This window comes from Drosophila biarmipes, chromosome 3R (genome assembly GCF_025231255.1).
Source record: "Drosophila biarmipes strain raj3 chromosome 3R, RU_DBia_V1.1, whole genome shotgun sequence".
Taxonomy (NCBI): domain Eukaryota; kingdom Metazoa; phylum Arthropoda; class Insecta; order Diptera; family Drosophilidae; genus Drosophila; species Drosophila biarmipes.
The window spans coordinates 8,297,050-8,805,404 of NC_066616.1; the positions used below are offsets into that span (position 1 = coordinate 8,297,050).

At 44.1% G+C, this 508,355-nt stretch overlaps 52 protein-coding genes and 2 long non-coding RNA genes across 84 annotated transcripts; 28 read left to right on the forward strand and 26 right to left on the reverse strand.

Moving 5' to 3' along the window:
• Nucleotides 1–213: 213 nt before the first annotated feature.
• On the reverse strand, nt 214–51,638 carry LOC108031466 (alpha-2 adrenergic receptor). Of its 2 annotated transcripts, XM_044093539.2 has the most exons (4): nt 49,978–51,638; nt 5,581–5,739; nt 2,547–3,152; nt 214–2,459 (listed from the first exon to the last, which is right to left on the reverse strand). In XM_044093539.2, exons 1-4 carry the CDS (start codon nt 50,812–50,814, stop codon nt 2,001–2,003), a joined length of 2,061 nt encoding a protein of 686 aa, XP_043949474.1. In that variant the 5' UTR covers nt 50,815–51,638; the 3' UTR covers nt 214–2,000. The 2 variants fall into 2 exon arrangements, with proteins under 2 accessions (XP_043949474.1, XP_016960394.1); XM_017104905.3 differs by having other exon boundaries at nt 214–3,152.
• A 26,958-nt stretch (nt 51,639–78,596) lies between these two features.
• Nucleotides 78,597–80,539, forward strand: LOC108031150 (BPTI/Kunitz domain-containing protein 5). The gene is made up of 2 exons (XM_017104365.3): nt 78,597–78,997; nt 79,847–80,539. The coding sequence occupies exons 1-2, from the start codon at nt 78,853–78,855 to the stop codon at nt 80,029–80,031; spliced, it is 330 nt and encodes a 109-aa protein (XP_016959854.1). The 5' UTR covers nt 78,597–78,852; the 3' UTR covers nt 80,032–80,539.
• A 23,202-nt stretch (nt 80,540–103,741) lies between these two features.
• On the forward strand, nt 103,742–104,917 carry LOC108031691 (low molecular weight phosphotyrosine protein phosphatase). The gene is made up of 4 exons (XM_017105340.3): nt 103,742–103,908; nt 103,972–104,153; nt 104,211–104,381; nt 104,443–104,917. Exons 1-4 carry the CDS (start codon nt 103,875–103,877, stop codon nt 104,797–104,799), a joined length of 744 nt encoding a protein of 247 aa, XP_016960829.1. The 5' UTR covers nt 103,742–103,874; the 3' UTR covers nt 104,800–104,917.
• Nucleotides 104,918–105,031: 114 nt separating this feature from the next.
• On the forward strand, nt 105,032–106,793 carry LOC108031690 (opsin Rh2). The gene is made up of 4 exons (XM_017105339.2): nt 105,032–105,165; nt 105,429–106,345; nt 106,475–106,508; nt 106,568–106,793. Exons 1-4 carry the CDS (start codon nt 105,067–105,069, stop codon nt 106,661–106,663), a joined length of 1,146 nt encoding a protein of 381 aa, XP_016960828.1. The 5' UTR covers nt 105,032–105,066; the 3' UTR covers nt 106,664–106,793.
• A 679-nt stretch (nt 106,794–107,472) lies between these two features.
• On the reverse strand, nt 107,473–108,029 carry LOC108031165 (uncharacterized). Its single transcript, XM_017104384.3, has one exon. It carries the CDS (start codon nt 108,002–108,004, stop codon nt 107,579–107,581), a length of 426 nt encoding a protein of 141 aa, XP_016959873.1. The 5' UTR covers nt 108,005–108,029; the 3' UTR covers nt 107,473–107,578.
• Nucleotides 108,030–108,161: 132 nt separating this feature from the next.
• LOC108031166 (uncharacterized) lies at nt 108,162–108,885 on the reverse strand. Its single transcript, XM_017104386.3, has 2 exons — nt 108,776–108,885; nt 108,162–108,715 (listed from the first exon to the last, which is right to left on the reverse strand). Exons 1-2 carry the CDS (start codon nt 108,818–108,820, stop codon nt 108,386–108,388), a joined length of 375 nt encoding a protein of 124 aa, XP_016959875.1. The 5' UTR covers nt 108,821–108,885; the 3' UTR covers nt 108,162–108,385.
• A 2,207-nt stretch (nt 108,886–111,092) lies between these two features.
• LOC108031159 (uncharacterized) lies at nt 111,093–111,890 on the reverse strand. The gene is made up of 2 exons (XM_017104375.2): nt 111,746–111,890; nt 111,093–111,664 (listed from the first exon to the last, which is right to left on the reverse strand). The coding sequence occupies exons 1-2, from the start codon at nt 111,797–111,799 to the stop codon at nt 111,203–111,205; spliced, it is 516 nt and encodes a 171-aa protein (XP_016959864.1). The 5' UTR covers nt 111,800–111,890; the 3' UTR covers nt 111,093–111,202.
• An 862-nt stretch (nt 111,891–112,752) lies between these two features.
• Nucleotides 112,753–116,451, forward strand: LOC108031847 (endophilin-A). The gene is made up of 2 exons (XM_017105599.3): nt 112,753–113,184; nt 113,346–116,451. The coding sequence occupies exon 2, from the start codon at nt 113,411–113,413 to the stop codon at nt 114,518–114,520; it is 1,110 nt and encodes a 369-aa protein (XP_016961088.1). The 5' UTR covers nt 112,753–113,184; nt 113,346–113,410; the 3' UTR covers nt 114,521–116,451.
• A 1,078-nt stretch (nt 116,452–117,529) lies between these two features.
• On the reverse strand, nt 117,530–119,266 carry LOC108032201 (N-sulphoglucosamine sulphohydrolase). Its single transcript, XM_017106059.3, has one exon. It carries the CDS (start codon nt 119,162–119,164, stop codon nt 117,590–117,592), a length of 1,575 nt encoding a protein of 524 aa, XP_016961548.1. The 5' UTR covers nt 119,165–119,266; the 3' UTR covers nt 117,530–117,589.
• Nucleotides 119,267–127,514: 8,248 nt separating this feature from the next.
• On the forward strand, nt 127,515–136,271 carry LOC108031477 (uncharacterized). Its single transcript, XM_044091102.2, has 3 exons — nt 127,515–128,336; nt 134,322–135,040; nt 135,127–136,271. Exons 1-3 carry the CDS (start codon nt 127,652–127,654, stop codon nt 135,736–135,738), a joined length of 2,016 nt encoding a protein of 671 aa, XP_043947037.1. The 5' UTR covers nt 127,515–127,651; the 3' UTR covers nt 135,739–136,271.
• LOC127011592 (uncharacterized) lies at nt 133,085–133,683 on the forward strand. The gene is made up of 2 exons (XR_007764701.1): nt 133,085–133,174; nt 133,314–133,683. It is a non-coding gene; the product is annotated as an uncharacterized LOC127011592 (long non-coding RNA).
• Nucleotides 136,272–136,418: 147 nt separating the features above from the next.
• LOC108031478 (mitochondrial pyruvate carrier 1) lies at nt 136,419–138,159 on the reverse strand. The gene is made up of 4 exons (XM_017104949.2): nt 137,905–138,159; nt 137,714–137,831; nt 137,554–137,654; nt 136,419–137,049 (listed from the first exon to the last, which is right to left on the reverse strand). Exons 2-4 carry the CDS (start codon nt 137,773–137,775, stop codon nt 136,889–136,891), a joined length of 324 nt encoding a protein of 107 aa, XP_016960438.1. The 5' UTR covers nt 137,776–137,831; nt 137,905–138,159; the 3' UTR covers nt 136,419–136,888.
• A 1,146-nt stretch (nt 138,160–139,305) lies between these two features.
• LOC108031527 (cubilin) lies at nt 139,306–192,323 on the forward strand. 10 transcript variants are annotated; one of them, XM_017105055.3, is made up of 19 exons: nt 139,306–139,497; nt 141,182–141,427; nt 148,642–148,758; nt 154,589–154,651; nt 159,529–160,230; nt 180,958–181,056; nt 182,148–182,325; nt 182,875–182,901; nt 182,998–183,206; nt 183,288–183,501; nt 183,818–184,035; nt 184,487–184,613; nt 184,683–184,784; nt 185,008–185,436; nt 185,647–186,050; nt 186,373–186,542; nt 186,602–186,779; nt 188,689–188,868; nt 189,623–192,323. In XM_017105055.3, the coding sequence occupies exons 5-19, from the start codon at nt 159,537–159,539 to the stop codon at nt 189,943–189,945; spliced, it is 3,552 nt and encodes a 1,183-aa protein (XP_016960544.1). In that variant the 5' UTR covers nt 139,306–139,497; nt 141,182–141,427; nt 148,642–148,758; nt 154,589–154,651; nt 159,529–159,536; the 3' UTR covers nt 189,946–192,323. The 10 variants fall into 10 exon arrangements, 7 of the variants coding, with proteins under 7 accessions (XP_016960544.1, XP_050745522.1, XP_016960550.1 ...); XM_050889565.1 differs by having other exon boundaries at nt 139,318–139,341; XR_006367690.2 differs by lacking the exon at nt 139,306–139,497 and adding an exon at nt 188,953–188,990 and having other exon boundaries at nt 140,479–141,427; nt 186,602–186,786; nt 189,623–189,755.
• On the forward strand, nt 162,326–182,278 carry LOC108031529 (uncharacterized). The gene is made up of 3 exons (XM_050889567.1): nt 162,326–162,672; nt 170,523–171,955; nt 182,148–182,278. The coding sequence occupies exon 2, from the start codon at nt 170,583–170,585 to the stop codon at nt 170,691–170,693; it is 111 nt and encodes a 36-aa protein (XP_050745524.1). The 5' UTR covers nt 162,326–162,672; nt 170,523–170,582; the 3' UTR covers nt 170,694–171,955; nt 182,148–182,278.
• Nucleotides 192,324–192,446: 123 nt separating the features above from the next.
• LOC108031805 (uncharacterized) lies at nt 192,447–193,058 on the reverse strand. Of its 2 annotated transcripts, none has more exons than XM_017105526.3 (2): nt 192,847–193,058; nt 192,447–192,774 (listed from the first exon to the last, which is right to left on the reverse strand). In XM_017105526.3, the coding sequence occupies exons 1-2, from the start codon at nt 192,974–192,976 to the stop codon at nt 192,581–192,583; spliced, it is 324 nt and encodes a 107-aa protein (XP_016961015.1). In that variant the 5' UTR covers nt 192,977–193,058; the 3' UTR covers nt 192,447–192,580. The 2 variants fall into 2 exon arrangements, with proteins under 2 accessions (XP_016961015.1, XP_016961014.1); XM_017105525.3 differs by having other exon boundaries at nt 192,449–192,789.
• A 114-nt stretch (nt 193,059–193,172) lies between these two features.
• LOC108031802 (WD40 repeat-containing protein SMU1) lies at nt 193,173–195,171 on the reverse strand. Its single transcript, XM_017105522.2, has 5 exons — nt 195,013–195,171; nt 194,878–194,944; nt 194,564–194,822; nt 193,416–194,494; nt 193,173–193,356 (listed from the first exon to the last, which is right to left on the reverse strand). The coding sequence occupies exons 1-5, from the start codon at nt 195,036–195,038 to the stop codon at nt 193,258–193,260; spliced, it is 1,530 nt and encodes a 509-aa protein (XP_016961011.1). The 5' UTR covers nt 195,039–195,171; the 3' UTR covers nt 193,173–193,257.
• Nucleotides 195,172–195,246: 75 nt separating this feature from the next.
• LOC108031803 (deoxynucleoside kinase) lies at nt 195,247–197,056 on the forward strand. Its single transcript, XM_050889566.1, has 5 exons — nt 195,247–195,407; nt 195,772–196,123; nt 196,187–196,457; nt 196,518–196,670; nt 196,733–197,056. Exons 1-4 carry the CDS (start codon nt 195,350–195,352, stop codon nt 196,665–196,667), a joined length of 831 nt encoding a protein of 276 aa, XP_050745523.1. The 5' UTR covers nt 195,247–195,349; the 3' UTR covers nt 196,668–196,670; nt 196,733–197,056.
• A 228-nt stretch (nt 197,057–197,284) lies between these two features.
• Nucleotides 197,285–197,962, reverse strand: LOC108031804 (U1 small nuclear ribonucleoprotein C). The gene has a single exon (XM_017105524.3). It carries the CDS (start codon nt 197,856–197,858, stop codon nt 197,421–197,423), a length of 438 nt encoding a protein of 145 aa, XP_016961013.1. The 5' UTR covers nt 197,859–197,962; the 3' UTR covers nt 197,285–197,420.
• An 810-nt stretch (nt 197,963–198,772) lies between these two features.
• LOC108031435 (serine-rich adhesin for platelets) lies at nt 198,773–238,102 on the forward strand. 2 transcript variants are annotated; one of them, XM_017104847.3, is made up of 6 exons: nt 198,777–199,901; nt 224,111–224,478; nt 227,171–227,502; nt 228,836–229,111; nt 231,442–234,209; nt 236,558–238,102. In XM_017104847.3, the coding sequence occupies exons 1-6, from the start codon at nt 199,274–199,276 to the stop codon at nt 237,676–237,678; spliced, it is 5,493 nt and encodes a 1,830-aa protein (XP_016960336.1). In that variant the 5' UTR covers nt 198,777–199,273; the 3' UTR covers nt 237,679–238,102. The 2 variants fall into 2 exon arrangements, with proteins under 2 accessions (XP_016960337.1, XP_016960336.1); XM_017104848.3 differs by lacking the exon at nt 231,442–234,209 and having other exon boundaries at nt 198,773–199,901; nt 236,558–236,721.
• A 142-nt stretch (nt 238,103–238,244) lies between these two features.
• Nucleotides 238,245–239,599, reverse strand: LOC108031436 (WD repeat-containing protein 91). The gene is made up of 3 exons (XM_017104849.3): nt 239,356–239,599; nt 239,149–239,289; nt 238,245–239,086 (listed from the first exon to the last, which is right to left on the reverse strand). Exons 1-3 carry the CDS (start codon nt 239,597–239,599, stop codon nt 238,497–238,499), a joined length of 975 nt encoding a protein of 324 aa, XP_016960338.1. The 3' UTR covers nt 238,245–238,496.
• A 67-nt stretch (nt 239,600–239,666) lies between these two features.
• On the forward strand, nt 239,667–240,523 carry LOC108031437 (UPF0488 protein CG14286). Its single transcript, XM_017104850.3, has one exon. The coding sequence runs from the start codon at nt 239,818–239,820 to the stop codon at nt 240,436–240,438; it is 621 nt and encodes a 206-aa protein (XP_016960339.1). The 5' UTR covers nt 239,667–239,817; the 3' UTR covers nt 240,439–240,523.
• A 240-nt stretch (nt 240,524–240,763) lies between these two features.
• LOC108031977 (uncharacterized) lies at nt 240,764–241,969 on the forward strand. The gene is made up of 3 exons (XM_017105771.3): nt 240,764–241,016; nt 241,072–241,620; nt 241,678–241,969. Exons 1-3 carry the CDS (start codon nt 240,900–240,902, stop codon nt 241,903–241,905), a joined length of 894 nt encoding a protein of 297 aa, XP_016961260.1. The 5' UTR covers nt 240,764–240,899; the 3' UTR covers nt 241,906–241,969.
• LOC108031976 (glutamyl-tRNA(Gln) amidotransferase subunit A, mitochondrial) lies at nt 241,922–244,853 on the reverse strand. The gene is made up of 4 exons (XM_017105770.3): nt 244,708–244,853; nt 244,407–244,654; nt 244,104–244,346; nt 241,922–242,976 (listed from the first exon to the last, which is right to left on the reverse strand). Exons 1-4 carry the CDS (start codon nt 244,738–244,740, stop codon nt 241,974–241,976), a joined length of 1,527 nt encoding a protein of 508 aa, XP_016961259.1. The 5' UTR covers nt 244,741–244,853; the 3' UTR covers nt 241,922–241,973.
• On the forward strand, nt 243,318–244,033 carry LOC108031978 (NADH dehydrogenase [ubiquinone] 1 beta subcomplex subunit 11, mitochondrial). The gene has a single exon (XM_017105772.3). It carries the CDS (start codon nt 243,432–243,434, stop codon nt 243,882–243,884), a length of 453 nt encoding a protein of 150 aa, XP_016961261.1. The 5' UTR covers nt 243,318–243,431; the 3' UTR covers nt 243,885–244,033.
• Nucleotides 244,854–245,162: 309 nt separating the features above from the next.
• On the forward strand, nt 245,163–246,339 carry LOC108032127 (uncharacterized). The gene is made up of 2 exons (XM_017105959.3): nt 245,163–246,114; nt 246,172–246,339. The coding sequence occupies exons 1-2, from the start codon at nt 245,336–245,338 to the stop codon at nt 246,233–246,235; spliced, it is 843 nt and encodes a 280-aa protein (XP_016961448.1). The 5' UTR covers nt 245,163–245,335; the 3' UTR covers nt 246,236–246,339.
• LOC108032126 (pre-mRNA-splicing factor 18) lies at nt 246,294–247,437 on the reverse strand. Its single transcript, XM_017105958.3, has one exon. It carries the CDS (start codon nt 247,350–247,352, stop codon nt 246,330–246,332), a length of 1,023 nt encoding a protein of 340 aa, XP_016961447.1. The 5' UTR covers nt 247,353–247,437; the 3' UTR covers nt 246,294–246,329.
• A 130-nt stretch (nt 247,438–247,567) lies between these two features.
• LOC108031117 (coiled-coil domain-containing protein 124) lies at nt 247,568–248,645 on the forward strand. Its single transcript, XM_017104328.3, has 2 exons — nt 247,568–248,213; nt 248,279–248,645. Exons 1-2 carry the CDS (start codon nt 247,756–247,758, stop codon nt 248,463–248,465), a joined length of 645 nt encoding a protein of 214 aa, XP_016959817.1. The 5' UTR covers nt 247,568–247,755; the 3' UTR covers nt 248,466–248,645.
• Nucleotides 248,646–249,818: 1,173 nt separating this feature from the next.
• On the forward strand, nt 249,819–261,115 carry LOC108032167 (nuclear receptor coactivator 6). Of its 2 annotated transcripts, XM_044090938.2 has the most exons (4): nt 250,128–250,137; nt 255,552–255,614; nt 256,035–258,575; nt 258,639–261,115. In XM_044090938.2, exons 2-4 carry the CDS (start codon nt 255,558–255,560, stop codon nt 260,727–260,729), a joined length of 4,689 nt encoding a protein of 1,562 aa, XP_043946873.1. In that variant the 5' UTR covers nt 250,128–250,137; nt 255,552–255,557; the 3' UTR covers nt 260,730–261,115. The 2 variants fall into 2 exon arrangements, with proteins under 2 accessions (XP_016961510.1, XP_043946873.1); XM_017106021.3 differs by lacking the exon at nt 255,552–255,614 and having other exon boundaries at nt 249,819–250,137.
• A 216-nt stretch (nt 261,116–261,331) lies between these two features.
• On the reverse strand, nt 261,332–311,486 carry LOC108031440 (uncharacterized). Of its 2 annotated transcripts, none has more exons than XM_017104870.3 (8): nt 310,900–311,486; nt 304,726–305,673; nt 277,407–277,528; nt 266,716–266,914; nt 266,566–266,651; nt 266,217–266,469; nt 264,352–266,156; nt 261,332–263,842 (listed from the first exon to the last, which is right to left on the reverse strand). In XM_017104870.3, the coding sequence occupies exons 2-8, from the start codon at nt 305,134–305,136 to the stop codon at nt 263,011–263,013; spliced, it is 3,708 nt and encodes a 1,235-aa protein (XP_016960359.1). In that variant the 5' UTR covers nt 305,137–305,673; nt 310,900–311,486; the 3' UTR covers nt 261,332–263,010. The 2 variants fall into 2 exon arrangements, with proteins under 2 accessions (XP_016960359.1, XP_016960358.1); XM_017104869.3 differs by having other exon boundaries at nt 266,217–266,472.
• A 962-nt stretch (nt 311,487–312,448) lies between these two features.
• LOC108032220 (39S ribosomal protein L55, mitochondrial) lies at nt 312,449–312,999 on the reverse strand. The gene is made up of 2 exons (XM_017106083.3): nt 312,730–312,999; nt 312,449–312,673 (listed from the first exon to the last, which is right to left on the reverse strand). The coding sequence occupies exons 1-2, from the start codon at nt 312,904–312,906 to the stop codon at nt 312,527–312,529; spliced, it is 324 nt and encodes a 107-aa protein (XP_016961572.1). The 5' UTR covers nt 312,907–312,999; the 3' UTR covers nt 312,449–312,526.
• A 37-nt stretch (nt 313,000–313,036) lies between these two features.
• Nucleotides 313,037–314,139, forward strand: LOC108032219 (ATP synthase subunit d, mitochondrial). Of its 2 annotated transcripts, none has more exons than XM_017106082.2 (2): nt 313,037–313,099; nt 313,480–314,139. In XM_017106082.2, exon 2 carries the CDS (start codon nt 313,492–313,494, stop codon nt 314,026–314,028), a length of 537 nt encoding a protein of 178 aa, XP_016961571.1. In that variant the 5' UTR covers nt 313,037–313,099; nt 313,480–313,491; the 3' UTR covers nt 314,029–314,139. The 2 variants fall into 2 exon arrangements, with proteins under 2 accessions (XP_016961571.1, XP_016961570.1); XM_017106081.2 differs by having other exon boundaries at nt 313,082–313,149.
• Nucleotides 314,140–315,001: 862 nt separating this feature from the next.
• Nucleotides 315,002–353,025, forward strand: LOC108031673 (serine-rich adhesin for platelets). The gene is made up of 8 exons (XM_017105313.3): nt 315,002–315,567; nt 331,965–332,024; nt 344,053–347,318; nt 349,816–350,490; nt 350,925–351,070; nt 351,132–351,269; nt 351,337–352,103; nt 352,171–353,025. Exons 3-8 carry the CDS (start codon nt 344,111–344,113, stop codon nt 352,580–352,582), a joined length of 5,346 nt encoding a protein of 1,781 aa, XP_016960802.1. The 5' UTR covers nt 315,002–315,567; nt 331,965–332,024; nt 344,053–344,110; the 3' UTR covers nt 352,583–353,025.
• Nucleotides 322,746–323,654, reverse strand: LOC127011635 (uncharacterized). Its single transcript, XR_007764790.1, has 2 exons — nt 323,275–323,654; nt 322,746–323,218 (listed from the first exon to the last, which is right to left on the reverse strand). It is a non-coding gene; the product is annotated as an uncharacterized LOC127011635 (long non-coding RNA).
• Nucleotides 335,786–336,370, forward strand: LOC108030956 (uncharacterized). Its single transcript, XM_017104156.1, has one exon. It carries the CDS (start codon nt 335,786–335,788, stop codon nt 336,368–336,370), a length of 585 nt encoding a protein of 194 aa, XP_016959645.1.
• Nucleotides 353,026–353,696: 671 nt separating the features above from the next.
• On the forward strand, nt 353,697–355,852 carry LOC108032009 (probable cytochrome P450 12a5, mitochondrial). The gene is made up of 4 exons (XM_017105809.3): nt 353,697–353,819; nt 353,993–354,483; nt 354,538–354,985; nt 355,043–355,852. The coding sequence occupies exons 1-4, from the start codon at nt 353,748–353,750 to the stop codon at nt 355,640–355,642; spliced, it is 1,611 nt and encodes a 536-aa protein (XP_016961298.1). The 5' UTR covers nt 353,697–353,747; the 3' UTR covers nt 355,643–355,852.
• Nucleotides 355,853–356,268: 416 nt separating this feature from the next.
• LOC108032010 (uncharacterized) lies at nt 356,269–360,750 on the forward strand. The gene is made up of 8 exons (XM_017105810.3): nt 356,269–356,369; nt 356,489–356,979; nt 357,038–357,485; nt 357,547–358,143; nt 358,567–358,725; nt 358,872–359,362; nt 359,423–359,870; nt 359,930–360,750. The coding sequence occupies exons 1-8, from the start codon at nt 356,298–356,300 to the stop codon at nt 360,527–360,529; spliced, it is 3,306 nt and encodes a 1,101-aa protein (XP_016961299.2). The 5' UTR covers nt 356,269–356,297; the 3' UTR covers nt 360,530–360,750.
• Nucleotides 360,751–362,881: 2,131 nt separating this feature from the next.
• Nucleotides 362,882–370,270, reverse strand: LOC108031885 (phosphopantothenate--cysteine ligase). Its single transcript, XM_017105649.3, has 5 exons — nt 369,585–370,270; nt 368,034–368,477; nt 364,217–364,402; nt 363,989–364,126; nt 362,882–363,331 (listed from the first exon to the last, which is right to left on the reverse strand). The coding sequence occupies exons 1-5, from the start codon at nt 369,708–369,710 to the stop codon at nt 363,284–363,286; spliced, it is 942 nt and encodes a 313-aa protein (XP_016961138.1). The 5' UTR covers nt 369,711–370,270; the 3' UTR covers nt 362,882–363,283.
• Nucleotides 370,271–371,021: 751 nt separating this feature from the next.
• LOC108031553 (uncharacterized) lies at nt 371,022–376,082 on the reverse strand. Its single transcript, XM_017105095.3, has 4 exons — nt 375,811–376,082; nt 373,703–373,821; nt 371,607–372,004; nt 371,022–371,541 (listed from the first exon to the last, which is right to left on the reverse strand). Exons 1-4 carry the CDS (start codon nt 375,869–375,871, stop codon nt 371,418–371,420), a joined length of 702 nt encoding a protein of 233 aa, XP_016960584.1. The 5' UTR covers nt 375,872–376,082; the 3' UTR covers nt 371,022–371,417.
• Nucleotides 376,083–376,453: 371 nt separating this feature from the next.
• On the reverse strand, nt 376,454–382,503 carry LOC108031549 (mitochondrial import inner membrane translocase subunit TIM44). 5 transcript variants are annotated; one of them, XR_007764484.1, is made up of 4 exons: nt 382,236–382,503; nt 378,017–378,698; nt 376,664–377,949; nt 376,454–376,602 (listed from the first exon to the last, which is right to left on the reverse strand). XR_007764484.1 is itself a non-coding variant. In XM_017105089.3 (4 exons), exons 1-4 carry the CDS (start codon nt 382,329–382,331, stop codon nt 377,285–377,287), a joined length of 1,380 nt encoding a protein of 459 aa, XP_016960578.1. In that variant the 5' UTR covers nt 382,332–382,503; the 3' UTR covers nt 376,454–377,284. The 5 variants fall into 5 exon arrangements, 4 of the variants coding, with proteins under 4 accessions (XP_016960578.1, XP_016960580.1, XP_050744312.1 ...); XM_017105089.3 differs by having other exon boundaries at nt 376,454–377,949; nt 378,017–378,554; nt 378,618–378,698; XM_017105091.3 differs by lacking the exon at nt 382,236–382,503 and adding an exon at nt 378,810–379,117 and having other exon boundaries at nt 376,454–377,949; nt 378,017–378,554; nt 378,618–378,698.
• Nucleotides 379,392–382,649, forward strand: LOC108031551 (protein nanos). Of its 2 annotated transcripts, XM_017105094.3 has the most exons (4): nt 379,394–379,716; nt 379,786–380,176; nt 381,045–381,499; nt 381,680–382,649. In XM_017105094.3, the coding sequence occupies exons 1-4, from the start codon at nt 379,678–379,680 to the stop codon at nt 381,941–381,943; spliced, it is 1,149 nt and encodes a 382-aa protein (XP_016960583.1). In that variant the 5' UTR covers nt 379,394–379,677; the 3' UTR covers nt 381,944–382,649. The 2 variants fall into 2 exon arrangements, with proteins under 2 accessions (XP_016960582.1, XP_016960583.1); XM_017105093.3 differs by having other exon boundaries at nt 379,392–380,176.
• Nucleotides 382,650–382,711: 62 nt separating this feature from the next.
• LOC108031550 (28S rRNA (cytosine-C(5))-methyltransferase) lies at nt 382,712–384,925 on the reverse strand. The gene is made up of 4 exons (XM_017105092.3): nt 384,759–384,925; nt 384,434–384,683; nt 383,312–383,809; nt 382,712–383,255 (listed from the first exon to the last, which is right to left on the reverse strand). Exons 1-4 carry the CDS (start codon nt 384,879–384,881, stop codon nt 382,825–382,827), a joined length of 1,302 nt encoding a protein of 433 aa, XP_016960581.1. The 5' UTR covers nt 384,882–384,925; the 3' UTR covers nt 382,712–382,824.
• LOC108031554 (uncharacterized) lies at nt 383,845–384,435 on the reverse strand. The gene has a single exon (XM_017105096.3). The coding sequence runs from the start codon at nt 384,386–384,388 to the stop codon at nt 383,990–383,992; it is 399 nt and encodes a 132-aa protein (XP_016960585.1). The 5' UTR covers nt 384,389–384,435; the 3' UTR covers nt 383,845–383,989.
• Nucleotides 384,926–385,950: 1,025 nt separating the features above from the next.
• LOC108032184 (zinc finger protein squeeze) lies at nt 385,951–393,822 on the forward strand. The gene is made up of 3 exons (XM_017106039.3): nt 385,951–386,740; nt 390,668–391,224; nt 391,822–393,822. The coding sequence occupies exons 2-3, from the start codon at nt 390,862–390,864 to the stop codon at nt 393,082–393,084; spliced, it is 1,626 nt and encodes a 541-aa protein (XP_016961528.1). The 5' UTR covers nt 385,951–386,740; nt 390,668–390,861; the 3' UTR covers nt 393,085–393,822.
• A 6,180-nt stretch (nt 393,823–400,002) lies between these two features.
• Nucleotides 400,003–401,168, forward strand: LOC108032087 (uncharacterized). Its single transcript, XM_017105911.3, has one exon. The coding sequence runs from the start codon at nt 400,112–400,114 to the stop codon at nt 400,997–400,999; it is 888 nt and encodes a 295-aa protein (XP_016961400.1). The 5' UTR covers nt 400,003–400,111; the 3' UTR covers nt 401,000–401,168.
• On the reverse strand, nt 401,086–403,621 carry LOC108032086 (BRCA1-associated protein). The gene is made up of 6 exons (XM_017105910.3): nt 403,535–403,621; nt 403,252–403,305; nt 402,795–403,167; nt 402,564–402,734; nt 401,715–402,506; nt 401,086–401,654 (listed from the first exon to the last, which is right to left on the reverse strand). The coding sequence occupies exons 1-6, from the start codon at nt 403,548–403,550 to the stop codon at nt 401,360–401,362; spliced, it is 1,701 nt and encodes a 566-aa protein (XP_016961399.1). The 5' UTR covers nt 403,551–403,621; the 3' UTR covers nt 401,086–401,359.
• Nucleotides 403,622–403,785: 164 nt separating this feature from the next.
• Nucleotides 403,786–421,559, forward strand: LOC108032186 (45 kDa calcium-binding protein). 2 transcript variants are annotated; one of them, XM_017106042.3, is made up of 4 exons: nt 403,786–403,996; nt 413,090–414,286; nt 420,314–420,998; nt 421,237–421,559. In XM_017106042.3, exons 2-4 carry the CDS (start codon nt 413,799–413,801, stop codon nt 421,309–421,311), a joined length of 1,248 nt encoding a protein of 415 aa, XP_016961531.1. In that variant the 5' UTR covers nt 403,786–403,996; nt 413,090–413,798; the 3' UTR covers nt 421,312–421,559. The 2 variants fall into 2 exon arrangements, with proteins under 2 accessions (XP_016961531.1, XP_050744536.1); XM_050888579.1 differs by lacking the exons at nt 403,786–403,996; nt 413,090–414,286 and adding an exon at nt 418,360–418,481.
• A 12,524-nt stretch (nt 421,560–434,083) lies between these two features.
• Nucleotides 434,084–438,198, forward strand: LOC108031655 (cryptochrome-1). Its single transcript, XM_044090838.2, has 5 exons — nt 434,084–434,176; nt 434,282–434,430; nt 435,822–436,165; nt 436,226–437,145; nt 437,854–438,198. Exons 2-5 carry the CDS (start codon nt 434,289–434,291, stop codon nt 438,074–438,076), a joined length of 1,629 nt encoding a protein of 542 aa, XP_043946773.1. The 5' UTR covers nt 434,084–434,176; nt 434,282–434,288; the 3' UTR covers nt 438,077–438,198.
• A 1,854-nt stretch (nt 438,199–440,052) lies between these two features.
• Nucleotides 440,053–450,136, reverse strand: LOC108031657 (phosphatidylinositol transfer protein beta isoform). 3 transcript variants are annotated; one of them, XM_044090842.1, is made up of 9 exons: nt 449,964–450,136; nt 449,485–449,540; nt 442,588–442,618; nt 442,388–442,499; nt 442,177–442,328; nt 441,683–441,763; nt 441,397–441,506; nt 441,154–441,333; nt 440,053–440,745 (listed from the first exon to the last, which is right to left on the reverse strand). In XM_044090842.1, exons 2-9 carry the CDS (start codon nt 449,499–449,501, stop codon nt 440,607–440,609), a joined length of 822 nt encoding a protein of 273 aa, XP_043946777.1. In that variant the 5' UTR covers nt 449,502–449,540; nt 449,964–450,136; the 3' UTR covers nt 440,053–440,606. The 3 variants fall into 3 exon arrangements, with proteins under 3 accessions (XP_043946777.1, XP_043946779.1, XP_016960780.1); XM_044090844.1 differs by lacking the exon at nt 441,683–441,763 and adding an exon at nt 441,977–442,054 and having other exon boundaries at nt 449,964–450,134; XM_017105291.3 differs by lacking the exon at nt 449,964–450,136 and adding an exon at nt 449,762–449,892.
• A 215-nt stretch (nt 450,137–450,351) lies between these two features.
• On the reverse strand, nt 450,352–451,735 carry LOC108031226 (sodium/potassium-transporting ATPase subunit beta-1). The gene has a single exon (XM_017104462.3). It carries the CDS (start codon nt 451,582–451,584, stop codon nt 450,544–450,546), a length of 1,041 nt encoding a protein of 346 aa, XP_016959951.1. The 5' UTR covers nt 451,585–451,735; the 3' UTR covers nt 450,352–450,543.
• Nucleotides 451,736–451,905: 170 nt separating this feature from the next.
• On the reverse strand, nt 451,906–452,985 carry LOC108031257 (sodium/potassium-transporting ATPase subunit beta). Its single transcript, XM_017104496.3, has one exon. It carries the CDS (start codon nt 452,921–452,923, stop codon nt 451,976–451,978), a length of 948 nt encoding a protein of 315 aa, XP_016959985.1. The 5' UTR covers nt 452,924–452,985; the 3' UTR covers nt 451,906–451,975.
• Nucleotides 452,986–453,197: 212 nt separating this feature from the next.
• On the forward strand, nt 453,198–454,629 carry LOC108031498 (uncharacterized). Its single transcript, XM_017105000.3, has 3 exons — nt 453,198–453,418; nt 453,477–454,197; nt 454,253–454,629. The coding sequence occupies exons 1-3, from the start codon at nt 453,273–453,275 to the stop codon at nt 454,499–454,501; spliced, it is 1,116 nt and encodes a 371-aa protein (XP_016960489.1). The 5' UTR covers nt 453,198–453,272; the 3' UTR covers nt 454,502–454,629.
• LOC108031497 (protein unc-79 homolog) lies at nt 454,542–470,459 on the reverse strand. Of its 8 annotated transcripts, none has more exons than XM_050888532.1 (27): nt 470,381–470,459; nt 470,079–470,187; nt 469,896–470,015; nt 469,590–469,751; nt 469,353–469,523; nt 469,008–469,283; nt 468,241–468,939; nt 467,524–468,186; nt 467,199–467,470; nt 467,037–467,138; nt 466,839–466,983; nt 465,990–466,016; nt 465,163–465,242; nt 464,679–464,741; nt 463,155–463,478; nt 462,691–462,839; nt 461,902–462,635; nt 460,639–461,421; nt 459,110–459,377; nt 458,393–459,038; nt 458,250–458,324; nt 456,970–458,190; nt 456,734–456,912; nt 456,523–456,677; nt 455,741–456,459; nt 455,513–455,691; nt 454,542–455,457 (listed from the first exon to the last, which is right to left on the reverse strand). In XM_050888532.1, exons 2-27 carry the CDS (start codon nt 470,131–470,133, stop codon nt 454,638–454,640), a joined length of 9,087 nt encoding a protein of 3,028 aa, XP_050744489.1. In that variant the 5' UTR covers nt 470,134–470,187; nt 470,381–470,459; the 3' UTR covers nt 454,542–454,637. The 8 variants fall into 8 exon arrangements, with proteins under 8 accessions (XP_050744489.1, XP_016960486.1, XP_016960481.1 ...); XM_017104997.3 differs by having other exon boundaries at nt 461,344–461,421; nt 465,990–466,046; XM_017104992.3 differs by having other exon boundaries at nt 465,990–466,046.
• A 1,025-nt stretch (nt 470,460–471,484) lies between these two features.
• LOC108031253 (uncharacterized) lies at nt 471,485–472,550 on the reverse strand. Its single transcript, XM_017104492.3, has 2 exons — nt 472,208–472,550; nt 471,485–472,113 (listed from the first exon to the last, which is right to left on the reverse strand). Exons 1-2 carry the CDS (start codon nt 472,443–472,445, stop codon nt 471,677–471,679), a joined length of 675 nt encoding a protein of 224 aa, XP_016959981.1. The 5' UTR covers nt 472,446–472,550; the 3' UTR covers nt 471,485–471,676.
• Nucleotides 472,551–482,890: 10,340 nt separating this feature from the next.
• Nucleotides 482,891–484,950, forward strand: LOC108031339 (uncharacterized). The gene is made up of 7 exons (XM_017104603.1): nt 482,891–483,265; nt 483,371–483,794; nt 483,864–484,018; nt 484,080–484,188; nt 484,246–484,469; nt 484,527–484,644; nt 484,700–484,950. The coding sequence occupies exons 1-7, from the start codon at nt 482,891–482,893 to the stop codon at nt 484,948–484,950; spliced, it is 1,656 nt and encodes a 551-aa protein (XP_016960092.1).
• Nucleotides 484,951–508,355: the final 23,405 nt, after the last annotated feature.

Sequence of the window (508,355 nt, forward strand, 5' to 3'; positions counted from 1 at the left end):
AACCCTGTTCAAGTTCAAATCTAACCAAGAAAGTGTATTATTTGCCTCTAAAAGCACCCTGGAAACCCTAAATTCAAATAAAGGTAAATACCTATATAATAAACGAAATAAATTGTAACTAACCCACTAATTATTAAGAATTAGCATTACTTAAAGCATTAAATATATAGATAATTAAACAAAATAATTTTAATTTAAAAAGTTAAAAAAAATATTATTTTTTTTATAAGTAACTAACTAGGCAACAGTATCTAAACAACAAAATTATTATTTACATTTGTAAAATCAATACGAAGCAATTTTACAAATTACTTAAATAAATAAATTTTAATTAAAATGTTCAATATCCTGCATTAAAATCGTTTTGAAAATGTTTATAAATTAGATCCGACCTTAAACCCATTTTACTATTAATAAACTGCCACCGAAACCTAGATTTTTTTTAGTGCAGAAGCCAACCATTTGCATTTGCATCTGTCTGTGCCCATTAGGCATTGGTTCCCATACATTTCGTGTATTTTTCTGCTTTTTCGGCTCTCACTTTCTGTGTCGCTGAGTGAAATATCTTTGAGTGAATGAATAAAACTGCGGCTGCCTTGTGGAATCTGTCGCTTTTTCTGTTTCAGCTGTGTGCTCACTTTGTTACACCAAATTGTGCGGCCGTTGTGCTGGATTATAGTTACATTTGTGTGCACATGGAATTATTGATTTGGACCCCTGCCAAGTGCAGCCTCGCAAATGCAGGCGCCCTGGCTCTTAGATTTTCGAATCGAAGTACTGGATAAGCGGTTGCCAAAATATTAAAAACGAATTAAAATAATTTGCCGCCAACATTCGACGGCAACGCTCACTTGTTGACCCCGATTTTGATTGCAGAGAATGCACAACAATTGGTAGAGTCTAGAGTCTTTGGGGCCCTTGGGGATGCAGGGCTACCTGACTCTTGACACATTTGCAGACTGCACTAATGCTCGGCATTGGCAATGCAGCAGCCGCAAATGGAAATTTGCGAAATTACTTCAAGTTGAATGGCCATAGACGTCGCAGGCGGACACAGCCATTCAGGGAGCATAATAGATGTTTGCCCAGCACAAATTCTTGTTTGCACAGCTCATGCATTTCTATGAGCTCGTCGAGTGTGAAAAGTGTGTGGGCTGCGGTGGGTTCGGGTGTTCTGGGGATTCTGGGGGTTCTGCGGGCTCTGGGGCTTCTGGTGCCACCGGGATTGGGGTCTCTGGGTTCAAGGGTGCTCGAGAAACCAAACGAAACGAAACCAAAATGCGTAAATTGAAATTGAGAGATTCCATCAAATTCACAGCCGTTCATTGCTTTTGAAATGAGCTACAATGTTCGTTACTTTTCTTATTCAAACAAAAAAATTCAAAGAAATGTGGGGACGGAGTTAGCGACTAGGAAAGGACAGAGCGGCAAAACTATCGATTGTTCAGACGATTTTCTTTGAAGAAGAAAGTAATGTAGAAACACAGTTGTGTATTTGGTTTTAATTGTTTAAATAGAACGGGTTTAAAAATTGTGTTTAACAGTTTTGTTTTAATATTTTATCGAAGCACGAAAGGCTCTAGAAGACAGAACTTTAGGACCTGAAATATTATCAATTTTATCGATAAAAAACATGACAAGTTATAAAACCCAGAACCTTACGAATGAAAAATATTAATTAATATCGATAAAAAATAGCCCAAGGACTAAAACCTTTTTGATTTTTAGAATATATTTCCAAAAGAAATGTTAAAATAACGATTTCAAGCTAGAACCTCGCAATATATCGATAGCTTTGCAGCTCCGGGAAAGGGTATGGCATGGGATTGGGGGACTGGGACTTGTGGGACTTACGGCATTACCAAAACGAAGCAAATCTAACGCCTGTAGTGCTGATACATGCCATGACCATAGCCCATGGGTGTGCTGCCCATGGCACGTTCGGTTGCCTTCTCGATGCTGGCGTAAACGCACCTGTAACAGCACACATAGGCCAAACATCACTTGAACAGGATGCGCCGGAAGGCGCGTCGGAAGTCCTTGTTGAAGATGGTGTAGATGGCCGGATTGAGGGCCGAGTTCATGTAGCCCAGCCAGAAGGCGACGGCGAAGGCCGACTCCGGGATGTTGCAATGGCTGCTACATGCCGGCACCAGGATGTACAGGAAGAAGAACGGCAGCCAGCAGGCGATGAAGCTGCCCATGATCAGGCCCAGGATTAGGGTGGCCCGCTTCTCCTTTTTCCGCGCAATCCTGCGCTTCTCCTTCTCCGGATCCCGCGGCTTAGGGGTCTTCGGTATGGCCGGCTCCAGTTCCGCCTTCACCACCTGCTGAAGCTGCTGCTGCTGTTGCTGCTGCTGATTCTTGTTGGCCGTCGTCGCCGTGGCATGTTGGTTTTTGGCCGCCGTCTTGGCCTCGTTGCGACGCTGCTGATTACTAGACTTGCGCCCGAAGATCGGCTGGCAAAGGCGAAACTTGAGCGGCTTGACCACGGCACAGCGACTGACCACCCCGGAATCGCTGCTGGATGGATCGAATTCACTCACCATGTCCGTGTCCACGCCCACTGAGAGGGCTCGACACCGTCCGGCGATCGGCGAGACGCGCAGCTCGTTCCCAGGGGTTTGCAAGCCACCACCACCACCACCACCTGTCGTCGCACTGCCATTCCCCCCACTGCCGGCGGACGGAGCTCCGCCGTCCATGGCCACGCTGCCGTTGTTGTTGTTCAGCACATTGATGGAGTTGTTGCTGCCCATGGACGGCGGCACGGGCACGTTGAGACCCACCCGACCGGTGGCTATCGTGCTCACCTGGAGCGTCTCCTTGGGCGTGGTGGGCGATGGTGGTGCTCCGGAGGTGCCCCCATTCCCACTGCTCACCACATTTACCGAATTTGTGCCCGCCCCATTGGGGTTCGAGTAGGCCAGCACCGTTTGGGCGGCCACCGCCTCCAGCTCGCCGGCCTCCGAGGTGGAGATGTCGGAGGCCAGGTCCATGGTCACCGTGGGTATCTGCATCGGCAGGCTGGCGCTGTTCGGTGGTGTCTCGATGGTGGCTATCTGGCGCTGCTGGTGCAGCTGCAGGGCGGACGCCCCGCTGGAGGAGGGCATCGGTATCGTTCCTTTCTTGGCGGTGGTGAAGCTCGTTACCTGCGGCGAGAAAAGTCAGAGGGTGAGCCACCATTAATTTGCTGTAAGGTATAACTATGCCCACAAAAGGGATGTAATGGTATAATTTGTTAAATTAAAAACAAAATTAAATATAAATTGATGACATTATAATTTAATTTCCTTTCCAAAACTTGAGGTTTTGTTTTCTCAAAAAAGATATATTGATTAGATCTTCTAGAAATCATGTAAAAATAATAAATTCAGCGAGTATTTGGTTGGTATTTTTAATGCTATACAAGGCCATTTTTATTTGTCCGGATATTTGAATTTTCTTATCGAAATTTGAAGAATGTTGGAACAAAATATGGCTCATGTCTTATAATTATTCCCTAGGGGTTTCGTCGATAATTTCGATTAAAAATGTCATTGGCGATAAGAAAGTGAGCCTTAAAATATATGTACAAATAATTCGATGTTACCATTTTTGCTTGATTGGCGCTTTAAACATTGTTTCTTTCCAAGTCGATAATTCTTATTGATTTAGAGATCATAAATGCGCTGGCATCCCGGTTTTAATTTGCGAGTGCCGATGCCGCTGGCACGGTTTGCAGTTTGCAGTTCCCAGTTCCCAAAGTGGTTCTGTGTGATTAACAGTCTCACATGCTGGGGCATTGCAAATTAGCTGGCCGATCCGCACAAGAGCAACTGCAGTCGAGAACAGGGACAGATGGGCCAACACTTGCTAGCTACAACAGTTTTCCATTTCGAAAATCCTGTTTAAGCCAACAGGCGGCAGAAACGCGTCCGAGCGCGCGGATTACACAAACGTGGAGCGAGGGCTGTTGCTTTTTCGATGGGCAGTGCTTGCTGGCCGGAGGGGTCGCAGCGGAGGGGCTGTGCACATTCAATGCTCGAAAAGCAGCAACAATTACCCCGGGCAATTAACAGAGACACAGAGCGTCCCAACGAAAACGAAAATAAATAAGGGGGATCCCTGATCGAGAGTGGGAGTACCCATCAATTTCAGGGGAATCAGCCATTGAGAGCTTATAATAAACTTAGAAATAATATTTTCTTCGTATATATCAATTCAAGTATTACAAACCATTCCATCCGGTCATGAAGCATTCATTTATAAAATCATGTAAACCTATAAATTCGGCAATAAATATTTTAAAATTTTAAATTCTTTTAATCGTAGTGATTATAATATTTTGAATTTCTATACACCTATATTTAGCCTATCTCTGTGGTATAAATTGTATTCAGCTGTTTATAAAGTCATGTCTTTTATTGTTTATTTGTAAATGAGATATATTATTGATATATTTTAAGCATGCTGTGTGGTCCCAATTGTTTCACAAAATGAAAGCTTACCCAAGAGATAAAAAGTATTTAAGGTTCAATATTTATGTAAAATTTCAAAAAATAGTCACTATTTTCATTAGGATTTTAAATTCAATTTTGAGAAATGTACAACAACTGATCATACCCCGCAATGTGAGGTACATATATGTAGAAGCACAATGCTCGGAGCAAATCGCGCTGTCAGCATATGTGTGAGAATCGGCCCCTCTGTTTTCCCTGATTTTGGTTTTTCCTCTGCTGCCGCTGCCTTCCCTCTGCTTGTTTTTCCACCGCCATCGGCCCTCCCCGCTTTTCCCGCGTTTGTTAATCGCTCGTTGGGGCCGCTGCTCTTGAATTTGTTTGCACAAAATGGCCGAGAAGTGTCGCTGATATTGCCAGCACTGTCCAGACGGTGGACGGCAGCGTTTTCCACCACACTTTGGGATTGCCCCTTTTTTCTGCAGCCTTTGTCCATGTGCATTGCACATACAGTTAATTGAAAATGCAAATGGCGTTGCATTGGCACTCGTTGCGGCAGGTAAGTGACGATCATTAGAGACTTTTCACTCAATCAGTGGATTTGGGGCGGGGTTTCGATTAAATTTGCAGCGATAATTTTCCAACAAAGGCGGGTGTGTGTGGAGTCGAGTCAGCAAATGCCATTCCATTGAATGGCCCTGCATAATGGCCATTTGCCTTAACGTGGCCAACTGCTGCAGCGGCCAAAATTGCAACGTTGGCAGCTGCAATCGGTGGGCAAGGGGCAACGGGGGTTCCACAAGTTGTTGATGGGAAATTGAAGCGAAGCATGTGTGCTCAATTTGCAGCTTCCCGGGGTAATGCACAATTACTTTTGGGTTAAAGGTGCGCATGGGTGCGAGTATTACACGCTCGCCGCATATGCCACAGTCGGTTAGAAGAATTACACTTGTCCATTGAGTCGTAAAAATTCCCATTTCCCTGCCTGACACATTTTGCGGCCAACCGCATTTGGGGCTCAAAGGTGTGATGCCGAAAACCCCTGATGTGCAATTTGGCGGGGTGAGCCGTCGTCAGAGTTCATTAGGCACACAAACATTGTGCCACGGGTCAGAATTCATAAATAATCAGATTCACTCACCTGTTCGTTGTTCGTTTTGCGGGGATGCTTTTTAATGCCCCTCCTCGCCCGCGCCTTGGCGGCAAAGTAAATTCGTATGTACACAAAGACCATTATGCAGCTGGGTATGTAGAAGGAGCCCAGTGCCGAGTACAGCACGTAGCCGATGTCCTCGCTCAGCTGCAACGGAAAAAGGACGGGGGTTAGGCGTTATCGGTAGTGGCCAAATGGGTTTGCTTCAACCGGTGTCAGTGGGTCCAAAGTCATGTCGAAGGTCCGTTGGGATCTCAGATTCAAGAAGACAGCTTAAGAGTTCCTCAGCTCAGACAAAATCCACTTATTGAATATAAGCAGCAATGTATGATGAAAGAATTTGATTAGGCATTGATTAGGTCAATCGATAGGTATTGATGAGACAAACACAATTCAGTTAAAATGTTGATCCTATCATAATTACTGTAGGCGCTACAGATTTTCTCGGATTGTGGGCGTTAGAGTGGGCGTGGCACCCCGCTGAAACAAACTTGCGCTGCGCCGGAAGCCCAGGAATCTGCATGTGAAGTCTGCCTGTCCTAGCTCTTATAGTTTATCTCAGCGTTCATACGGACAAAATATTTAGAAACATTACAAACTGGTAAGAATGTTTGTTGTTAAACAGCGATAAAGAATGGTTCAAAAACGTTCTCTACCCCAATTGAATGGTATTTTTCGTGATATGCGTTCGTATACTCAACATGAAAGAATTTGATTAGGCATGAGAGCAAATGAGTAAAATGCGTGATCGTTTATAACAAATGCTCATTTGCAAGATTTGTTCTTTCAGTAAACGCCAAACTTTGCTCGGCTAAACAAGTCAATTATTTTCGGTTTCAATGAGTCGGTTTTTGTTCCTGCTGGCGGCGCTCTCCGTCCTAAATCCTATCCTTGGGCGAAGTAGCCGGCAATCAAGATATATCGCAGTGCATATCTGCCAAATGGCTTATAGGGCTTATCCCAACTTACAATACCTGGAAGTATCCGGGTGCAAAAACGATACCTTCCCCTCGAGGTTCAGGTCGTTAACCGGTCTTCTTTCATTGCAATTGGATTATAGTCAGTTTTCTGTGCTGCGGAACGATATATTTTCGACCTTTAAAAATCTGAAGAGCCTTGAGCTGAGTTCAAACTCCATAGGCAATGTAGAAAGAGGTGCCTTTAACAGCCTTACGCAGCTGGAGAAGCTCGGCCTTCGGGGCTGTGGGCTTACTGAACTGCCAGAGAACGTTTTTCTTCCCCTCGCTGAACTGCAGAATCTGGACCTCAGCGGCAATGAAATCACGAGCCTGCCGGATGGCTTATTTTCTGGAAATCAAAATCTTCGAACGCTGCTCCTCAATGACAACAAACTGTCCAATGTAGCCGAAGCCACTTTCAGCTCACTCAAAAGCCTCCAAGTGCTCGACCTAAGTAGCTGCGGACCGTTGGGAAGTCTCACTCTATACGGCGCCCAGACCCTTATCTTGGAGAACAGCGGGGTTACAGAGTTGAACATTACGGGCAGCGTTATCAAACTACTGGCAGCCAACAACAACCTGACTATATTTTCTATCGCCGACCCAAAATCTGTCGTCGAAATGGATTTGCATGGAAACCGCATAGACAGTTTGGAGGGCTTCTCTAAAATGCAAAACCTTCAGCGGCTTAATCTATCAAAAAATATTGTAAAAGTCATGCCAAATCGAACTATGTCTTACGTTTTTGAGCTGAGGAGCCTCAAGTATCTTAACATCAGCCACAATCTATTAACATACTCTGACTGCGAGATCATCTTGTCGCCCAGCCTCACTCATTTGGACATTTCTTACAATAGGATATCAATTTTAAAATCCAGCTGGTTCCTCGGCATGAACAATCTTCAAAGTCTGCACTTGGAGGGAAATCGTTTGTATGTTTACGAACATTTCTGGAAATATCCTCAATCCCTAAAGGAGATTGTGGCTTTCTACATAGGAGACAACTTTCTCACAGGAGTCGAAAACGAACTAAGGGAAAGATGTAAGGAAGCAGGAATCCCTTTTATTGGGAAGACGAATGTCAACAAAGACAATACGACTAAATGCGAGCAAGCTGGGTCTCTCATGATGGACAACACGGTTTCTGAGGCAAGAAGTCAAACCAAAGAATTGGCCCGGGACCACACGGAAGCAGTCACCCTTTCGGCATTGAATACCAGTTATGTGCCGCCGAAAGTCTTAGATTGCAATTGCAATTGCTCCAAGACCCACAAGAATGCACAACTCCCATATTTTGGCGTTAAAACTTTACTTTTTTTGGCGGTGGCTAACACAATAATTTGGTGTGTGCTCTATAAAAGGGGATTGCCCTCCAAAGTCTAAGGAAACGGATCCTTAGTAAATAAAACCTAAGAAGGGGATTTCCCCCTTTATAAGTAATCTATCAAAAGTAAAAGTTATTTCTATGCCTTTTTTAATCTTACAAAAGTTAATTATTTTCCTTACAAGCTTTTACATGAATTTTTCAAAAGTAAAACTATTTCCCGTACTATTTTACAACTTAATAGAAAAATAAAATACTTTTCTTACAAGCTATTAAATGTCCATTCTATACCATTCTTACTGTCTTTTCAAAGACAGATGTTAATGACCCAACACAACTTTCCGAGCTTTCAACATTTTGTGCTGTAGCTCTTCCGCTTTGAAATGTAATCACATTTTTATGCTTAAAAAATTTATAAACAATGAATTCAAATACTTAGAACGACATTTTTAGCAAGGAAATAAACGGAAATAAAATGGTTTGCAAAAAGAGATTGATGCATATTATTATAAAATGAAAAACAGGGTAATTTTTAATTTTTTCCTATTTAAAAAGACAAACTAATGGTATGTAGAATTTTCTTTATTTATATATTATCAAGGTATGATTTTTCAATGTGTTTAGTTGTTATAGTCTTTCAATTACACAATCAACTAAGAGCTAAATGAAAGCTAATACTGAATATCTTGCATTCTTCAGTTATTTCATATGACGTTATATTTTTTCTTTTATTTAAATCGTATCCTTGAACTTGGCTGGTTGTCTTTATGGAGCTAGAAAGTTACCTCAACTATCGCTTGCCAGATTAGAGTTACGACGTAACATCCGCTGCCAGTCTCCTTTTCTTGGCCCTTCTTATCCCTTTAGCTGTTCTTGTTGCTTTCTGCCATATTTTCGGGCTTGATAGAGGGTGGGGTCATTGAGTGCATTAGGCTGATTTACTGAAAAATGAATTCCGTCTTCACTGGCGAAAAATGTTTTTGTCCGATGCTGCCTGGGCTCACCATCGTCAATTCTGCGCCCCGGGCTCATTTTTCCTAGGGCATTTATGTAAAATATGCAAAGTGCATGAAATTTCATAACGATAAATGAGGTAAAAGTATTAGATTACCGCACCGCACAAAAGGGCTTCTTCCACCTGCCAGCGAAAAGTTTTCCGGCACATTTTCTGGTACTTGCAATTGCATTTCTATTAAAGCTGGCGGAATTAAATCGCCTCGTACTTTCTGCTTTTCAACCTCTCTTCACAAAAATTATGCAAATTAAGTGTTTTGATGAAAGGCATTCGAAAAAGTGCACTTGACAGGCGGAGGAGGATGTCGAGGAGGTTCACGTTGGGCCTGAGGTTGAGGTTGAGAAGGGATTGCCCGAGCAGCTTTGCCCTTTTCGGTTGCAGTTCGCGTTGTTCGCCGGCGAGTGGCGTGCATAATGAAAAGCTTTTGTCCCGTTGTTACTGCCCCTGCTTGTGGCCCACCTCAATCCCTATTTAGCGCTCCTGGAAAATGCATAATTTTACACTGGCAAAAAACGAGCGGCGAAAAAGCAGGTTTTGAACCGCTCTTAAGCGCCTATGCCTGCCGCATTTCGACACTTGTAGATGACGCACTTTTCGAAGAAAGACGGATTTATTATTTATAAATGAGGAAATGGGGCAATCACGAACATTCCGACCAGATTTGTGATAACTCCATCACGCATTTTACTCTCTTGCTATTATGCGTAATAAAATTCTTTATGTTGAGTATCATCGATAAGAACGAAGTCGAACTGAGGAATAGGAAGCTGGAGTCCACTGTAAATCTTAAAAATAACACAAGCTTTTCTCACGGTATAATAAACGTAAATTGTTTTTACAAGCATTTTTAATACTTTGTTGTTTAAAATGATTTCATGTTGAGGTTGTTATTTTCCATTTTTCTCAGTGCAGCTACCCTTTCGCTAGGGAGTGGTGACGGAAATCTGTGGCCGATATCAGCTGGCCAACTCGAGCTTGCTCCCAGTAGCCGGCTAAGAAATCGACCAGCAATTTATAAAAAATTCCTTGTGCACTTTATAAACGAGTACATCTGGGAAAGAAGCTCGGGCCATGGACAAACGAAATTTATTTAAGTTTTAAGCTGCTTACACTCACAGACAGTGCGGCATATACAGGAAAATTGAATTGCCGGAAAGGGAGGGGGAGCCAGCTGTAAGTACCAGCACATACAGGCATCGCTGGACTCGTATGCAGAGGCAGCTTAAGTGCAGCCCAGTTTATCATAAGCCGCAGGCGAAGTTGCAGCAGAAACAGGCTGAGCTAAACAAGTTTATCCTGCTGCCAAAGCAGAATATAAATTTGCCGGGATATGCCCCCGCCCACGACCAGAACCTCCCAAAAACCGGGGTTGTGGCAACAAAATAAGCATAAAGTATTAAGCGCCGGGTATAATGTTGCCGAAATATACATCAAGTGGCAGGTTGAGAAGACGAGCAGGAGCAGTCGGCGGAGCAGGAGAACGGCACCAGTGGATCCGTGGGGATGAGTAGAGCCGCCAACAGCTACTTAAGCTGGATGCTTGAATGCTGACGCTGCCGGCTGCCTGACTGGCTGTCTCGGTTTTCAACTTATTGCCTGCCGCAAAGGCAGCACGCAAACTGCACTTGGAACAATATTCATGCTTCATTTCACTAGTTGCTAGTTTTAAGTTATGCACTTTTCAGTTATTGCCAACTTAATTACCCATTTCTCAGATGTACATTTCCTAATACAACAAATTCTTTTCTTAAACTGTTGATTTGCTAACTTTTCATCGATAGCTTATAAAATAGCCAAGACATTTCATTGTTAAGGGGATGCTTTAAAAAAAATTGTAAGAATCTTTTTTCTTTGTTTAGACACCATTGTGTGAGGACTTTTTCTTATCTTAACTAAAAATTATAAAGATTTCTTTAAAGTTAAATATTTTTTACTATATTTTTTATTTTTTATAATAATTCTAGGAACATTTTTAATGTTTAAGTAATAGATTTTATTTGAATGGAATTAATAAAAATCAATTTAATTACTTAAAGCATCTGGTTAGGGACCACTACCACTAATAGTAAGTTCTAAGTGGTGCACCAGCAGTATTTGAATATTTTTAAAAGGTGCACTTATTTTTAAAAGTGCACCAGATGCAGTTGCAGCAAGTAAGTTGCTGCAGCATTATAAATGGTCTCATCATTTACGGTTTACTCTTGATATATTGACAGCATTTGTCAGCGTTTCGCGCGTAACCGAAACGAACTGTAATCGTAGCGCCCAAACTCACTTGAGTTCTGTGTGTTCTGGGCCAAACGAGTTTCGGGGGCATTTAAGCCAAAGTTGGCCAAAAACTTTTCCCGGTAGGCCCGAAAGTTGCGCATACGGGACGTGTGTGCACGTCGCCCAGGAAACACCTGTAGGACGAAAGTTTTGCCAGAACTGTGATAATGATGTTGAGCCGACTGGCAGGGCGAACGATATTTTATTAACGCATTTGAACAAAGCTCTTAAACAGACATTTGTGCGGGCCAAAAACGTGTTGGCCGGGCAGGAAACTAGTGGGCGAACAAATAAATTGTCAACTGTGCGTGACGATAACTTTGCGCAGCGGATTTAATGTAATTGAAAACTTCACTTTGTCGCTGCATTTCCCTTTGGTTCCCCTTTTCCCCCGGCCCGCTTTCCATTTTCCGTTTCCCATTTCCCATTTCCATGCACCTTCAGAGGCTTCCTTCAATCCTTGCAGCCCTCAATCCGTCCGCAAGCTGCATTTGTGCTAATTTGCAGATTTTCAAATTGCAGAGGGCGCCTTTGTTTATTTAAAAGTTTTTCCCACGCGCCCGCCGTAGAACGAGCGTGGAAAAGCAGAAAAGGCAAGGAAAAGCCGGGAAAAACAAGGAGCGTTGCGAAAAAGAAAAATAATTATTCTGCAATTTTTAATTAAATGGCAATGGCAATTGTTGTTGCGCTGCTCCAGCAGCTCTCTGCATTGGGGAACTTAAGCTGACGGAAACAAAAACTCATTATGCGCCACCAAATTCGTTAGTCGGGCAGGAGCCCCAGCCAGAGCAAAAGCAACAGCTAAAAGTGTTGATGATGACAAGTGCCATGGAAAAAAGGACAAGGAAAATCAGCCCTGGAAAAACAGCATGATGGAAGGCTGACGAAGGAGACGGAGTGGAAATTTATTGAAATGTAAACATGGGAAGCAGGCCGAAATGAGCGTAATTAAAAGTATTAAATTCCGCCGGCCACGCGGCGTATGAGCGATGCTTTAAAGGAAAATCCCCTGCAATAGCTGCCAGCAATCGCAAATAAAATAGTATGTAATGCAAGAAAATAAAGAAGAAATTCCGCTGTAAACACAAAAGAATTTCAATCCGCATTGCCCTGCAGAAAGTTTGCGCCCGAGCTCGGGAAAAACAAGAAGTCAGAACAAAAAGTTGAGTCAAGCTCACAGATGCACGAAAAACAAAATTTATGTGTAAGCACAACACTTGGAAAAACAGAACTTAAATTAGCATAAAACTATTGCTTTTAATCCAAATATAAATTGAATTGTAAGTGTTAAGATACATTTTCGTTAAACCTAACTTGGTGCACTATTATTAATTATTTAAAATATTTATTTAAAAAAAATTTAAGTGTAATATGTAACACTTGGAAAACTACAAATTTAACATAAGAATTCATCATTTTATAGATGTTTAAAAATATGAAAATCCGAATGTTACGTAGCATTCCTGGTTCAGTTTTCCAATTTCTCTTCAGCTGTGCACCTTAAAAATGACTCTTAGAATCCTTCTAAACGTACTTTTTTTAATTTAATTAGTACTATAATGTTATAGGGGAATTTACCCTTTGTTTCGCCTTCAAGGACCTTATAAAAAATCCTTTTAATGCGAATAAAAATGTGTACTTGCTGTGCGCATATAAAAAGTGCGTTCCGTTCGAGGACGAGTAGGGCGATGGAATACAAAAAAATGCAGAAAGAGTTGGTAGTGGCTGCTGTCATCATCAGCATTGTTGTCGGTGCTTGTGCAAGTTTTCAACAGCAATAAGCCAGGACAGCGAGGGACTGCAGGACACATTCGGACTCGCCAAGGACGGCAACGCACTGAGACAATCAATAAATCTAAAGTGCAACTACAGGCGGCGGCGGCGACGACGACTACAGTTTTCGATTCGACCAAAAGAAGTGCTCGCTGCCTGGCCCTCGTTTCCGCCCCTTTGACAATGTTGTCAATGCTTGAACGGGGTCACTGTGACCCCTAAAGATCCCCCTCCAGCTCGATTGGACCTCTTGTTTGTCGCTGCTCGCTCAAGCAGCCATTTTGCACAGAGTTTGCATAGCCAATTTGCCTGGCTGCAGTTTTTTTTGCTTTCTTCGCCTTGACTTGAACTCCTCGCCCCGCTTTTCTCCACTTCCACTTCCTCTCGGAGCTTGCATTTCAATTGACTGCATTTTCGCATTGGCACTCGCCCATTGCCAGTGCCATTCTTTATTTCCTATTAGAGTATTCACTCCGAGCTCTTCCAGGCTGTCGTCATCGCCAGCTGACTTCATTTGCCTCTGCCCTGGCGCATTTCCACAACTTAACGCTTGCCCGCACATGTCATAAACGTAAATCAAGTGGCTCCTCCGGACACGAGATGGAGCTGGAGTGCCACTCAATTAGGGGGCTAATGCCGAGATCCGTCCAGTTTAGGCCATCTCCTCGCGCCATTTAGCCCTCGAGAATGGCCAGCATGAGCAAACGACGGTCACTTTTTTAGCAATTAAAAGTTACAGAAAGAGAGCATATGTTGGGATGCAAAGCAATCACTCAAAAAACGCCATGGGAGCCGAATATTTTTTAGCAAAATTACACATATCTTCGCTCTCAAAGTAGGTATCTTATTACTAGGACTTGCGTTTTGGTAAACTTACATATCTCTTTGTTCTCAAAGATTGTTTCGATATTCAATATCCCTCTTAGTTAACGGATATGCTCTTTAATAATAATAAATGGTCTTTTATTTTAGTTGTAAAAAAACTAAAACAGTTATATATAATTAAAAGTCATCTTAAAATTAAATTTAAATTTTTATACATTTTTTTGATTATTTGTATCTATCAATTAATAAATACCAATAAATATTTAAAAATATGCTAATGATGCTCTTCTCATTTTTTTGTTAAACATTTGATGTATTTCCGATTGTAAAAAATATGTATTGAATTTCCTTGCGACAGCTCACAGACGAAGTGCATGTACTTCACACCCGTTGAACAAGGCTTGGTCAATCCGGTATTCATTTCGTTTTAATAAATTAATTCCGCAGGAAGAGCTCTTAGCCTCGAGGCTGTTTTTTAAGCCATGGGTCGTGCCGATTTGTTATTGCCGCTTAATTGCGGCTGACGGCATGCTTCATTAAATTGCAATTTTTCAGAGTCGCCAGTCATCCGCTAAGCCATGCAAATGCATTTGCTGCTGGGGCCCGGCACTAAAAAACAGCCCTGCAAATTTGTGCTGCCGCGGAGTGGAGAAAGAAATGAAAAGAAAAACCTTTTCCGGAATTATGCTGCAGGCTTTTTAATTGTTGTGGCCAGTTTTATGGTTTTATTATTTGATTTCGTCCGCTGGCAGCCTCGGCAGGATTTTCCCCTCCTGGTTATGCGCTGTGTATCCGCTGTGAAACGGCGCTTTTATTATGCGGCCTCATATTTTTAATGGCAACCACTTTATGCTGATTGCCAGCCTGGCCTATCCGTTAGCAGCCGCCAGCTTAATATTATCGTAAAAATAAAACAGCAACAAAACAGCCCCACAACTGTTGCTCTATTGTTGCTGTAGTGGCCCATTGCAGTGGTGCTGGGGATTTGTTGCTGCCTCCGCGAGTCGTCGGCCGCGGAAATTGCTTGTTGACACGCAGGGTGTGTGGGTGGAAAATTCGGGCCGGCGTTTTCCACCCGGTGCCTGACCTAGTCCACGGCAATTTGTATTCTCACTTCGCCGTCTTGGTCATTATTGAGCCGTTTTTCACGCGCACTACTCTTTGAAGAGAGTGTTTTCAATAAATACCGCAATGGAAAATTTGGGGAATATTAAAAAGTTTTCATATTAAAAATCAGCAAAACCCCTGGATCTTGCATAGTACAAACTACATTCATCAGCAACTTCTTTATGATCTATTAAATTTTAAATTTGCTGTGACAATAATATATTTTATATATATATATTTATATTCTTTGGACCTATTTAAAAAGAACTTCTACTATCAACACAATATATTTCATCCGGAATAGATGAACAAAATATAATATTGTAACTTATATTAATAAATAAATTCCATTATCAACACGATATTTTTCGTCCGAATTCGATAAAATATGGATGTAAAAATAAAATATTCTAACTTGTAAAATAATTAAAATTTCATACTGAAATAAATTATAAAATTTTGGTTCCCCTAGGGTATCCAGATATTCATTTACCCCTCTGCTTGCCTAAAGGCTCTCCTTTTTATTTTTAGCCAACGCAAATTGTGATTGATGTTTGGCGCTAGATGACTATAATTATGCAACACGATTTGACTTGCGTTTTATTTGATTACCGGTTGCGGGCCCATTGTGTGGCCAACCTGCCCGCCCCTTTGATAACTTTATTCCCAATTGAATGGGGGATAGTGGCGATAAGCGAACTGTTCCGGACTGCCTATTGATTTTGTGTCACTGGTGTTTCGGTGCTCACGAAAAACAAATGAGTTGTGTAATTAATACGGGCTTTTGTCTTTGGTCTTGCCATAATGGCAGGCACATAAATAGCACAATAAGCCAATGTTTCGGGGCACTTCGGCAGGGGATGCTACGCAAAATAGCAGAAAATTAATTTTCATATGGCTTTGGGGTCCGGGTGTCTCATGTACTGGAATGCCGGTGCGTGTGTGTGCGGGAGCGCCTAAATGTATGCTAATATTATGCCTTTAACCACAATGTCGCATGCATTGTTAATCATCTGCAGTTGCCAGTTGTAACAAATTGTTGCCAAATGGTTGTTTGGGGCTCCGCAAACTTGTACACAAGTGCGACCGAAAGCGGGCAACGGCATCGTTAATTTTAACAGTAAATTAAATAAGAGCCTTTTCGCCCCTGAGCCTTGTTCGAGCCCAGATAGGCCGTTAACCGACCAGAGCCATAAACACTGGCAAAATAAACCCGAGATTTTGCAAACAGCATTCGCAAGAACTCAATTTATGGCGCTTAAATATTAATAAGTTTAAGGTAATGTCCTTTGATCGTATTCTCTTCCGCATGTTGAACTAAATTGGCTTACCAAATTTTAAACCATTTTTCAGTTTCTAATTCTTTTGTATTTTAAAAATGTTAAATGGCTTTGGAGTTTCACTGAATTTTTCTGAAGTGCATTTTAAATGGACGGCGACTATCCCAATGCTTGTTTTTGTGAGTGGCCGCCTGCCAAGCCAATTGGAAATTTTAAATGATATATATTCGTGCGGAAGCCGCTCGCCAGTGGTCCGTGTGTTTTGTTTATGCCGAATTGCTGGCCAAATTTCCAACTTGGCCGGCTAAGCCAGGGCCAAAAATAATTACCGTGTTGTGCCGGCTGAACAAATCTTGTTGGCTGTGCAGGCAACATGCAGCAAACAGCAGCAGCAGCAACAACAATGTTTCACAAATTTTAACGCTTAATGGTTATTGACACACAAACAAACCAACCGGAGGTGGGCGATGCTGGCGGGGGCGGTGCAAGGGTGGGGTGGTGAATGGGTGGTGAGTGGAACAAACAGCATGACACTCGTCGGCAAAAGCCGGACAAATGAACAACCGCTGCTGCAGCCATGGACAAGTTGCCGTTGGGGCTTTGGCCATGCGGTCAAACGCACGAGGGTCGAGCTGATGGCAGGAGGAGGGGTTAATGGAGGGGATTTCTGGGTGGCTTGGGTGGTTGTCTGGGGACGCAGGCAGAGCGATTCGACCGCAGTCCAATAGCCAGGACAGCAACGATAACAACACGACGTTCTACAACTACAAGAACGCCGGGCACTCGACAAGCAAAACAGTTTTCCACATATCACGCAATTTCCATTGCTACGCCTGTTTGTTTCCATTTGCCTACGGCTGTTATTTATGGTTTTAAATACTTAAATACGCATGTGTGCCTGTTTCTGGCATTATTGCATTTTAATATACAGCGAAAGGAACATAAATAGAACTCCCATCTAAGATATTTCTAATTTGGTGTTTAATGAATTCACAATATTATCTTTTCTTTTATTCGTTTGAATTATAAAGATATTAACTATGAAAATAACTTTTTCTCGACTGATAATCAATCAAATCAAAGGTCTTTATCTCGAAAAAAAGTGAAAAAGTTAAAATTCTCAGATTAAGCACATTTATTCTTGGTAAACAACTTTCTTCTCAGTTTTAAAATGATGATCTTAAAAAAACGACCGTCTTGAATACAAGAACTTTTCTTCTCAAACAAGTGGGTAGCAGACTTCTTAATCTTTCTATATTTTCCGATATCAATCGTCTTGTGTGCAATCTTTTTGAAGAGCTATTGCTATTCCCTTGACCGCAGCTGTTGGCAAACTTCAGAGAGCAGCTAACGTAGCGTATACGCAATATACACCTGAAATTAAAATTGAAATGGAGCCTTACGGCGACCTTAGACAATATTGATATTGATTTGGCTCGCCTGGCATGCTCAAGTCAATCAAGTGGAATTAAAAAGTTTCCGTTTCACCAGCACTTTGTAGCACATCAATTTGATTAAGTGGGAGGATTGCAAATTTAAATCCTCCTCGACCAGTGCTCAATGATAATGATTGTTTTCGTCGGTCAGGCATTTAAGACCACTAACAGCATCAGCATTCGTTTTCATTACCCTGCGTGTGTGCGCGTGAGTGCAATTTCATTAATGGCTAATTAATTGCAACTTTATTTCGCGGTCTGTCCACGATGGCAGCCAACCATTTTGTATTGCAGCGGAATGTGCTCGATGCACGCCATCGGCTGCCATCGAATGGAAATGATGAAACGGAAGGGAGTGAGTGCGTGGCAGTCAGGCCGGAAGTCAGGCAGGGCGTACGTTTTGCTTTGCAAAATTCCGGCCATAATGTAATTTTAATTTTTATTAATTTTTAAACGCCGCTCCTTGGCACGAGAGCTGCTTGCGGGCAATTGCATATTCAGTGCACTCAATATTAAGCGATTGCACAAGTCTCTCTGCGTGTTTTAAAATCGTTAAACATGCGCGCACACACACTGCCGGCAAAGACGAACTGAAGCTTCAACTAATTAGAACACTAATTAGCGTTATTAAAATACGGCAATGGCGGTAAAGTAATGGCAAAGACTGTGCCGAAGCCAGCGGCGGGGTCGGGTGATCCCTTTGAAGGGGGTGGTGGGAGGGGTGGAAGTCGTGGCAGCTGCTCCACGGCTGCCTGTCTGACTGCCTTCGCCTTTGCCTTTGCCTGGGAAGCTGGCCATTAAAAGCACATTTAAGATGTTTACAAACGTGTCTCTGAGACGATGCACACAACACCCCCGCGCTCACACGGCTTCTTGTACACTGGGAGGAAAAGCGTACAGCTGTAGCTTGGTATCTATTTATTTTTTTGTTGTTTTATTTTATTAGGGGTTCATTGTATTCCGGGCCATTAAAATATTTTATATATAATAAACTATTAAATAAATAATAAAAATGTTAATGATAAAGCTTTTGAATGTGGGACTTTAATAACAAATGGATTATTTAAAATATTATATAATTGATAATAAAATGATTTAAAATTACATTGTTACCATTAGGTTAAGTTAGGTGAATGTCGCTACAGACATACTCATAAAAGTATTTTTTACAAATATATTGCGATTGAAGATTGCTTTTAAGATTTATGAATTATTTAAGCTTGCTTTTTGTAGTGTTACGACACGCATTCCACGTCGGTTTCTGCACTAGCGAAACTAGAGCGCTGCTGCGGAAGGAGCAACTGCTGCGGGGCGGAAACGGAAGATCCCCGGCAGAGAAGGGGAAGAGGAAGAGAGAACGCTGCGTCTGGGAAAGAATGGGTCTGCGTGAAATTAGAGGCGGTTCAGAATACAGTTTACAACCGACACTACCGCAAAAGCCAGGAACCAAGAGTGGCTGTATAGGAATCCCACGGAACGAATTTGATTGGCCCTAAATGAGGGCGAGAGCGAAGGCGGCCAAATGCGAAAACTTTACTTTAATTGACAGCAAAAAGCAATTTGCCTCATTACAAGCAACACGAGCGTAATTAAATGCTGCCCCGGGGCACAAAGCTGCTCCATTGTGCCGCTGCGGCGGCGTCGACCCCGATGGAATCGACAGACGACACCGACACCGATTTACCCACCAGCTCGAGGACCTACTCCTCCTCCTCCGAATCCGCCCTCTATGTGGCCCTTGGCTCGGCGGGATTACGGGGAAAGCTTTAAATTTCGAAGCGCTTTGACCGACGGCGCACAAAAGGGTCCGGCAGACAGCAGACAACAGACGACAGACGACATGCGATTTAGTTTCTTATTTGACACTTTTCCGCAGAGCTTTTGCTCCGTTTTATTTCGCCATTTCCCTTTTTCCGGATGCTGGAAAGCCGTTTGGGGCAAAGGGGACCTTCGCTTCGGCATCTGTCGACGTCCGCTGCAGTCATGGCAAATGTCATTTAAAGGACAATAATGGCGGTCGTCGTTGTTGCCGTTCGCCCCAGTCAAGCGAAAAGTACCTTTCTTTATATTTTTTCGTTGTGCTCTTGCTTTTGCGCCGCTTGGCGCCGCATTTAAAGTCAAGTTAAAGTTCAAGTTACTGTGAAAATGTGCGTCAGCTGCGGATCCTCGGTATCGATTTACTCGGAATGTGACATAATTATTGCTCTGTTAACACACACTCGTGCGCAGAGCGAAAGCGGAGCACAAGACTCCTTGAGGATGACTCTTTGAGGACGAGGGCGTCCCCGAGGAGCAGGACAAGTGCCGAGTAGATGAGCCCAGGCCTCATCTTCTGCGGCTGGTGGGGCACTCAAAAAAATGCCTCTTTACTTAACTTATCTTATAGGAGAACCTTTTATGGATAAGCAATACCTATTTTTAACGAAGTAACAAACCAGTTGAATTCTTTGTACTCACATTATTATGGCCTGGTTATAAAGATCTTAATAATGGATCTTTCTAACTAATATATGTTATTATAATGTGATGTGATAATATAATAAGATGAGATTACATAGTATAAGAAAATTAGTATGATATCCTGCATATATGTACGATATAATATTAGGTAATAAGTAGGTAAAATAGGAAAACAAAACCTTCAAACCTATAAAAGTTTATACATTTTTTTTTTTTTTTAATTTTCTATAAATTAATTTTTTTGCGGTGTATATAATATTTTTTAGAGTACACTGCTCTACTCTACTTTATGGCAGTCGTGTGCCTCTGACTTGTCCCCACTCGGCCGGCGATTTATGTGTGTGCCGGAGGGCTGGTCAGCAGGAAAGTTTTCATTAATTGTACTCGCATGTCAGCAGAATGGAAGGAGCACCGCCCTCCGGCTTTGGCCGCCTGTCTCATCCATGTAATTTAATCAAGAGATGAAGAAACTTTAAGCCATCTCTGCCTTGTGGCCCAAAAACAGAGCGGGGAGCAGGCCAGAAACTTTTTGCCAGCCATCTGGGGGGCAGGGGGCAGAGTAAATATTGAAATCTACAACCTCTGACCCGCATGACAGACGAACAACAGGGATAACAATGCCCCGCATACAAATTTGTGGGCGTTGCTGAAGAGATTTGTAAACAATATTTTGTGGCATACATTTGGGACAGCCGCTGCCTTATATCGCACACATATATATTGGCTGGCTTCTCTTCCTTTCCGGCTCGTCCTCGACTTGGGCTCGATTTCAGTTCTCGGGGTCGGCTATTTGGTGTTCTTTTTATTGGGCTGCTCTGTCCTGTGGCTGTCTGGGATGCCGTGAAGTATTCCTTACATTGTTGCTCGTTTATTTGGCTTTATTTCATCCACGAACTTTGCCGGCAGGCTGAGCAGAAGGTTTTAGCGGATTTAAGAATTTTTCATGAAGCGTATAATGCGAGAAATGAGCAAACGAGATTAAAAGTTCTTCCCTGGAACCGCTCGTCCCTTTATTAACTGCCAGTTTTTGTGATCTAAGGAAGTCCAAGGTCCTGGACTTGCCACTTCGGCGATGCAATCAAGCGTGAGTATAAATATTTATGGTACGCATTTCTTCGGGTCTAATCAATTTTGCATTAGGCGAAAAAATATAAAAGCGAAAATACAAAACATATTTACAGGCACACACCAAAAGATGAAAATCATGGCAAATGTTTCGGCATAATTTCACAAATACAAAGGCCGGCGAGGAACATGAGACAGAAATGCGATGCTAACACAGAAATTTATTACAACTGTCAAACCAGCAGATACTTTACCATTTCGTTTTTGTATTTTGTACTTCGCCATCGACAGGCGGCGATTGCTCGCTTTTATTTTGTTGGTCGAGGTTCGTGATTGCTTTGCAGTTTTCAGCAATGCCATGTATCCTAGTCCTATGCGTAGTTATGTCTGATCATAAAATCAATATGCGCATACTAAAATTTTATTTCTTTACAATTTGTGTACGAATTTGTGTGTGCGCCGCCGCCCCTTGGTTTACGATTTCCCGAAATGCCTTCTGTTCTTTTTTCCTTTTTTGGTTTTTCCCGCCCGCCAGGACCTTTTGTTTTTTGCCTTTGTTGTTTTGTAGTCCATTTAATTCATGCCATCAAGGACCTCGCTGGCTGGCAGGGTGCACATGCTTTGTCCATTCCGGGGGAAATGGGAAACGTTGTTTTGACATATTTTTCTCGTTTATGTGTCCCTTGATCCGCTGGGTGTTGCTTCACTCTGGTGTTTTTTATTTCCTCCCCCTATGTGGGATATATTTGTGTATTTTTATTTCGACCTGCCTGGCAGGGCCACACGGCGTATGCTTGATAATTGCTTTGGCATTTGGCAACGCCTTTGCCAGGGCAAATGACTGGCGAGTATTTGCCTGGCTGGCTTCCTAATTGTGTTTGTCCAACGCTCCACAAACGAGCCGGCGATGGCTCCATGTAAGCCACTCCATTATGTCATTTGAGGCATTCAATACAAATTGGTAATATCTCATTTATTCCCATTTCGGTCTGGTCTTCTCGCACACTTTCGTCGCCTGCCCACCCACTCGGACCGGGATGGATAGATGATAGGTGGTGGTTGGGATTGGGCTGGGGACGGGCTTCAGCTGTCCGACTGCCTGGCAAGGTGGTTCTGGGACATATATCCTTCGGCACACAAGTGCGTACGTGGGTGCTTCTGCTGACCACGCAGGCAAACAGCCAAAACAAACAAAAACAAACTGCCAACGAAAAAGCAGAGACGGACACTCTCTCACTGTCATTGCGCTGGTGAGTGACCAAATGTCAAATATACAACGGCACACACTTATTTCATTTCCAGATTTATGGTGGAGATCGCAAGTGTCCATCCAGGCATCCCATCTCGACCTCAAACGGGGCACTGAGAAAAATACTTCGAGTGATTATTGGACATTTACCTTGCTCTTAAGTACTATTTATTTTCCTTTTACCACAGAAAAAATGTACAAAAAATAAAAGTAATCAGAAAACAAGTTGGATGAAGCACACTTTTTAAGTATTAATATCCCTAATTAGTCTTAATAGCTGTGGATAGTTAAGTTTAAGTTAAGATTTCTACTACTCAAACAACTAAACACGGTTCTAAAAGTGAAATTGGCGATTTTCTTCATCCGTTTTTAAAATTTTAAGCCTCAGTGTATAAGTGAAGTGTCCTGCTCGTTGAATCCTTGGCTGCCCAATGCACAGTAACAGCAATTTCCGTTGACGCCGAGCCATGGTGTCGTTTCTTCTGCCCTTCGAGTTTCGTTCCCTTCCCCTACAGATGCCCAGATACATAGACATTTTAAAGCATGCTTTTGCCGCTCCAGATGGTCTATATCTCCGGCTTGGGGTTCAGATTCAGTACCATCTCTAGATTCAACCCTAGCTGCAGCTTGACAGCACTTCAGCTGCACTCGCGCAACATGTCAACAGATTGCGGATTGTTGCTGCATTTTCCATTTGATTGCGCGCCACAGTTACCCTTTTGTCGCTCTGTTTTCCCCCCGACAAACAAATCGCAAACGCGGTCGAAAGCAAAGACCACACACAATGTAATATGCTCGCCTGCGGTATGTGAGGCAGGTGCGCCCTTTTAAGGAGGGGCTTCGTTGGCCTTGAATCCACCTCCATCTACAGATTTCGGCAAATATATTTGGATAAATGGAAATTGACTGTATTTGATGGTATTGTGACTTAGTTACCCATGTTCTATTGAAAATAAGTATAACATAAAATTAATTGTGAATAATTAAAAATGGAATATATGATTACATCATGTGGCAAATTTTAAAAATCTAAAAATTGGATTGGTGAGGTTGGGAAACCTTGTATTATATGCGCAACAGCAATCTTAACACATGTTAAATAACTTTAATTTAAATAATCAAATCTTATAAATAAGTTTTGCATTCAATCCGACACTAAACTAAGAAGAATTAGAACTAATAGGAAACACTCATTATTATAATATTTTGGGGGCAGCATTCAAAACCCTCCCAAAAATAATCCCCTTCCACCTCTGTTGCGGTGCGAGATGATGCAATACCCCATCGACATATCCGACTTGGTGCTCCCATCAATTTCGAGTCACAGTCACAGTCTTTGTCCGCATTTGCGGCTTCAATTACTCGCAGGGAACATGGATTCCACGCACGTATTCCCGCTCGCTGTTTATGTCCGTGTAAAGAGTTTAACATGTGCTTGGTTGCTCGTGTCCTGCCACAACCCAAAACGCATATTTCTTCCTTTGCGGCAGCACGTACACAATCCAGTTATAATATATAACTACAAATGGAATTTATCTCTCAATCCCGGCTGCCTGCCCTCTGTCCTCGGTTTTCGTGTCCTGCGGCCCAAATTATTGACATGTTTGCCTGCTGCAAAGTCAAATTTCTGTGGGCGATTTTGTAATTGCTTTTTCGCACTTGTTTCGAGACTGGGTTTTGATCCAGTCACGAAACTTTCGTAATCTTTTTCTGCTAATGTGGGGAATCATGATTCAGACAAATCCCAGTTGGGCAGGGAACACACACATATGATGTCATAAAGTCGGATAATAAAAGCTTAGACTTTCGTAACACATAAATCTTTTTTAATGAGAATTATATCATGATAGTAGTGATTTAGATCTAATGTTCCCATAAAGGTATTTTATAATTTTAATCTGTAAAGACATATTTTGATTATAATGTTATTATTATGGATTTTTAAAGAATAAATAAATGCATCTGGCAAATTGAATATATTTTTTGTAGTAAATTTAATCAAAGGAGTGTCTTTGCTAAAATATAGGCAAAACTAGTCAGGGATCTAGTAGGTAAACACCACGTAAATAAATCCTTTGCATGCTTCTGCATCGTTAGGCGCCATTGGCCCCGCTAAAAGTGTCATAAAATGTGTCCATAAATAAAATCGACTGGCTGGCCAACCGACTGGCGCTCGTCATTAAGCCCGTGCGTGTATCCGGCTTATAACTAAACGGCTTACCAGGAAACGGGGGCCTGGATTAGAGGCTAAGGTGCAGAGAACTTAATTTCCAGGCCAGATGAGCGGCCTAGTCTGATTAAAGTGGTTTCACCGAGCCACGTAAATAAATAACAAAGGGAGGCTAAATATTAAGAGAATGGAGGTTGTGGCTGGGATTTCGCTTAGGCCAAAGTCAAATTGAAACTGGGTTCTGCTCGGTTTTGGTGCGGTGTAGCTGGCACAAACATGGGCCAGCTATAAATTATGATCACAGCTAAACTTTATGCCATGGCCCAAACATCCGTGCACACACACACATGTGGCCGTGGCCGGCTGAATATTTTATGCCAACACCCAGACCACAAGACCGACTCGGCCCCAACTCAAATCTCATGAAGTGAACATAAAACATGCAAATTAAAAGGTCCAAACACGTCGTCGTCCTGCGAGCTGTTTGTTCTAGTTGCAGCCGAAGCACACAGACACGCACAAAGTGAACTAATTTACACAAAAACAATACAATTTGCGAACCCTTGTTCCATATCCCCTTCCGACCCCCCACCTCCTGGCTCCATAACCATTCCAGCGAATCCATTTGGCAGCCCCAAACCCGTTCCGAGTTGGCTCAGCTCACAGCCAAATGGCGCCACCTAGACATTTATAACCCGACTTTTTCCCTGCGATCTCGTCCTTTTCGTCCTGGCCCCCATTTCACGTTCTCTCCCTGTCGCACACATGCGTGCCTGGATGGCCACATTGTAAATCTTACTGTCAGGACATACAGACACTGGGCCACTTCATTTGAAGAGTATCCGCACACTCCGCGAAAATGTAGGGTCATTTATAAAAGTTGTTTATGTATCAGCACAAAAACATTTGCAAAGTTTATATATAAATATGTGATGGTTAGCTTTTAAAATGATTTATAGAGCCGCTTAAAAATAAAATAACTAAAAATATTAAAATGAGAAGAGGATAATGCCTAAGAAGTCTCCAGAATGGGTTAATAGTTGTTTATATTATATATAATCAGTATGGATCGATTTCTTATTTTTAAGATTCGCTACATCATTTAGTATTATTTAAAATCAACAAATGTTGATATATTCTCAAAGAACTATCCCTATTTTCAAGACTAATCTTGACAGGATATTAACTTCTAAGTTTGAAGTAGAATTATGAGTTTAAAGGTAATGCATGTACTGTTTGATTCTCAGTGTAGTTTAATTTTAGTCTAAGGCTTAAATATTCAAAAATTATGCCAAAAAAATTATTTTAATATAAAATATTGTATAAAAAATATTTTTTTAGATTATTTGACGAACTGATATAGATTTACGGGAACTAATATTCTTCAAGGCCTGATGAAAACCCACGGTTTTTACTTATACCTTAATTTTGATGATTCCACTTTTACTAACGATGTATTTCTCTCAGTGCAAGGCTGAGGCCAGGATGAGTACTGCTCACTAACACACTCCCGGGAGTGGCCAAAGCAGCTCTTTGGCATATTTTTCACGCGCACACTTAGGCATCGCAACACTCACACTCTCCGGGACAACCAATGCCAGCAGTTTATGCCAAAAGTCGGTGATGTTAGGCGTTTTGTGTGCTCGGATGCCTTTTATTTCCCCGGCTCTGACTTCGACTTCCACTGCCACTTTGCCTTCTGGCTTGCGCCGTATGTATTAAGTTCTACCATACTAATTTGCCGGATAGTTTTGCATGTGTGCGTGCTCCTGTGGCTCTCTTAATTACATTGCCTTTTTGTGTCCTCTGGCCTCCGATGCTCACAGATAAAGCCGAAGAAGAAGATGTTTAGCCAGCGATGGGTGAAGTAAGAGGTTAAGTGGGAATTATTTTAATCAAATAACGGCAGGCGGAAAAGTTTCGGCTAGGTTAAGCCTACGACTGTGGCCAAAAAAGCCCGCAAAAGCAACAGTTTCCCTCGGGCGGCTGGAAAAATTGCTCATACGCTCCGCTGCCGACATTTGGTTTTGGCCTCAAAAATGGCCAAACTAATTTATTTGATTCATTTGAATGCAGATTGTGTTTTCTGATTACACATATATACAAGCCGAACGAACGAACGAGGGAAGGCACGCACTCACATATTTATAGCCGGTCTTATCTCTGGACCAAAAACATTTGCCAGCTTTAAATGTGTGTTTTGCTTGCTTTTCATTTTGAAGTTTGCCTGTTTTGTCTGCCGGCCTGTGTGCATAAATCTCTGTTATTAGTGAATTTATATTCGCCAGACATTTTCACGCACCCAGAGCAACTTCATTTCGCTGCTGTAATGGCGAGCATCCGAATACATATACATATATGCGGAAAAATTCGGCTGTAGCTGTTTTTGAGGGTGGGATAAAGCCCAACACGCAGAACACTCACGCACACACACACTCTGGCTGCAGGCATCATCAGCGAAAATGTTCACTTCAAAATCCTTTGAGGATGGCTGGCTGGCCCTCAAAATGAAATTAATGACTTAAAAGCTTTTTTGCGGTACCCGTCACTCAAAACACAATCAATGCGCGTAACAGCAGCAATAAAGCCAACAACGCGCTGTTCCCCTCCCCATCCAAAAAAAAAAGAAAATAATGCTGAGCTGTAATTTGCGAGCGCCATTTAAAGTCGTTGCAAAAGTTTTCAACGATCAAAATGTTTTTACCACCTGCCAAAAGGCAGCCAGCCTCCTTAGCCAAGTGTCACGCCAGCCACAATAAAGCAAGAGCTATGGGGGTATTTTCTGAGGTGAGCAATAATTGTTGTTCGTGTGGCAAGTTCATGCAAAGGAATTAAGTAACTGTAAATGCAATAAACGGCCACACCCAGCAGACCCCAAAGACCCCACCCGAACTCCACTGCTGTACACCCCCTGCAAGACCGAAAGGAACCGCCCACCTTTCCGCCGGCAGGTTGAGAGCCGAAGTTTTTATGGGTTGACAGTCAACCACACAGACGCCCAGCAATAAATTGTGAGGCGAACGCTTAACGTGCAACATATTCCAGCGGCAGCAGCAACATCAGCAGCAGTTAACTTCCCCCTAAGAGGTTCCCGGGCTACCCCCTTTTCGAAATAAATGAGCATTTCGCACCGAGGGGTTTTGCGGCGTCATTTTTCTCGCCGCCCTTCTGAAGGGGGCTTGAAAAATACACCTAAATAAAATGCGTTCAAATTGATAGATGTGAAATACATAAAGTCTCAGTTTATAATGTAAAGTGTCTAAAAGTATGCTTTTATAAACAGCATGCGTTGAAAATATTTTGATGCATACTGTTTAACACATTTAAAAGGCATATACTTTGTTAAAAAATGGTTATAGTTTTCCTGTCTGTCAAATAAATATCCTAGGTCTAAACCACTAAAGTCGTTGAATACTTTTCTACACATTTTAGAATTCGTTTTTGTAAGGTAATAGTTAGAGTTCAAGAACTTTTCTTATTTTCAGTGCAGGCCATCAGAAACACCTAGAATAACAATGGCAAATTGTAACGCCATTAGCTGCTGGAAAATTGGCAAACGCAACAAATCGAAGCGGCCCCAAAGGAAGCTGGCGGTGGGCCAAAAGGGGAAGCCCTACTTTTCCGAGGCCTTCTCCTGGGGGTGACATTAAATCAAGTGCAAAATGCCTGCGAAATGTGATGCGATGCGAACCGATGTTCTCGGCCCGGCTGAGTGATAAAGTTTGAGCTGTCAGGGAAAGCGGGAAATGGGGAAATAGGTGGCACGCTGGGGGGTGTTTTGGGATATTTGTCCGGAAATTGCGTGGAACAGCAACACGTAGGACCCCAATTCATTTCGGGTCTCGTGCCCCAAGCCCCCACCACCTTTTCTTTCGGCATGACGTGCATTCTCTGAATAAATCATCTACGCAATCTTCATTTCCCCATACATCACACGAAATAAACCAAAAATCGCTTATGAAGAAAAGAAGAACAACTTTTTTACATGTAGTTCTCTTCTTTTTTCCGCGTTGTATAGCATCGCCTTCACTCAGTCAGATTTTTTCCGTCGCCCCTATGAATGAGGAAGTGCCTTTGCAGGAAAAAAGTTTCGTCGTATTTCGTATAAATTAAATTAAAGACAAATAAAAGTTAACTCACATGGTGCTCCCACCAGGGGCCGCCTTGCCATGAGGTAGCAATTAATTTAATAAATCAACACAAAAGTTTTGCTGCCTGTGCTGTTGTTGATTTTTTCCTGATTCCATTATTCAGAGCTGGCTGTGTCAACTTAGGCGGCCATTAGGCGCAAGCTTAACCCATCAGTGCCGAAGTCGCATGGGTAAAAGTTAAAGAGTTATCGATTTGCCCCGGCTGTCCTATCTACGCCCTTTTATTTTTCTGCTTTGTCTCAGGCTTTTGTTTAAGCGAATTTTTTCGTAAATTCACCCGGCTATCTCCCTTCGGCTGGGAAACATCTCCCGAACTTGGCCCATAGCTCAATTCTTTAAGTTTAATTACAACACTTGCAGATTGGTTGGGGTTGGCTTTAAACACGCAGAAAAATTGTGCAAGGAATGCGGAGAATTTCGTAGCTGAGGGTAAATACTTTGAGTCCCAAGAAAGATACATTTTCATAGAATCGTTATGATCAAGAATTCTCAAATTAAGTACAAGATTTTATTGCATCACTTACTTACAAAACCTTGACTTCGTTTGTTAGGATTATTTCAAGCCTCGTTTCCCCATAAAAAATTGGCTTTGGTTATAATTTTTTGTTAAACGTTTATTTCTCTTGAAATTAATTCACAAGCTTGCTTCCGCTAAAAAATAATTATTTTTATGTTAAAGCCGCATTTCTATAGAAATCTCGGCGACAATTATTATTTCGAGTGAAGGGAGTGAGGCGCTTTCAAATGGTTTTTGCTAGCCAGGGAATTGTGCTAGAAAAAGTCCTGCCACTTTGGCTCATAACAATGTTTGACAAGTGAGGGAATGGCAAGTGGGCGAGACTGTGAGTGGGTGAGTGGGTGAGGCGCATCCAAGGGACATCCCTTCCAGACAAGGAGGGCGTTGTCTGGCGGCGGAGGGTGGACAAGATTTTCAGTTTAATTTGAACAGGACCTGACGACGACGTAGCCTAGTTTCTTTTCCCGTTGTTGGCCCTTCAGCAGCGAGGCAGTGATAACAATGGCCGGCAACAAGGACAAAAAGCGTGCATCCTGCGTATCTGTGTGAGCGGCAAGAATGCGAACTTGCAACTGGCAACTTGCAGCTGCCAAAGTTGCTCCCGGCTAAGCTGGACTCTTTTCATCCAGGCGAATCTGGGGTGATGGCGGTGGCCTGGCAAAAAGGGCCGAGAACTGCTGCCGGCATCTCTTTCTCTGCATCCATCTCTTCATTTTAAGCCCAGGCAGTTGGCCAACATTGATGCGGATCCCGTTGTCCTTGTTGCTGCCTTTTTAATGACGCTAAATGTTTATCAACACACACAGAGATTTCCCCACACAGGCAGGCAGAAGGACAAATGCAATAATCTGCTCAGTTTCCCCTGCTTTCTGCCTGCTGCTCGACTCTTGCAGCGTTTAATTAGCGGAAGCGTTGAGAATTAGGCCAGGCCCGGGCACTCTACCACGCATACGACCCGTGAAACGAGCAAGTTTGTGTACAAACTGATACACTGCTAGTACCAGGAGTAAAAAATGTAGAAATTGAATTTGAAACGAGCTTGTCCTGGGCAAACCAATAAAACAACATGACACGCACTAAATTGGGGGAATGTTGCCAGCTTAAATCCCCTCTCTGACAGTAACCGAAGTTTTTACTTAGTCACAAAACAAAAGAACAACCAATGTTATAGTTGTTTATTCAGTATCGCGTCGTCCGTCTTTATCGCATATTTGTTTTGGGTGTTTGTCTGTGTCGCTTTTATGACGGCGTTTATGAGCGATATATGCGGTTATGACAGCGGCAACAGCAACGGGGGCTTGTTTATCTATGTTGTGGCTGCTGTTGCCACTGCTCCGTTGCACGGAAGCAGCTTCAGGAGCAGGAGCAGGAACAGGAGCAGGAGCAGGAGCAGGAGCAGGACTCTAGGTGAAGCAGCTTGTCCCTGTCAGTTGGCTGGGAGTGGAGCCCCATCCTCCGACCGGGCCAAAAGCCATTTATGGCCGCATGCTGGCCGCATCTCTTTACGGCGCTGTCGTCCTGTCGCCTCGCTGTGATAATGGCCTCCCAAAGCCAACAGCAACGACTACACTTTGGGAAATAGTGCTTAATTAATGAACGTTACTTTCTTGTGGTTCATTAAGAATTCACCAAGCCTTTCAGCCAAGCAATCATAAATTATTAGGTATCTTTTATTTTTCTTTCTTTTAACAGACAGAACCAGATCTATGTTTAAGTTCCAACTAAATCTGTTATTTTTTAAATTATTTATTGACCTATTTAAATATAGCTTTATGACTAATAAGAAGAAACGTATATAAAAATATGAATCCATTCATAAAAAACGTTGGCATCAAGCTTTAAATTTCAATTATTTAACTACCTTTGGAAAACTTTATAACATTAATAATTATAACTATAAAGAGGCAACTTTATTTTAAATGTTAACCAAAAGGTTTTCCTTTTATTGGATTTTTTATAACGAATGGAATGTCATTGCAATTTTAGTTGACCAAATGGGAATAGATTTTGTGATTAAAAATTTGCCTTATTAAATTTAAACTGATTGGTCTAAAAACTAGAAAGAAACTTGAGGTGCAAGAAGCAATAAATATGCTAACTATTTTTTTCACAAATAGATTTTCCTATAAAAGGTAACTCTGAATTTGTATCCCAGTGTAAGAGCCCAGCTCAGTGGCTTAAACTCCATCCTCGCACTTCGCGCCGACACTGTGCCAACTTTGCGTATTTCCACATCGTAATGAATTTGATTGCTCGACTACGTTGGGGGCACAGGCTGGGCCCTTGGCAAAGTGAAATGCTAGTGCGTTGGACAAGGCCATCGGAGTGAACTTTTCACCTGGTCAAGCCTCAAAAGCCTGACACTCATCCGTTCCGGGAAAGATGCCAGAACGCCAGGATGATGATGATGATTACATGGACGTCCCTGCTGCTCATTAACTATGACAAAAACTTTGCCGAGAGCCCAGAAATTCCACTTTGGAGGCATTAAGCTAATGAAATAAATTCCAAATAAAAAATTCCAGCTGAGCGGAAAAAAATTCCAAAGTTTCCGGCGCTGCATAGTTGGGCAGTGGAGTATAAAGTGGAGTCATTGTCGCCGTCTGACATTTGCAAGCTCTCCCCAAAAGCGAAACAATGTGCATCTTTTTTGCGCACTTTTGCGCTGCAGTTCCTGGGAATTCGGGAATTTCGTAGAGGCCCCAGGGCGCCGGTGACAGCTTTAGTTATTTGACGGGTATGCCGGTGAAATATGTCAGTTAATATTGTCAACTGGCCGCGATGGGGGTGTGGCAGGTATATATGCAATGGTATCAGCAGGCCGGCGCCAACGAACCTGCACTCGCGAAGTGCCGGGGAAATTTTAATAAAAGGCAAATATTTGCCAAGGGACGCCGCACAACGCGGAAAGGATTGAGATTGAGATGGCGGCCAACTAAATTGAAAGTAAACAGCAATCTATTTTAATGCGTGGAGCTTGGCAGGCGATGCAATCGCGGGTTTTCCTTGTCAACCGCAGCTGAAATTCCGGGGACCTGCATCTCCTTGGGTTCACAGAGACTTCGGAGAATCTTACCCTGCATGCGGAAGAGGAAAAACCTAGAGGGAGCGGCTGTTCCTTCACCCGAAAATATTTCATAGGAAACTTTTGGGCAAACAAAAGTTAATTAAAACATTTCGCCAACCACTAGGACTCCCGGGGAAATGGAAATCGCAGCCTAAATAATTTCCATACATCTAAAAGCCACCCTTTAGACGCCTAATTGGCGGTTTTCAGAACCTTTTCCACAGCATTTTTGATTAAAGAGAAAGCTTATCAATGGATAGCTGGTAAATGGCAAATTAAAAATTAAAATCGCCAAAATCCACTCATTTTCATGAGCGTTTTGCTGGGATGATGGGAAATCTGGAAAGCCACAGCCAAGAGTAAAAGCCAAAGTAAAAGATGTTCAAGCATCAGCCAAAAGGGAAAACGGAAAAACCATGGAATTTAAATTGAAATCGCAGTCGAAATAAAGTGAAATGAAGCGTTTAAATTGTGAGTGATTGTGTGAGTGCAAAGAGAAAGGCACACACACACACAGGCACACGTCGCGGCGAAAGTAAGTGAAAGTTAATGTAAGCCCGCTTGTTTACTCTGCGGCTTCTGAGGCAATCGCTGAAAATATTCGACGTGCAACTCAGGCGAAAACATGGCCGTAGAGACCGAAGCGCGGGAAATCGGGAAAAGCGCTGTGCCATAAAAGAGAAAGCTAGAGGAAATCCAGAAACGACTACGCCGAGCATTCATCCAGGCGCTTTTCTTACTTTGGGTGTCTGGCAAAAGGGGATTTACTCGCGAAATATGTAAACCGGGGTACATCAGGAAAAGCGGGCTGGCATTTGTTCGCATTTCCCCTTCGGAAAATGCTCGCAGCTGCTGCTGCCGCTGTTGTCATCGCTCAATCGATTCCGCTGAATTTTTACCCAAAACACACACATGGAAATTATATTTCACTCGAGGATTTACTTGTAAACCGGGGATAACTCAGCGCTAAACACAGACAGCCGGCGCACCTGCAACTTAATAATCATTAGAGCCAGGGGGCTCATAGTTAGGCTTGACAATGCTTTTCCCCCGAAATTTGTTTCAATTTTTCTTCACTTGGTATGGCTGGGTTGCACGAGTATATTGCTTACATTGACATCTGGTTAAATTTAACTAAAATTTAATCCATCTAGGCAATTTCAGGATAAACCACTGAAGTATTTTGGTATCATCCTTGAATGTGGATCTTTTTAAAAATAAATTGTTGCACACTTTTAGACACCCGCAACTTAGAAAACCTAAGGACAGAAGGCTGAAATTTGTTTCGATTTTTCCGTGGTATTCCTAAATCTTTCGGAACGAATCCCTTGAACTTCCGTAATAAAAAATAATGCTGCATACTTTTAGACACCCTCCAAAAAAATTCCCAACAAACAAGAAACTTTTTATTGTGTTAAATGAATACGCTATCAATGTAAAAAGTAAAATATGAAATGCTATCTTATATAAGCCAAACGTGTATAAGATACTGTTTCCGAGTAGCGGGGTATATTTTACTCGAAGTTATATCTTTGCTTTCCGAATTTCCAACTGTCCTTGAAACCAAATCTGAGTTGCCCACACTTGCCACGAAAGCTGTGAGTATTTTGTTTGGGGATTTGATTCCAAACAACTCGCAGGAACAACTGTAATAAACTTAGGAACCCACAATGCGAGGAGACATTCAACTCGTGTGCATGTGTGCAAACGTCTGATTTATGCCCTCGCGGTTTTGGCTTCTGTTTAAGCGCCAATTGAGTCTCACGTCCCGGTGACAAATCGATTTCTTATCACCCCAGCGCTACATTATGGCCCGCCAATGTGCGTGTGCGTGTGCCGACGATAAGGTTAAGGTGGGACGGCCCACAGCCACGCCCCCACCCATTCCCAATACCATTTCGCGACGAGTCCCCAGCTCGGCACTGGAGTAAATAAAATTTTAATTTAATTTTTAAGCACTCGCAGCGATTACGCGTAATTCAATCGAAATGAATGGGCGGGGCCAGGAGGAAGCCGGCTGTCATGGGCTGGCCTTTATCAGCGTTGCGCCAGGGAAAGTTGTTGACTTTTATGGCAAATGACTAGCGCAACAGAGAAAGAACCGCCGGCCCCGCGTTCAAACCCCCAGCAAAAAGTTAGCCCCATATTTATTTTCATTTCGCCGGACCGGCAAGTTTGTCCACAGTCCTAAGAGCACTGGGAATAAATACTGGAATAATTGAAAACACCAAAAGTTTGCATAATTTGTCAGAAAATAAAAGACGCAAAATATTTGGATTTGTAGAGAAGTCTAAAAGGCATTTATACAAATTTGAATTATATTTACTATTTACTAAAATGCAATTAATGTCCATTTACTTAAGTTGAAGAGAAGTCATTATATATATTACATATATTTGTATTATTTCGGCTCTTCTTTTATTTATTTATTCTTCTAATCAATTTGATCCCATTTAAGGTAGTCCCTTCCCCATAAAATAAACTTACGCCAAAGTTTTTTGCAATTCTTGAAACCTACCAAAGTCCGGCTTAGCCATCTACCGCTTAGGCCCGCGAGGTTTTAATTAATGTTTAAATTCATATTACATATTTCCCACAGTAGCCATAAATAGTTTTGAAAGTAAAGAAAACAACTGCTGTAGAGTGTTGTTTTTCCCTCAGTGTGTTGTTGTTATTCCATGGGTGTTGCTGCGTCTGCCTAGATGCTAGCATTTTATATTTGTTTTAATTTCCTTGCCATTTCCTTGGCCACATTTGTCAGTCAAATGGCACTGCGACCAGGGGGGCGAGTTGAGTCTGAGCAACAGCATTTTACGTTTTAGTGTTTATTACAGTTTACTGGCGCCCGACGCCGGAAGTTCTGTTACTTGCTACTTCCGCCCAGTTCCCCGTCCGAAATGGATGTGAAAGTATCAACCGGAAACCGGGGCGCTGCCTCCTAGTTGAATTACCCGCCCAACCGTGAGTATAACTTCCATTTCGGCTGACGACTCCTTCTCCTCCTTCCACTTTCTGAGTTATTAAAGCCAAGAAGGCGAGTGCTATGGAGCCATTAAAAATTTTATTGACTTCACATGCTTAACAGCCCAAGAAGGCAATTTATTACTCATCACTTTATTTGGCCGCGCACATATACAATCGTCGGAGTGGAAAGTTTAAAGAAAGGCTTTAAGGACAGCAGCTGCAGCTGATGTGGATGCCAATATATCCTTACGGACTTTGGAATGCCACTCAAAGCTGAGCAGGCTGGGCAGGTGGCCCGGCAAACACGTGACCAGTGGGCTTCGCGTTCCGGACAGGACCTACAATGTCCCTTGTTAATGGCATTTTATCGCCAATTATAAAAGCTGTCATTTCACCATTTTTATCAGTGTGCAAAAAAGTAAAAAAAACGAGTATCGAAGAATGGGGGAAATGTGTTAACAAAGGACCGTACATCCAGACACGGTTTCAGGCGGCAGACCGACGGTCTGAGCTGACGCTTGAAAATGCCAATCATGTCGGGACCGGGTCACAGTCGGGGGGCGGAGGACGGAAGACCGGCGGACGGAGCACCAAGTGGAAGTCCCGCCTCTCCATGGATGACATGTGGATAAGTGGGCGACTGAATGACTGACTCACTGAGTGAACGACTGACTGACAAGCGGGTCCCTTTTAATTCATAAAGTGAACTGCGAGCGCTTAAAGTCGAGACCCAGCTGAAATTCTAGGAAAAAATCGTCACATAAAGCGGAAAAGCAAAGAGAACAACACCGATTTTTGATAGTTTTTCCTATTTTTTGTTTTCTTTTTAATTATATCTACAACAAAAAACTTACATTTCAACAATGTTTTTTTTGTATTTTACGTATTTAGCGCTGATTTTAAATGTTTGATTAGTCAAATTAGCCTATAATCAAACACACAATTAATAGTAAGTATCTTATCTTTTACCTTCTGGATTTGTTTTCTTTTTTAATTTTGAAGGCTTAAAATTGGTTTGATTTTTTTTTAGCACCTCAACACGTTATTGGGTCTATCCCAAAAAGCCCTACCAATATTTGTAATAAAATCTTACGGATTCAGTTTAAGAGCACTACTGCCGCAAGAGCAAAAGTTGCTATTCTTTCTGTGCGTACGTGTAAATAAAAGCTGTTAAAATGCGATAGTGTGCCTATTAGCACAATAGGCCAACGCACACATATGCGCAGTTATCCTGGCCCACTCACACCAACGCACGGCGGGGTCGACCGCATGCAAAGGGCTGGAAAAAAGAACGTATACGCAGGGTGGGTTTCTGCTCACTGGCTGAATGGTTTCCAGGGTAAAGCGGGTTAAAGGGGCCACACACACACACAGAGCACGCAAAGTGTAACCACAAACACGACAACGAAGGCGGCAACAAACTACAATCAACAAATACAACTACGCTACAAGAACAACTTCAACAGCAATGGGATAAAAATACACAAGGACACACACGGGCGGAGGCAGTCAGACAGACAGACAGACAAATGATATGTGTGCTGCTGCCTGCTCCCTGAGCCCCGAGTTCCTCGGAAGACAAGTGCAGAGCATAGGTTGGAGGTGTTGCAAATGGGATTGGTTTGGGCCCGCCAAGGGTGCCGACTTGGCTTCTCCTCAGTCTTATTTATTTGCCTATTCGCAGCCGTGTGCAGCAAGTTTATGATCGGCAACTGCGACTGACGCAGAACATACGTCGGCAATGCGGTCAGAATCACAGTCAGCAGTGCGACATCGGGGATTTCTTGCGCTGTGCGAATGCTTTGCTCTTTTTTCTTAAACCGATAACTATTTCCTTGAATGCAAGCCTTTAAGAATCCTTACACCCTAACTATACTGACTCTTTTTGGCACAGTCATTAGTTCTTCAAAATATCTTTACCTTTCAAATGTTAGGGATAGTATTTATTGGTAAAGGGATGAAAGTACAAGGTTAGTAAGGTAGATCTAGAAATATCAGAAAAGCAGTTAACTTACTATTACTTATGATGCACAGAGAAGAATATAAAAAAGATATGATGATCATGTCTCTAAATCTCTTTTGTATGTTCGCCATCCTGACTTTTGACCTCTTTCACATTTTCTAAGAGTTTTATATATATCTTATACATAGTATATCTTTTACACAGAGCACTTTTAGACCTTATTAAACATCGGATAGTATTTGATTTTATATTTTTAACGTGTGGACAAAAGGTTATGATCCCTTTACATACATTAAAGTAGCCCTGTTAACCCAAGAACCCACCACTTGTTGCCCTGCGGTCAGGACACAAGCATCGCCTGCCGAATGACTTAATATTTGCAATCAAAATGCCATTGATGCGGAGCACTCCATCTCCGGGGCGTGCTCTTTGGTATCGTGGCACTCTCGAATTCATAACAAGGATAACAAATGGCTAAGCTACATGCCTGCCGTCCTGGCCATAATATCAAATCATATTTTAACGTTTATTCCCCCAACAACAAGAGTAGCGGCAGCTTTGTCTTCTCCATCAAATTCCTTGGAGCAGCAACAACGGCCTGGCATTTACTAATTTCATAAAGCCAAACGAAATAAAAATGCCAGCAGAGTGGAGCGGAGAAGAAAATATAATAGAAAAGGGGATGTGACAGTCGGGAAAGGATGTGTCGTGTGTGTGGGATTGGAATTTATCGCGGTCCCAACTTGTGGCCGAAAGGAGAAGAGCTCTGACTTTCGCCCCGAGTTTCGGACACTTTCCAAATGCAGTTTTAAGCCCGACTGGGCAAAGGGGAAATGATCAAAGACTCGCAATGAGTGCGCCATTTCCGGCCGAGGATGAGGCGAGGAAACTGTGGTCGGGCTTGGTGCCAACCATGGCCAGAATAACTCAATAAAACCTTGGCGCCACAAATGAATGCAAGGCGGTGGGGTTGGCTAAGCCAGCTTCTTTTCATGTCTGCCAGGGAGTACTCCTTCTGTGCTTCCTCCGTTTTCCCCGGGAAATATCCCTCTTGACGCAGCCATTCGTCTTCATCGTGCCGGCGTGTTAATGAAAGACAAAGGAATGGCAACGGCAGTGCCTGGGCTCTCTCTCGCTTTTATGGCCGACATTAAAGTGGACTGTAAAATGCGCTTCATTTGTAAAAATGAGCCATCGACATGGGGGCGTATGCGCAACGTGTGCGGCAAAGTGCCCGGAATTATGATGATTGACGATTATACACGCGGGACAGGGGAGGAGCAGCTGCAGGAGCAGATATGGAACGGCAACTGGGGCAGGGCCCTTTCCCCTTTGGCATGCAAAGTTAGATGGATTTTCAGAAAGCTCACGGCTCCAGGCATTTTCGGGGAGGAAACAGCAAATATGCGAGGAATACGAACCAGCCGAACGAGGTGAGCAAGTCAAAGGAAAAGGCTTAACCAGCATGCAAAGCACGCCAATGGAATTTTTTAAGCAGCAAAAAGGGAGGGAATTAATATTTATGACTTGGCCTGTCCTCAAATGTCAATGTGCACATTTTTAATTATGCACAAAAGTCGAAAAAGAAGTGTGACTCCTGGCTGATGCGGGTTTTCCCTCAATTATGCCGTGGCAATTTTCACTTCGTTGCCGCTGTCAAATTTTACACGCCCTGCTTACGACTTGTTGTTTTTAATTTAAAATTTCCCCGATTCCATTCATTTCGCCTGACTTTTGCTTTGTTTCTGCCGCCGTTTCCTTACGCTCCCACCATTTTCCATTTTGTTTTTCATTTACATTAAAAGGCTCCAAATGAGCGTAATTAAAATTGACCCAAGGGAGTAGAGCCCCGGCAATAAAAAGTGCGAGATGAAGCGAGGCAAACTTTGGCATAATTAGGCGGGGCATGCGGCACGGGGCACAGAGACTACATGAATCATCCGGGGGCTTTGGCTGGGATTTATGAATGTCGAAATTAAACCCATATATGCTAAATTGAATCTGGGCCCCCATTGAGTCAATGATACTCGAGCCAAAGTTGCAACTAGGGGGGCGGTGTCTGCAGTGGCGACTGTGCGGCAACAAGGACCTTGCCACCTCCTGGGCGGCCTTGTGCTGCTGCGGCCGCCCCATTTCTCCCCCACAGCTCTTCTGTCTCATTTAATTTTGAACTTTTTTGATTTCTCTGGTGGCCGAGCGGCTCCCCAACGACATGTGCGGCGAGCGAAAAAGTTGATTTCAAAGCTACCCCCACGCAAAGGCAGCAAATTAAACTACAAATTCATTTACGCAATGCAATTTCAGCTGGCAAATTTAATTCAATTCGCACAAGCGAAAGTTTATCTCGCCGCTTGGGGTAATTATGTTCGCATTTAGTGCCAGATTATGGTACACTGAATTAAGAGCGCCACGCAAATTAAAAACTTATTCATGCTTCTGCCGAATAAATGCAATTTCTATAATTTCTTTTGGGCCTTTTCCTGCCCTCTCCGCCCGGTTTTCTTTTTTATTGGTCCGCCCCACTTCACCGTATTTAATAGCACAAAATGGCCCACAGAAATGGGGCCCGACGACATTTTGTGTAATTTATTTGGCCTACGGGCGCATCCGAGTCCTTTCGCTTTCCCGTTTTCCCACTTTTCCGCTCGCCCGTTTCCCGCTTTTCCTTTTGCCACCGACGATGAGGCGCGCAAATACTTTAAGACGATTTTATGTAAATGTTTTTCGTGCTCATGTTTTAAGTGTGCTGGCATCGCCTTCGACAAATGCCGAAAAAAGGCAACCGGCGACCGTCAGAACAAAGGATGCGGCCTGATTTCAACAGCCTCCTCCTTGGGGTACACTGAGGACAGAATTCTGCATTAATATACAAGAGCAGTGCATTAATAATATCATACATATATCCTGTATTTGTTTATTTAATATTCTAGCTGCCAATAAAAATCGCTTTAGTAATACACCATTCTACTGTATATAAATACATTAAGTCTTATATATTTAATATTTTTTATTTATTTTTACAAATAAATTTATATTGAACTTTACTTGAGAGAAATGACATTTGAGATAGCTATATGTTTTAATGTCGTTTATGATTTTTAAATTAGTGCTAGGGGTTGCTAGATAGGCTAGAAGTTATTACACGTTTTAAGGAGGTTCCGAAAATGCTTTCACTATTATTCTTGTAATATCTATATTTATTCTCATATCATTTTTTACACCTTTCTACTCAATGGGAAGTGTATTTGCTCCAGGATAGTCTACCAATTTGAATGCACTCTTTTTTCCCAGTGTCCTTTTTATCCTCGAAGCCTGCTCGGCTCCTTTGGCGTGTCTGTTCATTCGGAATTTTATTCAAAATGGATTATGCCGCCTGCGAGTGAAGAGAAAACAACACGAAAAATAATTCAGCAGCATTTTGGCCGCGCGGCTGTTGTTGGTGTGGTTGCCGGTTTTGTTTTAACGCCACTCGCTGTTGCCGCCGAATTTGTAAGTGTTTATGTTTATGTGACAAAGTGCCAAGGACCCAGGGCCAGGGATTGGGTTCCCGCTCCTGGCCGGCGCTGATAATACTCCACTCGGCGGGCCAAATAAAGGCCAAAACCTTAAAGGCGAGCACTCAAAAGTTGGGTTTAATGAATGGCGAAATTGGTGGTGTTTGATTTCGCTGCGGCCATAAATCCTCATATGGTGTGGTGTCCCATGTGTGCTGACTCAACTGGCAATTATCCCAGCCTGCCAGCCCGCCAGCCCGCCAGCCTTCCAGTTGCTTTCACTTAAGTAAAAGTAAATCAATATGCCCGGCACGGTATAAATTTATACGACAAATAACGCATTAAATTGAATTGCTAAATTTCATTTTATTGTTGGATCGTGCGAGGGGTTTTTCACCGGGATTCCTCGGCGTCGCGGCGACTGCGCCCCCAACTGCATAACTCTTTCGTTTATTAACCATTTCCCGCGATTTCAGCCTGATTCCCACCCGATGCCAGCTCGCTGCCCCCCACACATGGGTGTTATATCGAACCAACAAAGGCGCCAGACTCGGGGCAATGACGATGACGATGGTGACAACGCCAGCTGGCGTGATAAGCCATTCATTACGATTATTACGGAGGAGGTGCCAGAGTAGTCGGCTGGTTCGGGCACAGACAGGCCCACCTACACACACGGTCTTGAACTCTCGGCGACCAAATAAAAAAATACTGCTGATAGGAGTAAAAATTTTCATACTCATTTATTTTTATTTACTGCGCGCAATTTGCACATAAAAGCCAGCCAGGCAGCCAGGCAGCCAAGCAGCAGGCCAAAGTCAGAGCCGAAAACCAAAGTCGGCTCGACATGGCGTGCGAAAAGGGTTTTGCTCGGCAAAATATGGAAAAATTATGCGTAGCCATAAAAGCTGAGCGCGGCTAAACAGAGCGGTGCACGGCGAACGCCGATGTCGATGTCAATGGCATTGTCAATATTTAAGTTTTGACATTGTTGTGACAGCGGATGGCGGAAAGTTTTTGCGTGAAGTTAATTTATGGTGTTCATGTGTGCCAATGCTGTCATAAATGTCAAGCGATTTTTTCGGTTTTCTCCCGCCAGCGCATTATAGGATCGCATCGGAAGGCGATTGGTGTTGGGTCATGCGTGTAAAATTAAGTGCAGCCGGCTTACTCTTTAATTATGGCCAACATGCTGGCATTTGGCCAGCGAAAATCCCGGGCGCCATGCCTTTGCCACCGCCATTTTGCCTCAATTTGAAAAGACCCCGGCAAATATTTCACTTCGTTCTATTTGGCTTTCTTTAATAAAGCGCCGCTCGGCAGTGAAAATCACAGGGCAGAACTAAAGCGGCTGCGGGGCGTATGCGCAATTTGTTTTATTTGTGTTGCAGAGGGGCGGCGGAGGCCCTCGTGGAAGAGGCCAAGACAAATTTATTTCCAACTTTGACTCGGACTTGGTGAGACTCTGTTTTAATTTGCGATTTTCCGCTTGTTTTGCCAATTAGGCGCCATTTGACTTTACGATTGCAGAGCAGTGCCCACAAAAGTCCAAGATCTCCGCCATTCATTCGGCAATAAATTAACTTTGACCCTTTTTAGTTGGACAACGGCACAGGGAAAATAATTGTATATTTAAATATTTTAAAATTCTTAAATTAAGAAAATCTATAGAGTACTAAAATGATCATTTAGTGGTTTTATTTACTCCTGTGGAATGCTATCGACTAATACGGTCTGAAGACGTCTTTATACCTATCTTAATTACACTTTTTATTCGACATTACATTATTATTTTGTCAATTCTACTAAGTATTCGAACTACAAGATGGTAATCTTATTTTTTCCCGTGCAATGCTGTCATCATCCAATCGAGTTTCCGTTTATTCCTCGAGGCCGAAGGGCGGGCAGACAACAACTTTCCAATGGATTTTAATTCAATTAGCATCAGCGGAACGCCAGTCAATTGTAAAAGAGTTTTGCTTTCATCTCCGTCTGTGTCTGTTCGGCCCCATCTGCCATTTTCCAGCTTTTGCGGCCTGTTTTGTTCAATTTATTTTGGCGAGTATAATTTACTTAGGCAGCGGCGGCAGTGGCAACAGCAGATTGGGCCAGGATTCTTGTGGGTAGCTCATAAATACCAAATCTGCTTCAGTGGGCATTGTGGCCATGGCTTTAAGCCTGTTTATGTTGCCTGGCAAGTGAAAGTTAATGCGCGAATTTCTCAGACGCTTTTCGCACGCGCCCGGCAGCCGAAACAAAAGTAATGATATTAAACTCTGGCGAAAGAATTATATTTCATCCGAGATGACATCAGCTCGCACAACTGAGTTGCATGCATATAAATGTGCTTACACACACGCTGTATCTCGGCCAAACTTTTCGGGCGAAAGTACTTGATGCGATAAGAGGGCACACACTTGGTCCCGGCCTTTCGCTCCAGGAGAAATGGAATTCGGGACCGGGACCCGTCGCTGCATTTTATGGAATGCAATAAAAAACTTTTCAGACAGCCTCCCAAAGCATGCAATGCAAATGGCGTAGGGACAAAGCGAGCGGGCGACTTTAAGGCACGTCTGAGGAGCGCTGCAAAATAAATAAATAAACGCCAGCTGACTAAGCCACGAAGCCAAATAATTGACTGAGAACGCTCCATTCCTCGCCGAAAAATAACAGAGAGAAGAATGAAAAAATAATAATAATTCGGACACTAATCCGGGCTTAGAAACTTGGCTTTATTTTAATCAAACCGACGGAGCGAGCTCCACGAAAAGTTCCCCAAGCTGCCAGACACACGCGCTGCCCTACAAAAAACCGGAGGGGAAGTACAAAAAGAAGCCATTGGCGAAGTACGCGACTGCCACGATAAGGGGGATAAGCCCCTGGAGGGGTGTTCGGGGGCTGTGCCAGATACATCCGGTCCAAAAGAAGTTCAGCTTGTGCCGACTTTAAGTTTGTGCCCGAGCATGACAAATGCCAATGAGCGGCTGCGCTGCATATGGCAGTTCTCGAGGCGGGGAGGGAGGTCTGGGTTGGGAAGTGTATGGGGTACACAGAGGGAAATCTGTACGTGGAATGTGTTAATTTATTTTATGAAAACGTAGATACTCTCCCTTTTAAGCCCCTAAGACTTTGCTTCGATTGCTAAATGTCTTGTTGAGGCTCTAGTTAGTTATATTTACATGTCACAGGAAGTTACATTTTTTTTTACATTTATCGTGAGGACAGGTTCCTATTCTCGACCAATCGTACTAAGACATTACCTCTATTTAAGTATTTTCAGTCAATTAAAGCTGACATTGAGAAACTACCATTTTTGGAAACCGCAATTTCGGCGCAATCTTTCGAGGATTTTATTTACACTATGTAATAATATGATTTCTTCAAAACCTTTATTAACTGGTAACAAGTCATTGAGAATCGAAAAAAAATTCCTCCAAGTGGTAAATAATAAAAACATGCGTTATTCTACAACCGTGTTCCATTCCTTTTCAAATGAATAAAGAGGTTAACATTTTAAGCAACGATAATATCTTTATTCAAATAAATCAAAGATGTTTAAATAAAAGTAATATGTATTTATTTAAACCCGATTAACTTTCAAATCAGACAGTCTTTCTCGCCAGGGTATGAAAATTCAAATGAGTTGTTCAACAAATAATAATGCGTAAGGTGATGTAATGGTAACTGCCAGAGGATAATTGAATTTTTTTGCATGTATGGGAAGACCGCAAATGGTATACGTGCAGCACTCACAATAACGAGACACATTCGCACACACAGAGCGGCAGAGGAACAGAGGCACCCGAAAGCAGCCGGAAAGAATTGCTCAGTAATTTAATTTAACCAACGATGGGAGTCTGAGTTTCGAGCTGCGAATGCGAACTGCCGGCCAGGGGAAAGCGAGGGAAAAGCGGCGGGCGCCAGTTAGTGGTGCGTGCGCCATAAGCTAAAATGTCAATATTTGCCTATGCCACGCCAAGGCATATGCCTTGTGGTGGGCACTCGAAGGCACAATGTCCCCCGCAGATCCTTAGTGCTGGGTTCCCCGGTTCCCCAGTGTTTCATTTCATTTTTTCGCATTGCCGCCAGTTGTTTGGCGCTCGCCAACAACATCCTATCTGTAATGTCAGCGGCGATGAGTGCGCGGCGAGCGGAAATTAGCAAACGATTCGAGCAGCCAAAATACAAAAAATAACCAGAAGAAAGCAGTGGAACGAACGAATGTAAACGGGGCGTATGCTTGTTATTCGATTTCGTCCTGATTTTCCCCAGCTGCTCGGCCGCATATATATTTTCTTTAATAATTTCCTGTTATAAACAAATCAAGGATGTAATAACGCAGTTCAATGCGTAAATGTGGCTGACTCCGCTCCCGAAGCTCCTGGCCGCCGCTCCAAAATAAATGCCACTGATTATGATCTTAAAAGCCATTTCAGACCGTAATGGCCGGGAAAAGTGAACTTTTCCAACGATGTGGAGACCGGGTGTGGGCCACATAGTGAGCACACTAACCTACTAGGTACAGAGGGAAAAAAACAGGCAACAGGCAGCGACTGCAAAAATAATCAAACGGAAAAGCATGCATTTTAAATTCATTTCTATTATTTTTTGCCCTAAAGGCTTTACATTCGATTGTGTCCCATGTAATATTCATAAAATCAGCATGCAAACGGAGTATTCTGTACACTGCATTGGTAATCAATTTTAAACTTTCAACAACTCATATGATTGAATTATTAAACAGCAAAACAGAGCTCTTTGATCTGAAGTTAAATCAATAAAAATAAGGAGGGCGATCAAACTATGCGCTATCCATACTACTTACTAGCTAGCAAATACTTTAACTTTTTTCGCAAGTGCAGGGAAAGATACACAAGCATGCCCAAAACCCTGCCAGGGAAAGTATCTCAAGGACTAAGCCCATTAGCTAGCTGCTCTTGAACCTTTCTCGCAGCCAGCCCAGGCATTTCTTTGGCTGCCTTTGCAGGAAAATGCTGCCGAGGAGCAAAAAATAAATAAAGAAAAAATGTAAAATACTTTGGCCAACATAAAGGGCTAGCACACACATGCGCCGCTAGGAGGGGAAATGTAAGTACAGAAACAACAAGCAAGCGGTCTTCAAGCCGAGCAAGTCAAGTGTATGAAATGTAACAAAGACCTAACGAGAATTACAGCCCCGACATGCACATGTACGGCATAATGAGAAAATATCAAAAGTGCGCGGGCTCACGCACACCCGTTGGCTCTGCGGACCTGGACTTGGTCTTAAACTTGGTTTTGGAGCCCCCGGGTCCGGGCCCAATGTCAACTTAAAGTCCCTGCCTGCAGCTCGACGGCCGCCGGCCACGACACTGAGGTTGAGGTTGGTAAAAACGCCATTATTACGGAGGGTTTTTCACTTAATTTCCTTTAAAGTGCCGTGGCAGAAAAAACTGACGCTAATGAGCTACTTAGGCAATGACTTAAGTCGTTATTGTGCTGCCGCATATCATCGCATTACACATTACATTACACACACGCCCGGATGGCCCGTAATTTGAGTTGCGTAAAACCCTAGGTTTTGTCTTAACTACTCAAAACTTTCGATGCGTTTTTGGGGGGGATATGATGCTGTGATACCCTGAAGGCCAAAAGCCGATTGAGCCACACTTTTGATCCTGGCCATTTGTTGCGTGCCATTGTGCGATGGCTGGCCTGGCTCTTTGAATGCTCCGCAAAATGGAATATAATATTCGATTAATATTTCAATAAAGTGTTTGCCCCTTTACGGATTATAATGGGGTCCATTGTGCGACCCTTTGGCACTGGCGCACTGCACAAAGGGCACAATGGCCGGCAGCTTGAGTTCGCTGGGGAAGTGAATAATGTAGTTTCTTGGAATTAGAATTTCCCGGGGTGGCAGCTCAGCCACTCCATTCAATAAGCGGCCTTTTGTATGTTTATTTGTAGATTTGCCGGAGAGCCCAGATTGAGGCACTTGCTGGGTCAAATTGCAGCCATTACGTGGGGGCGAACAAAGCCAGTTGATTTTGGGCCACGCCGCGGGGCCTCGAATCAGGCGGCCAAAAATAACAGGCCACCCACGCATATCAGGACATACCTCATTGGGTTCGGCATTAATCAGGCAGCCGCCCACCGCCAGCGCCAGATGATGTCAATTAAATGCGGGCCGTCAAAATATCTTCCTGCCCGACGGGGAGACGGATGAAAACCCGAAAATAGTTCAATGCTGAGAGCATCTCGAGTGGCAAGAAATCAGCGTCATCGCGCTCTAAAATGCTGTTTTATTAATTAAATCGAGCAGGCAAGTGTCAAATCAGCGCCTCCACCGCACGGTGGCCCCGGGCAACCCCCTTTTGGCACCCCTGCGGCTTGTATTGCGGTTCAATGTGCGCCGATGACGACGACGACGACTACGATGGCGGCGAACAACAATTTTGTACATGTCAACATGGTGTCATAATTAAAATGTTCACCAGGCCATGCCACTCCACCAGCGCCGGGCCTCTGCTCCGCATCCTCCTCCTCGGAATCCCGCTGTTGGGCCGGCAAATTGGAGGTTTTACATGCCAGCCCCGGACAAGGCCATTGCCGACAGTCGTTTCCCCTCCCAAAAATTCGTCGGCAGACATGCTTAATGATTGGACGCACCCGAACCCCCGACTCGTTTACTGCCACTGCACGGGGAAAAATCAATTGCAACGGGTGTTGCACGCTGCTAAAAGTCGAAATTACCAGTTTAAAATATGCCACTCAATTGATATCCAATTGCTAGAGATAGCCACTTCGGAAGACCTCTATCAACAGCTTCTTTTAGCTTAAAATTTTAACTGTCATATAATAATTACTAATAAAAACAGAATAAAAAACAATGTATTAGTTTTTTTTCGCTTAACATTACAAATAAGTATATTATATACCAAAGACATATAGGGCCGTAAAACTGTTCTTATTTAAAATTGTAGTACTAAAACAATGAAATAAATTCAAAAAAATAATAAGAATTTACTATAAAAATTAATAATTTAATTTGAAAGGTTCATAAAGTTTTAAAAATAGTGGTATTATCATCATACATTTTTCAATTAAAATGTATGTTTTGTATTTATTAACCTTATTCTTTTAGGGAATATAAGTTCAGAAAAAATTTGTTTTTTTTTTTAGTAAAGTGACTACCCTTTGGAAAATCCATTTTGAAAATTAGATATTATCTCCCCTGTGTAGTTTGTAGTGAGTTGCCTGATTGGCCTAGCGGCTGGCTCGCTTTCCGTGACATTTGTTGGCTAAAACGCCACCCAGCTAATTTGAGTGCCCGTGGTAATGATTGAGGAGGCAAGAGGGCTAATCGATGCCGTCGGAAAAAATAAAAAAAAACAACTCAAACTCATGTCCGTAAGTACAAAAGTTTTGCCATTATAAATTGTCATTCGGTGTTGTTTAGACTGCTTAAAATGCGCTAAAAACATGTTTGCTCATTCGCCAGGGCCTGGAACTTTATCCGGGCCACTTAGGCTTGATTAATGTGCCAGCATTTGCCGGCGAAACTGGACGCTGGCCATCGTAAATAAAAACGCCGCCTCCCCGAGACCTACCCCCCATTTCTGCCTTTATTGTCTCAAGGTTAATTTGAATGGCAAACTTTACGTAAGCATTCTTCTATATTAGGATACTTTATTTCGTTCTGCCTTCGCTCTCCACTCTATTATTATATTCCGCCACATTTTTTGCTTCTTTCTTTTTATTTACTGTCCAATGAATGTGTGCCTTGGTCATTGGTGGCGGGAAGAGGAAAAAGTACGAAAAAAAAAATTAATCAAAAATTCTGGAGACAGGCGAGATACAGATACGAACGATATGGAGGGGAATGCCCTGGGACATTTGCATTTTCCATTTTGCTCCGCATTTATCACGATTGCAATAAATAATATTGTGGTTTAACCCACCGCTGACCGTGTTATTCAGTGCGTACAGTTTTTCACTGTTTTCTGGCAGACGGTCCGGATTTTAAACGATTTAAACTGTTTGCCACTGCTGAAACTGAGTTCCACTGCGCAAACTGGCCACTTAAAGCTGGAATTCCTCTGGGGAGAACTGGGGAACTGTGTTCCAATAGCTGTCGATGGGGTCAGTCAGTCACTGTGATTGAAAGCTCCACTCGTTGGGGAGTGAGATTGAGTGACTGCATCGATTCGCCTTTGAAGGACGTTTTCAATTTGTGGCAAAATTTAAAGAATTCCCCCGAAAAACAGGGCAGCAAGTGCGGCAGTTTGTGGCAGCTACTGATGTGTGTTTTCTTGCCCTGGCCCCAGGAATTTCTCTTGCGAGTTTTCCAGCTAGTTTGTGACGCTTTCCCCCCCAGCCTTCCCCGTACACATACACGCACTTGTGTTTCGAGGGTTTGCATTCTGAAATTCAAATTCGGCAACTGGCAGACCCGCATGGTAATACGCATATTTCTATGGATTATAGCCTACTTTTCGGGGCTGGCTTGGAGCCTTTTCGACTGTATTAGACAGTCGGGCCTTCGAGCAGGCGGAATTAGAGACACTCGGAATGTATCCACCACTCATATGCATAAATATTCCTGCGTTTATTCTCTGCGTGACCCAAGAACCGAGGGATGGGATGGTAAAATATGGTAGGGGCTTGTGTTGGTCTGGGGAAAACCGCCAAAACGATCTGACAATTGTGCCGGCAACTTGCAAATTTGCATACAAAGAGGCCGCCATTTTGCGCTTTGCATGTTGCTATCCGGGCATTTTGGCCATTCGACGCTTTATTGTTTGCAAATATGAATACTCGGCAGCGATGGCATCTATTGACGTGCAAAAAGTGCCTAAATTGGGCAAGAAAAGTGCCTAAAAATAGCGACGGTGAATTCTCAAGAATATACGAAATAAACCCCATAAACTTATGGCCCATTTGTGAATAGATATTAAAATTAGAGCCTTCAAAATGTAGGAATTGTAAGATACGAAGATGTGTTCTATAAGATTCTTTAATCCAAAGAAACAAGCTTATTTTGAATAGAATAATGGATAGAAAAATTGCCTCAACAACTTGGTAAACAAGTGTTCTTCATGTGTAAATATAACACGGTTCGGAATTAAATAAAACCCCCTATTCAGTCCAGATCAAGCGGAAAATAGCCAATTCGGCAGCACACATAATGCTTTTCAATTCCGAAAAGCCGCTGGTGCTTCCATTGTTCGATTGTCGGTGGGGCAACGTCAATTGCCGTCAATTGGCGTCAATTTCGCATGGGGATGTGGATTGTTGCGGCACTCGGGGCACTTACCTCGCACTTGGGCAGCGGTCCCTCCGGCATCTTGACCTTCCAGCCCAGCAGCGGCGGGATGCAGATGAGGGCGGACATTATCCAGACCGCCGTGATCATGACAGCGGCCCGCGCCGGCGTCCGCGACTTCAGATAGTCGACGGCCTTGGTGATGCTCCAGTAGCGGTCCAGCGAGATGAGGCACAGGTTCATGATCGAGGCGGTGCAGAGGAGCACGTCCATCGCCGAGTGGATGTCGCACCACCAGCTGCCGAAGATCCAGTAGCCCATCAGCTCGTTGGCCAGCGAGAAGGGCATTATGATGAGGCCCAGGAAGAAGTCGGCCACCGCCAGCGAGGCGATGAACCAGTTCTGTATGTTCTTCAGCGACTTCTCCGTGGCGATGGCTATGATCACCAGCATGTTGCCCACCACGATGATGATCATCAGGATGGTCACAATGATGGAGGCGATCACGATGTGGGTGAGCGTGTAGCCGCTGGGATAGCGCCCATCCCAGTGGACTTCTGTCTGGTTCGGGTTGGTCAGGTTGCCCGAAGTCGCCCCCGAACCGCCGCTCTGGTTGTAGTAGCCCGCCGCCAGCTGAAGACTGCTGTTGTAGAAGCTGCCGTTGAGGAAGTATATCGTGTCGTTCACATTGATGTATCCCGATCCCAGCCCGGAACCCGGTCCCGATCCGGATCCGGATCCCGGGGGCAGGGTCAGCTGCCCGTCGACGCTGAGCAGGGGCGGATTGAGGGTGGCATTCTCGGGTTTTCCGGTCGTGAAGACGGCCAGAAACTCATCGGTGCTGATGTTGCCCGTGTTTATGTTGGCATTCAGTCGGCTATAATCCATTGTGTTCTGAATGGGCTTTCGTCTAACTAGCTCTAGAGTCTGATTGGTCCCATGCTGCCCGTGTTTACAATTAAATCTTATTGCGCGCGAAATTCCAATTGCAAACAGATCTAATCCTAATAATTTAACTAATTCCTACAGCATATATAGCATAGCTTGCGAATATTATTTCGATTATTTATACCCGTTTTGCACCGAAACTTGTGTGTGAGCGGCGCGTTCTGTGGCGAAACGCGCGCTTCTTCCTCTATTTATTTGTATTTACTTATACTCTGTTTGGTTTCATTTGGTTTTTTGTGTTGCGGCTTGATCAATTAGAGTCTAGAGTATGTACAGTGGTTCTGCGGCTACACGGACACATGTTAGCTATGACAGAGACGCGAGTAGAAAATGGTGCAGGCTATTTACAGGAGGATGGCATTGTATCTTGGCCGGAACACGATCCCATCGATCCGGCTCACATGGCGTATGCGCTACGGGTCCGCCGCTGGCCGACTCATCAGTCAGACATTCCGCACGCCGGCATTTGGAATCATTAATTGAATAACTTGTGCTCTTCCACTGAAACCGAAAATAAATTGTGCGAATATCTCTTCTCTGTGATGGATGCTGTTTGTTCAGCTTGGTTCTCGATTTTCGATTTGATTTTACGTCTGATTTCTTATGTTTATTTACACACAAAAACGCGCGACCCGCGATTTTGGCCCTCAATCAGGCCTTGGCATATTTCGAGGGAAGAAACTGTTGCCGCTCCGGCTGGATGTGGTTGGATCTGTTGGCTTCTGTCGGCTACTTGGCCAAGTGGCGCGCCCGGAACACGTTCGCACCGCTGGAACTGCACATCCTAACTGAACTGAAACACCGCCGCCTGGGTTGCTACCAAAAAACGGCGTCCACAATTGTCAGTTTGCCGTTCGGGCTCGCTCGTCTGCCGTCGTTTTTCCGCCGAGGGAAATTCTCTCTGGTTTTCCGCCAGTTTTTCTCGCCCTACCATTTTCCGACACTCTTTCGGATGCGAAGTCATCCAAGTTGCGGGCTCATTTGATATGCTCATCTTGAGGGGCCCGCACTTGCAGTGGTCGCCTTTGTTTACCTATTCCATTGGCAAGTGTTGCGGTGCCAACAGATTAAATTTCTGGCAATGTAAACAATATGGCCACGTTGTGCTCGAATAAATAACGCAGCCGGCAAATATGAACAGAAAGCAATTATAAAAGGTTAATATTTATCTTGTGCTTTGTTTAAGGCGGTCAATATCATTATTTCAGTGTTTGACAAAGGAGACACTGCGCTTGGTTAATGAAATGCAGAAAATAAGTTGATTAATTATTATTATTTATCTACTTGATATCCTAGCACTATAAAAAAAACTATATTCTATAAGAAGTAATAAATAATATAATTGATTATAATAACGTTTGAAACTAAATTATAACGAACATTTTCAAAAAATATATATTTTTGTTTTTTGTGGAGAAACGATTAAGATAAGGTAATGGTTAAGGTACATTAATATCCATAACATATTTTTCTACACAATATACAACTCTATATGGAATATTGATCCAATATTCCTTAAAGAACATTTTAAAATTTTATAGCGTATTGTACCGACTCTCAGAAACCCAATAACAGATAAAGATCTAAACGAAAGCATTATCTCAATTGACCTATTCAATTTCGATATCGTATTCCACTTGTTTTCCTCCGCTTGTTGCCACTTGCAAGCACAAGTTCCACAAGTGCATATTCATTTTCATTGGAGAAACTCCGCGCTTTTCCGCTCTCACAGTGCTCTGAAGGGAATTTCTCTCCCCGATTCGGCGTTTCACTTTCCATAACATTCCCCATTGTGTTGCGCTCTGTTGTGCTTTGTTTGCCTTTGTCCCAGTGGCCTAAACCCAAAACCGAAACTTATTTTTGTGGCAGCACTTTTCACGTTTTGCCATTTTCAAGGGGGTGGCAGTGGACCCTTCTCCCTCGTGCATTTGTTTGCCAAGGGTTGCTGCTGGCCAGATTCGCTGGCCATGTTTGCGCGATGCTACCTTTTGTTTACATTTTCGTTTTAACCCACATACGGACCCCCTGTTTTCAAGGCAAATGTTGTCGGCCAGCCCGCCTTTAAACACTCCTCAGGGGAGGGGCAGGGGATGGCCAATAAAAGCGTAATGAAGCCATCCACCTGCGAAAGGTGTGCGGGCACTGAAAAGGAAGGAGGCCCATCAGAACAGCCAACATATCAGACACATTATGCGCGATAGTCACGTCTGCTGGGCACATAATTGAAAAGCGAACTTGAGCGTATCAATCGGGCAAACAGGTTGTTACCTCTCCTGCTTCTGCGGGCCCCATGAAATCAGCTAGAAATTATGATAATGAAAAAGGCGAGCAGTGGATGTTGTTCGCCTTCTTATCCCATACATGGTTAGCTACACAGACCCATCGTCCTGTTCATCAAGTGCAGACGGTGCGTATGAGTTATTTGATTATGTTAAGCATAAGTCCTGGCGCTGCCGCGCATAATTTCAAATTACACGCAGCACACATCAGCGTCTCGGCGCCTCGGCATCAACATAATAAATCCGAAAAGGCCGTCGCCTGACAAACAAGCTTAGGCCAAGTTTTCCACACATATATACGTATGTGTATGCATCCACGCACTTGGCGGAGCGACAAATTCCGGAAACAACAAGCGACAGCGGCAACAACTTGGCAGCGGGCACTCATCTCCAATGCAGGGCGGAAGATTGCTTGTCAGGCTCTGATTATGTTAACTGCCGACGAAGGCGCTGCCGGATTGCCAGCGATGGGCCCAGTCCCGATATGCCTTAGACATGCCCCAAACAGGCCCATAGGTGGTGAAACACGTGATTTCTTAACCTCCATTTTCTCAGAAGCACTTCGAGGGCAGGAATTAGCAAACGGCTATTAAGATAAAAAAGTACTTAAATAACACCTACACTTCCGACTTTTAAGAGGAGAGCTCCTAAACATCGCTCAGACACGATTGCTCGGCAAGGAAATATAAATAATTCTTGGAAATAAGGAAATACCACTTAATGAATGGTTATTTTTTACCCCTATTTATAAATAACAAGTTTTATTAATTTGACATATTTAAAGAATTTTGTAGATTTAGCTGTTCTTATACATAATGTAAACTTAAATATAGGTAGGTTGTTATAGTGTTTAAAAATGTAAAATAAATAGAACTAAGAAATTACATTACAAACTTAAGTAATTTATGAAAGTACTACATATTCTAAAACTTAATTCCAATATTATTATGTAAAAAATATACATTGAGATTTATTTGCATTAAAAACTCAGATTTTAATATCATATTTTAAATTAAGTTTAGAGATTTGAGACCATGCAATTGGATTTCCAAAAATTTGTTTAATATTATAAAAAATATGTAATTTCCAGTATTAATTGAAATAAAAAAAACATCCTTTCCCAAACAAGATCTTTCTATGTTAGTAATCCCCATTTTTTTACTTCCAGCATGCTGTGACTACATATTCGGACTGCATTTCTAGTGGATAGTAGCTCCGACTAGGGCGCAGGATACGAACTCCAAGTGCGCATACATTAGATATTATGCACATATATCAGGGCAGTGGCCCTGCAGTTGCTGTCGCTGCAGTTTCCACGCCGGGCCCTTCACGCATCAGGCTCTCTGCCAGTGGAGCAGAATTCCTAATGGAAGACGACGGGCATCCAGGATCCAGAAACCAGAATCCAGGACCCAACCGAACGGAACTGCATTGAGATTTGTCCCGGCCCTCGCCTCCGGCCATTGTTGTAGCTGCGCTAAATCTACTTTTAATTCGCCGCACGTTTTCCATAATGAAATCGGATTTGTGGGCCGTGGGAAAGTGTGTGGCGAACAGCGAGCGGGTGGCTGGGGGTGGGCTCCATAAATTCAGCACTCAGCAGCACGCTGCGCTTTGTCACGGTCCCAAATGCTGCGACTGCCACTGCAAGCTGCGACTGTGCGGAGAAAGGACCCGAAAACGCGGCATGGGACGGCTAATGCCACATTTTGAGGAATGCTCGAATGCAGCGCACACTAATGGCAGCAAATATATTATGCGCGCTTATCGTTCCCATTAGCCGGCAGAATGTAGCTAAAAGACATTTCGCATGCACGAGAGCCGGCGAAAAAATACAAAATCCCACAGACAGCCAGCCAGGCAGGAAATTGCGCTACTCATACGCACCGTGGCCCCGTCTGCTGCATTATCTTAATTTAAAAGCGCCGCAGAGGAGCGGAGCTGCTCGTTTGACGTGTTTTAGTTTCATTAACTCGGCTGAAAAGCCATTTATCAAGCTGTCAGCGCCAATTATTTATATCCCTCTCGCAGCGCCGCGCAGCTCGCAGCGGAGAAATATTATAGAAATATTATCGCGGCTTGGCGGAAATAAGTGCGTCGGATCAATCCGCATTTGGCGCTAAATGGCATGGCAATCGCTTGCCGTTAAATGCGCAACAAAATTAAATTAATGGCCAACCCTTTGGCTCCGCGCTCTTGCTTATCGCCCCTCGCCCCGCCCAGTCATTTAAAGTTTTAATCTCTTGACGCATTTAGGCGAATGGCCCGAGGCTTCTGGGGCGGCATTAGCCTGGCAATTAACCAGTTTGGGCAACATGTGCCGGCAATGCCAGAGCTCACTCGATCCCCTCCAGAACGGTGTGTGTTGTGTACGCTACGATTGCTCCGACATTCAGGAAACTGGGGCCTACAAGGCTCGCACAGGAAGTGCATAGTTGGCAGCCAAATCGCTTGGCACTGTCCGTAAATCTCCGGCCTCCCTCTTTAAGTCGGGGAAAGTTTCAGGGCCAAGTTGTCATAAAATTTATGCGTCTAATTACTTGCACTTTTTGCGCTGCCAACTCGCCCCACTGCCGTCTTCTTGATGGACCCATCGGCGACGTCATTTATTATTTTTATGTACAGAGCGAACGTTTTATTGACACGACGGGCGATTGGCTGCCGGTCTAAGTCAATAAGGCAGCGACAACTGAAAAGACTTGGCAAAAAACGGGGGCTGTCATTAATCTTTCGTTCTGGCCAAAGTTGTGCAGCTAATTGCGCCATTTTCATGGGTCTAGCCTCCAGTCAGGGTCGTTTTACTTTCGCCCTCCGCCGCTTCCCTTTTTCCCATCGCTGTCTCAATTTTCCCCAGTCCTGTTCCTTCGCAAACGGTATTCATATTTCCATGGCCAGTGACCCAGTGGTCCTGGTCAACTAAGTATTTACAAAAGGTAGCTGGCGACTTTAGTGCCCTGAATGCTCGTCTAAATTTTGTGCCAACCGGTAGGAAATAAACAAAGCGTCCAAAGGGAGGAAAATAAAATACTGCAGGTAAAATAATCGGGATTATTTATGTGGCTCGGCAGAAATTTGCTTACATATTACACTTTTTCAACATTCTTTTAATTAGCTGCGCCGACAACAAAACGAAAAGTTGCAAACAAAGGCGGCGCAGCACAAATGCTGCTGGGCCTGGGCTCGAAACCAGGTAGTACTGGTGGGGAGGGGGTTTTTTTGGTAGGGGGTGGTTCGGGGGCTGGGGCTTTCCCAGTGGGCGCGGTTGGTCGCTTTGTTTCGCAGAACGCACCGCGAGCCATGGAAAAGCTTGGACTTGCAAATAAAGCAGCGGCGAAACGGGAAGCCAACGAGACGAAGCGAAGACGGACTGTTTCGAGAATCCGTTGGCAGGATGGGCCTCCTTTTTCGCCTTCAATGCACTCAAAAAAATGAGACATGCTTTGCAGAAGGTTGTTTAATATTGCTGTATACATAGACTATTCAATAACTGCTTGGCTTTTTATCCATTAATGCTCCAACTATCTATACTTTTTTCCTGAACGCTAAAAGCCTTTATTCTTGTTATGAATCCTTATCCTATATTTACCTATAATAGATTTTAGACTTCTTAAAATATATTTAATCATTAAAAGCTCAACATACTAGTACTGATAAGTCTAATGTAATTACTGATTGTTATGATATTGTATAATGTTTTGTATTTTATTAATGTCCTGAAATTATAGTTGGTTTAAAAAAGGATAGATGGCGGATATATTAAACAATAAATGCTTTTGTTATAAACATTTAATTCTGTTATCAAATAGGCAAAAATTTCCAATAATTTAACTTTCTTCTCAGTGTAACCGGCGCTTCCCCTGGCCCATTCATAGTTCTCTCACTCTGCTTACCAGTCTCGCATTCTGCGCGCTTGTTTTATGTGAAATTTTTGGAAGCTTGCACAAAAATTTGCTACACAAAGTGCCTGTGGCGCCGAAGGAAATACAAAACCCCATGACTTAATTAGAATTTTGTGTTGCTACTAATGCTGCTGACACGGCTAGGCGCAGTTGCCCCCGGTTGCCTTCAATCGCTCAATCCTTCAATGTTCCAAACGCCCTTTGACGCCACGCTGACACATGAAATGCATTTGTATCGGGGTGGAGAGTCCTTTTTGTCGCGCCTCCCGCGGTGCAGAAAGTTTCCCAAATTTCTCCTGATTAGGCTAATTACCTTTGGATGCACGTGTGGATACCTTTAAAAAGGTTCTGAGAAAGAGTGAAGAGTATCTTTATTTAATGGTTTTTATTGTCCAAATATTTTATATACATATATAAAGAAATGCACTCAATGAGATAGGGTGTTATTAGGTATTGGAAATAGCGAGGCCCTGTAGGATTTATCTTCTTTTTAATTAATTTTTAATTATTTATTACATGATGATACCCCAATTACTATGATTCACTTTTAAGGATGACTTCCTCTATATCTCAAATATTTCCCATTGCTTGCCAAAAGTTCGTAATCAATTCCGTGTCGACATATGCTGCCCAAGTGAGCACAAAGAGCTGTCTTTGCATTTTTGTTTGCAGCTTTTTGTTGGGGGAACACAGTCAAACTGAAACTAATTTCGAATCCATTTACATAAACTGACATCTGTGAGAGTTTTGCCTGACCAGCCGGTGGTTGCCGTGGCCGGGAGCAGTTTTTCAAGGCCAACGCCCTGCGCTGTCAAATATTTGCATTCCAGTTTTTTGTAACTCTTGCATAACAAACTCGGGGGCGGAGCCGTGGTGTCGCATGGCAAATGGGAAATGGGCATGCGAGTGCATTGTAAAACATGGGGAATTACAAGCGGCAACATTAAATGCCACATGTTCAGATGTGGCCCTCTTTTGAGGGGCAGGGAGCAGCAGAGTAAGAGCCATCGCTACGACCATTAGACACGGTCATAAACCAGGCCAGAGATTAGTGGGTTGCATCGTCATTGCCGGCAATTGATTTTCAATCAGCGGTGATGCGATGGAGAACCTGCTCTGGGATTGGCATAGGGATTGGGACTGCCTTGATGGTTGGCTGCCGGCACTCAAGCCTCATTTGGCCCAGGTCACTTTAATCAGCTGCAAAAGCTTTCAGCCAGCCATCCGAGTTGGGATCTGCACCAGGCCCGAGGCGAAGTTCCAGCTGAAAGCCAGGGCAAATTGCAATCGTACAAATGTTTGGCCACATTACGGACATTGCAAATTATTTGTTGGGGGCTGCGCACTCACTCGGCGGCCCTTTGTGTGCTGCTGTGGAATAAACGCTACGCAAATTGAATTTTCTAAATAACTGCAGTGTTTGACGAGCTGCAATCGAGATTTCGTTGTATGATGCCGACCAGTTGGCAAATCAAACAAAAATGCAATCAAAGTTGGAAATTAATTGCATTTACTCGGCCAAACTATGCACTTGTGCTGCAATCAATCTAATCTGATTTCTGGCGCAGATCGAAGCGGTTTGTGGCCAATGGCCAGCCGTATCCCATAACGAAACCGGCACATCGTTATCGCCGAGCAGCTTGATCTAATGAACTTCCTGTCGCCGATTAACCTTTTTCTGCCCCTGAACTCGGCGGTCAGGGGTCAGGGGTCAGCAGAGCCGGCGGCCAGCGAAACATTTGATTTGGCCACCGCTTCAGTTTGACTTTCGCTTCGTTTGGCTCTTTGACCGAAAAGGAAAAGTTTTTCTTTCCGCATACATGCGAAACGTGATGGAACTTAATTGGGGCACACGGTTATTTTTGATGCCTTCTGCTCTTTTTTTAGACAGATTTAACGGCGAAGCCAGCGCATCCAGGTGGGCGACTTCAAATGGACTTTTATGAGCCGTGCGGAGCAACGGAATTTGCTGTTTATTGGCCTTCATTATGACTGCGCTGAAAGCCACAAAAGCTGCAGCTGCAGGCGGCAAGCCGCATTTAATTAATGGGGCAAGGGGACCTTCCAGCTCAATGGAACTCTACCGAAATAACTGCCAGCCACAGCCCAGGGAACAGGCCATTATGCAAAAGTGTGTGCGGGAGGCGAAACTTTTGGTCATTTGCCGGTCTACGGAGGCGCAACTATGCACTGAGGAAAACTATAAAAACTTAAATATTTTAAAAATATTAAATAAATATTTATAAATTAATCATAAATATCTTTGACCTAAATGGTTGTCTGAGATTTCCATAATTTTTGTTTAAATGTTATTGTTAAATAACCTTATAAACATAACCCATTCTTTTTAAAAAATTCTTGAAACTCCATAATTTTTCTAATAAGATAAGAGGTGATATGTTAAAGGAGATATCTATACTATTCATGGTTAAACTTTGTAAAAAACATATCATTCTTTTTGTTTAAATGTTATTGTTAAATAACCTTATAAACATAACCCATTCTTTTTAAAAAATTCTTGAAACTCCATAATTTTTCTAATAAGATAAGAGGTGATATGTTAAAGGAGATATCTATACTATTCATGGTTAAACTTTGTAAAAAACATATCATTCTTTATTTTTGTACAATTTTTAACTTTTCTTGAAGCTTAAAAATCAGGATTGATGAACTTCAAAATGTTATGTTAAACTTTTTATTTTCAATAATTTAAATATATTTAAAGTGCCTTGACCGTTCTGTCTTATAATAGCCTCTTATTTCTAGTGCACGGTGCGCCACAAAAAGCCAGCTTGGCCTGCTCTCTGGAGAGTTTAGGTGCTCCAAATTGCTTACAAATTCACTTTATGCCAGAACGCCCCTAAGTACTCCTGCCCTTTTTGGTAGCCGGCATTGTTGCACCTGCTGCGCCAGAGGCAAAAATTCCTAATCTGAAAGTGGCTGCAGAGATCTCCTCTTATTTGATTTAAATTGCATATTTAATTAAATTCGATTTGATTGCATTGAAAACAAGCGAATTATTGCATAGACAACTTAATTAGCGACACTCGAGCTGGGCATCGGATGCGGAATGCGAGTTTGAATTTCAATTAAATCTCAATGAAATCCGCACGGTTGCGTTCGAAAAAGAGGAGCGAACCCAACTCAGGCGCATCTGCACAATCTGACACCTGTCGCAATTTCAGATATCAGATGGTCCAAAGGCCAGGGGACGAGATGGGTCCGGTTCGGGACTAAGTCCAGGCCGGTCCGATAGCATCGCTCGGTGTAATGGACTCCCATGATGGACGATACCAAAATCTGTTTTGCATATCCCAACAATTATTTCAACCTTTTCGCCTTTATTTATGGCCGTTTATAAATACTTGTTTTTAAATCAAGGCAAAGGTCGCAGTATACTGGAAAATTTCGTATTGATTCCCCTTAAAGTAAAGAAAATAAATAACATTTTTGAGTTTTAAGTGAAAGTTTTAAAAAACTTTTCTACAATTTCTACATACATCGTGGAACATTTAGTTTTCCTGTTTAATTAAACCATTGTATTTCATTGTGAATGTTACAGGAACGACTTCCATCCAAATTTAATAATATTCTTTTATTTGTTATCTTTAATTATTTTAAAAATCATAAATAATATATACAAAATATTACAAATTAAAATCACTGATGACGAGAAAACTTCCTTATTATATTTCTTCTAAATCGTCCCATTTCACTTGAATGAGGGAGACACCTATTTTTCAGAGTGTGAGTCTGCTTCCCCATCCACTCCAAATGGTATTGGGCAAATCCATTAAATTCCATTGCGTAAAAGGGCATTTAGATTTGTCAAATGGCTCGCACTGCAGCCGGAAAGGAACGTGCCGGCATATCCGGGCTCCAAGTAATTGAAAAGTGCACTGTCAAAGTGAAAGTGGAGCGGCAGCCTTAAGGTACGCTATCGGCTTAGGAAGCTTTTGCTTTGAAAATCCCATCCCCAAGCCAGACTTCCACAAACACGCACAGTGGCACTCAAAGCGATAACGTAATGTAACGCAATTTGTGCCAATAAATCAAATTGTCCGCCCAGCCCCCAGGACGGGCAAATAGACTCGATCGAGAGTTGAGACGATTTTGGGATGGTGGGGAATGCCATTCGAAGCCGACAACAAATGAAATCAAAGTTGGGCGAGTAGTCAAATCAGTGGGGAATCAGTGTGGCGCAGAGGCATTTGTATTGATGATGATGCCGTGGCACTGCAGATAAACTAAATCAACGAAAATTGGCTTACGAGTCTAAGATTTTGAGTTATTGCCTCCACGGCGCACGCGGCGTATGCGCAACATATCATTTTGTGGGCCACCACACAGGCTCCATTAGCGTAATCTGTAATCCCACTCGGAGGCAGGCCGAATCCCACTCAGGCAGCGATATCCATTAGCATTCAGGTCAATGCAGGCCCCGTCGCCATTAGGGCGGGGCCACGCGCCCACGTACTTGTCATTAATTCGCCAAGCAGTTAAATATTCAACAATCCGCCCCCTTTCTCCATTCTTTTTTTACTCTTGTGCAGCAGGCATTCTGCAAAGGTGACTCTTGATTTGGGCACCCAGGCAAACTTTGTGCCAAGTCATGAAAAATAAGAAACGACTGACATTTTCTGCATTTCTCGTCGGGAATCTGTGACATCTGGGACAGCGCTGGGAACATAATTGACAAGCCCCATTGCAAGCTCATAAAAATTTGCAAAGTTATTTGTCGCTAGCGCGAAATTCGCCACCCCCTTGGCTCGGAAAAACTTTCCACTTTCTTCCGAAAGCAGCCCTAAGCCAGCCCCAAACCAGCCCCAAACCAGTCCCAAACCAGCCCCTTGCCATCCCATCGACATCTCCGCCGTCTTCGAGGCCAAGTCATAGTTCTTGGGCGAAAGTTTCGCCTCTGCGTCAGGGCTTCAGACTTCGGAGATGATGCACATGTGCGTTTTATCTCCCAAACCGCATTCAGGGGCTTATGCTTTTGATAGCTGAAGTTGCCTTCCTGTCTGTTTGCCCAAGAAATAAATGTCACTGGCAGACACACACTTCTGAATATAATGTAAAGGGCACAAAAATGTTAAAGACGTCGTTTCAAGCACTTGAAGCTACATACTTGCATCTGCATTCCCATTATAATTAAAGGATTTCTAAAGTCTCTAAACTAGTGTAACTCAGCTCAACAGCAGGTTAAGTAATTAAAAGTGTGCATATTTAAAATTAAAATAGCAACAGAACTGAAATAAAAATGTTGAAAGACTGAAGGAATTTTAAAGTTCTAGCTTGAGAAGTCTCCGAACCAACTGCATAAGCCAATTATGTTTCCCGACTTCATATTGGCACTTCCAACCCAGATTTCCCGCAGCCAGCCAAGCGAAGGCAAATATCAAAGCCCTTCTGATTCTAATTAGAGAACTCAGAGTCATTCGAACCCTTAGACGATGGCGTTTCGCCCACCATCTTCACACTGTGTTACTGGGGAAATTAACAAAAATTGGGTTAAATCCATACCAGGGCGTTAACATCGCGGAGTCTCGGGCGTATTGGAGTCAAGGCTAAATTAAACGTGAACGTTTTGTTAAGTGCTCTCAGATAAATACACACATGTGTGCCCTGCCCCCTTGGCCAGACTCCCCGTGGCATCCATGACACAGTTATTGGGCGCTATCGAAGCATTTGCAACTGTGATAATTACTAAACCTCGTCGACCCACCCGAGGGGTGGCACATAGAGTGGCTTCGCCTTCGACTACGACCCAATTCCCACTCGCTCGCACTGCAGATTTCCGCCTCTAATGGATTTTTATGCCTCCCCGGCTCGGAGGAGAAGGCGGGGTCGACGTGCCGCCATTTAATCTACACTCAATATGATTTTACCGCACAGCAGGAAGAAGCCAGAGAGGACCGCTAATGCCAACATATTGTATATGTACACTGTCCGAGGGATTGGGCAGAGATGTGTTAGAAAAAGATAAATAAATTCATAGGAACATCTCGGCATAAGCACAAACGTTTTGAGGAGTGTTTGATATACTTGGTATGCGTTTAAAATATAGATCAAATGTTATGCTTTTTGGCAGATACAATATTTTATAGCATGCTTTTCAGCTTACTATTTGGAGATTTGTAATCTATTCATTCTTTGCTTATACATATATTGAAGTTTTATTGGTGTACTGAAAATAGCTGGTATATTTTATGTTTCACTTATATGATTACTATACAACACATTTTTTAACGAAATTTTGTTATGGTGAAATTCTATATTATATAGCATACATTTATGGACCTTCCTTGTAAGACTTCCAGAATAAATTTTCTTTTCCCGTGCACCTCAGCGTGCATGTCCGTATTTATATGCCATAATCAGCATTATATGCCCGTCATGTTGTTCTCTCTTTTTCGCCAGGCCATTGTAGTGCTAATGATGATGAAGTTGTCCTTAAATGCCCGGCCAACTCAGCCAGATCCGGATGCTGCGGTGGCATTTGGCACTTGGAGCTGAGAGCTGAGAGCTGGAAGCTGGGAACTGGATCTGGAGTGGGCGTAGGAATTTGGACCATGGATTCAGGGGCTGGACGTCGCAGCTCGTGGCTCTTGGCACTTGGCATGCTGGTCAGCCGGCGCTTGTACACTTGTAATGAAAAGTAATTTGCGCTATATTCGCTTGATTGTGCGTATTTTGTTTGTGGACTCAATTCACTACGAATTCGGCGGGGGCGGTCTGAGGCGTTCCCAAGTAATAATTGCGTACAAAATTAATGAACGTGCTTTTGCGTGGAAAATTTGATTAAAGTGCTCATTAATTCCAATTGAGGGGCAATTTGCCTGGGCCGAAAGTTGAAGCTCGGCCGTGTGAGGATTCCAGCCGAAAGTCAAGTATTTAGGCATTCATTGGGTTCCTAATTGCGTATTCAGGGCCAAGGGTTTTGGCATTCAATTGAATATCTTCAATTCGGCCAAAACTCGATTATTATTTCACAGCCGCAAGGCAAGGGATATGCCAGTGGCTCCAAAAATTGGCAATGCATTATGCAATTCGATTTGCATGCTTCTGATTGCCTGGCCAAGGCACAAAGACAGAGGCACAGGCTTATAATTGAAATTGATAGCGGCAAAATGAATTCTGTGACATTTATGTTGATAAATTGTGTTTGCGACAGACCTCTGAAACTGAAACGGCAGCAAATAAATGCGAAATTTCAACTGTCCAAGCACAAACAAAATAATGCAACGCAGGCAAATACTCGAGGAAATGTCAAAAAGTGGAGCCGCACACACGAACAACGCCCACAATTGCCATGGCCAATATTTGAGGCTTCTTGTCTCTGGTCTTGTGTGTTCAACAAGCAATATCGCACAATAAATCCAAAACTAAAATACACACCGAGAGCCATTCAGTGGCTTTTGTCGGACAAAAATCAGAAAGCATTTCCCCATTGCCCCACGGCGAGCAACAGTCGGTTTTAGTTTTCTTTCGGGGAGCGTGGGAGGACCACGAATATGGGATGGCCTTCTGTAACCCCCAATCCGGAATCCAAATCCCTGTTCCGAGCAAAAGTCTGGGTCGGGTTGAGTGGGTATTGAGCAGGCCGAGAGGCTCATTATTATGCATGAAGTCAGGCAGGACCGTCTAGCACCTGCAGGACAAAGCACACGGATGTACAGATATATAGGTACTCAGATACACACCCACAACTCGCACACCTGCCAGCGGAACGGAAATTTACGCTGACATGAAAACCTCGCCACCGGCGCTCCACTGTAACGCAACATCCGCCGTCGTCATCGCCAGTCGTTCACCTCACAAGTTTAAGTGGGCTGCGGCAGCCTTTGATTCGGGTTCTGATCCGGTTTCTGCTCCCAGGGCACTGGAAAAAATCGAAGGACTACGGATAAAGTAATGCGAATCTAAAGAATACAAGAGAAAAAGTGTAAGTTAAGCACAAACTGGTGTAGGTTGTATAGTCTTATAGCTGGAGCTTAAGATCATACGAGCATACAGTACACGTCTTAAACATACGCTTTTTGCTATCCCTTTATGTATAATAGTAATAGTAATATTTGATTTCATGAATAATGTTACCAATCAATCTATTTGGGAAGTCAAATGCCTATGAATTCCCTAATAGTCCGACATTTATCAGTAATCATTAAAAAATGATTGTTTTGTTTTAAAAAATAGGCATAACAAATAAAATATTTTAGAGTACAAACAAATTTTAATTACTTTATTTATAACAAATCTATAAAGTAGCCTTGCGACAAAGTTTAGGAGACCAATTTTTTTTTTTTTTACAAAATATATTTTATTTCACCAATACTTGCCTAAGCACTTAGCAAGCATATTTTTCAGTGCACCGGAGATGGGGCAAACTATTTGATATTCAATGCAGCATCCGGAACTTGATGGAATTGACTCTTGTGTCCAAGAGGGAAAAGTCGCGAATGCGTGGCGTTGAATTTGTCCCGGCAGCGTCATTAAATCAAATTGAAACCCTTTTTCGGGCCAGAATAGGACTTGAGACTTTTGATTGCTTTGGTCGGGGGCGGTTTACAAAACTATTAAGGGGTCGTCCCCGCGGCCCCAGAGATGCAAACTAAATGGGAAATCAGTTTTCCTGTAGGCGTGACAGGTATCAATCTTTACAGCCTGGTTAACATTAATCACACTTAAGCCAGGACTACCGGCCTAATGAGGCACACTACTCACACACAGATGGGGTTGTTGCGGTGGCTCAGTTAAATTGGTTTTAACCCACGACATTTGTGATCTTTCTAATTTCAGGTGTTCCCAGTAGGAACTTCCCGAATCACATTCTCCTTCTCTTTAAATTAATTAATAATACATTTGATTTAAATATCAATTTATATATATATATATATATATTTTATAGATTCAGATATATGATTTTGTTCACATTCGGCAAGCGGCATTATACCACATATGTATAATTTTATAATCTAAAGGCAGTATACGTGAGACTCTAGCAATCAAACTTTTAAGATATAAAAGTAGTAAATGGTCAGTTGGGACTTGCCTGACCTTGTACGCTAAACCGCTCTGTTTCCCTTCATAGTTTCCATATTTGCACAATAATTTTGTGGTCCGGAAAATATTTGTTCACACTTCCGGTCTCGAATGTGCGAATTTCTGTTCGTGTGTGCACTGAATGTGGTTGGCCAAATGTGTTTAGAACACCTCTGCTGCCCCATTAGCATATTATGGCTTATTCACGCACGAGTTTTCCCTAATCGAAAGCGCCAACCATTCTGACCTCTTTATCGAGTTGATTAGCGCAAATGTTCTGACAGCGAGTTTATTTAAATGGTTCCTGCAACTGGCCTGGGGTGGAAAGTGGTAATATCCACGGGTCAGGTTTATGGAACGAACCAAGAGTGGGGTGTTTTAATATGTAAATTAAGCATATCACAAATGGTGGATATATTAAGTAGAGGTACTCTGCCTTTATTGAACAACTTGAGTATTATTTTTTAGATTATTCAGAAGGCAAACCTTAGCAGAGCCGTGCATAGACTCTGTACCGACCATGGATTGGCTATACTTCAAATCCCTTCAGATCCAAAGAGGAAAATGAAATGGGAAAAACGCTTACAAAAATATATTTGCAAGCGGACGTTGCTGTGCCAACAATATTAAAATCCCAGCGACACCTAGACATTCTCCACAGCAAGGCTCCCGGCAGGAAACGACCTAAATCCTCTGCCAGATGATGTCCTGTTCCCCGCTGGCCAAACTGGACTGAGAAACCAAAAAAAAAGAAACAAAACCGTTGAATGCATAACAAACTGTGTGGGTAAAGTTTCCGGTGAAATTATTTTAGGTGAGCAGCGGACACTGGCAGCAACTTCAAAGTTACGGACAAAGGGAATAACTTGCATATATTTGATTGTTTTCGCTACACCACCGTAAAGGTATGGAGAGTTTTAGAAAAATAACAAAATATATTTTGCAAATTCGCCGGGGGACTTAAAACTTGAAATTGGACTGGCCATCGAACCAAGTTTTGATTGCCTTTTGATTAGAAAAGGGGGATCGGCGAAGGGATTTACATAACTCAGCGCAATGAAACCCCCAGCTGACTGCGCTAAGTACTCTAATTGAATCGAGCTCAAGCGCCATAATCTCACCGAGAAATCCCCCCAACGAATGCCTTATAAATTCCTAATGCCTTCCGACGAGAAAAAATGAAACAAAAGCATCTTGAGTTTGCTATCGGTTTAGTGGCCTTTGTTGGCCATAAGAAGCAGGAGTTTAGGCGAATGCTGAATCAGAAACGACTCCGGCTACACCTACACAAGCCAAACTTTGTCGTCGGAAAAGCGGAAATTGCTTAGTTCGGTTGTGTTTGCTTTTCCAAATGCAGTGCAGTGCAGTGGAGGACATCGTGACCAAGTGGGAGTTCCGCTGGCGGACCAGGACCGCATCCGAATTCAAGTCCCCATTTAGCGGCGCTCTTCTTCCTATTTATGTGATTGTGAAATGCAAAGCGAATGCCCTGAGATTTGAGCATTGGCAAAGCCAGGGGAAAGCGGTGAAAATCGCGCTCAAGGACGAGAGCTTGGTTCGTGGCCCTCGGGCTAGATAAGCCAGTCAGTCCGACAGACTGCGAGGCCGAAGGACAGACAGACAGCCTGATATGTTCGAGTCATTAAGCGCCTTTTGCCGAGCTCCGCCAGTGCTCAGTGCTCATTAAAGCTAAGCCCAAAGCTAAACAACAAGGCAGAGCCGAGTCCTCGTCGTTTCTTGTATACATATTAATCATACGCACAGTTGCCAGGCGACCGAGTCGAGGGCCAGAAAGTTTTCAGTTGTTTTTTTGCAGCTTTCGGCTCAATCAAGGGGCTGGCAACCCTTTCAGGCCGCGGCCATTCGAGCGCAATTATCAAAAAGTTTTGCCAGGAATATAAACTTTTCAGCCTTTCTCTCCAGCCTCCCTCCATCCGAAGCCCCCGAAAAATCTGAGGGAACGAAAACAAAGCGCATTTTAATGCCCTAGACTTACGGCAAGTTTTGCAGGCCGATTAAGCGATTAATAAGCTTGTCAATTTGCAATTGTTGCCAGTAGTTGGCATCTGAATTATGAACTGGCCGCCGGAGCTGTTTGTGTTTCGCACACACTCTATTGGCAGTCGACTCGAAGACATTTGGCAATTAGGCGCCAAAGTTTTGGGCTCCATGGTAAACACCTGCAGTCGAGGATTGGCAGGCACAGATTGGCCAACTCAGCCGACTGGCTGGCTGGCGAGTGAGCAGGCAACTCTCGAGGGCCTCTTCAACACACTCGCACATCCTGGAGAAGACAGCGGCAGGCAAACGCACACAACTCGGTGGCCCACAAGTATTTGCCCATGTTTCAGTATCCGTTTCTGTGAGGTAGCATTAGAAAAGCCCGTAATAGTTTCCGCTCGGCTATTTTGCGTTCTCAACTCGTAACAACTTCTTCTGCTTACCTGGCTACACATTTTTTATGAGCGCCTGGAGAGCAATTACTAAAGATTCCGCCTTCCGTGCAATAAAAATTTAAGATGCTAACCGGGCAGGCTGCCGCCTCTGGACAGGCCAGAAGACCTGGCCAAAATGCGGCAGACAGCCTGCCAGTCGTAGGACAACGGCAAATTTTTGGCTAAATGCAAATATTACACCTGGGCGTACCAGTTTTTTCCTCCTCCGGTTTTGTTTTCTTCCTGCTCCGGAAGCCAAACACTTCTCCTCCGTACGGCTCTTAAAGAGTAGCTTTAAGCAGCTCTTGTTGGTCACTTTGCTAACCAACAATTTGCTCGAGAGTGTCTTGCGCTTGAACTGGGAGAAAAGAGAGGCTTCCTCTTACCAGAAAAACGTAATTTGTTTTGAAGAAATAAATGTATTACATAACGCTTTGAGTACCATCAAACTATTTAAATTTTGTTCTAAGACCGATACTATCCCAAAAACGAATATTCTTGGCTTCTCATTTACTTTATATACAACTTAAATTCACTTAATGAGTTAACAAAACCACTTTAAATAAGCCACAACTTGTATCCAGCTAAAGGAAAATTTTTACGAATTCTAATCCTAATCATCGCAACACATAATTTCTCCACCTTTTTTTTAAAATCAGTTTAGACTTCTATAAGTACAACCATTAAAATAAAATCCTTTAGGATTTATCACACAATTCATTCAAAACTTGATGTTTATCTTATTGAACTAATTTTTGAAAAGGGTTTTAAGGCAAGAACAATTTTAATACTTAACATGGGTAGTAACAACTAAAAATATCATGTCTTCGACATCACCTAATATTTGTGCTAGCTTTTCAATATTCAACTTAGTAAACCCAAAGTAAATCAAAAATATATTTAAAGTTAGTATCCCAACTATATAACTATAACTATTTTCTAGAAAACAAATCATTAAAACCTCAAAAAAAATCCTTAAAAAAAATCCTCAAAAAAAATCCTTAACCATGGAACCTTTTATACTAAATGTTTCTTCTTTGGGTACTTCTCAATTGATTGTTCTACATCAGGAGAACGTCTGAAAGTAATGAAACCAATTTTTGCAAGTGCAGCTCGATGCTGATAAATGATTGTGTGTCCATGGAGCTTAGTATTTGCATTCGTCGGCCGATGTGCCTGTGAGTGGCTTTTACTAGACCGGCTGCCAATGTCAAGCCAACATGCAAGCCGTAGAGAAAGGAGAAAGAAGCTGGAAAATGGGTACTGGGAGCAGGGATCTAGGAGCCATCGGTAGGTCGTGGCCCTGCCAACGGCCATCGGCAGGGGCTAAAGTAGGAGCAAATCTACATTTTGCCAGCCGCAACAGGGCGCACTTTAACCCACACCCACACTCCCCGAGGAAAATGCCAGGCACACGTAGACGTAGAATAAAGTAACTTTTTTATTGCGTCTTCATCTACATACATACTGGATGCGAGTATAAAAGCCACCGCAGAAAACTTTTTCCCAGAATTGTTATTCAAAGTGGCAGGCCAACCACAAAATCCGAAAAGTAAAAGGCATATCAGGTGAAAGGAGGCGGACTGTTGGGCTGCCTGGGAATGGAAATGGCAACGCACCAAATTGAAATACAAATAATGAGCTGGCAAAACAAAAATCATGCCCGGTCCATCATTGAATCGACGGAGAGGAAATGTAAGCTGGCAGTTTAGAAATATGAAATATTACCCCCAGGCAAAGGCACTTTTCGGGGAATGCCGACGGTGTAGGGTTGGGGCTGAAGAAGGTTATCGACTGCCCTCGGTGATCCATCAAATTTGGCCTGGCCCAAACTGATTTCCATTTAAGAAGCTGCCCGCAAGTTTCCCATTGATGCGCACTTCCTTCGCTCGCCGGAATCCAAAATATGCCATGACTGGGCCATATGCCGCTGATTTTCTTTTTTCTTTGAGAAGAGCGAAACTGACGCCATAAAATTGGCACATAAAAATGGGGAAAAGGTTTCCCATTTTCCCCTTTTTGACTGTTTTGTGCCAGCCAAATGTACTCTAATTAAATTGAATTGCTTTCTGCTTTCTCGCTGTAAACTTTTTAATGCAACATTTGAGTTTAGTTTTACGTGCGCTCCGTTGAAGCTGAAAAGTGTAGACCACGTTTAGGTTTTATGGCCGCCTTTCCCGGGCAAACTTACTCCTCCTGTCGGCCATGCACTTTGTATGCACTTGAGTGGCTGCCCTGTCTGACCCACTTGGTGGCGGCCAAGTTGACCAGACCCCGGCTGAATCCCTGGCTCCTGGAATGGAAAATGAGCTGATTAAACCGAAAGGCTGCTAGACAGCTTGGCCTGATTGGGGTGGGGTAATCAAAGAGGGTCTAAATGTTAAGCAAATACGACCTAAGTCCAATTAAACTTAAATTAATTTGGCCAGCCTTTGGCTGCCCGGCCACGTCTCGCCCGGCCATCAATATTTGCACACATTGATTGAGTTAACACTTCTTGGCCAAGTTGCAAAATTGGCTCGTACTCTTGGCTAGCTGGGATCTTCCGATTTTCTGGCTTTCTGATTTTCTGATTTTCCGCCCTTGGACACAAGCAAAATGGAGTCGTAGGGCTAGGGCTGCAAAATAAACCCCTAATTGCCCGAACTTTTTGGCAAGCGAGATAGGGATGATGGAGCGCTGAAAGGGGACACAGAAAACTTTCACATTAGTAATTAATAAAGCTGTAAGGATGTGATGGGCGAAAAGTTTTTGCCTCTGATAATTTTGATGTAGCACACAGCTCATGTAAATTAAATTACAAGCGAGTGGGGGCTGGCGAAAGGATATCCCAAGGATTGAATGGCGAATGGCGAAATGGAAAATTGAAACGAAGAAAATTATAATGAGTTCTTTCTCTCCAGCGAGCGTCAAGTTTTCGGACTGCCATTCGCTTTTCCGACCTCCCGCCCTCCCCGACGTCGCTGGCCCCACTCTATATGGCCATCAGGATATCTGTCGGTTGAGCTGTCGGCATGATGTTAATTGCATGTACAACCCCGATGCGCTTTTCCTTCTCGAACGAGACGAGGGGTGTCTCGCACGCGGAGGCGATGCGAATTGGTTTCGACATACACACAATTTGCATAATTGAAGTGAGCGAGAAATTGCAGCGCATGTAAAATGAGAATTTTCCCTTTTAAGCGAAAACATCATTTTCATACAGCGAGGGTAAGTGTGAGTGACTATGGAGGTGCTGTGTTAATGCTGTTGTTGTTATCCTCGCACAAAGACATTCAGCCGTTGCATCTGCATCCGCACTCGCACTCGCATTCGCATCCAGCATTCCCATTCAAAGTCCTGAAAATCACAAGGTAGCCGGTGGATGCATGGATACGGATGGCAAGCGTCTGTCACGGATTGCTGGGTAAATTGATTTTCGGCTCGCAGAATTGAGCTGGCATTGCGTTAATAACCAAATTATGCGTAAACAATGTTAACAGGCAGCAGCCTGAGTGAATTCCACACGAGATATCCCGGTTGCGACTGGTCAACGCATCTTAAAGTTGTTTTAATTAATTCTGGGCAACCGCAAGGCAATCAACTTGCGGTCAGGCGATGGAGCTTCCAGCCATCAAATATTGATCGGCAAAACTCCCTCTTCGGCAGCGGCCAGGCGTAAGCAGCTCAATTTCGAGCAGCTAGTCAAATATTTCACACTCCAGGGGTCACTTTAGGGGGAGGAGGGGGTGAAAGGAGTTGGGGGCGGCAGGAAAACCCGGAACAGCGGGGGCGGGCTGGCAAACTGTTGTATTGTTGCCCGGGCTCTGTTGTGTGTATGCTTTTATTGCAGTTTGGCAAACTTTTATCCCATCAAATATTAACAAGTTTTGGATATTTGCATATCTCACATCTAAAAACAGCCGGGAGAGATGCTTCCGGGCTGCGAGCACTGAGGGAAAAACTACTCACTTCTGTTTTAAATTTCGGCATTACACTTGAATTTTAATCATTTAGTATACATTAAAGTAATATAACTTAATTAATTCTCTTAATAAATAACGTAAATAAGTAACTGGTAAAGATAATCCTGACATAATCCTTGCATAAAGTTTCGTCAGTTTAAGATAGAATCTGTGATAATTCAGTCAAAATCTGTAATGTAAGTAAGAATTTAAGTAGGAGTTTTAAAAATGTTTAAAACTTATATTAACCTTTAAAATAATTAATATTTCTTTTTATTTTCTTAAAAAATAAGTTTAAATAAATAAAATAAATCTTAAATTTCAAAATATAAAATTGTATTTTATTTTGAAGAGTTCTTGTAAAAGTGTTGGAACTAGTAAGCAATATAATATTTAAAGGACTATTTGGAATATTATTCAAAGAAATTGGAGACTTCACTTTACTTTTTATTTTTTGCAGACCTCTTTGTTTTCAGCACAATACCCCTACGAGAACCGACCGTAAGACATGCGCATAAGTCCGGAAGTGCTTTTACGGCACTTTAGCGTCAAATTCGATTGAAAGTTTCGCGCCAGGTGCTATGCTGCTGATGGTAAATGGAGACAACTTTCGCATTTTGCGGCCTGCCATTTGTCGAATATAATTTAATAGCGATCGCCGCGCGGCGCGGCGCACGGGTCGTATGCGCAACGTGTCCCTCTGTTTGCGGTTGCAATTGTGCCGCATTCATTGCTTGTTGCCGCGCGACATTAAGTGGCGCATTATGCACACTGGATGGGCGCGGTCATGGTTCTGGCCACATAAATCACTTGCAGGCAAACAAGCGCGCAACTTGGCTGCATTAAATTTGCATAACTTGCACTGTTGCTTCGACCGAGCGGCACTCTGTGCGTTTAAAACTTGTGCAACTTTTATAGCATTCGCTAGTTGGCCAACTTTATGGAAAGCAGCTACCCCCAACAACCATTTCCATTACCACGCTGACAAGCAACAAATGTTTGCGGAAATCTGTGGAAATCTGGGGGAAATCTGGGGAAATGCACTTGCCATTAGCAACAGCCAGGGGGATACGAATTTAATTTGAGTTCTAACTCTCCCCGCCCGGTTTATTGGCAAACTTCAATAAATTACACCACCATTAATCCTGACTGCCAGGCGAAAACGTGACGCGAGTTGCTCACAGGAAGCCAGCGATTCCTTAGCCAAACGACTTCAATTTCCATGTGTGCTGCTTGTTTGTTTGCGTTTTCAATTTAGCCGCCACAAAGCGAGGGAGAAGCGGGGACTTGGAAAGGAAAATGGAATGGAAAACGAAGTCCCCCCAAACGGGTAAACAATTTTCCACACCAAAACGAATTTCGCAAATTGATAATCATCAGCAGCGGAAGTACACATTGGAATTGCTCGAAAGCGAATTTCGGATTTCGTGTCAATGGTCCAAGAGCGGTTGAATAAAGAGATTTCTGCTGCTGTTTCGCAAATGTCACTTAATCGGTCCTCAGTCTCTGGCTAAACTGCATCATCTGCATAATGAAATCCGTCCGCTGATGGTAATGATAAGCAAGTAAAAACAGAGCAGCGGAAAAGCGCATTAAAATTAATTATGCTTTTTCATTCATTTCGCACAAAGCACACACAGAGAAGAAAGCGCAAAACATTAACAGTTTTTTGTAGCGATTTCCCCACATTTTTTACCTAGTTACACTATCTTTTGTTGTGACAGCTGCAGAATGAATATCATAAATATCAAAGCTTTGTGCCGACCATCAAAAAAATAACTGTGGCATAAATTCATTGACAAAATTTGTGGCCAACTGGGAAATTATGGCATCAATTCAGTTATGGAGCCTTCTTCAGCAGGTTAATGAAACGCCGCCGGGCCGTGGAATAGGCGGCAATTAATGGCGAACGTGTCATGGCATTAGCTCTAACTGCCGCCAAAGCCGCACCATGCACGACTTGATCAAGAAATACAGGCGGAAATAACTACTCATTAAGCGCGATGGCCACGTAAACGGCCAACAGTCCATTGGGAGCTGAGAAATGGCGGCAGAGACTGGGCAGCTGGCTGCTGGCTGCTGGCAACTGCAGCTGCAGCAAACTATGGACGCGGAACGGTCGTGTGGTAATAGAAATCATTACAATAAAACTAAATGGGCCCGAAGCAACAGCCAAACGAGGCAATGGCCAAGAAAAGAAAGTCATTTGGCACTTGGCCGCTGCTCCAAAGCCTCCGAATCCGCAGCTCCGGGCTAGGGATGGGGATGAGCTGGCCGAAATGAGCGCAGACAAATGGCAGACACGTAGAAGGCATCACGGGCAGCCCAGTCCAAGAACAGGGCCGAAACCAAGACCAACTCCGAGGCCAAGGCAGACAATCAAAATCCATTTGAGTCGGAAATGAGCGAAATCAACAACGGCGTTGCCTATCCCTGTGCCCGTCCTCTTGCGGATACTCTAATCCCTACACTCGGAGAATAAACTTCCACTAAATTACTTTCAAAAACTCATTTAGCTGTTCCGGAAGAATTCCTTCCTATAATCCTTGAGAAATTTACTAAAACTAAACTGGAGATGCAGCTGCGATTTAAGAAACTTCTTCAAAGCGGCGAATCAACAAATATAATTTTCACTTTAAAACTTTATATATTAAAAGAAAATAAACAAGTGTTATTGTATTAAGTTCCCTACCAATTTTTTTTATTATTTTGTATCTATCTAAAAATCTGTTTGAAAAAAGAAAAGTTTTTTCCTATCTAGGATCCTACAAAATAAAAGTCTTGACATATAAATATACATATACATATAAATATATTCTTTTATCTACTTTTAAAGTAACTTTTATGATTTTATTTAAAAAAAAATTTATTTTTTTTAACTTTATATAAATTTTTTGTGTTGATTTATAAAACTACGTTGTGGAATTATGGTATGAATAATTCGAAAAAGAATTAGTTTTATCAGAATCTTCTGTTTTTTTGAGTGCAGGCGAGGGCAACTGCTGCAGCAGGTCGTGCCATAACTTCACATAAGAGGAAGCATTTTTGTGGCTGGGGCAGAATTATTTTTGGGAAATGTCAAGGCTCCTCGGTGGCTTTAAAATAATTACGGTACACACAGGAGGCGACACACAGGACAAAAGGGGGAGAAAGGGATAGTGGGAAAAGCGAGACAGGATTCTGGGCGAGATTCCGGGTGGAGAAAGGGACAAGATGAACGCTTCATCGCCTCCATTCGACTTGCTCGGCTGGCTCGACTCCGTTCAGCTTCTGAGCGCATTCCTCAGCTTCTTCGGCATGCAAGTGAAATATGTTTTGATATTAAATTATTGTCGGCACGCCCCAGCAGCCACAGCAACAACGCACCCACACCCAGATTATATGAGGCACGTGCAGTTCAGGACGCATAATAATTGCCGGTTGATAGCTCAGCCCGCCCAGTCCGTTAGGAGGGCGAAGGATGCGTATCCTTTCGCATCGCTTTTCCTTTGCCGGAAAAGCCGCAAGGCCACTAGCCATGCTGAATCTGAAGCTTAGCCGGGGCGTACGCTCGCCTCCAACTGAATTCCGAAAAGCAAAACAGGAATTTTTATTGCAAATTGTGAAATTTTAACTAAAAAAACAGAACGCAGCCAGTAAAAACGATGAACATAGTCATAGTCCTTGCCCCATTGTTTGGGAAATGCCTCACAAAATGTTCAATGTCACTGCAAGAAATTGCTACTCATGCCATTGAAATTGATAGCACTGCTCTGCAAAGCACTTCTTTTGCACAATACTTTAAAAGCAGCTTAAAAGAGATTACAGACGAATTAATAAGTGTAGGACTTCGATTATTTTAAAGCCATATCTTAATGCATTTCAGTGAAGGATTTTTATTTTATTTTTAATTCTCTCTAAACTTTCTGTTCTTATTTTATTTTTTTCATAAGCTGCAGCCCAGTGTAGCTTTTCGCTTTTTTTTAATTAAGGCGGAACTTTTTGCGCGGCGGTCAAGAAGTTGTCCAAAGCGCCTTAAAGGTAATAAACAAAACTCCTTCTTTTTGTTTATGAGTCGGTGCACACAGGGTAGTGGCAGAGGAAAAGCCGGAAGCAAATCATTGAAATGTTTCATTTCCTCAATTTGAGGTTGGCCAAAGCGAGGTGGAAAATCTTTTTCTTTTCCTCTTTTTCTGGAAGCAAAAGGAAGGAAAGCGGATTGAGAAAGTAGCGCAAAGCGGGCGATTTGGCAGGAAGTGGGAAACGGATGGCAGGTGCATCAACAAAAGGTAAAATCTATGCAAAGAATATTCTCAATATACGAGGAGCGTCAGCGCTTTTCACTCAATTTCGAACTGCAAATTCACTTCTACCCCCCGAATCCATCTCATTCAATCGAGTCTATCCATTTTTTCTCGGTTGGTTTTGTCCTTCGGCACGTTCAAGTGCAGCCATTAAATATCTTTTGCTTGAGTGCGTCCAAAAATTGTGTGGAAATTAAAGACGACAAATCACAAAATCGCCAAATTGGTCAAAACAAGTGGGAAATCAGAAATTGTGGCCGAAACAACCGGAACGTGGCCAAGAGGATAAAACTGGATGGGACCATTGTTTTTTTTAATTTTTCCCCGCTTCTGCTGTTTTTGGCTGACATCCCGATCCCGATTGATTAGGAAGCCACGCATTTGGGTATTGATTTGCCCTCGCTGATACATCACGTATACGCACTGGTGCCCAAGCTGGAGTGCGCTGCGGGTCTTCATCCGCTCTTCCACTCGACTGCCCCGAATACCTGCTACCGTTTTTAGTTAAGACTTCCGATTTGTGTTTGCAGCACATCCCTTCGGAGTTTCAGTCTTCCGCTCGCCGTAATTTTCATGACTTACCCATCGCTGGGTCGTTAAAAGGGGTTCTATGAACAGGCAAGGATTCCTAAACGAATTTTATAATAGGATTGTTAAATTACAGTACGTTTGAGAAATACATGAATTGAATTTATTTAGAAAACACTTTTCTTCTCAAAAAATAATTTTGAAATAATTAATAAAACACGTAAATTCTGATAAAATACCTCTATATTTTTGTAATTTTTTTAAAAACAAAGATCATTTAGTTCATATAAATTCTGAGAAGAGAATTCAAATAGTAAGGTGATTTATGAATTCTAGAAACATAGTTATCTTAAACGGATCGCAGCTGATTAATGCATCCATTGGCTAGCCCTCCAGTTTTTTTCCATCGTGAATTTTCCCCAAAATTCCTCCTATTTTTCCCCGGGAATAATACCATTGTGAGGCATTCGCGACAGGCGACACCATTTTGCGAATTCTCTTTGATGCGTCAGCCCGTCCAAAATACACACAATTGTTTTCTAATTTTCACCCGGCGAATCCAATACGCTTGACGACCAAGGCGCTGGGGAACTTCTTTTATGCACGCAGCGCATTAAATTGAATTTTAAATGAAGATTGATTTTTGCGCCCGTCACGCAGCAAAGGGCAAGGGGCAAGGCTGGTCAGAAGTCGACAGCCGATGCCAAAGCTACAAGAAACCAAAAATGAATGAAAAAAAGGGAGCCGAATAAGGAGAAAAAACCCAAAACAAATGCTGCCCATTGTAATTAGAGACAATGGCAGAGCCGTCCCTTGTGACTGCAGTGCGCGACCCTTTTCGCCTTTCACCCTGCGAAGCCCCGACCCCGGCGGCCTCTTATCTAAATTAATTCAAATGCCTGAAAGAAACACAAATAATTAAAATTAATTATGTGGAAAATATTCAATAAGTTGGAAATTATGCAAACGAGCGCAAAGTAAACGCCCCAAAGATAAAACTAAGTGCAATTTCGCTCGTTTCGGGAGCATCAAACATTTTGTTGACCAAAAATATCTTCTCCTACTTAGCATTGACGGACACGGTCCGTTGGATGGATGGCGGAACGGACAGAATGGCGGACTGACGGATGGATACGCGTATTGAGCTCGCAGCCAGGCGATTGTCATCCGGCCATCGCCGAAAGATTTTCCGAATTTTCGAACTATCTGGCGAATGCGAATGTGACCGACTGGGCGAATAGTTCGCGTTCGAGTTAGCAACAATTTCCGGCATTTCGTATATAAACTGAATGCGAAAATGCGCCACAGCCAGTGAGTTCGTATCGGTTCGGATCGGTTGGTGGGTCGGCGGCACGTTTTTCCACCCAAAAGTAGCGCAGATTACTTAAAAATACCAAACGCGAAAGAATTGGAACAGCTCTGCTGGCTCGGAGCATTTCTTAGTTTCAGTTTTTCCGATTTTCCCACTTTCCGGCTCTCCGATCCGGCATTCTCCGTTCGCATCTGGCGCGAGTAAAACGAGCAGCTGCTTCACTCCTCATTCGACTATTGTTGGCCGCGCGAAAAACATGAAATTGAAAATCAATCTGACGTTCCTCTGCGCGACACTCGTCGGCCTCCTGTCCATCATCCTCTTGACACAGACCGCGGAAACCGAGGCCTTTGGAGGCGGCAGCTCCGCAAATGGGGCATTGGTGTCATGCAAAGAGCTGAGTAAGTGTCTAAGAATGCCACAGTTCGTTTTCAAGTTCGAGTGAAATAAAAATCGGTCTGAGGGGTGACAGATTATTGATGAAATGCAGTGATATCCAAGTTAATGTGACAGGTTTCATCAAGTACCACCAGTCAGGCTAAGATTCAATACAATTAATGTATCCCGGTTAATGTTGTCTCATATGAACTACATTTTAAAGGCTTTTACTGTACAAAAATTAATTGATTTTATGAATTTACGTATTTGAAATTGAAATATTTTTAACTATTAAATTTAAAGATCAAACAATATTAATTTATTAAAAAGTCAAATCACGAATATTGCTTTTAAATGTGTTCCTTTTTTAGAAATGCTAGAATGTAGAGGTGCGCTGGCTATTAATAGTGATTTATTAACCACTATTCTGATTATTTAGTACAGAAAAAGTTAATTATTTTATCATAGGACACACATATCCCGCATTTCATTATTTTCAAAGTGATAATTAAATTACAAAGTGTATTTGTTATTATTTATTGCAAAGGTAAATAGCAATTACAGCACTCGCCTTTAGAATAAAAGTTCCCAGTACTTGCCAAATTTGGTCCACATGCTCTGCTTTTTTTTCATTTTGGCCGGCCAAAGTCAATTTTGTCTGTGAAATTGTTCTATTTTCCCGCTTATGACTACAACGTGGCCAGGGAATTATGAAATATTCTGTCGTCTGCCACGGGGACCGTATAAACAAACAAACGTAATTGCACTTAATGAGGCCAGGCGCGTTGTCCACCCGAATCGCGGACGTGGACCACTTCCAGGCGGTGATTGACCAATGGATCTGCATTATTTTCATATATTTTCATTTTCAGACAATGTCAACTGCTACGTGGGCCGGAACGAGGGGAACTTCTGCAGCAGCAAGGACAAGACCAAGGCCGAAACCCGCTGGTACTTCGACAAGGGCCACTGCAAGCCCTTCACCTACAAGGGATGCAACGGCAATCGCAATCGATTCTGCTCGAAGGACAGCTGCGAGTCGCGCTGCGCCGATTGATTGCCACCGGCGGACATATCCCTCCTTACCTAGTCGATAAGTTTGTACGCGTACGTTTAGGCTAAGAGCAAATAGAGATCGCACCGCACACTAAACAAAATAATGCGTCATTTAATTACACATTCAATCTCACTTCTATTGACAAATAATAGGTCTTAATGACCTACAAAGTTAATTGATTCGCTGATAGTCACTTTTCATTTTTTCAAGAAATTATACTAGTTTTTATCACTGATCAACGGTTCCAATGTATAACTCATTTAACAGTTTTCTGACCATTTGATTTTTTAGGTTGTGTGTTTAGTTTCAAAATCACTTTTGAGTTATTAAAATAATATATTTTATACTAGTTTGTCTAAATTATTTTTTATTTTCCTTAAAATTTATAAATTCATTAAATCATTAAAAATAAGCACTTTTATTTTTACCATCCCAAACTTATAGTTTTAGAAACTAATGCTTTTACTAAGAGTTAAAATAAATAGCGCATCAAAATAAAAGCAATAAAACCGAATAAATATTGTATTATTTTAATTGGAAAATAAGCTATAAATTATGATTGCTTTGCACATATATCTCAAAAAATGCATTCTTGCATAATGTTTTGTATTACAGCCCCGTTATCTCTCAGTGCAGCCACCTAGCATCCCAAGTGCTTAAGTGTTTTACCTTTGATCAAGCGGATTTTGACTAAATGCCGCCCAAAAATAGACACTCAAATGTTGTAAGCTGTCAGCGGTGGATCGGCACTTTGCTCACTGTCAGAGCTGTATAAAAAGCCAAAAAGTAGGAGGAGGGCTTGGGGAAAAAATGCGCCAAATGTGCTAACTGTCAGTGGCATATCAAATGGCCCCTTGACACGCCGCTGACAGTGTCGCCAAGATTGTGACTGCCACCCAATCCGCGCGGGCTTTTAATGCTCATCGCGATGCTGACGTACTCCGGACTGGACTTTGTCGGGAAAATCACGAAGCCAGCAGATGGTCAGCGCTCCCGCCACATCAAAGAGCCGTCAGTATCGGCCCTTTTTTGCGGCTATCGACTTACGGCTAATTAAAACGATCCACATCTGCACATATGTGTCTACCCATCCGCTCTCTTACCTGTTGGCCAAGCGGGCATCTGGAACGGCTTTAATTGCACTGCCGGCATGTGTCGGTTTTGACAGGCCTTTGTTTGGGCCAGGAGAAAGGTACGGCTGCTAAAATGGCTTGATTGCTGTGCACAAACAAATGCCAATCAAATGCATAATAGCATCGCCTAAGCGAAACGAGATGGGACGCACAACATGACATGCCACTGATGGCAGCACATTAATCTGTTTAAATGACAGCACTCAGGGTATTGGCAAAGAACGAAAGAGGTGGGGAAATTCCGAAAGAAATCGAAGCGAGTCATGTGCTAAAACTTCGCTCCCATGCCGGCAATTTTCGCCAAAAATAACACGGCAACTTCCCTGCTGAAAACCACCTACTAAACGCATAATTTCGACAGAGAATTTCGCAAACGTGCAAAGAAAGCGCACTCTTTTCCCCTCCGCCCGGCCATTTGCATGAAATTAGTTTGCTCTCGGATCTAATTGGAAATTTAAAACGCACGAACAAAGGCCACTTTGGCGCTATAATTGAAAAATGGCAAATCCACTAGGCATTAGCTCTCCGAGCCGAATAATCAGCGTTGCGCCATAAATGATGCATGAGCCGGAAAAAATGAAAATCAACAAAAACCATCCAAAACTCAACGCGGAACTCGTAAAACGTAAGGCCAAAAATCTGGGCAGACATCAAATGCATGTAATTTGATTATTTATCACATTTTTGTACATTTAACGACTCAATTGAGTTTTATGCCACCTAAAACGGCAGAGGCCGCAGGACCATGATTGTAATGAGATGGAAATTCCGGGGTAATTTCGATTCAGTTTGCAGCACTTGTTGTCATCCGTGGGGCAGCCTGAAAAGTTGCAGTTCCATAAAACCCAAAACAGACGCCGCACTTTTTGGTCAATCAAAAAAGTTTCGTTTTCCCTCGCCGGATGGGAAAAAAGCAGGGCAGCAGGGGAACTTTGACAAAGCTCGCAAAAGTATGCTATTCCAAATGTTTTGCTTAGATGGAAAACAGAAATGTAGCTCCTGGTGTTTGTTTGTTCGGATGCCTGTTTTCGTATTGCATAAATGAAAGCATGCCATAAAGCAGGCCAAAGCCAGGAACCAAAGGAATTTATAAAACGCAAAATTTGCTTTTGTCTGGTGCCACAGAATAAAAAGTACCAAGGCACAAAGGAGGGGAAGGTCCACCCATGAGCTACCCAAGGGCTGCCGTTTTTTCCGCAACCCCATGCCGCACCACACCCCTTCGAGTTTGGCGCCCGCTCCCTAATCTGTCTTGCATGTGTTCATATAAATTTTGTGTTTATTCGAGTGCATTTCCACTGCGTCGTACACTCAGCCGCAGTCGGCCACGTTTAGTGGCCATGGCCAGAGCACACACACACTGGCACTACTGGCTGCCAAACAGGCAACACACACAGCGAACACCCAACCGAACTGGATTTCCCCACTGGCTTTGGGGCTTCATTTATGTGAGTTTTCCGGGGAGACCTGGGCGGAGGGAAAAGCGGATCACATAATGCCAGCTGGCCGGGTCAACTCAACTGCTGCAGTTGAGCTTTAACTATTTTTCCGTTTAAATAATTTTGAGGTGCTTCTTTGTGGTTAAGTCTTAGTTATGCTTTCGACCCTTTCTCCCATCTCCCTCCGCTGGGCTGGAATTAAATTCCTTCTCTGGCGAAATGAAAAGGAAGGAAGAAAGTTGCCAATGAAATTTATTGCCATCGACTTTCCACTTTCCATCGACTTACAAAAAGTTTGCTTTCAGCAATGTTTTCCACTGACTTCACCTTCAAAATTCGCGGCAAGTGGAAGCTGTGGCAAAACTTAAACCCTTTGGCCAATTTAATTTCCCCGCTGTGGTTCTTGTTGCTGTTGCTGCCGCTGTTGTTGCCTTTGTGTTTTCCACACAAATTGGTTTCTCATTCTGCTTGATTTCATGCGCAATCTGGAGACGAGCTTCTCCAGGTGGCATTCCGATATACCAACGCAGAACTAAACCCCCTCTAGGTGCAAACTGAGAAAAAAATCAAGGATTTGGTATTTTATATTCTCTATTCCTAACTCTGAACGTGATAGGAAAGTTAGGAATGCAGAAAACCATTTAAAGTTTACCAGTAGTTAGGATATTACCCTTTACTTGGTGATTTTGTAAATATTTGCAATGGCTTCTTAAGCTTGGTAGTAAGTCCTACTGTTGGCTCCCATAAAAAATCTATACATTTTTCGAAATATAAAATGTATCTAAACCTTTTTCTTTCTGTTTAGAATACTTAGAGCAGCTTCTTGGCACCTGCACGGTCTCCAGACCACTTGACTTGCTATCTGCTTTTGGCCGATCAGCCCACTTGCACTTGTTGCCACTCGGGCTTCTTATTTGGTGTGTGGGCGTGGCTGTTATCTAGACCCATTCTGGGATATATACTTTCTTATATATATTTATATATATATGTATGTATGCCGGGCCCCAAGGCGTGCTCTTATTTATTTAGCTGGAATTTCGCGTTCCTATGCTTGCTCACGCAATCGAAGTGTGTGACAAGAGCAAACAAGCTGGCGCAACTGCAGCATTATCCTGCTGCAACGTATCCTGCGGGATTGTCTTTGTTCCTGCTCTGCCCCTGGCAAAGCTGGCAAGGAGTGCCGAGCCAAACAGCTCTCAACTACAATTGGTTGTGGCAGCTAAGCCACTTTTCTACTACATCTTAGCCCCAGAAAATAAGAGTATTTTAAAAGATTATTATGATTAAATCAATGTATAATTTTAGGAAACAATTATTTTTCTAGATTCTTTTTAACTTTAACAATTGTTTGACTGTTTACTTATACTTTTTAAAAAATATAGTTGGTTTTTCATGGCAAACTGGCAAATCTATGCCCGCAAAATGGATCACTAAACTTTAATTGCTGTTCGATTTCTACTAGAGCGACAAAAGTTTTATGAAGAGGTTTCAATGGCACTTACCCAAGCAAAAAAAACCATTGAATAATAGATGTCTGAAAATAAAAATACCAAACCAATAATAAAAAAGGATTCACTGTCAAATTGGTATGTTTTTTCTAAGAAGACGATTAGCTAAACTGCCTTCATGATTTGATTTTACGTATTTTTAAACATTTAATCAAAATTAAACAGGTTTAAAATGCACTAAGGTATACAGATATTTTTAATATGAAGCGCAAAACCCAGTTTAACGAGAAAAGTTTCCAAAAATTGCATTGTGCCCCCTTGTATCCCACATAATTATTCAGCTTGCTGCGATTTTTGCATGCACATGTTCTACGGTGTTGGTTTAATGTCGCCTTTGCTTTCGCAAAAGTAAATTAAAATATTTATACACACCCGCATGGCGAGGCAAAGGAAGAGACTCGCATATTAAATTAAATATGAACCTACTCCAAATAACATCAACATGCTATTTCTATTTAAATTTCGCCTTGGGTCCATTGCTGCACGTAGAAGATAAAAATATATGTATAAGTAAGTACGAAAAAAGGAAGGTGTCGGTATGTTCGGGGGCGGGGCGGTGGCTGGGGATTTGGGGCGTGGCAACAAACATATTGCTGACAGAGTTAAGCAACAGCTCTTCTGGCACCGAATGAATGAGTGAATGGCTGATGATGCGCAAGTGTGTGTGGGGCGTGCGAGTGTGGTAGTGGCTGTCCTGGCTGTGCGTGTGAGTTAGTGTCAAGTCAGGGACATTTAGTAATTCCGCAGGCATATCAAGGACAACGTACTCATAAATACCAAAGGCAAATGCCACAGAGGCAGCAGCAACAACAACTGCATCCTTGTCCCTACAGCACCCTTCTCGTCCCATCTGTTTCTTTTTTCTGGCCCTGTCTTTTTCTCCCTCTCCTGTCTGTCTGTTTGTATTTGTATGTATGGAATTTTTAACTTCATTATCGAACCCGCCTGTCATTTTCCCTTCTTCTTGGCCTCCACCAAACACGGAGAAAAATTGGTCCCCAAATGGTCATTAATTTAATGGGTTTGGGAAATCTAAGGTAATCTGAAATCTGAAACCTGCTAAAGTACTTCGGAAAGTATGCAAGCAAACACTAAAACTAATTATTAATAGGCCAAGAAAGTCTAGGAAATCAAGGAAATCTTTGGTAATCCGAAATCACATTTCAAAGTGCCAGAAAGTGTGCAAGAAAATACATTTGAAGCACTGAAACTTATTTTTAAGAGGACAGGAAAATCTATTGTGATTCAAACCACTGCCTAAGGTGTACAAAATAATAATAACAAATAATCTTTGTTGGTCAAGGAACTTTATTGTAATCTGAAATCACTTTCTTACGCGCCGGAAAGTATGCAAGCAATTACATATGAAACACAAACTTAATTTTATTTGGTCAAGACAATATATTGTGAATTTAAATCTCTGCCTAAGGTGTATTCAAGTATTCAAGTAAATAAAAGGATATGTTGGTTTTGAGCAATATCAAAATTGCTGCACTTACATTAATAATAATTATTAGGTCAAGGAAATCAATGGTAATCTGAAATCTCTTTTAAAAATGCCGAAAAGTATACAATCAAATACAAATAAAACAATGATGGTACATTTTAATCGGTCAAGAAAAGCCATTTTATAATTATATTTTGGTCTTGAAAGGTCATTAACTATAATAGATCAAGGAAATCTATTGTTATGTAAGGCCGAAAAGTATGCAAGCAAATACAAATGAAACACTAAAACCTAATATGTATGACTTATTTTAGGTCTTTTATGTGCATGTTTTGTATTTGTTTCTCCATATGGACCTACCATGGTATTTCTCTCAGTGCATTCATCGTCTCTGGTCGCATTGCTCAACATCTTTCGCAGTGCGAGGCTCAACGGCATGCATACCTAATGCCCAATGATGTGCACACGGGACCCTCGACGAAGACGACAGCCGACGAGCCGCTTCTCCATCATTGTCGCTGCCAGTTGTCAGTCAAGGGAGTCCGGGTGAGTGGATTCGGATGCGGATTGGGACTCCCGGGCTGGGAGACGCCCTGCAAGACATTTAAAAAATCATTAATCTCATTTCTGGCCAAAGGCGGGCGGGAATTGAGTTCGCCACTCGATCTACCACCGGCGATGTCCTTTTCCTAATCCAATTGCTTGAGAATTTTTCACTTTTTGTACCCCATGACCTGGCCCATAAATCCATTCGCTGTCCGCCAATGTTTTGTTATTTATTTGACTCTAGCACGTTTTCCTGCGTGGCACTTTCTTCGCTCCTTCGCCCCTTTTTTTCGGAAGAATCCCGAACCAGGGACCTTTGAAATGATATGCCACGCCCACCGCTCACAACTCTCGAAGTCTTACAGCTGTAGAGCTGTCAGCAGTCGAGCGGCACCGAAAACTGAAGGGGCACGCGATTTATAGCACACCTAGACGAAAGTTTTGCATTGGGAGGAATGTATTTCAAGCACGTTTACTCAATGAGCAAACAAATAGAGGATTGGGACTGGGACTCGGATTGGAAATAGGCGCGTAGCTCGGGGAGTGGGGAATGCGACCGCGAGAATGAGAATCGAATTTATAGCGTCTATTTATTTGTGCGTATGTCAATGCCAACTGGCGGTGGCGCCACCAAGGCCGGCCACGGTGCGTATGAGTGATATTTGTTGTGGCTGCCTGCGCGCGCTAGCGTTTAAAAGTGAAATTTAATTAATTATGTGCCGCTGGCTGGAAAATTGTGTACTAGACTCTGCGCTGCCTGGCTTGGAAATGTTTGTTTGTATGCTCAATGATTTATGGGGCTTTCCCCTGGGAGCCTGAGGTAATGATTCGTTTCGCTATTTTGTCTGTTTGCTCTGCTTTCTGTGTGCTTTCTGTGTGCAATTTTGACGCGACGAGCGACTCAAAAGCGCAACACGAGAATTTATTTGGCTCGCATTTGTCTTCCGCCGACACTCACTCACATGCACGCCCCCACACTCCGTCCACCGCCCTCCCAGCGGCCCTTCCACATGGAACATTATTAATAGTTCTCTGGTGGCGCCTGCAATATCCTGTCAAATTAATTTCAATTTAATTAAATTTTTTCAGTTCGCTCGAAGCCAAAAAAGAGAAGTCGAAAAATAAATGAAAATTTCTGTCAAATAAATGTTAAAAAATTGACTCATTGCAAAGCGTTTAAGAGCGTTCCCTGCATTGGCGGTGGTAAAGTCAGCGCAGAGCAATCACAGCTGCAGAAATATTTACAAACATTTGTTCTGCACCCCTGACGTTCGCAGCTGCGTGTGTGCGGGTTTTGCAAGTTTGCGAATTTCTCACGCCCGGCTCTGAAGCCATTTTTCGCCGAAAACCCATCGCCACTCCCCAAAAAGCGCCCGGAACTTTGGCTTGAGCCATTTGCCACTGGAATAGTTCGGCGCTCCTGCTGCTCCTGCTCCTTGTGATCCCTTTGCTCCTGCTGTTGCTCCGGCGCTTTGGAAAGGCGCTCATTTATCAATATGTCAGCTGTTGTATAACTATTAATGTTGCCAGTACTCCGCCACCCCCGTTTTCCGCAGCAGGCTCGTGCGGAACAGGCCAGGTCAAAATAATAGGTCTGAGCACTCAAAAACATTCCTTATTTGTTTTCAACGACTTTAGGCTATTTAGACTGAACCACAATTCTTGATTACAGAATAAAATATTAACTTTATGTCATTCAATACTCATATTGAAGTGATACAAAATGCAATTGATTCTTTAATAAATAATAATTTACAATATACTTAACTCACAATAATTCATTGACTTTCTGTTATGACTTAAAGCACAAAATGTATGAAAATCGAACTAATGTAAAATAGTTATAATTTGTAATTAGTAGGAATTAGTAATCTAACTTCTGTTTTGATATTAATATAATAGAATAAGTATAAGAGAAATCAAAACTCTAAAATGCCTCCCATAGCTGTTCGTACCCCATTGAGCAGACTTAGCGCGCAACTTAGAAGGCATCAAATGCGTTTGAACTAATTTACAGCGATTTATTTTCATTCCCCGTACCGATGCATCAAGTTGGTTTTTCGAGACATATCTTGAGATTAATGCAGAATGCATTAGCATTAATAAATGATTGCCTTTTGCTTGCCGCCTGCCTGAATGATTGGCTTCTGCAGCCCCTGGGCTTATTAATCATGCAGGCCAAATCAAACGTCAACGCTGCGTATGAGTGACAAGGCATAAAGCACTCTGGTGATTGAAATGCGCATTTGCCGAGATTCATTGAACAAAACACTCGATGCTTAATAAATGCAGCCAGAGTGCAAATAAATGCATTTACCTTTAAACGGATTACCCGCTTAATAGAGCGGTCTCAGCGGCGTCGTCGTCCGATGGAAATTAAAAATGCTTTTTCATAAATGGCTGAAATATGGGGAGTACCCGAGTGTGGGGGAAAAAATGGGGCTTTAGTGCCAGTCAATTCTCTGGCTGCCTGGCATTTCATTTGATTGCAACAAATGGTGCTTCAGGGAGTTCTGTTGGGGGTCGGACCCTCGCATACATATACGAGTATTCGACTACATGGCAGACTCTTTTGTGTACATTTATTTGCGCTACCCCCAAAACGGCATTCTCGCCATCTTATTTGCTTGTCAAACTCATCTGCCGCCCCGGAGGGGAGGGCTTGTCATTCGGCATGTGGGCGCAAAAAAAATAATACAAATTATGGCAAATGGGAGCAGATTTTAATAAAATTCAGCGGCAAAAAAGCAATGAAAAATGGTAGCAGACAGGACAGAAAAATCACGGAACACACACATAAACTCGGAGAAATGTCAACAGTGAATTGTGGAAAAAGCCGAGAGATGAAAGCGCAGCAAAACTTTCCAAAGAAGCAGCTTTTCATCTGCCTCGTAATCCGCGTGATGTCCGATTCAATTTCCACAAATTAATTCACTGGTGAATTTTAAAACATATTTAAACAGTTTTCCGTTGTCTTAATGGGAACGCAAAAAGTAAGCCGCCGATTGACTTTTTATGGGATATTAATTATTAACGAACTGTTTGCTGTTCGGACTTAAATCGCATCGCTGATAAGGAGGCAAACATCTCAACAGGACATAAATTAAATAATAACACGGCACAGAGAGCGCAGAACAGCAAAACACGGGCGAGGCAGAGCAAAACAAGCCGCATTAATTCACGAGGTGGCTGTCAATGGGATTTCCGGTTTGCAACTTCCGCTTTTCACGCTACCCGCCCGACAGCCACATATGTCGTGCGTGAGCAGAGCGCCATTGTAGGGCTATCGCATTCACTATTAATGCAAAAATTGTATTGGTAAAGGCAAATTGAAAATTTAAATGAAAATTCCATTGTCAACATGTCACGGCAAATTAATGCGGCCGCGCAAAATCCGCAGATTTCTGGTCACAACCTTTTGAATTATTTAAAATCAAAAGTCATACCATTTTGACTTCCGTTTGAGCCAATAAATTGGAGTGTATTTTTTTCCCGGCCACTATTTTTTCCCATTAACTTTGCTTAATCAATGATTTATTTGCATTAGTTAACAAGCTTTGGGCAAACACATTGCACGTTAAATAATAAAGGCCCGCTGACAGTTATTAAATTCCCAAACGTAATTAGCTCACGTATTTATTGTGCGATTAATGCGGATTATCCTTTCTAAGAGTATGCAAACTTTCGCATTCAATCCGGCCTGCTTCGTTTTTGTTCTTATAATGACGGATTGCAAGTAACCGGAATTAAAAGCAAATATTTTGCCACCCGAAAAAAACACAAGGCAGCAAAACAAAATGAAAATCGCTGGAAAGTACAAAAAGCCATACACTCAACAAGCTAAAATATTTGCTTAAACGCATATTTACTTGCCAAAAAAGGAAGCCGAGCGAAATTGGTTGGCAAACAGAGGCGGTACAAAAACACCCAGCCACGCCAGCATCATTTGGCGAAATCAATTTTCCTTGCCAGTGCGGCAAGGGAAAAGTATAAAATGCAGCAAACAAATCAAAATTACCAAATACAAATGCGGGGGCGGGGTGGGCGAAAGTGAGTCACACATGTGTGCATGCAGCTGGGGAAAACATGGCGCCATGCGGCGCGGGGCGGAAACTCGAAGTGATTGCTTGATCCCCGGCCAGAGCCGGGGTGAAAATGGGAAATGGAAAATCCCCGATTGGAACTCTGCGGGGAGCGTCTGCGGACTTAGCCCGCTCCCGGGCTGGCGAACATTTTTGAAGAGCTTGTCAGGCATTTCGAGTGCATGTGCAATCGCGGGCACAATTAAATGCGGCCTTAAAACGCATTTTAATTACCCAGATGTGCGCACATCATGCATATGTTTGAGCGCCCGGCCAAGAGCGATTCAATTATAAACGATGCGGCAGCAGCGACTCCTTTGCAGCAGCAGCTGCTGGTGCCTGCAGGCCAGAGGTCAACGCTTGGCTGGCTCCGCACCTGGACCTGGAGTGGCCGCTATTCAGGTGGCCGCCGCTGTGGTCAGCCGACCGCAATGCAAATAATTCACGTTAAGTCCGCACAGTGCATCAAAGGGGTTGAAGCCCTGCCCTCCACCCACCTTGCCCCCGGCTGCTGTCAGTGGGATATCGCGTATACGCCTGCGAAAGGCGACCGCATGTGGTCTCGGTCGTAATTTATGATTATAGGCACCTCAGACCCCGCGGACCCCGCGGACCCCGCAGACCCTGGGTCCAAGCCCACACCGCCGTAATTCCCACTCGAGTGCGGCTGAGTGGTTCTCCCCTCGAACGACGCCTCTGTCACAGCCCAGGAGCCAAAGGGAAGGACACTTTTGGGGGGGCAGTCGTCAACACTTTACGGCTATTAAAGGACTCGGCTTAGCCTGAATTAATGGCGGCGCATTAAAATCACAGATTAATGCCGGGCCTGTGCGATTTGTTTCACCGAACGGGGATCCCCGAGCGATTTCAATAAAATACAACAAAACCCACACAGAAATGGCTCAAGTTTCGACGCCCCCGAAAGAAAAAGTATAAAACTTTCGCCAACCTCATCGATGAGCTGATAAGTGGCAATTGAGACGACACGCGCACGTGTGAGGGTCTGCATCTGTATCTTTATCTGTATATACATCTGTGCCAAGTGCCAAAGTTGAGAAAGTTATTTGCATGTAAATTTGTTGTTAAGATCACAAATGTAATACAAATAGCAGGAAAAAAGCTCAAAGAAAACTTTAGACAAAAGTCAAATGATTAAGTTCCCAAAGAAAGCGAGGGTGACGGGCGGTGCAGATAAGTCTAATAGCCGGGAAAAGGAAGAAGGGCTAAGGAAAGGGCACATGAAAAGAGTTTCATTAGCGATTGCCACGAGGAAAACGCTTCGCACACTCAAAAGTGCTTTGTTTAGCTGCACAGCCACGCCCACACACCAGCACACCCTCACACATCGCGAACGGTAGGCACTGTATTTCCGTTTCCGCTCAACTGGCAAAATTCATTAAGCTCGGCAAAGTGGCCGCCCATCCAGCCACTCCATCACCTCGCGCCACCAGCTCCCCCGGTGGCTCAATCAATGCCGTGTGCTCAATAAACTTTCATTAACTCCATTCGTCACTCAGCCAGTCAGTCAGTCATTCGTTCATTCAGCCGTTCGGCTGCGACCTGTAAGTGTTTTGTAAACATGACTTATACAATTGGCTGCCAATATTTTGCACAAATGCATTGGCCCATGCCGACATATCAATAAACTGAGAGTTTCCCGGCCGGAAATCAAATTGCAACAGCATCGGGAATAGGAAAAGGGCACTGGAGAAAAAAGGTGTCGAGCTTAGAAAGTGAGCATTTTATTATCCAGAAATAATATAAATGTTTAATTTATATAAGTTGCATTACCTATTTAAAAAAAAAGTTTATGAATTTTATTGTTTTATTAGTTATGATGTTATTATATCAGAGTTAAAATCCATTTAAAATATATAAAACATGTAACAAGACCATGTATATCGTATGATTACATTTATTAAGCAGACAATAGTAAATCAACAACCCTCTATAGCTCACATTTATTCTCTCTGCAGCCCCTCAAAGTGAAGAACTCGGGGGCTGCCACCGATAAACTTGCCCCACCAGCCAAAGGCCGGCCAAAAAGTGGCTGTCAGAAGGCAAAAGGCAAATGCAAAAATCCCAATTACAATCCGATTTCGTGGGCTCTGGCCACCGGGCTCAAAACCGAATCAGTCGAAAATTTAATTGAGCATTTAAAGACGCACTGACACGTGCGACAGTCGAATTGCGGCGCCAAGAGGAGTTGCAGGACCCGCTGAAGGACTTGAGTCCAAGCAGCACTAGGGGGGAATGGTGGGGCGTCGGGTTCAATCCCGGTGCCAAACTCGAATTGCTGCTGTCAGCCGGGAATGAGGACGTTGCCGGGCAGAATTTATCCCACAGTTTGTGTTTGTCACTCTATTCCGGCTTGAACTCCGGGATCAGCTGCTGTGTTGCCCCTGGCATTGGTCCCTCAGATGGCTGCGGGACATCTTGTTATCGAAGCTGTCTGCACAAGGACCGGGATCCAGCAGACGAGCACCCAGCACCCGGGAGCCGGGAGCCCTGCATGATTGGCAGTTCAGGTGGAGGCTTTGGCCAGCTACGAGTTACGAATGGCCAAAATGCAACCTTGTTCCGTAACTTGACAATTTTTCTCGTCCACACCTGGCCCCGCTTACCCATCTTACCTTGAGCTGAGGTGTCAGCTCACTGTCACCGGGTATCAGGAAAAAATATTACATCATTTTAAGCAAGACTTTGCTAAATGTTACAGCAATGTTTGTTTGCTTTTGACAAGAATTATTTTACTACTAATAAACATCAATCAATTTTAGAACTTAATTCAATTAAAATAATAAGTAGATAGTCCAGCTGAGAAAATCATAAATTCTTGTTATAGCTGGGTGTAAGCATCAGCATTTATAGAAGTAATTTCATCAATTATGTGAAACAAGCGTAATAAGTAGATTACAATCAAGGGAACTAAGGAGTCAAATTAATGCGCGAAACTTATGTTGCTATTTTCTCATTGTGTTTTACTAATTAACCAAAAGTTACCCTTATGAAAGTTTGTAATTACTATTTCTTTCTAATAAGCCTTGCTTACACCATAGTCAATTTAATAAAATTGAATTCAATATCCCTTAAGACACTTGCTTGACTATTTTATTGATTAAAGACAGTCTTTAATTTAAAAGCCATGGCAACCTGGAAAAATAAGGTCAACCTGCCAATATTTTATGAGTATATAATTCTGTTATGTCAAAAGGGTCTCTGATTTTGATTGAATTGTTAATGATGGTCGTTAGTATTTTTGGCTGTGTATATCCAGGAGTTTCTGCCGAAAAGATCAATGCCAATGGCCAACAATTACAGGCCACTGAGGACAGCTCCACCGCTGATTTGGCTTCAAAGCCGTCACGTCGCCAACTAATTATCAACATAATTAAAAGGTGCCGTGACGGTCCCCGACGGGTCCCCTGACTGATTATTGGCAAAAAGTGTTTAAGTATATTTCATTTCATCCGGTGCAGTATTTTCCTATCTAATTGAATCACGTTCGCGGAGCACTGGTTCGGGGACTTTGTCCAAAATGAGGCAGTCTTCTTATTTTCCCCAGATAGTTCCGCCGGAGAACGAGACACACCCACATCAGCCCTCAATCAACACGCACACTGGGGGCTGGGGAGGAGCGACTTAATCATCATCAAGTCATCATTAGTCACACTCGCAGCGCGTTATCCTCCGGCTTACACATGTGCGGCGGCGGAATGGCGGAGTGAGGACTCAAATGTCATTGCAAAGGCCATTGGCAAGTCCCTTTGATGGCCACGACAATGAAGACATTTGGCCAAGAAGGGCAGACACCACACCGGCCTTGCGGCCTCGATAGTTGCATTAAACTGATAATTGTGCCTAATGCTATTTGTTGATAGTTCCGAGGAGTCTATTCCCGCGGGGAAGAAGGCCTGCCATCTGGATCAGCGATTTCAATTCGAACGTGGTGTATTTGGCTCGACTCATCAGCTGCACTTGGTGATTAGCCAGGGGATACATGTGGGTACCAACTACAAATGTGTGCGGTAACCGGGTGAGTCGCGTGAGCTGGGTGGTTGGGGGGCTGGGTAGCCTACCTGGGTATCTATTTCAGAAGGTTAATTACGCACGTTTGCATATCACGCGCCACATGCTGCCTTCATTGTTTATCTAAACTGTTATTGCCCGTGGCATTGGCAAAAGCGTAGGGGCAGGGGCGAAAGGATAGCCCGGCTTCCCCCTGATAGCATTGCAATTTAATTAAGTCACGCAGCATTTCGATTTGGGCCTTAAATTAAACACGCGCCGGAATGAGATTTCCCTAATGAGGGCCAACATGGTTGGACATTCGATTGGATTCGAAACATTTCGCTGCGAAAAGCTTGGCCATTAAATTGGATCCTTTTTGGGTGGTGCAGATGCAAACAATTGCGGACAGCGCGGTAATTGATTCGCGAAATCTGATCAGATGTATGCTATTTTTGGCGATTTATTGGGCTGCACCATCGATTGTTGAAGAATAAAATTGTTTTGCTTCGCTGGTATGTCGAGAGTGGGACAATAAAATGCATTTTCCACCATTGACTGATAGGAGTTCATTGAGAAAAAATACATTAACTTAATAAGGTTAAATTTTCTTCCATTTCATTTTAAGCTAAAGGGTATTTAGAAATCTCATAAATATTAATTAACTTTTTGTATAATTTCATTTATTTAAGTGACATTTTTGTTCATATATAACTTCTTTTGTTTTGTAAAACTTAAATAAATAATGCCTACTTTAAAAAAAAGGGCAGAACAACTAGAAAACTAGATGAGTTCATTTAAGCATTTTTTAAAATTGTCTCAAAAAATATTTCTTCTGAAAAATGTATGTTAAAACTTTAAGCTAAATTTGATCCAAGAAAATAATTGATTTATATCAAATAAAAAATATTGGAAACACAAAACATATTTCAAAATTTGTTGGTAAACAATCTGTGTTAACAATAATATATAATTTTAACCCGTTAAATGTTTTTCTTCGATATCTTTGACCCTTTGTTACTTTCTCAGTGCATAAAAACCCGTTTCTTTGTTGCCTGGGCCAACAAAGGTAGCAAACGGGAGCAGAAATATGCAAACAAGCGCCAAACTCTGCCTGCCTGGTTGGAGTTGCTGCTGCTGCTCCTTGGGTTGTCCTTTGGGCCAGGACCCCGGCCCGCCTTGTTAGCCTGGTTGTCTGCGACTGAGTGTTGTCGTTGCCACGTTTGTTAGACGAGCCAGGCAAGCGTGAGACATTGCCTCCTTGACTTCGCCACGTGCAGCAAACTCACTCGCTTCCCATTCTGTCTTGGCTCTTTTTGCCCCCGCTCCGCTCCTTTGATGCAATTTGCTTGCACAGACAACTCGTTATTTTATTGTTTGCCTGCATTTGCAGCATAAATTTCCGCTGCACTTCCGCCATTCCGTCACATTTCTATTGACTCTGCGAGGGCAGGTGACTAATTTGCTGCTGCTGTTTTTGTTGATTGCTTATTTGCCATTACCGCGCAAATAACATGTTATTTCACCTGTCTGGCGCAAGTGCCGCACTCGCCTTACCTGAAAAATAAAATATGCCTGCGAAATGCAAATGTGAAAGCAAACACTGGCCTTTGTTCAATTATTGCACTGCTTCTGCCGCCGACTGCATTTCAAACTGCAAAATCCTTTTAGCGCTAAACAGCTCAACACATTAGAGACATTTTATTTTCGTTCTGGATGAGACAGTCGGGAGTGTAGTGTTTTCTTTTTTCCTTTTTTTCTTCTCGTAAATGAAAAGGGCAAGGGGCCAAGCAGCTGAAAGTGTGGCAATTGAAGCGGCTGGTTTGGGTTGGCAGTTTGCTTTTTTTCTCGTGTTGCTCGTGTTGACTGCTTAAGAGCTTAAGTGATATTACACTTGAAGCGCAGCAATTTCATCCGCCGAATGACGCCGAGTGGGCGTTGCGAATACATTTGAGTATGAGATTGAGATTGAGGAGTGGGCGGAAACGGGGGACGAAGGCTAAAAGCTTTTCCCCCAAAAATGAGGAAATTTTGCGAAAAATTCTAAAGTGACACTGCGATAATCGCGTAATCGATGAAGTCTGTCATTATCACGAGCCAGGCGATGGCGTCAAGGCAAGTCAATAACCGAAATTCACAATGGGTGAAAAGTCAGCGAAGCCAATAACAGCAACATCACTCATATGTGAGGCACTTCAGAAGCGCTTCCTTTTAAATTGTTATCGGAAAACATAGGGTTTTACAAAAATAAAGTAAAAGGGACCCTTGTGCACATAGTCTGTTATTGGTAAAACATTCATAAATTTGTAATAGCAATTCATCATCATTCAGTAATAGAAGTTTCATCGAAATGTACCAACTATATTTCCGAGTAAATAATCGATGAAAAATGCTCAACATAAAAAAGTAATGGTCAAAAAATGGAATAACATACCTGGTTGAACTCGTTATAAAAATTTCAATAAATTAACATTCAACCTAAACAACTTTGTTTTTCACCAATTTTCGAAGAAAAATTAACACTTGTGTTTACCGACATCACGTAAACTGTCATCAGTAAAAAAATCAGAAACTTTTAAGGTAAATGTCATTGAAATTGACCAACTTTACTTCTCAAAACTAGTCGTCTCAAGTTCATTAAATATATGTATTTATACAAATTAGTTTTTTCCATTAAATATTATAACGACACGTAACAGCAAATAGGCTGTAATCAACAATTCATCGATGACAGCGTTAGCCTGTCACTAATAATTCGTCGATGGTACAAAAACGTAATGACATACCTTGCTGAACTCGTAATAGTATATCCAAAAAATTGGCAATTACACCTAAAAAATTTTATGATTTATCAATTTTTGGAAAAAAAAAGTTCTAATTTATCGGTGACAGTCATCATTAATTCATAGATGATGCTGATGGGCTTCCATCAATAATTCATCGGTGACAATTGCAAGTCTGTCATCAATAATTTATTGAAGATAGCCGCGGTCAAATGTTCATTCGGAACGCAGCATATGCCTGTGTGTGCAAGAAGCTTTTTGATTTTGCTAGAGCGTGCCGAATATAAAAATATAACTACTTTTTGACTCAAAAGTTTATATCAGACTCTAATAATAGTAACAAGTTTTTGACGCTAGGGCTTGTAAAAAGTTTACCTACGCGCACTATTTGTTTTTCTTACCATAACGAAAATAATAAAATAACATTTGGGAATCAGTTTCAGATAATTTGTTGAAATGTAAAATACAAAAATATAAGGGGCCATCAGTACCACGTTCAGCTGTCCCTAGACAAAGAGCAGCAGTTGGGCTTCCCGCCTTTTAGCCAAAAGTGTTCAAGTTTTGATTCCACAATTGCGAGCGGGAAATGAAGGGTCAGGCGCAGGCAGATTCAATTTGACAGTTGCGAGAATTCAATTTTCTTGTCGTCATGTTGCGGATTAGATTCGTGCTTGTCCTATTAGAGGCGCAAGAGGGTCGGCTCCTCAGTTGGACATTGCTTCGAGGGGAGGGCTGTGAGTTAGGGAAGGGTGTGCAACTTAGCAATGCACACGCACAAATGAGAAAAGTTGCAAGTTCCGAAAAGTGCAGGAAACTTTATCCAACTGCTGCTGATGCGCTGCCCATGGTTTTGCGGCTCTCTCTCCGCAGCCATGGCCAAATAAGAAAGTTTGTGGCCAAGTCATGTGCGTGCGGCATTGAAATTGACGCGCCAACAATAAGAACAATAAAAAAGGAGCAGCAACCGCAGATGCAATCCAGATCGAAAGTTGGTTCAATCTCCAATGCGGCACATCATCGAAATGATTGACAACTCAAGGATGAAAAAAAGAAATGGGTGTCAAAGATGTTCGCAAAACAGGGATGTTGCCGCAATGGAAACCACATTAATTGAGCAATTTCGATGGATCAAAGACTTATCCAGCAGTGCTGCCCATTCAGCTAGCCATTAAACTGGCTTTTTCAATTATAACCCACAGATTAGGTTGACTATTGAATAATAAATCAACAAGGGGTGCACACAAAAAGTGCTTCGAAACTGCTTTTAAATTTAAATTTTAGGTGTCTAAGACTTTGCAGCAGTCATCGTATTTCGTATTTCTGAGCTTGAAAAAAAATTGCAGCATACTTTTAGAAACCCAAAAAAAAGGTTTAAAAAGTATTACAATTTATATGACCCCCAAACACATCGAACATGCAAATAACTACATTAAAATTTCAATAATTAATTTCGATCAGGATTTAGGCTTTATCCAACTCTCAGCTGCAGTTTCCCATCTATTTCTCTTGTTATTCCGGCTTTTAAAAGTTGGATAGTGTTATGCGAAACAATTTTAATTGTTTTTGCCTACCCACTTTGGTCTGTCAGCCAGAAAGCAAGCTTTAAAGTATAGTATGGATTCCGCCCAGGGGCTTAATTTGTCATATGTGCCCCCCGCATTGAATACATTTCATCCACAAAGGCTGGCCGGAGATTTCAGGAGGAAAAAGTAGACGAAATGACAACAGACCCGACCGATGGACCTGGGTGAAAGAGGCTCAGTCGAATGACTAAATGCTTAAATACCTAAAACACCGAACGGAAGCAGGAACAACACGCACCGGCAAACAGAGAATGGAAACAATTTGCTGGCAACGTTTTGGGCTCATTGTGGCAGGCCTACATCTTCATCTTCAGTTGCCGGCAGCTCCATCTCCATTGCCACCTCAAAAAAAAAGGAATAGAATCCTTTTACCCTTTCCATGCCAATTTCTGGCTCTGTTGTTTGCTGTATTTGTTGTGACAGTGGCCCGAATCAAAACCTAAGCAGGTTGATGGATTACAACCAAAAGGCGGTAGCTTCACCTCCTTCATCCATTGTGGGCGTGGCTGGCCGGGAGTCGGGGGTCACAAAGGCAGCTGCACGATTAGGCTTTTGTTTGGCTATATGTCGAATTTCTATGGCCACTCCCAATCCAATCCTAGCCAGCCTTTGTATCTGCGGCCAAAGTGATTTGTGTGCCCTTGGGGTATCGGCAAGTACGTTTAATGAAGTGAAGGGTTAAATTTGCCAGGGACTTCGCTCCGGCACAGAAGAAAATGGCAAGTGGAAGCGGCTTAGGTGCCCACACAAAGACCTTGCCCGGCAAAGGGAATCAAGGCGGAAAATCTCATTCCATTCGGGCTGCTCAATGGGAGGAAGTGTCGGCTTCTTAAAGTGGCTTGTCAAATTTCAAGGAAAAAGTTACGCAGAGGAGAAGTGTGTTATATTAAACTAATTTTTCTATCCTGACATGTTTACTTCTATAAATTAGTAATACATTCTAAATTATTCCAATAATAAAAATCGTATTTTTTCTTATATTTATTACAATATTTAACTATTTTTATACTCGTATTGCCTATATTCTTCATATATTTTTATGTTTTCTAAAAGGAAATCCTTTAAAGTATTATATTCCGCTTTATATAATTAGATCGAAAACTAACTAATATACGCTGAGTAGAAGCCTTAAATTGACTCACACGTGCCAATTTCCCTATGGATGACTTTCAGCGACCTTCACACTCACTATGCCTGCATTTAGGTTGATGGGCAACAAAATCATTTATCATAACCAACGGGAGCGCATACCTCTCAAGTGGCCTGGCCAAAAGCCAGTCCAGCCCGGCAAAATCCATCCCACCCCATCCAACCACCCCTCATATAGCCATAAATCTGCGGACTGGGCAAAAGTTGCGGATATGCGAAACGGCAAACGGCAATGGCAACCATTTGTCTAATTTTAATGGGCATGCTAATAGAGCCATATTGCTGGTCAGACGGACACCTGACCCTGACCCCAGAACCCGGAACCCGGAACCCTGATCCCGCAGAGAACCCAGCTCCTTGGAGAGGCATGGGTTTTCCAGTCGACTTTTAATTTATGTGCGGCCAAAGTTTTTGGCTCATTAAATACCTCAAAACGAGAATGGCAAATGACTTACGAGCTGGCCTGAAGATGAAGATGCCGCTCCAGACGATTGACTTGGCCGGAACGTGCCTTCCCTGCCCCGATCCTGGCGCCATCTCCTGCATCATTTGCTGAATTGCCGCTACGTGCCGCATTATCGGCCACAAAAAATCTCGGCCAGACGACTTTTCAACTGGCTGCTATTGATGAGGTCGAATTTAAGGCCGAGGAAATTGCCAAGACGCTCGGCCATATTTGCCTTTGGCTTTTTAATGAGCCACGGTTTGTTTGGGTTTCCTCCGATCCGCCTATCTCAGGTCCGTTTCCGCTGTCTGCCTGCACCATTTGTTAATGTTTCTCCCCAGACATTTACGTTTCTCAACCCCAACAGCACCAGAAAGCCCAAAAGAAGGCAATACAATATTATTGTTATTTATCTGTTCAAAATGTTCGAGAGATAAGAAATGCCCGATGGGCAAAATACTTATTCAGTACTTTGGTGCCATTTCCATGCAATTTTTCAGAATCTATACAAATTGTAGCAATCAATTACTTTTTAAGTTTTGGAACACAAATGACTTAGATTTTATAAAACAATGTATTCTCAATGCTAATAGGCTTGTTTGTTTTTTAGAATGCTGTGTTATAATGCAGAAAATAACTATATCTGTTCTTAATATATGCAATTAGTACTTCCGTTCTGTACACCATTTCCTACAACAACCCTAATAATAAATGTATTATTAATGCACATAATCTGGTTTTACTATTTTAATACAAATATATTTAAAAGTCCATTATTAGAAAGCTGTGCCTAAACCTAGGAAACAAACAAATTTGTTCTTAAATAATGTACTATATAAATCGAATGATTAAATAATATTAATAATTTAATATCAATAATATACTAAATCTGCGTATGTACATAACACTCATTCTTTGTGTCATACACGTCGTATGGGTAATATTAAGTAACTCTTTTGAGTCAGATTAGTAATTTCATAAACATTAGGTAAGTAATGTGAAATCTTTAAAAACTCCAGCGATTACGAGCACCTGTTTTTGTCAGTGCTTGCTATCTGCAGACGTCAATTCTTTAATCTTTAAATGATAGTGCTTAACCACGCCGCCTGTTTTCAAACAATTTTCCCCTCGCCTAATGAAATCGTTATATTCCAGAGCAGCTCGTTTGAGTGCGGCAACAATAAATATTTATCGTGCCCACATGGACAGATGGAATAAGCTACACAATGCCACGACCCTTTTGGGCAGGCATTTTAAATTAATTTTTACAACTGAACGCACAGCCAAACCCCCCGTAAAGTGGTTGCACTGGCGTTTATTTTGCAACGCGGCAAGACCTCCGGCGCCAAAGGAGCAACTGGGAGCAAATCCTGCTTACATATATTCACACATGCTCACGGCAAATTTAATTTTGAAAAGCAAACCAGGAAGCACACATACGTGTACGCTGAACCTCAATCAGCGGGAAATGGCCGCAGACACAGTGGGCAAGGCTGCACTTTTCCGACCCACTCGGGCTTTCCTACACACCTTCCCCCCAAAAAACACCTGCCACCACCTCTAATTGTATGTGCTTTTGTGGCCAAAACTATGAGGATGCTGTTGATGTTTTTGTCCTGTTGTGTGGCTCCTGTTGCAGCATTTGTTGCTGCTGTTACCCCTTTGTTGCCGCCGATGTTGCACCCACTCGCTGGTCAGTTAATGCAGTTCCTGGCCGGCAACAAAGTTGTGTGTTTTATTAGTTTCTCCTTCGTGCAGCGCCGATTGTTGTGCTGTAAATTGCATTTGTGGTCGACAAAAAGCATCAGGACGCTCAGCTTTATTTGTTGTGCACCTGTTTTGGCTTATTTCCTCCGACCACCTACCTTATTTAAATTGCCATTAGGTGCGGCTCTTGGCCAACTCATCCTTTAATTTGGAGGGGAAATGCCACAGCATTACGGTTGCCATTAGCCAGTGCAGCAAAACACATAAGCGGCAACACTTCCATATGTATGAGCAGATAGTCGCACATTTCCGGCTGCCCGTTGGGTTTTCTTTTCGTTTTCTCCGAGCGATTTTCGTGCTACATTTTTCTGGGATTTTCTCACATTTTTCGTTAGTTTTTTCTTGTTTTTTACCAGCTTTGCTCTAAATATTCAACACTCTCCCCGCCCCCGACCGCTCAGGTTGCTCACTTTGGCTTTACTTTTTGCCTGCTTCTGTTTTTGTCGGGCCGGCAGCTCGGGAGGTTTGTTTTTAATTAAAACAACAATGCAGTGCCAGAGCCACACTTCCGTCCGGCATCTAACCCGCTTTTCGCCGCCCCACATGCACACACTACACATGGGGTGTGATACCACCCACCCCAGCCACATGCTCATATTATTTCCCACTCACCCGGTGACTGACTGACTTGTTGCTGTTTTTCCTGCTGTTTTTCTTGCCGTTTTTCCTGCTGTTCTTCCTGCTGTTGTTGCTGTTGTTGCTGCTGTTGCTGCTGTTGCTGCTGCATGTTGCTGTTGTGTTTTACTTTTGCGCTTACAATTTCATTTGGCCCGCTTGCCCGCCTGCCCCTCCCCGCGACCCTTTGGCCAGTGCCCTTTGTTTTGGCCTTTGCTTGTGTGTTTTGTGTGAAAAGTGATAAGTGAAATATGCTTTTTCAGCTGCATTTTCAATTTAGTCGTTCAATGCAATTCCAATTGGATATTGCCAATGGCCAAGCTACAAGCCAGCTCGCTGAGAAGGGGCAAGGCAAATCGGAATAAAAAATGGAAAAGCGCCGGTATCGTATTGGCCGTCTGAAATGTTTAAAATTGATTCGTTCGGACGGGAACTCGTTTAATTGAGACTGAAATAAAACGAATTCCAGCGGCATTGTGCCACGAGTGCCTAGATGACAGGACATCGGCAGAAGGAGCGATTGCACCAATCATTATTACACGGAAAAAGGAATTAGATTAATCTGCAGGCTTATTGTTTGAAGTATTTAACAGCGCTTTAAACTGAAAATAAGAGGATGAAATTCAAAGTTCTATAGTAAAGGTGGACCAGGATCTTTTTTAATTACCAATTGACTTAATCGATTTTAAATCATCAAAGTGGTACTATAATAAATTAAATATGCTACTGATGCTAACGCTATGAAATACCCCTATATTCTTAAATCCATTACTATGACTTATGAAACCTTAAAGATAATTCTCCCTTCAGTGCATGCTTTCAAGCCATTTAACATATGTGGGTGGCATTGGCTCGGCCCTCATCCAATTCCCCTTACCACCTGCAAGTTCGCTGAACTTGTTAAATAATTTCGAATGCAACTCGCGACAAGACTCTACGTGGCCAACACCTGACAGCCACGCGACACCATCTTGCCACCCCGCCCCCTTTGGCAGAATAATAGGATTGTGGCGTGGCACACAAGCACTGGGCCAGGCGCCATTGTCCTAGCAAAGGACTTCAATCTGAAGGGTGGGTGGGAGATTGGTGGACTGTAAGTGCTGTAAAAAGTGCATTATAATCTTAGGAAACGGTCATTTAGTGCACCTTCAAAGTGGGTTCCCTTGGGTTAAACGGAGCAGGCCAGCAGTCGATAAGTAAACTACGCAGTAAGCTGTGTCATTGTGACCCCGACATGTAGCTGTTGTAAGACTCAGTCAAACATAATATTAGTCTAGGAAAAGAAGGTATGAAAATTATATAAATTATAGTTGAAAGTAGGAAAGATAAAAAGGAAAAATGGCGTATAAGAAGTTGCTGTTTGTGTGCATGGGTGAGAGTTGAAATTGCGTTATCGATTCATTGGCAATTATCTGGGGAAATCTCGAAATTGCAGGCAACTCGTGCAGTTCTCCAATGGCTGAGGTGATTATGCAGAATCTGATGGTGAAAACCAGTCTCTATTGGGAAGTGGATAGTGCTGGTCTAAGGACTTGGAACACTGGGCGCAGGCCACATAAAAGATGTCTGCAAATTCTCCGGGAGCACGGGCTGAGATCCGATCACTTTTGTCGTCAGGTAAGTGAAAACTTTCATAAATATTCTACCTAATCTAACACGTATACTTTGCTTTAGTTCACTGTAAACGATTTTCGTTACTTTGATTACGTTGTGGCCATGGATGAAGCTGTCTACAAAGAGCTAATGCTCTGGGGTAGTGACAACCGTGGAAACGACTGTGAGGTTCTACTTCTTAGTTCGTTTGGCAAGAATGGTCTGCCTGCCTTTATAGACAGCCTGTCTCCTGTAAGTAAACAAAATAATTAATAATTTAAGACTTACATCAACCCGATTCCCACCTTTTAAGACACACAAGCTGAAGAACTTCCGGTCCGCCTATTACCAGATAAAGGAGTGCTGCAAGCAGCTCATCCTCAGCCAAAAGGTGGACATTGTCAAGTACGAGCTGCCCAGCACCGATGAAGACGATCTCTACTATGCCAACAAGGAGCAGCAGACGCCGCAGGACGTCGTTGAACCCATGCCAGAGACGAGCAAGCACAGTGGCATGTTCCTCCTGCCCACGGATGTGAGATCCTCCGGCGGTCTGATGTCTTCGTCGACCGACCCATCCATCTCCAAGACCTCAATGCCCTTGTGCACCCCAAGAACCCAGCGAAAACTGTGCCAGAAATGCGGACAAAAATTTCTAGCAGCGCTTTAAGCCTGATGGGGGACCCAAACTGAGGCGAATTCAAATGCTTTTCAACTTACCCTAATGTTATGTAGCGTATGAAAGTTAAGTGAATCGGTGGGGAAATAAAACTGACTGTTATCTGGCACCTGTCCGCCGTCTATTAGCTTTTGCAACCCTTTTGATGGGCGGCTAATTGGCTTAGGAACCGGCTATAAAGGTCGAAAATTCGGACCCTAACTCAGATCTAGTTCGATGAGAATCCGCTTGGCCGAAAGAGGTTGCGGGTAGCTGAGCATGGAGCGCGGTCATTTGCCGGAGACGCCATTCCACTTGGCCCTTTCGGGGCCCAGGTTCCAGGCCCAGTCGAGCGGCAATGGTTCCGTGCTGGACAATGTGAGTATAAAGGGAAAAGTATTGGTTATACAGTTGTAGTAAGAAATTGGGAAATAATATAGGTTTCCCTAGAAATAATAGCCCATGTGACTTTACAGTTTCTAAACTTGTCTGAGTATGTAAATGTTAAATATTGTTGCATACTTTTAGACATAATTGTATATGATTTGAAATCTTTATTTATTGATTAAAAAAATTGTTTCGAAGTACTTTCTAGCCATAAGAATTCCCTCCCTTATAAACAATAATTTAATTCCTGGCAGGTGCTGCCCGACATGGCGCACCTGGTGAACCCCTATTGGAGCCGCTTCGCCCCCATGGACCCTATGATGAGCAAGATCCTCGGAGTCTTCACCCTGGCCATCCTGATCATTTCGTGCTGCGGCAACGGAGTGGTGGTCTACATCTTCGGAGGAACCAAGTCGCTGCGCACGCCGGCAAATCTGCTCGTTCTCAACCTGGCCTTTTCGGACTTCTGCATGATGGCCTCCCAGTCGCCGGTGATGATAATCAACTTTTACTACGAGACCTGGGTGCTGGGACCTCTGTGGTGCGACATCTACGCGGGATGTGGGTCCCTCTTTGGGTGCGTGTCCATCTGGTCCATGTGCATGATCGCCTTCGATCGGTACAATGTGATCGTCAAGGGTATCAACGGTACGCCCATGACCATCAAGACGTCGATAATGAAGATTCTGTTCATATGGATGATGGCCGTCTTCTGGACCGTAATGCCCTTGGTTGGCTGGAGTGCCTACGTGCCCGAGGGAAATCTGACTGCTTGCAGCATCGACTACATGACGCGGCTGTGGAACCCAAGATCATATCTCATTACATATTCTCTGTTCGTGTACTACACTCCCCTGTTCCTCATCTGCTACTCCTACTGGTTCATCATCGCCGCCGTGGCAGCTCATGAAAAGGCGATGCGGGAACAGGCCAAGAAGATGAATGTGAAATCTCTGCGGAGCTCCGAGGACTGTGACAAGAGTGCCGAGGGAAAGTTGGCCAAGGTGGCTCTCACCACAATTTCCCTGTGGTTCATGGCCTGGACTCCGTACCTGGTCATCTGCTATTTCGGGCTCTTCAAGATCGAGGGTCTAACACCCCTGACGACCATTTGGGGAGCCACCTTCGCCAAGACGAGCGCTGTCTACAATCCCATAGTTTACGGCATAAGGTGAGTGAAAACTGACACAAAATCTGTTACATAAATATATATTTTAATATAAAATGTAGTAGCAGACCATTCAAACCTTCATTAAGCTTAATAAATTTAAAACTAATATACATTTTTTAAATCCCCTAGTCATCCCAAGTACCGTATCGTGCTGAAGGAGAAGGTAAGATCTTAAAATCGACTTAATCTATAATCCCTGACTATTTCATCTTCGTTTTATAGTGTCCTATGTGTGTGTTTGGCAACACTGATGAGCCGAAACCGGATGCACCTGCTTCCGATACGGAAACCACATCAGAGGCAGATTCAAAGGCTTAACAAGAAAAAAGGTTTAGAGACACTCCGCAATTGCCTTAATGAGGCACAAAAATTTAAAAAAAAGTGATATGCAACATCATAAAGTGATACAAAAATGTAAAAAAAATGAATAAAGTTAAGAATAACAGAATTTTTTTTGGGTATAACAACTGAATAGTTCCAGAACCTAAAAACACAAATACGAAAATTGTATTGGCCTTTCCCAACATTTTTCAAAGCACAGAAAAAAAAGGTAGCCCGTAAAGCTATAAATCCTTACATTTTAAATGCTTCTGGAACTAAAGTGATTGCTTTCATTCCAGCTTCAACACTTGAGAAAACATCTCCAACACTTATTTAAAGCTTACCCAGTGCCCTTAACAACAACCTTCAAGAATGCAATTAAAGCAGAGCGAATGATTGAACCTCCGAATGGAAATTCGCATGCATTTCCCACTTACTCCGTGCATTCTCATTAGTCCCCTGCCTTGGGGGTGGCCTTTCCCCGTTTCGAGCTCGTCAAGGAGGGCGCTCCAATGTCGCGGAATCCACGTTGCCAGTCCCAGTCCCCGTCGCAGGGCTCGGAACTCATGGCGTCGCGGGCTGATTCATCTTCATTGACACACATTTCCACGCAGCTAATGTCGCTATTTGCTTTGTGCGGGTTTTGTCTCGCGTCTAATGATTATAATTACGAAACAGCAGCCCCCAGCCATCCAGCCCCACCCCACCCCACACACACATTTGCCTAATGAGCACTAGACCGAACGCAAACCCAAACCCAAGGCAAGCCAACCCTCCCGCCCGAAATGAGATGGGGAACTGCAGTGTCGGGTCTCGAGTTGACTGTCTAATTAAAGTACAACAGAGGGTGGAGGGCACAAAGAAAGCAGACTTGACGCCTGCCAGGGATCGGGCCAAGGCTCTCGTATCATATCACAGCCAGACTTTAAGTCTGCTTGCTCCGCTCGCCTGCTGCCCCTCGCCAATTTTGTTGTGGGCCTGCAGTCTGCCCAGGTGCAGATCGATTACGTGTCGGATGCAGTCCCCAAACCTCTCCTCCTGCTCGCCCTCGTAGAATCTTCTGACGCAGTGCCTCGTCTCGGCGTAGGCACTATCCAATACGCCTTGGGCATCCGACTTTTTCTTGTTCGCCAACTTGCGGTGGTAGTAGCTGTGCACCTGCTTCTCCACGGCCTGCACCTCCTCCCAGGCCCTCTGGATCCTATACTCGTTGGTGAAGTTCATCTGCCTGGCCACCTTGTGGGCCATCTGTTCCCATCGCGGATGCACTGAAGCCCAAATCGCGAGCAAAAGTGTGAGAATAAAAATATGTCTAAAAGTGGTTGACAGCCAACTCATCGTACACTACGTGTGTGGAGTTAAATTTATCAACTTTTATTGAATAATAAATTTGTATATTGTGGTTTGTGCATAAAAAATGTTATCTTACCAAATGCACCTGCTCCAACAACGTTTAAGAAAACGCACCAGTTTCAAATTGAAGTGTCTTTCAAAATATAGTTTTCTTTATGTTTTATTAAAACTATTAGTCCAATGATTTAACATTATTCGTATTATTAAAGCTTATCTTTTCTATAAAAACCCACACAACCTTAAAGAATTATCTCTACAACATTTATGTTCAATTTGCATAAAAATTTGTAATTAACTTGTAAAAACTTTTACAGAAATATTAAAAACATGTTAAAAGGAGATTTTCACTGTTTCGGTATTTCTATATTACCAGAACAGGCCTATGCGAGAAGCCCCTGAAGTAGCTCCATAAATGGCCCAATGCTCGCCGGCCAAACGATCCAGACCGGTGTAGAAGACAGCAAAGACGGCATTAACGCAGGTCTTGTGGGTATTGACATTGAGGGTGGACCTTAGCTCGGTTTCGCAATGGGATAAGGCCATTTTCAAGGTGTCCAATTGTTCTTGGGCATCACTCTGGGCGTCAGCACTAGTTGGCAGTTTTTCTCGGGCAATAACTTGGGCGGTTTTGAACTGTTCATTGGCCCACTCAACCGACTGCATTACGGCCACATTTTGGCCAACCGATTGTCCAGTCTGAGGAGGTATTTGTTATTAAAAACCCTTTAATATTACATCAGTAAAATTTTAAATTACCAGAACAACCAAGACACACAGAGCGATCAGCTTTGCACTCGACATTGTCTGGAAACCTTCAATGTGCGACTGAAGACCGAGTTCCTAAAGTTCTAAAGAGTGTCAGCCTTATCTTCTGCTTGCTGGATATAGATAGAGTTTACAGCCTCCTGTGTCTTTATCTCCCTATCTATCTGGGTGCAGCGCAACACGATAACCTCAACCCCATTATGTTTTATGTTGGTCCATAACCGTATATTTTGTGGTATTATTAGATGAGTTTATCAGCGGAAGTGGCACTCGTACTCGGGCAGATCAAATAGCAGTAGCAAGTGCCATGGGTAAACAGCTAATAAACACCATCCGATTCGTGGATGATTCACTGCCATTCGATTTGGGTCCTTGGTCGAGAGGAGATTTAGTTTTTCACTAATTTTTGCGACCCACAAATGAAACTAACGAACTTTGACACAGGCCAAAGCCGCAGAAATTCTGTTGCCTACTGAGGGGGGCGCACAACTTTTGCATCAAAACAAAAGCCGCAAACCCAAAACAAATTTACATACATGCACTTTCCAAGGGGAGGCCTCCCCGCTTTTTTCCCCAACCAATTTAAGCATTTAGAATATATACATATACCCTTAGTTGGGCAGCCCGAATGCGGCTGGATTTCATTCTGGGCTCGACATTACCATTTTTTGCTGCTGCGTGAATTTCAAATGCCGCAACTTTTGCATTACCAAAACAGAGCTTAGGGGTGGTTCCTCGTTCAGTTTGGGGTTTAGTTGGGGGTTTCAAGCTGGGAGCTGGGAGCTGGGAACCTGGCGATGGGAGGGTTGCACGAGGAGTTCGCGGCCAACACTACACGAAACTTTGCCAAGTTGCGGCGGCTGCTTTGCTTCTGCTGCTCGTTGTTGTAATGACAACGGGCAACTCAAGTTTCAATCTTGAAATATTTCAATTAAGTGGCTCAAACTTTGCACTTCCTTTGCCCCCGGGAGGGCGCTGTGTATGTTGGAAATTTACATTTAATTACATATTTGAATTTGAGTTCAAACCCACCCATCCAGGCTTTGTTCGTGGCTTATCCATCATCCGGGCAGCCGCTTGGCCCCGGGCCACTTGGCCATTTGTGGCCAGTCTTTGGCTCGTTAAGCCAAGCCATTTAATAACCACAGGTCCTGCCTCGGAATTCGGATTCGGATTCAAATGCAAAAGCCATATCAAATCGAATCGATCTGAATCGAATCGAATGGAACCGAAGGGGCAGGATGGCCGGCCATTTGGGCGAGGACATTGGATAATTGGAGCTGCCCTGGCACATAAATCAACATTGCCGCTGCAACTGAGCGCAACTCAAGCGGGCTGAGCTGCCGACCCTCGACGGACGACCAATTGAGAGGCAAATCATGCACTGGAAACAATTTGGCAGCGCCAATTGATAAATGCATAAAAGGGCTGTCATAACCCCAAAGCGCCTCCCTCAGAGGGAAAGGGAAGGGAGGCAGGGGAGCAAAGCATAACAGCTAAAGCAGAGGAAGGCAGTTCAAATATTTGGCCAAAATGCGTCAAGTTCCAGCGATGGTCCAGACCGTCGGTATGTGCCACAGAGATGTCGAACTAGACTGTTGAAACTGACTTCATAAGTGAAAAGATTCATAAATGAATTCCTTTTTTATATTTTTGCCATTACTTCTTGGGCTCTTCGTTAGGGATTTTTATTTTATTTTATTTTCTATAGATATGTAGGTATGCACTGTCCTGATAGTCCTAATATTACAGAATCCCTATTAAAAATCTTTTATTGTTATTAATTTAATTTATCGAATCTTAAAAGTCATGTCTCGTATTAGGGAATTATATTAGAAACTAGTAAGTTATTGTTTAAAAAAGGTGGGTTTGTTTATATTATTTTGTATAAATATGTTTATAGGTTTGCTATCCTAAAATTAATGATCATTATTATAATCAGCATAATTTATAAAGATGCTTTAGATGGTTCTTTTTTACTACTTTTTATTACTTTTTATAAAGATTTAAATCTTTTAATTTATTTTCTAAAATATTTGTATCCGATCTTTGGCCAACACTGATTTGCCTTTCGATGTCGAACCGCCAGAACTAGGATTTTCGTGATGGTGACGTGAGCAGCCAAGTATTTGCGCCCCGAAAAGCGTCAAGAAGGCAACGCCAAAATTTGTAATTCCCGATGGGAAATTTAATAAAGCAGCGGAATGCAAAGCTCGACCGGCCACATCAAAGCATGTCCTAGGTCAGGACTCCTACCCCGGGAACCCCACCTCTCGAGGAAGCCCAGCCCAGCGAAGAACCAAAGGAATTCCTGCATTAAACTTATTTAAATTTTATTGCATCTATGTTGGTCGATTGCTAGCTAGGGGAGATTAAATATTAAGTGGGGCACAGGAGGAGGAGGGCAGGTCTTGGATCCTAGGCAGATCCTGCTCCGGCGGCGGGGCTGGCGGTGGTGGCGGCGGCCAAACGAGCCTGCCACTCGTCATCGATGAGCTTCAGCTGGTTCTTGGCGTTGGTCAGCAGGGGCTTCACACAGCGGATCTGGAGCCAGGGGAATGTGGCGTTGTTGCAGCCACTGATTGACTCCTGGGAGGTGGCCACCACATCCTGGACACGCTCCGCCAGATCGGTGGGGAAGTCGGGCTGGGACAACAGACGCTCGGCCTCGCGTTGCAGGACTATCGACTGGAAGAAGGAGGAGATGGAGGCGCCTCCGAAGGGCACGGAGGGAGCAACGGGAGCAGCAACTCCAGCGGCGGCTCCGGTGCCGGCTCCACCGAAAAGTCCATTCAGGAAGGGATTAAAGGCAGCCGCATAGGGATTGGCCGCGGCAAAGGGATTTCCGGCCAGGGGATTGCCGGCAGGACCTCCGGGACCCTTGGGAGGAAATTATGAAAATTCCGTTAGATAATAATCCACTTAATGGGCCGGTGGGCCACATGGTATCTCTCCCCTCACCTGGGCACTGATGCAGGCAATGCTGGCTGCCAGTAGAACAATTGCGAATTTCATTGTCGTAGTTTTTCTGAGTTATTTTCCCAGTCGTTGTGGTTTCGTCGAGACTAATTGCTCCTATCCCTGCGGTTCGCGGCTTTTATACGCCATTAAAAACACGCCGCGACGATCTTATCTTTTATATCTCAACTATATCTTGGCTACTGCGATTGAACTGATTTACATGTTCATTGTTTGTTCGGCATTTGGCGGTGGTGCTTAGTCCCCTCCTGGGGTTATCTGCACAGATAAGGCCATAACGCCCCGTGTGTGCAGGAATGTCGGAAAGTTGCTACTTCATGCGGTGACGTCACCGGCTTATACAATGCCAAGGGGCTTATCTAGACCTTTCCGCTTGGAAATCTTTAGCACACTTCGGAAATGATAAAATTGATTGTGTTGCCTTTTGGATGTTTTTGCAACAATATTGTTTAAAAATATTTGTTGACCTATTCTGAGTCATCATCTTTTTATACCATTGTTTTTATGATTTATTCTTTCGCTTTCCTATCATTTTTCAATCAGATATATTTAAATTTAAGTATGTTAAGACATTGCGCGCCAAATGTTAAAATTAAATAACATATGTTAGCTTATCAGATTGTGTCCTGACGGAATACCGCTAAACTGCATGTTGCAGAAGCAGTCACATTTTAAATTAAGTCAATAAGGCTCTTCAGATTAATTAAATATTTTATTTTTGTCTTTTTTAGTTATTTAATCACATCATCAATATATCAGTTATCCCAACATGGAACTTATTTAAAAACGAATGACTAATTTGTTTTAGGAAACTTATCTTTTGGCTTTTAAATACCAAAAATAAAGGTGCAAGTATCGGCTGTGTCATCTCTGTTAGGTCTTAACAGTAGCCAAGACACACGCCCCTCCTTTCACGTGACCGTTTGGAAAGAACACTTTCGGTATTTTTGAAGAAGTGAAAGTGGCATAAAGAGTATATTCCCAATCGCCGGACTGCATATTTCACAGCCGATTCCGCGGTCCCACTGGCAGAGCCGTTGAAAATTGTTGTACACAGCCGAGATATTGATTTTTGGCAGCCCAGCCGAGAGGAAAACGCGACCCAGAGCCCCCGCCCCCCTGCGCGCGACTAGTAGTAGTAGTAACGACTCACGGTCCTTCAAACATTACGCAGCCCAAGGTTCTGTGTGTCCGGAAAAAATCGAAGATTGCGAGCCGAAGAGCAAAAGAGGGCAGAACGTGCGGAGCAAGCGAAGCGAGTGAAAGTGCCAGCCAGCAGCAGCATTAGCACTGCGAAAAGTAGAACTCGACTTGCGTTCCGATTAGCAGCCTCACGGAGGGAACGAAAAAGCGGAGAACACCCCCCAAGAGGTAGAGCAAGCACCCCCGCGGAGGAGAAGGAGAACAGCAGTGCAGGCCGCGTAAGTCTTCCAAACGTAAACGTTTTCTAAAAATAGAAGCGACCGTCCACCCAACCGTCCACCCATCCATTCCATTGATGAATTAATATTGACATTGAAATCATCAATTTTCGAAATCAAACGAAATCGAGTCTCGACTAACCCAGCCCGCCCGTTCACAGCAACTGCGTCGAAGCCCCAGTCCAATTTATCGAGAGGAAAAACCAGAAGCAGCCAAACAGCAGCCATGGCTTTCGCCGGACTCAAAAAGCAGATCAACAAGGCCAACCAGTATATGACGGAGAAGATGGGCGGTGCGGAGGGCACCAAACTGGACATGGACTTCATGGAGATGGAGCGCAAGACGGACGTCACCGTGGAGCTCGTGGAGGAGCTGCAGCTGAAGACGAAGGAGTTCCTGCAGCCGAATCCCACGGCCAGGGCCAAAATGGCAGCGGTCAAGGGCATCTCGAAGCTGTCCGGACAGGCCAAGTCCAATACGTATCCGCAACCGGAGGGCCTGCTCGCGGAATGCATGCTGACTTATGGGAAGAAGCTCGGCGAGGACAACAGCGTGTTCGCGCAGGCGCTCGTCGAATTCGGCGAAGCGCTTAAACAGATGGCCGACGTCAAGTATTCGCTGGACGACAACATCAAGCAGAACTTTTTGGAGCCACTGCATCATATGCAGACCAAAGACCTCAAGGAGGTGATGCATCACCGCAAGAAGCTGCAGGGCCGGCGGTTGGACTTCGACTGCAAGCGTCGCCGGCAGGCCAAGGACGATGAGATTCGTGGTGCCGAGGACAAGTTCGGTGAATCGCTACAGCTGGCCCAAGTGGGCATGTTCAACTTGCTCGAGAACGATACAGAGCACGTCTCCCAGCTGGTCACCTTTGCCGAGGCACTATACGACTTTCATTCGCAGTGCGCCGACGTCCTGCGCGGCCTGCAGGAGACTCTGCAGGAGAAGCGCTCCGAGGCGGAGAGCCGGCCACGCAACGAGTTCGTGCCCAAGACGCTGCTCGATCTGAACTTGGACGGCGGTGGCGGCGGCCTCAACGAAGATGGCACGCCGTCTCACATTAGTTCGAGCGCCTCGCCGTTGCCCTCGCCGATGCGCTCGCCCGCCAAGTCGATGGCCGTAACGCCGCAGCGCCAGCAGCAGCCCTGCTGCCAGGCCCTCTACGACTTCGAGCCGGAGAATCCCGGCGAGCTGGCGTTCAAGGAGAACGACATCATTACCCTGTTGAATCGCGTGGACGACAACTGGTACGAGGGCGCGGTGAACGGCCGCACTGGCTACTTCCCGCAGTCCTACGTCCAGGTCCAGGTGCCCCTGCCCAACGGCAACTAAGCTGTTCCTGTTCCTCATCCTGATCTTGATCCTGATCCCGCACTCCCATCCTACCAAACTATCCCATCCTATCAAACTGGCTGAAGACGTACGTAGATCGCGGATTGGAGAACAATAACCTTAATGTTGGTTTCGCCACAAGAGGCGCAAATTGGGCAGCCGAAGATGCAGATGCAGTAGCAGCAGCAGCAGCAGCAAATAATATATATAGTTGAATTAGAAGAGCGGGTTACTACGATTACGGATATTACGATACGGCTTAGCTAGCAGCACAGGGCAGGCTAATTCACGGTGGCCATAATGCAAGCTAACTAAATTTTATGTGCGAAATTGTACCAGTTGGCAACACAATAATTAACAAATTAATTACGAGTTAAATTAATGTACGTATTAACTAACTAAATTTACAAGACGTTACGCGCGCAATGCGACTTCCTTGCGTTTTCACATATTTGATTCTCAAACGTCGGCGTTGTTGTTCGCTGCAATTGCGAACACTTAGTGCTAACTTCACACAATAGCTCACGTATTAGAACAGTTGGCCGGCGGCAAAAGCAAGCAAAACACTTTAGCTAATTAACTAAATTACCCGTACTCTCGAACACCCATGGAAGCGCGTCTTTATTTTGACTTCCCGAGTTTTACTTCCCTACTGCCTACAACTTTTATCCGGTCTCATCGTTGTAATTTGAACCTACCTACCTACGCCAATGCGCTCTCTATGCAAAGTCCCCTTATAGGCTAACGCTACGTATCCACATCATACGCCCACATATATTTATTATATACCCGAAATACCTATACCTACTCTACCTAACGTATATTTGTGCAAAAACAATACTCCCACACTCTATTCTAAAAGGCATACGGAATACCGTTCTTGATGTTCGTTGTTCAATGTAAAGAATACTTCAAATTTTTCAAAGGATGAAACAAGCGAACTTGGTGTCCTACTTTTTGCTCCTTTTTATGTGTGTTGTTTTTTTGTTAATTATATACATAATAACTATATATATATTAAATGAAATCAAATATATGTATAAATATATTTATTAAGCGTATTATCTACATGTATATTTATTATTATGTATTTATTATAAATTATACTGAGCAGCAACGTAAACAATATAAAGAATACTTGAAACGATGATAACAGATAAACAGAACTAGCGGCAAAGTAAATGTAACAGAATCCTCCTAAAGAATACCAACCAGCATAAACTAGTTTAACGATTTCCAGACAAATGTTGATAATAACTCTAAACGTAAGCGAATCCAGTCAAGTCAATCGAAGCATAGCAACACTTACGAACCTACTAACGCGATTACTAACCGCAACTCTAGATCAAATATTTATATATTTAGAGAGGAACCCAAAACAAAGTAATAAAGTTCAGAAACAACCGATAAAATTATTAAAATAGTCTCATGTTGGCATATAACAGAACAAGCTTTGCGCGATAACGAAGGTATATACGTTCAAGCAGATATACACATGATATATTTACGTATAACGCGAAATTGAATTGAAATCCGTGCAACTTGTGTTGATAATAAATTAGTTAAATGCCGAGAAGCAAGAAAAACAATTTAAAGAATTATATTTGAGTGCGGTGAAGCATTCGCCTCGAGGACGGACAGAGCGCCAGTGCGAACATTTCCAGAGGGCCCCATCTGGGACCCCCAGTAGTATCGCCTGGCACTATCTTTCCAAGCACACTGACACACACTTGTCCCACTCCCGAGGGCGGAAATTCAAACAATAATTATTGTAATTATGCATTTGTGTGGGCGATGACTTAATAATATACATTATAAACCGTATACATATAATAACAACTACGCTAAAACTGAAGACCCTAATTTATGCAAACCAAATTAATAAAATTTAATTTTTAATGTGTCTTTCGTTCAAAGTCATAAATGAGAAAGCAACCAGCGTTTACTCTTTGATATTTGCCAGCTGACCTTAAAACGTGCTGCCTGTTGTGTAACACCGACTCGGATGCTGTTCATTTGCTGGGTGGGCTGGTGTGGGGATGGGCTGGGGACTCGCAGGCGGCGCCACCAATAAGCCAGAGCAGCATTGAAATTTTCGATTTTCCACACAGACACACTGGCGGAAAAGAGGGCAGCCTCCCTCATCATCGGCCTCCCAGTGGGCATGACATTGAAACGTGACGCAGCATCCACCCCTGGAGCCCATCCTCCCACCCCGAAGTGGCTGAGGTCATGCTGCCAGGACACGAGTGTTTGTCAGTCTGGGCTGATGCAACCATTCAAGCTGACTGGGCCTGGGGAATTCGCTTTCGTTCTCTTCCGTATCTGGGAACTACGTTTGTGAGCCCTTGAAAGGTGAGAATCAAGAGCGCGGATTTCACATATTTGTTTGTTTATCGCTGCCTAACAGGGAGCCCTTTAAAGATATTGTTATAATTCGCCTTTATAGTGACCTTAAAGTATAGTCTATTGGCGAAATAAGGAAAAACAAGATATGTTTACATTAACTTAGTTTTTTTGTTTTTCGATTCTTTTGAAAAGTTTTCTTTGTTTTTTTTATTAGCAATCAAATGTTTTATTAATAGCTGCGAATTGGTTCGTTTTCCGGTTAGTTCAAGTTTTTATTAAAATTTAAAAGAGGCAGATACATTTTAATTACCCTTAAAACTCAAGTATTATTATTTAACAATGGGTCAGTAGATTCAAATGGTGTTTAATCACGTAAAAAGAAAAAAGAGTTGTCTGCTTCAGAACTAGTATTAATATTTTTAAATAAGTAAAGTGTATATAAATCACTTGGAATAGTTACTAACAACTTTACACTTTTCTAAACCTGCTTTTTTCGTTGTGGTACAACCCAAAAAGTTACGGTGGAAAGAAAAGAAAATGTGCTTTTAACCCCTTGACCTCAAGAGTACAAACACTTGGTTTTCCGCATATCTAACAAATTCACACTTCCCACTTTGCTGATCAGAACTGTCGTCGCTTGCCAAAAGAAAAACAGTGTGCTATCAGCACTTTGAGGTGTTTTTATTAGGGGTGCGATAAGACAACAATACTTGTTTGGACCTAGGAAATGACCAAATACTCTTCGTACTGGTTGAGAATCTTCCGCCTGGGCCTCTGCAGGGCCTCGTGGCCCAGGGTCAGACAGGCCGGCTGATCCTTGAAGATGCCCTGCTCCTGGAGCACTGCATGCGGAGCACATCGCCAGGGATCCTTGGTGGCCACCTGCCAGTCGAAGAGCTGCTGGCGCAGCTGCTTAAGGGTGCCACTGTACTTGGGCTTCTCCGCCAGATTGGCTCGCTCCAAGGGATCCGCCTTTATGTCGTACAGCTCCCACTCGGGTCTCTGGTAGTATTGCAATAGTGATCGATACCAGGGCAGGGACTGCTTGTTAATGGTGGCATTCAGTATTTGCTGGAAGGTGGGCGAGGTGTAGAAGTCCTGGTCGATGGGGAAGTCAGCCCAGTAGTTGAGGTTGTGGATGAGCTTATAGCGCCTGTTTCGCACCATCCGCATGGGATAGGCCATGGTCACCTCGTGGTAACTGTGGCTGCCAAACACCGAATCGCTTTCCTTTACGGGAGGCTCCTCTCTTAGCACTGGGAGAATTGATTTCCCAACGTTCCTCGTCCCATTGGGGGTGGTAATCTGAAGAGCATCCAGAACACTTGGGTATATGTCCAGCAGACTGACCATGGCTGCCGTGGTTTCGTGATGGCGGTCCTCTTTCTTCGGCGAGCTGACGATCAAGGGCGAGCGAATGCCATGCTCGTAGAGATTAGTTCTTCCGCCGGGGAAGGGTGGTCCATTGTCGGAGGTGTAGATCACGAGGGTCTGATCTGCCAAACCGGCTGCCTCCAGTTCCTTGAGCATCACACCCACGCCCTGATCCAACCTGGAAATGGTCATATACTGAGCGGCCAGTTCCTGACGCACTACATCCGTGTCGGGCAACCAGGCGGGCACCTCCAGATTGCGCCAATCGTAGTAGATGGGTTTCCAGTCGGGGATGCTGCCCATTCCCTCCTCTCCACTGCCCCAGCGCTCACAGAATTCACCGAACTGCGGGGTGATATGGCCACATCGATGGGGATCATGGAAGGCCACCAGCAGGAAGAAGGGCTTCTGCTCGTCCTTGGCTTGCTTCAGGAACTGCCTGGCGTACTCCTTCATCCGCGTGATGTTCCTCCCAATCTGGTTGATCGAATGCTGCTCCTCGGTTTGCTCGAAATCTAAACGGAAATTGGCGGCTGGTCCTACATGTTTCTTGCCAATGATGCCGCTAAAGATCCGGCCTGCACTTTGTTGGCGGATTAGGTTGGGGAGAGAGCCCGTCTCCGGCAGGACATTGAAGTTGTGGACGCCCTGATGGAGTCCGTACATCCCACTCGAGTGACTGGCCTGTCCGGTGAGCAACTGTGCGCGACTGGGACTGCAACTGCTCACCGATGTGAAGGCGTTGTTGAAGAGCAGTCCCCGCTTGGCCAGTGCATCCAGATTGGGAGTTTGGCAGAATTTGTTCAGATAGGCGCCCGACTCGAAGCCAGCATCATCAGCCAGGAGGAGGAGCACATTCTGCGGGCCAGCGGAGCACCCGCCAATCACCAAAAGTGGAACTATCCACCGGAGAAACTGCATGGTAGATGAATCCTTCCAAATTAAAATAAAATTCTGAGGAACCCGAGGAACAAAGTGATTCTATAGACGTCGTCACCGCACTGAAGTCCGGATCGAGAGAGTCCAATACTTTTGAACCAACTACAGAGCCTCTCATTTCTCCGCCTCAGCTTGAGTCCCATTCAATTCCATTCCCACTTCCAGTTTTAATCTCCCGCTCACAACAAGAGCCCAGCGGGAGCGCGGCTAGGTACATTCACTTTGAACGACTTTCTTTCAGAGCGGTTTGACTACAGTCCCTACTCGATACAGAAAACTGCAGTTAAACGAGCACAGTATAGTAAGTATATTATTCGTTATCTGATTTCTTTCTAATCTAAGAAGATGTAAATTGAAAGATGAGTTATTATATTATTGACTTGACTACATTTAATGAACCAATATATGTCTCATGAAATTTATTAAAATTAAGATCAGCAAATATAGAGATCTAGTTGAATTATCATATAGCTGCCATACGAACGATCGGAAAATGTGTGGGAAAATAATATGGAAAAATTATATCTTTGGTGTTTTTTAACATGTAACCTCCTACGATTGGAAATAACATTTTTTAATTAGTTCTGAAAATCGGGCGACTATACTATTTTTTTTAATTTCCCCCGATAGTTCCTATGGGAGCTATAAGATATAGTTGTCCGATCCGGCTGGTTCCGACTTATATACTACTTGCAATAGAAAGAAGACTTTTGGGAAAACTGAGAGACTAGTTTGCGTAGAAACGGACAGACAGACGGACAGACGGACATGGCTAGATCGACTCGTCTAGTGATGCTGATCAAAAATATATATACTTTATGGGGTCGGAAACGTCTCCTTCACTGCGTTGCAAACTTCTGACTGAAATCATTACATCCTCTGCAAGGATATAACAAGAATATTTAAAAATCTTTTATATAGTTTTGTTGTCATTATAATATTACTGTTTGGATATTGTTCTAACAATTATATTAACTAAATAAATTTGTTATATTTGTATCTAGTTCTTTTAATTACACGAAAGTTGCCAGATCGCATCTTCGTTTTGTTTCCTTTTAATTGGATATGTTTATGTGCATGTTTACACCTAGCCTTTGCGTACTTTAGTGGGTTATACCGGGCCGTAAAAAATTAAGCTGTGTTTTTACGTGACTGACATGGAAATCCATTTAAAATCATCAAGATTTGTGCTTGGCGTGGGCCATTGGTTGATCACCACGTTGTGGCTTCTGATTTTATCATGCCACACAGGCAAGATAAAAACCGGCCCAGTGCCCCAATGGAACCACGTCAGTGCTACTCGCCAAACGCAAAAGATACACATTTAGAATTGCATATAATATCTGTTTGTGGGGATGTACATTTTGTATCCCAAAGTACCGAGCGCGAAGCGTAAGTTTTGTTCGACGATAGCCGCGTGTCAGCCATGGGCTCGAGCCTTATGTAAGAGGACAACCCCCAAAGTGACTCATTTGGCCGGCTAATTTTAGCCAGCTCGCAGCTACGGCTAAAGCCACCCTTTTTGGCCCACATTGGCGAGGAAACCCGCCAGAACTTTCGATTCAAAATGTTTAGCGACATTTAGAGTTTTCCGCAGCTTGTTGCGAAGAGATTTCCCCAGACTCTGGCAACAGGCCAAATCAGCTGGCCCACGCAGCTGTTGCAACGTGTGGCAAGTGTTGCATCAGCCAATCTGACCCAGAGAGAGAGTTTTGAGAGCCAGCGAAAGAGTGCGAATCAGTGCTGCCTCCATTGTTGTTGCTTCATGGCAGGCCGCCAAACCAGTTGCCCTACACCTTTTGGAACGGCCATAGGCGACTTGCTTGGGCCAGAGATAATATAGGATTATTATAAATGAAATTCGGCTGTTTTCATCTGTTTCTTTACACGGCTATAGCAGAAATTTTCCAGTTTACTAACCCTTTCAGATAAAAGCAAGTATATTTGCACTGAAACTTGTAAATTAGCTCAGAGTAGCTCTAATCTTTGATCTTTTTTTAGCTCTTCTTATCTCTTGTAGCGATTTCGGAGGCACTTGATAGGGCCCCGAGTGGCCAAAATACTATCTCTGCCATTTTGATACTGGCTGGCGCGAGCCGGAGCATATTTAGGGTTATGATTAATATGCCTTTGATTTTCGTATTTTATTCAGAATATTTCAAATATAAATCAAAATTATTTTTGTTCATTTTGAAAAGAATAATCTATCTATCAACAAAGGTACTCAAAATACCCTTAAGTCAATTTGGTTGCTTAAACTGTTGGTATTTATACACTTTTAAGTGAGAATTGAATATTTTTTTTTATTTTATTGAATTATTATTAAGTTATTATTAATTTCTTTTTTTATTGTTGAAACGATTAATTTCCCTCTAAAATAATAATAATATTCGATTATTAGACAATCCAAAAGTCAGTTTTGAGTAGGTTTATTTTTCCAAATAAAATTACTTTATTTCATTTGTTGATGTTCAAATGTGAAAATCAAAATGATTAGCGCTGTCGCCATGCTGCGCGCTATAATTTACCACTTCTAACCAGTTAGGGACTGAAGTTTCCAACCAAAATGTCCATGTGGCCCATCCCTAGCATCGCAAAGAGGAGGAGGTCCGCGCGTGGAAATGTTTTTGGGGGCACGGCACGGCCGTAGAAATAGACACAGCAGCTGAGAGCGTGGATGAAATGGGTGGCGGGAAGGGTATATAGACAGGGCGGTGGGGGCACCGGCAACGACGTCAGCAAAATGATATTATACGAGTGTTCGAGTACCAACCACGGACAGCGGCATTCGTCCAGCGCTCAGAGCGGTTGAGTCAGTTAGTAACAATACTTCGTCGCGAACAGAACAACACCTCAGTGAGTCAAAGCAGATGAAGCATTTTGTGTGCAAATAATCGTGGAATTTGTGAAATTTTCGATTCCTGTCTTGTAACCCAATCTTAATGGCATCAAACGCTGAAGATCGTTTCAAAGATTTCTTATTCATAGAACAGTAATTTCTTTTCGTGTAACGCGTACAGATAAACTCAACGTTGAGTGCGAAGTGCAAAAGTGATACACTTAGGTTTGCCAGAAAAACATTTGCGAAAGACGCAATAAATTGGCCAAAACAAGTAGTCCATAAAACATTACCCCATACATACTTTACATACAGTGGCTGAGATAAGAGTTGTATCTAGACGCTATATAGATAGGCGCGTGTGAATTAACACTTGACCAGTTCATTAAGTATCCGCCCGATCCGAGAGGCGATACCACTATAGCAACAGCTGTCCGTCTGTGCAACCAACAGCATCTCGAAGGCTTTTCGCCCCTATATTATGTTCGTTCTGTCTGCGGTTGCTGCAACAACAACAACACCGGCAGTGGCGAGGAAAAGCGGAGAAACCATCCACGCGTCGAGCAAGAACGTCATGCAACATTCGCCTGTCGTTGCCCTCATGTGCGTGCAACATTCCCAGCAGCAGGTTCCCATGCAAAGCAACTTTATGTGTATGCGTATGCGAGGCTGGCACAATACCAAGTGTTACTGCAACAATTCGATCGACATCACCATCCCGACGACCGCGATCGGTACTGGCACCGCCACGGGCACTAAGATCCTAAAGCGCTCCAAGTTGCTACGGAAGAAGCGGGACGTCGTCCGCCGTCGCTTTAGCCCTGCCTCCTTTTGAAGCGGATACCACAGAGTCAAGGCCACCGGAACAAGGAGCAACAAGGATCAACACATTTGCGCCGTCGTCATTGGAACCTGCTCAACAAGGCAGCGCCATGATGAAGGGTAAGCTGAATACTACTTACTACATTATAAGTGTTTACTCTCCCAAAGTCAGCAACATTTGCTGCCGGACTCTTGTTGCTGGCAGTGTCATTGACGCTTCGACTTACATCGTACTTAGTATAGACGAGCCCTCGCCCTCCCTCACAGGCCTATAGCCAACTTACACCTTGATAGGGCAAGGCATTTGCCTGGGTATTTCAATTATTCCATAAAGCTTGTATCGTTTTTAATATAGAATATAATGTGTTCGAGTGAGATCTGGTGCTTTATTTTAAACCAGTTTGTAAGGTCAATAGACCCCACGCATTGCATTACCATATTCAATTCGAGCATTACAATAAAAGGTTGGCTCTGAGTTATTCACAAAAGTAATGATCTTATTAGGTTTTATGGGGTTTTCTTTTAACCAAAACATAAAAGATACTATGAGAGAAAACACAAATAGTAGTTAAGCCATTTTAATACACTTTTAAACTTTACCTAAAATATTTTATTTTAATTTCTATTATATCCTGCGATCATAAATAGTAATACAAAATACAATTTTGCCTGAGGGCCTTGAAAACCAGGCAGCCTCGAACAACGAGCATGGCAAACAAGCTTGAACAAAACACATTTTTGGAAATGCCAAAGGAACGTTAATCGAACTTAGTCATTTTCGGTTTGACAGCTACCACACATTTCGATCACGTTGCAGATAAACCGAGTTGATAGGGAAGCCTAGATAAGATTGCGAAATCGAACAAGGAAGGGGCTCTGTGCGCCAATAGCTATCGAGGTACTTATGTATGTATGTATTTGGCATAAACCTCGCCGTGCCTTGGGACCGAAATCGCTCGCTCATCGTGAGAAGACGAAAGAAACCCCGCCTGGTGGCCATTTAGCTTGGTAATTTGCCAACTGAGGCCGGCGTCGTGGATGGCCGTCTTCGATCTGCCAAGATCTCGTGCCAGCCGGTGCTGGGAGCCAGATTAGCATTTGAAAGTCAGCGTGTGCGTGGATTTCGGGGAAAATTCCACGAACTTTGCACACCTCTGTGGGCTGGCAATTAGGCCCCGCAGCTTGTGGCCCAGAGCGAAAACCCCCGCCGCGTACTGGGTCTGCATATCAGGCCCATTACAAATATCACATGATGACAGTTTTTGCCAACTGCTGAAGCTCGTTTTGCGCTTTGGTGATTTCTGTTTTTCAGCGTGACTCATGGATTTCTTTAATTATCAGCAAAAGTTCGGTATGTAGGCCTGTGCGCAGATGGAAGCTCTTCGATTCCGAGAACTGAAACAGCTTTTATCTGAGCACACCGTGGAAAAGAGGTGACTAATACTATAGGAAAAAAGCTCTGCCGTTCGACTGTGTGGGACTGAGCTTTCAAAAAAGAGAAAGACTGTGCCTAAATTTCCCCCGTTTAAATCTCAACGATTTTTGCATTGTCGTGGGGTTCACAGTCTGTCTTTAGAAAAGGGCAATCAGTCTCAAAACTGAAAGAAATGGGGGTTGAACTACTATGCACAATGGACGAAGCCAGCCCTTCGCACAATGTGTCGTATTTTATACCTTGTACCTACAGAATGCCAATGCACTGTGGATTTATAGCTAACCAGTTTAGGTTCTAAATAAAATCTGAGTTAAATACGCCAAATTATAGGTCTCATTTTTATCATGAAAAGATATCCAGAGAGCGTGTCATGATACTATGTTTTAAAGAAGGTAGGGTTTATATCTTCATACTCTGTTCTCCAAGCAAACTAGGTTGATATCTATAATTTTATAAGTAAGTTAATTCTAATTCTAGAAAATGGCCAGTTTACAGATTTTAAAATGCCATTTAAATTTCTAAGATACCCGATTTTGAGATAGGTCAGTTGACACAGGCAGTGCGGACCTCGAGGTTCTACCCAAACAAACGGTGACTCATGCCGAAAATGCTACCCACACAATAATTCCTCAAAAAATAGCCTTGCAGTCCCATGAATACTTGTATGGCTGTCTAGTAGCACAATGATCTGGTTTGCAATGTTTTGTTTAAGAAAAACAGCGGCCGGCTGTGCCAAAGGCCTCCAACTTGTAGCTCATATGCCAGGGAATTTCTCAGAACGAAAGCAGGCCATCTGGCACAGAGGGAAATTTCGCCTCTCTCGCTTCCGCACGAACGTACCTCACAGTGCGCGTATCTGTATCTGAATGTGAGTAAACACAAAGCTCCGTCGCTCAGCGATAAGCAGAAAGTATCTGGCTATGGCAGACCGGTTTCTGGGGTGCTTTTTGAATTTCACAACGAATGTAATTCACAGTGCCAGGCCAGCCCACCAGTTTCGACTCTGTTTGCCGCTAGCAGCTCGTCGTCGTCGCATCGGACGTTTCAAAACGTAGTGAATACTCCAAGCAGTCGGTTGACTCACGCAGATCCGCAGTGCATAGTTCTGACTACACGGCAAACAGTGAAGCCATACAACCAGTTCCTGCGGCCAGGAATAGCAAACACTTAGTGCACAGACTTGGCAATCGTTGTTGTTCAACGCGGAACAACAACCGTGGACATTTGTCGGTTCCCCAAAAGTAATCTTCCTGATCCGAGCAACGGCCGGACCTGAAACTATAACCCAGTGGTGGTGCCAGGAACCACCCAACCTATTGCGCAGCAGAAAAGACAAGTGAATTCGCGGTCGGGTTTCCAAAAAACCAGACCACCGCGCTTGAAGACACATTCACCGCATTTATGTAAGTAGTGCAAATGAATCTCAGCATTCCATATGCGTAGGCATGTACTTCTGTTAGCTATACAGTGTAGAGAGCTTTTTTGTTGTTTTCAACTTGAACTGAACGTCGCCATATTGAATCCATTAAGTGCAGTGCTGACGTCACCTGCCCTCGAGCAAACGCAGATACAGATACACATGCAGATACAGATGCGATCGAAATGTACAACAGTAGGGGATTTTTCCGAACCGTTTGATTACAGGGCGCTGTGACATTTACATTAGTGTGTAATTAGCCAAAGCTCGCGTGTGCTTTTCGGGGAAATTTTTCCACTGGCCGAGGTAATTGCTTTCTGGTGTTGTTTTTGCCGGCCGCACGACTTCAGATATCTGAGCGCGATAATGTAGCGACACGAGCGTGTGCCTTAATTATCTGCCCGCCAACTAGCGGGCGAGCGGAGTGCAGGGGTTGTCAACCGTTGATTAGACCCCCACCCTGCGGTACACCCGTCTGGCGGTACGAAGACCTGTTGCCCAGGGGTCCGCCATGTTGTTGTTCTTGCCTCGTTGCGGGCCTGTTGTGAAATTCAGAAAAAGCTTTTCGCAGCACACGACGCCCCGAAAGTAGGCGTGTTTGCCATACGAATCTTATCTGGCGCTTGAAGGTAGCCCTATCGAACGAGGAACTGTTGGGCTTTGGGAAAAACAAAATTATCTTTAATTGTATCTGAAGAGCACTTTGAAAAATCCTCCTGTCTTATCATAGTGATCAACTGCTTCTGGGGCCTATAAGTAATGTGCGTTCTCCATTTCTTTGCTTACAGCTTAAGGGGAACTTGTGTCGACGACTCTTTTAGAGCTTGTTTAGAGGGACCCTAACAATTTCATTGTTTCTTTCTAACGGTCAATTAAAAGTGAGTATCCTACATCCTTGTTCTCTCGTATTTTTAAGCCACGCCTCATGATTACCCGACTTTCCGAGTCCTTGCATCGTTAGTTTGTAAGATTGTTTTATGAAAAAAGTAAAAAGACAAAATACAAAAGAACAATATATGAAAAAAGGAGTAATTCCATTCAAAAAAGGAGCAATTCCAATAAAAAAGGAGTATTCCAGTCAAAAAAGGAGCAATTCCATTCAAAAAAGGAGCAATTCCAAACAAAAAAGGATCAAATCCAAAAAAAAGGAGCAATCCATGTACAAAATAACCAACAAAAGAAAAAGATTTTCAAAATACACAGAAAGAAAATGGGAAAAAATATGCAAAAAATAAAAACATGAAAAAAGGAAAGCAAACTAACAAAACAAGGACAACACCCACATACCCACCCATCTCGACACAAAAAGCACCAAACATCCAGCTATCCAGCAGTCGAAAGTCGCCAACCATGATGGTCTAACAGAGCGCGGTGGCCAGGCATGTGTCATCCTTGATACACCTGCCACCCGCACTTGTACATTGCTAACCCACCCAAGCCACAAGATATTTGGAGGCGCGAACCCCAAAAAGGATCGCGCTTCTGCCCGTCCTCGATCTGTGTAATAACAAAATCTTTTTTCTTTTGTCTATTTTCTTTCACATAAAAATCGAAAACAAATATTACGAACACTCTTAACTGCGCTTGCTCCACTCATCGCCATATCCCGTTCGAACCGACAAATATTATACGAAAACGTATATGTTTTTGAAATCCTGTCGAAACGAAACCAATTGAAAACGAACCGTACACCGTTCACCGCCAAATTGCCCACGATTGAATTGATTGACACAACAGCCACGTTCAAAATGGCATTCTCCGTCGAAGCCCAAACCAGCCAAGCCAGGCCCAAGAGCGAATCAAACCACAGCACCCCAATCAACCAAGAGCAGAGCAACATCCACACCCCCAAGAGCAACACCAAGAGCAACCCAGCCTATTCTGCTGCCAACGAGACCAACAAGCAGTGCAACAGCAACGAGGAGGGCTACCGAAAATCCCAGAGATATAATATTGATGATCCAGGAGCCAGCACGAGTACAGGCGGCACCCAGATACGAGGCGACAACCCGGGAGGACAACGCAACGTCCCAGGATCCAGCGGCTGGCGCGACAAACTCGTGGCCCAACTGCTCCTGCTCTCAGAGGAGAACGAGGCCAACGGAGCCTATGAGGGATTCGCCTACGTCGACGATCACCACCATACCGATCGTGATAGACAGCAAGCCAAATCCCAGAATTCTGCTGATCAGAGTGCCCACAAGCAGCAGCAGCAGCAACAGCAGCAACAACAATCGCAGCGGGACAGAGCACAGAACGCCTCGAACTCGCATCATAAGAATACCCTTTTTACCAGGGTCGGTACCAACGCGTCCGCCAGCCAACCAGGCCTCGCCTGCCACCAGTCCCTTAGTAAATCCGACAGATTCGGCGAGGAGGTGCCGTATCTCTGCGTGCCCCACGACGCCTGGGACACAAATATCCCGATCGCAGCCAGAAACGGTGGCAGGTTCACACACTACGGCAATGGTGAACAACCAAACGGTCCCGGTTTCGTCGATCGCGCCTCAGACACAGACCCTGGCAGCCATGGCTGGCATCCAGTTGACAGGTGCGGACGAGCCGCCATCGCGCCGGGATATGAGTGGAGCAATGCCTACTGCCACAGTTGAAGAGATAGACGTTCCGGTGTTCATTGATGGTGAGTACTGTGTTTTGTGTGTGTGTTGCCTGTGTACCCAGCACTCTCTCATTACTGTAGCTTTGAAAACGAAATTGACGAAAAGCTAACAAATCAGTCAAATGATTCACAATCAGTTGGAGAAAGAGTCAGATAGCAGGCATCGAGCACGGGCCAGGATCCGCTGGATCTGGCGCCGTCGCTCTGCCAAGGACGTCGAGGTACAGTCACCACGTAGCGGACGAAGGCGAAGATCACAGTGCAATGACCCATTGAAGAAACGAGTGAAAGATTGAGGGGGACTGGGGGCCGCGAGGCGCCCCCACTCCGCCCCTGTTCTCGGTAAATGGCAACGTAGTTACTCGTACGATCGGTATCTCCTGGATACTCGGTCTATGTACTTCCATTTATCGGTCACTTCTTTCAGAAAATGTTTCCAACACTCGATATCCCTGCAATCCCCAGTTCTAACCAGACTGAAAAATTCATCTATCTCCAATACTTCTCAGGCTCTATTATCGTATCTCTCGCTCTGCCGAAACTTCCCCAATAGCTATTGAAGGCAAAGACGTAATAATTAAAAATCAATTATCAAATTTTTCCTGATTTCTAAAAATCCAATTTAGCAAATTTAAAGTTTTTGTCACTTTTTTTTAAAAAGCAACACTAGTATGTAGGCAAAATATACGTTTTCATGGACTAAGAACGAAATTTTTGTTCAAAAGAATCTCTTCATAATTCCAAAAAATATCCATATCCATATCCAAAAATCGTTAGTTAAAACAATTCCAGATTTCTGCATTATTTCCCAATATTCAAAGATCATGCGACCTTTAAATATTTGATTTCATAGAGAACTGACAATAAATAGCTAATTTATTCTTTTTTTAACTACTATATTTTTAAACATCCATCGAATATTTGAAAAACAACTTACGAAAACCCTCTTAATAAAATAAGAGACCATTCTTTAAATGTTGGACGAATGTTTGAAAAAATAGCAGTTGAAAAAAAGCAGCGTTTGATATAAATATCGGTTTTCTAAGAAAAAAACGTTCGACTTCACAGAAAAATTTTTGAATATTCGGCAAAGATGCGAGCAGTCTAAACACAGTATTAACTAAACACAATAACCAAATTTAATTTGTGTCTAATTTTCACTTATTTTGTTTTCTAAAATAGGGCTAAATTTCCTTTTTTTGAACTGGTAGGGTTAATGCACTCTTAGCGTGCAAAGATTACTTCCGAATGATGTCACTTTGTTTCAAATTATATATATCAAGTTTGATTCCAATCGTAAACTACGTGTACTCATAATCAGTGGACGAAATTAAAAAATTCACAAATTAATTTGACCTTTGATAGCAAGACTTACCCTTTCCAGGCATTTGGCACATAAATCCGTTTTGGGTGGCTACATGTCAGCACCCGTGGAGTGCGAATGAAAGATAAGCTTCAAGAAACCCACTAAAAGTGTGTATCTGTAAGCTAGGCGACGGAAAAACAATCTGCTAATATGTGTTAGCGTGTAAAGCTGTGTGGAGCAACGGACTCCGTTGTCCAATCAGAATCAGAGTTAATATCGGACCACCAATTATTTATATGCACAAATATATAATGATTGCCCTGCCGTGAGTGCATTGTATCTGTGACCGATGAGTTGTCCGGTTTCTATTTGGCTTCTTGGGAATGCGAGTGGGGAAGTTGTTTTCGCACTGCTATATCTTTTCAATACATATGTATTTATACCTATGTACCGTTGTACACATGTATATGTGTCTAATAATATATATTTACAAACATAATTTCAGTCGTTTTTTGCCCCTTTTCTATCGCAATCAATGGTGTCACAGAAATATTTTCGAGCTAAATTCTAGAGAAATTCACAAATCAGTACAAGCTTCTTACAAGAGTGAATTCTGTGACACCCCAGATTAGATTATTCTATACTCAAATGGCCCGAAATATGTAATAACATATTGTTTTTGAATTAAACAAGGGACCAGTGACGTCAGAGCCGAGAGAGTGCAACAGCTGATTCTTGACCCAAATTCTCGCCGCACGTGCTAGCCTAGCCGGCGAATGCAACAATTTGTCTATTCACCCGTACATATCGATACATATAGGGTGTTTAAAGGGGTTTAATTGTAAATAATATCTTATTAATTTAATTTATTTGTTAATTTGTCGCCAGGCTCCCTGCTCTTATTAGAGATACTAAATATTTGTTGTGAAATTCAATAAGAATGATCTGCGAAAATTGAGAGAGAGCGTAAACACAGACGCGGTCACGGACACCTGCGCTGGGAAGGTGTGGGTGCCCTCTCTCGCAGCTCACTCGCTCCAGTTTCCTCTGGCTATCTCCCTCTCACTTCTTCGATTTGCTTAGCACACGATCTGCGCGCGCAGCTCTCAGGGAAAGAGATAGCTATACCGGCCCACCGGCTGGGGAAATGTAGCCTCACAGATAGAAAACTCGGCTCAGCCGCTCTCTCCTTCTTTTGTGAGTGTGTGTTTGGGTTTGGAAAAATGCATTGCGTATACGCAATATATCAGCATAGAAGATGTTTTAACAGTTTTTGCATTTCAATGTAAAGGTTTTAGCCTCGTTTAACTGTCTTTTAGGGTTTTACTGGTTTTTTAAGCGGAAAATTCCCAATTTTTCTCACTTTGGTGATCTTGGTAGAACTTGTGCACGGCTTGTGCACTCTTCATTTGCCAAGTGCAGTTTTTGTTTGACAAACGCACTTCCATAAATGGTAATAATAATTATTCGCGAACCTTCTTCGCTCTGGTGAAATTCGAGTGGCAATTGTATTGGTGCATCCGAACAGTTAACTCGGATTCGTGGGCCTATGCCGGTCAAAAATCTACAGTGGCTCGAAGCTTATTTCGTGCAAGAGAAAAATTAAATTTTAAATTGTCATTGCTGCCAAACTAGGAACGATATCAACAAAATTTAAACGCAATAATTCAAATAAACTCTTCATTTATTAATATAACAAAACAAAATTCCTTAATCTAAAAAAACAAAACAAATTTTCATATAAAACTTAAAAATAAGGCATTTCTGGCGTCGAAGCTTAATTCGTGCAAGCACTTAAATATATTGTAACATTTTTATTTCTTAAATTTAATATTTTGTTGGACCGCCTTTTTGTTTCTTAACCGATTTAAGACGATTTCCCATGGACTCCACTAATTTCTTTGTTGTTTCCACAGGAATTTTACGCCACTCTTCCAATAAGGCACTCTTTAGCTCAGTTTTGTTAGAAATTTTCCTTTTGCGGATCGCTTGGTCCAAAATCTCCCACAAATTTTCAATAACGTTTAAATCTGGGGATTGTGCTGGTGTTTTTATGGTGTGTGGACAGTTCCAGACCAACCAAAACTTCACATCGGCAGCAGTGTGCTTCGGGTCGTTGTCTTGATAAAAAATGGAACGGTCCAGTACTCCCAAGCTTTCTGCGCTTTGTAGTAAGTTTTCTTTTAAAATATTTAAATACATCTTAGCATCCATAATGCCATCAATGAAGACTAGGTTTCTCACCCCAGACGCAGCCATACAGCCCCAAACCATAACATGGCCTCCACCGTGCTTGACCGTAGCTTTTAGATTTTTTGTATCTAGCTCCGTATTCGGACGCCGCCAAACATAATGCCTCCCATCCGACCCGAAAATGTTGTATTTGGATTCGTCCGCAAAAATAACGTCATTCCAGTACGAAATCGGCTTAGTCTCCATCTCCTTGGCGAACTTGAAAGGAACAATTCTGTTCTTGTCGCTGATGAATGGTTTCCTTAGAGCAACTCGACCATTAAAATTATGCTTGTGCAGTACGTTGCGAATTGTGTCTGGGCAACATTTTTTGCCCATTTCCTCTTCTATCTCTGCAGCGATTTTTGGAGCCGATAGTTTGGGGGTTTCCCTAACTTTTCGGACTATTCGGCGCTCCTCGTGGTCGTTAAAAATTTTGTTCGGCGCAACTCGGCCCCTATCTTCCTCTCGATTTTCGCGAACAAATCTTTGAATTATATATTGCACCGTACTGGGGCTTAAGCAAACCATTTCGGCTATGGCACGCTGGGTTTATCCATCCTTAAAGTGTTTAAGGACTAATTCCCTTTGCTCGATCGTTGTTCGCGGACCCATAGCCAAAAATTACCGGAAAATTTTACTTTAGTGTAACCAGCTCCGAAAACGTATAAAATGTTTATTTAAGAATACAAATAAACAAGTATACAGAAAAAAAACGGATTGAAAAGTCCCTTTTTTATGTTTTTTTTGAGTTTAAAGTCTTTGCACGAATTAAGCTTCGACGCCAGAAATGCCTTGTTTTTTAGTTTTATATGAAAATTTGTTTTGTTTTTTTAGATTAAGTAATTTTGTTTTGTTATATTAATAAATTAAGAGTTTATTTGAATTACTGCGTTTAAATTTTGTTGATATCGTTCCTAGTTTAGCAGCAATGACGATTTAAAATTTAATTTTTCTCTTGCACGAAATAAGCTTCGAGCCACTGTATGTAATTGGCAAAAGAGCTCTGCGTTCGGGAGACATTGCCGACGCCGACGACGGCAGAGCGAGCCACTATCCTCTGCCGAGAACCCTTGTCATAGCCGCGACGGGGGTGCGAGCGAGACACATAGTTAGACTTGTTGCGCAGCTGTTCAGGTTGTTGTATTGGTAGCACATGCGCAGAGCCGCTCTCGCTCTCTTTCGGCGGTCTTGAGATACAATTCGACACCGAACCTCACAGTTTGTTTTCAATCGTTGCACCGAGCGGTTCATCTTTTGATCTGCGGATAAATCCCAGCGCATCTCTCACTTCTGGCGGCGTTCTAAGACAGAAGCAAAGGTGAATATTAAGAACTTAAGAAACAACCAATTTGAGTTTTTCTTATTTTTCACTGGATGGAAAAACAGTTTACCCTAGCGAGCCATCGCCTCATAATTAACCCATGTTTTCGTTTTCTTCTCGCATTTCTCATTTTTAGATTTACAAATATTTTATTTTGTCAGAATTTATGTTTTTGCTCTCGAAAGATATGTGTGCTTGTTCGAAGCCAGCCCCTAACTTGGCCGACACACACGCGCACGAGCACACGCACACAAGTGCAGGGAAGGCGAGCAGGAACGATCGCGTTCGATTTTCGTCTGGTTGTTGTCGAGTTGTCGGCATTTGACGTGCGTCATGGTATGGGGAAGCCGGCGAGGTGGTTTTCTACGATTGTGTGCGTGCGAGGGTAGAAAAAATCACTGAAGGAATGGTTACCAAGTTCGAGCGTTCGACTTTTCCGATTGGCAACAAATGTAATACGATTATTTAAATATACTTAGATAGACACATATTTGTGGGAAAACTAACCAACTAATTATGTTTTTTTGTTTTTCATTTATAGCACATGCATAACAGTTATTTCATGTTTATTCTTAACTCTTGGTAGATTTTAACGTTTTCGGAAAAACAAGCCCCTCTTTATTTTTCATTCCCTTCTGTTCTAGCATTTTGTTTATTTCCTCCCTCTCTTCGTTTTCGTTTTCCTCGGCTAATTTCACAATAAACAGAGCGAGCGAGATAGTGAGTCATTCTGTACTGCTGAGCGTGTAGAATGTAAAAGTCGAGTAAAATATGAGAGTGGCGCCGCCGTTCCTAGTACAGCGGAAAAAATCGGAAGCTCTTAGCAGCGACACTTTGTAGATTCAATATGGCGTCGGCGACTATCTACATGTAGATGGTAGTCACTTATCTACCTGACTTACTCGCTGTCGAGAAATAATAGTTAAAAGTCAATTTACTTAATTTACTAGACTTGCTTGAATATTTTTAATGTTTTAAAATTGCACTTGTTATTTTTAACAACTTGTTTGGACTCGTTGTTCTAACAATTTACCGATGTCTCAAACCTTTCTCCAAACATTCGAAATTGGGTACCTAGCATTTAGCACGATCTGCCCCAATATTTTAAACGCCCCATACTAATAGGTTATTTTATTCTCCCCAGAATACCTGCAAGATATAGAAGCAACGTCCTCGACGTGCAGCAGCGAAAACGGAAAGGAGATTTTTACTGAGACGGATATTCTTGACTTTGATATAAACATGTTTGCCGAGGATAACATTGAGCCCGAGGGCAAGACGATGGAACTCTTCAGTCCGGCGATGGACGAGATGAACAACGACAACCTAGACAACGACTTCTTTCAAATGGATGGCCTGCTTGGGGCCGAGGAGGAGACCTTGGACATGAGAGACATGCTTGGCATCGACATCAACGAGCCGCGGGAACCGGACCTCTTCAGCATTATCTCCAGTTCGATGCTCACCGGCTCGCAGGACCCCTACCTGTTTTCCAGCTCACAGACCCCATCCACATCCAGCACCACCAAATACATCACCGAGGTGCCTTACATCCCCGACTTGGCCATCGACGACACCAACAGTGTCTATGGCTGCAGCCAGGAGTCGCTCGGCTTCGGCCTTGTGGAGGACGTCAAGCCCAGCGGCAGCTTTGCCAGCAGTGGCGGCGACGTCGCCGTGGCCACCCCAACCCCCATCCAGCACCCCATCATCACCACGCTCAAGCGATCGGCCGCAGCCCCCGTGGCCGAGTCACAGCCCCTCAAGCGCAGCCGCCTGGTACTCCAGGTCAACACCCCGCCGGCGCAAGCGTTCAGCCCGAGCACGCCGGAAATCATCGAAGATCTTTTGACTTTCGAAAGGGTAAGTATCTGCAAGAGGCAGATTAGCTTAAGACTTTCCCCAACCAATACCAAGCATTTTCTAATCAACTCCTCTTCAATTTCCAGCACGATGCCCCCAACACCAGTGCTAGTGCCAGCGCCACCGACACCAATGTGTCCTCCAGCATCGTCTTCATCCAAGAGAGAATCGTGGAGGATCTACGCAGTGTCGAAGAGGAGACCACCACCGACTTCTCGCCGCCGAATACCCCGCACAGCAACTACTCAGCCAGCTCCAGCTGTGCGGCGCCCACCTGCCAGACCGGCTTCGGTGGCTTCCTCACAGCTCCCGCCTCGCCCGCCTACTCTGTGGCCAGCACCTCCCAGTTCAGCCCATCGCCAGCCGGCGCAGCCACCAACGGCAAGCGAAAGCGCGGACGTCCTGCCAAGGATCATGCCGACGGACCCGATCCCAATCTCCTGTCGCGCATGAACGGCGAGGAGCGAAAGGCCTACGAGGACAGGCTGAAGAACAACGAGGCCAGCCGCGTATCGCGCCGGAAGACGAAGAAGCGGGAGGAGGAGGAGAAGAACGCCGAGGACGAGCTGGTGGCCGAGAATCTGCGCCTACGCGCCCTGGCCGACGACGTGGCGACCCAGGAGCGCAAGTACAAGAAGTACCTGATGGATCGCCAGAGGAAGAACAGCACCTACAACGTCAAGCAGGAGCAGCACTGAGATTCTCGTAGCCATAGAGTAGAAGATAGATCAACTATCGTGACCTTAAGATTGTCGCATATTGCGGAGCATAGCCATAGTCCGAGCACCCCTCGTCGTCATCCATTTGTTAAGTTACTTAAGTTGTCGTTGAAGAAGTCGAGAAGCAGAAATCAAATTTCCATCTGGACATCATTTCCCCACGAAATGATGTAAAACGTAAAACATTTTAGCCACTAGGCATAGAGAAGGCGCCCATTGAGCGCGAGACGTGTTTAATTGTAACCCTATTTTTATTAAGTTTTGAGAAAACACAAACTTTTTGTACCCACATATATGTTTTTTTCGTCCTAAGAGTAATCAGAAAAACAAGAAAAAGCACAAAAAAATGATTACGTTTCGTATGTTTTAACCCCATTGATGAACATGAAAAAGTTACAAAAATGTCAACAAAAAAATATGCTATTGTTAAGAACAATTGAAATGTATATTTTACAGATATCAACGTATATAACCGTAATCGTTTGAATAAAGCGCATGTTTCAACAACATGACAAAATCAAAAAAAAACTTACTATGTTTTATTTTGGGATCTTCAGGGATTTCAGCAGTTGGGTGTCAAACTTAATATTGTACAAAAACAAATTTGTATAGGGTATTTCGATAATGAAGTATCCCAAATTAGTTTTAGAAATTCTGGATAAAATTCAATGTACAATTTTTATTACAACCATTTTGGGTCACAGAATATAGACAAATTATAATTTGTATTTTTTATTAAACTGTAAACTAATTTCTTGTAATCATACTTTATAATCGTAAACTAGGGATTGCACCGACTGAAATTTTGTTCAACTGCCAAACGGAATTAACTATGTAAATAAGCAAAACGACAAGATTGGGATTGGATAGACTCGATTGGAATTGGAACCGCGAGAAAGCGACGCAAGCGGCACGACAACTTTGCGATTCGAGATTCAGCCGATTGTGCGGGTGTGATTCACGGCAATTACTCCACCACTTGGGCTTCGAATTGGGGGGCAGTGCAATTTGCTAGATGTTTGTTGCGTGTGGCGGCGGCAAATTGCGGTAGCTGCTGCTGCTGGGTAAACATTTGAAGTGGCTTCGCGCGTCGCTCTCGGGGCAGTGGGATTCAAGGCTTCGTGTTCGCTTATGCCTGCTGCTCCTTGGACCCGTAGTTGTAGTGGAGGAAGCGCAGACCCTGGATGGACTGGGCGGTGGCATTGGTGGCATGGCAGGCGAAGAGCAGCCAGTTGCGGGGCTGCACCTTGTAGGCGAATCGCATGAAGATGCAGGAGTACAGGGTCAGGGCTGCAAAATATCAGAGATTAGCCATTTGGTTATAATTAATAAAGGATGCACAGGGAGAAAGAGAAGCAATTATAGAGCTTTTTCAGAAACGGTCCTTGATTTCCTAATGACTTTAGGGATTCTAATCTAACACCAAACTTCAAGATGATAATCCAGATGATCCTAAACAAATAGTTAGGACTTGAATGATCATTAATCTTAGCCTACTATGGTGTCATCCCTAATTTCCTAATGATTAGGCACAAAAATTTGATTAACAAATTTCAAGATGATAATCTAGTGAGGATTAAAATGATCCCCAAGCCGAGCCTATTTTTCTCTCTGTACATTCTTATCGGCAGCCGTTTCGACAGTTTCCGTATCTGGCTTATCAGGCCATATAGAGTGATTTGTTTGGAACATATCACAGCCGTTCTGATTACGACATCTTTAGCGAAAACCTTCGATGCCAGCGCGCGTGTCTGGGTGCGTGATTTTGGCCACAATCCAGGTGGTTCCCCTTACCCAATGTCATTTTGCCGGAGATGAACTTGGGACTCTTCTGAGTGTCGGCGAGGGCAGCCACCGGAATGCCCCAGTTTGCCACCGGGCCCCAGAAGTGGGTGCTGCGAAGGCGAAAAACACTATTAGCCACATGTCACAGTGCCGGATGGCAGTCACAAACCTCAGAAAGTAGTCCCGCCACTCCTTGGAGGCCGTTGTGGACATCGCCCGCCTGATCGACATGATGCTAGCTTCTGCTAATTGAATGTATCTAACCAGGAATATTAATCAACGCGCACCTGGCGGAATAATTTAGATTAGATTGTCAGTGCCGCGCAATATAAATCCGAAAAAATCCCCTCAAGGTCTTACAGGTTGTTCGTTGTTGTTGTTGGCTCAGCTGTTGTTTTTGTTGTTTGTTTACCCCGCCTGGGAGGGAACACCTTGGACTGGACACAAAGAATTTGGAGCTGCAGGCCGTGTTGCAGAAGTGTAAGGAGCTGCTTTCAAAAGCTGCTTTCTTTTTGTTTATGTGTCGGCCGTGTTGTCACTCCGAAAGTTATATAAAATTTTGTGAAACGAAAGGCAACAACTAGTTTTCAAAGGAGTGTGCGTAAACACTGAAGTGCAGTGCTTGACAACACCCACAGTGGTGGTATTTAAATTTCTATGGATTAAAAATACCGAACTTTGAGGTTTGTGTCTTCGCTGGCCTAGCGGAGTCAATCTCCAGGCAAGCAGGGCACCACTTCTATATTTTTACATTAGGGTGGGTCGAATTGGGGGTCTTCAAAGCGATAAAGATAATTCTTTTCTATAGATAATTCTAGGCAATAGAACCAGAGAAACGAATTATTTTTTATTCAATACATCAAGATTATTTTTTCCAACAGCTTAATAAACTAGACTAGCTTGTTCGTCATACTTTAAACTTTAATGAAATATTTTGGAAATTGGCTAAACTGAATCTTCTTGCCTATTTCTGAATCTTACAAGAAAGAAAAAGGACAATTGTTGTTATTTTTTATTTTTATTTAACATATAATTGTATTATTGTTGTTTAGTGACTATTTAAAAATTTTAGTAAGCTTTAAAAAACGTAAAATATACTTCCTAAATTTAAATTGAAGAATTCGTTCGGACCAATATTTGTAATTTAAAGTCAATACATGAATTTATGTTTTTTAAGTTTATAAAAGAAATTATAAAAATATTCATACATCTCAAAGATGGTTTATAAAATACGTGCTGAATACAAAGGTTCGCTTGTTTTTTGGTCTTTCATGGAAATAGAGTGCCACTATGCTTACATATTCTTATAAGATTTCTAATCATTTCGTGATATTTAAGATTTATGTTATCTTGTTAAAATATGAATTCTATATACTGTGATATTTATAGGATCGCTTTGAAACTGATCTACGATATCGTTAAGACCTCCCCTCCCTCCTTCCGGCCAGAAGCGGCTGCTTGATGTGCATTAAGCTGGCTAATTACTTCGTAATTGTAGTGTGCATTTACAACGCATTTGCTGAAGTGCGGGCGCCACGGATTTCGAGTGCTTAATCCACCACGCGCTTCCGCCCCCACTTGAAGCGCGCTCTTCCGCCCTTCCGGCTCTCTTAAGAGGACGAGAAGAGATTTGGGGCGATGGTTTCTGCGCAGGCTGAGTCCTTGGCCGCAGCAGCAGAGGACCAAAGCAGCAGCGCCAGCCTCCGAGGACCAAAGGACCAAAGGCGAGTCCGAAACTCCGGCTCAGTGTGAATTTGCGACTCGAGAGCGACGGCGGCTCAAGGGAAACTTGGCTCGGTAAAAAGTGCCCCGAAAAGGGATCCTGGCAACAACAAATCCTGGCCACATCCTCTGAACCAGCAGCGACAACAACAACCACGACCAAGTGGAAAATCGGAATAGGCAAATGGAAATTGGTGGCAGTCGACGTCGCTGCCGCTGCGCTGCCAACTTGTAATCCCCGAGTGTGTGTGTGCTGTGTGTGTTGTGTGTGCGTGCGAGTGTTTATGTGTGGTCAGTGTGCCATTTTGCAAGCGTTTTCCATGTGCGGTCCCCAAGAAAATCCCAAGAAAATGCGAGTTGTGGCGAAAAACCATGCCCAAGAATGGCCAAACAGAAAACCAGAATTCTGTTTCAATTTAAAAATACTACAACTTAAATAGGGCTTGTGGGCTACGCGTCATCAATGGCCCACAGCCTCAGGAAAACTTGTAAAAAGCCCCCAAGAAAAATCAATCCCCAGCATAAAATGGAAGTTTTCCTTTCCTTTTTTGTCCCCCACCGAATTTGTTGCTAGCTAGCGTGAAATTTTCGTACGCTTTCCCCAGCAAGTCTGCCAAAATCATTTTCCACGCGAGAAAAAAAGGAAAAGTTTAAGAGAAAACCAAATGAGCCGCTCCCAAAAAATCCGAATTTATCAACAACTACAAGAGCAGGGGCAAGAAGAAGCAGCAGCAGGAGAAAGCAAAGAAGAGCAACCACAACAACAGACAAAGAAATGCGAAGAAAAATAATTGAAAACCTAAGAAAGGGAATTACCAAAGAACAAATATTATATACATTTAAAGCGTTATAAAAGAGCTCTTCCTAATGGGAAACCAATATTATAATTAAAGATATCTAAGACAAAACAGCTGAGAAGGGGGTTTTTAAAACGTTTTAGCACAGTAATATCTTAAATGTCTTATATCCATTAGTGAATTATGCGATACAAGTGTAGAAAATACCAAGGAAAAAACATACCTTTTTGAAAGAAGCAAAAAAAAAGGAAACTGAATTCAGCCAATCTTTTTTTAGAGACCTTTAATTATATATATTAAAAATGTATGAAAATTAAAATAATATTTTAAAAGAAAATAGCAACAGAAATCATAAAACAACTCACTGTTTTTTAAGAAATAAAAAAAATTAAAGTAAAGTAAAGAAGAGTTATGAAAAATTATTTTAGGGACCACCATTAGGATCTGTTAATGTATAAATTATTTAAATGGGAAATATATTATAGCCGGTAATACCACTAAGAGTATTCTTTTTGAAAGAAGCATACAAAGCAATTGAAATCAAATGGGAAAACCTATTTTAAGGACCGCTTTTTGAAATACAGTGTTGTTTTAGGCTCAGAGTACGGTATAATGCAGACCCCCATATAGGACGACCTACTTAGCATCCCTCGAAGGTCTGTGTCGCTAGCTGGAGGCGTGTTGTTCCTGGGCGATATAATCACTCGCTCCTGGTGGCGCACTTTCGAAACGTCCCCAAAAGGCCTCAATTGAATAAGTGCCAAATGGAGACGGGGCAAATAGCGCTCTCCTCGGGCCCACTTAGGCGCACTAATCCAGTGCGAGTAGTTAAAGTGTCCGAATCTGAATCTGCTCGCTTGTTTGCTATTTGCTGCTGGATGCTTGCTGTTGATTCAATCAAGCGCAAATGCAAACAGAAAGCTCAATGCAAATTGAGTTTATTGTTCGGTCAATTGGGGAGAATTTTCCCGCACTCGTAAGACGCTTACTTTATGGCCCGCAAGCAGATGAGGTGATTTGCGTTTAGTTGCCCCCGACTGCCAGCCGTGCGAGGAGTTCGAGATCCGTGGAATAATAACAACAGCGGCCCGCCGAAAATCCTTTGATTTCGTACCCAGGAAAGTGCTCGAGTGTGAAAAGCCAAGATAAGAAGAGAAAAGCGGAGAAACCCCAGTGCAAGCCAAGAAAGTATACAACAAAATAATAAAATACAAAGCAAACGAAAGTGTTCAGCAACAAACATTCCTCGCCCGGTCACAGGATCAGGATATATATACAAGATATACACAAGCCATATAGCCTAAGCGGGATTCGGATGCGAACTCCCCCAGGATAAGGAGCCGCAGGAGCAGATGCAGCCCTAAGTAAGTAGGACCGCGATTGCAGTTGGCACTAGCCTAGCCACTGGGTTTTCAGTTCAGGCTGGGCTTTTCCTTCCAAAAGGGCGTGTGTTTCGCAGCCTCTCTCTATGCGTAAGTGTGCGAGTGTCGCTTTCTCTCCAGCTTTCCCCACGCTGTTGTTGTTCCTGCTGCTGCTGGCGTTTTTCATTGATGTTGATGGCCTGGTACATCATCAACTGGCGCTCGGCTGCGCCTCTTTACTTTGTGCGTAATAAAATTGATGATAAAATAAAAATGGATAATGGGCGATTTTCGGTCTTCGTTCCCTCTTCTGCGAGAGTTTTGCACTGGGAGCTGAGAGCCAAGAGCCAAGAGCCAAAGCCGTCCGCCATCAGCCAGGAGTCAAGAGTCCGTTGTTTACCGACTCTCACTTTTGTGCTAAAACCCCCCACACACAGCAGCCATTTCTCTTTGTCTCTTTTTCCGCTCTGGGCGCCCCTTTCACCACACTCCCACACTTTCTCTTCGGCTCTCTCTCTCTGTGCGTGTGGGTCCTTTGTGGGTTTCAGTGTGTGTGTGTGGAGGGGGTGCATCCTGTGCGGCTGATAAGAAGCTGCCCAGTTGTTAATGGCTTGAAAGCCTGCCTTCAAACTGCAACATTTAATCGCGATAAAGCGGCGTGTGATAGGAAACTAACAGGAGGTTATTACACTCGGTGAGGAACTATTATAAAAGTAACAAATATTATTTTACTTAACTAAAATAACAATGTTATTTATCATGCTTAGCTAAAAAATATCTAGAATTGACCCACACAAAACAAAATGAAAATAAATAATTAGTAGGAATTGAGAAGGTCGAACCAACCAAAAACATATCCTTTATTACTTCGAGACAAATTTAATCTTTTCCAAAAAGGTTGTTTTTACTCAATACTTTACTTTTATACCCTTAAAACATCGAGCAAAATCAAGTAAATTTATATTATTTTACACATTTCTTGAGGTTTACTTTTCATTTTAAATGCTTTGCATAAAGGAACATCTTCCGTGACTGACCTAATGGTTTCAAAATAATCCAAATATAAATGAGAATTTAAAATAAAAAACCTTGACTGAAATATTTTTAATTGCAACAAAAAATGTACTACTCTTAAAATCAATATTCTGATTTTCTCAAGAATGATACCTGAATAAATATAAATTGCAAGTCCTTTAGAATAGTTTCGCGTTTCCGACCCCATAATGTATATATATTCTTGATCAGGATCACTAGCCGAGTCGATCTAGCCATGTTCCTCTGCCCGTCCGTCCGTATGAACGCTGATATCTCGGAGACTATTTCTAATTTCCACGCCCACTGCTAGAAACAAATTTTAGGTGAAATGTATTAGCCTTATCCATATCTATCAATTGACTTACAAAAAAGTTTGCCACGCCCACTCTAACGCCCACCACCTTACCACATATTGAAATAGCTGGAAGGTGGCGCTTTACAAAATTGCTTATATATCTCCATCTCTCTTTTGATCTCTTAGAGTAACGGGTATCTCTAGGCACTCAACTTCAGCGTTCCTCCTTGCTTTAGATATTGAAAAAGTTGAAGAGCACGTATTGTACTTTCTAATTTGATTCTTACTTTACGCTTTCATTACAATATTTTAAGCCTTTAGCCTACCATAACAAGGACTCTACTATTACTTAAATATGAATCACAAAACGTAAAGTGCTGCTTTGGTTTCAGATAAAGAAATGCGTAAAATGTGTTATCTCTCTGGTAACGGGCACGGGGACAAGATAAATACGTGGCATTACACTGCTTACGGGGGCCAAAGGTGCCTGCCCCCGAGGAAGCCGAACAGCTAGGAATATTAGACATTAAGGGAGCACACGTTCCGTCTTGGCCCGACTGAGCCTGGCATAATTTGGCCGTCGTATCGTATTTAGCCGGGTTAATTACCGAACATTGTGTTGATGGCTTAAGCGTTTCATGGGGCGCCATAATGTGGAGGCGCCTTTTAAAACGCTGCCAGTTGTTGTCCTTGTTGTTGCCGCTGGCAATTGCAGACTGGCCACAATGGTTTCTCGGCCGCATTGAGACTTCCGGCCTGATGCCGTGGAAATGGCTGCGATAAGGTTAAATATTTAATAGGTTTTCCGGTTGTCTCCTTCAACTCTTCCTCCGCCATTATGGTACTCGCGCAGGCTCTCAGATAATTTCTCTAGTGACAACTGTCTGTCCGTCAGTCAGTTCTGTCTCTGGTGCTTTCTCCCTTTCTCCGCATCTCTGCTTTCCCGCTTTTCCGCTTTCTCCGTTTGTCCCTGTCACTTTGGAAAACTTTTGCAGCTGGCTGGCTGGTTTTTTTTTTTGTGTTTTCCTATTTTTTCCCGCTGGCTTAGCTCCTCCTCTGCTTTTGCTCCCTCTTGACTATTGGCGATGGCAGCATTTTAGAAATAAATTAAAATTTCATTTAAGTGCCTTTCAGCTGAAAACTTTCTTAATTACAAATGTTTTGTTGTCTGTTTCTGTGTCACCCACGCCCCTGAAAAAACAGGAACCCTCAATTGCTGTCAATCGATGGGCGTTAAGTGTTCTTTTGCATGGATGGTTCAAGGTTAATGGGGAAACATGGGGATCTCCAGGGGGGGAATCAAGTGTGTCAAGGAGCTGGTTAAGCGCCCAAAGATATGCGGCAGCATTCTCGCAGAAACATGAAAACACAGCACTTCAGATAAATTGCCTGCAAATGGCCGCAGCCAGCAAAAAAACGTATGAAAATGAAAATATGAAAAATATAGACAAAGGACGATGGCATCTCTTAGTCATGAGCAGGTGCCCCGGAACTCTGGCAGCAGTGGCATGCAAAAATAATCAAGCAAACATCCCATCCCCGCAGCAACAAGCCGTGCACTCGGCAACCAGCAAACCAGCAAACCGACAAATACACCGGGGAAATGCGGAATGAAAGAAAGAACTTTTTGAGCGCTCTTCGCATGCACTTAGATGAAAACGACAGCACCAGCAGCGTCCACAACAAAGAGCAGCAAGAACAAAAACAGGAGGACGAGCCTCGACTCGTCGAGTAATGACAGCGGCAACAGCAACAGCAGCAACACAACAGCCACCGCAGCAACAATGGGGCCAAGTCCTGGCCACGCCCCTCACATGCTGGCTTGTCTGGCTGCCAGTGGCGATTCGGGGATTCATTCATCCATTCATGCGCTCTGGACGACGAGGACGTTGGCGATGTCGCCGGATGTGTGGCAGTGGGTGGTGCACACTGTACACCGTGGGAAATGTGGCACGAACGGGTTCGGAAAGTGCGCAGGGGCTTCCTCAATTCCTGTAGGAGTTTGAAATTTATAGCCGACCACTTAGGATAGGGTAATCCAACACATAATGCACTTTGGGGTTCAAAAATAAACACCTATTACGTTTAATAAGCCTATATTCAAAAAGGAAAAAGCAATTTAAACAAGATAAATTGAATGAGTGCATTTTATTTAATTTTTATTTAATCCTAGTTTTTACTGTATTTGTATTTAGTACCAAAAGTACTGGATCTACTTAAAATTATTTAGTTATTTTTTTGAAGTTACCGAAAAATATTTTAGAACGTCCCTTTGATCAAGAAAATTTTGTAAAAGTATGTACCAAAAGTTGTTCTTTTTTATAATTTATATAAAGTCATTATATTTAAAATACTCTAAATACAAACCATTTTGTCAAGTCATTAGACAATTTAATTATTTGCCCATTAAATACAAATATTCGAACTTACAGCTTGATACTTGATAATTGCTAAGTAAACTCAATGTCAGTTTAAACACACTCATTTCATTAGTTATCAAAGATAGAGCGTAAATTGAAATACACACATGTACTTTCAACGTCGAGAATGTAAGGTTCAACAAATAGCAATTACACAATATATCCCTAGTGAGATTGCCTTCAATGATTAGCTAATTTGCGTTTGTTTCGTATGTGTGTCAGTTGCCTGGTTTTCCCCAAGTGTAAGACCTGCATCTTGCCACATCGTTGTTGCCACTGAGGCTGTGCTGGCTGCTCTTGCTTTTGTTGTTGTTGGGGGAACACACTTAAGTGGTCGTTTAGAGTATGCCACGCTGTTGTTGCTTGTTTATGAATAAAAAATAGTTTATTTGCAAAACGTTTAGGCCACGGGGTGCCAGGGGGCGGCGCCGGTTAGAGCGGTCAATTAGAGAGTTCCATCGAGTTAAGCTTCCGCTGCCTGCTAATGGACCGGCAACATCATCATCGTCCGCCTGCCCCGAAGCGGAGAAGAGCTGTTTCATAATTGAAAAAGTTTTCAATAAGGCATATATAATGTGAGCGGGGCACCTAAGCCATAATGTGACACACTCGAGGGTGAGTGTGTGTGTGTGCGAGGCCTTGTGTCTGTGTGTGGCCTGTATCCGCCTTGTGGCAATTTCAATTGGCAACCTCGGGCTGCAGTAAGCGCACCCGTGAGTGCCATAAGCATGCGTCCAAAGATAATTGTTACGTCATTAAGCGACTGCCTGTAAAAGGCCCAGCACAGCAAACAAAATAAATAAATAAGAGACAATCACACACGCACACGCACGCACACAGGGACGAAGACAAGCTGAGAACCACACACACACGGACCCAGCAAGGATGTGTGGCACTGGGTAAGCAGAAATTATCGTGCCTACTTTTGTGCGCAGTTCACAATTAAATACATTGGCAGCGACATATGCGGCAAAGCGTAAACAACAAGCCAGGCCGAAAAAGAAAGCGCACGAAAGGGGCGGCTCGGCAGAGAGGAAAATGGGAAAGGAAAGCCCTTCGAGCGCCGCTCTCTGCGTGTCTATCCGACACTCTTTGGCGTTGTGGGCCAGCGCAGGCGCTCTCTCTCCGCCTCTCTCTTCGCCGCCGCACATATCCTTTGTTATCCCGCTCTTGCCCACACCCACACACCCACACACACATCTACAGAACGTTGGGCAATGTCAATGTAACTTTTATCCAGCTGCCGCTTCACTGCCTTCCTTTGGCTGCAGCGCCTCCGCTGCGTTGGTGTGTGTGTGCTCATGCTCTGATTTGAATGCCACTGATAAGGTGGCATTACGCGATACTAGGAGGGGGAGAGGGGGGGGGGAGTTGGGGCGGTTGCCTTTTGCATTATAATTCGATCTGCCTTAGTCACAGTGGCGATGGTTGAGTGTGTGCGTGACGCCACAGTGAGAATAAATGAGTGCTATATCCGCTTACGACCAACTAAAAAATTTGTATGTTAGTTAAAGAGCTTAAATATTTATTTAAACTTGTAAAATATACTTAAAAAAAACGTTAAAAACAATTCGTTCTCGTAAAAATATAGTATTAGAGTACATTATTTTAATCATTTTTATAAAAAATGTAAAATTACTCAACCAATCACACATGTTTATTAGAAAATATATCAATAATACTAAACTAAATTTACAAATTATTAAAACTTAAATAGAAAAGAAATTGATGACAAAAGTATTGGTACGAAAAGATTTTTTGCTCCATCATTATTACAAACAAGTTAAATTTACCTGACAGTTAAGGCATAAATCTGTCAATTGGTACCTACCAATATAAAGGTTTACTAATCGTCTTTAGAGAGATATCTTTTAGGTGTTCGCTACTTAAATGGTTCGCTACTTAGGTTATTAATTCATTTGTTTTTATTTCATTTGTTTATTTTTAAATATTGCATAGATATATAAGACAAGTTTCTTAAAACCAGTATATTTATATATTTAAGAATGGTATATGTTTCTTGCCGTGCGCAAGTAGTTGGGGATTGTGAGGCTGCCTTTGGGCGTGCAAGTTTACAATTGACTTTTAACGATACGGCACACCCACACACTCGCACCCACACTCGCACACACATGCGCGTTCAGCAGGACGAAGTTGTGTGCGAATTTATGTGTTATCATTTATTGTGCCTTTTGTGTGAAAACGTGCGCTTGGCACAGATAGACAGACGAACAGACGCAGATATAGCCAACCAGCCACGCCCCAAAAAGCCGTACCGCCCCCTGGCAGCTACGCTTTGTGATAATATGCTGCGCCTTTTGTTTTCACAGCAATAAAAATTGGTTGTAATTTAGTTTCCTCCCTGTTAGCGTGTGTGTGCTTATCTATCTGTAAATGTATCTGTATCTGTATCTGCTTGTGTGCTCTGTTGTGATTGATCCGGAGCCTGTGGGAGAGCTTTGTTTGCTTTCCCCTAGCGCCCTTCGGATGATGGCTCTGATTCGAATTCGCCTTCGCCTTCGCTCTCCCTAGACTTCCAATTAACTTTCGTTGATGCGTGTTTTATTTAAATGCCATTTGCGGCTCAACTATTTGTACGGCATACTTTTGCGGCCAGTGGCAATTTGCATAGTCATAGGCCAATTATGGCCATCTGCACACACACAGAGACAAACAAACACTCGTACGTGAGTCGCATAATTGCTTCATTTCGACCGATTCCGAGCTAATGTTTAATGGATGATTGCATGCGGAATTCGAGGGAATGCAGCGCAGAAGTCGCACAAAAACTGCAGATACATTATTGATGATGTAAACAGCAGATGCTGCTGTTGGGACATAAATAATTTGCAAGCTTGCAAATGAACTAGAATATATATAATATGAAAATGAGCCATCGGTATCGCTTTAGTTTCACGATTTTTAAACAAATGTTAATGAGGTTATTTGTATTTATAATAAAATGCAAATTGCATATTGGCAATTCACTGGAATAAATAGCAAAATTAAATGGTGGTAAAGCTAAAATGTAGGGCAAATATTGCTCTCTAAGTCCAAAATAAATTATATTTTGTTTTCAACTGCAAAAAGCTGTGAAATTATATTATGTGTATTTCTTTTACATTAATTTAAAATGGTAAATATGTTACCAACAGCGGTTTAAATTGTGTGCTTTTTGAAATATGATTTTGATAATATTTGGGACGTCAAATTATACTGATGAGCAACTAAATAACAAAGCAGAAAACCTCTTACAGGATGGGTTTTTATGTAGATAGATACACATCACCGACTTCTGCAATATTTTCTATTCATTTTTGTAAAGCTAGTGCTGGTTTAAAAGAGCCCCGTACCCTTTTCAGGCCACTCCTTTGAAACATAATTCTTGCCATTGCACATTGCAATTAGTCATACAAAATGCACTTGGTAGCCCCATTCTCACTCCCATTTCAATGCTTTCATTGCAGCGCAGAGCAAGGATCTCGTCTTCGTCGCCAAGCTGAAGCAATTAACTGAAAATGTAGCAGGGAAAGAACATGGCCCAACTGGAACAGCAAATGCCATGCGATGCAACTAGCATAAACGTGAGTACGGAAAATCCAAGGAAATGTGAATGCGAGTGCGAACGCGAATGCTGATGCTGATGGTCGGGGAAAGTGGTGGGGAAATTGAAATGAAAATGGGGTCTGGTGTCGCGGCTAATTGCTCTGGGTCTGGGATCTTGGAACCGGCTTTTGTGAGGGCCGGAGCATTTAATTTGCTTTCAATTTGGCGGCCATCTAATTGCTTGGCACTAATTTGGCGTCTCGCATTTCATTTGCAGTCCGTCTGTCTGGATGTCTGAATGTCTTTCCAGCCATTATTAAAGTTCCTCCTTGGCAGCGGCCTCACTTCCGCCCCACATCCCTTCCCCTGCAGCGCTAATCAACTGATATGAAATGCAGCTCAGGCTGCCAAATAGCCGGAGGCCCTGGACCCAAAAACTTATTGAATCGGCAGCAAATAGATTCTTGGCACAAAAGAAGCGGCCATGTTTGCCTGGCCCAAAAATGGTAATTTGATGGCGAGTGGCAAGTGCATCGATCGAAGTGCCAGAAAACGAGATTGATTTATATCCAACAGAGCCGGATTATTCGATTGTGTAACGAGTGTTTGAAGAGCTCTCAGTAATCAACGCCAATAGTTCTCCAGTTTGCACTCAATCAGCACGGCTTTAAGTTGGTTTAGGGCTTCGAAATTCCGGTACGAAAGTTGCATCGCCCTAAAATGTTGAGCTGAAATTCGATTTGATTTTTAATATCGTCGTGGCAGGTCCACACAATCCCCCTCCATATATGTTGTGCTTGTCCTGGCCAAATCAGTTTTACAACTTTTATGTGAATCCTTCACCTGCTTTATTGTAGTCGTTGTCGTTGCCTCGGAGGAGTATAAAAAGCCGTGTAACATTACCGGGGACAACGGCAAAATGGCACTGACAGCGGCAGCAAAAGCAACAACGTCAATAGTTAAACTCGAGCGGGCTCCGAAGTACAAGATTGTTAGCATGGCGCGCAGGACACAGCAGGAGCCAGGACAACGCCGAGCTGGGGCACAAAGGCAAACACAAATGCACAACATTCTTCGGCGGCTGCACTGCGCCAAAATTAAAGCCGAATAATATCAAGATTACTTTTTAATTTTGAGGAAGCCAGCTTGAATTCAGACAATTCTTTTATCGGATTACGTATGAATTTGTGATACTGGGGCCATATCAACACATTTTAGGTGTTCAAAAGTGTGCAGTGAGTAAAGAATCTTTGAGTTTCTGAATAAAACCATTATAAATATTGTTGCATACTTTTAGACACCTAAACCTATATTATATGTGATTTTAAATCCCTAAAGAGTAAAAAGTATTTAAGCTCTAAATAGTGAAAAACATGAGGAATTTAAACCTTAAAACCTACTTTTTGGTGAAATTGAACCTAAAAGAATGATGAGGTTAATTTGAAACGTATTAAATTCTGATAGCATTTCAAATATGGTAAGAATTAATAATTACGTTTGCTTTTATCACTTATACCAAGATAAGATTGAAAAGTTAATGTATTTTTTTCAATGTAAGGTCTGGAAAATGGGGACGAGTGGGTCGCCCGCTGGGCATCGTGTTAGCCAGAGGAATGAGGATGGCAAACGCGATGGCCTCGACTCCTGTGGCTCCTTTCAGATCTTTTTAGGTGACTGTGGCTGCGACTTTGCCGCTGCTTCTGCATCTGAAATGCGGGGAAATGATGCATTTAATCGAAACGAGGCTGGGGCAGGTTGGGAAGGAGTTGCAGGGAAGGGGCTAAGTAGTGACAAACGAGGGGGCGGCTCCTGGGCGTGGTCGCACCCATCAGCGAGCGGAAGTCGACACAAAAGCAATGGCCGTCCTGCAGGCGGTGGCTTGTCTTAGGAGGGTAACGAGTCGGGGGCGTGGGAATGTCACCTGCTTTGCATGTGACACACGCCCCCAACGTGCCATGGATACCTGAGCATTGCAGTTCGGCACACTGAGGGAAAATGTGTGGGAGCCAGTACAGTAAAGAAATAGAAAATACTTATTATAAATAAAATAATATAAATAATAAACTAATAAAACTTTACAAATTTTTAACCATGATTATTTTAAATCTAAAAATTTGTTTAAATTGAATATTTATTTTTTAGAAATCTTTAAGAGCCAGCCAATGCTGTTCTGTACAAAAAAAAATATATAAATTGGATTTAATTTATCTTGACATTGTAGTCCTTACTGGGATATCATTCTGCAGGTATCTCACACCCTTGTTTTCCCAGTGTGGTGGGAAGGTGCAGGCCTTTTTCTGCTGGTGTTCCGGGATTCCCTTTCATATCGCATGGCACGTAAATTCGTAATAAATTTGAAATTATGTGCACATTTCGTGCCGCAGGCTGAAGGCCAAGCAATTTGCAACTTGCACTTTGATAATTTATGTTGCACCCGCCCAGGCAACGGTGGCCATAAGCATATATCACGTCTGCCAGGTCCTGTGTTCCTCTGTTCGCTTCGCCAGGATCTCCTCCGCCCCTTCCCACCAGCTGGCAGGGATCCCAGGACAACGTTGTCAACCCGCCAGGAGGGTGGAGGGGGATTTTTTTCAATTTCCACGAATGCACAGAGCACAAAGGACATGGTGTCAGGCGAGTGGATTGATTATGCCGACTGTCAAGGACCCAGGCACTCACACACACTCAGGCTTCAGTTCGGCTCTCAATTGGACGTATCCTGTCACACGCTCTGTCAGCTGGCCAAGGACGAAAGTGAAGGAAGGGGCAGGGGATTTATCAAGTATCATCGGCCGCTTTTTCCCCAATCGCCCGCACAAATTGACAAATTGACGGTCAGTGCGAGTGACGGCGTCTAATAACACTCATTACGGCTCCATTCATCATCCGAAACCGAAAACGAAACCGAATCCGAGTTCAGATCCGAATTGGGATCCATATTGCATGTGCAACTGACAGCTGCAATCGATATGCATTTCGCTTTTGATTCCAAATTTGATTTGCTGATTGGCATCGCTGCCAACTTTGTATGTGTTTCACTTAGCTGGCAATTAGCAAAGCAGCTGGAATCCCACGCCTGACCGACTGCGGTCATTACACTTACAAAGCTAGGCTTGTCAGTTGAACTCTTATAGTAAAATGTTTTTAAATTCTATAAAAATGTTCTATATAATATTTCGTAAGATAAAAGACATCTTAAAAAAGATATTAATTCAGAAATCTGAAGACATTATTGAAAATATTTTATAAGGTAAGGGATTTATAGAATTCGACATTACATTTTTAAAGATATATATTCTCAGAACAGGAAGGGTTCTTTATGATAAAAGCCTACTAAAATTCTCGGTAATAAAAAAACTAAGTAAAATTCATAATTTAATAATTAATTATGAATTTTACTTAGTTTTTTTATCACTAAGCGATCCTAAAGATCTTCAAGTTTAAAGCAAGAAATATGCATTATAAACGAAAAAGATTAATCAAAAAGCTCCCCTAAAGAGGCAATTCGCCCTGAGTTCCAGATTCGTTTTGAAAAATGAATTTTCCTGGTTTAGCAGTGAAGTGGCATCCACATGCCAATCAATTAGTTCAGCGGTTTGCTACCATGCCAGCTAGTTTGCACGCCAGCTCCACAGGCTGGGTGTTCTGCTTTCGGCTCTCTGCAGTGGAAATTGCGACAAAAGTTGCACTCAAACTAAATGCGATTTGTTAAATGTTTGGGCGAAATGCTCGTTTCGCTGCAGTCCTCGCTCCGCCGAAAGTTGATTCAATTTGCTGACTTGGCATTGGTTTCATGGGTCCAACTGCGGGTAATTGCATTGCCCCGGCGGTGAATCGAGTTCGGATCTGCTGGCCACTGCAGCATATGCATATTTCATTGCAGTCAACTCTGTCATGAATATTCCTCCGGCGGGGCGAATTGCAAATATCCCCTTGGCCACTTCCGCTGTTCCACCGATTTTTCAGTGATAAGGATGGCGATTCGCTTTGTTTCTGGATGTTCCCAATCAATAATCGAAAGAGAGTAGGGCATTGTTGTAAATGTATCATATTTAAATAGGTACAAAAGTAACAGAGATATAAGAGGGCCTGAAAAGACATATTCGAGTTTAAACTTAGACTCCATCATTATCGATAATTAAATGCAAGTGGTTTATGCTTTTCAAAGCGAACGAACGGAAGGAAAATAAGTTTAAAGATTTATACGATTACAAGGATACACGATAATATGTATATATAATATTTATACTAGGCATTATAGGTAAAACCGTGTTTTCATTCGAATTTCAGTGATTTTTGATTGGATAAAGAAATAAAGAATTATAAAGGGCTTGATGATGAGTGTAGCCCCAAAACGGCTTCACAATGTCTGCTCACAACAAAAGAATTAAAACTTAAAAACCATACCACATGTACTCTGGGGTATGTGCGAAATCTGAATAATTTAATACCGCTCAAATATTACCCCTTTGCTTTCTCTAGGCTTTCCAAAGTCAGGGAAATAGACCATGCACTTTGTACTCGATTTCCCGTGCTGTTTGTTTGCCCGGCAACAACAGGGGCAATCGTAAACAATTTGATTTTGAGGCGCATGGGAGGGGCGGGAAGGGGCGTGGCAGGTTGCTAGACTGGCAGTGCAGGAATTCTAATCGGATTGCGTTGCAACTGCGGCTGGGCAGGGCAGAGCGGCGGGGAAACAAAAGCTTTTGCCAGGAAATTGATATCGAAAGCAATTTGGCACCGCTGCCCTCTGCGGATGAGAGATACGGGGATTCAGATGGCAAGGGGCTGGATTATGGACTGAGGACAGTGGACGGTGGACGGTGGACGGCAGGGAACCTTGGTTTTCGGGAGCGGGTAATTCAATTTCGCGTCGCTTTTGGCTGCGGCACACGCTGCGTATGCGCAACTGCAGGCGGGGCGTAATCTTTGGCACTTCAATTTGATCGCCGGGCATTTGTAAGGCCTTCGACAGCCACATCGCCAGCTGAGCCGAGAGTCCTGGAAGTCCTGCTGCCCCACATAGCCACATGGCCACACAGTGTAGTGTGCTGACGTTGATGAATATTGCTACAGCGATAAATTCAATTACAAGAGCCGAGTGGAGCCAAGTCGAGTGCTATAACTCAACTGACAGCGGCAGAACTCTTTGCCGCCTCCGCCACTTTATCCACATGACTTGGCTCCTAAAGTGCTGCCACAAACTGAGACACGGACACACACAGAAAAGGCAAAAACAGGAAAAAAAGGGGGAGAACGGGAAAGCCCGGCAAGGAAAACATTTAAAAGTAAACAAAAACGGGGAGCCAGAACAACATAAAATAAATGTAATAAATTTTAAACATAGAGATGATAAATTGCTCTGGGACTGACTCAAGGCGCGGCTGCCAATGGCAAAATGCCTTTGCGCGACTCTTGGCGCTTCCCTACATTTTTACAATTTGTTTGCGGCTTCGCCCGTCCTGCCCCGCCACGCCACGCCCCCTGCCCTGGCAACCGCCCCCTTCTTGGCACGTGTGTTTGGCATTTTTATCTATTTGGCAGCTGCTTTGGCTTGTCGTTGTTTAATTTAGTTTGCTTCGAAATTGATTTGCTGCAAACTTTCGTTCCCCCTTTCGGTGTATGCGGTGTATATACTTTACAATCTTTTTGACACGCCCACGCCCGCTGCCAAGTTTCCGAACTTGCCGGCGAAGTCGCATTGATGCTGCAGTTGCAAATGTTTTGCTCGTAACTTTTACTTAAGCGCTGCCAGCTGTTCGCCGGGCTCCTGCCAATGCAAAGTTGGGCTTAACTCCTGTCTGCCGGGTGTTTGTCCGTCTTCCTGTCACTTTTCACTGAGCTCTCCCACCGCTCTTCTCTTTGCAGCAACTCAGAAGACTCCGTGATTAGGACGTGTTGTACCCAAGCGCTCTAAATGCAGACGATATGGTGAGTTATCTGGAATTTTCAATTTCTAATTAAAGTTTAACAACTAGCTAACTAGGAGTCTATTAAAAACTCTTGCATCTATGAAAACTCTGAAAACTATGCTTTCCTTGAACTACTTGAAAAATATATACTTTAAACCCACCAAAGCCAACGCCTTTTTAATATCTTAGGATCCTTGAGTTGAAAATACTCCACGTATCCTTTTTTAATGCCTTAACATGAATGAACTACTAGAATATCATATATAAAATTTAGATTTTAAAACAAGAGAAAAAGGTAAAGGAAAACAACGTAGTTTTAAAAACGCAGAGTTATTGACTTCCAAAGATTTTTAAAGCGATATAACGACACGAGCTGGTTGTTTAATGTCTTGGAAAAATACTTTCCATTTCTTAACTCTCCTTAATTTCCAACCTAAAATAAAGATCTTAAAACTAGTTAAGCTCCGAGAGCTTAGCTGCCAAGGAAAACCCCTTTTTATTTCTTGGGACTCGTGATTTCTTACTTCTAACAATCATATTTAATCAACTGCTCGACTCCGGCTGGCAGCTCAACAAGTTAAGCCTGTCGGCTGATTAATGTTAAATGCACATAAATACCTGCCAAAACACACTACACACACCCACAGGCGGTTGCATAAATCATGCATTACGCATACGCCGCGTACGCCCAGAACTATTAACAAGCGCATTGCGTATTCATGAAAGCATTTTGATGTGCTGGAGTGCACGTTGTTGCACAAGCACAGGCTCTTGTGTTCCGCAGAGGATGACAGGAATAGAGCTAAGTTTTCTAATTAAAAACTACAAATAATTGTGACTCGTAATGAGCACACACATGGCGCACTTAAATCTTGTTGTGGGGCCCGCGAAAGCCAAATTTAAATTGCAATTTGTCACTGTGGTTGCTAGTTGCTGGTGGATGGTGGCTGGTTGCTGGTTGCCATGCACATGTGCAACATGCGACTGCAAGGCTCTGCGTCCTGGCTAATTTCCATTCCAACGGCAACTGTCGCTGGTGCTGATGATCATCGGGATGATGAAGTTCCTTTGGCGAAGCAACTAAAGGCAAAGGCACGCCTGCATTTTATTTTCACAGAGAAATACATAAAAAACGCGTGGCAGCCTTTGTGCATGTTTTTCCCAGACACACACAAGCGACTTTAAGGCTTTAACTCAAACAGAATGTTAATCAACCAAGTGAATGCATATTGTTGCACCCACCCACAAAGCATCAGAAATGTAAATGCCCCATTGCGGTATACATAAATGCATCTGTATATATATCTCCATCTGTATCTCCAACTGTATCTGTGTCTGGAGTAGGGCTGCGGATACACAGATACAGAGGATTGCTAAATTTATGCCACCAACTTGCAGCGTTGAAGTGTAGAATGCTGCCGTTGCTATTTTCCTGTTCTTTTTTCTGTAGCTTTTGAGATGCACTGATGATGATGATGCGCTGCTGTGGATGGCAACTTTTTGTGCTGCATCGAGCGCCATTTGTTTCAGCCACCAACCAACATGCAGCATCCATTTGCTGGGCTTTCAGAGCCCTTGCCGAGGGTTTAATAACTATTTTGGAGTGTTTGCCACGCTTAGAGGATTGCTGTGGGTGGCAGGCTTCAGATATAAGCCCCAATGCAGCTGCGGCAAGTTTGTGTGACTCGGAAGGAGAAGTTCCGAAACAAAGTAAATGAATAGAAAGGGACATTTCCAAGCTGGTGAATTTATAGCACTTTGTGTGCTGTTCCTAAGCGTTTAAGTTTGATTTAAGGTTTGAGTTAAGGGAGTTTATTTTATAATCGACTTCCAAAAACTTAAGTATTTACATTAACTTTAAAGGCAAGTGAGGTAATAGGAAATCCCCTTTCAAGCCGATGCACTTAGAGTCCTTTTACCATAACTATAAATATTACAGTTTAACTTTAGTCAGTATTATACAATTTAAAAAAGTATTAAGGATTGAGGTATTACAAAAATAAAGAAAGTCACTTTTTTGACCATCTGTTAGGGCATCGGAAACCCCAAAGTTAGTGCGCTGTGGCCACCCTTTTATTCGCTGCGTTTTCTCCACTTCTTGCCTCTTTGAAGTGGTTCCTGCGCTTTAGTCGCTTCTAATTGGCTCTGGCTGGCTTTTAATTTTCGCCGGCTTTATTATTTTCGCATTCGCTGCCTTTGAACGGCCAGAAGGAGAACTCATTAAACCGCTGGCCAAGTGCACAATTAGAGGGGCCACAGATAGGGGTCAAAGGGTACAGAGTTGCACGATGCCAAACAAACTGACTAATTGCGAGAAAAACAGAAACAGGTCAGCCGCGGCTGCAGGTGCAAACAAGAACGAGGGCGCACATTTGAATAAACATTAGCGGCAACAAATTGCAATTTATTTGCATCGTTACCATGGGCTCCTGTGGCTATTACTTTTGACTGCAATTAGCATTTACAGTAGCACCCGAGTGCAGCGAATAATTTCCAATTATGTGGCAGAGCCAGAAAACATGGCAGCCTGCATTCGCTGCGTTGACAGCTCGGGAAAATGCTCGCAGCCCAGGCGTCCTGCTAGCCTCAGCCTCCTTAATTATTCAGCAGGATACACACATGAGCTCACATCCTTTGCTGCCAGCTGCCCGGAATTAATGGATACAGCTGAAACGTAACAGAGAACACCACTCAGCCACCCAAACCTGCCTCGCCCACCGCCCACCGCCTCCGACTTATGCTCCACAAAAAATACTCCAGCACTCCGACACTCCGCATATCGACATTCACCTAGTTACGCATACGCCCTGATGACATTAGTGCAGCATTGCAGACAATTTTCGTTGGCTAAATGGGAAAGCCAGCGACCAGCGGCCAGCAGAGGTCCGGTGGCCGGTGCAAAAAAGCAGCACGCAAACTACACTGGAAAAAATACTATAAGTGGGAAAATGTGTCTCACCAAAGCGGTGGTATTTCGTGGTGGCTTTTCAGATCAGATTTAATCAAATCTATTTAAGTAACCTTTAATCACTTAAAGTTTTCTTCTAATACAAGCCACAATGTTCAACTTTTTTAAAATGATTAGTATATTTTCAAAGTTTTTGGATAAACGGAAATTCTAAAAATTATTTACACAACGTTTTTGTTTAAAGTGCGGGTGTTTTATGGATCTTGCGTGTCTATAAACGTATTCAGTATGCTTTCTCATGATATATGTACATATAAACCTTACAAAACTTCAAATGAGTAATATTTATATTTATATTTTATATCAAAAACTGGTCCCCTTGAAAGGATTTTAAAAGCATTTATTAATGCTTTTCGAGTAAGTAGGTTATTCAGAAAAAAATCAGGATAGGATGATAGGAAAATCCAGCTTGATATCAACTTGAAAGGGAAAAGAAGTGTCCTAGTCATGAATATACAAATATATTAGTCTAAAATAGTAATAGTAATATTTTTTTCTCTGTGCACAAACCCGCCATCACACATTCAGCATAGACGTGTGTGCGTGCGTCGCAGTTTCACGTTGATTACGAGCACTTTATGCCTCCGTGCTACGTGTGGGCGTTGCTGTGCTGCTGTTGGACTGCTGGATTGTCGGATCTGGCAGGGGACTGCCATAGACATGATGTCTGTGCGTTCATTGTTGCAATTTTTACTTTATTATCAACGTCTGTAATCACTACAACAACACCAGCGGAGAAGCTCGGCCCCGACGAGGGGTTGAAGGGTGGCCAACTTGTTTCGGCGTCTGTTATTGCGGCCAAAAACATTTCGAGTGGCGGAAATTTGATAAATGCCTGGCCTGACCCGATGGGCGTGGCATTCGCCAAGGGTTTATCTAGAGTACTTGTAGGTTATTTATGATTATTCCACATATTTTTATGGATTGCAAATGAGAAACGAGTGTGGCAGACAGGGGCGTAGTTGGGTGGTGATTCAGAGGGATGTTTTCATCGTAGTAACTCTGTGAATATAACCTAGTATCACCAAAGAAATGTATATCAGGAAGGGCTGACTTTCAGTCAATTTCTTATCACTTCCTTGTTATGAGAGTCACTGTATGTATGTCCCTGCAAGCTTTTTGGTTACATTCCTATAACAGCAAAGCTCTGCCGCTTACAGTAACAGAAGGAATACCCTTGCGAATGTATAACATATTGTTTGGGTGTAACTCTGCTAAAAGCTTTAGGGACGTGAGCTTTAGAAGGCTTTCGATCCTTTACAAGTTTTACACGAGTGTGTAAGGCAAAAGCTCCCAAGGGAATGCTATAAAAATAGCAGTTGCCATAAAACACGGCGTATACTTAATATTTAAAAACATATCTAAGTCAAATTTTGTTTGAGATATAGCAAAGAATTATAAAACGATAGTAAATCAGATATAAAGATAGTATAGATACATACTATATCTTAAATATATATATAATATTACAATGGTTCAATATAACGAGGATATAAATTTCCTCGCTTCCTAAAACATCCTTCCTTTTAAACACAAATAAAGCAGACTAAACTCTAGAAATCGTTGAAAAACAAACATAAAGATTGGAACCCTCCGTCAGAACCCCTTTAAAAGGGAGTTGGGGCTTGGCAGCTTGTAAAAAAAGAGTAAAAGGATTGCCCGTCGGCGTTAGCCGAATGGGCGTGGCTTGCCAGTGGAAATTGATTAAAAAGACAAGAACCCAAATGCTTTGTGATGCTGTCCGTTTCCCTGTGGCGTGTAATCCGCCCAACAACACAAAACAGCATCCGTGGAATCGATAATCACAGCGATTGGATTATCAAAGCTGTATAACGGCCAACTTTTGTCCCTTTTGTCAATGGTCACTATACTTATTGGTTTTTAACAACTACCTCATGCCTTTGTTGCCTTTCCAAATCTCATTTCAGGGCACAACATGGCCTCAGCACAGATACGACATTTCTATAACACACCAACAACAATTTCTTCAACGACAACAACACAACAACCTTTACAACAGCAACAACAACAGCAGCAGCAGCACACGAACAACTGCAACAGCAAACGGAGGCGATTTCCAGGCGATACGTTTCTGTGCCACACACAAACACAAAGGGAATCGGAGGCAACAGCAGCAGCTGCAACATTATGCCAGTCAACGCTTGCGGCTGCAGCAACACCAGGAGCAGCAGCAACAGGAGCAACAGCAACAGATGATGTACCAGCCAGCGCATCCTGGACCACAGATGAGATCTCTGCCAGCAACAGACACACCCAGCACAGGATGCGATATCCTTTGGCCGGTAGTGCTGCAACCTGCGATGTTGCTGATGCTGCTCAGCCTGCTGCTGCCGCGCAGCAACAACAGCAATGCCTGGCCCATGCTGCTGCTTCTGCGGCCACTTCTACAGGGACTTCGGAGCAGGATGGCCTCGCCACGAGCCCTTGCCTATCACGCCTATCTTCCAAAACCAGTCAGGACTCTACGAAACCACAACGAAAGCCTCCTCAGCACGGCTCTTCAACTTCGACGACTCCGGCAGTCGGCATCCTCACGGATATGCAAAAGTTTGCACGCTCTATATTTCCGCTGGTTGTCATCTTTAATCTGCTGCCTTTGTTCTATGCAGGTAAGTGGCGCCACTTTATTTAAAAATATTCTGTAATATCAATTATGCGGCTGAGAGGTCAATTGTGATGCTTAATGCATTGTTTAAATTTTTAAAGTGGAAAATATTATTTTCCAGCATTCAAAAAGGTCAATCAAAAAGGTGACATAATATATGCACATCCATTTTAAATTGAACTTAAATCTAACAAAATAAATACTGTCTGTTTTTATTTTGTTTTAAAAACTTCATTACACTTTTAACTAGTTTAATAAAGTTACAATTAAACCGCAAAAAATTGTAGTGATGCAGCATGAACCTCAGCTCTGGTGAAAGTTTTGCCTTCTCAATTTCCATGCTGAACTACTTTTAAACAAAACAATTTTCCTGGCTCCTAATTGCCAAGTCTCGAGTGACCACTGGCGGTGTTTCAACCAGAGAGAGTTTACTGTAGCCACTTGGCTTGGTAAATAAATAATTGAAACTGTCGAAGAACATTTGCAAATCTGGCCGAACAACAACTGAGCTCATTATTTATGTACGCAGCCAAATATGTATTGACTGCCAAAGGCAATGGGAAAAATTTAATGACCGGCAAAAGTGAGCGTTGCCGGCAGGAAGGAAGCAATCCCCCGCCCCCTGGAGCCCAGTTTTTGGTTTTTTGTTTTATATTTTTCCACTTCTTCAAACTCTTTTGTGACATTTTTATTTTTTACATTCGGGCTGCTCATTTTTCAGGGCACGCACAAAGGCAAAATTATAACAAAGTTGGGGTCAAGCGAGGCTGAGGCCTAGAAAACAATGCGCTGGGCGGCCTTAATTGCTTCGCAGGCGCAAAAACAATAACAGCCGACCCTTTTCGAAGGGAAACTCTGACTGCAAACCTTTTAATTAAACGCGCTCATAATTATTTGAGACAAGCTGGCGGTGGCGGCGAGCAAATTCAATTTGTGATCATTGCCCGATAACCAGAAAACTCCAACGGAGGGTAGGCGCCCCGCTCAGCTGCCTAATGTGGCAGAAGCGAAGGCAAACAAAAGCGGTGCCATTTCAAAAGAAATCAATGACAATTCGTTAAAGGTCCCCCCAGAGCAGCCCCCAATTTTCCGCCCCAGCCCCCAGGACACTTGCCTCCATCATCATCGACGTTCGAGCAGCGATTAAAGACAATTGAAGCCGCAGATGCAGGCAGCTGAAGCCTGCCTTCTTATCAGCGCTCTCTGGATTTTCCCCTGGCTGTCTCTCTCCGGATTTTCCACTCGGAAAAGCTCGCTTCTGCGCTCTAAGCTCTCCCATGTTATCATTGCCGAAGGTACTACTCTTATCAGTTGGCCAGCGAATGCCTGCTGGGTTATCCTTAGCCTTTGTTTGGCCCAAATAAATCGCTGACTTGGCCAACAATAATGGCGGGAAATGGGGGGAAGGAGCAGGGAAAGTCCAAGACGCCAGTGCCCCAGGCACAGGTCAATGTATCTGTGATTCGACACCCATTTATCTTGGGCGACGTCCTTTCCTTCGTTTTTCCGCCAGCCTAATGAGATTTTCGCCAAATTAAATGAAATCGAAAATTAAGCGCGCTCCCAGCGTTGGCTGGCAATTTAAATTGAAGCCTTCGACGAGGCGGCAATTATCCACACAAAGGGCCGAGCATAATGAGCGGAAGCCGAAGTCAAACAGATTCTCACCTGTCGGCTTTGGTTGCCACCTGCCTCTGGAAGTCTGCCACCTGCCAGCTGTCTCGAGTGGCGGCTTTGGATGGGCGATTAAAGTGCTCGTCGGCCACTCGAACAAACAGAATCGACGAAATGAAATCCCGGGGCAAACAACTCCAAGGATGGCTCCTCCTTGAGGGTAGGTCTTGGGGAAAATCTGGGGGCGCAGCGAAGTGCACAAGAACGAAATCATAAATTCAATTTGATTTATTTCAGTTGTGTAGTATTGGCGGACCGCCTCGAGATTCAAATGCTTGGAGAGCTTTCACTTGATGTCATCGCAGGCTGCTCTCTCTCTCTCACTCGATTTTGCCACTTTTCCGACTTTCCCGCTTTTCGCTCTCCGTGCCTTTAAAGGCCGCGGCAGCTGCCGAATGCTGTTCAGTCGATTTCTGTCGGCCGTGCGGCACACACGCAGCTCGCTTTTCAGCCAATTCAACCAGCTCCAGAATCAGCTTTCAGCTTTCCACCAGCTTTTCAACATCGCGTCATCAATCGCAACGTGCGACAGGAGCCCCAAAACAGTTTTCCCAGCAACGCACTTTTCCCGCTTCGGACCCCCGGTTTATCGGCCTTATCGCTTTACTTTGCATATTTGTATTTGCTTAACCATTCCGTTTCGGTGTCAAAAAGATATATAAATTAAGTCCCGGCGATAAGAAGCTGCCTTTCGAAGAGGAGAGCTCAGCGCAGAATTGTTCGACACAAAAGTGAATTACAAATCAATTGAGAAAGCCCTCGGCTGCAAGACGTAAATATTCAAATGGAACTTGATTTACATATTCTTTTGAGATTGCCTGGCTGTGGTGCACCATTGAGATATTTGGGTCTTTAAAGTGGAGTGGGGTATTCATGGGGACCGATTGGGGGCAGATCTGTACAGGAAACAGCTGCCAGAATAAAGAACATCTAACAAATCAAAAACCATCCATTTAAGTCCTAAGAAAACTCCTCCTTCTCCTTAATTATTTGCCTTGTGAAAACAGTTTAGCTCTTTACCTTTAATATTGCCTTACTTACAAAGTGGCTACTTCCATTGAATGACACTATGCCTTTCAGAGCTTATAAATGTCAATTCAAATTGCTGACTCAGATTGCTAGGAATCGACAATAACCGTATATTCAATCATAAAAACATTATCGTTTCGCAGAAAAGGATATTATTTGCATTGTGTGACTGTGCGTTAGATGAACTCACGTTCCAGCGAACTCCTTATTCAAAGGCAGCCCCGCAAGTGCGTTATTAGTTCTCATGCACAAAAGATACATATCTGGTGTATTCCTAATCGGTAACCCTGAGTGCTTTCCTTGGAACGTCCTTACACAGGAGAGCATTCTGGGCAAGGAAAGGTTGCAAAACGAAATTGGAGGCAGGCAATTGTTGAGGGATTTACAGCGTGGCCCTCGTATTGTTTGCAATGCAGCAATAAAATCCCACACACTGGATAGCTGCGGATGCGGAAGAGGCGGAGGGTGTGCGGAGATGGTGATAGAAACGTGTCCACGGCAGTTATGACAACTTGACCGGGGTCTCACCTCCTCGCCAGCTGCCTAATTGGAGTCAGTGTCTGGGCGAACTTTCCAATTTCCGCCCTCGAAACGCCTGCCTGTGACAAGTGACAACTTTGATTTGGGACATGGGCTAGACCCATTGCTCATCTTTAAATTTGGCATCGTTTTTTAATTTCTTACTTTACAAAGGGGGTACAAGCACATACTATAATAGTGAAATAACGACCTATAAAATAATTTACAGTGAAAAAAGTCCATGCCTAAATAGGTAAAATTGATGTTATGATGTTTTTTCTTCCTTTGGCATTGTTGTGATAGAAAAATGATATAGCCCTCTAAAAAGGAGTAAAAGTCGGGTAAAGATCAATTCTATAGGTTGCACTTTTTTTTTTAAATATACAAATACCTTGGAGTAGTTTCGATTTTTTAGCTAAAATTTCATATGCACAGTTTTATATTCTCCATACGTTTGATTTTGAACTTAATTATAAGTTCTTATATAGTTCTCCCATCCAAATATATATTATATTTCCTTAAATTATTTTAAATGAACATTCTCTCATTGGTTTAATTCTGTTCCCGTTTCACGCTTTTAAAACTCAAAAATTGTAATGTATTCTTCCAAAAATGTTAATTAGTTATTCAATTTAATACTAACTGTAAAAAGCTATACAAATATTGTATCTTATTTTAAAACATCCAGGATTTTTTTATATATTGGAGGGACTAGTTTAACAGGTGATAAAAAATCGTTTTGAATTTTGTAACCTTACAGATAACCCAGTTTATCACCTACAGAAAGTGCGTGAGGCTCAACTTTATTTCCCATTCCAAGGAGATTGAGCACCTTAACCAAAAAACAGAATTTCATCTTGCAATTTGCATGCAGTTCGGCAATCGCTGCGAAATTGAAACGTGCCAAATGTGCAAACAGAGGGCGGCAATCGTTTTTCACTCTGTTTGAGTAGCCCACCAGGTGATGAGCAAACACCACCCGCCGGGCTCCACTCTGGGGAAAATCCTGCGGAAGGGCTCGCAAGACTCAACCCTTTTTTCCAGCCGAGACATTGCCACTAAATCAAGCCACTGCCGCCAGGTAATAGAGAGATAAAATGTGCTACGTGTGGAAAATGCCGGAGGAAAAGAGTTGCGAGTTACTTTGCAAATAATGTTGTAGCCAGCCACTCGAGTGTTTAGGACCCTCACGCATAAATTATTTATTCATCTGCCGTCGCCGGGTTTTTATATGCATCGTTAAAATTTCAGTTGGGGTCTCAAAGTGAATTTCGGGACCTTTGACCCCCGCCCCTTTGGATCGGAAATGGGGTTTTCACTTTGGCTATTTTATAATGAGCTGCTCTGGCTTCTCTTCCAGGCGGCTAAACCGTAGCTCACACGGCTTCCCATTGCTCCTTTGTTGCGTTTTCGCTTTTGCCAGCGATTTTCCCGCCGGCTGCTCGCCAGGAAAACTATGTGAAAAGTGGGAGGTGGTTGAGGGGCGTGGTCGTTTTCCACTGAAAGTGATTATTTATTTCTGTTTGTGTTAGCAATCCAGTGAAAAAGGATTTCTTTGCCTTTCTGTTTGCTACGTTTCCGGTTTTCACTATTTTCCAGCGAAAAGTATAACAATAATACCCCCTAGCTGCGGACCACCGGTGCGTATGAGCCAGGTTTTTCAAAATCTTTTTTAATGCTTTTTTTATACCGAACCCGAACCTCGAAACTAATTAGCGCCCTGTGCCGAGTGCTTGTTGTTTTGAAGGCTTTCTGCAGCAGCGGCGGCGTGTCCACGTCATGGGATATGAGCTGGGAAAATATTGTTAGAAAAATGCTGCAACTTTTTCATTACATCAACTTGACGGCTGGGGCTGCCGAGGCAAAACTTTTTAGCAAGCCAGCAGGAGCAGTCGGAAAAGGGGGGAAAGCGACGGGTTCGCCAGCTGTGGATGCTGTTTCTTTAATTTGTATTTAGTTAGCGGACGATGCTAATGAGTTTGCTGATTAAAAAGGGACCGTCTTTTGATGTCCCACCTCTGGAATTTAATTTGCCCAGGCCCTCAGGCTTTAAGACTTTATTAGCCGGCCATAATTTATGCAATAAACAATATTCGGAAACCTTTTAGCTGGCCTCAACCCCCTCGACAGGCTAATGGAAACTGATAGAAACCGGCTAAGCCAATCAATTACGAGAGTAGTTCACAAAGTTGAAGTCATTCTCACTTAGCTGCAGCCGGTCCATCAATCTTCTAATCAATCTGGAAGGGGCAAATAGCAAATAGCCAGCTAAAGTTTCGCCCTGCATTATGAATTTATGGGCAGCGAGACAAGCTAAGCGAAAACTATGCCGATTTCAATAAAAATCATTAACCGAGCACTCAAAGAGCGATTCGATTGAGTTTCTCTGTGGGCCGGCAGAACTTTCCGATACATTAAATATGAATGAAATGCCACGGTAATTAAGCTAAACACAGGGAAACACAGAAAGATAAACAAACCGCAAATGGTCATAAAATGCGATGAGGTGGCGCCATCCAAATGGACTTCTTTGGCCAAACACATTTCCAATCGAATTATAAATAAACAGAGGCTGCCAGAGGAATGCGAAAGCCCCAACAGGAAGCCAGTTCAAATGGGCCGAGTCAGCGCCGCTCGCGAATTCCTAATTCCTAATGGCATTGCCAAAACAGGCCTTATGGCTGATTACCCAATTTGAATTTTCGAGTATTTCCGGGAACCTTATTTTCTGGCAGGCAAGCGCGAAATGCTTCGCTTTCAATGTAATGTCTTGCCCACAAATTTGCATTGTTTCCCTATCTACATCTATGGGAAATGAATTCACTTAGCCAAAAGACGGGGCTTTAAGGCGGGAATTTCATTAATCCTTGTCGCACGTTCCCTGGCATATTAAAATATCTCTTTTGTGATACGTGAATACGTATACAAAACGGGACAAGCGGGAGTCGAGCATCTTTGTGTAAGCTTTAAAAATCCGCCCCATAAAAGCCAACGTGGAACATGCAACAAGCTGGGTCAGGAAGTGGAAGCGGGCCAAAAGAAGGCCACACCCACTGGCTACTGTGTCGAGGTTACACCCACACTCCCACTGGCTGGCACACACTCTCAGGCCCACACACAGGGCTGCATGTGGGTATAAATCCACCATTCATGGCAACACAATGAGGCCCAGACGCTTGTCCAAGGAACTAAGACAAAGGATACACAGAAATCAAGTTTAAGTGCAGTTGAAGGCGGAAACGTGAGCCTCACACGGGCACAGGGAGAAACCTTAGGATCGTATATCTTGTATAAACAGAGATAGGAAGTGCTGAATTTTTACATATTTTTCGGACTATCTTGCATTTTCAGATCGGAAGAAGGCAAGTGCAATTACAGCCAAAATCTGCACTCTCTATTACCCCTTAGGTTGGCTTAAAATGAAGGTTAACTGAGTTTAAAGTAATCAAGTTCCTAGTAAAAGATAAAAATTATTTTATTAATATAATAGTCATGACATAATAATAAATTCGAACACAATCATTTTTATTTGACAGCTGACTTAAATTGACTTTTAAAGGTTAAATTGTCTTTAGAACACATTACACCATCACAATCATTTTGATATAAATAGCTCATGAGTTGAAAATACCTTTGCTAAAAAATGATTGATGAGGCAATACAAAATAATTTTTATTTTAATTACAAAGAAAAAATTTGTACAAGATTTAATTGAATGTTTCTCTTCCCTGAATAATTGCCTTGATTAATAGGTGTCAGGATAATATTTTGTGTGGGCTATAAGCCCATATATTTTTATCTTCATCGACATAGTCTCATCTCCGCGCCTATAAATCAGAGCCGTTGGCTGGCTGTTGCCCAGTGACGCCTGGCAAGTGCAATTATTTTAATGCACTTTTGACTTTTGACATCGCAAGACAGCGCAGCCACACGGCGACAGCCTTAAAGCACTGCTCGAGCAGTTATGCGGCTATTGTCCCGCCACACACAGCTGCACTGAAAACACGTTCGTGGCACACACAGCGCCACAAAGACAGCCAAACAATCGCACGGCGAGGACTCCTTGAGTCGGTCGCTCCTGCCAAGGTCGCGCCGTGCAGTTGAACTTGACAAAGGATAGGGGATTCGCTCGGCTTTAATTCTGCATGCAATTTCATAAACGTTTCCCCCCCTCGAGCCGTGCAATTTTCCATAATTTTTCTGGTCCTGGGCCTAGCGTTAACCCTTCAGCGATTCGCTGGCGAAACAAATTGAATTTATGTGCCAGCGCACACGAGAGCACGCAGAAATGTTGCCAACGTCACTGGCAGTCGGCGAGGGCGATGCCTACGCACTTCAGGGGTGGTTTCACCCCTTTTCAGCCCGCCCTCACCCGCCACGTCATGGCCCATTTGTTCTATGACCTCTCACCCTCTGCCCGCCATTCCTTTTGCCAGCATAAACAAATTTTGCAAATGTGCGCATAAAACTTACGAAATTGCAAAAATTTATTTTATTTCACATTTGTGTGGCAGTGACAAGCGCCTTCCCGCCGCTTCGGCCCTTTGTTCCTTGGCTGATGTGAGGGGCAGGATACCACGGGCCTGTCATCTTGGCCTCCTCGGTTTATCTGCGTTTGTGGCTCGGCGCCTTCTGGCGCTAATTTAATTAAGACTCATAGACAAAGAAGCCCGACGGACGGACACAATATGTGTCAGTGCAATGTGTTGTAAATCTTTTCAAGAGACTCGAGTCGGCGCCCACGAATTTTCCGGAATATTTGGCCAAAAAGCTGACAATAAACAAATACAAAATATACATCACTTCGGCCTGTTATCGTCGGCCATAAAACGCAAGCGCAGGCAATTGGGCCAAGTACTCGGCCACGTTGCGTATACGTTACGTTGGCCGGGCGGCGGCTGCATTTCACTTAATTTCACGGCTGCCGCTTGGCAAACATAATTTGATTGATGTGCCCGCGGCTTACATGTGTAAGCCAAAAATAAACTGATAAATTGACTTATTACAGCAAATTCGCCTGTAGGCAATTTTAAGTTTTTGGTAACTCGCCAAGATTTTTTTGCCGAGTTACAGGTACATTGTATGCGACGTGTATGTGGAAAAAGGCAGACAGGAGGGCATAATTTATGCAGGTTTTCGGGGGTTTCATTAATATTAATTGACCAATTCAAAGGGACGGCAACAAAGAGCAATTGAGTCACGAAAGCGGCGCAATAAAGGCCAAAAGCCAGTTAGTTCCAGGCTTACTTAGGGCTTTTTTAAACGCATCAGCCCGGCCAAAAGACAAATGGGCCCAAATAAATAAGAAATAAATGTTTAAATAGCCCAGCCCTTGGCTCAGCGGGGTGCAGGCCACTAAGTGCGGCGAAATCAAATGGAAAGTGGAAAGTGCCGCAAACATTGACAGGCGCTTCTGATGGCCAGAAAGGGCAAATTATTTGCGTGAGCGGCTTAATTAAAAGGCTGTTTTACAGAAAGCGGACCCAAAGTGCCGAGTGGAAGCCACCTCCTTAAGCTCTCTCCGAACTTGCTGTCCCTTCGGCCTTTGGCCCTGTGAATTCAATTCGTGTTGCCATTGATAACGACTGACAGCAGCTGTGGCCTTTGGGGTCTGCATTAGTTTTTATACTCGATTCCGCTCACCTTCCATTTGGGTGCAAAAAACTTATCAAAAGTGCCTGGCGCTTGCTGGCCGTCTGGTTCCTGTTTTGGCCAGCCATGTCAGCGCCGTTTCAATGGTTTCAGGCATTTTCAGTTTCGCAAAAACAGGGCGGCGGACAAGTGAACATTTATTTGATGCTTCTATACTCTCTTAACGGGTTTCGATAGTTCGATTTGCTTGAACGCTAAAACAAATGCTTAAATATCACTGTTTTAAGGGACATAAAATAACACTTATTTAGACATTTATGACCAAAACTAGTGAGATTCGTAGAAACACACAAAAATTAGCATTCTTTTATCTGTTATGCGCAAGTTAGAAAAAAATAAGTGAGTTTAAATAACAAAGCCTATAAGAATTAGAAAATAAAGATAAATAAATTTATAAAATCACAGAAGGGGTTTTAATAAAAGTCACAAATACCTTTTAAATAAACTTTGACCAAAATGTAGCCGGAATATTTGTATCTTTAAAAAAATGAAACCCAGAAATCTACCACCTATAGTTAGTTAATAATCGCCTAATTTTTAATGGAGATAGTCAAGGAACCCTAGTTGGAATATTCCACTCTAAACTTTATATGTTCTTACTCGAAAGAGCATCCCATGTTCATTTAGGGCACACAGCACCTTCTCCCAATCAATTCGATATTATTTTTATGTTTTATTTTCACTTTTCAATGAATCGAATGGATGGCTTGTCAGGTTCTGTTTCGATGTAATTGAATTTTAACACCCTCCTCCGATGGACTGGCACACTGCGGCGATAATTAAGTATACGTGTCGTGTGCCCGGCTGCCTTGTCAGGACTCATAATGCACTGGCACTTATTGTCAGGACGGCGGGAGATGAGCAGGGCAGCTCAGTGCAGCTCAGCAGCTATTAGACAGGATAATAGACACTTGAAATTGCATTCGGCTGGCGGGAAGTGCAAGGACCCGCTCTCCGGCCGGACAGCATTAATCATGTGTCAGTGGCAGACAAAGGACAGGCCCTTATGGGTTGTGATTTTTGGGCGAATTCCCACTCCAGGGACGACCTCTTGATGAAGTGCGTGGGCGAAATGGGAGGGGTATCATGTGCCACATCACACATACGCACTGGAGGCGACAAGTTTTGGGCTGTCCACAGGCTGTCGGGCATTTCATGCACAGTCGAGCGTCTGATAGGCAGCCCTCGCAATTTATGGCAGGCAATTTGTATCTGTGGGCGGCGCTGGGCGGTGGGTGGGTTATAGGTGGCTGTGGCATTTGTCAGTGCCATCGAGGGAGTCGGGGGATTTATGACAAGTGATGGCCCAGTGGATCGACCGATAATCTGAACTGTGCCCAGCCAGGCAATCTCAATCGCACTCACTGGCAATATGCAAATTCCCACTTCACTTTTTTCCTCCACAAAAAACCTAAACTACAGATAGAGCGCGGTATCGATTCCACTCCGAAGGTGAGCCACTAGGGGGCCAACAGTCGCCGCATGAGTAACAGCGCCATGGTGGCCGTGGCCATCTGCTGCATCCTCGTCCTGCTGGCCGTCTTCATCGTGATCATCATAGTCGTTGGCCAGACCATCGAGGAGCCCAAATGAGACATGCTCCAGCTGGGACCTGGCAACTTCCCAGATGGATAACAGAGGCCCCCAAACTGTTAGTTTGCTGGGGCCGCCAGCAAAAATCGTTGCCACCTCATCAGCATCTGCAGAATCATCAGAAACCAGAATCAAAATCAGCATCATTTCTAAAGGGCAGAAAATTAGCAGAGGAAGCGAAGGGCAGGAGGATCAGGAGTGCAGTGGAGGAAATGCGTCCCATCGTCAGTATCCATTGGCTGTGATGTGAAATTTTTAGAATTTGTGAAGCAAAAATCAATCGAGGAATCAACCCAACACAAAAGGAGCTACTCTACATTACTCGAACATTCCGCATCCTGCGGAACACACGTCTTCATTTAGCCTCCCTCTGTGTGTGTTAAGTGTTGTTAATATAAATGTATATATATTATATAGACACAATCTATGAATACAACCAAATATATAGATATCTAGAGAGACTTACGTACTTATATATGGATATACGGATATATATGTGTAACCCAACCGTCGTACCGTTGCGTTCTTTTTTATAAAAGTGTTGTTAACAAACCGATTTTTATTGATGTTTTATTGATGTTGAATACAACGTATATACATGCATACACACACGAAAGTGGAATAAGTTTACATTAAAGTCCAGCGATCTCAAAATTGAGGAGCGGAAGCACCAGTAGCGAGAGGGATGCGGAAGTGGAGGGATCAGGACAATAGGGATTGTAACTGGAGAGCTCAATTGTTTATTACCGTAAGACCATATCAAGCGGGAACGATGCCAGCAATTGCACTTGTTAATTGCACAGAAAGGATGGGATTCAGCAGGACCTGGTGACTGGATATACCTAATTATAAATGGGCGATATGGATTATATAGCGGAGATATGCATTTTATATATCAAGGAAAACAACTTTTGGATAAGTTTTACGTGTACGTGTACCTAGTAGTAGCCAAACTCGTTTATACAACATAAGCTGTTATCGACTACGGAACTTAATCACTTAAAACCAAATGGAAAATTATACCTTAAAGCCCCATAAGCCCCAATTAAATCAGCTCAACGCAAAACGTACGTGCGCTGTAAACGATAGTGAAAAAAGAAAGCCTTCCACTCAATTCAACTTAATTCAATTTTAATCAATGCAAACGGCGAACTCTGCAAACACAATATTCAACAAATGATCAACGCGCGGCGCATAAATTAATAACTTAATTAAATATAAACATCGACAACAATGGCCAGTGTCAGAAAAATGCGAAAAAGGTAAGCCGAGCATGAACATATTAATGAAATAAAGAGTGACTTTTCCGGGAATTTTCCGCAGCCAAAGAGTTCTCAACAGATTTCATTTGAATGCCCAAGGACCACTTGAGGCCTCTAGCCACCTATCTAGATAGGCTTCCCGCGAGGGTGGGCAATAAAGTTTCATTGGTGCCGAGGAGCCTGTCAGTTTGATTCAAATTGATATGCCCAGTTACTTGGGCCACTGCAGTCCCTAGTTCGGTTGCCTTTCTGGGGGAAGGAGTTTCCTGAATACCAAACAAAAAGCAAACTTGATGAACATTTCCACCTCAGTCCGCATCAAGTAATCATAAAGTGATGGAAATTCAATTTACACAGCATTAAATATGGCAAAAATGGGGCAGCTTGGTGCGCAGCTGGGGGTGGTGGCAATTTATGTGTGTTTTCATGTTTTGCGTTTGTGTGGTTTATTATTATGCAGATTAGGGCAAGTCCCACCTTTACCTTTTGGCTTCATCCGACTTTACCCACTTGATTCTCGTGTGTCTGGGTGTGCATAAAAAGCCGCCCCCGAGCAGCTTGAACACGTCTCCGCCCCTGCCACCCCTCGGCCACCGCCTTTTCCATATGCAAATTACGTTTCATTTTGAATTTGTGCTACCTTTTTGCCAGGAATGGCAGCACATACACACTTTATGGCCATTCAATGCCTTGGCCAAATTGAAGCTGACGGCAAATGTCACGTTTTATGACTGCGTTTGCATATCAACAGATCCGTGTGTGCTTGTGTGTGTATCTGAGGGCACTCGAGCTGCATCCGCTCCTCGAAACACTCTCTACCTGGCCCCTACTTAGTCAGCATTATGCAAATGTCGCGCTCCTTCCAATTTCAATTTGTTTGTTTATGAATTGCCATTGCTGCTAACGCAAATTAATTGTCGAATTGCAAGGAGGCATTTCGGTGGGCGCGGCAGTGTACCTCAATCGGACTGTGATTCTGAATCCAAGTACGAATTCAAATCCAAATCCGACGGTGCGCAAAAGCAATTATCCGGAGGAAATTGCTCAATTAGAAAGTCGAAATCGAAAGCCCAGCTGAAACACACAAGAAGCGGCAAAACGAGGCAGCTAAATGACAGCATATTTAAGTAGGAAAGTTACACAAGTAATAATAGTATCTGAAGATTGTTAACAAAAAAATATAATTTAATTCCAATATTATATGCAAACGTTTATTCAAGATAAATAGGAAAAACTTAAAAGCAACTGAAAGCATCTAAGGAATATAATTAGCATTTAAAATTCGTTTACAAATAGAATACATTGATATCAAATTTTTAAAATTGCATTATCTTTTTTATTTACATAAAAATGGTAAATAAAATCATGAAATATAAAAATAATACAAAAAGAATATTAAATTCGTTTAAGAAGATACAAAATAAAGAAGATAGCATTACTTATATGAAACTTTGTTTAACTTGAAAGAAAATCGTTAACGAAATCTTTAAACATCAAAATGCAACATTGAAAGTAAAATTCTTTTTGGTGGATGAAATTCTGGAAATAGCCATAGAACTCCATATTTATGTTCCTTACCCCAAATGCCTTCTCACTTGCGATTATTGCGCATAAGTAAAACTATCTCATTATATTCGCCTACATTTGCATGATGAACGCCTCACAATGGCAGCCAGATAGCTCCAAGAACTGCAGTCGGCAGTCAGCGATGTGTAAAGCGCAGATAGAAGATGTCCAGCTAATGTTGGTAGCATCAAGGAAGGAGGAAGGTCCTGTCCGAGGACCAAGGACAAAATGGAGGCAGGGAATAAACTGCTGCCTAATGACTCGAAATTTAATGCAGTTTTGTGAAATGTAGCAAAACCAATTGGCAGACTAGTTTTTTGGGGCACGATTTTCAGACTAGTCATGGCCGAAAAGTGGGCTGGAAAAATGGCGCTGAGTCGACTGTCAATTAATCAATGTAGCCAGCCCTCAAGCTGCCTAGGCCATCAATTTAATGTCGGCACGTTAGGAACGCAAACTCCAGGCCGTTGCCAGGACGTAACAAATGCCAGGGTTTTTAAAACCAAATTACAAGCGTGGAAAATGATTCGACAACAAACAGAGATGTGGCAGCACAAACACACAATGGGCATATTCTTCATCTGTGGCATATTCCAGATGTAGCTACTTTTGGCAGCTCCTGCTGATGATGTTTTTGTTATTCCTGTTTGGCCGTGTCGCTACGCATTTTAATGCCGCCAGGGAGTCGGGCTCAGATTTATGGCCATTTATTGAGCATAAGTGTTGGCAATTTATGAACCAGCCGCGCCCAGTTCCCCCACTCTAAAATGGCATTTTAATAAGCGACCAAGCAGGCAGAGCTTCTGTGTGTGTCTTTGAGCTTTGTGCCGAAATGAAGATTTATAAACCGCCCCGAGCAGTTTCAACTCCCGAAAGTCGGTTTCGGGTTCGCCTGGGGTTCAACATACCCATAAATCTCCCACAGAATCTTGCTTAGTTTATTGAATTATCAGCGGGCGGATGTGTGTGGGTGGCTTTGACATTGTCTGACATAAAACTAAAGGAAATATCAAACACGTGCGCCAGTCACAGGGCACTTATGTAAATACATTTTCCTCTTCTCCCCCTCCGACAGCGCTTATATTTATAGTTTTATTTGCCTAAGGTTTGCTGGAGCGGCATTAAAATTTCCCCCTCTGTCGACTTATCTACATCTCGCGTATTTTGCCCATTTCCCGAACACACACACATACTACCTACTCTGGCACACGCATTTCCACTTAATTTTCCCGACTCATTTAAATAAATTTGTTTGGTTTCTGTGGCCTTAAGTATGCAGGACACGTTTTCGGGGCAAAATCTGTGAAAAATAATTTTCTTTAGCATACTTCTTGACTGGCAATTATGGAAAATACTATAAAATGTATTTATTTCTTTTGACTTAAAAAGTAAAGTCCTGCCGGCGAAGTCCTAGGAAAACTTTGGCAAAGAATAATAAGGTCCTGGGCCACAAAAACCCCAGAACCACACAGGAAAGAGAAGCCAATGAAGTGCTGCAAAACCGACACAAAACTTGCCACACTCACAAACAACAAATTAAAACTTTAAGCTTCGGGGCGCCGCAAAGGAATAATTTCAATGTCTAAAATCTTAACATTGACAGCAGCTGCTGCGGAAAAGGGGCACTAGATCAGGGTTACGGCATAGTGCAGGCCACTTCAGAGCACAGAACACAGCCCTCCTGCAACCAGCCTGCAAAGCCATCCCTATGTGCAGCCCCCGGCGATGCGCACTTGGCATCAATCAATAATTGCCCATTGAAGGCAGCTGCTGGAAGACTAGTTGGTTGGCTGCTCCAGCCGAGGATGCCACGCCATGATTGATTAGCGGCATGCAACACGAGGTGCTTCAGCAGAAGCCCGACTAGACGGCATAATACAGCGCTTATTGAATTGAGTCCTTTGGCCACGCCATCCCTTCCCATCCTTTCTCCGCCCTCCATTCCTTTCTTTTCCGTGCCACGGCCACAGGACTGGCTGCTGGTGATATTGCATTGTATCTTTGGAATCGCCTGGGCCGCCAGGACACTCAAGGATGCTCGAGCGTCAGTCGGTGTTCTTATCCGCCCCTCGATCTCTTTGACTGCCGCTTGCATTTCCATTATGTCAATTTGCTCATTCTGCTCGGGTCATTTAATTGCCACCCCTTATTAACCCCTGAACGATGTGAGATGCAGGCAGCACCTTTACACTTTGAAATTCAATCGGTGATGCAAAAGATACACCTTCCAAGAAAATAAAGCTGAATTTATTAAAATGTTCCTGAAATCGATTGCCTTTTTAATTATTTATGAAGTTTATCTATTGTTTCAATAGCCCATTAAAATTTAATCGGTATCAAGATATTTTTCCAAGGAAATACAATTACACCATCTTACAGAGAACAAATTAACTCTTTCTGTCACCCAATAAATTTTAAATTATTCTCAGTTGTTGTGGGTGATATTAAAATATTATACTATTACAGTGAAGCAAATATCTTATGGTTAATACATATAATATCAATCATTTCTTCCCCTGCAGCATTTTCGGATTCAAAAGAGCACTTAATTCATATTGACTTTTCTCCTGTCTTTTTCGTTGCAGGTACGTTCGCAAGAGTCAATCAGAAGCGTGAGTAGCTGCCACAGGCAATTTTATTATTTGCCACTTATCGATATAAAAGTTCCTGGTTCGACGTAGTCAAAAGTTCAAAGTTGAAGCGAGCCTCAATGGCAGTTATCGAGTTCAGGGGCCTCGGCAAAGTGCATAAATAAATGCAAAAGAGTTTAGGTCAAAAGGCTCGAGTGCGAGCCGAAAAAGAGATTTCATATCCACCATAAAGTTGGCCAAAGTTGGGAATAACTGTGGTCTTGGGTTTCTCTGCGACCACCGCGGCGTATGCGTGATATTAATTATGAATTTAACCCACTCGCCAAAGCCATTAATGAACTGCAAGATAATCACTTGAATTTAATCGCCCTGCTAATTGGCAATAAATTAGACTCAGTTTACCTAATAGCCACACAAATATGCACTTAAGACCTTGCAACATAATATGCATAATTATGCCAGCGCCAGCGCCCCAAAACCAGAGCCATGACCAAAATCCATCCCACAGACTTAGCCGGCAGCTGTGCCTAAGACCCTGTCCATAGTCATAGAATCCCATCATCATCGTCCTGGCCTCGACGCCTCGTCGCCTCTTACCTGCCTTCGTCTTAATCAACGCGTTTTATCGCCATGATTTTATTTTTCGGCCTGGAATAAACTATTAGGAAAACTCATTTTCATGAAAATCCACTTTAATTGCTGTTACTGTTGTCAGTGTTGTTGCCACGGTCGTTGCTATTTCCCCATCTGGGTTCTGTGGTTATGGCAGCCAGGCAGCCAGATATAATCCACTGGGGGAATGTGAGGTTTCCTTTGATTCAGGCTCTAAGATAGAAGTTTACTTTGTGAAAATCGGGGGCCATAACAGTAATTTTACGAGCAATACATTCAGAGCGCGAATTCTTCAGAGCAAGGGGAACCACCATTAACCATGGTAATTTTTTCGGTCCCTTGTGAAAGCATATTGGTTCTAATATTTGTTCTATTAAAATATTTTTTTATGTCTTCATTATCTCTTTATTACGTGCTAGAGAACCGCATTGAATTTCTCAAGTAAAACAATACTATATCCTCCTCAAAAACTACTTAGACGATGTAATGCGACAAGCAGGACCAGCAAATTGCTAGCATGACAAGCGGAAATAAGAAATAAACCTTGACAAAAATAAAATCTGTCAAATCAGCGCAGCCTAATAAAACATTAAACACTGCCGCCCGTCATTCGCTGGGCTTTCGGTAGTATTTCTCTCAGTGGACCCGTGGCGGAGGCTGTATCAGAACGGCATGCCAGGCACCAATAAAACAACATAAGGCGCAGTGGCGTCTCCCTGGTTTGGGCCTGGTATTTGGCGAACGGTGTTACTTGTAAATTTAACGCAAATTGTCTGTAACATGAGCTCCTCCGTGGAAGGTGTCAGAGGGGGGTTCCACGGGGGGTCGGAGATGTAGAATGGGTCTGTGGTCGACTGGTTTTGGCGAAAGGAGGTGCGGGGGCCGGGGAGTGGTTAAGGGCACTGCGGGTGGCGGTGAAAGTGCCAACAGCAGTGGCAGCCATTAAATTTTCAAGAACTGTGTACTCGAGCAGGAAGCCCAGGCAGACAGCAGCAGGAGGTGGGATCAGGTGGCAGGTGAGGTGAGGTGACAGCAGGGGATTCCCCCCAGTAGGCAGACAGAGCCACTAAAGATTATGTAGGTGCAGAAGGGCGACAAAAGTGTCGCAATGGAATCACCCAATAACGGAAGTCTGCCTTTGAGAAGCATCTTCAATGGGTGACTCAAGTAACCAGATAGTTTTCCCATAACTGAATGAAAGTTGGCCAACTTTCACCAAACTCAGTTGCAAAAGTTAATCTATGGGGCTTAAGTTTTACTTATAGTTGAGGCGTAAGTGAAAATGTGTAGGCTAGAAAAAGAAGCTAGGCAATTGAAATTCTACCATTCACATATGGATTTTTTAAATAGTAAATTTCCCGAGGGGTAGAAATAGTTTAGTGGTGCGATCTCTCCGTTCAGGATTATTAAATTCTCCGGAATCCAAGGAAATTCCCTTACACTCCGGTTGTCGCCTGGCTGGGAATTCGTGTGTGAGTGGGTGTCGGCTGGGTTATTAGTGGCATTACGTGCCTCCTGGGGAACGTTCTCGTCATCGGCATCATTGTGCGCCTCTGCCTCTGCCGCGGTTTCGGTTACGGTTTCGGTTTCGGTCCGGGAGCATTTAGTGACACGCATCCTTGGAGTGCTATTTGCGCCGAACCGCAAGGCTGAGGTCCTTCGCCGTGCCTCCCCCAATTACACCTGTTCGCAAAACGGTAAATACGTTTAGCAGACAACTTGTTTGCCAATGGAATGGCTGCCATTTAGCAGCTTTTCATTGCTTCAGTTAGTTCTTACGGCACGCAATTAAGAGCTGCAGCATTGTGCAGGCCTTGCTCGCCCCGCCTGCGATGGCATTGAAACAGAGGCGCAGCCAACAAAGGTGTAAATTAACATAATGACAGGGGCGGCGGGGCGGTAGACGCAGGGGGCTTTCTGATGGCGAGAAAACAAATGCCAGAGCAAAAGTGCAAAGCGTAGCCGAGCACAACAAAAATATTTATGGGAATGCAAATGGCGTCTGCATAAAATTTATTGACACTTTACTGCGCATTGTCATTGCGGTGCGAAAAGCGGGCGGACTGGGTGGGTGAATTCTAGGGAAAAGGCATGGGTGTGGGAGGAAGGGGGACGCTTCCGTTTGCCAGCGTTTTGCGCTGCGGTTGACATTGTTACGCCCACCGTCACGGCCACGCCCCTGGTGTTGTACCCGGTAAGCGCGGATTACAAGGGTGTACATATCATATTCGAAAAAATATGGTTGTTAAAGATAATACCAGGCTCTTAAAAAAGTCTTAAAATGTAATGAAAAAGCGTGATACTTCAAGACATTTTTTGGCTTAAAATATAGAGATCCTCAAAACTGTAGCCTCACAATATCGTTATTAAAAACAATCTGATAGTAAAATACAAAGTAACAATTTAGTTTAACTGTGTTATTCCTTAGAATTGCAGCACCAAAAAATCTAGTATAGGGATTATGCACGTTTCTTAGGTAAAGCTGTACCTTAATTGTGAAAGAAAATACTAAAAGAAAGATATAGGTTTGATATCGTGAAATCAATACGATGGGAGTACCCAAAGAATAGAAGACAAAGAATAAAAAGAGGTTTTGTAAAAGTTGCAGCGCCTCGAGGTATGCAATATAATTGGAAACAGGGTATCCCATTGTCCTGGAACTTATCCACGGGATTATTATATGTTTTCTTTATGTAGCCAGCCTTGTTGCAACGTACGCAACGTGTGCTTGTGTGCAAGTGGGGTGTTTCTGTGTGCCGCACAAATCCGCTCCCATTTTAATGAGCAAACTTTTTGCTCGCGCGCCATTTATATGCTGTTTAGTAAACTGCATTTCAGATAAAGTGCTCCTGTGTGCGTGTGCCTGTGGGGCTTTCGAAAATTAATTTAAAATACCCATACTCGGAAAACAGGGGATAATCGCCCGGATCGCTTGCCTAAGGGGATTCTATTTGGTTGCGTGAATAATTAAGTGGAAATTATGTAAACGGCTTAGTCGGGGCTTTGGCCAACACATTGTTGACAGGGAATTTTCGGTGCTAACATCACAAAATCAATAGGCAAACCGTTTAGCCAGTTAAATTCGGGGCTTGGCATTTATCGCAGTAGTTTTCGAATTTAATTTCCTCGCATAACCCCAAACCCAGCAGTTAGTTTCGGCAACTGTAGACCACACAGCTTCAGCTGCGCAGCCCACAAAAGCCAACTCAAAGCGTGCCCCAAACCGACCTTCCACCCGAACATCAAACACATCTCGGCCTCACTCATTTATTATTATGCTCCAAAGCGAATTTAATTACAATGGAAGCCCACAAGGCGTCGGTTAATGTGCAACCGAAGCGGCAGCATTTCGGGCTAATTCAAAGTTCTCAGCTATGAGCAACTGGAATCAATCTTAATATGTTGAAGGCTGTCTTCAGTTTAAGATGCAATATCTAATACACAAAGCCGGGTAAAATGCATTGGCTCTTCCTTTCTTCTTGTTAAAGTTCCAATAGCTTATTTTCGACCTTTTACCTCCAACCTTTTGTCTCTCTTGATTGTGATGGCATTGCAGAAGTTCTAAATTCATGAAGTTTAAGCCAGGGCCTTGGGATTCTGTTTACTAAAACAAATCACCAGACTGTTTAGGTGCCCCTCTACTGGTAGCTTTATTAAATTATAGCAAGTTAATTAAAAGAGTAGCAGAACAGTCCTTTATTGCTGGCTGGAGCCTGGTAAAAGGCTTACGGGCTTTGAAAGTTAATGGAAGTGGCAGATGCTCAAATCACCTTGAACAATGCAGCCGGATGGGTGGGGTGTATCTCTGTGTATGTGTGTTTTAGAAAGCTCTTAATAATTTCCGCTGGTTCTGGCCCACACACGAGCAGGCACTCTTACTTTACGTTGCCAGCACGTGGGCGCCTGAATTTCCTTTCGCCAGCTGCACTATCAGTGTGTTCTGCTATCGTGTGGGCTACGTGGTAGATAGATGGATGGATACACGGATTGCGGAGCGTGCGAGCAAATAAACAAATGGACAGACGGACGGACGGCTTGTCATAAAGTCGAGGAGCGCATTTCCATGTCGAGTGTCAAGTTGTGACTGAACTAGAGCAGGATCCATATCGCACCCATGCCAAGCAAATCGAAGTCATTAACGCCGTGTATTTGTCTACCCCCCGTTCTCGAACCGCCCCCCAAAACACTCCCACACCACCCGCCAAACGCCACCCACCACCACCCACCGCGCAGGCGGTGCTCATTTAAAGTCGAACGGCGCCGACGGAGAGCCTTGGATGCAGCCGGTGGTGGCCTATTTGGAGGTGTCGTCGCGACCCACGAAATCGCCAAGTAGGTGGCGCCATCTCACTCTTTGACTCTCTCTTTCCCCTCTCACACCCACCGCCCACCACCCACACACACCCACTGTCCACTCAAAACCCCCTCTCGATGTTGCGTGTATGTGCGCCTCGGGCTGCGCGAGTGAGTGTTTGTTTTTTGGTGTGTGAGTGCCCGTAGTGCGCGCCCGTAGTTTGAAGTTGCGTTCTAGTGTCCACCCGTAGTTCCAGTTGCCCTAGTTGACCAACTCAAAACGCTTACTAGTTGTACACACTCACATCAAAGGAAGACTGAACACCTCGCAGAGAAGGAATCCCGCATTCCAATTGCTATCGAAGACCTTTTATTTCAGAATATGACCAAAATATCCGTTTGATCTAATCTTATCTTAGGTAAATGCTCGTACTACTTAAATGAAACACGTCAATTAAAATTTTGTGTCAGCAAATCTTTTATCATTCTACCAATATAGAAAGTTCTCCCTTTTTTTATAGCCTTTCAAATACCATTGGATTTAATAGCATATCAAAAATATTAATAGTCAATCTTATCGTCGGAGCTATCTAATCTTGGGTGATTAATGCCATAGTTCAAGCTTTCTACCTAACAGTTCTACATATCAGTTGGTTAGGATTCCTATAAAATAGAAAAAGGTTACAAAAAAAATTAAAATATATTCACAATAATATTTAAAATATCCTTATCATTTATTTAAGTAACAATATAAATATTCAAGTGTTGGCATTCTTCTTTAAAAAGATCGTATCTTTTCGAACAGTTTTACTAAAGAATCAAAAACTAAAGTGATGATAATAGCTTAATATTTTCTTCTAACACTTGTCTTAAAGACCGACATGATATTTTGAGATATCCAAGTTAAGAGCCAAATTAAACGACATTTTTCTCTGTGCACACTAAGCCATACACACCCACACATTGAGATGCCTTGTTAACAGCTCTTGTTCCGATGCTACGTTCTGTGTATGTGTTTTGTATTGCTGTGTGTGTCTATGTCTAACCGATGTCCCTGAAACAAAGCCCAAAACTCATCACTGGGAAAACCCCCATGCCGCTCTCTCCCCTTTCTTCGTCCTTCTCCACAGAGTGTGATCAGACATTCGTGTCGCGGATCGGTGGACCCCAGAATGGCAGCTTCTCGGCCCCTCTGTTGCACAACCATCGCAATCACTCGCGCCAATGCCTCTACACCTTCCTAGCAGGACCTGGACAGCGTGTCGAAGTAGTTTTTAAATCGTTTAATTTAAGAGGAAGTCCACCAGAGTGAGTACTATTGATCAACATTTAAATGAGACTAATAACGAACTAAGGTAACAATTAACTAATGGTAAACTAACTAGCCATTATCAAATTAGTAGTATTTATCAATCAAGTCAAAGCTTAGCCGGAGATTGAATGTGTGGTCTTAAATATTCGGATTTTTCTATATCTCTAATAAAATGTTATTAAGCTGTTGGGATCTCCTTCGCAACATAAATATAAAATGCAACTTACAAAAATAAGAGGCAGACTTAACTTCAAACTCAACTTCTAAATAAATAAAATAGTAATTGGTATTTTATTTTTGGTCCGAAACTTTTTATAACTTTTTATGTAAACTCCAAGCTTATATGGTTTAAAAAAAATAAAGTCCGGTTTTAAATGAAATTAAATGTTAATCTTTCCTTACAATAAGGCTTTAAAAATTGCTTAGCTATATATAATACCTACTCAGTTGTTATTCTTATTGTTTTTTGAAAAGTCACATATAATGTTTGATAGTTAAAACTGAAAACTAACACCATTTTCCTTGGCTCACTTTCTTTTCTGCAGCGGTTCGGCCGTCGGTGAATTACCAAGGTGAATATAAAACCCATTTAAATCGATTTAATAATCGGAGAAGTCAGCTCTGTTCATAAATTAAATTTAACTGAAACTTCTAATATCTTTTTCCAGTTGTGTTCATGAGTACATGGATATCTACTCGGAGGTGCAGTCGTCGGAGCCAGCGGAACTGATCAACTCGCCATTCGGGGGCCGCTACTGCGGCACCATTCCGCCGCGTCGTCGCATTTCCATGTACCGGGCAGTTGCGATTTCTTTTTTTAGCAACAAGAACGTGACCACGGACCTGTTCGAGGGCACGTTTAGGTTTATAAATGCATGTGAGTAGTGCTGGCATGGGAATTGCTTCCGATCTGCCTCCTCAATATTGACTAACTCTTGTGATTTCCTTGCCCGAAAAGCGGAATATGAAATTGGCATACCCATTGCGGGGTCGCCATGTTCCTACACGATAACGCCCAGCATGAGCGTCAACAAAACTGGTGCGCTCATATCGCCAACCTATCCAGGTGCCTATCCGAAGGATATGTCATGCACATATCAGTTTCTTGGTGAATCGAATCAGAGGGTTAGATTAGAGTTTCGTGATTTTGATCTATTTTTTGGTGGACCACAGTGAGTACCTCTAATGCTGCACAATTACAACAGAAAGACACAAATAAACAAGCACCCAAACACCCAATCACACATAACACATAACACGCCCTACCAGTAACAAGTCAAGATCAGAGCAAGTTCTCCCCAGTTGTGGCCAAAACTTGCTCTGGTCGGCAGCCCACACTCTCAGTCTGTGAACTATCTAAACCGAATTTACCCTCATTCGAATGTCTCTAAAAACAACCACTTTCTCTATCCAATCTGCGCTATCCAATCTGCAATTTGTCTACAACAAAATTTCAACAACATGAACAACTGAAAACTGACCAAACAGCTGCCCATTTGACTTCGTGAAAGTGTACGATGGTCCAGATAATTCGTCAGCATTAATCGGTACATATTGCGGGCAGCAAAGAAACTTAGTTTTGTATTCGAGCGAGTCGAGCCTTTTCGTTCATTTTTATACGTTATCGCGCACCGCAAACACCCAAAATCGTGGCTTTAAAGGAATTTATGAATTTAGCGAGAGTTTTGTTAAATTAGATTTTATACGTAAGTATTGCCCAGCTACCTTAACTACACACAATCCGTTTGTCGTTTCAGTTCTGCCTATCCCATAAGCGGGCAATCACTTTGTGGCGCCCTCAAGGGGGGTTCTCCAAAAGGCGTGGCCTACTTATTGGGGCGCCACAAAATGGTTGCCCTGGCGAATAGCATTTATCGGCTAATTGTATGTGCTTGAACCAACCTATTCACTGGCTTTGTTCGTTTTGTGTGCTCCTTAAATTTCAATGCATCCCCCTGTCGAAACTACAAGCTCTAACCTTTTCACACTTTCTCTCTGCTTCGAAAACAAAACCTATCTCTGCGCTATCTGGTGATTTCTGATCTGCTCTTCAATCCGCAATTCAACCTGATCCGATCCGACTGCTCTATCGAAATTCCAACCCACTATTCGCTACAAAAACGAAACAACAAATTGTAATGAAAATACGTACATCAGGTGAAAATGATGGCATTCACATACGTGGCTCAGAATGTGATCAAAAGATTTTATCGAAGAAGGAATCCACTGGCTTTGTGCTCTCACCCAACTATCCCTACCCCTATATACCAAAAACTGTGTGTAGGTGAGTCATGAGCCCAGCTGGTTTTTACTAAGTATGGCATGTGATTGTAATACTCTCATCATCATTTAGATATTTCATCTATGGCATGCAGGATGCCCAGCATCTGGAGCGTGTACGACTCGAGTTTAACGCTTTCAATATACCGAAGGTGGAGCACAAGGACAAGGGAGAGTAAGTATTCTCTTAAATAGATAAAAAGTTAAAATTTCTTAGAATTAAAGAAGATAGCAATCATTCGATCCATGTTTAGTACACACAACACTGTCTATTTTCAAAAGTTTGGAGCATTTTCTTCTTAAAATAAATATCAAGAACAAAATATTTAACTTTCATTTTTAGTATAAGGTACTTTTTAAATTCCATCCTATCAACACCTATCAAACTTTTTCGATAGGTCCAACTGCACGGACGGCTATCTAAAGATCTATCTGAAGGGCCAGGAGACGGCCGATGCCTACGACAAGTTCGACTACGAGCTGTGCGGCAACGAAACGCAACGTGTGATTAGCGAGGGGCCCCGACTGGCCATGGTCTTCAGTTCCGGAGAATTGCAGGGCCGAGGCTTCAAGGGCAAGTACACCTTCGAGACGGAGTACAAAATTCCGGGAACGGCGGCTCCGGACGGCACCTGCAGTTTCACCTATGTGAGCAGCTCGAAAAAGCGCGGCGAGCTGAACAGTCCGCGGTACCCCTCGAACTATCCGTCGGACACCAACTGCTCGTACCTCTTCTTGGCCGAGGCCGATGAGCAGGTGACCATTGTGTTCGACCACTTCAAGATCAAGGCGGACAACAATGCGAATGCCACCGCGGGAGCTTATGGGTGAGTTGGTGGTGATTCTAAAATCGAGACAAAAGGGAATCGATTTTTAAATTGTATCAAAAGTAGTCTGGAATATGTTTTTAGAAAACAATTTTCTTGATATTGGATTGGATTGAAGTTAGGTTTTGAGTTTAGGGATATGGGTTAAAAAACGTTTTTTTCGTAGTTTAGAGTATTTTCTTAACATTGAATTGTTATTCTTTCCTGCAGCTCCGGCGCCTGCTTCGAGGACTGGCTGGAGATGTACGTGGTCTACCGGGACAACAACGACCGCCTGCTGGGCCGCTACTGCGGTCAGACAGCCCCCGGACCCGTCGAGAGCCCGCGGGGAGCGGTGGGGCTGCGGATCACCCTGCACACGGACCAGGAGAGCGTGGCCAGCGGCTTCAAGGCCCGCTACTTCTTCGAGTCGGCCAAGTCGGATGCCGGCGACTGCGGCGGCAACTTCAGCAACCAGGACTCGGGCCTCATCACCTCGCCCAACTGGCCGGCGGGCTACAAGGCGCCGGGCCGGGGCATGGCTTCCAACGCCTGCAACTGGGTGATGAAGGCCCGCCCCGGCTACAAGCTGTCCATTCACTTTGAGCAGTTCGGCCTGGAAGGAGACCCAGCCAGTGAGTCATTAGCCCATAAGCCCACTAATTACCTACACCACACTCGATGTATTTTATAAACACAGTATCAGAAAAACAGTAAACGAATCGGATATTTTAACCTCAAAAAGTCAAAGTTACTTGATCTTTAATCAGTAAGAAATCGGTTATAATACTATCATTGCACTATGAAGGTTTTTTTAATTTTAAAACCTTCATTTAAACAAGTTATTGTTTAATATAAATATTATTATAAAATAATTTAAAAAAAATATTTCTTTAACAACCACAATGAACTTAAAGACTGAAGCTATGGTTAATTATATATTAATTTGTTTCCCAGATCGCGGCTGTCCTGCTGCTGTGCTGCGGCTGTGGATGAACGTGGACTCCGACCAGCCGCCGATGGAGCTGTGCGGCGAGAAGCCGCCCGTGGAGCAGTGGCACTACACCTCCACCGGCCAGACGGCGCGCATCAGCTTCACCACCAGCGACAAGACAGTGGGTGCCCAGGTGAGTTCCAACGCAACGTCCTGGGAATGTGTCCTTCAACCAACCGATACAATTCGCAGGGCTTCCGCATTGTGTGGACCGAGATACAGGACTCCGGCCCGGGACCGCCGTCCGTGGGGCTGCACTGCGAGTCCACGTACCACTTCCAGTGCGGAGCCGGATACTGCATCTCCGACAAGCTGCGGTGCGACGGGGTCAAGAACTGCGGACCCGGCGACGATACTGACGAATTGCACTGTGAGTCGTGAGTGAGTCGAACGGTTCAGTTCAATTTTTATTTGCCTTCTTTTGCCTAAGTTTACGTAACGAGTATCTTAAGTTTGTCTCGTGTTTGTGTTTCCAGTGCCGTCCGCTGTGGGGCAAGCCATTCAGTTTCCACTTTAATTTCCCTTGGTTTTCCACGGTTACATATGCGATCTTGCGTTCCTTACACTTTTCATTTGATGCGTGAAGAAAACTTGAACCCGACGAAACACTTGCAAACCGTTAACCACCAAATATAACAACTATAATAACCTATACTAACCTAAATACCAACTAAAGTGCCCGTTCCGAGGCGCACCCGAATCAACCCAATATTTCTCGCTAAGTCTTTTGCACCTAAGTATTCGTATTTTGTCCTGAACCTATACTAGCTGTTTTGTTTCCTTTTGATGGCCAGACTTTTGTACATACCTTCTTCTTCTTCGATAGCCTTAGCCCAGGGTGCTACCCACCATCCTCTGAGTAACCCAACCCAGCCCAGCCTCACCCCACCCAAGCTTCACCAACGCATTTCTCCGATTCTCACCCGATTTCTAAGTTCCTCCACACTCACCTCGAATGGCATTCAGCATTCAGCACACAGAAACAGACCCAGATATCATATCATATCCGTCTTGGGGGTGCCTACAGCCACGCCCACACTAAACTCATCTTTCTCTCTTTCTCTCTCTACTTGTCTAATTCTCCCTCTGTTTCTCTCTGTTCTTTCTTTTGTCTCCACCAACAAAACCAAAAACTATAAAACTAAAAACTGAAAACCACTAAAAACCACTACCAACTACAAACTGTTCGACTGTGAAACTGTGTAAACAATATAAACCCCCTCCTCGAACCCTAATCGCAAAATCAAAAATCCTTTACCCTTGGCACAGGTGACGCAAACTCCACGCATTTGCCCACATTTCTACAGACATTTGTTTTAGCAATTACGGCACTAGTGTTAAATACGTACAACTAAAGTTAAACAAAACAAAAACCCTGAGAGAACGAAACCCGAAAAATCAAAATTTTAAAATCGAAATTGAAATTGGAATTGCCACGAGAATCAAAAGCGTGAATCATAACTAAGATAACGAACTAACATAGATGGACATTCTGATAGCAAGAATTTGTACTCACTTTTCTAACAACAAAACAATTGCAAGCGAAACGAAGCAACCAACCAAAAATATTAACTCTAATACTAAGTAAAAGAAACCCTTTGGTCACAATTAACACGTGAGTTCCGCATTAGCTTGTCTACAATCGATCCACACTCCACGCTCATGACATGCACAGTGTTCCAACCAGACACATGTCACCCCGATCTAGAAAAAGAATTCAAAGCCATAACCCCAACCCCGTAGAATGCCACAGTGCAAGGAGATCACAGTTCACAGCCCAATGAAATACGACCTTCCCGAGTTTCGCTTTTTTTGCATCTTTCAGTTCACTACAATCGCATTTTGAGAGTTGAGTTATGAGCATGCCTCCGTCTTTGGTTCTGGCTTCTTTGTGTTCCGCACCTTGCCCCACTTGTCATGTGCACCGCATCCATGAGATGTATACGTAGTTCATATTCTTCCTGGTGCCTTTGCTAAACTGAACTGAATATTCTAAACCGCCTAACCCTAAATCTCTTGAATTGCTAAACTTGTGAAGCCCACGTTAAAAGCCGAAAAGAAATGGAAACCACAGCACACTGAACAAGAACACCAAGTGCAGACTCACCCACATGACACACACTCGAACATCTCAGCTAACTAGAGATCCACACAACACACATTCCTAACTATATGCCATCTAATATTCTGACCAAACACTGCACACGAGGGCTTGTGTCATTGACTAATTTTCTGTCCTGTGCTCTTGCTCTCCCCCCAAATTTACTGAACCTCAATAGGTACCACGGAAGCGGCAGAGGAGGACTACGACGTCCTAATTATAATAACGCTTCTCGTCGTCTCGTCCCTAATCTGTCTCCTATGCATACTCTGTCACTCCAGAAGAAACCGTAGGAACCATGTCCGCCAATTGGGCCTACATCGGAATGCACATTACGACTCGCAGACCAGTGCCACGGGTGAGTTCTGTTACTATATGATATGGTATGGTATGGTGTGCCATATGTAAATTTAAAATTTGTTTTAAATTATGTTCTCTACAGGTTTCCTTTGAGTTTGGTTTTGTTTACAATTTTTCAAGGTAAACTGATTTTTATTTTTACTATTATCCTTTTTTACTGTCGAAGAGAATTTAAGATCCTGAAGAAAAATAAATATTTTTAATACCCTTGCAGAAGGTATTAGGATTTCAGTCAGAACTTTGCAACGCAGGGAATGAGACGTTTCCGACCCCATAAAATGAATATATTCTTGATCAGCATTTCTAGACGGGTCGATTTAACCATGTCCGTCCTTCTGTCCGTCCGTCCTACTGTCCGTCTGTCCGTCTGTCCATCCGTCCGTCCGTCCGTCCGTCTTTCTGTTCTTTCGTCTGTCTGTCCGTTCGTCCGTTTCTACGCAAACTAGTATCTCAGTTTTAAAGCTATAGGGCTGAAACGTTCCCTAAAGTCTCATTTTTTAAGGATGAAAGAGTGAGAGTAATTTATCCACTTTTTCGCACCGTAAATGTGACGGCAGAGTTATTTTCTAGGCTGCCGGCCGTTGCTTAAGGCAATACCGAAGTTGGGATTCATAAAAGAATATTTAATGTATATATAATTTATTTATAAATTTTTTAAAAAATGTATGAGGATTTAAGTTAAGAAATAATCTAGCTAATATATAAATACATTTTTAACATTTCCACTTACTCCCATGCTTTTTTTTGAGCAGCGGGTCTCAGCTCCAGTCGCAGGCACCTGCAGAGTGGTGGCGCCAGCATCGCGGGCAGCTTGCACGGGATCAACAGCGGCAACCTGATGATTCCGCCCGCCCCACTGCCGCCCACCAGCGTGCCGCCACCGCCCCACATCTGCATCGCCGGCGTGGACATGGGAATGGGGATGGGCATGGGACACGGGCTGATGTCCAACGGAGAGGACGACGACGACGATCTGGAGCTCGACGAGGACCAGCTGGACGCGGACATTTTCATCAACGATGTGCACTTCGATGAGGACAACATCGACCATGTCAACCAAATGGCGAACGTCTAACGACGGTTCGGCGCAGTTGTAGGCACTTTTATCGCGACCTTCAGTTTCGGTTTTAAAACGCATTTAGAATAAGGCTAACTAGGTAATGGCGGACAAAGCAACTTTGCAGAGCAAGAGCAGTAGATACACACACTCCCACAGCGCATGCTGCGCATACTGACACGCAGAAACAGGATCACACGGATACAGTAAACCAGAGAGGAGGACAGAGACAGAAATTCAAAGTTAACAATACCTAAAAGACAAGAAAATATGCAAAAATGCGAATTGATTAAGACGTAAAATTAATAGCGAGCGAAGCGGACGGTTAGTAGGCATTATAGATCGATAGCGATGGCGATAAAGCGAAAGCGGAGCTAAATAAGTACAGTAGGGCGAGCATATTGTAGTTGCGATAACACGATTAGCCAGAAGCGTTTCACATAAGTAAGGAATGATGGCTGAGGAGTAAGAAACAAATAATAGCTACATTTAATAACTATATTATACACATAGCGAAATACGTACGACAGAATGGAGAAGGACGCAAGAGCACAGGGCGATAGGCGGATGAACGGATGTGTAAAAAGCAAGGAGACGACCTGCAGCGGAAACGGAAACGAAAACGAGCCAGAAATAGCAGGCGGAAGTGCAAGTACGAATCATTTTCATAGCCACAAGAGACCGCAGACAAGACGAAAAATAAAATAAAATTGTTGATTTTTATATTTGATACGAGTAATATTTAGGTGAAGCATAAATTGAATTAATTATACAACCGGAGAATCGAAGAACGTAAGCGTTAATAAAACAATACACACATTATCAAACCGATAGAAAAACCGATAATGATTAACGGCAGCAACATACTAAAGGGCATAAAACAATAATAATTAACTACCTTTACAGACGCGCATGACTTTTTATTTACACATTTTGTACAAAGAATCTTCGACCCTTGAGGCTACACAAATCAAACATACAACAACAAAAAGGAGAAGAACAAATAATGCATAAATAAAAGAATTAGTGACTATCAAAACTGTATCTTCCAGCAAAGAATAAAAGCCAAGAGTTAAACGACGCTAAATCGAAAAGTTTATATGAGAATAAAGGAGGAAATTTAATAAATTAGCGGCCCCAATGAAAATGGAAAATGGAAGCGAGAAGTGGAATGGAAATAAAGTCAAAGATTTTTGTCTATTTAAGCACATTTTTATAAACATTTAAGGCGAACAAGAATATTTATAAAAATGTATACGCTAAAGGGAACGATAATAATAAACTAAATTATACAAGAAGCTAAAAACAAGAATCTAAACACTGAGAAACCCAATGTTTTGTTGACTTTTCGTTGTGTCAAATGTACTTGGCAATCTTTTGTATCAAATATCATTTAAAGTTTTCTTATCGACTTTATACATACATATGCAAACCCATTGCGAGTTTAGGATTGTTTTAGTTCATATCAGTTCCCTCCGTTTTGGAGCTACATGATAAATTCCCTAAAATTTCGTAAAATAAATAAAAATTATTGGTTTCATAGCGCACGTACGTTTTGCAAAAGAAAATTGAGAAAATTAAAGAATACGGCTTAAATCAGCGATGGAAACATAAACCCGTTTAACGTAAAACCATTTATATAATAAACGTATGTAGGTGTTACAAAAATACTACATTAATTAAATAAAAAATGATAAAAAAGCAAAAAGTAAATACAATTACATTGATGAAGTAAACCGTTGTTAAATTGTTGCATAAAAAAGCATAATGATCAAGTAACTCCTAGGAATTAATTCTTAAAAATAAACTTTAGTTTAAGTGTACAAATTTTGTTGTTGTATTACATTAAAGCCGAAGAGAAACCCAGAAGCAAAGAATTCAATTAGTTAATAAAACTCTAAATTTGTGTTCTAGCAATAAAAATTAAACATAAATTTAAAGAAAATAGTACTAAAAACATAAAGCTAATAAAATGTTCAAGAAAGAAGTCCCCAAATGAAACCTATCCCAAAACAAGAAATGTTCTAAACTAAAAAGTTTACTAAAGTAACACAAAGTTAAATTAAAACACCCGAAAAGAGCAAATGTTAAAATTACAATTAAACCTATAAATAAGCCACTCAACGGAACGAGTCGAACACATTTGAATTGAGAATGTTTTTCAAATTTCAAAATCCAAAAACAGAAGTCAGAAAAACCGAATCTCGGGCGCACTTATTGGCACAAAACATGGCGCCGTTTGCCAAAGAGAGAAAATGAGAATCCCGATAACAAAATAGTTGAATAATAAAATGCAGAACAACAATTTCAAATTAAAAGGAAACACCTACAAAAACAATTCCATGTTAACATTAAATATAAATAAAGGTAATTAAATAAATGAATACTAAAACCAATTCAATTTTCTTTTTCATTTAAATGTATGGCTGTGTTTATGCTTTTAATAATTTTACACAATTATTTGTTTTCCATCTAACTTTCGGAATGAACTAACCATAAAACTAAAAACTAAACTAATCCAAAAACATTTTCTTTAGAGTTCAAAACATTAATATATATTTATTTGTGGTGATTGCAGTCATTACTGGGAGGTTGATAAAGTAAATAAGGACCGTTACATAAATATCATGCATAATAAATGTATCTCTCTTTGCTAGTTCTGGGAGTTTATGCGAAACTTCTCCAGCATTTTGTTAATAGCTTCCTCATCGCCATCAATCTTGGCCTTCTCCTGCTGCAGAACCTCCTGAAAAGTCTTCTGCTTAGTGCCCACCAAATAGAAATCCTCATCCGAAATGGTGACCTGTGCATCGGCACTGGCAGCACTGCCCTCATAGATGTCCAGCGCTTTGAAATCAAAGACTACGATGAGACGGTCAACGGCGGACTGACCCACAGCAAGGCCTATATGCCACTCACCCATGCTCCTGATAAGATTGCCATCCGCATCGGTGAAGTTGAACTGAAAGGTGTTGACCACGGTGCGCCGGGCAGGATCCGATTCCTTCAGCTTGCTGCGTATCTTCTCGATGATCTCGTCGCTCTTCATGTTGCAAGTGAACCGGCTGAGTGTCGCTGCTCGACTAATTTAAGCGCTGGCCAAGCAATTGAGGCAAACTCTGCGGATTAGCGCTCTGAGAGGCTGGCGCTTTGCATAATGCTTAATTAAAGTCAATTTGTTTCATATAGACATGATTGAAGATATTGATGTGCGGTAACGGGAGAGGGCATGAGAAAAACTGCAGTACTTTGGGGTCAGTAGGTATATTTCGGTAGCTCAAATAGGACTACCCACTAAAACTAGGTGTGAAAGTCAATTGCTTAAGTGATCTAAGGCTTCCAAAGCTTCAGCAGTCCGTCCTCGCTAAAGCTGGCCAACAGATTCTGATGCGGATGATGGGTCAGGCCAATAACGTCCTTTTCATGAACCTACGGAGTAAAGATCAAGTTAAATATCGTTCTAATGAGCACTAAGGAGACCAGCCTACATTCAAAGTACGTTCCAGTTTGCCGGAGGAGACGGAGAAACAGTACAGCACCTGATCCTCACCGGCGCAGTAGATGAACTCCCCGCGAGGCGATAGAGTGGCTGAGATAAAGGCTCCACCCTCGCGCTTACCCGACGAGAAGGATCTCACAATCTGTCCCTGCATGTTCATAATGACCACGGTATTAGATCTGTTGCAAACAATAAAATGCTCAGGGTTCTTGGGCAGGATGAGGACTGTGTTGACGGCCAACTCGTTGCCAAGAGGCTTATATGTGGCCACACACTCGGTGGTTTTGAGCGACCAAACCTTCACTGTGCCGTCGGAAGAGGCGCTAAGCACGCTGTGACCGTCGGGCGTGAACGTGGCTTCGTTGACGAAAGAAGAATGGCCCTTGAACTCTTTCAGCATCTTGCCAGACTTCAGGCCATGCAGTCGCACCGTGTAGTCAAAGGACGCACTGAGCACCTGGCTGTTATCTCGCGAGAACTGCAAGCAGGTGATTCCCTTGGTGTGAGCCTTCTCGAACTTTCGTAAGCACTGGCCGGTGATGATACGCCAAACCTTGATCTGGCCATCTTGGGCGCCGGAGGCCACCATTTCGGAGTCGCGGGAGAAGCTCAGCGCCAGCACCGCCTGCTCCATCATCATGAACTGGTCCTGCGCCTGGTACTTCAAATCCTTTCTCACCTTGCCGGTGGTAAAGTTCCAGACCTCCAAAAAGCCATCCACACTGCCCGTGATTAGGTACTGACCATCTGGCGAGAATTGGGCGCACTCGACGTGCGACTTTTGGCCAAACTTGATCTGTCTAAACAGCTGGGTGGGATACATTTCCTCTTCCTGATCCTTCATTGCCGCTTTACCGCGGAACAAATCGATGGTGGTGCCGGGCGGCAGGAGACCCTGATGCTGTTGCCATTTCAAGGCCTGTCCAAGGAGCGCCAAGAGTCTGGAGGAGGGCACCACATGCACCTCACCACTCAGCTCCTGGGAAATGGCCGTACGCCGCTTCTCCTTGCTGCTGCCCTCCGCATAAGCTTCCCTGGGGTCGAAATAGGCACGCTGCAGCATGTTTTCTAAAAGATAATTAAAGATTACTAAATAAAGAAGACCAACCTTGTGTCTTATCTAATATATAAATATACCCAAATGTATGTATCTTTCTGGTTCCTGCTGCTTCAGCATGCTCATGGGATCCGTTTGGCGCAGCAGGGATCTGGCGGCACCCAGTTCCCGCAGTTCAATAAGTTCCAGGACTATTTGCTCATATAGATTGAGTAGCTTCTTATCCGGTAGCTTCAAGGATTGAGTCACTTTCAGCACGGTGTCCCAATGGCCATTGGAGATGTCCTGTACGAAGCCATCCACGCTGTCCACTGTGTTAAGGGAGACACCCGTCTCCTCCTGAAAATATGTGTTTATTGGATTGGTTATCCCTTTGAAGAGCATCAGTACTCACTTGTAACGTCTGCAGGGTCTTCAAAAGGTTGGACTCCTTAAGATACTGCTGGATAAGCCGGATCACACTTGGTTTGGGGTAGGAAGACCGGAATTAGCCAAAGCTCCTTGTTATTTCTTGGTTTCCAGTACTTACTCGGCAGATTCGATTTCTATGGACATGACTAGTCAAGTGCCTGGCTTAAAAGTCGCTTTTAAATAGGTTTTAATACAGGTTTTCAAAAAATTACAATAATATTGATAAAAAGTGCGTCTCTTCTTCTTCTTCCTGAATCTTCTTCTTTTGATAAACACCGATAACCCTGTCTAAAACAGCTGTCGGTTATCGGTTTCGCCAACAGCTGATGGCGCAGCGCAAAACCAATCGATTTTATTTCATGATTTTTGGTAAAAATAAAAGAGGTGTTAAAATTCTTTAACCCAAACTAATAAAATTAGCTGATATTTGTGGTAGTTGTAATCGAAAAAGGCGTATGAACTACGTTCCCTGTGGCGGGGACATGAGCAGAAGGAACATCATAAAACTCATAGGTAATTCAAGCGGCTTTACCTAACATATCAAGTTTTTAAAATCACCTACGGAAATCACCTACGTGTGTATTAACTTTTGCCGGCTTTGGAATGTACGTATTCACCCACACAAAGTCACCGATCAGCCGTTTGACAAAAACAAACACGATAATCGAAAAATCCGAGTAAAAAACAAATGGCGGTGTTCCCGCTCTTTTTGGATTTTCGGCGGTAAACGATCTCTTCGGGTTGTTTTAGTCACCGTTTGCCCGCCGCCGTGTACAGTACTCCATTGAAGCCCGAACTCCCAACGGCCACCCCAAACCGTTGGCTGTACCCAGACATAGATAGTAACATCCGCACTCTCCTCCGATTTCACGTGCAGATCGCAGCTTGGCCAAACTGATGGCGGCGGCAGCATCCAGTTCGCGGCAGGGTCGCAAGTACGCCGAGGGCACCCAGCCCTTCACCGTCCTCATCGAGGGCAACATCGGAAGCGGCAAGACCACGTATCTGAACCACTTCGAGAAGTACAAGCAGGACATCTGCCTGCTCACCGAGCCCGTGGAGAAGTGGCGCAACGTCAATGGGGTCAATCTGCTGGAGCTGATGTACAAGGACCCCAAGAAGTGGGCCATGCCCTTTCAGAGTTATGTCACGCTGACCATGTTGCAGGCGCACACCGCGCCCACCGACAAGAAGCTAAAAATAATGGAGCGCTCCATTTTTAGCGCGCGGTGAGTGCAATATCCCCCGGCTATCCGGTTTGACAGAATCGCTGATTTTCGGACACCTTTCAGCTACTGCTTCGTGGAGAACATGCGACGCAACGGTTCCCTGGAGCAGGGCATGTTCAATACACTGGAGGAGTGGTACAAGTTCATCGAGGAGTCCATTCATGTGCAGGCGGATCTCATCATCTACCTGCGCACCTCGCCGGAGGTGGCGCACGAGCGCATCCGCCAGCGAGCCCGCTCCGAGGAGAGCTGTGTGCCGCTCAAGTACCTCCAGGAGCTGCACGAGTTGCACGAGGACTGGCTGATACACCACAGGCGCCCACAGTCCTGCAAGGTAGCTATAAACATTCGAACCATGTATCCATGCAAGCAACTTAATCTGTTTCTATCCCAGGTCCTTGTGCTCGATGCCGATCTGAATCTAGAAAACATTGGCACCGAGTACCAACGCTCGGAGTCCAGCATCTTCGACGCCATCTCCAGCAACCTCGCGCCGTCGCCGGTTTTGGTGTCGCCCAGCAAGCGCCAGCGTGTCTCCAGATAACTAGTGAGCATCACATGCTGCTATGATCCCTATCCCATATAGTACCTAATTGTGTGTAGTAACAGACTTTTAATATAAGAGGCGCAGACGAGCCGATCCGCGGGACAAGGCAAAGAATAATCCACTTACACTTCAAGCCCCTGATGAACGCATTCGTATTTTAACAATTATAATCCACATTATATTCTATCCACAGAAACTAGTTTATAAGCACAAAAATTGTAATAAAAGATGTGAGTGTTTATGTTAAATGAAAGCCACTAACTATGTACTGCTGAAGAAACATGCAGTTTCTCGAAGGCATTTCAGTCAAGAAGATAGCATTTTTATAGTTTAATTTTAGTTGGACCAAGAAATGAATACGGGGTGATTTTCCCGAAAAAAAATAATATTTTCTTTTTAATTGGGTTAAAAATAGGGTTCTCTAACGTACTTAAAGAAGTTAAACAATTTTATTTTTCATTATGTTTACTCAAGCACACCGATAGTTCCTCTCAGATAGTAAAATATTGTACCTCACAGAAAAATCTGTTGTAGTCACAAGTTAAATAAATCTTTCTCTAACCACTGCATTAAGCAAATTATTCTTTAAACTTCCTCCCAATAAAACGAACTAGTTAGTAAATCGTCTTTATATAAATTTACATAGATTGATTTCCTATTGGGTTTACTTAGGTGGTACAGCTTAATTAGGACACCTCACGAGGTGCGTTCCTTCCGCGTTCCATTTCCAGGTCCTGCTCCTGGTTGGGGTCACTTGGGTCCGTTCATAATCGGTGGACGGACGCCGGGAATGGTGCCCAGCGGTGGTGGTGGTCCCATCATGGCCATGGGATTCATGATCGGTGGCGGGCGCATGCCCATCATGGGATTCATCAGCGGCGGCATGTAGGGCATTCCTGGCATTCCCGGACGCGGAGGGGCTCCCATATTCGGTGGCGGGATGGACACGCCCGCCGGCTTCGGAGGCGCCGCTCCTGGTCCGCCCGCAAACGGATTGTTCGTGATCTTGCCCGCCTTGAAGGCTGCGGTGGTGGCGTCAATCAAATGCTGGGCCTGCTCCTCCATCCACTTCTGGTAGTAGAACTTCACATTGTCGCGGTGCTTGCGGCCGGTGCAGTGGGTCTTCCGCACCGAGGGCGAGTCGTGGGTCAAGTAGGTGTCGCAGTAGTCACAATAGTACTTTGGCATTGTACTATTTTATTTAACTTTGCGCGGAAATGCCGAAAATTGTAGTTTTATTTATTTTTTCCACGGCGGTGTGACCCTGTACGGCTAGGGTTGTCAAGTGCGGTGGAAAGTGCTCTTGTCTGGCAAGGCTGTAGATTTCGATAGCTATTGAATCAGCAATCGGCAATGCACAGTGGGCTTAATGGACGTTTAATCATTTTTAGAACACATCAGGGACTTCTTATTAAGAATAGTAAATAGTAATAAAACTTGTTCAATGTATAATAATAATGTGTTTATTAAAAGCAATGTTGATTTACAAATGCAGTTAAGGATAAAAATATACATACAAAATTAATATTTCTAAATTTTAATCAGGGGAAAAAATGATTTCTTATTTTGAAAGCCCTGCTAGGCATTTCTAAAATATATATTTTTTTTAAATTGGCTGAATAATGTATACAATAAAGGCAATATATACAATATAATAAATAATGTTATTAAATATTTTTTTAAGTTGTCTGATAGTCGCACATTGTCGACAAAATGTTCTTGTCACAGTAGACATTTGAAAATAAAACTTCAACTTTTTCGGTTCGCGACATTATTTGATAAAATTTAAAAATAAAAAATGTACCCCAAACATGGACATTTTATGGTGTCCATATTCCATTTAAAGTTTTGAATGAATTAGCAGCGCATTCACTTTAATAATAATATTACTTTTTTAATCCGTAAAAAATATACATATTTAAAATTTGAATTAAAACTACAATTTTTTTACTCCAGAAGCAAACAACTTAAAATATTTAAGATTAGTTAAGCTTTACTATATTTTAGCAACGTTTTCAACCGAGGTTTGTGTATCCGGTGCACTACTGCTACCCTTCTTCGGCCTATCTGCCCTTTTCCAATGCGGCCACACTGGTGCCAGTTCGAATCGGTCACACCGGCAGTTATTTTGAAACCGGCAAAATACGAAGACGTGAGCGCGGACGGTCGGCGGGTACTTTTGCCGGCTAACACACCTTTCGAACGACGCGTAACTCGTAACGGTGGCCGGGCCATAAAATCGCCACAACCACGGGCAATTCGAGTGCGACGTGCTAATTATGCAGGCTGAGAACTAGCCGAAAGATTAGGGAGAATTAAACAGGGGGCCCTAATAAACCAGTTGGATCAAACTAGTTTGTGAGTGCGTGTGAAAAGGCCGAGGAATTTGGCCCAAAGTAGTAGACAATAGCTAGGAGGCTGCGACTGCGACGGCGACTGCGGAGGATTCAAGTCCAGAAGTTGTTCGACCAGTTTTCGGGCCCCTGTGTGCGTGTGTGTTGGGTTACTTGGATTAGTTGGATAACCTTTTTGCTCGAGGTGCCTGCCAAGCGGAGCGAATGAGGAGGAGCAGCTAGTGGCCACCAGATAGAGAGAGAGACAGGATGCCCTTCGTCCAGCGGGTGGTCCAGCCCGTCAATGTGGCGCAGGCCACGGCGGCCAGCTTGGGCCACGCCTCCGGCCGATTCCACTGCACGCCCGGCAAGTGCCGGAACAACAACTGCATCAACAAGCAGTCGCCGGATGGGGATGGCGTCTCCAGCCCACTACCAAACGGCCATGGCTCACCCACATCGCTGACAAGGGTAATGGTTCACCAGCCGCCATCAGAGGACCAGCCCGTGCCCCCCGCTCCGGCGCCCATGAAGAAGCTGAAGCACCACGTCGAGTTCCTGTCCACCTCGCCCACTCGCCATCAGTCGCAATCCCTGCCCAATTCGCGGCATCCCAGCCAGCAGAGGCCGGCGCTGGCCAGGATCGCCAGTGCCCCCCAGTCGCCCACCGCCGGCTCCTCGAAGGTCATCTCCGGCCACGAGTTCGACTCCATCAGCAACATCACGCTGAGCAACGCCCTCCGGCAGCTGGCCAGCTTGGTCCTCATAGCCAGCGACATCTTCGACGACCTGCAGCGGGATCTGCAGGCGGTGGGCGAGCGGGCGGGCCGGGTGCAGCGGAAGATTGCCGCCGTGGAGCGCCGCGTCTGTGCCTACGATCCGAAAACGGTCACAGTTCGTAAGTACCCCATTCATCACCTCGGTTTCAATCATGATCATGGGTAGTAAGTGGGAGCCCTTCTGCAGGTATTCCCCGCACGGTTCCCCCGCATCAAAGTCAAGTGCCTTATCAGGGTCGGCTTATCATCCTATCATCTGCTGCTTGGTATGCGTGGAGCCGCTTCTGTGTGGGTGGCTGTTTGCCGGAGAACGTGCTCCAATCTTATCTGCTTTCGCAACACGCGGGGTATTCAATTTGCACAGGCGAAAAGGGAGGAGCAGCAAAAGTACTATAAGTGAGAGAGGTGAAAATGGAAGGGCTCTTTAATACCCTATAGGGTGCCTGCTATATTCGAAAGTCTGTCTGGGAGGAAAAAAGGAACTATTATAAGACTCCGACTACAAAATCACTCTTCTTACTTCCACTGTTTACTCGTCACTTTTCATTATATTTTATAAGAGTTCCTAAGTTCTTGGGAACTGGCATTAAAGAATTTTCCAAGTTATTTTTGAGAATCTCCCTTGTCGATTTAATTTGTTTGCATAAGGCCTATGAGTCATGGAACTTTTTTTGTACTTTTGCTATTTAATTACTTTTTCAATGCTAAGCATTTGGTAATTTCTTAATAATATTAGTGATTCTAAGAAATCATGTTTTTAAGGTTTTGGTTTGTCTTTCATAGACCTTGAATTTAATCGGTTCCTAACTACTATTATTATTTCTTAACAACTAAAATAATTAAGAACTAATTATATTATTTATAAAAATTCATAACTAGATTCACATTTTTGAGATAGAAAAATGTTAGATCTTCAAGTTGGGTCCTACGCTTTTGAGATGACAAGCTAGATTTGCAGCCGGGATACCCCTTTCCAGGGCATCTTCATTAAAAAGAAAACGAGGGAATACCGAGGCGGTGGAAATTAACACCTTGTTTACTTTGTCGCCTCCATCGTTTCGCTCCTACATTATGCTATCCCCAGGTGGGGGAGTGGGTGTGGGGGTGTTCCTGCTCACACAATTAGCTTCTTGGTCGCGTCCAGCGGAGGCTTCTACAATTACCAAAGAGCTAAAAGCACTAGATAAGCGGTCTAAAGTCGTTTGGCTCATTGTTTTCGCGACCTTGTGTTAAATACCGGCCAACACGAATGGCCATTTGTGTGGCAAGTGGCGTAGCTGTTGTGCCTTTGCTTCGGCAGTTGCAACAGCAACAGGTTATCTCCAGTGGCTGTCAAACTGGCTGATACGTATTTTGCACTTTGCTTCGCTCGGCACTTTTATCGCATTTTGCTGGCACTCCGAATTTTGTTTTTCGCTTGAAAACGTTCAATAACTTTATGAAATCTCGTCGGCAGTCTGGCGACGCTGACTGCAGCTCTTTCGCCCCGATGTTGCTGCCATTATTATTGTGCACTTGGCTGTTGTGTATTCTGTGCCTTTTTGCATGAGGAGCGAAACGTGGCGAGCCATTGTCAGCTGTCATTTGGCAAGAGCTCACTTTGTCCCCGTCGTTGGCCCCTGCTCCTTGTCAGCTGCCCAGAAGCAGAAAAACAGAAAAGCAGCTGCTGCTCTTTGGGCTACTGCATGCGCAATCGAAACGCCGCACTAATTGCTCAGGTATGAAGCCCAGGGAAAACAAGAGCAGCACACTCGGGCTGCCACATATGTGCATACAGCATAGGTCACAAAAATAGCAGCCCTTCCTAAAACTGCTATAAGAAATAGGTCTTACATGTATATTATGTTGTAAAAATTAATTCTTTTCTACAACATTATACAACATTTTACAATATACATGATCAACCAAACTAAATAACTTTAGTCAATACAACCAAATTATTCTGTTTACCTTGGTACAATTTAACTTAAATAGATTTTAGAATAGAATCCAAGACCCATATACAATTTTAAAATACCTTTTCTAAGGGGCTCAATACTGGCCACTCGACTTCCCATACAAATGTTCTGCAATTTTCTTGTTAAAGTCAAGGCTTTCTAAAAATACTCGCAGGTGGTGATTACAAACAAGCAAACTCAACTAATGAAATGTTGCCATTAAATATATCTTAATCATCATGGGCCTTCTATGCCAGCCAAAGTGTACGATAAAACGCAATTAAATGTTATGTAGAATATTCAAGAAACCCTTAACGCAGTTTTATGTTCCCATAGAACTTGACTATTATTTCCACCTCAACTGTGGGCTGCTCATTTTGAAATTTGCAATTGCCTCTGGAGTATGGACCCTGGACTCCTGGCTCCCCTCACCTGTTTCTTTGCAGCAGGGCCATTAATGTGTCCATATTAGAAATGCCATTACATCGCGCCATTTGCGGCAACTGCTAACTGCTGGGCTAACCACCACTCGGAAAAGTGGCTCTTTGCCGGGCGAGTGTGCAGCCAAGCGTGCGGAGCAGTTGTCGAGGGTAATTCCCATTCGTTCTCCCGGCTGTTGCTGCGGGCCTACGGGTAACCATGGCTATGAGCTACTATATCTGCCAATCGATCGGCCATGTTGCAGGGGCAGCTACAGTATGCATTCCTACGTACATACGTGAGCGGCATGAGCAAAACGACTTGGGCGCAGCAGGCGCTTTTCGCGAAAGAAGGCCCTTTGAGCAGTTCCGAATGCCGCTGTCCACTTACGCACTTGCCCACTTCGGAAACTTGATCCCAAACGGTGGACACATGTGCGTGGGCATCCCGGAGATAAGGAGATACTTAGATACTGCTTAGATGCCCGGTCACACATGGCCATATATATTCCAGATTGTTTTCTGCAGGAAACGTGCATTTGTAATTACAGCCACAGTGGGGCATAAATAACGCGAGGCCAAGAGATACAGCCCGCATCCCAGAGATACACGAAAAACCGAAACCGAAAAACCTGTTCCCACCTGCAGCATTGCGTGTCTGTGTGAGTGCCGCTGCCTCGAAAACTAAACAAACAAGGCAGCGAAACAAAAAAATACAACCAGCTATGAAAATGCCTCGTCTACACAGCCGAAAAGGGAAAGATACATACTGGTGGTATGCGGTATCTGTATCTTTGTGTCTCTGCGAGAGCACTTCTTTTTGTCTTAGCCAGCAACGCATTATTTTTCAAGTGCGCTGATGAGCATTTGATTGCTGCAGTCAAACTTTGCCCAGGGCTCCCCCTTTTATTATTATTTTTTCTTTTTTGGGGCCAATCCACTCCGATGCAATCCACTGCGGTTGCTTTTGCTTTTGCTGCGTCTGGAATTCTGGCTGCTCCGGCTTCTCTGGCTCCTCTGGCTCCTCTTGTTTATTTTCCCAACATTTTTCTCTCACTTGAAGCGCAAAACCGAAATGTAAACCAACCAAACAACCAGTCCAGCCAGCCAGATACAGATAAATAGACGCGTCTGTCATCGAGGGCTTGTAAACAGCGGCGGGAAGGAAGGAGTCTTCGTTCCAGGCCCGATAAGAGTCTGAGTCCCGATTCCAGGCCAGGAATTTGAGAGGTCTCTGGTCTCCACTAACTTGTTATTATTGCTTTAGAAACACTTAAATTACAACAGAACTAATGTGTATTTTCGAACAAATTAACTTTATCTGATATATAGCAAACTAGAACCTTAACCTGATATTGAGAAATTGGGAGTATTGCGTATTTTTATATTCTTTAACGTAAATAAATAAATAAACCTCTAGTTATCTGGTTCCGCTCAGAACTCCACTGATACAGGGTGTCCATGTCAGATCCTAACTTTTTCGCCATAAATGCTGTATTTGCTTTTAGCCAGCACTCTTGGCCATCTTGTTTAGCCAACTTGGCCGCAAGTGTAGCAGCCACTTAAGGCCACAAGTTCAACGGCAAGAGGAGATTCTTGCAAGAAATTGCTTGTTGCGTGCCTCCTCGAGGGGCAACCGCAACGTCAGCCAGTTGCAGTTGCGTCTGGAATCTGCAGATTGATTGCCGATCGCTTAGGCCGCTTATGCCGCATTTTTGCACGTTCGCCTAGCGAGCCGCAAAGAGAACCGAAGGCAAAACCCAGGCCGGAGGCACAGCAAATGGCCAATATAAATGGGGTCCGAGTTGCGAGTCAGAGTTGCCTGCTGATGGATTCGTATGGAACCGCAGCAACCACTCCAAGAAACGCCAAGAGCAACTGCAACATCAGCGACAACCGCAGCCAGAACAGAAAACAACGCACCTTTTCAGTTTCAGTCAATGAACTTTAAGCTATGCGTCCGCTCGGTCTTTCGCTTCCCCCAGCTCCCTGCCCATTGTCGATATTGCCCCCACTTCAGGCCCACTTCCCCACCCGAAATCCAAACCCATGCCCCATGCTCCATGGCCTTACCCATACCCATCGATACGTTCGAAGTGGGAAGATTCGGAGGCGAAGAACTAGCTATGCCTCGGATTTGAAGCACAGCGCTTTTCAATTTTTGATTCTTAACAACCAGGTGGAGAATGGGCCGAGGACTCCGACTCGAAATTAATGTGTCTGTCTGGGCTCTGTCTGTTTACCTTAAGCGGTATTTATATGCAGCGCCGTGGGCCGTAAATTTGAGTGGTTCGATAGTGTCGCAACGGATGCGATTCGTGGTGCCTTGATTAATAGCCTCTGGCCGCACTTGAAGGGCGTCGTTAAAAGCCTTTTCCAACTGTCGTTTCGGGTTTCAAGTTCTTCGGCGGTTTTCAAGTTCATCGCTGGATCGTAAACACCTCTGGAAACGCTGCACCCGCATTTCGGAGCACGACTTTCTAATCTGCATGTGAATGGGGACGGGGGTCTGGGGTCTGGTTAGCTGGTTATCTGGGCGAGTGCTGCCCAGGGCCACCTTTCTCGACTCAATCTTCTAGTCGCGCATTTGATGGCATTTAAATTTAATTTTCCCGGGCCAAAAACGTGTTTGCAAATACCAATTCGGCTGGCCGGCAGATGCGAGTGCCGAGAACGTGGGCGTTAGAACAAAAGCGAGGCGGGGAAAGCGCAAATTGTGCGTTGGGAATCCCATCTGTGCGCCGTAGGAAAGCGGAAAACCCGGACCAGTCAGCTGTCAGCCAGTCGGACAGCCAGCGTGCGATCTCAGTTTATAGATTCGTTCCACAAACCTGTACACGTAGCACAGGTAAACAGCTGCACTAATCAAGGGGCAGGGCAGGCCGTGGAGTAGGAGTCGCAGGAGGGGGAGGGAAAGAGGTCCAGGGACCATCACAAACCCTGGGAAGACCATTACCTTGCATTACCATTGGAATTCCTCGAGAGCAGCGTTTATGCACAGAGAACAATCGAAGTAGATACCAAATAGATAAAGTACTTTTTAAAAACACCGAAGTAGACATTATAGTATCGATAGATTTACATTTTGAAGTGCTTTCTCAGAAATGCCATATCTTAAAGTGGTATTAAAATGTATCCTTTTAATCCAAGTCAAAGACAGATATTTAATAAAAGGCTTAAAGAACATAATATAACATGTTCTCTCTTAGATTTAAGGACATAAAAAAATATCCTAATAACCAATGGTATTTTCTTTCACTTCTGGAATAATGTTTTAATTTTCTTCCATGTTTCCCCTTTTTTGCCATTTCTTTGAGTGTACCTCTGCCTGCTTTGCTCGCAGACCAACTTGCTTCTCGGAATTTCATCGCAAGAACTTCAAGTGCTTTCCTGCCTTGTTTTTTGTTTTCGGGCAGCTTTAAGGTCCAGCCATCAGCCAGACCTTCAGTTGGCATTACGTAAATGTGTGTTTGCGGCAAACAAATTGCAGAACGGGCCAAGAGAGCGATAAGGAGAGAGGTAGGAGGGAAGCCAAGCCGGCAAAATGGGAAATGGAAACACTTTGTCGCCCGGTGCTGCCGGTTTCATAATGCGGCCCTAATGTCTGTCCGTCCCTGCCGCCCTCGTCTCGCCTGGCAGTCCTCTTCCTTTGCCTGTCTGTGCTGATTTCCGGACGACTGATTGCAACGGCAACGCTAACAGAAACTCGTGTTTCATTTTTCACTCTCATTCATCTGGCAAACATCACGCAATGCCGGGCGACAGATGAGCCAAGACTCGCCGCTTTTGACCCTGTCCTCCGTTTTATGTGTTTTTGTCTCGTGCACCAGGTAAAAGCGGTTCCGGGGCTCCTCTCCTCTTGAGTTCCTCGGTTCCGGCCATCCTAAACCGCAAACTGTGAGCAAATGGTCCTGCCAAAATGTGCGCTATGTTTCCATGTTGCATGCAACCCGTTCTACATCAACCCTCCCTCCGGGTGGACTGCATTCATAATTCACCCTTTACACTCGGGGATGGGGGTTACCTGGTCACCTGGGTGGATGGAGGAAGCGTCAGTGCGAAAATTGCTTTGTTTGTGGCATAAAAACAAGTTCTCCCAGCCCAGAAGCAGGCGAGTTACCCGCGGCGAAGGGAAGGGTCCCGGGAACAGCTGATGCGTTGATCAGATCGAGCTCATGTCATATGCAAATTAATCAGAGCTTGGGTGTGCCTTCCATATAGGGTTCGGTTCCTAATCCTCAATTGCATGGGAAATCGGGGATTGATGAACAACAGCTGGCGAAAAACCCTTTACCCATTGTTCATCCTGGCCAATGCCGCATTAGATTCTTCGTTAGATTGAGTATGATATAATAAAACCGTGTTCTTGGCTCCGTTCCCTATATATCTTATCGTCGCCATATGATTACCCACCTTCGATTGCAGCCCAAGGTAATGGACTATGGTGTTGTAATACTTGGCACGAGGCATTGGTCTAAGTATGTTATTTATGGTCGACGATATTGATTTCAAGTGGGAGCTAGGGGGACTTTCAATAGATCCATAAGCATATATCAGCTCTTGGCTTTTACTGTATTTTTGGGGATTGTTTCTGCCCATGTTTATGTATTAGATCTCAAACTTAAGAACTTATCAGTTTTGATCGTTAAGTATGTTGTGTCCACCTGTACACATTGTAAACTATCTTATATGATCTATAACGCATCGTTTTTTTTTTAGCTCACACCCAATAGATTTCCGGATATTGATAGCCTACCCTTTATAATCACTTATGTAAATGTTGTAGCTGCATTAATCCCATCCCTTAAGGGTGCCTCCTTTTGTATAGTCACCTTCCGAGCAGGAAACCGCCTATAGTCTACCTTTTAACCCAGCACATCCCCTAGATAGCTATAGCTCCGCTCACGTTCTCTACTCGGAAGCCCAGGCCACAATCGCGTGATCCAATTCGCCGCTCTTTATCTTTTATTCATTGTGTGTCTGCCACCGTGGTTAGTTCCAACTAAAAGTGCGGCATTTAGCCCGCTAAACGATGCCTGGGAGGGGGAAGGGCAGGGGATGGGCTTGCCACATTGGACCACTGCTTTTGCTACTCCGACAATGGAAGCAGAATCCCCGAGAGTCGCAATTCATTAGATACGAAACACGTTGCCCTGATTGCCGCGCCATGTAAGAGCTGAAACTACTGAGGGGGCTCAGCTTTTTCAGCGTTTTTTGTGCGCTTTTCGTTGTATAAGTTTTACATGATTTTGTGAGCGTGTTCGGGGGAATGCGTGAAGATGGAAATGTAGAAAAAAATGGGTCTGAATCCGAGATACACACACTCGCCGTGGAGGCTGGGCACTGTCAGCTTGACTGACATCATTTCCGATGTTTATCTTTTCATGTTAACAACTGTAGCAAGCGAAGCCGGCACAAACAATCCAAATCCTTTGCAACATCCAGAACAGCAAGAACACAAACACAGAGCACTGGCTTTCGGGTCAAGAGCTGGCCCGGCTTTTTCCTGGATTATTTTCCCTTTTTTTCGGAAGCCTAAACGGATAAAAATGAGATCTCAATTGAATGGCCCCGGGGAATGTAAAAGTTCTGTCTATTTTCTAGAGTACATTGGCCTAAATTCGGTTTGGCTTCTATGAGGATTTTTCGGGAAAACTTGTTGCTTCTGCTGCTGCTGCTTTCACTTGATTTGCATAAAGACAAGAGGCCTGCAACGGTAAAAATGATTTTCCATAAGCGAGGAAAACCTGAAACGCCGAAGAGAATCGCTCTATGGGCATTGGGGAAGTGGAGGCTTGCGCAAGCCGAGAGCCTCTTATGCAGCCGCCCCGTAATGGCCAATTAAGCCGCGTCATGCCGTCAACCAGTCTTCCAATCTTCCAGTCAGTCAACCCAGTCAACGAAGTCAACCCGTTGAGGCTGCATTTGATCAGCCGAGTGGAGTGCGTGGGACCTGCCAGCGCAGTCGCCTCCATTTTGAGTCCAGATGCCGAGTCATGGCTGCCGCATTCGGAGCCGGAATTCGGAGTTGTAAGCCCAAAAGCCAAGAAAAGGGAGTGGGAGGCCACGCACTGCAAGCTCCAAAAAAGAAAAGCTCCGAGGCAGGAAAAAGGCCGGCAGCCAGATAGACAGGTGGGTTGGTTTTTTGGGTGTGCTCAGGCATAAACACCAGGCCCTGCGGATTAATTACGCACTTGTGAGGGCTGAGCCTGCCTTAGGGCTATCATTTACGCTAAATGCACACTGAAAACTGTAATTAGATTGTCTATGCCCGTAAAATCCAGCCTGCCACTTGAGATGAGACTCGGGCCGCAGCAGCTGGAGGTTCTAAATCATTAGGGGTTGCAGCCCCTGCCTATAATTCCTGGCTGCTTTAATGCTCTTAAGCCGAAAACCAGATAGAGATACATTCGGAGTTGCTCTAGCAGATACAGACACAATACTTACTACATGGATATGTTTAGTTTTGACGCGTGGGTTAGGCCGACAGATGTGAGTCGAGATCTCCCGGTTGGATAGGCATATGTTGCGGTTTCGGTCCACATTCCAGTTCAGTCGATTCAAGGCTTGCTTCATAAAGTTCAGGAAAACCAATCCCAAAGCGATTAAAACCAAAGCTGGCTGATTGAAATCTAGAAAGAGAGGCCAAGTACTCTGACTCTGAAACTGAATCTGAATCTGACTCCCAACGATGATGGCGTCGGCCACCAAAGATGCCGACGCTTAGATATTGGCTACATTGTGCGGCCATTGTATCTCGCAGATACTGAGATACACACACACTCAGCTCCATAACCGCAGAGGGGGAAAAAGCTCCGAAGCTGAAATCGTGTTTTTGTTTTTTATTTGGGATGCCGGAGTTTTTCGTTTTCGGGATGCCCGCCTTGACTTGTCTGCGGTGTAGGACCAGAAGTTCAGCACGAAATGCAATTACAATGCCCTGACATTAGGGCAAATCGAGAAGATACATGCCGGAGAGCTCGCAGTTGGCAGTTCCCAGTTTCCAGTTCCCAGTTCGATGGAGCCGGACACAGTTGGGTTGGTTAGCCTTGCGCAGTGGAGAATGATTACAAAGCTGCCAAGCGGAAGAGACGTAAATTATGTTATAACCCACGACGGATGTGGCAGGGAAAGCCGGTCTTGAGTTGGCACAGCTCAGATTGTTTATTCGAGGGAGAAATACCTATGTCTGAGGATCTGGAGTTGTATATAATACGTTCGCCGAGGCTGCCTGAGGGGGGATATTCGAAGGTAAAACGAAGTCAAAGCCCAAAACTGTTGCTCTTTGTTTAGACAGTCAAATGCAGGCCATCCATCAATTGGCTGCTGCTGCCTTTGTTCCGATCCGCTTTTCAATGAGCCGTTAAGAGAGTTACACATCCGGATGCGGAAGTGGAGGGGGAATCCGAACCGGAATATCGCCGCCCATTAAATTCGCAGTGGGTCAAAGCTGTTAGGAACAGCTGTGTGGTTATGCCATTTTGGGTGGTTACTCACTGGGTGGTAGGGGAAATTTCGCAGCAGCCGGCACTCAAAGTGTCATCGAATGGATTCGCATCGGAAGGAAATGCCGCATAATTGTTTAACAATGCAACAGCCGAACATAATAATCAACGCAGCATTCAATCCCGCCGATCAACCCTCGGGGATGTGCCCTAATTTTTTGTTAGGCATTCAATATGGTTTGGAGTATCCCTCGTTTTTACGGGCCCCTGCCACTTGGCGCTTCCGGTGAGTGGCGCTAGTTGAAAAAAGAAGAACTGTCACAACCGGAAATGCAACCTGGCGTTTCAATGCGTTTCGATTTGATTCCAAATCGAAGAGTGTGCGTACAATGCCATTCTAATGAGCAGTTAAGCCCCCGTTTACGGTCTGAAATATAGGGGAAATAGGGGGCGGGCCGGCGAATGCGTGCGCTGCATTAATGAAGGCATAAAACGTTCGTTGTTCCCCCGGCTGAAATGAATTGCTGCTTAAGCAGTCCAAACACAACAAATTGTGGCAATAAACGAACGCCAGAGATCAGCGAAAGTTCACGGCTTCAATTTTAATGAGCCCGCTGACCCATTTTCGCGGCACGAGAAGGGGAGTTTGCATTGTTTTGCAACTGCCGTGGGTGATCGGGGGGTGGGGAGGGGATCCAGGGGCAGGGGACAGAGTTCAACAAACTTACCGCATCAAAAGTGATACAGTGAAGTCCCCACAGGCCGCGACAGCTGTTGCTGCGCTTCATCGGCAATCTGCGTGGACTCCAGCACTCAGAAAAATTCTTGGTCAGCTTTAAATCGTTGATGAAATGTTTAATTCAAGTTGATCGAAGATTTCTTCTTGCAAAATCATGAACTATTAAAAGTTAAATATTAAAGTAGTTATCTTATTACGTGTCAGAATTTCATCTGTACTGAAATAACCAATCTGAATGTATATTTACCCTAATGAGAATTCCTAAACAAAACTTGGAATTCATGTTTAAATAAATTGCTTGCTAAATTTTCATGGGTTTAATATTTCTCAAATAGGTATTAGTTTAAATTATGTATTTTTCAGAATTATTTTTGTACTGAAAGAACCATTTAAAGCATTCCTTAAAAGAAAATTAACATGATGGTTATATCGCAGAATAAATCTTTACCATAATGGTATTTCCCATCGGTATAGATGGTATAATCACACTGCTTAAACAGACTTAGCTCCCAAATTTATCGTCAATTTAAATGCCTTGTTTTGGCTCAGTGTGATCCTCGCACAATCCCACTGAATCTGTGGGCTGCTGCGATCGCCCCCGTTCCGCCTGCTTGTTGTCGCTTTTTTATGTGCGATACTAAATGCATTTCGGATCCACAATAAATAAATTCCCTGCGCTCAAAACATGTCAAGAGCAACGACACACACGGACCAGCTCCACCCAAAAAATAAAACATTGGTCCTCCTCCCCCTTTTGGCGGCGTTTGAAAGTGTAAATGAATTTGTTCTTAATTATTATGGGACGATGTTCGAGGCCCATTGGCAATTTGGAGATCGGCAAGAGGAGCAGAAGACGTCCGAGATTCGTTGGCATTGATTTACGAGAACCGAAATGGTGGGGAGCCAAAGGGTGAGCCGTCTTCAAGATGCATGAATTGCTTTTTATGTGGCGGCAAAAATTGTTGGGAAACAGGGGAAAAACAACGGGCAGACGCAATAACATGCTGGAAATTTGTTTCTTTAGTTATCTAACGCCCTGGGAAAATGTTTTCTTTGATGCCAGACACAATGGCAAATGATGGATTTGTTGAATTTCAACAGCAACGTGTGAACGAGAAATTCGAGATTTTGTGGGCTCAAGAAGACTGATGATTGCGCGCCCAGGGAATTGTGGGATGAGTGCCTAGATTTGGAGCACACCAATTTGGCTTAACTATACATAATTGGCATCAATTGACCTATTTCGCGATTGCCTTAACCCCCGATTAAAGCCTAGTATTACGCCTAATGGTTTGGTTCCTCTCTCTGGAATCTCTTAATTTTCATTATTTACCTCGTCGTATTAATTTTCATTTTCTTTTCTTGGTTTTCTCTTCTGAGATCAACCTAATTTATGGTCCACTCGGCTGTTTATTTTATTACTAATAGATTCTCTATTTTATCTGCTGCACTTCTTCTTCGATTTCCTTTTCTTTATTGATTTTTCCCCAATCTCCACTGATTTATGCGGCCGAAAATTGATTTAGCATTAGTGGCGGTCGAGCGGTAAGGCCATTAAACGCGACATTAAGGGCCGTTCTCGAGTGTCCTTATCGGCAGCAGGCCGGCCATTCCACACTCCCTCGCCACCAGAACATTGAATAGTACGTATCCGCATCCTGTTGGTGTCAAAGTGGCGGAGAAGTCGTAAATTTGGAGGCAGTTCGCTGATATGACAAGTGGCTCGAAATGTTATATGGACATGTGTTGCCTAATTTATGTTTCAATAAGTAAGTCCCCACCATCCCCACCCCGGGGGAACATAAAAATGTCATAATATCCGATGAAAACGCATTGCAACAAATAATTAATTGAAATGAACAACTGGCCGAGGGGTGAGTGCATTGCAACTGTTTCTCTCCTTTCTTTTTATGGCAGTGGAAATTGAGGAAAGTGCTCATTTACCTCCCATAAATGATGAGCTCATAGCTCATGCTGGTAGTCATGTTTGGCCTAATAAATCAAAATTAATTTCTTCATTGGAAAGTTCTCTCGGGGAGTTTTATTGACATGAGCTTTGTTCCATTTGCTTTGGCAATCCGCAATCTATTTTCGAGATTATGTTGACAAGCTCGCACTCGCATGTGACCTTTCCGATAAGTCCAATGATGATATTGATGATGACCATGATGACGAAGTGTGTGTGGTCTGGTCTTATCGGCTCTTTGATCGGCATTTGATTTTGTCACCGTTACAGGTGATAATAAAACGCGAACAAATCATTGGCAGCACCAGCAACTGGCAACTGGTTTCAGCCGCGGATCGAGTTTTCAGAGCCACGTTTTATGACCAGGCATTTCCATAAGCAACAGTAAACCGTGCCTAATGCAGTCATCAAAGCGCTCTTATCGCTCCCCAGCGGACGATATTTTAAAAGCCATTATAGCATTTTCGGGTTAATTTCGAATCTTTCAATATTTTTATGTGAAAAAGAGCGCTTCGGCAGAACCCGCTTTATCAGTCATGTCTGTCGTTTATTGTTTGTTTGTTTCCTGTCCGAAGGGAAAATTGTCAAAGTGTTGACAACCGAGAGCGGCCCATCGAAACCTCAAAAAAGAAAAATAAAATCGAGAACGTATGTGCCCGAAGCCAAAGATTATATATACAACAGATACAGATACGGATACTTGCCAGCAAGTTGGGGACAAATATTTGCGCTTGGCGCAGTCGAAATGTTTACAATTTATTTACAATTTCATTATTAACGCAGCGCTGTTTGCCTTACCATTGGACGCGTTGTTTGCCGAAGACATTAACGACACCATCGTCGCATAATGAGGCAATAATTATGTTTGAGATAGCGCTGCGTCAAAGACAAAGGTTTGTCTTGGTCCCCATCTCACCATAATACCCATCCCCAGCCCCGTCTCTCACCTCTCCGCCGGAGCTTGCCACAAGTTTGTGGTGTCTCAAGGACCCAACACTCGTGTGGCAGTCAGACGTGGCAAAGGAGTTGGCGGAGAGGAGGCGGATGGGACTGCCTGCAAGAGATTAGCGCTAAACGCGCCTCACCATGGCTATCTATACAGAGGAAACATTTTAACTTCTTAAATTCATAAATGTTTTATATGCACAAATATAAAGCAGTTCTAACTTTGTTATACGTTCATTAAGGTTTGGGAACTACAAATTTTTAACAGTTCCTAACTATTGCCATGAACTAAAATACTCTTAAAAATTTTTATATTATGCCTTTTGTCTATCATCATTTGTTTCTATAAAGTACAAGAAATGTTAGTCCAAATATCCATGTTCATCTATTTTTGACACCCAAATCTGTCATTATCTTGGCACTTGGGACTATTTTGTCCAAAATATCTTATGGGTATTAGCGAAATAATATCTTGACATGGGAGGGATTATAACCCTTTCGCCAGACCTATTGTAAACACTTTTTCCCGTGTATCCTCCACGGCAGCCAGCTCGTGCTCATCTCGGCTGTCAACGCACCTAAGCAGACACCTTAAATTGCAGATCTTTACCACTTGATACGGGCCTGGGGAACGGAGACATCGTCAGCACTTCGTGGCTTCCTGCTGTCTGAATCCTCTGCCATTTGGCCACGGCTGTATCTCTCTGTTTCTATTTCCCCGTCTGCCGATTATCTCGAAATTGTCGTCTGCATTTAATGGCAAGCGATAAACATTTGCGCCATGGCCTGGCCCAGCCTGACCTGACTCTGCTCATAGTTTTCCTATGCAAATCAGAGCCGCATTCGCATTCCCGACAAATTTTTGGGAAAGTTGACACAATTGGTAGCCCCCTTCTAGGACCCCCTCCTGCCATCTGAAGCAAACGACATCGCCGGTGTTTGGGGCTAAAACCGTGAGCAGCGTTTTGCCTTTCACTCGGCCAGGCTCATAGCCCGGAGTCCCAAATGGCCAACACCTTGCCAACGCCAGCTAATCGCCGCCTGGCCATCTGCGGAGGAGTCCTCGGCCACAATCTTGACATTATACTCCACAGAGACGACGCGGAAAAACAACTTTCGCAAATTCTCTAAATTGAAATGGTGTCGTAGGTGGGGAAGAGAATGCAGATTATCGAACAGGAATTTAGTTACAGTTTGAATTATTAAGAAGCAGACTTAGCGTGGTCGTAAGAATGAGAAACCACGATCATTAGCTAGAAAGCAATTTATCAACTCGATTTGAGATCTCGCTTTCACTTTGTCCTTGTTCTGGTACGGCCAATCCTCCCCGAAGTCCCGTCATCTTCAGACTTTCTAGTAAACAAATTGTGGCCGATGTCGCGCTTTGGTTTGCTCCGATAGTCGGAGTTTAATTAACCGCAGCAGCTGCCAGTCGAGAGGAGCTGGTAAAAAATAAACTGGGACATTGCCGAGAGGCTGTGGGGTAACCAGACCCGATGCGGTTTCTCTGTTAGGCGCTCGACTAACTTCATTGGACCAGGTAAGCCTGGCTGCGTTCGCAGCGCTTTGTCACCTCAGAAACCGTAGACATCGGATCTGCCCGGGGGATCCGAATCATATCTCCTCGGGCCGCAGAGTTCAGAAGTTCAGCGCGGAGCATGGAAACTTTCTAAAAACGTTCGTGCAACAAGGCAGTTGACAGTGCCGCAATTTGTGCCTGCCCCTTTGGCACAGGGGACACGGGAATGTTGCAGCAGCGGCAATCCAGCAACCTGGCAATCTGTGTGTGATGTTTGTCCCAGCAATTAGCAGCCTCGACGGCAGTGCAGTAGCCGTGATTATCACCTCGCCGTCCCACTCTCATTGCAAATGCAAATATTTACCCGAGGCCCTCAAGGGTTGACATTGACGCACGGCTGGGAGGGAGCAGCAGAGGCGTAAGGATGCGCAACGTGAGTGTAATTCAATCGTCGGCAGGGCTTCTTCCCGGTCTTCCCGAGGGTCGAAACTCGAAGAACGTCTTGAAGAAGGGGTCGCTCGCGCAGGAAACCATAAAAATCAGCCATATGAGAAATGGATGATGAGTGAGGCATGAGGAATGCCTTGGGTTTCATTCACAGGAATGCACGTTCCCAGGACTCGAGGGCAGCCCCTGTGTTTCTGTGTTTGCCGAAGGACTCTTCTCCTCAGTTAGCTCGCTCCCTCAGTTCCTGTTCGCTACCTGCCTGGGAAATACTCGCCGGCACTTTTCAGACGTTTGCTTTTTAAGGGGAATATTTCGGAGGCCTTGTTGTTTGTTTTCGGCTCTCAAGCCAACCCACCCTGCAGTCTCCTCTTCCATTTCTGCACCTTTAGCAGACAGTTCGGTGAGTGTTGCCAAACGTTTGCAGCACTTCCTGTTGTTGTCTTCTCACGGGGCGTTGTCGCTGCAAAGTTTCGTCTTTTAACTTTTAGCACGTGTCAGAGGAGAGAAAATGGACAAGTTTTGCGAATAAAATAAAGTAAACTGTGAAGAAGCCTTGCCTGAATTTAATACCCCGCCGGAGTTCCCCTTTCGGGACTGCCAGACTGGCTGGCACTCGCACACGCTTTTGGCCGTGGCTAAAGCTAAGGCTAAAGTGTCCCTGTAGGCTCTTAGCCCATTGTTCCTGGCTGGGCTGGAGTGAAAAATGTTAATGCAAAATGCATTACGCCGCCCGCTTGAACTCCGGGTGCCAGACACTCGAAGGCTGGAGGATCGGGCGCACTGGGGGAGTACAGGGGATGCCAGGCCACTTCTGGCCGAGTGCCGGTGCATAATAGAAATTCCAGGACAGTCGCAGGCGCTCCTGTCACTCCGGCTGAGGATTTAATTAGTATTTATGTCGCTGTAGCTCGCATAAATTCAGATGCAAATGCGAGTGCGGGCTGGTAACCTTATACCTTGACTTTGATTAGAACTGTCGCGTTCTGGGCAATTAGCAAACTGAGTTGTCTGGGCACTGGATTAGATACCAGGAAGCCGAGGGATCCCCCCAGAATTGCTGAGCCAGCATTACGGTGATGAAGATGAGCTGAATAATAAACTTTACATGGAAGCCATTAAAGCTGGCAAGTGTATAATCGTCTGGGAAAGTGTTAATAGCATAAACTGCTAGACACTTTGTTCAGAAGTAATCACTTTAGGGGGTGAATACTAAGCAGGGGAAAGAGGAAGGGAAGTAACTGTTTTTTATGGCCGAAACATATGTTATCACTAATTACCCAGAGGTGTTAGACATTGTGTAAGGCTATAACTAAATAAGGCAAAGGTAATACTTCCTAAAAGCATTGGCAATTTGAATTTCCCTTTGGGGAATCGTTTGTACATATTTCTGAGCTATGGTTATAAAGGTTATTCTGCTTATAACGGTTCCCGAGCTTTAAGGCGGTGATCAAGATTGTCAGCTTATAGGTAATACTTATTCTATCACTAACTACCCACTGGTGTTAAGCACCATATACGGTTGTAACCAAGTAAGGCAAAAATGCATATTTACTTCACTTTTCCCTTTAGGGACCTGTGTGTACCCCATATCTATTTCGTTAAAACATATTTCTATGCCTTAGCCATAAATGCAATCATGCTTGTAACTACTGTTGGTCCAGGTCTTCGAGGCCCGTTCCCAAGCTTCGAGTCGCGGTTCAAGGTTGGCAGTGGAACGAAATGTATTTACCAATATGTAAATCTGCCCCCGCCCCCTCGATGGCTTCCAATGAATAGCAAATAAGAATCCATCCATCCGACCGAGCATTCCGCACTGATCGATACCTTCGCTACCCAGCAGCATACTCGTACATATGCCTCAACGGGGGGCACTTAGGAGCCCTCGACGGAACTCGACTCGACTCGACTCAAGACTCGAGAGTCTTTCCACGAAATGGCGAAACCCGTTTTGGGTCTCAGCCTCTCGGGTCCGGAGTGTCGTTCAATTGTATTCAATGCTAACTCAATTGCTGTGGCCCAGGGCTATGTGGGCTATACGGCCGCAGCTTTGACTGTCCAACCGTTTCCATTTTAGCCCTGGCAGGGGCAATTGAGGCACTCAAGTGGGAGGCACGGGGTGGGCAATTTGTTTTCCCAGATCTGAGGCGCAGGAGGCGAGACAAGAAGAGCAGAGACACAAAAGGAAAACGACTTACTTAGCATCTTAGCAACTTGGCTGGATGGTCCATGGGAATATGGAAACGGTATAGGGATAGGTCTAGGACCCGAAACCGGATGTGGCCTTTCACTTCCTCCCTGCCTTTTCTCGTTTTCAAGTTCAAGTCAAACATTGGCCGTAATCCCCGCGCGTCAGCTGCGCCACTTTTTATGCTCGCACATCGCTTAATATTTGAATAAAAACCGCAGAAGGCAGAAGGAAAACTCCGAGTATCGGAAATCTCCAAATATAGAAAGGTGCCAAGGCAAATGAGCTGTTAAAAATAAAGGGAGCCGAAAGCCGGAAAATGTCGCCGCGTGGGAGAGTGAGACGGAAGGGAAATCCCCGCCAAAGTGGTCCTCCTTTGCACACACATCTGGCGATTCGGAGGGAAGGGAAGAAGTCCACGTCCCCGAGAACATTTTGGGCATTCAATTTAATTTTAGACACAAAACCCAATAAAATTTTGGCTGCTGCTGCTGGGTGCATTTATTTTCGTTTTTCACCCCGCCACTTCCGCAGGGTTGGGGGAAGAGCAGTGGAAATGCGGTGGAAAACCCGGGGAAAAGGCGCTCGATGAGGATGCAGCTCTTAATGATATCAGTCGCGCTGATCGCGGGCTCTTCCTCCTCGGAGTATTACCCACCGCACAGCCCGTAGCCCATGGAATTTAAAGTGAACTTATCCCGCGGGTACTCGCTGAAAAACGCATGTCACTTAAATTTATTGGCCGCAACAACAAATGCAACTGGGAAAACTGGGGAAAACCAACGGCAACAACGGCGAACAACGGTGGCATTTGGTGAGATGCATTTTTCATTCAATTTCCAGACTGGTGTCTGCTGCATTTATGTTCGCCCCGGGGCTGTAAAATCGATTGATAGACACGGCTCATGATTGAAATCGAATGCCTGCGGGGGCGGCGGCCCTCGAATGCTTAGCAGCAAATTTTACGTTTTCATTTAATTACTTTACATGGCCGTAAAGTCATAAAGTCAGCCCCCAGACCAACCCCCTTTGCCAGCCGTTTCATAATTAAGCCCTGGCGGAAGTCAAGTCTTACTTAATCAACCCGAAAGCCGAGAGCCCGGCTCGAAGTTTCACTAATTGGAGCGCAAAAAGAGCTGAAGACTGGAGGAAAATACGCTAATTGCTATCACGACAAGTGCTCGGGGTCAATTAATTTAAATAAAAGCCAAACTGTCAGGCCTGGCGAACTTAATTAAAGCCGTCATCGATATGCTTTTGTGGGCGAGGGCATAAGCCAGTTGTAACTGAAAGTGAATCATCACAAGGTGGCCAAAGTTGGTTTTTTGTATATAAAACTGAACGGTATCTTATAGATACTATCTATCATCTATAAGTTTCCCTAATCCCCATGAAAATAACTAAAACGGAGTTTACTTAAAATATATTTTTTAATTTCTTTCCAAGACAGGTGTTTTATTTTAATCGTAGTTAACCAATCTTGAGCATACGCACACTTTGAATCAGATTATAACTGCAAAAACCATAGATTACTCATAAGCTGGGGATTATTGATCCGCTCTTCTAGCACAGATAGTTCCGTGAAACTATTTTTGATTTGCCTGAAAGGGACATTACACATCACTTTAATCTCTAATCCTCTTTGAGCCCGTCGAATCGTGCGTTATCTGTCATCGGGGCACCTAATGAAAAGAGTTCACCCTGGCACATAATTCAGATCATTAGTCCTGGGCCGGCTTACTCACTTTCTCCTCATCCCAGTCCCCGAGCCATCCAATCACCCTCCCATCCCCTCGGGCCAACCACATTGACCTTTTATGGCTATGACTGTGGGCTTGGCAAATCAGAATCACGTGACTTGCCCACTTTTATTGGCAATGCATTTTGATGTGGGAGTGCCGGCCTGCTTCTCCGTTGATAGAGGTTGATAGAGGTTTGCAGGCGGGCATAAATCAGTTTTAATAGTGCAGCTGGAAGAGTCAAGTTGCCCCAGGTCTTCGCCAAAAAAGCCAAGAAATGGGATACGCACATGGGACTTAGCAGCCCGTTTAATGAGATTTTGCAGTCGGAAGAGCAACGAGCGAAACCAATTTTATTTGCCATTTCTGTCAGCATTGTTTCTGTTTTCGTGTTGTGTTTCTTGTTTTTTGTTAGGTGGCAACATTTTTACTGTCGCATTACGTGCAACATTTGCCCGTTGATTGCTTGGGGTAGCAGTGGCGCGTCCCGGCCCTCGTCTTTTCCCCATCACCCGAGGGTATTGCATAAATTTGTCTAGCTGTTGTTGCCGCGCTCTACAATTTATGCGCTTGCGGCGCCCCAAAATGTGGCGGTGGCTCTGCTGTTGTTCGCTTGCCGAAAATTTGCTAAAATACAACCTAAAATAGCAACCCCAGCCGGATAAATCCGAAAGCAAAAACTTTTGGCCATAAAGCACATGTGACTACCACTACCACGGCCACACACCATCTCGTTTGCTCAGTGCGTTTGGGCACGGATATATGGATATGGAAATGTATTTGTTTATTTTGCAGTTTTTGTTCAGCTCCCCCCGGCTTTAAGCTTTCCACGTCCTGACAAAATCTTTCCTCGTAAATCATCACGCGGCTGTATGGTGAAAATCGTCGGTGATAAGCGCACTGTTTTTCCGGCCGCTTTGGGCTTAGCGTTATAAAAAATGCAGGGTGTTTCCTTGGGCTCCTTTGATAAATTAACCACTAAGGCTATCAGGCAAACTCGCATTATGCCTCAAAGTTGGGTGTTCTGAGATGATCATTAAACTTTGATGGGTTCATCCCATTATTTCTCAACATTTTCTTAGTAATCCTATAGTTCTCTCAGTTAAAATAGCATTCCCTGTTCTGCACTTTCATATTATGCCTCGTTTCTTTTACTTCCTTTTTGAAACATAATTAATTTATCACTTGGCTTTCATTTTTATCGCTTCGGATGTCGCAGGACCTTCATTTCCCGTTGTGCCCCTTGGAGGGTAGACCCAAAAGTGACCCTTAATTGCTTTAAATGCCATTACGACACTTACGCACAGAAGGTCGGGAATTTTGAGAGTGGAGTACTGGAGTGTGGAGCTTGGCTATCCGTTTCCATGGTCCGTGCCTGGCTGTCAGCCAGAGTCGCAGTGCCAGGGGCAGGCACTCTTGCTTTAATTTCCCTTGCTGCTCGCTGGGCCTGCAATTGTTTTCGCTTTAAATAATTAAATTAAAGTGGGCAGTCAACTGATTGAAGGAGGCTCCTCCGGAGGAGCTCGCTGCCACTCGATGCAATTGTTTTTCGGCTGGGGAAATGAGGAGCTGCTGAGCCGGCGAGCTGAGCGAAGAGCGGGGCCGACGACCTCTAACCTGGCGCAATCAGAGTAATTAAGGCAGCAACAGCAATCGCCGTGGATGGCTTATAAATCATTTATTGCCAAGACATTATCGCCATCGACTGCTGGTACACGTAGTCGTGGTAATACACCCCTTCCCCAAGCCCACTCCGCCCCCTTAGAACTCGTTTTTCGCAAATTATGCTACGGAACGCGTTAGTCTATGACAGATTGTATCTGCTAGATACAGCATGCAGCACAGAGCGTAGAGCGTAGAGCTCAACCGTCCTAGCTGCCGACGTGCCGGCGCAGCTTTTATGCTGCACGTACCGCATCCCCCTCCCCTGGTCTGGTGTCAATTTATGGCCAGGGTGAATTCTGCAAATAAGAGGCAGCACCGACTTTGGAGCAGCTGGCTCGCTGCTTGGCTCTCCGCTTGGCCAACATCTTGTGCAAATCTCATTTATTTGCGGCTTTGCCACAGTCACAGTCGCAGCACACACGAGTTGGAGTATCTGCCGCCACATAGCATTACATACGTGTCAATGTGCCCGGGCCTGGCAAATGCACTTTTGATATATTGGCTCTGGGCTTATTGGTTTTCCATCTGGCGCACATCATCGCGTCTGCTGGATTAAATTGCAGGCAGCGGGCAGGGGCACTTTGATTTGCGGCCTCCTATAAATTTCATCGCGTTCGACATGACAATCGAGGGATGTCAACAGAAGACAGGCGCCAATTTACAAACAGCATGGTAATCGGATAGCCCTAGGCGGATCATCTCTTTGGGGTATGCAAAGCGGACCAACAAAGGTGGTACTTAACATAGGAGATATATTTAGGTTCATTTTGCAGTTGCTTAAATTAGGGATATCTTAAGATCATTAAATTGGGGAAATTATACGCGTAAATCTCTTGTATTGCTAGAACTCCATAGTATCCATGGATAATACCATATCTAAAATAATACGAATATCTAAAATAATACCATTTTACAAAAAGAAACACAAGTTGTACTAAGTTGAACAAACTGAAGATATTATTTAACTATTATATACATAGTTAGTCTCTAATCCCTAACCCTCTGTTAACTTGTAGATATAACTAAAAGATAGCCTAATAAAAGTAAAGGGTGTTTTGTACTCTCGGAGCAAAAAGTTTCCCTTACTCATTACATACTCGTACATATGAAGAGTATTCCCTCCTCGGCGTGCTCCAGTTCGACCACAAATCACTCGAAACATGTTTGACAATTGTCGCTGGCTAACGGCTAAATCGCCATAAAAGTGTATAATAGCCATATAGGGGGCGACTCATGCCTTGTATTACCATGATTGCGGTTTTGGCCAGGCTGTGATCTGGGTCCTGTCGACGGGGTAAATAGTTTAAGGCAATCTCCAGACGGGACTTGCGGCCATCCCAGTGGGCAGCTGCGATTGCTATCTGGCCCAGCCTACATGGCTGCGAGTACGAGTACATAGCGTATTTGCGGAGACATTCTTGCACATGACTCATAAATAATGTGCAACGGCATGGCCATGGTCGTCACCCAGACGTGACGACGCCTCCGGCTCCCCCGACGCCCTGGCCATACCCTACCGACGATATTTTGAGGAAAAATAATTTTTGCCAAGTTAATTTGCCATTTCCGGCGACGGCTGCTGTCAGCTTCCGTTTTGGCAAAGGCAGCAGCAGAGTAAGGAGCCCCAAAATCCCCCAGTTTGCACCTGAGCATGCCTAATTGAATTTCGCATTGGCCAAAATTAACAGCCGGCGGAGGGAAGAGTTTGTTTATTTCTGACTTATTTCTCGGCTGACAGGGGTCAGTGGTGGAGATCCTGGGAGCTGTGCGTGCCAATGTCTGCGCACTTGAAATGGCTAATGGGAAACGAGGGGCACATTGCACATTCTGTCCCAGACTCTCAGACTTTGCGACTTTCGGAGCCATGCGTCTTCCAGTGGCGCACTGAACGTCAGAATGTGGCATCGGTGCCATAAAATTGCCTGAATTTAGCGCTAGGTTGCCGCCGTTTCTCTAGCCCATCTCCAGTTGGCAGCGGTCCAGTCTTGCAGACTTCATCTCCCCATCTGCTCCTCAGTGCTGCTCCCCCTCCTCCTCCAGGGACTCCATGCCCATCCCCGGCCATTCCATCGCCATGTCAAGTGTCTTTGCTCTGGGCTTGTTAATCTACGAGTGGCTGCCTCTGCTCCTGCTGCTGCTGCTGCTTCTGGTAGCTTCTGCTTCCTGGTAGCTGCTGCTCCCCGGGCTTTGTTTTCATTGCCGACCAAGTCCACATGGCGGCCTATTAAATGCGAAAAAGTGCAGACAGCCAGAAAGACAAACGGTCGTCGGGTGCTCCACCACTGTCATGAGAATTAAATATGCAAGTTGCAGGAGCTCCGTCTCCCTGGCATGTGGCTGGGTTATTAAAGTTAATTACAATTTTTCATGGCATTCATTTTTTCGCCCGTAACGATAATTCTGCATTTTTTATGCCCGTGTCCTTGCTCTGTGGCCATTTTCCACTCTATTAATTTTCGCGTTGATTTATTTGCGGCATCGCGTTGCCTTTGTTTACAGACTGCAAAATCACAGGCGCAGAGGAGCGATCGCCATGTGGGCCAAATTGAATCCGAATCGATGAGTGGATTGGGTGGAATGGGTGGACTGGAGATATGGGCTTGGCCATTTTCTCGGGGGAACAAAAAATGCGGTGCGTACAGAGTACAGCGAACTGGAGCAGCCACGCAGCTGGGCGGGCATTCTGTTTCTATTAGATTACATAAAAAGCTCTTTGATTATCTGCTGATGATAGTGATCGATGCTGGAATTAAGTGCCCAGAGATGAAAGCCGCCTCTGATCTCGGCGTGGATTATTGAAAACAGATTACTTGCGCTTGGGCAAAGATAGCTGTAGTACAACTCTGATCTCTAGCCTGACTTGCTATTAAGTTGAAAGAAATATGTAGGGGAATTCTATAAAGATAGCCATTAGAGATAGGAGAATAAGAATTAACTTAACATTTATTCTTTCTGAAGATGGAAGAAAATGTGAAAGATATCTACACAAACTTTAAGAGTCCGTTACTATCAATGGCGTCCCAGAAATCTCTTTCATCCATCTTCGGTTTTATTCATTCATAACATTTCAATGATGTATTTGAAAGTTAGTGTTATAAAGCCATTTATTTATGTTAATGATCGGAATTTATTGTCTATTCCCTCTTAAAAAAAGAAAATGTTGAGAATCCATTACTAACAACAGTTTCTTAGAAACGGCTTCCATCCACACTCAGTTATGTTTGATTATAACATTTCTATGCCTTTTTTATTTACATAGAATCAAGTAATATTATTTTACTTATATGCAAATTTAATTTATATCTTACTTATGTATTTCCAGCTGAAAGCGACCTGCTCACCTTCGCACAGCGCAAGCAGCACTTCGAGACGGACAAGTCATTCCAGCAGGAGCTCTTCACCGGCGACACCCGGCCACTGAGCGTCCGCCAGCTGTACACGGAGGCTGGCAAGGAGCTGCCGGTGGCCAGTGGAGCCACTGCCTCGGCCCTCGCCTCCTTGGCCCACTCGCAGTCGCTCATCCCGTCCCGCTCCATCTCCTTCAACGGCGAGGTGCTGTCCAGCGATCACGAAGTCCTGCCGCTAAATGGATCCGCCGGCACGGAGGATCATCTGCTGTGCGTGTCGGACTTTGGCAATGCCAATCGCAAGCTGCGCACGCGCATCGATGCCGAGATCGAAATCCGTTTGGTAAGTACAGGCAGTTTTCCCGGGTTAACTGGTTCCCAGTCATGTAACCGGTAACCGTTAGTGGCCAGTTTGCACCGGCAGTTATGCATGCTCCTTGCATAAATAATACGTTTGTTGAACGGAACGGCCTAAGCCGCCCAAAAACCAGACTACGACGACCTCATGTGTGTGGTCTGGGTTGTGGTGGCCATCGCCACCGCTCCTCACATGCACCATCTGGTTTGCCTCCGAAAGGCAAAATGCCGAAACCCCCTTTCGCCGGCCAACTGTCGCCCGACATGATGCTCCACTTTGCCCGCACGGGCACCCAATCATTGTCGTGGCTGATGATGATGATGAGGGGCAGGCACAGGGAACGAGCAAACAGAGACCACACACATCCATCGCCTATCTGCAGATTGCTAATGGCCAACGAGGAGCAGCTCATGGCATGACTCCATCAACGTCGCACCAAATCATTTCGAGTTAGTTGACTCGTTTTAATTGCCCAACTGGCGTCCCACGCCATTGTGGCTTTGCTAACTAGGAGGCAGCCGTCGGGGAAGGCTTTGCAGACTGCATTTGGGTTGAACAAATCCATTGAATCTTGACAGTTTTATTAGGGCGTCTTAATTAGACTTTGTTCGGGGAGGCATCTAAGATTCGCGGGAATACCTTATTAGTTTGACAACAGCCTTGGTCTTCGTTATAGAAGTTCTATCTTTCAGAACAACTAGTTATGTGTACTTAGAGTAGTAACCATATCATTATTATCATAACATATAACTTAAAAACATGCTGTTGTCAGAAGAAACCTTAGTCTTAGACAGAATTTTTGTATTAAGCCAATCAGTTTACTACAATAGGAAAAAAATATAACAAATTTGTAATGCTGTAGCTCTACTCTTTTCGCTCTATACACAAATATGTCAATTTTAATTGATTCTATGGCCCCTACACAAGATATTCTTTTTCTGCCCTGCTTTTCAGTTCAAAGCCGTTTAAATGGGAAAGCTGATTTAAGTGTTACTGGGAAAAACAAATTTTTTCCCAGAACGTTGCCAATTCTTTGAGCTGCTATCAGAAAATTGCAGTTAATTTGAGCTAACGCGCTCTGCAGTCATCCCATTTGGTCTCTGCCCCGTATCCATCTCCCGCCTTTGTCGTCGCCGTCTCTCTTGTTTATCTTTTAGCCGCGCCATTAGATAAGCTGTGCAAAGACAAACAGCCAATGGCCAATATCCGCAGACGGGGATGCCAATGGCAACGAACAGAAAATCCAGTGACTACAGCAGCTACAGCAACTACATCTACAGCAAAATCGCCGCGACGACGACGACAACAACTTGGATCCCTGTTCAATAGGTTGCCAAACTTGTTTTGGCAAAAACAACGCCGGTTGTCAATCCCAGCCAGCGCTCCTCCTTTTTGTGGCCCCTTAGCTCCATTCTGTCGACTGCTTCTTAATAAAATGACTTTTAATCCTTTTCGCATTGCGTTTGACGTTAGTTGGCCCCAGACTTCCACACCGATGCACCCCGAAAAGGCTCTGCAAAGAAGGTCCAGAAGAGATCCCCGAGGAGATCCAGACAGGAGACCCGAGTCGCAGGCCATTAGCGCTCTGCGGTTTATTGGTTACGGCAGCCACTATCTTCAGGATGGCCCATTTGGGTGGCTCTGCCGCTGTTGCTGTCCCCGTCTTGACGGCACTTAAATTGCATTATTATATACGGCTCGACATTTATGTGCAAATATTTTATCGTCAAAAGTTGGCCACATTTGCTCCGCCCCGTCCATTGAGGCAAAGTGCCGCAGAGCCACAGAAAGAATTTGGCTGTGGGGCTTAAAGAAAGGAGAAAGAGCCGAAAGCCAGACTCATTGTCGGATTCAGGCATTTCTTTATGGTCCGAACAGCCTCACTTTGGCCGTTGGAAATCTAGTTCAAGTGTCTTTTTATGTAGATTTTCCAGTGGTGTGGGTAGCTCTTACTGGGGGATAGGGGATGGAAAACTGCTGAGCTGCGGAGAGCAATCAGAGGTCCCCCTCCCGCAGTTATTTTTCAATTGTTACAATTGATTCCAGCAGTCGAATCGAAAATCAAATGAAACGATTGCGCTTTTTCTTTATGCCCGTAATTCACTTAGGACCAGCAGACAATTCGAATCTGGCGGAATGTTTGTCCGAAGCACTGAGAAAACATCCATTATAAATGGCTCCCCAATTTATCTATAATTCCATTGAATTTTATGTATTTTATTAAATTCTTTTGAGACTTTTTAAAGAGTTCCAGCTCTTGTATGTAGCTCTTGTGTATACCGATGAAACTAGAAAAATGTCTGTTGATTTTAAACTAGACCAAAGGTTTTCTGAGGTTCTTTGCTGCTTTCCTTTATTGTTTTTAATTAGGCTGATTGATTTTCGCTCTCCTAACGAACTGCAGGACGCGTGTTTCATTTCGGGAGATTTAAAAATCGCGTGACCTGTCCCAATTTGCGGAAAGCATAGGGAATGTTTGCGCAAACACGGCACAAAGTGGCAGCGCACATTTCTCATAAAGGGATATTCGTGACAGGAGGCTCTCTCCAGTGCGGCTAATTAAGGACCTGTCCGCCGAAACATGAAGCATACATACGTGGGCCATAAAACAATATTTTTGCATGCTTAATTAAGGCGATGTTTTAACTCTTTTATCATGTTTTTGTTCCCATTTCAGCCCGCTGCCATCGAGGATCTGCGGAAGTGGACATCCAGCGAGGCGCTGGGTGATGTCACCGTCACGCCGGATTGCATGCACCACGTGGACACGTCGGTGAGCACCTCCATGGTCATCGGCGAGAACGGCATCCTGACCCCGGCCCTGTCTCCGTCCGTCCTCTCCGCCGACGCCGTCGACGCCCTCTACGCCCAGAATCTGAGCCAGGCGGCGGACAGCTCGCGGCACAACCACCATCAGCAGGCCCTCATCCCGAACGACATTAACAAAGATGTGCCTTTGAACCATCGCTTGCCTTCACCCGAGGAACAAACCAAACAGATTGCCTTAAAGTGAGTACAATGAAATGGTTTCAGTTTGGATTAAAGATTATTTAAGAGCCAAAATTTTGCAAGGTTAAAAAAGAATTTTTAAAATTAGGAAAGTTTATCCAACGATAGATTGTATTTGCTTAACTATTATCTTTATCGTTTTTTTATAAAGTATCATTTAATATCCTCTATATGAAATTCCTAGGTGACTACACCTTTTCAGTGTCCAACAGTTTGAAGCCAACTGTTCTGGGACTACAGTTTTAAAGAAACTGTACCTTGTCTAGCTTTTTTCTTTTTTATTTTAAACACGATTTTAATGCGCTTTTTATGCAAATTTCGCGGCAACTATTGTTTGTTTTCTGTTTCATGACGCACAAAAAGAATAGCTATTAAAAGCGCTGTTTGTTGCTGTTCAACATTTTTTCAACGTTCGATTGTGTCTGCTTTGGGAGCACGAGATGTTTGCTCAGCGAGCGCATCGGACGCAAAAAAAGCTTAAATAAATTAATTCAATTACGTATGAATATTTACGATGCGGCCACACAATTATGCAAGTGTCGCCGACCCTGCACGCAGCCAATCCGAACCACACCCCTTCTCCACATCCATCCGTATAGCAAATACCATATAGCATACCATATCCCAGCCATGGCTCATTTGTTCGGCTTTTTAAACTCCGAAATGGAGCAGCCCACAGACGACGAGCCGTATTCACGCTCCACCGATTTGGAGCACGAAAAATGTGGTTGGCTGGCTGGTATTAAAGCGTAAACAAATTGTTGTTTGGATAACCACAAAAGTGCACTCCAAACTGCGCGAGGTTCCCACTTCGACGTCAGATCGATCAGTCCGCATCTGTGGGCACTTGGAAAAATATTTGGTTTCATTTCGTTTTCGGGAAATTTTATTGACCTTTTCGCAATTTTAAATGGGCTTTTACGATTATGAAACTTTATTAAACCACCTTTTGAGGCATATCCATCATAGTCATTGAAGTATCTACAATTTTCCATTGCTACACAAAGCAAATATTATTTTATGAAAGGATTTCAAGAGTTTGTTTTAAGGTTAGGTATTATAAATCGCCTTTTTTTTCAACTTTGAGAGTCTTTAAATAAAAATGTAAGCTTGGGAGTAAGTAAAGGTATAATTAATTATCAAAGGCAATAGACACTCTGAGAAAATCCCAAATAAATTTATCTTTTTCGGTAGCCGAGTGTTTTTTGAGTTATGGAAGTTCGACAGTAGGCGGTCTATTTAGGTCAGATCTTACCAAATAATCTCTTCTCTAGACCATTTTTCAAAGCATGATTAATTGTGTTACTAAACAATCTCCTCCATCCCCCAACAGATACCCTGCCGAAGTGATTTCGGTGAACACCAGCGGGAAGCACTTCCAGCGGATGTGTGCGGCGCGGAAGTCGACCAGCGGAGGATACGCAGGTGGAGCCACTGCCGGGTCCTCGAGCAGCACATCGCCGGAGAACGCCGGGCCCACGGAGGGCAACAACCTGGACGACAATGTGCAGACGGTCAGCCGGAGGTCAAGATCGCGGAAGGTGCGCGGAAAGCGACGGAACACGATAGCCGGCATCGACCAGAAGGAGATCCAGGACGCGGCCAATGGGTATGTAGTCCACACTATCTACCGACTCTATCTGTGGTCCTGTAGGACCGTATACCTCCTTTCCTACCTCTCGAACTGTACATAAGCCATACTAAACCCCGTATAAACAAGTGTACATACAGAGATCTGTTTCCCCACCCCCATTTACACCCGTATATCCGACTTATTCTCAATTGCATTTTCTTATGAGATTATTGTGATCAGCCCAGCCAGCTGAGCGATTTGTTATGCTGTTTAGTTCTCTTCGTTTGCCTAATTTCGTGTATTTTAATTGCGCCTTTTATTGTTTAAACAAATGCCTGGCCGACTGTACAAATCGGAGTTTTGCGCCATTAACTATTAGCGTGAAACATATATTGTTTGCTCAATTAGCAGCACAACTGCATGCCACCAACAACTGAATGTCTCTAAATTACGATTAAACTAAAATTGAATGTTGTACAAAGAAAATTGTAAATAAATTGTGTTATTAGACCCTCGTACATGTAATTAGAAACTTTAGCCAAAAATTCAAATTTCAGCCGCCTTTTATTTGCGAGATTGAACTAAAGCCAATTTTGGAGGATTTTCAAAAGCGAATTTGCGAAACAGCCTAACAAATTAAACGATTTTCAGCAGAACACATAATAATTTACGATCTTAACACACACAAAAAACAAAAACACTCAGTCATCCACCTCACGATCCATCCGAGACACCCACCCATTCGCCGCCCCCGCATTGTTATCCTGGTCGCGAACCACCCACAACCTCGCCCGAGGTTGGCCAAGTCTGTCAGTCAGTCGGCCCACTCTCGGCCGTTTCTGGTGCATCATCAGCATAAATCATGGCCCGTAGGATTTGGCTTGGCTCTGCCAAGACCCAAGGCAGCACACGAGCCCCACGGCAGACAGAAAAATGCATACTACAGTACCCAAAAACAGCACCAACATTTGCCGCATTCGAGATGTTTTTTCTTGGGCTCACTGCTTCTCTGCTTTCTGCTTTTCCTGTGCTTTTCAAATGGCACACACGACGCCTTTTGCTAAAAGTTTCATAAATCTTATTTTGTTTTGTTGGCCCGACTTTCGGTTGGCGTCTGCCCACCAACTACAAGCTGCAAAACTCCAGCCCCAGCTCCAACTCGGTCCCCAACTCGGCGACGGCGTCATTCCATTTGACTGCGTTCTACATACTACACTCTATATAGAGTATGTGCAACTTGAGAGCCCAACTCAGGCACACACACTCACACGTAGGTCTGCCCCATTATGTCAATGCTGTTCGATATCTGTGCGATCAGCAGTCGAAAATGCGGAGCACAGCAAAACTTTGAGCCGGGACAGTGGCTGTCAAACTGTAAGTGCATTTCGTGGTTGTTTGATTCTGTTTGTACACAGAGAGAAATGTTGTAGGTTTTCATGAAAAGTTACAAATAAAAACTATTGAAGTTCTGCCACAAAAATTAGTTTTTGTACATAAGCCCAACAGCACAGTATGCAACCAAGGAAAGTAGATAGATATATTTATTCAAAAGTTTTAAGAAAAAACGTAGTTTTTACAACTTTACACACATATTTAGATATCACACACATTCTTCAGGCGTTTATTGGTACAAAATCCAACTATTTTCTTTCTGTTTACTGAGATACACTGGAAATGCCTTAGCAATGACGGCACTTGGGGCGCCGCCCATCTGAAATCTCCGAAATCCCCCTGGTTCAAGTTTTTTCCGGCCCAGAATCGAAGTGACTCGTCTTCTTATCGCCAATATTGGGCCTCCTTTCCCGCCCGATCGATCCCCCTGCATGCCGCACAGTCTTCTGGGGGAAGAATTCTGGGAGAATTCACCCACTCGAAAAGCTAGATGTTGTAATCGCCTCTAATAGTTCACTGAACAGCCTCGCCAGAGTGGGGAAAATGAAAAATATAAATGTATTTGGGAAAATTAAACTTTGAACTGCGCCATTAATTAATTTTCAGTCCGTCGCCGTTGTTGTTGTTATTCTCCCCCCAGGCACGTCGTGTATTTTGCATCTGTGTGTGCGTGCGTGAAATTAACCAGAAACCATAAATTAAAAGCCAAATCAAAGTCAAAATCAAATTCAAAATCAGAATTATGTCTGAAAATCGCTCACAATAATACCCATGAGGAAGGCAAATCTGTACTACCCTCTGTCTCTTTCACCACCCATCTACCCCTCTCTCCCTCATCACCATCCATCATTACCAAAAATGCTAACCAAATACCAAACATATTTTCTCTTTTATGTTCTCTCCTGAAACACCAAACATTTTGCACACAAAAACCGAAAAAAAACGAAACACAAATATTCCCTCCATGTAAACAGCAATGGGGAGTCCAAGAATGCTTCGAATGCCACCTCGCCGGTGGCCGTCGCCCACCAGTCGGAGTCCTCCTCCGCGGCGGCGGAGGCCAAGAAGTCCAGCAAGAAGTTCGGACGCAGCAAGTCCAGCGACATCTTAAAAAAGGAATCTGCTGCCTTGCCCTACGACAAGGGCAAGAGCACCCTCACCCGGCTGAACTCCCTCAAGCAGTGGGGCCGCAACCGCTTCAAGTTCATGCACCGCGCCGGCGAGCCACTGGGCGACCAGCTGGACACCAGTGGCTGCAGCTCCCAGAACAGCTCCGCCGCCGAGAAGGCCGAGCAGGGCAGCCACCATGGTTCGCCGGCGGGCGATCCTGGCAAGCGGGACATCGATGACGAGTGCGTGGTGCATCACCTGGTGGCCCAAAAGAGTGAATCTCGGTTTTCGCACGAACGAAAGCCCTCGTATTCCTCCTCGGAGAAGAGCATGAGTGTGTCCAGCAGTGGCCAGCTCAGGGGCAGGCTGCAGCTAAACTCCGGATCAGGGCCACTGGGAGCGGCCGCTCATGTCAAGATGCGGGAAACAGCCACACTGAACCGGCAGCGCCGGAATGGCCTGCATGCTCTGGCCGGCAAGGAGGAGCAGCCCCATTCCTCGAGCGGCAACTGGAGTGCCAGCTCGGAGTCGGGACGCGCCTCCATTGGCAGTGAGATCACCATGCAGCCCAAGTCAAGTGCCTCGAGCACGTCGCTGAACTTGTCCAGCTTCCAGCCGGGCGGAGCGGGCAGTGGACCACCCTCGTCCATGCTGAGCAGGCGGCGTTTCCTGAACACCTCTGCCTCCAGCAGTGTGACCAGTGAGGGCACTGCCACCCCAGAGCTCCAGGCGGAGGCGGGTGCCTATCCGGGGCACCTGGATGATGAGACCAGTTCCGCCTACAGCTGCGACACCGAGGGCTACTACACCTCCTTCCACATGGACAGTGGATTAAGGACTCTCAAGGAGGAGGAGCCCTCGCCCATGCCGGGCACTACGCTCCAGACAAGCCTGCACACTAGCAGCTACTCCTTTGGCAGCCAGTCCAACCAGACGGTGCTCAATGCGGAGAGCGAGTACGAACTGTTTGGTCGCGGATCCACCTCCACCACGACCAGCTCGGCGGGCACCGTCTGCACAGCCCTGATGAGTGGAACCGCCTCTGGGCCGGATGTGCCCGAGCGGAGCAGCTCGCTGGGCAAGCACAGTGGACAGAGCAGGAGCCAGAGCACCAGTGCCAGCAGCAGCACGCTGGAGAGGAGCTACAGCAGCAGCACCATTGGCAGCACCCTGGAGCGGACGGGCACCATCAAGAGGAATGTGAAGGTGTCGCCGGCCAAGGGAGCAGGTAGTGGAGAGGTGCTGGAGAAGGAGGACCAGCAGGAGCAGCAGCAGCAGCTGGAGTTCTCCGAGAGCTCGGATCTGGAGGGTGTGGAGCGCATAGAGCGCATCAAGCAGAAGACGGCCATCAGCTCCAAGAGGATTCCCTCCATGTGCATTATCACACCCACCACCAGCGACGATGACGAGCACCAGGCCATGGATCCCAACCGCACACTGACCAGCCTGACCATCGAGGTGGACCAGGAGGACGATCAAGAGGAGGACCAGGAGCAGAGGACGCCCACCAACAGCAGCAGCAAGGACCACAACCTCAACGAGCTTAAGCAGACGCCCACCAAGGCGCTCAGCGGGATGTTCGAGAAACTAAGGGTTAAGCTGGTTCCGGGCAAAAGCTCGCCCTCGAAGAACCAGAACCAGAATCAGAACCAGTTCCAGGCCAAGCCCGCCAATGCAAGTGCGGTGAATGACGACGAGCTTTACGACCTGGCCGGCGAGTACGTCACCATAGCGGACATCAGCAACAACAACAACAACCAGCTGAATGGGCGTCGTAACACGGGAACGGGCATGGGAATCTACTATTCCAATGACATAGTTTCCAAGAGGGTTGAACCCGCCGCGGCCGAGTACGTCTCGCTGAACGAGCTGCCCCAGCACTTGCGTCGGCATGCCAGAGCCACTCCGCCTTCTAATCCGACAGAGAGCGAGTCCTGCGCACAACAACAGCTGCCCGTCGAGCCGGCAGCTGCGACATCGTCCGCGTCATCATCCCAACCACCCCTTCTCGACAGTAACAGCCGCATGAAGAGCCAGGGCGGCGAGGGGGGTGTGCCCATGTACGCGGAAATCGGCGAGCTGAGCGAGGAGAAGCCACTCGCATCGGCGAATCGGATGAATCGACTGCGCCCGAACGCCGAGGGGAAACTGGTCTACGACTCCGACAGTCTGAAGCGGCGCAAGGGTGCACACACCACCTTCGCACCTGGGCCGTACGTGAAGGAAACCGAAAGTGCGCTCCACAGTGCAGAAAGTGCAGCGACGGCGGCCACATCAGCGGATCATCAACAGTCAGGATCACTAGGAGCCACCACCAAGAGCGCCAAGCTACTCCTCCTCAGCGGCGGCGGACTAATCGCGGGCAATCGCAAGGTGGCCAACGTGAGGCCCATTGTGGCCAAATCCCCGCTCAGCAGGAGCAACGCCGCCACCGCCATGGCCACCTACCAGGCCAGCAGCTATCAGGACCAGAAGCAACTTCTGGCCAACCGAACGAATCCCTTCTACGAAACGATTGCCGCTCCGGTGGCCAGTCTGATGATGCCCTCGCCATCGGGCAAATCGAACTCCTCGACGGGCTCCACGGCCACCAGTTCCTCCTCATCGGCATCGGCTCACTCCGGTGAAGAAGGTAAGCCAGAGCAGCTCCAGTCAGCCAGCAACTGCTCGAAAACCGCTTGCCAACCTGAACCCGCATCCATATCCCTGTCCGCAACCCTATCCACATCCTGTATCCCTGTAAATAACACTGACAAGAGCACCCTTAATCACCACACAGCCAGCAAGTCAGTGGGCAGCATATCAAGTGTGAGGGAGCATCAGCCCCAGCAGCATCCCCATCAGAACCCCAAAGATTGCGAGTCGAAAGTGAGGGTTGTTGAAATGGAAACTACCCCCCTGGGGGCTGAGCAGGGGCCACCCCTGCCGCCGAGGGCGAAAGTGAGCGACAAACCCCCCAGCAAGCCCCTATCGATTGACCCAATTGCGCTGCACTTTTCCGTAGCTGGCAATCCCGGCCAGCCGCGCACCGCCCTCAAGCGGAACAACAGCTACCGGCTGGCCAACGACGAGCTGAAGCTGGAGATGAACAAGGAGAACCTCTCCGTGTCCTTCGGCTGCGAGAGAGCACCTAGTTCGGGTGCAATGCCCCTAAGTTCCGTGCAGCACGCAACAAGTTCCCTCCGGCTGCGCAACCTGAGTAACCACCTGCCCTCCGCCACCCACACCCACTCACCTGGCGGGGAGCGGCGGATAGCCAAGTCCTTTGAGCGCCTGGTCGATGAGTTTTCGCTGTCGCTGAGCACTGGCAACGATTCCTCCTATCTGAAGAACAAGTCGCTCGAGAACTTTGATGACTCACCCGCCCTGTTGTCCGTGGCTTCGCGAGAACAAAGGCCAGACGAGAAAGCCTCAGACTCCGAGGATTCCGAGGAGGATGAGCAGGAGTCCATGGCCCCGCCCATGTCTCAGACCCTGCCCTCCCAAAAGTACCACAAGTCCTTTGTGGACAGTGTGCTGCTGCGACCGTTTAAAATCATCCTGCCCAGCGACGAGAATGGCAACCGTCGCCAGCGAATTCTACAGAAATTCGAGGTTACCGAGATATGGTAGTTAGCCCCCTCCCACCTTTTCCGACCCTCTACAGACAGTACACGAAAACCGTAATTGCCGAGATTGGCACGGCTCCAAGGAGCCGAGGGACCCTCGAGCCACCTAGTGTGTGGGCTCATTAAAGTTGCATGCACTTGGCCAGACTCGTGCGTGTTCAATGGGCCAAGATGGGGGTCTGTCCTGTTCCGTCCTCCACTGGGGTTCAATGTCCAATCCGAACACACTTGATATGCTGCTCCAAGACGGGCTTATATTGCTTAAGGGAAATATATACCCATTTCCCTGAAACCCACAAACCAGCTGGCTTGCAAGACTAAATACTTCACTCTGTTTACACAGTTTGCACTGCGAAAACCTCTAAACAGAAACGCAACATGTACTAAACTTATCGTTACTTACGAATTATAAACAAAGTATTAATGCCTTCTGTTTTGTAATCTATTTCCGCCAAAATCTTGCTCGTTTTATCAGTTATGTGTGTGTTTTTAACCCTAGCCCTAGTTAATTAATAAATGTTATTTGTTTACGCCTAAATACGTTTGTAACTAATTATAATTAACATGAACCAACACATGATATTGTAAATTTTGTAAAGTTTTTTGCACCGTTCACGTCTTGTACATCCATATAATACTCAACTACCACAATTACTGCCTAGATTAAGGATCGTCCACGACTATGATGCTGATCTTTTGAGTTTTTCACTAAATTTACCTACTCGTTTTCCAAAATCGACGGATTGTGAGGCGTGCAAAAGACTTCTATTGCCTTTTCCTAACCAACTTGCCCGTGTGTTTGTCTATGTTATAAAGTAGTAGTAGTTTTTTGCACACTCCCTCCGACTAACGTATGATTAGTAGTCTCACGAGTAGCTTGAAAGATTAGCACATGGCCCAACCAGTTAAGTTCTCGGCTAAGTTCAACCACATTCCATAAACAAAATCCAATTTACCACCGATCGTAAGTAATGTTTTTACAAAAGAATACAAAAAAGAGAATAAAAAGAAAAGAAACCAACATTCGGCATTGACATTATCATTGGCATTTGGTGTGCGGTAAAAGAATCCCCATACATTTAGTCGAACCATCCCATCCACAACCACCTCATTCGCAAAAGCATCCCTGCACCCAAGCACCAAACCGATTGGCATTTGTAAATACTCGCCCAGCTCATTGCGACTTGGGGGATTCCCAGGTAATGTCATCCGAAGCGCCAAGGTACGTATGGAACCGGTTGCCCTGAACTTATCGCTTGTTTTATTTGGTGACAATAACAATCCGCAATTGAAACCGCTTACTAAATCCAAGAGTAACTACTATAATGAAAGATAAAAGTCTAATATACCCCAAACTCTTTTCCATTCCCAGGGTATCAACGTTTCTCTAATATCTATGAGCAAGTGCAGCCAGCACCGAGCACCCAGCCACAGGAAGATGCAACTGCCACGCCCTTCCAGCGCAACGCGCCCATCTACTGGACGCTGCAGAGTCGCCGCAGCCAGCCAAGGCCACAGCCAGCTGCCAACGTGACCTGCCGGGATGACCTCTATGCCACGCCCATTCGACGGGCCGACCGACTGCCCCGCCCAGTGGCTGCAGCTGGAGCTGCGAATGCGTCTGCGGAGGCCAACAGGAGCAACATATCGCCAATTGTGCCAAGGAATCGAGCAGGAGCCTTCCTGACATCCACGCCCACGAGGGGCGGAGAGGGGGAGCGCGAGCCGGAGAGCAACCAAGTTCCCCCCATGAAGCAGCCATCCCGCAACTGGAGCGACGACGCCCCCGAACGCCTCAACACCTGTGCCGATCGCATTGGCCAGAGCAAGACCACGCTGATGGACTTCAAGAAGCTGCTGCTGGCCAAGTCCGCCAAGGCGAGTCCTGTCCAGCGGAAGGTATCCGCCGTGGAGCTGCTAAAGAAGTCCACCCAAGCCACCCCAACTCCGCCCGCTTTGAAGACCAACGGAGCTGGAGCTGTAGCTGGGCAGAATGTGACATCGGCTGGCAGCAAACCCACAATAAACAGCAGCCTCAAGCTGCTCGATCTGAGTGGTTCACCCAAGACGTTTGCCAACCGTAGGATGCTGCGCCAGGGTCAGTTTGGATCGCCCTCCAAGACCTTCGCACCGAAGATGCGCGGTCCTGTGAACATGGTGGCTGCTGCAGCAGCACCACCACGAACGGACATCATGTCAACCACGATTCTGGAGGCGAATAGCGAAGAGGATCACTCCAACACCAGCGGAGGATCGCGGGCCAGTTCCGAGGCCGGCGAGACCGTGCCCTCCAGCTTCGACCTGAAGCGGAACTTCTTCCTGCAGACCGAGGAGAACAATTTCATGCGCGGGGAGCTGAAGCCCAGCTTTGCCAGGACAAATGGAGCAGCTGCAGGAGCCGGAGGAGCTGGTGGAGCCAGTGCCGAAGGCAACAAGTACGTGGCTGCTCCGGTAGCGAATCCTCCGCTACCCTCGTTTGAAACGGCGTTGTAGAGTGGGTCTAACCCACTGCTGTAGCCAGCGATAATACATATTCCATAAGAAAGGATCCCATAATCAGATGAGCAATTCCCTTCCGTAGCCAAGCCGGAACTGCATTTATTGACGGACGACGGAAACGAGTCAGAAGCGATGCTACTTTATGCAACATATACATATATCACTATATATACACAACACCTTTATACAATAAACTGTATTTTTAAAATTGTGCTGCTTGTATAAACGGAGATGTTTTATACACGAATACGAATCGTCTATACACCTACAATATATTTATTTGTAATTTTACGTTATTTATTGCAATTATGTATTACGCTACACGCATTGCTCTTTGTTTTGTAGTACAACACTTGTACGCCTACGAACTGATGAGAATCGCTTACAAATTAAACACATTGGATAACACACTTGAAAACTCTTGGTCGTTATTTTCTGGGAGGGTCTCTAGATCTGGGGAATGTAGTTTACAGCTTAAAGAAACCATTTAGTGGCCGCTTGGTCCACTAAACAGAGTTTTATTGGCAATTATGTTTTCGGCGAAATAGAAAAACAACATCTTCAAAAGACCGATCTTTTAAATTTATTTTAACCATTAATGCCAATTTATAAATAAGAGTTATCTAAAACTAGTGTATTTGGGAATTAAGCTTTTTGATTAATTTAAAAGACTTCTAAGCTGGTTTAGAAAACAGTTTGCCTATAGACGTGTAAATGTAAACTAATATCAAAACTAACGTATCAAACTTTGATCGGAATTACACGTTACTCGCTGGAAATATAATGGTAGCATAGCTTAGTTACTTATCTTTTTAAATCCAACTGCGTCCCACGCTGCCGGACCTGCGTTTGGTAGACTTGTCGCCCAGGGAACTGGCTGCCTGGTCCTTCCTTCCCATTACAGGCGAACTTCCCGAACCGATGTTCCGTATGAGCTGCTTTAGGCTCCGGGCCTGGGCATCGCTGGCCTGGCTCACGCTGTTCGCCTCAGAGGCAATGATGCAGAAGTCGTCTACTATGTGACCAGGAGGACTGATATCGAAGGGCAGGATGTCGCTAAGGCTCTGCTGCTGCCGATAGACGCTACGTCGCCGTGCGCCACCTTCTCCGCCAATGGATCCTCCGCTGGCTCCGGAGGCAGAAGCACCCTGCTGCTGCTGGGTCAGCTGATGCAGCTCCTGCTGCAGGTTGACCAGGCGAGCACGCAGCCCGGCATTGTCCTCGCTGAGGCGTTGCATGTGGGCCGCCTCCTGCTCCGCCCGCACAAAGGTGGGTTGCGGCAAGCACTGGTAAACGGTGGTCAGGAAGTTGCGCAGCGAAAGGAGCAAGGTATCCTGCCACTGCTTGGTGAAGAACAGGGCAAAGGTGGGCGACTCCTCGGCGTTCTTACAGAAAGGGAAATCTACAACGAAGCAGAGGAAATTATCAAGATATGGACCAGTACAATCCTAAATCTCTACGAACAGAACCAATCCTTCCACTCGCTCTGCTGCTGCAGGTCGCCAGCCAACTTGTTGAAGAACTCGGACACCTTCTCCGGCCGATTGCTGGTATAGGCAGTCACTAGATAGTATTTAAGTAGGCTGTTTTCCAGTTTCTTGACGGCTAGAGGGGATTACTCATTGCTGTAGTATAGAAATAATGATGGAGGAGTTGGAATATGTAACGCACCCACGGCGTAGGTGTGCTCCAGCTTGGAGAATATGTTGTTGTCCAGGTGGAACCACAAGCTCCTCAGAGCCTGAAGATCGGAAGTTTGCACGGCGTTGTTGAACTGCTCCAGAATCCTCTCCGCCCTGAAATGTTGGTCCTTTTCGGTGCGCTGCTCCAGGTCAAGGGCCTTTAAGGTGCCTGAGAAACCACGGAAAACTAGATATTCCCTGAGGAGGTTGTCCAGAAAAGCAACTTGTGCCATTTTCTTGTATTCCTTAAATGGCTTTCGAAAGATTTCACACTTTCCTTAATTTTAGCTGTAAATGTTGGTGGAAGAAGAAGACAAACAGCTGGTGGGGCAGAGTTGCCAGATGGTTTCATAAAATTGTTTGCGTTTTCCGGTAGTATCGAATACAATTTGAATTAACTTCCATCTCTACTTCTCGCACATGTTGAAAACATAAATAAAACAATAAAGAAATGCACAAACGACGAACTGCCAAGTCCATAAACAAACCACCGCCAATCCAGGGAGCTGTAAAGAAGACCACACCGGCTGCGGAACCTGAGATCCCCGCGGACATCCTCACCCAGTTCGAAGTGGAGCTCTGCTGGTGCGTGCACCAGTTGCAGGATGCCCTCAGCGGGGGAAAACTGAGCCAGAAAGTGGCCGAGGACACCGCCAAGAACTTAAAGATCCTCACCAGCCCGAAAGCCCCGCTCATCCAGAAGCGCCAGGTGATGAAACTGTCCCTGGGAGACTACCGAGCTAAAATGCAGAAGGAGGAGCAGAAAATGCAACTGGCCGCCAAGGAAATTAAGTTTACTCCCACCAGTGAGACAGTCAAAAAGTCAAGCTTCGTTAAAAAGTCCGCGCTCCTCACATCCGGAAGTGATTTCCGCTTCAACTTTTCCGCACCCGCCGAAGGCTCAAATGCCAAGGAGCCGCAACCAGCTCCTAATGCCACGGAACGCGCTCCAGCTCCGAAGGCGCTGACCAATTTTCAGATGAGCTCCGGAAGCCCCTTCAAGTTTAACTTTACCATCGACAATGATTCCGCTAATGATATCAACTTCAGCGGGTTGAACTTAAACAATTAGTTGCGAATGATCCATTATGGCAGACGACGGACTGATGTTGTTCTTGTCACTACTTATACAAATAAAAGGTTTATTATAAAAAATTGTTTAAAAATATTTTTTTTTGGGGAAGCATAAAAACTTATGATTGTAGGTTTAGGAACTAGTTTAGAAATAATCGCCAGAACTAGACCAAAAGTCATAACCTTTTAGTTTAATAAATGTTTAACGATCATGACAGTTCAGGCAATATTTCAGGATGATTGATTCTTTAAATGTTCTGTACTAGAACAGGCGTTGGGGGAACCTTATTTTTATTGAGTATCTAAGATTATAAGTGATCATTTACTTATACCGCACAGTGTTCGTGGTTCTTATTTTTAGCTTTGCAGAGAGCACTTCCATGCTATATAGATGAATGCTGATCATGTCGGAATACGGCGGATAGCATAGGGATTGCTCAGTCCGCTCCCAACTGCTAAATGGCCAACAACGCTCGGATCGAACACACCTCCGCCGAGGGACATGAAGGGGATGCCACCTGCGTGGCGTACTTCGATGGACAGCTGTTCTCCGGAGGCGCTGACGGAAAAATCCGAGTGTGTATATATCGCTTTCCCTGAACGCTCCATTTGTTGACCCCTTCTCCTGCAGATCTGGTCGCCGGAACTACAACTGGCGGCCACTGTAAATGCCCACGAGGCTTACATATACTGCATGGCTATCAACCAGCACGGAAAGGTCTACTCGAGCAGTTGCGATGGCCAGGTTCACTTTATGCTGCCCCCTTACGGAGACCAAGCTGTGCAGGAGCTTTTCCGTTGCGACGACGCCATTCAGGCCATGTATTGCGACGGAACCGTGCTTTACACGGGAGATGACAAGGGCGTGGTGACCACTTGGACCAACGATCGCATGCTCTTCAAGTACAACCTGGTGGAGGAGGTCAAGTCGCTGGCCGGCGAGCAAAATCTCATCTACACAGTTCGCGACCTGGACGTGGTGGTCTCCCAGGTGGCGGAGGGCAAGTCCGGAAAGTATAGCAACAAGGCGGTCATCGCCGGCAAGTCGCCGCTCCGTCTCCTTGGACCCTTGGTGGATGGAAAACGCAGTTACCTCGCCTTTCCCGATCGATCTGGAATGGGTCTGCAACTGGTTAACAACCTTCCGCAGCAGCAGTATAGCCTACTTTGGCATAAGCCGGTGGGTCTTCTTATTAATTCAATTATTCAGAAACAATTATCTTCTATACTATTGCAGGACTGCCACGAGTTGATAGTAAACGCCCTTTGCGGAGATGAGAAGTATTTGTACTCCGGCGGTTATGACAAAAAGGTTAAGGCTTGGACCGATCTGGGATCCGCACAGCCAAAAGCCCTGGGCGAGGTGGATGTGGGCAGCTGTGTGAATAGCATCTGCTGTGGCGACAACAACAATCTTTATATAGCAAGTAGCGATGGGCTGATACGCAGTGCAAAATTTGTATAGTTTTTGAAACATAAAATAACTAATAACAGAATTTATTACAATAAAAAGCTCTTATTACTTATTATGTATTACAAACTAGCTTTGCACTCATGGCTGTGCTCAAGGCTGTCGAATCCCACCTGGGCCTCGATCCAGCGAGCCACGGTGAGCAGCAACTGCTCGTTGAGGCTGTTGCTCATCAGCTGAAGGCTCAAGGGCAATCCTGCGCGAGACAGGCGAATGGGTAAGGAGACGGCGGGAATTCCTGCCATGTTGGCTGGCTGAGTGCAAAAGTCCTGCACAGCACATTGATCCCTGTTGGTCAGGGAGGCGAAGTCCTTGTACAGTGGAGCCTCTGTTAGAGTTGTCGGTGTGAGAAGGATATCCACGCGTTCCTCTTTGTCTGAAGACTCAAAGACCTTGACAAAGTCCTCTGCTATAAGGCGACGCACCCGCAAGGCCTTCTCAAAGTAGTGATCGTAGTTCTTCCTCAGCAGCAGAAAGTTCCCCGTGAGGATGCGAGTCTTCACCACTTCGTTGAATCCCTCAGCCCGGGAAAGGGCGTACAACTGCTCCGTGCTACGCTCATCGGCTGCCCGGTGACCATACTCGATGCCATCGTAGCGGGCCATGTTGCTGGCAACCTCGCACTGATTGAGAATGGAGTACACGAATATACTGGCTGCCGTATTAGGCAGCGAAACCTGTCGCACGGACGCACCGCTGCACTCCAGAAGATCGGCCACCTTGGACCACGTTTCCAGAACCTCGGCGGAGAGTCCATGGCAGTGGTATTCTTTTGGTATCCCTATGCGCACATTGCTCAGGTCAATTTGTCCGATTTCCGGCAGCTCCAGCCTAGGGAAAGGCTGTCTGATGGTTGTGGAGTCCAGTTGATCTGGTCCAGCCACGGCATTTAGTACTGCCACGCAGTCACTGACGGAGCGGCCGAAAATGCCGGGCACGTCCATGGAGTTGACCAGCGGGATGAGGCCATGACGGGAGACCAAGCCGTAGGTGGGTTTCAAGCCCACCACGCCGCAGTAGGACGCGGGATTGCGGGTGGAGCCGCCTGTGTCCGAGCCAATCGCACTAAAATTTTAAGGAGGGAGTTTAGAAATTACGTTGGCTTCCTATATATGAAAATTCGGAGGAAAACTTCAAACAAAGTAAAGAAACTAACAGAAATCCGAAACTTCAAAAGAAGTTTCCTAAACTACTAACAGAAATATGTCACAAATTATGAGCTGCTAGAAAATTTTTAAAGAATATTAAGGCCGAACACAGTTTTTATAAGCACGGCCAAAATAATATTTCAAAAAACCAAATACCCCAAAGAAAACTTTTTTTTAAAACAACTGTTTTTCAGTTTAAACGGAAGGCTTGTTAAAAAAAATACCCAAAGCAAATACCGCGTCGAGTGGGCAGCCCCGCCGGCCAGCTGACAAAGCGTCGAACGGCCACACTGCGTAGCTGTCAGAAGTCGAACGATCAAGGGAAAACTCGATTATTTACCAAATTTGCGACCGAAATTGCTGCCCGAAGCGATGTCCGCGCTCTTTCGTCTGACCAGCCGCGCCGTGACGCTGCAGCGCTCCCTGGTGGCCAACCAGGCGGCCGTGCTGCGCACCATCAAGACATCCCCAAAGAAGGATGAGACCGTCACGGCCCCCACTTCGCTCACCGCGGAGGACTTCGCCAATCCCAGCCCTAAGAACTGGCAGAGCTACGGATTCGACTACAAGGACGAGGCGGAGGATCGCAAGGCCACCAAGTCGACCTTCTTCTTCACGGTGACGATGTGCCTGGTGTGGGGAACCTTCTACTGGGCCTACCTGCCCGACACCCAGTTCCGCGACTGGGCCCAACGCGAGGGCTTCTTGGAGCTGCGCCGCCGCGAGCAGGCCGGCTTGGATTTGGTCAGCCCCAACTACGTGGACCCCGACAACATTACGCTGCCCTCGGACGAGGATCTGGCCGACACGGAGATCATCATCTAAACATTTAGTGCCCCTATCCTTAGTATGTTATGTAATGCGAATGCGAGGGGCAGTCAGTGCGAATCCGCCTCGTTGCCCGTAAATAAAGCTGCAAGTCTCGGTGTGGACAAAGCTGACTAGTGGTCCTCTGGTGGCTAGTTTTCGTTAAATATGCTACTTTTTCTTCCCACCACCTTTGAGGTTAGGTGGTCAAAACATAAACAAGTCAATACTACTCACGCATAACAAAGACCAGCGGCCACGGCAGATGCAGAGCCCCCAGAGCTGCCGCCAGCGATGCGCCAGTGGTCCTGATCGAGGTCCTCGCTCCAGATGTTTTTTGTGGGTCCGTACAGAGAGTCCACAGTGCCGGCGCCCATGGCAAACTGATCCATGTTGGTTTTGCCCAGGATTACAGCGCCGGCTTGTTTGAGTCTGGAACACACTGTTGCATCATATGGCGGCACGAAGTCTTGGAGCATCCTGGTAACGAGGATTGTGAGGATATAAGTTCTGTATTATGGAGTTTCCTTGTTCGCCTACCGCGAGGCACAGGTGGTGTGGATATCTTTGGTGCAAAAATTATCCTTGATGGCAATGGTGACTCCATCTAGCTCTCCCCTCGATTGCCCTAGCTTATAGCGCTCCTCCGAGTCCTGGGCCTGCTGGAGAGCCTGTTCCGGTGTGAGGCGCACGAAGGCGTTGAGGGTTTTCCATCGAAGGGCATCTTCCAGGGCTTGCTCCGTAACCCGGCGCGGAGACAACTGGCCATCCGCATAGCTGGCCGTTAGCTGGTAAATATCTTAGTTAACAAGTTTTTAGGCTGAATGATGAGTTAACTTACCTGCTTTATGCTCCACTGCAAGTGACGCCGCATTCTTGTTAGTTGGAAGCCAAGGGCCTACGAACTTATTCACCCAGTTCTTGAGAAGCTATCAGCGGAAGAAATCATAACAAATAAGTTCAAGTTGCAAGTCTGATATGCTTTTTGGTATTTTTTATTTTTGGTTTGTCCCAGAATGAGTGGTCACACCAAAGCTCATGGGCGTTACATTGAGGATTTCAAGAAAACATAATTTTTTAATCTGAAAATAATTTTTCACTCTAATATAAATTAAGAAAACTCATTTCAAAAATCCCAAAAAAATATATATATTTTTAATAAAAAAGTCTAATTTATGATATTATGTTCTGTTAATATTAAATAAGAATTTCTTAAGTACTCTTTAATTTGCTTAAACAGTTGATTGGCTCCTAAAAAATATCTTTTCATTTGGTCCCCCTTAATACAATGTTTTCTCGCTACGACCCTGTACCCGGCAGCTGTTATTGATTAGAGCAGCGATAAAATCCAGCCAACGCAATTATTGACAATAAGACAAGCTCGAGAGGCTTTCCAGCATTATCTAACATCAATCGATCGCTTGGAATCATCCGGAGGGCCTGCGAATAAGACAGACAATTCCCAAAACATGGCCAAACTGGACGAACGTATCGGCTTCATCGGAGGCGGAAACATGGCCTTTGCCATTGGATCCGGACTGGTGCGCTGTGGGATCGTGAAGGCCAGCCAGGTGCTGGTATCGGGTCCCCACATCGAGAACCTGCAGCGCTGGCGGGATCTGGGAGCTGTGACCAGCGACGACAACTGCGAGGTCCTGGAACACACGGACATTGTCTTTATCTGTGTCAAGCCGCACATGCTCACACCTTGCGCCGAGCAGCTCAAGTACAAGCATGTGACGTCGGCCAAGGACGCCAACAAGCTGATTGTATCAGTTCTGGCGGGGACGAATCTGCAAAGGCTGGAGGAGGCTTTCAGCTTCCTGGGCAGCTCCGAACTGAAGGTGATCCGCACCATGCCCAACACCTCCATGCAGGTGGGCGAGGGCTGCACCGTGTACACGGGCAACGCTCGCGTCTCCCATCACGACTTGGAGAAGATTCATTTGATGCTCAACGCCCTGGGTCTGGCCCAGCAGGTGCCGGAGACCATGATCGACGCCGTCACTGGAGTGGCGGGATGCGGTCCGGCCTTTGTTTACACCATCATCGAGGCACTGGCCGATGGCGGAGTTAAGCAGGGAGTTCCACGTCAAATGGCAATTCAGTTCGCGGCCCAAACGCTGCTGGGAGCGGCCAAGACCGTGCTCCTTACCGGCAAACATCCGGCAGTGCTGCGAGACGAAGTTTGCTCCCCCGGTGGATCCACCATTGTGGGTGTCCACGAACTGGAAAAGGGAAACCTCAGGTGGGTGACCCCGTGACCTCTATTAAGAACCTGAATTATATAATATTTATCTTTCAGGGCCACGTTGATAAACGCCGTGGAGAAGTCATCCCAGCGCTCCGCTGAACTGGGAAAGAAGTGAGCCTGCAGTTACTCCTGATCCTCAATTTTCTCTCTACTATAAAGTGAAACGCTTGGTATTGATATTACAATAATGACTAACATAAAGCTTGAGTTTATTCACGATCCTTCTTGCTAACGTACTCCACGCACTTGGAGGGATCGGTGGGGAAGTACTCCTGGCACTTGGTCATTAATCGCTTGAGACCCTGGATGTACTTGCGCTGCGTCTCGTCATTCATCACATGGGCCACGTTCTTGGAGAAGATCTTTTCTCGACCTGTACGAGCGTGGATGCCCACCATGGTGACACCGATGGGCCAGGGGGCGTTGCCGATGGCCATCTCTAGGTAGGCGTCGCTGGCGGTGATGTAGTTGCGGTTAAGCAGGTGTTTGCAAATGTCCCGCAGACTGTCCAGAATGTCCTCGGGCAGTGTGTGGTGCTTTAGTTTGCGGAACAGCGGCTTCACGTACTCCTTTGTTTGAGTGTAAATAACGCGGGTCATTTTCACCTTTGTGGACATCTTCTCGTGCTTGCTGTAGTTGGCGATCTGGTCGTTCCACAGCTTGAGCAGGAAGGTGAGCAACGTGATGATCACGTCCATATCGTAGTCCTTGTTGCGGCCCATCTTTTGGGCCATGGTCTGTATGCTCTCCCACGACACGGTCTCGTCCAGCTCAGCAAAGTCAGACTTCTTGTCCTCCTTGGCGGTGGGTGCGTTTGCGAACATCTCCTGAAGGTATGCTGCGTCCACCTGCTCCATGGCCTCCTGGAAGTCGTTGCGGAATCCGCGATTCGCCTCAGGCTGTGAGATCTCGCACTGGCGCAATCTGTCAAAGGCCTCGGGCTCCGTTTCCCCGAATATGAGAATGGGTTCACCGCGCTCCCTTAGCCGCCGGATAACCTCTGCGCGGGGAAGGATGTTTTGGCCGTCGGCCACGAAACTGTAGGCGCCTTCGGTGGTCTGTCCTTGGGCCTCCACGGACTCCTGCTTCTTGTAGCCAACCTTCTGCAGCACCTCCTCCGTGTCCTTGGCGTTAAGGTCGCCGCGTCTGAAGTACTTCTTCTTGTCGTCCACCAGCTGCTTCTGCTCGAGGAGCTTTCGTTTCCGAGCAATTTCCGCTTTCAGGATGTCCATTTCGCGTGAATTTACCAATGACCAAAAACAATGCAATGTGTTGTAAACAAAACAAATGCGAGGGTTCAAAGTGTGACCAGATGGGGCAAAATACTAAGCCAGTATCTTATAGTAGTGGTCACAATAATAGCATCGGCTTTTTAAAATGGCAATGCTTACATTATAAGTTTTACTTTTTACATGCTATATAAAAATGTTAGGCTGCTAACTAAAAGGGCATATATTGTCAAACAAAAAATAACAGCCTATGTCTAATTAAATATTCAAATAGAATGTAATGATTTTAGTATTACTTCACGGTGCTTTTTCGGCAACCGTGAGTGCACCAGCCCTGGTCACACTGGCTCCAAATCAATAAAAAAATAGGCAATATTTTAGGAAGGAAACCACTTTGAAGGACACAATGCCGAAGAAAATGGGAATCAATTCAAAAGCGGTGGAGGCCCGCGAGCGCAAGGAGGCCACCAAGAAAGCCACGCAGGAGAAGAAGACCAAGGAGGCGGAGGATCGCCTGTGGCACGATGACGACAAGAATCTGGCCAAGAAGCAGCAGCGCAAGGAGGAAGAGGACCGTAAGCGGGCGGAGGCAGCCAAGAGGAAGGCTGAGACCAAGGCGCTGCTCGACCAGGAGATGTCCTCCATCAATACGCAGCGCAAGCAACCGCTGGCCAAGATCAACCGCCAGCAGATTCTCGAGGAGATCGAGAAGAAGCAGCGCGTGATTGAGGCCATCAACGAGGCCAACAAACCGGCTGCCTCGCGAGTTGTGGTCCAAAACCATGTTGTTGAGGAGAACCTCAACCGATCCATGGCCGACACGGATGTGGCCTCCAACATTGACGAGGCTATTGTGGTGCTGAGGTGAGTGCTCCAGGAATAACCCTACAGCATTGATAAATTGCGATTCCTCTATCGTCTTTATATAGTATCAATGACAGCGAAGACGACAAGCATCCCGAGAAGCGAATGCGCGCCGCCTACAGGACCTTCGAATCTAACAATCTGCCCCGCATCAAGGCCGAGAATCCCTCGCTCCGCATGTCCCAGTGGAAGCAGCTGCTGATGAAGGAGTGGAACAAGTCCCCGGACAACCCCTTCAACCAGGCGCGCTGAGTGCTAAAAGGACGAATTTCACCGATCCCCCGACGAGTGTGCGTACTCTAGTGACTGTTTGCTGCCTAGCAGCAAAGACTAATCAAAAGGTTCCGAATCGCTTTTGAACTATGCGCAGAATTTAGTTTATACAAAACATTGCGGAAAAAATAAATGTATTTATTTATTTAAGCCCAGTGAGTGGAATTTGTGCTAACTGGGCAAGGACCTATAAAGAACTGACAAGTTATAACTACAATTAATTGGGGAATGCATGTTACTCAAAATATAAGTTAATTTAGTTATTTAAAAAGGAATCCCAATAATTATGATTTATTATCGAAATTTCTACTTTGAAATTAGATTCTGCGGAAATATTCTTTGTAAAGTGATTTAAAAAGAATTTAGAACGTATTCCTAAAGGTCCGAAAGTCCTTCCTAACCAAACCCTCACTTTTAAGCCACTTCAACCGATTCGTTACGCAATAAATCAATAAAATTAAAGTAAAATCCGGCAAATAAACATAGCACCGGGTACTGAGATCTGAAAGTGATTACCGACCGCTTTCCTCCGCTTATTTAATGCCCAATTTTTATTCGCCAGTGCTTCAAAGCTTTGTGGCCCTGATCCGATTCCGGTTGCGTTTGTGAATGAAGTAATTATATGTATTGCTTTGATTGCTGTTGTCGTTCCAGCGTTTTGTCCATCACTTTTTCAGCTGTGGTGCAAAATACAGAGAATAATAAGTGCTTCCGCTTTCACTGTTGCTGCTTGGAAGTTCGGTGGCGTTTTCTGAGCCAGAGCCACCAAAATATTTTATTTCGATGGTCTTTCGCACAAGTGCACGTAACATCAGCCAGTGAATGTGCGCTTAAAGTCATTAGGCACCTCCTTTTGCGCATTAAATGCGATTTTATATAAGATATTAGGGCTTAATTGAGCGATTTTCCAAATAAAAAGTTTCTAGCCTGATAGCTCCGGTGGGTCAGCTTTCGTTTGTTGTCTAGGGCCAGACTATTGAGGTGGAAGTACGTACTCAAGTTCTGGGCGGAAACTTTCCTGATCAATTAAGTCATTAAACCGCGTCGTGGGGGAACCTTTTATCTAACTTTCTTATCACCAGAACCGAAACCGTAATCGTTTTATGGCTAACCCTCGGAAGCGGCTCGCAAACGCCCGGATTGCAGTTAACCATTAAAACGTTCCACTGCAGCACACTTGATTTTTGAATTTCCACCACCAGTCAAGAGTTAACAGTGGCTGTTAACCGTTTGCAACCGCTTGGCGACGGCCACTCTTACCGGCAGTGCTTTCTTTTTAATACAAATTTCTTTTGTCGCCGCACACAAGTTCATTCAGTGCCTGGCCGTCGAAGGCAGCGGTCGCGTCGTGGTCTTCAGATACCTCAGATTCGTGAGAGAAATGCAAATACCAGAGATTCAATATTGAACGCGAGCCGAGAGAAAAGAAAAGTGTGAGACGTGTTTGGAAAATCGAATACGAATCGAATTTCGTACGGCACCGTCAACGGAAATCGCAACAACGGTAATTGTTGTGTGTGCTCGGTCGCTTTTGTACCCTGTGAGTGTGCCGGTGTGAGGTTGATTGGTTTCTCGCCCCACCAACCAATTGTGGAATACTTTGGGCCACCGGCAGCCAGGGATATCCCAGCCAGATCCAGCCAGTTTGCGGGTAAGATTTGTGGGTTAGGCGGCTAGGAATGTTCGGCGGCCATTACGGTTGCAGCTAATTAGCATGCTGCACTCGACAAAGCACAAAAAAGTAAAATGCAGCGGGCTGCCGCTGGTCACCAGCTGGAAATCAGGGCAGGCCCAGCAACCCACACGAGTTCGTGCCTTAAGTCTTTTGTTTTGCCTCTCTTTTTTCGTTTTTTTTTGTCGCCGGCCCTTGCACATTTGCAAAGCAGCAGCGGTGGCAAAAGTGGCTCATTTCTTTATGGCAGAATAATTATGTACGCAAGAGTAGCCGTTTTTGTCTTAGTCCACATCTCGCAATCTCGCAATGGCTTACTTTCCTCCCCATCAAATTCGGTTGACCTAAAAATCGTGGACTACATGCTAATTGACGTTAACTTCTTTCCGAGATACCGCATTCCACATGGGCCAAAAATTGTCAGGTTCATTGACCAACGCCGGGCGTTATGTAAAGTGCACAATAATTGAATTCTGGTAATGAATTCACACTTTGCATGGGATCCGATGGGTTGCGTGTTTGGCTGGCTGGCGGCTGACTGGTGGTCGTTATGCATTCGCGAATTATTCAATACACAGACGAGGAGATAACGAGATCAATTGGCAGGCAACCGTTAGCCAATTTATTACTTTCCCAAAAGGTCGGAGCAGCGCGTTCCCAATAGGCCGCTAAGGAGTCCGCCTGCTGATTTATAGCCATCGCCAGCGACCCAAATTGGCTCTGTACTATATGCTTGGCTATGCCGGGCCAGAGTCAGAATCAGAATCAGAATCGGAATCACAAGCAGAAACAGAACTTGGAGCCAACCCATTTACTGGATGGCACGCGCGGGCGCAGCAGTTTCCATTGCCGCAGCTATTGCAATTGCATTACCAACAACGCAGCAACCCAGCAAACAGCCAGCCAGTGAGCCAAAAAGCCAAGTGACCATAAAAGAAATGCCAGAGGCAGCAGGCCCAAACCGAATTACCTATGAGTGCACCAGCGTTCCCCTTTACCACTCGAGATGCGGCCATTTACGGGCGCCTCTTCTTGTGCCGAGGAAGTCACACTCCGCCACCAAAAGCGAACTGACAGCCTTGAAAGATTTATTGGCTGCCCAGATCGGCGACGTGCGGCGATTCTGCAAATGGGATATATCCATCGGCGAACATAGTCAATCATCGCTCGCTTATCGGCCTTATCGCGGCTCTCTGAATTGGTCTGCGGACTCAGGAGCACCTTGAGCACTTTCCTTTTTATTTGAGCACGAGCAAGTTCGGTTTTTCATTACACAGAGGAAAATATGTTCAGTAGAGATATTGCTCATTCAAAAATATATTTTAATAATAATTTACTCCTTTAGTTAATGCAGAGAAACACTGCAGTATTTTTCTCTGCACCCATAGTTTTACCTACAATCTGTCTGTCACTCCAGCTTTTCAAGTCAGCTTTTCTGTACGCTCTTTCTTCAAATCAGCACTTGAGCAGTTTCCATTTGATGGCTCGGACAGTACTTTAATAATAGCAATTCCATTGTAAAATTCATGTGTGCAGCGCATAATTTCCTCGCCTGTGCCATAAGTTGTTGTAAATTTCGACTCGCCGTCGCCGACTTCATTATAACTAATAAAATAGCAACAAATTCAAGCTTTCGGAGAGTGAGTGTGTGTGGCATTTGAAGTGCTCGGCTTGAACTTCACACTCTGGCGGCAAGCTGAAATTTCACCATTTCTCTTTGAAGAACCTGCGAATGCGTATTATTATAATTAAGATTTCAGGCACGTTGCCTTGACTTTCATTGCCATTTCTTAGACGCGGTCGGCGGCTATTTCGGTTTATTGATTTTTAGTCTTTCGGCTTTTATGCCCCCCATTTATCTTTGGCCTAACCGAAGGAATTCCGCCTGTTTTGGCCAATGGGGTTATTCATTTCTATATGCTAATCAGCACTTAGCATGTGGGCGTCACTTTCTATCTTTCCATCTTCTGCGTCGAGAGAGCGGAAATCCGATCACGGATTTCCTTGGCCTGTGATTGCTTTTGGTTCACGGGAATTCGCCCGAAATTTCGTGGGATTGCAACACTCTAGTGAGTGATTCACGCGACTTTGGCCAAGGTGTGTGCACTTGCCAGCATTTGTTAACGTTAACGCTGACGCTAACTTCGCGCGGCAGGCCGCAGAGATCATAGCCGGGATTTATGAGTGTGAGTGGTGTGGCCAAGAGCGATTACGCACCTTAAAAAGTGAAATTTCTCGTGCTGTTTGTTGCGCCTTCTCGTTTTTCGCCAGAAAGAAATGCAAATTAATTTGAATGACTAAGACGGCGGCGATTTCGGGAGTTGTAGGACCTGAGGCCATCAAAATGGAAACTGCCTAAGGTCGGGGAAATGAATGAAATGACTCTCGGCCTTACGGTGAGAAATTTTGTGGATTTGCTTAACTGATTTAACTATTAGCTTTGGAATGCACATAAGTATTGTCTTACTAATGTGAAAAGCTACAGTAAAAATACCTAAAAACCACGTTGAGGTCCTAGGCTTGGTTTATTTTGACAAGAATTATTTTAAAAAGTTATTTCTTTGTCAACCGGAATAATACATAAATTTATAAAATAATTCTTACATATTTTAGTTGATTTTTCAAATAAGCCCAAAAAGCTTGTCAAAAATAAAGTAAGTATCATAAGAATTAAATGATTTTTTTTTTTTTTATTAATCAGGAAAGAAAGTAATATCAGAAATTATAACATAAAAGACAACGCAGAAATTTCGAAATATTTTTTAGTAGCTATTTGAATATAACCGGGATATGCGGACCCATAACTTGGGTTTCCAGGCCCAAGAGCCGGCTTCGTCCACATTCAAACTGCACTCGCCACCGGCTGTTTGTCCAAAGATCGTTAACGGGGTCAGCTGAGCTACGTACACGGTTCTCCAGCCGCTTCTCTCGCAGCCGATGTTGGTTTATTTCGTGGTACCTCCTCTGGCTATTGGGTATCTGTATCTGGAATCTACTCCCTGGCTGATTCACCAAAAAAGCGAAGAAAAATAAGACAAAACGTGAGGCAGACCGGCGGGCAGGAAGGCTGGCTTCCTCGGTATTTGGAATTGGGATTACAAGTTGCCTCATACTGCGTGGAGCCAAGTGGGCAATCAAAAATTTCACTGATTTTAATTATTTTTATTTTGCGTCCTACCGTTCTGGTTTGGCTGCTTTTGCTCTTGCTTTTGCCTTGCGGTTAAAGTTGAGGCATAAATTCGGTAAGCCATAAATAATTCTCTCTGGCGCCGCAGCATATCCAGCCGCAAAAGCAAAAGCACAGCACGGCAAAGGCGAACAGCACTCAGAAGCTGAGCGAGAAATTTTTGGCTGCCAAAAGTGAAAGTTGCAGCTGCTGCTGGCCGTGCCATTGAAAGAAATAAGAAATGTAGGAAAGCAGCGAGGTGCCCCCCAAAGTCCCCTCTCCATCCCCGCGTATCTGGTTTAAAAATCAGCTTGCCGGAGACAGTTTAAAGTTGAGTCTTAGGGTCTGAGTCTGGGTTCCAGATTGGACTAATGACTCTGCTAGCTGCTCTTTGTCAACATTGCCCACGGGGGGGAATTAAAATTAAGCATTTTCGCTATTATGTGTTTCGTTTTGTCGTCGTAATTATGTTTACCACGCTTTTGATTGCCACTATTTCTGTGCCATTAAAAATTACACCTAATTGCGGTGGTTCGTAATGGACGTGCGACTTTTTCGGGGTGTCTTCCTCTAAACAGTAACACCTCGCAGCGGGGCGGTGAAGGGAAAGTTAAGGTGTTTATGCCAACATTACGGTGGGAACTTCGGGCGAAATGAGTTAATCAGCGGGAGAATTGTGTAATGTGAAAGGCAAGTGCAGCAGGGAAGTGCAATTACGCTAATCCGCAGACTACGACTTCCTTCCTTCCCCAAAATCTGGGTCAGTAATTGGGCGGAGTTCGTTGAACCTCCGACGCCTTGGAATGCCGCGTCTATAACTCGTTTCTATATAAATTTAAAATTAATTAAATTAGCACTTTCTACGCGGCAAGAAAGCCGTGCCTCACATATTGAATAATAATTACAAACAATTAGCACAGTGACCCAGATGCGTAAATTATGAAAATGAAAATGCATCCATCCAGCGATTGGCCGCCCAGAAATTCCCTCCTTCGACCACACTCATAATGGAAAGTGGCAATCAAGTGCGGCTCAAGTGTGCAATGGAACCACGTTCGCATATTCAAAGGCTTGTTGACAAGAAGTTTGTGTCTTGAGTCTTTCGTTTTCGAGCGCGTGCTCTTTCAGCAGCCAGCGATGACAGGTTTTTACTTGGCATTCGCTGTTCTACAGGAGGATGCTATGGCATGTAGCTTCTGCTTCAGCTGCTGCCCCTCTTCGGGTTGTTCTTTTTATTAGCATACTGATAAAAGCGAACTGTGGACATTATAAATGTGATGGAAAGAGCAAACAAGTTCCTAAATTGTGACCCAATTACCCAGTTAGCCAGTCTGTTGATACAAGTTCCACTTGGCCTTCTCAACGGCGGCGGCCCATGCGACGAGCCGTGCAAAATTGGCCACTGCATTTGCATAACACTTTGACTGATTTCAAATACCAGAAGAACGGAAGAAAGCACAATCGCTGGCTAATTCATTGACAATTGGAAGGAAAGTTGTGGCAGCCAAACGGGCTGCGAGATGGAGATTACTGGCAATTTCGTGTGGCACATGCCGCATGCGATCGAGAGGAAATCTAGACCATAACAATAACAGCCTCGGCAATTTCGGAGTCACCACTGGCGATTGCAATTGCACTTTCATCTGGGATTCTTGTGGCCTGGCCGCGGCTCTTTGAATAAATTTCTAAATGCCTTGATTGGCAGTCCGCTGCGATTGAGCTTATAATGCGACTTTGACATTGATGTGCCTGCTCTCCGCCGGTGAGTCAGTCATAATTAGCGCTGGGTATTTCGGCTGGGTGACATTATCGATGTATTTGATTGAATGAAAGTTGAACTGTGTTTTTGAAAGTGAATTTCTTGTCACGGCAGAAGAAGCCGCGACTCGAATCGAATCGAAAGCACTGGCGGCCCAGTCGATTTCGGCTCTTTAAGCGGTTTTATTTTTGTTGCAGCAGAATATCGAAGAGCGTTAGACAATAGGCCAAACCAAAGCCAAGACCAAGCCAAGACCAAGCCAAGTCCAAGCCAAGACCAAGCCAAGACCAAGACCATTGGTTAGGCCAGCGGCTGGCATTTGGCTCGTTTGACATAACCACCACAATGAGCCACCACGACCACAACTCCCAGACGGGTTTTCCACTCGCTGCAAAAACTGGCTGCTCACATTTGGTAAAATTTCACTTTTTCCTTTTATTTGCTCGCTGGCCGCGACTATTGCAGCAGCTTTTTATGAAAATCAAAGCAATCCCATACCGAAGCATCGCATCCAGTCACTTGTGGACCAGAGTGAGTGCCAAATTTGGCCTGCACCAGTTGTGTATAGTTAATTGTAAGCGACACTGCCACAGCCAGTCGATGTTTTGATTTTGATCTGCAATCATAACTCGAAGGCCAGCCATGGGCTCTTGGTTTTGGCCAAAGCACTTCTCGCAAAACAAAGAAGCAGACACGGTCATGTCTCAATTAAGCCAACCTACGGTGTGCCTGGTCGACTGACAAATTGCTGTCGGGACTCGAGGCAGCAACACCAGCAATCGCAAACAACTAGCTGCAATTTTCGCACCATAAATGTGGAAGCGGTCCGTTGTCAAAGCTTTTGAAGTGACAGCGGCCTTGTGCAGACTTTGAAAACAAAAGTGGTTTGGGTTTGGGCGGAAGGTCTTCGATTCAAATTAAAGATTGCTTTTTCTTTTCTCTCTTCCTCAGCCCAGCAAAATGACAGGCGGTTGCAACTTGGTGTTGCAGCTGGCACTAATTTTGCTGCTTAGCGCAGCAGCAACGTCGAGTGGGGAGTCCACCACGGAGACGCCATCGGCCCTGTTGCCCTTGGAGGCAAGACGCGCCGATGTCTCGGGCGAGGAGGATGTCATCTCCACGAGCTATGTGCTGCCCAATCAGATCTTCAACGAAGGAAAACCATACTATGCTCGACAGGATCCCGTGTCGGGTCAGCTGGACTTCAGTGCCAAGAAACCGGCGGGTATACAGCCGGAGGCCAATGAAGTGGTGGATCCCAACGAGAAGATTGTACTCAGTGGTGGCAGTTCACCCAACATACACGACTTCTTGAACCTGCCCGTTAAGTACTCCTCGTCGAAGTTTGTCTATCCTCTGGTCTCCAGTTCGTATGCCAATCTGAAATACCAGGGAAGCAACAAGAACTACATCACCAACAAGAAACCCACATCGGTGGTGGCTCCAGTCACTCCACCACCTCCAAACTATCACAGTTCGAACTATTTTACGGTGCCAACTACCAAACTTACTGCTGTGACACCCACGGCAGGAGCTTACTATCCCAGTAGCCCCAGCACTACCAGCAGCACGAGTACCTCCACGTCCACCACTACAACCACCACCACCACCACTACTCGGGGAACCAGGAGACCAGTTAGCACCACCACAACCACGGAGGCCACGAGTCCGGTGGCCAAGTATACCACCACCTCCCGACGACCCATTCCCTTGCAGACGGTCTCCACCACGCAGCAACCCCCAAGGACCAGCACCACCCGCAAGAAGTTTGTGCCGACCAAGAAGTACAGCCCCACAGTGCCCAGCACCAGTCAGGTTCCGGGGAAGCCATCGCCCAGGCCCACGCCCAGCAGCAGCGACGTGGCCCTCACCACCCACCATGCCACTCCCCAGGCGGCCATCTTCCCCACTGAGCCCTCGACAACCACCAAGATGTACACCACCTCGAGCACAAGTCCACCTGTGGTGTTCACAGAAGGTCCCACTCCCCCACCCGCCTTCAGTCCCATTCCGGGAACTGGTATTCCCAACCTGGATCCCGCCGATGTTTACCACACGCTGGGGCAGAAGAACACGCAGGCCGAGGAGCAGCAGCAGCAGCAGTTTGAGAAGCAGCAGCTAATGCAGCAGCAACAGCAAATACAGCATCAGCAATATCAGGAGCAGCAGCAACAGCTATACCAACAGCAGCAATATCAGCTGCAGTTGGAGAAGCAGCAACTGGAAAAGCAAAAGCATCCATACCAGCAGCAACTGGAAAAGCAACAGCAACTTCAGCAGCAGCAGCAGCAGCAACAGCAGCAGCATCAACAACAGCAACAACAGCAGCAGCACCACCAGCAGCAGCAGCAGCAACATCAGCCTCAACCGCCAACTCAGCAACAGCAGCCCACTCCTCCCAAAACCCCCATGACCCTCAGTGATATATTTAACAGCCTGGCGGAGGAAGAATCCAATGTGGCCCAAAACTACCAGCAAAATCAGGGATTCGATGCCCAGGGTAATCTCATCCAACCCATTGCACCATCAAAGCCATCGCCTTTCGCCATGCAACAACCAGGAGCTCAGCAGCCAGGATCACAGCATCCAGGAGCTCAGCAACCCGGATCACAGCAGCGACCCAATCCCAACGAGCAGAAGGTGATTTCTGGCAGTCAGGAGAACTACAGCAACGAGTACGTTTCCTACCAAGTGCAGCAGCCCAACATGATGCAATACCGACCTGTGCCTGGCCAGATCAACAACGTGGTCATCTCACCTGGACAGCAATCAGCCTCCTTTGTTCTGGGCAGTCAGGTGCAACAGGTTAGTGTGGGTCACCCAAGCATGGAGAAGGAGCCTCTATTCGCCAAGGATACCCCTGGAGTGCAATATGGTCAGGTGATCAACGAAGATATTGGCAACATCAAGCGACCTCTCAAGGAAACAGTGCCCCAGCCGCCGAACTACCAACAGATGCCCAGCATGCAGCAGAACTCCAACTTCCATCAGAACGGAAATGTGGCCACTTCGGGAGGCCCTGGAACGGTCTCCTACCAAGAACCACCACCAGAGGCACCTAGTCCCTATCAGCAGTTGCCCCTCATTGGTTCTAACAAGAGGCCTTCTAAGAAACCAGTGGCCAAGCCGGAGCAACCTCCACATCCCGCCTACCCACCACAATTACCACAGACTTCAACGCCACCCCAAATGCAGCCCACGCCACCAGCTGTGATGCAGGGCGAAGACACCAAGGAGCTGCTGGTCTCCACCAACATTCGGTTCCCCGCCCAGGGAGAGGAGTCGCTGGAAATGTCCTCCTCCGCTGTTATGCAAGGTCCTCCGACAGGTCCCCAAATCAATGGTCATGCTCATCCCCTAAGCCTGCAGCAAATTCAGAATTCCAATCCGGTTGTCTTCCCCAAGGGCAAGGATGAAGTAGCTCCCGGCAGCGCCAATGTGCAGATCCAGCAGCATGAAGTGCTCAACCTGAGCCAGCAGAAACCACCATTGGTAAGTCTGTTATTAAGGAGTAAATAAGAAAAGAACTTTAACTTAACCCATTTTCATCCTTAGAAATTCCCTGCCCAGCAGCCAGGACTTGGCGAGCTACCTTCGCTGGACATGGAGCCACCACCGCGTTATCCCACTACCTTGCCCGTGCCCCAGGCACCTCCAACTCCTGGCAAGCGTCCGATGGGACCATCACCTCAGTCTAACTTCTATAACGAGTTCAATAGGAAGCCCCAGAATGGACCACGTCCCAGCAACCTGCCCAACATTTTACCACAGTTCCGTCCAAATGCCAAGATCTCCAGTGGACATCCTCCCAACTTGAAGCAGGAACCTGGCAACATCCGTCTGCCCCAGCAAGGAGGCCCTGGTCCCAAACGTCCCTACAATCCCTCAGTGCCTCCCCAGTTTGCCCATCGCCGTCAGCCACTGCATCAACAGCAGCAGCAGATGATGCAGAAGCGTTATCCCATGAACCGCATCTCGGAGTACCCCGTGGGTCCGAGTCCAGGAGGAGGTGATGTCAACAGGCGGGTTTACAGACTGCCCCCATATGGAGGTCAGAACATGCCCTACCACCCCGATCACATGTATCCCCGTCGTCCCCATGGTCCTGGTCCACTGAGATCCGTTGATGGCTATCCGGCCGAGCGACATGCTCCCTCAGCGGAACCCTACAAGACCATTGATGCCGAGGCAGCCGCCGATTTTGAGGAGGAGGATTTGGTGATCAACGATCCGCCACAGCCAGTAACTCCCGGCAAGGATCGCAAGGGAGTGGAGGACACCAAACTGGAGCCAGTGGTCACCCTGCAAATGCTGCAGTCCCAGAAAAAGGCTGTCAGCCTGCCCGGCGAGGATACGGGTGCCGGAGAGATCCAGGTCACAGCCGACAACGATCCCCAGGAGGCTGAGGCCTCTAAGCTCAGTCAGCAAAAACTTGATCCCAGCGGAATGTACGTGGTCTTTCCAATGAAGGGTGCGGAAAAAGCTCAGGCAGAGGGAGAAGCTCCTTCTGCCCCGGCGGAATATCAGAACACCCCTTTCTCCGTGATCCGTGATCAGCCCCAGGAACCGATCCTTAAGAACAAGAAGCCTCAGTCGCTGCAGCAGCAAAACAAAGTGCAGACGGTGCCGAAGGAGAAGTTTCCCTATCCCATAGAGAAGCCAGACCCATCTTACTCAGAGCTCCACCCCGATGCGCAGCCTGGTGTTTCAGGAGTACTGGTAGCTCCAAGGATCATTACCGGAGCTTTGGGCACCGGCACCGAAACTCCCATTGCCATTGCCTACACGCCCACTGAACCGAATCCATTCCGTCACGAACAGGGACAGAAGTTCTCCAACATCAACCTGGCCACCTCGGTGATCAATGAGATCCGTCAGGACACCCAAACTGAGGAGGGTCTGAGTAGCGACTTCGATCTGCGCGGTCAGAATTTCGAGAAGGACTTTATGGCTCCATTTTATCCAAGCGTGAGCCTAGGTGGTGGCGCCAGTGGAGCTGCAGCAATAAATCCCGCAGCGCCTAGTAACTGGAACATTGTGCCCTCCACCACGGACCAGGCGATCTACGAGAAAAACAACATCAACCGAGCTGATGTGGAGACCACGGAAGAAAAGAAAGCGGAGGAGGAGCAGCCCACAGCCAGTCCGTTGACAGCGGAGAAGCCCTCCGAGATGGACAGCTTCCAGCCACAACTTCAGGGTGGCTTCAAGCCCATCTATCCACCGGGTTACATGCATGTGGAGCAAGTGGAACAGGAGAAGATCGCAGGTGCCAAGAATGCGGCCCAGGATCAGCCAATCGCAATGGCTCTGGTGGGCACCACAGCAAAGCCTTTGACTTCATCATCGCCAGTCAGTAGCAGTAGCAGTTCCACATCAACATCCTCCAGCACCTCCACAACCTCAACGACTCACCAGCCTGGAATAACCAAGGCGGATGCCTCTTTGGCCACCACCAAGGCGCCGGTGGTCAGTACGAAGCCCACGCAGCGCAAGAAGACCACTTTTGAGACCAGTCTGGCGGCACTGCTGTTCGGGGACGATGACGAGGAGGATGGAGCACGCAAGTCCGCGGAACTGCCCAAGGCCCAGGCTGGTCCCAGGAATGTGCCACGCATGGGTCCCCGGAGTCTGACGCTGAGCTAAGCAGTTGGGACGAGCCCCCAAAACTAGTATAGACCAATTTTAGTTTGTATTATTTATTCAAAGTTTATGAGACAGCAGGGATAAGCCCCGCTTAGAGGTAGACCATGTGGTAATCTAGTTCTGTTCTACAGCTTATAGTTCGTAAGCTCACCATCCAGATAAATAGACCATCGCCTCCAACGAGCCAACCCCACAATCCCAGCGACTTTTGCGAGTCTGATTTGAAATGCGAGTGATGTGAACTTTCTCATTGGACTCCCGAATCGTCGGAAATGAGATAAAAGCTTTTTGTATTCAATTTAACACAAACCCTAAAATAGTACTCACAATTTACCAGATTATTGTACCATAGAAAACCATGCAAATAAATATAATTTTGATATGATAGCCCTGATAAATCTTTTTCAAGAAAAGGGTGTATTTTGTTTTTCTCCTAATTCTTTTCTTCCAAAACTTTTTTCAAAACGATGATTTTTTACATGACCAAAAGATCATGTAAATAAATATTTCCTTGCATACTTTTTGGCTCTACCTTTAAAGAAGATATAGCAGTTTGTAGTTCCGACCCTGGTAAAGGGCTCCGAGATAGATCAAAGCGCTAGTTTTACTATATCAGTATCTTTATTATACGAGTACAATAATTCAGTTTACAGTTTTACAAAATTATTTGTTTGCTGACAGGTTTTCGTTCTTCGAATTAAGATTTACTTTGTTTTAACTTCTGTTAAAAGCCGAAACTAATTTCGTTCATGTGTCTGGGATGGACTGCGATTTCAATGTTGATAATAATATATATATAATACTTATTCATGATCGACCCAGGTCGGTAAGTGCATTAAAATATTTGATTGGCAACCGGAAATGAATTTTAAATTCATGATTCTCTAATGTTTGGCTTTATTAGAACCCATTAACAAGACGATGCAATGAGGTTGACGTGTTATGCTCAAATGGACGACTTACATTTCTTAACAATCTTTACTATACTGCTGATTCTTATGTACACAATTCGTACTTTATTTACAGCTGCCACGGAAGTCTCAATTATCTTAATACAATTTTCTGTTGAACAGTGTCTAAGTTGGTAAAGTAAGATGCTTCAGTTGGAGCCATTACTTTCTAATGAATTCTTGATAAATATTCAATTTTCGGATATATTTTCCTATAATCGGTAAAATGGAAACTACTAGCCAATTGAAAAACGATGGCTCAGTCTTCGCCTTGCTCTTTCAATACGTGTAATAATTGAAGTATAATTGCAGCCGAATTGCATTAATCGTATATGTAAGTTCAATTCTAAAGGACACACAATAAATAAGTAAAACAATAAGTCATGTCCCATAATACATTTTTCATAAAATCTGAAATCAGCCAATCTATGATATTGATCTGCTGGGTTTAATGTATACGTATGTATTTATTTGTAATGCAGATACTACAACTAAAGTCCTAAGTCGCGGTTAAACCAATCGGGATTGGCCAATGATAAATGGTCTTCCATCTCGATCTGATCCGGGATCATCTGTACAATTTTCGAGGGGAAAGTCCAAGTCTTAAAACCTCAAGTTGATAAGTCTACATCGATATTTAACTTTGACCTTATGTGGTAGTTAATGGTTACAGGTAAAATGTATGTATTGCAATATGCCATTTTATGTGTATATGTATGTATATTTGTATTTAAACATAATCTTTTTATACAGAGTTTAAACACAATCAAATAAATAGCGCGTTAAATTTAATAATATATGTTAATGTATTTATAAAGAACAGCTAGGCCATTTCGTAGTTTTCCAGCGACAGGTTTAATTATTAAGAATAAATACTTCCATGATTGGTTTCTGAATAATCGCTAATTTAGCATAATATATGTAGCGATGTAAATTTGAAGGACTAGGAACCAGTACGACATATGATTATGTTTATAAATGGTAATTAGATACAATTTTTCAACTAATACAAACGAAATTGATTCTCTTATTGTAAAGGGCATGCTTAATTTTTAGTAGAACATTTTGGCTTATTTGCAATTGCGCTCTATACACAGGACATAAGGAAATTATTTATAAACTTATAAATTAAACTTGTAGGCATCGGAAACTATCCAAGTTTTGTGGGCAAACTAAGTTGCGATTATTTTTGTATTATCAAGTGGTACTGCCAGGTATAAAGGAATCGGATATGGAGGATACAAATCTCACAGAATCTAACTAAGTCTTAAGGCGACTGAACAAATAAATTAAATGTGAATCAGGTCTGGGTTTCCGTAACACAATCTCTGCTAGCCGCCCTGCTGTTGCTTCTTTTTGTCGAATATGGGAAGCTTGGACTTGACCGCACCCTCGCACACCATCATCCTTTGCTGCGCTGGCTTCTTGTCCAGATCGAAGCACAGGGCATCCGCGTTCAGGTGCCGCTTGAAATCCGAGTAGCGGCGCGACTCGTACGAGAGGTAGTTGGATCCCAGTGCCGAGGCAGCCACTGCAGCGGCCACAGTGCCGTTTCCATTGCGATGGTGCACCGAGGGCGGCGAGGAGTCTTGTCGCTTCCGCTCAAAGTACTCCACTATCTTGGCAATCTGAGCTGATCTCGTACTGGGCAGTGCCGTAAAGGAGCGGTCGTCCCATAGCAGGGAATCGGATCCCGCCAAGCTGCTTATGTCATCGGAGCTGTCGGTGTAGATGGACGAGGTGCGGTTCTTACAGTACAACAGTTGATTCGTTGCAAATGGACTGCGCTGCAGAAGCGTATGGATCTCCGAGTCTAGGGCCAGCCGATTGATCAGGCCCGCCGTGGCCGCCATTTGGGAATCACTGCCGTTTCCGCTGATTAACGCATGATGACAGGTGTATCTTCGCTGGTGGGTGGGCCGCGTAGCCACCATATCTGCGTCCAGATCATCCATGGAGTCAAGCGCTGTGGACGATGAGGTATTTCCCCCGATCACGGCCGGATCGTTGTCGATCAGCAGCACAGACGATGAAGTCGAGGATGTGTCGTTGAGCAGGTGGCTTTGCTGTTGCTGTTGGGCAGCAGCAGCGGCAGCAGTTACGGCGGCATTCGATGTTGAGGTGGCGTAGTAGCAGCAGCGACACAGACTCGCAAGTTTATCGCTGAAAGATAAGATATGCAATCAGTAAATGACAATCAAGGATACAAATACAGGGCCCTTCTTACGGTAACATTAACATTAGACAAACATTTTAATAGCTTTCTCAATGCTCTATGGCTTTGTAATGAATATCGACTAATAATATGGTTGTACACAAATACCACGTCAAACTTGAGATACTTAAGAAATAAGTGACTTTTATGATAGCGTGATTTTGTATGCTTTCAGCGAAATAAGTCACTTACGTTGCTTGTGCATTTGGGGCTCGATTTTTATACCATGGCTGTGTTTAACCTGGGATATGCCGAAATAATTACTTGGTATATATTCAACATTTTAGGATATCAAAGTTTTTATCGGTATAAGACATGCAGTTTTAAGTTCTGGTTTATATTTACAACTAGTTTACAAATCAAATCGAAATCCAACATGTTTAGACACTAAATCTCTTTTCTAATCATTCACAGAAGTACAACATACGTTAAGTTTAATAAGATCCCATGTACTCACTTGATTTCACTATCTGCGCTGGCACATGCATCGAGCATTAACTGCGTCTTCAACTTTTCGTAGCAGCAATTACTACTGTTGCCCCCGCCGCCGCAACCAAACCCCAACGACCCGATACCGTTCAGTTGTCGTCCAAAGCTGTTGTTGGTTATCGCTGCATCTGACTCCTCGTTGAAGCACGAGAAGAACCCACTTTCTATGGAGTCCCGTCTCGTGAGGTTCGTCTTCAAGGGGAGCTGCTCACACGAGTTCTTCAGCTCACTTAGATCGCAGGTATTCTTCAGTTCGTCGAGCTCGAGGTCGGTGCACGACGACACGGAAGCCGGGGTTTCCACCAACCTTGCTGAGCAGCCGGACATGGGAGTGGGTGACGCCAGGGCCGTGGCGGCTGCACCGCAACTCGTTTGGTCTTTGGATTTCTTGGCGCTTTCAGTCAGATCCTCGCAGGAATTGGACGCACCCGCTGAGGCAGTCAATGTGATGGTGGATGCGCTCGATTTAAGCAGAGCTGTACTTTCAAATTCACTGGTGCTGGTGCTTTTCATGCTGGTGCCATTGGGACCACGAAAAAGGGGATGTGTGTACAAGGAATTCGCACGGTACTTTCGAGCCGTAGGGACGGTGGCCGGACGCACAGCACTGTCATCACTGCTGGACTCCGCGTCCGCACAGTTGCCGCCGCCATCGGGATCCTCCCCTTCCGAGTTGCAATCATCGCAGTCATCCTCATCCGCTGGCAATGGTGTTGCTGGTGATGGCGCATTCGCACTGGTAACTGGAGGAGCAGCATTGCTGATCCGCTGCGGTAGCCGGAGCTCAATGGCGCTGTACTTGCGCGTCATATGCGGCGACACTGGCAAACTCTTTGGTTCACTGGGCGTCGCTGACGTTGCCGCTGCAGCAGGTTTTCCTGCTGCCGCCTCATCCGTACTCGCTGCTCCTCCCTGGCCTACCACCTTGCTTTGCATGGCTGCCAGCTCCTTAAAGAAAGGCGCCAGCGTCTCAAAGCATGAGCTGAACAGATCTCCCACTCCTGCTGCATAGGTTTTTGGATTGGCGTCTAGGATCTTCTTAACGCCTCGCAGCTGCGCCAGCGCTTCGAACGGATTAGGTTTGGAGCCGTTATGATCCTTTTCAGAAGTAGGCTTGTACTGTGGATCCTTCAGACACATCGTTTCGCCCACTTTGCGCAGCGTAAGAACCGCGGGAACAGGCTGAGGAAGTGGCGGCGGTTCTGGAATAGCCGTGGCGGGCAATTGAACGGAAGCCAGCTGCCTGGGCGGCGTCGGTGAGTGGGTGGAGGATCGCTGGCGCTGCATTTGATGACATCGCGCCTTGTCACTGGGCGACGTGTGCATGGGAAAGTGGATGATGTTCTCGCTCAGCGAGCGCCGGTGCAGCAGGATCTCGGCTTCCAGTTTCTGGGTGGCTCGTCGCACTCTAGACTTCAGTATGTGATCATCGAAGCCATTGCTTCCGGCGGATCCATTTGGTGTGCCCGGCAGCGCAGCCGATGCGGACTTTTTACTCGGGAATCGAAAGCCGTCCTCATCCACTTCTCTCAGATGGCGAGGCGTTAGAGTGCCCGCTGGAGCAGTACAAATAGTGGCCACCGTGAGTGCTGTGGCCCGCGGAGTTACATTCATCGCGACATTCTCCGAATCGCTGCCTCCTGGTGAGCAGTTGATCAGCTCCAGGGAGCTTAGTGGGCTCGCCCCCGTCGACGACTCGTGCTCGTACTTCTCCAGCAGCAGAGTCAACTTTTTGGTGCAATCGTGGAAAGTGGGCCGGCTCTTAGCATCGTACTGTAAGTAATTTACAGGATCAGATATATTTTCCTGAACTGATGACAGGCCAAAACTTACCACACAGCAGTAAAAGGCCAGGCGTAGAAACACAGGGGGTGTATCCATGGGACACAGCTCGACAAATGCCAGATAGTCCAGGCCAAACGACGCAGTGCGGGGCATCAAATCCGGATCCGCTTCGATGCGGGCTATGATCTCGCACTGAATAATGCCGAATGAGAAGACATCGCTCGTCTGGTCGTACCACTGACCCTTCAGACATTCCGGACTAACCCAATACGGTGAGCCGACGGTCTCCAGGCGTGATTTTCTACTGCAAGCAAGCCCAGTTGAGGATTAGTTTGTGAATATTTAAATTATATTTGAATTTTATCTGATATTTTGGTTTACACCAGGGTACACTTACGATTTGACTGGTATCTTTGCGGCTAGACCAAAGTCACCCACAACGGCTTCATACTGATCGTTGGCCAGATTGCGTATAAGTACATTCTGAAACGAGATGGGGGATTAGGACGGAAGCTCATTGGCATTCTGGATAGGGTAGCACACTCACCTTGCTCGTCAGATCCCTGTGGAAGATGCCCGCGTCGTGGACGTAGGACATGCCGCGCGCTATACCCAGCGCCAGTCTTATCTTCTGCGTGGCGCTGAGCACCACCTCCTTGTTGGCCAACAGCTGCTCCAGGGAGCCGCCGTTGATGTACTCGGTCAGGGCGTGCAGTTGGCCCTCCTGCACGCAGACGCCCATGAAGCTAAAACGGAAAAAAGGAATCCAGCACGTCAGTTAAAGTTTGCCCCTGCATTGCAACTAAACTATTCGGAGTGGCCCGAATAAGTTTCACTTTCAGTCACACAACTTGACGGGCACTGCAACTCCCCAGAGCCCAGATTTCTTATCGCCGGTCGACATGCAATCGGCCACCCCCCACTGACTGTTTGCATTGTTTCAGCCTTGATTCCGATGCACAGCGAAATTGTAATTCGAAGCCCCGATGCGGCAGGAGCACGCAACGAAAAGAGAAAGTTTTCCCTCGACTGGACACCCAGCTCCTTGGAAAAGATGGGGAGATGGCATACCATCTTCTAGGATTTGCAGAACAAAGGAACCACTTCCTGGGCACTCATCTCCGCTTCCTGTTCAGACAATGTCAATGACTCCTAAGCCTAAGGAGCTCACCAGCCACTGATACTGACTCATTCCCGGAGGGGGACAAGCTGAGGTCACCGCCAGCAGGCTTGGGAACCGGAACTGTAAGCTTATTAAGAAAGTGGCAACCCATGCGTCTGCGTTCTGCCAACTCCTTCACACCGAACAGAATGTGCAGTCAGGTAAAAAAGGTTAAATGCCGCCAGACAGGGCTGACAACGATGCTCCGAGGTGACAATGAACTTTCGTTCAAGTACGAGGCCAGGACAGGTTGCATCATCCTATGGATACCCTGATAAGATGTTATGCAAAGCAAAGGAAGGAAAACCTTTCTTACAAATTGGTTAAGAATTCATTTACGAAATTGAAGGGTTCAAACTAAAGATGGTACATCATGCTGACATATACTGAATGAAATATAAGTAGACCACAATATTGCCAACCGACTGGAGCATGTGACTCAGGTCCCGTGCAGGTGTTCAATATAAGGTTCACTTTGATAAGGGTTTCGTTTCAAATTCGTCTTTTGTCAAATGGTCTAATCGGGCGTTCAGGCACTATCACCGCACATGCTCCATTTTGGCGCACAAATCGCTTGCCAAATTGTTGGTAACTCTGAGGCGTGTGCCATATAAGCTTTATCGTTCGTCATGCTGCCGTGCGATTCTTCTTTAAGCTATATGTACTGTAGCTAAGTTGTATAAGGGCCGCCAAGTGGCATTTGAAAAGTTTGATTTAGGTTTGTGTGGCCGATTGGGCCATTAATTTTCTCTTATAGTTCAAATTAATTTTATTAACCTAGCCGCAGAGCATCAGATCCTTAATAAATTTAGCAAACGTTGTGGAGGGCGCAAGTAATTGCTTTGAGCACGCAACCTGTCACCCCAGGAACAGACACCTTTCCGTCAGGCTGTCAATAAAGCGCAGGACAGGGTCTCCAGGGTGCGACTGGGTCCCTGACGTAAGGGCAAGGGCAATCAAATGTGGCGGCCAACCCCGGCACCTCATAACACCAGGACTCGGGGTCTCAACGCATTAATGTATGCGTTGTAAAAGGGGTTGGCCTAGACCACCAGTTGAATCCATCCAGAGGCCCTTTGCCGGCGTCTAATGACTTGCGTGACATGCGGCATTAGGAATCACAGCAGCCCGATTGAATCATCAGCGCCCTTAGTGGAGCTTAATGGAAATCTGTCTGGTCACTGGCTTTTCGGTAATCAAACGTTTACCTTGATTTAGGGATAATACAGTAGAACCCATGCCAAAGGAACTGCTCATTTAAATCCATTAACAAAATAAAGTAAAAATTTTCCCTTTTAAGTAACTGAAATATGGGAAAAATAGTAATCTTAAAAAAAGCATCTACAAATGTTGTAAACCAAATATAGTACAACATATACAACATGAACCGGCCTTGTGCATTAAAAATAAACTAATAAGTACTGACTGATAATAAATATATTTCAAATATTTCCTAAAACTCTCAACTCAACTCTTATTTAAATTACAAATTAGTATAAAATTCTTGATTTATTGAAAATGACTTTCCCAATTTTTTCATTATATTATTGCTTTGAGTCTTAATCCTATAGAAGCCTGAATTTCTTGGTTTTATAAAATTCTAACCATGGAGATCTGACTTTATTTACGTACACAAAACGTTATTATGCTGCATAAAAAATAATGAAAATGTCTTGGGCAAGGGGCATGACCCTTTTGAGATTCATGATAGATGCCACGCCAGTGTGTGGCAGACACATTTCAGCCCTTCAGACAGCCCAAGGGCTCGGCTCAGCGCGGATCCGAAATGAAGTTATCACAAAGGCGAGACAACAACTCGTCGATCCCAGGTGTTGAAGGCGATGATGATGGCAGGGGACCAGGCCCAGGCCCAGGCCCGGGTTCACTTCCAAGGCCCGAGGGTTTCTGTCTGCCGCACATCCTCTCTGCCAAGACACACAGCTCCACCTCCACCTCTGAGCTCTGCCTCCTTCCACTTTATGCCGCCTCGTGACCGTGGGTGCAGCAGGCAGCACTTCCATTTGCATGACCATCGCCGGGATTTACGGTTCTAATTCAATTTATTTCCCTGCGTGATACACGATTAGCGCCCCGAGAGAGTGCCCCGGCCCATCCCAATCCCCGTGTCCCAATGCCCTTTTCCTGCCCATTAGCGGCTTACATTAAGAGGATTTGCCTGCAGTTAACACCTTTAATGTGCGCTTTAAGCCGTTCTCAACTCAACGGGGCTTTGAGGAAGAGATCTGTTGACAGAAAGGATTGCATTTGGTTAGCATTTGATGGAAAGGTACTGAAGTCAAGGGGCTCCAGAAAAGGAAACGCAATATGAATGCGGCCATTATCGACAAAGGTTTGATTGCCAAAAGTACTTTGTTAATTGGGCAATTAATTTATAACGCATTCGTTATTTTCGGTACCGCAAACACATTAATAAATTATCGAAAGCGAAAACAAAGCAGTGGGCGTGGCCAGACATAAAGAAGCCAGTTCGTCGACTTCAAATTGGCTGGAAGCGCAAAACAGTAGGAGAAGAAAGGAGGAGGAGGCGGAGATCCCGGCAAAGGTGTCTCTATAGCCATTCTGCAGCAGGAAATGAATACACGTCGAGTGTCTGGTGCCTAGGCTTTTGCCCACTTCAAGATCTGCAGTTCAAGATGCCGAGGTGCAGGAAGCGAGAACTACTCGAGCGGCTATAAACCTCTGAAACTGCCGAAGAAGCATTGTTCTGGCAACGTTTAGACTTTCAATTTGTTTTTTGTTTCTCGCCGGGTTTTCCACCATTTTTTAGTTTTCCCTTTTTTGCCCTGCAGCCATGGAGATGGGATTGGGTTAAATTGAAATGTGCTGCTTTGCTTTCGGTGTTACAATATTTGCTACAAGCATTACACAGTTTTCCCGGGAAAACGCCGTGTTCGTTCGACAATCGACAGTCGGCAGCCGGCATTTCTCTTGCAAGTCGCAATGAAAACCATAAATTGACACGTTTGCACGTTTCCCCAGCGAGACTGCGCCAATTGGTTTCCCAGACTTTTTGCAGACGCAGACGAAGACGGAGTCCGAGTCCAACTAAAGCCGCTAAATGCCGCTGGCCAGCTTGGTTATTAGATAGGCTAAGGCTAATAAAATGCAAAATCCCGCTTGGAATTCTTTCACCCGTGTGTGTTGCAACCACCGCGGAGGCATTTAATGTTGGCAAATCGAATTGGAGCATTAAAGCATTTTGTGCTTAATTGAAAATTATTACCACAACATCAACAGCAGCAGCAGCAACAGAAATTGCAGTTGCAACTGCAGCAGCAGCAGCAACAGCAACAGCACGATCGCGGGGTTAAAAGGTTGACACAAAGTAAACAAAATTCGCTTTTAGGCAAGCAACAAATAACCCAGAGACCAGGCCCAGTAATAGCAGCTCCCAAAATGAGCTGCAGCAGCAGCAGCCGGGGGCGTGGCAATGGGCGTTATAAATGGTCCTAAACGCTGCCAACTGCAATTACCATTCGGCATTCGGCATTTGCGACCGCTGCATTTCGAAATGAAATGATTGAATTTGGTTTTCAATTAGAAAAATATGCAAAACGTGAGGCGAAAATTATGCAGATTGCAGCTGCAGCAGCAGCAGCAGCAGCAGCAACAGCAGCAGCAGCAGCGGCAACATTCGCTGCCTCTTGCCACTTTACTTCCTCTTCTTGTTTTCACTGCTGACCGTCTTTGCAAGCCACCGCGCCATCTCACCGCCATCATCACAGTCCCATCTACTTGCAGGCCAAAAAGAAAGCTCATGCATGGCCAGAGAGGGTGTTGCATAAATCTGAATATCTAATGCTCGCCTTTTTGTTGTGCAAAGCTGATTGAAGTGTATTGAAATTGATTGAAAGTTGATGACATAATTTCGTACGAAAAAGAGACAATGGACAAACGCAAATTGGAAGTGAATGTTGGCAGCCGGGCCAAAAGATAGCCAATAAGCCAGCAGACTGGCCGTTGGGTGAGAGATGTTTTATGGGACATCGGCCTGCCCGACACGTTTATTTGCCATTTTACGGCTTTATTTTTCAGCATGCGGAAGCCGGCAATTACAAGTGCGATTTATGCAGACAAATATGCGGCGATTTATCGCCTGGCAGGGTGTACGGCAAGAGATAATCCATCTGGAAATTCAGTGAGTAATTGCTGTCAAGAAACTTGTTACAACACGCCACACAGCGAACTGGAATGCAAGGCAGCTCATTAAATTCCAATCTGCATCTGCATCTGTCCCCCGAAAAAACCCTGTGCATTGTGCGATACATATTACTCATCCGTCCTGCTGCTCTGCTTTTTTCTGCTTTTACATGTGTTGGCACTTACAGCGACACAGAAATGTACACTGCATGTAATAATAATAATGCCGTCGTGGGTTCAATGACTTGCAATTGCGTTGTTGTGCGCCGGGGATGTTTTTTATTGTGACCGAGACATAAAGCATTACCAAAATAAATGAAAACAAGACGAGTGCAATGCATAACCCAGTTTGGGTCAGTGAGTTTAGCCGTCTGTCACCGTCTGACATTGCCAAAAAGGCCAAAGGCAAGATCGATTTTGCTTGGCTCTATGGAATGCATAATTTCTGGCTTGCTGTAAGCAAACCAGCGGTCTAAATATAGCCCCCACCTCTGTGGGATCCATAAATAGACGCTCGGAAGCAAGTGCTAACCAAAATCCGTGATGCAAATACTGACGTCAATGCAATTGACGATCGAATCAAATCCAGATCGAACAACCTGATCGCTGGGGCGTCTGAAAACAAGCTGCCTAATGAAATTGCGCGCGACAGTTTACCAGGCCATGTTGATCATCAATCAGAAATTAACCCAATTTAGCTCTCTTGCACTGGCTGCAGCGGCAACGATCTCGATCTTCGATCCGTGCCACACGGACCAGCAGCAATTACAGGCTATCGAATCGACGATTGACAATCCATTCCATGCCATACCATGCGATACCACGCCATCCCCAATCGGGGAGTAGCAAACATGAAAAGCTGCGCTGATAAAAGTGCACTGCGAGCGGTAGTCAACCAGTCTGGCAGTCAGGTATCCATTAGGCAATAAAGAGAAATGTTTATATGGCCGCAATCATGACACGCTCTCCTTCGGTTTTGTGATGTTGTTGATGTTGCTACTGCGGCAGCAGCAGGTGTTGCTGTTGCAGCTTGTCAAAGTCCGGAGTCTAGAGCCTGGTAACTGTACAAACTACCAGGGGCTGGAAATTAAGGACTCAATTTGGCCAGACACTAAATCCCCCACTACACAAAAAGCTTAATTATATATGCGGAGATTGCCGATTGCGGATGGCGGGTGGCGGATTTCGGATCTCGGAGTTCACTCATGAATGGCCAATTTAACCCATCTTGCACAATAAAATTCTCATTAAATTGTCAACAATTTCTGCTTGATCTCGGCCCGTCTCGGCAATCTTTTCATTAGCCCGACAACAATGTGCCACTGGGCGCCCATTCGTTTCAAGGCCAGGCATCTCGGTTTATTGGCAAGCATTTCATTCCGTCTCATTTTATTTTATTTCATAAAAGGGGACAGAAATGAGCCGCCAACGCTCGGCGACACACAAATCAAGCCAAGACAAATAATGGCCCAGAGAGACACAACAGTGTGCAGTGTGCAGTGTGAGGCCCCTCGAAAAACAGAGGCTTGTGGCAGGCACATCGCATCGCATCGCATCGCATCGCATCTACTACAAAGCCATATTCCCGCTCTAAAGCGACCTTCGGGCGACGGCGGGCCTCTTGACTCATCGCCTGGCTATCGAGCTACTCAATTAAGTGCAATCTGACCTTAGTGGAATCTCTTGCAACGCCAACGCCGGGTTTATCAATAGCTACCCACCGATTGCCCAAGTCCCACGGAATCGGGGTCAGAGCTGCAGCCACTCGTGCGGAAGCGTGAGTTCGCGGTGGTCCAAGCTCTTAACACCTGAAGTCATTAACCCGCGCACATTTGCATGCCGCCAACAATTTGTCAACATTTGCCCACAACTTATCACCTGCTTGGCATCGCAGTCGGGCGCAAAGATCAAGTGCCGCCACAGCAAAAAGCCAGTAGAAAAGCAGCCGAAGCAGCAGAAACAGCAGCTCTTTGCGGAATTTCCAGCATTGTTTGCCGCCGTAATGAGCCGACTGGGCCAAGAACTGTCACATGTCTTACTACCCGGCTTAACTCGCGTTAAATGAGCGTTTAAATGCCGCTGAGAGCCCATGGCAGCAGCATGTTTGCTTTCCCCTGGAGTTAATATTAAAAAGGGGGCAAAACAAAAGGTGCAGAGCACCCGGCGCCACCATCGTCATCGCAGCCGTGTTTACATCCAGAGAAAGGCACTCAGTGGAAGTCAACTGGCAGTGGGATTGTGAGTCAAACAATGCTCAAAGTGCACTGCCAAGAACGGTTTATAAAACCCGGGGGGTGAGCTAACACTAATCGATGATCTAGGTAGGAAATTCCTACTTGGTTTGTTGTCTTATCTGGAATTATTAACCTTTCTATTCTGCTATAAAGAATAAGGCTCTATAACTCAACTATATTGAATAACAATTTGTTAACAATGTTTGAAGAAGAATGTATACCAGCGGGCGTAGGAAATAGCTTGCCCATTCTCTGCCGCCACACGCACGGTGTACAATACCGATCCGCAGGTCATTGATGACCTGTCCCTTGTATTCTGTCCTACCCCTTAGTTACTTTAACGTTTACTGTGGTAACAACATCTATAAAGTTATTTTGGAATACAAGGTTTGGCTCTTGGTAGACAGTCAAAGTGCTTTTTATTATCCAATAAAATATCCTCCATTAAAACACCATGTTTTCAACATTCTCGCAGTGCACAGTGCTGCTGGTAAGTAGAGTGACTATCTGTCAAGCTGGCGGCTGCCTGGGAGCGTCGGCAGCTACAAGCCATGTGGGTGGGTGGGTGTTCTTCAGTGGGTCCAAGGGGGGCGGGCTGGGCGACAAATGCAATGCAATTGCCTGACTCGCCGCCCCGTTCCCATTGTGCGACATTCCGCATTACGGCGGGCGCGTGATAAGCCCATAAAAAATACACGCCAACGGCAACTACTCAGCTACTCAGCCGAGTGTGTGAGAGTTTCAGTTTCAGTTTTGTGGCCAATAAGTCACCCGCTCGGGCGTGGGTGCAGCGCAGTGTGTATTACTATACATTCGGCATGCTGCCGGCTAGAAAGGTGGTTTCAATTACCCAAAGATTAGTTCTATTGACGCTCGACTGCATTGGCATTACACCCCGGACTGCGAGGCAGGTTTAGACAGAGATCTGGAGGGGGAGGAGGAGGAGGATGCAACGGTACAGCTAGTTCTGGACGCCAATCAATAGGCTTCATTAGCCGGATCGTGGCAGTCCGCCATGGGAGGCGGCGGCCCGCATGGACGCCCAGCGGTGTAGCTGTTAAAATTTGACAGTTAGCCGACAGCCGCGATCGTTAAGCATCATTAAACATGCCCGCCAACAAGAGCAGCGCCTAACTAACTCCTAACTGGCAGGTAGTCAGCCCGTCAGTCAGTCACTAGTCGATCTGGGAGCGGAGTGCTTAGCGATCCACGCCACTGATAAAATCCGCATCACAATCGCCGAGCGAGGATCTCGGATCGCGGAACTGGGCAGGGTTCAATCGCGCGGAACACTGGTGGCCCCCATATGGGTGCACTGGGGGAAATGGAGACGCCATCAAACACACATGAAATGCCATAATTAAGATGATTGAAATGCACCTCTAAAAACAAGATTGAACAGCTATCGGGTGTTAGAGGGTGCAGCATTCACTTAAGGCGGCAAAAAATCAATTGCTTTAACATTTATGGGTAGCATGTTTTAGTGGGCCATAACACGTATTTACGCCATTAAATTAGCTGTACTGCCAGACACATTTAAACAGTAATTGCCTGACTTGAACCCCTTTTCAGGTGATTTATAATGATAGTATTTTGGATATTATAATGAAGACATTTCTCGATTATTATGGCAATATTTAACCTCTAATTAGGAACCCAATTCACATGTGCCTCTTGATTGGAACCGCTTGTTCTTCCAGTGTGGAAATAAGTATAAATAGGCCTGCTGCTGGGGAGCCATAAAACAACGATCTAAATGCGTGTGGCTGAATTTTAATTTAACTATCCAGCCAGCCAGCCGATGGCGCCGTAGCTGCATTCCAGACTTTTTCAGAATTTTCATTTAATGCCCACGAATAAAGAAAAGTTGGCAGCTGCAGCATAGTTGTTCTTGGCTGGCTGGATGGCTGGCTGGATAGCTGGCTGGATAGCTGGCTGTTCCGCTGACCCAAATCCATCTCTCAACGAGCCGGGCACACGGCGAAATAAGTTGGCCAGGCCAGGGCATTTAATCAGCAGAATCCGAGTCGTTGCATTTAATACTCTGACTGCGATTCGCCGCACGTTTCACCCAGCTGTTTGTGTGATGATACTTGGAAGGCAGATGTCATAAAATCAGGTGGTCGGTGGTCCCCTCCTTCACCTGGTGAGCCAGGGGTATTAGCAAATCGTTTCCATAACGGATTCCTTCGGATTATAGGAGGTTAAAGTTTGAATGGCTGCAGGCGCACACAATCCGGTGGGAAGAATGACAACTAATATCGAGGCAGACATGTCTCTTCCCATTTTCGGGGTGTTAACATTGTAAATGAAAGGGCGGGCCAGAAAAAAGGGGAAACAAAAAAGGTCTAAGCCAGAAATTGCATATTCATGGAGGCAAACAGGAAAAAGATGGGCGGTGCAAAATGGATTGGCCTGTCTGCCTGGCAGTTTACGGAAAAAGTGGCTAAAATAGAAAACGGCAACGGCCACAGCAGCCGTAGAGCCGCAAAAAGTGCCTGAGAATTGCATACAATTCAAGTCGCTGCCATCAGGCACTCATTGTTGCGTGCAGTCACGTGAGGATGAAACAATCCAAACGAAAAAACAATATGTAAAAAATACAGAAATAGTATAAATAATCCGATAAAAGCCAGCGAAGTGAGTAAGCTACGCAGCTTGGCAATTAAATCTAGTCAAGTCAGACAGACAACAATGTCATGAGCCTTTGCCATATTGTTTCAGACTTTGCCACTCAGCCAGGCAATTACATCAGCAGTTTTTGTGTGTGACCCGAGAGAGGGTCCCCTCCTAACCCCCTCTCCCCTTAAAAAAAACCAACACACACCTGGTCACTGCCAAGGTAATTACAGGCAGTCGGTGCAACAACAGCCCGTTCCTGAACTTGACCTTTCCTCTCGGGCATCGGAAATGTTTTGCGTGATTTCGGTCTTGAACCCGCTGCTCTGAACTCCAAACTGGAATGGAGCTCTTTTGAAAATGCCAAATTATAAACAAACCGCCAAAAACCATAACAAACCCATTTGGGTAGACAGTAGATATTTGCTCAGCATTACTTGAAAGCACTCGCATCATTTCAAAAAAAATTCATATCCACAATGATGTCAGTTTTCAGATGTCGGAACTTACAACGGGCTGAAAAGTGAATCACACCCCATGGCATTCGTATATTCTGCTCTCAGTTTTTAGCATAGGTCAGTGTTTTGATGATGCCAGCCAGCGCAGCGTTTACCCCAACAAGTACCGAAATCGAGTGTAAAATATGCGAAACTGAATTGAATCCGACGGAGAACATGAACTGTATTTGCGTAGAATCCAAAATAAAGACCCGCGCTGTGAACCCATTAAATTGTTTACGTAATCCATTTAAATGAATGGTCAATTCGCGTCGAGGTGCGAACTGAATGCGTAAACACAATCGGACCACATGATCATCAAAGGCCGAGGGAATGAGTACATTTATATGTTTATAGTGTAGTCGACAACAACAATCATTCATGAGGCTCGCAGTCGAGTCAAGTTTGCAATTAAAATCAGAGAATGAGTCATGGCATTGACCCATAAGAGCCAGCTTCACTACTTGTGTTCTTGTTTACTTGCGATTAGAATAAATACATGATCGGCTATATTTAGCAGCAATTCTTTGCCGATAAGCTGGGCCTTACGATATGCTTGGCTTACCTCAATATGTTCGCATGGGAGAGCTTGTTCAGGAGCTGCACTTCCCTCAGCATGTTGGGTCGGTTGGCCCGCAGCTGATTCATCTTGAGCACCATCACCTGGCCGGTTGTACGATGTGTGACCTGGAAAAAACGAATCCGTAAATCAGAAAAACATTGCCAAAATCAGAAACATGAATTTATATAGCAAGTAGTAAGTGGCAGATCCATAAATCGTTCTGCCCGCGCTGACAACTCAAGTGCAAAATGTAAGGACACGGCTAAACTAAACCAGGTATGAACTAACACTTGTATTTCGCCATGTCCAGGGTCAAGTTCGCTTGGAAAGTTGCCGGCGAGTGCAAAGCAAACATCGAGAGCTGGAGGATAATTGCATCGAAACAAGTGAGACAACAAGCGAAGTGGTTTTCACGGATTTCTGCAGACCAAATGAAAAATCAATAAACCCGTCTGTCTGTCTGCGCTCGGTCCAATGCAATTTGATGGTCGGCGGTTAGCGAGCCAGAGATGTCTGCAATCACAATTAAAATTGTAAATTGAATTTGCCTTTGAAGGTGGGAAGGGTTGTGTCGGGTACCGCATGGCAGCGAAGGGTTAAATGTCATTTAGCCCCGCTTGGCCGGTGGGCATCCGCGTAGGTGCTGTTTCTGAACATGTTTTACACTGGTGGAAAATGGGATATTTCCTAAATATCGCAGAATAAACTGTGTTTTAATTTCGTACTAACAAACGAAAATATTGCATTTCTAGTGATAAGTAAAACTCTTCCATTTCTATATTTCTACACTTCTCTAGTGCCTTAAAAAAAAGCCTTAAACACGGCCACTTCTTTATTTAAAGACTGTCTAAGCTGTCACCTTTTAAACCCTGAGCTAATAATAAAGAACGTTTATAAGTTAATGCTGTGTCCGCCTGTTTAGAGATAATACTTTTGATTTAGGAGTGACTTTTTCTCAGTTTAGAGCGCCTCGTCTGAGCCGGGATTGCCACTTGGCGCCAGACAACATTATTCACAATTCACTTAAATAAATAGCCCCAAGTCGTTGCCAAGGCACACACGTCCGTTCGGAGATGTAGACAATGGCAACTAGTGTTTAGTTCAACTCCTCTTGGCTTTTATTCTATTTTTATGCCGCCAGCTAGCAAGGCAAATAAATAGTGAAAACAAACAGGAGGCACAGGAAAAAGCACTTCTATTCTATACTCGTACTCCTCGAGCGCGAATTTCTCGGCTCTTTGCTAATGGCAGCAAATTAAGTTTCCTTGTGTTTCCCGATCCTCAGAAGTTGGGTCTCCAAAGGTGAGTAAGCTGATATGTGCTAGATGGGGGTCTTGAGGTCCGGGGACTATGGAGTTGGGAACCTCGGGACACGTGTGCGTGGGTGACACACACGACGCCGACAACTACCACGATAAAAAACTCCAAGAGTCGTAACCAAGTCATTGTCATTCTTTATTGTCCTGTTGCGCTTTTAGCTCATTTCGGCTTTGTGCTGGCCTCCATTGCATATAGCTTCTAGCCGCCTTTGCGTCGGTGTTAACAAATTTATGAAGTTTCTGTTGCCATTTGCTATTTGCTTACGCCCAGCGGGCAAAGTCCAATTCACGGCGGTCTGCAGTCATGAGTTGTTTGGCTTGTTGTCTGGCAAAAGCAGCAACAGCAGCACCAGCATGTGGCAATCAGAAGGAGGAGGGGTTCGAGGTGTTCCCAAGATTCTTAACGCGGCTCAGAATTCGATTTCCGCTTCGTGTCACTTCATTTTCGGCCATTTGCTTATCTGCCACTCAAAGAGCTTTCAATATACTTATACTTTATACCTATATGTTTTCAGCCATAAAGTCGCCCCATAATGCTGACACACCCAGCCGGATGGAACCTCAAAATATATATTTGAGCAGGCAGTTCTCATTTAAATTGCTGTCGTTCATCATATTGATTTGACAGACTGGCTTCTGTAAGTAATACCTTTTTAAGCTGTTTTCCAGGTGCTTAAATATTTTTTTTAAGCAAAAATAAATAGCATATCTAATAATAAAACTTTAAACAACCTTTTTGTTTTTTAATGTTTATTATTTTAGGTTTTGCTTTACCATCTTCCTTATATTTTAGTTTTGACTCATTGGATTTATTGAAAATAAATAAAGAGAAAAGGTCATAGCTATAATTAATTAAATATTATTAATATTGTTCTCTATGTGGTCATGCCTTTTTAGACCAGAAGTCAACATTTTGGCAGAAACTTACAGCCTTTAATCCTTTATATAGATTACTTTGCTTTCTCTTCTTTTGATATATTCGATCAATCCCATTTTCGTGAGCAAAATAATACCCAGATGTTGGTTAACAACAAACTTCTCACCTCTGTAGAGGTTCCACTGTATCTCGTTTTAATTACCAAATTATTTGTGCGTTGTGCGTGACCAATAAAGCCCGAAAGCTTTATGTCTGTTTGCCAAATTGATTTGCATTAAATGAGTCCCTACCTGACAGGCCTTACAGCCGGTCGTCACAGCCTGTCATCCCGAGCGACGAGCGACCATCAAAAGAGACGGGACGCGGCACTCCCCATCGAGTGTTTGCCGGGACAATTAAACCATTAAATGCATTTTAGAATGCTTTAGAAGCGCTTAATGAGCGCTGCAGATGAAAAGAGGCAGTGGCCACAAAATGCACGCTGGGTACGTGTACTTATCCAAAAATGTTCGAACCGTTCGTGCTGCAGACAAAGCGAATGCAGCGGACCAAAAAGTGGCACGTCCGAGTTCCTAAGTCCGAAGACTGGGGGCCTGCCTGGCCTGCAACTGTGCTAAAAGAGAACTCACTCAGTCCACTCGGCACACCGCATGTGTGGATTGATCTTTTGCCGGGCGGCCTGCTTCAAAGACCGTCGGTTTCTTATTGAAAAGCGTTTAGGCCAGCAATGACGTGAGAAAAGAATTACCGACGAGGCACAAACATATATCCCCCATACATCATAGCCGCCCGGCATCGATGGGCTTCCAAAATAATCAATTACCGGCGAAATCCGAAAACGAAGGTGTTCGGGTGAAAGAAGCCCGCTCCATTGATCCGATCTGGGTCGTCGTGTGTGGGAAAGTTATTGGGTTCTAAAAGCTTTTTGAGCAGCTTAGAAGAATCCCGGGATTTTCCCCGAAACCCATTGGCACCTCCTCATCAGCTGCATCGTTTAATTTACCACCGAAATGGATGATAAACAGAATGAGAAATTATTTACGAAGGAAAATGTACCACACACACAGTCTTCTTTGTTCTGTTTGCTTACTTTAAAGCATGGAAATGCTTTTAAAGTAATGTTTAACCCAAAGTTCCGCCAATGGACAACGTAAACAACCGCAAGAGGAGAGAGTGAAGTCATCGTCCACCGTTCTGCGCATTCAAATGAAACACATCAAATCATTATTACTTAACCAGTTTAATGGCCAGCTGAGATGGTCCTCATCTCCGCATCCCCATCCTCATCCTCATCCTCGTCGCATTGCATCGATGGTTATGTCAACAGGCGGCAGCATCTCGGCATGCAAACAAATTTCTTGCCTTTTGCCGTAAATACTCGTATTTTCACTTTCAGTTGGGGCAAAAATGAAAATAACAGCGTCCACAATAAAACGGTGGCGGTTGCGGAAACAAAACAACAACGAAAGTTGCCGCACCACCTCGCCAAAAACATCCTTTTTGACCAAAAGGCCAGGCTCTTGGCCAAAACCAGTCGTCGCGGCTGCGGCTCAGGCTCACACTGACATTTCAGCCGGCGGAAAAAAATAAAAATAATAATGCTGCTTAACAAAAAATTGGTAATCGGCATAAGCAGTGAAAAACCCGCTCATTTCCAGCCTGTGATGCATACATTCATATAATTTTGTTGGCCGAAAAACGCGTTTTGGCCAACGGACTCGACGTGGGGCCCACAACACACGTGTGACATTCGATCTGCGCCCGGCCAGCTAAACTCCGACTCGATTGCACCGGCTACATATATAAGTTACATGTACCAGTTGGTAGTGAAAATATTCCAGCTATTTCCACGTTTCGTTTTGCTGGTTAACAAATACTTAATGCGATTTACAGTTGGCTTTTTCATTCACCTGAGATACTCTGCGCCTGAGATACTCCGCCAGCCCGTCTGGCTGGTCAATCATCTTTCACATGGCAGCGTGTTGTGGCAACACGAGTTAGCGGTACAATGTCACCAGCGGAACGGAGGAAGGGATGGGATTCCTCCGAGCCAAAACGTGTTCTGGCACACTCCACCGGGTTTTTCACGCCGCAGTGCGAACCCAAAACCAAACCCAAGCAATACGCACTCCCCGGCAGACAGCAAATGTCGGATAAAACCGTGTAAGACAAATATTAGGCGAGAGGTGTTGCTGCCACCAACTTCTGGTCATATTGCCATTCCCATTCCCACTCCCAAGTGGTTGGCAGAAAAAGAACCAGCTGAGAGTGCCAAGAGCTGATGGCTGGAAGCCGGCTTTGCATGGAATTTAACCCAGTTTGCTTTCTTCTTTCTCGCTGGCCGGCCAACTTGCCGTCTTCATTTCTTCGAAGACAACTGGCTTTTCAGTTCGGTTTCGGGCATCTCGGGGCCGCCGCTCTAAATGGCCTTTATTGCTATGGTCAGTTATAACGAGGCAAATGGAGAGACAACAGGTGACTGTGCTTGGACATTTGCATGGAGCGCAAAACGGGTTAAATGGGGATAATATTGCACGCTCCATTGTCACGAAAGCTAGGGGGGTGAATTAGGATTGGGGTTAGAGGTGGGTCACCTCTTGCAAGAGTGTTCCAGCCTTTCGATTTAATGTCAAATCTAACCCCAAAACAAGAATAACTTTCCTTTAAGCAGGTGCATTCTTCTAGCCGTAACGTTAATTTTAAACCGAAGATTACAAATCTACTGAAGTTAAGCTTATGCTTTCTAGCTATTCGATTAAAAGTGAAATTCAACCTCCAAAATAGAAATGCACTAAAATTAACCTTGACGTCTGTCACTGACGTACTACCCAATATTTTTAGACATCGTGATACGGTGAAATTATATGAGCCTTATCGGCATAAACCTAGTCGGCGCTATATCGTCAGCCTAGTCGAGTATTAGGATTATAATTCAATGGGTAATCTAATCAGCTGTCGGCGAGTTTCGGGCCAATCTTATCGGCCCATGGGAAGTCCAGCTGCCCAAGGGCAGACTTATGATTGGCCATAAAGATGCATCCGTTGGTGGGCTCGGTGGAGATGGGGTGGTCTCGGGGTTCGCTGGAATTAATTAGCCAAAAGGCGAGTGAGCGTGTGCATCAATCACCATAAACATTTATTAAGCCGGCAATAGCGGAACACAATTGCAGATAAAACCCCGGCCAGCCCCCAAATATACCAGATATATATCTCTATATTACGCCGGGACCACAAAACAGAGTCGTAAACAACGGCAGCGGTTGTAACTAAAAAAAACTATAAGCTCAAGTGCCGTTTTAAGCGATTTCGAATTTGGTTTTCATGTGAAGCGAGCGGAATTCGCGTTGCACCTTGTACATTCACACCATCACTTTTCCAGGTGCTTTAATGGACGGCAGTGGGCGTGGGGCGGTGCCGCATGTGTGGGCGACCAGGAAGTGTCCGTTTGAGCAGTGAAAATCAAAGAATATATTCGGTTTGAAGGCTTCCAGCGAAGATGTTGCAAGCAGGCTGCAATTATCGAGCGGGAGATTTCGGGGGCAAGATACAGTTTCGGATTTATGCAACCTTTTATTGAACTTGTTGGGTAATGCGCCTCGGACATAAGATGGTTATTATGCTTGGGGCCCCATGTGTGTTTGTGCTTTTAATTGTTAACGGAAGCTTCGGCGTAGTTATGCAAATGCTGCTCGCTTTTGTTTTTTATTTGCTTTGGTTTTTTGTTTGGCGGTTGCCGTTTTTTTGCTCTTGCAGCTCCTGCTTGTTGTTTCACCTTTTCCTTTGTGGCACATGTTTAACAAAATTTTATTTCGTGTTAAGCAAATAATTTAACAAGTAAAATGTTGTTGCTAGCTGATGTTGCCGGGGCAGGAAGCAACGGCAACAGCTGCAACTGCAACAGCAACGGCAACGGCAGCAGCAGCTCACGCATATTGCACAACTTTTAGTGGGAGGATGAGGTGGGTGCTGGCAACATTTTCTTTTCTTTTTTTTTGTAGCAACAGCAATTATTAGCTGTTGCTTGTAGGCAACATGGAAATTCGATATCAAATTGAAAAGCCGAGGAAAAAGTGTTTTCGCGGAGGCGGGGACAATTAACGCATACTAAAACCCAACCGCCATGCATCGCGAACACGCGGAAATTGCCAGTACATCCCAGGTATTCATCAGTTAAAGCTGGAGCTTAATAATAACAAACATTGCATAATCAATTAAATCTGACAAGGAGGCCTCACTGCTATCAGCCTTCGAGATCACCTTCAGCAGTTCATTGCACGTTCGCCGGATCGGATGGGCTGGCCTATCTGCCAATCGCATACGTACAACTAAGTATAGTTTAATGGCCCGTGTTATGTCATCGTCATCTTATTCCATTTCGATTCCGATCCAAAGGCCCCCGTAATGCTGTTCTCACGATCTGGGAGACTCTAGGACTCGCTTTGACGACATCGGACGACAGCGAAGTTTACGATTACACGACCGGCGTCGCATCGGCCATAAAAAGCATTCAAAATCGAACACGTTCTACATATTGAATATAACAATGTCACAATAGGAACAATCCGGCCGTCATGTGGGATGACTCGGCACTCGGGTTCTTAACAGTTTTCAGTTCCAGTTTGAGGTGGATCATGCATACGCTCGAGGGTTCGTGAGCGGGCCCTACTGCTCCTCAGAAATTAATAAACTAGACTACGTGCCTCCTATGGATACTGAATACCGCATGTTTGTTTGTTTGTTTAGGCGAGGCGCACGACGCCAAGACATTCTTGGATCGGATCGAACCTGATTTGTTTATGGGCTCGCCCAGCTGCATAGCACATTTCCTCCGAACCACTAAAACCTCCTAACGGAGAACGTCGACGACCCCCTGCTGGAGGACTGAAAGCTGTAGTACTATTATCTGTCCGCCGAGCCGAAGGTCACAATCATTCGTATTCTTGGGGTATCAATCATTTGCGGTTGCGGAATGTGCTGAAATGGGCAATCCGCACACCTCTCTATATATATACTCTACAGGTAATGACTTAATAATTGGCCGAACAATGTATTAGGCTGATTTATAGTGGCCGCCGCTGCGCTATCTCCGTCCCGCTCCACCTCCATTTGTGTACTTAACTTTACGATACTCTGCTGCGTACCGTATGGCGTACAATAATAAAATTAAAAGCCGCTTAACTTGTTTACTTTTGCATCAATGGCACGGCAAAAGACATAATAAATGGGTTAAGCAAACACACTCGCGCAAACGCACCTAAAAACAAGCAGCGTCATTAACCGGCGACGTCGTTTCGGGCCCGTTGAGTGCCTCAGATAGTTGAGGGATCTTAGATTGTAGATACACGCACTCACGGAACGATTGCATAGGAATTACGGTTTCAGCTATTTTGTTTTCTCTAATATTCGGCGGGAAAAAATAGCTCCCCAAGGTAGTTCCGCAAAACTCTGGGGTTCAACTTTAACGGGATAACCTTAGAAAGTGTTAGAAGTACTCACACGACTGAGCTTTACTGTCTGACTCATGTGGGGGAGAGATATAATCATAAACTATAATAAAACCAAGTGTATTTTCATATTCATTAGGCCATGATGCAATCGGGGAACTTCACGGCTGTTTGCCTCCAACCCTAGATCTCTAACAGATATCGTCTTATACTCCCGTCAGCTCTTCTTGCAAATATATCACTCTGTATCCTGTACGCTCTGTAAGCTTTGTGATTAACCAGAATTACAAACAGCTACGCAGTGTGTCATTCATAAGGATCGCGTCAGTGTCAGAAATAATTTAAGCTCTAAGACATGGCTAAAGCAATTAACTGGATAAATGTAACGCAAAATCAATTAAAGACGTCTTGTTGTACATGAGCAGCGGCGAAAGACACCGTACCATACACACATATATCGACAACAAGTCGCGTCAAACAAACTGTGCTAAATACCAGAAATGAAATAAAATAAAAAACCGCACAAGACAGTAGCAAACTGTTAATTGGATGTGGCGACTGTCAATCGATAGGTGGAAGTGAAAACCCATAGGAGAACAGAACAGAACACCATACCTCCCCATGTTGCAGTGCGTTTTTCAAGTACGTCAGCAGGGATTAGGGGTGTGCTGCGAAATAATTTGACCTTAGAGCCAAATTGATGGAATTGCCAATTGATAGGGGGGAACACATTCACTTTTATCGCGCAGAGCAAGTTTCCCACTTTATGGACTTCATTCTGACGGCGCCTGCCCAGCCCTTCCCAGCCCATTAGGCTCTTCGATCATATATGCGCGGCGAGTAAGTCATACAATTTAATTGCTTTTATCGCACGCCTCAAATCGCAAACATCAGTCGATGTGGGCTCTGTCAATTAAATTAGAAAACCTTTATGGCTCAGAGAGTTCCGCACACACACTCTTTCCACTGACAACCAAAGAGCCGGGCATGGTGGATGAGCCGATGCATTTGGCCAGTTGTGACACGTCGCCGTGATTAAAATCAACATAAAGTCCAGACACACGCCTTCCGCTGGCCTCCCTTCCCCCATCGCTGTTTTCATTAAATGACAACAACAAGCACTTCCGTTTCCATTGCTTTTCTCCGGCTATTTCACTAAGTGTGGCGCATTTTCCATAAGCAGGCGTGCGTCTCCCTATCCTATCCTATCCCAACCCATCCCCTCCACCTGGCCCAAAGCCCAAACAAGCTAGCGCGATCCAATCAAGACGACGCGGGTTCGGAGCGGTCCCCGTCGCCTGGTGACCATAAAAGGGTCACTGGCATGCTGCTGGCGATTAGCACAAGATGCCATTCGAAAGGGATTTCGCCTCCCTATTTGGCCAGCGAAAACGTAAACAAGATGGGAAAGTTGCAGTCGGAGATGGGAGTTGGAAATACCCTAAAGGATGATATTATAGTTCACTATACGAGTTTGTAGTTATAATACACTTAAAACTACCTATTAGGAGAGACTTCTAGTTGAGAAAGTTTGAGTTCTGAAGTTCTGATTAGATATACCAAAGATAAGCTTATAACAAGTTATGGTCTCAAAATGTACCTACATAAAAAAGTTGGATCTCCGAAACTATTAAAACAAATACCACACATAAACATTTCTAAGATGATCGTTGGTATAGGTACTATAGAATATACCTATATCATTTTTCTACTTTTGAAGATTTCTCTACCAAAAGGAGCCCGTAAAACCCAAAGTACTCTCCGATTGAAGGGTACTTCGGCTAGAGAGCCCACCAATCTCTAGAGAGATCTTTTGGCACAAAGAGCTGCATTCGAGTTCCACGCAATTTCCATACCCACTACGAGCCGAACTTGGTCGGCTTGTTAAGTGCGATCGGGTACGAAATGTAATTGGTTTGGCGCGTTAATAATCAATTGGCGTTTACATTTTAAATGTGGCATGCCGCTGCAGCGTTGCAAGGCGGCAGCGTTTGTTCTCCAGCGAGACACCGAAGAATTTCCAGCGAGGCCCAGCGGAGCCTGCACTCCAAACTCTCCAGCTCTCCTCCATTGAGATCGTGGCGACGTCTCGGCTTGCCGTCTGCCCTTGATGAAGTGCCACATGCTGCCCAGGCACAGTAGCCAGTCCATATGATGGAAGACCCGACTCCCCGGCCCTCGGCCCTCCCCTTCTCCTACTGCAGGCGGAGTTTGTGCAACTCATGTCAAGTGGGCCGGACTGGACGGCGGCTACACGTGTCGCCCAACGTCATCGCCATCGCCAGCACCCAACTAGTTCTAATCGAAGCCGGATTTTAGTACACGGGGAGAAAGAATGTTTAACTAGCTACAGCATTTCTTCAAATTTTCCAAGCTATCTGTCAGGCGTCCAACCTGCTGTCCAGTCGAAAGATCAAGGTAAATATTCATTATATGTATGCATATGTCGTCTTCCAAGATAAAGAATAAATATCTGATAACGATTTGTTATAAACTACCGCCCAAGAGAGTTTGATCTATAGAATCTAACTTGGTTTTGATCATAGTTCACTCCCTAAATATTTAAAAAGTAGTTTGCTAACAATAAACGAACTAGTTTAAAACTATGCAAAGTATGCGACCTACAAGCGAAACTGCTGAAATATGATACCTCCCATGGGATCTATAAGTCTTTTGTTCTGAGTGCAGAAACCAGTTGGACGGGATCGATTGGTGGCGTTTCAAGCTCAAGTCCATCAATCAGCGGCTTGCTTAGGAGGTGAGTGAGCCAGGGGCCGCGGACCGGGCTGAAATAGCTTTTTAATTGTCGCAAATATTTATAGGAAATTTCTCACGCACAGCCGAGCCGAGTCGTGCGCTTTACCTGGTTTCAGTTACCTGCCTCGCAAAACTGTCGTGCAATTAAATCCAAGGATTTGACAATAAGGAACCAAATGCTCACCTGAAAGCAGAGAGGGAAAAGCATTTATTAACTCAGTGCTAGAGTGGTGGCAATGAACTTAGCAATCTACTTTTGATAATTAAATTGTGCGCATAAATTACTGAGCACTTCATAAACAATCGGTTAAAAAATAACGCTCCATATGAAGAAAGCGGAGGAGAAGAAAGAAACATAAAAACACACAATAAACAATTTAATTACGCATCGTTTGCGCATCGAGTGCGGTGCACAAAAGTGAAATGCAGTTATAAACACTCAAAAATGAATGATAGTATTTTGCCTGAGCAAATAAACAAAGACACGGCCCACAACAGTTGGCTGCACACTTGAAATTGGCCAAGAGGCGCTCTCGAGGAAAAGCCGCGCTTCAGTTTCATTACAATTTCATGTTTCAAATGTGAGAAAACGCTTGTGAAAAACCCCCCACTTCCAGTCGAGAGTTTAATTCATAAACACGAGGGCAATAAATTACTTTGTATTGGAAAAACCTACGCAGATGCCTCTGCCTTGTGTCGCGTGTAAGTCGACTGCAAAAAGAAAGTCTGCATTATAATTGCTTTGTTTCATTTTCCACACCATTGTTAGTCCGGGGCGAAAATATTTCAGCTCTTTTGGAAAATTGTGGCAAATACATTTCGGAAATAAGTGCAAGATAAATCAGAAATCTTACAGAAAACTGCAAACTTCAACAATGACAATACCCCAGCAGCAGCCGCAGCAACATCTGCATAGCATCTTGTCATGTTCGCCCGTCGTTCGGCTTTTACAACGCGATCTTCTGTTTTTATTACTCCATTGCTGCCGAGGGATATGAATGGATAGTTGGGCGCTCGGATGCCTGGATGGAGGGGAAAGGCCTGCGACATGTCAACTATTTCAAGGCTAAATCAGCGAGGCAACCAGTCGTGTGTCAACAACGCTTCACCCTCGCCAACGACGGGGTTGTTGAACCTCGGGCTGCAGCTCCACAGCCTGGATTTATGGAACAAGTTGGAATGCATTTGCCTGTCATTTCGTTAATTGAAAGTTGGTGACAACAAACAGCGGGGGAGGAAGCCGGGCCTGTTCCAGTGAGTAATTTCATTTGGATATCCTTCGTTCGCACACAGTACAGGCACTCCAAATATGTACCCATGCACTCCCGGATGGAATGCCAACAACTGGACAAAGACTAACTAAAGGCAAACTCGCAATCAATTAGAACAAATAGAGGTCTGTTTTTCCCAGGCCCATTTGGCGACTCGTTAAAATACCCACAGACGCCGCACCCTGCCACGAAAAATGTTGCTCATTATTTTCGGTCTTTTTGTTTTTCTGCCTTGTTTTTCCCAATGCGTTCGAAAAAAAAAAAAACAGAAAATAAAATAATAATAATAAAGTTGCACAACACCCATATCCGTACGTGTACGAATTTGAATGAAGGCAAAGCGATGACGCCGTCGCCGAGTATCTGAGTATCTCGTATATGCTTCTCTTTAAATTTATTTAATTTTTTACCTCTTTTTTGGGGCATTTGCTGGGAGCAGCTGTCAAGCCGTCAGATGCGTTTTTCTTGCCTCACCGCTAAGCAAAAGCCAGGGCTTAGAAATGCAACCAAAAAATAATAACATTTCGTGGTTGCTGGCGCCGTGACAAATTTAAATGAGCGCTACTTTTGGGTGCAGCCCGAGGCTCAACGGAAAAAAGGCGACAGCGAAAATAGTAATAATAATGCGGTCATATATTACTAATGTGTTTGGATCGCCGGCGTCTGCCCGGAGCTCCGAAATGAATCAATGCAAACTATGAAATGCATATCGCAACGACAGCCCCAACAGCAGTGACAACACGGTTGACATGCGCTGCCCGCGGCGCACAGTGATCAAAGCTCTTGGGTTCTGGGGCAAAACAAAAATAATCTTTGCTTGCACTAGAGATTCTTGAACCCAAAACATTACCATCAATTTATTATATCCATGGTAGATGTATCTCCTGGTATAAAAACAATAAATAATGCAGTCTTGATATTGAGAAATGGTGTTTTGTCCCTCTCTCAAATTCTCTCTTGTCGAAATGCGAATATAAATTACGCTGCTTAGATGGTAATACCTTTAATGCTTTGAGCGTGTTCTTTAACTAGTTAGCAATCAACTAGTAGTTAATAATAATCCTGATATAATAGCCATAAGTTGAAATTTTGATAGAACGTATATTGGCAAAGAAAAAATATTTAAACGAGCTGAGCTAGCTTATATTGCCAATGAGTAAGAAATATTTGCATAATCAAACACAGTTGCAATAGCACTATCTATGCAGCCGACCCACTGAGATGCATCGCTGGCGATGAATCAGTTTTGCAGCGGATGGAGGCAGGGCAATAGTCGTCGTGGGGCAATATGCTCAAGGCCTTGTGTCAGAATTTTTATGAATGAACGCGAGAAGGCATACAATTTACACGTATTGAATGCAGAGCTTAATCGCTCCGCCAATCGGCGTTCAGCAAACTGAGGCAGATAGCTGAGATCTGGCATCTGGCAGAAAATCAAGCTCAACTATTGCCAGCATCCTCGGTCCTCAATGATTTCGGTATATTCGCCAGAGTTCGCTGAAAAGCCATTGCCATTGCAGAGATTGCGCGGTGCATTGAACCCCACCATCGGATGGATCAACCAGTTGAGCAGTCAAACAAACGTTTAAACGCTCAACAGTCAATTCCTTGCGACTCCATTCAATTCAATTCGAGTATCTGCTAAAAGCAGATATTACCAACTGGCTTTAGCCAGCCCGCTTGCTTGTTGCCTATTTGGTAGGATATCGTGTTGGCAGCGGTTCGTTTTTGGGCGGCCCCATCCTTCCCCTCCCCAATCCTCTGAAGCGAGTGAACAGCCGGTCACGTTTCAACTATCAACTGGAAATGGTTTTTTGATTGGCCATCCTCCCCAGAGCAATGCCTATATAGTTCTCGAAATGCGGAAGTTATGAGCCGCCTAGCTGGACGGCTGGCTGGGTGCCTGGTCCCTAGCCAAGATTAACCTGCGATCCGCTCTCCCTTTGGCTAATGGCGTATATTTTCTAATCAATTGCGAACAAACACACAGTGAAAAGTGCCTGGCAGCGTTAAATCGATAAATTGTGTAGTATTCCCCATTAGACAACAGGCTGTGCAATCTTTAGTGTCGTTTGTCACCATATTTGCCACTGCAGTTGACACTGATGGGGACCAACAACCGAGAACCACACAGAAACCCACCCAGACAGCCCAGCTTCTGCGGTCAGCTCGGTCTGGGTCTATGTCTGCACTGGGAAAAAGCTCAGCTAAGGATTAAGGTTTAAACTAAATCGTTTCGAAAGTAAATTTATCCAATACATGGCCACTTCGTGTTAAGTTGTACTATTGAAATCTCAATGCTATGAATAAATTAAACCCTTAATGAATAATAATCATAACTTTGGGTAATCATGGTAAAGAGAAAAGAATTCCCAAGGTAAAAAATATTCTAGGATCCTAATTCCAAGGTGTCGTTTACACCAATCAGTCAAGGTGGTCATAAGATTGTATGTCATATTCCGGATAATTTTTCTGAGTGATAAATGCATTTTTCTCAGTACACAGGACCCCACTCCACCAAACTTGTTGCTGCCTGCGCCCTTCATTAATCGTGGACCTGGTTGGGGAACACAACTCTGTGCGGTGATGGCATTTGATGTGATCCTGAGAAGCCTGCGGGCCGACCGGCCTGACTCCCCTGGGTGAGCGCACAGGTTTTCGGTTGTGATTCTGTTCGTTTGACTGGGATTTGATTATGCACCAGCCTGTGTTTGGAGGAAGTGGCTCTTTGTGCCATTCCCATTTCGATTCCCATTCCCATTGCCATTTCCATTCCCTGGCTGCATCTGCGCAAAAGCGTCGAGTGCAACTTGTCATTGTTTATCTGCTGTGGCAGTGCCAAGCGATAGCTCGTTGGCTTCTGATTCCGATTCTGCTTCCGCTGGATGGCAGAGCTGGTGATGTTCCTGCTGCGGCAGCTGCATACAATGCGACTTGGTTGTGCCATTTCCATTTCCATTTCCATTTTCTTTGCCTGCCCAAATGTGCGCAACAGCAGCTTATCTCAAGGGGAGAAGGGTTGGGTTTGGAAGCTCTGGGTTCCATGTCTTGCCATTCACCAGTGCTTCTATTTAGGGTTTCCTTGCCACTGGAGGCGGCCATAGAAGTGCCCGCGTCCAGAGTTCTCTGCTGCTGCTAATTAAAAGAGCCTGTCAGAGACTAGATACAGATACATGCGGGATCCAATGGGAAGATCGTACACAGGAAAACAAACAAAACCTAAAACCTACGTCTAACTGTTTCAATCCGTGAAAACATATATTTTTCTCCAATAGATTCTTCTTGGATTTTTTCGATTTGAAAATCATTCAATATAACTCAAAAATTATTGATAAAGTTGTAAGAAAATCTGAAGATACTCTAACATTCTATACAGAATCCTTGGATTATCTATTTTAATATTTAGGTAGAGAGACCTATCTAAAGACCCTGAGAATATATAATTTTTAACTTTTCTATGATACATTTTTTTCCATACATTTTTCTACTTCTTTTTTCCACAGTGTCGTTTAGTAAGTGATATCGAAGAGAGGAATCACCCAAGACAAAGACAAAACACGAAGTGCAACTGCAACTGCAACTGCTGCAACATCAGCAGCAGCAACATGGGGCATCCATCGCATCGCATCGCCTAGGGGCAGTGCTTGGGTGGCAGCCTGTTAAATGCATTTGCTGCCCTGACCCCTATTGTGACTATCAGGCCATTTGGCGGAAATTTAAATTTAATTAGAGCTCTGCTTCGGCCTCCGTCCAAGTCCGAGAACGGGAAACTCGAACTCATATCGGTTAGTTAAGGCGGTCCCTAGGGTCTTTGATGGCTCTCAATTGAAGAATTGAACAAAGGAACGGAATATATTAGGAGACGATAATATTTATGATACACTCGAAAACGGCAACGGATGCGTGGGAATAAGCAGCCAGAATGCTATAAACACACATTGTTGCTGTACGAATTTCATTTATTTTCTTTATGTCTCTTTACTTCTGTTCAAAGGGGGACATTTGAGATGCTCTTTGTCGAAGAGGAAAGATACTATCTATCTACAATGGGGGTGTGCGCATTATAGCTGTCATTTCACCACTGTCGAATAGTTTATTTGCATACTTATACCCCTTGTTTCGTTTTGTTTCATTCAATTTGCGCCATATCCCGCTTATGAATCGCTGCTGGTGGGATGACGCAGTTCCACATACCGGCAATAAATATATATTTATCTATGGTGAGACAATCGGAAAAAGAGAGCGCCGAAAAGTACGCACTTGAGTCACTAAAAATATTTATTTGGTGATTGCTAGAAAAGGGAGAAAGGGTTGAGGAACATATCTATATGGATGGGTCTGAAGGGGAGCAGCACTCTGAAGAAGGAAATTTTCAATTTCAAAATTGTCTGACATTCAGACAATTGAGTTATAACAGCTGCGTTGAGTGTTTGGTTCTTTTAAAGTGCCTACCCAGATGCTCCAACGTGATATGGGATACCTCCAAGATCCATAGATACATAGATACATTTGGTGAATTTCTCAAACCTTGCCTGAGTTTCACCCGTTTGCAGAGTTGGGTCAATCAATTTGCCTCAGCAAATTTGCAGCACAAATAGAAACGCTTCGATATTTAACCAAATGGACAATTGTCACGCCAATTTGAGACGCCAAAGTCTCCTTTGATATTTTCCCCATTCAGTCCCCGATTTGTTTGTTTTATGCCGCGAGCCAAAACCAAACTGACCATGAAACAAACGGCCAGACCCGATCGGCCAGTTCAATAAAAGCAAAACCAAAAAAAAAAATATTCGAAAATATGTCTCCGACTTCGCCAGCCACGCTTGACCGCTTCGAAGGGTATATTTAGTTCAAGTGATTTGTAGAAAAGCCGGCGATTTTATTTACATTTAGTTGATGGATAGCTTCGGCTCGTCGGCCCCTGGATAAGCCATAATTAATTACGATCGGGCGACAGTCGATCGATTGTCGACTGCCTTTGACTTTGGCTCCGAATACGGAAAACGGCCGATATTATCTTGACTTTGTCTCATTTTTTGGGCATTCGGGCCTTTTTTCAACTTCAACTTCAACTGTCAGGGATAGTTTTTCAAACAAATGCGCATATAGTTTTCCCCTCGATCGGCTCGACTTGGTTCTGTTGTAGTTGCGTTTTTCACTGGAAACCATTGGGGGAGAGTGCTTTCTTTTTGAGCGATGCCTGCTTACAAAGGCGCCCCACGCTCGTGAGTTCAATGACACGGTCAGCGGGCAAGATCGTTCGTAATTCCCCACGGGAAGGGGTATGCCATTGTGTGTATATTGGGCAGCGGGGTGGGGGTCTTCCAACATAAAGCCCCTTTATCCTGGGATGCGGTCTAGGGCATTTCACTGGGCTTTTGTGCTTCGATTCTCGTTTTTTTTTCAGCATTGTGCTTGCATTTTTCATTGTTTGCACTTCCAGATGTTTAATACCGAAAACGTCGTTAATTGACTTACTTAACTTCCCACTCCCACTCGTAATGGCAATTAGATGACTTAACGCTCACGTGGCCAATGGCTGTTTGCGAAACTACGAGAGTTAATTGAAATTGTTCCGATATTAACCCACCTTGCGCAAAGTTTTCCTTTTGGCTTAATTGTTTGTTTACACCCAGAAAAAGATAAGTAAATTTGTGCCTGTTTCGCTGTTTACGATGGAGAGTATGGAGTGAGAACAATAAAGTATGCCACGATCTATATATAAAGCGCAATTTATGGATATGTACTGCTCAAATAGACCCTCCCCACTTTTGTGAATATTTGCCTAGCCGATAAATAAGGCCCCCAGACGGACTGACGCATCGGAATCGGACTGACAAAGCCAAGGAGCTCAGGCCATAGCGAATGTAGCCTCTTCAGGGGCTCTGGAAAAGCGGGGATTAAGTTAATTACAATTTCGCGGTGCTCTGGCAAAGTCCGGCCTGCAACGTGCAACATGCAACTTGCAACATTGTAGCGATTGCCACTGAATACTTTGTTTTGAACTTGAGCGCTGGGCCAGTGGGGGAACGCCTATGCCTTCGATGGCTGTAGATATGGGATACATATATTCGTTGACCAACTTTTGAAGACAATACCATTCGTAGGTCGTCGACGCCTGGCACCCACGTAGCAAAACAAAGCAAAAGCGAAACTAAATCGTGATTTATGATGATTATATTTGAATTGCTCATTGTATCTCACACTACGGCATCTCAGATTCGGCCAAACATTTGGCTTTAACGAACGATTTTGTTGTATTTTTTTATTTTTATCGCATTGCACATAAATAAAAATCAAAATTGGGACCCGCTGCTGGTGCCCTGACCATGACCATGTTGCAGCTGTTGCAAATGCAGTTTTCCAGCGAACCGCGATAGAAGATCTGCTCGGCAGAGGGAAAAGCTGGCCCCCGAAAAAAGGGAACTCGACTGCATTTTCGCTTTGGCTCTCCCTTCGGGGCCAAGACCCGTCGTCATCGTCGTCGTCTCAGTGCATTGGGTCTGTAGGGCGCCGGGAAAGTTAATTAATTTTCCAGCGAAAGTTGCCTTAATTAATGCACCTCATAGACTGCATTTCGGGGGCACCTAAGCTCGCCAACCATAAAACCGACCTTTATCCACGGCCAGCAACCCCTTAAAGTTCGTATTACCAAAGTCCTGGCGTTGGCTTTTTTGTGAGCAGCGTTTTAAATTACAGTTTCACTTTTTAATTAGACCCCGCCCGGGCCAGACGTCTATGCAAAGTCGAATAGAGAGCCCCGCACCAGAGGCAGCCTATGAAAAGGAAATTTTAATTAAACAGTCTGCGAGGGTTGGCACAACCAGCAAAAAATAAATAAAAGCACATCGCACAACCAACTCTTCGGGCATTGAAGTCACAGTCACAGACCTGTGAGTGTTGGTCAGTTGCGAAAAATGTTCCGAGGGCTTGGCCAGGAAAAGGAGGCGGGGCCCTTTCAGAGGGTAAAATACAATAAATAGAGTCTCACTAGCCGGTACTGGAAAAAAACTCCTGAGGAGATGTGCTTAGCCTTCAATGATTATTTTACCTAAACTTCAAATTTATTTAGCAATCTCTAAAACAACCACATAAGTATTAAGTACCTATAATATTTCAAAAACCCTAAACGTGGGAGTTATCATCTTGGTGGTATACTAGTAAAAAAAAATATAAAAGTTCTAGATGTTTAAGAAAAAAATGCATGTTTCTAGGTCAATATTTTAAGCACAGTGCAGTCCCCTACCTATTTTCCAACTTCAACATTAGTTACTTATATATGAACTAGAGACTACCAAAATAGTTTCATTTTTACCACAGTGCACTGTCCAGGTTTGAATTCCTTCGTTTTTAAGAGGTATTTCCCCTCAGTGTAAGAGCCAGCGACGAACTAAGTCATTTGCAGACCTGGCCGAGGGATTCGAATAGGGCACGGCATTCAGCTCGGCTCAGATCGGTTTGGCTCGCTTTGGTCGGGGTTCCTGGTTTAATAGCTTCGCTCTTGGCATTGAAATATTTATCATGTCGTGCTAATATTGCCCAGAACCTCGAGGACTGGACACGCTCGATTGGACAGTTGGATAGGGCGCAGCTCTGGAGGAAAGCGCTGGCCAAAGTCAGCCAAGTCGGATGGTCGGTTGGTCGGTTGGCTAGTCTGAGTCGCCTATCTATGTATCCCAGATACTGGAGGCCCTCCTCCTCTCTGGCTGCTTCTTGCGTTGCCTGTCATCATTGACACGCGAATTGCAAAAGTTAATTTAAGTAGTTTTGGCCAAGAGACGACAACACGGAGAGGGATCCGAACTGCAGCGCACTCCTTGGGGCCCTGAGCTTAAGCTTTTCCTTTGGCCTTAGCTTTGGTATTGGCTAGTCATGGGCAGATTTATATGGCCATTTGGCTAATGAATTGCGGCCAGCGGCGGACGAAGAAATAAGAGCTGATCCATGGGCGCCCATAAATCATGAGAACTCAACGTCGTCGTTGCTGCTTTTACTACTTCGATTTCATTCCTGAGAGGCCGGATCATCGATGAGCTCGCCGTTTTTACTTGCTTGAATTTATTTTTTCAAGACATCAGCGGTTTTGTTTGGGCCCGCATTTGTTTTTGTTATTTTGGAATGCCATTTGCTGCTCGTTTTTGTTGCCCAGGCCATCGCGTCGCACGCCATGTGAATTATGTGGGAGTTGTGTTGGCCCTGCGCAAACATTTCAATTCCAAGCGTCTGTAATTATTGCGCAAATGTGACAAGACAAACAGTTTGTTGAACACATGTTTGTGAGAAAGGCAAAACCCCGGGTAAGTCAGAAGAAACCACGTAAATGGATCGCAAGGTCACAGCAGTGAAACCCTTCGAAAAAGGTTTTATTTTTGGTGCTTTATGGCCGAAACAAAAATGCGGGCCCCAAAGGAAATGCCCAGAATATACATGGACTGAGTCATAGCCGTCAAAAGATCTTGCAAAATAGGAAATGTATATGTTAAAGATCGCGCTGCTAAACAAAGCGAGTCCCCACAAATTAAGGCAACGTCAAGCGGCGTGAAATGAAATGGCAAAAATAAAATAAAAACACGAGACGAATCGCTGCTAAAGTTGAGCCAACGAAACGAACCCACACCTCATAAAACTCATAAACAAAACGAATATTACCCGAAAGTTCTCCGAGGATCTGTCCACCGTGCAAGTAGCACGGGCATTTATTACATTTTTGACTCACAGAAAATCAACGTGAAATATTTGGCACACATTCAACTCAGAGAAGGGGCAAAAATACATTGGGGCACGCGACGTTTGGGGGGGCCTGGCGTCCCGATCAATAAAAATAGCCAGTCGCAATCCGCGGCAAACGTGGGCGATCACCATCATCAGCGTGATCATCATCATCTGAATCCGAATCGAAAACATCATCATCGCCGGATGATGGCCCGATGGAATGCCATCTATGCCACAGTTAAGAGGCAAACAAAGTGCAAGGACGTCCCAAGGGGCCTGGACCCCTCCCCACCATTCCCACTCCCTTTTCCATTCCCATCCCCCGACCCCCCTGGCTGGATATAAAAATATCTTCTTCTTGGTATCTTTAGCCTCTGCAGAGGTGAATGAATCCAAAAATATTTCTGCACGCAAGTTGTGCGCGTAATTGCACGTTGCTGCACCTCGCTCTCGGTTATGGGAGTCACTCGGGGCCCAGACCTGCAGTCAGAGTAGGAGCCAGATTGGGATCCAGGGATCCAGAGTCTGTGGGCTGCTCGACGGCATCTTCGGCTTAACCCACATACAGGCAAACCTCCCTTTGCACACACCGACACGAACACCACCGATGCATTCCTAGCGTTTTTTTTAGTACTTCTACTTGCTGAGTGGCGGCATCCCCGTCGCAGTATCTAACTGGATCTAAATGGAGTTGTGGGCTCAGTTCTTAGAAGCTTGGGCCACTAGGTTCCCACTATAAGGTATAGGGTATACCGAAAATTTCACATATTCTAGACACAATTTATAAGTGCTTTAGATAGTATTAAATATTGCAGGGTCTAGACTATTCGTAAACAATATTCTAATTTAAAAAGTTCGGTTGACATAAAATGAAAAACAATTTTTAATTAAGTAAAGTATGTGAATTTTTGTTTTCTGTTTGGGATCCCATATATAAATTTTGTAAGAAATTCTCAGCCCTAGCTCCAGCGGTTTCGGCTCTGAATGTATCATCTACCTCTTATTTCATGAGCTTTGGTTGTAGATATCATATTAAAGACATTTTTGCATTTATATTCCAAAAAACCGAGACCATAAATATTTATAAAAACTAAACTAGTTCACCCGCTCGACTGCAATACCCGGCCTGACTTCAGACACAAATGTCGCACTTTATGGGCTGTAATTTGAAAATCATGGCCGGCATACAGTACTTTTCGCCGACTGGGCTGGGCTCCTCGAAAATGCAGCAGCTCGTTAGACGCATTAGGGCCCGGACATTATTTCCCCGGGCGGATGACATATGGCAAGTGGGGATCTGCTTTCCTCCCATCGCACACACAAATACCTGTGGTGGCGGCGCGTCTTATTAGAATTTATGATTGCCATCTTTTTGCTTTCTTCGGCGCCTTTTCGTGGACTTTGGCTGGCTTGGCTTGGCTCGGCTCTGCCCAGCTGGCATTTACTCTTACTTCATTATTTATCATGCACTTTACGGAGCCCCCGAACAGCACACGTATATATTAGCATTTATAATTTCAAATTGTTTATGGCCAAGCGTGAAAATGCCTCACAAGACAACATGAAAACGGCAAAACTGCAAACTACAAGCTGCAAAATAAAAAATAAAAAAGGCAGCAACAAATCTTTTCCCTAATGCATAAAAATGTAATGTGCATGACGCATCCGACACACGCTGAAGGATTGAAAATATTTTTAAATTATACGAGAGTGAGCTAATTGAATTCGATTATTCACAGCAAGCCCTTGGGGTGGATAAACCCGGGATTTGCATGAATTTTCCCACCCGCCGGAGCAGTGTTGGAAAGATAAATGTGCAACACACAGCTGCGGTGAAAATCAAAGCGCAAAGTCAAAGATCCGAAAACATTAAATGTTTGCACAACTAATGAACCTTCAATTGGATTAATTATAAACACATTTGGTTAATGTTTGAAGATAATTTTTTGACAAATTTCGGGTGGCCGTATCGCAACTAATGGGACAGCTGATTTAATAAATGACCTGTCCCTTTAAGCAATAATTGATTTTTTTGCCTGTAGATGGGATTATGAAATTCTTTTGTGAAATACGACTGCAATGACTAGTTCTACTTCGCATCGATAAATCTATTAATGAATGAATTGCTTCGCTGTCCACAAGGCTGAAGACAAAGCGCAAATATTTGCATATTTCAAAATGATATTTACGAGCTCGACTCCAATCAATTAACGCATTAACATGGGTTTATTGTGTATCACATTCAAATTGGCCAAATCGGCGGTAGCCGGTGCGAAACTCGTTCTCGGCGCCATTACCAAAAAAGCGAAAAGCACACACTCGACTTTTCTACGTGGGCGATCCCAAAAGGTGAGTGAGTGAGCAGTGAGATTTACGGATCGTTAGGTATTATAACTTAATTAGCTGCATAGCGATTTGCCGAGATGCCTGAAAGAAAATTAAATATTTTCGTTGCCCATTGTTAGGTGTTTACGGTAAATATTTAGCTGTATATATTTTTGGCTCCTTGCATAACTTGTTTTGTTTGCAATTTTTATTTAAAGAGTGCAAAAATCATTTGGGTTTCTTTCGCGGGGCTTTTGTTATTGAAATCGCGCTGTTTTTCGGCTTGCCTGATTAGTGCGTTAAGCACTTTTACTTTTTCTCGGTCCCAAAGACAATGCCTCTTGTTATGTAAATTGAATTTCAATTTCTCAATTTAATAGGCCTGAGGCTGGGACCTAGTCGTTGTCTCTCTTTATTAATCAAGCGGCAAGGGAGATGCATTAAAATCGCAGAGGAATTAATTGGGGCGCATCAGGGTTACTCGATGAAAAATGGAGGGAATATCTGTTGGATATGTTCGCTTTTGTGTAAACATTTGCATGCACATCAAAAGTAACTGTAACCGAATGTTTGCTGGCCGGCAAAAAGTAACAAACAACCAGCAGACAGCGGGCCACAGCAACAACAAAAGATCAAAATCATTTGAAAAATTGTTTGGCGAAATGGTAAGACCAAATCGAAGATGGAAAATGTGTGCAGCATGGGGGAAATGGGGGGAAAAGCTGCTGGCCAGCGGAAGAAACAAACCAACCAACGAACCAACCACTCCCGGACTCCAACGTAGATGTTGCTGTTGCAGTTGCAGCAGTTGCTGTTGCTGTTGCAGTTTCTAAATGCCGCCGCGCACCAATTCACCGAGAGGCACACGGGCTGCAAAAGCTGCAACGAGAATGCAAAACTTTGCATAATTTATGGCAATCAATTTCGCGTGAACATCAACACGGTTGCAATGCAAAAGATACAAACGCCTGGCACTGAAAGCTGCAAAAGATGGCCGAGAAAGAGCAACAGAAAAAGAAATTGAGCCAACTGCAGCAGACTGCGAGACTGCAAGCCATCCGTCTATCGAATGCCACTATCAACTTATTTAGTTCTACTTAAATGTTTACTTTCATCAATTCGCAACGATTGCCGGCGGTGCAATGTCAATTGGCCGCGGATTGGATTGGATTGTCTGATGTTGCTTTTTGGTCACAAAACTGTAGCTGGTCAAGAGACTCTCTAGTCGCCTCAACAGGATGCCCGCCATCTCAGATACATTCACTTTGCCAGAGACCGCCTGGTGGAACACTTTTAAAGAAAACCAAGAAAAAGCTAAAATCATGCAAAGACCGACGACTCTGGGGAGTGCGATTCGCCTGGCCCTAATCTAATTGCCATCGCCTAACCCAATTTCCCAGTTCTCCAATTGCAATTTAGAACTTTCACTGCCGGCAAAAACCACCTTGGCTGGAAACCCACCCACCAAACAATCGTCTTGCACTTTCGAGAGGATGGTTTTGAGGTCTCCTGGCTCAAAATACATATCATTTTACATAATAAATCTAATGCCAAAGAGCGCAGAGCACAAATTGCAGCCCGCTCGGCGATCGGATCCCCTTTGTCTTCGCTGACAGCTTGTAATTTGCTCGTATAGGTGCCTCGGCAGGTGCCTGCCGCATTGTGTCTACTGTAGTTATCAAATAAATACTAAGCACTCCGCACTCAACTCAAATTTACTCTACTCCACTTCCATTCTGCTTGAGTGCCGACTACACCAGCATTCGCACTTTGGCTATAGCGTTATGCATTCACCGTTGCTTTTGGCCCACTTACTACCAACAACACTTACTTACAAAAATGCAAAAATAGAAAAGACCAACTGAAAAACTAAAAACTAAGGAGAGAAACAAAGTTAAACGAAAAACCAAGTTTTTCCTGATTTATGTTCGAACAAATTGTGTTGGCCTGGCGGTTTCCTTATAAGACATGATTTAAGTGAATTATGTTGTGATTTTCAGCACTTGAGCCGTGACCAAATGGAAACAGTTCCCGTCTGATTAAAATCGGAATAAATGCAGAGATTATTAATTTTCCACTTGCGCACTTTCCCGGCTGATTAACCCCATGTGTGCAAGGTTAAAATCTGCCAACTTTTGTATCTGGCAGATGAACCGCATCCATTTACTGTTGGCATCCGTCGCACGCAACGAGCAGATGGAAATAGATGGGAAATTGTGAAAGAGTTTTAATCAAAGTGGGAACGTTTGATATCTTTCTCGCGGCTGCCTTGACACGCAATTGAAATGAGCAGCAGCAGCAGCAGCCCCACGGATCCAGGGCCAAAAATAAATCTCGAAGAAATTCTTCGTTTCGAAATATCTTTGGCGGGGGAAAATTGGGGGCAAAAGCGTGGCGGCCGTCGAGAAATGAAAATCCATGCGTGCACTTGACGCCGTTGAACCCACAAATTGGTGGTGTCATTAGGCAGATATTGATTTGAATTTATTGGCAATTCAATTAACTCTAACCGAATGATCGGGTGCTGGCTCTCAATTATTTTCCAGCCGTTTTTTAACCATAGAAAGAGGGAGTGAACTGGAGTGGAGTTCTGCTGCAGCCATTAATTGTGTGGCAGCTGGCGCATTACAATGCGGAAATGCAATCGAATCGAATGGATCCGAATGGAATGGAATCGAACGCACTTCACACGCAAATAAACAGGCCGTTGTTGGTTGGTTGGTTGGTCTGGAGTTTATCTTCGGGATGCACGGCAGCAATTTATTCGCCATCGAGGGGTGAAGAAAGTGAATAGTGAATAGGGAACCTGGAACTTAGAACAGAGAACAGAGAACCGAGAGCTGCGAACTGGGAATGGCGAGCAGTTATGCAAATCAGCAGGTAGTCTCTGCCCGGAAAGGTGGAAAAACAGACCCACAGAGGTCGGTCATTCACCGCCACAAGTATCCATGAGATACGCGCACTCGCATGCAATTTGCGGCATTAGAATATGCGCACATGAATAGATAGAAGGGATCCAAGGATCCGTGTGGCCGTTGACGTTGTATGGCTCCAATGAATGGCGAGATTTTCATTTAACCGCAGCACATTGTGCACTTTCATTAGACAACTGAAATATAATTGCAAGTAAGGGTAGCGACCGTCAGGCCTTTGTTGATGGGAAAGCTGGGGAAAATAATGGCAACAAATAACCGAATAATGCCCGTGAAACACAATAAACATACGAGCAGCAAAGAAATGTGTAAATATCACTTAAAAACGAAAACGAAAGTGAAACCGTTTCCATTCATCTAAAAAATGGATGAGAAAGTTCAATACAACTGGAGAAAGAGTTGTCAATTCATTCAGAAAAGCTACTGGGTGTCACATTGATTTCGGTGTTCATTTTCATTTCTATTTCCTTTTCCATTTCCCTTGACTTGTGCACTTATCCATCTAGATGGCCGTGTACTTCGCGTCCCAATGTCACCGTTGATTGCATAATCATCTGACCGTCACTAATTCCTACGTAATTGGAAAGCCATAATGTCAAAGACTCTGTGCCGCTTGGCAGGCCTTCGCGTATGCATCGTATACATCGTTTACTCCGTATTCCTCCTCATCACATGCACCACATCTGTTGCAACTTATTAATTTTTGGGGCCAACAACCGTTCCGAGCCGTAAGCGAAATGCCCGAAAAAGTACCCCACACAAAGCCGATTACACTCTTAAGTGTTGGGCCGAAGCTGAAACTAAACGCTATTAATTTTTACACACGGTTTCACTGCAGTTCGAATGCGTTTTTCATGAGCTCTCCCCGGAGTCTCGGAATTTTATAGCTCCCAGCTAAGCTGCAGTGGCAATGGGTTTGGATTTTCAAATCAAGTCTGGCGTGGTCTGGGCCATTGTTTTGCAATTTTGTTTCATTTTAGCCCAGAGATCGAGGGATGCAGAGGGGCTCATGCGGCGGCATGAGGATGATAATGAATGATGAGCCGAACGGGCGAACGAGCAACCGCCACAATACCTATTGAGTAATTACAAAAATTTTAAAGTTTAATTAAAATTGTGTAAATAATCGTATTTGTTTGGCTTTGTTACCGTTGGCGGGTGTTGCTGTTGCGAAAACGAAAGTGCCATCAAATTATGATGCTCAATTGTGGGAACAACAGCTGTCTTTTGACGAGCTCACCGAATGCCACTCGAGGAATTTCAATAGCTCGACATGACAGGGCGATATGTGTATATCTGGGTGGATCTTACAAATTAATGCAGGGAGAGAAAAGGTATCGAACAGATTTTTATCCTAGACACATCTTCTTTTCTTTCACTGCTGAGAATGTTATCTTTCATCTGAGTTCTTCCTAAAGGATATTAATTCCATTGTTAGTCTTTAAAAACCCTTATAATCAAATATTTTTGTGAGCAATATTGAGTTGTGCGAAGTGACACTTAATGATATACCTCCCAGAAGAACGCTTTATCTGAATGAAGGATGAAACATTTCAATTGTAAAGCCCCTATATCTCACTCTTACTGATTCATAGATTTATTCCCCTTGTTATCAAACATTTTTTAAAGAACTGCTGACCTTCAGTTAATACCCTTATAGTATAATTTTACAACTGACACTCACCTTGTAAACCTCCGAGAAAAATCCCGATCCGATTTTCTCCTTGACGAAGTCATCCACGGAGTATAATGCTGAGACGGCGGTGCGCAGCGCCCGACACGAGCTGCCGGTGACCAGGCGATCCGATGATATGGTCCGCGTCACGGGCGCCGGCGGCAGACCGTTCCCGATCCATCCGCCGTTGTGGAGCGGCTGATGTTTCACGGGAGCTTCTGCGATGGCATCTCCATTGGATGTTCCCTTGAAAGCTGCTGCTGCTGCTGATGATGCGGTGGTGGTGCTGCACATACCCGCTGTGCTGGGCCAGACGAAGGGCGAGGCGGCGGCGGCGGTCATCGAGGAGTCCACCTGGTCCACCGATAGTCCGCAGACCTCCGACGGCGGACCGGGGCCACTGTGCTGATTCAGGCTCATGTTTATCAGCTACGACGTATGATGCTGTCGTATCCGGATGTGTGTGTAATATTGGTTTGTTTCTGTCGTTGGACGACGACCTTGCCTTGCCTGCTTGTGGATCGGAAGGGGATCGGACGGGATCTCTCTGCGTTTCAAGTGGGATCTGTGTAGTTATTGGCTGATGGTGGAGCTCCAACTACAGCATGGTCGGGCTCATGATACACAAAGATTGGCGGTTAACGCGACGGTTAGAGAGAGACGGGCACGATATGTTCTACGGATGCTATTTTTGAGTGTTTGTTTATGGAACGGAGCACAAAACATTTATCGGACCCATAGGTCCGAGCTTGACAACTTTCAAAATTTTGAAACAGTAAAAAAATGTGAGAACCAACTATCATCGATGACTGTTGCTTGCTTCGTAATAGAAATTTGTGTACTTGGATGGTCGATTGTATATTCTTGGTATTTGGAATGTACTGGATTGTTCTTCTCCGATATTCTTGGCACGTTGCAGTTGTGGAAGCTGCACTGGAAGCGCTCGCAGTTGGAAGTCTGAAAAGGAGGATGGCAAAAAATACAAGTTAATATAATTCAATCAATCTCGGCGCTCTAATGAAATGTAAATAAATTCGTCTGTACAGAGGTAGGTATATATTTGTTCGAAAAACCAACGAAGCGGGGCGCGTGATCAACATTTCTGTGTTTATTCTTTTTTTATGGGGTGCAAATTGAAATACTTCAAAGAATTCGCCTTATTTTCCGTTGTCACGCGCCGCTGAAAGTAATAACCAAGTGCCAGCAATAAATTCTGGAGAACAGGAACTCGAGATATTTGCAAGTTACAAAGGGGCAGGGAAATCAAGACAAGGCGATTAAAAAAAACGAAAACGTTTAATAATTTGAATTGTAAATTTGCAAAGATTAAAAAATCGCTGATAAGATGTTTTTTAAGAAAAAATATACTCTTCATCAGATTAGAGTACCAAGAAATTGGTGCTCTATTTAAAAACCAAACTGCCTTGTTTATCAATCCTGTTTTCGTGGATATTTTAAATTAGCACATAGTAAACTAACAAGAATGAATTAATCGACCCTGCGCGAGTTTGCTAATAAATATTCAGGGTCAAAGTCGATTTCATTGGCTACATTTTGCTTATCAGCCGGGCTCTTGCGGAGACAGCCAACTACTAAATATACGTTTGTACAGGTTTTGTTGCCACTTGATAACGCCGACTTTTCAAGTGCGATAAAACGCACGAACGAGCATTTTCACAAAACCAACAGACTTTTGCTTTTTTTGTTTTTTGCTCGGAACAAACAATGTAATTTAGCAGCAATTTGGTTATCATTTCGCTGACTTGTGTCGTCGTTTGTTTTCGTTGTCTCGCCGGGGGCTTGGGGGGGCAAATGAGTTCAGTTCATCAGCAAATAATTGAGATAAACACGATCACCGCCGGAACCTTGGCCTCGAGCTTGAAAACCAAGTCGCTTCGAGTGGGCTGAAGGAGGACGTGGAACCCAGGAGGGAGGTCTCTCAAGGGTTCCACAATCGGAAAAACACCACCAGAGCCACCACCTACCGCGAACCACTCGGATGGTTCCACTCCAGAGATAAGTTTGGAAATGATATAACCAAATATTTTGCTGCTATAATAATGCCGGCGAGCAACGGCAACAGGTTGGAATTTTTTGATTTGCCATTCCTTATCACGGCAACCATATATATTCGGCGATAAGATACTGGGAAATTGCGCTGGGGCGACCAAGAATTAAATCAGCCAGCACAAATTTGGCTCGTCAAGGATCATGCGAGCGGCCAAAAGGCGATCATGTCAGATAACAGCAAAGAGCCAGCCAGCTTACAATTAAAACTATAACAAAATAATTACACCAAATTTCGACATAATGATAATGATAGTGGCGAGCACACAGCTCTCACTTTTCCGGCTGGCCAGAGCCAAAATAAAGCACAAATTACCAAGCGCATTTTTGCACTCGGCAAACAAACGGGGAAGTTATGCGAATTGGGATTTGCTGTTTGGCTTTTGCTATTTGGTCTTTGGTATTTGGCATTTTGTGTGCGTCTTTCCTACTTCTTTGCGCAGTCTGTCCAAACAGCCGGTCGGAGCTGAAGTCGAAGCTAAGGCCGGCAGCAGGCCATAATTAGGGTCAATTGCGGCTAACCGCCGCCAATCGACGACAACGAAAGCTTTTGGCCAAATGAAGCGGCCGGGAAAAAGTGCTACACTTCATTAGGCGCCATGACAACGAAGAGCTGGTTGCAGCGGAAGGAGTGGGGTTGCGGCTTTATCTTCGACTTTGGCCGCGATTTAATAGCAGCCTGCCCCACGATTACCTAAGGATCGCTTTCGGCCACGCCCCCGACGACAGTTGTCCAATTAGGGGCAGGTCTTTGTCAAATTATCTCGTTTGGAGCTATGAAATGAATACGTGCTATCTTCAGAGCCAGTTGTGAAAGTTCCCATAATACCTAATGAGTTGCAAAGTTAAATATTGTTGTGAAAAATAGTAAACATTAAACTTGGATATCTGGCAGAAGAGAGTGTATGCACTGCACTGCCGATGAAGAGGGAAATTATCCACTCCGTGGCCCACAAAAATGAGTTTAGCACGCTCGGCAAACTGAGTCAAGGCCCCAAGCAACGATTTTAGGAAGGGGGTACCCATTTTGGGTGAGCAAATCTATCGCGTCGAGAAAAACACTTTGGCGGCCCCTCTTTTTATACCGCTCTTTCAATAGGGCCATGCATAAATTTTCACATCACGTTCCAAACTATTTATCTCGTGTGGAAAACCACAGGCAAAACATCAAAATATTTATGTTTTAATAGGAATGCCAGCCAAACAAAGGTCAGTTGTTGCCAAACATATGGAAAATAGATGATAGATATATCTGATGGTGTGGCAAGACCTCATTAACTAAGAAACATACAGTTGGACTAGTTTTGTGGAAAGTATCAAATTATAGAAACTAGTCTGCTATTAAAAGCATTTCTTGAAACATTAACTCCAATAATCATCCGAAATGAAGTCTATTTATTAAAATATTTGTGTTTTTGCAAGCTGTTTGCCGGAGAGAAACCGATGAAATTCATTTCAGCACACCACTTATCTCCATTAGATTTTGATGGCGTTTAGGCATTCTCCAAATCGAATGGCAAACCGTTAACCGCCACAAGGTTCGAGTCAATAAACCGCTGCCGTCTGCGGTGACTTTTGTTGCTGTGCGAGATCAAGTTGCATGTTTATGGGGCCAAGGGTCGCCGTGGCCACCACCACCACCGCCACACCATCACCACCATCGTCATCATGACCATCGTCTTCGTCGTGGTATCTTCGCCTACGTAGGCGCGTGCCTGGAGAATTGTGTGTGCAATACACACTGCGTCGCTCCAGCGGAGGAGCCATTAAAGAGGCATAAATCTTGGTTATGAAATTGGAAATGATTTGCTCTGCCGACACGTTCAAGTAGGGAGCTCGCACAATGCATATAATGCCCCGAGAACTGATGCGTTCAGGAAGTGGAGAGCCCGAAAAAAGCGTTAATGAAAAGGAAAGTTGGTCAGCGGCACAGAAAAAATGCCACTTCATGCCCACTGCCACCGCCGTGTGCCGTAGAAAGAAAAACACAGACGAAAGACGTAAAGTCGGCGAAAAGAAGCCAAGGCAGCCAAAGAAGAAGAAATTTCTATAAACAAAGAGATGAGTAGCGCAGGCAGAGCAAAATTATCAAAGAACAACAAAAACGAAAAGAAGTGGAAAATGGGACATGGCACACTCTTGGGCCCACAGAAACAACAAAGACCGAATGAAATTCATGTCGTTGTCGCGCTCATAAATTCTTCTACGCCTATATATCGCTGGCTATCTGCGAGATACACCCACTGCCTCGGAAAAACTAGCAACTCATTCAACCGGGGAGGTGCTGCCTGCATCCGCTCCATGCTTATTATACCTATTTACAAATACCGAAAAAAGAATCTATGTAAATTTGTGTGTTTTGAATAAATTCCAAGCCCATCGAAGGTGTGAGGCCTTATCGTACAATTCTGTTTTTGTTAGACCCCAGCAAGTGATTCACACACAACGAAATGAAAAGCGGGGAGAGGTATACGAAGTCCACTTTATAAATTCAAAGTCAGAGGAATGTTCGACCGAAAGCATAAGATAAGCTTAATTAGCCGGCCAACGAATTTCACTTTCCTCGGGTGCAGAACGCTCGTTTTCGTTTCTAAACTATTTCTGAATGTCCGACGATTACTGCGCCATTTAGGCATTTCCACTAATTGGCAGCCGTTTCGATTTCGGGGGGTGGGAACGAGCTCACGTGCCGCCCATCGATCGGCAGCAAACTAGCCGCCTTAAAAATAAAGTGAACTTTAGGATCGCAGAAGCCCAACTAGAACGACAACAACAGCGACAGTGGGTTTATTTTCAGCCTCAAGTGCAAGTCCCATTAGAAGATCGAACAGAACAAAACAAAACACTTGATGAATGCAGCTAAGGAGGTGCCAAACCAAACAAAATCTGCAGAAGGGCGCGCAGAATGGTTGTTTTATTTTATTCCACTTATTTTCCCTTGTGCCCTCGATGCGGGCAGGGCGCACACAAATGAAAACAAATTAGCTTGGGCAGCATTAACAGCCGGCTGCACAGGGCGGAAGTACGGGGGAGTTTATTGTTAATTTCATAAACACCACGAAACACCACGAAGCACCACATCTCGGAAAAAGCACCACAGAAATGCAGCAGTAGCAACAACCAGCAACCACCAAACCGGCAAAATCCCAATAGGACAGCTGCATTTCAGTGGGAAACGCAAGTGGAGGATGCACTCGTATTGGGAGCTATAGTTTCTCGATCCGTAACAGCGAACCACGAACATCTGTCGCAGTTTTACGTGGAAAACTGTCTTTCCGCCGAATCGGAATCGGGAAAAGGGAGAAACTGTGAGACGGTCAGGAAAGGAGTGAGAGCCGGGGAAAACACAAACATCGGAAGCATCTTCTTCATAACTTGCAAATGTGTTTGTGTTATTTTTACATTTCCGCTGCTTACGAAAATATTGACGCTCCCCTTCGCTCCAGACCTTCCCCATTTCGGATTTTGAAATTGAAAATTCCAGACGCTCGCAAACACGCACGTGTTAGAGATGGGCCAGATTTGAGTGCATCGAGTCGGCGACAACAGGTTCGATTAAGTGAGCATGCCTTAAGGGTGTACTTGGGTTCAGAAAAAGGAAATGCGAATTTGCTTTTAAAATTAGATCGTTTCCTGTTCTCAACGGATGTGCCTAAGCCACCACGTGAATATGTCCCTTATGAAAAAATACATTACCTAATTTTTTACAAATGCGTAAGGGTTTATTTCATGAAACAATCTCTCTTTTTTCTAAGATTATGATGGATTTTGGCATTTGGAGTTTGAGTTGACGTGAGAAAAATTCTCAAAGAAATGTTTAGCAATTAAAATTACAACTACAAGATACAATTTTAGATACATTTGAAGTTCAAAATTTCAGGACCGAATACTTTTCCCCTACAACCTTGTCTCCCAAGATGCAGCGAAAGCAGTGGGTGGAAACTTTTGGCAGGCAGTGTGCGAAAGCTAAGGTCAGGCCCCCATCTCTAGGTTGCTTCCGCACACACACACTCGCTCAGGCCGAAACGGAAATGCCACCAACAGCAGTTGGTGTAAGGCTTAGCGAATCCACTAATTCTGGGCTTTAACCGATTCCTGCTTATGCTATTTATTTACCCGTTTGGTTTGGCGACTGCTCTCTCCCCCCTTTTCGCTCTCTCTCCTTTTCCGTTCTTATTGCCGTGTGGCCATAATCCAATTATGTGTGTATGTGTCTGCTCTCTATTGCAATTGCAGTTATTCGCACTCGCCGCGGTATGCAACCCACACACTGCCACTCGCGCACTCACACGCACTCGCAGACATTCAGATGCGAACACCGAAAATCCTGAGCGTCAACAAAATAAATATAGCTCGGCGCTTTAAAATAGGTTTTCACTCGATTCTGCGTTGGCTGTCGCTGGCTCGTCTTGTTTATGTGCATTCGTTGTTGGCTGTGTTGTGTGTACTTGTTTTTTCTGTTAGACGCGACTGTCCATTCAACACTTCCCCGTCGACGCAGGACAACACTTGTTTGTTGCAAACTATTCACTCGGGATATCAGTATTAATTGGTTGTAATCCAGTCTGGAACGGAGCAAGACACGCCGCTTTTATTTATGTCTGCACTCGCGAAAAAGCGTCCACAAATTAACTGTTCTTCGGGAGCGACGCGCATCAACGTCCGACTTTGTTTTCCGTCTCTTTTAGAGTGACCGTTGTTAAATGCGGCCGAGATCCTAAGACCGTTGTGCGCACCGCTTAGTGTGGCCAGTTCTGAGACTGCTTTGGCCGAATTTTCAAATAACTTGATGTTAAAATCAACATCGGAAACTGCAGTGGTTTTCCTCGCTCAAACCAAGTACTAACATTGATGAAAGCCGAGAACTAACTATAGGAGAGAGAAGGAGGCAAATATATGGTCAAGCCCTTCCATCCTTCCCTTTTTTTCATCACGGTACTCAGAAATACCAGAAATATACCGGATTTGAGGATGAGTTCATTTCGTAGAACGTTCGTTGCAGCCTATGCGCTGAGGCCTTTAAATATCTGTTGCAGTTTTAAGCGGATCAGAGAGAAGAGAATCACTGAATCCAAACACACCTGCTTCGCTTAAAGAAACCATAACCCAAGGGATAGGACGTGGAAATTTTGTTGTTTCAATAACGTTTCCACCCTAGCATGTTGAAAGTTTTCAGCGCCAAATAATTTCTTAATCGCTGTTGGCAAATAGTTTGAGGATTAGATAACCACTAAAGGAAGCTTAGTGAAAATTGTATAGGACATTTTTTAAATCAAAAGTGACTCCACAAGAATTTTCACATGTTGAAACTACTTGGACCCTTTAATATATATAAAACCTTCATAGCATTCTCTTTTTTGACTATTTCTTATAAACATCCTTAGACAATGCGGAAGGCGGAATGGCTTTTATAGATTTATAATGTATGTTTTGGTGCAATAATTACTAGGAAGGACAGAAGTTGAAGCTTAATCATTTCCCAAAAAGAGAAATTCCCTTTTTTCTCTTTCTACAGTTCTTTAAGGCACTTGTATGTCAAATGGATATGTCGCTGAATTGGAATTTGGTCGCTGAAAAAGAAACAACCTCTGTGTGAACAGGGCGCAACTTCCTCACTTTCTGGAGATTCGATTACTTCGGTGCTCGATAGTTATACGATCGATACTTAAGCTAAATTTTTTAATTTTAATTTAACCGAATTATATAACAAACTTTTGTGTGTTTATTTAACAATTAAATGCGACTACTTTTTCTTGATGTACTTCATGTACTTCTTGGCGTTGAAGTTGTCCTCCACCTCCTCCATGATCTTGACCTTCTTGCGCGGCTTCCGGGCCTCCAGGCGAGCTCTTCGCTCGGCGTCGGTCAAAGTGCTCAGATCCAAGGGAAGCTGAGGGATGGATTACGTTTATTACACTCTATATTTCATGCTGGATACACTTTTACCTTGATGATCTTCCTGGGCTCGTGGTAGCGAATGTTTATCGTGGATCCATCGGGCTGAACCACCACAGTGGGATATTGTCGGCAGTAAACAGAGCGATGCAGTCTGGTCACCGCTGTTGTGGCGGAGGAAATGCAGCGTATTTGCTGCACTGCCTGCGGCAACTGTTTCAGCAGCATTTTAATTGACAATTCGAGTATTTACCACTCTTCAATTAAATAAAACACACGAGTTGTTTTCTTTTATCGAACAGCTGGTAGTGTAACCTTTGATGGGTAGGGTTCTTAATACCAGCCAAATGTTTGGCAGCCCTGGGAATTGCCGACATTTCTAGGTATTTCCACCAGCTGTGGTCACACTCGTACTCAAAGTGTAAGTGTTGGTGCTGGGACAGAAATTCTTATTTTCTCGTTAAAAAATAAGTACGTTGCTCGAAAAGCTTTTAAAAAATAAGAAACCAAGGCGCTTTGGTAGGCCAGAGCATCGTCTTTTCTCGGGCCTTGAAGAAAAGCATAGGAAAGGGTGTTCTGCTCAGGAGTACCCAGTGGAGCAACTGCGGTTAAGAAAAATTACATAATTTTTGCGAGCATATTTTTCCTTGTGTTATGAATAGGGATTATGTCAAGGAGCCAGTGATTGCCACTTAAACTAGACACCTAATTCCAACCAAGTTCAAGGGAAACTCCTAAAGAGCTTGTCCACTTTCTTCCACCGAGAACCTAACCTCATCCGTTGTTGTTGTTGTCTTCCAGTTCCTGTGCAGAATGGCCGCCCGCCGCATCGCCCAATCCTCGATCAACTGGTCCGCTCTCGCCGAGCGCGTGCCCGCCAACCAGAAGAGCAGCTTCGGCGCCTTCAAGACCAAGTCGGACATCTATGTGCGCGCCGTCTTGGCCAACCCCGAGTGCCCGCCCCAGATCGATTGGGCCAACTACAAGAAGCTGATCCCGGTGGCCGGACTCGTGGACTCGTTCCAGAAGCAGTACGAAGCCCTGAAGGTGCCCTACCCCCAGGACAAGGTGTCGCCCCAGGTGGACGCCGAGATCAAGGCCTCCCAGAGCGAGATCGATGCCTACAAGAAGGCGTCCGAGCAGCGCATCCAGAACTACCAGAAGGAGATTGCCCATCTCAAGTCGCTGCTGCCCTACGACCAGATGACCATGGAGGACTACCGCGACGCATTCCCCGAGAACTCGCTCGACCCCATCAACAAGCCCACCTTCTGGCCCCACACGCCCGAGGAGCAGGTCGGCTACAAGTCCAAGGAGCAGCTGGAGGCCGAGGCCGCGGGACACCATTAAGCAGTCTCTGGGTGAAGGACGCTGGCGCCTGGCAGTCTATGGTCGTCTGTTGATTCGAAATGTAAACCACGTTGAAGTAAATTACCCAAATTAAATTCATTTCAAATGAAAGCGGTTGGGTTGGTTCAGGATGGCTGTGATTTTTTTTTACCTTTACAAAAAACCATTTCCGCTATGGTGGATTGACCACGTACTTGGATGTACGAACTTAAATGGTGATTAAGTCATCATAAAATCAATAGAAGTTTATCGAGATCCACAGCCGGCTCTTGAGCTCTTGATCTTGTTCCGGGATCTGGTTTTGGAGGGCACAGAGTTGAGGACATTATTCAGGAAGTCTAAGGATTCCATCAAGCCCCAAATCTCTTTGTTATACTCCTGTTTTATTGGGCATCGCCTTTCCTGATTAAATACACTTAAAAGAATTAGATTAAAAGAAAATAGAAATAATATGCAACTGCTACATGCAAAAGCGCCCTCACGGGGACGGTGGCTGAACTAGCACCCCCTTTGGAGGTTTATTTATCAAGGAACTCCACCTTCGTTTGAGTCCCCGCTGTTAGCGTATTATCATAAAACGCAACCTCGTTTTGAGTCCTCGTTTTGTCTTGTAAAATAAGTCTCCACAAAGTCTTATAAAGCGGAGATTTATTGTATAAGTTAGCAGAGGACTCTACCTAGGTTTGTATCTTTACTTTTCGGTATATTTAATCAGGATTTTCACGATCAGTCGCACGCCTTAGTGCATTTATCAAACAGCCGTTGGTAATATTCAAAAGTGCACTCACAGCTACACTGCTCTCCTCCTTGAGAGAATCGAAGCAGCGCTCTCTTCGGGCTCCCAAAAGTCCGTTAAAAAGCTCCGCTCCAAGACGCCACTCAAATCCCGTTTCCCCTCCTCCGCTCACCTGAGCGCACCTTTCGCAAAGCCGCGACGCAGCCGCAGCGCGTGTGAGCTTGTCTCGAGGTGCACGGAGCTCCGAGTGCCGCACGTTCAGTCGCGAGCGAATCGAGTTGGAGTGCAAACGTCTCAAGCGGAATCTCAAGTTGTAGCGCCAAACGCAGCGATCGGAGTGGATATATGTACATCTGTGTATCGCTGAAATACAAAGTTGAACCAAGTTGGAATTTGCCACCAGTCGAAACACATCTCGAATCGAATAAATATCTGAAATTTGCATAAGGCGCATCGAAAGACGCGCTCTGCCAGTTAACCCACTTTCTAAACGACCAAAAAAGAATAATACTGCGACCGATATTCAGCAACAACGAAACCAATTAACAAGCAAATAATGCCTAGCAAATACACCGAATAACGTGCAAGTGATTCATGGTTTTTTTCTTCCAAGTGAAGTGCCCAGGTAAATCGAAGCATAGCTAAAAGCAAGCCAAAAGCTGACTGCAACGCACTGCAAGCGATAACGATACCTGGAACGCCCCCCACCCAGGCGACTGTCAGTCAGTTGAAACCGCAACTGCAGCGGCAGCATCTACTCGGCCAGAAACGACAGCGGCAAGTACGGATTGCAAACAGCCCGGGTAAGTTGCACCATCGTACATCATCGCACAGAAACAACGAGATCTCCAGTAATGGGGGTTCATAGGGAGCCTTTGCTGCTGCCTTTGCCTCCGAGGGTCTGCAAACGGGTTAACAGGCTGCGGCTAATGCCAACGATCAATGGGCCTGCAAAGATGCAGCGGCCAGAGCGAGTTAGAACGCGCTTCTTGGTGTTTCCTGCTAAGCAATACCTTGCATTTCCCTGAATCGAACGTGAGTGATCGGGGAACCCGCAAAACCAAACAAACAACTGACTTAAGGTGTTTTATAAATGTTTTCTTAAACTTTACATAGTTACTTTGAATGTCATATCATACCTTCAAATCAAAAAATTATTTAAATGAAATAACATTGTGTTAATGCTAGAATACACTTCTTGGAGTTTCCAACTAAGCAACTTATATATTATTCTTATATTTTCTTGTAACGAACCTTAATGATCTTAAAACCAGAGCAATAAACATCCTTGACTGACATTGTTTTCTTAAATTTCCCATTATAACTTTAAATATTTTATCATAAAACAATAAAGTGATTTAATAAAAGTGGAAGCATTGCAATACCATTTATTTATCTTATAAATTACTCAAAAACGTAAGATTTGTTAGGTATAGCTTGGTTGAAACCAAATATTTATGTTAGACTGCTATTTCATAATAGATTTCTTAGACCCTCCTTAACAACTCTGACTATCATATCAAACTCTAGACAAAAACATTTCATTTTAGAGTAAAACCATTTCAAAACCATTAATTTGCCTTATGAATAATCCCTAAAACGTAAGATTTGTAAGCAATGGCTTGGTTGAAACAAAATGCTAATCCGATTAAGATAGAAGAATGCAAAAATTCATTGCTCTACTCAAAACCGATCAGCATGACTCCCCGAAATGATCTGCAGAAAAGATCTAAATCCAAATGATATTTCTCCGATTCTGGGGAGCTATTTATACAATACCCCCGAAAAAGGAATACCCTTGAAAACTGCGTGCGCGCAGAACCATAATCGATTCCTCGGGTTGCTCCCCTTTAGGGGCATGCATTCCATATTTCATAATCCGCTGTCTGGCAGCATAACTCTTAGCACCTTTGAGCACCTTCCCGGCTTCGTAGTTCGCATTTCGCCAATGCAAAAACACACACACTCTCGCCACCCGGCGGGCTATAATTTCTTTGGATAATTATTACTCGTCTGGCATTTTTTCAAGCCACTTTTTAAAGCTGCTTTGACCGGCGCTGACTCTGTGAAATTTTTGAGTTAGAGCCGCAGTTTCTGTTGCTTTTTGTGCGCTCGTTTGCATAAACACCTAGCGGATAATTCGCAGCGCAGTTCGCTTAATTTAAATAACTCAGTTTAGGAAATTTCTGCCAACTTTCCTCTGGGCAGCGGAAATGTGTACAAAAACAAACACTTAGTATTTAAGCCATTCGATCTGGCCCGTACTTATTTTCGGCAATATTGCCATAAACGTGTCTGGTTTCAGTTATAAAACCAATACGAGTGGCCTGGGAAGTCGTAGGAATGTAAATCGGTAATTCGAGAGGCTCTGGGCAAGAAAGCTTCGACTGATCTGGTCGGGTAGGTGACAAAGCCTCTGCTCTTGGCTTATGTGTGTGACTCAAATGCGCCATGGGTCCGGTACTGGAATTCACGAATGACTCAATGTTCTGCCAAGTGAAAGCATTAGGATGTAGAAATGTTTCGGTGTTCCCGTTTGATTTGATATTTTTAGACAACACGATGAATAGGATGGTTTTGCTTGAACCCATAAGATATTTTTAAACAATTTAGATAATTATATATGGGCACAGATTTTATATACATTTTATTTTCAATTTTCGATAAGCTTTTGGTAAATACATCTTAATCTGTTTTTAACGTTCTGATGACAAGACAATTTGAGGAGTTTTGTAAACATTAAATGTTGTTATTAATACTTGTAGGTATTTAATGTTTCGGGAAATAAAAACCAAATAAAATGGGGCCTGTAGCAGTGGGTACTTACTATCCTGGCAGTTTTCCCGCAGCCCTCTTGATGGGGTTCTCTTGATGGCCAAGCATATGGGACCCCTTTGGCAACGCCTCCTGGACGTGGCTTGCTGTGTCCATTCGAGACGTAACTCATAACCAATTGCCGTGAATGAAATTCGCATTTCATTACATGCCGTCGACGCCTGAATGCGACGCTGTCGGTGGCCGGTTTTTGTGTGTGGTTTTCCACAGCAAACGACAATAGCTACGGCTACGCACGTTCGGCGAAAACAAAAAAGAAATTGGCAATAAAGTGCAAAAGGAGGCGGCCCGGGGCTGGGCAAAAAAATTAAACAGAAAAAAGAAACAGAAATTGCCACAGAGAAACGTGTTGCGCCGCCGGCCTGGTGGCCCATCCCATCTGGGGATGCCGGCCCATCTCGATTCCGAGGCCGAATCGAGTGCAGCCGCGGCACAAAGTGGCCGCCTGCACATTCGTATTAACTATCCGCTAGATAGCCGCGCACTTTCACAAAAACTCGTTCGAACGAATGGCACAAATATGAGCATTTCGTTTGCTGCACTCTTTTCCATTCGTTTTATGCAACTTTTTGAGATTTTTTAGCACGGCCCATAGTTGCTTTATTAGCAACGTGCCAACCGCAAACAAACCAAGACAAGAAGCCAGGCCAACGAAAAGGCGAATCAACTGGGCAAACAAGAAGTTTGTAAAGGGAAAACTGCATTTCGGCACGGACCTTGGGGGAGAGGCGGGTGGCAGGGGGCAGGTTACGCAGTGGGTTTAAAGACAAGTAAGCCCCGCAATAATTATGCACATAAAGCACACCAACTTTCCACTTTTCCCCCAAACTGCGGAGTGCTGCCAAGGCACGCACTGGCCTGTGTTTCATTTCTATTATTTCATCTCGTCGGTTTTTGCGTCCGCCGCTCATTGTTTACCAAATATGTTTCTTAAATTGTCTGCTTTCATTGCCGTTTGCATAATAATCGAAACGATGCAGATTAAACGTCTGTGGTCATGGATTGGTGTGCCCTTTGTTTGCCATAATATTTTCGCCAGCAGTCGCATCTTTTCCCCGCTTTTCGCTTCTTCCATGCTGAGTGGGCGATAAGCGAAACGTGATTGATTGAATACGAGCCGGGAGAAAGAGATATGACAGGTCTGGGACTGCGCATGGTCTGCGTCTGGGTGTCTCGGGGGTCTCGCCCCATCTTTATCAGCTGCCCCCGTTTTGGGTGATTTATCACTGGTTTTCGGGTTCCCCGCGATAAGCAACCGCTGCAGATACTGCTCTCAGATAATTGCAAACTTGAACTTTGCGGATTCGTTTATTATTTATTTTGTAAAAGTAAACATAATGGCGAAGTATATATATAAATATATTTTATTCGAACTATTCCTTTAGTTCCCTTATACCACAAAAATAATTCTTTCAACTAAATGTGTTTTTAAAATCGGTGTTTATCCATACATCAAAGAATGAAAACAATTTTTACTGGGCTTATCAGCCATTCTTTCATCACGATGACAATCACTTCTTATTTATGTCTGTTTCCGAGTGCTAAGAGTTCAATTTCCGCTGGCACCCTTCTTTTTTCGAGACTTCTCTTTTGCAAAATAAATAAATAACTCGAAATACCACCCAATGATCATTTCTCTCGTTTTCTGCCAGTAAATCAACAGCTTGTTGTTAATTTCGCCCCCTCTCCCTCTGCAGGCGTCGTGCCGTCTCTTTCCTTGCCTATCTTCTTTTCGTGGTGCGTCAAGTTGGCACGACAGGCGGCGGGAGAAAGTTTTTCTTTTTCTTTGCCAAACTCGAGAAATAAAACCAAAAAATTAACGCCGAAATATAAAATACAAACAAAGGCGAACAAAAAACGCAACAAAGATGTAAGGTGTGCAGTGCAAACATGTGATTATATATCCATGCACACCAATGCGCCTTATATAAGATATAGCGATATCGACTGCGGCATTAAAAACGCATAACAATTAATTGTTGAAAAAACAATGAACGACGGCAAATGAATCAAAAGTAGATGACACTCTGGCTATCTGCAGTAAAAACAGCAACACCCCACGTCAAATTTTGAATGGGCGATGAGCAGATTGTTTTGCTAATGCCTTGGCCACCAGTATCTGTATCTTCGGCAAGCATTCCACGCATGGCCATCAAAGTAAATTACTTAATTTATGCCTCAAATGTGTCGCCGAGCACTTTCTACCTCCCCACCCATGTAGGAAACGCGCTTCTTGCGTAACGCGACTTTAAACGCATGCAAAACGCGTGCAGCGAAAGCAGGGCAGCGTTACATCAGATTGAGATTCAGATCCCCAGTGAACCCGGGGTCACCGGGAAATTAACTGATAAAAGCCGGGGCTTTGGACCTTGCTCCCCGGCAAATCAATACCAAATAGTAAATAATTGAGGCAGCCCAAGCCAAGGTCTGACCCTCATTATGGCTTTATCAGCTGGGGAGTGAAAACATTCGGGGAAAATGGGGGGCGCTGAGCTGCACTCTTCTGACAGTCTGCAATTTATGCCACCGAAAATGGGGAAGTGGAAAAATTCTCAAGTGCCAGAAGACGCCGCTGGAAAACAGACGGAGAAACTAATTTCTAATTCCGAATTTTCCATTTTCCATTTCTATTTTTAAAGGCCGGGGGAGCAGTGTTCCCGAGATGCAGAAAGGGATTTCAATTAAGCAGATATTCAAGTAGCTAATAAATAAATATAAATCTATCTCTTGGAGATTGATCAACAGGAGAATTCCATTAGCCGCTGGAGTCCCAGGGCTGGCTGTTAATGTTAATTCAATTATATTCAGTAAGAGTAATTTACTATTTCGAGCCGGAAAGGCGGAGAAAGAAGGAAGGTGGGAAATGAAAAATGAAAGCGTTCTTAATTGCGAGCCGACAACACGTCAGTTGGTTTTTATTCATTCACTTACATAGTTATTTTCTCCTACGCTCACCCACAATATTTATGGGCATGAAATGGAAATAGCTGGCCAGGATCCTCATCAAATTGAAGAAATTTATTTGCGCATGCGCAGCAATATGGCACGCCACACAAAGTTGCCAGCAAATGTATCTGCATGCGCATGAGCAATGTGTATCTATCGGGTGTATCTGCGTCTGCGATCGCGCTCTTCTTTCACTCCAGACATTTTCTAATAATTGAAAAGCAAAGTGTGGCCACGGCAGCGCGGCGTTGGCAGCAAATTGAATTATAATTTCAATTATGAACCGTTGAAAGCGGAAGAAAAGCCAGCCAGCAGCAACAAAGAGCCTATTGAGCGGCGTTCGCCGTAAACTGTAAATGAGGTTGCTGGGGCCACGGATTGTCTATATACCGCAGATGCAGATACAGATACCAGATACCAGATACAGATACCGTCCGGAGTGCTAAGCATGTCAATCAAGAAGAACAGTAAATCGCTTCTAGCTTCTGTCCCTAACGATCAGCAGAAGCTGCCCCTCGGGCCCAGCACGGTCTCAATCCGAGTCTCGTCTCGGCCAGCTTTAATTGCCGCCTAATGGCCGAAAAGTATACGCCATGTGGGTCAGGTCACCCTGCCAGCGAGCGGCGATTGTCATAAGTATAAAAAATGAGCTGTCAATGGAGTGGGTCGCAACTCCGGAGTGTGGTAATGCCCTGCGAGTGTACGAATGCATCTTTGTCCGAGGAGGACTTGCATAATGCATATATCTCCGGCCCACTTGGGAAACCTTTCCGGCTGCATTGGTTATTGGTAACCCCCTTTTCAGGCTGCCGGATGAGCAATCCATCAGAAATCACTTTCAATTGTGGCCGTTGCCGAATCGCATTTGGTCTCGTATTTGTGGCCTTGAATTGTGGTCAAGTCGGGTCGAGGTCTGAGTGATTTCATCGTGCTGTCGAAGAAAAAACCGACAGAAAGAGTGCGGAATAGAAAAAATCATAAAACCGAACGAAACCCCAAGTTGTCAACAGCTTTTGGCGGCTCATTATAATTTGCGCCACCAAGCTCGATGACTAAACGCAATCAGGTTTTTCGCCTTTTTGCCGTTTCGTTAGAATTTCCAACCTGCGTTTGCCGTTTGCGTTTGCCGTGCTGTGTTTGTCTGCTAATTGGCCAAAAACAGCTGCGATATCACTTTGATTATTAGCTAACCATTAAGGTTCTTGCTTCATCGCCCACCTGGCGGCGCCACTCGACTTGCCTGCCGCTAATTGAGTTAATGTGTGTTGCACTTGCTACCGACACAATGCAACGCTTTCGCATAATTATCCGCCGCCGATTACGAGCTCATTGAGCCATGGTCCACCAACACAGAGCGGGCTTACAATATAGCTGGCCAGATTTCCTTGTTTATGGCCTGGCCCACCGATCGAAGTTGAATTCGCAGGCGAAGTCGGACCAGTTCCGGCTCCCCAGCTGGTTGGCAGAGCTGAGTAAGCGACTATATCTGGTATCTGGTATCTGGTGAATGTGCTGGGCAGTTCGACTCTATGTCGCACTGTACTGCACTGCATGGTAATGGCTAATAATTGCAGGCCACGATTTCGCAAAAAAGAAAGAAGGAGAGCCGCCGCGGAGAGAGTGATGGACATGGACGGCAAACGTCAATAAAAGCGCGCTTAATCAATAAGAAAAACAGCTTCGATTGGCGGCAATTGTGCCGCTCCAGATCGAAGATCGGCGATTTATGGTCCATCGTGGCTGGTTATGTATCCTCCAGAGTCACGTCCGCTGGACTCCAAATCGAACTTCAAATCCGTGATTTAGTGAATGCCTTCGAGTCCCTGGACGGCACGTGCAGCATTGGGGCATGAATCGCCGGGCGTGCGGCGCATTTCCCTGGCATAATTCCTCAACCGAGCGTTCGGTTGGTCTACTATGCTCGCCTTTTTTTCTGCGCCAAACCTGCAGTCGCTGTGGTGTGGGCTGTTCTTGGCCTGGAATTTGGACTTTGGTCGGGCGAACTTTTTGGCTTTGTGGCCGCTAACAGCTCGTTGCAACTGTGGCTGCACTCAGAGAAATTAAGAGTTGTATGGCAAGGGAAAAGAATTTTCTGTAACACTAGGTCGTCATTTCAAAGTTCATTTTGGCTTCCAATCTCTGTCATCAATATATTCAGCTTTCCTTACCATATAAACATTTAAGTAAAATAACAAATTAATTAATATTTAATTCATTAATAAACCTATTTGAAATATATTTATATTTTCTCCCCACTTATCCACGGCGATATTTACATTTATAGTAAAATATTGAGCTAAAAAATAAAAAAATATATGTTTTTTGGTATTTCAAAAATTAATTGATATATAACGGATTGAACTTTTTTTTTGAAATTCAGTTTAAAAAGATTCTGTAGGACAGGAAATCGAAACAACTTTGTTTTACCATGTAAAATAGGGCCCATGAACATTACACCCTTTATCAAAACCCTTACCACGTTCTTCTACCTCTTTCATTCCATTGGGCTACGATATTTCTCGCAGTGCAAGTGGGTGTGCGCTCATTGTGGCAAGTGAAAACATTTTGAAAGTCGTTTTAAGTGGCACATGGAAATGTTTTCCATGTTCTCGCTGCAATCAAGTGTGCGGATGTGTGTACGAGTGCCTGGCAGCATGGAGTAATTTTCCATTTCTAAAATGTGCAAAATGCGTTGATTTATGCCAGTCCAAGTTGGTGTAAATAATTACCCAGTCGAGCTGGGGTCAGGGTCGTAACTTTTTGATTACACTTTAAGCTGGTTCAAATATACTGTAACATTAGCCCAAAATCCGGGACCCTATCCTCCATGTTATTAAGTCCATTATCCAATTTGCAGTTCGCACTGCCAACGCGGTAAAACATGGCCAAATGCAACGCCCAAACACATTGGGTCAGCCTGTTGCTCACTTTTGTTTACCCAACAATTAGGCACAATTAAAAAAGTTGTGCAATTAAATATTGAAAACTTGTTTGTTTGTCCAGGCCTCGCGCTAAGGAAGGAAAACTTCACAATTTCCAGAGAGACTTCCTCAATGTTGTGAAAAATAGTTGATGAAAATCCGCCCACTTTTGCTTCCGTTTGGGCTCTAAAAATCTTAACAACTATGTTTGCCTGTGTCGAAACGAAAATTTCCATCAAATATTTTGTAATTAGCTAATCGAATTAAAAGTGTAACCGTTTTATAACGAATACGTTTTGGTGTGGCTAATTTGCAGCATTTAAGCAATCAAATTCGATTTGTTGCAATTAGTGGCTTTTGGTGGTTGAGAGCGACAACTGGAAATTATGCAAGTGATGTATGGGTTGGAAAAACGCCCGCCCGAGTTTTAATTAACGCACCAAAAGTATCTCAAAGATACTGCATTCATGAATCTCGATTTGGGCTTAGTGTGTGAGCAGCTCTTCAGTCACTCTCTGTTGTTGTTGCTCGCATAACGCCCGACATAAGCCGATTTGGGTGCTTTTCTTCCAACTTCCTGCTCATTATTATGACAACAGCCATCCATTAGACCCATAGACCCACATCACTGGCTAGCCGATGCAAACTCAGTCCCCGATTGAGTGACTGTGACAACTCTTGCAGCTGTAAGCGCCAGATTGCATCGAGAAAACCATGATTTGGTCCCGCTGCCACCTCGCCTCCAGATGAGCGTCCTCGATGACGACGGCTTCTGGATTGAGTTGCCACGGAATGGGACCCGGAATGGGAATGGGAGTGGCAGGAGGGGATCATCCAGGGAGTCGGCGGCACTTGAGTGTTTTCAATTGCCACTGCGGGGAATGCGACCCAGGCTCGCCATTAGCATCATCATCTTTTTTCTGCCCTGCCTCGTTTACCGCACTTAATGCATTTGGCCCTTCGGAGGAGCTGCCGTCCAGGGCATCGACTGCAATTATGCACTTGGAGCTTCCCTTGATTCCTCAGTTTTACACGGGAAAAAACTGGTGTATTAAGTAAAATTATATAATCTATCAGGATTGGCATCAACGTTTAGGTTTTGCTTTATACGTTTGCCTTTCTATAAACTATATTTCTATAAGAAGGTATATTATATAATACTTTTACTTACTAAATCTTTAATTTAAAGAGGTATCATAAATGGTAATTTTATGGTACTTATCCTCATCATTCTCCATAAGTAAAAACTTGGTTTTAAAATACTGGAAAATTAGAGTTCCCCGTTTTTGTATAAGGTATCTCAAATGGTATTTATATGGGACTCATAGAATCATTACCTTTAAGTCAAGATCCATTAAGTATACAAAATGTTCTTCTCAAGCTGATAAAAACATATCTCCCCCAATATTTTCTCAGTGGTCGGATGCTCTCGATTGATTGGGCTGGCATGCATGCGTGCAGTTCGAGGCGTTTGTTTTCCACATGCAAAAGGCCGTACAATCAAAATATTTTCCCATTTTCAAGCCCAAGGCAACGCACATATGCACCATGTGCAAGTCGGAAAAGCGAAAAAAAATAAACAATGGTGGGCATTATCAAGGGGAAGGCTTTTGGCAGCCATCTAGAGGTCATTTGTGGAATTTCACAATATCCCCATCATGAATATGCATAAGGCATATGCTTGGCGTTCAACCGATCTATGATGAAGATCGTTAGCATTATGACGATCAGCCAATGACCGAACACACCGAGAGTTTAGGCTAAGCGATTTTTTCAGCTTCTTTTTGCATTTGACTGGGACGGGACTTTATTATCGCCCCTCTGAACAACGGCTTTTGTGCGCCTTTTTCACCATGCTCCCTGCCGAAGCGAAGCGTTTCATGCCCCGGCTCTTGACCGGTTTGTACAGCTATCGAACAGCAGCAAAAAACACGGCCAAGAGGCAACAAGTTGCCGGCTACCCAAGAGGCCGAGAAAAGCCAAGCGGGGAAAAAAGCAGGCACTGAAATTAAAAGAAACGGAACATTTTGCAATGCGACGAGGTCAAAGAGGTGGCCAGAGATAAAGGTGCAATCAAATGTGTGCTACCAACTGCCACAACTACTCCAAAAACACTGGCTACTGGAGAACCGAAACCGAAACCGAAAACGACAAAAACACGGCACAGATATTTGAGAGCTATCATGCCGGGGGCCCATTAACCTCAGTGGCCGGCGAAAAAAATAGAAAAAAAATGGTCAATGCTTCATGTTGCCGTTGGCCAACATTTAATATTCAAAATTTGGTTTGAATGTGGCTTTGTTTGCTGGCTTATTTACTTTGGACAATTACAACGAAGGCTAAGGCCGTCCCATCCGCGGAGAGGGAGACGGCAGCGTGGGCGCTGTTAAGTCAATGTTAAAGCGCATGCTGGGTCAATGTTAAGTGCTAATAGGTAAACATTGCAGAAACACTGGCAATGAAAGCCCCTCTTGAGCCATGGGCCAAAAATGGACAATCCAGGTGGGACAGGGAGCTGAAGACCACACGATTATATCATAACATCCCTGCCAGTTAGAGTCATCCAGGGTGTATGGGCTTTTCAAGAAGTGGGTTGTCTTTTCTTCTGAACTTTTCTAACAATCCTCCTTTAATACAACCTTTGAGATAGGATTTTTAAAAAATATAAATGGATTTTATATACTTAATAACATAGATATTATTCCGGTAACATAACCACTTTAGATACATTTCTCTTTACAAAATAAAATAATACATCTCTCTATACTGACTTAAGATGATATTGCTTTATGTCAGTGTAATTACTTAGAAAGCAACACATATCTTTATGTTCTTTCAGCTGACTAAGGTGAAGAAGGGGAATTGGTGTACCCTAGATACAAATAATCAAACGACAAATGGCCCAAACTGTAACATTTTTAGCAAATAAGATCTCATACTTAAGCAATGCACAAACAAATAGAAGAAAATTTGTTGCATGCTAAAGAACAGAGTTTGTGAATGACAGACCCCAGATGAATCTGGATAGACTTGTTATTCAGCTAGACTCGAGCTGGCTGCTAATCGAAACGTTATCACTTATGCATGGCGAGAAGGAAATCTGCAGGATGCTGTCAATTACAATTACGTGGATTGCATAATGCGCCGCACAAGGTGACATCGTGCCGTCCTCACAAACGAGCAGAAAAGATGCACACAAGCGGCTTTTTATTAGACAATTGTCTCCCATTTTATGGCGGGCTGCACTCTGGCTGGAGTATACTACGTGCATGCAGAGATGTAAAAATGCATGGGGAATATCTGGAATAGGAAGAGGGATATCCAACGCAAGCGGAACTGATCACTTAAGGCTGCGGGATGGGGCCGAGGGCCTAATAATAGCCACTAGGGGTACGCACAGTCCCCGCCAGCGATATATGTCTAATTATATATGTGAAATGCAGCGCAGCTCAAGCGCTCTCCGCCGCTGTTTTCGTAGTTTAGGAAGCTCATAAATGAGGAGCGATCATCAGCCCGCCATTGTGTTCCCCCCACAACCACCGGTGGCGATGGAAATGCATTTCCCCCAGGCCCAGTTCTCACTCACCGAAAGCGCTTTGATTCGATCTAAGGGCACTGAAAAAATTAAAAACTTTGAACGGTTAATACTGTTTTTATAAAAATTAAAGAAAGTAAAAAGAAAGTCCAGCTTGGTTCTGATTTAAATCTATGTAAGTGACATTTGAAATGTGTAAGTTAATATAGGCTTATCGGACTTTCAAATTTTAATTATTTAATAGACTCTATCATACAGGAACTTTTTCAGAACGATATACATAAAAATCATTACATTTACTTAAAAAAAATTCCTGACATACAGAAACTTTTTGGAAATATTAAAAAAGAATACTTACAACTACCGATAAAAGCCTCCTAAAATGCAATAATTTCTAACTTGTAACAAACATTTTCTTTAAGTGCCTGTAGAGGATGCACACACGTGCTGCATGATCATGAGATTTATGACCGCACTCCCCCTGAAACGACCATAACAACTAGGGATTGTCATAAAGATATGTGAAAGAAGAAAGCTAACCCTTGACCGCGGCCGAGGCTATTTTGAATGCTCAAGAAATACGGTTTGTATCTTTATCTGCCCCTTTTGTTTCGCGACATGCCTGGCTGGTCAGCGAAACTGAAATATTTCGGTACTTTTGCTTTCCGACTTTAATTGAGTAGCGGCGTATGAGCGATTTCCACGGGGCACGCACGGTGCGCGTCATAGATATAGTATCTGAAGATACAGCTCTCACACACACCAGCTCACACGTGCCTGTTAATTAGGTTCTGCCTTCGGCGTGTAGTTCTATTTTATTTATAAGCTCATAATTATGCTCTTTCGCTTCGCGGCTCAGTTTAGGTCGACTCGAGCCGATCTCGGATCGTCTTGGATCGGACTTTCTGGGGTCATTCAACCTTCGATCAATCACTCAGTGGCTTACTTCTTTTGTTTACAACCGCACAGCATTCTCAGATCCCCTTTCTACACAGTTTTACGTTCCTATACTCCGATATGCATACCGGTGAATATCTCTTAATGGCCTTTATGCGCATTACGCTGCTCGTGGCTAATTAACAGCGCACAAAAATGCGCAAACCTTTTCAATGCCTTTTTCGCAGTTGTCTTTGTTCAATTTGCCAAGCTTAGAAATGCAAATTACCAAAAAAATAGAAATAGAAATACGAAAATAACGTACAAAGCGCTGCGTGAGTGATGGGCAGTGAAGGGAAGTTCTTTGTTTGGATCCGGTTCGGATTCTCCGGCTGAATAAGAGCGAGGCATCTGCAAAATGTCTAATTAAATGTGCCGAACTTAATGATGATAACCTGGCTTAGACTTTGGCCGCACTGCAATTTCAGCTGGCTCTGGCTCGGATTTTGGCCAACCGGTCAAGGTGAAAGTTGCGCCACCTGCCACGATGCCTTGACAGATTACCCTCCCCCTGAGTCAAGAGACTTGCCACCATTTTACTTTGTATTTGGTTTTTTGACAAATTAATTGTGCGGCTAAAGCGGCAATTAAATACGGCCAGAAAAATTGCACTGGTTATTGGCCCGGCCGAAATCCCTGGGGCTCCGGCCCCTGCGAGTGCGGCAATTTGCATGCTCAGCTTGCCACTCAACTGGAAACTCCGAGGCTGCTGCTACTGCAATGTCAATGCTTGAGTAAATTGACTTCAACTTCATTTGCGACATCCGAGCGAACGGAGTGAGATGCCACCAAAAGTTTTCTGCTCCATTGAAGCGTTCGATTGCACTCCACCATGCCACTCGAAACTGCGGGCCGTAGAAAGTTGCAGTTGCAGTTGAAGTTGCAGCCGGGAGAAAGATGGAGATAGCCGCGCACTCATCTGCATTTGAATTGCATTGGGGCTCTCTGGTCACTTAACGGTTAGAAGAGAACGGAAACGGGTTTGGATGCCGAAAAGTGGCAGGAAAAAAGGTGTCATAAGCGGCTGATTATGGGGCACACAGCTTATGTGGAGTCTTCAGAGCGCATTCCCCAGGCCAGACAATCATTCGAGATAAAGTTCCCCCCAATCGTTGACCGAGACTAGGATTCCCCTGGAACTAAGCCCCTGGCTGCTGGAGATGGCCTGTCGAGTGGCTTTTGGAACCGGTTAACCGCTTTCTGATGACACTTACAGTTATAGCCAAATAAAAGCCGGCCAGATTCGGTTGCCGACTCTGTGACTTATGTAAAATGTTTGGTTTAGTGAGCGCTTAGAATGCAGGAATGCCATGGTTCTACCAAAAACCGTTCAATACTGGGAATTTAATAACCAGATCTTTAGTAGCTGACCCCGCCCAAAATCTTTTTACAACTCATTCATAAAAGCCTTTTACTAATATGATGAGCATTTTCGGCGAACAGAAAAACAGAAGTTCAAGTTCATAGCAGCTGCGTTTAAATATTGATTTTCTGCCGAATCATTTCTGAGATATGTAAGACTCGTGGCTTGCAAAAAGTAATATTCATAACAATTTCAACAGCTGTTCGCCAACAAACTTTTTAAGCCATAAGAAAGTTGTTAAGGAACTGTAGTAAATCCTAAGTATCTGTCGGATACTTTAGGTCCATTTACGACCTATAAAAATCATTTCGGCAATGAAGACAACAATGGTTGATGAAAATATATCTCTATTCAGTTACTGCAGACTTTGGTCAAATCAAAAGCTAGACTTGCAGCTATAGAATGTGATTTGGTTCCTGCAAAAAGAAAGCTCAGTTATACTTACAATTTGTGCCCTAATCTAATCTAAAACTCGTTTCGCCACCCGCCAAGTGACCTCTAATGGCATCAGCGCCACCATCTCCCTCGACCACTAGCAACCAGATCTGCGAACAAGGCGTTAACCCGGCGTGGGCATAAAGCCATGTCATTCGCAATCCCATCTCTCCGCCGTTTCGTCATCTCCTCATCGGCGGAGATGTCGCCAGTAGTCGGTGTCCCAGCGATGAATGACAATTTGCAAATGGCTCTGGGTGCATAATTTATGCAGATGCAACTGCTGCAGCCGGAGCAACTGGAGCTGCAGTTGAAAAACTGGCGGCATTTAGCGCGTTGTCTATTAAGGCGAACTTGTTGTTGGGCTGGGACAGCTGTAAAGGGGTTGGTAGGAAGGGGAACCGAGGAGTCGCTTCGCCCATGCATATTCAAACGCCATAATCCCAACGGTATTTTAATGCTAAATGCTCACTCACTTCTTCGTGCTGCAGAGCCAACTGTGGAGGTTGGCTAGAAAAACCCGTTTTTCCAGTAATGACCTTCGCTGCTGCTTTATTATCACTCCCGCTTCCGCTCCAGCTGCTCCTCCAGCTCCTCCTCCAGTTCCACCTTTTGGAGCACTCTTGGAAATTCCACAGAATCGCATAACAAAAGACCAAGTTTACGTGTTATTTTCTCCTCCTCCTCCTTCTGGAGACGACTTCAATTACTCTTTTCGGGCTAAGCCACAAATTCTACGTATCTGAATAAGTGTGGATTTGCCAATTTCACTTTAATTAGCCTGCATTTCTCTCACTAAGGCCGCTCAGAATATCAGCGCAGTGCCCATTGACAGCTGCTCCGGGGCTGAGAAGTTAATTAAAAGCCACTTTCGAATCGAAATCGATAAGCCAGTCTAACGATACATGCAATTTGCATTCAATGGCTGCAAGCACAGAGCAGAACAGCAAGTGCTCCCAGGGGTGCGGTTAGGATTGGCTTAGAGTCCACAGTGGAAGTAGTCATTTGAAAAGTGAAAAATAGTGCAATAGTTCTTACTTCTAGGTTTAAAACAGTAGTTTAGTCAATTAGTTCATTTTATTAATTTAATTTTAAAATGTAATAACAAAGGTTCCTTCAAAGGTAATTTATTCATCCTAATAAAGTGCCTTAACAGTAAAACACATTTTATTAAAACCAAGCCCCTGCTTGTTCCTATAAATAAATAGTATCTGCTAAATACCCTTAAGCCTTTGGCTCACTTCACTCTGGTTTGCAATTTTAATTGGATTTTTTGCCCGCTTAATATGCTAATACATTTATGGCCGCGCATTCAGGTCTGATCTGTCTCAGTGGCGACCTTGCAGCGGTCAGTTTTTATCACACGATGCTAATTGACAATAGAATTGGATTTCCACTGTCTGCCAATCCCCCGAGAAAGAACGGACAAGTGCGCCGTAAAGCCAGCCCAGCCACTTGGCCAAGTTAACCTTGATGGAACAGTTCTCCAGTTTATCGTCGTAATCCCCTCCCTCGCAACCTGGCCACCTCGGGTTAACCGGAGTGCTCAAGTGCATTTTAAACCGGCTGCAACTTGTTCTGGCCAAGTCGAGACAGGCCAACCAAGCCAAGTTAAGACAAGCCAAACCTGGCCAAGACGAAGAGAATGACAATAAATATTTTGTAGCTTTCGCAGCTCGATTACGGTGTTCAATGGGGGTGTTACGAGGGGGTCCTCAAGTCGAGACTTGGCCAGCGATTAAATGCCCCGAAATGCCAACAGTCTTGGGCGCCCGAATGGGGGAAGGTGGAAAGGTGGGCTGTGCTGGCAGTGCAGCTCGTAAAATATGAGCTCGACGTGCACTGAATTCGGGTCATTGCATGGCCAAAAGCCGAGAAAGGGGGATCCAGGGGGCCAAGGTATGACTGGCGCCTTCGCATTTGGTAATTCGATTACTGATTTTGAGTTACGCCAAACGAAATTGGCTAATTTTGCATGCGCGCCCACAGGCCATTGAACTGCAGTCGAACGTTGAATGTTTTTTGACCAATTGCCCGACTTTCGGACACAGGGCTCTATAAATAAATCAAAATTTGGTATAATAAATTACACGGATTATAAAAACCATTTGCAAAATTTCATGAACATTTTATAAATTAATATATAATACCTGAAAGTAAGGAAAGATGATGATTTTTTTAAATTCTTTTTTAACGCTTATATATTATTTTCTTTACTTTATTTTGCAGATTGTAAGAACCGAACCAATAGACTGAGAAAACCAGGGAGCGGTGAAAAAGTGCAAGCAGGTAAGGGAATGCCGAGTCGAATTCACACAGAATGCAAAGATGCGTAACGTTAAACGCAACTTGGTAAGCCGTATGTGGCATGTTTTCCATAATTTACACTTTCGTTGCCAGGCCAATTGGCATGCCGATTGGAGGTGCACTCCCAGGCCACGAGCAACACGGGTAATTCGAGGCGGCTAACAATGTGTTGTCAGGTGTGCAAAACTAGGTATTGGGAAATGGGGATGGGGCGCGAGTTGGGGTTGGGAAGAGCCGCCTCGACGGGTCCCAGGCTTGCGAGGACCAGGAAGAGCAGACGCCAGCTGGAAATTGCAGATTGCAAATGCAACTGCCAACTGGCAAGTGGCAACCTGTCGAACAATGGCAGTCGGCCTAAACGGCAGCCAGAGTGTTCGAAGTGTTGCAATCGTTGGCAGCCGTGTCTTTAATTATCGGCCTTAATTGGCCGCTTATTAAGCGAAGCAATGTGTGTTAAATGACGCAGAAATTATGCGAATGCCAAGTGCCAACGAACTCTTCTTCGGTTGGCCTGGGACTCAGAAAAATCAGAAAATCGCTTTCGCCGCGAAAACTTTTTTGTTTTCGGGCCGCGGCTTGAGAAACTTTCCATTGTGCTAGAAGGGGCAGAGTTTCTTCCATACGTATATATCCTATATTCATTTAATGCAGAGATAAATCTAATTTCATACCAAATTTATTGTACAACTCGGCCATCAAGCGGCAGAAGCAGAAGTTGTGGAAAAATGCCATTCCATTGTTGATGAAGACGCTTCGGCTTGCTTGGGTCGGACATCATTCACTCAGCGGTCACAATTGAATAGATTTCCAGATTTACTTTTCCAGTTAGAAACAAAAAGTCTGTAAGTAAACCCCGCTGCCAAAAGAAGATGAAAACGAAGACGCGGCAGCTGCCGGCTGCATTCGACAACAACGTTTAGTCTCAGAGATTTGCTTTCGAATGATGGCAGACAATAAAACTTTCCATTTCTAACAAAATTACACTCAAGTCGAGACGAAAACAAAGCAAGACAAATTTGTCTAGTTATCTGATGTTGCCGGCACTCATCGCTGCCATCTACTCCAATCTCCAGGCCCCGCCATCCCACTGACGGAGAATTTGTTTTCTGGAATTTGGTTTTTATTTTTTTCGCGGAGCCTCCCACTCGGGGAGCTCGAATGGAAATCTTTGCAGCGACACAACCTCGTAAATGTTGCATGTCGCACCACACAATCCCATTCCGCTCCCCAGGTGACATGTTGCACACGTGTGTGGCAAGCTCCCAGTCGAGAGTCCCATTCCCACTCCCAATCCCATTCCCTTCTGGCCCATATGGTACCCAGTATATGTATGCTGCCCGCTGATTTGTGGCGTCGTTTATGTGGCGGAACTGTTTATTAATTAACGAGCGCATTTTGGCTTTATTCTGCCGGCGCTTCTGGCCTTCCAGTGGGTAGCAAGCGATTAGGTGCTAAACTGTTGGCCCAGCCAATGTTAATTGAGGTAAATGAGCCGCTGGCATGCAATGCTCCCAATCAGCTGCTCCGGTGGCAAGCTAGATTCTTAAAACATAATGAGGTGCTGAAAGGGGTGAAGAATGTATCACACGTTGCACAATGATTGTGGCAAAAGTGATTTCATCATATGTCTCTCGGGACTCGGTCATATTACACATTAAGTGGTTCAAGTATTGTAATAAATCTGGTTGTCATTTTTAATGATTTTTATTTGACTCGGTAATTAATTTATTAAATAAAATATTTAAGTGTAACAAGCTAGAATTAAGTTATATAACTTACTCTCTTACTTACTTAACGAACTATCTGCGATTTTAAAATTTGTATTTAATGTTTTGAATTGTTTTTGTTTAGGTAATGAATTATATAACATAAATTAACTAACAATCGAAAGATATGACACTGTCTTAAGTATTTTTAAAACTTGAATGAATACTTTTTATAATGGCACTTTTTATTTTTCAAATTATGGTCTTTAAAACTTTTTCGAAACTATATAGCTTTGGCGAATAAGAACCTATTTCATTTTCATATATCAACATTATCTGGTTGCAAGATTGAATATTTCTCTATGTGTAACGGAGGCTGCTTCTGTCTAATGGCTGTTGCCTGTCAAATTGATAATGGGTTTTGGGTAAAGCTGCCGCCTGGATGGCAGCGCAGCGATAAGCCTGGCCAAGACTCGCTCGAATGCTTCAATTGAAACTGTCAATTGCAGTGGCCACACTACACCACCTCTGTTGCCTGCTTTTGGTTACCAATTTTGGTGTAGGCGAAACAGTGAAAGTTGAGGCCATGATTGGCCGAACGGAGAGAGATAGGTAGATATGAGGCCGACAGAGAGGGAGGCGGCAGTAATTAATGCCAATTAAATGTCAAACAACAAAACAAATAATTTACCGCTGGGCGTGTCCCTGTTTGGCTGGCAATTCAATTCAATGCTGCTGACCAAACTTTCGAAAGGCTGCACAGATTAATTAAGCCAAGTTCAAAGCCCACCAGCCCACCAGCCCAGCCGGTTCAATTGATTTAATTTCCCAAGAGCCTGTGTTGTCCGCTGCACTTTCTACCGTCAAACAAAAGGAGGAAAGCGCTCCGATTGCCGGTGGCAGTCCTACTGTGTATGTGGTAACTGCACAAAAAGGTTATTTATGATTATTTAATGCAGTGCTTATGCTGCAGGTTCATTGCCCAAAGACAAAACGCGGCGACTGCAGATGCAGATGCAAATTGATTCGCGCGCCTTTGGCCTGCAGTTGAACCCGAATGCAAACCCTTCCTCTGACTTGGCTAATTGCTTGTCGCTGTCAACATGTTGCTGCTGCTGCTGCTGCTGCTCGTCTCTTGGCTTTTGTCGCCTCATCCATTGAACTTTGAACTTGGCCAGCCCCGCAGTGGTTTACTGACTTTCTTTTGTTGCCCATCGCGCCAGCCGGCGACAGTTGCAACTTGCAACCAGCCAGCAGCAACTTGCAACGGCAGCAGCAACAAGAGCAATTGCTGCAGCTGCCACTCATGTGGCATGTGCACATCCATTCGTGTGGCTCGGTAGGTCTCATGTCTTTTGTCTTTTGACTGCACACGAGCCATTGTTCGGCCTTGCACCAGTGCGTATACGTAATATGTGTGCGGACCTCTGTTTGACAAACGTTGCGTGCAATTTGTGCCCAATATCCAGATGCAGATGCCATCACACTGTTGCGTTGCACAGTGTCATTTCTCAAGATGTCATCGCTGTAGAATTTCATTTTCATTTCTACTTACGGTATAAAACAAGGTCGATAGGTAGTTTTTTTTTCATTTTTACTAAAACTATACTTCAACGCATGTGCATTTAGCATTTCTTTTCGCATAAACATCATACAAACACAAAAAATTATTCAGCTTAAAATGTATATAGCAGTTCACATTCAATTTTAGAAACTTAATTTCATAATTCGTAAGTATAATTATAGCGCAATTTAAAAAAATGAACTTAGACAGCCCTGGTTTTCCACATTCTTTACCCTTCTAACGATTCACAACACCAGAAAAATTCTGAGTTGCATTCACAGCCCTGACTATCGATAGCACAGTCGTTTTTAATCTTTCCCAACACTGGACATCAAATAAGACATTTTATTAAGTTGTCTAGGTTTTGTGACGGGAGCCCTGCTTTTAGTTTTTAATTAATTGATTCTTATAAAAAGAGATTTACCTTTAAAATTTATACGATTAGCCCCCTCCAACTGCAACGTCTATTGAACATGTCGCAAATTCAGGGGAAAATAGTGCGTATCGCAGGAGCGGATCACTCTCCTCTGCGGGCTTGCACCTCCCCAAGTTGCTACGGATTGAATACAGTCAAGGCGAAGAGCGCCCAGCTGGTCAAGGCTCCATACATAGTGCCAGAGCCAGTGGTCACCGGTGCGACATCCATTTTTAAAGTTGGCGGAGAGATGGCCCACGTAGGTGACATCCTTGCCAATGCCCAAAATTCAGGAGGACCTCAACCCATTTATCGGATCAAGCCAGGAACTCATGCTCACATAGTCAATTATGTGTTTGTGCGCGAGGATTCCAAACTGATGAAGAAAATCCGATCCAGAGATCCGGAGGTCGACACCGAGCGCTTGCAATCCCAGAGGGAATGTGCCATCACCCAGCTGCAGAAGCTGACGTCCAAGCACCGCGGCAAAGTTCAGCAAGCCATGGTCCAATCCAAACCGGCTCCTCCAAGAGCACGTGTGGCCACTCCTACTGCGGAAGGGGTTCACTTGGCCCGTGTCAAGGCGGAGCTACTCGAACTTCAACGCAAAGTAGACGAGTTAAAACAAATGGGCAGTCTCTGAACATACTTACCTAGAAGCATTCTACATATAAATAGTTCTTAGTCAAGACCATGTGTAATTAAAAACTGATTTAAATACCTACCTATGCAAAATCAGTGTTCCTCAAATGTTGCGCTTATACACATTTTTTCCCAACTTTGTTACAATATAATTAAATTTTTTCCATTGAATGTTTATATTTTCTTACAACTACGCTTATATTCATCATTTTTTCTGATAGAAATTGTCGACAATATTTGTAAATGCAAACTTATACATAGACTCGCATACTTCACGGTGCCATTGTCTGGTCTTTGTTTGTTTTCGGCGCATTTGCCATATTTGACTTTTGCAAAACCAATACAGTTGTTGACCTTTGGCATACAATTACAGACCAGCCTTCTCGGAACCATCCCTTCACCATTGGTTTTCCGAGACAATTGCTTTAGACCGCTGGCAGACATCGGAAATGTGCCTTGCCAGTTGCTCAACCCAAATGACCAGGCTGTTCTCGTCTTTCCAAGCTCTGACTCAATCTCAAGTGCTGAATGTTTTGTATTTGCTTTTATTTGGTATTTCATATTCTAATTGTGCAATAAAAGTCAAACAGACAGGCATTCGTAGTTCCCAAACCTCGAATATAAGGTGGTCACAAAGAGAAACTCAGGGCGAAACAGGTAGTGGAAGCCATAGAGGCGGCAATTGTTCTTGGCCAGCTTTTGGGCTCTTTTATTGTTCTGGTCAAGATCTCAGCCCCAAACCGGATAAGATGGCAGTCATCGCCCTGCGGCTAAACCCCAAAAAACCAACATCTGCAGCTGTGTGTCCCACAAACATGACTCACTGCTCTATTACAAGTTGTCTTGCTGTTGCAGTTGCAACTGCAATTTGTGCCTGTCCGACAGCCTGGCACTTACAAATTGTCCAACAAATTGGGGAGTGTGGCGCCAAAAATTATCCCACGCAACAGGTTTTATTTGCTGTCCCTCAAAGGCATTCAATTCCAGCTGAAAAGTTCTTTTCTACACTCGTATTCATTAGGAGACGGAGATCGTAAAAATGTTTAACGCTGGGTTATTAAAAATTAAGCAAAAGTAGGGAGTGTGTGCTGGGGTTTGTCATAAAGTGAAGTTACGATGTGCCAGCGCCAACAGCTGTTGCAACAAAATACATAGTGGAAATCGGATGCCAGTTTTTAGCAAGCGACACATTCTGTTGCAGGAGGGTAAAGCTGGGGATCCTACGGGGTCCCAGGGGTGGGCAGGTTCCTTCTTTTTTTAATTAAGTAAAATGTTGCGGCACACATGTGCGTGCTGGTAGGAAAATCAACAAGACAGCAGCAACAGGCTGTGGCGCACTGAAGAGACTACAGTGGAACTTCCTATGGCAACCGAGAAAAGAATAAGGATAGGTTCGAGATATTTCAAGCTCGGAAAAAATATTTTTATATATTCTAATACTTTTTTACTTGTTGATTTTATTTTTATATTCCAAGATAATATTTAAAAACGACGCCAAAAAACAATTTGCATTAAAATTACGAGTCTTATGAACTCGAAATTACTCATTAAAAAAAATTAAATTTCTCCAACACATAAATAAAAAGTTTAATAAGTACCGTATACATTATTAGTGAGCAAAAATATTTGTTCTTTTTTATTTCTTTTAAGGAAAAGAATGTATGAAGGAAAAGTTTTTTCAAATTCTGTTTTTGGTGTCTTAAACTGCATTACTTTAACGTTAACAACCTTAAGTTATTTAGAATTTAGGGAAGGTCCACTGTATCCGTTAGCCCGGCACCAGTTGCATCAATGGATGCGTTTTCATTTATTAATTTGCACTGTCTTGTGCTGCTGTTGCTGTTGTTGCAGCTGATGTTGCTGCTGCAATTTGTGCTGCTGTTGCTGTTGCTGCTGCCACGCTGCCAGGGCCTTCCTCAGCTTCCTTTCATCTTTTCTCTTCACTTTGTATTTTCTGACTCTTTGTCTGCGTCACGCAACAGCAAATGAAAACGAAGACGACATGGGAACTTAACCTTGAATTATATGCACGTTCCTTTGGGCCCCCAACCGACCTCTTCCCCCACTATACGTATTGTATTTTGTGCAATATGCCAAAGGGCAGGAAGAGATGTGGGTGCGCTCGCAGGCATAAATTTACAGGCTTTGCTTGATTAAGGCAGCCCGCAGCTCCTGCCCCGCACTTTCCTGGAATATTCGTATCCTTGGCGAAAATGAACATAAAGCATTTCTCCGTAATCAACTGCTGCTCCGGCTGCTAAAAATAACCCAAACTCGGGCTAATGCCTGGGGCCCTTGTGGCCCATCGGTTTCGGCGGCTTAGCAAGTACGGCAACTTCAATTAACCCGACATGATATGGAATGACTTATCGAATGACTGGCAATATTGACAGCTAGACGCGGAGCTGTGAGCCGGGCTCGTTACTCAGGATAATTGACAGGCGAACAAGTAGCTTTTGGCCCAAAATGTGTCGAGCCATCAAGAAATCATGTCGTGAGGGTCTTGGGTGGTCAAGTAAATGGTTTCTGGCACTTAGGTCGTACTAAGTCTGGCCCCTTAACAGTTTTTCCTTCGAAAACTAGCAAATCCAATCTTTCCACTTAATCACGCTGTGCTGCCTTCTTCCCAAAGCAGGTAGTCATCATCTGTGTTTATGCTTAAAAGGCTTCAAACGGCCGGGGGCACTTCAGTAATTTCCACTCCCCTCTGCAAACAACAAACAACTTCTTCACAACTTAATTGCTGCTGTGCTGGATGTTGCTGCGGTGTTGCTGCTGCTGCCTTTTTGTTGTCATTATTGTGGTCGCACAAGTTTGTTGTATTACCTGTTGACAAAATTGCCCTGCTGCCTGCACCAACATCCGGCAAAATTCTCGACAGGCACAGCAGCGGCAGCAACAACTACGGCCAAGCTAATGGCAGCTTTGACTTGGCTTTAATTAAACAATCTCCCAGTCAAATTTTGTGTTCGGCTGAGCGTGTGAACAGGGAAACGCGTTAATTTTTGGCATATATCATTGGTATTTGACTTCGGGTTGGCATTGACAACTGAAATTGAACAGACAAAAAAGACACCGAAATCTATTTCACTTTGTGAAATATGCTATACACAAAGCCGAAAAACATTATTTTGTTTTTTGAAATCATTGTAGAGATGTGAAATCGTGAAATAATATATTTCTAATTTTTGTTCATTAAGAGCACTCAATAAGGTAATAAGATTAAATGTTAGCCCCACATAAGAATGTTGTAAACATTACATTAATTTCAACTCTTTTAATAAACTTATTTGATTTCCTATTAATATGCAAACTAAATAATACAATAATGTAACCTTTTAAAAGTTCATTTGAAGTAGTTTAACACAAATAGCTCTTGGGGGATACATTTTAGTATATCATTTTTACTTCCAGTGTGAAGTTTTAGTTTCAATTGGATTATTTTTTCTCACCCAACAATGTTTGGGTTTCCCACACATGGAGAGCTCTCAATAAGCTGCTGATTAAATTTGAAAGTGTAATTAGGCCTAAAGCAGGGGAGAACAATGCAGCAAAATGCAAAATTCAGGCCACACGCTTGAACTTGAACTTTGAACTTTAAAGCCATGCGATTATGGCGGCTTGGAGATTCAGATTTTCAAGTCTTTGCCCGGCGCCTAATTGGCAGTTTGCCTTAGAAGGCAACAGATCGGGCCGAGAGCAAATAGTTGACATTTGGCTAATGGCGGATCGCCCACCACATCCGTTGCTGGAGCTCAAAAGCAGAGGCCCAACCCAGCCCAGAATTCTTTTGGCCAAAAACTTCGCCGAGTGCCTCTGCATAACTTAGCCAGTGTAAACAAGGCGGAGAGCATTCTTCCTCCGCTGCTTTGCATAATCTCGAGCGGAGCGAGCACAACACAGGTGGATGTGGATGTGGATACGGATACGGCTGCCGTGTGCGTATAGATCCATTAATACGTGCGTATACATAACGATAAATGTATAAATAAACACCAGAAGGGGCCAATCCCCAACAACACGGCCACGCATAAATCTCACGTGCAAATGTGGGACAAAGCTCCCGAATGCGGCCCATCCCGATTTTCAGATGGAACTCTACACGGCACAAAATTGAAAAGTACAAAATATCAGCATATTTACACGAAGTTCCTCATTACACATTTGAATTTAAGCAATGCTTAATAGATATTTTAATCAACGTAGAAATACGTAGATACAATGTTAATCACTTCAACGTCTTTCGTCTTAAAAGTGTATTTTATATTATATATATAAAATACGATACATAACAATATTTAATATTTAAAAGGTAGTATAACTGGAAGGGGTGAAAGAGAGCTAAAAATATTTAAATTGAATATGCAATTTTTGGAATTTCCACTTTCTATCAGTGAATATAGTATCTTCATCTCCGCTAACCTCTTCTCATCTCGCGCTTCATTTCGTTTCAATTTCGTGCTTTTGCGCTTTTTGCTTTCCTGTTTTTTTTTGTTCGCTTCAACTTTAATGGGAATCAACACTCGGTGGTGATTAAATTAAAATTCGGTTCTGGAAATTTTCGCTCTGCGGTTGGGGGCTGATTCAAGCGATTTTAACCCACTTTCCTGGCCGGGGCTCTTGGCCAAAATAATAAAAGACGGCAGCTAACCCAAACAAAGACTAGGAGGTGTTGTTTTTGGCCAGGAATAGCCTGCAAAACACTCCTGCTTGGGGCCGAGAAACCTGTTGGCCTCGATTGGACGGCCGGACTGCGGTCAAGCTAACTGTTTTGCCCGATCAGATTAAGGCAAATACGCCAGAACGCCAGAATGCAAAATATCGAAATGGGTTACCTGCCCCACGGCCGGCGGAACGAAATGGGGGAACGGGTTTCGTTAACGGGCATTTTCGTGAGTGTCCAATTGGCCGGCAGTGTGTATGCAAAATGCAAATCCAGATCAGACGGCACATCGATTAGTTTGTAACGCCCACGGACAGTTCTCCCCACCTCCTGAAATCTCCACATCCACATCCAAATCCGAATCCAAATCCTGTCGAAATGCCAGTCCAGGTGATCCATGATAAACTCGCCTTAGAAGGCAAACTTGGCCAACTAACAAGCTGACGTCCTGGCCAAGCATAAATTAGCCTTTTTGGTCGAGAGTTTAGCGCTGGCCTGAAATTTATGTAGATTTATTTGTGTAACACTTTTGCCTTTGCCTGATATCTCTTTTCTGGCCAACAAGCTTGCCGGGGCGGGCATACAGAAACAGCATTCCTGCCGCCAAACGTGAAAAATAGCTTAAAGATCTTGTCTCGATGATGTTGCTGCTGCATTCCATTTCGAGTGGCTGCTGCTGGTGCTGCCACACCATCTTCATTTCGCTCGGAATTGGCGGCTGGTCTTGGCCAACCAGCTTTTATATGGTCAAATGGGCCCCACAATTTGTTGTGAATTTTCTGCATTTCTTTGCAGCCTTTGACAGTTTTCCAAATGCCGGCTATTTCACTTTTTTGCCCGCTAACACACACATATGATATGATATATCGAATCCAGCGATCCACTTGCTTTCCATGAGAATGGGCACAACTCTCATCGCCTCTTGCCTGATTTTGTGTTCGCTGAGTTTGTGTGTGGCCATAAATAAATGGCCAATCGATTCCGCAACCGAATGCAAATGAGTGAAAGAAAAAATGCAAACAATTAACAAACAAAAAAACCGTGGCAGAAATAGACAGAAAAACAAACGGTAACGAAAACCGCGAGCGGAGGCTAAAATTTATGGGTAACAATGCGGGCAGAAAAAGAAAAAAATTGTAAAAAAAATACAGCAGCAGCATTTAGCCCGCACAGTTATGCAATTTGCCCAGCCAAACTTCCCTCAACCCCCCTCATCTTCATTTGATGCCAATTGTTTTTGGGACCGCATTGCACAGAGAGCCGAGATTTATGCATATTAACGTCAAGTCAAAATGCTGACCCAAAACTGCAGATCCAGTAAACTATGGTAGCTCTGGCATCCGATGCAGAAATCAAGCGTGCCGGCAACAGAAGTCGAGCACGCCGGCCACATTTAACAATGGGTCAACTTTCCTTGGCGCTGGCGTTGATAAATGTTGGCCAAAACAAACCAAAACAGGCCAAAGCCGTTGTGTTGTCATCTTCATTGTTGCCGCTGTGGGTGTTGTCGCCGCGACGGCAGCAACATCGCTAAAACGCCAGCAACACTCCCAATTGGGCGCCTTAGCTGCACTGCTATAAAACGTAGTAAAACCTATATATTAAAAACAAATTCAAAATTATTTCTTTATTTTATCAATTTAGTGTGCTAAGCTTGTATAATAAAAAAATACATTTTTTCAATTGATCTAAAACATTATTTTTTTCCTAATTTTAATCATTAGGGTTTGTTAAATATTGTATTCTTGTATTTAATAAAGATTTATGTTCTTCCTATTAACATTTTTATACATTTTATACTTTGTGTCATTTTCTTTTTTTTATATATTTGTTTTTATGAGTGTACTTGCTTTGGTTTAGGTGACATACTTGCGTAGATGTTCACAGCCATATGAAGAAGTTAATGGCTTAAAGACCTCAAAATCATTACATTGTTAACTGATGGTTGGTGGTGTTGCTGCTGGCAGTAGTGAGAAATGGTTTACAAGAAACGCCCAAAAATGGCTGAAGTCATTCTAGGCAGATCTTCCAGATAAACAGTCATAATTCGTTGGCAAGTAATCTGATCTGACAATGATATGACTGAGAGTATAATAAGAAGATATGAACAAGAAGTGTCTGAAAAGCATTAGTAGTTCCACAAACTTTTGAGAATAAAAGTTGCCCATAAAAGTTCCCACAAATTACTCATTAAATTAGCCTAATAAAGTTCTACAGGAAATTTTACAGAGCCACAAATCATTCTCTCTTTGTTTGGGAAATTATCACAATGAATGGTCACCTCCTTAGAAGGAAACCAGCTTGCCTTTGAATCATTTCTAGAAGCTCTGGCCAAATAAAGCTGTAAATTTTAAATCTATAAATGAGTTGTCTGTCTGTTTTATTTGTGTGGCACTTCCTTGGTTGTTGTTTGCCATAGCTGTGCCTGCTAACATGTTGCACATGCAGTTTGGGCCGGGTTTAGAAAGTCATTTGCAAACAGGCGGCCAAATAAACGGCAAACAGTAGCCAAGCAGTTAACAACTGGCGGTTACCCAACGGCAATCGAATGTTTGTGATGTGACAATCAAAGTTAATTATGTGGTTGTCAGCCCATCTATGTCCAGCCATCCCTTACTAGTTTTCCACATTTTTCCTAACCAGCCATCAAGATTTTCTGGCAATCCATGAAGTCATCTGCACAGCCGCCCCATCATCAGCAAAATTTCAATAATTCCATTATCGAGATGAAGATTGATTGATAAGCTGTGGCCGTTGCCTGGGCAAAAGGCATCATGTGGCCATGATTTCGGGGGAAGGATGACCACATGGCTTAATTTGCCACTCAATCAATATTGAGTCATGCGGCAGAAGTTGAGATTGCGTTGCAGGCGGTCGGTGAAAGTTCATTGTGAGCTTGCGCAATATTTTGCAAAGAAAGTTTAGGCTTGCGAAGTGAACTAACTAACAACCCCATCATTATCAGCAAAGCATAACTCACGACCACCTATTTATATTTTTGTATTTTCCCATCTTTGCAGAATATGGCCTAAGGTTGTTCAGCAAAGGGAGCAATAAGCAACAGAAAACCCATTAGAGATGTCGTCCTCGATCTGTTCGCACTTCACCCAGAATGCCTGGAAGAAGGACTTGTGTTCGAATTGCTTCAAGTCCAAGGATGAGCACAAGGCAGCCGCCGCCGCAGCCGCCTCCAAAATGGGTGGCAGTCACAAAGCCGATAGAGAGGTTAAAACGGATTACCCCAACAAGCACAAGACCCCGGCAAAGAGCATCATTAAGAAGGCCTTTGGCGTGAGACTGACCAGTTCCACCTCCTCCACCTCAGCAAGCAGTGGCGCTGGAAAATCCTCCAGCTCCAAGGGTGGCAAGGTGTGCTTTCCCAAGCAGCTGCACGAGGTCATTGGCTACGGTGGCGAATGGTCGGAGGACGATGATGACGATGATGATCACGATTTCATGAATCTTGGCAATGAGCACGATGACATGGCCATCACGGAGACGGACGACGAGGAAACGGTGGAGCTGAAAAGGATTACCAGGGCCAACACCGACTTCAATATGAACAATGGCAATCTCCTGGGCGATGCCGAGGAGAATATCAAAAAATCCTTTGCCGCCCTCAAACTGGGTGCCCCTCAGGTGGACAAGGAGGGCAAGAAGCAGACTTTGACCATCAATGTGATGCCTTTTGGCCAGCCCATGGGTAAAGCGGCATCGCCATCGACCCCAGCTAAAAGTGCACCAGCGGAAAGCAAAAGCACAGCAGTTGCCACATCGGCTGGAGCAACAACAGCAGCCAAAGTCAAGCCAGCCACCATAACCACAACAACAGCCATCAAAAGCAGTAGTACAACCACAGCTACGGGAACTGCCAGTGTTACCAAGAAGGTGACCACCACCCTAACACCCACGCTAACCATGACCAAAAGCTCGACGGGAACAGCAACCACATCATCATCAACAGGCACATCCTCTCGGGATGGCAAGGATAGTCCGCCCATAGAACGGGCCATGGAGAAGTCCCTCCTGGACGAGATTTCCGAAACCTTGGAGCAGAAGCAGAAGCTGAGTGAGACCGGTACATCAGCCACCTCCTCCGGCGGCCACACCATCTCAACTTCCTCCTCCTCTACCAACACCAATAGCAAGATAAAATTCGAGCTCAGTGCGCTGAGTGATTCCCCGAAGCCATTTCTCGACCTTAAGAAGCCCATTGCGAGGAACGCACCCATCACCAGGGACCAGACCAAGCCCAAGGTGAATGTGTGCCACAAGTACTCGGATACGGACAGCAATTGCTCGGACACGGAGAACGGAGTCTCGGCCTACTACGATGTGGTGGAGACCCAGTTGAGCTATGAGAATCTCCCCGATGGCAAGTATTCCGAGCAGGTGGGCGTGGCCACTGCCGCCCAGACGGAGAGTTCTGGGAACTCGCACTACTCCAGCTCTCAGTACATCACGGATATGCTGTTGAGCTCGAAAACCCGGGCGGCCAGCTACAATCTCCACGAGGGCAACTTCATGACCAGCAAAATCACATCAGACGGTCTGATTGTGACCAAGTGCAGCTCGGATGACGCCCTGGACTCCACGGGCAGCAGCTTTGATGGCAGTTCGGATGAGGAGAATGCCTACAACATGATCCGCAGTGAATCGGACTCGGGAATTGGCATTAGCCTGGGCAGCGAATACAAGAACCTGGGCTTGGCCAAGGGTACAGCGCTGGGTGGACAACTTCTGGCGGAGAAGAAGCTGAGTGCCAGCACCAATAACTCAGACTACGAGGATATACAGATTGGGGACCAGGCAGTGCCCAAGCCGGCTGTCAAGAGCAGGGAGCTCCATGGCGAACCCGATGGCAGTGCCGATCCGGACAACAATCTGGAGCAGAAGCAAAAGCAGTCACCGACTCAAAAGGAGGTGGAACAACAGCTTCCTGCGCTGCCCAAGTCACCACCACCGCCCATGAAGATCGATGCCAGGCCCTCGTTTCTACATGGCCTGAAAAAGCCAGAACTGCCGGTGAAACCACTTGTCAATAGCCATGCCAACAATAGCCCGAGCACCAACAACCAACTGAAAAGCTTCCTGGGCAAGCGGCAACCCAGCTGCGCCGAGCAGCAGTTCATCAGCCAGCTGCAGTCGGCCATTTCCAAGTCCAGCGAGAGTCTACAGCTGGCCAAAGAGAATCTGGCCAATCTGGTAGCCACCGACGAGGCCAAGCTGAAAAAGGGCAAAGCCCCGAATCCGCCGCCAGAGCCAAAGCTGAGCGCTCCGCCCACGCCGGAGCGAGATTACAGTCTGGTAGTTGAGTTCGAGCAGGCGGCGAAGGCGGCCGCAAAGCCAGCGGAGAAGGCCACGTCATCGGGTGACACATCATCATCATCGGCGTCATCATCCCCAGGAGAGAAGCAGCCAGCAGCAGCAGCTGGAGCAAGCATCTCCACAGGAGCAACTGCATCTTCAACCAGCAACAGTAATCTGTACACCAGGAAACCAGCGCTGCCGGCGGCGGCGGTGGCCGCTCCTGTCATCCGGGAGAAGGACAAGCGGGAACGGGCCGTGATCAATCCCAAGTTCCGGAGCCTCAACACCTTTGTGATGCAGCGCGCCAATGCGGCCAAGCAGATGCAACTCCAGTCAGCCAGCTCCGTTTTGAGCCTCAAGCAACCCATGACGCCAGAGCCAACTCCCCGAAACCAGCGACATCTCTCCATGTCGGAGGAGTGCCTGGCCGCGGCGGGCCTGGACAAGAAATCCCAATCCCCCTCGGCCTCTCCGCCCCAGAAACAAAAGTCCAAGTTCTCCATCAAGAAGTTCCTGCGCATGGGAAGCAATGGAGGCAGCACAAAGTCCGGGGAATCTCTGGGCAAGAAGGAAACCAGCACGTATACGGAAATATGTACGGGCACGGAGGAGGGCAGCCCCTCTGGGAAACCCCGGTTGGTCATCATCCATCCCATTGACATCAATCCCACGGCTGTGGAGGTGGTGAAGGACATCACCAAGACCAGTGACTCTGTTTCGGCACAAACGGTGGCTGTGGTTACGGCCAAGCCCCCTGCCCCGCCCCTGCGATCGAGCGCCAGTGAGGGGCAGCGCGCCCACGAGGCCAGCAAGCCGGCACGCCCGCCGCCGCCCAAGAGCGCCGAACTCCGGCGGAAGCAGAAGACCGAGCTGACCGCCACGCTCAGCGCCAGCAGCGTGGACTCCAGTGTCCTGCCCCTGGCTTCCGGCACCGGATCCGTGAAGCTGAAGGCCGACAACGTCTACGCCAATTTGGGTGAGTTTTCCTATAAAATATATTGGGGTATTCAGGGTTGTTCAAAAATCACTTCCAAACCAATTTCCAGCAAGAGGAAGAGATTTTTAGGGTTCCTCGAAATATAAATATGAAACATTTAAACATGCTTTCTAGGTAGGAATGTCATAGATCAATTAATAATAAGATACTCACTTTTTAACACAATAAAATCAAAAAGCTTATATTACATAACCATGTTTTAAGGATGTTATATAGGTCGCCAGTTCAGTAAGCTTTAAGAAATATTTTACAGTTCACCAATATTTTACATGATTTAGAAAATGTATGAGTTTGTGTTAAGTTATCAAATAACCTTTATCAAGAAAGCTTAAAGGGAAATAATTAAATCATACAAATAGGAACAGAAGGAAATTATGAAAAACATTTTACAAGTAGTTTAAACCCAAATAAAATACCTGATGAATCAACCATTCTGTGACACATGTAGTCATTAGAAAAACAGGTTTCTAGATTTTACCCAAAATATGACTAATAACAAGATTGTAAACGATATAAAACTTTTAAATATCAGATTACTTATTTTAAATGAAGCATTGTAGTGCTTAGCCAATCTGCCATAGTATCTCCTACAAAATATTGTCCAAATGTAGAGTAAACCAGCCTTGTATTCGCGCCCATTTTGGGCCGCTGAGATTCCTGCATAATGAGTAAGCGGAATTCCGCCACTCATGATGGTAATTTCAATCTCGTTCCCATTGACCCGATTCCAACTCGAGTTGTGGGCCACAAAATCCCCTTTCTCCCGACTTTTGGCGATCGCATTCCAGAAGAAAGCGTAAGCAAATCACGTTCACTGACAGCGCCCAGAAATTGGGCGACCTTCAAAACAGCCAGCTCATGTTTATCGTATGTGGGTCTGAAGGGTCTCGGCCACTTCACCCACTTCTTTCTGCCAACTTGTTGACTTCAATTGCAGCCACAAACACGAAACAAGAACACGAATAAAATCACCGTAAATGGTAAAAGCTGGCAGCAGTAGCAGCGCCTCCCCTGAAAGTAGAACCCCGAAACCAAACGCAGAACAAGTTACGCATTTTAATCAATATAACGGGCGCACGGAGCACAAACACACACCGAAGTACGGATACAGGCAGGCCACTTATGACCATATCCGCCGCATCCAAACGAGTGTGATGAGCCGGCTCGAACTGGGTTAAGTGGCCAAAGCCGGAGAGCAAAATAGTTTGCCAGATGAGCAGAGGCACACTGAAACAGAACAAAAAATCGAAACGAAAATAAGCCAGGCCAACCCAATGAGGTAACCACATGTTGACGGTTAGCCGGAGCGGAGGAGAGGACCGCCTGGTGGAGAAACCGGCGGACCAGAGACCCATTTCTTTCGGTCTGACACTTTGCGGTCAACGCGAATGCGGCGAGAACTTGTTACACCTGCCGCTGCACCTGGCACTTGGTCATGAAAAACGGCCACATCCAGAGAGCCATTTGCTAGACATCTCGGCCTGGCTACCCCAGATCCAAGAGCAGAGCCACCGCAGTCAAGCTGACCAGCCAACAGCACCATGCGAATTGTAATTTGGCACGAATTTGGGTCAAAATCGCAATTAGTACTCACAGGTTGTCTAACTACTTGGCCCTGGTGAAAACCAGGAGGAGGGAGAGGAGGAGCAGGGTGGAACTGGTTGATTCTCCACAATTCTCGGGTGCCAGCTAGCATTTGGCATCGCCCCATGAAGGCCAGGCAGTTTGAGGACGGCCTGGGAAATCTTATAAATAAATTACAATATGACTGTGAAGACTCTTCTCCCCACCTCTTCATTGGTACTTGAGCTGATACTCGCAAATTGGCCACATCTGCAAAGCAATATAAATTAAACCAGAAGTCCTTCAATATTTAAAGATACTACGACTATTCTTATGTTTCTTAAGATTAAATTAGACCAGAAGTCTTTTAATATTTAAAGATACTGCGACTACTCTTATGTTTCTTAAGATTAAATACATTTCACCATTTCGGTTTAGGCTTAGTATCCATTAAAGAGTCTCATAAATTGTCAAACACAATAACATAAACAACGCAAATCCTTTGGTAACAAGAGTTTGCTTTCATATAATGGATAAATAAAAATGGAGTCCATTCTTAGCACAAATCCGCACTAAAGGAAGAATATTTGGTGAAAATACTATAGCTGAAGTTTTGCTAGCTTTAACTCGGCATTAATTCTTTAAATGATAGTATAAAACAATAAAGACCATTTAAGTTGTAAAATTAAATTTAAGTCTTTAAGAAACAATTGGTTTTCAGAAGTAAAATAAACAAATTGCAAAAGTCTGTTATTGTTTGTTAAATGCCTTTTAAAGACAAAACTCATTTATCCTAGTGAACCCAAAATTTTAAGCACTATTAAGATGATTTATTTATAGCTTAGACTCTACATCAAAAGAACCCTCTACTTATAATTCCTTTTTTTGTCATTCCTTATTTCTTGTTTTCCAGGGGAAATCCGCTCCTCGATCGCCCCACGAAAGCCGGAGCGCACGGCCAGCATGCGGGAGCGGGAGGCCCAGCTGGAACTGGTGCGCAAGCGCGGCGTCCTCACCGACACTATCTCCATTTGCTCGTCAAACGGTGACAATGTAGCCACGGATCAGGGCAAGGCGATGGCCAACAAGACAAGTCCCGCCACCACTGGCCAGGAAGCAGGGAAGTCCGCATCGGCTGCGAATAGCAGGACCAGCACCTTCGAGCGGCAGCCGCAGAAGAAGAGCGAGCCGAAGATGTCCATCTCCAGCAAGCTGGAGATCTTCGAGCAGCGATCCCTGGATGCAGCGGATGCTGCCCAGCGGAGCAGCCTCAAGGATTCGGTGCGCAAGATCAACAGCACCATCGATAGCTATCTGAAGGACAAGCGCGACTACGAGAACATGTACGAGTTCGTGAAGATGGGTTCTCCCCCGCCACCAACGGCCAATGGCAATACCACGCCCACGCCCTCCACTTCGACGCCTCCTCCGCCGCCTACGCGCAGTAACATCGATCTTTCCGTGGCGGGTCAGCGGTTGACCCAGGCCACGAGGCGCAATAACATCTACTCGGATACGGCCTCCATTGCCAGTTACACGCGCAGCGAGTACGGACCAGTGCGAAACTACGGATTGAATAACAGCTTGGGTAGGTTTTCTGGTATTTCTTAAACTCAGTGTGGATTGTTTCACAATTAGTTTTGTGGTTAAAAACCAAAAGTTATTAGAGTTGTGGTAGATTTATCAATGTCATGTTACAGTTCTTGTTTGTAATCTATCAGATAAAGTTTACATCAAGTTAAATTGTTTGCAAAGTTGTCTACCTTTCATAATGTGATGTTAATTTTACTAATGACAAATATTTAAGTTTCTGGTAGCATATTATTCATTGAGAACAGTGATCAGTATCAGTATAATATCCAGAAACAACATTTTTCCGAAAAAGCAATTTAACTTAACGGCAAAAAAGTGAAAACGACATTGAGGATTGGCCGCTACATCAAATATCTCATAAGAAACTTAATACAATACCCAAATATAATTACTAATAACATTAATATAATAATATCCTACTCTTATTAGCCAACATTCCACGCATTATCTCGGCTTCCTATGCAGGCAGTGAGGTGGGCGAGTTCGATATCTATGCTCCGTACAGCTATTACGGAAGCGAGGCGGGCGGCGATGTGGCCACGGACATCAACGACAGCGTCTGGGGCATGCCACAGGTGGGTTATTCTTAAATATAACTAATAAATGTCCATATAATATCAAAAATCACTTTTACAGGCCAACAAGAACCGCAGCAAGGCCACGAATCGTTTGCGCATGCGCAAGGGACGCAGTGTCGTGCACAAGACCATCGAGGATAACTACACCGCCGTGGTGGTGGCCAACCACGAGGCCCTCGCCCAGGTGCTAGATCAGGTGGGGATCTGCATTTATCCATATAGCTTCACCGAAGACTAATACTCCTTATCGTAATCCCCTCCAGCTCCAGCAAACTCCAGTGGTGCCGACAGCCCTGCGTCCTCTGGCCAATGCCATCAACTTGCGCTACGAGGACTTCACCATTCTGGAGGGAACCCAGGCCTTTGTCGTGGGCAAGAAGGCCTTCCATGCCGCCCTGTGGAGCTCATCGCCGGTGACCTTGGCCCTGTCGGCGGACTGCAACCAACTGGCCGGAGTGGGCGGTGAACTGAGCCAGCTGACCGGCGGTGTGAGCGACGTGCTCAACCCGGTGACCGAGTTCTGTGACCTGGTGCCCAGCTACCAGTTGCCACTGATGCCCTCGACGGAGGTGACCCTGCTGCAGGCCACCATCTCGGTGCTGCCCAGGCTGCAGCTGGAGACTCTCCAGTCGATCGGTTCAATACTCAAGGGCAAGTCGCAGGTGCTGGACAAGAGCAACTTCAACTTCCGCGGATCCATTCCCAATCTCAGTGGGCTGAAGGACGGAAATGGATCGCTGGCTGGAAATCTGAGAAATGTGGTCTCGGTTCAGAACCTGAGTACACTCAACGAGGAATCCTCGGCCACATCGATGGGTGCTGATGATGCATCGGCCAATGCAAACGCCATGCCAGCTTTCGATGATGTGATGACCCGAGAGGTGGCCTTCATCATGCTGCAGCTGGTCAACGGAATGAAGAACCTGCAGGCCAAGGCGATCGAGGAGACGCCACTCAGTCTGTCCAATGTGGTGCTGTCCAAGGACATGGACAACAAGGATGCCCAGGCGCGGCTCTGTGTGCTGCAAGGGTAAGTGATTTTAATAAGTATAATTAAAATTGTGAATCTTACTTATAAACTTACCATTCTCCCGTAGCAACAACAATGACGACGACGAGCCCATGGGTACGCTCTGCAAGTGCGCCCACTCCGCCCTGGTCGACATGCTGCCCGCCACAAAGATCACGCCCATCCTGGCGGACATCCTGCAGCAGGAGCGAGCCGAGTCCCTGTCCAAGGCGAAGGCCGTCCTGGAGTTTGTGCTCTGGGGTCCCTCGGATGTGGCGCTCACGGGCTCCGTCAAGGAACGCGAACTGGCCCTGCAGCGGTGGTTGGATCTGGAACGGGCCACCGTTCTCCACGGACTGGTGCGCACCCGGGTGGAGCTGACCGTCTACGACGAGTGTCATCTGATGTTCCTCGTCCGCTCCACGGCCAAGATGATGAACGATGCCGCGAAGATCGTGTGCAACTACCAGCAGACGAATGGCTCTGCCAGCCAGGATTAGTAAACCCTGCTGAATGCTAAGGGAATTATCTTATAAATACTATACGAACCTGTCATAGACACTTAGTCCTTAGAGTCAACGAATGATATCTTCTGAATCGCCCCATACAAACATACTATACATATAATCTACATATATTCTTTGCCCAGCGTGCCAAATTGTTTCGCGCGGAAATTGTCATGTAAAAATATGCTTATCGTATGCAAACTCGAACGATTTGTGCAACTTTAATTATTGTGTAAACTACTCTTAAGTCATTAATCTAAACGAATATTTATACTTCCCTATACGAGTACACGTAAATTTGTATACTTCATCAGATTATGCTATATATGAGTATGCCAACAATTTGATTAGTAAGACAAAACTCTTTGGTGTTTGAACAAATACATATATATGGTAAACATAAATAAAATACATCTAAATAAACAAATGGAAACCTATGGCCGATCTTTTATTGTTTATGGGGAACGGAAACTGAATCCGGCTTTAATCAGGCTATAATGCCCACACCCAACTGGCGATCTAAAGTTCAACTGGTCTGATGCAATGAAAACTAGTTGGCATGGGAAGTTTTGAAATTGTTAAGCGAAAACTGTTTGTCAGCTGAATTTTGGTTTGCGCCCAGCTGATAAGAAAAACTCTCTCTTTAGCCAATATTTTTGAACCCATGCCAATGGAACTGACCAATCCCATCAGGGCTGATACTGATTATGTTGTTTCGTACACCTTTGGGTATATTGCTTGGAATTATAATGTCGCCATTATTATCAAAAACCTTTATATTTGCTATAAAGAGCAGTCCTTAAGTATACTGAGGAGTATCTATTTAAGAAATAGATTTTCCTGATGACAAAACCTTTTGAAATTCAGCTTTGTCTATTGATATCTTATCTAAGTAAGGGGTATACTTTGGTCTATATTAGGGCCTAGCATAGCTTTTGGATGACCGAATGTTTGCCATATGTTTTCCTTAGCAATTCTCAAATACTCGCGAACCTGTTTGGCGCTCCCTCTCTCCGCTCCCAATCTATCTTTCAGAGTGTTGTTTTCGCGGAATTCAGCAGTAAAGATCGCCGGGCATTAGGAAAATATAAAGCTAATAGAACCAACGCTGAGTGTGAGTAGTTTCACTTTGACCGTGAACAAGCAAAGCGTGTTCAAAATGTTGAAGGGGCGTATCGGTCTAATAATACAACGGTCTCAGAAGGCGGCTCTCTTTTCTGCTAGTCAACAGGTAAACAAATAGTCTTTACAATAAAAATCAAATAAAAATGAAATAAAAGCGTTATAAAGGCAAGTTCAGAGTAATTGTCAATGAGAAGAGAGATAGATATCAATATTTATATAAATTTTAGCGTGTTCCCATTATCTTTATCTATATAATCTCATTACTGGACTATATTCTAGCGCTGGCAGACAAATGTGGCCGCAGCCGAGGTCAGAGACGACCCAGAATGGCTCCAGGCCAAGCCATTCGAAGAGATTCCACGGGCCAATATGCTTTCTCTATTTGCAAAAATTGCGTTGCCCGGTGGGAAGTACAAGAACTTGGAATTGATGGATATGTTTGACGCAATGCGCAAGGATTACGGAAATGTATTTTACATGGCCGGAATGCTGGGAAGTCCTGCCTTTGTGATGACCCACAATCCCAAGGATTTCGAGGTGATTTTCCGCAATGAAGGTGTATGGCCATTCCGGCCGGGCAGTGATATGTTGCGCTATCATCGAACCGAATACAGAAAAGAGTTCTTCGAGGGCGTTCAAGGAATCATTCCCTCGCAGGGCAAAGCCTGGGGAGACTTTCGATCCATCGTAAACCCCGTTCTTATGCAGCCCAAAAATGTTAGGTTGTACTTCAAAAAGATGTCGCAGGTTAACCAGGAGTTTGTGCAGCGGTAAGAGATTTTAATTTAACTCTAAACGTTGTAAATTGAAATATCGTTTTGTAGAATTAGAGACATAAGGGATTCCACCACTCAAGAGGTACCCGGCGATTTCTTAAACACAATCAACCGTTGGACCCTCGAATCAGTGTCTGTAGTCGCCCTGGATAAGCAGCTGGGGTTGCTCAAGGAGTCTGGAAAGGACAGCGAAGCCGCCAAGCTTTTCAAGCACCTGGATGACTTCTTCCTGCTCTCAGCCGACCTGGAGATGAAGCCCTCTCTTTGGCGATATATCACAACTCCGCAGTTAAAGAAAATGCTAAGAACCCTGGATAGTCTTCAGAACATCACTTTGATATATGTGGAAGAAGCGATCGAGAGGTTGGAGAAGGAGGCCAAGGAGGGCGTGGTGCGTCCAGAAAATGAGCAAAGTGTTCTCGAGAAACTCCTAAAAGTTGATAAGAAAGTGGCCACCGTTATGGCCATGGACATGCTGATGGCCGGAGTGGATACGGTAGGTGATCGCAAAACCTCATAAAACTCATAGCTATATAAAACTTGTTGTTACCAGACCTCGAGCACCTTTACGGGGCTTCTGCTGTGCCTGGCTAAGAATCCCGAGAAGCAGGCCAAGCTGCGGGAGGAGGTGATGAAGGTGCTGCCCAACAAGGACTCCGAGTTCACTGAGGCTTCCATGAAGAATGTTTCCTATCTGCGCGCCTGCATTAAGGAATCGCAGCGTATCTATCCTCTAACTGTTGGAAACGCCCGTGGGCTGACCAGGGATTCTGTCATCAGTGGCTATCGGATTCCAGCCGGTACCTTTGTGTCCATGATTCCCATAAGTTCCCTCCACAACGAGGAGTACTTCCCACAACCTAAGGAGTTTTTACCGGAACGCTGGCTGCGGAACGCCAGTGACTCCGACGGAAAATGCCCGGCAAACGACCTGAGGACCAAAAATCCCTTCATTTTCATGCCTTTCGGATTCGGACCTCGCATGTGCGTGGGTAAACGCATCGTGGAAATGGAACTGGAGCTGGGCGTCGCTAGAATCCTTCGAAACTTCAGTGTGGAGTTCAACCATTCCACCAAGAATGCTTTCCGCTCTGCTCTTATCAACCTGCCCAACATACCTCTCAAATTTAAGTTCACCGATTTGCCCAACTAATATTTGTTGTTTTTATTTTAAAACTGAAATATAATACCTGGTTTCAAATGATTAATATGCCAAGCAAGCATATTCAATCATATGCAAGTATTAGATGTAAGATATGGAATGTAAATATTGAATTCCTGAAATTCGAAGTTAGGGATTAAGATTTTTTAAACACTTAAATTATGAAATATTTAATAAAACAAGTTTATAATTTCTAAGTTATTTATAGATTTTCTTTTAATATGCATCTACAAGTTTAAAAAAGCTTCCTCTTTATACGTTAAATATATTCTAGTCATGATGACAATAATTTGTTGGCATTGACACTGACCGATATCAACGGGGGTCGCTTAATTGGTTTGTAGGGTCTTGTTGTTTGTCAGGGACAGATAAAACATTTTTTCAAGGTTATTAGTCGAAAATGTTTGTTCCCATTACTGAATATTTTTCATGAATTTAAATATTATCTATTAACTAGCAAGCATGCTCTCTAGAACCTGTTAGAACGCCCGTTCCCTGTGGGTCGCTATCTCTCTGTTAGTGAGTTGTTATCATCCAATTAAGCGTTAAAGCTCTCGCAGCGTAGAATTATTAAGCTATTCGAACGAGCACTCGGCTCTCAGTTATATTTTGGAAGTGAACGGGAATAGTTCTAAACATCGCAAAAATGCTGAAAGTGCGCAGTGCTCTATCATTAATTCAGTCTCAAAAAGCGGCTCTCATGCTGAGTTCTCAAAAGGTTCGTGTATTAAATATAAACAAATATTATAGGAATTATCAGGCCGATTATCATGTTTTTATAATTTTAAGATAGGGAAGGCCAACAAAGAAAGAATTTCAAATTTTTGTAACTTCTAGCGCTGGCAAACTAATGTTGCAACGGCTGAGGCTAGAGAGGATTCGGAATGGCTGCAGGCCAAGCCATTCGATCAGATCCCTCGCACCAATATGATTGCATTGATGATGAAGATGTTTATGCCCGGTGGAAAGTACAAGAACATGGAGCTGATGGACATGTTTGAGGCCATGCGACAGGACTACGGCGACATATTTTTCATGCCAGGAATAATGGGTAACCCGCCTTTTCTGAACACGCACAACCCCAAGGACTTCGAGGTGGTTTTCCGCAGCGAGGGTGTGTGGCCCCATCGTCCTGGAAATGAGGCTCTGCTCTATCATCGCAAGGAGTATAAAAAGGAGTACTTCCAGGGCGTCATGGGCATCATACCCACACAGGGTAAAACCTGGGGAGACTTCAGGACCGTCGTCAATCCTGTTCTCATGCAACCGAAAAATGTCCGACTGTATTACAAGAAGATGTCACAAGTCAACCAGGAGTTTGTTCAGCGGTAGGATACATTGATAAAAACTTTAATTTATTTTGTTTAAGCCCACTTACTTCAATAGTATAAAAGAATTGAGGGATCCCATCACTTTGGAGGCTCCTGAGGATTTCATAGACACCATCAACCGCTGGACTCTGGAGTCGGTATCCGTGGTGGCCCTGGATAAGCAGCTGGGACTGCTCAAGGATTCAGAGAAGGAGTGCGAGGCACTTAGGCTTTTCCACTACCTGGATGAGTTCTTTATAGTATCTGCGGACCTTGAGATGAAGCCCACGGCCTGGCGCTATATTAAAACCCCCAAGCTAAAGCGAGTTCTCAAAGCCCTCGATGGCATCCAGGAAGTCACTTCGGTTTACGTTGATGAGGCTATAGCTCGGTTAGACAAGGAGGCCAAGGCGGGTGTCGTGCGTCCGGAGAACGAGCAAAGCGTCCTAGAGAAACTACTTAAAGTCGACAGGAAGGTGGCTACTGTTATGGCCATGGACATGCTGATGGCAGGAGTAGATACTGTGAGTAATAAGTAGAATGATCTTTAAATATTATTATAACATCATTCTAATTTCCATTCAGACATCGAGCACCTTTACAGCTCTTTTGCTGTGCCTCGCCAAGAATCCCGAAAAGCAGGCCAAGCTGCGTGAGGAGGTGATGAAGGTGCTGCCCAACAAGGACTCCGAGTTCACTGAGGCCTCTATGAAAAACACTCCCTATCTCCGAGCCTGCATTAAGGAATCCCAGCGCATGCACCCCCTGATTGTCGGAAATGCTCGAGTCCTATCCAGGGACGCCGTTCTCAGTGGATACCAAGTGCCAGCTGGAACCTACGTGTCCATCGTTCCTCTGAATGCCCTGACTAGGGATGAGTATTTCCCACAAGCTTCAGAGTTTCTCCCCGAGCGTTGGCTGCGAAGCCCCAAGAATTCAGAGGCGAAGTGTCCGGCAAATGAACTCAAGTCCACAAATCCTTTCGTGTTTTTGCCTTTTGGGTTTGGACCTCGCATGTGCGTGGGTAAACGCATCGTGGAAATGGAACTGGAGCTGGGCGTCGCTAGAATCCTTCGAAACTTCAGTGTGGAGTTCAACCATTCCACCAAGAATGCTTTCCGCTCTGCTCTTATCAACCTGCCCAATATACCTCTCAAACTTAAGTTCACCGATTTGCCCAATTAAAATTTGTTATTATTAATTTTTAATGATTTGATTTTCTGATAATATGCTCGTAAATAGATATGTTCGCAAGTATTTTGTGTAATTCGTAAATAAGAACATTAAATACTGAATTTCTTATAAACAATGTAAAGTTTATCAACACCAATCAATGAATAAAAGCTTACAATTCCAAGGTTTCTATAGATGTATAACACGCAACTTACATTTCGCAAATAATCGGTTATGTTTCTTTGTCTTAGTTTTAAGAATTTGTTTAAAACTAGCATCTTCTAGATTTATGTTTTAATAATTTAAATATTTTCTATATACTTGTAAGTTGCTCGCCAGAACCTGTTAATAAGCCTGCTCTCGGTGGGTCGCTATCTCTCTGTTTGCGAGTTGTTATCGTCCAATTAAGCGTAGAAGCGCTCGCAGCCGTAGAATTATAAAGCTATTAGAACGTACACTCGGCTCTCAGTTATATTTTGGCGGTGGACGGGAATAGTTCTTAACATCGCAAAAATGCTGAAAGTGCGCAGTTCCCTATCGTTAATTCAGTCGCAAAAAGCGGCTCTCTCGCTGAGCACTCAAAAAATACAAGTAATAAATATAAACAATTAACCTAGAAACCATCAGACTGTTTATCATGTTTTTATGAATTTAAGATAAGGGACCTCAACAAACAAAGAAATTCTTAGAAATAGTATCTAAGTATATTTATGAACGTATTATTTTTCACCACTTAGCGCTGGCAAACTAATGTTGCAACGGCTGAGGCTAGAGAGGATTCGGAATGGCTGCAGGCCAAGCCATTCGATCAGATCCCTCGCACCAATATGATAGCGTTGATGATGAAGGTGTTCATGCCCGGTGGAAAGTACAAGAACATGGAGCTGATGGACATGTTTGAGGCCATGCGACAGGACTACGGCGACATATTTTTCATGCCAGGAATAATGGGTAACCCGCCTTTTCTGAACACGCACAACCCCAAGGACTTCGAGGTGGTTTTCCGCAACGAGGGAGTGTGGCCCCATCGACCTGGGAATCACACTCTGCGCTACCACCGCGAGGAGTATAGAAAGGAGTTCTACCAGGGCGTCATGGGCATCATTCCTTCTCAGGGAAAACCCTGGGGAGACTTCAGGACCGTCGTCAATCCTGTTCTCATGCAACCGAAGAATGTGAGATTGTACTACAAGAAGATGTCGCAAGTCAACCAGGAGTTTGTGCAGCGGTGGGCAACTCTCATATGAACTTTAATTTATTTTTAATAAAAACCCACTTTCTTCAAAAGTATAAAAGAATTAAGGGATCCCACCACTTTGGAGGCTCCTGAGGATTTCATAAACACCATCAACCGCTGGACTCTGGAGTCGGTATCCGTGGTGGCCCTGGATAAGCAGCTGGGACTGCTCAAGGATTCAGAGAAGGAGTGCGAGGCACTTAGGCTTTTCCACTACCTGGATGAGTTCTTTATAGTATCTGCAGACCTCGAGATGAAACCATCGCCTTGGCGCTACATCAAAACTCCCAAGTTGAAGCGATTGCTCAAAGCCCTCGATGGTATCCAGGAAGTCACTTCTGCGTATGTAGACGAAGCTATAGATCGATTGGACAAGGAGGCCAAGGCGGGTGTGGTGCGTCCGGAGAGTGATCAAAGCGTCCTCGAGAAACTGCTTAAAGTTAACAGGAAAGTGGCCACTGTTATGGCCATGGACATGCTGATGGCTGGAGTCGACACGGTGAGAAATGGCTAAAAAGGTCTTAGAAAATTATAATAATTTTATGATTCTTCATCCAGACATCAAGCACCTTTACGGCTCTTATGCTATGCCTGGCCAAGAATCCCGAGAAGCAGGCCAAGCTGAGGGAAGAGGTGATGAAGGTTCTACCCAACAAGGACTCCGAATTCACTGAGGCTTCCATGAAGAACGTTCCCTATCTGCGAGCCTGCATTAAAGAATCCCAACGCGTTCATCCCCTGATTGTCGGAAACGCTCGAGTCCTATCCAGGGACGCCGTTCTCAGTGGATACCAAGTGCCAGCTGGAACATACGTGTCCATCGTTCCACTAAATGCCCTGACCAGAGATGAGTATTTCCCACAAGCTTCAGAGTTTCTCCCCGAGCGTTGGCTGCGAAGCCCCAAGAATTCAGAGGCGAAGTGTCCGGCAAATGAACTCAAGTCCACAAATCCCTTTGTGTTCCTGCCTTTCGGTTTCGGACCTCGCATGTGTGTGGGCAAACGCATCGTAGAAATGGAACTGGAGCTGGGAACCGCCCGACTTATTCGCAACTTTAACGTCGAGTTCAACTATCCCACCAAAAATGCCTTCCGGTCTGCATTGATAAACCTACCCAACATTCCACTGAAGTTTAAATTTACTGATTTGCCAAAGTAATCTTTAGTTACTTTCTTTTAATTGAAAGTAAAAGTCTAATTAATATTGGCCAAGTACAAATTTTTGTGATACCTTTGACATTCAATATTTTTTAAAAACGAACCTAGCTTTATCAGTTGTAAAATGACAAAGTCACATTTAAACATAAAAAATGTATTGTAAACCTTAATCAAACATGTATCCCAATCCATTTCCAAATAAAACACACTGGGTTTTCTATACATTTAAAGCTATTTCATTTCCAGTTTAATACACACTCAAATATATATTTATGTATCTTGTAGATGTATAAGTATTCGGATACTAGACGTTAGTACACTCAATACGGTATATATGGTACATTCGTGGTAAACATTTTACAACAGTTACAGTTAACAGCTCATGGATTCCGGTAAGAAAGAGGGCAGGTGCAGTGACCAGAACTGCATTGCGTACAATTGGATTTGGGTGTCTTGTTCTACCAATTTCAACAATAAAATAGTTATCTAGCTTAGAGGGCAAAATGCTTGTAGAGAGTAAATATTCAATGGAAATTCCTTGGTTTCTCCTTCTTTTCAAGGTTTACGTCGAGATATATATATATATTTCTTTTATCATAGCTTGTTTGTATTTTTTTCTAATTTTTCTTTCATACGGGTTGGTCCAAATTGGATATTGAAACTTTAACAAATTGGTTCACTTGGTTTTATTCCGCTCTTGGATACTATAGTAAATGTTATGTATATAGAATAGTTTTACATAGATAGATTGTGAGTTGAAAAGTAGTTGAACTTTTGATTTTCTTTTTATTGAATTTGTTTTATGTGTTTTGTTAGAGGTTGTCTAAGAAGTTCATACGGATGTCTGTTTATAAAATCAATAAGAATTCAGTCCTAAAGTATGGATATGGAGAGGTTCTTCTTGCTTTTACATTTATGGATCGAAAACTTATCAGATATTTAGGTATTTAATTTACGGTTGGCATGCTTAAGTACACTCTTAGTAAGCTTTCAGACAAAAAAAACTCTGTTTGCCAATAAAGGCAAATACCATCCGCAGCTCTCGCTCCAAAGAGTCCCATCTTCGTTCGCACACTTGGCTAGTTATACATATTTTATTGTACGCAACTCATGTTGGCTAACTGAATTTTTATGTTTATACTTTAATGCACAATCGATACGAGGGGGCAGTACACATGGGGTCGACTTGATATGTGGGTGCACGTAGGTGAGGCCGTTAAACCCAGCAACACGAAGAAGTGAAAACGAAAGGAAAATGGAGCCGGGCTTAAGTCCTAAGCCACATGTGTGATTGTTTCCCGTGTTTTTGTCGTATCTCGCATCTCGTATCTGTTCCCAGGCCAGTGTTTGCGGTGCGTGCGAGCGCAATAAAATTTAATTTGATGCAGGCACAAACAACAGAGCCCCCACACACAGAACCAACGTAAACCCCAAACGTCAGGACAGCAAAAAAATGTGAATTTTTTCCCCGGCTCACAAAACGAACGCAGACAAAACAGCAGGCACACAAAACACTGCATAGTTCTGGGCTGCAAAAAAAATGAACAGAGGAAAACCACAAATGCGGGCGGGACGGAAGTGGTTACAACTCCATGAAACCACCGACAACCCTTCACCACAGCCCTCCGTTTAGGCGGGCGGCTTAGAGCTTAGGGCCGAGAGGCGTGGCGGCGACATAACATGCAATAAAAATGTGGCAAAGGCGGCGGTCCGCAAAGGACCCCGAGGATAAGGCTACGTGCAACCCCTGCCCATCGCATTTTGGCCAAGAAATAACTCAGTGTCTGTGTGAGATGTTAATTAGGTCTTGCCACACCGATTTCAAACTCAATTTGAGGTGCTTTAAGCTGACCTTTGGCACCCTGGCACTTGACCTGCTTCGGATAGACAGGCGCCAAGGCTTGAGCCGCCATAAATTACAAACGACAAGGCCACCAGACAGTCCGGGCTTTTCCTTTTTTCCACCCCAAACAGACACAGGTACTATATATACAGCACAAGCAAAACAGCAAATCAATTGTCGCGTCAACAGCAGTTGTCCAGGGACGTTTCGGCCAGCAAATTGCGATTGCATGCAGCTTTTCCGCTTCTCCGCTTTTTCGCTGTTTTGATTCTCACATTTAAGCACACATGTTTGGGGTTTTAAATCCAACGGCGGGGCGATCGATGCCTCATTAAATATATATACCTAAGCAGCATAAGCTCTGTCACAAACATAAATCAAAATCCTAGCCTATTGATGTCCGCGCAACACGCTGCGTACACTCGATGACATAAACGTGCCGGCAAACAAAGGAAGACGAGGAAAGTAACCGAACCAAACCAGGGGGATGGTGAATACATACAAGTGACATCATTTCTCATGACAACAATAAACGAAATACATTAACTAATATAGAAAACAACAACATGAGGGAAGGGGCTAATGGAGTGAAGCCGCCTCAATTATGAGGCGCGACCCCCATTAATAGATAAACTGTATCGGAGGGGAACTCAAACGGTAAGGAATATGCAAATGTCCGCCATCCGCATTTCGGTATTCACTATGGACTATTTAACCTGCTCAGTATTTGCGGGCGAAGCTTGGCGTGCCCGGATTGAGGACGCGGCAATAATGCGAGCTGGTCACGCAATACGGATCCCGATCCAGATCGCCGCCATCGTCATCCTCGTCGCCGGTGGCCACCAGTTGGTGGTGGTGCTGCTGATGCTGCAGATGTTGCTGCGTCTGGGGCCTCCGGCGCATGGACAACGGTCATTGGCGCTGCTGCACGCTGCTGATGAACTCGCCGTGCTTTTGCACCTGGAAAAAGCGATAAAAAGAGGGCTTTAATATTTTATGTATGTCACACTTTTTGTTAGGGAGGCTAAACGGTTTAATCGAGTGCATCGTGTTGGGTTATGGTACACAGGATAATTCAACATCATAGGCACTTTTTCTACTGAACATTTTTTACTTAATACAAATACATAAATTTCTGGCACATTATGGGCACATTATATATTTATTTTTGCCCAAGAATAAAAAATAAAATGCATGGCCAATTAAAATTTGACCGACAGAACTTATTTGATGAAAACATTTTAGGAACCTATATATCAGTATGCCATAAATTGTCATGGCTTAAATAAAGTTGGTATTAACTGCCTTAAGCATAGGCAAGAATTTAATTTTAGCAAGGTTTGCTATTTTTTCGTCCTAAATTTGTAAATATTTTTCATGAAAAGCTACAGGAAGCTTAAATAATTTTGTTACCATAATTGCTTCATAGCCATAGACAATCAAAGGGAAAAGAGTTCTTGATACGTCCCACATATAAGTGCAATTTAATTTACTAAAAATATGCATTTAAAATATCAATTTTATGTACTTTATAGAAATCAGAATGCCCATTAACTCGCGATTACATTTTTTGAAAGACTTAAGCAACCCTTATACACCCAGCACCCAGTCACTTACCAAGTCGGCCACGATGGGCTCCTCGATCTCGAGTCCCTGCAGCGTCTGCTCGCGGCTCAAATGCAGCTCGTAGGAATCTGTGGGCGTGACGAAGACCACGCGATGTTTGCGTGTCTGCAGCACATTGGCAATGACCAGCTGGATGGATGATGACGCGGAAGAAATTAGAATGCGGATTACGGGGGTTCCTGGCAGGCGGCTGGCGGCCGAGCGGCTCAGCAAACTCACCTTGTGCTTGTATTTGTTGAGGCTGTCACGTGCCTTAACTATCAATAGGCTCTCGTCCGTTTCCAGCTTAAAGGACACCACAAAGGCGTGCGGCACCCACAAGCTGGCCAAGGGGGCCAGCATTTTTGGAACCAGCTGGAGCGAAATCGTCGGCGCCCCATCTCCCGATTGCATTTTGTGGGTGGGCTGCAAAAATCCGTTGACAGCGGTTAGTGTTTTAATGGAATGATGGGACCACGCTGCGTATACGCGATGCGATGGGATTGGTGCGTCGGTTGCCTGGTTCGTTGCCCACAAAAGCCACCGCGGCAACATCCTCTTAAATGGAGGAGAGGACGAACATATACAGACACACACAATGTGCAGAACACTCGCACGCACACTCGACCAGCAAAGTGTCCTTGCAAAATAAACAGACAGACGGCAATATGAAAGGCCAGGGCTGCCATTCAGCTTTCACTTTTTTCACTCTCCCTAGTTTTTCCCTTTTCTGTTGCCGCCACGTGGCATATGAATTACAACTAATTGAAAGCATAACTCAGCCGTAATGAGCTAACGACAACGCTTGGCTGCACATCCTACACAAGGCTCTTTTTAAATCCTTGCTACAAATATTGCTCATACGCCGTGTGGCCCAACCAGCAACTTGTTGAGCGCCCCCCTGTCCGTTCTCATTAACTGAGCAACGCCGTAAGCTGCTCTAAGCTGCTGACCAGTCTCATTTATCCGGCACACACAAAAGCGGGTACAGCCGGACAATGCGTTCGGACAGGCGGACAAATGGACAAGCGGACAGATATACGGACAAGCGGACAAACGGACAACCAGACAACCGGACGGACACGCCTAAGTAGCCGGGACATTGGACGAGTAGAAATGAAAAATGTAGCTCAAGGCATTTAGTCGACAACGAAAAGCGAAAGGAGGAAAGTAGAAGGAGGGTAACTTTAAGCTTTTTGGGGCGAAAAAAGTTTGTGGTTCTTGCTCACTGGGAAATGCTAGCAGCTGTTGACATTGAATTCGCCTTTCCTCCTTTCGCCGCTTCCCCTTTTGAATCCCTAAAACTGCAGTATGCCTGTGCGTTGATGCGTGCTCTTGTAAAATCTTTTGATTTGATTTGCGGATTTCGGCACGTCGCCTTTTGTCCAGCTCCGGCTCCTCCACTTAGTTTACTCTTTTAATTTTCTGTTTGTTTTTACTTATTACGAGTACAATTTACTTTCGTTTCCTACCTCCCCGGGCCCCGATTTAATTCAAATTGTATGGCAGGAATGGCCTTCCTCTCCTCAGACCGTGCATAAATTTGTAAAGGCTTTTAGGCCTTGTTTTTCCAGAGGCGTGTGCGCCGGTCGTGATGATGCGATTGTGAAATTGAATTTTTAGTATCATCTTGCACTGTACTATATACTATATTGTATATACACTCATTTATATGTATGTAAGCAGCGACAAACTTTGGCAAGTGGCTGGGTAAACGTGTCTGGTCTGTGGTTTGACTTGTTGAAATTCAGTATGGGAGACGACCTTGGCTTTAAGGCTAGCGACATGGCGACCCAATCTTTGGGAATGAGTTTTCAATTTTCCCAGAAACTCAGCCAAGAGCTAATGGGGGGAAAATAGATTTTAGTTGCCTACTTTTGAGCAGGGCAAAGTCCTTGAAATCACTCGAGGAGCAACTTGAGCGGTTTATTTTCAATGCATCGAGCTTGACTGCTTCTATTTATACGTTTGCCAAGAGGTTATTATGCAAATCCAAATCGATTGCAGCCAAATCGTGTTGCCCCCGGGAATGGCTCCGAGCAGCACTCAAAGATGATGCCAAATATGCGCATAAATTTGACTAGACACGTGCATAAACATCAACAGGCCATTTTCGCCATTTTCGGCATATTCTACATTTTACCCAAGGCAATGGGCCGTGAGAGTATCTAACAATTTAATCAAGTGAACGGACCATTTGTGGCTAACACTCACGTTTACGGAGACGTAGGCACACACAGACAAAGTAAGCGAATGTCTTAAGCGAAAAAGCGAACGGGAAATGCACGAGCTGAGCGGAAACAAGACGCGGGAAATGCCACGACGATGCTGGGAATCGGAATCAGAATCTGGCTCGGTTGGTTGCCGGTGGCAGGAGGAAAATTTTTCCGTGTTTGCCACCCACAGCATCTACCGAGTGACTTACAGATAGGATCAAAACAGCAGCACGTAAGATGGTGTCTTTGAATTTACCATGTAAATTTCTCCATTTTAAGTGACTTTCGTAGCTCCTATTTTTAATATCACTAGTGTAATTTTCGGTGTCCAAAAGTATGGAACAATTCATTTTAAGCTCAAAAGTACAATGATTAAATTTTATAGAGCCCCTATCATTTATTCATTGCATACTTTTAGGCACCTAAAATTACATTCAAAAGTGATTTTAAGCCCTAATCTTTGAATTTCTCTTCAATATTATAAATTAGCATTTATTCTCCCCAATTTTCTAGGAACATTCTTTGCACCTTTAAAAGCTTCCAACTTCCCATTCTACTTTTAAACAATTCTTTACGAAGTTGATTTCAAGAATATTCAATGATTCAAATTTTGCAAGCTTTTCTATTTTTAAAAACTGTTAGTGACTTAGCAACTTTCAAGACAAACTTTTTCAGAGATGAATCAAAAACAAGACAGTTCGCAGGGGAATTGTAGTGCTACCACTGCGACCTCGAGTGTGTATTCCTGCAAAATGCATGTGAGATTGTATGCAAATGCAAAACGGGCAGGTAAATAAGGAGGGCTGTCAGGCAGAGCCATTCACGCCCCACCAATGGACATTTGATGCACTTGAAAGCCTTTTGCTGCTGCGCCAACAAGTCAGCTGACAGACTGGGGAGGATGGGTTCCTGACAAGTAAACACGCCCGCTCCTCCCACTCTTTATAAGGCTGGGATGAAAGCGAAAGGTGAAAGGAGACTAGAAATATTAGAGGGGTGGCAGGAGTCTAGTGAAGCGTAGCGGAGAAACACGCTAACAAGCAAAATTATGCAAATCAAATTATACACGATGACAATGTTAAGGCTGATGGCGGGCGGGCAAGGCCACAAGGCCAGCGTGAGTGACACTGACAGGCTCTGATAAGGCTCCCGGTGGCCAGCTGAAGGAGCTGGAGGACCAGCAGCCACCACAGTTGACTTAGCCCAGTCGAACGTCAATAATGTGGAGAGGAAATGTGTCACAGACCGGGGACTTCCACAGCGCCCGGGAATCGGATGGAGCACCGGGCACAAGGGCTACGACGGCAACTAGAGACGCACTGCGAGAAAATGTCACTTAAGGTGACAGATTGCGTGCTTATTTTTGTTTAAAAACATTTCTTTTGACAAATCCCAATAGTTTTGAAAGTATTTTTAAATGATGTGCCTAAAAGAATGCAATCAAAAAGTGGGTAGTCCTCTTTCTAAATGTTCCTCTGATTACCTTATATATTGCTGCATACTTTTAGACACCTGAAATGACTGATTTGTGTGGCACTCCAGATTACAAAAGCCTCTGTACAGCTGTGGAAATCATGATGGGCTGAGTTAAGTAATAGTAGAACCTTTTTCGCAGTGCATCTCAAAAATCGATACGCATCCATAATCATTTTCCCACTGCACTGGCCTTACTTAAGGAACCCAGTAATATTGCCTTGGTTTCCCGCAGTGCAGCTTTGGGAATCGATAAAAACCAATTTCCACTCGCTCATTCCGCACTCGTCCAGTGACGAGCGCAATCAATTACGAGATTTCCCACATGGCCGCCCACTCATCCTCATCCGGCCGGAGTCTCAGCTTACCATCATGTCCTCGGGTATGTAGAAATCGGATACGGCAGCTGCTAGGTAGAGCACGGCCCGCTCCTCGAAGGCGGCCAGGCACTCGCAGGCGGCGCGTAGGAGCCACATGTAGTCGACCACGCTGGTGAAGTTCACGTACAGGATCATCTGCGTCTCGCGGGCGATCTTGTACTTGGCCAACACCGGCGCAAACACGTCCACCGAGTCCGGCTTGATGGCTATCGTGGAGCTCTGGCTGTTGTCCGCAATGTCCAGCATGTCGAAGAACTGCTGGCCAGTGAAGTGCCGGGTGAAGGGCTCCAGCGACTTGTGGCGGTGCATGAAGATCACGGCGTAGTCATGGTCGAGGAAGTATTCCGCCGAAGCCGAGCCCCGTGTGCCCGCGCTGAAGTTATCCACAAACCGCACCGTGTTGTGCTCCAAGGGAACTGTGGTGCCGCCGGACTAGAATTGCAGAAAAGAGAAGGGTTCTTTTAGATATTTCAACTAGTATTAAGTATTGTATCCCATACAGGGGTATTTTCAACATGTTATTTTTTTAAAGTCTCAGTTAATTGCGAGGAAGAAGGTCCTTAAAGTGGGCAATAAATTTACCAATTTCTGAGTTTTCAGTTAGCTAGCAGTTATTCACAGCAGTATTTACTCTACATGATTTATACTTGCCTTGCAGACCTTTAATACATTTTATAGCGTAATAAATTCTATGAAAACCAATATTATTTGACTCTGTCGAGTAAAACTCAGCCGCTCGGAAAAGTCGCAAATACTTCATCTTAGGTAGTTAATCAAATCTCGAATATGTATCTGCTTATTGGCCATAAATCTCAGAAAGACAAACTAATATGCCTTGTTGCTAACTACGAGTGTTTGTGTAAATCATATAAAGCTTATGCTGTCCCAGAGAATAAACACCGTTGACCCATTTATCTGGTTATCTTTCTACTTTAAGAACACGAAAGCAGGTATACATAGCAAAATTCTTTAGCCAAAGTCCCAAGCATATTGGCCACGTTCCGCTTTAAATATTAAAGGTAAATCGCTCACTGAAATGTTTGTCAGTTCGCTAAACTTTTGGCGATAACCTTGTATTTTTATAAATTTTCCATTCAAAACTAGAAATCTTTTCACGTTTATTATGTGTACCTGAACTTATATTCCAAATTTAATTATGATTTAAGGAACGATTTTTCAAGGCACTAAATCGTATTATGTACTTTAAATAGGTATAAACAGCACAGAACAAACGAATTTATCGAAAAACTAAAAAACAAACAAAAGGCGTTGTAATTAAAATTTAAGTTTAAATGAAAATGTTTACAACTTTCTGGCAAGTATTTAACCTTAAAGACCTTCACTCGGTCTGGCTTAAATTTATGCACATGCACACTATATGCCTGGTTTTAAGGCCCCAGGCGCCCGATTTGCCATTAAAGCTTTTCCCAGCTTTGGGGTCAGCTTAACCCCTGACCGCCGGGCAGTTAATTAGGGGAGCACGTTGGGTGGTTAAAGCCCAATCCTCATCCGGAATCCCCATTTCCATTTCCTGCTCACCGTGACGAGGACGATACGGTTCTGCAGCTTGTTGTGCCTTTCGCAGAACTCCTTGAGCAGGGAGCGATTGTCCTCGAAGTCCGCGGGCGGCAGGTGCGTGTTGTAGAAGTCCTCCCAGTGCGTCATGTCGGAGTATCCTTTATTTTTTTGTTATTTTTGGCCGCCAAACGGAAGCTCGAAAATAACGGAAAGTTGCCCTTTTCCGCCGGAAACTATGCACTGCTTGCTAATTAATAAACACAATGAAGTCGCGGGAGGGGGCGATGGCAACCTAAATTAATTAGCACACGCAATGCACTATTGGCGTACTATTTTAATTGATTGATTTGCTTTGCTTTGTTTTACTTTGCTTTGCTTTGCACTTTGCGGAAACTTGAGGGGGCGGTTCGGGCGGCGGGGGCGGATCAGGTTATCAATGGAATCGTAGAGGAGCGCGCGCGGAGAGAGCGGAACGGAGCGCTCTGAGAACCGGAGAGAGCGGAACGAAAATGCTGAAAACACAGCTGTGAAAATGCGATGCGATGTGCACGGCAGCGAGTTCCGCGGGATTCTGACTCTGATTCCGAGCCGAAAATGCGGTGGACAGTTGGACGGCGGAGCAGGGCGAACCGGAATGCGGACAGGCGCACTCTAACTCGTATCTTTAGTCACACGAAAGGTTCAAAGTGCAGGCCCAAAAACGCGAGGTCCACAGAAACAGCTGATGGCAGTGTTGGCAAGCGCATGAGTTGGCTGCTGCGCGAACTGGTTCCGGCGGCTGCAGCAAACTTGTTGCTTACCCCAAGATTACGGTGACTGTTTGAAGGCCTTAAATCTCATTGTTATCAATGGGATAAGTCGAAAGAGTTAGACGACAATCATTTCTTACTAGCTATCTGTCAGCTTAATGCCAGATGGCTAAATAATAATCAGAATGAACTAGTTCACTTTTATACTGGTGCTTGCGAACCAGCCAAGCAAAGTTGGCTGCGCTGCGCATATTTTCAGTGTTGTTAATTACATGAAAGCGCGGTAAGTTTAAATATAAATTTAAATTTTACGAAATTATCTTCCAAGTACGAATTACACATTTTAATTTAGGTGCTTAAAATATTATATAAAAAATATAAAAAGAGAGATAATTTTTTGTTATCGTTAAGCTTAGTTTTTGAAAGTGACGATTTAAAAAATCAACACATATAAATATAAGTTCCAAAAAAATAAGAAACTAATTGTTCGAAGAAGTATAAAATTTTAAAGTATGAAGGACTCAAAAATGTTGGCTGCTACTCTTTTATAAAATGAAATAAATATAAATAATGAATCACCATTATTTTTGCCTTTGTTCCTGGTTTATTACCAATGTGAGGTAATTAAATCCCCTCGGTGTTCTCAAAAAGGCGTTTTGTGTAACTCTTAGGGTCATTTAGTATCCAAAAATAAAAACTCCAGTCTTAATTTTCATTTACAAATAGTTTTTTATTATCGATTGCCCCCGTGGGCTCTATGCATATTGTTAGTGCAGGGACGTACAAAAGAATCTCTAGAACAATATCACAGAAACTTACTAACTAATTGGGCTTGTCAACTGCGCTGCTGGATGTTAGAAATCGGCGTGACCTTTAGCATCGCCATCAGAGTGTAATTGGGAAGCGGAATGCTTTGTGTCAGCTTGTCGTGGAAATTTATGGCATTCATTAGACGGCGATTGAGCGCGCTCTCCATCCTCGTTGTCGCTGGGATTGGATTGTCGTCTAAATCAGAATTGTGTGGTGAGTGCGCACTTTAAACCGCAACCAGGTCCAATTGTCCGGCACACCAGATCGGCTCAAATCGGACCAGATTTGGAGCGGACTACGCCCTGGGCGTAGCCGGCGTCGTGGTCGGGGCGTAGACGTGATAATCGCCGTCTTCGGCGCCGCACGCCTCCTCCTCCAGGTCCCTGTTCACCAACCGCTCGCGCATTCCATACCGCTGCCTGTGAAAAAAATAAAAGTCGAAAATTAGCACTCTGGAAATTAGGACAATTAGCTGAGAACTTACTCCAGGTGCGAGCGCCATATGACCATGCCGGCGTACAGGGCAATGGAAACCAAGGCCAGTGCCACCACCACGATGCCGAGCAGCACGTGTCCCTGGCTCGCCGCATCCGCCTGCACGTCCACCGGGGCCACCTCGATGTTCTCGGAGGCAAAGGTCTCGGTGTCCGTGCTGAAGACCACGCCGCGACCCTTGAAACGCTCCTCCAGATCGTCCATGTCATCCATCCCACTGTCCTCCTGGTCGGCGTCGCCGGACTCCAGGATCTCCACGTCGTACTTGTAGTTCTGGGCCAGCACCAAGTTGGTGGCCGAGTTCAACTGGTCCTCATCGCGGTGGGGATACGACCGCCGCTGCTGTTCCTCTGATCCCGAATCTGAGTCGGAGTTCAGGGAAGTGTCCTGGGAAAAACCATAAAAATGTATACTTGGTGTTGCGAAAACAAAATACACATTTATTTAAATTATTTGCCTTCTGAAGACTTATCTTATCACTCTTCAATATCTCTTTAAACAGAAGGTGTCACAATTGTTTACCGTGTAGTCTGGTCACAAGCACAAAGAGGCTCGTGTCATCGATGTGGCTTTCGCTGTGGGTTCGGTTGAGTAATTGATTTCCCCGGCACGTGAGTCTATGCAAGTTCTATGCCGAATTTGGCAACTAGTTTTGAAAGTGGGTGGCTTAAGTTTTTATTGAAAGTGGCTCATAACTGTTTGAGATCATTTCTAATAGCACAAGCAGAAAAGCGGCCTTGAACTAGGAAATAGGGGTTGAATAATTAAGAAAGAATAGTAATACAAAAAATGAGTACAAAGTTGTTTTTACTGATATTAGGTAAACAACAAAAATAAAAAAGGCCAATAACGAATTTGTGCTCGGCATTTATGTACCACTTTCAATGAAAAGTTATTTCCAGTGTACCATTAAGCCAAATAGTTGGCTTGGTAACGAGACTGACAATTAAAAATAAAACATGACCACAAGGAAATCGGAGCCCCGCTGACTCACAAACTGAAAATTCGACGCCTTGCGAAAGCCAAACATCTCCCCATATTAATCATCGCCTAAAACCCGTCTCACCTTACTATGGCTCAATTACCCGAGTTTAAGTGATAACGCTCGTCTTTTGATAGCCAACCACCTGTGAAATCCTCGCTCATCCCCACTTACAGCTGTTTAAACTAGCCGTGTTTATGGGTTTCGCGCTATCAGTAAGGTCAGGCCCACCTATCTTGCATAATCTGTTACCCATATTTTCCGCAAAAGTGCTACTCGAGTTGTTGGCAAAACAATGACTGCCAGAGATCACTCTCCCTGGAGACCCTCCGCAGATGTAGATTGCTGACCCCGCCGACCGCAGGGGTCGTCGAGATGTGACATTTGTAATTGGCAGCAACAATTTTCCACAACTACGTGACTGGTTTTCTCGCATCTCAGGTAATGGACCCATTTGCTTACAACTAACGAGCTATAAGCAAGCCATACAAAAAGGTGACAAGCACGAGATCGAGTTGGGAGATCTCGGAAATCGTAATCTGATCGCAGGGAGCCGGGGTAGCCCCCGGGAGGTGGGCAAGCGGGGCTGCCAAATCTGGCATTCAAACGTCACGGCAGCCGAGGAATTACCTAGAATCGGATTTGCCGCCGTGAGTCACCCAAAGTAAGGGGAGTTGCGGGTATATCTCTCTCAACTACGAGGCCCCCGTCGATGGAATTCCGTGACTAAGGCGATGAAAACCCTCTGGCCGCCGTTTCTTTAATTTTATGCAAAGTTTCTGTGCGTGAGCTTTTTCTTTTAGTCTTTATAGGCGCTTCTTGGGAGCCGAGCCGAAGACGGAGGCCCCCTTAAAAGGCCAACGCCGCGCGTGTCTCTTGGTGGTTTTGCATTTAATCAAAGTGAAAATAAATAAACACTTTTAAAGCGTAAATTTCCGGTTCTGGGTAAAAATAAACCGAAAATGCATTGGCTTGGCTCGTATTTCAGCGTCTGGGGTCGTTCCTCGTACTTAATGCGTCAAGCCAGTCGGAGTGGTTTCCACCTCGTCCCGCTCTGCCGGGCTCCTTAGCCCAGTTACCCACCGATTTGTTGGCCAACTCACCTCCACGACAGCTGTCTTATTTTTGGCCACCAGTCCTCCGGCTCCGCCTGCCGCCAGATCACTCAGCTCCTCCGTTTGCCTTGGGCTCGGGCCCAAGTCCTGCGAGGGCTTGGCATGGGCTAAAAGAGAAAGCAATTAAGCAGAAATGAGATAATGCATTCGGTTGAATTAGCCGGGCCGATTACTTGGTATTTGGTTACGGCTTATCGGACTGCCTGAACAGATCTGCCCCGCTTTCCAGGGAAGCGCAAATATTTACCCCGAGATTTCGCAACTAGCACCTTCCACAGCCGCTCTGCGGCCAGAATGAGATATGTTTGCTATCTGCCAGCCTGACTCTTTTCAGAAGCAACCGGACCCAGACAATACGGATTTTTGTTGTCTTTCCGTCGCTTTTTATCAGTTGACACTGAATTTTGGGTTACGCTTTTTCAGCAAACAAAATAAAAGCGTGTTGGAGCTTAAAACCGGCACTAACTAGCACAGTCGCGTTTAAAATAATAGTAAACTTGGGGTTTGAATAAAAAGGTTGATTTTCCGTAAAGGTTTATCATAACATTTTGGCATGGTAACAGGTAAAAAACCCAAATCGATATATAATTTTAATTGATTTAAAATTAGGTACCATTTGGGTTATTTATCAATATATCCCCTAATCCCTTATAACGATAAGAAAGTAGTATTCCCTTTTTGTTTTTATATATTTGAAATTTATACTTCTCACACATACCATTCCTATTTCTTCAACTGCAGCTGTGTGGTATTGTGCAAAACCTGTCCACATGAATACCATATAGCACAAACCAAGCAACAAACACATTTCTAATGCCACAACCGACTTGCCAATGCCGATCGGCAAAAACGCTCGGTAGCTGGGAGTCTTCCAAAAAATTCCATATATTAGAGCCGAAAAAATTCCGAAAAGCACTCGCTATCAATGACGTCTTGCAATTTATTGCATTTGACATTCGTAAGTCGCTCGGCTTGAGTTCAGTACGTGACGATGGGTCTAAGCCTTGTCCCAAAGAAAACTGGATCCACTTTTGACAAGTGTCAAAGAGGCCAGAGCTTCTTATCACACAATCACGGGTGCTAACTTCTTTAGGGCGAGTAATATAACTTAAGACCCTGTTTATAGAGTTCTGACACCCCCTAATCTTCAAGGTAAGACGGGTGTCTTTTCGCGATTTGGCATAAAGTAATTTAGCTACTAAAGTAATATGAAATTGCATAGGTTTATGCGAAAAGGAGTGGGCAAATACGAAATAAAAGAAAGAATGGTATTGTATTTTAGGAAATATAATAATCATCCACCAAATTTTGTTAATAAAAGTAAGTAATCAGGATGGTAATTACTTTTAGGAACCCATCTCCCAGGGAACTAACATTATTTGCTATAGAAATATTTTAAAATATTCTAGCCCACCACTTATTTCATATATGCTTTCTAGAATTTTCAAATAATAATATACTATAATAATTCTACTTAATACTTCGTTGAGCTTGTAGACTATTATTACCAAGACAGTAAAAAAATCGAAATTAAAACCTGTTTTTCCTACTGACTCCTTTCCCATAAGGACCCAAAAACCCCAAGCAATTATTTTGACCGCAACTGTTTGGTAACAACAACTGCGTATCAATCATGCACCATATAACGCAAAAGCCCTGGCGAAATCTTATCTGCGCTGCGAGCCAGCTGGGGTCCCCTGGAATTAAAGTCTTGCAATTTAATTTCGCGACCTGGCGGGACCTTGATGGACGATTCATTGCGACGCGACGGCGGGAGGTCCCTCCTATAATAAAGCGCCCAAGTTTATGCGCTGTAAGCCCGGCTTACAAAAGCCCAAGACCGGGCCCGAACCGGACCTGGTCTTCGATCTTGGCCGGCCAGGCCAGGCACTTAGGGCGAAAGGGTGAACCGAACCGTAAACTGCTAACTGTCTAGCCAAGTGGCCGCTCCAGCTCGATCCCATCCAGCTGCGCTCGAAACTAGTTTCCCTGCTGCAGAAGTGGAAGTATCGGGTTGTGCGTCTGTTCGGCCTACCTATCTCTTACGGTCGTTGTCACTGCAGATATATCTCGTACGTATCTGTTGTGGTACTTACAATGTGCCAGCAGAACCAACAGAAGTGCGCCGAGGAGGGCGAAACTTTTCCGCAGGGCCATTTCGCGCTTTTAGATATGCGGGTGCCGTCACTTCCTTTATCTATCAGCTCCTTATCACACACGCACAGGTTACGCGCCTCTGGATCGCTGGGTGTTTTGGATGAATAAGCGCTGCTAGACGTTCTGCGGAACCACTTGGAAATATGTACTGCTCCGCTGCCGAGTTTGCGTGCGTTCGCGGCGAGCTCTCGGATTGAAATGAGCAGCCGAGAGACCTACGAAGTCGTTTGGTCTGGTGAACTGCCCAAGCTCGCTGCCTCTGTTAACCGATCAAGGTCTCAGTAACATAACTAGTGTTTATCTTAACAGAAAGTTAGGGGTAGTCGTTCGAGCACTTACATTTTTCAACTTCCATAGAGATACTTTTCGAGAGGCTGGCTTTCACTTAAATCAATACGATTTCTTAAGCTTTAATCAGTGCATTTAATTGAGCAACAAACCAGCGCACGCTAGAACACAACATACGTATTTTCAGGCTTTCAACGATAGCTAATGATAATAATTGCTTAAGTGACGATACAAGTTTTCAGAACTTGCAGCAGTTAAAATCAAAGCAATCCCATATTGATCAAATCGATTACGTAAAAGTATTGGATTTTTATTCTGTACACATAGTAGCCTGGCGCTTAGGCTGCCCCAGGGGCAAGCATAAACTTGGATGTCTGTGATCAAGGTAGAGTAACATAACACTTAAATCTCAAGAATTCACCAGTGGCTGCAACGGTACATATCTAAAAATATTGAAGTATTTATTTTTTCTAGACATTCTGAGTGGCGCTGGGGAGTACGTACAACTCTTTGGATTCCGTGTGTACAGTCAATTTGCAGTGCCCAAGCTGCCCTGGGCGAATTCCGTATTTACAAGAGACGGGGTCGGGATCTGGGCGATGAGGGGGTCGGGAAATGGGTGGGGGCCTTAAAATACCTAAACTCAACTATACTCAACAATTTGTCTTATGGTCACTACTTATACGCCTATGCCGGCGCTTGCACTTTAAGCTTCAACGTTATAGATTTGGCCAGGACACCAGCGGAGGAACCACGATCCCGACGGCCAATCCCCGCACCGATCCTCGCACCTGGGCACGGACCGATGGGGGGCCTGGCCGCGAGGAACGGCCGACCGGGGGCGTCGTTGGGGAATGAGTGACTAGTCCCGGAATTCGTGGGGGAATCTTTCGCGGGACCGACCAGCAGCCCCTGCCGGGCGAACGCAGTCGATTAGTGGCGGACAAAACTTTCAAAGCAATCGAAAGCGAAACCTTTGTACACACTTAGATTGATCCTGCGGGTCGAGTTCGTGGTCAGTTCGTCGTCAATGCTCAGTGTCCAGTGATCTTTTCGTTCGTTTTGTGGGTGAGAGAATGAGGGAAACTTAAACGGCTCGGTAAAAAAGAAAGGCATGGCAACGCGCTAAACAAATTGCTCCTGGCTGTTGGCGGACAGCTCCATCAGCCGCCAGGCAGCCTTGGGGTTGAGTTCGTTGCGGTCGCGGCACAGCACCCAGACGTAGTGAACCCGCATCACCTTCTCCGGATCGCCCTCGACGACCTGACCCTTCTGGTCCCGCACGCACATGATCTGCTGCGCCTGGAACGTGATGATTAGCACGGGTCCCTGCTCCATCACCTTGCCCATGGCCAATTCGATGTTCTCGATGTCCAGGATCTTCGAGTCCAGATACAAGCCGGCCTTCTTCGCCTCCTTGATGGGCGTGGCGATAATGTTGAACGTGCTCTCAAAGCACCAGTCCTTCAGTATCTCCAAATCGCCCCGGACAATCGACTCCAGGATGTTTGGAATGATGTCCGTTTCGCAGTCGTGCAGGAAGTCCTTCTGGTCGAAGCTCGGGTCGATCCTCACCAGCTCCGTCATCGTTTCGGACAGCTCCGTCTTCGAGAAGAGGCCGCCCATCACGTCGGACACTTTGTCGGTCAGCAGGCGGGAGGCACGGATCACGGGGTTCTCCGACTCGTCGTACTTCACCTTCCAGTCGAGGACCTTGTTCACGTAGGTGTTGTTGTTCTTGAAGTTCTCCCACGACTCGTAGAACTTGGAGTCCTTGTGGAGCTCCATGCCTGGAAAATGGTTAATGAATGGTTAATAAACTGTGCATTTTGTCAGGGGATAGAGACTGATGCTAACCAGTTGCCTCCGTGTTGGGCTCCACGACGCGATCGCTGTCGCTCAGGTCAAGCTGGACGCGCTTGCGGAGCTGGAGGGGCGGTCGGTAGACCCGGTTGTCTATGCTCGCGTTGTCCATCTCCTTCTTGATGATCGTCGTCGTGCTGGAGATGGCCTGGAAGGCGCTGGACTGGCCCAGCTTGCCGCTGGTGTCGGTGATCGTGTCGCTGACGCCCTTGGCCTTCTTCGACAGCTCCTCGGTGACCTTCTTGGCCAGGTCCGACTTGCTGGCGTCGTCCAGGACATCGCCCACGCGCTCCTTGATGGCGCCCAGCTGCTCCTTCAGCTTGCTGGACGACTTCTGCGCCTCCGATTCGACAATGTTGAACTTTTGGCGCGCCGACTTCAGAGCGTCCGACTCCTCCAGCTTCTGGGCCTCCTCGCGGAACTTGCGGATGTTGTCCTTGATCTCCTTGTTCTTGTCCATCTCCGACTTCATGTTGTCGAAGAACTGCGAGAAGAAGCCGGGCCTGCGACTTGGCGCGCTATAAAAGCGGGGCTGCGGGGTAAGGTCATGACTTAGTGCGGCTGCAACTTGGGGTTCTAAAAGCCCAAGCCTGACCTGCTGCTGCTGCAGATTCTGCGACGTGTGCTGGAACGTGAAGAGACAGGCGCGATCCCGCGCAAGGGCAGCTATTCTGTACTGCAAAGGGAAAAAACCATTGAAAGCTCGTCCGTTTTAACCTCGAAATGTGCACATGTAGAGGGGTTCCCCTGTGGACACTCCTGCTGGTCGGGATCTGTGGGAACCTACCATGGTGGGGATTAGGTGACCTTTCGCAGGGGATCCGACCGATGGCGAATGTTCGGGAGTATGGCGTCAGAGGCTCAAAACTTTATGTAATTCCTGCCGCGAACCACGCACGTATCAGCGTCAGCTGTTCTCTTCGTTCAGCGCGCGCCGGTGCTGGAAAACGTGCGTTGTGAGTACGCGATAGTTTGCGCGATAGTTCGATTCGTCGGTAGTCCGATAGTCCCGATATCATGAGAGGCCGTCACAGCGCGCGATATTTGAAATGTGTGCGGGGACTGTTGTTGTGACTGCGTGTGGCGCATGTTTGATTTTATAGTTTTAGGAATTTTTTCCCAGTTTTTAGTGATGTGTCAAGCTTAGTTGCTGGGTTTTTGTATAATGCTAGTGCGCGGCTAAGTGGTGGTTCTTTTACAAATTCAGATGAACATTTCGAGAACTAATTATTAAAAGGTAAAAAAACTTTAAGGTTCAAAACTTTTTATTTTTGGAAAATCTATTTCTATTAGAAAAAGCTTTCTGAAACCTACTCGCTTCAAAACTATCGATATGTTTTAGGTCCTCCTCTAGCCAGGAACCGTTAGTTGGCGCGCGCAGCTTTACAAAATTCCAAGAATTCCCATTCCGCTGAGATTGTTCTGTGCGCTTCGTAGCCGATGCCAGTTGTCTCCGGGACATACGAATTACGTTTTTTTTGACTCCGCCCCGCGATTCAAAGCCCAAAACCAAGTTTTGTTACATGTACATTGTTGTTAGATAAAGGAGTATCGCGAATACTTCAGTTGATTAAACCCGGCTTGGTTTTTGGTTGAGGATCTGTGGAAAGCAGAGAGCGCGCGGATAACGGTAACTTTCGACCCGGACTTTCGCCATGTTCCGCAGCAACTTGGAAGGCAGTGGCGCAGCAGCAGTAAGTGTTGGGGACCCCTTTTCGTGGCAAAACCCTCCTACAGTAGGTCTTCTCTTCCTCTGCTTGCAGGACAACTTTGCGGCATTCCACGCAAGAGGAGGCCTCAACATGCTGGGCCTGCAGGACATGTACTTAGACACCAACGGCGCCAACTCGTCGTCGGCCACTCTTAGTCCGCCCAGCACCCCCTTGACGCCACTGACCCCCGACCCGTCGACTGCCCAGACGACGACGCACTTCCCCCTTCTGGCGGACAGCGCCGCCTCTGCCAATACGCTCCTGCTCCAGCGGCAGTACCACTACCACTTGCTGCTCCAGCAGCAGCAACAACAACTGGCCCTGGCGCAGCACCAATTGGCCTTGGCAGCCTCGGCGGCGGCGGCCAGTGCGAATCACCAGCAGAAGGACGAGATTGCGCGATCTTTGAAAATCTTTGCGCAGCTGACGACGGGCGCAGCAGGTGAGTGAAGAGAGGGGCGAATGGCGAAATGGCGTCGTAGAAAACGGAACGACGAAAGCAACGGGTGGAAGCGGGACAACTGGCTGTACAACTACAGTTATGCCCAAGTCATGGGCTTATTTCCAGGGGGATTAGAAAAGCCAAGTGCGTTGCATTCCAATTGGTGCATACAGATTGTTTTCTTTGTTTTTATCCTACTTCCAATGTTTTGAAGCTCTATGTTTGCTGTTTTGCTTTAAATTAATAGCAAGCTTTTACCGCTTTTAAATTTTCCAAGGATACATTAAAACTCCTTTCTTAAAAAATCGGCTAAGAGTTACGAACAATCTGTTTTATCGTTTATATGTTCTGTGACGTTTGTCCATTTTCACTTTCTGAAGGTTTTTATGTGCAACTGATTTATAAATAAAGTTTTCCATATTTAATTGTCCCTTAGAGGTCTGATAATCCCCCTGTAATTACTATTTCGGACACCAATGGCTTTTCGGTCGTTGACCTTCAGAACACTTTCGCTATTTCTTTTCCTAACACCCTGGAATGCCATTTTGGCGTCTTCTCTTCTCCGCTCTGTTTACGATCCTCGCAATTTGCTTGTTCTTTCCTGCTTTACTCGAAACCTAACGCGTTTTTGAACAGTGATGGACCTAATTATTGGCACAGCAAGCATTTTTTCTTACATCTCCTATGCTACTATTTGTAAGGCTCTATCTTCGTTATTAATATTGGAAAAAGCACGTCCATTAAAAGGTACTTTACTAATTTAGTTTGTGTATACAATTTATAAAAAATTATAAAACAAAAATGGGCCAGATTATCGTAGCTTTTGTAGCAAAAAAACCGAATAACAATATACCTTTTTTTCTTTCAGAAAACGGCGCAGGTTCCATGCAGGATGTGATGCAGGAGTTTGCAACCAACGGCTATGTAAGCGATGACCTTGGCCGCTTTTCCTACGGAAGTGCTCCGCCCCAGGCGCAGACACCTCCGCCGGCTCAGCAGCAGCAACAGCAAGGGATGCACTTGCCACTGGGACGGAATCCTGTATTGCCATCCAATGGGACCAACTTGATGTCCGTGGCCACTCCACTGGCCTCCCAATGGCTGCACAACTACCGCGAGCAGCTGAACAGCGTGTGGAGAAACATGTCCTACAACAGTGCCGTGGGATTGCAGGCCCAGGCACAAGCTACAGTGGCCATGTCCCCCAATCTCGGCGTGGGAGTGGGTCTGGGACTGCCCGTGCAGCCCGATCAGCTTCGCGGTGCTTCCAATCCCAGCAACAATAAGGTGCATAAGCGATACAACAATAACAAGCCCAAAGAGGTGAGTGGTTGTGTTGAAGATTTAAACAGACCAAACTTTTAAGGAGTTTCTACACCTTTTGTAATTTGAACATTTCGTCTAGAGTTTCAACGAGTTCGAACTTACTATCTAAGAAAATCTTGACAAAATCCTTTCATTTTATAAATATGATTTTAAAGTCTGTTCACTGAACCCTTACAGATCAGTCGTCACTGTGTCTTTTGTGAGAACAACAACGAACCAGAGGCGGTGGTCAACAGCCACACAGTGCGAGACAACTTAAACCGAGTGCTGTGCCCTAAGCTGCGCACCTATGTCTGCCCTATATGCGGGGCATCTGGGGACTCGGCGCACACTATTAAGTACTGCCCCAAGAAGCCGATCATCACCATGGAGGATGCGATCAAGGCGGAGTCGTTCCGCCTGGCCAAGAGCAGCTACTACAAGCAACAGATGAAGGTCTAGAGAACACGTCATCCAGCAGGAGCAGAGGCTCTGGCAGCTTTTGTAGCGTTTATATAGCCAAAAATATATATACGCGTTCCGATCGCAGCTGGATTTACCAGATATATAGTAAATTTAAAGCGCCTGGCGCGTTCGATTTTATAGAGTTTTAGAGACTTACTCGTGACTCGTGCCTATATTTCTATAGTATAGCCAAAGAGCGATCACTCAAATCAATTCAATTCAAATTATTCGAAAATTTATGTCTGTTTCTGTGAAAAGGAAACCAATTTTGTAATGGAAGAGTACTCACAATATCGTAATATTTGTTCAATCGTCGTGGCCGATAGAAACATCTCAGAATACTAGAGTTAACCAATGGAGTTGGTCTGCAACAGGTCGCCCTCATTTTGTCAAATGTTCGTTTGCGGCCGAGTAAATTTCGATATATCTGCAAGTGATATATAATCTGTACTAAATTCTGAAATAGAACACTTTGAATTTCGAACTGTCAGTCGTATAAATATTAGAATTTAATTTGAAGCTTGCTAAAGGAAAGAGCAAGGAACACTTTCGTTAAAATCGGCTACACTTACATTTTCATTGTGAGTTTTTAAATTTTTGACATTCCGCAGTTTTTTGATAGGATAAGCGAATAATTTTTTACTACATGTATCGCTACATCTCATGCCAACACATATATCTATATATAAATGTTATATATTTATTTCATCGTGTTCTCAATTCCCAAACATGTAACTACAAGATTTATTATATTATAATTTTTTTTTATTTTTTTATAAAGATGTACATAACTGAAGTAAAAAAATTCCATGGCCCAAGTGCCAAATAAAGGTTTAGTTTACAATCTAAGCGTACATTTCAATTTCTTGCTTTTCTATCTAGCTTGCGTCTCCCTCGGGGCGTTTCTCGAAGAGGGCCAGGAAGATGCCGTCCGCAAGGTCGCTGTCCGGAAGAGAGTAGAGGCAGTTCTTGCCTATCTTCGCGTACGCCTTGTCGCCCACATTGTTCCACTTGTTGCGCAGCGCCTTCTTGCAGCTGAGCAGCTTAAAGGACGGATTGAACTGCAGGCAGCGCTCCACCACCTGTTCGTTCTCCTCCTTGTACAGCGAGCAGGTGCAGTAGGCGATCCGCTTGACGTCCGGAAAGGCGCTCATCGCGTGCGACAGAATCTTGATCTGCAAGCCAGCCAACTGGTACAGGCGTTTGTCGTCCTTGGGCTCATCGCACACGGTGATGCGGCTCTGCATTCCGCTGCCAGAGCAACTGGGGTCCACCAGGATGTACTCCACGCCCGGAAAACGCTCGGGTGCTGAAGAAGGGTTACATGATTAATCAAGGATACAAAATAGAGTACCACGAACTTACAGATCTGCAACACATCTCCCATGACAGGAGAAACAATCTCGCAGCCGGCCTGCTCGGTTATGGCGCACAGGTCTTTGTAGCGATCGACGGACTGCTCCACGGAGTAGATGACTCCCTTGTTGTGCATCACGTTGCACAAGTGCACTGTCTTCATGCCCGGCGCCGCGCACATGTCCAGCACAGTAGCTCCCACCGGCGGAGCAAGTAGCTCGGCGGCCAAACAGGTGGCCTTGTTCTGCAGAATAAACTTCTTGCTGCGCACAAACTCGTGGCCGGCCCAATAGCTCCCTTGCTTGGCATGGAAAACGATCACGCCCTCCACATGGATGTCCGTCATGAACTCGTCCTCCTCCAGGGCTTTTATGGCTGCCAGGAAGTCGTCGTAGCTTGCGTCCGCCGGCAGCTCCTTGCGACGCCACTCCTCGCCAGCCAGATACTCCAAGGCCTCCGCCAAGCTGAGCAGATTCGTGTTGATGCGCACATAGCGAGGATTGCGTGCTATTTGGGTGAACAAAAGACAAATAAAATCAGCCTTTAAAAGTGTGTCAATGTAAAATTTATTTGGGCGAGTAAGGAGTTACTGGTCCTTTTAAAGAGTTAAATGAGTTGAAATTGTTTGGTTTTCAAAGATGCTTTTGTTAATTCCGTGCAGAACCTGTAGCTCGTGGACTACATAAGTTACTGCTCCTTCTTGTCCTCCACAGCTTCGGGCTCTTCCTCCTCATCCTGCTGCACAGGCTGCAATGGTGGTGGCGGCTTCTCGCGGAAGGCCTTGAGCACATACATGGCCACCACCAGGTTTACGACCAGGACAGCCGTGAGCACGGACCAGCAGTTGACCGTAAAGAGGTCCAGGTGGGGAAAGGACTCCTGCAGCCAGCTGCGCACGCCGTAGAAGCCCAGGAAGGGCAGCGTGAACATGAGGACACTGTAGGCCAGCAGCCAGAGGAAGACCTCGGTGCTGGTGTCCTCCTCCGGGGGATACTGCTCCACCGGAGCATCAACTTCTGGTGCAGAATCATCGATGGCAGCTGACGCCACCACCTCGGCCTGCTGTTTCCTGTTCTTCTTGCCCATGTCAGCCGGCTAATACTGCTAGTTGCTGGAGGGAGATGAACCTGCCTTTGGTCTGGAATCCGGAGTCTCCAACTGCCGCTTGTAGTTTCTCCTGGTAACTTCGCACCGTCTGCACGGGTCTGCTCTCGCCGTTCAGCTGCTTGCGCCCGAAGATCAGTTCGGTGACCAAAACCTTGGCCAAACAGGGCTCCAGACCGGGGTTATCCTTGAGCAGTCCCGACTCCTCGATGGCGTTCTCTATGGAGCTGCGATTGTTGCTGTAGAGTTTCAGCACCGCCTGCAAACTGCCAACACGCTGCGAGTGCAAAAGAGGGAGGAAGAAAAGTGATGTATTCGCATGATTCCTGGCCCGGAGGTCCCTGCCACTCACTGCATGCTTCTCCTCGGATATCAGGGCCTTGATGGACTTCTTCTGCTGCAGCGCCGTCTTCAGAATCTTGGCGGTCGCCCGGTATTGGGTGGGAACTTTCACGGAATGCGCTTTTTTACTCATTTTCGTCACGTGCACGTGTGTGAGTTGTTTGCGCTAGAGGTGGCCCGGCCACTCACGACGGTATCGATATATCGATTGCCTTGCCGGTGGTGTTCACCAAAATAACGTGATCCGCGATTGCTTTCCTTCACATATCAGTGATCGTGTCCTTCTCAACACAGCATTGCCAGCCTAAAGAATTCTGCATAAAGTCTGGCATGATTTAAAATGTCGAAGGACTTTTATAGGGCTTTAAAATGTTTAGCAATTCCAGTACAAAATTCTGATTCAGTAAATAGTATTTCAGTTTAAATGTAAAGCCAAATCTGGATAAGTAAAATTTAATTTGCGAACCAAGGAAAAGTACCAATATAATTAATAAATAAACAAGAAACAAGTTTTCTAAAACTTAAATTGTTTTTATTCTGAGAAACAAGACATAAAATCACAACTTTTTTTTAACATAAGTGTATAACTTCGAGCTTTATTTGTTTTGTTTTTTTTTATTTGAGACTTTAAAAACCAATACAATAACCAATCCTCAAAGGAAACGAAAAACTAGCGTAAACAAATAATAATATAAACATTATTTAGATAATAATTCGATCTTGTTTTAATTTTAAAAAAATTATTCATATTATTGATAAAGTATTGCAAAAAATGGGCTGTTAATTAGTCATTCGATTTTATAAAATTTTTTTTGCTTGCAAATAAATGAGTAAAAGTTCAATATTCAAGGCATTTTATAATAACCCTAAAAATTGGTCAGTGACCATCTTAGGAATGTGATCCCAAAGCGTGTCGGTGGAATCAAAAGGGTCAAGGCACCCGGAAGGATGCTTGATTGATGTGGAGATGGAGCTGCCGAGGATATTTTTTTATGCCCTCTCGCCCGAATTTGGCCCAATTAAATTCGGTATTCAAAAAAAAAGAGCACGCCTCCCTCCCTAAAAACACAAAAAACAAGAGGCGCCGGGAACAAAAAACCGGAATCGTGAGCCAGAGAGAGAGCGCGGGAGAGGGAGAGAGCCAACTGCACACATAAAAAACATAAACAAGCCTTTTTTTAATATGTGCGAGAGAGAAAAAAGCAAGAGCAAGAGAGACTCCCTCCCTCGGCGCTACTGCTGATTGCTGAAAAAACGCGCTCTTCGCTGTGATTTTTTTTCAGTTTCCGAACGAACGCGGACACGAACAGTTATTCTTGCTCCTCTTCGCTGCTTCTGTTTCTGTTTTTTGTGTTTGCCGCGACGTAAACAAGCGAAGAGCGGAGCTTACGCCCCTCGGCTCCCGCCCACGACCCCCGCAACGCGCTCCGCCCGCTGTAATTGCAATTAAACGTTGTCACTCGCCGAAAAAAAGCCAAAAATTCGGGAGTCCGAAAAGGTTGACAAAAAAAGGGCAAAAAGCACAAGTGCAGAAAAAAAAACAGAAACTTGCGAGCGCGTGTGTGTGAGTGCTGGTGTGCTGCGTTGGTGTCTGTGTGTATATTTTTGGCGTGCGCGGCCATTTTTTCTTGTTGCCACTCGGGAGTCTCTTCTGTGTGCGAAAGAGAGGCCCGACCCCCCGCGAACAAGAACGCTGCAAACTACGCAAATCCCACTAAATTCGCTAATTTGCGCGAAATAAATCAATCGCGGCAGGCGCCGAGAAACAAACAAAGATACGAAAATAAAGTGCCGCTAGCCGCAAACAATTACTATCTGCCAGTGTGTGAGTGTTTGTGTGTGTCCGAGAGGTGAGCACGCCCACCCACCCCCTAGCAGTCGGCGAACACGTGCTCCAAAATATAAACAAAAGTTGGCCCACAAATAAGCAATAAAAAAGGGGCAGAACTGCAGCGGAGCCGAGCGCCGCAACACAAAGGCTCTTCCAAATCGGTTAGTACCTTACGATGCACGAGCATGTCTTATTTATTTGGCTTATTGGACAAACACACTGGCCGATTGAGACGGAGGCTCGAGTGTGTTTGTTGCTCTTTCCCGCGCTCAGAGCACAGTGGAACTGCTGCGATCCGGACATTTGAAATGGGTGCAAAAAATACTCCCTAGAAAAGGGAAACATGTAATATTTCAATTTCCAATTCCATTTCAAAATACAAAGGTCTTAAATTGAATAGGATTATTTTCTGGGTGGTTCATGTGCTCTGGACCCACAGGCTGAAGCTTAATGATCTAGTGGATATCTATGTCCACCTTTATAATTTTTTACTTTTACTACAATTTTATCACAGTTTATATTCAGATGTCCCATGATGATCATGAAAGTTCATAAAATGATTTTTTTTATGAATCCCAAGTCAAATAATTAAAAAATAAGAAAATACATTTATTATATTCGCAAAATAATATTTTTTTAAGCAAAAAGCACACTTAAAATTAGAATTTGGACCAAAAAAATGAACATTTTCGTCAATCTCGTCTTTTGTAATCTACTCCTTTTTTTATAATTTACAATTTAACTTTTCATAGTTCCCTATTCAGTTGAGTTCAGTGAATATATTGGCAAATAAACATTTTTAGAAAAAGAAATTATTTTAAATAAATAAGTTATCATTTATACAATTAAGCGCCATTATTTTTATAATTTCATTTAAATTTTAAAATTTTTTTAAAAGTAATTTTATTTTAAATTAAAAATTATTAAAATAATATTTAATTTAATTATTTTGTTTATTCCTGATAACCAGCATCACTGGTTTGCCCCACTGTTCCGCTGGCCAAATATTTTGGACATTTCTTCTACATCTTCTATCCCTGTGTCCCTCTCTGCAGAAATAATGTACATAAAACGCCTTTTGGCCAAATGTGACTGTCAACAAACAATTAAGCCAGAATAATTTGAAACCCATTTTCGCAAACGTGCTCCATTATTTGACCATCCGCTTTGTCTCTTGTTTGACTTTAATGTTCGTTCCCATTCATTCGGTGGCGGTTTTTTTATGTGTGGCGTTGTGTCTTTTTTATCTTCCACTTTTTTGTATTCCTCAAATATTCGCTGCTTTTTCGCACACATGTCGCCCCCAACCAGAAAGAGAGGGAGAAAGAGAGCGCGGTCCGAATTGCGGTTATTGCGCTGCTGTGTAGTTGTTGCTGTCCGGCGCTCGTTTGTTTATGTTGCTCTCTTGCTCGCTCTTCTGCTCTCTTTTGTTTTCAGCTGCTCGCGCTCAATTAATTTTCGTTGATTCGTTTTTTGTGTGTAGTGTAGGTTTTTTGTGTATACCATTTTATTTATATGCTTTTTGGGCTTCTCATTTCTTCTTTTTGGGGGGTTTTCTTCTTGTTGTGTTTTTGGGGCCTGCCCGATTGGCCGTTTATTTACTCCCAATTGCATTTATCAGGTTGACTGGCCGATTTTCCGTGTTTCTGGATCTGTAGTTACACGACTACCATTCCGGCTTCTGTTTTTGTCGGTCGCCACTTTCGCTGATTCTTTTATTGCATTTGCTCGAGCGGCAAACAATTGTTTGTTTGTCGCCCCGTCTCGCTCTGAATGTGCGCAACAAGCGAGTGGCGCGTCCTTTTTATTTGCATTACATTACCCTCCCCCTCCCCCTCCTCACTCCCTCCCCTCCCCGCCCCGGAATTCCTGCTGCCATGCTGTTCAATTGTCCAACGTCAGCACTAGCAACAACAACACAACCGGTTTTTTGACCAGGCTGAACAAAAAAAACAAAATCCCAAAAATTGAATTTACCTCTGACGTCAACTCCCACCCGACCAAAAGGTCGTTATCCAATTCGCGCGCAAAAGTTTGGAAATTACACGCCATAAAATTATAGTTCCCATCATAAAAGTAGGATTTGTCCAGTCGGTGGCTTTACACGTTCTGTTTCTATTACTCCTATAGTTTTGAACATTAAGCAACAGCTTTAGCTACATATGTTTCTGTACATTCTAATATTGTTGACCACATCACTTTGATCTTAATTAAAAAAAAAAACAACGCGAAATTAAAACAAACAATTCACCTAAAAAACAAAGTTAATCATTTTATCATTCCTCCTTTTGCAGGAATGAAAAAATTCAATCTTATACCTATTTTGCACAGAAAGGCATATACTTTTTTTTGAGAAAGGACCTAAAAAATTAATAAGTTTATAAAAAATAACACGTAAAATATAATTTCCTGTATATCATACACAAAAAATTTGCCAATACAGATTTAAACATTAACATAAACACTTCTGATAGGTATTGCGGCAAGGAGCCAAAACTTGTATTTATTAAGAACTGAGAAGACACTTCTTACAGTAGTACAATTAAAATAAAATAATAAAATAATATATTTTTATTTTGTATATGTCAGATTTTTTGTGTACCCATCGACTGAAACAAATTTAGAACGTTTAAAAGCATTGTTTATTGATTGTCATTATTATTCGGCGAATAAGTCTTATTCACTCATTACAAACAAATAAATCGTTTTTAGTTTTATCTTAGCAATTCTCGTTTTGTTTTTTATTCCTTGATGAATCAACGACCTATATTTAAGAAAATAAATTGATAAATAATGAAATATTTTTTATGGTTTCCAGGAATTTCTTCAGTCTTAATTATCTAAATCGCGCCAACTTTAAAATTAGTTTGGGTGTATTTCAAAGAAGAAACTTTAAATTTATTTTTAAAAATTTTTGGAACTTTTTAAAAAATATTTAATTATGACATAAATGACAAAAAGTTTTATAAAAAGATTAACTTATACATTTTTTTGTATTCTAATCTATATACATTTCTATCTTGGTGCCTGGTACTGTTTCAAAAACCTTTAAAAAATGTTCAAAATTTTGGAAGACTTTTTGCCATTACATATCTGAAACGTTTCCCTTTCCGCTTTTGATTCTTGCTGTCAAAAGTCTATTTACATTTTTAAATCCTTTAAAATTGAACAAATTTTAAAATTCTTTTCCAATCTTTTTGTCAACCAAAAATTTCAAAAATAATTTGATAAAGTAAACAATTTTTTTTACCAATCTGAACCGAACTTCGTGCCTGGTACGGCTGACAGGAACTCCCCAAAATTCCGCGAAATTTCAGCATAATCCGTTGACAGTTCTCGAACATCTAAATCGTGTCCGCTTCTGAGTTGGTAATTTCGAGTTCTCGGAACTGAATCTACAGGGTTATATCCTGCTTTGCATTTGGGGTTTACTTAATGTTGTGCAATTTTTAATTTCTCCGCCAATCGTGTTATAACTCCACTAAGCATTACACCCGAAGACATCATTGGTCCATCGAGAGCTTAGCTGCCGCCCCGAAAGGTGCCGGAGATGTAGTTGCATTCAGTTCTCGAGGTTGTTGACACGTTCCGTTGGCGCCCCTGACTTTTTTATGCTTTTTTTGCCAGCCCATCACCCATTACCTCCCCACAGAGTAACCGCGATTTCGGTTCTTCGGGCCAAAAGCGATTCCATTTCGCTTTCCACCGTGTTGTCACCAACAATTTCTGGCCGCAAGCGCCTTTTTTGTTTATCTTGTGATTTTTTCCGTTGACCAACTCTTTTTTGCCCGGCATTGTTATTAACTCTTTCTCGCTTTTTGCGCTCCATTGGCAACTTTTTTACTGGGCTGAGCAGTTGCTATATCTTCTTCGGCCACTTTCCGACTTTGGTTCCAGAGCGCAGCACGTTTAATTCACAAACAATTAATTAATTCATGCACATTTATGTTAATGTGCAGAAATTTATGTACCCGCAAGGCGGGGAGTGGCGGAGGCCAGGTGGCGGAATCGAAAAGTAGTTTAAGCACTTGTGCCGACTGGGCACAATTTTGCTGGATTCAAGAATTACAATATTTCTGTACTTTCAGCACAAAAACGCGCCGAGTTGTGTAAGCCCGCCGCCAGTGGAGTGTCGACTTCCCGACGACGAAGACCAGGCCTTCGCTCCGTTCCACTGCCCCTTCCCGGATAGGCTGAGTCCGCTGCCCACCACGCCCCCAAGCTGGACGCTCGCACCATCGCCTACCGCCCACTGACCCTCGGCGGCCACCAGACGCCGCTTATGGCCGAACTGCCGACGGCGCCGAACGGCGTCCCCAGCGGCGACTACCTCCATCGCTCCATCGACCAGCTGCGCTCCCTGGGTCACCTGACCACCGCCCAACTGGTCCACGACTACAAGCCCTTCAACATCAGCGAATTCCGGCAGAATGTCGCCGAGCGGCTGGACTACTCACTGAAGAACGGCCTGGTGCAGCACCAGCAGCAAATGGTCATGGAGCAGCAGCCACATCCCGATCCGCAGCAGCAGCAGCACCTGCACCACCCCCAGCAGCAGCAGCAGCAGCAGCATCCGCCCCAGCTGAAGGTCAGCTACAGCGCGCCCAACTCACCGCCCACGCCCCACGAGCAGCAGGAGCAGAAGGTGAGTGTCTCCGCCTTCGGATTCTAGGAATACATAAATTTAGAGGAGTTTGATATAAAATAGGGTGTTTCGGAAATATATAAAGGATTGAAGATTGAAAATAGTACAATTTTTTGATGAGTTATACATATATAATAAATAATTTTAGTTCATTTTAAAATTTTAAATATGCAATAACATATGGTTGAATTTGATAAAGTCCTGGTCCATAATTTTAAATTGCGAGATACTTCTTTTCTAGAAGCAAAAGATTAAACATTGCTATATAATTTTTTAAGTGCGCGCTATTTCTTTTTTTACGAACGCTAGATAACACGCTGTATTAAATTGTAAAACGTTGTGATATTCATATATTTAAAAATACAAGATTAAATGTTGTTTCATGCGCCTAAAACATATATCCATTCCTGATAAAATAGTTTGCTCGAGTTACTAAATAATCGTTTACATTTTAACTAAAGTTCCGTTGCTATTCTTGCAAAAGAATACAAACAATTTAAAACCATTTATTTTTCTTACATCTTATTTAGAATTTAGTTTTCTCTTATACTTATGGCACACAATTATTGACCTAAAATCATATTTGTTTCATTTCAGTATGACCCGAGTCGGTCGCCGCCGCGTCAGCAGATGAGCAGCGCGAGTGGGAGCGGCAGCAACGGATCCTCGCCGGAGGAGGAGAGCCGCCGCGGAGGCGACGGTGATCAGGCGAAGCCCTACAAGTGCGGCTCCTGCAGCAAGTCCTTCGCCAACTCCTCGTACCTGTCGCAGCACACGCGGATCCACCTGGGGATCAAGCCGTACCGCTGCGAGATCTGCCAGCGCAAGTTCACGCAGTTGTCGCACCTGCAGCAGCACATCCGCACGCACACGGGCGACAAACCGTACAAGTGCCGGCACGCCGGCTGCCCCAAGGCCTTCTCGCAGCTCTCCAATCTGCAGTCGCACTCGCGTTGCCATCAGACGGACAAGCCGTTCAAGTGCAACTCCTGCTACAAGTGCTTCGCCGACGAGATGACCCTGCTGGAGCACATTCCCAAGCACAAGGACTCCAAGCACCTGAAGACGCACATCTGCAATCTGTGTGGCAAGTCGTACACGCAGGAGACCTACCTCCAGAAACATCTGCAAAAGCACGCCGAGAAGGCGGAGAAGCAGCAGCACCGCCACACGGCCCAGGTGGCTGCCCACCAGCAGCATGTTCCGGCGAGTGGAATCGGCTTGAATCTGCAGCGCCAGGCGATGAACGATGTGAATGCTGCCTATTGGGCGAAGATGGGGGCGGACAGTGCGGCGGCCTCGCTGGCGGAGGCCATTCAGCAGCAGTTGCCGCAGGCCGCTGGCCAGCCATACGGCAACTTCGCCTCCCTGCAGCAGCAGCATCAGCAGCAGCAGCAGGAGCTACTGCAGCAGCACCATCAGCGACTGGCGGACACGCCCGGTCATTCGCACAGTCCTCACGAGGAGGCCGCCGGCGAGGATCTCGTCCTGCGTCAGTCCACGCCTCAACATCACCTCCAGCAGCAGCAGCAGCAGCAACAGCAGCAGCAGGCGCAGCAGCAGCAACAGGCGCATCACCATCCGTCTCCCGGACCCGGATCCTCGGCCTTTACCCCACTGGCAGCCACAGTGGCGCCTCCGCCACATCTGCAACAGCATCGTGGACCTCCGGCGGCCACAGCCGCCTATCTGTATCAGCAGAATGCGGCTGCAGCAGCGGCTGCTTTCCCCACGCAGCTCATCTCGCTGCACCAGATCCGCAACTATGCCCATCAGCCAGGAGCCGCGGGCCTCATCGCTGGCGATCACCTCACCCTCGGCCTGAGCGCTGTGAACGCCACCAAGGAGAAGGCGCAATAGTACAGGCCAGGTCGTGGCCAAAAGAGGCAGCAACGATGACATTAGCTTAAGGTCTCCGTTTGAACTGGCATGGATTCAAAAAGCACAAGTCTACTCTTTTGAACCCATATCAATTGAAACATTCAACGTAAAGATAAGTTACGCTTAGGTAGGCGCAAGTTGGCAGTGGCTTAGTAGCTGGGATTGCAGCTGGTTTTCTTAAGCTTCCACCCCAAACACAAATGATATCTAAATAAGCCAAAAGATGTATACGATTCAGCCAAAATCAACTCGACCACTGCCTAAACCCATAAGAAAACCAACTGCAATTCTTTCTTCTTCCGCCCTTCTCAACTAGATTTTTAAGCATATTATGTCTAGGTCAACTCAGGTTCTTCTACGCGATATTTATGCCCCACTTTTAATTATCTATAGGCCAAACTCAAACTGAAAATCTGGACTATTTGAAGAAGACTCTTTTAAATAGCTCACATTTTAAATATCAGCCAGGAGCGGTACAAAGTACGGCGATAGGAATAAGCGCAAATAATGTATGTATTTTATAGTGTACATAGAAGTATGTAAAAGTGTGCTGTACATTTAAACGTATCAACATAGCTATAAAACCCTAGATACCTTATAATTTATCAACTAACTAACAGAGTAAGGATATTTTCTACTTGTTAGGCAAGCTGAAAGATGAATCAATTTGAAAATGTAAAATTCAACCAATAAAGTTTAAACTTATTTATAAAATAATTACTCGGGTGTTTAAACCTTCCGCAGGACTTGCATTTTCACTGGCGAATCTAAGCGGATCGAATTTATTCAACGATCCAGAAAAATGCAACCTAATCCGCTTAGCAGCCTTAAGAAGAGACTCTTTGTGCCCGAGGCGACATAAGAGATTTATGTTCACCCCATATAATCTGGGTATCCACAGGGAAATGTAGGGCTACGATCGCGGCGAAGTTTGTCTCTAAATTTCTCCCAGCCGCAGCTGCTGTTTGGCTTAAGACGTGGCAGTGGCGTAGTTAGAGGGGCGATCTAGAGGGTCAACCCCTGACTATAAAGTGCCCGTCAGATTCTTCCACTGGTTCGAATGGGCTGGCTTCGCTCTGATGGCGAATAATGATTGATGACTGATTGAGTCTTCGAGATTTTCGGCTGATCGACGCGGAGATTAATGGGAATGATTCATTTAAATTGATTCGCATTGCGTTCCTTTCAGCTTGCTTTGCATAGGGGATTTTACACCCATATAAAACTAGTTCATCCACCGCGTTTTACAATCGGAGTCTTCGGTCGTCACGATTTGCAACTTCAGATCAGCAAGTACTTAAGAATTGAGTGAATCCAAACCTCTTGGATAACTGAAAGCTGGAGGGGGATAGACTTATAAAAATCCAAAGATCTTTGACGGATTAGTAAGCCGATATTTATATGGCAGACAAAGGAACCTCACAGTTTCATGCATCTCTAAAGAGTGTGTATAAAAAAATCAGACAAAAACGAATTTCATAGCTAATTAATAAAACAATAAATTAAAAATCCCACACAAAAACCAGTTTAAGTTGTTAACAGGTGCTTTTTTCTTTATTATATTTTCTCTCTTTATTTATTTATGTTTTTTTTTTCTTGTTCGCCACCGACTTCGCTGAGCACAGCGTTTGAATGGAATTATAAATAGCAGCAAATTGTGTTAAACACACAAAAAAGTAAAACGCTTTTAATGATCTTTTTATGCCGCAAACACGAAATAAAATCGCCTAAATGGCTCATAAAAATTGGCCAGGCAAAGGGGATTGTAGGATTTCTGAATAGAGTCACCCACAAAGAGTTGATAGAGACATAAACTCCCTAAAAGGATTTGGGCCAATTGTGTTTTCGTCAACAAAGATCCTTGTCTTTTGCCAAGGATTGTGCGAATATTCGGCACGATCCTTCGGATAAAGGCGCCCCTGAGGAGGGCACAAGGACCGCTGGATCGCTGACAGTAAACCAACAAATCATCAAAGCAGAATTGGCAAACACACCGCAGAGGACAAAGACGCGGACAAAGGGACTCCCGATCGATAATCGATCACTTGGCAGTTGTGCAAAATGCAAAACAAAGGCCAAATGCGAAAACGAGGCGAAAGGGGGAACTTTTTAGCACAGCCGAACCCTTCGCCTCGAGGGCTCTGCAACCCAATGTTTGCCAATAATTTAATTGATAAATGATTTGATTCCTGCCAGCGATCGTCATCGATCATAGGTGGCATTCGGGCATTGAAGTTTCTCCATTCGAGCCCTGTCTCCTCGCGATTAGCATATCAATGCGCATTATTATGGATGCACTAATGATCATGGGATTGTAGTTTGGTGGTTATTGTCCCGCCGCCCGATCCTCGGGCTGCCTTCCTCGGGCCTGTCTTGTCTCTGGGTGCTGAAATCATCACGATTCTCATCAGGCTTTGTTATGCTAACTATGAGAAAAAACGTGGCCCAGGATCTTCTCTGTCCCGGCAGGGTCCTTGGGCCTGGGACTGTCACTTTTACTTGCAGCTTGATCGATATGATAATTAGAATGCAGTGCCCGAGGCAAGGACTCTTCCTTGAGAGTGGCATCTGTCTGGTTCCTTTTCGAGTTCCTCAAGGCCACTGAAAAACGTGGATCAGTTGGGCGTTTCAGGGATGCTTCTGCATTCTTGATAAATTGAGTTGCTTAAAAAAGTGATACCTCTTTAATTCGAATGAACTTGGTATAGATCAGTTTAAGTTTCTTATAAACACCTTTAGGTTTTAAACATAAAGGTTTATTTAGAATTTTTAGAGCATATTTTTAAAAACTACTTTTCCTACCATTTTTCATAAAAATTAAATTAAATCCCAAAGACTTAAAATGTAAAATTCCGAACACAGTGCTTCCTTTTGTAACTTTCCTTTTCGGGTTTTCCCAGTGCACACAGAGCACCTTTTCACTTTAGGGAAGGGCATTATGCAAACGACTTTCATTTGAATATTGTCTGTGCGTTTCAATGCCAAGAGATCATTTCGGCGCTGCAGAAAGGCGTCATCAAAGCCATCAATAGATTTATGGTTTCTAAACTCCGGACCCGAAATCAAAACACACACCCAGCAGTTCGCTCAGGGAGGGGAGACAGGACAGAGATAGGATCCGACCATCAGGGGTTGCACACAAAACATCCGGACCTCCGAAAGGAGAAAAACCTTTCACCCCAGAGAAGGTACACTCCTTTGCATGAGAAAGGGATCCCAACCCGTTCGCGAGTGGCATTTAGTCGGTTCGGCATTCAGCAATTCTTCTGGATAAACTATTTATGAAATTATTAGACAATGCACACAATGTGCGGATACACTCCACCGATTAGCCCGGGGCTCGAGGCCCAAAGATCGAAGGAGAGTGGAAGGTGTGTATGTTTTTCCCATAACTTCTTGTTCCTGTGGCATTTGCATTTTGGCCTTCTTCTCCAGCTCCTCGCCAAATATCGCTTTGTGCTCCGCGGCATTGTGCGATTCTAATAAGGTGCGATATTGTGAAATTTGATGCGATTTTCGTTAGCTATTCTTATATCCATATTTGCACCCTTTGGCTGGTTTCGATATTATATTCGCACAGAGGATCTGGAGGGCACACTCTGTGGAGGTATTGTTGAGGTTTCTGGGCCCGTGTTTGGATTGATTTCCCTTTTTCATTTCGATTGTTATGTAATTGATACTTAAGCGAATATTGGCATATTGGCAAAAAGGTTTGAGGGTCTTTAATTAAACGTTTCGATTGCGAAGTTTGTGTGAAAATGTTTGAAGATATTAAAGACCTATGAGTTTGAGGAACATTTGCATTGGATTAATACCTAATGTCAGATGTCTGATGTTGATCTATGAATTTTGACTGTTACCCTGCACTTACAAAAAACTAGTTTTACTGACTCTCCTCAAACTATAAAGTTCTCTTACTATAGAACAGCAGATGTTGGATAAGGGTTGTCATTTCCACCGGTTGTCATTCCCTATTCCTCTATACCAATCTTTAATTTAATCTTAAAGAGTTTCCACTGAAAAATACATTTATTTAAGTGTGATTTAACACATTTGCTTCTGTATTTTTTATGAAACCGTTGTAAAAATTTTTAAAATTTTTTATTTTGAACTCAATTAAAAAGTTTTGTCCCCAGTAAATCATTTTTTCCAAAAGGCCTATCAAACACTTAACAATGTTTGCAATTACTCAACAAAACCGAATTTTTTTCTGTTCCTCGATTTACAATTTAAGCCCTCTACAGCCAACACGTGTTAAAAATCGTACAAAAAATTTTATTCAAAAGACAAAAAACTAAAATTAACTGCGTAATTGAATGAGTGGAAATGGAGAACAGGATTTCCCCCTGAAATGGCGCGATAACAAAAATTTAATTAACATTTTCGCGCCGCCTATCAAAGAGAAAAATTCAGCTTGAAAAAAAGTACCCAAAAAAGGATAAAAAACTACAGTAACAAGACTTCAGTTGACGATCCTTTTCATGAAAAACGAAGAAAAAAACTTGTCACACGGGATTTCAGTATTCAAAATAGGTAAGAAGGAAAAAAACGCGGCAAAAAAGCTGAACTCTGTCCAATTATAAACGACTTTTTTCGGTAGTCAAGCATAAAAAATTAGGGAATCAGAAAAAAAAATGGGTTAAAAAACTGATGAGCCCGACCATAAGGGCTGCAAGGATGAGCATGCATCCTGATGATTTTTTTCTTCCCGTCGTTTTTGGGTGCGGACAAAAAAATCACCCAAAAAAGTATGCAATGGGCGGCATTTGGTTACCTCATTTGAATATTTGGCGCTGGAAATTTTCTCACGATTTTTTTGTCCACCCTGCCGGGCTACCCACAAGGCTCAAGACGCACCGCGCTCAGGGTGACGATCAAGGATGAAAAGGACGATCGCACAAAGACGCAGGCGCAGACGGCAGAAGACAAGGAGTGAAAAAAATCCGGATTTTTTTGCCTCATTTCCATGCGGAAGCGTTTCCTTGCCGAACCACCAAGGGTGCGAGGACAAAAGGACGAAAGGATGCCTTAATTTATGCACAACACGTTCGCGGATCGGACGCCGCCAGTTGTCCTCAAAGGGTTGAATCCCCTGGATCCTGTGCCGGGACATCGCCCCGCATTTGCATACGTGATCAAGGAAAAGGGTGTGTCGCAGGACAGGGTCAAACATCATTTTTCATTTATCTTCCGCAAAAAACAGAGGTAGAAACGAAAAAAACGGTGTGCTTTCGAATAGAAAAATACGTAAATTATTTAAATTTGATTTTTTTTATGAAATTTTTGGTAATGCGCAGGGTTTCTATGTCCTGCCTGCTCTAAACCGTCAGCATCCTTAAGAAACTGGGTCAGTTTCCTTTGCAAATGGATTTGCTGAGGGATAGGAAACCACCCTGAGATCCGGACATCCTTTTGATCAGACCTTGAACCTTGTGGTCCTTGGGTTATTTGTTTATCTACTTTACATACTCCGGCTTTGTATCCGCCCATTTGTGTTGCTCTGGGCCAGATTCAAAATCAATATTTGCTCATTAGTCACATTCAATAATTTTAATTATTGTAATTTGCATTCGCTCTGAATGGCAAATAGAAAAATTGATCAAGCAGCTGTATAAACTCTAAAGTGTTCTGAAATCTTTTGATTTATAAAAGATGTCCAAGGCATCGTTATCATTTTAGGTATCTACCAGTAAAAAATATATTTCACAATATATTTGTAACTTATCAAAGTTACGTTTTGCACAATATTTAAATAATAGTCTCTTCGCAGACTAAACTGCTTTCGAAAACATTTTAAGTTTAAGAAAGCCAGCCATATATATCACATTGAAATAAAACGAACTGACTCGACAAAAATTCCAAGCTCATCGCAGAAAATTAATCAAATTATACCCTATCACAAGATAAGCGAAATAATATCCATCAAATTCTTTAAGGTGTATACAAACCGAAAATTATGCAAAATTTATTCAGACGCTCGATTAAGATTTTGCAAACTTCAAGCCATTTTTGTTTTGTTTAAAATGAGCTTTGTTTTGCGCCAAATTAATTAAGTTACTTAATTACAGGTACACGATGGTCAAAGATCGATTCCCCCTACCCTTCCTCTATTCTCTCTATCTGCAAACGGGTTGACTTGTGCCAAAACTCACTTTTCGAAAGCCTCACCTGCGTCCATTAGTGGGAGTTGAGTATGGAGATCACTTTAGGTATACGCCAACGGCACCCCTTTTACCCTGGAAAATACAATAGAATACGTAATAATTAACAATACTTCCATCTTAAAGATACAATGCCTAGGGTATCCATCAATCCATAATAGCACACTTTTTGGCCAGATAAAACTGTGTTAGAAGAGACATAATGATTGATCGTCTGCCAATGGTAGACGAACAAAAGCCGAAACGTTTGGGGAAAGCGGGGTTTTTGGGGAGACCATTAAGAAATCTTATTTATTTTTGCGGCCTTTGTTCACTGCCAAATAAATTTATTTACGTTCGTTATTCGTTGTTGCTGTGGGTACGCAATTCAAGTGAAGATTCTAGTCAAACCGGTTGGTATAGGATGGCTTTTTATTAAAGAATTTTGTAATTCTGCTTTTTGGTAACTTCTATTTTGAATTTGACATGCGATGTGTGATCAGAACTTTTATATTACTCAAGCCAACTAAGATTGTACAGTAATTCGAACCTAAAAAAGCATTTTAAAAGCAACTAAAATCTTTTTATTTTTATAAATTAAATGAATACACATACACATAAATGAGTTTAAAATACTTTTTCAACATTTTATTGATAATAATTTGTTTACAAATTTTAAATTTTTAAAATGTTGTTGAGATACTTCTTTTAAAACGAAATCCACTTTTACGTTTTGGGACCTTGTAAGCTCTCAGTAAACTGAGAAGCAAACTTCAGCGAAGAAAACTCAAAACAAAAGATAAGATTCAAACAAATATAACCACATACTATTGTTTTCATTCGGGAATTATACCAATTACACCAACATGTTGTCCGGCTGCCCCGACGAGCTGCCCAATCCGCACAAGAACTGCCTGCACGAGATGCTGCAGGCGCTGATCTGCAACGACAACGATGTGAAGCGCTTGAACACGGAGCTGCGCAACCTCCAGCTGGAGCTGCAGGCGGAGCTGGACAAGATCAACAAGGCGAGCCAGAAGTGCGGCCACGAGAAGCGGGGCAAGGTGGTGTGCGAGAGCATCGAGGACATGACCAAGTTCGCCCAGCGCATCAGCAGTCTGGACGAGGTGAAGACCCATTTCAGCCGGCGAAGTGAGGAGATCCGCAAGCGGCGGGACAACATCATAGTCTACGCCCGCCAGTGCCTGTATGCCTACAACGAGGAGAAGTGCAAGTTCAAGTCCTTCCACGAGAACACCGTGGACTACATCAAGCGCACAGCGACCCTGTCTCAGGATGCGGACGTGATCCGTGGTTGCGAGAAGGATGTGTGCGATCTCCACAAGCGCTTTGTGCGCGAGGTGGCCAAGCTGAAGAGTTGCGAGTCCGAGCTTTTGCCTTTCTTCAAGCTGCTCAAGGAGTCGGATCCCAAGGCCTACTGCGAGTGCTGCTGCTTCAAGGGATACGACTGGCTCCCACAAGGCAAGAACCTGGAGTCTGTGGATGCCATGGCCGGCGAGATCAAGGAGCAAATGGGCGACGTCCTGCGCCGGGCCTTCGCCCAGCTGCACCTTCATTCGCCGCAGGACCCGCGGGCCTTTATTGCCGCCTACCTGATGAACATCGATCGCAACGAACAGGACATGAAGGAGAAGCTTGGTCTCTTTCAGGCAGATCCTGTGGTAAAACTACAGGAGCTTCCGGACCCCACATACCAGTGCGAGGATACTTGTCCTCCACCACCACCAGAGTAAGACCACAAAGAGCCCTTGTTTAACTTTACTTGACAACCGATTGCCTTTATCTTAAATTGTCTTAACAAGAACACGCCAAAATGTGCTAAATTGATCATAATCATAGCTTTCCTCACAAACTTTTAATTGTTTCGAACTAAAAACGCAATACAGACAATATGATTTTCAATTGGCTTAAGAGTAACAGTAAACGTACCTAGTGTACGTTTATATCATTGGGATTTTGCTTCACAAAGGAAATCACATATAGAGCTGTTATTAATCTTATATATTCGGTTTGCATAGCCCTTTAAGATCGGGTAAACAATGCAGCTCGAATCAAAATACAATTATGCGTGAATGGTATATGGTAGATAGGATTTACTTCTTGCGGCGATTACCGCGTCTGGTGTTTGGGTCAGGCTCCTTTTCGCCAATCCCAGTGATCGAGGCGCCTGCCAGCTCAGAGTTGGCCATCTTCTGCTGATTGTCGAGAAAGAACATTACATCGCGCAGCTGTTCCTTTAAGTCGGTGACCTCGGCGTCGTGATTGTGCTTGAACTCGTTGTACTGCTGTTCCAGTATCTTGTATTTGCCATGCCAGGAGCTCTGGTTGGTCTGCAGGGCCTTGGACAACTCACGCTCCTCATTCAATTGTTTTTGCACCTCCTTTAGCCTGAAATAATTATGGTTTTATATTTCTTGTGTAATTTTTATTGACTTTTTGTTTACTTACTTGGCTGTGTGCTGGGCCAGCTTGCGCTCTAAGTTAACCTTCTCTTTCTGCATGGTCTGCTGGAGCTGCTGCAGTTCAGAGACCTCCGTCTTGGCCTCGCTGGCGTTCGCCTTGAAGTTCTGCCACTCCTGCTCCAGCCTCTCCATCCGCTCCTCATAGTACTTGCGCTGTGTGTCCAGCTGGGAGGTTAGCAGATAAGTGAACTCCATCTGCATGGAGTCGATCTTCTCCTCGCGCTCGTCCTTCTCGGTTTGCGATGCTACCAGCTTGCCGTCTGATTTGTTCTGAAACAAGCGGTGTACAAAGTTGTCGCCAGCATAGTCCCATACGCTTGAAGTGCCCAATTGCATGGCGAAGGTATGGTTGGTGGCCCTGTAATGGGCGGCAGCATGGCCTCCCTGGTAGCGTCCGCAGCCTACATGACCGCAGATCAGGCAGATCCACAGCGAGTCAGTGCCCTCGCACTCCATGCAAACGGAATCTTCAACCAGCTCGGGCGTCTGCACATGGCGGCACACTGGGCAGGTGGAGTCGCCCCACTTCATCAAGCAGCTGGCGTGAAAGGCGTGATTGCACAAGATTGTCAGCACTCCATCGACGCTCTCGTCCATGCGCTCCAGGCACACTGGACAGGTGGGTAGCTCGGTGTGTCCCATTGGTGGGCCCCCATGTTCGCTCCTCTCCACCGCCGACACCCAAACTGCGTGGCACAGCGAGTCCGGCTCCAGGGAGTTGTAGGCAATGCCATTGTATGACTTGTAGAACTCCAAAGCTGATTCATTCGAGCGGAATCTGAAAAGGGCGGAATGCGATAAGATAAATGCAAGATTTCTGTTGAATCTTACTTACTCCAGTAGCACCATAAACTGATTGGGACTGCCGTCTCTAACAATCTGGACGTGCTTGATCTCCGCATGGCAGGGGGCGATAAAGTTCAGTAGATCGTGGCAGTTTAGGGTGGCTGGCACAGCCAGCAAGCAGAGCTGGTTGGATGGAGCCTCTTTGATCGCCTTGCGCTCGCTGGGGATTAGGAAATATGTCATTAAAATGGTTACATTCAAGTCTAACTAGAAAACTCACTTCTTCTTGTAGAGATGTATAAGACCCTTGGTCACCTCTACGATGGGATTGCCAGAGAAGTATCCGATCTCCAGGGGGAAGTTGGACGAGGTGGCCTGCGGACCTCCCGCCTGGGTTTCATCGCCACTCCGCGGAGTGGTTTCCCGGGAACTGCCCGCCGTTGGGCTGTTGACGTGCTGCAGGGCCGCCGCCCAATTCATCTTGCTGCCCTCCGTCTCCTGATCCTTGGGAGCACTCAGTTCCCGCGTCCAACGCTGGTTGGTGTAGGTTTCGATGGTGATGTCGCGCGACTGGCGAAGTCCGCGATCGCGTTCCCGCTCCTTGAGCACTCGAGGATTGGTGGGATGTTCGGCGGACACGGCTCCCTCGGAATCTAATCAAAAAATGCATAAGTTAATAAATAATTTTGGTGAAACCCAACTTCTTTGTTCGCCGCAGTCGCACTTTCGGATTTTACCTGCACTGGGCTCCAAATCCGTTTCGATCTTGATCACACACAAGGAAATGTTTTCTAGCATTACACAGGCATAATTTGGATTAGTTTTTATATCAAAAAAGGGACTAGCAAACGTTTAAATTGGAAATTTATATATTTTTTCGTTTTGTGTGGGAGATGAGTTTGTTGTTTTCCTAGGCGAACTAGTTCCGCGGAGTGATAGTCCCTTGTATTATCGACCACGGAACTAGTAGAGCCCAACAATCGTAATCGATAACGCTTACCAACACTAATTGTAACGTACCGGGACTTAGGTCCATCGAAATTCAAAAATTCAAATACTATTTCCGGTTTGGCAGAGAAACATAAAAAAACTTGAAGATTTGTTGTGAGAGATGAGGAAAAGCAATAGTTTTACGCTTTTAAAAGGGGGAATTGAAAATAGCTAAGATAAGCTTGAAAATCATCTTGTAAAGTAACATACAACTTGTCGGCTTCGCTTTCCACTTCGGTTTTTGCTGGCCACTTCGGCTCCGCTTGGCGAGTTGGCCAAAACAAAGCCAGTACGTTGCTGCTGCTGCTGCGAATCGGACGTGGTCGGTGAGCCAGACTTGCGCCATCCGTGATTTGGGCCATAACAAAAACACGTTTTCGAAACTTACGTCGTCATCTCGTTCTGTCCCGCGCGCGTAAACCAAGTCAAAAGAGAAGCGAAAACAAAAAGCTGCCCAAAAGCAACGGGCAGCAAAACAAACCGAAAGCAAAAGTGAGTGCAATACGGGGGGATAGTTTCTTGTGATTTTTTTGTGATTTCATTTTTACTGTTGCTGCAGCAACCATGAACCGTGGCCGTAATAAACACAACAAATTGATTGCCATAAGCCCGGCTGGCCAAAGTGGATTGTAATTGCAATTACCAAGATTGAACCACAAAATACATTTAACATGCAGTATTAAATGTGTGTGGCGGCGGTCGTAAAAATGGCCATCGCAAGGAGTCATCCCTATTGATTTTCGGCATTATTTATTAATCGGTTCGACCATAAAACTGCTTACAAAACTCGCAACTTCCTCACCTTTTTCACAACCGCACTCGAATGCCAGCAAACAAGACCAGACATCAAACATAACCGTGGTCACATAGAGAGAAATCTAATTTACTTTTGGTTATATTTTTAATCAACAGATTTAATGTAAATATAATTTTTAAAATGTTGATACTTGCAATTATCAGTTTTCGAAATTAAGAAATAAATTTTTAGTAACTTTAATGACAATTTAATTGAAAATTAATAAAAAGGTTTAATAGTAATATTTAACAAACAACAAATTATTTTATGTGCTGCTTAAATTATGAAATAGTTTGTGCTGATTTAAATCTGGTTGTGTACAAATGTTTGCGTTGTTTGATACCCACTATAATTCTTTTGAAACTATATCTTTTTACCCCTCTTTTTGAGCAGTGCATGCGTGTGTGAGAACGTCAGCATATTTCTGGGCTGTTGCTGACAGCTGCCAAGTGCCAGGAGCTTGTCGTCAACAAGTCTATCAAAAGCACGTTTGTCATTTTTGTTGCAGTCGGGCGACAGTCAGCAGGTGGCGCCTCTATACCACCCACTCTGCCCCCCACCCACTTGTCTGACTATGTAAAATGTGTGCCGGTGTGAGTCTGAGAGCTGCTTTTGTGTTCGCCAATTTGAAGTTTGTTTGAAACTACATATATTGCTTTATCCGAACGCCCCGTCGTCCCCGCTGACATTCACATCCATTTCGCTCCTTCGCTGAGCACTTTGCCATTTTCATTTGCATTTTCGCCGTCCCGCTTTCCACCGTCTGGCGAAAATCAATTGTTGTATGCAATAACGCAAGACGAAGCCAGCGCTGCCAACCAGTTTTTGCAGCGGAGCCAAAATCCGTTTTTCAGTTTACATAAACACTCGGACGGAGCTTTAGTTTAACTTTGAAAAAGTTGGCGAAACCACAGCTCCTTTTTGCTATCCTTCCTTTTAATTATATACAATATATATACTAAGAAAATTGATTTCCTATGCCAGCGAATTAAAGTTTTTTAAATATGTATTGATTTAGTAAAAGTTTTTAATGAAGTAAGAGTATATTTTTAGTTATCTTTGGGCTATAATAACTTTAAATATGCAATTTAAACAATATCTATTATTCCTGAATATTAATGAATATTGCAACATTTGTTCATTCTGGTTGTTGTTGGTAAGCAGGATATCACAAAAAGCAATTAATTATTCAAGAAGCTTTTATTTAATACGTTCTAAGAACTTCATAAATTTTAACTCGCCCCTATTTCTCATTTGAAAACAAGTGCGGTTAACCACACCTTTTATGGAAAAGAAAGAGGTAATAAATACTTAATTTATTGATCTGTGCTATAATTATCCTGTTTATTCTAAAGGGCAATAAATTATTAAAAGCTTTTTACTTGGAATATTTAACAAGGCTTTAAGCTGTTTTTGTGGCTTGAAATTCAATAAAGAGGGAAACAAGCTACTTATAATGTATTTTTACCTATTTATTTTTAGCCATTTATATTTATAAAAAATATATTTCATATTGTTCTTTGTATTTTAATTTTTTTGTAATTCAATTCCATTCTTAAGTGTTTTTTTCAAGCGTTTGCAGCGGGGTTTAAAGCTTGCAAGAAGGTGTAAGATGCAAAGTAGCAGCTAGAAGCTTAGTTGACTTTAAAGCTGGTCTTCAGTTTACATTTCACACCTCGCACCGCCCACCGCCCACCCAGAGTACCTCTGCCGACGCCGACTGCGCTGCTGTTGCTTTATTCAAATTGAGTTGTTGTTTATTCAAGCATTTGTTGCACTTCCCAACGGTTTATTGTTGCCCCAACACCAACGTCAGCGCACACATGGACAGACTCCTGTATATTCATTCGTGGGGGAGGCCCCCTGTGAGGGGGAACCGCCAACCCACAACACACCACCCACCACCCACCGTTTTCCAGGCCTGACAGTTCTAGCTCGACTCAAGTGTCTGTTACGTTTAAATGTCGGCTCACAACTACAGTTGCAGCTAAAATTACAAGTTAACACACACACACACCCGCATGGATGTTGACATGTGGCATTTTGTATATCTGTATCTATATGCATAAGCAGCTCGTGTGTGTGTGTGGCAAGTTGGCTTGAAGTGCACTTTCACTTTTTCTACGGCCGTAAACAAAAACTGGCAAAACGACAATCGTGAACCTCTCTTTCTCTCTTCAACTACCTGTCTCTTGCTCACCCACCTCTTTCTGGCCTAACCACACACAAATTTCAATTGGCGAAAAGTTGTTTGGGCAGTGCCCAAATGGTAAGGTAATCGCGTTTTAGTGTCATGTTCCCATTGCAATTTCGAGAAATGCAAACCCGGTCGGTACCGGAAAACACATTATAATTAGAAACGCGTTTTGCTGCCAATCAATACTACATGTGGCTTAGATAAAGGGCATACCGAATGACAGGGCACCGCCATGAAAATCATATTACGCATACGCAGTGCTGAGCCAAATTAGACCTTTCTCTGTATACGGCACATATTGGTTTAGATGGCAGGGGGAAAATGTGTTTTTCATGTTTATTTTTTGTTCTCCGCTCCTGATACAAATTCGGGTTAAGCCTAATCAAATTGCAATTAAGCATAGGTGGGGGAGGCAGGCCAAAAATAAAATAGTGAACACGGTTGGGTGGTAATCTCATTTGGCTGTGGTGCGAGTCAGACATCTGGTGGTTAGCTGGGATTAGCTTAGTTAATCCACTTTGCAGTAATTATCCCTGAACTAAGGCAATCTGTTTTCCGGAATTCATCCCCATTCACACAAACTGTCCAATTTGATTGATTTGCCTGGGCCAGGAAAACTTATCTTCCTAGCTATGCAGTTGGGTTTTCTGGAACTTTAACCATCCATCAATGTCAGAAGATTTGGTGCTGCCAAAAAAACAGAGAACAAGGTTAATTAAAATTTAATTATATCTTAGTCGGGAGCTCTTCGGGGCAGTATTCTTGATGGGAAAGAGTCCAACAGCTCTATTACCAAATCCAACTATCGAAAAAGGTAGGAAAATGGAAGAAAAGGGACAATCAATTCAATAATCCAAACAGCAATCAATATGCAACTCAGACCCCATTTCCTTTCCGCATTGGCATTCGCCCGGGCTCAGTTCCAATTCTCGTTTTCATCCACTCTCCAGCCAGGGAACACCTAATAAAAGCTTATTTACATATGAATGCCTCGTCGGTACGGGGAGCCAGTGTGTAAATTGTGCAAAAATGCGAGATGAACTTCTTTCGGCTCGGTGGCTGTCCTGGGAACCGGTGGTGAATCCACCAACTGACATCACCTCATCTGACTGAACGGCTGGAGTGGAGGGCAGAGGAGGGAGGTGATGACATCCCAGCCAGGACGACGGCGACGAGTGCCAATGTCCTGTCCCCGAATGCCAACTGTTTTGGTGTGCGTGTGGTGCACTCATTTGTTTGTCCTCAGGTCGAGGCTTTTGCATTCAAGTGCATCCCAAGTTGTGCACTTTACCAGGTCAGGAATTGCTTATTCTCCAGTGTTCCTTTCCCTCCATCCACATCCATCCTGTCCAGCGGAATGGCTGTGCTGATGGTGATGATGCCACCTGCTGCTGTGTCACAGCAATTGCTCTGCATTGCAGGGACCACGCTGCGTATACGCGATTTTCACCCTACCAAACAAACCAGCTTTGCATTAGTTTCTTTATTTTAAAAGCACAGTGGCTAAAAGGGGCTGTAAAAATCACTATTGTTATACGCTTTTAAAAAAAGTTGAAAAAATAAATGATTTTATTGTGGGAACCTGTAAGCTGTAAAACTATGTAACCTATTTTATTTTCTTTGTGTAAATGGGGATAATATTTATGACAAATCACGAAATAAAATCCATACTATACTATATAAACAACAAAATAAACATAGAATTTATGTTATTAAAAAGAAAAATTGTAAAAATTAGTTAAAGTAAAATCGTTATAAATGTTACTAAAATGTTGATGTTTAAATATATTCTGTTGTTCAGGCTTGTATTTTGAGATATTGAAACCTTCTACAAAGCTTTGGTAGGTCTTTTCAAGGGTATTTAAAACTCGTCGTGGCCATTTTCGTTGGCCATCTTTTCATCTCTGGGTATTTGCATTGGCAGTGCGCTTTTTCGGCATTTTCATTCTCTACAAACAACAAACAAATCAAGTTATTTGTCTGTTTCCTGCTCTTTTCCCTCGCCGCCCATTTGGTTGTTGGCTGTTTGGTTGTTCGGTTGTTGGTGTGGGCTGGCTGTTGCAGGTTGTTTGCTTGGCACTGATTGAGTGCAGTTTTCGCACACATCAACTGCCAACCAACTTTGGCCAAAAGAAGAGTTGATTATTTCCGCAAAAAACGAAGGGGATGCATCTAGCTCCCCAGAGGAAAATATGAAAAATGAGCCGAGTAACCTAAAAAGCAGTTTAAACGAGAAAAAATGTTTTCTGGGGTCTTTAAGCCTCGCACAGCAGGGGGATTATGCCTAATCCCAAAACGGAAAAACTCTTTGGCTAATTGGAATAAATGCTGGGCCTAAATGGGTTCAACTGCTGCTTCAACTCGAGTTCATTAAAAAGTTAAATTAAATCTATCAGCAATGCCCCGACTCTTTGGGCGTTCGCCTATCATAATCCTTCTCAACATCAACATTATTATCGTCGTCATCAGCGCTCATCAAATCGTTGCGAGTTTTAATTGAAATGTCAGAGCCTCCAAAATTGTTATGGGCAAAATATTGAAATGGATTTTCCCTTGCATATTTTATGGAATTTTGCCATTTCGTGTTGTTGTTTTTGCCTGGCTTCCATGGTTTTGGCCATGTTGCCCGTCGGTGTTTGTGCCTGGTTTTTACTGATTTTGTTGATGTTCAATTAGGAATAGAGATAGAAACGAGCTAAATAGACAGACAGTTTTGATATTGGAGATAGTTTGCTGTGCGAGTTATTCATAATTAATGCAATTGATTAGCCCTCATTGGTTGGCCGTCTTGTTTTACATATTTCCACACAAATTGAAACTGACAGGAAGAGAGAAATTCATAAATTTCTAATTGTGCGATTGCAATGGATGAGGAATGCAGAATCTCAAGTGGCTGCGGGTTGATTTTGTAATTTTTTTATAAACCTTACTTGATGAAATTTTCAAATATACATTTAAATGGACATTTTTAATTATTCAGTAAAGATTTCTTTTTCTTAACATTTTATTTACGTTTGGCCTTTTAAAAGTTTTTTAAATATTAATAAACCTTTCTTTAACATTTCAAGTGCAGTTGCCTTATCTTTTCTTGAAGAATCTATAAGTTAAAATGTAACTTTTAGTTGTGGTACTTAACTTAGCTTAAGATCTTGAATGAAAAGTGAATTCCGACAAATTTAAACAACCTTACACAATCAATTTAAGCTGCTTAAGGGCTTGAACTGCACCAGGAGCCCTTCAGAGAATGCACCTCCCATGCCGTCCCCATTCCCATTCGATACCTCTCGGCATATTCCATCCAGGATTAGCCTCCCCTCCCTCGATCCGTCATCGCTCAAACATTCTTGAAGCGGGAGTATTTAAGTTATCTTTGTGCCGCTGTGAACTGCATTTCTCTTGGCGCAAACAAACATTCCCCATCAACTGTTATCCCATCTCGACTGGCCAATCATCCATCCTCCCTTCGGAATGCCCGCCCTTGCGCCAGGATAGATCCATCAATGGCTGAGCAAACATTTCATCATCGTCATCGTTATCATCGATTTGTAATGGTCGTGGAGGAGCAATGGGAACGGGGAATTCCCCCTGGTTGTTCTCATGTCGGTGGGGCAGCTTTTGCCAAATCAAATCTTTAAACTTGTTCAGCCATCCACAGCTTATCGCCGGGTTTTCAGGCAGATATTGCCCCCTTTTCGTACCACCATACCACCCCCTTGCAACATTCTGTGCCACTTGTCTGGCAATAGTCTTGCAATAAAGTTTAACGCATTTTTTAACTCTCATTTCTCCCGTTCCGGCTCTCCGCTTCTTCCTCCTGCACTTTTTGCTACATCATCGATTTTTATTGAAATTGACACTATCTTTGGGTAGCGAGAAGAGCTGGTGGATTAAGGGGTGCCTGCTTAAAGTGGGCGCTCAGCATGAATCCCTATAACGAGGGACACTTTTAATGAGCGGTAACTGAAGCAGATCCACTTTATTCCCCCGTCGAGGGGCAAAACGCAAAATGGCCAGGCGAGTGGAAAGTTCTTATAAAGTTGCTAATTGGATTTGATTTCCCAATATGAACGTAAATTTGATTAAAAAATCTTCCTAGCCGAGTGCGCTTCCATTTGTCTCTGGCTCTTCCCTCTTCCACTGGTCGATTTTCATTAAGGTTGCACAGAAATTTCATTAAAAATTTATTACCAACTTTTTTCCCATCTCTTTTTTGTTTTGCACCCCCCCCCTCTTTTCCCCCCATGCCATCTGTTTGGGAGTGCGGACAAGCTAATAACCAACAAAAGTTCACAGAGACATAAAACAAGGCTGCAGCTGAAAGGGAGCAACAAAAGCGAAGAATGCGAATGGAGGAGCAGTTAATAAAAAACAGAAAGCGAACAGAAATAAAGAAATGGAACGGTCAAACAGTAAAAGTGGCAACAACGAATGGCAATGGCCAAATGTAGCTGGCCAACACAAGACAATGCTGGCCAGGCGATGAACGAAGCATCTGCGACTCGCTTATGGGTTTCTGAGTGTCTAAATGAGTGTAAGCCAGTGTGTTTACACTCGAAAAAAGTTTGGGGGTGTAAGGTGTCGAAAAGTATGCAATAATTATGTAAACTTAATTTAACAATAAACTTATTCGGAAAGACCTAAAATTAGATAAAAGATTTTGGCACGGAATTTTTTTAAATTTAATTTAATTTTTTAAAGTAACTAACTAAAACAAGTTGTTCCATGAAAATGATTGGTGCTTAGAATTAAACTTTAAATGTAATTGTATGTTTCTTAAAGTAGGCCTTGAACAAAAAGGAATCATTTAGAGTGGCTTTTATTATTTATTCATTGCATAGTTTTAGACACTACGTTAAAATTTAAACTTTTTCAAAACACCTAAAAACGAGGAAAGTTTTTGAATATAGAATTATTTTTTTTAATTAAATAAATTTCTTTAGTTCCTTCTGTAGCTACAAGATTTTTTTTCTATTAATTTCTTTTCTTCTTTTCAATTAATTAATTACAATTAATGATGATAAAAATACCTATTTTAATGTAACAAAGTATAAATTTTGAATAAAAAGTAAGGCAGATGGTAGATATTAGAAACGTAAAAGCTTCTCATTTCTAACCACGTTTTTCCCAGTGCACAGTGGGCTTTAAAAGATGCTCAACTGGTTTTCTGTTGGCCAATAAAAGACAAAAGCAAGAGTGGTACAAAGACAAGCGCAGCCATCGAAACGAAAGCAAAAGTAAACGACGCGAGACAATAGCGTTAAAAAGTGTGGCAACAGACCAATCTGCCAACATCCCAGGGCCAAAAACAACAACAGAATACATATAAAAACAGCAAGTGGGATCATAAAATTCACACAAATGTTCGGACCCATGAACACATGTGCAGCATATTCAGAAACGCAAATTGAGTCAGTAAGTCAAATCGAATTGAATATGAGTATACAGTATACAGTCGTGCGAATTTCCATCGACGAGTGTCGATATCATATATACAGGGGTAAATATCTGATTAAATTACTCTTACATCGGGAAATCGGTATGGCAAATGTTGACAAGCAATTCCACTTTCAATGAATTACTGTTCAGGGGTATTTTCCATAAAAAGTGAATCAGTAAATATTAAATTCTAAAGTGAAGTAACTCTGGTTGTGATAAAAGATATACTAATACCTCTTCAGCCCTTGTTCTTCGTCAAACCTCTCATCCAGAGTTCCTTAAATCCGGCACGAGTTCAGATTACTGTTTACGCGGCCACATTAATGACCGACAACATGGAAAATTTTATGTTGACCTGTTAAAATTAACTACTTATCCCATGGCTTAGGCTGCCCCGAACTCACCGCATCTCATCTGAACTCTCATCTCATCTGATCTCATTTACGACTTCTGTTTTAGTACATTCTATTATGTAAGTCATTAGGTTGGCCCCGTTTTATGGGAACCCTGAACGCTGTACCCCACCCAGTTTGGGAGTCCTCTACTTCAATAATACGAACGAAGGGAAATTTATGGGACTTTCTAATTCGCTCGTTGGCTGCTTAATGGCTGAGTCCCCTTCTCCTGCTTCTGGGCTCCTTTGATTGGGCCCCTTGAGAGGCCATTGAAGTGAGTAAAAAGATTTTGCAATGGCTAATTAATAACTTTGTGGCAGAAATGCGAAGGCTAAAAGGGGGCGAGAACACTCGACAGCAGAACATAAATTCTTGACTAAAGTGGCCACTCTAAAAAGAGCAAATTATTCGAATAAAGCTGAAAGGGATAAAGTGTGTCTAAGAAAGTCTGCGTGCGGAGAAACTAGAAAAGAATTTAATTTATAATGGTAAGATGACCTATAAAAGTCATGACACTGATTTAAAATATCACTAGCTATAGACATCTCTCTGAAGGTTACACCAACTTTTTAAAATATGTTTTATGTTATGTTTCATAGTACCCTTAATAGTATTACTCTCTCAAATTGATTTAAATGAAAATCCCCCCGACACTGTCACAATAAATTTTGAAACCCAATGACCCGAATTCGCAATTGGAAACGATTTCCTTAACTTTACTCATGCAAAATCCATTTCCTCCTCTTCCTTCTGCTCCGCAGAACCTTCGCCAGCCCCATCAGCATTATCAGCGCGCATAATGGAAATGGCGCCCCTAACAATCATGTAAAATTGGTGTAAAATGCAGACGAGATGGAGTCCCGGCATGAAGGAAATGGGAATCGTGCGAAAGGCAATAACACATCAAATTGGTATTAGAAGCTGTTACTCCGACGCCCCGCGCTAACTATATATAAAAAGGGGCGTGGCTGCAGTAAAACAAATTGCAGGAGGCGGAGGAGCAGCAGAAGCAGGACCAGGACCATCAACCGCTGCCTGCCTGTCGCTGGTTGCAACATAAAAGTCAATTAATGCACAATTACAACAACGTCGGCTGCAGCAGCAACAGGAGAAGCAACTGGCTCCAAAAAGGCAACGGCAGAGGAAGGACGAGTGGTGGTTGAGGTGGAGCAGAAATTACTGCAAATTACACGCAACGAGTCCTGAAAGCTGCGGTCCAAGTTGGAGCAAGAGCCGGAAGCCGATTGGACCGAGGAGGATGAGGAGTCGGTGTACCAGAACTTAGAGCTGGTCCCATCAACGCCACCGGTACCACTACCACCGCCACCGCCTCGCAGTCACCACCACCGCCAGGACCACCATCGCCACAATCACCATCATCGCCATCAGCCACTCCACTGCCAGCTATTGTCCAGCGAAAACGAAAAGGACGAGGAGGAGGACGACGACGACGAAGGCGGCGGCAACAAAATGACTTTCGTTAACAAGCTGAGCAAAAGCTTCCGCTGGCTGCGCTGCTCGACATTGTGCGCAATTTTGTTTTATATGTTCTTCATTGGCCTGATCCTGCACAGCACCAGCACCAGGCTGCAGCAGCAGCTGAAGGAGCAGGGGAGCAGCAGCAGCAGCAGCAGTAGCAGCAGTAGCAGCGTCACGCAGGCAGACAAAAAAGTGGCGCCCAACGTGGGGCGTAATGGCGCCCAACGATGGCCGAATTCGCTGCAGGAACTGGAGCAGCAGCAAAAACACGAGGCAAAGCTGAGGTCTCAGCCCGTGGCAAACAATTTGGATGCGGGGATCGAGTATCCCCAACACCCGGCCGAGTACAAGCCCCCTCCGCAGAAAGTGCAAAGTGCGGCTGCCAGCAATGCCAGCAAATCCCCTAACCAGCCAGAAACAGTTATTTTAGCGGCCAGCAATGTGAACGAGAAGCAAATACTGGCCAAAGCTTTCAAACGGTAAGTTTCGCAGGGGCACCTCTGAGTTATGGCCTTGGCTTTCGGCTCTGGTTCTGGTTCTGGCCCTATGGTCCTGGCCCTCGGTTTGTTCGGTTGATAATTTGGCACTAGTTCGGTGGTTTCCTTATTGTTGCGCATAACGTGTGGCCTGCGGCTTTCATCGCAGCTCCCCCCAAAGGGCCCTTCTCCTTCATAACTCAGTGTACGACAAATTGTAAAAATTAGTGGCAATAGCCAGGGCAGCTGGAATTGATGGATGTTCTGTTGGGCAGGGGGTCAAATTGGATCAATAAGGACAGGGACAGAGATTTGTCGACTGCCAGTGCTTCCGATTTGATTTGTTTCGAGAAATCATGATAATCGAATTACAAGCTTTCCGCATTGCAAAGATAATAAACATTGATTGAAAACTTTTGCATGTCCGAGACCAGAGGTATTAAATTATAGGGGTCCCTCAAGAGGCAGACAGAGTAGCTGGGTGATCTGGGGGAATCAGAAATATTTATCGAGAATTTATGGATTTATGTTGGTCCCTTTATTAGGACCCATTTACACAACCCTCCCATAACTGGTTAGCCGGAAACCCTGATGATCTCCATCCGCCTGACTTGCAATATTCCCCTAATTACCTAAACAAGGTATTTAAAACGTTCCCAGTCCCTGCACAAGCGATTAGGCAATTGGCCAATTACTTGGCTTCACTAGAGGTCGTAATAGATTAGTTGATGGCTGCCAGTGAGTTGGGCGGGGGGGTCGGTGGTGTTCAGGCGGAAACTGAAAAGTTTCCAGTCATGGTCCTGGGCGAAATTGCAATTTGATGCTCTGGGGTTTTTCGGGGGTAATCAAGCAGTCAGAATGCCAGGAATTTTACCAGAGCAAACCAAAAACAAAAAGTGCCAGCACGAAAATAAAACTTGGTGTTGAAAAGAATTTGAAAGAAAATAAATTTGGGGGCAAATAACAGAGGGAAATCAGACTGTCACTGCAGTTTCATATTTATTCGACCTCTTCACATCCGGACCCCAGACTCTTGGCCTCCTTTCCGCCAGTGAAGGCAGTCAAAGTTGCGGTTGGTAAAGTTCTCAACGTCTTTTGGCAAAACTCATTTCAATTCAATAAATAATAAAGTAGAAAAGCATGTCCCTGCTGTTCGGATTTTCCGATTTGAATTTCCGAATGTCTGGCTGCGGCCTCGGGCAATTTAACTCTTTTAGGATTATAAATGCCGACTGAGAAATCCTGCCCACGATTGCTGCTAATGAGAATTTATGGTAGTTCAATTAGGTTCGATGCCGAGCGAAAGATACAATTTGTGTACTTGAAATTGGGGAATAATGCTTAATGGATACGCTTTTCATTTATATTTTACCGATTTAATAGAGACAAATGGATTTACCTGTGGATTATATAAACAAAATCAAAAGTAGTCAGAGTTTGACTCGTTTCTCAATGTCATGTTAAATTTTTTCATTGGGTTTTTCAAATTGTATATTCTCTATTTTACTATACATTTAATCTAGCTTTAAATTTTTAAAATAACAAATTTTGTAGTCAAACTACACTTCATTTTAAGTTTTATAAGATTTGTAGGTTGACGAATTAACTTCACATTGAGGAACCAAATAGCTCTTTCGATAATTTAACCGCAAATCAATTTTTGATGAAGGTTAACAAACAACCACCGAAGCATGAGAAAAGAAAATTGTTTATTCTAACATTTTAACCGCATGTTAACTTTCTTTGACTGATCTGAAACTAGAACCTTGACAAGACATTGAAAAATCGGCCGAAAATGGCATATTTTTAATCTTGTTCAATGCCTTTTTCACTGATGATATTCTTTCTTATTCATCCTTTAACCTTAGTAGTCTCCTAAGAGCAGAGATGCTTTCGCATCATCGCTTTTCCGCTTGGCTCAAGGCCATGGGAAAGCCCCGGTCCCAGCACCCTTTGAGTTCCTAACGACCTTGGGCACTTATGATAACCAGCTAGAGCCCCGAAGGCAGCCTCCAGAAAGCCGTCCATCAGCAAAGCAGTGGCCGTGCAGAAGTTCCCCTGGTAAATATAAACACGGCAGGGGCTTAGAGCAAATACGCATCGGAGGTCCCGACACCAAAGTTTTCCCAACTCCATGGGTTGGTCAGTAGCGCCAGTACGGCGCTCTATCCCCGGGGTGTTTCACTTTGCCGGTTAGCCAGGATTCCGGGCGTAAACCGTTTGCACCACCGTCGGTATTTGTTTATAGATAAATGGCTGCCATGGCCGCACATATTTGCACAGCCTTTATTAATATTTGATGGAGGATAACATTTAAAACCATCAAACCCCAAGGGAGCCGGAATTTATTCCGAATTCTACTCTACTCAGACGAAATTAAAATTATTTGCATAGCATTTGTTGCGCGCCGCATATTTGCAATGTATATTTAAGCCAGGCCCGGAATAGTTTGCAGATATATTGAATTACGAACGATGCTCGGACAATCGAGTTTCAAATCGAATTTAAATTCCGGCAGAGAGCAATTAAAGCGCAACAGGAGCCGGCATTGAATGGCTTTAAATGGTTGGTTGGATCTTTAAGGTCCCTCTGGGGGTAGAATGTGAGCACTGTGGGGACTTCCACTTGTCGCCTTGGCATTAAACTGCAATTAAAGTGACCAGAAAATGTTGTGATAATTGCGTGGCTGCCTGAAATTAATAGCCATCATTTTGTGGGGCGAACCACAGCCACCCAGTTTCCCTTTTCCCATGCCCATCCCCTTTGCGAATGTAAATTCCATTTTAATAATGCGGTTGACAGGGGCGTGAGTTCTGCTCTATTTTTAGGAGCAATTATATATTTTATCTGCAACTGTCGCCTCAACGGGCCGTTGAAAGGGACATTGTTATAAATTTTAATTGTAAAACGTGGCGCTATCGTTCGCCTCTGGATCGCCGTTCCCGTGTGCGGCAGCCACATGCCATCCACAGTTGGCAGTTTCGCAGCTCCAGTCTCATTTCCCATGCATGACCGAACCGTCCAGTGAGGCGGGCTAATGTCCTGTCCAGTGTCCCGTGTCCGGTGTCCAGTGTCCTCTGTTCCATGCCCGTGTCCATTCTGACTTTTGCATCCAATTAGGCCTGCCTGCGGCGCCGCAGCCTGCCACGCCCCCGGCTCTCGTGCCGCCCCCTCATTGATTGGGCGTTGCGTTGTGCTAAAATTGCAAACTTCCTTTCGCGCTGTCTCTCCCCCGATTTCCCGCTTTCCCTCTCTGCACTTTGCCCCTTGTGCGAGCGCACCAAAGTATGCAATAAACTTTGGCCAAAAGTTGGCGCGCAACACGCGGAAAACTTTTTTCACTCGAGTTTTCCTATTGTTGTTAGTGCGCTTAGTAGGTAAGTGTGTAGTGCGGTAATGTGATTTATGTTTCTTTTTTTCATTTCGGAAAAGTTAACACCCAAGGGCTTCAGCCGACTTGCTGAAAATTCTTATTTTACTTTCCCTAATGAGGTTGAAACTTTTTAATACTATTTAATTTAATAAACAGGACATGGAGCATGAGCTGCAATATAATTTTTATTAAGAAGAAATTTAGTGAACATATAAAATTGTACAAATTTTTGGAAGTTTTGAGTACTATACTTAAACTTGTAATATCGTTTTAGATATGTTAATCAGTTATTTATTTAAGTCAACACTTACCAAGTCATATTTACATATATTTAATGACTGATTCTTGGTTTATTGAGAAGTTATTGAAATTTTAAATACTTTGTAATTTATAAATCTAAACAGAAAAAATTAATTAATTAAGAAAAACGGTTAAATAAAATTAAAAATTTTAAAATTTTTTTTAGACACTTTTATTATTAGTCTTTATTTCAATTTGTAATTTCATTGAATTATTTTAATATTTCTTATGCCGCAATATTAATTTGCTTTGATAAACAACAGAAAGTAAGTACAAACTATTTACGTTCATGGATATTTAATTAAAAGAAACAAAGTGACTTTACCAACATCCCCAAGGTCCCAAAAACTTGCAGTTAAGGCAAAAGGCCTAGACTAAACAGTCGAAATCAAGTTTGAAGTAATCCCATTAAATTTTCAGCAGTTGAGCTTAACTTCTGCCATCAGAACCCTCCGGGGGAGAAGCATGGCAAGGGGAAAAGGAGTTGGGCGAATAAATACAAAAACAAGTTTCCGTCTTACTTTGGTGTGTATGCAATCAAATAATAGTTTTATGCACCACTCAAAACCCTTCTATGCAAGACATCCTGTCCTGGCGAAATCCAAATCCTAGGCAGAAGCCCCCGGAAAACGAGTTGCAGGAATCACGGCGGCGGCAGAAGCAATTGGCCAACTTCTGTGGAACCGCAGGCTTATGCAAAATGCACTTTGCGCTCCGTAACAAATCCTCAGCCCCCTCGCAGCAAACCCCTCTGTAAACTGGTTTCTGAACCGTGTACTTTCCCTTTTTGGGTTCCGTTCCAAAGCCTCAATGGCAGGAATGTACGAATGGCAAAGTTGTTCCCATTCGCATTTTTTGCGAGTCAATTTCTTGCACGTACAAGACGCCAAAGCCAGAGAACGCAAAGCTCGAAAACTTTGTTTTTATATTCGAGGACTTAGCCGGGGCTTCCCCCGCCTCATCCCACTTGAAAAAGACTCGGGAAAAAGACCGCAAACGTTTCTCATATACATTTCAGACAAACCGGCGAACTGAAGAGCTGGAGAGCTGGGGCAGCAAAACGTGACCGAAAAGAGGAATTAGGAGGAGCAAGGAGCAAAGTTGCTCCTGGCCCAAAAAGGAAGGGGCAACTTGAAACCGTTTTAGTTGCAACTTTATTTATTTATCAACTATATGCTAATGAAACCACTGTGCGGGGGCTGCCGCTTCCTCTTCTGTTGCTGCTGCTGCTGCCGCTGCCACTTCCGTTTCCGCTGTGTCCCCACATTTCCGTACATACATACATACAGATGTATAAGTAGACGGGCAAACAAACACAATTGCTGGCACAAACAATTGGTCCCGCTCCCCTGCCAGCCGCTGATTATTCCAGTGGCTTGCTGCCCCCTTCCTGTCACGCCCACTCTTGTCTCCTGCCGCCCCCATCCAGTCCCCAGTCCCAATAAGCAGCTTTAATATCTGACACCTGTTTTGGGCATTCGCACTTCATTGCCGGGGGAAGGTCTGCAATGAGGAAAAATATTGCCTTATTATAAATCTTAAAAAATTACGAAAAATAATAGTTATTTTCCTGATCACTTTTCCGTGCAATGAAAAAAGGTCATTCCATGCTATGAAGCTTAAAAAATTAGAAGTAATTAATAGTAACTTTTCTAATTACTTATATTTTAGGATCTCTAAGCTTAGCAGTATTAATATAATAAATAAAAAAACATTTTCATAGATAAGTGTAGATAAAATATTCTTATTAAATATTCTTATAAAAAATGTTCGATATTTTATTGTTTTAAAAGCTCTATAAAATTATAAAAAAAATTTAAAAAGCCTAACATCAAAAATATTTTATTTTTATAAAAGAATGATTTTAAATGTTAAATACCAATTTCCTAAGCCATTTTTCTGTTCATATTATAAGTTAAAGGTGTATTTTGTATTTATGATGTTTTTCCCTTGTGTAATTTTCCAAGTGCAAACGAAGCCTGAGGGCCTGAGAAATCATTAGACAGCTGTCATATGCAGCATTCGGTGGCACCACTTCTCTGCGGTGAGGTAGCTAGATGGCTGGGGACCCAGGTGTGGTGTGTGCCACAAACGCGGAGGAGCCAAGTATGCAACAGGGAATTCGTGCCAAATACCAAGGGGACCAGTCGGTTGCTGTTAATGTATAATGTACATTTGATTAGGCTTCTTAACTCAGTTAGGTACAGAATTATTCAGAAAATGTATTTATTGTTAGGGAATTTAAAGGAATTTTTAAGAGGACTGGCAAGCATTTCAGCTCTGATTTATTACTTAAGTTGGCTTTGAATAGGTCATTCTAATAATTTTTGTATTTATTTTATTTTCCGCCTTTTCAGGGCCGATCGCAATCATGATGGCATTCTGTCCATTCAGGAGATGGGCCAGTACATCAACCACCGGATCGTGGAGCACATTGATGAGGCCATCATGAACAATGTCCGCGAGTTCCGACGTGTGGATATTGGACCCGCTGACGGGCTGATCACCTGGGATGAGTACCACCGCTTCTTTCTCAGGGAGCACGGCATGACGGAGGCGGACATCGATGAGCACGATGAGATTCGGCACACGGCGCTGAATCGCCGGGCCAGGGAGGACATGATGAGGGACAAGGCCCGCTGGTCAGAGGCAGCTCGAACCGATCTCTTCACCCTGACCATCGACGAGTATTTGAGTTTCCGCCACCCCGAGTCCAGTGTGTCCAATCTTTTAGAACTGGTCGATGATCTGCTGCGCCAGTTTGATCAGGATGGAGACGATCAACTGACCCTGGAGGAGTTCTCCGATCTGAATGTGGACGATGACGACGACCTGATGCGAAAGTCTTTGATTTCCAAAACGTTGGTGGAGCGGCGAGAGGAGTTTAAGCGGATCATAGATAAGAACCACGACGGCAAGGCCGATCGAGGGAAGCTTCTTAACTATGTGAATCCAAAGACCCCACGCTATGCTCTCCAGGAGGCGGCCACTTTGTTCAGCCTGTGCGACGAGAACAAGGACGAGCTGCTGACCCTCAAGGAGGTAGGATCTTAAGAGTTATAACAACTTTGATAGTCATACACAAGTTTTACAATAACTTTTAAAATTAATTTCAGGTGTCTAAAAGTATACAAAGAATAAAGAGGGCAAGAACTAAAAACGTTGCATACTTTTAGGCGCCAACAAATTAAATAAAAGTAATTTTAGAAACCTAGTTATTTGTGGCACCTACGAATGTCTTTATTGTTATATACCTATTAATATATTTCTACACCCTTAGATGACTGACCACGCTGAGATATTTCTGCAATCCAAGATGATCGACACGGCAAACAGTTTTCACACAGAATTCTAGTTTTACTTCTCACCATCACTTACCCCTTTGAGCATTTATAGTGATATTAATTTGTAAGTTCTTGCACCTTAAAATAGCTAATTTAGTAGCAAAGCGTGCTTTTTGTTGAAACTTTTTATGAGCCACTAGGATCCGATGTAAAGCATTAAAAAGCAAATCATTTCAATAATTAACTTGTAAGAATGCAAAGCAAACAATACTTGACACAAATAATCCGAATAAATATACGTAATTGTATGTAACTCGAAGTGTGCCTTTTCCTGGGTTGAAATCCGTACACCTTGGGATTAATTTACCTCCACTCATCTCGCCTCTCTTATCTCTGATTACAAATGATTTGCCCTTTTAACAAAGTATGAAATTAAATTTCAGCCGCCTTCGGAATTCTCGTAAGGACGTCTTCCATCTGAGCTGACAAATCACTCCACATTAAGGATAAGTCCTTGTTCAATTTGTTTGTTTCGTCTCTGTCTCTGCTGTTTGCCTGCTCACTGATGATAAATAAGACTGGGGACGAATGATAAATAAGTGTCACTGGCAAAATTTTCCAAGGAAACCTGCCGCCCCCGCCTGCCAAAGGCTGCGGAGTATCCTTGAGGCAGAATTTTACAAGCAATTGACTTTCTGATGGGTGTTAATACCTCTCTAATCCCGCACTTACCCCCTCCATCCGGGCTGGCTAGCCTAGCAGAATCATTTAAAATGTAAGACGACTAGTGATGGATTAGTTGTACTGAGCAACGAGCAGGAGTCTCGGCAGGATGTATTTGGCTACGAGACGTGTGTATGCCGGCGGAGAATTCCGTCCGGATAACCTTACGGGAATAATAATCCCCTGTCCAACCCGCATCCCATCAAGAGCAAGCGGATCGGGGGATTCCCAGCCTTCTGCCGACAATAGACGTGCGGTGGGTAATTGAATCTAATTGCTCGGAAGCGCAGATAATGAGCACGTAAAACGCAAGGACCTAATGGGGGAGCCAAGGTCTCGTCCTTGGCAGCTGAATTCTAGTCAGGAACAGAAACAAATACCCTCTGACATCAAGGAAATAAGCAAACGCATCAATTCGGTTAATAAGGTACAGCTGTAGGACCTGCAAACAGGAGCACGATTACTATATGAGTTAGGACCTGGCTAAACGAGATAGGAATGATTGGGTTCGGGTGTGGAAAGTGTCTAGGAAAGTGGGAATGGGTTTGTTTGGATGACCCTCATGCCCTTTTTATTTAACCCAATATCTATAAAAATTCAAATTTTTATAGTCACTTAAATGTTTTCTAGGCAATCAAAATTAAATTTATATATGTATTAAATTTCATATTTTAATATTTTATAATAATAAAACACCCTAACCATACTGTCTATATATAGACATATATTTTAAAGAATCCAAATAAAAGCATTAATGGGCCCTGGGTTCAACTTAAGGGTGTTGTGTAATTTCTCACTTGGCCTAAAAAGCATTTAAAAATTCTCTTTTATCTTAATAACCTGTTTTTCCAACATTATGCTCGCTCCGGGAGGCACCCCAAAAAGAGCTGTTCAAATTCCCCATGATTCATGAGTGGTATTCATAAATTGAGTTAGCAACATAAAACAAATGGCATCAGGCTAACTTAACGAGCCGCAAAAAAGAAGCCACACATTCGCCACATGAAGCGGGATCCACCCAGAGAAAATGGAACGGCCTTGTCTAGTACAAATGTTTTGCATTATTGGAGCATGGAGAACGGATGGAAGGGGCTGTGGAAGGGGACTCGGACTGAGTGGAAGGAGCCCACATTGAAGATACATGTATAGGATACACGTAAGTTACATTAGTCAGTCACTTGCCAGTGGGAAAATTGCTGAGCATGCCGAAAATACTTGGGAGGCTTTGGAGGAAATTGCTATTACAGAAGTGAGAGGCCGGCACGCCCCCCGCTCGCCACGCCCCCTCTGTCGAAGACCTGCATAAATATGCCAAACACATACTGAGTATTCTATCTGCCACTGTGTTGTGTGGCCATAAATGCTTCATCTTCAACTCATACATATTAAAATCTGGCAAAATAAACTTCAACAGTTCACAAAGCACAGCAGAAAACACAAACATGCTCGCAGGACGAAATGGGGCTGGGGGTTTTGGGGCTTGGGAATGGGTTTCTGAAGGGGTGAACCGAGCTCATGCATTTTAAAATTCAGCCATTAGAGAAACCAAGTTATTTTGTATGCAGAATATTATTTGGCTTCTGCCCCTCTGCCCTTCCATCTTTCATTTCGTTATTTTTGTGTGTTTTTTGCTTGACATTGCATTTAACATTTTTGCTGAACGACCCCAAAAGCTCTCTGCCCAGCAAGGCAGGACTAGCAATTAAATGTTTTTTCTACAATTTGCTGCATAAATCAGTTTTAAATGTTATAGTGCAAATAAACGAAATCAGGGTGGCCAGGCCAGGCAGCGTTGGAGGGAGCTTGGCTTAAATTGGCCCACAGCCCATCATTTGACAGGACTCTTCGAGGGCTGGGTGGTAAAAAGGCGACCTCAGGACAATGGCAAAAATAGTGGCTTTGCGGCTTACATTTTTTAGACTGTTAAGGGAAAGAATGCATGCGAGGTATTTATTATAATAATTTGTAATAATTCAATTAGTTTGGCGCTGCATTTACGCAGCGGGATTAGCTCATTGTTAAAAGTGATTATTAATTTGTATTCAATAACTTTTATATAACTGACTGCAAATATTAAATTACATTTTACAAATACTGCCTGCATATGGAATACAAGGGTAACTTTTAGCAACTCATAATTTCAATTCATTTAACGATTTATAGCCTATATCCTTATTGTATTAAATGACCTCACAAAATCTAGAAAGTCATTAAAATTCACGCGCACATACATTTTGCCCGACAAAATAGGCAATGATTATGATGCCATTTAAAATAAATGTTCATTTAAAAATCAAAAATGATACTAAACTAGTATGAGCGTGAAATTGTCGGAGACACAAATTATATAAAACAAAAAAATGTTTTGCCACGATACACATTTCAGTTGAATGCGAAATTGATTGGGATTTGAATATTTTATATTCTTTTAAACACGAAAGCTGCAATTTGACTTGACAATGCTGACACACAATATACCCAGAATGCACTGGCCATGAATTATTTTCATATTTATTCGATTTTTGGGTCACAAAAACTTTTGTGTCCATTGTGCGGGGTCCAAAAATTACAACAAAAGGTAATTTAGCAGTAACAACTTGAAGGCAAACACTTGACTTACTTGTGTGGGTGTGAGGATGTCGTGTTCGCCTGTGTGCGTGGGGAGGGGGTGGGCGTGTGGGCCGGGAAACTCATTCTCCTGCATGATGGGAAGTAAAAAGCAATTTTCGTAACATTTGCATGCCTTAAACTAACACAGACGAATGGAGCGCCAGGATAAGGATGAAGCTCGCGACGATGCGAGGAGGTTGAAAATGAAAATAAGGATGATGGCGCCGGGAAAACACGGCCTACCTTTTTCGGGGGAGCCAGGGGGAGGGCGTGGCGAATGAAAAGAAAAACTACTGCGTGAGAGGGTAAGTGTGCGTCGGCTGATGTCGGTGTAAGTAGAATGGAGTACGTGTTATGCTGAAAATGCAATTTGCCTTCTGTGCGAAATGTACGGAAAATTTATGCAAATTTCTCCCTTGACCCCGGTGTCGCCCGACCTCACCTCTTCCTTCCCCTTCCCCCTTTCCCTCGCCCCTCTCACACTTTGCAACACCGCTGCCAACAAGCGGAAACAGGAAGTGCGACCATTGTTGTTGGGGTTGTAGGTGTAGGTCTGTGTTTGTGTGCATGCGTGCCCCTGCATCCATGTGTGTGTGAAAGCGCTAAAATGAAAATATAGTGAAATATGCGATAGAAACGAAAGGTTCGCCCCCGCTGGGTAAATGCTATAAAGAAATCAGACCACAAAAGGTGATGATCTATGAAAGTACCCTTGAAATTTGTAAATACTAAGTATTATCTAGGTAAAAATAATAAATATTTTGAAGATAGAAACCTCTAAATGATTTAATTATTATTAAAGAGGTATTTAATTAATACCTTGTTACATGTACACAAAAAATGTTTAGTAATTAAAAAAAACAAATTTGTTTATACTTCCTTTCAGATAAAAATACATGTAAAAACGGAATGTTTTATATTTCTATGCATTAGCCTTATAAGTCCAGTATGAGATTCCCACAACAGGGTGTGCCAATGGCAACGATCCACAAATAAGCCCTCCGCGGATGCAACAACTAACGCGTCTACAGCAAAAAACACACCGACGTCGCCTGTGCTACGGAAAAAAATGTGTTCGCAACGTGGTGTAAATTCGCCATCGATAGTTTTGACATTACGTATACGCAGCGTTGGTGGCTGTGTGCGAGTGTTACTCTGCCTGTGCGGCACCCCGGGCGGATTTCGGCTCGGCAAGGCGGCACAACGTAAAAAGAGGTGGAATTCCTGCGAAAAAAGTGGAAAAATATTGCGAACATGGCCGCATTGGTGTGCACTAGGAGCCGAACCTGGCCAATGCCAAAGAAATTTGTGCGCGGGCGCCTATGTGCCGGTCGGGTGGCGGGGAAAAAATGAAAAGCCGCCGGTTAGTTCAACAGAGGCACACGCAACTGTATATGTAAGGAAAGTGCACGGAAAAAATTAACAGTAAAATTCCTGAAACTGATTTCGTATCCCATAAATACCTGATTTGGCACAATCATTTCTGAGGGGACTACAAACGCCAGATAAAAGAATATTATACATTGAAATATGCATCTGCAATGCTTAAAAAATTCGGAATAATACAGGATACACATTTCAAAACAGAAGTACTCCGATATTTTTAAGGGAATTTAAAGTGCTGAAAAAATCTCTATTACATATTTTATGGCAGGAGAAGCAATAATGTGTATTATTAAATGAAAATATATGTAATGAATAAATAGTAACAAAAAACTTTAAGACATTTTCTTTATCAGGAAATTTTGATTATTTTGTAAAACTTTTTAAATGCAAAAAAATGGAGTTACCGCCGAATATTGTGATAATCTATTTTCAAAAGATTGAGCAAATCAATCACTAATAGGACACTCGTTTTTGTGGCACTTTCGACTTGATGTTAGTTTTTCTGACATTTTCTCTGCGTGTCCATATGCAGGATTGTTTATATTGGATTGCACGTGCCTTTGACATGCCGATCCCTTGTCCGTGTCCCTATTTACGGGCCACTGTGTGCGAGTGTGTGTTAGCCTGTGTTTTGGCTTGTGGGCAAAGAAGTTGAAGCGTATTAGGCAAACACAAGCCTCCGGCCTCTAGCACAAACACCAACACACGTGCTGGCCCGCTCTTTGAGAACGCCCAAGTGTGTGAGTGGCTTGGCTCCTTCGGTGTGAGCCAAGTGCCAGATAAACGACAGCATTTAATGCGACCAAATCTTTTTAGCGCCGCATCAAGCCATTTTTCAATCCCGATCTGAGCGCAAAGATTAAGTTGTCTTTAAGTCGGAAAGGAGGAGCATAAGATGGCCAAGAGCATCGCACAATGGGAGTCCTAAAGAGCGATTTGCCATTTAAAAACTAGGTTTTTACATAGATATTGGTTGTAGAAAAATAGGAAACAAAATATGAAGAAAACAAGATGATAGACGTTGGTATTTAATTTTATTGCTATTTTTTGTATTTCTAGTCCATCTCATTTCCAACATTTTACCTCATTTATTCCCTCCAAGGCCTAGAACTGCTTATCGATTTCCATCCCATTGTCCATCCTGGCCTGCACCTGGCCATTTCCACCTGGCACCAACTGCAGCACTTCACGTCCGAGCTGGGAAAGGACCGAGAATGGCAGAAAAAGAAAAGTTTAATTTTCCGGGCGCATGAAAATGAATTCATTCTGTTAAGTTCAGTTCAAAACAATTATTTGAACTTTTTGAATTGGCCGGGAAATCTAGGAGACTGAAAGACGCAAATGAAGCTCGATGAAAGTGGAACTTTTGCAAAAAAGAAAACCGTAAGGGAAAGTTTCGCCTACATAATTTACTTTTATGAATGCCCAGGGAGCCCAGTATCCCAAGCCATATCCATATCCCTTATCCCAGTATCTCAGGCTCCCCGACTGTTGGCATTTTTAATCAGAGCGGATTCCGCTCGCTATCTGTCAGCATTTGCAGCGCCAAAGTTGTATAATAATATTCATGCTTGACATCAAATTCATTAAGAGTGATTAATATTTGTTTACTGCTCTTGTTTGCTCGCTGTTTTTCCCATCGCAGAGCTCCGCTCCGGCTGCGGCAAAAGGAACATTTATTAAATGGTTTCCCCAAAGAGAATCTCTATCCGAAACTTTATTTCTCCTCCAGAGCGACAGTCGCTGCCCGCCATCCGCCGCCTTCTGGGTGCAAATTAATAGTCGGCTGAGGATTTACGGCTAGGGATATATCAAGGATATTAGCCAATTTCCCACTGGCGGCCACAAAAAGGGGTCAGAGCCTAAGTCGCTGGACAAATGACTACTGGCCAAGCCGTCGGACGCGATAATGCGGCTTAACTCCTGGCCGGAACGAGGTGAACATTATGGCTGCCATAACTGCGGCTAAGGCTCCATCATCGAGAATGTTGTTAAAGTTGTTTATTACTGCATCGGATCGGACCTGCTGGACGCCTGGAGTCCTGTGGCTCAAAGAACTCGTTTACCGGCCTGCCTGCGCCATCGACAGTCCCCATTTAATTAAGCCCACGGACTGCCGGCACCGCACGATGGTTCAATAAAGCGGAACAGTCCCTACCCCACCATTTTCACAGAAAAAAATCAACGAACCTAAATTTTTAATTCGGTTTTAGTTTAAGAGAGTTTTAAATTCAAAACATATTAAAAAAACAAGTTAAATCAGAAAACTTCAAAAATTTCATTTTATATAATTCAATTATAAAGATTATCTATTACCTACTTTAAACTCAATGTTATTTATTCAAATAGTTGAGACCTTAATTTTTATATATGCCAAAATGTACAGAAAACTTATTTAATTAGAAAACGTTTAAATATTTGTGTAAACATCTTTTCACTTTAATTATTATTCTTAAAGATTTTTCTCCTCTTAGGTAGGACACAATATTTTAGCTTCAATACGAGTATATTTTAATGCCATATTTTTCTCAAAGTCCTTTCCTTTTGAACAATCAACTATGGGCTCGATAAGGTCCATATGCTGAAGTCAGGACTTTCGCAGCCGTTTCTCCCGCCGGCTGACTCCAAAGGTCCCTTCTGCTTTACATAAATATTTATGCGAGTTAATTTGTCGGCATATATGCGAAGCGGGGCAGGGGTTGTGGTCCAAGGGGGCAGGGGTTGGGGTCAGTTGGGTGCAATCAATCAGACATGAAACAATATTTACAATTTGAAGGCATTAATACGACTCAGTTGACGTCAGCCTGTGGACTTCAGTGTGCCGCATTGGAAAAGGCGGGTTCCAGGGTAGTTTTCCTCGCCTGAGTGCTTCGTCTGTCCCTGATACCCGCAGGTAAACAAGCAAATAAGGACGGGGTCCTCCAGTCCGCTGCCCTGCTCGACCCCCTTGGTGCCACGCCCCCGGACAGGCGCCGCCTGTCATTGACAGCCGTACAAAAACACACTTGTGCCATGCAGACGCGCTGGCAGACACGCAACCCGTCACTTACTTGTGGACTCGAGTGTGCGTGCGCTTGCCATGTCGACTAAAAATAAACAATAGTCAAAAGCACAACAAATTGCAAAAATTCCACATAAAAATAACATGTGAAAGGTACAGTCTGGTTTTGGTTAGCCGAGACTCAAATACTCTAGTTTCTCTCTTTTTAAGATTCGAAATAAAAGAAAAAGAAGTTCCCCTAATCATATATAATTAGTTTATTGATTTTTAATAATTTTTCTATTTTTTGACTATTAAAATTGTAAGATATGTTTTATTTATATTATATTTATTTAAATACTGTTTAATTTTTATACTCTAAATCTGAAACCTATTTACTTTTGCCTTATGGCTCCCACTGAAAACTGCAAGTATTAACGCATCAAGCAAATCACACTTTAAGTCAAAATCCCTTTGCATACTAAATGCTTTCCAAAGACCCTGTGAATTTTCCCCATAGAGTAGTTAAGCCCTCAGCCATGGCTCGTTTATGTATACATATATGCACATAAAATTACATTAAATATTATTGCTTTACGGACGGTTTTCCATTCGCTGAGTGTGTGTATAGGACTGGACCCACAAAGGATCCAATGGTGCGTATAATTGACATATTTGATTGTTTAACTTGTATTAGTAAAGTCAGTAAAGTCCACGAGCAGGACCTACTGGAATCACGGAAAAGGAAAAAATAATACTGGTAGAGAAATGAGGGTTAAAATAGGAGCAAAGCAGGCTTTGCTATAGAAATCACATCATGAAAGGGGTTATGTTGAACACCACATGTAGCTGGAGTGCTGAAAGTCCCAAAGCCAAATACTTTTTTTTGTTGAAAATTCATTCCCGTAATTAGTTAATGGCAGCTCTTTAGATTTCATCACTGTAATTATTTTCAAATGGTTTTCTCTTCTTTCGATTTACTTTATGTGCTCACGTCATGTGGTCTTAGTGATTAAGCCAAGGACTTGCAAATCAGGGCAGCTATCTGCTTGATAGGGATTTGCACTGGGCAACATAATCTCCTTACCGGACCGAAAATTCTCTGTTGTTTGCAGGCGAATGTGTACTTTCGAGTTTATTTATAGCATAGGGACATTTTGGCATTTGTCAGATTCCTGTCGGGCTTAATGTGCGCAATGATTATTCATTTAATTGTGTACACATGCAACCATCAGCGACTTCAATCTGACATTGTCAGCCTGTCCGGATCACTCAACAAGGAATTCGATTTCATAACCGGGCCACAAAAGTGTTGTGATGGATTGCTCTGCCGACTCGATTGTCTGCATGTGAGAGGGCTTCATCCTTTGAAATGTGTAAAATGGGACGTATAACATAAATTGTTACATATTGTTCGTGAAACTCGTCCGCAAATACTCCGAAGGAAAATTACGCAGGCGAGCATTTCTTTCGCAATCTTCTCTGGCAGTGGTGTTGCGTGTTTTGGCCATATTTCTGATAGAAATGCGGCTATTAGGTATTATAAAAAATGCTTTAAGCCATTCAACTGTTAATATTTGAGGACCACAACATTCTGGAAACATTAAATTTATATTTAACAATTTTAAAACAAGTTTTAGAATGACTTAAAATAACAATCTAATATTTTCTTAAAAATGTAACTTTTGATATTAAACAAATATTAATACTTTTATAGAACCATTTGTACAACATAATTTCAGAACTGTTATCATAAAAGATTCCCTGATCTATAACCCCTAATCCTGCACTAAATAATATTATGAAACCATTTTAGTGTAATACTTTTGGATCTCTTAATCCAATTTGGTTAACACCCTTTCTTAGCTATTTTTTTTGTGATTATTAGAGTTGACTGCCGGCAACACTGCCCACTAACAAGCTGCAATCTGCAGCCTGGCAATCATGTAATGTAGCGAAGCATCAACACAAACACAGGGGCTGTGTGGGCGGGACGCTGCTTCTGCTGCTGCTGCTGATTGCACAAAGGATGCCCCTCAAGTCCTTGGTGACGTGTTGAGCGAAAGAATGAAACTAGCAACCTGCGCCCGGCAGTTCAGCGGAAGATCCACCGCACCTGAGCTGGGAACTTGCTGCCTGGAAGATAATTTATGGTGCGGGGCAGCCCGACAATGGCTGAACAGTTTACTATCCGAGAAGGGAAGCCGTTGCAAACCAGCTGCACTAAATAAAGGAAATCCCTTTGAAGGCCTCGTCCCACCTGGCGGTCGAGTATTAGGGAGTCCTTGGTCACAATTCACAAATGCAATTCGCTTCTGAGCACCTTTACTAAACGGCTTAACCCAAAGCAGAAAAAAGATACCATAATAGAAAACATTAGTAAAACTCCTATTTTACTTTTCTCTCCCTTTTTAAATGCTAAATCTAACTTGCAAAAGGGAAAACCATAGCAAAATATTTACAAGCACTTCACAAAGGTAAACGACTGGAGCTCCATCTGGCTTGTTGAAAATAATGGTTACCTCCTTACAATTGACAATTTCAATACCCGACTTTCTTTTTTTACGCCAAATAATGTTATGTGAGAACCAATTAGTGTTGTGTGAGATTAAATTTCGAGGAAAAGGAATCCATGGCAACATGATAGCCCCATTGAACAACTGGTCCCACCTGGCGTATGAGTAATAAAGTTTATTCTCGCATAAAGGGCAATTTCAATCTATATAACCCTTAACTATCAATAAAATCCATTGAAATGAAGCAGAAATTGTGCAAAGAAACCCACCCGGCGTATGAGTAATATGAGTTCTTTGAGCAAAATAAATTGTTTTGGCCACTTTCAATCCTCAAATTTCCGAATTTTCCATCCCTCTCTAAGCCCTCTCAACCGATGAACGTAAATTAGTTTCATAAAAGCCAACAGGGCAGGAAAATTCTTTTGTGCGAAACCTTTTGCACTGGTTCGTCTCCACCTCATTGTTCATTTTGCCCCGTTTCACTTCATCCCCCTTCGCCACTCTCCCCTAATCCTGGTCTCGGCCATAGTCCAACCAAAGCAGGCTCATCATCGTCATCGTCATCATTTGGATTCCTCGTCTGATTGTTGCATGCAGCATGCTGCTGTTGTTGTTGCCAGGACACGTGCATCGCAGAGCTTTGCAGTTGACATTCCGTTACGCACGTTGCCTCCTCCTTTTGGTCCTGGCTGATGCAGCCACTGCCACTGCTCCGGATCCGGCTCCGGCTCCTGCTCCTGCTCCTGTCGATGTCGTTGTCGTTGTCTGGGCAACATGCAATGGCAAAGTTTTCGTGATGCAAGTGCGTAGTTTGCTCACAACAAGGCTCGTCGAGGCTGCCCAGGGCCGTGGGGCATTCCGCGCGAGGGGGCTTTCAGGGGGGAAAAGCTCTCCCAAAGTTGGATGAGGGTTTATGGCCTACGTTATGGCCGTAACCATGCCAATGATGCACGCTGCCGAAAGCGGCATATGACACAAGGAACAGCGGGTTTTGAAGAGTTACTGAAAATTACTGAACAGTTTACTATAGATCCAAAGATCCAAATCTGCAGAAGTTATAGTGTAAAATTACAGCACAAATATGTGATAAAAAACTGTATATTGCCCAAAATACTTAGTTAATTGCTTAGTAAAAGAAAACAATTTTACTAGGATTCTAGTATGCTTCATATTGAGGAATAACACAAATGAACTACGTTTCTTGCATTTCCATACTTATGTGAAGTATAATATGAATGTGATCCATAGTTTATTTAAGTATATTTAAAATAAGACATACTTAACTCAAGAATGATCCATACTTTTAAGAATGCCTCTAAACGATTTAAGTATTAAGTATACACCGGTGGAAGAAAAAATAGAAACGGCTTGCACCCATTAGTTTTTTTTATTTCCTAAAAAACAAAGCAGATATATCTCATATATATATATCAAGGTTTAAAATAAGGAAATGTTATCAGTGCTCTATATGTTATAGCTTTGAAGTCCAGACTTTCGTACTTACTTATATAGCTAATTAATAAAAAGAGCAGAAAGGAAAATTGTTTCTATTATTTTTTCCACCAGTATATAAGTTTAATTAAAAAAAAAACATTTTTCTAAACAGAAACCGATCAATTTTATAATTCTAATTTAAGTTTTGTTTTTATTATTTTTAATGATGTTTACATTAATATGATAATAACTGGATTTAAAAGCTAGCAACAGTGCCCTCGTACCCTTTCCAAGGTTATAGTTGAATTCTCGCAAAAGCTCGTCTCGTCATGAGCGGCAACAGTTGGGTTCTGCTTCTGGGTGCTCAGAACACTGTCTCCCACTGCGAGAGCTAGCGAAAGGGGGTGGCAGCTAGCCAGGGGGTGGTCTCAGTGCAGTGCTATAAGTGCAGGCAACCGTGGGCAGAGTGCCACACTCAAGCTCACACAAGCACCCACGCACACAGCAGCCCCCTCACACACACACCCATCGCCAGCTTTGTATTGACGCACTCAAACGGGTGGCTTCAAGTTACCGGTTCGGTTCACTGTGGCCGCTTCTACACGGAAAGAAAATAGCAGCTACTTTGGTACTTAATTATATTTCTTGTATTATTCCTAAATAGGAAATATTTAGGTATAACAAAATGTTCTTGACATTTGAATTTATAATATTATTAAAGTACCAAAGAAGCTGATAGTACGAATGCAGAAGAATTCATAGCAAATGTTTGGTATCATATTATTGGGGTATTCAAAGAACGCTTTATTGATCAACAATTTAAAACATTTTGAACCAAAGAATTTATATTTGGTTTTCTTTCCTTTTATAAAGTCACAATTGTTATATTAATATCTAGATTAAGCTATTAAAATAAGCTGTGTTCCCCAATTAAAAATTTTTTTTTTTAGTTTTAATTTTTTTGTAAACATGTGCTATAAATTACTTTGATGACGTTTCTTTTGGTTAATATGTCTTAATGTTGAAGATTGATACTTTAAAATTAATTCGAATAAATGTAAAATGTTTTTTTCATTGATGTACAGCCATTTATTTCAGTGTGCAGTTCCCACAGGTCTCATTCTCTCCATCTCTGTCTCGCTCCCAACCGTTGTCCGACTCACTCTTGCATTTAGCGTCGAGCTACGTTGAGCTGCAGTCGGAGAAACGCTCCTGACGCTCGAATTTCGCATTCGCATTCTCATTCGCCAATTAGCGGCCGGCGCGAGCGAGTCGTGTGCGGAAAAAGTAAATCCCCCGAGCCGGTTTATTTCCCCAGCTGGAAAACTGTTCTGCCGCACTGATATCGAGAGTGATCACGGATACTGACACCCTAACTTGATCAATTTGCAGTTTTAAGATGGCCACGCGAGGAGCGAATGTGATTTGGTTCCGCCACGGATTGCGTCTGCACGATAACCCCGCCCTGTTGGCCGCCCTCGCCGACAAGGATCAGGGCATAGCCCTAATTCCCGTTTTCATATTCGACGGGGAGAGTGCCGGTAAGTGGGTCATTTGCCATAGATACTTTAGGATCCATTAACGAGAATGGTAATAATGGAAAAATATACTAACACCGATTGCTTTTCTATTAGGTATTTTAAAGACCTTGACCTTGAGCTTCCATACTACTTTTTTTATTTCTAAATAAATACATAAATAATACCTAAGCAGCGAATATAAATTTCTTTGACTTAGGTGACAAAGTAGTTATTTAAACTTTTTTTTTTAAATATTAATTGGCATTGATTTTAAGATAACTTTGAAAAATAACTTTGTGTAAGCTGCAAAACTTAAAAACAGTGTCCTCGTATAAATACTTCACTCTCTATATTTCTAAACCTAAACATCCGTAGAAATCAGTTCACGTCAAATCGAAATTTTTTAACATAAAGAAATATTAAAAATCCTTCAAGAAATAATTCAAAATTCAAAAAACTACGGCGAACAGTGGGTTAAAAATAAAAGCTTTTAGCTCGATTGCCATTACACACTCGTTCTACGTATGAGCTAATATCATTTTTGCGACTTGCTTCGGTTATCAAATACCACCTCTTGCCGCGACCGCTGCGAATTCAGCGTTTTCGCTGCTCGTGGAAATTGGGAAAAGGGGCTGTGGAAAAGGGAGGGGGAAACGGGCGGGAAAACCTAATGCACTTTTGCATGGTGGAACAAAACAAACGATGCGTTCTAATGCGATTTGCGGCTGGCGGTTTTGCGAATACTCTGTTGAATCGCTGAGAGAGATATGGAAAGACAATGCACAATGGGTAGAGACATTGAGAACAAACCAGAACACTAGTATAATGCCTTTTGTGCTGGTGTTTAAAGAGCTCGCTATTCTGAAAAAGTCGGAAAGAGACCCCTATAGAACCCATAACTTGACCGATAAGAGTCGTTCTGCGGGGAACAGCGGGAAAACAATTATTGCAATGGAAAATGGAAAACGAGCTTAGCGGAACGTTTTGTGTGCGAGAAAGCTGCAAAGATAGCTGAAGAGCGGCACTTGAACGTGCAAACTTGTTTAGCATACGCAATTTGGCCACAATTATGCTAGCTTTAGTTTCAATTTTGTAGAAAATAAGGGGTATAAGACATCACCAGCAATAGTGCAATGAGCAACACATAGTTACCATAATTCTCAAGACAATGTTAGATATAAACGAAATTTCTTCAGTTGTTAATTTATAGATATAAAGAAAGATAATGTATTTATGACTTGAAAAAGTATCTTAAATTTTGGAAAATCATTTTCAGTGGTGCATACATTAAAAGTTTCCAAAAACGAAACAGTAAAAACTTTGAAGGGCATATATACAATTAAAATAAGTCCTTTTATAAAGTAAAGAAAAAAGTCATGCATCTGAAATAAATAAAATCAAGTTTTAAATAGGTACCAAGAGCGTGGGCTACAACAGGATGCGCTTCCTGTTGGATTCACTGCAGGACATCGATGACCAGCTGCAGGTGGCCACCGAAGGACGTGGTCGTCTCCACGTTTTCGAGGGCGAACCGGCGCACATTTTCCGGCGGCTGCACGAGCAAGTGCGTCTGCACAGGATCTGCATAGAGCAGGATTGTGAGCCCATTTGGAATGAGCGCGATGAGACCATCCGTTCTCTATGCCGGGAATTAAGCATCGACCTGGTCGAAAAGGTGTCGCACACGCTGTGGGATCCGCGCACGGTGATCGACACCAATGGTGGCATTCCACCGCTCACCTACCAGATGTTCCTGGTAAGTAATTATACTTAAATAAAGACCATCGATTAGCCTCAAATCCATATAATCCTCCAGCACACGGTGCAAATAATCGGGTTGCCGCCGCGTCCTGCCGCCGATCCTCGCCTGGATGATGTCTCCTTCGTAGAGTTGGCTCCCGAGTTGCGCCGCAGTCTTGGTTACTTCGAGGAGCTGCCTACGCCGGAACACTTCAACGTGTACGGCGACAACATGGGCTTTCTGGCCAAGATCAACTGGCGTGGAGGGGAGACGCAGGCCTTACTTCTCCTGGAGGAGCGTCTCAAGGTGGAGCAACATGCCTTCGAGCGGGGTTTCTACCTGCCCAACCAGGCGCTGCCCAACATCCACGATACGCCCAAGTCCATGAGTGCCCATCTGCGCTTTGGTTGCCTTTCAGTGCGTCGCTTCTACTGGAGCGTCCATGATCTCTTCAAAAATGTCCAGCTGCGCGCCTGTGTTCGCGGCGTTCAGATGACCGGCGGGGCCCACATCACGGGTCAGCTGATCTGGAGGGAGTACTTCTACACCATGTCGGTGAACAACCCGAACTACGATCGCATGGAGGGCAATGAGATCTGCCTGACCATTCCGTGGGCCAAGCCCAACGAGGACCTGCTGCAGCGCTGGCGCCTGGGCCAAACGGGTTTCCCGCTCATCGATGGCGCGATGCGGCAGCTCCTCGCCGAGGGCTGGCTCCACCACACGCTGCGCAACACGGTGGCCACCTTCCTGACGCGCGGCGGGATGTGGCAGAGCTGGGAGCACGGCCTGCAGCACTTCCTGAAGTATCTCCTGGACGCCGATTGGTCAGTGTGTGCCGGCAACTGGATGTGGGTCTCCAGCTCGGCCTTCGAGCGGCTGCTGGACTCCTCGCTGGTCACCTGCCCGGTGGCCCTGGCCAAGCGACTTGACCCCGAGGGGGCCTACATAAAGCAGTACGTCCCGGAGCTGATGAATGTTCCCAAAGAATTTGTGTGAGTACTATAGCTAGACCCCAAACAGATTAGAAATTTCTTCATTTTAAATTGAAATATGAATTTTCATAGGTATATGCCAAAAAAAATAAAGCTGGAAACTAAATCTTTTAAACTGTTATTTAGAGCTGTTAATTTTAAAATTCTGAACATACAGATTGAACTAAGTCTTTAACTGGTTTACATGTAATTACTTAAATTGCAAAGTATTTAAATTAATTTTAAATGAATACTAACGTAATCAAATATATTTTTATCTTCTACTATCTTAAGGCAAACATTTTCTAAGCTAAACTAAATATTTCGAAGTTGATCTATTCGCCTTATTAGATAACTTTTTCATGTAGCTAATATAACCATTTTTTTAAGCAGAGTCGGCAAATAACTAGTTAAAAAAAAAACAAAGTGCCTTCAAGAGTTAAAATTTAAACACTGAACGAAAAAAGACTTGTAATTACCCCAAAACTCTTTATTATTTATAAGATATAAAGCAATAAAAAGATAATAGAATAGTATTTTTTGTATTGTGTGTTGATCAACTAGACGTATACGCAATGTTAGATATTAATATATAATTTTCCACATAATATAAAAGAAAATACTTTTTATGGCTGATACACTTAGGGTTTTTAATACGTTAAAAAAAAAACAGTTCGAAACTTAATAATTAATAAAATTATTTATGTATTTACCGCTTTGTATCCGCAGTCACGAGCCCTGGCGAATGTCCCCGGAGCAGCAGGAGCAGTACGAGTGCCTGATAGGGGTCCACTACCCGGAGCGCATCATCGACCTCTCCGTGTACGTGAAGCGCAACATGATGGCCATGAAGGCGCTCCGGAACTCGCTGATCACCCCGCCCCCGCACTGCAGGCCCTCCAACGAGGAGGAGGTGCGCCAGTTCTTCTGGCTGGCCGATGTGGCGGTTTGAACCATGAAGCCCAGTTAAATTTGTACCAGTTTACACAATAAAGGCACTATTAGCGCTCGTGTATTATATATATCATTAATAATGCTTTATTTTCTTCAATTAAAATAATTACTACAATACAATTTGTATCTGTTTTATTTGGTTTCGTTTTATTTTTAACAGCTTATAACGTGTTACCCATATATCAATTTTATTCAGCTTACTTTTAAAAATCGTTAATGGTGTATATATATATAATTATTATTATCATTTGTGTTACGTTATCAAATTATACGTTAATTAACAGCATTAATTAAATAGTTTTTGCTTTTAGTTTTGTTGGTTTTTACGAGAAAAATTGAACGCGAATTTATTTCAAATATTGAAATTTATTTTATGTCGATCTATTGATCCGTTCTTCGTTTGTCTTTCGTTTAATGAGAGTTCCGTTTGGTATCTTATAATTTGTCTAAATTGTGGTGTATATTTTATTTTAATGCCTAAATTTTGGTGTTCCTTCTAGATGTGTGCCATACAAATGAGATATTGGTAGGGGTTTGATGGGACCTAAAAGGAGTTATTGTTGAAGTTTGAGTCCCTCGACAGTTTGCTACAAAAAAAGTTGGAGAAAATCGTAAGCTCGACCAGGCCGAGGTTTTCGCTTGCCCCCTACAAGAACCTTCCTCATGAGTAGTCCTGCGTAGGAAATAAGCATTTATCTTTAGACATTCCACATCCTCTGAGTCTGAATTAGCTGAAGTAAATTCGAGTAAACATTTAGAGCGTTGCTTGGCAAAAAGTTATTTTTCTGGTAAATGTAAATTTCACACACATATGCGTAGTATACGATAGCTGAATAAATAATCGAACCAACCAATTCAATCAACCAACGAACGAGAACGAACGAGAACGAACGAGAACTCACAGCAAATAACAATTTGACGCAATTTATACTTTATGGAATATCTCGTAACGCATTTCGCTTTTATCATTATTATATTTTTAAAGTACTCCCCCTGGTTTAAGTGTCCCTTCTGTATGTATGTACAAATGTATAGTATTGTGCTGATGCATTCTGTGTGCTAAGTGGATGCCTGTGCTCGAACCGATTGGCTATAAAAATAAAAAGCTGCTTGTCCCCATTGCGTATGCAATGCATTTTAAATCCCCTGATTTCTCCGCCCTCCATTTCCATACCCACATTACCCATTACCATATGGTGCCAGCCGACTGCTTTAAGCCTATGAGGTTCCATTAAATTCATTTGCCTTTTAATTTCTTCTCTGTCCTTACTACTGGGCACCAGATGAGTGTGTCTTAGATCATGAAAATATAGCTTCAGTAGTGATTCTGTTAAAAGCCTTTAATATTTTTGGTATTGGTAGAGGTTAGAGCCTTTAAATGGACGTTTCAAAGATAGATCTTTAGTTTTACATAGATTTCAAAGGTTATTTCTTCGTTTGAGCAGAATTAAGTGGCAGATAGTAAAAAACTCGAGGCGATTTTGAGGATATGTGCCTACAGCAGAAGAGTCGGTGTGTCTAAGGTGGTTGACTTAGGGATTTCCTCCTATTTGGGCATTTCAGATATTGGCAGTTTCCTAGTGTTGTTTTTGGTGTGTTCGAAAGCTTTTGAAAATGGGGGCAAATGCCGTTATAATCTTAGAATAATATTGTTCGCAGCCAGATAGACTATAATGCAATCGTTGCCGGCAGCGGCTCATAAATCATTCAAACTAACCCATGGAAGGCAACTGTTTGCTCAGTCAATCCCATCTAAGACCCTCCTCCCCCGCAGACGCTCCACCAACTCGTGGTTATCTTGGGATTGGATTGTTACATTGACTTTTTGAAATGCAAATCCAATGCAGCCACAGATGCATGGCCAATGTATGCAAATAGACATGCCTATGTACACATTCTCAGGAAATCACATATTCAAAATGCTCCCATCCCGCCTCTCGTGATCGCTTCTCGGTTATTCATACAGGTCGGATGTTTGCGTTTAACTTTTTACATTAACTGTCATTTGGTTTATTTCACAATTTACAAAATGCAACTTAAACAATTGGATCTGACGTGAAGCAGGGCAGGGCAGGCCATGCGTGGAGGAGAGTAGGACCGCCAGCAGATGTCCTGTGTGTGTGTTTGCTCGGTATCCTGTGTCCTGGCTACATTTTACATACAGTGCAGTGGAAGGAACTTAACTAACTTACTGCGGTTGCAGCCGTTTCTCGGGCTCTTTAATTTGTTGTCGTGTGCTACACTAGAACTAAGCTTTGTTGCTGTTACTGCGGTTGTCGTACACTTGGTGTTTGCTCAGCTTGCTTTTGTTTCACTTGACGCTGCTGTGGCTTCACATTGCTTTAATTTCGTTTCATTTTGTTTGCTTGGTGTTTGTTTGTATCGTAAATTTATTTATGCAATTTTATCTCAATTTCATTTATCTGTTTTGCTTTGTATCGCTTTGCCTTGCTTTTGTTTTTGCCTTTTAGTTCTTGTTTTGCCTGGATTTTACATACACATAGTTTGTTTACAATTTTCTACTAGATTTAATCGGCGTCCGCGCGCATTCCCCGCACCTCGCCCACCTGCCGCGCCTTGTCCAGCTCCTCCTTCGTCTGGTCCTCGATGGCGCGGATATCCTCCATTGTTAGACCGTACCAGCGATCGGTTGAACAGAAAACTTGGCTGAAATGGGACAGGAGAACCGATCAGCGTCTGTATTTTCTTTGAAATATATCCTACAAAATTACAGGCAAGAAGTACAGAACTCCTAACCAAGCCACATTCCAACTGAATATTAAAAAACTTTCGGTTGGAATTTAGTTATACAAGCTCATGTAGCACATCTAAGCCATATTTATCTATTCCATTACATATTTAGTATTTAACTTTACTAAAAATAGTTAGAGTTCATTTCTGAAACCCCACAGACAAAAATGTGACGGATAAATTTGACCAATAAAGATGGTTAAGTAACTTTATAAAAATGGAGTATACCTATTTAAAAGTGTATTACAATACTGTGTGTTGGGATTATGATTGCATAAAAGTAGGCGTAAAATGCCATAGGTAACTAATTTCTAAAACAATTACCGATGGAAGTTTGTAAAGAGGCGGCGCTCCGATTTCTGGATAAAATTCTCTACTCTGGTCTGCAGGCCGAACCACTTAAACTCGCACGTGACCAGCTTGTAGCAGGTCATGACGGGATCAACGTTCTTTTTCCAATCGGGTCCCACCAGGGGACCGCGGCCCGTCTTCTTTGACTGGTAGCTGAAAGGATCATGGAAACATTAGTAACTATTTTCCCGGAGATTGCGCTCCTTTATCACTTACGTGGTTGGATCTTCATCGGGCTTGTAGTCCGCAGGAAGGACCGGATCGTTGGCAATGTCGATGTGCACCACATCTCGCATTTTCAGCTTATCCGGCGTCAGCTCGTGCACCTACAAAATTGAAAACCAGGGCAAACTATCTTAGAACTACTCACTTTGCTACTGATAAACGCAACATTTAAAGCGTTAACTACATACATAGACGTGCACATGGATCGATGGCGGTTCAGAACTACAAAGCTGAACAGAGCAGACAGCAAATCAAATGCAATATAAACAAAACTCACGTTCTCGATAGTGCCAATGTCATTTTCTATGTGTTGCGAATATACGTCTACTTTGAAGTTTTTATTCATATAACCAGGATTCTTAACCGAAAACCGAATGATTACCAAACCAAAACCAAATCAAGCCAAAAGAAGAGGGTGGTGGAATTTCGACAAAATCATATTGCAATCATGTTGTTGTTAGTTAGTTAGTTTTCACAATCAAATGCATGGATGAGATGAGTGGATGGATGTTGTGGAGAGAAAAGAAGAGAACACAAGTTAGTTAGATCATGCATTGGCTCCCCGACTTACATTTTCTGAATCGCCCGCATCGCCGACGTGCAGCGTGTCGATGATTATTTTGAAAGCCTCTTTCATAAACTTGGGATTCTAGAATTGTAACATAATCAGAGTAATCAGCGGGGTTCACTTAAATCCGTAAAGGAACCGAGGATTTCTTAGTTTCTTTTTGTCTGCCACATTGTAGATATTATTGTGTGACCCATATTTACCGTGATAATCGTTCGACAGTAGGGATAGGCATTCCATGCCTCCTCGTGGATCTCCAGAGATCCCTTGGGCGCCAATAGTCTAATGTAGGCTGGAACTTTTGATTGCAGATGGTAGATCTTATATGTGTATTGACCGGAATTGTATTTGCCACCTGCAGAGAACAAATTGATTACCAGGGGTTATTAATTTCATACACCGAAAGTGGCTTACCCAGCAGGGGGAAGTCTGTAAAGGGTTCGTTCTTTAACACCTCGATGCCCTCGCCGCCGCCCGTGTTCTCCTTTGACGCCTCGGCCACCGAGAATAATTGTGCAACTTGATACTGTGGGCGGGAAAGCAGAAAGTGGAGAGATGTGAAAGGTATGCCCTGCATAACGGCGGGCTTTTCCACCAGTTGACAATGTCCTTACCTCTTCCACAGTCAATGGCAAAGTCACTCGGCTGCAACGAGAACAAAAAACAATGGCTGTGTCAGCGACTGTATGCATAAAGGCTACACGATTTTAATTAAGTTTAATATAACAATTTTAATTAAATACCCGGCCGGTGCATAAAGGGCTGTTGATACCCTTAACTATGCATATATACGGGGTATATCGGGTTCAGTGGGCGAGGCGAAATATGAAAATAATTAACAATAGCCAGTGAAATGCAATAAACAATCTTTTTTATTTCACTTTAAAGGGAACGCTGTTCAGATCACTTTCAGTACTAAGGTAAATCGTTTTACCATTGTGCTTTGTGCAATCGATGGGGGAAACGTTGGCAAACAATAAATGTCAGCGGCCTTTCACAGAAATAGTTTATGGGTTGACTGCATACAATTTAATTTACTGCAGCGTTTGTCCTATCTGGATTGCTTCACAGTTCTATTCTGTCAATACTATAAACGACTCAATTCGATAATTACATAACAAGTAACTCAAACTGAGTATGGCTACTTGAGAGTTAATTTAATTTTGCCAAACTGTTGGGTTTACTTCTCTGCCTGAGATTGCCCACATTCTCATCAAATTTGCATAATTACAAGCACTCTACGCTGATTTTACAATGTATGTGCAACGAACTCAAGCCCCAAAGTATGCAAACAAACTATCTCACGGCTACTTGCAAGAATGGCCATTCACAACTTAATCTACAGGCAAACAATCGAAGTCGAGGGTCCTTGGCCAGATAAGATTGAAATTAGTGGTCTCGTTTTAACAGAAAGCATATCAAATAATTCAGAGGACCACTTAGCCATGTCTGGCGAAGAAAGTTACTTTCGCTGCACTATTTAAATGTTTTTAATTAAAAGCTTACATAAGTGGGCTTCGCATTGGCATTGCATAAAAAGCCTAAAAAGTGCTGGCAACATGAAAGTTTTAACAGCCTTTTCTGATTTTATTTGCATGCATATGCGAGGGGGATCTGGGATGCCCAGACCCCAAGCCACCCACTTCCGGACCACATACTCATCCTCTAATTACCAAAAAAGGTCGCCGGCTGCGAAAGGGTTGGGCGGGCAGGAAATGTTCTGGGAACGCATATAATTATGCCAGCCTTGAAACTGGCTCGCATCGCTTGACTTTTGTTGCGGTTTTGGCGGCGACAATTTAATTGCAAAAACTTTACCAGCTTCTGGGGGAGGAAGGCAGCAACGAAGAAGGAATGCTCTTCATGAAGCAGAACTGTTAGTATTGGTTTTACAGATAATTACTAGGCTAATGCAACACGGTAGGGTACAGTTTTGTCAAATGCGCCATGTGAAAAAATAATATTAAAAACAATTTGTTGTATCTTCAAGTACTTTTTTTATTAACTTATTGGAATCTATTTATTGTTGCTATTAATTTTTTGGTAAATATCTTAAACATCGTACATCTGAGTACCAGGTATATACAAAAAATATTAAAAAAAATCTATTTTTAAGTACCTTTCTTTTAACATTTGTAATCGCGTTTTGAAAGTCTTCTTCATCCTATAAGCATAATCTTTTCAATATGTTTAATGTTCTATACAAACTATTTTATTTCAAGGGAAGCCTACAATTTTCTTTCCAGAGAGTAAATTCCTTAGATTTTAAGCTAAAGTATGGCAGAAAAAATTAAGTCTAAATTATAAGTTTTTGGTGACTAATAAAAATGTAAGCTAAAAATCTTTGTGTTTAACCTTGCGCCCCGGGAATTTACCACGCTTATTTCGAAGGTAAAATTTAGCTACAAACTGTAATCCAAGAAAAGTCAACAGTCAACGGCTTGGCAAATGAAATATTTCCCGCCGAGTAAAGGCCAAATTGCTCACCCGGTGCGAGGGAAGCCTTGGCAAGCATTCGCAAGGTGCGAACTGCGAACTGCGAACTAGAGCTCCTTGGCCATAAAGAACCAGAACCTGGCTTTATGGCCTGTCATCCGTTTCTCGCCGCCCCACACATAATATAGTACACAAAACACAAATGCCAAACAATGCGACACAAGAAAGCACGACACGACTCGAGAACAATCAAAGTGACGGCACGGGAGGAAGGAGAAAGTGGGGTCGGGGTGGGGGAAATTCGGCGCTTTGTTGCCGGGTGTCTTGCAGACGCAATTAACCTTTTGGCCCACTGTTGACACTCGTAATGATGTGTTTCCTAATTGGCAGCCAACTTGAGCAACTGGTAGGCGTGGCACGTCGGGGGCAGGCTAGGCTTTAATGTGGCCCACTCAAAAGTTGGCAAACTACTCGCCGCCCCTGAAAAGGTTAAAGTTCGCAGAGCAATGCTTCATGGGGGTGAGGTGGCAGAGTGGCCCCTCTTTTTATGTTTAACTTTCGCCCGAGTTCATCTGGGGGATTTCCACAAACAGGGCGGGATGATTTAGGAGCGTGGTGCCCAGAAAAGTTAGAACTATAAGGGACTTAGACTTAGGGCCAGGTGAACCATTGTTGTGCGGCGTTAAATTGTTAATGAACTTATTTTGAACTTTACTTAATCATTGCATAATCAAAACGACGGCATTAGGTTCTTATGTACATTTCAAGTTCACTGGGGTGGAATTAAGACTTCCGCTTTAGATAATTGATTAAGCATTCATTAAACAACGAGTGTAGGCAATTGCTGGCGTTTTGACTTTAAAGTAACAGAAAGCTCTCCTGTCTTTCCAAGGGTGTAACTAACACTGCTTAAGTGATATCCATCTGAAATCATTCAATTATACGAAGGCATAACTTTTCTTTCCAACAACTTTCCACGCAGCATTTGTCGCTTAATCAAATCAGATTGTAAAACTTTTGCGCAAACAAATGGCCCATAAAAAATTTGCCTTCAGCCTCATTTACCAAACTTTGTTTCTTCGACAACAAAGAAGGCATATTATTACTGGGAAATGCTAACCAAACTCGTAAAATCTCGTAAGGCCAGAAGAAAAATCGTTAGAAAATCGCAAAGGGCAAAGAGAAGCGGAACGTGTTCTGTCACAATGAGTTAAGTAGAAATAAATAAATAAATTTCCATGAAATAGTCAAAACAACATCTAACTGGGTCGCATATCCGCAAATGCGGGAGATCAAACGATATGGACGGGTTTTCTGCCAGGGTTTTCCGTGAATCAGAGCACAATTGAAGCCATGAAGAAGTTATGCAAAAACGAAAACAGAAACATAAAAGAAAACACCACATATGAGGCGAGTGGAGAGTCGGGGAAGGGAAAAACAACAGCCAGAGAATATTGAGGAACTCTTAATGAGACCAAAGTTGCCGAAAGAAACACTCGGGAGACCCCGCATTCAGCCCTCTTTTGTGGCCATGAACGAGGGAAATTGTTGGCTCTGGCTGGCATAATTGAAAATGGAAAGTGATTGTTTGGGGCTCTGTGTGGCCGCATCGGTAAGTGGGAGTGTGTGAGGGGAAAGCTCTCGGCCAAGGCTCTTGTGCCGGCCATCACTGAGGGCCGCCCACTGGCCACTGCCCAGCGCCCACTGCCGCAATTGAAGGCCGGAGCCAAGTAATAATTGATTTAGCCGCAATAAAGATGTCACAGAGAGATTGCCCAGTGTACTCAATGAAATCAGAGCAACGCGCCACTCAAGCTTGAAATGAAAGCCTTTGTCTTGGACTACCTGAAAACAATGCTATTAAATGAAAAGCAGTCAACATATTAGGAAATGCTGATCTTACTTTGGAGTTGAAAGAGTGTAAAACATCTAACTTGGCCATTACTTATTTATTTTTAAAAATATTTTCTTTTTCACTTTTTTAAAACGTTAAAAAATTATACAAAATTACAATTTTTTTTTAATACTTTATAACTTTAAAAAAATTGTATTCTTTATAATTTTATAAGCCTTTTATACATTTCTTTCAAAAATTTAAACATTTTTATTTTTTTTTTGAAGTTCCAGAATTTTTAAACTGGACGAACAATTTCAGTTTTTTAAATTTAAAATTTTCAATATACCCTTTCCCCCTGAATTAAGCTGACAATATTATATGATAATATTTAATATGTAGCCTAATAGCGCTTCATTTTAAACGAAATTTCTTATTTGAAATTCGTTTTATATACTTTTTTTAAACATGAAGGCCAATCCAGGGCTTTTTTTGCTTTGCGGCTAACCCCAATGCGATTGTGGCATACTCCTCCATTTCGGAGCCCGCTTATGCTGCCGCTTAGCCGCAGTCACACTCAATTACCAACCATTTTCGAAACAACTGAAACCTCACACTCTACAAATGTATAATGAGTACAGTGCCGTTGCGAAGTAAAACTACGGACACAGCCCGAAAACCAAACGCTGCGTGTTATATTATCTCAGTACATAAAAAACACAAATGGCGGAACTAAATTGGAGCTCGTGCCATTTCCAAATTGATTGCGGGATGGTCGAACGGGGGCGGAGTGGGAAGGGAGGTGCTGTATCTGACGGATACATATGTGGGGTACAAAGTGAGCCAATCAGTTGGGGCAGTAAAAGTCACGCTACAGCTGCTTTATGAGTGCCAGTACCGTCGAGGACTGGCATTGAAAACAACAAGCTTTTGCTTTCAGAGATCAGTGAGAAAGGTTTAAAGTTGCACTCCATTATAAAGGGGGTAGATGTGTCGGTCCTAAGATGCGGACTAAATTTAGTGCAACCGTCACGTAGAAATACTTTGAAGTTGAGTTTAAAAAACCATTCAAAGTACAGGGAGATACATTCTTCACTTGCTACACAAAGCGAAACTTGCTCCATCCCAATCACCCACTTAATTGCATTAGTATTATCAAAGCTAATGGCTCGATTGCCATCAGACAGCTTAAACCGCACTATTTGTTCACGACCAATTGTTATTCCAAATCCACTTCCGACGTTTTCTATGTCAATAAATAAAGTGCCGCACTTAAAGCCTTATTGTAAACAATAAAACGCAATATCAGATAAACATGCAAAGTGCAGCCTCTCACACTCTGTTTTTGTTACATTTCTGCTGCCTTTAAATCATTCGGCCACTTTGGCCCCCTGGCCATTTAAAATTGTTTATCAACCTGCAGCAACCTGCTCGCTGGCACGCGCTGCCTTTATTTCCACCTTTATTTTTCATTTAATGATGGTGCTGAAATTTTCAGTGCCGAATGGTTTACATTCCAACAGCCGGCGGACGAAAAAATGCGAAAATCTGGCAGGAAAAAACATTTTGATATGCAAATGCCAAAGGCTTCGTGTGGGGATTACGACATCGAGAACAATTAAACATTAATGCCCCACCTGAAGATGGCCTGTCAACTTATGGATGTTTTTAAGCCTGAAATGCCGTTAAAGACACTTGCAAAGAGCTTCATTGTATGGCGAAACTCAGTGACCTTTAATGACCCTCATGAACTTAAAAAATGTCGATAAATTCTGCATTAAAATGTTCACTATGCTGAGTGCTATAGAAGTTCTATTAACCGAGTTTCTTTTTACTTTTGGCTGGTACTTGGATAGAAAAGATTTCATTACCGCCCTTTCATAAGACATTTTAAGTTAAGATACAACAAAAAAAAACACTTTGGCAACAACTTTAATGTAAAATAACATTTTTGACTGCTTTTTCGTGATCTAGGTGGTGCAACTTGGAGGATTCATTGTAAAACTGGAGTTGTAGATTAAATTTCTTTTTTCAATTGGAATTGTTTACAAAAGTTTATATAAATAATGGTATTCTTTGGTGTGACTAAAAATATTACACATAAATTAAAATAATTAAATTAATTAATTAAAATCTTGACTTATTAGAATTCTTTATTTTTTCACTTTAAAACCTTAACCCAACAATGTTTTTCTGTCAATTTAACGAGAATTAAAAGCTTTACAAGGCGCAAACACTTATCAATCAATTATCAGTAATAGTCTCTTTATACGCAATCAGCGTTCAATAATCAGATTGTTGAGAAAGATTGTGTAAAAGAACCACACAGAAATCGAAAGAAAAATGATAAGACGACGGGGATTGTCAGTTTGAGTTTCCATTTCGATCTCATGCGCAATCTGCTCAGATTTTCCTCGCTTTTCCGTCAGCTGTCGCAGTCGAAAGCAATTATAAGCCGTGCCATTTGATTTCAGTTTTTGGCAATTTCCGTTAATAAATTAAAAGTATGAGTGCCAAAATGGTTGGGAACGTGAGGCAGTTGCAAATGCGAGGCAAGTCACCTGGTGTTTCCGGACCAAAAGGGATGCCAGATTCCAGATGCAGTGAGTCAGCTTAATGGGTTTATGCAACGACCTTATCGCACTGAACAACTTGTTTGATTAAAATCGCAGGGCCGCAGGCCGAAAAGAGAGTTATGGACATAGAGAGAGGCGCAAAAGAGAGTGACTCACTGAAAAAGGCAATATCGACAACGTGGCGTCGCTGAGCGACTTCAAAGCATTATCTACATTTTCGTAGATACATTTTTTGGATGACTCAAAGGAGTTGCCAAAGCTAATTAGCGGTGGGAATTCTTGGTAAAATAAGATGGATTACATTCGAAATCCAACTTGAATCCAGCACGTTACGTCATCGCCACAGCTGCAAAATACCTGAGCTAGAGCGAGAGGGCCAGAGAGGTAGGGCGCGGGGCGTAGCACGGTTCTGATAAGAAAAACATTATTTTGTTGTTGCGGAAAATGCCCGCAAACTTAAATACAACAAAAGCAACTACAGGAGAGAGAAGAGAGAGAGAGAGAGCGTGAGAGGGTCGTGTCACGCCACGCAGTGAGAGAGTGAGAGGGGAGCGTAAAATCGATTTGTCACAAATAATTTGCGGCTTGCACAGCTTTTCGGGAATCTTAGCCCGTAATAATGACAGGTAAATGGAAATTTGGAAATTCTTGGCCTTCATACTCACAATTCTTTGATCTGCATCTTTGCCAATTGCTATCCGGTATTTTCCTGCTTGAGTCGCTGCGAGAGAGTACAAAATACAAAATTAGATTTAATGCGAATTCGCTGGCGTATTGTACACGCTTGTATGTACGCAGTGTATAACTTATTATTTCCAAACGTAAATGCACTCGGACCCGACGACGCTTAACCTTCGCACGCACTTTCTATATTTAATTTAGATATCTGCCAAAACCACCGAGGTGCTTCTGCTTCGCTGCCAAAAAGCGCTGCACCCGAACCTTTTGTTTATGTTTGCTCGCCTGTTTGGCCAAATTAGCGGCGCTTGGTCTGCCAACTTTAATTCTAATAGGATTTTCTTTTCCAATTGTCGGCTAAAAACACGAGTCATACGCACGCACACACACACGCACACTTGCGGGCGGAATATCAATCGCAATTTGTGCGATTTGCCGCTGATTTAATACTCAGACGATGACGTACAACTGGGGAATGCGTTAGGCCTGGTGACGGGATCTTTTCGCGCTGGCAAATCGGCGGCAGTAATAAATAAGTAATGAGTTTTTGTTATTAAGTTACTGCGTGTCGGAGCGGAGCTAAAATTCGATGTTCATGCAAAACACTTCGATTCCGATAGGCCGCGTATCGATTTTGTGCGGTCACACTTGGTGGTGGGCGCCGTGCGTCGCTGACCATCGATAGCAGCGTCGATGAGTCCAGGGATGGTGCGCTACCGATAATTGTTAGGGGAACTCCCGTTGCTCGGTTCAACGATATTTATTTGGACTCAAATTTCAAAACTATCTATATTCAAAAGCCTACTTGAAAAATAAAATCAAATTCTCTACAAAATTAGGAGAAAATTTACAAATATAGTTTGCCAACTTTACTGATATACAGTTAAAATACATTTTTCAATATGAAATAATACTTAATCTTATATCCAACAGACTAAACAATTTGAAATCAATATTTTTTAGCATCCAAATACAGACAATTATTTTCGGAACACTACTTGGCACACATCGATTTTGACCCCTTTTCCCAAAAAAACTATGTTCATTTAGCTCGGCGGCTCCGTTAGGGGCTCGGCATTGGACTCATCCAAGTTTCCATTTGTCGGGTCGTCCTCCTTGGGGGGCTTGGGAGGCATTTCCAGTTCACCGCGGCGATCTTCAGGCCTAACCTCTGGTTCGGGGGCCACGGTGACGGTGACCACTGGGGTAGCTGTGGTGTTCTTTTCGGGAGGTGGGTCGCGCTTCATGGCAGTGTCCACCCGCACGTGCATGGTGAACTTGATTTGACCCTTGCCCTGGAACTTGTCGTCGATGGGAATGTTGCGGGCCCAGACCTTGCAGACGAAGTTGACCTCGGAGTTGGCGGGCATGTTGTTCATCTGGACGGCCACCACGCGCTGCACGCCCGTCATCTTCTCGGAGGCCTCGTAGTAGGGTCCCGGAAAGAACACGATCTCGGGCTTGGGCCCGTGGATCACCTCGCAGGTGATCCAGATCTTCGGCGTGGGCCCGTACTTCCTCAGGGTTTCGTCCAGGCCCGCGGGCACTTCCTTGGGCAAATCGTCCTGCGTGTCGTACGTCTCCGGCTGGAAGCCAATTACCTTGTTCAGCTTGATAAAGACGCACGGCTGCCGCGACACGTAGCCCCACATCTCGTCCTGGTTGCACTCGTTGAAGAACTCAATGGCGTCGTCGTTCAGTTTGTTCAGGAAAGCGTCGATTCCGTCCGCAATCGGAATGACCTCGCCCATTAGGTGCTCGTAGAAGGAGATCGCGGTGGTGTTGTAGGGCACCATCGACAGTCCCGGCGGACCCTTCAGCCAGCGCGGCTTATGCGGATCGATGATCGCCAGCATGAAGATGCCGATCCAAAAGGCCACTATGAGGATGAGCAGGGTGTACAGGACCAGGTAGAAGCACACGATGCGGAACCAAGCCCAGGCGGTGCGCCCGAACAGCTTGTGCTCGTCTATGTCGAACACCCGCTTCGACCACGGAAGGTCCTTCTTGCGGCGCTTCTCCTGCTCCCTGCGGAACTGCTTGACCAGCTTGTACTCCCCGGCGGGCACCATCACGTCCTCGGGCATCCTGGTCTCTGATTCGGATTTCGCTTCTAGCAGTCAAAATATATTCGGAAATCGTTCTGTAGTTCTCGCCGTGACATTGAAAGCAGAGTAAGGTGGAAACGTCTTACTTTTAACAATATATAAACTTTCGATCGGAAGTAGTTTGATGTCGTTAATTCGACATTTTCGAAGGAAAATATTTGTGCTTCTTTAAAATAAATATTAAATTGTGAAACAACTCAGATTCACAATACAATTGAGTTACTACAGGTAGTTCTGCCCATTCTCAGCCGCCACACGCGTAGTATACACACACAGCAGTAAGCTGACAACAATCCACAATTGCATATATAACAGTCAGTTTATTGACATCCGGGTAATTCGTTATATCAAATGAAATCAAACACTGTTGTTAGAGGTTTTTTTCGTACCACTCGTCTAGGACCAAGGGAGTGGTTGGGTGAACGGGCGCCGTGCGACGAACATGAAACCTGACGGTGCCCATGTAGAACGGGATGTTCTTGGCCCACACCTGGCAACGAATATAGATGTCCCTGTTGGACGGTATGTGCGCGAACTGGACCCCTATGATACGCCTAAGGCTGGGATCCTCTTCGTAAGTGCTGGTCTCGTCGTCCGACGAGCGATTCAGAAAGACATTCCTCGCGGTAAACAAGTGTTCCGAGTCGAAAAAGCGCTCTGGCACATACTCGATGTGAATGTCCAATCCCTCTTCCTTCTTGAAACTGCAGTGCACCCAGATGCGGTTCGTGCGAGCCTCCGTGCCCAGATCCGACAGGTAGTTGTACAGCTCATCCGGCGCGTCATCGGGCAGGTCGATGCCGTGATCATAGGTGATCGCCTCGAAGCCCAGAGCCTGGGTGAGCTTCAGCAGGATGCACGGCTTGCCGGTGGCATAGCCCCAGGAGTCGTCCAGGTTGCAGGGCATCAGGCGCCTCTGGCCCTCGAGGCCATAGCGTTCCACCGCTCGGGACATCTGTCGTCGAATAGCGCCCAACTGCTTCTGGTTCGCATCGCCCCACAAGATATGCTTCACGTCGCCTTTCCACTTTCCAGGCACCGAGCTAAGTCCGGGGAACTTTTTGCAGCCCGGCATATCAGGCGGTATGTGGTAAGCCATCACCAGCAGGGCCATTCCGCCTGTGAAAGCCGCGAGCACCACGAAGAAGACGATGAAGTACAGCACCAGCTTGGCTATGCGGCACGGGGTCATGTCGGGCATCGCGACATGGGTGCGAATGGAGCGCCTGAAGAGGTACTCCTGCACTCGTCGATCCCTGCGCCGGCGAAGTCGTTCGACTTCGTAGGGTCCAGAGTACACTATGGCCTCGTTTGGCATGAATGAGAATGTGTTCCTTAAATCCTTTTGTTTAACAGTCTTTATAACCTTGAGGTTTTTGGGTAGGCTTGCTTTGGGCTTTACTTTTTTTCAATAAACAAAAAAAGTTTCTTATATTTGTATAACTGAGAATCATAAAGAGCCTAATATTTTCTAAATATGACTTATAAAAATTAAATTACATTATCGCGCGCTCTTCTCGATATCGATAAAAGTCATTCATAGGAACCCTCGTTCAACATGCAATGCTTAGTATTTTTAAAAAGCGAAGGTCACACTGCAGCTCGTGTTGAACCCGATAACCGATATATCGCAGAAGCCAAAAACCAAAATAAACGAAATAGCAAAAATGAGCGAAAATGCGATTGGTGCTCCTCTTAGTCGAATCCCGGGCACTAGCCAAGTGAAGGAAAAGCACAGCAAGGATCTGAAGACCCTGACCTACGTGCAGCTACTGGAAATCAAAGACAGACAGTCCCATTTTCTCTCAAACAAGTGAGTTTTGGAGTCAACCTGTGGAGTCTCCTCTGATCTTTGCTATTTCCCGCCTTAGAAAGCGACTGCTGCAGTTGCCGGACAAGGGCAGGCGCCTCCAGGAGTCATACGATAAACTGCTGGAGGAGATCAGGCGACGCGATGAAGTGGAGGAGGCAACTCGAATGCTTAGCGGTCTCAACATTGTGGAAAAGGGAAAGATCACCCTAAACAATCTGGAGTGGAATGGCAGGAGCGCGGACGAGGGTGCCCATGTAGATGACATCCTGGACAGCGATGATGAGGTGGAGATGGATCCCCTGAAGGTCATAGCCCAGGGAACAATGCACGAAAAGAAAGTTAAGGTGATTCCCCCACCAGCGAGTCTCATTACGGCGGAGGATTTGGCGGAAATCGCGGATTTCAAGAAGCCAGCTGACTCCCCAGACTCTGCTTTAGCTGGACAAAGTGACACCAGTTCCCTGCCTGCGGAGATCATAGAGATAGACGCCAGTCAAGTGGCTGCCAAGCTGAGCAAGGAGCTGCCCCCCGATCAGCATGCCCTCTACCTCATTGATAAGACGGAAACCAGTATGAATACTCCTGCCAGAGAAAAGTTTATGCCATTCCGCACTACCAAGTCAAATGTCCACGATCCAGACAAGGAGCGGGTCCGCAAGAAGGGCAAGCACTGGGAAATAACAGCAGCTACTCCGCCACTTATCCAGCACAAGGAGGTGCAACTGGTACCGCTGGCCGAGTCTGCCGCTCTGCAAATGGATTACATGCAAAGAGTTAAGGTAGTACAAGTCTTCATTTCCTAGAGAAAGCAATTCAAAAAAAGTTTCTCCACAGGAGGTGCGCATTCAGCAGGCTGAACAGCGACTGGCCAGGCAAAAGGAGTCCAGGCTGGCTGCAGGACTGAGCCTGCCCGAGGAATCCATCCTGAAAACCAAGGCGGCCTTCCGTAACTACCGAGATCCCCAAGCCAGCTTCCTCATCGAAGGCAGGCAAAAAGCCAGCGAGGCGAATGAAGTGCACGATCCCACAATTCAAGACAGAGGGACAGCCACCAGTGGCATTCACTACACAGTTTTCGAGTAACTTTTTAGTAGAGCATGCGATACAATCCCATTCTATGCTATTCGTTTTCCAAGAAACATTGTGAACTATTTATTCGCGTAGGCAACAATTACTAAATAAGACTGCATATATAACCCACTGTGTGTATATGTGATATTTAGATTGAATAGAATTGGGTGGCCGTGGAGGCTTGTAACTCGATTTGACCCATCTTGAACTGCAGGCGCTGCAGCCACTTGAGCAGAGCCTCCGACTTATAGGCCTGCTGCTCCTCGTAGTCCGGAGCATAGTCTCTTACGTTCTGCAATCGTACGTGCAACGTGTCCGAGAGCTGCGTCTGCGAGGAGAGAACTGGGCTCCACATGGGCAGCAGCTTGCCCAGCACCGTGGAATTGGTGTCCTTCAGCGCCTCCAGCAGGCTAAGGAAGTGCAGGTTGACCATCTCGGACAGCTTGGAGTTGGCGCTCTGCGTCTGGAAGTCCAAGGGGGTCTGCGGCTGATCCTTGTTGACTGCCGGCTTGGCGTGGGACACTAATTGCAAGATGCAGGGCGTCACCTTTGCCCAGAACTCAAAGAGCACGCCTAACGTGCTGCCCTCCGCATTGCTGTTGGTATTGTGGGCCATTTGCTCCAGATAGACCGTCCACAGCTGGCATAAGGTAAAGGCATGGAACAGCGAGGACATGTGCAGCACCGAGGTCTTGGACTGTTCCGCGAATCCGGCAAAGATCACCTGAATGTGATCGGCGATGTGGCACGAGGCTTCCTGCGGCACCGGTTGCGAGTAGGTGACTCCCTGGTGCTGGTAGTGGACGCTGGCCGTGGGTCCCGTTCCCTGTCCAGTCTGCGGCGGCAGGGGCGTTGGAATGCTGTGCGTCTCCTGGCGGCGCTGCATCAGTGCCATGTGGGTAAGGGAGCCGAGGAGCAACCAGGACAGCAGGCGCATGTGGCCCACACACTCGGTGAATTCCTTGGGTCTGCGCATATAGTTTAGTAAATTATAAGAGGAGGTGATCCTCATATTGGACTTACCCCTGCTGAAGGGAGGATGGAGCATTGTTTAACCAGGGGAGATAGCGGGAAACGGCTTTGTTGTCCCGGGAGTTTCCTCGCGACATCTCGAGGGCCAGGTACTGGGCTACTGCTCCCTTGAGGACTCCTCCCAAAGTATCTTCGCCCAGGCCATTGCTCGTCTGGCCATTCTTGAAGTTCTAAAGAATTAAATTTAATTGTTATCCACAAGATTAATAGGTTACCCACCTTGATCTTGCTGAGCGTGTGGAAATCGGCCAAAAAGTCGATGACATCGTTGATGTACTGCCTCAAGCAATCCGCCGAGTTGGTGGTCATCATGGGAGCTGCATCGGGCAAGCCAGGAGCAGCTCCTGGCGGCAGAGTGCCTCCAGCATCGAGCAGCACAAAACCAATGATGGTGAGTAGATTGTGGTCGGGAATATTCGTTTTGAACTTGAGAGCCTGGACAAACTCAAAGATCATCTGGCGGCACAGCAGGTTCTTGTCCCTATCCTTACTGAATGACCTAATATTCAGAGTGCACAGCTCGTAGAGCGTTTGGTACTCCAGATTGGTGTGCTGGACGCAGTAGGCCATGATCTTGGAGTACGGATCGAGTAGTGTCTTTGGCACACAGTTGAGCCTCAAGGTGGCCGCTATGATGTCCAGCATGTACTCCGCATTGGTGAGACTTGGCATGATGACGATCACCTGGCGCAGGAGCGACTCCATGGCCTGCATTGCCTGCGACCAGACGGCCAAACCCACTCCCGCCTCCGCTGGGACGCACTGGAGATTCAAGTACTCGGCCATGTTGCGGAAGATCACGGGCAGCTGTTCGACGGGCAGTGCCTTCTTGGAGGTCAGCGAGTCGCAGACCATGTATATTGGACTGGTGGCATTTAGGTCCTGGAAATCCTGCAGCGCCTTGGCTATGCTGCGGAAGTGGTTGTGACGGATTTTCACTGAGGAGAGGAAATGGTTAGGCAAAGACATTCCAAGTCCTGAGGAAGTAATCATATCCTTACTTTTCATTTGAGTCTGGAACACCTGCAAGAAGATTCCATTGGGAGCCAACTGGTGCAGCACGCAGCGGAAGAATTGTAGGGCCACAGCCTGGGCACTGCTGGCCAAAGGAGGACCATTCTCGCCCTGCCAGGCATGAGTGCTACTCAAGCATATTCTGAAACAGGGCAAATATAGTCGGGATTGACCTACATTTTAAGAAAGCCCACTTACCGTGAGGTCATGGTAAGAATCTCGGGTAGGAACGGAGCTGCCATGGCGGGCTCACGGTGGATAAAAGTGCCCAGAATGACTATAAAGATGCCAATCTCCTCATCCGTGTACTCCTCAATGTGGGCACCGCAGTCGGAACAGCGCTCCACGATGGTATAGTCTCCCACACGACGGGAACTCTGGAGGTGTGGAAGAATATAAGAATTATCTAATGGTAAAATAGACTTTAGACCTACCCCGCGTGGAGCATGAGCTGTGGAATGTGCTCCATGGCCATTGGAGGCCTCAGCCCCAATCTCGTCTTCATCATCGGGTTCGGGATCCACGGGTTGGAAGGGCGGTGGTGGCCAGGAGCCGGCGAACCGAGATCGTATGTCCGGAATCGCATTGCTGTCCACGTTGAAAGGAGCCAGTTTCTGGCGAGGGCGCTTGATGCTGCTGCTGGTGGTCAGGCCAGCACCGCCGGAGGCTCCGGCGCTCTGCTTCAGTTCCTGCTGGACATTCTTGAGGATGGAGGTGTGCAGATCTGTCGAGGGCTGCGATGGAAGCTGGGCATTCGGATTTGGGGGAGACTCCAAGGCCACCTGCTTTATGAGGCGGCGAGGGGAGTTGGTCCTGCTGCTTGGTGTGACATCGTCCTTGGTGCTCTCCGACACATCCAAGCTATCCTGCTTGAGGTGACTGATATCGGGCAGATTGAGTCCATCCCGCACGCGCTCCACCAGCGTGGCTACCGAGTCCTGGGTGCCAATGGGCAGCAGGCGCTCCGGCGTGGGAATCTGCAGGGCGGCAATGCTCTTGGGCGGCGGCAGGCTCTGCATACCCTCATCCACTTCGTCCCTCGGATTCGGCATCACACTCATCTTGGACAGCGGCGACTCTGGCGAGCCATAGTTCTTATCCGTGCGCCGAAGCGACTTCGTTTGGGATTTCTTCTGCCTCGAATCATCCGCCGAGGAGCTTGAGTTTCCGGCACTGCACTCCACAATCGTCTTGTGGCGTCCAATGGGCTTGCTGGCAGCCGCTGAGGAGGATGCCTGCATGGCTGCAGGGGCACTTCCTCCACTGCCATTGCCATTAGTCGACCGACTGCCACTTCCGCTGCTGGATCCAGCCTTCCTGTCCACCGCCGTGGGCAGATCCTGCAGAGCGCCCAGTGCCTTCAGGTGATTCGTGGCTATGGCCGCAAACATCTTCGAGGTGGAAGCTGCTGCATTCTCCAGCGACTTGTTGCGCACCGTCACGGCCCGGTGGACATCCACAGGTGGACTCACAATAGCCGTCTCCGTGGTTTCCGCACCCACCAAAGGGGTTACTATCATGCGGACGCCCTCCTGCACACTGTGCCTAGTGTGGGTGGTCACCAGGGTCTCACTGGTGGTTGTGGCCTTGATTTTGGTGGTGTACGTATCGCCAACCTTGGTAGTGATCATCGACTTGTGGGATTTGGTGGATTTCTGTGGAGGGTTAGCATAATATTTGTAACTGAAGGAATCTGTATTTGGTATGGTTTTACCTCTTCTGTGTATTCTAGGGTTCGACGATTGCGTGGCATGACGTCCTCAAAATGTATGGTATCATCAAAGGACCCCTGAAATATCATAAATATAATATTTTAACGTTATAATGTTGAACATTTTGTATAGATCTTAAACCCACAGGTGCACTGCTGCCATGTAAAGTGCTATCCGAGAGATCGCTCTCCGGAATGGCCACCAGTTCCGACTCCGTCTCATCCGCATCCAGGCTGGAGTCGTTGTACTTCCGGAAGGCGTGCTGCAACTTTGGAGTGAAGGCCACATTCTGACCCTTGCTCTTGGAGGCGGCACTGGTTCCCTCCGAGGGAAACATTGGACTGGCCGGCGGACTAGCCTCCTTGTCATCTGGATCGGTGCCCAGCGAGGGCTGACTGACATCTCGGGATCGAGCAGCGCCTCCGACTCCCTGAATGTCCAGGATGGTGGTGGTCGGAATGCGTCGGCATTGGTGGAAGTGACCACGCAGGCTATTCATGATCAGGCGAATGCCCGCGATGACATAGCCACTCAGAGGAGGTTGGGTGTAGGAGTATTTGTAGAGCACCACCAGCAGGGTGAAGAGCCAGTTGCGCCGAGGATACTGCTCCAGGTGCCAAAGGGAGTAGTTGAAGACTATATTCTGATAGGATTCTCCAGAGGTGCTCGTAGGGTTCGGGGCGTAGAGGATGATCTGCATCACGGAGGGCAGAATGAGGCCACCAATCAAGTGGTTCTGGTCCAGAACCTGTGGAAGGTTGGCCAGGAAAGCGTTGAACACGGCCGAAACCCTAAGGATTTTGAAAATTTTGAAATTTTGAAAATTAAATACTATACATTGACTGATATATTCCGATATTACCTAAGAGATTCAGGAGTAGTGTGGAAGGTCTTGTCGATCTGGTTGTGGCCCAGGAGCAGGAAAAGGTGCTTTAGGACAATGTTCTGCGTCTTGGTCATCGGTTTCTCCTCGGAGGGGTATGCCTGGTCCGTGCGAGACATAAACTGCATTAGCATAAATACCAGCAGGTGAATGGTCTCCCGATCGGACTCCTCCAGTTCGGTGATCCTCGAGAGCAGCCCAATAAGGTTGTCATCGTTCAGGCCTCCCAAAGAATGGATGTGTCCATCTACATAGGGTTTAGAGAATACGAATTTGTAATATTCGCAAGTCGAGTATAAATGTACATCTGTTTGGAGGGAATAAGGGAAAAACACCAATATCTGTTTTTGCTTTTTTTTTGGGTCACAGCCACATGCCAATTTCACAATAAGATTGATTTTCGTTTATGTAGACTTAAAATTTTGTATGATTCTTGTATAATGTACAGAAATGTCTCTGTTGAGTAAAAGCCAATTAGAATTCAGTTTAAATTTGTCGAGGGTTGTACAACAAGAGAGTAAAAGAGACAGTGGGAGGCAGAAGAATAGAGTTTTCTTTTGTAGGGTGGTCCGCGAAAGAGATGTTGAGCATACATACCAGTTTGAAGGGGGAACACACTTAAACGACATTTGTTATGGAAAGCAGAGTTACACACAAACAACTAGATATCCGGCTGATTAATACAGACACAGCTCTTAAATAGAACAATAAAATGCAGATAGATCGATGGAGGCAATGGATAATGGGGATGCTAAAGAGTTATAGCATGCTTTTTTGTTGAAAATGGTGGGGTGTGTGTTCTAGGTCATCTATGTGCCTAACGTCATGCGGTTTAGTCCTTCAAGATTTTGTAGTATTTCTAAATCTTGAAAGATTGTTATTTTTTTATAAAATATGCATAAAACTTAAATCAAAGTTTATTATTTCTCATTTTACAACCTGTTTTTCTTAAAAGTCATAAAAACTGAAAATGGTTTTATTTTAAAAATTATTTAACTCTGTAAGAACTAAGGATAAATTGAAAACCGAACCAAAGAAAATTGATTCGTTCTATATCTAAAAAGCAAATCTTTCTCCGGTCTTGGTTGTTCTGAATGATAATGTGAATGGTGTTTACACACTGACCAAGCCAAAGCAACACCGAAAATTGGATACGCCACTCACGAGGTTGGGCTTACCAATGAATATGCAGTATGTAAACTAAACAAATCCAAGAAGTTTAAAAAATGACCGGAAAATGTTCGGAAAAAGTTGAAAAGACCGGAAATGAAAATTAAAAATAATCTTTTTTTCCATCAGAAACCGTTTCAATTTTTTTTAATATTAATTTAATGCTATTTTTATTATTTAACAGAATATTTTGAAAGCGATATAATCCTTTCTTTACTTGATGCACGCCTCGTGAGTGGTGTAGGCATTTTGCTAGAACACCGATCATCAGACGCCACCGAGGGGAGGGGAACGACAGAACGAACTGACACAGAGAACACACATGCTCTAGCACCTACCTGGGTTCACCGCGCTGCCGGTGGCCGCCGCACCCGAGACCTGGGGATGCGGATGGGGTGCGGCATCGCAGGTGCAGTGCAGGGGGAAGGCCAGAGTCGAGGGGCTGGGACTGGGGGCCGGCACGATGGCCGGCTGCGGGGGCAGCAGGTTGGGTGCCGACGGATGCTTTTGGAAGTGGGAGTGGAAGGAGTGATGGGGATTCGGGGCATTCCCCGTGCTGCCTCCGGCTGCTCCCGATCCCGATCCAACTGCCGCTGCTTCCTGGCCGGAATGGCCCACTGATCCGCCGGCTGATCCACTCGCTGCGGCGGCATCGGCGGCTGCCTGGGAGCGGAGCAGCGTCTCCGCCTCCTGCAGCGTGGGCATCGGACTGTGGTGACTGGGGGGCACACAGTGCACCAGGTACTGGTGGCTCTGGCTGTGCGTCGAGACTAGACCCGCCGAGGTGGAGGCGGTGGTGGCTACGTGTGCACTACTACCGGCATGATGATGCGGATGATGGTGTGGATGTGGATGGGGGTGAGGGTACGGGTGGTGGGCGGCGTGTGGGTGGTGGTGGTGGGTGTGATAGGGGAAGGCCGTGTGCGCTGGCTGGTGGACGGGACAAGGCGGCGGCTTGGGTCGCGAGGAGCCCGCTGCCGCTGCTGGGTTCACCGACTGGCTGCTGCCAGAAGCCCCCCCACTACTACTGCCCAGGAACTGACCCAGTCCGAAGCGCGAGGTCTTCCGCTTGAGAATTGGCGCCGAGACCTGCCGGCTGTAGATCTTCTCCTTCTCGGGAACTGCAAGAGGAAATATAAAATTGATAATGTTAGAGGGTTTTTTTCATAATCCACTTGTGTAATGTTAATGAATAACTTATTTTCTACGTAATTCTCACGATTCAAACAGCATTAATTTAAAATTCAGTCTTTGAAAATTTACACTGCGTATACGCAATTATTGTTTCTTTAAAAATTACTCATACAACATGTGTGCCTTTTCCAATTTTGTATAATAAATCGTAAATAAAATTGTTTAATTTATTTAAAAATGTTTACATTTTTTTGGATAGGTTTCTTAAAATGAAATTTTGTTTGAAGATACATACTCCAAAGCATGGGAACTTAAATTTGTCCATATAAGCGTAGATTAAGTAAAAGTATCTATTATCTATCTATTGTATGTATCTTGAACTTAAAATGGTCTATTAGAAAATATTCCTTGTATTTTGGTATTTCTTTAAGTCGCACCCAATATTTTCTATTCAATATTGAACTCACCAAACTTGCTATCCTGGCGCGGGGCCATGCTGGCTGGCGCGGACATGGTTCGCTTGTAGGGCCACTTGGTGCCGAAGGAGGCGCTCAGGGTCTTGGCCATGCTGCCGCTGGTGTCCGACTGGCTCAGGGCCTCCCGGGCCTTCTGGATCTTGGCTGAGAGGGCCTCGCTGCCGTTGTCCGAGTTCCTCAGATCGCGCAGGTACGAGATGTCGCCGCACTTCTCCAGATTGATCTGCGCCTCCACGAAGAGCGTGTCGAAGCGGTTGAGGAAGAACTCCCAGCCGAGCATCTTGCGGTCGGAGAGGGAGTTGTGCAGCTGGTAGACCGACTGCAGCACCACCGGGCGGTCCACGATGAACAGATCGAACTGCGACTCCAGGCAGAAGAGCAGCGACCGAATTGCCGTGTCATGGATGGTCCCAATGTAGAGGGTCGCCCGCTGCGCCACATACACGTTGATGTCGTCCATGCTGGCGATCAGGTGGCAGAAGGCGGTGGCCAGCGCCGTCTGCAGGCCCACCTCGGAGCGCAGCGGAGTGGAGTCCATGAAGCGGGTAATCACGGTGACTCGCTCCACTGCCGTGAACCGAACGCGCCAGTCCGTGTCGTGGAAAGCCTCCTGCACCACGCGCCAGAAGACATCCGATCCCAGTGGCAGCGTGATGCAGTGCAGCAGCAGCGGCACGCCCACCTGGCAGATGTGAGAGTGCTCCGCGTTGCATAGCTCCCACAGGCTGGAAAAGTGGTGGTTCAGTGGGTGATTTATTGAGTATCCTGTGTAATTCTTACTTTTTGATCAGTAGGTTCTCCTGACACCAGATGAAGAAGCCACGTTGCTCCCTCGCCGCCTTGGCCAGGGCATCGCCATGCAGAGCCATTGTGTTGAGGCACTGGAGGACATAGTACAGAATCTCCGGCTTCTTGATAGTGGGTATTTCCTGTGGGAGAATCACAAGGGACTTCTAACTAGAAACTATTTTTGGAAATCTTAAAACGCGACTGCTTTTATCTGTGTTTTAAAATTGCTTCATCTCGAAACACAAAATTGAGAAGATAATTGTCTTGATCTTGAGAGCGTTTTTTCTCGAATATGATACATGAAGGATAATGACATGTAGATACTTTGATATTTTCTCTATCGTCTCTAAGTACAATAACGAGAGGAAACTTGTCTTGATTTTAAGAGCGTTTGTTCTTGAATATGTAAAAGAGATCTCTTAAATGTAGATCATTTGGGCTTCATCCTCTCCTACCGTTAGCAGCTGATGGATGTACTGCAGGGGCTGGGGCAGCGTGTCCAGGGTGAACTTGAACTTGCCCACGGAGGTGTGCCAGAAGTCGTCGCTGTCCTCCTCCTCCTCGTCCTCTTCGGATCCGCTGCCGTTCTCCCCGCCGCCACAGGCCGCTCCGCCATTGGCACCGTTCTCACCCATGACCGAGGCCTTGGTCACGCTGACATTGGCGCTGCCCACGTCCGCGTCGGAAAGGGTTATAGAGCGGGCTATGGCCCGGTCTGTGGGCAGGATGGAGGCCAGGTCGAGCTGCTCTGAAACTGTTTCTACCGTCGCCGTCATGATCTGCATGAGACAAGGGGTTCGGTATTAGCGGAGGGGATAATGCCAATGAAATGCGACAGGTTTTCATCGTATGTACACGTGGGTTTACAGTGTGTGTTCGGTATATGTTACATTCCTTGGACAACACATGTAGACAAATGCAATGTTTGGGGAGCTTGACACTTCTTTTACACTCACATGTCCGTCTTAAGATTCGTTAGAGTAACAAAGTAATTGACATCAAAAACGTTACAAAACACACGTAAAATTGCATAAATTTGTTACATTTTCTGTGCATTTCTGTGATTATACAATTATTAATTTATAAATATTTTACTTTTTTGGTGGTGGGGTTTGTCAATTAACTGTGACAGTGCTGTACATTGAACATGCTCTTTAACAATGATCCATAAATAAATAAAAAATATTTGTTATCTGAATAAAATTAGCATGGAACGCAATATTTACAAGATAAATAAGATATGTAAAATCGAGATTGATGTAAATAAAATGTACATTTATAAAACTCGTTTTTTCGAATTTGTTTTCGATTTACGATAATTTGTAATTTATTTTCACACACATACAAGATACTTTGAGACACAGTAGTTGAATAAAATGATTAAAGGAACTAGTAACAAAAAAGATTTAAAATTATCTATTCGAATGGAAATGCTATTGCACTAGTAAGTTAAAAAAGCTTATCATTGTGTACTTTCCCTAAGAGAAAGTACTTATCTGGATGTCATGAATAAGATTCGTCAGCTTAGTCTTGAAGTAACTTTAAATTAACCAAAAATATTTGTTTCTAATTAAAGTAACAATTGTTTTGTTGCTCCAGCCTATTGGTCATCTAAAACGTCTCTATCACAAGCTATAAAAACAGCTCTATAGTGCTTGTAAAGTTCTTCTAGGACTTCAGTATTGAAAAATAAAATCCAAACAACATTGTATAGTTATTCAAATTAAAGAAAAAACTTAATCCATATAAGGAAAAACACTCTGTACATTTATTTACACTTAATACGAAGAGAACAATTTGTTGACTGGACATAAAAAACTATAGATATTGAGAAACGAATTGTACAATATCGAATCGTAGGAGGGTTTTTATAATTGGGCAAATGATAGAACTTAAGTTTAAAACAAAGTTGTATAGCTTTGGTTGGTTGAGTAGTTTGTCTTTTGTTTGGTATTTCTTTTTAAGAATGCACAAAGTACCTCGTCTGTGGCGTGAACTTTTCTCAATTCATTACTATCAACTGAATGCCCATTTTCGTTATTCTATAAAGAATATATGAAGAAATGAAAACGTTTGTATAATCGTTGGACAATTATCAATTTTCAATTTTCCAAACTAAAATGTTGAATTGGAATTTGTGTTAAGAAAAGCAAAGGAAAACGAAACAGATTATGTGTCGATTAAATGAAACAACTGGAATGCTCACTTCAACTTAGTATTGCTTTGTGGCTGTAATAATTAATTTGAATATTTATAGCAGATATATAAAATATATGTTTATATGGGGTGTTTCAATATACCTACAGTCAACGCATAATATTTTGAGATATATTTCTTTTTTTTCTTATTTTTTTTTTTGTTATGTGTAAAGAACTTTAAAATTCGAGTATGGTCGTCAATAAGGAGTGACAACAAAAGAACATAATGTGTACGGGTGGCATTGCTTATGATCGAAATACATACGGAACAGACGTGGGGCATGTGGACGAGGACTCCGCCCACGGAGTGCGGTTCTGGTTGGGGAACAGCCACCGGCACAGGACCTTTTCAAAGAGAATTATAGAGGGGGATTAATATCAGATCTGGACAGGTCGAAGGCGAGTCCAGCTAAAATGAAGTTGGCTTAGTGGTCAACATACAACTGATTGGCATTCACAAATCAATCATGCATACATAGAAAACCTATGGGTGTCGTAAGGATAGTTAGAAAATTTGAACTTCACTGAAAAGTATCTCATGCAGGTTTTCGAACCAGTGGTTTACATTACTGCCAATCGGGTACTACGCGGGGATTCTCCGGTTTTAAGAGTTTGAAGTTCTGTAGAAAGAATGAACTCCCTACCAACAAATCAAAGATTGTTAAAAAATGTGTGTTGTCTGGTGCTTGTAGTGTGACTTTAAATCGAAGTTCGGTGTTCTGGGGAATGGTCTATTACCGAACCGAAAGAAATCGATCTATAGCAAAACGGAACTGAACTCACTAGGGGCGGTCAATCTACAGAGGTGACTAGATATAAAAGCTTGGCTATGCCAAATCATATGGTCTAGTAAACGCTAAACAGAGATAGAGAGTGGTGTGTGGAGTGTGCGTGTGGAGACAAAGGTTGTAAGAGTGATCGAGCGAAACTATAGTTGTCTTTTTCTGTTGTTCGTGTCGTGTGGCGTTGGTTTCTTGAGTTGGGTAACGAAATGTTTCAACAAATGCTTTATAATGTAATGTAAATTTGTAATTTGTAGTTTTAATTTTTGGTTTTTTGTAACGAATGAAAAATTTTCTTGTGGTGCATCACCTGCCATTATAATAATTTTTCCATCGTCTGAAAAGAATTGATCTAGCTTAAAGATATCTGATAATGATTGATAGATTTCAAATTTAGTTTGGTATTAGTTTTGCAGTTTTTCATGAGTCGATATTAGTTTGTAGATTTTTGGGCATAGACGAGAAGTTTTTCGAGTGTGAGAGAGATAGAGACGCGCGGAATAGGGTGCGAGCGAGAGAGAGACAGCGTTAGTTATGTTATTTTTGTACAGGCAGACGCGCAGTAGAATATGTTAGAGATAGAGAGAGAGAAACAGATATACATATTTATGTAGAGAGAGATAGCAAGATAGACAAATAGTTATGGGTTAAAAGATAAGTACAGGTGAGATCGGGATGACGGTATGTTTTCACGAGTGATCGTTTAGATGGTTATTAATTCATACTTCTGAGGTTGTTTGATTTAGTCTGGGGATTGTTTAGTTGGGTCAAGTTGGGTAGTTTACAAGGCATAGCAGTGCAGGTTTCTAGTTGTAGGTAGGTTGTAACAAAGTTCGGTTTGCGCTTTAACGAGGGTTGTTAGGCTAAAGTAGGTTGTTTATAGGGGCGCTCGACGGGCGGTCGCCATTCCATACCATTCGCCCGCAAATTGTTTATATATACTTTATATAGTCCAGGCTCAAGTACTGTCTACAATTAGCTACATTTTGGTGACGTTTCACTGCTTTACTGTTACGGTGGTTAGTTTATTTATAAGTGGGTGGGTTGTTTTAGGGAAGAAACTTGGGGGCGGGGGTCTTCATAGACGGTTTATGTTACAACCAGGGTTCGTTAGGGGTCTCGAAATAAAACAAGATGAGTTGGAAAGTCTGGGGCGTACCAGCAAATCCTCCTAGGGGTCCCAAGGGAATGGGCAGGGGAGCCATCGAAAGGGAGACATCTCGATCTCGGGTCTTCTCCTTGTCGGATTCGGGTGGAGATTTGCGAGAGGACTTTTCCTCTTCGATGATGTCCTCGATGGGGATCTGAAAGTATGCAGGATAAGGAGGGAAGAGCTTGATGTTAGGAGGGGACCTACATCTGGGGGCCGAACTGGATTCAGGGGGGCCATAAACTGCACCAACTTAGTGGCGAGCTGATGCCACATGATGGAAGCCTCGCAATAGGCACATTCTGCCACCTGATATGGGATCAAAAAAGTATAAAATTTAAATATAATATATAGTATAATATAGCAAACCTTTAAGGCGCAGACATGACTGCTGAGACCCACTCGAGCAGCGGTGACCATGCACTTGATCAACCTGGAGACATTCTCGCAAACGCTCGTGTGGATGCCCATGTGCTGCTCCACATCCTGCAGTTCCATTTGCTTGAGCAGAATGTCCAGCATGAGAATGCAGCAGGTGAGATTGTGCTCGGCATCCGTGGAAAACTCCGTGTGGCGATTGGTCGGAGCCTCATCATCCGAGATGGCAGACGTGTTGCCCGAGTCATCCTCGACAACGGGAGCTAAAAAATACCTTAATAAACTTAAAAACTTTAAAATATCTGTAAATATTCACAAATGGAGCTGCGCCTGGGGGGGTTGGCCATGTCCGCCTTGGTCTCCTTGCTTTCCTTGCAAGGGGTCTTGGGAGCTTTGGCCAAGGACTGGGATTGGGCATCTTTCTCCCGCATCAACTCATGTTGGATGCCATACTTCATAATGCGGACGCCATCGCCAAACATGGCGAATAGCTGGACCAGTGGGATGAGGATCTCCAGCTTGGTCAGGATCTGCAGCCAGTGGAGAGCCTGCTGTTGCACCTTAGCAGTGGTTTTCTCAAAGCGAATGGCCACGAAGTTATACATGGTCTTGGCATCGAAGCCCAGAGGGGACATCTCCGGATCGAGGATCTTGCTGAGCACAATCTTCAGCTCGTTGAGCTCCTTTTCGGCCACGTCGTTGGTGATGGCCTCCATCCAGTGGGGCATAACATAGTCCCAGATCTCCGAGGTGATCACCTCGTATGGCACCAGGCAAATGAGGCGCTGGAGACCCTCCTTCAGGTGACTGGTCCGCGATGCCAAGGTCTCCCAGTGGCCACCAACGCGGGCATACTCCGGGGGATGGGGCAGCAGGCAGGAGATGAAGACGTTGTAGTGGATCCTGCAGATGTCCTTCAGCCAGTTGCACACGTGATCCACCTTCAGTTTCTCAATGGTGCTCTCCACTTGACCGGCAGCTAAGAATACAAATTCATTTTAAAATTTTAAATTATTATAATCATATTGCTTACCATCATAGGAATATGCAGTGACATGGAACCAGTGGAAGAGCATGCTGAGGATCCTGCCCAGAACCTCCACGGGTGTATCTGCCGTGGGAGTGCAGCGGCCCACCAGCAACCAGATGCCGTATCGTCCCAGTCTCTGGCGCTCCTCCAGGGAAATATTATCGGCCGTCAGAGGAGAGCCGTTCTTCTTGGAGTCGGACATCGCGGAGTCCTTGCCGGGTTCAAAGTTTATGGGCTTGGCCTCCCGCAGCAGGCTGACCACCGACTCGACCATGTGCATCTGCATCTCGGGATCCATCTGCCAGGCGGGCTGCAGGCTGCGGTGGACCACGTGGTCGCCTCCTCGCCGGGAATTGTGCCTGTTACTGTGGCACTGGCTGCAGTAGCGAATGGGGTGGTTGCCATTGAAGCTGGCGCACTCCGTGGAGAAGCAGATGGAGAAGGCCGACTTCTCGTTGGAGCGGCAGTTCTTGTTCTCGCAGACCATGGACACCTGTTGCATGGGGTGCAGGATGTCGCCGAACTCCAGGCTACCGTGCTCCCGGTGAATCTCGTTGGCGCACTCGATGCACAGATACAGGGGTGGAGGACAATCTGGGGCGTAGGCGATGCTGATGCTGTGGTCATAGCACACCTTGGCCGCCTCCGCGTTGCCGGAGTTCGGGCAGTGCTCCCGCTGGCAGGTGAAGGGCACCAGGTCATCTATTATGGAAAAACGTTGTAAATATTATTAGCATCTTAAATTCTAGAAGAGACCAAAAAAGACTCACTAGTTAGCTTGGAGAGCAGGACTTTGCGATCAAAGAGATTGGCGTTGAAGGCTGGCCAGTAGTAGAAGAGCAGCTTGGCGGCCGAGGTTCTGGAGACAGCGGTGCCGTAGGCCACCACGCAAAGGATGTCCTTGACCACATTGTGTTTGAGGGTCATCAAGCACTCCAGCAGCTGGCAATGGTGAGCCGGGTTGTTGGAGTACTGCAGCACCATCATGATGACCGAGGACACGGACTGGCAGGCCTGGCATTCCTGCTCATCGGAGCTGCGACGGGCTTGAGGTTTAGAGATATATTATATACAAAGGCTAATATTTCTACTGAGTACTCAGTACTACTACTTACTTATAGTAAAGGGTAAGATGTAGTAGCATAGAGCGTTAATGATGCACTGGTGCAGTGCTGGTGGTAGTACAGATATAGTAGAGCTGACTAAATAGGGTAGATTATCAATAAGATCTTTGTCGAGAAAGGGTAAGATGCAGCTTAGGCACTGCAAAAGAGCTTTTCCGAAAACTGCAAAATATAAGATTACTATAGGATCAAGATAGCTATAGATAGATAGATTTTAGATAATCTTACCGATTTGTCCGTACTGGATGCAAGGTGCCACATCGATGAGCATAGTAAGAGCATTATAGAGGTTGCCGTACTCGAGATTGGGATAGGCAGACATGCGAGTGGGATCTTCAAGAGGATCGCGGATAAGCTCGTGCGGCGAGGTACGCACATCCTTAAGGACAGCTATAGAATAAGAAAGACCAATTACCAGGATGTTCGATATAGAAGCATTATTAAGACTTAAAAACATTGTGAGCTAAGACAGACTTAAGAACTATCAAAACTAAAGTGGTCTTAAATATATTTTTGATATCATAATACACTCACTTAGTAGAGTTTGAGAAAAGTATTTGATATTGTTAGCAATATCGACGCCAGAGGGCGCAGGTAAGACGTTGTGCAAGAGACGTACATGGTATTCATGAAGGGCTCTCAGTTTTGCCTGAACTGTAAGCAGAAAAAGAGGCTACTGAGCACTCGAGAAAGCTGAGACTTCTGGGGACAACTTACAGGCGGCAGCGCGAGTGCCCATATTGATGAGTTGCACCTTAAAACTGCCAGTCATTATATCAGGCAAATCCTTCGCATTGCCGAAACTGCTGCCGAGGGACTTCGCATTCTGCAATTTGATAGAATAAATGCATTCAAATAATATTTTGTACTTCACACCCAGCATTACGTAATGCAGCCCCTTGAAAGATGCTAGCAAAAGAAAAAGAGCCTCAAAACATACGAAACTTTATAAATAACAGGGAAGTTTCATATACCTTGGCTGCACAGTGTACTAGGGATAATATTTTCAATAAACTTACCTCGAAATTTGTTAGTTTTTTCAATAGATTTGCAATTTTTTACGGGTTTTACAGTAAGCCACGTCCACGAAGAAAAATCTCTATAACTAAACTGAGTTTATGGTGTGTATCTGTGCAAGAATTCAGCTATCTGTTGGACGTCCGTTGCCCCCTTCGATGTTATTATCCACTTTACGCAAGGTTTTCAGAAATATTTAATAGCGATTTTGGCTAAGATACATATAAAACAGATTTATGTATGAAATAAGTTAATATTTGTAATATTTTTTATTATAAATGTGAAGGAATTTTAGAGAACTGAAGTTGTGGGGTGGGTACTTGACCCACTTATGCCACCCACCCTCGACAGCAGCCCCCGAGAACAGCTGTTCCGAAGTAGGACATGCGCATATCGAGTGTTTATCTCGCATTTTCCGCACTTACCGGTCGATTTTCAACAAGTGTTTGTTTTGGTCTAGCCGATGTAAATATTTACTATTTTTAGCCGGGTCGGGAGTTTGCGCAGATTGCGCTCAATGTTTGTAAACACTTTCCAGCTGTTTATCCCTGATATGCAACTGGTATCTGTTGGAGATTTTCCACGGTTTCATGTAGAGATTTCTAAAGGCCTCCAAAATATAAGGTTTATACATATCCTTACATATAATTTTGTTAATAAAAAATGCAACAAAATAAATCACAACTTACGAAAACCATTTAAAAATACTTACGGTCGGCTTAGGCTTTTAAGAGATTTCAAAATGTCAGGTAAAATTGAAATAAATCCATTGCACCCTTTTTCAAACCACACCTTTCAACAATTAAATTCTCATTACAGAATTTAGTTAGCCAACTTATTTGGGGGTGTCATACTTTAAGGCTTCCCTCGAAAGTAAGAACCTCGAAAAATCCTAGGGGTTGTCCAGCACTTTGTCTGGCTTATGCGGCACCTTTTAACCCTAATGTGTGCAACCCAAAACGTTAAACTCGCTCTGGAAATCGGAACCCGAAGTGTAGACATTTTAACAACCGATTTAACTGAACTTTGTGACCCCACTGACGGGTAGAAATGGATGGTTTACTAACCAGGATGGTATGAGACCAGTGTAAATACATTTTAACACATATTTCGAGTATGCCTGCGTTTATTGTAAGGTAAGTTTGAGCGTGTTTGTGGTGTTTGAAAGTACGCGGAAATATCTTGAATCCTTAATATGCTTACAGAGTGGACTGTGAAGTGTAGCGGCGGAACACCTTCAGATTTGGGAGCGGTGGCCTAGAGAACGGGTGATGTATTAGATCCTTTCGGAATATATCCTAGTTGTATTGATTAACAAAAGTTGGAGCTGGCTGAATGGAGTCCTCAATCTCGGCTTCCGCAATGGACAATGGACCGCCCTCCAAGGCGCTGAGATCCTCTCCCGAAGCCCTGTTGTTTTTGGCCAAAGTATTTGGTGGTTCCTGAGCCGGATCCGTGGGGTAGTCCTCAACTGCGGACTCTTCTACCTTGGAACTCGCTTGACAATCGGTTTCAGATTCATGGTTTACCGGCTGCAGTTCGTGGACCTCTTCCACTTCCCCGTTCTGCACATTATTGGACAGTCCGAAACCCGCATTTTGGCGCTGGTTCTTCTGCCGATTGAACAGCAGCTTCCAGTAGGATGATATGGATGTCTTTATAGTGGGCTTGGCGTTCGGCACTGGCTTCTCATGCGCAACGGCGTCGGCTACTGAGCTGGATTGCTCCTGGCCATCTGTTAAGAGATTTTATTAGTTAATAAAAAGGGATTTGATTTATCAGGTATATGTTTTATTATAATTTTGATTTATAAATATTTTACAACTTGCCTTTGCTTGATCCCTTCAAGCGGGTGAAGAACCTACTTATCGTGTTGGACCTGCCCAACTCCTTGTTGTCCTGGGAGGAGGTCTCGCTGACTTCCTCCACTTGGTCCCGCATCAGCGGCTTCTTGCTGATCTTGAAGAATCGCTTCAGTGAGCTGGATTTGGGCGCGGGGGTCACTTCGGAGCCATCCACTGGCAGAACTTCGGGATCGGCGAGCGGCACATCTTGTAAGTTGGACATGTTCGTCCACTTTGTCCACCGAAATTTGAGTTTTTTTTTTCAGTTGAATTGTGGCTCGGTTATTATACGAAATATAAGTTTAATGTGACTGGTGTAGGTGAACGAAGTGACAGACGCAATTGGCCAGAAAATTCAAAGCCTACTAGAAGCCACTACTCTACACATAATCCAGTTTACATGTTTTAAGTATATTCTTAAATAATGCAGTTTAAATGTTTGTCTTCTGTTAACAAAACAATGTTTAGTTCTTTGGTTTTCATATTCAAAAAATGTGTTTCTTTAAATATGTATGAAGTGTTTTAACAAATAAATTGAATAGAGAAACGTTGCTACATGAATTAATTGTTTGGTCCGGTTTTCCTTCCCTGGTTTAATGTATTTTCTCCGGCAATTTGGCGACGCTCGGTAAACATGTGTTAACAACGACATCGAAACAGGTTTCAATTGATACGACTTTGATTTCATTTTCTCCCCGCAATCGAACTGTTTCCCCGGCCAGGACAAAGCCCAACTGAAGCCGGCAGCCCCAGAAAAAGCTGAAATAAAAGCCAGAGGCAATTCATTCAATATGTGCACACAATACCCCTTGTTATGCTGCTGCCCATTGTTTCAAATGTTCGATGTCCGATGTCCGTTGTCCAGTTACTGCCGCAGTGTTCCGTTCCTGAGTTCGGGCCCACCAGCAAAGTGGTTTCGAAAATCAATTGGAGAACTGGTGGCGATTCCTGCTGTCGACATTGCGCCATCCCTCCAGCTCTGCTCCGACCCCTTCCCATCGTCCTCCGCCAGGAGTCGAGCCTCGAAGTCCGTTAATTTATGTAGTTATGTGCTGCCGGCTGCCAGGATACCCGACACAATGGGTATTGCAGTTGCTGCTGCAGTACAGCATGTGAGGCGTGTGCTTTTGTCTGGCGAAGGTGTTGAAATTCTGAAAAACAGATATGCGGTATCGTATCAATTTGGATACCAGAAATTGAAATTAATCAGTTATTGATTACGTTTAAACAATGCAACAAAGAACGACCGGAGAATTTCATGTTTTAAAACACACTTAAAGTGATTGATAATGATGAATGTTTTTTAAAAAAGTATTTACGTTGAAATATGTTTATAAATTGCCAAAAAAGTACAATTTCAAGGGTTACATATTTTATAATTTCCGACCTTTGAGGTAAAATCATTCAATCAAAGTAACACAGAAATATCCTGAGTGGGTGTTAGTTATAACATTGTAGGAATATAAAAAATAGCTAAAAAGAGAAAATCCGAACGCCACGCTTAAAGTCGAATGATTTCTAAAAGTTGATGTTTTAGTCATTCAAAGTGATCAAAGTCATTCAAGGTGATAAAGCTCAGAAAACCAATTGCAGAATACTTTAAAGTACTCCATTCATTTTTTAATTTGATAGCTTTCCGACCCCTTAAAGTGACAACTCACATACCCCATCAATTTGTGTCCCCCTTTATTAAAAAACAGAAAGCGATGAAAAACTCCACGGCGCCCACAACAAAGGGACATCAATAAATCTTCAACAGCAAAAGCATAAGGGAAGTGAACAAGGATAATGCAAGGGCAATCCTTTCGCCAGCCAACAGCTGCTCACCCACTCCGCGGAAATGTGTGGAAACGCCAGGGAGTTACGAGTGCATGTATTTCCTCCGGCCATAATGCTCACCCGCTTTGGGGGGGTGGGCGCCATATAATGGCCAAAACGGAAACGTTGTTTGCAGCCAATTCATTGGCAAACACACAGTTGCGAATCGGTAAACAACAAACAGCATAAACACCCCCTGCAGGCTTACGCAGGAGCAACACCATCGCCTCTGCGATGGGGGAACAATGGATGGAGCAGCAGAATCAGCAGAAGCTGCAACTGCGGACCGCAAAATGTGGTGCCACAACCCTTGGGGCGGCGAAGCCGGATCGGGAGCTGGAGCTGGAAACTCATAAGTTGCTCGTCGTCGTCTGGCAGACAAATCCTCAGAGCAAGTGCATTCATTCATTGGCAATAACAATCAAACTGCTGTTGGCAGTACACAGGCCCTTGGATCTGCCCCATGCCCCCCTTTTTGCTCATCTCTGGATGCCATTCAACTTGTTTGCACTGCTGCTGTTGCTGCCAACAACAGCAACCAGCCACCAGCCACCAGCAACATGCAACAGCAAGAGCAAGAGCAAAAGCAACAGCTCTGGCAACCACAGGCAACGCCGTGCTGTTGACTTTAATATTTCGGTCTTCGGTTTATTACAATCCCCCCTAAAATCAAATAGTCTGAAATAGTCGTCATGGATACCGGGAAATATTCACTCGATGTGGGAAAGGTAAACCTTAACCAGTCACTCTTGGGAATCCGATAAAGCGGCCATAAATCGTAGAATGGTCCCCTGCCCGTTCCATCAAGTTCTCATGTTCAATTTGGCACTGCCGTTCGTCTTTATAGATCTACCATATTTACGTAGTTGCATCGGAGTGTAGATAAGGCGGCTGAGGCGATAAAGAGTTCAATCGCATCGGTTTATTGGCCTCTCTGTTTTTAAATAAATAGTATTGTGTAATCATAGTAATAATCCATACCTGAGCGAGTGCGTTTGTGTAATCATTGATTAAATAGTTTTCCATTTACGATTTCACACTTTCACTTTATCGAATGGGAGATAACAAATGTGACTCAATCTCTGGGCGAGGTGTCTTATTTACCTGGCAGTAATCCCCTGTTTTTTTTGGTTCTTAAGCGAGAATCTCCACCAATAAGTCACAACCTGGCCACGAAGTTAATCAATAATGCAAGTGGCCATAAATCGGAGGCGCCACTCCTCTCGTCCGATATTGGCCAGATATCGACTGATGGCTATCGAAGGCGCCAGCGGCAGCACAACAGAATGTCAACAGTTTAATAAATAAAATCAGTCAGCAGGGCCGGCCAGATGGGTTGCCAGGACGGAGGCGCACGACTGCAATTAAAGGCGAAAAAAAGGCTCAGAAAGCGGGCAAATATCATCTCGGATCAGTCACATGTTGCTCATGTCGCTGGTGTGTTGCCGCTGTTGCTGCTGCTTGCTGTCGTGTGCGACAGGAGCTGATTGTCCCTGGTCGCAGATCGGAATCAGAGCCAACAGGCACATCGAAATCAGCGTCGACACATGCGATATTTGAGCCTCGGCCGAGAATTATGATCGATTTATTATGCGACAAACAACGACGACAGCAGCAGCGGCAATAGCAACATGGCCAACTTGCGACAGGTTTGGGCCGTCGCTTCGGGTTCTTGGCCCACAGAATATGCGCAAGACATTGATTTTCGCCGGGTAATGAGGCAACTCATTAATCATTTTTTCGTTGCGCACTGGCTGGGGGATTATGTTGCTGTTGCAGCAGGCACACCGGCAACTGTTGCCGCTGCCTCTGACGGAATGCCGGCAACATGTTGAGCGTGCAGCTGCAGCAGCATCCTGGCCGTCTCCTCTTGTTCTCCGCTTGATTTTGTTAACCTTTTGACCATTTGAAGTTATTTTTGTGTGCTTTACTGCCAATTTGGTGGTCATTGGCCATTCACTTGACTTGCGCCTGTTGCTTGTCCGTTGTCTCTTGGCTGTCTGTTGCTGTTGTGTTGCAGTTGCTGTTGCCGTAGCTGTTGCTGTGGCTGTTGCTCTTGCGGTTGCTCTTTTGGCACACAACGCACAATGTCTGACAGTTTGGCCGATTGCCTCGGTCCCCGTCGCTGTTGCTGTTGCTGCTGTTGCCTTGATATTGCTCTTGCAGTCGCCAATGTTGCTGTTGTCGCGGTCATCTCCTGGCTTGTGGCACACACTTCGAAGGCTCATCCGGCAGGAAGGACGGATGCGGTCAGGTGGACGCGCTGGATGCACTACTTCTGGGCTACAAGAAGCCTTAAAGCGAGCTATATTTGGTTAAATAATATTTTAGTTTAAGTCCAGAGATAGTAAGATTATTAGGTTAAAAAAAAATTATAAAAAAGTATAATTAATGTACCCCTTAAAGAACAAATTCATGACTTAGTTGCGGCCAACATTCAAACACATCTTTATAAGGAATATAATAAAGGTTTTTCAATATGGTCTCTGAATGGTTTTATGAGACGGAAGATTATAAAATTTGTTTGTATTTAACTTAGATAAAAGAATATTCTGAATCGGATTCTTTAAGTTGAAGTACCATGTGCAATTAATTGCTTTGAGCAGTTATAATATAGATGTTATTTTCTTGTTCGCCATTAAGCTTTTTAACTAAAATATATTAAAAAAATGACAGATGTATAACTAGTTACTAGTTATTATTATAATGTTATTTCTGATATGATAGAAAATTAAAACCATTAGGCTTTAAAATATGAAGTGGGCTTACAAACACCAGGTTAACAATGGTTTACTGAAGGGTATCGAGAATGTACCTGCATCGGTTTATTGCCACTTTTCTGCACTTGTCGCGCGCAGTTGGCCAACTTGTAAATGCCTGTCGTTGCGGTCGTTTGGGGGCCATTAGCCTTCGCCTTCATCTTCATCTTGGGGTTAGCCGCACGCACAAATCCCGAAATTCTGGCAAAATTTCTTCATTTTGGTGAGCGACTCGCTGCCGGCTGGGGCCTGCAGTTGCTGGCAATTATTTATAGTTTCTGATGTATTCAATTTATTATGCAGATGGTTAGAAAGTTGCTAAATACTTGATGTACGACTCTAACATATTGGGTGTAATTTTTCTCCGGCTTTCGGAGGAACTTCGAGGGAAGTCCCGCCAGATGCAGATGAGTATATTAGACATGCATGAGACTTCCTTTCGGCAGCGCAGAAGGAAACATTCAGCTAGTAGAACATTTACGATTTTCTCACGATTACCGGCGACCACACTCTCAGACTGATGAATGGTCCATGGAGTTGAAGAATCTGCTGGAATCCAAATCGATCCGTGGCGTTAAAAACGCCGTTCGCTATCGAAGTCCGCTTAAAGTTCATCACACTTCGGACGGTAATTAATTACGGATCGCTGCAGAAAAACCTCCGAAGTCAGAAGCCAGTAATTAAACATAAATAAACCAAGACAACTTAATTTTGAAGGTTGCTTACTCCAACGATCGACATGCAATTCTCCATGCATTAAAGTTTAAAGGCCAGTTAGAAAAAATCAGGCAGCCGCAGCAGTGGCAGCGGCCACAGCGAAGAGAAAAAACATTTTCTAATTTATTAATATGTTTAAGAGGGAAAAAATCTATTTGGCAAACAAGGCCGACTGACAGCTAACATAGATCGCCGTGGCTGGCGGAGACCATTAGAAAGCGATTAGATAGCGATACAGATACAGATACTCGATCCCCCGAAAGACATATGTAACCCACGAGCGGTCGGCCCAAGGAGCAGTGGCCAAAACAATGTCAGCCGGTCCGCCGAACAATGGCAGCTAAACATGGCAAGTTAACAGTTTAATTTACCAGGAGACAAACAAAAAATGCCGCTACATGCTGGCCAACGATATGCGGATATTTAATGTATCCGCCAGATACGTAACATAGAAAAAAGCGCGCTGCAAACATAAAATACCGCTCTCAATCTCAGGACCTAACAACAAAAGCCCCCGAAAAAAGAGCCCCAACTGCAGTTATCGCTCATTATGGATCGTGATCAATGGCGTGGAGTGTGTGAGACCCCCGAAAAAAACAGAGGAACCGCAAGATAAACGCACTCCGGACTCCGGAGTAGCCGAAAACAAAGGCTCCAGGTCAGGCCAACAAGTGTTGCCCGGCCAACAGGGCAAAAAGCCGAAACACCAACAGTATTACAAAGGTAACAATCTGGCGGCCAGAGTTTGGCCAAGCTTCCGCCTCGCATCCTTTTTTGGTCCTAATTTTGCATGCCCTGCTTTGAGAAACGAAACAACCAACGACCCAAGGCTAAATGACCGTTGAAGATTAGCCCAAAAATATTGGTCTTGGCCAAGAAGCACTTCGGGGAGCGCTACCATAAATTTGAAACCCTTTATATGCCAAGTTAACCCAGCAATTTGCGGAATTAATATTGATAATTTTATAAAATGGATTAATACCTCTTAAGATATTCTTAAGCCCTTATACTCTTCAAAAATTCTTCTTTTTTATTGTGAAAAAATACTTATTAATTTGTAAACATCTAAAATAAAAAGGTTTTTATTTATTTGTGTTTCTAAGAGGTTAAGAAGTTTCTCCTGGAGAGCTTTAAAACAACATTTTAATTCACAAGATAAATATTTAAGAAATTTATTTTAATTTATTCAACCTTTAAGGGATCAGGTTGTGCCTCCTATGCCAAGCCGTGCTGCATTTCATTATGTTAATAAAGCATTTAATTAGCGCACCATTTATGGCCATCAACCCAATCGAATGCAGTTTACCTTCCTGGCCTCCACCTTGCCCCTGCCGCATCCGACTGCCGATCCTTCCGCCGAGATCCTCAACCTCATTCACATCTCCATTGTGGTGCGTGCAGCGTATCTGATGGCAAGAAATGGAAAAAATAGCCGACACAGCTGCGGTTTAGGCGGCATTATGGCTAAGACCTCAACGCAAAACAAAAAATGCGGCAACCGCAAATGTTTCGCTGTAATTTCTGGTGTTTTTTGCTTAAACGCCTCGATTTGGATTCGATATGCTACAGATACAGATACTGATACGCTTTTTAAGATACACTTTCAGTGCTCTTGGCCTTTTGCTTTTTGCTCCGGCCCTAAATGACATTGAAATGAATGGGTATTTATTTGAATTCTGCAAGAAATGTAAGCCGTTTTGGTTGATTTGGTATATAGGAGGAGGTTTTCTAAAGTTTTTGTTACGACTTTTGATTCTGACTGGTCATGAGAGCACATTAAGGTTGGGACCAGAACTATATAAAAGAAAACTTACTTGGAGGACATGAAGCCATTTTAACGGGTGAAACAAAAACAGATACGAATATTTAAGCAAGAAAATATCCGAAATCCACTTGATTTTTTTATAACAATGGAGCAATGGGCTCCAATAAACATTCGAATTAAGATGAGAGATTTTATTCATTGCCACCTGTTCCAGAGAACTGGTTATATGGGATAAGCTTTTCCCATAAATATTTATTTTATTGACCTCCCGTGGCCGACGTCCCATGAAGCTTTCATCCAGGTCCTACCAGTTCTCTCTTTGCCACCCAATCCTAAGTAGTTTTCTATGTCAACCGCTCACATTACGCGCCCGATTTGGCGGCACTATAACCATTTTCCATATTCATACTTTAAGCCCATACGCACAACTTCTCAGCTGTCACGCGGAACAATGATAATTCGCAAACCGAAAACTGGCTTCCACATGACTTCGAAGGCATCCAAAAAATACTCGAGTGAGTAAAAAAGGAAACATTTTGGCCGTACCGTTAGCCGGCTATAACCCATCAATTATATTGTAATGATGTCTGGCTTTAGCTACTTCTGCGGCTACCTCTGCTGCAGTCGCATCTTCGGAAATCATGAGCAGGAATGGCAACTGGGCAACATGCTCATTATCAACGTCATCATTGGGCGGCGATTGGGCTTGGGGTGGGGCTGGGATGGGGGGCCTGGGCATTAGAATGTGGCCGCAGTCACAGACTTCTGCATCGAGCTCGAAAAGCAAAACTACTTATAGCACTGATGAGAATCGCGACCGCCAAATCCACGCAGCTTCCACCGGGCAGACACTCGCTGCTGCCAATCGATGCACTGGAATATATTTAATTATTATATGTTTACTATAATTGCATCAAAAACACACAATCAATTGGTTTATATTAACAAGCCGGGGAGCTACAAAATGGGTTCAAAAAGAATTGTTATGTAATTTTTACTTAAGAGAAAATAAAATCCTTTTTTATAAAACTTCAAAGATGTTTAGTCAGTATTGTTAAATTATTGTAACCGTTAAAAAAAGTAAGGACTAGATTGTAAAAATTGATTTGTGCTAATTGACGTTCAGTTGAGCATTCGTAAGTGAATAACTGACATACAACTAACTAAATTTAACATTATATCAATATATCATTATAAAATCAGTTTAAAAGCATCCTTAGCTGATATCAATTAAGCAATTTATTTGCTTTGTATAAACAGAGATTACTTTTATTTCTATATTTCTGTAAAGAATTGAAAGAGAGCTATTCTTTAAAGAACTCTAATCTCATCTTAGGCTTCATAATAATTCTTATTATATTACCATTTTTTCCAGCAACATTCTTTCTCAGTGTATCCTTTAGAACTTTTTAGCCGTTGTAGCATTTGCATTCGAGTGTCCACTAAACGTCAATTAAGTGGGCTTTACCCACTACTCGTGCTGGCTGGGCAGCTTGATTTGGTCGCCACTCCTGCCTTGCTCCACCTCCACTTAGCTCCCAGCCCTTCCGTCTGCTTTTCAGAAGTTTTAGAAGCTTCGCTCCAACTGCGATTTCCACTTTGCCCGGCATACAGAAACATAACATAACATGAAGTAATAGCTATAACAATATTGTGTACACAAGGCTTGGGAGGTGGGTATGGAGGAGACCCTAGACAGGGAGATCCACCACCACCGCCATCGTCGTCGTCATCATCTGCATGTGTGAGCCTCCTCCAGTGGTTTTCCCAGTGGTTTCGGTGGTGCGGTGGCGGTGCTGGCGGCTCCCTTTGTCATTTCGCCATGGCGCATGCGTAACGTTCGATTTGATTCAATTAATGGACGGGAATTGTCTGTACGTGTGGTTTGATTGGGTTGGGTTCGCTTTGGTCTTCGCCTTTCCTAGCTCTGGTTTGTTTTGTGGTCCAAGCAGACTGCGGGGCAGACTTCTCTGATGTTGATGGGTGGATGTGTGGATGGAGGTGGATCTTAAGTCGGAGATGTAGCAGAAGCTGGAGTGCTAGGCAAACAGGTGAAGTTTACCGGGCTCACGGGCATGGAAAGTGGTCATGATCTTGTGCATTCTAAGCAATAATCAAAAATACTTCAAACAACGGGCAAAGATTTTAAAAAATATTACAAAAATAACATGATGATATTTCAAATTTATTTAACGTTACAATTATCATTAGGCCTCTAAAATCTTTTAATAGTTATATAACACATTCACCGTAAATCGATTTCTCAGTCCTTCAGTATATCTAGAACGACGATTACTCTAAAAACAATAAACCGTGCTTGCTCAAGCATCGGCATACCAATAATTGATTGCACTGTATGCTAAATAAATGGAAGCCGTAGCCCCGATCATGATTAATTGCAAATTCATTTCGACTCCGCTGAGCATCAATCACGGAATTCCAAATACGCCCCTCGACCAGCCTCACCCGCTCATTAAAACTAACCGCTCATAATGATAATCTTTAAAACTAAACGCCCGCATTGTCGCGTCTCTCGAATGTATCTGCATTCAGCGAAAAAAGACATTTAAATCTTTTTCCACCGACTGGCTCATCATATTTTCCACAGCCCGGCCGCACAGCTTTATTTGTCAAGTGCGCAATTATTTATAGTTATTTTTTGCCAGCAGCCGGAGACGCCAACGCCAAATGGGAGTTGCTAGTAACCAGCAACTGGCAACTCGCAACTTTTGTTGCTGCGGTGCATAATAATACCAATTGCAGTGTGGCTGGCGTTTGACGTTCGTCGCAGCAGCAATTAACAATTTTTAACCTTGTTGTGCATGATGCATGTGGCTCTGAGAGCACTCCGATCATCCCATGATCTTGCAACGATGATGATGATCATTAAGTTGAGATGAGATGCTGATGCACTCGAACGTGTGCATAAAAAGCTGCTAAATGCTTTCGGTTTTCGCAGCGCGTCGCAATTAAATCGGTTTCAATTTCGAAGCATTCCGTGTTTGCAAATATGAGACATCATCGACCCCATTTGCATAATCGATTGGTGATTGCTCCGGCTGTCGTTGGGAATTATTAATTATAAAAGTCTTAGCCGACTTTCAATGATGGCCCGGCATCGACTATCTTAATTTATAGATCGTTGCCGCAATCCGATATTCTCGTCAGCATTTAGCTGGATTTCACAAATCTCCGACTGCTAATGAAGTGTGCATTTCGCAAGTGTTTTTTTCCATACTGTTTTATGGCGCTCAGCACTCTGCGCACTTAATTTCTCATTTAAAATTAACACAAATTCCCAAAGAGCTCACTGGAATACCTCACATAACATTTACCCTGTTACCCACAGCAACTCCGCTCACAGCAGCAACAGCAACATCAGCAGCTGCTACATCACAAGTGCAATCAGAGTAGCGTGACTTGTTGTTTGATTGTTGCTGCAAAAGTGAAGGTTGAAAATGCTGGAAAGGCGACAATTAATGCTCTAATAAAGCCAAAGAAAGATGCAACACGAGCAGCAGCAGCAGCAGCCGCAACATGCGACAGCAGCAGCAATTTTAGCTGCAAGTGCAACATCTGCAACAGTCGCCGCGCGAATTTCCGTTAATAATGTTGTCAAGGCGTTCCGATGCGTTGATAAGCGCTTTCGTTTTGACGCTCTATTATGTGGGCGTGGCCGATGGGAACAACGCCTCCGACTTTGTGACAATGGGCGATCTGCGCAGGAGCAGGCGTGGCCACTCGCATTCCTCCTCGCGTCCCGGTGGCATGGAGATGGAGGGCATTGGGTTCCAGTACACCATGCGATATCAGCCGGGCTTCCACCTCCACAAGCTGGCCCAGCAGCAGGGCGAGGATGGCGGGATGGAGGAACCTATGCCCATGCCCATGCCGACTCCCGCGACTCCGCCACCTGAACCAGCTCCCACAGCGCCCGCGGAGGAACAAGAGATACCCATGCGTACGACCATGGCACCCACAGAGGTACCACGTATACAGATTATTAAAATCTATGAGAAACTAAACAGTAGCAGTGTTAGAAAAAGTGGAGTAGTTTCATGTGACTCACTTACCAATCCCCCTTTATAGGCACCTTCTCCCCCACCAGCCACGGACTCCATGATGATGATGCCCACTCCGAGTAACTCGCCAGGAATGATGCCCAGTCCCAGGCCGAGTAAGAAACCCTCGATGAGGCCGCCATCGCCGCCTCCCACGCCGCCATCTAGCACCAAGACCTCGATTATGCAGCCCCACCAGACCCTGAAGAACATCCTCTTCGGCTCGCCCATAGAGGCGAACCTTATCCTCAAGCAACCCAATGCACCGCGCTCGAAGGGCAAGGGCTTCCTCAGCCTGTTCGAGGTGATCAAGTTCCCCAATACCAAGTGCAGTGTGTCCATGGGCGACATCCGGAGCATGGAGGGCGTCTGCTATCACGAGTTCGAGTGCAAGAGCCTCGGGGGGATTCCCACCGAGAGCTGTGCCGAGGGCGTGGGCGTCTGCTGTGTGTGTGAGTGAAAGTCCACCGATCGATTTGCGCGTTATCCGAGATCTAAGATCTAACATCTTTCACTTGCAGTCGTCAATGGATGTGGCGATGTCACCAGCCAGCAGATCCTCTACTTCGAGAGTCCCAACTATCCGAATGCGGTGCGGGAGATGATGATATGCGTGCTGATAATCAACGTGAAGCAGGGCGTGCAGCAGCTGAGACTGGATTTTCAGATGTTCGAGGTGGGAGTACCTAATCGCATGTGCGCAGTCCTTAGCCTAATTGATTTTCGATGATCCCCAGCTAAGTCGTCCCAGCAATGGTGATTGCATAGACGATCAGTTTATAGTCTCGGGGCACAATACCAATTTCCAGATACCCATTCTGTGTGGCATCAACACGGGACAGCATAGTGAGTGGCTTTACATTTAATGGAACATATTTTAAAGATACAAATCTATCATTACAGTCTATATCCACGTTGGTGACTCGAACGAGGGCAAAGTGTATCTTTCGGTTTTCATGAAGGTCTCGGGAGGAGGACGTTCCTTTAATATAAAGGTCACTCAGGTGGAGAATGACCTGGCTCCCAATAATTGCCTGCAATATTTCCCCGAAGCGGAGGGTCTTATAAAGTCTTTCAACTACGATACAGATGGTTCAATTGTGGACAACCGAGAAGCTACCTATATTGTAAGCTCAAAGGCTTTATATATTAACTTATTCGTTTATGAGGTTACTTTGATCTAGAACAACTTAAACTATGCCATATGCCTGGCCCGCTTGAAGAATGTGTGCAGTGTGGCTTATAACACTGAACAACTGGGTGGCGATCAGCCCGACTTTCAGATCATCAACAAAGATGAAGGTATGAGTATCCAATCTTAATATTTAGATATTTAATTTTTTCTATGTTTTCAAAGCTGAAAACGATCTGATTTCCGATGGCCAGGCGGGAGCTGGGATCTTCAACTGTCCGGACGACTTCATAGCCATAAACTCGGAGCCGCTTTGCGGGGAGCGGTTCAATGATGGCCGGGAAAGCGACGATTTCACCATGCACGCCACTGTGAGGGACACGGCGGCGGGTCCCATCATCCTGCCCTTCCGCACCGACGCCGAGTATGTGGGTCGCGGCTTTCGACTGCTCTACAGGCAGGAACTGTGTGCCTAGGGTCCCTCGGGGAGCCGCATGTCGATCACTGGTTCACAAGATGCATATGTTCCGCTGACTTTGGATTGGACTCGACTTTACCGTTGTTTTGGCATAGATACACTGGGAAAACGATATGAAATGTGAAGTAACACATTTATTTGCCCATTTATAAGAGGTACCTGAAATGTAGCTACTCCTTCATTTTGAGTAAAGAAACCAGTAGGTTTAATAAAAAATTAGAGATCAAATAATCTTAATTATTTCTAAAAATTAACAAGAAAAAAACTGCAAAAAAGGTCAGAGAATGCTATATCTTTAGCCAAATATCCTTCCTTAAAATCAATTGAAGCTTAAAGTAGTCTTCATGCAAACTTCAATTCCCATTTCTTACAGTAGTTGCTTTAACTTGTCTAATAGATAGGATAACATAAATCAAAATCGCAATGATTTTTCCCAGTGCACGGTGGAATTTAGCACGCTTTGGTCAACTGCAGGGCATTTGAGCAGGCAACTCGGGATTGGAACTGCGCGGTGCCTTATGGGAACGACAGTTTCCGTTCCCAATGCTGCCCCCGTGTTAATGTGTTTTATGTGATTCGAAGCGATTTGGTGGCTTAGTTTTGGCGCCGCCCACCCTCCGACTGGGCGGTCCGCGGGTTCGTAGTTCACACACCGTCGCAAGGGACCCGATCCGATCTTGCAGTCGTCGATTGGCGTTGGTGTTCGTTGACAGGTTTATTTCAAATTTTCACGTCTCGCCGGGGCCAAAAAGATACGAATGCGAAAGATACTATGACGAAATCTATAACTCGCCGCATCGCCATCGCCATCGTCGCCGCTCGCTCGATTCGCGGTCTCTATGCTTAAATTTGTAATAAATTTGATTTTTTCCTTTCGATTGCGATTTTCCCTTGGCTGCGCGATTCGTTTGCCGCGCTGCCGCATGATAAAGTCACAATTAACCCACGCCTTTTTCGTAGCGGTACTCTTACATATATTTGCATATCATTTTGATTGTTTGGATTCGGGCTGAACTCTCGAAGCCTTCGCTGACATGGTGATGACTAGAAGTGTGCAGCACCACCAGCAACGTACCACTACCACAACAACTAGACCAAAGCAATCATGAAAACGACAACAAAAATTACTTCTCGGCCAACAATAGAAAAAAGAAGAAGACGAGGCCGACGAAAAAAATGGCATATTGCATGCACAAGTTTTGAAGTTTGTCATCAAATGACGTTTTGGGGTACCTTCAACCACTTTATGTGGCACTGTGGTGGAGAATATTGTAAATGGGGAGTTCCAAAATCAAGAAAAAATATTGTATAATATAAAATATATAGAACAATATATAGATCAGTGCCACAAATCAAAGTCCATACATATGGCTTCCAGAAAAGTGATCAAACTTTTACTGTGAGTATTAAATATAGAATGATGCAATTTTATCGGAACGTAGACTGTTACACAAATATTAATTCTGCATATTTAACTCATTTTTTGACTTATGTCACTCTGAGACTTACGCCACTGTATTAATCACTTTGGAAAGGTAAAAAAATGGGTGCATTAATTATTAATATTATTACAATTCACTCGAAAAGGTTGTTTATAAATTGTATTTGCTAACTCTACAATTTGTAATAATTATTAGGGATTATAACCCACTCAATCAATGAAAAACCACTGTACCTGCGGAGCCCAGCAACGCTAGCATAAATAAATAAAACCGTAAAGCCAGGAAAAAATGGTATAAAATAAAAATCCCTTCAGGGCGTAACGTGCACTACATTAGAAATTGAAAATCCACCGACGCCGCCGACAAAAACAACATCAATCCAGCGATGACTGTGACTATGACGATGTGGAGTTGGATGTGGATGTGGATGTGGACGACGAGGACGTCGACAACCAAGACGACATCGAGTCAAAGACAACATGAGAATCTTTTTTGCCATGGCAAAGCGAAAAACAAAAAGCGCCGTTTGATGGAAATTAGGAAACTGAAATTCATTTTTGAGGTTTGGTTTGCTTTTTGGCCGGGTCTTGTCTTTATTCGTTGGGGTGTGGGAACCACAGGGAAATGCAGGCGAGCGTGCATGGCAACGCCTTTTGTCACAGTTGCAATTTTTGTTTTTTATTTGAGCAGGCCGCCGGTATTTGCATAATTTAATCAATTCGGAATGAGACAAAAGGTGAAAACTATCCAGCTTTAATCCCAGCCGATCACGGACCAAAGAGACAGCCAGAGATCCCCCGAATCGGTGTTTTAATTGCCAACTCCCCTCGAAGGAGGAGAAGACTGCAGCAACAGGAGTCCCCATGCAAAAGTCCACTCCATTCAAGGCATTCGAGTTGGCATGCCGGAGATCCCAATCACATTCGAAATCGCCATCGCCATCGCGGAACAGATCAATACGGAGAGTGGGACACCGCGAAGATTGGTAGATTGAACCGACAAAATATTGGCAAAAATGCCAATAAATTTTTGACAAGACATTATACAAATGCTAACTTTATTAAATGGCTCTTGGTCCGCGACCACCGCTTGAGTTCGTTAATTGCGGAGTTATCGATGGGGAAAATGCCATCGGCATGCGCCAACAACCACTTGAATAAAGCGATCAACCGGACTCCAACTCCTTCTTATCGCTGGGAGTCTATCTAATGAGCCGGCCATTCCTTCCCCTCGTCCGCCATTTATTTATTAACCCACCAGACAGTTGATCATTTGGCCAGTGGAGCTCGGCTTTAACGATCGTGTAAACGGCATGAGGTCCTTTTGGAGTTCGCCAGGAGTCTTTCTGAATGCTGCAGATCTCCTTGGGGTCGTAAAATGTTGCCAGGCTTGTCGTAACCTAAGGTAATTAGTCAATGCTGAATTAATGGGATGTCCATCTGACAATCTGGGTTCTTTGATTTCTCTTTTTCTTGCATCGGACGAGGGGGATTCTTGATCCATTGAGAAGCTTAATTAATCAATCGATGGTTATATACTTAGCAACCATTTTGTGAAGTCATTGTGGGGCTTACTTTTGAAAGAATATTTCTTGGTAACTTCTTCTGTAAGTTCTGGTAGCTTTGTGACCATAAAACCTGCCTCTCAATTTTTAAAACTTTTTCTGAAGCGTAGAACTGGTTAACTGAAACTAACCTGGTAGATCTAATGCAACCGCTCAACTTGGATGACCCCACCCAACTCTGATTTTAAGCGGGACCGAAAGCCAGTGCCCAAACAGCAAACACTTGACCCCTGACCCACAGGGCGAAGGCAAAGCGACAATCAACTTGGGCGAGATTCGCCATGCATTATTATATGGTCACCCACTCAGGCTTACGCTTTCGGGGCTTCAGGCTTGGAAGACTCGCCCAGTCTCTAAGTTTGTTAAAAATAAAGGAAGGTAGTAACCGAAGTGACACCAACACATCAAGTGAGCATTTTATGATTCACGCTTGCATTAAAATCTCATCTCGATGCGCAGAAAACAAATCGCACAAAAGCCTATGAAACGTAACCAGCCGATGGAGGGGTAGGGTTTTATTTTTTGTTTAAATTTTAGGACAGGGGGCCAAAGAGGGTTAAGCGACGGACTCGGTGCGCAACTTCACGCCGTAATTAAACTGTCTTCGGTTGTGTAGTACAAGCGTCCAAGCATTCAGCCGTCCGAAATCCATCCCATTGCCATTTAAAGTTTCTTTTACCTAACAGATTCCACTCCCCACCCCACGCCTCATGCGAGTGCACGTCGTTTTTCACACTATTTTCTACTAATTTAACGATTTTGTTCGACTCAACGACGAATCGGTCCAGACCTGGGCTCTTTTCCACTCCGCCATGCGATTTTATTGCCGCACTTTTAGCACATCCCGCCCCTCCAGTTAGTTACATGTGTAAAAACGCTAAGTGCTTGCTGCCGGTCAACTTACAATGGAAATTGGCACATGAGAGGCTTTTCAGTTTCACTTTTCGAAAAAACTTTACTTTAATTAAAATATTTCGATTTAAAATAAGTGGGTGTTAGGTGTTTTGTTGGGGGTGTTTCATAAGATAACTACCGATTATAATGAGAAACTTTAATTGAAAATAATACTAGAGGTTACAGATTTTACATATAGAATAACAAATGAGTGCTCAAAATAATTTTATAGCTTACATACATTTTAAATCACAAGTAAAGTTTTAAAGCAACAGTTTTTAAGAACAAAATGTCTCATTCAATTCTAAACACTTATATTAACTCAAAGTTTAATCAGTACTTTGTAAAGACCTTCAACGGAGTCTCCTAAAATACAGAGTTGACCCATCCCCAAAATATCACATTTAATTCTAAACACTTACACTAACTCATAGTTTAATCATTATTTTGTAAAGACCTTCAACTGAGTCTCCTAAAGTACAGAATTGACCTATCCCCGGAATCCCATCTCGCAACTTTCATGGCGCATTTATCAAAACATCAACACCCACCCAAAAAAGGAGCCTTCCCAAATTTGCGGCTACCCATTTTGGAGAATATGTTGCATGTAAAACATTCGACGGCAGATAACAAGGGGCTCCTAGAGTCCAGGAGATGGAAACTAAATGGGTTTACTTCGGCGAGAGAAGAACAGGAGGCCAGGGCAGACTGTGCATAAATCGCGTGAAAAATGTGAAAGAAGAAACAACATTTTGACACCGAAAAATAAGAGGAAAACTCAGCGCGGCGCTGACTAGATGATGATTATGAGTATGAAAAATTAATGATAGTCACAGCATGGCAACAGTTGCACGCACACGAGAAATAAAAAATGAAAAGCCAAAAAGAGAATGAACGAGGAGGCAACGATGTAAATAGGCAGATTAAGCATACGCAACGTTGGCCACTTTGGCCAAGCCTTGTCAGCGTCAATTTCCAAGGCTTATCCGTTAGTTACACACACAGGCAGCGCGAAAAAGGCAGACGGCAGGAAAATGCAACAGCTTTCCACTCTCGGCATTTTTAATTTTTATTACCATTTGCCTGATTTTTGCATTCAGTTATGGCTCTTACTTTGCATTGCCACATTCTCCCCACAAATCTCTCTCTGTTTCGCCTTCTCCCGGCGCTGCGTGCATTTCTCAACGGCTCAGTAGCCGGGTCACACAGCCAAACTTTCTTTCTTCCCCGATTCACCATCAACTTGGGACTTACACTGAGGAAAATCACAGAAATATCCTCTGGAATAGCCAACAAATCTTATATTGATTATCAGAATATTAAAACAAGATTGTGGGTTTTATTGATTGAAAATTAAAGTTTCTTCTACCTTAAAATTATATTTCTACTGAATAAAAACACAATTTTAAATTATCTTTTATCAGTATATTAAGCATACACATTTTTATATTGGTATTTTGAAAACTAAAATATGACATATTATAAGATACTAACCTAATAGACAGTTTTTAATATTTTTTATTTGGGGTTACAATGGGTTAAGTATCTTTAATGAACAATTACAAATTCTCACTAGTTCTGTAACCAACTTGGTGGGTATTTTTTCAGCGTGCAGACCTGACTCTCGGCCTAATCGCCTCATCTTCTGCCATTCGCCGGCCATCCAAGATCCAAGTGTCACAGTCGTAGCCTCCATCTCGGAGGCTCTGTCTCCATCTCCATCTGAGAGTCTCCGTCTCCGACTCCATCTCCGTCTCAATTCGCTGGGGAGATGCGTGCGGCGTTTTTCACCTGGCATTTCTCACAGCAACGGCGCTGCGATTAACGCCGACCAAGTTGCGTTTAATTGCCGCACTTTTATTTAATTCCTGTGCGGATTTAGCCTGTCCGCGCCACGCTCTGGCAAAGGTTCAATTTTCCGCTTGTTGCCTTGCACTTAGTTGCAATTGCATTCTGCAGATTATGCAACGTCGCTGCTTAAGGCCACTAATTAAGAATTGGCAATTAACTTGCAGATTTGATAAGTCAGTCAGGCAGCCGGGTTATGCTCGGGGTTAAACGGTTGTTGACACACTTGGACAGCGGAGTATATTTATGGTTAAGCCAAATGCAAGTGCTTACTCGTATCAAACAGGCGACGTTAATCTGCATTTAATTGTAATTAGAATAGTGGTGGTTAAGTTAAAGTAGTAGTAAAGTATTCCTGTTCTGGAATGTTAGTTTTACAAAGGTCCAAAGGTTCCCTCGTGGTTTTAAGACAGGATACCATTTAAAAAAGATCATACATATATATTTTTGTAAGTTAAAGGCTTTAATTTGAATAGTCACTTGAATAATCTATATTTATATATAACATTTAATATGTAAGGAATGTTTTAAATGGAAGATTAATATTTAATTATTAGGATATTTTAAATTAAGATATTTATTTTTTAGATATTAGATAACTCACATAAGTGTTACTTATATTTTGCTTTCACAAATCCGTCAGAATGGAACCGCTTTAGCGACAGATCTTGAGTATCATTAAAAATTGCTAACTATAATTTCTAAAAATAATTCATAGCTAATTAGCTTGATTTCTTTGTGTTGGGTCTGTCACGACCTTGGTGAATATCGACAAAGGAAACCTTAAATTTATTCCACTTCCAATGCTGACTGTTCTGTTAATATGGTCGTTCAAAGCTCTGAGTGCATGAGGCATTCCAGAATAAAGGGCTTTACCTATGGCTCCGGGTCTCATTACGTAAGCCGTTTGTTCTATGCCATGTTCAGAGTTCTGTGTTGGGATCTCGGGTCTCTGTGTTTTGTTCCGTACTCGCTGACGTACTTAAATTCAACTTGTTAGCTGGGGGACTGCAGGCCGGGATGAAAAAGTGCGCAAATCTTAACAAACGACAGCGTCATCTGCTGCGCCTTGAGTTGTTTCTGGTGGTGTAGCTGTAGTCATCGTTGTCGTGGTTAGCGACGCTCGTAAAACATGTTTTTTCAATTAAAAAATCTACGAAATGCATCATAGTGCCCGCAGTGCAACGACTACCACAGCCCCGGCTCAATTCGCTGGAGGCACATTACCTGTAGCTGCAGCTCTAGCCCGATTCCGAGTCCACCAGTCCATGGCTGTGGCCTCCACTTAGTTAGTCAGCGAGCCCTAGAGTATGGAGCCCTCTTCCTCCTCCCAACTGGGTGCCCTCCTTCATATTCTCCTCCAGCTTCCTCAGGTGATGATGACGAAGATCGGTGCCTGTGAGCGTGTGACTTTATGCGGCAATTGTTAATATGACAAATTAATTTGTTACCCGGATTTGCCTTGCACCTTAATGTTTTGTGCATTAGGTTCTGTATATGGATAGGGTGTATTAAGCTATCTTAGCCTGGCCAGGGTAATTTTCTTTTGCCCCAAGGCAACCGAACGCATGAATTTATGTTACCACATTTTCCATTACAGAAATAGAAACAGCAAATATTATAAAACCTAAGAAGATATAATGGTAATAAAGTAATATATAATAAATTAATCAATAATATAATAGCTATGTTGGACCTTACTTACATCGTTAAGAAAGTGATATCTTTATTCTTTATTCATTCGGTGAATCTCTTACTATAGATACATTACCCACCTCGAAACACTAGGATATTCAATTTGATGGTGTATTACAACATGCCATATACGAATTCTTTCCAACCTGACAATATTTGTCAGCCGCGTGACCACCTCGTCAGCATTATGGTAATGGATCCCATTTCATCGTAAATATGCGGCGAAACAATCAGGAATTGTCAACATAACTAATCCTACAAATCATAAACAATCATAGCGCAAAATGTGCCGTTAGCTGACGCCAACGCAGAGCATCAAAAAAATGCAGAAGCCAAGGCAATAAATTTTCCATATGAAAAGACGCGTGTGGCAATCATTTTTGTGGCCAAGCCAGGCAAAAAAGAGAGGTATGGAAGGGAGTGGTGGGGAGGCACAATGGTGGTGCGCCCACTACAAAGCTAAAGATACGGCAGAACGTACCTCTGGAGCTTGGAACCTGGAACCTGAGCACCAAGTGACGGTGCCACCAATTGCTTTCAATCAAACACAAACTCTGTCATCGATCATTCGGCAACGTTTCGCTTTGGATCCGATGACTGAGTGACAGACAGACAGAAGTCTATCCTTTGGGGCCAATAAAGCAAAGCCGCTCCTGGGCCAACCCCGGACCCAACATCAATAGCACACTTGGCGTAATTGAATACTGTTTCAAAAATAATGTAATATTTCATCAAAATATATTAAAAATTTGTTATCATACTTGCCATATTTAATACTATTTCTCTGGAAAAAGAATCTGCAAGTTTGGTCTTTAAAATACATAAATTTAGCCTTTAGTTTACCTTATTTTTTTTAGGACTATGTCATATAAATATTTTTAATTTTGTATTTTAAAATTATTACATTTTTTATTGATATCCCTATGCAAAGGGTCAAAATATCCCAAATTTTCCTCAGTGCAAGACCCAGTAGGGAGCCATCCAGAGACCCGAGAAGATGCAGCGTGATGACAATTTGATTTGCATGCAATGCAAGTGCAATTATTATGGCAAAAGGTGACCAGTTTTCGTCGATGGTTCGCCGATGCCCGATGGTCACCCCAGTCGATGGCTTTGCTCCGACCAAACCATACCAATCCAATCCAAAACAGACCAAGCCGATCCGATCCACTCCCCTGCTCCATTCGCTGGCTATTTTGCATAAATGTCATTATTGTTGCCGCTGTGCCTGAGCGGCAGTCAAGAGCTGGGATTCGGTTTGGACTCGGAATCGGGAGTCGAGAGTCGGGAGTCTGCACCGGACACTATCTCAAACTGATTGACAGTTGAATTGAAAAGTTTGGCGACATTTCTCCTTATTTGATTTGTTGTTGCCGCTCTCGTCCTGGGCAAGATATGCAAAAATTGCGGAAAATATTTCCCTGCGTTTTTCATGTTCGCCATGTACTTTTCTCGCGTTACATTTCTTTTTACACTTTTCCATGTCCCCCGAAAAGTGTGTGTTCATAACTCCTGGCTTAAGTAACCTCTATTTTCCCAGTTAATTAATGCTGCTTCGCTCGCAGCTATTTCCTTGAATTATTAGCGAAATATTCAAATTGTGCACTCCATTAACCCCCACAAATGGTGGTGCCTCTCCTTTTTTTTACCTCTCCTGGGAGCGAAGCTTTGACAAATCACCCAAGGCTTATCAACGTGCTTGGCCACGTTCTAACGGTGGCCGCAGACGCAATGCAACATTATTGACAAATATGACAACAAAGCCTGACACACATGCCGGGGAAAACCTCTTTCCAGGAGGTGGGAGCACTCCCTCTTGGCCGCAAATGAAATGAGTTGACATGCATCGACAGCTGGCAACAAAAAATTGGCAGAAACCTGGCCAACTTGGCAGTAGTCGTCGGCGATCTGCGGCCAAATGACTTTCGGGACCGGCTCGGAAAAACGCTTTTGGCAGCACCCAAATGCACTTTTCACATAATTACCAAATGAGCCCGGCTATGCAAAGTTGAAATTTGAATAGCCAACTCTGCTGGCCAGCCAGACAAGCAGGTAGGCAGCCATGAATACCTGGCCAAAAGCAGTCAGGGAGTTAGCCGGCCAAATGAATGGCATTTCATCGACGGCCGACAGAGCGGGCAGTTTAATTGCCGACGCAGGAGGCAGAAGGCCAAATCTTCGGTCTTCGGAGGAGCAGCAGGGAGATGGGGCTCCTGCTTGAGCCCCGGCTACTGGCAGGCTCTTCCACGGGTTTGGCGGCATAATCATAAAATCCCCGAGTTTAATAAACATTTCCACAGAATCTTTGGCATCGCCAACCGTTGGCTAACTCGTTTCACGGCGTTCTGCATTGGCGTTTCTTCCTATACACTGGCTTGGGGTATTCTCATTCCATCCGTAATCCTGCAAACTTGGCTCATTAAAACCATTAAAGATAATGGTAATAGAAAAAAGGTATGGTATTCTTGCCAAGGGTATAACAATTTTGGGAAGGAGATCTGGCTATCATTTAATGGGTATGTCAATAGGTTGATATTCTAAAGTTAAAAAATTTATATTTATAATATATTAATGGGATTTTGTGAGGCATCAAAGTAAACGAAACAACATATCTTAGTGTTAACATGAATATACATAGGGTTACTGTTAAAAATTACAGAATCCTTATCACTATTTTAGAGTACTTAAATCTTCGGTCTTCCCAGCCTTCGTTCCGCGCATTTCTACCTTTTTTTGGCTTGCTTTGGTTTTGGTTTGATGTGGCCTATGGAGTTGCCGCCCGTGCAGGCCAGTCGTTGACTCATTTACGACCTGCCACTGCCTGACTGCCGGCTCACAGCTCTCGGCTCCCAGCCACTAGCTCGTAGCTCATTTGCTGGCTTTTCAGTAATTAAATATGAAAATGAATTTTTATGTTTCCACACACTCGCACCGCCACACACACACCTAGTAATTAAAAGGGATATTGGTGGATGCTGCTGAGAGCAGAAGGGAAATTCCTAAAGCCCGTGACGACGTGATCGCGGGGTTAGACGGTCAATCCCAGGGATACCCGAAAAAGATCTCAGAAAGAGTCACATTATCAATGCGGATCTCTGCTGGCCAATGCTCTCGAAGACCAATTCAAGTTCAAAGTGTTGCGATGCGAGGGCAGCACTTCTGGCAGAAATTTATGGCCTGGCCAGAAACGAGATCAAAGCGCTGTTTTTCCCACAGCGAGCCCAGCTCCTTGACATTTATATGTACATATGAGGCAGCTACTTGAGGCACCACCAACCCAGTCAGCAGGCCAATAAGCCAACAATGGGGCGCCACACACAAAGAGCCGGCTACAAACAGGGAGAAAAACCTGAGAAGTCTGCATAAAACATAATAAAATATCTAATACTGTGACCCGGTAGCCTTAAATGTCAGCACAACAATGTGGTGACGTCATATGCAAATATCCCACCCCATGGGTGTGTGCATCTTACGGATACATCCACATATCGTATGGGTTCGTGTGGCGACAATGTTGCCGGGGCGTAATTAAAAATAACAGCAATGCATCATCGATTCGAATGACGCTGCAGATGAGAAGTGGCGTTGCACTTGACATTTCTCCACTAGATTTTATAACCCAATGGCGCCCTTTTCCCTTTTCGACGTGGCCGCATCGTAAATCGCCCCCCTGGAAAAGCCCCCGGCTTTCCGTTTTGTTTCGACCAGAGGAAAATAATAATCAAGCAGTTGACAGCAGACAGAAACCACAAGCAAACACTTCCCCGCCGCCCGCCTGGGTCATAAAAATTAAGTTGCAAAAATGTTCCTCCTCGCGGCGGAAAGCAAAAACACTGCGCAGATGCCAGATACAAAGATACTATGCAATGACGGAAGCTGTAAAAGTTGATCACTGGGCGAGTGTGAGAGTTGTGTGCAACTTTCTGATGACTCGGAGATGCAATTAAGTCAACAGAAGTGTCATTACCACGATGATTAGAAAACTGTAAAATATTAATTTGCTAATTGTTGAGAATCTGCCGCGAAAGCATGAAAGCTGAAAGGGTAAACAGTTGGAAATTCCTTCGTGAATTGAGAAAGTAAGGAAAAACAGAAAACAGTTGCATCAGAGAAAAGTCAGCTCATTAGCTGTTATGCTCTTTTAAGGGTTTCTATTTTCAGCATTTGAATATTTGTGTGGTCTGCCAGACAATTTAAAGGCAAAACCCAAATAAACAAATGGCTGTGAAATGGTGGTAAAAAACTAGAATTACATATAATACCTAGAAAACTGTTACACACCTCAAAAACTACCGCATATTTTAGAAATAGTGGCTGTATGTTAACTAAATTGCCAAACAGAAAAAGCCCAGACCACTCGTTACAAGACCGCAACTACTTAAAGTGACTGAAAATGGTTGGCAAAACCTACTATTATTTAAAGGCTGTCAAGAGCCGCACTTAAGCGATGAGCAGCGCCCTCTGCTGTGTAAATCTCTCAAACGCCTTTCAAAACGATGCTAAACCGAAAATTTTGGATTGTTCCTCTGCCGTTTCAAGCACTGTAAATCAATATTACCACCGAAAGAAGCACAGACGAGCAGAGTTTTTATTGCGCAACATGTTGCCGGTGGAAACACATTAGGCAGCGGCAGCAGCAGCAGCAGAAACAACTGAAACACACACGGCACTTGACACGTCAGGTAATTGAGTTTTTGGCACAAATTTGCATGAGGCCACAATGGCGATGATGAGGATGATGTCTATAGAAGGAATTTATCATCGAGTGCACTTGAGACATGTCCAATGGAAGATCAAAGCGAAAGTCAAAAGTGAACCATGAACACTAAAAAGGCAGCCACAAAATACAGCTTAGTCATGAGGTTTTGTTTATAGAATCCTTTGGCCCAGTTTTAAATGGGCTACGGCTAAAAATATTTTACAGATTTTTACATTCACTACGAACCGGGTCTTACCAAAACACTAAATGCTAAGAATATAAAATACGTTTTTACGTTCTGTACAAATTGGGTAATGCGAAAATACTGAACTAATTTTTAAGAATAGATATCAATAAAAAATCTTTAAGATATTAATAAGTTGGGACTTTGGCAATGATATATTTTGTGTCTAGTATATTATTCCAAAAAAACATATAAACACAACTACGTGTTTCACTTCAAAGCATTTCCAATGAGTAAAACTTGTTAGGGCAATTTTCTCCTTTAAGCTCCAAAGTAGTTAAGCTTATTGATTGCGGATCCACTTCCTCGGGCCACCCCCATGTCCATTAACCTGCTCTAGTTGGCAGCCCACTCGAACCCAGGCTTGACATCCTTCTGGGCTGGGAACTGGAGGCAAGTTCCGGGGGAGTCAACTCGACTTGACTCGCCTCTAGGTGCGACCGTAATGTCTCGGCTGTCCGGCGAATCCGTGTCATGGCACAAATTTCCACCTCGGAAGTGTCGGCACATAACAAAGTGGCAGGCCGCCGCCGAAACCCTTGCGCCCAACGTCCATTTCTGAATGGGCTGCACCATTGCCATATCAATATGATTTCCTTGCCGTGTCGTGCAAGGCTGTGGCCAAACTGAGGGAAAAACATAGGTTTTAGCAACAATAAAAATTATTTTTAAATAAAATTGCAATAATATGAATATTAAATTCGTAAATACTAACTAAATAAATATCCTACTCATATATTTATGAATTTTACAAATAATAAACTTTTTATGGCTTAATATAAAACTATTTTAGGGGAATCCAGGAAATAGTACATTCATAAATGATTTTTTTTAATAAATAAAAATCCTGTGCATGTTTTTTAGATTTCATGAATAAGTTTCTACCAACGGATCCCAGTTTTTTCCAGTTCACTTGCATGAGTTTATAAAGGGTATCCTTGTAAATCGGCACGCCAAACAAAAACTTTACCTTCTGCTGCCTTTTGTTTTGTCACGTTACCTTTCCAACCGTTTCCCCCGACTTTCCAACGCTTTTCCCTATTTCAGACTGCGCTTTTGGCAGTGCCAAGCGAAAGGATTCGGAGGGGGTAACCTTGCCAGGCTGTGATTGAGGTGCCAGGTGGAAAGTTGATTTGATTATTGATTGCCATTCATATTTAGGAAATTAAAACAATTTCGTTTATACTTTTGTGTGCCGATAAGGTTACGGCTTTGGATTGGGGTTTTGCTTGGTTGCAGTCATTGCAAAATGTTTCGGGACTTGTTTATTTGTTTGCCCATTTGAGTTCTGGGTTACAGATAGAGAAAGGGAAATTCATAGACATATTATTATTGGTAAGTAGAACAATGAAATGGGAAAAGAGTACAATAAAAAGCCTTGTCCGTAAACTTTCCTTTTTCATACTATGGTTAGCAATATCTAGTAAAGAACTCCATATAATTTATATCTTTAAATGGTAAATGGTTATGGTATTTATATTTGGCAACCCCAAATTATGGGATGTTGATACCACTTAGAAAATGACGGGTTCATTCTAATCTGAAGATAATAAAACAATGAAATATCAGTGCTAATAATAGAACTGCCAGCAACAAAAGACCATTAAGCACTATGGAAATGCCAGAACAAACCTGTCGGGCCAATTACCGGACAACACCCACAACTTTACAGATCGGAGCAGTGGAGTCAAGGGGGATGTATAATATATACCTGTCAGACAACCTGTAACAAGTCTCTGAGTCGCCGCCTCCTCATCTCATTACTCGGACACCAGGTGAGCAAACACAATTAATGAAACCCCGCTCACATGGCATCCCAGACTCTTGTTGACACAGCAACTGGTGGGGTCTTTAAGGGGAGGGGCACGAAGAGTTCGGTGGAATGGGCACAATAAACAATTGTTCGACTTTATGGAATGCTGAATATCTCTTTTACGTTTTCCCATTTTTTTTTTGGGTTTTGGCATCTCCACTAAAGGTCAGGCTGCCAGCGAGGAGGGTTTGTTCTGGGACCCCACCTAGAAACCATCATGAATCTAATTAAAATGCAATTCATTGCGGGCTGGCTGGCACCGTGATGCGCATCAACTGGAATGCAAATCGAAATATTACCCAATAGGAAATGCATTCGGGAAAATAATAAAATCATCAGTCGCAATAACAAACAGCCGCGGCAGCAGCGCTGCCGTTGGCAAAACAAACCCAAAAAATCCGTCCAAATCATAATGCAACAGGAGAAACCCAAATCCCATCCCCCAGCCATCAAACGGCAGCATCAGGCAGCAGCAACAGTTGCCATCTCATGCAAGCAGCGATGCGGCGATCCGACCAACGAAGGCGTTGAAAATTGTCAAAGAACACGCCGCAGACAGGCGACAGTGGGGCAAGAATACTGCAAAATGGGAGAGCTAATAAAGTAAAACCTTGATTCAAAAATTAAATTAAATTAAGAAAGATTTATGAGGCGAAACTATTTGATATATGTAAACAAAATAAATTTAAAATTGTATTCAAAACAAAAAATTTGAAAAACAATATTTTTAGGGTGAAAGTTTTTAAAAATGGGGACCAAAAATTCGAAACAAAATGGTATTCAAGCAGACAATTTAAATAGAGAAATAAAAATAAATATTTAAAACTAAAGGTGGTTAAGATACAGTTTGAGCAGCTTCCAAATATGTAAAGCCTTACTTTTAATCCTGAAAAATTATTTGAATTAGTAAAATTTTTAGATATTTAGGTTATTCTAAGAGTATCTCTTGAACAATTACACTTTTTTATTAGTTTACCACTAAGTATACAATTGTAGTTTTATGTAAATGTTACTGTTCAATATTACTCTTACATATATTTTTGACATGTTGTAAATATATTCAATGACTTTATTTAAATTCTTGATTTGCCAATAGTTAAAGTTCATTTAATTTAATCCTTAAATATTTTTTTAGACAACTTTTTTTTTAATTTAAGCATTCATAGACGCCTAACCACTGTACTAGGCACTGCTCTAACTGCTGCTGGATATTCGATTGTTGGCAGTCATGACTCAAAGCATTCAGAAAGCGGCGAGACATCGCCCGCCCGTTGCATGCAACCTCATCTCTCAGCATCTCGGCATCCAAAAGCAAAGCGAAAACGGTAAACTAACAGGCGTTGCATTTGGGAAATCAGGAGAGGACCAACCTCAAAAGTGCGCACCTTAAAAATAATCTTTATACGTGTTGGCTGGCCCCGCGCTCTGGCAGCTTGAAAAACTTTGAATCCAACTTGTGGCAAATGGAAAAAGAGGGAAAAATTGTTGCCAATCGGTTTCGCACAACACAACAAAACACGGCGAGCCAAATAGAAATAGAAATAAGCGGCATCCAATATACAATATACAATATCCACAGCTCAGTGCCCGGCACTCATCGGCATCGTCATCGGTCCAACTTGTTGACATTTGCAGCATTGCGGCTTCCATAAAATATAAGTAGAAATAGTTTTTCAGTGCGACCGAGTGCATTTAGTGGGGCAGCAGTTGCAGCAGCAGCAGCAGCAACAGCAACTTGCAACCTGCAACAAGTGCAGACAACTTTTCCAGATTATGCCACTGCCGCGTGGATGGCATAACGGGTTGGGTCCGTCCCCGACTTTGTGTAGGTCTGTGAAGCTCGCTAATCGAATCTGGGAGGGTTTAATGAGCTCAATGAGCACTATTTGCTAAGATTAATACCTTGAGTGGGCATCAATCAGGGAAAAAATGTCAAAATATGAGTTTGAAAAATTGAAACATTCGAGGCTTCTCATTTAAGAATTAATTTTCAGGTATATGTACGGATGAAACAAATGGTAAAGAAATATGACAAATCATTAGGGGACTATATATTTTAATTATTGTTATTATAAGTTCATTAAAATATTAAAGATCTGAATAATAATTAAATACAGTGCGTCAATTGAACTCTTTCAAACATGTTTTAGGACACAAAGACATTTTTGAATATTTAATTATTTTTTACTGTTATATTTGTTTTCATAACTAAAATCAAAAAATTCAATTTAAATATTTCTCAAAATAAGAAGCAAGTCCAATTTATTCGTATAGCCAAAGAAGCAAAGAACTACTCCGTATAATAGTTAATTGAATGGAAAGCTTTTCTACGTAACATCTAAAAACGATTCACCACCGCTAGCAGCAACCTTGAACCCCGGGCAGAGTCTTAGCCCGGCACAACCCATAATCAAAAGCCACACACCCACCAGTAAAGGGGACCACCCAGTTAAAACCCGATCATTTCCAATTTAAAACCGGAAGACTGCTAAATTATTGCATTATCCGCGCTTAAGCCTTTAATTGCACAATCCGCAGAACAATGAATGGAAAAGGGGAGCCCAAACTCAAGAGAAACAGGCATAAATCACCACTGAGAGATGTTTGGGATAGGGAAATCAAAACCCTATTAATCAGCGACGGCGGCGTTTAACCCAGAACAAGCGAATGGGAAATTAACACCCAACTAATGCCAAAAGCCGACAAAGATGACGAACCGAAATCTCCAAGTCAGGGCCCCTTTGACGCCGCCTCCGATGATTCCGATTCTGACACCCGGCCATAGTTTGGACACCTCCTCTGATCCGGTCCGATCCGTTCCGATGCCGATCCTCCACTGCGCCACTCCTCGGCCGCACAACTCCTCCGCCTTCGCCATCGTCTGGGCCTGTTAATTGCGTCTAATAAGCAGTTTGGCGCTGTTCTCACAAAACGCCAACGCCACGAGAAGGAGGAGGAGTCGGAGTCGGAGTCGGAGTCGTAGTCATCGGGGGAGGAGACAGGCTGACCACTCCAAAATATATACGTATTCGTATAGCTATGCCCATGATTAAAGTCGTGCTCATTTGAATCTCCATGAGCGGCTGCTGTCGGTTAACTGCTGCCAGTAGTTTGCCTGCTGGCTGGGCTGCCTGTTAATCTGAAGATCAACACATCGAACAGGGTTTCAGTTTCTGTTTTCGGTCTCGTGGAGGGGGAGGAGTGGCGTGGAATCCTCGGCAGGCAGCGGCTTCATAAAACAAATATCGGTTCGTGTACGCTAACTAGTCGCCCTGGCATCCTCATCTTCATCTCCGGCCCCACATCTCCATTGGGGCTTATTGAAAAGTTTTGATTTCTTGCTCAATTCTGTATCTGGGGGCCTCGAGAACTTTTGTTTTATTGATTTTCGGCTTTGTTTCGCTGCTTGTTTTATTTTTTCCTGTTTTTTTTTTATTGAAAATCTAATCATGCAATAAATTGGCCAATTGTTTGAGCGAGCAGCTTAGGAGGCCGACGGGCCACCACATCTGCTAACAATGGCTGAATGGTCAACAGATATATTTTCGTCTTGACTGCCTTGCACATGTTTTTTGATTTATAAGCCGGCGAGTGAATTGAATATCCAATCGCAGGTAATTGATAGTTTTCAGCGTTGTAATTAGCATGTGGGAATTTGGGCTGCAATGAGGTGGAGAGTTGGAAGTGTAGCCTGTGGAAATGGGGGCTTGTTGGTAAACGGATTGGTTTGTTTGGCTAACTTAGAGCTTGAACGTGTTATTAAATGGTTATAAATAAATATTTAAATTTAGAAAACATGCGTAGTAAAACTTAATTAATTAATTTACTCACATACAACATTTAGTTGCCTTTTTGGACTGCCAAACATGATTTTATATCCCCATTACAATGATTGCGCTGGTATTACGGCTTAAGCCATTACAAAATTTTAAAGTGTACTAAAAGCTCAAGAGATAGAAACTATGGTATATAACTCATTTAAGTGATGTACCTTAATTTGTTTGAGTCTATTAAACCCGCATCAAAGTATATTTTAAATACATGTTGTTTCTTAATCACACAATCTAGGGTAATTGCAATTCTGAAGTTCCATAAATATAAGTTAAAACGAATAAATATTTCCTATTGAACTCTGTTAAACAAATCCCTGAAATGCATTTCAAACTAGTCCCATATTGTATACCATCCCATCCTAAAGAGGAAAATCCATAAGATTTGTTTTCGCCTTCAAGGTTGCTGGTGTATGGCTGCGATGGATCAGTGAAAACTCTGTTCAATCCGAGCGACAACTTGTAACTGGGTTATCGCCGAGTATTTTGCATTTCTTTGCCATTTCCAGTTAGCCAGCCCACAGATCCCGATCCCAAGACAGGCCACAGAAAAGCAGTCTCTGCAAAAACCGAAATAGCAAGCCGGAAAACCATAGCCAAGCCAAGAGGAAGACACAATTGATGGCACACCTTGGCACGATAAAAAGGAAAACTCAGTCAGTGCAGAGCAGCAGAAAAATTTTATCAAGCCACAGAGAAAAGCAAGCAGCAAAAAATTTAAATCACGCCTTGCAAACCCTGAGATTCGGAGCTGAAGTTGAGGCCGAGACACACTTCAAAAGATGACAAAAAGCTGAAAAAACGAGGATGGGGATGGGGACACGGAGCCTCAATGAAAATCAAGTGCCGCGGGGTGGCTGGGGAAAAAACGGGGTAGGGCCGAAAGAAAAGCCCCGCGGAGGAAAGGAAAATCTCTGCCCAGCGATGCGAACGATGTGGCAGGAAGCCGCTGCAGTCATCGTGTCGAGCAAATAAAATAAAAATAATAAACCAATTATGCACTTTGCCGCAACATTGAATGTGGGTACTAGAAAAAAGTGGAGGACTCGGCTTGCCGGCCCTCGAAACTTTCGTGGTCAGCTGATGGAAGTGTTTGGGCCCCGTGGAACACGAAAATTAAATCAACAAAATGTGTAACTAAAAGATGACTACCAAAGATAGTCGCGAGTGAGATAGTAACCCACTCCACTGCGCTGGGCTAATTTAACTAACCAGAGATGAGCCGCAGATTGCATTTGGGGGCTGGGCATGGACCTGGCTCCTCCGACTCCTCCTTCGCATCTTCGGCAAGTGCACCGTATCTGTATCGGGCGGATAGTACAGTATGTTGGCTTGATTTGCCATACATAGTTTGGCCAACTAGTCGGCGGAAATTTGCCTGGGCGGGCGTTATAATCTCGGGTCATTCCACAAAAGCGGAGGAGGTCACCAGCCGCATTCCCCGTCTCGGTTTCACTCTTTAAAAAGGTTTCACTGCTCGCTGGCAACGATATCTTGGCTTGCTAATGAAGCCCCAGCTCCAGCCCAGCTCCAGCTTCATCTCCGACTGGGGGCCCCAACATCCTCTGGCTCCTCTTAATCTCGTCGAGCTGCAACGTCGATATTGTTATTGTTGATGAGCCCGAGTTGATAGCCCGAACTGAAGGCCTGACGACAAACATCAGGGGCCAGGTCTTTGTTTATCGTGCATAAAGTGTTTAGTATTTTTGGCCCAAAGATCCGGTTGGGAGTCCCTCTGTTCTCAGATCTATTATGTCATGCCTAGGCTAGTAAGAATCTTGTTGCAACCTGACTTAACCATTTAATGTGTTAATAAAATGTATAATCGATTAAATGCAAAATTATTATAAAATTAATAGTTTTTCTGAGACAAAGTACCATTTTCTAGTTATAACTTTAAACGATGTAACTATATAATAATAAAAAAGCTATATTTTTAATCAGCTAAAGTGCTAGATAATAGGTTATAACTTTTGTAAAACTTATGCAACTTATTTGTTAAAAAAGGTGTTGTGTTGTACATTTTGGTGACCAACTTTTGAGCGGGATTTTGCAAGCATTGAAACTGCCTAATTTTCGAAAACAATTAATATTATAAAAACTATATCGTGTTATTCTAAACCATAATGCATTATTCTGAGACTGATTTATAAAATGCTTAAAAATATCCTAGATAAATGTTATAAAAACTAGATTATGTTAAGTTTTTATTTAATCCATTAATGTTTTTTATATATTTTCCCCATCCGCAGGGCATTTCCCTCGTCGTTGCTCGGCCGCATTGATGCTTAATTTCGCCTTCGTGTTTCCAGGTACAAATTATCTGCAACAATGCGATGGGGCATGCCAGCTTTTGGGAGGTTGGTAGGTTGGTCTACTCTCGGCCCAACCCCCCTGTGGAGCACCATGTAAATATGTGGCTGCAAATTTGTTTTGGGTCTGTGGGGTAATTAGTACCCCCGAGGCAGAGCGGCAACAGGTTGATGGTCGTTGGCTGTAGGGCCCTCGGTTTTTGCCTTTTTTTTTAGTTTTGGGCTTGTGCTTAAATATGACATTTGTTGCCGTTTTGTTTGATGAACACTCGAAATACGTTGCAAAATGATGGCAACTATTTGCTTAAAGGTGAAAGTTTGTAGGTTGTCGCTTTGCTGACTTTGGTTTCGGGTTGCCGATCGCTTTGTCGATGTCGTCGCTTTGTCAAAAGTTAATGGTTTCGAGGCGAAACTGAAAGTTTTTTTTTGGTTTTTCTGAAGAACCAGCAATTAGAGATGCATTTTCCGGCGGGCGGGGTTTGGCAATCACGCTGGGAGGGACTGTCAAAGGTCCAGACAGCGGCTTGTAAAAATGAGGATGGTTGGGCCACGATCAATGGTTCTTGGGATATGCTCGCCTGCCGATTGGGCACTGCATAAATGCAGTGGGAAAATGCAAGGAAAAGTGAAAGCTCATTGGGAATCAAACGAATGCCTGCTTTTCATCTTCATCTGACTAGGATGGCGAAGCCAAGCGACAAGCAGCGGTTATTGAAATTCAATGTAAATCTACCGCGATATGTCATACAGGCGTAGAAAATGCGCCGACAGGTTCAAGACATCCACATCCACATCCAGCTTCGAATTTACCTGTGCCGCTCAGGTGCTCGAGAGGCGAAAGGCAGCAGAGACCACGCGAAGGCATTGTCAGCTCCATCGTCATTCACATCGACATTTGGCAAATGCATTTTGTACACACATAAACTTGTGTGTATATATATATACTGATAAATGCATTTAATTCGAGCCAGCCGAAAAAAACGAATCAAATCGAACCGAAACCGTAGCGAAACTAAACGAATCGAAACGAAACTTTCGAGAGTTGGTTTTTTGAGCTGGCTGCTGCAACAGGTTGCACAGTTGGCGAATTGCAAAACTTGTCAAACGCAAAACGCAATCGATACGAATATCAATCAAATCCGCCAGATAAACTACGTTGACAACCGTGGGCAGCCGCCTGGAAGATCGTGGATTCAATAAAGCCACATTTATGGCCATTTATGCATATGAAATTGTCTTAGATCTTCCAGCGACAGCTCCACAATCCGGAAGCGATAAATATTTTGTGTCTTTTCGGGCTACCTATTGGGATTATTTACCCAGCGCCGTTTTGTTTCATTTATTTTTATTTCGTTGTAAAATGTGACTCAGTTGGAGCGACATCTTCGACATTTAATCGGGTTTTATTTTATTTCCAAGACGTTTCTGTAAAGACGCTTTTGTCTCGCCTTTGGGCCCGAGTCCCAATCGAGGGAAACTGCGACTGGAGGAGCTATTAAGGTATTTGGGTCAGCATTTGTCTGTGTGGTTCTGGTCTGGTCTGGTCTCCGTTTCTGTTTCTGGGCCTCCTTGCCGGCCGAAGTTCATCGCCGCAGATGCTCACGATGGCCCACAAAATTAATTATGACAGTTTATTTATTTAATTATTTTGGTGGACTTCAAAGGCCATCCGACACCGGCGACCAAAGGCTGCTAATTATGTTGTGACTCAGAGGAGGATTAGGTTGCTGAGTTAAAGATATTGCGGTTAACATGGTAGGGATTGGCCAAGGTCTCAAGTTCAAGGGGTGTCTTTATTGTCTACTATCGGTGAAAGGTAAAATAGATACAAAAATTGAAAAGTTTCTAACTTTTTATTCCACATACCTGCTGATACCCTATGAATACTTTTATATTTTTAACACAATTTTTTATTTTAGTAAGTTAAGCATCCATCCCCAAAATTCACTTAAATTTGAATGCAAAAAGAGCTTCCCCTATAAAAGCTAATCTAATTAGCCAACACCTGAGCATCCTCGAAGTAATTGATATGCCTGCTGCAGCAAAAATCTTTGGGCCTCTTATAACCCTCAATCTGGTCATGTTGAAATGTAAGAAATTTCCTTAATGTGCCCGTATCCACGTAATTGAGTTAAACTTTACGACGTCCTCTTTTAAAGTAAATCCTTAAAGGTACCCAAAAAAAGGAAAAGAATCGACCATAATTATGATGAGTCTGGTGTTCCTGATCGGTCGCTGATCTTTTGATTTTTGCTGGCGAAGCGCAGAAGATGAGGGACCGATGCCGATCGCCGTGAAGCTGTTGATTAATTTTGAAACCGATTCCTGCACCGGAAATGTAAGCGCCGACCAGAAAAAAGTTGCTAAATGTTAATGCAGCCGGCAGTTCGGATCGAAGATCGCAGATAGAATCCAAACTTCGGGTGAAAAAACTTGCCTCGGAAGCGGTTCGAGCATTAAAATTTTTGCCAACAATGCGAAGTTGTTTCCTTTTTGCATCACTTTTTGCCCGGCCTAAATTATTAAGTTTGTGGCTTTATAAGCGGCATCGCAAATATGCGTTTTTGTTTTGATGATTCTGATTTTTATGGCAGTTTGTGCGAAACAATAAAGTCAAGTGCTTTAATTGAATGCTTTGATTTTATATGCGCCCGGCCATATACAGGTGGTTAACCATTTTGTTTATGCCATATTTTACGGCCCCAATTTGGGTTTATTCTTCTGCTCTCAAGCGATGCGATTGCCACGTTTCTGGGGACTTTAATGAGCTGCGACGTTTGTCTCATTGACTCCTTCTACTTGGCCTGGCCTAATCTGTATCCGAACTAATTAGGCTACAAGCGAAAGAGAGCGGAGAAGGCAGATAAAGACGGGGCAGCCAGAGTTCAGATGCGTTTCACCGGACCCCGTGTTCTGGCTTCGCTGTTTTGCGTTTCGTTTCGGCTTTAAGGAGCATTAATTTTAAGCACATTGACCAAAAACAGCGCCAGGTCAGCGCTGGAAAAGGGAAAAGGGGGAGGGGAAAGGGAAAGGGGCTAGGGGGCCCATGACGATTGCGGTGC

Coding starts and splice junctions, on each gene's coding strand:
- LOC108031466 (XM_017104905.3), bottom strand. CDS start 50,814: ATGGATTATAGCCGACTGAATGCCAACATAAACACGGGCAACATCAGC. Junction 5,740..49,977: donor GACCGCTGCCCAAGTGCGAG/GTAAGTGCCCCG, acceptor TTTCCGTTGCAG/CTGAGCGAGGACATCGGCTA. Junction 3,153..5,580: donor GCAAAACGAACAACGAACAG/GTGAGTGAATCT, acceptor TTCTCGCCGCAG/GTAACGAGCTTCACCACCGC.
- LOC108031150 (XM_017104365.3), top strand. CDS start 78,853: ATGAAATTGAAAATCAATCTGACGTTCCTCTGCGCGACACTCGTCGGC. Junction 78,998..79,846: donor GGTGTCATGCAAAGAGCTGA/GTAAGTGTCTAA, acceptor TTTCATTTTCAG/ACAATGTCAACTGCTACGTG.
- LOC108031691 (XM_017105340.3), top strand. CDS start 103,875: ATGGCGTATAAGAAGTTGCTGTTTGTGTGCATGG. Junction 104,154..104,210: donor CCGATCACTTTTGTCGTCAG/GTAAGTGAAAAC, acceptor ACTTTGCTTTAG/TTCACTGTAAACGATTTTCG. Junction 104,382..104,442: donor TTATAGACAGCCTGTCTCCT/GTAAGTAAACAA, acceptor CCACCTTTTAAG/ACACACAAGCTGAAGAACTT.
- LOC108031690 (XM_017105339.2), top strand. CDS start 105,067: ATGGAGCGCGGTCATTTGCCGGAGACGCCATTCCACTTGGCCCTTTCG. Junction 105,166..105,428: donor ATGGTTCCGTGCTGGACAAT/GTGAGTATAAAG, acceptor AATTCCTGGCAG/GTGCTGCCCGACATGGCGCA. Junction 106,509..106,567: donor GTATCGTGCTGAAGGAGAAG/GTAAGATCTTAA, acceptor TTCGTTTTATAG/TGTCCTATGTGTGTGTTTGG.
- LOC108031165 (XM_017104384.3), bottom strand. CDS start 108,004: ATGAGTTGGCTGTCAACCACTTTTAGACATATTTTTATTCTCACACTT.
- LOC108031166 (XM_017104386.3), bottom strand. CDS start 108,820: ATGTCGAGTGCAAAGCTGATCGCTCTGTGTGTCTTGGTTGTTCTG. Junction 108,716..108,775: donor TGTGTGTCTTGGTTGTTCTG/GTAATTTAAAAT, acceptor ATACCTCCTCAG/ACTGGACAATCGGTTGGCCA.
- LOC108031159 (XM_017104375.2), bottom strand. CDS start 111,799: ATGAAATTCGCAATTGTTCTACTGGCAGCCAGCATTGCCTGCATCAGT. Junction 111,665..111,745: donor TTGCCTGCATCAGTGCCCAG/GTGAGGGGAGAG, acceptor TTTCCTCCCAAG/GGTCCCGGAGGTCCTGCCGG.
- LOC108031847 (XM_017105599.3), top strand. CDS start 113,411: ATGGCTTTCGCCGGACTCAAAAAGCAGATCAACAAGGCCAACCAGTAT.
- LOC108032201 (XM_017106059.3), bottom strand. CDS start 119,164: ATGCAGTTTCTCCGGTGGATAGTTCCACTTTTGGTGATTGGCGGGTGC.
- LOC108031477 (XM_044091102.2), top strand. CDS start 127,652: ATGATCCAGGAGCCAGCACGAGTACAGGCGGCACCCAGATACGAGGCG. Junction 128,337..134,321: donor CGTTCCGGTGTTCATTGATG/GTGAGTACTGTG, acceptor TATTCTCCCCAG/AATACCTGCAAGATATAGAA. Junction 135,041..135,126: donor ATCTTTTGACTTTCGAAAGG/GTAAGTATCTGC, acceptor TTCAATTTCCAG/CACGATGCCCCCAACACCAG.
- LOC108031478 (XM_017104949.2), bottom strand. CDS start 137,775: ATGTCGATCAGGCGGGCGATGTCCACAACGGCCTCCAAGGAGTGGCGG. Junction 137,655..137,713: donor TGGCGGGACTACTTTCTGAG/GTTTGTGACTGC, acceptor TCGCCTTCGCAG/CACCCACTTCTGGGGCCCGG. Junction 137,050..137,553: donor CTCCGGCAAAATGACATTGG/GTAAGGGGAACC, acceptor GATATTTTGCAG/CCCTGACCCTGTACTCCTGC.
- LOC108031527 (XM_017105055.3), top strand. CDS start 159,537: ATGGCCTCAGCACAGATACGACATTTCTATAACACACCAACAACAATT. Junction 186,780..188,688: donor CGATACTGACGAATTGCACT/GTGAGTCGTGAG, acceptor GAACCTCAATAG/GTACCACGGAAGCGGCAGAG. Junction 188,869..189,622: donor CTCGCAGACCAGTGCCACGG/GTGAGTTCTGTT, acceptor TTTTTTGAGCAG/CGGGTCTCAGCTCCAGTCGC.
- LOC108031529 (XM_050889567.1), top strand. CDS start 170,583: ATGAGTAACAGCGCCATGGTGGCCGTGGCCATCTGCTGCATCCTCGTC.
- LOC108031805 (XM_017105525.3), bottom strand. CDS start 192,976: ATGAAGAGCGACGAGATCATCGAGAAGATACGCAGCAAGCTGAAGGAA. Junction 192,790..192,846: donor CAATCTTATCAGGAGCATGG/GTGAGTGGCATA, acceptor GTCTCATCGTAG/TCTTTGATTTCAAAGCGCTG.
- LOC108031802 (XM_017105522.2), bottom strand. CDS start 195,038: ATGTCCATAGAAATCGAATCTGCCGA. Junction 194,945..195,012: donor ATAGAAATCGAATCTGCCGA/GTAAGTACTGGA, acceptor CCCCAAACCAAG/TGTGATCCGGCTTATCCAGC. Junction 194,495..194,563: donor AGAAAGATACATACATTTGG/GTATATTTATAT, acceptor ATTATCTTTTAG/AAAACATGCTGCAGCGTGCC.
- LOC108031803 (XM_050889566.1), top strand. CDS start 195,350: ATGAACTACGTTCCCTGTGGCGGGGACATGAGCAGAAGGAACATCATA. Junction 195,408..195,771: donor GAACATCATAAAACTCATAG/GTAATTCAAGCG, acceptor TTTCACGTGCAG/ATCGCAGCTTGGCCAAACTG. Junction 196,458..196,517: donor GGCGCCCACAGTCCTGCAAG/GTAGCTATAAAC, acceptor TTTCTATCCCAG/GTCCTTGTGCTCGATGCCGA.
- LOC108031804 (XM_017105524.3), bottom strand. CDS start 197,858: ATGCCAAAGTACTATTGTGACTACTGCGACACCTACTTGACCCACGAC.
- LOC108031435 (XM_017104847.3), top strand. CDS start 199,274: ATGCCCTTCGTCCAGCGGGTGGTCCAGCCCGTCAATGTGGCGCAGGCC. Junction 199,902..224,110: donor TCCGAAAACGGTCACAGTTC/GTAAGTACCCCA, acceptor ATGTATTTCCAG/CTGAAAGCGACCTGCTCACC. Junction 224,479..227,170: donor CCGAGATCGAAATCCGTTTG/GTAAGTACAGGC, acceptor TTCCCATTTCAG/CCCGCTGCCATCGAGGATCT.
- LOC108031436 (XM_017104849.3), bottom strand. CDS start 239,599: ATGGCACAAGTTGCTTTTCTGGACAACCTCCTCAGGGAATATCTAGTT. Junction 239,290..239,355: donor GGAGCACACCTACGCCGTGG/GTGCGTTACATA, acceptor AATCCCCTCTAG/CCGTCAAGAAACTGGAAAAC. Junction 239,087..239,148: donor CGAGTGGAAGGATTGGTTCT/GTTCGTAGAGAT, acceptor GCTTCGTTGTAG/ATTTCCCTTTCTGTAAGAAC.
- LOC108031437 (XM_017104850.3), top strand. CDS start 239,818: ATGCACAAACGACGAACTGCCAAGTCCATAAACAAACCACCGCCAATC.
- LOC108031977 (XM_017105771.3), top strand. CDS start 240,900: ATGGCCAACAACGCTCGGATCGAACACACCTCCGCCGAGGGACATGAA. Junction 241,017..241,071: donor GCGCTGACGGAAAAATCCGA/GTGTGTATATAT, acceptor CTTCTCCTGCAG/ATCTGGTCGCCGGAACTACA. Junction 241,621..241,677: donor GCCTACTTTGGCATAAGCCG/GTGGGTCTTCTT, acceptor ATACTATTGCAG/GACTGCCACGAGTTGATAGT.
- LOC108031978 (XM_017105772.3), top strand. CDS start 243,432: ATGTCCGCGCTCTTTCGTCTGACCAGCCGCGCCGTGACGCTGCAGCGC.
- LOC108031976 (XM_017105770.3), bottom strand. CDS start 244,740: ATGCGGCGTCACTTGCAGTGGAGCATAAAGCAG. Junction 244,655..244,707: donor TGCAGTGGAGCATAAAGCAG/GTAAGTTAACTC, acceptor GATATTTACCAG/CTAACGGCCAGCTATGCGGA. Junction 244,347..244,406: donor CACACCACCTGTGCCTCGCG/GTAGGCGAACAA, acceptor CCTCGTTACCAG/GATGCTCCAAGACTTCGTGC.
- LOC108032127 (XM_017105959.3), top strand. CDS start 245,336: ATGGCCAAACTGGACGAACGTATCGGCTTCATCGGAGGCGGAAACATG. Junction 246,115..246,171: donor CTGGAAAAGGGAAACCTCAG/GTGGGTGACCCC, acceptor TTTATCTTTCAG/GGCCACGTTGATAAACGCCG.
- LOC108032126 (XM_017105958.3), bottom strand. CDS start 247,352: ATGGACATCCTGAAAGCGGAAATTGCTCGGAAACGAAAGCTCCTCGAG.
- LOC108031117 (XM_017104328.3), top strand. CDS start 247,756: ATGCCGAAGAAAATGGGAATCAATTCAAAAGCGGTGGAGGCCCGCGAG. Junction 248,214..248,278: donor GAGGCTATTGTGGTGCTGAG/GTGAGTGCTCCA, acceptor GTCTTTATATAG/TATCAATGACAGCGAAGACG.
- LOC108032167 (XM_044090938.2), top strand. CDS start 255,558: ATGAAAATCAAAGCAATCCCATACCGAAGCATCGCATCCAGTCACTTG. Junction 255,615..256,034: donor CCAGTCACTTGTGGACCAGA/GTGAGTGCCAAA, acceptor TCTCTTCCTCAG/CCCAGCAAAATGACAGGCGG. Junction 258,576..258,638: donor GCCAGCAGAAACCACCATTG/GTAAGTCTGTTA, acceptor TTTCATCCTTAG/AAATTCCCTGCCCAGCAGCC.
- LOC108031440 (XM_017104869.3), bottom strand. CDS start 305,136: ATGAGCCTGAATCAGCACAGTGGCCCCGGTCCGCCGTCGGAGGTCTGC. Junction 266,652..266,715: donor ACAGGGATCTGACGAGCAAG/GTGAGTGTGCTA, acceptor ATCTCGTTTCAG/AATGTACTTATACGCAATCT. Junction 266,473..266,565: donor GCAAAGATACCAGTCAAATC/GTAAGTGTACCC, acceptor GCTTGCTTGCAG/TAGAAAATCACGCCTGGAGA.
- LOC108032220 (XM_017106083.3), bottom strand. CDS start 312,906: ATGCTGCTGAAACAGTTGCCGCAGGCAGTGCAGCAAATACGCTGCATT. Junction 312,674..312,729: donor AGCCCAGGAAGATCATCAAG/GTAAAAGTGTAT, acceptor TCCATCCCTCAG/CTTCCCTTGGATCTGAGCAC.
- LOC108032219 (XM_017106082.2), top strand. CDS start 313,492: ATGGCCGCCCGCCGCATCGCCCAATCCTCGATCAACTGGTCCGCTCTC.
- LOC108030956 (XM_017104156.1), top strand. CDS start 335,786: ATGTCGCAAATTCAGGGGAAAATAGTGCGTATCGCAGGAGCGGATCAC.
- LOC108031673 (XM_017105313.3), top strand. CDS start 344,111: ATGTCGTCCTCGATCTGTTCGCACTTCACCCAGAATGCCTGGAAGAAG. Junction 351,071..351,131: donor GCGTCTGGGGCATGCCACAG/GTGGGTTATTCT, acceptor TCACTTTTACAG/GCCAACAAGAACCGCAGCAA. Junction 352,104..352,170: donor CGGCTCTGTGTGCTGCAAGG/GTAAGTGATTTT, acceptor ATTCTCCCGTAG/CAACAACAATGACGACGACG.
- LOC108032009 (XM_017105809.3), top strand. CDS start 353,748: ATGTTGAAGGGGCGTATCGGTCTAATAATACAACGGTCTCAGAAGGCG. Junction 354,484..354,537: donor AACCAGGAGTTTGTGCAGCG/GTAAGAGATTTT, acceptor ATCGTTTTGTAG/AATTAGAGACATAAGGGATT. Junction 354,986..355,042: donor TGATGGCCGGAGTGGATACG/GTAGGTGATCGC, acceptor TGTTGTTACCAG/ACCTCGAGCACCTTTACGGG.
- LOC108032010 (XM_017105810.3), top strand. CDS start 356,298: ATGCTGAAAGTGCGCAGTGCTCTATCATTAATTCAGTCTCAAAAAGCG. Junction 356,980..357,037: donor AACCAGGAGTTTGTTCAGCG/GTAGGATACATT, acceptor TTACTTCAATAG/TATAAAAGAATTGAGGGATC. Junction 358,726..358,871: donor TGAGCACTCAAAAAATACAA/GTAATAAATATA, acceptor TTCACCACTTAG/CGCTGGCAAACTAATGTTGC.
- LOC108031885 (XM_017105649.3), bottom strand. CDS start 369,710: ATGACGCACTGGGAGGACTTCTACAACACGCACCTGCCGCCCGCGGAC. Junction 364,403..368,033: donor ACATACCCGAGGACATGATG/GTAAGCTGAGAC, acceptor GGATTTTTGCAG/CCCACCCACAAAATGCAATC. Junction 364,127..364,216: donor TCAACAAATACAAGCACAAG/GTGAGTTTGCTG, acceptor TCATCCATCCAG/CTGGTCATTGCCAATGTGCT.
- LOC108031553 (XM_017105095.3), bottom strand. CDS start 375,871: ATGGCCCTGCGGAAAAGTTTCGCCCTCCTCGGCGCACTTCTGTTGGTT. Junction 372,005..373,702: donor ATAAGACAGCTGTCGTGGAG/GTGAGTTGGCCA, acceptor GGTTTTTCCCAG/GACACTTCCCTGAACTCCGA. Junction 371,542..371,606: donor ATATGGCGCTCGCACCTGGA/GTAAGTTCTCAG, acceptor TTTTTTTCACAG/GCAGCGGTATGGAATGCGCG.
- LOC108031551 (XM_017105093.3), top strand. CDS start 379,678: ATGTTCCGCAGCAACTTGGAAGGCAGTGGCGCAGCAGCAGTAAGTGTT. Junction 380,177..381,044: donor GCTGACGACGGGCGCAGCAG/GTGAGTGAAGAG, acceptor TTTTTCTTTCAG/AAAACGGCGCAGGTTCCATG. Junction 381,500..381,679: donor ACAATAACAAGCCCAAAGAG/GTGAGTGGTTGT, acceptor GAACCCTTACAG/ATCAGTCGTCACTGTGTCTT.
- LOC108031549 (XM_050888355.1), bottom strand. CDS start 382,331: ATGAGGGCGACCTGTTGCAGACCAACTCCATTGGTTAACTCTAGTATT. Junction 378,699..382,235: donor TGAACAAATATTACGATATT/GTGAGTACTCTT, acceptor TTCCCTTTGCAG/TACAGAATAGCTGCCCTTGC. Junction 377,950..378,016: donor GCCCAACACGGAGGCAACTG/GTTAGCATCAGT, acceptor ACCATTTTCCAG/GCATGGAGCTCCACAAGGAC.
- LOC108031554 (XM_017105096.3), bottom strand. CDS start 384,388: ATGGGCAAGAAGAACAGGAAACAGCAGGCCGAGGTGGTGGCGTCAGCT.
- LOC108031550 (XM_017105092.3), bottom strand. CDS start 384,881: ATGAGTAAAAAAGCGCATTCCGTGAAAGTTCCCACCCAATACCGGGCG. Junction 383,810..384,433: donor CTCCGGATTCCAGACCAAAG/GCAGGTTCATCT, acceptor TCACCCAAATAG/CACGCAATCCTCGCTATGTG. Junction 383,256..383,311: donor GGGAGATGTGTTGCAGATCT/GTAAGTTCGTGG, acceptor ACCCTTCTTCAG/CACCCGAGCGTTTTCCGGGC.
- LOC108032184 (XM_017106039.3), top strand. CDS start 390,862: ATGGCCGAACTGCCGACGGCGCCGAACGGCGTCCCCAGCGGCGACTAC. Junction 391,225..391,821: donor ACGAGCAGCAGGAGCAGAAG/GTGAGTGTCTCC, acceptor GTTTCATTTCAG/TATGACCCGAGTCGGTCGCC.
- LOC108032087 (XM_017105911.3), top strand. CDS start 400,112: ATGTTGTCCGGCTGCCCCGACGAGCTGCCCAATCCGCACAAGAACTGC.
- LOC108032086 (XM_017105910.3), bottom strand. Junction 402,735..402,794: donor ATACATCTCTACAAGAAGAA/GTGAGTTTTCTA, acceptor CCTAATCCCCAG/CGAGCGCAAGGCGATCAAAG. Junction 402,507..402,563: donor CAGTTTATGGTGCTACTGGA/GTAAGTAAGATT, acceptor CGCCCTTTTCAG/ATTCCGCTCGAATGAATCAG.
- LOC108032186 (XM_017106042.3), top strand. CDS start 413,799: ATGACTTTCGTTAACAAGCTGAGCAAAAGCTTCCGCTGGCTGCGCTGC. Junction 414,287..420,313: donor CTGGCCAAAGCTTTCAAACG/GTAAGTTTCGCA, acceptor CCGCCTTTTCAG/GGCCGATCGCAATCATGATG. Junction 420,999..421,236: donor AGCTGCTGACCCTCAAGGAG/GTAGGATCTTAA, acceptor CTACACCCTTAG/ATGACTGACCACGCTGAGAT.
- LOC108031655 (XM_044090838.2), top strand. CDS start 434,289: ATGGCCACGCGAGGAGCGAATGTGATTTGGTTCCGCCACGGATTGCGT. Junction 434,431..435,821: donor ATTCGACGGGGAGAGTGCCG/GTAAGTGGGTCA, acceptor AGTTTTAAATAG/GTACCAAGAGCGTGGGCTAC. Junction 436,166..436,225: donor TCACCTACCAGATGTTCCTG/GTAAGTAATTAT, acceptor ATAATCCTCCAG/CACACGGTGCAAATAATCGG.
- LOC108031657 (XM_044090842.1), bottom strand. Junction 441,764..442,176: donor ACTGTCGAACGATTATCACG/GTAAATATGGGT, acceptor TTTTCGGTTAAG/AATCCTGGTTATATGAATAA. Junction 441,507..441,682: donor ACATTGGCACTATCGAGAAC/GTGAGTTTTGTT, acceptor TCAATTTTGTAG/GTGCACGAGCTGACGCCGGA.
- LOC108031226 (XM_017104462.3), bottom strand. CDS start 451,584: ATGCCCGAGGACGTGATGGTGCCCGCCGGGGAGTACAAGCTGGTCAAG.
- LOC108031257 (XM_017104496.3), bottom strand. CDS start 452,923: ATGCCAAACGAGGCCATAGTGTACTCTGGACCCTACGAAGTCGAACGA.
- LOC108031498 (XM_017105000.3), top strand. CDS start 453,273: ATGAGCGAAAATGCGATTGGTGCTCCTCTTAGTCGAATCCCGGGCACT. Junction 453,419..453,476: donor TCCCATTTTCTCTCAAACAA/GTGAGTTTTGGA, acceptor TTCCCGCCTTAG/AAAGCGACTGCTGCAGTTGC. Junction 454,198..454,252: donor ATTACATGCAAAGAGTTAAG/GTAGTACAAGTC, acceptor GTTTCTCCACAG/GAGGTGCGCATTCAGCAGGC.
- LOC108031497 (XM_017104992.3), bottom strand. CDS start 470,133: ATGACTGGCAGTTTTAAGGTGCAACTCATCAATATGGGCACTCGCGCT. Junction 459,378..460,638: donor CGGCAGCGCGGTGAACCCAG/GTAGGTGCTAGA, acceptor AACCCTATGTAG/ATGGACACATCCATTCTTTG. Junction 455,458..455,512: donor CCATCCTCCCTTCAGCAGGG/GTAAGTCCAATA, acceptor CTATATGCGCAG/ACCCAAGGAATTCACCGAGT.
- LOC108031253 (XM_017104492.3), bottom strand. CDS start 472,445: ATGTCCAACTTACAAGATGTGCCGCTCGCCGATCCCGAAGTTCTGCCA. Junction 472,114..472,207: donor CTTGAAGGGATCAAGCAAAG/GCAAGTTGTAAA, acceptor ATCTCTTAACAG/ATGGCCAGGAGCAATCCAGC.
- LOC108031339 (XM_017104603.1), top strand. CDS start 482,891: ATGTTGTCAAGGCGTTCCGATGCGTTGATAAGCGCTTTCGTTTTGACG. Junction 483,795..483,863: donor CGTGGGCGTCTGCTGTGTGT/GTGAGTGAAAGT, acceptor TTTCACTTGCAG/TCGTCAATGGATGTGGCGAT. Junction 484,019..484,079: donor TGGATTTTCAGATGTTCGAG/GTGGGAGTACCT, acceptor GATGATCCCCAG/CTAAGTCGTCCCAGCAATGG.